This window comes from Maniola hyperantus, chromosome 2 (assembly GCF_902806685.2).
Source record: "Maniola hyperantus chromosome 2, iAphHyp1.2, whole genome shotgun sequence".
Taxonomy (NCBI): Eukaryota; Metazoa; Arthropoda; class Insecta; order Lepidoptera; family Nymphalidae; genus Maniola; species Maniola hyperantus.
This window is the reverse complement of record NC_048537.1, coordinates 2495908-3033687: the sequence shown is the minus strand read 5'-3', so window position 1 is coordinate 3033687 and position 537780 is coordinate 2495908. Positions and strand designations below refer to the sequence as shown.

The 537780-nt window shown below is 38.4% G+C and overlaps 20 protein-coding genes and 2 long non-coding RNA genes across 39 annotated transcripts in view; 8 read left to right on the top strand and 14 right to left on the bottom strand.

Annotated features, from left to right (window-relative positions):
* The window catches only part of Klp31E (kinesin-like protein 31E), a 96751-nt gene extending 72398 nt beyond the window's left edge, over window positions 1–24353 (top strand). The window contains exons 22-30 of the mRNA XM_069505198.1: window positions 10231–10369; window positions 10755–10887; window positions 11255–11423; window positions 11729–11860; window positions 12337–12479; window positions 18966–19114; window positions 19595–20057; window positions 20908–20959; window positions 24214–24353. Of these exons, the coding sequence (XP_069361299.1) occupies window positions 10231–10369; window positions 10755–10887; window positions 11255–11423; window positions 11729–11860; window positions 12337–12479; window positions 18966–19114; window positions 19595–19795 (1066 nt within the window). The 3' untranslated portion in view covers window positions 19796–20057; window positions 20908–20959; window positions 24214–24353. The remainder of the gene's footprint in view (window positions 1–10230; window positions 10370–10754; window positions 10888–11254; window positions 11424–11728; window positions 11861–12336; window positions 12480–18965; window positions 19115–19594; window positions 20058–20907; window positions 20960–24213) is intronic.
* A 5118-nt stretch (window positions 24354–29471) lies between these two features.
* On the bottom strand, window positions 29472–44085 carry LOC117989204 (U2 snRNP-associated SURP motif-containing protein). The gene is made up of 17 exons (XM_034976537.2): window positions 43770–44085; window positions 42972–43065; window positions 42389–42575; window positions 41518–41683; window positions 40249–40414; window positions 39437–39600; window positions 36727–36792; window positions 36381–36424; window positions 34580–34800; window positions 34096–34207; window positions 32725–32967; window positions 32235–32421; window positions 31811–32006; window positions 31550–31718; window positions 31055–31235; window positions 30165–30304; window positions 29472–29752 (listed from the first exon to the last, which is right to left on the bottom strand). Exons 1-17 carry the CDS (start codon window positions 43842–43844, stop codon window positions 29518–29520), a joined length of 2646 nt encoding a protein of 881 aa, XP_034832428.1. The 5' UTR covers window positions 43845–44085; the 3' UTR covers window positions 29472–29517.
* A 7199-nt stretch (window positions 44086–51284) lies between these two features.
* On the bottom strand, window positions 51285–163565 carry krz (beta-arrestin protein kurtz). Of its 3 annotated transcripts, XM_034980233.2 has the most exons (14): window positions 163237–163565; window positions 112810–112873; window positions 69397–69457; window positions 62623–62718; window positions 61238–61298; window positions 58722–58864; window positions 57856–58082; window positions 57294–57426; window positions 56273–56433; window positions 55534–55605; window positions 54487–54630; window positions 53989–54075; window positions 53530–53649; window positions 51285–53047 (listed from the first exon to the last, which is right to left on the bottom strand). In XM_034980233.2, exons 4-14 carry the CDS (start codon window positions 62692–62694, stop codon window positions 52960–52962), a joined length of 1308 nt encoding a protein of 435 aa, XP_034836124.1. In that variant the 5' UTR covers window positions 62695–62718; window positions 69397–69457; window positions 112810–112873; window positions 163237–163565; the 3' UTR covers window positions 51285–52959. The 3 variants fall into 3 exon arrangements, with proteins under 3 accessions (XP_034836124.1, XP_069361601.1, XP_069361606.1); XM_069505500.1 differs by lacking the exons at window positions 69397–69457; window positions 112810–112873; window positions 163237–163565 and adding an exon at window positions 66710–66990; XM_069505505.1 differs by lacking the exons at window positions 55534–55605; window positions 69397–69457; window positions 112810–112873; window positions 163237–163565 and adding an exon at window positions 66710–66987.
* A 949-nt stretch (window positions 163566–164514) lies between these two features.
* On the top strand, window positions 164515–168030 carry LOC117987475 (protein FAM8A1). Its single transcript, XM_034974495.2, has 4 exons — window positions 164515–164991; window positions 165414–165552; window positions 166074–166200; window positions 166586–168030. The coding sequence occupies exons 1-4, from the start codon at window positions 164691–164693 to the stop codon at window positions 166907–166909; spliced, it is 891 nt and encodes a 296-aa protein (XP_034830386.1). The 5' UTR covers window positions 164515–164690; the 3' UTR covers window positions 166910–168030.
* A 1035-nt stretch (window positions 168031–169065) lies between these two features.
* On the top strand, window positions 169066–194066 carry Rab6 (RAS oncogene family member Rab6). Its single transcript, XM_034975642.2, has 7 exons — window positions 169066–169429; window positions 169781–169839; window positions 172297–172456; window positions 181636–181841; window positions 183904–183970; window positions 187475–191756; window positions 192237–194066. Exons 1-6 carry the CDS (start codon window positions 169360–169362, stop codon window positions 187540–187542), a joined length of 630 nt encoding a protein of 209 aa, XP_034831533.1. The 5' UTR covers window positions 169066–169359; the 3' UTR covers window positions 187543–191756; window positions 192237–194066.
* An 8856-nt stretch (window positions 194067–202922) lies between these two features.
* Window positions 202923–301173, bottom strand: bib (big brain). The gene is made up of 7 exons (XM_069505768.1): window positions 300475–301173; window positions 293903–294029; window positions 210848–211052; window positions 205972–206147; window positions 205187–205381; window positions 204074–204270; window positions 202923–203574 (listed from the first exon to the last, which is right to left on the bottom strand). Exons 1-7 carry the CDS (start codon window positions 300800–300802, stop codon window positions 203441–203443), a joined length of 1362 nt encoding a protein of 453 aa, XP_069361869.1. The 5' UTR covers window positions 300803–301173; the 3' UTR covers window positions 202923–203440.
* A 2296-nt stretch (window positions 301174–303469) lies between these two features.
* On the top strand, window positions 303470–316044 carry Cul4 (cullin 4). Its single transcript, XM_069504901.1, is given in 15 exon segments — window positions 303470–303897; window positions 304545–304687; window positions 306162–306382; window positions 307374–307562; window positions 307766–307912; window positions 310065–310251; window positions 311339–311531; window positions 312656–312957; window positions 313623–313844; window positions 314401–314508; window positions 314974–315024; window positions 315026–315070; window positions 315072–315146; window positions 315390–315541; window positions 315972–316044. Coding segments are annotated over 15 exon segments (2376 nt in total). The 5' UTR covers window positions 303470–303629.
* Window positions 316045–319632: 3588 nt separating this feature from the next.
* LOC117991432 (mitochondrial intermediate peptidase) lies at window positions 319633–335033 on the bottom strand. 3 transcript variants are annotated; one of them, XM_069505350.1, is made up of 13 exons: window positions 334855–335033; window positions 333736–333874; window positions 332834–333093; window positions 332090–332341; window positions 328930–329118; window positions 326776–326914; window positions 325986–326163; window positions 325659–325822; window positions 325008–325229; window positions 324429–324542; window positions 322486–322608; window positions 322062–322244; window positions 319633–321399 (listed from the first exon to the last, which is right to left on the bottom strand). In XM_069505350.1, the coding sequence occupies exons 2-13, from the start codon at window positions 333859–333861 to the stop codon at window positions 321277–321279; spliced, it is 2073 nt and encodes a 690-aa protein (XP_069361451.1). In that variant the 5' UTR covers window positions 333862–333874; window positions 334855–335033; the 3' UTR covers window positions 319633–321276. The 3 variants fall into 3 exon arrangements, with proteins under 3 accessions (XP_069361451.1, XP_069361457.1, XP_069361455.1); XM_069505356.1 differs by having other exon boundaries at window positions 335001–335022; XM_069505354.1 differs by having other exon boundaries at window positions 334912–335004.
* A 1017-nt stretch (window positions 335034–336050) lies between these two features.
* On the bottom strand, window positions 336051–353606 carry HDAC6 (histone deacetylase 6). Of its 3 annotated transcripts, none has more exons than XM_034979017.2 (19): window positions 353398–353606; window positions 353182–353313; window positions 352631–352720; window positions 350620–350750; window positions 349930–350113; window positions 349476–349678; window positions 348851–348919; window positions 347747–347939; window positions 346649–346708; window positions 345610–345803; window positions 344435–344688; window positions 343301–343382; window positions 342128–342274; window positions 341084–341207; window positions 340556–340783; window positions 340046–340171; window positions 339152–339281; window positions 337674–338563; window positions 336051–337276 (listed from the first exon to the last, which is right to left on the bottom strand). In XM_034979017.2, exons 1-19 carry the CDS (start codon window positions 353398–353400, stop codon window positions 337058–337060), a joined length of 3459 nt encoding a protein of 1152 aa, XP_034834908.1. In that variant the 5' UTR covers window positions 353401–353606; the 3' UTR covers window positions 336051–337057. The 3 variants fall into 3 exon arrangements, with proteins under 3 accessions (XP_034834908.1, XP_034834899.1, XP_034834916.1); XM_034979008.2 differs by lacking the exon at window positions 346649–346708 and adding an exon at window positions 346759–346818 and having other exon boundaries at window positions 353398–353604; XM_034979025.2 differs by lacking the exons at window positions 346649–346708; window positions 352631–352720 and adding an exon at window positions 346759–346818 and having other exon boundaries at window positions 353398–353604.
* Window positions 353607–353920: 314 nt separating this feature from the next.
* Window positions 353921–363932, top strand: PIG-Z (phosphatidylinositol glycan anchor biosynthesis class Z). Its single transcript, XM_034979053.2, has 3 exons — window positions 353921–354187; window positions 354500–355439; window positions 360828–363932. Exons 1-3 carry the CDS (start codon window positions 354022–354024, stop codon window positions 361678–361680), a joined length of 1959 nt encoding a protein of 652 aa, XP_034834944.1. The 5' UTR covers window positions 353921–354021; the 3' UTR covers window positions 361681–363932.
* Window positions 356006–356938, bottom strand: LOC138403098 (uncharacterized). Its single transcript, XR_011237387.1, has 2 exons — window positions 356485–356938; window positions 356006–356399 (listed from the first exon to the last, which is right to left on the bottom strand). It is a non-coding gene; the product is annotated as an uncharacterized lncRNA (long non-coding RNA).
* A 2893-nt stretch (window positions 363933–366825) lies between the features above and the next one.
* LOC117991471 (methyltransferase-like protein 25B) lies at window positions 366826–372144 on the top strand. Its single transcript, XM_034979071.2, has 7 exons — window positions 366826–367040; window positions 367313–367764; window positions 368550–368772; window positions 369469–369660; window positions 369825–369934; window positions 370943–371118; window positions 371917–372144. Exons 1-7 carry the CDS (start codon window positions 366948–366950, stop codon window positions 371994–371996), a joined length of 1326 nt encoding a protein of 441 aa, XP_034834962.1. The 5' UTR covers window positions 366826–366947; the 3' UTR covers window positions 371997–372144.
* On the bottom strand, window positions 372088–390771 carry LOC117991461 (uncharacterized). Its single transcript, XM_069504894.1, has 16 exons — window positions 390583–390771; window positions 389049–390498; window positions 388325–388391; window positions 387954–388077; window positions 387164–387301; window positions 384995–386695; window positions 384553–384638; window positions 383950–384055; window positions 383695–383779; window positions 381918–382161; window positions 381420–381548; window positions 380579–380730; window positions 379659–379856; window positions 378721–378996; window positions 377473–377637; window positions 372088–373314 (listed from the first exon to the last, which is right to left on the bottom strand). Exons 1-16 carry the CDS (start codon window positions 390589–390591, stop codon window positions 373166–373168), a joined length of 5079 nt encoding a protein of 1692 aa, XP_069360995.1. The 5' UTR covers window positions 390592–390771; the 3' UTR covers window positions 372088–373165.
* Window positions 390772–394091: 3320 nt separating this feature from the next.
* Window positions 394092–408347, bottom strand: LOC117989194 (uncharacterized). The gene is made up of 10 exons (XM_034976526.2): window positions 408142–408347; window positions 404116–405414; window positions 403296–403422; window positions 400502–402218; window positions 399684–399888; window positions 399302–399611; window positions 396800–397013; window positions 396153–396336; window positions 395481–395645; window positions 394092–395077 (listed from the first exon to the last, which is right to left on the bottom strand). The coding sequence occupies exons 1-10, from the start codon at window positions 408232–408234 to the stop codon at window positions 394697–394699; spliced, it is 4695 nt and encodes a 1564-aa protein (XP_034832417.1). The 5' UTR covers window positions 408235–408347; the 3' UTR covers window positions 394092–394696.
* A 1014-nt stretch (window positions 408348–409361) lies between these two features.
* On the bottom strand, window positions 409362–443491 carry LOC117994333 (uncharacterized). 2 transcript variants are annotated; one of them, XM_069505675.1, is made up of 7 exons: window positions 443245–443491; window positions 436360–436458; window positions 414605–414769; window positions 413139–413345; window positions 411781–411923; window positions 411288–411410; window positions 409362–409995 (listed from the first exon to the last, which is right to left on the bottom strand). In XM_069505675.1, the coding sequence occupies exons 3-7, from the start codon at window positions 414761–414763 to the stop codon at window positions 409926–409928; spliced, it is 702 nt and encodes a 233-aa protein (XP_069361776.1). In that variant the 5' UTR covers window positions 414764–414769; window positions 436360–436458; window positions 443245–443491; the 3' UTR covers window positions 409362–409925. The 2 variants fall into 2 exon arrangements, with proteins under 2 accessions (XP_069361776.1, XP_034838130.1); XM_034982239.2 differs by lacking the exon at window positions 436360–436458.
* An 11129-nt stretch (window positions 443492–454620) lies between these two features.
* On the bottom strand, window positions 454621–456206 carry Chrac-16 (chromatin accessibility complex protein 1). Its single transcript, XM_034982252.2, has 2 exons — window positions 456015–456206; window positions 454621–455737 (listed from the first exon to the last, which is right to left on the bottom strand). Exons 1-2 carry the CDS (start codon window positions 456138–456140, stop codon window positions 455459–455461), a joined length of 405 nt encoding a protein of 134 aa, XP_034838143.1. The 5' UTR covers window positions 456141–456206; the 3' UTR covers window positions 454621–455458.
* Window positions 456207–468538: 12332 nt separating this feature from the next.
* LOC117994332 (arginine kinase) lies at window positions 468539–472470 on the bottom strand. 3 transcript variants are annotated; one of them, XM_069502237.1, is made up of 3 exons: window positions 472328–472470; window positions 470212–470390; window positions 468539–469648 (listed from the first exon to the last, which is right to left on the bottom strand). In XM_069502237.1, the coding sequence occupies exons 2-3, from the start codon at window positions 470375–470377 to the stop codon at window positions 468747–468749; spliced, it is 1068 nt and encodes a 355-aa protein (XP_069358338.1). In that variant the 5' UTR covers window positions 470378–470390; window positions 472328–472470; the 3' UTR covers window positions 468539–468746. The 3 variants fall into 3 exon arrangements, with proteins under 3 accessions (XP_069358338.1, XP_069358334.1, XP_034838115.1); XM_069502233.1 differs by lacking the exon at window positions 472328–472470 and adding an exon at window positions 471769–472086; XM_034982224.2 differs by lacking the exon at window positions 472328–472470 and adding an exon at window positions 470830–470989.
* A 23799-nt stretch (window positions 472471–496269) lies between these two features.
* Window positions 496270–499054, bottom strand: LOC138403833 (uncharacterized). The gene is made up of 3 exons (XR_011237991.1): window positions 498506–499054; window positions 497252–497298; window positions 496270–496459 (listed from the first exon to the last, which is right to left on the bottom strand). It is a non-coding gene; the product is annotated as an uncharacterized lncRNA (long non-coding RNA).
* Window positions 499055–512183: 13129 nt separating this feature from the next.
* LOC117987249 (low molecular weight phosphotyrosine protein phosphatase-like) lies at window positions 512184–518196 on the top strand. 6 transcript variants are annotated; one of them, XR_011237380.1, is made up of 7 exons: window positions 512186–512388; window positions 512601–512625; window positions 514918–514992; window positions 515985–516172; window positions 516536–516697; window positions 516819–517973; window positions 518058–518182. XR_011237380.1 is itself a non-coding variant. In XM_069502220.1 (6 exons), the coding sequence occupies exons 3-6, from the start codon at window positions 514953–514955 to the stop codon at window positions 518079–518081; spliced, it is 414 nt and encodes a 137-aa protein (XP_069358321.1). In that variant the 5' UTR covers window positions 512184–512388; window positions 512601–512625; window positions 514918–514952; the 3' UTR covers window positions 518082–518196. The 6 variants fall into 6 exon arrangements, 2 of the variants coding, with proteins under 2 accessions (XP_069358321.1, XP_069358310.1); XR_011237385.1 differs by having other exon boundaries at window positions 512486–512625; XR_011237383.1 differs by having other exon boundaries at window positions 516819–517019; window positions 518058–518178.
* A 3714-nt stretch (window positions 518197–521910) lies between these two features.
* On the top strand, window positions 521911–525852 carry LOC117987267 (low molecular weight phosphotyrosine protein phosphatase-like). 2 transcript variants are annotated; one of them, XM_069505725.1, is made up of 4 exons: window positions 521911–523431; window positions 523516–523703; window positions 524616–524777; window positions 524903–525304. In XM_069505725.1, exons 1-4 carry the CDS (start codon window positions 523395–523397, stop codon window positions 524909–524911), a joined length of 396 nt encoding a protein of 131 aa, XP_069361826.1. In that variant the 5' UTR covers window positions 521911–523394; the 3' UTR covers window positions 524912–525304. The 2 variants fall into 2 exon arrangements, with proteins under 2 accessions (XP_069361826.1, XP_034830120.1); XM_034974229.2 differs by lacking the exon at window positions 524903–525304 and adding an exon at window positions 525606–525852 and having other exon boundaries at window positions 521918–523431.
* Window positions 525853–527905: 2053 nt separating this feature from the next.
* Adi1 (acireductone dioxygenase 1) lies at window positions 527906–529987 on the bottom strand. Its single transcript, XM_034976476.2, has 4 exons — window positions 529749–529987; window positions 529325–529491; window positions 528761–528893; window positions 527906–528253 (listed from the first exon to the last, which is right to left on the bottom strand). The coding sequence occupies exons 1-4, from the start codon at window positions 529851–529853 to the stop codon at window positions 527906–527908; spliced, it is 753 nt and encodes a 250-aa protein (XP_034832367.2). The 5' UTR covers window positions 529854–529987.
* A 1194-nt stretch (window positions 529988–531181) lies between these two features.
* Window positions 531182–537780, bottom strand: part of LOC117987228 (uncharacterized) — an 87001-nt gene continuing 80402 nt past the window's right edge. For all 3 annotated transcript variants that reach the window (XM_034974202.2, XM_034974195.2, XM_034974187.2), the window contains 2 exons: window positions 535696–536423; window positions 531182–534933 (listed from right to left, as the gene is read on the bottom strand). In XM_034974202.2, coding sequence (XP_034830093.1) covers window positions 534823–534933; window positions 535696–536423 — 839 coding nt within the window. In that variant the 3' untranslated portion in view covers window positions 531182–534822. The remainder of the gene's footprint in view (window positions 534934–535695; window positions 536424–537780) is intronic.

The window sequence follows — 537780 nt, the reverse complement described above, 5'->3', positions numbered from 1 at the left end:
CGAAATCCTCAATCATCAGCTCCCTCCATATGTTGCCCTTAAAGGAATCTTTGTCTCTCTATATGAAACCAGTGATTGAAAAAAAAAGTTTCATACAAATTTTACAGGAGGAAATTTTTTGAAAATCTCGGCCGCCATCTTGTTTTTCCAATTTTTTTACACTTTTCTAAAACATGTTTACTAATATCTTCAATAGTTGCAATTGTAACAAAATCGGTTGGAAAACAAAAAAGTTACAAAAGTCAGGTCGGCCGCCATCTTGTTTTCTGAAATGTCATAATTTTTCCCTACTCGAATCCCACTTCTGAACATATCTCCCATACATTATTATATCATTTTCTATCTCTTTCTAGGAGAACAATTATGTCAATGAGTCAGTGAGTGAGTGAGTGAGTGGTAATTGAGCTATATATAGTATAATAACTAGTATTTTGCTCGCTGCTCGAGCTGCTAAAGCAGCTCTCGAGGTCTATAATGGCCATTTTGAATAATAAAAAATTTTGTATGAAAAAATAAATTCCGCCATTTTGAATTTTTTTTCAATCCATCGAGTAGACCTTCGGATCCTGATCATCTCTTGCCAAGAAACCACTCTTCCATCTTTCATACCCTCCGAGATGGACGCGGATGAAATTTGTATGGCGGCCATCTTTTTTTCGGAATTTTAAAAAAAATTCAAATTTTTGGCAATTGGATGAGGTTTCGAATGACATTTGGTCGAGCACCTCCCACCTATCTTCAATACCCTAAGCGTGCCCTTCACCCGTCTCCGAAATCCTCAATCATCAGCTCCCTCCATATGTTGCCCTAAAGGAATCTTTGTCTTCTATATGAAACCGTGATTGAAAAAAAAAAGTTTCATACAAAATTTTACAGGAGGAAATTTTTTGAAAATCTCGGCCGCCATCTTGTTTTTCCAATTTTTTACACTTTTTCTAAAAATCGTTTGCTAACATCTTCAATTGTTGCAAGTTGTAACAAAATCGTTGGAAAACAAAAAAGTTACAAAAGTCAGGTCGGCCGCCATCTTGTTTTTCTGAAATGTCATAATTTTTCCCTAGTCGAATCCCACTTCTGAACATATCTCCCATACATTATTATATCATTTTCTATCTCTTTCTAGGAGAACAATTATGTCAATCAGTGAGTGGTAATTGAGCTATATATAGTATAATAACTAGTATTTTGCTCGCTGCTCGAGCTGCTAAAGCAGCTCTCGAGGTCTATAATCGTCATTTTGAATAATAAAAAATTTTGTATGAAAAAAAAAAATTCCGCCATTTTGAATTTTTTTTTAATCCATCGAGTAGACCTTCGGATCCTGATCATCTCTTGCCAACAAACCACTCTTCCATCTTTCATACCCTCCGAGATGGACGCGGATGAAATTTGTATGGCGGCCATCTTTTTTTCGGAATTTTAAAAAAAAATTCAAATTTTTGGCAATTGGATGAGGTTTCGAATGACATTTGGTCGAGCACCTCCCACCTATCTTCAATACCCTAAGCGTGCCCTTCACCCGTCTCCGAAATCCTCAATCATCAGCTCCCTCCATATGTTGCCCTAAAGTAATTTTTGTCTTCTATATGAAACCGTGATTGAAAAAAAAAGTTTCATACAAAATTTTACAGGAGGAAATTTTTTGAAACTCTCGGCCGCCATCTTGTTTTTCCCAATTTTTTTTACTTTTTCTAAAAATCGTTTACTAATATCTTCAATTGTTGCAAGTTGTAACAAAATCGGTTGGAAAACAAAAAAGTTACAAAAGTCAGGTCGGCCGCCATCTTGTTTTTCTGAAATGTCATAATTTTTCCCTACTCGAATCCCACTTCTGAACATATCTCCCATACATTATTATATCATTTTCTGTCTCTTTCTAGGAGAACAATTATGTCAATGAGTCAGTCAGTGAGTCAGTCAGTGGTAATTGAGCTATATATAGTATAACTAGTATTTTGCTCGCTGCTCGAGCTGCTAAACCAGCTCTCGAGGTCTTCGAGGTCTATAATCGCCATTTTGAAAAATATAAATTTTTGTATGAAAAAATAAATTCCGCCATTTTGAATTTTTTTTCCATCCATCGAGAAGACCTTTGGATCCTGATCATCTCTTGCCAAGAAACCACTTTTCCATCTTTCATACCCTCCGAGATGGACGCCGATGAAATTTGTATGGCGGCCATCTTTTTTTCGGAATTTTGAATTTTTTTCCAAAGTTTTGGCAATTGGATGAGGTTTCGAATGACATTTGGTCGAGCACCTCCCAACTATCTTCAATACCTCGAGCGTGCCCTTCACCCGCCTCCGAAATCCTCAATCATCAGCTCTCTCCATGTTTTCCTCCAAATGAATTTTTGTCTTCTATATGAAACCATAAGTGAAAAAAAAAAGTTTCATACAAAATTATACAGGAGGGAATTTTTTGAAAATCTCGGCCGCCATCTTGTTTTTCCAATTTTTTTTACATTTTCTAAAAATCGTTTACTAACATCTACAATTGTTGCAAGTTGTAACAAAATCGGTTGGAAAACAAAAAAGTTACAAAAGTCAGATCGGCCGCCATCTTGTTTTTCTGAAATGTCATAATTTTTCCCTACTCGAATCCCACTTCTGAACATATCTCCCATACATTATTATATCATTTTCTGTCTCTTTCTAGGAGAACAATTATGTCAATGAGTCAGTCAGTCAGTGAGTGAGTGAGTGGTAATTGAGCTATATATAGTATAACTAGTATTTTGCTCGCTGCTCGAGCTGCTAAAGCAGCTCTCGAGGTCTATAATGGCCATTTTGAATAATAAAATTTTTTGTATGAAAAAATAAATTCCGCCATTTTGAATTTTTTTTCTATCCATCGAGTAGACCTTCGGACCCTGATCATCTCTTGCCAAGAAACCACTCTTCCATCTTTCATGCCCTCCGAGCTGGACGCGGATGAAATTTGTATGGCGGCCATCTTTTTTTCGGAATTTTAAATTTTTTTTCAAATTTTTGGCAATTGGATGAGGTTTCGAATGACATTTGCTCGAGCACCTCCCACCTATCTTCAATACCTTGAGCGTGCCCTTCACCCGTCTCCGAAATCCTCAATCATCAGCTCCCTCCATATGTTGCCCATAAGGAATCTTTGTCTTCTATATGAAACCATAAGTGAAAAAAAAAAGTTTCATACAAAATTTTACAGGAGGGAATTTTTTGAAAATCTCGGCCGCCATCTTGTTTTTCCAATTTTTTTACATTTTCTAAAAATCGTTTACTAACATCTACAAGAGCTGCAAGTTGTAACAAAATCGGTTGGAAAACAAAAAAGTTACAAAAGTCAGGTCGGCCGCCATCTTGTTTTTCTGAAATGTCATAATTTTTCCCTACTCGAATCCCACTTCTGAACATATCTCCCATACATTATTATATCATTTTCTATCTCTTTCTAGGAGAACAATTATGTCAATCAGTGAGTGGTAATTGAGCTATATATAGTATAACTAGTATTTTGCTCGCTGCTCGAGCTGCTAAAGCAGCTCTCGAGGTCTATAATCGCCATTTTGAATAATAAAAAATTTTGTATGAAAAAATAAATTCCGCCATTTTGAATTTTTTTCCACCCATCGAGTAGACCTTCGGATCCTGATCATCTTTTGCCAAGAAACCACTCTTCCATCTTTCATGCCCTCCGAGCTGGACGCCGATGAAATTTGTATGGCGGCCATCTTTTTTTCGGAATTTAAAAAAAAAAATCAAATTTTTGGCAATTGGATGAGGTTTCGAATGACATTTGGTCGAGCACCTCCCACCTATCTTCAATACCTCGAGCGTGCCCTTCACCCGTCTCCGAAATCCTCAATCATCAGCTCCCTCCATATGTTGCCCTAAAGGAATCTTTGTCTTCTATATGAAACTATAAGTGAAAAAAAAAGTTTCATACAAAATTTTACAGGAGGGAATTTTTTGAAAATCTCGGCCGCCATCTTGTTTTTCCAATTTTTTTCACTTTTTCTAAAAACCGTTTACTAATATCTGCAAGACCTGCAAGTTGTAACAAAATCGGTTGGAAAACAAAAAAGTTACAAAAGTCAGGTCGGCCGCCATCTTGTTTTTCTGAAATGTCATAATTTTTCCCTAGTCGAATCCCACTTCTGAACATATCTCCCATACATTATTATATCATTTTCTGTCTCTTTCTAGGAGAACAATTATGTCAATGAGTCAGTCAGTGAGTGAGTGAGTGAGTGGTAATTGAGCTATATATAGTATAATAATAATATAATAGAGATCTAATATATCTTCAGTTAAGACGTCACAATATGTCGGAGAGTCATTCTTATCTAACTACTAGCAGAGTGAACTATTGTAAGGGAACTCTCGGTTCGACCCTGATTCGACGATATTATGTCAAATATTAGGCTATGGTGACGTAAAAAGAAAAATATGGCTACTTCAGGGCTACCTGCGTAACAAATGTACCAACGTCAAATGGACCAACATTTGACGCCTGCCAGTGACGTCGAAGCCTCGACGCGTTTTGAAACTTAGGAAATTCCCTAACTGTCGTGGACTGAACTACTAGTCTATTCTTAGTTTGGAGTTTGGACGTATTATATTCGGATTGTTTAAATTAGAAATTTCAAAGAAAACCAGAATAGCATATATTAGATATAACTCAATTTTTAAACGATTAGAACTAGAAAATAGAAAACTTACTAACTAACATAGTGATTTAATTTAATATAAGTAAACAAAAATCAAAATAAACAATAGAATCTAATTGAACTAATCAAGTAACTCGCAATAAATGTTCTAATAGGTTCACTAGTTGTCTATCTCTAAATTATAAAACGCCATAACTATATTTTAATTAGGCACTATGCTATTTTCTTTTTATTTTGTACTATCCAGTATTTTTTTGCATTGCGTAGAATTGCTTTAGAATTAGAACTCCCACCACCTCTACCCGCCTCTGCATGGTACAAATCGCTTGGGTTTACGTGCTATTGAATACTTCAATTGTTGTACAATTTGGGGGAAACTCGTGTAAGATGGAAAGGGACTTTATATAAGTCTCGCATAATACTATGTCTCATTAACATCGAAATGACGTCATTTGACGTATATTTAAGTAAAAGAGTCTAGTGCTGACGTCACTAAAATGGAGCAATTTGCGGGACTTATATCACAGGAATGTTACCAAAGCTCAGCAAACCTTAAGCCCTGTCCGTAACAATAAATAATTGCGTCGTGTACTGAATGCTGCATGATAAATATATTTTCGACTTTTTCACGTAGGTATAAAAGACGAAAATTATTGCACTTCGACACAATTATTATTATTGCCAAACATGAAGTAAAACGCAATTTTTTATTGGTGTGGACACGGTTTTAGAGTAATTACGCACTACGTCCGATCCGAATCTGTGAAAATATGGATATAAACAACTCAGACCGAATTCCCTTAGGCACTAATCCGATCTCTAATCCAAATCAAAGCTATTCAGGGGACATCTTTGGCATATCTATGTCATTTCTACGTAGAGCGTTTACATAGTTGAATATTATGTGGCCTTTCAATCGGCGTCAACATTCGAATACTTCTTCCGAATTGGAGGCTCTTCAACGCTAACGGTCCAAATTTTTGATAATGAAGAGAAATTGGATGACGGAAATCGGATCTAGTGTGTAAACTATTTTACAAATACATAGTTCGATGACTACTACGGAACGTATTTTAACGGATCGGATGTAGTGCGTACCCACTCTTTGGGATTTTTGGAATATCCATTACACTATACTTAATTGACAATATAATTGATTTGCAAATATAATATTTAAGGTAAAAAAATACATAGGTACGTACTACGTTTCCAATGTTCCAGTTTAGAATAGAACTAGCTTATGCTCGCGACTTCGTCCGCGTGGACTACACAAATTTCAAACCCCTATTTCACCCCCTTAGGGGTTGAATTTTCCAAAATCCTTTCTTAGCGGACGCCTACGTCATAATAGCTACCTGCATGCCAAATTTCAGCCCGATCCGTCCAGTAGTTTGAGCTGTGCGTTGATAGATCAGTCAGTCAGTCAGTCACCTTTTCCTTTTATATATTTAGAAGATATATTTTTATTCGTCAGGTAGTTTAATTTACCACTGGTTCGAAATGCCGTTATAAAATATTTAAATGTTGGTAATGTTCCTAAAAATAGCACTTCTTTTCATTAAATTGCATGGTTGTTCTTATAATAATATGTAAATATGTAAAAAAAAATCGCTCTATATCGTGCGGAGGGCGTGGTGGCGGCGCGTGACCCAAATGTATTGCTTGCAGCCTCCTCACCGACCTCAACATAGTAGAGGACTGACGACGACGCACCTGCACACCGTAGATAACCAAAATATACAATCAATACAACCCGATTACCTGACGGTCGATGCCAGAAAACCTGTATCAATCATTATTAGAAAGAAAGAAAAAAGAAAAAGCGTTTATTTTTTTAAAGTTGTGCCCACTCATCATCAGTTATACCATTTTGAATATCCCGGCGCAGAAGAAGCGCTGGAATAAACTATGTTATGTGTGAGACAACCCGAAAAAAAGTCTCAACTCAGCATGATAAACAGTCGCAAGTGTTTTGCTTTGCATTGGCTTTATTTATGGTATTCTTGTTGCAACAATGCATTGTAGCCAATAGCGAGCCAGCGTCAATTAATCAGAGGTGATTTCGATCGTCACACTGTAACTTATAATGCCTGTATATATTTAAACATTGGATCGCTAGTAAGATCTCTTTGTTTGTTGCATGTTGTGAATAACAGTGGGTGTCTTACTTCATACCATAGCAAGGGATTCTATATTCTCTAATACCTCTTAATAGTTAATCGTACTTATTTGACGAATGTTTAGTTAATACAATTGTATGTGATGCGTTTTCTACAAATTTTTATAGTATATTTTGTAATCAATAAGCTATATTACAATAGATGTATGTCACTAATATCCAAAGGATAATTTTAAGTACAATAAAAATAGTATTAACACAAGCCATATTTTATAATCCAACTTTTGGTTGCACATTTAAAATAGGTGTTACAATTTTCATATGATAAGCCCTCAAAATTTTGAAAAAATTCTAAACAACCTAGCGAAGTGAGGTCTACGAGTCTACTTTTTTTTTTTAATTACCAACGTAAAGAATGTTTAACAAATCCAATTTAGACACAGCAAAAAACCACGAACTTGGATTTGAATTTGCATTTTTCTGTCCGTCCGACTGTCGGAGCTTCGCAACTGCTAAATGAATGCACATAATTACTTTTAATTCACTATTAATTATGTAATTAAAAAGCTCCAATCCAAGCAGATACTAACTTTAGTCAATTGTCAAATATAAATAAAATTAATACATACACTTGTTTTCTCTTCCCTTTAAGTCTCGAAAGTATGAAAAACTCGATAAACGAAACTCAGTAAACGATAATCTTTGATTTATAGTAATACTAGCTTATGCTCGCGAGTTTATCCACGTGGACTACACTAATTTCAAACCCCTATTTCACCCCCTTAGGGGTTGAATTTTTAAATATCCTTAGCGGATGCCTTCGTCATAATAGCTATCTGCATGCCAAATTTCAGCCCGATGCGTCCAGTACTTTGAGCTGTGCGTTGATAGATCAGTCAGTTAGTCACCTTTTCCTTTTATATATTTATATAAATTCAATAACTATAATACTCCTCATCCCGTACTTTCAACTACTTTTGAAAATGCACAGAATATGCACGTAAACTTGATGTCACAAAATTCTGTACTCATAAGCTTTAATATGGTTAGCTTAGCTAGCGTAAATGTATAGATAAATGTATATTTAGATAATAAAATGTTGGCAGCAACTCTTGTGTTTGTTTGCATCCTTGCATGGCCACGCTAAGTTTGCATGGTTCCTCACTTCCTACTTAGAAAATGAGAATTCTATCCTAATGGGCTACTTGACACTTTTTTAAAGTTGGTCTTAAATGGTTAATATTTGTCCTATTATATCAAAAAAATTAACACTATATTTTTTGCGCCCTAAAAACCATAAAACTTTAATTTAAAAATATATTTTTCTTAGACAGGTGAAAACACTGTCGGCCATGTTTGGCCGATAGATTATCTGTGCTCTGACGTCATGCATTTGTAAACAACAGCATAACTTCCTAAAGTTTAATAAACATGACTTCTATACTAGTTTACATGAAAAATATAGTAATTATCGTTATTGTATCATCCGAGAATATAAAAACGCATCGATAAAGACCGCAGGAAAGTTGTGGATTAGAGTGCCCAGTGAAATAAATATACGTAACACGCGAAGACTTGCTTAAAGGGATCCTATATCACTAACGACTGCAACCCAAATTTATTTTCGCAAAGATCACTTTGTTGTAAGTCTTACTTAATAACTTATTCAATTTATAAAGAGAAAACGATATTTTTTTACGTTTACTATGAGTTTTTAGAAATATATAAAAACTAGCTTATGCTCGTGACTTCGCCCGCGTGGACTTCATAAATTTGAAACCCCCATTAACCCACTCAGGGGTGGAATTTCAAAAAATCCTTTCCTAGTGGATACCTTCTCTTTACCTACAAAGAACACACCCACCAAATTTCATGTATCTAGGATCAGCTGTTTAGATGTTTAGGGTGTGCGTTGATATATAAGTTAGTCACGACTCTAAATTTTATATATATGGATACTACGTTAGTCCCTGCGTCACATCGGGATGACATTTCTTTGTTTACATATTTAATGACGTCACATCATGGCTGACAGCGTTTTCTGCGTTTCAAATAAAAATAAAAACTGTATTTTTTTAAATTGGATTTATATATCCATCCTGCGTTTTTAATAATTGTTATTGATATATTTCGTTGTCTTAAGCAAAATACTATAATAAATAATCATTTATTGGACGAAATTAGATATGAGTCAAGTAGCCTATTGATAAGTCGGTATATAATATGTATTTTACACTATAGTGTTAGCAAAAATTTAATAAAAAGGTTTTTACAGCTTTGAGGATACCTAATAATTTTCTGTTACAAAAAAAGTGAACGTATTTGGTTAACGCACTTGAAAGCCGAACTTTAAACATCGTATTGAATAGAAATTGTCTATGGCATCAAGTCGTACTAAGATGTCTTATTAGAAATGGTTGTGGGAGGGTGAAAGCGACGTCAAAAAGAACAATTACGTCGACTGTCACCCTCCCGCAACTAGCTCCTTACTACACGAGCCATCTCAGTAAAACGGTATTTCTCTACGAATAACAATATCCGAAGAAATACCTATAACAACGGTTACGCACTCATCCGATCCGAATTCGTGAAAATACGGATATAAAAAACTAGGACCGAACTCGGATATTGCTTACGCACTAATCCGATTTCTGATCCGAATCCAACCTATTCAGTGGACATCTTTGACATATCTACGTCATACGTCCGATTTGTTCCGAGGCACATCCGAGAAATTCTCACGGATGACGGAAAAGCAGTGCGTAATCGCTCTTACTCTCATACAATGACGGCTTTAATTACATTGAAATTTTCGCCGCTTCAAGGTCATATTGGTATCGCTCAAGGTCGTCAATAGCTTGCGTGGTATATTTTGATGCTATTTTTGAGCTTGATTTATATTTTTTTAGATATTGTTATTCGTAGGTATACGTATAATAATATGATAGGCCTTCACTTATAGCTCTATAGATTGTATTTGATGCAAGGTAGATAGCATTACAATCCCGTAGTAAGTATATTTTTATGATTTTAAATCATCACAATTTCATACACCATAAAAGTAGCTTAAAAATGTTTGCTTTTGGCAAGGACGTAGCGTGGCTTTTACATACATTTTCACGCGAATCATCAGTTATATAGTTATGATTTTTAACCAATTACTTACTTTGTCTGTGTAGAAATCGAAATCATCAAAAAATTTGTATACTACGTGCTCCTTTTGCATGTATTAACAGTATAATCCGAAAAATTCGCGTTTATTTACTAAACAAGTCGCCGTAATACATTGCAACTATTTATAGCATATGTCCCAAGAATATCGAAAATAATAACGTAGTTAAACATAGCAATTCTCAGAATTTCTAAATAATCGTATAACCTTCAAAATAACTCAACATACGTCACACTAAACTCTCATATTATCATCTTACTCCTTAACGAATCCCACTTCTGATACTTTTTGTAGGGAGCCCGGGGGCGAGGCCACACCACCCGCGTCGCCTAGTGCGGCGAGGAGGGCCAGAGACGACGATGTGTTCCTGCGACTAACTGGTGCCGCACCTGAACACGCCCCTCAAGGAACCGTTAAGGAAATTACACTCAAGGTACGTAAGCCCACTTCTGATACTGTTTGTAAGAAGCCCGTTATAGAAGCCACGCCACCCGTGTCCCCTAGTGCGGCGAGGAGGCGGCGGACACAAGCTACCTATACTCAAGGTGCATAAGCCCACTTCTGATACTGTTTGTAAAGAGCCCAGTGAAAAACCACGCCTAGCGTGGCGAGGTGGGGCCAGAGATGACGATGTATTCCTCCGACTGATTAGAGCCGTCAAGGAAATCGCACTCAAGGTCTGTAGCCCACTTCTGATACTGTTTGTAGGGAGCCCGGTGGAAAGGCCGTGCTGATCGCGTCGCCTAGTGTGGCGATCAGCACGGCCTGTAAGGAGACTCGTGCTGGGTGATGAGTTGAAATGATGATATTTATTTCAGCGCACAAATTTTGTCGGGAGCAACGTAAGCGGTGGCAGCTCGTGGCTGCAGTGCACTCACGTGGCGGAGGGCCACGTGGGCGCCGCACAGGCGCTCGCGGCCACGCCGCATGCGCTGTACAGCGGGGGAGTCGGTAAGTGGCGAATAACTTACACTACACTTTTTGTGTCATTCAAAGCTGCGCCTGCGTGCAAATAGTGATACAGGATTTTAACCTAATGCCTGTTGCGTTGATAAAAAAATTAGAACTGCATTAAAAAATCTTAGAACCCTCTTTTCACATAAAAAATTGATGTATAAATAAATAGAAATAAGAAGAGCTAGATTTACGATTTTCCAAGTTTGTCAGTTTGTCTCCATCAGAACAACACACTGCAAGTAAAGTAAACACCCACACATTTCGCGATTGTAATACGGGCCCTTTCGGTAATACTTTTGGGGTGTTCCCGGGGCGCCTTCTTGACTTTCTATAAAGTATTTTACTTTACGTTATGTACCAGATCGGACAGTCCGCGGCTGGGACTTATCGGGCGGGAGAGAAGCGTGGCGAGCGTGGTGCGGCGGCGCCGTGGCTGCGCTCGCCGCTGACTCGCGTGTTGTACTCGCCGCTGCAGGCGCCGCTGTTAAGTTGTTCGACACCAGGACTAGCGGGCCCAGTGCTGTTCTATGGTAACTAATCATAAAACTACAGGCATAACGTAGGTTCCTGCGGTAGTGGAGCGGTATAGGGTCTAGGTCAACTTCTCGTTGGCCTAGAATCATGAAATTCAGCAGGTAGCAATGTCTTATATCACAAGTAAAAAAATCCGAAAACCGTGAATTTGTTGTTACGCCACAAAAAAAAGAAAAAGTCTTATTTCTTGTACGATGGTACGGAACTCTGTTGTATGCGTGTCTGACTCGCACTTGACCGGTTTTTTTCGCGTAGAGAAGTTATTTTACTCTTTGCCTTAACTTAGTATAATTTGTCGTAGGTCCTCAGGAGCCGTGGGTCCGAACGCAGCAATGCGCGGCGGCGAAGCGGCGGTGACGGCTATATCTCTAGCTTCCGCGACTCGCTTGTACACTGCCGCTGGGGATAAATTGCGCCTCTGGGATTTGCGGATGTAAGGTTTCTTGTAGTTTTGTAGTCAGCACCCGGCAGGAAATATTGTACATCGATCTTTAGAAAGAGCGGTTTCGTAGAACGTAAAGCGTCGTCGAGCCCGACAAAACGTCACATGAGTGACAGAGAATTTGTTTGGTTGTGATTGTTATTTCGTTGGCGTACATGTTACAGCACTTGGTTCGCACGCAGGTATTATCTTGTACCACAAAATGCAACGCATGCATTATATCCCCACAGTGTGAAACGGACCTTCCACTTGTAAGACCACAGCGCTCGTGAGAGGTTGGTTGAGAAATGGAACCCCGTGCGGTCTTCTTATTCTTTGGGGCTATGCAGGTTCTTGTATACCCTGTATCATTTCGACCGTCTCCGATCCATTATGATTGCCACCACTTTGTAGTGCCTTGTCAAAACTTGTGGCTGCCAGATACAGCACTTCCACGCGTAGTTGTTACACGCATTATTTTTGTTTAGGTTGGAATGCGTGTATAAGGCATGGTCGGGGCACGCCGCGGCGGTGATGTGCCTTGCGCGCGAGCCGCTGCCCAGCGGCGACCGCCTCGCGACCGGCTCGCGCGACCACTGCGTGCGCGTGCTCGACTTGCAGCACAACAATGGTACGCTATCATTATCCTTTCAGCCTGCGGACGTCTAAGTGATGCCTTACTCGATCCTCAATCTTCTGTAAGGGTGATAAATTGGGCGGAATAGAAATATACCCGGATACGGAATAATCTACCACCTTACAAAGATTAGAGGAAAAAAATAATAATTTTAATTTACTTTACTTGATCTATCTACCTAGTAAAGAATAGAAGCTAGCCGTCGACTCCCTTGTAATGCATATGAGGTGTTATAAATGAAATTTGCTAGATGTTAGGCAAAATTGTTTTTAATGTAACTTTTACCGGGGTCGCTTAATACAGAATGATGGCTAATAATGCTTAGTTATTCTAGCTTAATGCCAAGACTTAATTTAGATACATTAGAATGCCTTAGGTAGATAGTACACAAATCTATGTTTTAAATTTAAGATGCCATTGGCATGGAATAGACAATGACACAGTAAAATTCATAAAATTGTTTCAAAATAAAAGCCCAGTAGTAAAGACAGGGTTCTTACTGCACACATACACTAAGAAGGTTCACCAAACTGTTGCAGGATACAAACATTTGCTTACTTGTAGGTGCGAAGACTGCAAGGTAGCTGGACGGCATCGGCCAAGATCCAAAACTCAATTTATTTGATTCTTCACAACCGAAATGTTTCATTACAAAGATCTTCACCAAGTCCCATCCATAGCAATTAAGTTGTCAACGTGAATGTGCAAAAGAAATAAATACGAAAACCGAAAACGCAAACGGAAAACTAAAACGGAAAACTGAAGCTAAACGTAAAACGTAAACGTAAACCCTATTGAACTCCTAGCCACCAATGGTTTTCAGAAGTCCACCCACAACCCATTATCCTCATTTATTTGGGAAGTCAAAATAACTGGAACATAATTGATGAAACATTGAAATACGTTAGGATGACTAAAATTTATAACTATTGTATTTTCCCAGGCGAAGCCATGGGCGAAAAGGAATGAGATTTTCCTGGAACGAAAAAAATTCGTCTTCACATGTTGACTCCAGGAAAATTCTAAATCTCACCTATCGGTGTTGCCAGACGCAACCCGAGTGTGGCCGCTCTCAGTTAGTTTGATCATAAAGCCAATTCATTTTTGAATATTTGCGGAACCTAAGGATATATTATAAGAACCGTTTTGTTAATGACTTAACAATAAACAAATGATATTATGGTTTTATTTAATTATTTTGTTTTATTTTTACGACAATTGACAACGAAGCAAACGCCATCTATTGTGGCTCGAATGAACTCTGAACATCGACCCACGCGTAGTTCTGCACCTTGATGCTAGGTGGCACCAACATACTTTGAACAAAATAGATTTTAATTAAAAGCGAAACGCTAATTAGTAGTTCAAAATTTACAACGTCACAATACTTCCCCTCCTACGAAAAGGTTCAACAGGTTGAACCACGCTGCCCTCAGCGTCATCCAACAACTACTAACAATTTGCCTGAAACAAACAAAAAAAACACAGAAGTTACGCGTGAACGCACATCTACTACTAACAAGGAAAATTGTCTAACAAAATAAATATACTGAAAACAGTGTAAGGTTTTATACATTATACTTAACTACACAACCCTAACTTCTAAAAAGGTATCCGGAACTACATTATCACAACCCTTCCTATGTTCGATAACAAAATTATACTGTGATAATCTACAACCCCATCTGGCGAGTCGTCCTGAGGGATTTTCTAAATTTAAGAACCACTTTAGGGATGCATGGTCTGTGATAATTGTGACTGGCTTGGAACCAAAATAAGCCTGAAATTTCTCCACTGCAAAAATCACAGCTAGAGCCTCGCGTTCCGTCGCGCTGTAATTCCTTTCGTTTTTATTTAGGCTCCTACTGACATACGCAATGGGATGATCGCAACCACCTGTTCTTGCGGTACCGAATTTTGAAAAACCATTCAAAATACATTGTGATGCTTCTGCATATGGTGTTGGCGGTATGCTAACGCAAGAAACAGATGGTTGCGATCATCCCATTGCGTATGTCAGTAGGAGCCTAAATAAAAACGAAAGGAATTACAGCGCGACGGAACGCGAGGCTCTAGCTGTGATTTTTGCAGTGGAGAAATTTCAGGCTTATTTTGGTTCCAAGCCAGTCACAATTATCACAGACCATGCATCCCTAAAGTGGTTCTTAAATTTAGAAAATCCCTCAGGACGACTCGCCAGATGGGGTTGTAGATTATCACAGTATAATTTTGTTATCGAACATAGGAAGGGTTGTGATAATGTAGTTCCGGATACCTTGTCGAGACTCATACACGTAGATGTAGTTGGTGATCGTAATGATAACTCTAGTCAACAAGTTTTGGTAGATGACTGGTATGACAAAACATTTAATGGCTGTAAAATCAATCCAGCAAATTTTCCGAATTTTTGTATTTTGAACGATAAACTATATCGTTACAGTAAATGTAAATACCAGCTTCTCAGTGAGTTCGACTGGAAAGAGGTAGTCCACAAGAACGACATCCTTAGAATTATGCAACAAAACCATGCAGATGCAACTGCAGGTCATTTTGGTGTGTTCAAAACTCATCGCAGATTATCCCTCAGATATTTTGGCGTGGTATGTATAAGGACGTGGTTGAGTACGTTAAGAATTGTGATACTTGCTCTGCGTATAAACACACGACATCAGCCACTCCAGGTCTGCTAGGGAAGCCTAAAGTCTGCGAGAGACCTTTTCAGGTCATTTCGGCTGATTTAGTCGGACCTTTGCCTAGGTCTAAATCAGGATTTACATTTCTTTTTGTGGTGACGTGTTGTTTTTCGAAATATACAATGTTGTTTCCGTTACGGCGTGCCACAGGTGCCGCTGTTGTTAAAGCGCTAGAGAATTTTGTATTTTTGAACCATAGTGTTCCAGAGACTGTGATTGTGGACAATGGGTCCCAATTTACAGGATCTGAATTCCGTAATCTCATTAAGCGTTATAATATTCCGAAATTACACTACACACCACTGTACACTCCGCAAGTTAACCTTGTTGAGAGGTACAATAAGGTTGTTATGACTGCTGTAGCCGCTTTTGTGAAAGATAACCACAGGTCCTGGGACGAAAACCTGTACAAGGTCCAGTTCGCCATAAACAGTGCGGTTAATGAATCCACTGGATTCTCCCCGTTCTTCCTTGTCCACGCTAGAGAACCGGTTTTAAATGGTTCCTTCTATAAGGACACGGATAAGGAGTACGAGGCCGGAATTCCAAGGGAGGAATACGCAGGAAAGTTTGGAACTTTGGAGGACATATTTGGTCAGGTTAGGAGAAATTTGTTTCAGGCTCATGCAGAGTATGCAACGCATTACAACTTAAGGCGTAGGTCTGCAAGCTATTCTGTTGGGGACATAGTGTGGAAAAAGACCTATCCACAAAGCGACGCTACAAATTTTTTCGCAGCTAAGCTGGCACCTAAGTATGAAAAGTGCAGGGTTGTCAAGGTTTTGTCACCTTTGGTTTACGAACTAGTTAGAGTAGCTGACAACCACCCAATAGGCACTTGGCATATTAAGGATATTAAGAAGTAGATATTTGCCATTACTTAGTTTGGTCTAAACTGTTTGAATATTTAAGTTATCAATATTCAATTAGGAATTTGTATGAGTGTAGTGATGTTCTGAGTTAACAGTTACATTACCATGGTTCAGTTGAGGAGGAATGTAGTGGATGTATGTAGGGATGAATATGTGATGATTGGAATGCTTGTGGTAGACCAACCGGTTGAGAAAGTAAAAATGCAAATATCGTACTTTGGGGATAACGAAAAGGGGGGGGTTTTGTGTTTTGTTTTCGTTTTCCTTCTAGATAATGGATCATTTCTGTTATTTTTCCGATTCTGTTCCGAGATCTATTTTCTAGGAGAGTTATTTCGTTTTTTTTTCTCATATTCCGATTTTGATTCGGTTTTATTTTTCCGAATGGGATAGAGAACGGTTGCCATATCAGATGGACCCGTTCACAACCAGATTTTCCGTATTTGTTGAGTAACAAATATTACGATGGTAGTTTAAAAGAGTGAACCACCGTAGGCCTAGACGCATTCTATCAGTCAGCTGAAGAATGATGCCAAGATGTTTCCACTCAAGTGTCTTAGACACCATGAAGTTTTTTTGTATATATTCTTTTTAGAAGTTAGGGTTGTGTAGTTAAGTATAATGTATAAAACCTTACACTGTTTTCAGTATATTTATTTTGTTAGACAATTTTCCTTGTTAGTAGTAGATGTGCGTTCACGCGTAACTTCTGTGTTTTTTTTGTTTGTTTCAGGCAAATTGTTAGTAGTTGTTGGATGACGCTGAGGGCAGCGTGGTTCAACCTGTTGAACCTTTTCGTAGGAGGGGAAGTATTGTGACGTTGTAAATTTTGAACTACTAATTAGCGTTTCGCTTTTAATTAAAATCTATTTTGTTCAAAGTATGTTGGTGCCACCTAGCATCAAGGTGCAGAACTACGCGTGGGTCGATGTTCAGAGTTCATTCGAGCCACAATAGATGGCGTTTGCTTCGTTGTCAATTGTCGTAAAAATAAAACAAAATAATTAAATAAAACCATAATATCATTTGTTTATTGTTAAGTCATTAACAAAACGGTTCTTATAATATATCCTTAGGTTCCGCAAATATTCAAAAATGAATTGGCTTTATGATCAAACTAACTGAGAGCGGCCACACTCGGGTTGCGTCTGGCAACACCGATAGGTGAGATTTAGAATTTTCCTGGAGTCAACATGTGAAGACGAATTTTTTTCGTTCCAGGAAAACCTCACTTCTTTTCGCCCCACGTTGGGCGCCATTTGTAAGGGTGATAAATTGGGCGGAATAGAAATATACCCGGATACGGAATAATCTACCACCTTACAAAGATTAGAGGAAAAAAAAAATAATTTTAATTTACTTTACTTGATCTATCTACCTAGTAAAGAATAGAAGCTAGCCGTCGACTCCCTTGTAATGCATATGAGGTGTTATAAATGAAATTTGCTAGATGTTAGGCAAAATTGTTTTTAATGTAACTTTTACCGGGGTCGCTTAATACAGAATGATGGCTAATAATGCTTAGTTATTCTAGCTTAATGCCAAGACTTAATTTAGATACATTAGAATGCCTTAGGTAGATAGTACACAAATCTATGTTTTAAATTTAAGATGCCATTGGCATGGAATAGACAATGACACAGTAAAATTCATAAAATTGTTTCAAAATAAAAGCCCAGTAGTAAAGACAGGGTTCTTACTGCACACATACACTAAGAAGGTTCACCAAACTGTTGCAGGATACAAACATTTGCTTACTTGTAGGTGCGAAGACTGCAAGGTAGCTGGACGGCATCGGCCAAGATCCAAAACTCAATTTATTTGATTCTTCACAACCGAAATGTTTCATTACAAAGATCTTCACCAAGTCCCATCCATAGCAATTAAGTTGTCAACGTGAATGTGCAAAAGAAATAAATACGAAAACCGAAAACGCAAACGGAAAACTAAAACGGAAAACTGAAGCTAAACGTAAAACGTAAACGTAAACCCTATTGAACTCCTAGCCACCAATGGTTTTCAGAAGTCCACCCACAACCCATTATCCTCATTTATTTGGGAAGTCAAAATAACTGGAACATAATTGATGAAACATTGAAATACGTTAGGATGACTAAAATTTATAACTATTGTATTTTCCCAGGCGAAGCCATGGGCGAAAAGGAATGAGATTTTCCTGGAACGAAAAAAATTCGTCTTCACATGTTGACTCCAGGAAAATTCTAAATCTCACCTATCGGTGTTGCCAGACGCAACCCGAGTGTGGCCGCTCTCAGTTAGTTTGATCATAAAGCCAATTCATTTTTGAATATTTGCGGAACCTAAGGATATATTATAAGAACCGTTTTGTTAATGACTTAACAATAAACAAATGATATTATGGTTTTATTTAATTATTTTGTTTTATTTTTACGACAATTGACAACGAAGCAAACGCCATCTATTGTGGCTCGAATGAACTCTGAACATCGACCCACGCGTAGTTCTGCACCTTGATGCTAGGTGGCACCAACATACTTTGAACAAAATAGATTTTAATTAAAAGCGAAACGCTAATTAGTAGTTCAAAATTTACAACGTCACACTTCCTCATCCAATTTTGTGAAAACACCCAGAGCTTCCCTACGACAGGCCAGACGCACTCCTTATTTAAGGTATAAAATAAATTGGCCCAGTCCCCTATTTCTTTAACGAAAAATTTACCGCCGGATATTACTTTAACGAAAAATTTATAATAGCTAGCTGTTACTAGCTGATGCTCGCGACTTTAAAAATAAAATGTAGCCTATGACTTAATCCAAGGTATTTAATCTATCTCCGTTCCAAATGTCAGTCAAATCTGTGTTGTAGTTTTTGCGTGAAGGAGTAACAAACAAACACACACACAAACTGCAATGTTTTTGTCATTGCTACAGGAACCTGGGAGGCCTGCAACCGGCGGCAGCTGGAGCCGCCGCACTACGACGGTGTGCAAGCTGTGTACCTGCGCGGCAACTACCTCTACAGCGCCTCGCGCGACTCCAGCCTCAAGTGCTGGTCTCTGACGGATAACGCGCTCACACATGTTCGTTGGCTTTACTATCATTTTATTCCACTACTTGTGTTCGACTAATTAGTGGTTTTAGGGTTCCGTACCTCAAAAGGAAAAACGGAACCCTTATAGGATCACTTTGTTGTTTGTCTGTCTATCGGTCTGTCAAGAAACCCACAGGGTACTTCTCGTTGACCTACAATCATGAAATTTGGTAGGTAGATCTTGTAGTAGACATTCGGGGAAAAATCTGAAAACCGTGAATTTGTGGTTACATCACACAAAAAAAAATTAAATTGTGGTCATGAACTAATAATTAGTATTTTCAATTTTCGAAGTAAGATAATTATGTCAAGTGGGGTATCATATACCTGTTCATTCTAAAACAGATTTTTACAGACTCGTTGTTTGCGCAACATCTTATAAAACTTCTGTAGAGTTGTCCTTATAGTCGCTGAAGATCTCACATACATGAACTAAATCAGTACATTCGGGTCGTCTCTTTGTGTCCAGAGCGTAATGAATGCCCACAAAGGATGGGTGACGGGACTATGCGCAGTGGGCACGGGGCTGGCGAGCTGTGGCCGGGACCAGGCGTTACGTCTCTGGAGTGGGACCCTGCGTCCCGCCGCCCCGCCCGCGTCACTGCCCGACGCTCCGCACGCACTCGCCGCGTGTCCCGCCACGCATACGCTCTACACGGCTGGCAGGTGAGTGCCGGGACCAGGCGTTACGTCTCTGGAGTGGGACCCTGCGTCCCGCCGCCCCGCCCGCGTCACTGCCCGACGCTCCGCACGCACTCGCCGCGTGTCCCGCCACGCATACGCTCTACACGGCTGGCAGGTGAGTGCCGGGACCAGGCGCTACGTCTCTGGAGTGGGACCCTGCGTCCCGCCGCCCCGCCCGCGTCACTGCCCGACGCTCCGCACGCACTCGCCGCGTGTCCCGCCACGCATACGCTCTACACGGCTGGCAGGTGAGTGCCGGGACCAGGCGTTACGTCTCTGGAGTGGGAGCTCTAGCCCCCATTCCCACGTGTCGTTTGTCACTCGATGTTCCAGTGGCAGTACATTTTTGACACAAAATCAGTTTCCGACAAGTGTGAATAGCTTCATATAAAATATTCTGCCACTGGAACATCCGATTTAAATTCGAGCCCGACAAACGACAAGTGGGAACGGGACGTAACAGTGAACACACACTTGAGGTATTTGATGAGGGCGGTGCAGTGACGGAGTGACACACTGCGCTTCACGTAGGTACTACGCTGAGGGAACAGGACTTACGGGATGCGATCGGGTGAGCCTAGATGAAGACTCGTCATGACTGGATGCTGCGCCACATATGCCATTCCGCCAGTATTTTTTTTTACTTATAGATTAGCGCTTGGCTGCAATCAGACCTCCTGACTGTATGATCGAAGTTGTCAAATAAGGTGTTTATGTAAGGATCTATAAAAATTGATATTGCCCTATTGAGAAGGCTTTCTCCAACGCTCGGTCATCGAATACCCATAGAAGATCTTTTCCACCCAGTTCCCGGTATGTAATATCATAAAATATATGTTCTTCTCTTTAAAATGTCAGAATGTTGAGTCGCTACAACGACTAACAACCGAAGAACAAAATAGGGAACTGATAATAAGAATACTCTTATTTGCACCTTGTCTTGTTACTTACAGCTGTAAGAAACTTAACCCCTCTAATATCACGTTACAACTTGTACAGAAAAATTAAACAGACTCTAATCTTTTTACTACAATTGTGCTAACTTGAAAAGTAGTGATGAAAATTGTTTGGAGATTTTAATATGTGAGTGTGTTGCAGCGGCGGCGAAGTGCGCGCGTGGCGGCTGGTCTCCGAGCCCTGAGCGACACAGGTGCACACACACACACACACACACCGCTAATATATTATAAACACACACATGCACCACCACAGTTTACATTTCGGTAAAAAATAACCGTAATGTGTCGGAGGACACTTCTAAGCAAATCTGTCCATCTCGCTATCCAAGCAATAAAATCTATTAAAACTAGTCGTTCGTCCAAAACTAAGACCACGGTTCGTGCTAAACAAAGGTGTGGTGTTAGCGGAGTCTATCAATACAGCTTTTGCAGGAAAAGTTAAGCAGGTATCCTCTCTCGCAGTCTATTAATTAATTTATTATTTGTGAATTTCAAGTAATCATAATATTCTGTATTCGTTCGTTCGGCTTTGTCAGATGGACGTACAAATGCAAATTCGCCCTCAGTTCATAAAAATGTAATATTTTTCAATAATAATCAATTTAAAAAAACGCTGCCCAAGCCAAGTGGTTGACGATCAAATTTTTGCCATTTAGGTTTGCAACCCGTATGTCCGCAAAGTCAAGTCTTTACACATGAAACACTGATCTAGCAGCTCAGAATAAATTCATAGAAGGTTGCTTATGTCCTAAATCTTGCCAATGACCTAAAACATCCAGCGGTTTATTGCTTGCGGTGTAAGTTTTTCTTGTTAAAGTGGTTGCAGAGAAATTCGAAAAAAACTATATGATTTTTTCTTTATAAATTCGTGTAATGGGACATCATATAATGTCCTTCTTTTCCACACACACACAAACACATACACAGGGCCAATGCAACAACACCGCAGACGATCTCCACAGTTATTGGTATTATATCTTTACCAAATTGATCCTTTTCTTCTTCACACAGTAAGTAAATTTTGAAAGATTCGAAAAAAGACCGAATACGCCATTATTGGTCTTAATAAACGACAAATCATGTTGTCTCGTATATTACTGAAAAACATTCTTACCATTTTAATTTCTGATTGGAAAACCTTGGTTGAAGACCAAAAAATGTATCTAAAATAATTTCACAGCGCGAAATCGCGCGGCAGTTTTTTTTTTGTATTGCGTTTGTTTGTGATACTACCATCATATAAAATGCATTTTCTTTCTTTTGTTTGCTACCCGAATAAACCATTTGAGGACGCGAATCACGTCCTAGTTTTTGTAAAGCGGCGAGCGAGCTCACAGAGAATGCGGCATCGCGTTGAGGATTTGGGTTTCGGCTTGTGATTTTGTGTTTCATACTTTTACTTTATTTTATAGACTACTTGGCTGCAATCAGACCTGGTGGCAAGTTATGATCCAGCCTAAGATGGAGCGCGCTTGCCTAGAAGATGCCTATTCACTCTTGACTTGAAATAATTAAATCGTCCGCCACTTACGAAGTTGTTTTGTGAAATTTGCCTGAAAAAATAGCAAGATATGTAAGCCCACAAATACCGTTGCAATATTGACGTACTTACTCTTCAAGCTTTACGAGAACAAAGGGGAAGATTAGTGATGATTAGCGTAGCTAGTGTTCTTATTTTTTCTTAATAATAATGTTACATAAAGGCGTATTCGTTCTTTTTGCAATTCACCATCGTCAGTCGTGTTGGTCACGCCCGAGCCACGCTTGCGCACGCGTCGTCGCCGCTTCACTCATTAACGGCAAATGTTGCTTTGCTGACTATTAACTATTGCACCTGTACCGAACACTCGCTGCCCGCGAAATGGGCATACTTCGAGTGAGTATGCCCATTACCTGGTACCTCGTAAGTCTTTGGCTATACATGCAACGACTTATTAGGGCTTTGATTCTCTCGGTTGCACTAGAAACTGGTGTAGACATCGATTGGATATTATGGCCATTGAATGTCTGATTTCATTTAGAAATATTCTTAAATAACAGTTGAGCAGAAAATACAGTGCAATTCTGCATAGAAGGTGTAAAATTGGAATGGTACTGGAGGTAATGGAATTGGAGTTTAAGAACGAAATAATTCTGCTGTCGAGGAATCGAGAAATTATAGAAATCTATTTTAGATATTATGTGGATTTTTTAATGAATCAAATTCTTTTAAATTAATAAAAAATTAACCAGTCTCGAAGACAGATTTACAGATAAAGAAAAAATGAACATAATGCCTTTTGATGTTGCAATTCATGTGGACAAAGAGTTTCGAGTACAGGTTTGCAGACAAGTGAAATCTTTCACCCTTTCTTGAGTTTTCTGTGTGACTAACCACTTTTTACTTCACACAATTTTATACTAGCTTTCATTGTCAACGAATCACATCACATCATTTTTCCTGTTAACCGTTACTTAATTTTTTGTTGTAGTTACTTTATTAGTCTATATTTACTATATTATTCTATTTCTATATTATGTATCTAGGCTGTCGATGACTTTAGTGTTAGTTTGAAATAACTCTTTTACTTACCTACTAAGAATTTCCTTTCTAACTAAATGTGGGCTAATTAAAATGCATTATTAAAAATTCTACGAGTATTAGCCCACATTTAAGAAAAATATAGGTAGTTAGTTAGCAAAAGAGAATTAAGTTATTAATTAGCAAAATAATCGTAGAATTTAATAAGCTTACGTTGAATCGTTAAACAGATATTTAAATGTTGCTAAATATAACTCCATATTTATTATTTCTAATTTTCTGGATACTCTTTGAAATATTTGAAATTTTATTTTTCTTGATGCTTTGATTTAATTATAGTTTTGTAATTGTTATTTCGGAGTGGCGATAAAAATATAGAGCAAAATAATGTGTTTAATACTTAGGGGCTTGATAGAGCACGGGTATATCGTCGCTTAAGTTCTAACAAACGTAAGTCAAAATAAGCAACTTTACAGGACAGTGGAAAAACTTGGTATCTCCAGAGGTTTGGTTTGGACTGTTTGATGGATACCGTGCTGTCACTTTGTATTCCTTGAACAGTTTCTACTGGACGTTTTTTTCTCCCTCAATTCTCTAGCGAATTGCGTCAAAATGTCAAAACCGCCCAAACTTTACCAGCCGTGCTCAGAGTCGCTTAATCGTTACTTAAGTTTAGTCAAAACGAGACAGAGCTATATCTCTCACTCTCTCTATCTTAAGAAACGATTAGCGTCTGAGTGCGGCTGTTAGTGGTGTTAGAACTTAAGCGACGATAAAAGTTACAAGTTCATGAGTTAATTAAGATCGCGGTATTTGACCAAGTGTCATGTGAAGATATATTCCACAAAGCTCTATATTTTATAATTGCTCTGTTAGACTTCCACACATTTACGACCAATAAAGTCACACGGCATGTGTCCACAGTACGGGTCGCGTCCGCTGCTGGCGCGTGCGCGCCTCCACCGCGCGGTGACAGTCGCCCGCGGCGCCGCCCTCCCCGCGCCGCGCCTGGCGGTGACCCGCGACCGAGCACCGCTTGGACACACCGCTACACTCACATCTAATAGGCTACTTGACACTTTTTTAAAGTTGGTCTTAAATGGTTAATATTTGTGCTATTATATCAAAAAAATTAACACTATATTTTTTTGCGCCCTAAAAACCGTAAAACTTTCATTTAAAAATATATTTTTCTTAGACAGGTGAAAACACTGTCGGCCATGTTTGGCCGATAGATTATCTGTGCTCTGACGTCATGCATTTGTAAACAACAGCATAACCTCCCAAAGTTTAATAAACATGACTTCTATACTAGTGTACATGAAAAATATAGTAATTTTCGTTATTGTATCATCCGAGAATGTAAAAAACGCATCGATAAAGACCACAGGAAAGTTGTGGATTAGAGTGCCCAGTGAAATAAATATACGTAACACGCGAAGACTTGCTTAAAGGGATCCTATATGACTAACGACTTCAACCCAAATTTATTTTTGCAAAGATCACTTTGTTGTAATAACTTATTCAATTTATAAAGAGAAAACGATATTTTTTTACGTTTACTATGAGTTTTTAGAAATATATAAAAACTAGCTTATGCTCGTGACTTCGCCCGCGTGGACTTCATAAATTTCAAACCTCCATTTAACCCACTCAGGGGTGGAATTTTAAAAAAATCCTTTCCTAGTGGATACCTTCTCTTTACCTACAAAGAACACACCCACCAAATTTCATGTATCTAGGACCAGCTGTTTAGATGTTTAGGCTGTGCGTTGATATATAAGTTAGTCAGGACTCTAAATTTTATAAATATGGATACTACGTTAGTCCCCGCGTGACATAGGGATGACATTTCTTTGTTTACATATTTAATGACGTCACATCATGGCTGACAGCGTTTTCTGCGTTTCAAATAAAAATAAAAACTGTATTTTTTAAAATTGGATTTATATATCCATCCTGCGTTTTTAATAATTGTTATTGATATATTTCGTTGTCTTAAGCAAAATACTATAATAAATAATGATTTATTGGACGAAATTAGATATCAGTCAAGTAGCCCATTGAATCGAGCGACTCTCAACCCTTGACGATCGAACGCCCGCGCAGTAACAGCATCTGTTAGAACATTAAAGGTCGATTCACATATATCGCCACGTAGCGTGGAAGACACAGCATAAGTACTGGTATTCATATCTACCGGCAGATCAAAATCAGGTGAAAATCACTGATGCCGTCAGAAAGCACAGACGCGAGTATTACGCCTACACCATACCAACTCTTTCAAATAGCAGCTCTTTTATCCTGGAATTCATAGTCATATTCAATGCATTAAGGTTGTGTTTGACACATATCGTCTGAATCGTCTTCTAAATAAGCCCCTATATTGACTATGAATTCAAGTAGGTACTAATCAATTATGTACGACCGTGAAGGAAAATTGACGCAAATCTTACTATCTTCTATTTATTCTATTCTATTTATGAATTATACAATAGGTTTGATCCGCAATACACTGAATTAGCTGAATATAGCAAGATCGAGACATGCAGCGTAGAAAAACGGTGTTTTTATTATAAATAGTTCCTTAAATATTGAAAGTTTTTTAAGTAACAAATAAGTATACGTTCCACGATCAAAAATGATTGATTCCTTAAAATATTTCAGAAGTAAAACTTTCTTGAAATAAAAATATGTAGGTATACGGATATCTCATAATATTAAAAATAAAAATAAAAGACAAATCAACTACTTTACTTCAAATACTCATTTTTCGATATGACTGAGATAGCAAGACATTTGAAAGTACGAGAAAGACAATATTTTCCAGTACGTTATAAACACGGCATTACTTCACCCATTCAGCATGTTATGGCCATAATGTCCCTTTAATTTATAACATATAATTTTTTTTAAATCGCGAAAATGACAAAAAATAATTGCTTACAATAAGAGAACCTCAAAGTATATCTAGATAGTAATAAATTTCTTTCCAATATGATGGACTATGTAATAGTTAAGACTGTATACCAATAGTTTTAGAAAAACATATTAGAAACACAATAAATGGCCTTCATATAGATAATAAGTTGTTATATGTATGTACTAAAGAAATGCTTAGCTTTATGTTATTAGATTTGTGGTCAAAACATTTTTAGCCAATTTTCTTAAACCACAAGGTTTTGGCTTGCGCAAATAGATTTTGGTTAGAGCATTTTGCATTTTTATATAAGCCAATGCCTTATCGCCAAATCCGACGCACACAATAATAAAATGATTACATAAATAAAATGTAATTTTCAGTTTTTTTATCATCTTACGAAATTGATATTTTATTTTTTTATTTTTAAGACAGTATTTTAATCGGCAGTTTTTTTGTATTAAGTAAATAAGTTTGCTAATAAATGGGCTCAATTTATTTTTATTTTAATAATTTTAAAAGTTGTCAATCTATAGTATAATATAATAATGTAATCAAAGAATTTTATCATTGACGCAACATATTATTGGCATTAACATTAATTAAATATTGTCTGTGATTAATCGATCAATTATATTTTTGTACATTCCTGTGCTACGGGTACGTTTGTAATAATTCGTGTATTCATAGTTTTATTTTTGAATCGCTCATTAGTCAATTCAGAACGCAAGGAACTGCGATTTAATAAAAATTACTGAAAATCTACTTTCATTCATCATTAACAATTGTGTCATGGTTGCAGTTTTTTTCCAATATTTCTGGTACCTATTATTTTATTTATCATTTTGCTATTGTCTTCTTTTTATTATTCGCCAAATTATACCCGGCTATGATTTTATTATTTTTACTTGAATGAATTTACTTGTCTTCTTTGCAGTATTAAATGTACGTTACTTAATGTTTTTCGAATACCTATTTAGTTGTTTTGTTAACATTCTGAAATATTATGCCGAGTCTGAAACTAGTGCTATCATTTTCACAACGTTTCGTGCGGAAAAGGATACCACTAGTATTGCGCCTTGTCAATTTTAAGATTTGAGTTCTATTGAATAGACTAATCAATAGGTTTTAAGTATAATATGATGTACCTATTTGTGAGGCTATGAGAAAGCTTATTAACAATTTATAGAAATGTTTATATAATGTTACAATGTAGGGACTAACGAAATGCTAAGACTTTTATTTTTCGCGTGACTATAGAGACGCTTTGAGCTTTCTCTGAGTGAACGGATTTTTGTTTAACTCGTGCCAATAAAGAAACGACTCATTCCGTTTCATTCACACACAATACGAGATTCAGTGTGTGAGAGGCAATGATTAACGTCGCCATTTTCTATTCCTTTTTCTATTGACATGATTATGTTGTAAAATACACATTGGCCCAACGCGCTTGGTCAATGCTTGGCTTTATTTGCTGCGTGCGGCCAACGCTTGCCGAATTTTGTGTTGTTTTCATAAACATAGAAGGAATAGGATCTTGGCGTAATGCGCTAACTGCTTTACGCATTGGCCCTGAATCGCCAAGCGTACTGGAGCCGTTATGACAAGCGCAATTTTAATTAATTATGTGTGTATTTGTGTGTTGTATTTTTTTTTATTAAAATGTTTTTAGGTTTCATTAGCGGACTAATAAAGACTTATCTGTAATTTGTCGATAAGTTACCTAAACAACGTTATTGCCAAAAATTCAAAAATTGTATGGCATTTTTTTGACAAATAACGTTGCCTAATAACTAGTCGAAAGATTACAGATAAATTGATTCATTTCGCTAATAAATTAATAAAATTTTACGTTTTATTAAGATGCCTTTAACAAACATAATTTCGACTTATTGTTCATGTTTTGTTGATCAGAGGCATCCTTCACATTCGATTTATAATTTATTTTTTTAAATGAATTCATGCAACACTAGAATCTCGGGGGTTTTAAGTAATAAAAAAAGAAAAAGAAAGTTGTAAGAAAACAACAACTAGTCATTTTGTCAAATGAATTATTAAATTAATTTTTTTAAATGACAATTAAATGTAATCCCATTTTTTTTACTTTTATATTTAATATTATAAACTCAGATGTATATTTTAATGCAGTTGGGGTTTGATAACGTAAAAAAATTAGTAAGTATTTTAGCTGAATTTGTTGTTGATTGAAAATCGAATGAGCTGTTATTTCAAACATCAGTTTACACTTGAGAAAGTAAAATCGAAGCGGCCTCCGTTTTTATTCAATTTAATTTGAACCGGATGGTAAAATACATAAAGCTGATTTTTGGTTGCCGTGTAACGGCCGAAATTAATGAACATAATAATATCCGTAATCTGTCGATTTTATGGACATTGATAGTTGTCAAAAATATCATACAATTTTTGAGTAAGTTCAGCAAATTACGGCAATACAGATATTTTTTTTGTAGGTTAATCATTAATTTCGGCCGTAAAAGGCCGCAAGTAGGTATAATATTTTCTTGGGATCGGAGTTAACTCTTGTGAAGTGGTAGGCTACGAGTATATACGACATCTTTACTGGTATTAAAGCCCCAATTGCAAGTCCCACTCTCTAAAAAAAGTTGCGAATTTATATATATTTTTTACCACTTACAAATGCAGTGGCCAAAGGTGAAGTATTATTTTGAAGCGATAGATTTTATTTTATTTTGTAATTTTATAATACGTTTTAAAACTGTGAATTTTAAATTTTGTGTAATGTTTCCTGAAATAATTTAGTATCGAATAAAATTTTGTTTTCATGATAAACCCTTTTATTTCTATCCACCTTTTAATGTTTTCGAAAAATTAGCTCTTTGGGAAACATGGAAGTAGATGAATGTAACACCTGCAATGTGTATGTACCTGCATTGCCAGGTACATTATTGGATATTAGACCACCCGCTACTATTTTACGATCGTGTTGTTGCTTACCGCTGCGCTCTCCTGTAAAGTTATGAAAAATGAGATACGACGTTTTTCCTAGCAGCTGTCGATATTACATACCCCTAGGGTGAATTTAAACGCCTACAAGTCTTTAGGATACAACTTCACGGGGCGAGTGCGACAGAGACCCGACAGTCTCCGTCTCGCCCACCAACTGAAGCTGCAGTAAGCTTTAGTTAAGTAAGTTTAGTAAGTAAGATCACGAACACGTGTCTCTGTCGCTTTGTTCCTTAGGTATCTAACAGGATTTTAAAATTTAAAAAAAACGAAAAAATATGTCCTTAAATTTTATTATACATACTTAATAGCTACAGAGTATATCAGTACTTATATTTGGCGTGCTTTGCATGTTTTCTGTGATGCGGGGGCGTGGCGGGGGACCTTCTCCGCCTGTCTCTTTCCCTGTCCCTTTCCCGCTCGCGCTCACGTTCCCTGTCCCTTTCTCTTTCGCGCTCCCTGTCTCTTTCTCGCTCGCGTTCTCTGTCTCTCTCCCTCTCCCGTTCGCGTTCCCTCTCTCTTTCCCGCGATCTTGACCGTGATCTTGATTTGCGGTCTCTGTAGAAACATGATGAATTTTAATTTGAATAATTCCACGAACCACGAGTACATAGCGTGCGGGTTGGTGAGTTGACATTACGAATACATTATTATTAAAATCGTGCCCATGTCACATAGCCACATCATAAAAAAACCCCATCTTTCTGGCACATAAATCTAGCTGATTTATGTGCCAGAAAGGCCCCCCTCAGAGAGGCTAAGCTCCATCTGTTAAAAAATCGACGAACACTTGCCGCCTGTAGCGCCTCTCTCGACTGTCATATCAAAAGTACGGTTCACCTTTAAAACAAGTTAGGAAATCGTACTTTTGACATGACAGTTGACAAATAAAGTTAAAACGGAGCGTGAGAGCTTAAATTTTACGCGTTATACATAGTTTGTAAAATATTTTATTTATTTTCCCACTTACCCGTGTCGAGAGCGCTTGGGCGGCGGCGACAGCGTGGGCTCGCGAGACTTCTTGGACTTCTTCGACGTCACTGAGAACAAGTCCTCCTCTACGGCGGGGGGCGACGCGGCTTCCTCGGCCTCTTTCGCCTCGCGGAGAGCCTAGACAAATATATACGTTTAGTTTTTTGCTGATGCTGAGTAATACCTATTCTCCTTTCCTCTCCAATTAAGCGTAAAGCTTGTGCTAGGAGTAGGTACGACAATACTGCAACGGGTGGGATATGAACCGGCGACCTTTCGGTTTTCAGTCCACTCCTTTAGCCGTTAAGCTATCGAGACACTATAAGTATAATGGATATATGTAGATCAAGCCAAATTGAGGTGATAGTGTTTAAAAGACATATTTTGGGTGCCATGGTGTAATGCGACAGAAGGAAGTCGCACGTTTTATATGAAGCAAACAAGCTCTTTCTGGGGCAGACATAACCACGTAAATGGAACTCTCGCAAGACTCGCGGTCAGTACCCGTTGTACAAGATTTTACGTCTCACCAAACCAAACCAAATTCGAGAGTCGAAATATTTCCGCGTTACAGTAAACTGGACCTAAACAGCCTTGAATTGAAGTAAAATATTCAATGCCACTGATTTTAATTTCGCAATGTTTCCGCTTGGAGCGCTGGCTGTAGAAGTGTAGACAAACTTGAGCTTTAAAACAAGGCATTTAAGATCCAGTTTACTGTAACGCGGAAGTATTTCGACTCTCGAATTTGGTTTGGTTTGGTTTGGTGAGACGTAAAATCTTGTACTTCTACGTCTAATCTTGTACGTCTTGTACAGGATCCTATCACCAACGATTGGTCCGTGGTTTATAATATGGGTAGTGATATGGCTCACTCGCACTACCCACCTTCTTGATAAGCTTCCGCCGGTAGTGCTGTATCTGCGCGTGCGCGGCGAGGCCGGGCCGCAGTGCGCGCGCGCCCGCCTCCAGCTCGTCCGCGTACTTCAGCACGCGCACCTCGATGTCGCGCAGCGTCTCCCGCCGTAACGTCGCCTCGGCGTTGCGGCTGCGCGGGGACTCCACCACACTGCAATGACAATATGAAACTTGCTAAAACTCGCATGTATATAGTTGCACTATATACTAAAATGTTTGTAAATTCTTTATTAATAAAGCGCTCTTCTTCTTTTGAAATAAAATACTTAAGCGACGAGTTTTGTTCGTAGGTTTCCTTTTTTTTTTTTTTTATTCATTATAGGTATACGCTTGACCACAATCACACCTGATGGGAAGTGATAATGTGGCCTAAGATGGGACGCGTTTACCCTATTCATAACCCTATATATATAGGTTTCCTTGAACACATTTTTTACGCATGATGAACTCCGACTGGTTCCTCACCCTTCCGGCGGCGGCGGCGGCGTGGGCTCCCTCTGCGCGTCGGCGGTAGGCAGCGCGGGCTCCACGCTCTCCCAGCGCGACGGCACGAAGCCCGCCACGCTGCGCTCGCCGCCCTCCGCGTCGCCGTCCGCCTCGCCCTCCAGCGGCACGCCGTCGATGTCCTCGTCCACTGGAAATATCAATCGTTATGTTTATAAGGTTTTATTGTGCTTGAAGACTAAAGTCCAGCGGCCCCGAACCGACGGAACCGCCTCCACTCACTGGGTACTCCGTCGATATCGCTGACGTCGTGCACGGCGAGGTGCGCGGGGCGCTGCTCGGCCAGGCGGCGCAGCGCCGCGCCGTCCAGCGGGCCCGAGCCGCCGGAGCCGCCCGACGCCGTGGAGCCGGCCGGCGACGCGCCGCCGTCGCCCGACTCCACCTCGCCCTGCGCGCCCGACAAGCAAGGCTCGCCCTCCTGTTGCAGATACAAAGTACGATTCAGACAGACTGCAGCATTTCGGATGAAAGTGCAGTGGAATGGATACACGCGTGTGCCGCGGCAGCCGACCGTCTCCGTCACGCGATGACATCACTACGCTGAAATTTTCGTAAAGTATTCTTTATATCGGACCGCCCCAAAATTCAGACCTCCTAGGTACGCAACTGCAGGATGCGCGTGACGTCACACGAGACCAGGCCTTACCTTCTCCTGTCCAAGGAACACGTCGTTGATATGCAGCAGGAAGTCGGTGGGGTACACGGCCCAGTCGGCCCACGCCTGCAGGATGCGCGTGACGCGCGCGCGGTACCCTTCCTGCTGCATGCGTGACGTCATGTTAGACCACGCGAGGTGGGAGTTGCGCATTATCTCCACTAGGCGGGATTGGAATCTGGAAGAAAATTTTTAGTTGTTACTAATTACAAAAAAAAATTTTGGATGTAAATGTTAAGCCGCTTTTCTGAAGACGCGTGGTGCGTTGCGTCGCACGTTGTACTACGGCATGAAACAAGCAAATGCTTTCACAAGAAAGCTCTCATATGCTTATGTATACTATATGTTTGAGTCAACAGCGCGACGCGCAGTGTGCTTTTATGCGTTTTTTCGTTGTGCAACAACAACAACTGCTGGTCTTCACCACTGGCACCGTCGACATAAGCCAGGCATGCAGAACTAATCGCACCGCTGTACTCACGCGCTCCGGTACGCGCTGGCGTTGGTCAGCTTAGCGCCCGCGTTGTGCAGTATGTCTGACAGCAAGTAGAGGCGCGCGATGCGGCGAGGCGGCGCGGTGGACGGCTGCGCCAGCGCCTCGGCGAGGCACGCGGCCACCTCGCCCGCCGCCTCGGCGTGCTCGAGGCACCACGCCATCGCCTCGCCCACGCTGCGGCGGGACGGTTGTAACGACCGGATGATTTCTTCGAGACGGTCTCGCTGACTGGAGAAATCAAAATAGAAGAATATCCGGCTGAGTTTGATGTGGGCTCTTCTCAGACTTGGGCGCGTTTGGAACCCTCGTAGCTTTAGTTTCAAGTACGTAATTAATTATAACCACTACATACATCTTACAAATTAACAATTTTGACTATCAGTAAGCGTAACATGTTACCTATTCTGAATAAATAATTTGACTTTGACTTTGATAGTGCGTAAAAAAGAGTCGTTCTATATTTACTTAACAATACATAAATATTAATCTCAAACTCAAACTCAAAGCATTTACTCAAAATAAGTAACATAAAACATTGTAGGTACACTTTTTGATTGTCAATTATTGAATTTGTAAGACAATAATGATGACAATGGTAATAAACAATTACGTAAACTTAAAACTACAGCTACGAGTGTTCCACGCGCCCTGGTCTGAGAAGAGTGAGATTTTAAAATTAATTTATGAAGCGGAAATGCAAGTTTCAGTATTTTGATTCGCGTGAATAATTTGAAACAAACGGGATTGACTCTCGATCTTAATGAGTTTCTTTAGAGACATTATTTTTATGTTGTATGTGTTAAGCGGAGTTGGTGTTGCTTTGAACAAATGTTTAAAACAAGCATTGTTTTAAACATGTTTTTTATTTAATATAATTTAGTCAAAATACATATATAAACAGTTTTAACTATAAACATGACTTAATCAAAAAATGTTTTGGTTTATTATTAACTGTTCACAAAAATACAAGAAGCTAAAAAAACTTGTCTGTAAAATTAGGGAAAATGAACAACAACTAAACGAATTGACGTCGAAACAGAAACTGGCACAAAAAACTACATTATGCTCATATAAAACGTCTAAATTCCTGGTTCTCATATAACATTTCTAAATTTCTGGTCCGATCTGGTGGGAGGTTTCAGCCGTGGATAGTTACCATCCTACCGGCAAATCCGTGCCACCAAGCGATTTAGCGTTCCGTTACGATGCCGTGTTGAAACCAAAGTGGCATTTTAGGGTTTATTAAAAAAAAAATTGCCATACCCCTTCCATCTTAGACTGCATCGTCACTTACCACCAGATGAGATTGCAGTCAACGGCTAGCTTGTATCTGAATTTAAAAAAAACGTAACATACTTAATAGAGAGGGTCCCTCGTATATTGTCCTTGGCGTCGTCTTCCTCCACCAGCTCGTCGGGCATGCCCGCCGTGTACAAGTTCATCACCGGCGGCCGCCACACCGACCCACCTATCAATACAATAATGTATAGTACGATTCAAACGTAAATGCGCCCCTGAAGTTTGCGCACGACGTTGCGCACCGCACACATTTTGGGTATCCGGGGTAGCGGGGAGGGTAACAGCGCACGTATCGCAACTTCACGCAAACGCATTTAAGTTTGAATCGTACTGTACACTACTACAGTACAACAAGAGTCTTTTGGCAATTGAATGACATTGACAGGGAGGCGCTGTTGGACAAAGGCTTAGACTATTCAAACAAGAACAAAGGGGACACTTGACGGCAACGTTAGTTCCGATTTTTGCCACGCGCTAAGATAGCCTTGTCGCACTGTTTGTTAAAGTATATCAAAGTAGTTTCACATTTAATAATACCTACCTTTAAACATTCTAAAGTCTTCCAGCGACCACTGCTTGGGGGAGTCCCCCTGCAGCATGGAGTACAGCTTCCACCTGTAGTATATGTGCGCAGCCGACTGGTTCTCGAACAGGAACCGGAAGAACGGGTTGTTCATCTCCTTGTTCATTATGATCGCTTCGAACATCGGCCCCTCGCGGATCACGAACTCCACCATGCGGTGGATCAGCATTAGGATGTTTCTGGTAACCACGGAGAATTCAACCTCAGGAGTACGCATATACAAGGTTTTGCATGAAAACTAAAACCGGCCAAGTGCGACTCAGGCTCGCGCAACGAGGGCTCCGTACTACAGTCGTACTTTTTCGACATTTTGCACGATAAATCAAAAACTATAATGCATAAAAATAAACAAAAATCTGTTTTAGAATGCACAAGCGAAGCCCTTTCATATGATACCCTACTTGATAAAATTATCTTACTTTGAAAATTGAAAACACTAATTACTAGTTCATGACCACAATTTAATATTTTTTTTGTGATGTAACCACAAATTCACGGTTTTCAGATTTCCCCATATGTCTGCTATAAGACCTACCTACCTACCTGCCAAATTTCATGATTCTAGGTCAACGGGAAGTACCCCGTAGGTTTCTTGACAGACAGACAGAGGGACAACAAAGTGATCCTACAAGGGTTCCGTTTTTCCTTTTGAGGTACGAAACCCTAAAAATCGTAAAGTGTTGGCGGGGGACAGGGGAGAATGCTTTGTTCTGATTGGTGGACTCAAAAGTCACGTAATCAAGACAATGTGCGGAATGAGGGTACCGAACGGGAGTGGGCCGACTTTTATGCTAAGCAACTGCCTTAAGCTTGGCGATCGGGAATGTCCGGCTATTAGCCGTCTATAGGTGGTGGTCTGTGCTAGTAACATTCCAAATGGAAACATAAGTGTGTGGTCCAACAAATTCCTGAAAAGCCGGCAACGCATTGGCGGTTCCTCTGGTGCTGTAAAAATTGATTGCTGTCGCCCATTTAATAGAATAGAATGTTTTTTTATTCATGTAAACTTGTTACAAGTGCTTATGAAAAGTCAGGTAGTTTTAATTTACCACTGGTTCGGAATGCCAATGCTAATGATAAAGGCTCCCCCACACAGCCGCGTTATTATCGGTCGATAATATCGCATGCGTTATTGCGATATCTATTTTCAGTACATTTTGTATTAGGATGGTCATGTACACACTGATGCTATAATAACGCCGCAATGGAAGTAGGACGTATTATCGCAGCAGTGTGTAACTACATGACCATCATATTACAAAATGTACAGATATCGCAATAACGCATGCGATATTATCGACCGATAATAACGCGGCTATGTGGGGGAGCCTTAATGCTAATGACAGCAATCATTTAACATCAGGGGACCCGCCTGCTTGTTGCTCGTTATTTTTATTTAAAAAAAAATGTGTGACCTTTACGCGCGATTGAATGCAAAACTAAACGCGCACGGGATTCCATTTTTAGGAAGGAATAGAAAAAATTTGGTTAGCGCGGGTCGGACTCGCACACGAAGGGTTCCGTACCATCGTACAAGAAATAACCCTTTTTTATTTTTCAAATTTTGAAATTATTATTATTTTTTGTTATAGCGGCAATAGAAGTACCAATTCTGTAAAAAATTAAACTTTCTACCTATTACGGTTCACGAGATACAGCCCGCTGACAGACAAACGGACGGACTGACAGCGGAGGCTTAGTAGTATACAGTATAGCTTTATGGGGGTCAAAATAATAGGATGATATAAAACAAACAAACCTCTCGGTTGGTATGACCACTCTGACTATGGATTGCGATAATATCTGTAAAACAACAAACTATTAGCCACATTTGCATATTAATCACTAGCTTATTCCCGCGACTTCGTCTGCGTGGACTACATAAATTTCAAACCTCTATTTCACCCCCTTAGGGATTGAATTTTCAAAAATCCTTTCTTAACGGACGCCGACGTCATAATAGATATCTGCATGCCAAATTTCAGCCGATCCGTCCAGTAGTTTGAGCTGTGCGTTGATAAATCAGTCAGTCAGACAGTCAGTCACCTTTCCCTTTTATATATTTATATTCAAATACATAGATATGTATAGTTCAACAAAATTACCTGGTCATAAACCTGTTTGTCTTCTGTGTCGCTCGGGAAATACTCTCCAGGCCTAATTCTCGGTATCTACAAAAATTATGAACATATTTTTAAATAAAAAGTTCTTACGTTTTACCTTTTTGTTATTGAATTTTTTTTGCGTACAAGTAACATACATACATACGTATGAACTATGAAGGTTTAGTTTGTAACAGGGGTGCTACGGATATTCGCATCCGCATCAATTAATGCGGAGCTTATATGTGCAACAAGTAGCGACCTGCAAAGATAGTGGGTGGGGCCAGAGTGGCGCGTGCCTCGCGCGTGTTTGCTAGTTGATTATCTTCGTTGCTAACTGACCAATCAAAAAGTGTACAATGGCACCCTACAGGGGTGTTACGGATAGTCGCATCCGCAAATACAGAACATTCGCGTTAATTCCGCATTATAACTTCGTGATAATCCGCATCCGCGGATGTCAAGATAATGGCATCCAATTGTGACAATGTGTATGACTTAGGGATGATTTATGCCAACACGTGGCGGGAACGGGCCTCGTTCACGCCTCATACGTGACACTGCTCATGCCCGCCACGTCTTGACATAAATCCCTTATTTGCTTTGAAAGGTTAATGTTCTGCCTGATTTTGGGTCACCTTATTAGCCAGATGTTTGGGTGGTTGCGCGTTGAACGGTAGCCCGGAAGGCGGGGGGTATTTGCCCCTTTCATCTTGTAGCTCATCACCCCTTTATCTATAGCACATGTACTAATTACCTTATTGGCGAGATGTTTGGGTGGTTGCGCGTTGAACGGTAGCCCGGAAGGCGGGGGGTATTTGCCCCTTTCATCTTGTAGCTCATCACCCCTTTATCTATAGCACATGTACTAATTACCTTATTGGCGAGATGTTTGGGTGGTTGCGCGTTGAACGGTAGCCCGGAAGGCGGGGGGTATTTGCCCCTTTCATCTTGTAGCTCATCACCCCTTTATCTATAGCACATGTACTAATTACCTTATTGGCGAGATGTTTGGGTGGTTGCGCGTTGAACGGTAGCCCGCAAGGCGGGGGGTATTTGCCCCTTTCATCTTGTAGCTCATCACCCCTTTATCTATAGCACATGTACTAATTACCTTATTGGCGAGATGTTTGGGTGGTTGCGCGTTGAACGGTAGCCCGGAAGGCGGGGGGTATTTGCCCCTTTCATCTTGTAGCTCATCACCCCTTTATCTATAGCACATGTACTAATTACCTTATTGGCGAGATGTTTGGGTGGTTGCGCGTTGAACGGTAGCCCGGAAGGCGGCGAGGGTTTGCAGGGTTGCTGGAAGGCGGGGGGTATTTGCCCCTTTCATCTTGTAGCTCATCACCCCTTTATCTATAACACATGTACTAATTACCTTATGAGCGAGATGTTTGGGTGGTTGCGCGTTGAACGGTAGCCCGGAAAGCGGCGAGGGTTTGCAGGGTTGCTGGAAGGCGGGGGGTATTTGCCCCTTCCATCTTGTAGCTCATCCCCCCTTTATCTATAGCACATGTACTAATTACCTTATTGGCGAGATGTTTGGGTGGTTGCGCGTTGAACGGTAGCCCGGAAGGCGGCGAGGGTTTGCAGGGTTGCTGGAAGGCGGGGGGTATTTGCCCCTTTCATCTTGTAACTCATCACCCCTTTATCTATAGCACATGTACTAATTACCTTATTGGCGAGATGTTTGGGTGGTTGCGCGTTGAACGGTAGCCCGGAAGGCGGCGAGGGTTTGCAGGGTTGCTGGAAGGCGGGGGGTATTTGCCCCTTTCATCTTGTAACTCATCACCCCTTTATCTATAGCACATGTACTAATTACCTTATTGGCGAGATGTTTGGGTGGTTGCGCGTTGAACGGTAGCCCGGAAAGCGGCGAGGGTTTGCAGGGTTGCTGGAAGGCGGGGGGTATTTGCCCCTTTCATCTTGTAACTCATCACCCCTTTATCTATAGCACATGTACTAATTACCTTATTGGCGAGATGTTTGGGTGGTTGCGCGTTGAACGGTAGCCCGGAAGGCGGCGAGGGTTTGCAGGGTTGCTGGAAGGCGGGGGGTATTTGCCCCTTTCATCTTGTAACTCATCACCCCTTTATCTATAGCACATGTACTAATTACCTTATTGGCGAGATGTTTGGGTGGTTGCGCGTTGAACGGTAGCCCGGAAGGCGGCGAGGGTTTGCAGGGTTGCTGGAAGGCGGGGGGTATTTGCCCCTTTCATCTTGTAACTCATCACCCCTTTATCTATAGCACATGTACTAATTACCTTATTGGCGAGATGATTGGGTGGTTGCGCGTTGAACGGTAGCCCGGAAGGCGGCGAGGGTTTGCAGGGTTGCTGGAAGGCGGGGGGTATTTGCCCCTTTCATCTTGTAACTCATCACCCCTTTATCTATAGCACATGTACTAATTACCTTATTGGCGAGATGTTTGGGTGGTTGCGCGTTGAACGGTAGCCCGGAAGGCGGCGAGGGTTTGCAGGGTTGCTGGAAGGCGGGGGGTATTTGCCCCTTTCATCTTGTAGCTCATCACCCCTTTATCTATAGCACATGTACTAATTACCTTATTGGCGAGATGTTTGGGTGGTTGCGCGTTGAACGGTAGCCCGGAAGGCGGCGAGGGTTTGCAGGGTTGCTGGAAGGCGGGGGGTATTTGCCCCTTTCATCTTGTAACTCATCACCCCTTTATCTATAGCACATGTACTAATTACCTTATTGGCGAGATGTTTGGGTGGTTGCGCGTTGAACGGTAGCCCGGAAGGCGGCGGCGGTTTGCAGGGTTGCTGCAAGGCGGGGGGTATATAGATGGGCACGGGGGGTATGACTAGTGCTTTGCCCCACCCTAGCTTCATCTCGTAGCTCATTATCTCCTTACCTGTTTCAACAAATTGTGGTTATTCCTTACATGAAATTGCTAGTATGGCTGAATGAAATGAAAATTTAATCAAGACTTCTCAGGCATATGTAGGTTTCCTCACGATGTTTTCCTTCCATGTTAAAACAAGTGATAGATAATTACTTAAAATGCACATAACTCTGAAATGTTAGAGGTGGGTGCCCGGGATCAAACCCTGGACACCCCAACAAGGAGGCAGACATCTTTACCACTATGCTATCACCGCTTGACTCTCCAAAATATATTCTCCGAAATCTTCTTAAGATATAAAACACAAAAAAATATTTCTACCACTGTCCATTACAGACTTTGAAACCACCCAACCGATGTGCCCCAAAACAATTTCATTAGAAAGGCAATGCGAAGATGCTTAGAGTTTGTTTATTTTTAAGTTTATTTTAGCGTGGTAGCACACGCCGGTTATCCGTTAGTATATTATACAGTACGCGGCTGAAAGTGATGAACATCGGCCTTTAGAACGACATTTCAGCTTTGTAGAGCGTTGTCTCCGCCACTCATACCCATATGACGTTTTGTCGGACTCAACGATCGAGACAGTGCTCTACAATCTGCTATCTCCTTCTAAATATCGATGTTCATCACTTTTGGGCGCGTACTGTAACTCACCATTCATGCACCTCAGCGCCCTCTCCCCGTCCTTCCTGGACATGAAGGCCACAAAGCCGCAGTTGCGGCCGCGCGCCTTCTCCTCGTCCGAGCGCGGCCACATGATCTTGATGCTCGCCAGCGGCCCGTACCGCCCGAAGATCTCCATCAGTTGCTGTTCCGTTATCTGGATATAAAGAAATTCATATTTCTATAAGAAAAGCATTTCTTTTTCTATACTTTCATCATTTTTATTTTTATTTTACCAACACAATATAATACACATATTTCTACATAGTATAAAATAAAGTCGCTTCCCGTTGTCTGTATGTAGGTTTGAACGCGTAGATCTTTTAAACTACGCAACGGATTTTAATGCGGTTTTTATCAATAGATAGAGTGATTCAAGAGGAATGTTTATAGGTATAGACCAGTGGCGTGCAGGTCATAGAGGCAAAAATGCACTGCTTACCCCAGTTGTAATAGCTCAATGCATAGTTTTCATTATGACCTGCCAGTAAATAGGTTCCTACCTAACAAATGCCTACCCTAGCTTCAAACACTGTGCACGCCACTGGGTATAGTTTAATTCTCAAAAAATTAGAGATTCCTAGGGAAATTGAAATAATGAGAATTAGGTCGGAAAAAATCCTCTCATTTATAAAAAGAATATGAGCCATGTTAAATGACTAATATTCCCCTTTCCTCTCCAACTAAGCGTCAGGCTTGTGCTAGGAGTAGGTACGACAATAGTGCAACGGGCGGGGTTTGAACCGTCGACCTTTCGGTTTTCAGTCCACTCCTTTACCGGTTGAGCTATTGAGGCTGTGAAAGATTCAGAGGCGTGCGCTGAATAAATGGTCAAAGTTACACGAAAGGTGGTCGCATTTGTAATATTAGTATCGAAGTATGGATTATTAATCACTACTCACTTACACCACATTAGTATCTACATTGCACCAATGCGAAGCCGGGGCGGGTCGCTAGTTACAAAATAAAAAATACAACTCACAGAGAAAAAAATTTGCATGTACACGTAAATAAATAAAAAGTTAACTTAAAGCAAAATTATAGGAGAAATGGTCGGAATAAGTGACAGAAATAGTAGTCGGAATAAGTGGTTACTCACAGAAAAAATTTTGCCAACACAATACGAATGGATGAAAATCGCAAATGTCACCGATTTTTTACGAAGAATAAGCAAACGAACAAATAACGCGCGAGCGAAGCAAGCACGATATTTTCCGCCGTTGCGGCGGTTGGGGTCGCCAGTGTTGTCGGAGCGCTCACCTTGGGGTTCAAGTTGCCCAGGTAGAGATTGGTAGTGTTGGGGTCGCCGGTGTCGTAGGAGCCCACGTCGGGCAGCATGTCCAGCACAGGCTCCACGGGCCCCGCCACGCCGCGGTCGCGCAGCACATTCTTGTACTTGTGACGCTCTGAGCGTTCCTCTTGTATCCTAGAAAGAACAATAAAAACTTGCACAATAAATTTAAAAATGGCCATACACTATCAAGTTTACTGTCAAGTTTGCAGCAGATTTAAAGCAGCATCCAGTAGACTTAACAGTGTATGCTGTATGGCTAGCAGTGTGCATGACAAGTCGACTTGTCTGTAAAGTAGTTAAAACTGTATTTGTGCAAATACAGTATTTTTGACAACTAGTCAAATCAGTAACTTTTTATCAAATGTCAAAACGCGCACTTAGTATGCGATACTCTATGAAATACTAGAATGTGACGTCACATCATAATGACGTACTTTTTTAGTTTTATCGATAATTTAAAATGGCTATTACACTTAAAACTAACAACGGACGTGGATTTTTCGTATTTTGGAAGGACCCTCTATTTAATAATTACTGAGAAATAATTTATTTTCAATGTAATCAAATACCCAATCTAAATATATAAAAGGAAAAGGTGACTAACTGACTGACTGATCTATCAACACACAGCTCAAACTACAGGACGGATCGGGTTGAAATTTGGCATGCAGATAGCTATTATGACATAGGCATCCGCTAAGAAAGGATTTATTAAAATTCAACCCCTATGGGGGTGAAATAGGGTTTTGAAATTTGTGTAGTCCACGCGGACGAAGTCGCGAGCATAAGCTAGATATAACTATGAGACACAAGAACATTGTATGAAATAACACTAACTGTCTCAGTTCTTCTTTGAAGAGCTCCAAGTTGCTCTTCTTCTTGTCACCACTCTTCTTGTTGCGTAAGCGTGCGGGCTCGCTGCGCTGCACCAGGCTGCGCATAACCTCCGCCTCCGTCGTGCTGCGCTTCTCGTCCAGACGCGAGATTGGCTTGTACAGCTTGCCTCTCTCTGACGTGTCTTCCTCTGATAACACAAATACCACTTAGAGTGAAATGAAATGAAATGAATTCTAAGCCTTTGTTCTCCAACAGCACCCCCCTGTCAATGTCATGCAAGAGAACCTTGTCGCACTGTACTTTTAGACTTATTTTATTCATTTTTTATTTGTCACAGAACCACCCACAAAATTACACACTTAAATTATATAATATGTTTTTGAGTTTTATAGGTCTCGTGTAACCCAATTTATGTGCAGTCACTTTAAAGGTAGACACTTCATGTTCTGTCCTTTTTTAGCAATATTAAAAAGAAAAAGATGCAGATATTCTAAATTTAGTTTAGAGAAAGACAACAGAATAGGCGCCACTGGCTATTTTAATTAATTTTGTGATACATTTATGTTACTATGCTTTTACTTACTTCTAGCCCCTGCATCATAAGTGCCTGCCTTCACCCAGACTTTAGAAGTGCTACTGGGAACCTCTTGGAATGTCTCCACAAACTCCTTAAATACCTGCAAACCAAATAATACTATTGAAAAGTAGCCAATTTATTTGGGCTGGAAATCTTCTGTTAGTGGATATTGATATTATGTTTACTTCTCTCTACATCCATACTCCATACTATAATATTATAAAATTGAAAGTGTGTCTGTCTGTCTGCTATATTTTCACGGCTCAACAGTTCAACCGATTTTGATGAAATTTGGTACAGAGTTAGCTTACATAAGGCTATTTTTCCAGACGAGGTCGCTGTCATCATCCACTTATAGATATAACTTACATACACTTAGCTTTTTGAGCAGTATACTGATATGTCAGTCAGTTTACCCTTTTTTAAGCAAGTACAGTCTTGAAATTGTGTGTAGGTATAGTGCACACAAAACAAGTGGTTCAATCCGAAGTTGCAACATGGAAGTTTATGCAGGTCATATATTAAGGATTAAATATACAAGCCCAGCTGTGATATGTATTTGTACAATACACAATCATATGCCTCAATTGTTACTACCTGTTTTGTGCACACTATAGGTACCTATAATCAATGTACAAAGCTTAGCCTTTAATCTGGCATGGGTAGAGACTTGAAGAGAAATTGATCAAAATTGTAATAATTGAATAGACCCAATTTTTTCATACACAAAAAACCATAATTCACTGCGGAGTGGTACTTGATTGATTGTATTGTTTATGATAATTTTGTACAATGTGTGCTTACGTGTGCAGCCGCTTCTTCTTCTTCTTTCTTACGGAGATCTTCTAACTCCTTCTTTGATAAACCCCTGTTACTCATTGTTACTATTTAACTTCTATAAAATGCTAAATAAAAATTTACTGGTGTGAACCTGTTTACATGTTTATATTATCACACCCGGGCACTCATTTTTCCTTCATTCGTACCTCTATTTAACATTATCATAAACAAAATTTAATTATATAATTTACTCCAGAGTTTAAGCCTCAAAACAAATAATTTTCATTGATTTTAAAATATAACCCAAAAACAAAATCAATTACAAACCATAGACTATAAATTATTGACATTGACATCTCCATAGTCTATGATCACTGTGATTGACGTAGAATTTTACACAGATTAGTAATTTTCCATAGAGAGAATCCATGATGGATTACAGTGGTCATGGGTAACTTTAGAAACATGTCACACAATGTCAATCATTGTAAGTTTTGAGCCGTCTAGGCCTCTAACCAGGGTCATCAATCTTAGAACAAATAGCATGGTACTTCAATTCATTTAGTACCAAAAGTCAATAGCAGACCGCGCTACTGTGACTGGACAAATTCGATATATTATTCTGTGGTCAAGGCATCCCATGTTTAATTTTTCTACCAAATTGGTAGTTTAGTTTACATTAACATATTTGTATTTTAAAGAAAAAAATATTCTCTAACAATTAATTTCTATTTACCAATATTTTATTTGGTTCTACCTTTGGTATGTATCATTGATTTAATAAATATTCTTCAAAATAAAATTGTCAGACAATTTTTTGCTATTGATATGGTAGAAATTGGGCAAACAACCTGGTCTGTGCTGGCGGTCGTAATGTTTTCTGATTTTGCTATTTTCAATACCTTTTGTAACTATTTAAAGCCAGTTTTTAGTGATTTCACGCTACGTTTAGCAAACCAGTGAACCTAACCCACGCTAAGTAAGCTGTCAGAGATTCTAGTGTTTTGAGACCAAAGAAATTTTAAGTTTTCCGTACCCATGTTTGAAACAGAGACTTCCAGTGTTTTGAGACAGGACTCCAGTGTTTTGAGACAGAACTCCAGTGTTTATTTACGAGACAGGACTCCAGTATAGTTGTAGTTAGGTACTAGTTAAGTTTAGTGAACATTTCTTACAAGAGGGGCTGTATTCCAGGCTGTTCAGGTTCACTGCAGGTTTGTAAATTCCATTGTAATACCGGTCATATCTACTTTAATCCTTGAATGCAATTTTTATTAAATTCCTTGAACTTGATGACAATATGGTTCACGCATAGGTTTTTCTTTAAGTATTGGGCGTTCCGATCCAGTGATAGATTCTCTTGACGATTCGAAAGCACCTATTTACAAGTTTATTTGCATAAAGAAGTAGGTATTTCTTTAGTTTTTCTAGACCAAATTCCTATCATGATCAACACATCGCTGGCTCACTACAGAGCACGGGTCACTTCTTAGAGTGAGAAGGGGTTTAGGCATAGTCTACCACACTGGCCACGTGCGGATTGGTAGACTTCACACCCTTTGATAACATTATGGAGAACTTTCAGGCATGCAGGTTTCCTCACGATGTTTTCCTTCACCGTTAATGCAAGTGATATTTAATTAGTTAAAACACACAACTCCGAAAAGTTAGAGGTGCATGCCCTAGATTGAACCCCCGACCTCAGATTAGATGTGATTAGATTAATTGAGTCAGATTTAGTGAACATGTTATGAACTTGTGACCATACTAAGATACTCATATTTTTACTTTTCAGGTTTAGAAAATGTCCTGCATGAATTTCCAAATCGTGCAAAAGATTTGGATCGTTTTATGACCTGGATTCATAATATTGATATCTTGAAACTAAACTACTCGGCACCAGACCCCAGTCCTCAGGCAACTTTATAAACTGTTTTAGGATAAGGAAGAGTGATTAGGATTAATTTTGGTAAAAATAAAGATTAGAATCCAAAAATTTCTATTATTTAAAAATATGTGTTCAGATTAATTATTATAGATTTTTTTTAAATTTACATGATATGTTAAATTGTAAGGGAGTCAAATATTAATAAATAATTAATCTGAACACAATCCTACCTTCCATAGCAGTCCTATATGTATGTATTATATGTATAGGTATGAACCTATAAAGCAGTCTATATATATAGGTAGGTATGTACATATTATAAATATTAGTTCCATTCGTCAGATACAGATGGCGCTACTAAGCTGTTGCCACTATTAGCTCGCGAGATAGTACTCTATTTCCATATGTTAAAAGTACTCTGTGCCTCTAACTGTATATTATCAACTAATTTATTTTCATTTCTGTACATAATAGTTTTTGATTTATCGTACATACATACAAAGACTAATCTATCCAACACATTTTGTTACACATAAAATAAGGCAGGTCTGGCACTTAGGGAATCACTCTATATGAAGGAAACCATGCCTGAGAGTTTACTAGTAGTAGTGTAGTTGAGTGTACTACTTTTCAAAGCCATTTTGCCATTGAGGAAGGTATGTAAAAAAATGTAAATAGTAAAACAACAAGTTTATAGATTACATATTTATTTAAAAAGTATACATCAAAGATTTCGATGTAAAATTAAAAAAATGTGTGTAGCTTTGCCTATTTTTTATGCTCACATTTGAACGCTTTGCTTACATTCTATGGACATGACCATTCTGTGTACTCGTTAATTTTTTTACTTTTTTTAGCGTAGATACAGCTTTCGGCTTAATTTGTGAATTGGTATATCATAAATTTAATTTAAAAAAATACACTAAAAATATTTGTACGAAAACATTGGCAAATTCTTCGCCTCTAAATAATTAATTATTGTCTTCTAAGACCAGGGCCTTAAAGACGTCTAAACAAATTGAGAAGAAATTCGGCGAGCGCAGAATTTTAATAGCTGAATAATGGCTGAATAGCATTCTAACCACTACGCGTACTGAACGGAAATTCCACTCGGTAGCTTTGGTAACGGAGTGACAGTTTCATTTAATAGTTGTGTTCGTTTGCTTTTTTTGTGCACGATTTGGACATGCGCAATTCATAAAATTAATTTTGCGCGTGCGTGCTTGTCTCTGACAAGTGATATTTAGTTCAAGTAAGCAACTGAGGATGCACGAATCGCGCACATGCGCACTAAAAGAAGCAAAGGGACACGTCTAATAGTTAATTTAGCTCATGACTGCCAAGCATCCATTTAGTATTTTAGGTCCTGGCAACTCTAATAGGCTACTTGACTCATATCTAATTTCGTCCAATAAATGATTATTTATTATAGTATTTTGCTTAAAACAACGAAATATATCAATAACAATTATTAAAAACGCAGGATGGATATATAAATCCAATTTAAAAAAATACAATTTTTACTTTTATTTGAAACGCAGAAAACGCTGTCAGCCGTGATGTGACGTCATTAAATATGTAAACAAAGAAATGTCATTCCTATGTCACGCGGGGACTAACGTAGTATCCATATATACAAAATTTAGAGTCCTGACTAACTTATATATCAACGCACAGCCTAAACATCTAAACAGCTGGTCCTAGATACATGAAATTTGGTGAGTGTGTTCTTTGTAGGTAAAGAGAAGGTATCCACTAGGAAAGGATTTTTTGAAATTCCACCCCTGAGTGGGTTAAATGGAGGTTTGAAATTTATGAAGTCCACGCGGGCGAAGTCACGAGCATAAGCTAGTTTTTATATATTTCTAAAAATTCATAGTAAACGTAAAAAAATATCGTTTTCTCTTTATAAATTGAATAAGTTATTAAGTAAGACTTACAACAAAGTGATCTTTGCAAAAATAAATTTGGGTTGAAGTCGTTAGTCATATAGGATCCCTTTAAGCAAGTCTTTGCGTGTTACGTATATTTATTTCACTGGGCACTCTAATCCACAACTTTCCTGTGGTCTTTATCGATGCGTTTTTTACATTCTCGGATGATACAATAACGATAATTACTATATTTTTCATGTAAACTAGTATAGAAGTCATGTTTATTAAACTTTGGTAGGTTATGCTCAGTATATATAATGTACTCTGTGGTTATGCTGTTGTTTACAAATGCATGACGTCAGAGCACAGATAATCTATCGGCCAAACATGGCCGACAGTGTTTTCACCTGTCTAAGAAAAATATTTTTTTAAATTAAAGTTTTACGGGTTTTAGAGCGCAAAAAAATATAGTGTTAATTTTTTTTATATAATAGGACAAATATTAACCATTTAAGACCAACTTAAAAAAATTGTCAAGTAGCCTATTCCGCATCAACATAGACCACAAACTACAGATAAGCATCAACGAAAGACGCACGCAGCCGCGGCGTCTTGTACGCCCAATTATTATGGCGCATCTTCAAGGGTCTAATATATCACATTCGAGTGGAATTCTGCGCGTTTTTCCGCTATATGTCTCTGGTCTAAAACTGATCGCACATTGGGTTACTGCCGTACGCCATGAGTGGCACAGTTATATTGATACAGCCAAATATTCGAGCGGCTAAGCTATTCAATTTTATAATTTTTAACTGTTTACAAAGCGTGTGTTGTACATTGGCTATTTGAGGTGCAAGTTCATTTCTTTGTTCTATTTTAATATACATAACCACTAAAATAGTATACATTACATAGGTACATCCTATAAACTAAAACAATTAAATAATAATTATACAGCAATAATAATTCAATTAAGATATAAAATCGTAACTTATTCTCCGTTGGATATTTATAAAATATTTTGATCGTTTAGTTTAAGACAGATATCACAAACGCAGATGAAACGATGTAAAGGATAGAGTATGAAGCTGGTCGCACGCGTTTTGAAGCCGCAACGAATTTTTCAGTACTGAATATGTGGATGACATCAGCAGCAGGAATGGAGCAGCTTCTAATCTGCGAGTGCGGCTTGGAAGAAAAGTATCACTTTCCGTGGTAAGTAGGCTCCTATAAGCTTAGTGTCAGATTTTACTTGACAGAGCATTAAAACAGAATGAGTCAGAGTAAAATAAACCTATAACTTCTTCATTTATTATCATGCGTTCAGTGTTAGCGATTTTTATATCGCAAGGTTTTCACTTACAGCGCAGGCTGTAGATATACGGACAAACTTGAACTTTAAAATAAGGCAGTTAAGGTCCATTTTGACTTGACGAAGTGTGTCGACTGTCACATTCTATCAACGTTGGCGAGATAATAAACTCCATAGAGAAAAAAAGAAGAATAGATAATAAACCTTATGCTAACCCTACTGATGACATTATCAGCATTTACCGTACTCACACCCATTGCTTGCACGCGTGCGAATCATGCGGCACGTTTGCAGTATGCGATCAGCTTCAGGGAATGCTTGGAAAAGAAGGAGATATAACTCAAGCCAATGAAGAGACAAATTGAAAATGGTGGTGTTAATCATTCTCTCTCACTAAGGCACTGTCCTTGTGTAGTGCGTGAGTGAGACAGAACGATCAGCGCCGCCATTTCGATTCATTCCTTTAATGGCACCAGTTATAGCTGAGTGATGTCTTATCTCTCACTCAAACGCCTCATCCCAATCCATGCACACACTAGTACTCATTAAATTCACACATGCATGTATTTTCTTTACATTATATTTACAAAATGGTAAACTGTAAAAAAATATTTTGTCTCATGGTTGTCCTATTAAAATTAAATACATAGCTGCAATAAGACGAACCATAGTCGTTTGTTATTTAAAATGGGTGTTACATTTACAACGATTTTTAATTTTGTTTTCAAAATTGTATGTGAAACATTTATTATTTTTGTTATTGGCACAAACTCTATTGTATACAAAATTATGCCCAAGTTATATTGACGGAATCAGAAGATATGCCGTCTTTTTCCATGAAGTACGGTATGAATAGGATGGCGATACTTTAATTCGGTTATGTTTTATGTACAATTGAATTAGTGCCACATTCACTAGGCGGTTGAAGATGAATTGAAATGCGTATAAAGAAATAACATAGTAGATAGAATATTAAAATACTCGTTTCTTACAACATTAATAGTAAAATATATTGTGCATTGCAAGCTTAGACTACAAGTAAACATGCCACGTAATTTACAACTATTTACTGTACAAAGGACAAATGTACATAGTCACAGATTAAAAATATAATATTGACATTACACAGAAGTGGTAGATGACTGCGACGTGGCGCAGAGTACTGTCCCTAAGATTGTGCTCTGCCTGCTGTTCTTATTAGTGTGCTTTCCTAACTGGTGGTAGAATGGGGCCGATTCTCTTGTACACAATCTCTAAACTAAACTAAAATGACACGTCTAAATCTATTGCCATCTATGTCATAATGTTGCTTGCGGAAAAGGATAGCACTAGATTTAGACCTGTTAATTTAGTTTAGAGTATGTGTACAAGAGAGTCGGCCCCAATGACTACGAACAGGCCTTGTTTTTCCAAAAAACAGACATTTTCAAACATGACTTTCATCCATTCCCATTTAGGGTCACCATAATATGGTACCCAAATGGAGAAAAAATTGGTTTCTGTCACAAATTGTCCACTCATCCTGCATCGTCTACGGAATGTATTCAGTTTTCAAATGTCGCGCGTAGTACACCAGCACTTAGATTCTTCTTAACAGTAATCACGTTAAGCAAGGTGGTAAGATTTTTGTCGATTGTGTTTTAAAGTGGCCGCCAAACAGAATAGCCGTTTTGAGGCCGCCATCTTTTATCGATATGAACCTTTTGCCGACTCATTTTTAACTTAGTTTTGCTTCTACCACGCGGGTATACTAATTATTTTGTGGCTTTAGTACAAGCCCCACCACATCTTCTAACGCCATTCAAGTGGAGACGTGAATCCGCGCCACGTCCCGTCACTAGCTACATCTGTATAAACGAACTTAAGACGGTTTGTACGGGTTTTAAGCCACTTCATTGTAGCAGGAAAATAACATCAGCAGATAATAACCGATTAAAATCAAGAAAAAGTACCTTCATTTATTAAATTTTCTCAACGGGCCTTTGAGCAAGTATTAAGCAAGTAAAGATTATACAAAAAGTTTATAATTGACTCTATTTTTTAAATAAGTTTACCAAACAAAGCTATTATATTCTTTATTATGTCCCTTTGTGATAATATATTGTTTAGCATCTTATAACAAAATATCTTAGTAGCGATATAATATATCCTGTCGATATATTATATTCACACGAAAACATTCCATATATGTATGTAATGTTTGTGCAATCCAAACTCATTTGTTCATTAAAATTTAAATCGAAATATAGGTGGAACAATATTATTTTATATATTTTAATATAAAGCCCCCAATATGATTCTTCCCAACATTATTAGTACCTATATAAATACACCCACTACCCGACAAAGTAAATAACATTAAGGTACAAAATGCGTTTTTATTCTATAAATGCACATTAACAAACATATTGTACTATAAATTCACTAATAAAGAAAAGTATCGATGGACAATGATCGCCAAAAAAACGTTAACGCATAAAACTTAAACTTGTACTCGATTAATTAATAACTCTATTCAAAAATAAAATTTTCACATGTAATATACACCAAGTATTATATATTTTTTTATCATTATATGTTTCGCGCTTTTCTTAGGTACTTTTAGTTTTGTAGCGTTTATTCTTGTTTCGGATTGCATTAGTTATAACGTGTGCAAAGCACAACGTTGCAGTTGAAACATTGAACTATGAGCTTTGGATTTATGTATGGGAGTACCCTACAATATGGTATCGGATAATGGAACCCAGTTCAAACTATTTTGTATCCGTGTATGATGAACCTCACACAAATGCAAAGCTCCCGTTCAGCCAACTTCCCAACCCAAACCTTCGAATCAAAATTGGGTATTTTCCTACTTTTGAATTTGATAAATATTATTACTTTATTCAACTACGATAAAAAGAAAGACGTACGCTGAAAAAATATTAAAATCCAACAAAGATTTACAAAGTTACAGGCATTTTAATTTTGGAGTGGGAGAGTCTTCTATCCCTTTCTCGCAAAATGAAAATTTGTAAGAAACCGCACGAGGCTACTATGGCATTAGTAAGGTGTGACGTCAAAATTCTATACTGCTATCTCTGTCAAACCAGAAATATTTAAATGCTTATAACTATTTTGTTATTTGATCGATTTAATTAGTTTTTCAGTCTACGTCATTATTTTTATCCTAGTTTATATTAAAGTAATAAAAAAATTGGAGTCAAATACCCAATTGTCACAATCGAATTTAAACTCTATTCCCTAAACACAGATTTCATATTTGATATACATTTAACTTATAATATTTAATCTGTGTGGGTAAATCCTCAACATAAACACTGTACAGGGGATTCGTGACACACATCTTTACAATCGTCTCATTAATTCTCTACATTCGTTCGCATACTACGCTTCATGTAACATTGTGCGTGGCTATTCATGTATATCATTCGTTTTCATACGAAATATGACGTGCATTTAAAATGTTTATTTTCACGCTAACTACTCTGTACAAATTTAATGTCAATAAAAATGGAACAGACACTCTAAAATCTACTTATTTTTATTCATGTAGACGTACAGATAGATTTTTTCAACATCAAATTTACAAGGAGCAGCCATCAAGTCAATTGACCTTAAACAATGCTTGAAAAGGCATTGTTAAACCCATAACACCACAACAGTTAATAAAGATGACATTCACTAACATTAAGGGTCTTTTTTCAGCCAAGACATTGGCCTAAAGTAGACTATAACAACGTCTCCTGGCTTCAAAACACCTGCATGTATGACGTATGTATACGCTACCAACATTTAAAAAGTCATAAAAAATGTTCTTATCTTTTGGACGTTGGCAGAATATTTCCGGAGACATTTCGTTAAGATCCGACTGCATCTCAGGCCAAAACTAAACGGCAGAATCGATCTTGGTCCAATTTTTTTTTTGCTCTTGGTTTCGGATCTTTCTTGCAGGTAATTTAGTTTTCAACCAAAACTTGTCTCATAATCGATGTCTGCCGAGGATTTATTAATCGAACTATACCGTGTTTTGACTCTCCGCCTCCTAGTCAAGTGTTCGCACATCAGAGTGTACCTGTGTAGTCCAGCCGGGACGCAATATTGCGTATGATCGAACGATCGAGCGATCGAGCGGTTCGTTCAAGCGTCCGCGTCGGCGCCCTTGAGCCGAAGCCGCGCGAAATCCTCGAATATAATATCGTCGTCTTGCTCTTGACCGTTCTCGTCTCTGGAAATAGAAACGAATAATACATGTTACGTCGGCCGTTCCCCACTGCCAAAGGTTATTTAAGAGAATATCTCTAGGTGTTAAGTGTAACTATTTTTATGCAGGAAATAAAGAATCCTAAGCAAAATAAAATTAAGACAACAAAAAAATATTTTGTGGGATATTTAATTTGCCATGAGCGTCGTATTCAACGCATTTTCAGTAGGTACAAAAAAATAAAAATCACATAACATAATGTGTACGAGCCGAATGCGTCGAAACATTTTCTTTGCTGCTATTTCTGAAGGCCGTTTTGACTGCCTGATTATACAGTTTGAAAAGTTAACTTTTTAGTTGCCCAAATAATAGTTCACTCTTGACGTATAAATACGAAATTGGACCTTATGACTTATGAGCTATAGAATATTATCGAAGAGAGTGTTTGGTTACATCATGTAGTATGTACTTCAGAGGACTAGAAGACGGTAAAGGCATGTACTCACGGGTGCGGGTCGAGCTGGATGAGGTCGTGGTCGGCTGGAGCGGGCTCGGGCAGGGGCCGCGGTGCCTCTTCCTCTGGTTTGGGGTGCATCAGGATAAACGGCAGTTCGGCGCTCAGCTCACTGTGTACAGAATGTTTAATTAGTATAATAAAATTCTCCAGCCACCAACTAAAACAACTTTAATTCAAATAAATCAAAGTACCCTTATTATAAATGCGAAAGTGTGTTTGTTTGTTGGTTTGTCCTACAATCACGTCGCAACGGATCGACGTGACTTTTTGCATGAGTATAGTTGAAAGCCTGGACAATGACATATGATATTTTTTATCCTGGGAAATCAAAAAGTTCCCACGGGAATTTCAAAATCGAAATCCACGCGAACAAAGTCGCAGGCATCATCTAATTTTATAGTAATTCAAAGAACCTATAATGGAAAAAATAAATGATGAAATCTCTTACCCGCCCAAAGGTCCCAGACATAACTTCACTTTCACCTTGTACTGTACTATAATGCCTAAATTCTCGCGCTGAGATGGATCCGCAATCCTGTAAAAATAAAAGTACGTCTTGTGTTACTATGCTGTACAAAGTAACCTACTGAGGTGAAGGAAACTCTAAGATTAAGGGAATAGAGAGAACTCACGGTGGCTGCTACAGCAGCAATGATCAGCTGAGGGTGAAAGAAACTGAGAGAGAGAGAGAGAATAGTTCTCCCTGACGGCGGTGTTTTTTTTAATAATATTCCACAAAAACAAAATATTACAATATTGATTTCTTCGTGCTCGTAAACTCTTGGCGGCTTGTCTGAGCACTGCACATTCCTCTGTCGTTAGCTTAACAAAGTTTGCGGTTAGTTGTTGTACCTATGTAGGTGTGTAGCTGATGGTGATGCGGTGACGATTCTTTCTCATTTTAGTCCCCAGAATTTTAGCGCTAATGAATAAGAAGTTTACTCACAGTGTGCTAGAGGCGAGGTTGGTGTCCTCGTGCTTGAGCTGCCCGTCGAGCGCTAGCCCCCACTTGTCCTTGTTGTTGGCCAGCAGCGGCGTGAGCGTGAACACCTTGCTCAGCGTGAAGCCCGGTCCCACCGGGCAGCCCTCCCTACAAACAAACACAAAGTCAGTTCATTGTTCCTGAGAGTACAACTTTCTTTCGTAGTTCATAGTTTCCTTCAGACCTGAGTGATTTGTCATTCATGTAAAAAAGTGTTACACGAGAGTTAAAGTAATGACAGCCTGGCCCCAAATACGCAACTACCTACGTTTCTGCGTTGGACCTAATCCACATATGAAACCACGTATGGATTCTAACATACTGCCCCTAGGATCTAGTAACACGCTGATCTTATGCGAGAAATATCATACAATACCTATAGTACGCGACAGATCGTGCCTCATCTCGACCTGTCGCGGACTATACTTCCCCTACACCCCCACACTGACCTGGATATACGCAGAAGCATTGGCTAGATCTGTCATCTCCATATATAGGCAGATTAACGTAATTCCTTGTTAACTTGAAAAGTTTCATTAAGGGTCAAGAAGGAACCCATCGAGAGCTAAGTACCCCACTGTGCTTTTGTATCAGAGTATACTTCATAGCAGTAATAAAGTGAATTCCACCACCACTTTTTTGTTAAGCGCATAAAAACCAATAATAACAAATTTCCACCCGGAAGTTTCTCCATAAAAATCATCAAAAAAACGTACTTTAAAAAAACCTTTTAAGTTTTGGCAAAGGATTTCTCATAAGCCTTGCACCATAACCTATTTATCCCAAAACAAATCCAAGCAGGCCACCCAAACGTTCTTAGTTCCCCCATATTATATTTTGTCACAGGCAATTTTAAAATTTTGTTATAAAGCCAAAAATTTTGAAAAAGGGTTGGTAAATAGTAAATACTAAGCTAAATCGAGATGGATCAGGCAGAATTAGTAGTGGGATAAAATTTGGAATAAATGCAATGCGATGCATGCTTAGCCAGGGTCACTCCCAAACACTTACACAGACTTTTTTATATTCTTACTGAACAATCCGATAAGGGGGAATCTAAACGTTTTCCACTTGGCCACGTCCCTGAATCAGAAAGACATTCTATTGTGGGTAACATTTTTGATGAAATTATTCGTGTAAAGAATATTAAGATGTTTTTAAGAGGCGTGTGAGGTGAAGCGAATAAAATTATTACAACCAAGGTTACTCTTTTGAATTTCTTTTCAATGAAGCCTAAATATGTGGCGGAAGGTGTAAAAATATGAACGTAATATACGTTGTACAACTGAATTGCAAAAAATTATGTCTTATATGTAATTAAGTAAACAACATATGAATTGAGGGATACGCAACCTGTATCCATTGGATACGCACGTAGTTTGTGCGCACCAAGCAACCCAGCACATTAAAATTATTTAACTTCAGCGTTTGTACATTGTATTTAAATGCGTTGTATTTGCACCAAGGAACCCTTACCTTTAAAGGTACACCTGCGCACGCGCATGAATGCATGCATTATTAATGTGAGATTAAGGTTTACCTTTTGCTTAAAAAAGAATGGAGCTTGATAGATCTACGCTCTACAGCTAGGCTGGAGGTACCTCTATTACCAAGCATTGATAGTTACTATGCGATAATCGCGATCCTTCCGATTGGCTGACACCTGACATTCTTCCAAAATCTACAGCCAATAAAACAATTCGATGACTTGTCTTCATGTGAAGTGGAAAGTAAAATAAATAGTACTCACTCGCTCTCGGCCTCGGCGACGGTGCATTTGTACTGAGCGGTGGAAAAGAGACAGATGTCTGCGAACTGACGCACCGACACTTTGATGCGTTTGACGGAGCGGTTGGAATTGTTCGCTATATGCACGTTTACCGCTATGTTCTCGCCGTGGTGGTATAGTTCCTGTAAGAAACGTGGTATTAGGTAATATCACCATCATTTCATCCCATCGGTGGACCAACTATTGATCACGGTTCGGTTAACTCAGAATGATAATGGTTTAGGCCATAGTCGCAGGCCAAATGCGGATCGACATATTTCACACACCTTTATGGAGAACTCACAAGACATGTCTCACAATATTTCTCTTCCCCTATAAATTCTGGTACCCTAATAACTTTCTAAGTTTAATCAAAATAAAATAACGCTTATGATAATGAGAGTTTAACAGGGCAATATTTTTTTATCGATTGTCACTCATAGTTGGCTAGTGACTTAAGGTTAGTATAGTTCCATAAAAATAAATTAGAAGGATCTTCCAGACCCTAATAATTTTTCGCGACCCTACAAATTCTGGTACCCTAATAATTTTCGAAGTTTAATCAAGGGGAAATGGCCCTTTGCGAGAATTATTTAACAGGGCAATTTTTTTATTTTTGTATGGTGCTGAATCGAACTAATTTCGAGTTGACTCACAACTCGAAACTTACTGAAATTTTTAGGAGGATAAGTGATTAAAATTGTGTCTGTAGGGAGTAAAGTCTTCTGTACAAGTATTATTCCCATTTGAGTTTTTAAAGAAAAGGTCGACCTGTCGTGGGACGCCTGCGGCCTGACAAAAGCGACTCTTTCTCGCTCATTTATAAGGGCAATAATACGCGCTGCCCAGGCAATGAGGTGCCGGTTTCGTTCACTTTTGCCATTCAAGTCCCCATAGCATAGCTTCTCGTCAAAATAATATTTTCCGGAACAGTTTCTTACATTTTGTTTTATATCATATTCCATTATGTGAGGTCGAAAAAAGGTCTAATAGTGATAGATACCTTGTCCAATGAGGCTTCCAGATACAATTTGTTGGGGCTCATCATAAACTCCTTGGACACTTCGACAGAGGGCTGCTCGCCTTGCTTGCTCGGCGCGTACATTATCTTTCTGATCGCTAATCTTACCGAATTTCTGAAAAACGAAATATTTTTAGAGGGGGTAGTCTTAGAAAAAAATAACTGATTCTAAAGTGTACCTCACGAGAAAGAGATTTATGCAGGATACCTTCGTGTATTTTCGCAATAGATTTTAATATTTATAGGCCAGTAAATTCACAATGATAACCTCGAAAGTGTAAAAGAGTATCATTAGTTTAAAATTTGCACCAAGACCATTGAGACAAGGGCACCCGTATTCTTTTTCCTGTACCTAGTGCATGTGGTACATGTCTTTGATAAACCATAATGATCTAAACGGGCTAAAGTAGACCCTTAACTTGTTGTGAATGCTAAACAGATTATCGCTTATCTTGGCATGATCTTCCTTTGACATTTCGATGGCATGCCATTGAATTGACATTAGATGAAATACTTAGGTGCCAGATATCAAAGCCCTATTTACCTCTTGTGTGGCTTATCATCTTGTGAGTCAGCGACGAAGGCCTTCAGCTCGTAGTCGACCCCGCAAGGCTTGCCCGTGTCGCCAGGGGCTGGCTGTAACGTGACAGAGGCCGGGCAGTGGGGCGGGAGCTCGAAGTAGAAGGGATGAGCTGCCGGGCCCAGCTTGCGGACGAGTCGCTCTTGCAACCGCGTGAGTGGTCGCTTTGGGGTGCCCGTCGCTGGATATATCTGGAAGAATCATCTGAATTACGACTCCGTTTCAAATGTAAAGGCCATCGGCAAGGTGTTTCTAAAGTTTAGGACTGTTTAAACAATTTTGGTTTGTATTTTTAAAGAAATCCGTGAGTTTCAAATATATCAATACGTATTATGAAACGCATAATAAAATCCTGAAAATTGATTGCAAGCTAACATACTTGATATTAAGCTCATAATTATACGTGAATACACTTTAGAGAGAGGTCTGGACACTGAAAGTGCTTATGTGGTTAAAAAGTATCTCCAAATAATCAATGGGTTTCTGAACATAATATGTATTAGTATGTTAATGTACTATAATAAAAAAGCAGTGATAGCCTATGGTTAAGACGTCGACTTTCTATTTGGAAGGTCAGGGGTTCGATTCTTCTAACTTTTCGAAGTTATGTGCGTTTTAACAAATTAGGTATCACTTACTTGAATGCTGACGGAAAACATCGTGAGGTTGCATGAATTTTACATAATGTTCTCAAAGGTGTGGGAAATCTGCAATCCGCACTTGGCCAGCGCGTGATGGACTATAGTCAAAAACCATTCTCATTCTGAGAGGAGACCCGTTCTCAGTAATGGGCCGGCGATGGGCTGATGATGATGATATGTATTATTTACCTGTTCTGCGGCGAGGTAGAGGTCCTTGCGGAAGGTGAGGCCCAGCACGTCCAAGTCTTCCCGTCCATATCTGAATGCCGCGAGGACATGTCCGAAAACTTTTCTGTCCTTCACGTATTCCGGATCAATTAGTACTACCCCATCTGAAACAGTATTTTGTTTATTTTTCATTTGTATCACTACCCCTATTATAATGTGAAAGTGTGTTTGTTGGTTTGTCCTTCAATCACTTCGTAACGGAGCAACGGATCGACGTGATTTTTCGCATGGGTACAGTTTAAAACCTGGAAAGGGACATAGGCTACTTTTTATCCCGGAAAATCGAAGAGTTCCCACGGGATTTTTAAAAACCTAAATCCACGCGTACGAAGTCGCGGGCATCACCTAGTTTTCGTATAAAATCTTAAGGACCTTGGATTTACGACCGCATTACTTTTTAAGAAATTGCTCAGGTTTAGACCTCCAATAATAAAGCTTCTTATTCTTTTATTGTATCCCTTAATCCTCGTTTCTCGACAGTCCTAATGTTCCCCATAAGGCAGAGCTTTCCTTAGGATTCCGTAGCAAAACAAGGAAATCTTATTGTTTTTTAGTCTGTCTGTCCATCTGTCTGTCTGTTTATTACAAACATTTAAAAAAATAACTGTACTACCAAACTAAAAAAAAAAAAAAACTATACTAACTATACTAACAATTGAAAATCACCGAGAACTCCATTATTGTCACACAGTTTACATTAAAAGCTTTCAAGGCACATACATGAAAACCGAGGCCAAGAAATATTTTAGTTTAACTCGTTGAATAGGTTAAATCGTAGAGCGGAGCGAGACCAATAATTAATCTATGGTTAAATCATTATGAGTTTTCTTAGACCGTTTTTGAACACGTTGTTGGTTACAGACTTTCTTTTGACAGGCTTTTAGATTTTTTTATTTATTAAGTACACGCCTGACCATAATCATAGTCGAAATTTAAAGTCAAATCATTCAAAGTAATATTGGACTCTTTTTGATAGTCAGTTGTTGGATTTGTAATATGTGGATATTATAGTGGTGATAATTAATTAAACTAAAGCTACGAGGGTTCTAAACGCGCCCAGGTCTGAGAAGAGCCCACAGCAAACTCAAAACATCATACCTGATGAAAAGTGATTAGATGGGACTCGTTTATCTAGACTATGTCTATTCATTCTTGATTCAAAAATACGCGGATTGAAACACATATCGCGGAAGGGTTTTCCAAACCTTAGCCATGCGTACATGAGGATTGCCGATTGAGGAATGATGACGCAAAACGTTTCGTGCGTGTAGATGGAATGTCGACGACATAACCGACTAGCTGATACCCGACACGTAATAATGGAACTCGCGCGCCACCTATACGTTGATGCCTTGATGGTACTATGTCAGAAACCTTCACGAAGTGTTGACAACAACTGTACAAAGTACGCATAGTTAACAAACCAAAATCATGTAATAGCTATGTATAATCTCTACATAGTATAAAATAAACTCGCTTCCCGCGTCTGTATGTATGTATGTATGAACACGTAGATCTTTTTTTTTTTTTTATTGATCACGTAAATTTCACTAATACATTTTAAAATAAACAGTTCGCCATCCTGTGGAAGCTGTTAAAGTTTATGTGAGGATGGCGAGTTCGCGTTATACAAATTTAATAAAATCTAGGTAAAAAACTGTTATAAAAATTAAAAGCTGTTAATTAGTGCATAATTGTACATATAAAATATCGTTACATGAAACACTTCCTAGACCTAGACTAGGCATCCAAAGAGGCACCTAGATCCAGGAAGTGCCTCTTACAATTTCTTATAAACTACGCAACGGATTTTAGTGCGGTTTCCACTAATAGATAGAGTGATTCAAGAGGAAGGTTTATAGGTATAGTTAATTCTCAAAAAATTAGAGATCCCTAGGGAAATTGAAATAATGTGAATTAGGTCGGAAAAATCCTCTCATTTGAGAGTTTCCGAGGCGTGCGCTGCCTAAATGGTCAAAGTTACACGAAAACAATGTATGGTGAAATTGTTTCTCTTTAAAAGTTCTACAGAAAAGTCCGCGATAGCATACATATATCTTTGAAGGTTTGCTTACATTACTCGATTTTATGATTTTCAAATGTGATCTGAAACAAAGCCTTATTTTCGAGTGTGTTTTTACTGACATGCTATTAATTCTTATCAAAATAAAATAGTTGATCATCTGTAATATTCAATTTAAACCCAAATTGCCCTTTACATCATTTAATTTAGAATAATATCTTACGAGATATCACAAAATTAAAATAATATGAAATATCGTAAGATTAAAACTAACGCGCAACAAAAGGAGACGAAGGCGGCGGGCACTGCCGCGGCGCCTATAATTTCCTCAGACACCACACGAGTAGATATCTGACACCACATTAGTACCTATCTACGTTGCACCCATGCGAAGCCGGGGCGGGTCGCTAGTGAATGGATAATAAAGATATTTCAGTTATAATTTGATACTCACCAATCGGGTCTACGTGTGTGATATGGTCTACGAAGTCTCGTTTCCCTAAATACACTGTGATCTGAAAATAATAATAAAAAAAATATTTATTCCCTATAGGTAACAAATTCTATCGAAAATATTTATAGGTGAGGTATGTACGAGTAATTGGGCTCTCAGCGATAATATTATATTTTTTGATCGAATTTTTATTTAACTTTTTTACCCATTTACGTTCGCCAATCCTATTTCAGATATATTTTCAATATATTGTTGTTCCCTTTGTCACGTTAATTGGCTAGGTATAGGCGATATTTTTCCGAAATGCCTGCCTATACAAATCAGTTTTCAATTATAATTGGATAACAAAGTACAATACATAACGAGAAGTAGATTTTGTAAATGGTTAGAGGAATTTCAAGATATTCATCTTGGTTTAGTTCGGTTTGACCGGTTTTGATCCAATTTTTTTCACTGCTTCTCAAATCGACGATAACGTTGTATTGAAGTACCACAACTGGGCAAAGGCCATCACACTGTCTAGTCGGCTACAGCGGGGGCTATTGGAATGATGGCCAGCAAAGTACATAATGGTACTGATTCTGTGCACAACCTAATTTTAGAGTATTCGCATTCTCCTCTTACTAATGTAATATGAAAAGGACAGACGCAGTTTGACAGTTTTCAATTTAATTTTTAGATGGTAAAACCCGTGATTTTAGCGCGCAGTCGCGAGCCTACTGTTTAAATTTGTAGCGTGCACTAAAATTTAGAGTCTTTAAATGTAAAGTTCATGTTCTGTCCCTTTTTAGTATTGTTAAAAAGAAAAGGATGCAGATACTCTAAATTTAGAGAAAGACAACGGAATCGGTGTCAATGTCGTCTTTAGCGTCATGACTACTATACTGCCCGAAATTTGTACTGTTTATTTGGTTTAGTACATTTAAAAGGTCTCTTATTTGTGTACTTCTTTATTCTAATATTACAAGTTAGCCAATGACTGCAATTTGACATGGTGATTTTAAGCATATTTCGTGGTTTAACCACGTTTAACGACATATTTTAATGTAGATAACGGGTACATACAACCCGATACGGGTACCCGTTATCTAATACATTAAAATATGTCACTTGGTGATGATGCAGTCTAAGACGGTAGCGGGCTTACTTGACAGGAGCAGTTTCATTAAAACCATACCCATTATCGGTTTATATACAGCATCATACCGGAACGCTATAAATCGCTTGGCAGCATAGCTTTGCCGCTTAACCAGAAAAGTGGACTACTTAGTTTGCTGTCCGTTGACATTGGCTACCATGGGTAGTCGGCGAGGAGAACATAACACTTGTCATCATCCCTATCCCCTACGTATCGTTTCTTTCTATTCTGTCCTCACATAACCCACCTTTCCATTGGGCGAGCTCTTCTTGAAGACGCGCGTGGCTTGCCGCTGCTTGTTGCTGCCTCCGTCGTCCATTGTGACACGGCGCCCACCGCAACACTGCAACAAACCACATTCTCATCTATACAAGCGTTTTACTGTACTAACCTGAAGTACGATTTTTAGGGTTCCGTACCTCAATAGGAAAAACGGAACCCTTATAGGATCACTTTGTTGTCTGTCTGTCTGTCAAGAAACCTACAGGGTACTTCCCGTTGACCTAGAATCATGAAATTTGGCAGGAAGGTGGGTCTTATAGCTGGCATTAGGGGGAAAATCTGAAAACCGTGAATTTGTGGTTACATCCCACAAAAAAAAATTGTGGTCATAAACTAATAATTAGTTTATTCAATTTTCGAAGTAAGATAAGTATCAAGTGGGGTATCATATGAAAGGTCTTCCTGTGCATTCTAAAACTGATTTTTATTTATTTTTATGCATCATAGTTTTTGAGTTATCATGCAAAATGTCGAGAAAACGTATACGTTTATAATTTAGTCTCATCAATGTTCTAAATTGATGAGACGAGTGGTATGATGAGTGCTACCCGGTATCTAGCTATTTATTTTTTTAAATGAAAACCGGCCAAGTGCGAGTCAGGCTCGCGCAAGGAAGGTTCCGTACTACAGTCGTATTTTTTCGACATTTTGCACGATAAACCAAATGTAAATGTGTAGCTTTAATAGTTTCTGAGTTATGGGGGGCTCAAAAGTAGCTTGAAATGGTTCGTGTAAAATACACACTGCCCGTCTGTCGCCGTTCATATAAGAAAAAAAATCTTATTCGAACTTGGCTTAACACACTAGCCGTGTGTCTTGAACTAAAGCTACGAGGGTTCCAAATGCACCCAGGTCTGAGAAGAGCCCACAAGAAACTCAAAACATCATACCTGATGGAAAGAGACAATGGGGACTCGTTTACCTAGTCGATGTCTGCAGTCGTAACTATCGAGAATCGATTACGTGTAGGTGTGCTAAACTTATCAGTTTTGCTCCAGTTTCAGTTCTATTTCGGGCAAGATTAAACGCCATTTTCATATACTGCGCAGGTACAATTACGTATTGTGTTAATTTGTATATTCCTAAGGAAAATAGAAATCCCTAATTACCATTGCATAAGATCTTTGCAAGGAAATACCTACTGACACCTACAACGTATTGTGGTTGCCCATAGCGTCCTAAATTCATATGAATTGAATAAAAATAACAAGTCACTAAACCATTAAAAATAATTAATTCTAACAAGAATGACTTGAAGTTAATTCATTTTAGCCATCCTTTTTAGGGTTCCGTATCCGTGTAATATTTTATAATAAAATTCCAAGTCAAACTGCGGTTGTCCTTTTCATATTACACTAGCTTATGCTCGCGACTTCGTCCGCGTGGACTACACAAATTTCAAACCCCTATTTCACTCCCTTAGGGGTTGAATTTTCAAAGATCCTTTCTTAGCGGATGTCTACGTCATAATAGCTATCTGCATGTCAAATTTCAGCCCGATCCGTCCAGTAGTTTGAGCTGTGCGTTGATAGATCAGTCAGTCAGTCAGTCAGTCACCTTTGCCTTTTATATATTTAGATTAGTAAGGAGAGAATGCGAATACTCTAAAATTAGGTTGTGCCCAGAATCAGTACCATTGTAAGGGTACCTTTCCAAACATCGTGAAGAAATCTGCATGCCTATTGCCTAGTGCTGCATCCATACTCCATACTAATATTATAAATGCGAAAGTGTGTGTCTGTCTGTCTGCTAGCTTTTCACGGCTCAACCGTTCAACCGATTTTGACGAAATTTGGTATAGAGGTAGCTTGCAACTCGGGGAAGGACATAGGTTACTTTTTATCCCGGAAAATTTAAGAGTTCCCACTGGATTTTTAAAAACCTAAATCCACGCGTACGAAGTCGCGGGCATCAGATAGTATCTAATATTCTCGGGGCGGTGTGTCCAAATGAAAGAAGTCTGCTAATCCACACTAATTGGCCTTTTTGGTACACTATGACCAAATATTTCTCATTCTAAGAGACCCGTGTTCAGTAGTGAGCCAGCGATATGGGCAGTGGCGTGCACACGAGTTCAAGCCAGGGTATGCATTTAGGTATGAACTTATTTTACGGCAGGTTAAAATGAAAAATAAGCATAGACTTATTATAATGAGGGTAAGCAGTGCGTTTATGCCTCTCTGAGCTGCACGCCACTGGATATGGGTACATCATTCGGCTTTGTAGAGCGTTGTCTCTGTCACTCATACCTATGCGACGTTTTGTCGGTCTCAACGGCAGAGACAGTGCTCTACGAATTTGCTATATCCTTCTAAAGGTCCATGTACATTACTTTCGGCCACGTACTGTAAGTAGAATTTACAGTAGGTACCTATAGGTAATCTAACCAGCGCGCGTCACAACATCTCTTATCATAAGGTAAACTTCCCGCTATGACTGTTATATAATGGTTATACCTACTTATTCAAGGGCGTTAACCATCTAACTAATAACACCGGTATGAAACCTTTATGCAAAACTAGCCAATACCCTGCATGTGTTACCCGTGGTTGCAATGCGACTAGCATGCCAACTATAATAATTGTAGGTTGATGCTACTATTTCAGAAACCCTTTCGCAAATCCAAAAAACTGTATTTTCAATTCAATCGCACTGATCATAATTTTTCAATCGGATGAACATGCGACATTTTTGATACGCGGACAAACGGGTAACGAACAGACGAATTGTCAATTTTTAGAATAACCTTTTTAAATAACCTTATAAAGAAAAAAAAATGCTTACCGGCAAAGCCGTGCCGCCAAGCGATTTAGCGTTCCGGTACGATGCCGTGCAGAAACCAAAGGGGTATGGGTTTAATAAAAACTGCCATACCCCTTCCAGGTTAGCTCGCTATCATCTTAGACTGCATCATCACTTACCATCAGGTGAGATTGCAGTCAAGGGCTAACTTGTACCTGATTATAAAAATAAAAAAAACCTATGCTCGCGACTTCGTCCGCGTGAACTACACAAATTTCGAACCCCTATTTCACCCCCTTAGGGGTTTAATTTTCAAAAATCCTTTCTTAGCGGATGCCTAAATAGCTATCTGCATGCCAAATTTTAGCCCGATCCGTCCAGTAGTTTAAGAAGAAGAGTAATAAGAAATCTTCGACTCAACGTTAAGAGATGATTATTATCTTGTACGTAAGTTTTCTCTAATTAGATAAGGTACTATTCTAAGAATCATGTAATTTATTACTACGGGATCAGCTTCAGGGTTGGTATTTAATATCTTTGTTTTTTATTTAGAAGCTTTACTTTTCTGAAAAACTTTACTTAAACTTACTTTACTAGTAGGTACTTAGGAATGAAAAGATTTGAAGAAAATGGAATGAAATGATAGATTTTAAATATTTGCTTCATGATCATGATCAACCCATCGCCGATTTAGTACAGGGGTTTGGCCATAGTCTACCACGTTGGCCATGTACGAATTGTTCACACACCTTTGAGAACATTATGGATAACTCTCAGGCTTGTAGGTTTCCACACGATGTTTTCCTTCACCGTTAAAGCAAGTGATATTTAATTACTTAAAACGCACATAATTTCGAAAAGTTAGAGGTGCGCGCCCGGGATCGAACCCCCGATTTCCGATTAGAAGGCGGACGTCCTAACTACTAGGGTATCACAGCTTAATTAACATTAAACATTACCTATTAGATAGTAGAGATCCATTAAACACGTGATTCGTGAAGTTCGCCCTTGACTGCAATCTCACCTGGTGGACAGTGATAATGCAGTCTAAGATGGAAGCGGGCTAACCTGGAAGGGCTGTGGCAGTTTTAATTAAACCTATTCCCCTATGGTTTCTACACGGCATCGTACCGTGGCCTTTGCCACCCACTAGACTAGACCAGAGAAAATTTAGAAATTATGAAATTCTAAATTTCCCCTGCCGGGAATCGAGGCCGATACCTCCCAGTAATAAGACCACTGCTCCAGGGAGGTCGTCAAATTCTTTTGATTCTTCTAATGAAAATTGAGATACTAAATAATTAGCATACCTTGCTAGGCGACTTAGTTTTCGGCTTTAACGTCATCGCAAATCTCCACACTTTAACAGAACACTTCACTATAATAGTTCGTATTCACTTCCAAATAGTAAAAAACTCTTCAGTGTTAGCAAAACTCGAGTAATTAACACCAAGCTAATACTAATTGGGTACATTAGATTTAATCACAATTTTAATAACGTAGGTAACAAGTAATGTGTTGATGTTGTTTTAACTTTTAATGACCGATATTAAAATATTGAATTAATTAGATGTCGCATAACTGTTCTCAACAGTTATAAGTTCTCGACTGGCTGGTTATTTATAAAGCACGGGAATAAATACCATTGAATATTTACCTATATATTGTAACCATGTAAACAATTACGTAATTAATTAATTGTCAGGAAAATATTTGTTCGGGCAATGTACTTAAGTCTGTAACACACAAACGGAAAAGTGTTTCGGGTATAATATATGTACAATGTACATATGTACTTATATGTGAATTTCTTTATTCCACAACAACTTCTAAATGCCCGAGCCCCGAACAGATTTGGATGGGGTATTCTTCAAAATCTCGATCTCCACTGCACTCTGCCGGTGTGTCTTGCGCCTAACACTGCTCCTAGGAGTTGTAATACAAGGAACTGTATGAACTATGAAGGCGTTTAAACTGTAAAGCGCGCGTTGGACCTGCCCTCTTAGAGGTATACCTACCATTCATACTCAATATTATAAATGCGAAAGTATGTCTATCTGCTAGCTTTTCACGACTCATACGAAATCTAGTATACTGTATAGGGATAGCTTACATTCCATATATCCCAGAAAATCGAAGTGTTCCCACAAAAAAATCGAAGCTTACGCGTACGAAGTCGCGGGCATCACCTAGTAGTAAATAATAATAAGTATTTGAGTACGTAACTAAAATCTTTACACGAAATAAAGCATATAATATAGCTATCCCATAATAGTCTACGCCTACTTGCGGATACGAGGCGCAATGAAGTTGGGGCACACGAGTAGATCTACTCGTGTGGTTGGGGTGCCTTCTTTCTTTAATCCGGATTTTCGATCATCGGGATACATAAGGCACCACAGTTATTAGTGCGGATACTTCGTCCCTGTATGTTACGCAATACGGAACTTATGGTTGATGTAGCCTGTGGACGATAATACGCAATCAAATTCAAACTCAGTTTATTCCAAGGCGTTGGTTTGGTGGAATTAACCATTCGATCTAACCAATTTTTTTGGAAAATTGGTTAGTTCGAATGTTTCATTCCAGATACTGAGAGGAAGACATGGCGTTCAGACTCCAGACGCTATAAACGCTCTCTTGCTGATGTGACCGCGCTCTGTATAAGTCCCGCAAATTGCTAATGCGCTGGAACCATGTCTCATTAGTGATACTAAAGGTCTATTCTATGTGGTCACACAGACTACGTAATACGTGCTGAGCTGCATGTGGCATGACGCTACAGTGAATAATATTCCTAGTAGAATTAGAACGAGGAAATTTGTAGTATAACGTTGAAATATTGTACCAGAATTACAGTTATTATCACTTTGAGAGAATTGACGTCTCGGGCACGAGGTAAATGCCCATTTTGGGAGGAATGAGGGAGAGGTCATGGTACGTACGTCAGTTGGGTTTACCGGTACACCCTCGCTGATTTCATATTACGAACGAGCCGTTAGCAACACATAGTTAGTTTCCCAGCTCTTTGTTATAAGATATGTGGCACAGTTTTGTAAATAAACGTCTTTTCTTTCTTTTTATTTAGGAAAATTGTAATGATATCAGGTTTTAAATTGCCGCCCAACGAGAAGACTAGAAGAAGACTATGCCTGATACATGTAGAGACACGTAACATGTGTTCTTTACGGGTATAATTTTTTCGTAATAAAAAAAACTGTCTGTATCTCATCAAACTGAACTTTATGAGTGGCTTAAAACTGCAGCCCGTGCCAAGCCAAGCCAAAAACGGCGCGTGACTTCACAGCTCCAACGCGCGAATTGACGGCTCTGACGCACAATTGAAATTTCACGGCTCCAGTGCGCGATTTCACGGCTCCAGCAAGCGATTTCACGGCTTTAACGCACAATTTCACGGGTTAAACGCGCGATTTCACGGCTCCAACGCGGGATTTCGCATCTCCAACCACACTCCACGTGTTCATTACAGTATAAACGCCTTTATACAGTCCCTAATACAACTTCTAGGAGCCGCGTAGGACATGCCACGCTACCGTAACTCTATTTGTGTATGTAGCCTACAAGCCGAAATTAATATAATCAATCAATCTGTAAACTGTGGGTACATGAGTTACTTAGCAGCGTAACTTTGACCATTTAAGCAGCGCACGCGTCGGAAACTTTCACAGCCTCAATAGCTCAACCGGTATAGGAGTGGACTGAAAACCGAAAGGTCGACGGTTCAAACCCCGCCCGTTGCACTATTGTCGTACCTACTTCTAGCACAAGCTTGACGCTTAATTGGAGAGGAAAGGGGAATATTAGTCATTTAATATGGCTAATATTCTTTTTTAAAAAAAAATGTGTATGTAGCCTACAAGCCGAAATTAATATAATCAATCAATCTGTAAACTGTGGGTACATGAGTTACTTAGCAGCGTTGTAAGTTGTCAAAAAAGACCATATTATTAATCAAATAAAAACAGAGTGTACTCACGATAGTTCTTATGCGGCTCCAGGGTGTGATAGCTCACGCTAACATGCGCAGCCGCGCCGCCCTGCAACAAAAGACACATACATTATTATTATAGGCAGTGGCGTCCACGAGGGTCAATGCCAGGGAAGGGGTTATAGTTAGATGGGTGTCTAAATAGGCATGAGTATGGAGTATATGAGTACATGAGTATGAGGGTATGGAGTAGGTATACTACCCGTAAATACAGACGGTACCTACTCCATAATGCAAAATGAGAATTGAACTAATTCAACTTGGCTATGGCACAGCGTCATTTTTATGCCTCTATAATATTAATAATAAATAATCTTTATTTATCTCAAAGGTGTGTGAAGTCTACCAATCCGCACATGGCCAGCGTGGTAGACTATGGCCAAAACCCTTCTCACTCTGAGAGGAGACCCGTGCTCTGTAGTGAGCCGGTGATGGGTTGATCATGATGATGATGAATCTTTATTTGCAAAACCTTTCTTTATATGACGTGTTGAGTGCTGGTTATAGATAATTTCTTTCTAAAATTGCTTGCTATTCACACAAATACTGAATATAGAATGGCTCATAAACCAGTAGGTTCCTAGTAAGCGTCACGACATCCTGTTCTCAGCCTTTTTCATCCAGCCGTTCAAGCATCCAATCCAGCAATTCAACTTGGAGTTGAAACGCCACAAATTTACGCAGAGCCATAACTCTCATATAGATCAAATTCCACGGATCCGTACGAAGCGATTTGCTCCCTCGTTTCTAATACGCACTGCTAGAATATGGAATGCCCTTCGGCTTCCATTTTTCCCGCTGGCTATAATATTGGTGCCTTCAAAAGAAGAGTGAGGCACCTTCTGGGCAGGCGCGCTCCACCTTAGGCTGCCTCATCTCCCGCTTGGTGTGATTGCAATCAAGCGCAAGCCCATGTTATCGCATTTTGTATTTGGCGCCCACTTGAGTCGATTGTATAAATACGGGTGGTTGATGAATTTTAAGCTACTTTAGACTAAAATGCTTTTTGTGTTTAGGTCGCCATATTTGATTGAGGTTGCAATAGCAATTGTGTCCTAATCAAGTTAATATTGCAGATAGGTTATTATAAAAGGTAAAAACTCTCGATAATCCTATTCGCGTTGTGATTAATTTTCAAACTTCACTTCTGGTATGTTTATACCCATTTAGTTATTTAAAAAAAATGGTCTCAGTCGTCAAGCCTATTCTGTAAGAACATGAAACCTTTTGTGATAGACCGGAGGACGTACACCACTTATTAATGGAATGTGTTCGTAACGAGGCGGAGAGATGGGAGGCATGTACTCGATTTCCTATGCTTCGCCAGATTGGCGGCTGTAATAGCGCCTTATCACAACCTCTGTCGGATCAGGCTGGGGCTCTGTTACAGTTGTACAAGAAGGCATTACGTAAATAAGTAATTAATATATGTGAGGCCTTACGGAGTGGCATATTCCAATAGGAAAAACTCCTGAAATTAAAGATAATAAAAAAAACATGAAACCTTTTGTTAGCATGGCGCTAACTGTGACCACTATTCCAATTCAATATTAAGCAAAATACCAACGAAGATAAGATACGAAAGTGCGTGGGCAGGCACACGCACGCGGCACGTTTTTTCCTTCCTCGCATATTTCATCGGCATCTGCTATTCTATTCATAAATGCCGGGACGCTACCTGCATTCCATTCCTCGTTAATTTATTGCTGAATTCCGCATTAATTAATTTTATATTATAAAGACTCGATAGCTCAAGTTTAGAAGGCGGATTGTATTCAAAAGATATGAAAAGCCGTAGTAGAATCAAATCGGAACTCTTATGCTGACGTGGCATACACAGGTTCTAAGCCAGGGTAGGGATTAGTTAGACAGTTACCTAGGTACTCGGAGGTCATAATAAAAAAACAGTCAAGTGCGAGTCGGAAACGAATAACAAGGGTCCCGTACCATCGTAAGACATACTTTTTATTTAATTTTAATAATTGCATGGCAGCCATTTTGAAATTCACCATCTTGGTTTTTTATTATTTGTTGTTATGGCGGTAATAGAATTACACACTGTGAACATTGCAATTCTCTACCTATTACGGTCCATGAGATACAGCCCGCCGACAGACAAACAGACGGACAGCAGAGGCTTAGTAATAGGGTTGTTTTTAGGGGTTTAGGACCTTAAAAATGCGTGGTGGTGTTGAATTATCCTGCTTACGAATTTGTTATAATCAAAAATCATCTTTTTAAAGCCTACGTGCACACTTGCATACCATTGTTTATAAATAGTGAATATATACTCGTCTCGTAGGTACATTAACTCTGTCTCTACATAGCGGTATTTTACAAATAAAACTGTTCGTAATTACAAAAATAAACAATACATAAATACAGTTGTCACATTAGTATTTACTCACTACACATTTTACGACACGCCATTTGGTACATCGATGCACGCCGCACGTAAAATATTCGTGTAGGTAAATAACCTAAAAAATATGGCGATAACCCAAATTGTGCAAATAAACAGATCTGCGTTGCGTAAGCGCTATGTGCGAGATAAAACAAAAAGCGGGGCATTCATCAACGATGTGTGAATAAACAAAGTCGTTATAATTTACTATCTATTCGTACACCAAGCAACGCTATCATCCAGCTTCACGCCTAGAAAATGACGACGCAGTGAGCTGTGATCTTAGGTATATTCTGTGAGAGGTTCCTGATTTGATTTCCGGCAGGGGAAATTTGGAAATTTATAAATTGTCTCTGGTCTGTCTGGTGGGAGGCTTCGACTGTGGCTAGTTACCAGTTACCATCCTATCGGGAAAGCTGTACCGAAAGATAGACGCTATAGAGTTCTCCATAATGTTTTCAAAGGTGTGTGAAGTCTGCCAAACCGCACAGGGCCAGAGTGGTGGACTATGACCAAACCCTTCCCATTGAGAGGAGACCCTCATTAGTGAGCCAGCGATGAGACGATCATGATGATCATGATCCGTGCACAACGCACTTTCGCATCAGTACCCTTATTTTAAAGCGTGTTTGTTTGTTGGTTTATCCTTCAATCACCTCGCAACGGTGCAACGGATTGACGCGATATTTTGCATGGGTATAGGTAAAGACCTGCAGAGTGACATAGGCTAATTTTTATCCCGAAAAATCAAAGAGTTCCGACGGGATTTTTAAAACCTAAATCCACGCGTACAAAGTCGCGGGCATCAGCTAGTTTTCGTATAAAATCTTAAGGACCTTGGATTTATGACCGCATTACTTTTTAAGAAATTGCTTAGGTTTAGACCTCCAATAATAAAGCTTCTTACTCTTTTATTGTATCCCTTAATCCTCGTTTCTCGACAGTCCTCATGTTCCACGGACAAAGTCGCGGGCATCAGCTAGTTTATAATAAGGGTACTGATTATGTAGTAACCCTACAATGCTAAGGGGGCAGGATCGACAACCGAGCGGGTGCCAGCGACCCGCGACAGGATAAGATAATCAGTCCCCGGCCCTCAAAACTACTCACAACTAGGCTAACTTTACTGAAGTTCATACCACACAAAGCGTTTTGTTTACAGATTGCGGGTTTGTTCAGAAAGTGATCCATTTGCTTCAGGTTTGGGTGCGGATGTAGCTATATCTCTAGTAGGAAATTCATTAGACGAAAGGTTATGCATCAGTCAGTTGATTCCGTCAATAATGAGTAATGTCTGATGGTGATCAATTTTTAGGGCTCCGTACCTCAAAAGGAAAAACGGAACCCTTATAGGGTCACTTTGTTGTCTGTCTGTCTGTTGGTCTGTCAAGAAACCTAAAGGGTACTTCCCGTTGACCTAGAATCATGAAATTTGGCAGGTACGTAGGTCTTATAGGGGATATTAGGAAAAAAATCTGAAAACCATGTATTTGTAGTTACATCACACAAAAAAAAATTATTGTGGTCATGAAGTAATAATTAGTATTCCAACGACAGAGACAACGCTCTACAAATCCGATATCTCCTTGTAAAGGTCGATGTACATTACTTTCTGCCGCGTACTGTAACTGCACGGCAATCAACATCCATTATATAAGTCCCGCAAATTGCTAAGACGCGTGGCCGTCATTTTAGCGACGTCAGCACTACACTGAAGTTTCGAGCTGATGGTATATTTTTATTTCGGCTGACGTCAAAATGACGTCATTTCGATGATAATGAAACATGGTTCCAGCGCAATAGCAATTTGCGGGACTTACAACGCAAACTACTGGAAACAGCAATTCTCTCTCTCATCAATTGTAAAGTTGCTAATTTTGACTTTACGTGGGTTGAGAAATTAAGCGACGATATCCAGATAATATTGATAAATTCATGAGATAAGACAAAAACAAAGAAACTAAGAACAATTGTATGCAAAGTCGGCCTTATTGCTCAGAACAATCTCCACCAGGCAACCTTTAGCGAAAGGAGAAACTAGGCGTGTTGGATAGTACTTAAGCTACTTTTTATCCCGGAAAATTAAAGAGATCTCACGGGATTTTTAAAATCCTATATCCACGCGGACCAAGTGCAGGCACCATCTAAGTATTCTGTAATTACAAGGTAACATTCACGTAAGTCCCTATTAAAGCGATTAAAATAATGGCGAATATGCAAGTTTTACTCGACTTCACAAGGCTTATCGATTAGTTGCGCAATCCTGCAATTACAAAGTGAAGGCCATTTGGATTACCCGTAGCAGGCGAAATAGCTTGGGTCGCCCTAAACTAGGGTTGACAGTACCACCAATTTTGTTTTACATAATCTCTTAACTAAAATGACAGGTCTAAACGTATTGCTGTAAGTCCCGCAAATTGCTATTGCGCTGGAACCATGTCTCATTAACATCGAAATGACGTCATTTGACATATATATTTAAGTAAAAATGTACCATCAGCTCGAAACTTCAGTCTAGCGCTGACGTCACTAAAATGGCGGTCACGCTCATTAGCAATTTGCGGGATTTATATCCTTTAAACCATGCTGCCTGGCCCCTGCGGAAAAGGTACTACAGGCATATAGCGTACCTATAACTGAGTAGGCTCCTGCGGGGGGGTCGGTGCGGGAAAAGTGATATGTGACGTAAAAGAGTTGTATCGGTAATACACGTAAAGAATAGTAATGAAGACAACTTCTTTTCTTTCTTCAAAATTTTTGACAGGTTTAAATCTATAGGTCGAATTCGTAAAACCTGCATCAATCATATACAATCTCAATTGTTGTGATTGTCCGAATTTGTGATATTCTTGATGCAACAATGCATTGTAGCCAACAGTCAGCCAGCATCAACCAATCAGAGATGATTGCGATCGTGACATTGTAGCTGTCATTCTACCGCAATCGAGCGATAATTACTAGCAATACACTAAAACTGTCATTTTAGTTTCGAGATTGTGTACAACAAAATTAACCACTGCTGTATCAGTATCTCAGTACCCTTATTATAAATGCGAAAGTGTGTTTGTTTGTTGGTTTATTGGTTTGTTGGTTTGTTGGTTTGTCCTTCGAAGTGAAATGTGAATGAAGTCGCGGACATCAGCTAGTAGTCCTATATAGATTTCTCCTACATCAATGGCTAACACGAGTGTATCAAATTAAAGTAAAATAAACTTATGATACATCGTAAAGTATGATTGGCAACCCTAAAAGCACAAATACAATTCCATGTAATATCATATCTGTTTACTTTTCCATTTATATCTGATTTCTTATTGAGCATTGGACGGTGACCCCCCACCTTTGAGTCTTCTCGAATCCCAATCTAATATCCGCCTCAAAAAGTGATTTGGCTGACAAAACATTTCACTGAATGCTACTTTTTTCTGATCCTGATTAAATCTTGCTCATTTCTTGTAAAGGCTTACTTAAAAATATTGTTGTTTACGGTTTTTGGAGCTCTTTTGAAACGTCTACAACTTGGTTCCTTACTGGTACGTGATGAATGATTCTGTAGCCTAAGATGGAGCGCATTTGCCTAGAAGATGCCTATTCACTCTTGACTTGAAGATACCCATATTAAAAGTAGAAAGGAAAACTGATGCCGGAAGGGCGTTCCATACCTCAGCGGTTCAAATTAGAAACGTGGAGGCAGATCGCTTCGCACGCGTAACGGGAATTTCAACTAGGTACGTATTGATGCAGACTGCAGACTTTGGCGATGCGTTGCGGTACGATAGTAGAAAGGTAAAGCAGGAACAGGAAATAATGCATCATTTTCAAAATAATTAGGGGACCAACTTCTTAATATAAACGTTTTTTAAAAGAATTCCTTTCGACAGAAGTTGGCCTGAAGTATTTGTTATAGATTTTTAATCTATATATATAAAATTCAAAGTCCTGACTGACTGACATATATATCAACGCACGGCCTAAACCGCTGGTCCTAGAGACATGAAATTTTGAGGGTGTGTTCTTTGTAAAGAGTAGGTATCCTCTAAGAAAAGATTTTTCGAAATTCCACCCCTAAGTGGGTTACATAGGGGATGAAAGTTTATATGAAAGTCCGTCATTTTTCAAGTTATTTGCACGAAAATTAGTATTTGGGTTGTCGGTCACAAATGAAGAAATACAAAATATGTTCCAGGCTTTTTGGAAATTCAATCCCCACCTTGTTTCTAAATTCCACCCGAGCGAAGCCGGGGCGGGTCAGCTAGTCAATAAATAATATTCGTTAATTAATAAGCTATACATAATTTTTGAGTTTGATAATGTGTCGACGGTTGCATCGTTGCATCGTTGCATCTTAGTCATAACAGAAATCATTTATCTCAATTCAAAACACAATCATGATTCACAGCTTTTACGTATATTAAGTGTATGAATGGAAATGTTTCTATTAGCGCAATAGGTACGGAACTATTTCTCATATGATTCGATAACTAACTTCATAGAATTGTGTACAACGTCTATGCAGTTATCCTGTTTGTAGTTCGTACTACATCAATTACTTGCCTATTAACTAGCGTCGGAATACGGAAATTTTCAATCCGTGAACTATTTATTACATCATAATAATATATGGAAGTGACGCGCTAACATGTCTAGAGCTAGACTTGTTAGTGCTACCATAATGTATTTTTTTTTCTATTTCTTTACAATTAAATAAGTACCTACTACAAGTGAAAAATTCTTTAGTAGGTCTCTACCGTTGCGATTTGAAACTCTATGAAACGAAAAAGCAATACTGAAAAGAGACACACATACATCTATAGAAGCCAGCCTACGAGAGAATGAGATGGAATAGGTACATTAATAGTGTTTCCTTTATTATACTTTAGTTACCATAATCTCGTGTCATTTGTTAAAATTGAAAACTTGGTGTCTGTTTAATATTATTATGTGATGTAGGAACATAATATAATATGCGGAATAAAATGTAAAATAATTTTTAAACTTGGTAACAACCCTAAACTATTCTACTCTTCTTACTCTACATTTATCTTATCCTCTTGAAATTTCAAGTTTAGTTTTATAATAATACTAATATTCTAATACCGGATCTTAAGGTGACGCAGGACGCTCGACCGAAATTGGCAGCGCACGTGGGTAACGTGTTTGCTTTTCACTTGACATTGTATGAGAAAGTTGAGAGGCACGATGATTATCACTGAAATCAAGCGCGCGAAAAAGGTTTAGGAAAAGTATTTTTGAGAAAAAACTACTGAATTTATGTTTGCAAAGTAAAGTTATTTCAACTAATGAATAAATAAACTACGTCTAATGATAAATTGTTTTACAATTTTCATATCCCTAATCTTATTTATTTACGCCCAAAGTTGTCATAAATTTAGTGTTAAAATAGGAATCTTTTGAGGCTCGTAACTTTTAAATCAATATTTTTTTCAATGTTTTAGATATCATTGAACCTAGATAATGACGAGATAAATCAATATAATTCTTAGTTTTGTGTGTACAATATCGAATATTGTTGTATTTTCCCTCCTACGTTTGTATGGAGAAAGCACCGAACTGAGTCCCCTTAAACCATGAAGGTTTCACTTCAACTGCATATATTATGTTTTAATACGCTCGCCTATGTACGGTCGGGCTCAGGATTTGAGCCGCAAAACTATTACATCAAATACCAGTCGCACTTATGACCTTTTTCTATGAACACGCCATACAAACACTCAGATGTGCGCACAACCGTGGCGTGCAGTGCAAGCGAATTCGATCATTAAGGTGCTAAACGAGTTTTGGCCTTTGACTGTACATAAATTATAGGTGAAAAGTGTGGCTTCATTTAAATAATCCCTCTTCTGAATATAACAAGACAAGAATAAAGATAACAAAAGCGATACAAAATGGAGCATATTAATTAAATAAGGCAAACATAAAGACGAAGACTCAAAGAACAATTTAGAAGATATTAATTGTTTCGGATTTCGTTGAGGATTCCTTAATTGAAAGCGGAGACTAATGAAGCAATAAATGTTTAATGGATATCATCTTGAATGGAGCTTTAAATAGACAATAAATAATGCTAGCTAAATTACCTAATAGGGTCTCACAATTTGAGTAGCAAGCATCGATATAAATGACAAGATATGGTCAAGCGAACAAAATTTTTCACGGTTTAGAAGCCAAATAAATCAGCGCCACCTCTTAGATACTAATGAACGACCCGTTTGAAATCCAAACGTCACTGAGGTTGCATTGGTGCACAATCACCAATGAGCCGGTGCCATTTTGTTTGTTCAATAATCCTGTCCATACGAAGTAATTAATAAGTCAATGGTAGCAAGCTTCCCAGCGTTGTATGAAATAATTGAAGCCATAGTAGGTCGAAGGGCGGAGTTAAACCACAAGAAAGGATTAGGCTCGATTTCACTTGTTGCACTATAATCGTACCCTCATATACTACGCGACAGGTTGAGATGTGGGTGGGGACGCCCCGCACAGCCCCCGCGCTGACCCGGAGCGGGATAACGCGGGTGACGTGCGGGTGAACGGGGCGTAGGTACCCCCGCCTCGAAAAGGGATTTGGAATATAGGTATTTTTTTGTTCTGACCAATGAAGTTAGGTTTATTCTAAGCGGACGCTGTTTAACTAGGAACATTCCAGAAAGAAGAAGAATAGATCACTATTCTCCGTTATTATTCAAAAAAATTGTCAACATCAGGGTTGTATAATCAGTTATTTGTTATCTACGAATAGTATATTATACAAAGCGCCATGCTATGTGGGTACTTATGTATATGATTTGCGCACACGAATAAAAATAATCTTTACACTTTTGCACGGATAAACTATGGAGCGTGGATTTAAGTTTTTGCAAATCCCGTGGGAACTCTTTGATTTCCCGGGATAAAGAGGATCCTAGGTATGCCACTCTCCAGATCTTTACAACATACTATATCCACGCAAAAAATCAAGCCGATCCGTCGCGTTGTTCTTTTTCAACGTGATTGAAGGACAAACAAACACACTTTCGCATTTATAATATTAGTAGTGATATGAACACTATCACAATTTAATCTTTATAATTAGCATCGTTATCACGAACGTACACACATTAACAGCGTATTATATATTTATTTTTAAGATAACGCACTACTTTAGCGTTTAAACTATCGTGAGTGATTTGTATATATAATATCTGTCAACGGCTATAACGGCTAACGACTAAATACGTGAGTACAGCCGTTGACAGATATTATATAACGCACTACGATTACAATACATACAAGTAACTATACAAGCAAACATTACGCACTATGTGGTTCAATGAATGTTATAGGATGTATTCATATTCAAATATTTGGACACTCTGCCAAGCACTATACTTGTAGGTATAACCTTCAGTTTTATTTTATGTTCTTTTTTCGAATAAGGCATTTATCCCACCGCCGCCGCCCGACGAGGAAGCGTCTAGCTATCGACTAATTTCTCGCTCAAGAAACGTATAATCGATGTATGATCTCGGGTCAATAAAAGAGATAAATACTAACTCTGCACACTGCTAGCGATAACTCTCTCACTAGTTTATCCCAGCGACAAGAGCTATCAAAGAAAAATTCCCTCAGCGACGCTTTCTTGGCGGTCAAAACATTCGCGCAGTTTGAGCAGGAATTAATATAATGTATGACGAGCGAGGTGCTAGAATGGCGACCACGCACCGGAAGACGCAGTGTTGGAAGACCCCCCACTAGGTGGACGGACGACATCAGACGAGTCGCAGGGAGCCGCTGGATCCAGGCGGCGCAAGACCGTGGCAGGCGTCCAGCAGTGGATGTCAATTGGTTGATGATGATGATGATGATGATGATGATGACGAGCGATTACTCGCACTCCCATTCGCACACTCGGATAGTTTTATCGCTGTGGGCTTCATAGCCATTACTATCCCAACTCATCGATGTACCAACTACACACTTGCGTCTCGTTGTTTGCCAATTAGTTTCTACCTTTTCTTGTTTTTACTTGTTTCTCGCTAATCGTCAGCGGTCGGACAAATACCTAAATGTGGTAGAAAAATAAAATCACGTCGAATTTGCGAATTATCCTGGCGTGAGCTGGGTATAATTTTCCAAACTCACTTAGCCCTAATAAGCACTCAAATAAAATTTACTTTTGGGCCTATGAGAACTGTCAGCCTCAGACATGAAAGGGCTCTATATTAAACTTAGTAACTAGGTCTTTTTGCGGTTAAACTTATTGCTACTTTTAGAGTGCTTTTAATTAAATTGAAACAGATTTAGTTATTGGAAATCTAGAACGGATTATTTACTCATCAAATTGGAATACTTTGATATATTTACATTTGATAGAACTAATGGCAGACAGACAGACACACTTTCGCATTTATAATATTATTATGGATAAATGTTTCTTTCATAAGCTGTTAGTTCTAAGTTCTTATGCACGACTTATCTGTCTAAATTTGCATGCTGTAGCCCCCTATAATTTGAATTATATAATTTATATAATGACTTAGCACCTAGGATTTGAATAATGTAATTTTATGTATGATTCTGTTGGTGGTTTAATTTTAAAAAAATAAGTCCATGTATAAGATTTATTTATTTGTTATGAACACAGCACACATCCAGCCATTTCTGGCATACACCATTTTACAATATAATATTCATATATAACAAATTATTACATTAAAATATATATATTTTTTAATCAACTGAGAATCGAGATTTCAGTCCTTCATAAAAAGAACAAGCGATACTACGATATATCCGAGTTCCAAAGGAAAATAAATAAACACGGTGTGTTGACAACTTAATACTTGGCAGAGAATTACGCGAATCATATTGTAATTTTTCAGTATATTTAGCAGTCAAGGATCTTTAATATTGATTTGTTCGAGCTCGGAACGCTCAATCCATGCCATCACTAAACAAAACAGCCTGAACCGGGTATTTCAGTGATGTTTGCACAAAGAATATTGCGAGAGAGCTTTGCGAACATAATTACATGTCAATACTTGGCTCAGAGGAGAATTAAATGTGACAGATTCTAATCAATATCATTATGTTGTTCTTTGCGGTATTTTTTCCTTTTTGCTCGGCATTGTTTGGAATATATAGCCTATCTTTATTATGTTAGTAGATTTTATCGTACCTAGCTAACAGTAAGTTTACTAAAATATTATTTTCTTAAAAAAAATGAAATCTTTTTAAATTTAAAAAAGGTATTATTGGTACTGATTCTGATCACAACTTAAGTTTAGAGTATTCGCATTCTCTTCTTACTAATGTAGGTAATATGAAAAGGACAGACAGTAAGGATAGATTTAAATTTAATTTAGAGATGTCAAACCTCGTGACTTTAGCTGCTAGCTGCGAGCCTATTGTATGATAAATTTATGCTCCGCCCTTTTTTAGCAATATTAAAAAGAAAAAGATGCAGATACTCTAAAAGTTTAGAGAAAGTCAACGGAATCGGTGCCATTGATTTACTTATCAAGTTGCCTGATAATTATGGTTATTCTGGTACTGAATTTGGTTCAGAATATACGTCTAGTCACCCTAATGCGTTAAGGAATGGGGAGTCAGTTGGTTAGTCAGGAATTCTCTTTTTATATATTTAGAAGGTTTTATATAATTAAGTTATCGTATCAAGCGGTTACATAATAAAAAGAAAAGAAAATGAAATGGGGATTTATTTTATTTTATTTTATTCATTTTTTGCAATCAACAGCGATATAATATACAATATAATTTTACATAATAACAGACTGAAAATAAGGCCAAATAGGATTACAATTTTTTACAGATTACTTAAATAGATATTAATTATAAATTTACAACAGTACGTTTGATAATTTAAACAAGCTTTACAATAATATAATAATATGAAAATATAAAAGTCAATTAACTAGTAAAAATACCTAGTAGGTGATTCACAACATATGTATGTATGTGTGTGTGTGTGTGTGTGTGTGTGTGTGTGTATGTGTGAGTGTATGTGTGTTTGTGTGTGTGTGGGTGTGTGTTTGTGTGGGAGAGAGAGAATACGAAAAATTACAATGTAGGTATGTTGTTCCAAAACGTGCTGGACTTTTTAAAAGTTAACAGAAGACTAATATTGGAAGAAAGATTGTTGCTCTTTTGTTATCTGGTTCTAGTAAAGGTACCTACATTACCTCAGTATAGTAATTTTGTACATAAAAATATTCATGCCTCGAGGTAAAAGATCCGTATTGGCTGGTATCCCAGGAAATCGGGATATAACAATAAGAAAATGAAAAAAAAACCGGTCGAGTGCGAGTCGGACTCGCACACGAAGGGTTCCGTACCACCGTACAAGATATTTTTAAAACTTGTTTAAGCAACATTGCAAGTTAATGGTAACAGCGCAATCTATATTATATGCAGGTTTAGTGACGTAATTTTTTCGTGAACAATTATAATTTAATTTTTATTGTGACGTAATCGTAACCACAAATTCACGGTTTTTGGACTTTTTTCTTTACTTGTGCTTTAAGGCCTACCTAGTTACCTACTTGCCAAATTTCATGATTCTAGGTCAACGGGAAGTACCCTATAGGTTTAGGATACAACAGACAGACGGACAGACAGACAACTAAGTAATCCTATAAGGGTTCCTTTTTCCTGAGATACGGAACCCTAACAAGAAAATCTTCCAACATTTTCTCGCAATTTGCAATTCCAATCAAGTTTGTTCAGCGTGTGTGTGTGTGTGTTGCGCACAGTTTAGCGTCTTTCAGCTTCGGAGTCAGAGGAAACGGTAAAGTGCAGACTCATGTAATTGAGGCAGTGGCGAGGTATTGCGTTTCTTGGTAAAGGTTCCTAAGTAACGCTAATATTATTTTTGTGTTATGATTGCCCCTCTCTTCTACTTTTAATCGATCAAAATCCGGTGCGGAAATAATTCCGCAGTGCGCGCACTTCTATAAGTTCACAGATTTTGCCGGGAAAAACGTACGGAAATTTACCGTGGTGCGAGCTAGCTCTAACGCTTTCTTTTTTTGACGTATTTTATTGTGTGTACAAAATGTTAAAAATTCAACCTACCCACAATCTATCGATAAGTTACTTGGCAAAGTTGTTATTTGTAAAAAAATGTATAATATTTTTTTGACAAATAACAACGTTGCGTGGCCTTACTAAATAACTTATCGACAGATTGCGGATAGATTGAATAATAACCGCGGATAGTAACAGTAGCAGAGACCACGAGATAATCTATGACGCTTGCTATTTGGTATATACAATTTATTAGTGTTAGCGCACTTATAATAATTAATTATCTCTGACAGAAGTCACGTGATGTTTTGCATCACCATCTTGAATCGATTAGTATAAAAGCGAATTTGATGATTCTTAAGGCAGTCTGTGTTCAACCACAGACTCATTCGACTATTAAATACTTTTGTGTTTAGGTCGCATTCCTGATTGAGTGGTTTCAATAGCAATTGTGCCCTAATCAGGTTAATATTGCAGTAAGGTTATTATGAAAGGCAAAACTCTCGATAAGCCGCTGTGTGTCGTGGTTAATATTTAACTTCACTTCTGGTATGTTTATATTAGACACGCTGTATGATATACTTTTACATGTGCATACATTTTGAAATGTTATATTGTCTCAGTGTAAAATACTAGAAAAGATAATACGAGAGGGAGGTATCTGTGATATGCATCGTAAAGTGTAGGCGGGGAAGTGATCTCGACACAAGAGGCGAGTAGGTAATGCGCTCGGTGGATAATGACAATGCAGATGACAGAGCACGTCGGAATAGTGCAGTGTTTACTTAGTATCAAAATTGTCACAGTATTTTTGAAAGTCCTTGTACTTACACCTAAGTACGTTGCACCTACCAGAATTTATTGATCCAGACTTTGAAACACCCATAAATATGTTCTTAGAAAGGTAAGTTTATCGGTAGACGGTATAACAGCCAAGCCGGAAAAGCTAGCTAAACAAAAACTAATGGTAAATGAGAAAAAACTTTCGCCATTTTAGCTCAATTTAATTTAATTTTAATTGTATTTATTTCCAAGAAACCACTATATCATAATTAAGATTCTACTATTACAAAAAAGTAAAGTTTGATTGAATGAATGAATTGATTTGGGGTAATCTCTGGATCGACTTGCTGATTTTGAAATTCTTTCCCTGGCAAGTGTATTTTTGGGATGGTTAGGTATAGGCTATATTTTTGTACAATTTAATTAAAGGGTGACCGTTATCCTGAAGCAAGGTCGAGTAAAACAATACGAACCCAGACGACTTTCTTGAATGAATAAAATAGAAAAATAATGTCTTAAAAATATATCTACGTTATAAAATGTGATAGACATGCTATGCTACATCAAAAGAACCTTTGCACAGCTTACTGGACTATTAGAGGCATACCCAAGAGGTATTTGAAAAGAGTGCACACTAAGTAGAGTAGGTTTATATAAACAGATGTACATTTGCGCTGAAGTGATTGTTGTACAAAGCCTAGTGTTGCGTGCTGGTTGAACGCGAATAGAGTGCTTGCGGAAATCTGATCTCGTAGTAAGGGGCGGGGACGACTGTACGAGCACAATTGTCAGTCGTTGTGCTATCATTTTCGTACCGAGTTACAATTCACATCAAAGTATTCGAGTATCGAGGCACATAATTGTTCGTTTTAATTATGCAATCCCTTTTCTACATACACGCATTATATAAACAAAGAAGTAGGAACGAGTATCTTACGTGACATGAGTAGGTACTTACTATGTAAGTACTAGATGGATTTTAAGGAAGTTTAGTTGGAGATAGACATTGTTTATCACAATAAAACAATGGGTTTCTACAAGATATTTAGTGAACTAACATAAAATAGCGTAGAAGCTGTGATAGCCTAAGCCCTAGTGATTAGGACGTCCAGCTTCTAATCGGAGGTTAGGGGTTCGATTCCGGGCACGCACCGCTAACTTTTGGGAGTTATGTGCGTTTTGTGTAATTAAATATCACTTGCTTTAACGGTGAAGAAAACATCATGAGGAAACCTGTGCCTAAGAATTCTACATAATGTTCTCAAAAGGTGTGTGAAGTCTGCCAATCCGCACTTGCGTGATAGACTATGGCCAAGACCATTCTCACTCTGAGAGGAGACCCGGCTCTGTAATGAATACTTATACGCTTGTATGAAAAGCGCTGGGGATATTTGTATTAAAGGAGGATGGCGAGATTGGAACGATTTGTGCTATTAAAACACAAATTGATTGAACAATACCTAGTTATTTATTAATAATCTTAGGTTATATTTTACTTTTGGGTATATCTTTTTTCTCCCACTCTTTTAGACTTACTTACTATTTGCTTTTTACTTAGTTTTGTTACGTTCTACAACTATTAATACGTTTCCATGATGAACGCTACGCCCTTCAGTGGGTCCCAAAATACATGAATTCTCGCCATCCTCCTTTACACTATTTTACAATCAACATTGTAGTCAAAGAACAACAGAAATGAAGACATGCTACTACAGTTCCTCTCATATCGGCCATCCGCCAATATGTCGCCGTTATCGTCGGCATTGTGCCTTTCGCTCCAGACAACTCATTTAAACATAGCTGTATTGTTATGCAAATTCTATTGTTTGCTTATTGCTATTTATAAGTTAGTTCTCGCGGTTTTTCAACTGTAATATTTGTACAAATCTAGTCTAAACAATTAATATTTAGAAAATTATAATGTTTATTTATTTATTTAATCATAATCAAGAGCGTTCACAAAATTATTATTTTAATCTTAACCTAAATACTTAATCCGTTTATATCATGCTCTCATAAAGTATTTAATAGGTAGGACATTAGGCGTTTTATACTGTACACATTTACTGTCAAATCCTTCAGCATGTCGGCATTCTTAACCTGTTTCAGCCACTTCTAGAATTTTTTAAATTTCTTTATTTATTAAATTGGAGTTATGACTTTATAAGTTACAACAGCTTTTCCACGGTGGACTAAATCGACATTCGACACCTCAAAGGGTGCAAACTCGTATCAAAGATCAAAAAAGAGAAAAAGAAATCTTTGTAAGATAACCTGAGACCGAAGTCTCAAAGTTTGTAATTGAGATCGTAGTCATAATAATGAAGTTTGCAGAACGTAACACTACACCATAAAAGTTAAAAGCTGTGCTCGTTTTCCAAGATTTTCATCTTTATTACGGCGTAGTTTACGAGCAATACAAACGAAGCTCAGGCTGCCAGGTTTTAATAAACGTTGCAAATTAGAAAATTATACCGAGCGTGGCGCAGTCTATAATTTCTCTTTAGACACTTTAAACAATTTTTGCCCTCCACACCCCGGAGAGAAGAGGGCTGAGCGGCACGAAGATAAATAAGATATTAATCTTATACGGCGAAGCGGAAAAAAATTGACGAACAATTAAATTTTTGAACAACTAGCTAAAGGCTAAAGCTAGGAATTCGGTTTATTAAAAATCCCGTAAGAACTCTTTAATTTTCCGGGATAAAAAGTAGCCTATGTCACTGTTAACTGTCCAGGTCTTTCACCACCAAAATCACGTCAATCCGTTGCACTGTTGCGACCCGATTAAAGGACAAACCAATAAACCAACAAACAAACACACTTTCGCATTTATAATAGGGTACTGATTATAGGTAGGTAAATGCTTCAAATGTTTGCGTATGTTTTGGAGAAATTCGAGGTAAATTGCTTTGACGGAGATGACCTTAGATTATGCACGACGACCGTTAAGCATCATCCAAACCTGCGTGACCAAAGCGACTAAGTCAGGCGCGAGACAGCGGTGGTCGCCTCCCACGACATTTTATGGCACCTATGCATAGGGCATACCGACGCGATTACAACGCGATTGGACTGCAGAGTGGACGCACGTGTCTAGTGATCAGCAACATCATTCATGACGCGCAGGTGTGGCCATAGCTTTCTTTTATGAGTGCCAGCAGCCTGACTTGTCCTTGTGGGGCCTAATCGGTAAACAAATTGTAAACTTTCTGCGACTTACAAAAAATTGCAAACAACACAAAGCAAGCAAAGCACGTAGGAAACAAGTATCGATATGAAACGAGTATAGCCACTACAAAATTTTCTTGGTCATGTAATAATTGTAGAGATGAGAATAATAGCGATGAGAGAAAAACGAAAACAAAGCGGAAAATTAGCTCTAGTCTAGCGAACGTAAAATGTTTGTTACCGTGTCCAAAAAATATACAAGACGGAAGCAAGGCTAAAACATCAAAGCGAGCAAACGGAGCGTTTCATATCTTGTTCGTTTAGAATTATTTTTAAAGTGAGTAGGTACATACATTTCTATCTTGTACTAGCTGCCCCGGCGAACTTCGTACCGCCTAACAGTCGATTGAAATTTTTAAAATTTTTCTCTCCGTAAGAACCATCCCCGTACTTCAAGGAATATTATAAAAAAAGGAATCGCGAAATCGGTTCAGCTGTTATCGAGATTTGCGATCAGCAACACATTCAGCGATTCATTTTTATATATAGAGATTAACATCTCGAAAGAAAGGAAAATTCTGCGCAAACTTCAACTTATCATACTAACATTATTAAGGCGAAAGTTTGTATGTGTGTATGTTTGTTACTCTTTCACGCAAAAACTACTGGTCTTCGTCCGCTTGGACTACGCTAATTTCAAACCCCTGGTTGTTGAATTTTAAAAAATCTTTTCTTAGCGGATGTCTTCGTCATAATAGGTATATTTATCTCTGCATGCCAAATTTCAGCCCGATCCATCCTGTAGGTAGTTTCAGCTGTGCATCGATAGATCAGTCAGTCAGTCACCTTTTCCTTTTATATGTTTAGATAAGCCAATGTATTGCCCATAAGGCCATAACGTTATTTTTACGGGTTTCCACAAGAAAAATTACTTATACGAACAATAAAACCAGTTATAAAAGAATATTCATTACCGAGGATATCAGGGCGAGGCGTTCCATACACATTTTATGTCGCCTATTAAACCTGTGTTGTGTACGGCAATGGATTAGTCTAGAACACGGTTTAGCGATCATACAGTTCGACAGCGAACTTCCTTATGGGGCACGACCGTTGCGAATACGTATTTTGTATAGAACAAACATAAGCTCTACGAGCGTCTGCAAAATGTCCACTGTTCACCACAGTTAACGATAGTTAGGAAACTTGTAAAAAAACCTACCCAATGTTACCTACATTTGACGCTAGATGGAATATGAAACGATAAGTAGGTGGTGGTGTAGGACTAGAGTGAGGGATCTCTCGGTTTGATCGTGAATCGACACTGTCAAAGAAAAAAAATAGTCGTTTCATAGCCTACCTAGCGTCAAATGTAGGTAATATTTGACGCCTGCCAGTGACGTCGAAGCCTCGAGGTTTTGTTACAAGTTCCCCAACTGTCGTAAACTGTGATAATGTTGCGGTACGAAGCAAGCACCTAATTTTGGTTTTGGCAGTACCCAGCAAGTGACACCTGCCGGTTAACTTTTGTGGTGCGCCTTTGTACCAACTTAGTGGTCCCAATTTACGGTGCGTCCGCGATCATGAGTTACCGAACTGTCTGTTTGATTAACTGTGGTCTATAGGCGGCATTTATAGTGCGGTCAAGGTTCATGGAAGATTGAGTACGCCATGCAATTTATTGCCCATATTAAGCGTTCGATGTACTTTCATCGCTGGGTCGCGCTCATTCGCCTTACTTCCTTTCCTTTATCATAAACTATGACTATAAACGTCCCACTCTTAGAAGGTAGGGTTGCCAATTGCCCCATAGGTATAACATGGAGTTGTTCTAGTTTTGTTTTGGTCTGAATGCATTGGATCTGCTTCTACTTTTGGGTTTCGGTGTCGCCAACCGGGCATTAGTTACTTAGCCAAAGTTGCGTGTAAAGAGAATGCCCGAAGGAAATTGATCAGTGAACTAGGTCAGTACCAATTTTTATAGTAGGTAGTGTTAAAAGGAAAACCACTTTGATATACTTTTAACATACTTTTAATCACTGTTTCTTATTAAATTAATTTACAAGTCGGTCCAATGAACTCTCATATTCCAAGCGTCACCATAGAGTGTGGAGTCTATCCCAAAAACCATAGACTCTTAGCAAACGTCATAGGGCGTATCCAGACTATAACCGATTCACACTATCACCAATCCACCTAACAGTAGGTACTTTAAATCTTATAAAAAAACTGTTTTAATTTTAACAAACAACTGTTTGCACAGCAAGACTTCAAAGACAATAATAAAAAATATGAGTTTGTATGTGATAATAGATCGCCACTATTATCGCTAAAATATCTTAACAGTTATAGAATAATCCCCTAGATTACTTTTACAATGGCCCCGATTCTCTAGTCTCTCTCTAAACTAAATTTAGAGGATCTGCATCCTTTTCTTTTTACTAATGCTAAAAAAGGAACGGAACATGACTTTCACATTTAAAGACTCTAAATTTTAGTGCACAATAGAAATTTAAACAGTAGGTTCGCGACTGCGCGCTAAAATCACGGGTTTTACCATCTACAAATTAAATTTAGAACTGTCAAACTGTGTCTGTCCTTTTCATATTACATTAGTAAGAAGAGCATGCGAATACTCTAAAATTAGGTTGTGCTCAGAATCGGTGCCAATGTCATAAAAGAAATTTAATAAAGCTATGGCAGCCCTACCTGATAATGTCTGATGTCATCGTATAACATTGTCATGACGTATATAAAATCGTGTCAAAATATGAAAGGACGTCCGAAAGTCCCTGTGGAAATGTGAAAATGTGTTCTAGTCAAAGAGATTTAACCAAAGATATTACCTGACAGAGTGGCTATTACGGACCCAGGACAAAATCCAATGGCTTCTGGTGTCGAAGGCCAAGATTCTCTTAGGGTGACTGCGCAAGTAAAGAATTTCTCGTCGCAAACTTTGAAAGAATCTATTTCTTGAACTGTGATACGCAGAACGTTTCAAGCTCAAAGCCTCGTCAGTCTGCCTGAACCAGCAAAGTATCCGCTGAATTTTTCAACTTATGACGCGTATTATTTACGGTCAGCCTCAGAATTCGAGTAGCAATTCCGCAAAACTATTGCATGAACAAGCAGTCGCAATTATAACCTTTTCCTATAAGCACGCCACACACATGTGCGCAAGACCGTGCAGTGCAGTGCAAGTGAATTTGATCATAAAGGTGCTAAGCGAGTTTTGGCCTTTGACTGTACCTATACCAAACAGTATCATTATACTCTACTACAAATTACGCTACACTAGCGAGAGAACCAGGCGAGTAACTCCCCTGGCTTTTCTCCATTTTGCATGATTGTCACATCTATCACTAAGCGAGTGTTAAAATATCTTTGATTCCGAAATTAGGACGTGGCGTCAGGTCGGCTAGTGTACAGACAATATCGTAGTGCGGCCTCCAAACAAAGTTATGATAGTCCTAAATAGCCGTTGGAGTACTTTTGCTTGTATTCCAAGTGATATTTCAGAGTCAACTTGAGAGCTTTAGGTAAATGCGCACGATCCAAGACATTCCCAAGGACGAGTGTCTAATGGAATTTGTCATTTCCTTCTTCATATTAGCGTTTTCAACTACTTTTAGGGTTCCCTACCCCAAAAGGAAAAACGGAACCCTTATAGGATCACTTTGTTGTCTGTCTGTCTGTCGGTCTGTCAAGGAACCTACAGGGTACTTCCCGTTGACCTAGAATCATGAAATTTGGCAGGGTGGTAAGTCTTATAGCAGACATAAATCGAAAAATCTGAAAACCGTGACTTTGTGGTTACATCATACAAAAAAAAATTGTGGTCATGAACTATGTACTATATACTATGTATATCAAGTGGGGGTTATCATATGAAAATTTTGTTCAGGATTTGAGGACAATCATACTGGCCCAAATACCAATCAGCCACCACCTAAAAGAAAAACTGAAAAAGGACATACTGTACATCATCTTAATAGAAGGTTTCTTGTAAGATTTTTACTACGGATCTCCAAAAAGGTTTTTTTCGAGTGTAATAGAATTTTTATAGCATCAATTTGCGTCGGCATATTTACAGCGCGGCAGGCTCGCGACACTAATGCAATAATGGCCGAGTTCCTGAGGAAACGGGACAACTCTCCTGTGGGTGTCTCATGGATTCGTTATATATCTGTATCTATTAGTATACGACCTTCCTGGCGCAAGGGTCCCGGGTTCGATTCCTGGCAGGGATTTGGAATTTTATAATTTCTAAATTTCTGGTCTAATCTGGTGGGAGGCTTGACCGATTTTAACGAAATTTGGTAGAGGAATAGCTTACATCCCGGAGACAAACATAGGCTACCTTTGGCCCGGAAATTCAAAGAGTTAATCATTTTTATAAAGCCTGCATCCACGCAAACGAAGTCGCAGGCAACATCTAGTTTTAAATAATAACAACACGATTGTATCTTATATCAATCCATCCAGTAATCATGTTCAATACAAACATTTTTTACAATACAGAATTATTATTTACTAGATGACGCCCGCGACTTCGTCCGCGTGGATTTAGGTTTTGAAAAATTCCATGGGAACTCTTTGATTTTCTGGGATAAAAAGTAGCCTAATGTCCTTTCCCGGGATTCAAGCTATCTCTGTACCAAATTTCATCAAAATCGGTTGAACGGATGGGCCGTGAAAAGCTAGCAGACAGACAGACAGACAGACAGACGGACGGACGGACGGACGGACAGACAGACGTCGACACTTTCACATTTATAAGTATGGATGGTTTAAGATTGTTTATTAAAGGTCAACAATTTCATTTAATTAATGGGTACAGTCAAGAACAAAGCTAGGTTTGCACCCGCCAGTACAAGCGACTATGTAGCGGGTGCAAACCTAGCTTTGTTGCTGTGAGACAACAATTGCGAAACACAAAATATCTGTACTGTACCTAAACGTATTCTTTCAGCAAGTAGGTCAGCCCGTAATAGCGAAGCACAAGAATAAATTGAAATAGGTATTTGATTAAATTAATTTATATAGAACGCGAACAAAGTGCAGAATACCCCACAGCAATAGATAGGATTTTTGCTTATTAACTCCAGACGCAAAAAGAGGGGTTTTATAAGTTTGACGTATGTATCTGTCTGTGGCACCGTAGCTCCCAAACGGATGAACGATTTTTTGTTTGAAAAACTAAATCTTTGGAAGACTTGATCGAGATGGATCTTAGCTATGGCCCAAGGCAATCTATCTGTTCAGCCGTTAATAATAAAAAAATAAAAAAATATTATTATTAATTTTATTAAAGAAGAATATTTACAGTTTACAATAAATTTGGTGCATTCATAAACTTTAAATAAATTTTTCCGTGCACCAGTGCCGTCGACATAATAAACTTACACAATATTGCAAGGTTGTAAACTCAAGAACACGTGTTTCCTGTGAAGATTCTCTCCGGAACCGGAAAGCGCAATGCATGACCTTTAGTATATGTGCCGAGAAGTTTAATGTTAATATTGCACAACGAGCTAAAGTAACTCCTAACCCATCCAGTGTGTACACAATGTACATAATGAGAAATGTCAGTCAGGTCAAAAGCCACAACTCCGTGAGGGATAGAGCGGAGTGAAACAGTCATTAGAGTCGCCTCGGAGGAGTACTCTACACAAGTTTTCGATGCGTCCGTGACATTATATTGTTTCCAGCTAACTCAGTGTTCAACACCGAGCTCATTTGACATTTATTTTTAATCCATTAAAGGTTTTCTGCGAAAAATTATTTTGCTATCACTCAGTGAAGCAGCAATGTAGATCCAACCAAGGTCAAATCAGCTCAGTGGCTATAAATCAGTGTAAGACACTAAGTTAGAGCGGTTTTTTTTTAAATTTAGATACAAGTTAGCTCTTGACTGCAATGTCACCTGGTGGTAAGTGATGATGCAGTCTAAGATGGAAGCGGGCTAACCTGGAAGCGGTATGGCATTTTTTTTATTAAACCCATTGCCCCTTTTAGTTTCTAACGGAACGCTAAATCGTTTGGCGGCACGGCTTTGTCGGTAGGGTGGTAACTAGCCACGGCCGAAGCCTCCCACTAGACCAGAACAGAAATTAAGCAAATATAAAATTCCAAACTCCTGGTTATACGCACTCATCTGATCCGAGTCCGTGAAAATCTAAATATATAAAAGGAAAAGGTGACTGACTGACTGACTGACTGACTGACTGACTGACTGACTGATCTATCAACGCACAGCTCAAACTACTGGACGGATCGGGCTGAAATTTGGCATGCAGATAGCCATTATGACGTAGGGGTCCGCTAAGAAAGGATTTATGAAAATTCAACTGCTAAAGGGGTGAAATAGAGGTTTGAAATTTGTGTAGTCCATGCGGACGAAGTCGCGAACATAAGCTAGTACAGATATAAAAAACTCGGACCGAACTCTGATATTGCAAACGGACTAATCCAATCTCTGATCCAAATCTACGCTAATCAGTGGATATCTTTGACATATCTACGTCACGTCCGATTTGAATCCGAGGCACATACGAGATTTTCTCACGGATGATGTCTCACTCGGATGACGGAGGTCGGAGCTAGTGCTTAAGCTAGCATACAAATAGTTATATGACTACTTCGTCTTTTTACGGATTCAGATCGAATGCAGTGCGTAATCGCTCTTAGCGAATAATCTCATAGGTAGCTGAATTCAAAAGGCTGTCATCTGTTGAAATTAATCTATTAGAACTAGCGTAGTTTCATAACGCTGGTTTTAATTGCAAGTAGGTAGTCAACAGCCGCTGAAATCCACGCCTTTTATGGCGATATAAAAGACACGTTTGAGTATCACTTAGAAATAAGTCTACAATTTTGTACAGATGCTCACCATTCGCCTTAATGATGAGCATTATTTGCATTATGATGATGTGCAATGATGTGCATTATTTTCACCTAACTCATTACTGGCTCAGTGCAGCACGGGTTTCCTGTCAGAATAAAAAGGATTTGGGTATAGTCCACCACGCTGGACAACTGCGAATTAGTCTTCCCATACCTGTGAGAACGTTATGGAGACAGTTCAGGCATGCAGGTCACGATGTCGTCGATAACCTTTCAGACGTCGGTCTTCTATTCGAGGGGTCGAAGGTTCAATCCTGGGGCACCCACCTCAAACTTCGGCAATAGCAATTAAACATAACTTGCTTTAACGGTGAAGGTATTATTTTACCAAGCTCAAATTATACGCATACAAAAAACTAAATTATTTCGTGTTTTCATAACTTTGCCTTTTTTACCTTCAAAAGTTTCCAATTCCGAAGTTTTTATGAACAATCCCTCTACCTTTTTGGGCATCCGTATTTTTCGGTTTTACTTTCAAAAAGTTCCGGAAACCATGAAAAAGTTAAAACGCTAGATTGTGTAAGAAAGTTTGGTAACTCAGAGTTTTGCTTTGGAAAGAGCCAGGCATAACGACAGAGTTTTTAACAAAACAAAAATTCGGAGCAAAATGAAAATTCGGAGGAAAAATTATTTGGGGAAAAACCAATACTTTTTACAGTCCTTCAATATACGAGTATTATAAATGCGAACGTCTGTCTGTTTGTCTGTCTGCATCCCGGGGAAGGACATACTTCCGGGGAAGGAAGGCTACTTTTTATACCGGATAATCAAAGCATAGTTCATCCACGTGGAATTATTCGGTTATAATTATTCTTTCGTGATAATTCAAGGTATAAACTACCTCCATTCCTTTCAGACAAATCAATTAAGTCATTGTGGCCTGAAGGAGTAACAAGTACCAACAAACAAAACATTTTTCTTCTACAAACCAAATCTAAACATTTTTAACTGGATCTTTAAAAAACCTAAATAAACGCGACTTTGTCGCGGGAAAATGCTAGTAAATATATAAAGTTACCATTTTTCTTACTGACATCAAATAGCATTTTAAATATCCTACGTTCAACAAAGATCGTTAAATAGATTGCACCCGAGAAGAAAGCTTAAGACGCCTCAGTTGAACTCAGAGGCAGGAATATTACAACTGAAAGCTTGAGTTTGCATAAACAATACTTCAAAGCTTCATAGAAAAAGACGTTCTGTAAACCGAGGCGGAGCACGTTCCAGTATGACGCCTTTAAAAGATAACAATGGAAAATGAGACTTTACAGATGCACTGCATTTGTTTAAGCGCTACGCCATACTATGCCGATTCAAAAAACCGACGACATACATCATACTTGAACATACACGCTATTGTTTCTTGCTCCAGTATGATGCTGTTGGCACATATTCATGCACTTGCTAAAAATGATAAGCAAGACGTAAGAGGAAAATCTGAATATCTTGAATTTAGGGTTACATCACACAAAAAAAAAAATTAATTGTGGTCATGAACTAATAATTAGGTAGACAGTATTTGCAATTTTCGAAGTAAGATAACGATATCAAGTGGGTCATCATATGAAAGGGATTTACCTGCAGTGCATTCTAAAACACATTTTTGTTTATTTTTATGCATGATAGTTTTTGAATTATCGTGCAAAATGACGAAAAAATACGACTGTAGTACGGAACCCTCGGTGCGCGAGCCTGACTCGCACTTGTTGGATGTACTCATGTTACTACTGAACTATTATAATGTGTGTATGATAAACTTCAGGATTGTAAATTCATAACCATAGCGCACATTTTGTTTAAAAGTTTCCGCACATAAATAAAGTGTGTTTAATGTTTATTCAAGTTAGTTCCCACAATGTGTGCAAATATTGTATACAGCCGATAACATATTACGTGTTATAAATATTGTAATATATTTTTTAAATTTACAGACTCGCGCTTGGCTGCAATCAGACCTGCTGGGAAGAGGATAAAATGGACCACACTTGTCTGGAAGATGCCTATTGATTCTTGACTTAAGTAGCAGATTAAAAGTGAAAACTGATATTGAAAATGCGTTATATATCCGAGCCAGCTAGCGCTTTCTTGGGTGGTCTCAAGATTTAGCTCCATCTGTTACCGTCGTAACGTAAAAGAAATTCTCATAAAAAGAATTATTTCCAAAATAGCTTCGAATTATTTCGCAACACGAAGGCAAGGATTAGGTAAGGGGAGTAAGAAATTTGCGGCTTTGGAAAATTGCTTTTGTTATTAAATTTCATGTCAAGCTAAACGCTAACGGCCTCAATACAATTTGACATCTAAAATTACTGCGGAGCCTTGGAATAGGTCCAGTTGCATTACAGTCGGTTAAAGTTACATAACTGGGACCTCCAAAAAAAGGAAAGTGTGTTGGACAACACATCCATGAATAAACTTACAATTTTGGCCTATAAATTAAACATTCTGACTTATTCAACCCACTTTGCCCTCGGTGCCCACTCAGAATGAGAAAGGTTTGACATGAACAATATAATATGGCGAACTCTCAGGCATACAGGTTTCCTCCCGAGGCTTTCCTTTAGTGACAAAGCAAGTATATTTAATTGCCTCTGAATAGTTAGAGGTGCGTGCCTGCGATCAACCCCCGACCTCCCAAATAGGAGGCGGACGTCCTAACCACCAGGCTATCACGGCTCTTTTGATTTTATTTTTACTGACGGTTAAAGTTTAAAACTTTAACCGCCTGTCATGCAACTGGACCTTCTTAAACAATTTATCGTTTAGAAAGAAATAGGTAAATCTTTTTCGTATTATTAGACCTAAGCTGATCCGAATTCCAATACATTTTAATAGATGACTGGCACATTTTATAAACTTTTTTTACAGAGGGCCCTAAATCATGTCTATCGGCTGGATACTGAAACGAATTTTAAGGTGCGATGCATACGGGCAGGCCGAGGCATGGCATCTATCTTGATAACAACTCAAACTAAACTTTATTTGCTTTTATCGGTTTTTTCAAACTATGTGCTCTGCCCATTGCCACTTCAGCTACGCTACCCGTTGCGTTGTTATGCCGGTTACTCTGATTCTCCTACAGATCTCCTCATTTCTGCATTTGATCACGTACCAACCGAGTTGGATTCGGCGGCTGACCTCTTTCTCGAAATTGGACCTACCCAACTGGATTGTGTTCGGCATGGTGCATTTCAATTAAGAAGACCATCGGCACTCCGTAACTCGCATATATCTTCAATAAAATTAAGATAATCTTCGCATTAAACCGTATGTAGTATTATTTTAAACTAGGTACACCAGTTATTTAGTACATTCATATTTCATACAAGCACTCAGCCCTGGCTTACATTCATTCTCCATTTAGGGCCGCGCGAGACATTGTCCTTAATTAGGACATAAGGACCAGACTTTAGCTAATTGCGGCGCATAAAGTTTTGCTTTATTGAAATTTATGGACGTGAAACTTGAAAACATGCCACTAGGTATACCGTTATACGTGTCGAGGTTTTGTCACTGGTGAACAATAAATTCTCAGCGAGCGCTGGATTGTACCACAGTTCCATGCTCGAAAAATCCCACTAATTAATATAAAGGAGAAAGTTAGTATGGGTGGATGTGTGTGTATGTTTGTTACTCTTCCACGCAAAAACTACTGATAGATCAGTCAGTCAGTCAGTCAGTTAGTCAATCAGTCAGTCAGTCAGGTCACATTTACCTTTTATATATTTAGATTTGTTCAAAATTTGTACTTACCGCCAAGGTGTTGACGATGATGATATTTTATACCAAAAAAAATAGTAACCGTGATCAGATTTAATCAAAAAATTATGTGTATTTTGCTACTCTACACAAAAAATATGAAAATAAACTTTTTACTTTAAAGGTACGTGACTAAATTAAGTACAATGTCATCTCATTAAAAGTTTCCCCAACTTAATATTGAACAATATTATTATAATAACTTATCAAACTACTTCAACAAAATTGTTCTGGTGTGAGTTGGAAAAGTTAGCATATTTAATCCTACCGTTTTAGCGGCTTCGTTTATATGCGTAGGCAGGTAGTATAAATCTATTACATAGCAAATAAAAGAGAACGTTTTCAGTAACCTATTAAGGTTTGAGAAATGTGAAGAAAAAATCGGTCAAGTGCGAATCGGACTCGCACACGAAGGGATCCGTACCATCGCGTCGTACGAGAAATAACACTTTTTGCTTTTTTTAAATTTTCATGGCAGTCATTTTGAAATTCTTATTATTTGCTGTTATAGCGGCAGTAGCAATACACATTCTGTGAAAATTTCAACTCTCGACCTATTAAGGTTTACGAGATACAGCCCGCTGACAGACAGACGCATGGACGGGCGGACGGACAGAGGAGTCTATAATAGGGCCCCGTTGCATTGGCGGGTCGTTCTGTCCCGCGTCCTTCGGGTGAAAAATAGGCAAACAAAATAAAAAAATGTTATGTATTTTTGAATTTCACTTAGAATATCGTTATCATAATATTTCTTTGAATAAAATAGAAGTTAGAACAAAATTTAATATTTCAGCAACATCAAGAACTTTTTAAAACATTTTTCCCAGAAGATATTAAATTATTCGTAGGAGTAACAAAGGGTTTAATGGAAAGCAACTCGTGTACCTATACTTTATACCGCATTTATGAACTAAAAGCCCGAGAACTAAAGCCTTCGCTATTTTGCAAAGCTGAAAGTTTTTCTTCGTATTGTCCCCAACACAGGGAGGAACGATCAGTGACTATGAAGTTTGGATCACGGTGGCTTTGGGAGATAACAGGTAACAAAGGTGTATATTTTCTTACGTCAAAGTATAACGGGTACTTTTTTAATTTATAGACTATCGCCTGGCTGCAATCAGACCAGTGTGGGGTGATTCTCTAACTCAGTGTCTAACACTGAACGATAGCCACAGGCTCATTTTTTAATCCGTTGAAGGTTTTCTACGAAAACATATTTTACTACCACCCAGTGAAGCAGCAATGTAGAACCAACCAACCTCGGTGGCTATCATTCTGTGTTAGACACTGAGTTAGCGAATCACCGAGCTGGTGCGCGATTGCCGTAGAATGACAGCTACAATGTCACGATATCGCAATCACCTCGGATTGGTTGACGCTCGATCACTATTGGCTACAATGCATTGTTGCAACAAGAATTGCACAAATTCAGCCAATCACAACAATTGAGATTGTAATAATGATTGATGCAGGTTTCCCGCAATCGAGGTGATGGTGGCAAGTGATGATGCAGCCTAAGACGGAGCGCGCTTGCCTAGAAAATGCCTTTTTTGTATTTTCTTCTTTTTCAGATTTTACGCGTTATATGACTGTTAACATCAAAGCAACGCTGTTTACAAACGCATTGGACATTACCCGCCTGAAACCAATGCATTTGCATTGCAACGATATGACAAGTGTGAAATTACAGCAAACCGATTTCTCGGTAGAGACACTGACCGTCGTACTCAGAGTCGCTTAATCGTTACTTAAGTTTAGTTAAAACAAGACAGAGCTCTATCTCTCACATAAATATGTCTCGTTTTAACTCAATCTTAAGTAACGATTAGCGACTCTGAGTACGGCGGTGAGACTATAAACGGGCCGCGCGAAATGTGCGTGGGCGAGCTGCTGGATTACAGGGCTGGCGTTCGCTAATTCTTCATATTTATGTCACGGAGCACTTAGCCGTTCAGTCGCTCCTTCATAAAGTTGACACCTTTATTTTACCTCTGGAACAGTCGCTCCGTAATATAACTAGGTATAAAAAATGTCGACTCCGAAAATGTTTTTTCGAGGCTCTATTTAATTTTGCTCTCGGTGCTTTTAACAGATAACTAGTCTCCATTTGCAGTCGACTCGCAATGCATTCATCACGACCAATCAACTATCATACAATTTGTCTGGGTAGTGGCTTGCCGCTTAATTGTAAGAAGCTAGCTTAGCTTATTCCCACGACTACATCCGCATGGACTACACAAATTTCAAACCCCTATTTTACCCACTTATGGGTTGAATTTTCAAAAATCCTTTCTTAGCGGATGCCTACGTCATAATAGCTATCTGCATTCTGCATGCCAAATTTCAGCCCGAGCGGTCCACTAGATTGAGCTGACCTTTTATTTTAGTCGCTAAGCAGTGAAACAGTTATTAAATTATTCAATTGGGTATTTGACTCCAATTTTATTATTACTTTATTATAAACTAGGATAAAAATAATGACGTAAACTGAAAAAACTAATTAAATCGATCAAATAACAAAAAAAGTTATAAGCATTTAAATATTTCTGATTAGACAGAGATAGCGATATAGCATTTTGACGTCACACCTTACTAATGACATAGTAGCTTCGTGCGGTTTCATACAAAGTTTCGTTTTGCGAGAAAGGGATAGAAGACCCTCCCACTCTAAAAATTAAATGCCTGTAACTTTGTGATTCTTTGTTGGATTTTAATATTTTTTACAGCGTACGTCATTATTTTTATCCTAATTTATAATAAAGTAATAATATTTATCAAATTCAAAAGTAGGAAAATACCCAATTGTAGTAACCCTATCTAAACCTGAAATCGAATGGCATATTTTCAAAAGATTCATAAAATTTATGAGTGTGCAAATTCTATTTATAGCCACATGTGGTTCAGATGTCTGGTCATAAAATCCGCAATAATTTAGGAATCCAGAGCACAGTAAATAAGACTATTCGATTCGACATTATTAAATCTTATTTGAGGGTGCACGTAACATGACAAACACGTCTTCTAGTTCTTACAGTACGCGGCAGAAAATAATGTACATCGACCTTTTGAAAATTCAATCGCTAAAGGGGTAAAACAGGGATTTGAAATTTGTAAAGTCCACGCGGACGAAGTCGCGATTATAAGCTAGTCTAAATATATAAAAGGAAAAGGTGACTGACTGACTGACTGACTGACTGACTGACTGACTGACTGGCTGACTGACTGATTGAATGACTGACTGATCTATCAACGCACAGCTCAAACTACTGGACGGATCGGGCTGAAATTTGGCATGCAGATAGCTATTATGACGTAGGCATCCGCTAAGAAAGGATTTTTGAAAATTCAACCCCTAAGGGAGTGAAATAGGGGTTTGAAATTTGTGTAGTCCACGCGGACGAAGTCGCGAGCATAAGCTAGTTTTTAAATAAAATAAGTACGTCATGTTTTCAAAGACAAATAACAATAGTGTGTGTCGTGCGCTGCCAATCTGTTGTCAACTATTACTTGATTCAGTGTAAAAGAGAGAAACATCTAAGGGCATGTCATTCGCGACCTAGGGGAATCGCCTTCGCTTAGTTCTAGCGATTGTGACTGGTTTCCATTAGTTCATATTCAAAGTGGATGAATTTTAAATGGGTACACATTAACGCTTGGAATATTTAACGAGAAATTGTTTCTCTCGTTCTGTTTTGTTTCTCGGAATTTTCTGAACGGTACCGAGTTGTATTGTACGGAATCTGAAATGGTATTTGAAAACTTTAATCAATTGGCACGTTACATACGAATCCCTTCTGCTTCATACGCTTTCAATTAAAATTGCTGACACCTTTTAAACTTTAGAAATTATAGCAATTTAATTCGCTGTCTTGGGTAAAATACTCGAAGAACAGCGACAAATTCTACCAATTGTAAAACCAATATGTTAGAGAATTATAATTATTGACAAACGATAAAATCAAAAGGTTCTCGGAAGTAAGGAAATCCGCATTTTCTTAATGTTTATGTCTAAACATATGAGATTCAATATTATAATATCAATACCTTCCAGAATATTCTGTGCTAGGGGATTCCGTAAAAACAAATACAAATTTATTTATTAAGAATCTGGGTGAACAGTTGAGATGTTACAAAAACAAGAAGGTACAGCCAAATTCTGCCTATTAGCATGCAATATGTTATGTTATGATATACCTAACAACGTGTACATAGCTTTGAAAATTTGTCACATCAAATACTTAGTCACAAAGAAATATAAAAAAATTGTATTACAAATGTCAAAAATTAAAATAAAATCAAAACTTATCTAAAAGGTAATCATCAATCGAGTAATATGTGTTTTCTAACAGTAGTTTTTTCAATTTCCGTGCACAGGACATTCTGGAACACATTAATTTAATGGCGCCCAATCAAACTGTAGACACTTATTCAAACTCTCAACGGCTGGTATTGTTTACGCAGCTACAGTCGTAAATCCTAAAGCGAAAATTACAACGCCAGTAGTAAAATTCTACAATTAGGCTACTTGTACTAAATGTACAATGACCCAATCTACTTTGATTGAAGTTTGAACCCGCGTTTAGGCAGCTCTAATTATTTATTTTTCTGTTTTTTTCAGTTTTAATTCTGTTTCTATATAATTGAATACCTACTTATTTTTTGGATTCTTTGTCATATGACGGTAATCAGTCAAAATAGGATAATTTAACATAATTTCCCTACAAAATCACATTACTCAAATTCCTAAAACATGGTTTCTCGGATACTGCTTTAAGGATTTTGATATTTTACCTACTTTCCAAGTTTATCTAAATAGATGTCAACTCTGAGTTGACATCTATTTAGATAAACCGTCCGAAAAACAATAAACGTCCGAAAGACGCCAAGCGAAACTCATTCCGTCAGTCAGTAATCTAATGTTTAAAGTCAAAGTCAAATGATTTATTCAAAATAGGTAATAAATTACTCTTATTGATTGTCTGGTATAGTGTTAGATTTGTAAGATATGGTGATAATTATAACGCAAACTTAAAACTAAAGCTACGAGGGTTCCAAACGCGCCCAGGTCTGAGAAGAGCCCACAACAAACTCAGCCGGGTATTCTTTTTATTATCACCACTTTACAAAATTATTGAAACTTATTAGAACTATCACAAAGTCGATTAAGCAACTCATTCCCAAGCTTGCTTATCATTTAAATAATCCTTTACATTGTAATAGGATTTTTCAATTAGTTTACGTTTTATGAAAACTTTGAACTTGTTGAGAGACATCTCCAATATGTCTTCTGGAAGCTTATTATAGAAACGTATGGAATTACAAGCAAATGAATTGCTAACTTTACTGAGCCTAGAGGCGGGCATTACAAGTTTATTTTTATTTCTAGTATTTATATTATGAGTCACTTTTTTTTAAAAATTTATTTATGTTTTTATGTACGTACAGTAAATTTTCAAAAATATATTGATTATGCACTGTCATAATTTTAACTTCCCTAAATTTAGTTCTCAGCGACTCTCGTGGCCCCATACTGTATATGGCTCGAACAGCCCTTTTCTGCAGCACAAAAATAGAATTAATATCAGCAGCATTTCAGTTTAAGCAAGATAAATTGATACTTATTCCCACAAGCGCTTTTTCCCAAATACTTGTGTAGAACTTCGTTCTATTTTTGTTTGTCATTAACTAATTCAGGTTGACTTTTGCCAAGATTACTTCCAGTGTTTTTCCAGAGTGTCGGCTTAGAGCTTTAATTCCATTCTCGTAAACTTCGTATTATTCCACGCACCGAGTTTGCCAAACTTTAGCCGACTTAAATATACTTACCGCGGTATTCTTACATGCTTTTTATTATATAAACGCTGATTGTTGGAATACTTTATTCCAGTAACAATAACATATTATAGTCTTTTAAATCGTATATCAGACTTAGCCTCGTGGGAACTCGTCACTGTAGCTAACGAAAAGTGACAATGCGTATGGGATATTCATAGATACATATTATTATGGTTTTGGGAATATCACGAATTGCCATACTTATGCACATAACTTATAATCTCATTAAGTTTTTTTTTTTTCAAAATAGATGATGATGCAGTCTAAGGTTGGGTGCGCTGGCCTAGAAAGTGCATATTCGTCTTCTATTGAAGGTCCCAATGTAGCTGGCAGGAAAAACGGAAGAAGGTTCCAATATTGTAGCTGGCGGGGAAAACGGAAGCTGGAAGGGTGTTCCATATTCTAGCAGTGCGTATTAGAAACCAGGAAGCGAATCGCTTCGTTAAGTCCGTGAAATTTCGACTAAGTATGTGGGGATGCAGACCTTTACGATGCCTAGCAGTCCGATAATAAAATGGCGAGGGGGAGAACTAGATCAAATAGTTCCTTAGCACACTCTCCAAAGTATATCTCGTGGAATACCGAAAGACAGGCAACTTTGCGCCGAGGCAGCTTTGGAGTTTAGAATTGACCAGCACTTGGTCGCCAATGATATTCATACAAATTGACCGATCGTTATTGGCAACTACAGAGTCCTGAGTCTTGAGTGTCAGCGTTCTGATAAGTAAACTCGTTACAACAGTTGGCTGGCTACCTTTGTATGGAGTTGTCAATATTACCTACGTTACGTCTAACATTTGCTAATCTGTCAATGCATCATCAGCCCGATATCGGTTCCAGAAGCTTACCTAGCGCCTACAGCGCTTTCTGATTGGCGCAGCATGCGAAGGATTGAGAGAAGATTTCAACTGCGCCAATCAGGAAGTTCACATTAGCGCTCGGTATGCTTTCGGTACCGACAGAGAGTTACATTTACAGAGCTATACTTAGGGCCGGTTGTTTCAACAAACTTTGACGGACACGTAACCTTTAAATATGGCGCTAACGAACGTAAGTAAAGAAAAAGCGTTGATTCAGCATCTATTAGCGCTAACGTTCGTTAAAAAGTTACGTTTACGTTAACCAGTGCTGGCGCCATTGGTGATCGTCAAATCAGTTCGTAACTTCATACTTCTTACAAACGGAATATTTTATTTACAAATTATAACGGAATCAATTTAATTCAAAGCTTTTAATGGTAGTTTTTTTGAAGATGAAAGAGAATTTGTAAGAAAGAAAAAGTGTTTAAAATGCGAAGTAGCAATATTAATAACTATGTATATAATTTAATATACTTAAAATGAAATAAAAAAAGGATACGGAGAAGTAAGTTAATTTTTAGGGTTAGTTTCGCAACCAAAATAACAATGACGAACAGTTTTTTGTACAATGAAGCAACGCACTTAAATTAACAGATGTTAAAGTTCCTCTACGTCTGTTAAATTTTAACGAACGTATCTTACGAAGACCAATGGTTTGAAACAACCGGCCCTTAGTTAGGTATTGAACCTATTTTCTTTTTCTTTTGATGTCAATTTATAGTCACTAATTCAAATTCTACACAGCTGCCTTTGTTTACGCGGCAGTAAATTCCGATACGTAAATTAGAGCGCCAGTAATGAGGATTTGTAATTACGCGACTCGTTTAATGTCCCACTCGGCTTTGATTATTTACTCGAACCACTGTTCAGACAGTTCGGTCAACATTACACTGTATTTAAGCAGTGAAATCGTTCCGAAGAGATTTGAGTTAGAACACAGTTTACAGTGCTTATGATGAGCAAATGGATGTTGAAAGACCAACGGTAACTGTTTAAAATGTGTATAAAATCCTCGTCCTCATTTCCAAAGGGGTGGATTTTAATCCCACTCGAGCAAAACTTGTGTATAAAACGTTGGTGGACTTAAGCTCTATTTACCTCTCTCCTAATAAATAGGAGGCCTTTGAATAACAGTAGGATAGGTAGCCTATTAATAATAGGCTTTTTTAAGCCCTAAATTACATTATAGGGCCCATAAGGCTAATAATTTTTTCCAATGGAAACTTTTACAAACTGCAGACTTAAGCGTGATTTTAAGACAAACCGGCTACCTTAATTACTGCTTCAAGGGATTACTTCTACTTTGCTTTTGGTTTGCTACATATTTTTTATTTATTTACAGACTAGCGCTTGGCTGCAATCAGACTTGCTGGCAAGTGATGATGCAGCCTAAGATGGAGCGCGCTTGCTTAGAAGATGCCTATTCACTCTCGACTTGACATTTATTACAATAATGCATTAGTGTATACATGAAATAACTTTTTAGTCCCTGATTTTGGGCGGACACGTGTTGATATCATTGGTAATGCCTGCCCGAAGGTCGACAAGCCCCGGGAGTAATGAATAGCAAAGGTGATGCCTCGGATATACATTGCGCTCCATAAACCTCTAAAAGCCTGTGCTCATAATATAGGTACAAAATAGCCTGCTAACAATAGGGTTTCTCTCCTGAGAATGGAAGAGATAATATTTTTTACGAAGACAAACTCGAGTTACTTGATTCACGCATGTCTTGAAATTAAAGCCGGTTATATTGTGGAACATAATATACTGAGCTGTACAATTAATTAAGAATTACGAAAATCAGTACCCGTGTACTGATTTTACGTACCTACTTATTAGAGATACCAAAAATTAGGTGGAATTGAAGACCTCCTTATTTTAAAAGAAGGACGGAGAGAATATTATTCTAAAACTTGTAAGACAGTGCAAAGCGCACTGGATGTCAGCTGACATTCTTTTTAGTATCGCATGGACGCATTATTTTATGTATTTCTCATTCTTTCGTGCGTACGTAGATATTTCTTCAAAATCTGACTACTCAATAGAGTACCTACCACACAATAGAATACCTACTCAATAAAATATCTACGACATATTTTCGGGGTCAGTAAAATTACAGAAGAGTAAAGACAAACTCAAAACTAAAACTGGTTAATTATGTTCTGGTAGTTGTAGGTGTCATTAAAGTTGGGTAGAAGTTTTAGCTGAGTATTGAGATGCGAATTTATATTCCGGTCGCCACGAGAGAACCTTAGAATTCATTTAATTCGAGTTTCCACGCAATAAAATTTACTACTATTTGGAAATATTTACTATTCATTTTCAGTTTGTATGTCTGATTGTCGATTCGGTTAAAACGAATAAACAAATCCATTTTTTAGGGTTCCGTACCTCAAAAGGAAAAACAGAACCCTTATAGGATCACTTTGTTGTCTTGTCTGTCTGTCAAGAAACCTACAGGGTACTTCCCGTTGACCTATAATCATGAAATTTGGCTCTTATAGCTGACATTTGGGGAAAAATCTGAAACCCGTGAATTTGTGGTTACATCACACAAAAAAAATTTAATTGTGGTCATGAACTAATAATTAGTATTTTCAATTTTCGAAGTAAGATAACTATATTAAGTGGGGTATCATATGAAAGGGCTTCTTGTGCATTCTAAAACAGATTTATATTTATTTTTATGCATCATAGTTTTTGAATTATCGTGCAAAATGTCGAAAAGATACGACTGTAGTACAGAACTTGGCCGGTTTTTTAATTCATAGACTAGCGCTTGGCTGCAATCAGACCTGTTAGCAAGTGATGATGCAATCTAAGTTTGAGTGCGCTTGTCTAGAAAATGTCAATTAACTTGAAAGTACCTATAGTAAAAGTGAAGTGGAAATCTAATCCCGGAAGCACTTTCCATATTCTAGCTATACGAATTATTAGAAACAAGGAGGCAGAATTTAGAAGATAGAGAAGTTTCACCGAAAATCTACAGTATGGATTTCACTAAGGCTTTTACCAAAATTGTACCAAATTTCGTCAAAATAGCTTGAACAGATGAGCCATAAAAAGCAAACAGACAGACATACAGACACACTTTCGCATTTTATAATATTAGTATGGGTTATGCCAATTTATTCCATTGTTGGAACTTGGATTGATCATTCATTTGAAATTAATTTTTGTTCATTCTAGAGGACCAGTTAAGAACACAAAAGTCTTTCGACACGCATCAATCAACAATCGAATTTCTCAAGTCTTTCAAGATGTTACAATACACCTTTCAAGATGTTATAATTTACACACAATGCAATAAAAAGCAATTGTGCATTGAATTCAGAAGTCAGAAACGGCGCACTGACCTTACATTTTTGAAGAGTCTCAAAAGGGATGCATTATTACAAATCGACGAATGTAGTAGGTATGTACATACCAAAATGACTTCCGTATACAATAATATGTTACTTCCCTGTACTGATAATTTTTTCTGATAAAAAATAAAGAAAAACGATATTCCCATGACCCGTGACTTCGTTCGCGTGGATTTAGGTGTTTTAAAAATCACGTGAGAAGTTGAGAACTTTTTGATATTCCGGGACAAAAGAGGCTATTTTCGTCAAAATCGATTAAACAGATGGGTCGTGAAAAATTAGGAGACAGACAGACACACTTCCGCATCTCGACAGACTACAGAGATGGAACGCTTTACTAGACGAATAACCATTAAAAAAAGTGTTCACTATACCGAACCCAATGTCCATTACCTTGATTGAAAGCTTTTAAATATTTCAATTTGCTAATTTATGTAAAAGGCTTTCACGGTGTTTTATGACGTTGAACGTGGAATTGAATTTTTCACACCTCATGTCAGTTACTTAGTTTTTTACATCAATACTAATCCATACTACTATTATAAATGCGAAAGTGTGTGTAACCTTTTCACGGCCCACATCAATTTTGACGAGAAGTATATCATACACCGGCTTTACTTACGTGTTTAGTCAACGTTTTAGCCTGACTAGTTTCGCTTAGTCTACAAAGATACGTACGAAAGGTCGTGTAGTACGGTAAGCTAGATTCTACTCATACAATCTCCTGTCACAGATTGCTTCAATTCCTATAAAAGGTCGTACGGAGACTACTTCCTGTTGCTATCACACAATGGCTTTTCACATCTACTGACAATTTGATATACAGTTTTATTATGGCATCTTTAAAATCTCAGTGATCAGTCCTCGGAAAATGATATCTACAATCTATAAGAAAAGTACTGCGAAAGCACAAAAGTATTGCTAAAGATCACGCACCTCAAGCTAAACCGTAAAGAACTTTTTAGACACAACAACAAAACTTACAACAAAACAACAAACAAGACAAACAACAACAGCAAACAAAATAACAAGGTGTAATTTTTTCGTACATCAATCAAGATTGATATACGAAAAAAATGTCATCATTCTCGCCATATTCGGACTGACTTATAATTATTATATTATTATTGATTTATGACATTTTGGTTTTGTGATTAAGTAATTGTAACATTTTACGGGTGTCATTTGTAATTTCTATTTTAATTAAATGCAGATCCTTATAACTTTACTGCATATTTTGCACCCCAAACGTACCTAAATGTCATAATGTGAAAGAGACTATCCATTAGTTAATGTACTTTATTTTATTACTAGCTTATGCTTCTTATGAGTATAAGGATCCAGTACAAGGCCCTATAGATCCTCCCAAAGAGAAATTTTACAAAAAACTAAATCTATGCAAATTAAAAGTAATAGTAGGTAAGTAAAAAAAAAGAATATAAGAGATACCGAAAAAATGTTAAATCATGAATAAAATTTTGTAGATTGAATAAGTGGATTTCATCTGCGTATCATGAACGTTAGATAGATCTAATCCACTTATTCAATCACATCTATTGGTCAAGATAAGCGGACGATCCCGAAAATACCAAAGATCTGTAAGGTTAATACCAGATTTTATGTTATCTCGCCAACGTTGGTAGAATTCAAGCATCGATACACTTCAGCCTTAAAGCAAAATGGACCTTAAATTTCTTGTCATAAAGCTCAGTTTATCCATACATCTCCAGATAGCGCTGCAAGCGGCAACCTTGCGAATTTAAAATCAGTGAACTTTCGACTTTAAATCGATGAGTAGATCAATGAAGAAATATCTTCAAAGCAAGAATGAACTGATGTCTCCATTTTATTGCTCTGACGTTACTGTATCGTTGACGAGCGTCGAACGCTTGAAGTCTAGAATGGTGAAATTAGAATCTTATACTAATTCAATTCAATTCAAATTACTTTATTGCGAATATGGGTAAACAGTGGAGATGTTACAAACTACTACTAAGGCTCCTGATAAATCTACATTGAAGGATAAAGTTGTGAGATTATCGACCAAGTTGCTCCCGGTGAAAATGAGGATAACCCTCGTGTATCCAAGGGCTCTCGGGGGCGTGCAAAACTTTCAGGATTTACCTGGCGTGATTTGGGTTAAATGACATTTCTATGCCCTTTTTTCAGAAATCATTTACTTAAATAAAAAATCCATGAGGATAACAATGACTGGTAACAAAATCTACTAATATCATAAAGAGGCAAAGTTAGTGAGTTTGTATATGGGTTAATCTCTGGAACTAGTCGTAATCCCATTCCGCTGGTCGATTCCCTAAAACCTGCATCAACCATTATTGCAATCTCAATTGTTCTGATTGGCTGAATTTGTGCGATTCTTGTTGCAACAATGCATTGCAGCCAATAGTGAGCGAGCATCAACCAATCAGAGGTGATTGCGATCGTGGCATTGTAGCTGTCATTCTACCGCAATCGCGCTGCTGGAAATTCTTTCACTGACAGTAACATTAATGTAGTAGCTTGCTCACTGGAGATTTGGTATGATAAGCAGATTGAGGTTTTCCCCAAGGGTCATCGAAGGACGAAGAAGATAACCATAAAAGTGAGTCATAAAGCCATTGTCATACTCGTAACATAAAGAAGACGAACGAACGAACATTAGAAGCGATCCTTTTGCAGATAATGGTAGATAAACATGAGGCGATACACGTCACGTAGCACGTCAGAGCCACGCCCTTATTCAAGGAAAAGGAAAAATGCAACAACATAACAACAAAACAATTGCACCAGCTGATACAAGTTGAACTGTGAACTGCAAGTCATCCAATTTGCCCCACGTGCATCAGTGTACACAAACGATTACAGTGTATACTCCAGAGTGTGAAGGGAGACGTGCATGATGGATGACTTAAGGTGGAAGACACGGTCTGCCCGCGAAAGTCAAATTTAATTTGGTTTTTCGCAATTTGTAAACTAGTACGACAAAGTAGGCTTATGTCATTCAAGTTGAGCCCCTAGCAGTATCATCTTCACAGGTTTATATAAAATCTTTACTTGAAAGTGCAAAAGTATTTGCAAAATGAGCGGCTGAGCTGACTCTATGATCACTGATATAATTTTGAAATCAAACCAGTGACCGCGCAATATTAAAACAATTCTTATTACTACAGTATGTGTTTTATTTTATTTTCTATACTATTTGTACAATTTTGATATTTTTTCTAACCCACATTTTGAGGAGCATATTATATCTGCATATCTGCTAATGGAAGATATTTATAAAATCGGTACGTAAACAGAGAAAAAAATACGTAAACTCCTAAATCGTTTATTTTGTGTGCTTAAAAGCCAAATAACAACGAAATAATAGTGTTATCCAAAAGCGGCTTACGTCAAAATACTTAATTCAAATCATTAACTAATAGATGTTTAATAGGTATTTAATTGGTACAACATTAATTTTGAACGAAGGTAGTTTTAATGAACACGCCTTATCGGTATCGAGCCATTAGTTTGTAATGTTACACAAAACATTATATTAGATGGATACGAATTGCGTAATTTATATAACAATTAGTTAGTCATAATGACTAGGAAAATTAATAAATAATATAATGATTTTAATATGATGAATTATACTCATTGTTTTTATAATTTACATATTATTATGTTTTAATAAGGTCATTTTGTTTCCTTTGAGGTAGAGCTGAGGCTTTTTCCCTTTGTATTTTACTAGCTGATCCCCGCGGCTTCGCCCGCGTAGATTTAGGTTTTTAAAGATCCCGTATAGCCTATGTCACTCAGGAATAATGTAGCTTTCTACTGGTGAAAGAATTTTTAAAATCGGTTCAGTAGTTCTAAAGATTACCCCCTACAAACAAACTTAACGACATTACCTCTTTATATAATATACAACGGGCCGTGCAGCAGAAATCGTAATATTTTAATTTCGCCATAACTTCAAAACCAAACGTCCAATTTTAATCATTCAAAGACCAAATATTATCTCCATAAACTGTTCTTAGTGATGAAATCATTTATTTTGATAAGGATTAATAGCATGAGTAAAATAAACGCGTTTAAATGTAGTCCAAAAAAAATTCAAGATTTTTAAATAAAAAATGGTTGCTGTGCCTCACTCGACATAGATGGGTATAGTGTGTCGCGGACTTTTTTGTAGATATTTATAAGATCTACAATTAATTAGAACATTTTATGGTTCTATCTTTTATAGTTTAGGCAGCGTACGCAAAATAAGTAACTTTTCTGGTTGATTTTTTACACCTTGTGTCCGAAAAACCCAAATATCTTACGGAACCCTATTTTTTTCCAAAATAAAATATAGCCTATGTTACTCGTGGATAATGTAGCTTTCGAATGGTGAAAGAATTTTTAAAATCGGTCCAGTAGTTTTTGAGCCTATTCAGTACAAACAAACAAACAAACAAACAAACAAACAAACAAAGTTTTCCTCTTTATAATATTAGTGTAGATGTACCTAGTGTTTAACTTTTAATATTTATAAAACAAATCATAGAAACAAAATGCTAAATAATTCTGAATTCTGATGCAGGTATTTGCAGGTGTATGGCGCCATATCTACGGACGCGAGAATCGCGGTGATAGTCTCGCCGTGTGACAAAAGATACAAACTCTATGGGCCAATCTCCATAGGGCGATACTATATTGCGGCGATGGTAGTTTATATCGAATTGTGTAACAAGACGAGACTATCGCCGCAATTCTCTCGTCCCTGGAGATGGTGCCTAGTAGTTGCAAAACTTTGAGTACATTATGATCCATACTTCCATACTTAATATTATAAATGCAGGTGTATTATGTCTGTCTGTCTGTCTGCTAGCTTTTCACGGTCCAACAGTTTAACCAATTTCGATTAAAATTAGTACAAAGTTAGTTTATATCCCGGGGAAGGACATAGGCTACTTTTTGTCCCGAAAAATCAAAGAGTTCCCACGGGATTTTTAAAAACCTAAATCTACGCAGACGAAATCGCGAGCATCATCTAGTATCAAATAAGCGAGCCGTTATCCCTATGTGGTCTGTGGAAACGGTTTCAAACCAAGTTTTGAAACTGAAACTCCTTAAAAGTCAAAAGACTTTTTGACTTATTCAAAGTAGGTAAAAAAATTACGCTTTTTGATAGTCGGTTTGCATTTGTAAGATGATATAGTGGTGATAATTTTTACTTTTAGGGATTTCAGGGTTCATCTTATTGTAGTAAAAGGGTGTACTATTAATTAGAACTTACAATTTAAAAGGCGGCTAGGCGGCGCGGTCTTCCCAAGATACCTGGTTTAAGGCGCTGCATTAACCTGTGAAGAAAAAATAATATTTAAAATACGATTTTTTTTGTCATTTAATTTTTGTATGTTCCAAAATTGTCGTTACATAGTAATAAAAGAAGGAGACATTGGAACAGCTTCTCCATAACAAACTAGCAAATACCCAGCGTGTGCTACTACGCTAAAAAAGAATGTACGTAATTCGTTGTTTTAGTGGTCTAAAACCACCTTCGCATTGTTGCCTTTCAAATCAAATTGGTTTGGGGCACACATGGGGTACATAGGTAGAAACATTTTTTGTAGCTCCCTAATTTTATTCTTAACTTAAGACTAAAGTAACAGTTAGGTCTCGCTGTTACCTACTTTGTGGCGTAAAATAAACAACAAGTCTTAATCTAGATTCTAGAGTAGATCTCTGCTCTAAATTAGGTATAACTAAAACAGCTCCGAGAGAACCAACTGTAACTGAAACTATGTATTGGCTTTTCAATTAGCTTAACTTATAATAAAGAGGATTTAGCATTTGCTTCAGTTCCAACCCGTGAGGTATAATCCAGAATACTTAAACTTCGAGTATTTCATCCATCGCTAACCTTGGATAAAAGCCTTATTTCTCATACTTACCTAGTCGAATTTTGTTTAAACATGTTATCGTTTTAGAAAACCCACAATTTCTGAGAAGACATACTCTATCGAATATCAATCATCATAATTATTTAGAAAGTGACTTTATGCAGGTAAAGGATTGGAGATAAGATTGTTCTTGTACCTTCAGAGTTCAGAGGAGGGCATTAAATTCTTATTTTTAATAGAGATTTTTTGGGATTTTATCACAGGTCAAGTATGCTCAAGAGATATTAAGCACATAACTCTATTCATTATATTTCGATTCGCAGAATACCGTAACATCATTTTTTCTCAAGAAAAGGTCAAAGGTTTCGTACCCAATAAAAGTTATTTCGTCGTTTGGAATGTTTTCTGAAAATGATATTTCGATATCATATATTTCGAGATATTGGATCTAAGAGACATGTCTACACTCTTGAAACTCAACTTCAGTTCTTTATTGTGCTTTAATTAAATTCAGGGGTGATTTTTCAATAAAATTTACTGACGACTAAGTTTTCACGATTTTATTATACAAAACCTGACACAGTTAACATGCAGATTGAAAAAAGCCGACTATAAATAAATTATTGACAATCCTGAAACCTTGTTCAAGTGTACCGCTTGACGACGACCATTCGTGGGATGTGGTAGTGTAGGTATGGTGTCAGGACGGTGACAGCGACGTCGAATTACTTTTTTTCCGTGGGGAAACATAGATACCGCCGCGCCCGGGAGGAGCGGAGGTTACACTCTACCTTACAGACTAAAATTACCATAAGGTGTGCCACGCATTGCCTGGTGGCTGGGCTACCAGGCGATGCGTTGAATTCCTGTCAACTGTTACCCTCCCGCAACCCACGTCCTTTCTACGAGCAGTCTCAGTGTCAGCACAAAATAAGATGGTGTCAGTTGATAGTTTTTTTTTAAATTTATAGACCAGCGCTTGGCTGCAATCAGACCTGGTGGCAAGTGATGATGCATTCTAAGATGGCACGCGCTTGCCTAGTTCCAATAAGTTTATGTGATTTTGTGAAATGGTGATAAATGATAATAAAGAATACCTGTGTTTGTTGTGGGCTCTTCTCAGACTTGGACGTGTTTGGTATCTTCGTAGCTTTAGTTATAAAGTTTACGTAATTAAGTATCATCATTATCTTTTAAATCCTACAATAGACAATCAAAAAGTGTATCTACAATGGTACCTACTTTTTTTTTTAAAGAATATTAGTCATTTTAAATGACTAATATTCCCCTTTCCTCTCCAACTAAGCGTCAAGCTTGTGCTAGGAGTAGGTACGACAATAGTGCAACGGGCGGGGTTTGAACCGTCGACCTTTCGGTTTTCAGTCCACTCCTCTAACCGTTGAGCTATTGAGGCTTGGCTTATACATATATATATATATATGTATATATATATATATATATATGTATATATATGGTATACCTACCTACAGTTGTTCAGTTGTTAGTCACGCACACAACACATGCAGTTCTCTCTGACACATGTCTATATCCCCTGATAGTGCAGAGTCAGTAATATATCAAGGTTTTGTTTAATAGAAAGTAATTTTTCTAACTCCTCAGCTACGAGTAAGTACAACAACAATTTTTAGCTCATTTTCCGCTTGCCATGCGGCATTGGAAGGCCGGCGTGATAACCAGCTGTGCGAGTCGCCTTTGTCGGTCTCTATTCCTAGTAACTGTTATTACTTATGCCAAGCATGTTTACGATTCAAGTTGAGCGAGGTTTATGGAGTTACGAGAAGAATTATTCGTCATAAACACACCGACGATTTTTTGGAATTGTTTGCGACAATTCGCGAAATTGTGTGCGTAAGGATGGTCGCAGGATCCCACGTCCTTCAGTCTATGTGTTATGTTATGTTTTGTGTTCACTCAGTTTGTTAACAGAAAGTACCACTCTACTGTATACAGTAGAGTGGTACACAAACGATTATAATCGTTTACGAAACGAATTATAGTTTATATAAACGAAATACGAATTAAGCATATATAAAAGAAAAAAAAATGAGACCTAACTAAAAAGTACTATTGATTGAACTGGTTAAAAATATAGAGAACGCATTTCGTAGCAGTTAACTTTACACTATTCAGGGACAGGTTCTTAAAGACAAATAAAATGGAATTGGAAACGAAGAAAACAAGTTTTATGTACCAGTACTAGAATAAAATGTAACGAAAGACAAATCAGAAAGTTAAAAATCAAACTGCTAATCAATTAAATGCTATGATGGCTGAGTTTAAGAATTATGGTCGTGAAGAATTTACAAGGGAGATTAAAGCGAAATAAAAGTCTGGCTATTGTGCAACCTGAATTAGGCACAAAAATAAACATCAGCTAATTTCAAGCAAGCCCTTTACCGGCGCCACAGTTTTAATCATTTTAAATATTTGTTCGACTCGCTAACCTACAACATCCAAACATGCACTAAGCTAAGATTTGTTAAATCGTATGCTAGTAAAAATATGGATCATAATTGCAGTGATTAATTTGTAAAAGCGATGCTGGTTGCTCATGTTGACATAACAATCGCGGCTGAGTTATTCACACACACGCGGTTGAGTTGTACACAGTTCGGAGCAGGCCACAAAACTAACAATGTTTTTCATGTTAGCTTGCTTGTATGAAACAATCGTTCTAATTTTATATAGCAGCACGATTAACATCTGTGTGATGTTGATACGAGCAAGCAGACAATTGTTTATTAGTATGTGATACCTAACAAGCGCCCACAATTAAAATTACTATTATATCGAAACGTTTAGCTTTAACGTTTATAAAAATTAATAATTGAGGAGCTGAGGTTGAGCTGGTTGTGTATATTAATGTAGATAACGGGTACATACCACGATTAATTTGATGTTTTTATTTGTCGATATTTCAATCCAATTGCACGGGTCGTGGTCATGAAGGGGCTGCGGTGCTGCGAGAGATGAAGTTCGAGCTGTCATGGGGAGTAGCAAACTACCCTCTTTCTTGTTCTTTTCGCTGGAACTTTACGAGCTGTCCGGCAAAATACACTCACAATGTTACTATTAACTTTCGATGTCGTACGATGCTGTCTTGGTTTGCATAATTTTACCACAAGATTCCACATACTTGCTAGTTTAAAACCATCCTTTTTTTCTGTCAATTTATATGTTCAATCTGTTCAATTCTGGTGTTTGCGAATTTCAATCGTGAGAAAATTTCGTTTGAAAATTGCAAGAAATGAAATTTTACAGGAGGGGGCAAAAAATTGAATGAAAGCTTCTGAATCTGCACTGTAATTATACCGTTTTGATCGAAATCACTATCTTTGGACTCAATTTTATGCCGTTTTGCTTGGAAATGAGTTCAGATTTGTATTATTTTTATGATATAATTCTATGGGCCAAAAACATCATGTTAATTACATCCATTTGTTCGCCAGCTTCTCTCAATACTCTATGGCAGGTAAGGTTAGGTAAGTACCTACTCAAAAAATTTGAAAAAGTTATTTGCAGGATTTCAAGTTTTTGAGTCATCTAATTAAAGCATTAAACCTGATAAAGACCTAATAATAATAATTTTAAAAAGACATAATAAGATACAGATGAGACGACGGGCAGGATATTGGTATTAAGAAGTTATAATTGCGATGTAAACATATACTTCATTAAAGTGCACGTCGTCGAGTCGTGTCAAGGTGTTAGTTAGTTAGTACACAAAGCAGGTGTTTAGTTTCACCTGGCAGGGCCACGATATCGTACCTATAGCTTATCTTGCACTTTAACGTCATTTGGAGCAAGTAATAATAATATTTCAAAACAACGCAAAAAAGCTAGAGGAATGCACTAACAATGCTATTCTTTTAAATATTTAGAGATTTACGTTTGTCTTCAAATAAATCTGTCAGTAAAAGACGAAGATAAATTTTTTAGATACTCTAATTGACATCAACGTACCATGAAAAACCCTAGCTGAAAAAGATTTTGAATTATAAACAAACTCTGTTTCAATTGAAAACCGAAGGCCGAAGAAGAAAAAGACAAATCGAAATCCTAAAAGTCTCATGACTTTGCCGAAGGGTAGATACTTAGTAGGTAGGTACTAAATGACGCCTGAGTAGGGAATTTACGGAAGACCCTGGACATAACTATTTTTGCCACAAATTAAGACTTCTTTTTTAGGGTTCCGTACCTCAAAAGGAAAAAGGAACCCTATAGGATCACTTTCTTGCCTGTCTGTCTGTCCGTCGTGTCTGTCATGGAACCCAATAGTTCTTCCCGTTTACCTAGATATTTGGAAGGTAGGTAGGTCTTACAGCACAAGTAAAGGAAAAAATCCGAAAACCGTAAATTTGTGATTATATCATTAAAAAAATGTGTTCACAAACAAAATAATTTAATAAATCACATAGATCGCGCTGAGGTCATTAACTTACAGTGTTGCAAAAAAATGTTAAAATACGATGGTACGGAACCCTTTGTGTGCGAGTCCGACTCACACTTGACCGGTTTTTTCGTTTAAATCTCTCTCTGTCTTTGCCTTTATTTCCCGAGCTACAGGGCTGCAGTGTAGATTCTGTTCCCCGGTAATTTAAGAGTTTTCTCCGCTCGACTCGGACTGAGCAGTTACGCAACATTATCTAGCACAATTACACACAATTCCTCGAGCGCATTATGTCGTACAATTACACACTTTTCTTGGAGACGAGATAGTATGTCCTTATTTTCTTTATTACCTAAGAAAATAAAGGACCAAATACAAGAAAATGAAAAACAACATTCACAGAGTTTTTAGCCATTGTCAATCATGACTAACATTCCCCCTTCGACCATTCGGATTTCAGTCCGCTCCTTATTGAACGTTGAGGCTTTGAGGTTCAGAATAGATGACTTACTTCACAGAATCAGAGTGAAATAGAGTGAGGAAGCTCTTGGTTTGATCCTGAATCGACAATTTTTCGCACTTGACCAATTTTTTTTTATTTTTTTCTTACGCGTACGCGACAGGTCGAGGAGTATGAGGCGGGGGGACGCCCCGCAAAGCCACACAGCGCCCGCGCTCGCCCGCACTAAGTTAACGCGAGGGGGCGTCCCCATCCCGATTGCCATCTCGACCTGTCGCGTTTTATAACTTTGGAGTCAATGTCAATCTATATCTAGTCAGTTCCATATTGTCTGGGCAGTGATTCTCAAACTTGACAGTGACGCATTCGACATCAATTAGGCATTCACTTATTTAACAGTGTAGTAAATAGTTGCTGACTAAGTGATAGATTAAGCACTAATTACTACGTGAATGCGGTATAAGAAACACGTCCTAGTGACAAATAACAGGTGAAATGACGTCAATCACTGTGATGACGTCACTTGTGTTTTTATCAGCGACAGGTTGATGCATGGGTACGACGACTCTTGATAATCACTAAGCACTAAGCAGTCAAAGAAAATGCGATCTCTAAGGGTTTGAATACGAATTGCTTTCCAGGTTCACAAGATGTTAACCAGAAATAAAGCTGTGCCTTAAGTCCTAAAACCACATTAAAACACAAACCTTTTATATGTAGTTTTCCGGCTCAAAAATTGTTCTAACCAGCAATTAAGATGGAGAGTTCCTTTTAAGTATAAATAATACATTATTCGATATTCTCTCGGGGATGTGAGGTAATACGATACGAGTAGCGTAGGCCTTCTGTCTCCCGTCTTCGTAATTACATTTCCTTTAGAACTGGGAGAAGCTTTTACGGAGAAAACCAATAAGGCATCCCGCCATCACACGCTTCAAATATGTTGGCTCGCCTCAAGTAAAGGTTACTTAAGATGAATTACTTGGTTCCAATTTTCATTTAACGCTACATGAAAGCCATGGCATTTTCTAATTATTATTTACTAAGAGGATGCCCGCGACTTCGTCCGCGTGGATTTAGGTTTTTGAAAATTCTATGGGAACTCTTTGATTTTCCGGGATAAAAAGTAGCCTTGGATCCCGGGGAAGGACTCCCCGGGATCCAAGGTATCTCTATACCAAATTTCGTCAAAATCGGTTGAACGGTTGAGCCGTGAAAAGCTAGCAGACAGACAGACAGACGCACACACTTTCGCATTTATAATATTAGTATGGAAGTATGGGTTTATATCTAATTAGAACTGCAGTGCCACTAACACTAAATAGATGATTAATGATAAATTTAAATACAAATAAAGATACAAAAAACTTAAAAAAGGTACATAAAGGATTTTTGAATGTACGCTGAGGACATTGAATGACTTATTGACATATTCATGCAATGCTCTCCGCGTAATTCAGTAACTCCCGAATCAAAATTTTACACCCGTCTTTAAATGGGTCCCATTGAGCATTATTGTCCAAAAGCGCGTTGAAGGATGCTAATGAACGGAGGAGTGGAGACTTTAATTATAACTTAGGTACCTGTATATATATGTTGTTTGAATATGTAAAATATCTGAATTAATTTTATAGAAGTCAATGATTTCTGCGAATATTTTGCGGCTACGCGAAAGTATTACGAAAGATGTTAAAAGTGCATTATTGTGGTCAAACGAGACATTAAACTAGACTGCACATATATTTTCGACTTTGATAACCATCTTTTTAACCAACAGCAGTACCTACCTCTATTGCGCGGAAAGGAGATACTCCAAATTTTGTTTTTATTTTTTTATGCAGATACAAGTTAGCGCTTGACTGCGATCTCACCTGCTGCTAAGCAATGATGCAGTCTAAGATGAACACGGGATAACCTGGAAGGGGCATGGCAGTTTATTAAACCCATACCCCTGATCGGTTTCTTCACTGGTAACTAGCCACGACCGAAGCCTCCCATGAGACCAGACAAGAGACAATTTGGAAATCCCCAAACCTGTACCTGCCAGGAATATAACCCGGAAAATCTTAGCAGAACTTAAATGATAATATCAGGATATTTATTCTAGGTATCGACTACTCAATTTCAAGCGGTTGCTTCCAGTCATTTTCTAAAACTTGATCAAACTAATCGAATATTCAGTGTGTACAGAGACAATATTGGTAAGTTTAAAACAAGCAACCTTAGTCTAACTTAACCTAAATCCTAAATTAGTTCCTGAAACTGAGTAAAATCAAATAAACAGTCGGCAACAGCGGCAGGGCGTATTTAAGAGGGGTTTATTCGTAGTGCGCTCTAAACAAACGCAGTTTGGCTCTCATACGAATAACTAGCTGATGCCCGCGACTTTACGACTGGATTTACGTTTTTAAAAATTTATTTTAAATTAAAAAAAATTTATAAAAATCCCGCGGGAACTCTTTTATTTTCCGGGATAAAAAGTAGCCTATGTCTTAATCCAGGGTATAATGTATCTCCATTCTAAATTTCAGCCAAATCCGTCCAGTAAATAAAGCCAATATTGAAGAATACGATGAAGAGAACTCATGAAGAGATATCACACATCAAGGCTAAATAATTCCGACCATACACCAACCTTTACTTATATGCAAGTAAATAAAGTGCAGCCCGTAAACCTATAGTAGGCGACAGGTCGAGATGGCAATCAGGATATGAGGCGGGAGGACGCCCCACATATCCGCACTTCGCCAGCGCTCGCTCACACCGGGTTAGCGCGGGGGCTGTGCGGGTGTGCTAGGCGTTCCCTCCCCGATTGCCATCTCGAACTGTCGCGTACTATACACGATCGTCCTCGTGCGCTCGTTGACGTAAACGTGTGCAGGTGACTAAAATCACTTGCACGCGTCTTGCCCTACAATTACAACGCGTGACGTGCGTTCGACCCAATATGGTATCCTGTAAGCCTGAGCGAGAACAAGAAAAAAACCGGCCAAGTGGGAGTCAGACTCGCTCAACGAGGGTTCCGTACTACAGTCGTATTTTTTCGACATTTTGCACGATGTTTCAAAAACTATGATGCTTAAAAATAAATAATAATCTGTTTTAGAATGCGCAGGTGAAGCCCTCTCATATGAGACTGGGGTCTCATATGAGAGGGCTTCACCTGCGCATTTTGCGCTGCGCACCTTGATATAGTTATCCTACTTCGAAAATTGAAAATTCTAATTATTGTTTCATGACCACAATTTAATTTTTTTGTGTAATGTAACCACAAATTCACGGTTTTCAGATTTTTCCCCGAATGTCTGCTATAAGACCTACCTACCTGCCAAATTTCATGATTATAGGTCAACGGGAAGTACCCCGTAGGTTTCTTGACAGACCGACAGACAGACAGACAACAAAGTGATCCTATAAGGGTTTCGTTTTTCCTTTTGAGGTACGGAACCCTAAAAACAACGAGAGTTTATTTATACAGGTTAATAAGATAACAAAGGATGTGCGTCACCGGCTCACAATTTTAAATTCAAGGATACATTTTAATTAGTAGGGTAAAAAATTCTTTCTTAAGTAAATAATTTTTTTTTGCTGAAAAAAATATTTTTTTGGAGAGGACAGTAACATAATGAGCGTACCTATTATTAGCTTCTAACAATCAAACAAAACATATTCTCGTCCAAAATTCCTGAGTGCTTGAAGACCCAAGTCTTTGAGCAGTATCCGAGACATGGTCGCTAACTATGCGCCACATAGTTAGCAGAGAGCTTGGAGTTTCTCTACGTGATCAAAAGCATCAAATCAGGAATGAGGAGATTCGTAATATAGAGTAACCGACATAGCTCAATAGTTAGCGAAGCTTAAGTGGCAATGAGCAAGCCAATGTAGTTTGAAAAACCGAAAGACGTTGGGGTCCCAAGGTGGTACCTCGTCCGTAAATCGCAGCTGTGGAGGACCCGCTAGTCCCCACTAGGTGGAAATCAAACGATACAAGACTTACACTAAACGACGATACTAAACGAAACGCACACACACACACACACAGACACAAAAGCACACACACACACAAGCATACACACACACTGTTGTAATTTTATTATTGTATATACATTTATTCTAAATCTATTCTGTTAAAACAGTTTTCATTTTAATTTTAAGTATTCTCTTGTGGCCTTCTGTTAAAATTAGATTTTAGATTTAAATAATAATTATGTAATTTCGCTGTTGATTACTTTCAAATAAACAAAATAAAAATAAAATAAACGTTACATGTACTTAGTGAACTTATCTACCATAATAACTGTTTGGATTATAAATGCAAAAGTGTATATGTCTGTCTGCTAGCTATTCAGAGCCCAATCGTTTAACCAATTTTGCCGAGAGATAGTTTGCATCCCGGGGACGCGAGATTTTTAAAAGCTAAATTCCACGCGGATAAAGTCGCAGTCATCATCTATTTGGCAAAGAGATAGCTCATCCAATACGGATATAGGCTACTTTTTATTCCGGAAAATCGAAGAGTTCCCTTTTTTTTTTTTTTTTTTTTTTGCTTAGGAGGGGAAAATCCTCATGGACATAGTGCCGGACTCCTACCGACTAAAAACCCCTCCTTTCTCTAAGCAGTAATGTTCCCGCCTTGTTGGCCTACCATTACTGCCGCGGACTAACTCATCTTCCTCCTCTTTCGTCTTTCTCCTTACTTTCCATTATACCTTCCATGTATTTCTGAACTATCTGCCACTTCTTTTTCTCTTCCAGCATTGTGCTTATGAGGCTCTCCACTCCAAACTCTCCTCCCAGCTCGGCTACGACATTCCTTCTTTCTTCCTGAAACTGAGGACAATGGAAGAGTTCCCTTGGGATTTATAAAAAACATAAATTCATGCAGACGAAGTCACGCAAAGAATGATCTGTTTTCTATGAGCAAGTAGGTACTTTCCTATTCTGGAAGTGAATCCATAATTTGTATGTAAATCACCAACTGTTTAGAGCGTAGTTTTAAATTTCCGTTCAATCGGCCAATGCATGGGCAATCACAATGTCACGAACAAATTGAGCCAACGTTGGCGACGCGTGGTTTCTGTGAGTGTCGTGTTCCAATGAATATTATGCAAATTACGAGTATACCACTGATAATACATAAAGGAACTGGTAGGTATTATTCCAGTCTTGTCTTATGCTGATCGCTCTAATTAAATTAACATATTAACATCAAACCTCCGACACTCCATACAAGCGAACTGATTTAATTACCTACTAGCTTATGCTCGCGACTTTATCCACGTGGACTACACAAATTTCGAACCCCTATTTCACCCCCTTAGGGGTTGAATTTTCAAAAATCCTTTCTTAGCAGGCGCCTACGTCATAATAGCTATCTGCATGCCAAATGAAATTCGATCCCGATTCGTCCAGTAGTTTGAGCTGTGCGTTGATAGATCAGTCAGTTAGTCAGTCAGTCAGTCAGTTACCTTTTCCTTTTATATGTTTAGATTACTACTATCAGACCACCGGCCTGTCCGGCGTAACGGTAGGGCTGAGGTCTGAGCGAAGTCAATCGAGCGAGACACGGATAATGCTATACGTAAGCAACATCAGTGCTTCTGGCTCGTAGTCCGCCACGCTGGCTAAGTGCGAATTGGAAGACTTTTGAGAAAATTATAGAGAACTCTAAGGCATGCAGGTTTCCTCGCGATATTTTCCTTCACCGTTAAAGCAAGTGATATTTAATTGCTTCGCATATAGCTCCGAAAAGTTAGAGGTACGGTGCGACAAGGCTCTCTTGGCACTTGAATGACATTGACAGGGGGGCGCTGTTGGAGAACAAATGCTTAGAATGTTTAAACAAGGTCAAAGGGGACACTTGACGGCAACGTTAGTTACGATTTTCGCCACGCGCAAAGAAAGTCTTGTCGCACCGTACCGACCTCCGGAATAGAACGCAGAGTCTAGTCATGTATAATCCGAAATCGGTTAGCTCAATTATCTAACGCCACATTAAATTTGAATACCAAATAAATTTAAGCGTGCCTTTTAAACTGAGGCCGTTCAGTCGGCCATTGCTCCGGCCAATTAAACGGTTGTGTAACCCAATGTCATGATCACATTTGGTCAACCTGCTTACGTAACTCTGACGCCGCGGCGGAATATATACGCTTGACGTATTGAATTCATGTGTAAATTTTGGCTCGGACACGTGGAATAAATTAAGGTCTTCGCACATTACATAGACTCGACGCCAACTCCACTGACCACTCCGACTCGAGTCAGTCATAATCATCATCAACCCATCGTCCGCCTATTGGGTACTGAGCAAGGGTTTCCTCTCAGAAAGGGAATGGTTAGACTGCCACGCTGGCCCAGTGCAGATTGGTAGACTTTACACACCTTTGAGAACATTATGGAGAACTCTCAGGCAAGCAAGTTTCTTATTATATTTTTGCGTATCAATTAAACGGTTGTGTAACCCAATGTCATGATCATATTTGGTCAACCTGCTTACGTAACTCTGACGCCGCGGCGGAATTTATACGCTTGAATTCATGTGTAAATGGCTCGGACACGAAAAAATGAAGGTCTTCGCACATTACATAGACTCGACGCCAACTCCACTGACCACTCCGACTCGAGTCACAGTCATAATCATCATCAACCCATCGTCGCGCATTAGGTACTGAGCATGGGTCTCCTCTCAGAATGAGAATGGTTAGGCCATAGTCTACCACGCTGGCCCATTGCAGATTGGTAGACTTGACACACATTTGATAACATTATAATAAAGCTCTCAGGTATGCATCAGGTTTCCTCGCGATATTTTTCTTCACCGTTAAAGCAAGTGATATCTATTTACTTAATTGTTTAAAACGCACATAACTCCTGACATACTTTTTGGCTCGGATACGTGAAAATAAATCGGTCAAGCGCGAGTCGGACTCGCAAACAAAGGTTTCCGTACCATCATACAAGAAACAACACTTTTTAATTTCTTTTAATTTTCATTGCGGCTATTTTGAAATTCTTATTATTTGTTGTTATAGCGGCAATAGAAATAAACATTCTGTGAATATTTCAACAATATTACGATTCACGAGACACTGTTAGTAATCCCGAGAAATTAGTCAAATAAGTAACTCGAAAAAGATAGCTCAGAGTTTGAAGAAATAGCATCAAGGGAATATGGCAGATCCATTTTGGGTTGCTCAAACGTAAGGTTTTATTTAGCGCATTCAGTAACTTTTGAATGTGGATTTACACGAGTTTTTTCCCTTTGAAGAATCTAACAATAGCCAATTTAGTATTATCCGTTCCTTAGTAGAAGGCTAGAAGACCGGATAAAAATATCCGGCGGAAGATTTTGTCCTATTGTCATATTATTCGATAGTGATATTTAAAGATTTCAAAAACCGTGATAGCCTAGTGGTTAAGACGTCCGCCTCCTATTGGGCAGGTCGAAGATTCGATCCCGGGCACTCACCTCTAACTTTTCGGAGTTATATTCGTTTTAAGCAATAAAATATCACTTGCTTTAACGGTAAAGGAAAACATCGTGATGACAAACCTGCATGCCTGAAAGTTCTCCAAAAAATCAAAGGTGTGTGAAGTCTGCCAATCCGCACTTGGCCAGCGTGGTGGACTATGACCTAAAATCCTTCTCATTCTAAGAAGAGACCTGTCCTCATTAGTGAGCTGACAATGGGTAGACCTAGGGTTCCGTACTCGGATATTTTTTTCAATATTTTGCACGATAAATCATAAATTATTATGCATAAAAATAAATAAAAATCTGTTTTAGAATGTACAGGTAAAGCCCTTTCATATTATGATACCGCACTTGATATAGTTATCTCATTTAAAAAATTGAAAATATTTTTTCATTAACACATTTTTTTGTGTAACGTTACCACAAACCCACGGTTTTCGGATTTATTCCTTTACCTGTGCTATAATACAACTGCTACCTACCACCCTTTCATGATTCTAGGTCAACGCGCAGTACCCTATAGCTTTTCTTGACAGACGCGACAGACAGACGGATAGACAACGAAGTGATCCTATAAGGGTTCCTTTTTCCTTTTGAGGTACGGAACTCCTAAAAATGGAAGTTATAAAACAAGATTTACAGGTTTAATCTTCAATCAAACGCTGCGTGCTTCTACCTACTATTTATTTACAGTAAAAAGTTTGTTAACATAAAGTCATGGTCGAATTTCGCGTTTACGTCTCTTCGACGTCACAGCGAATTCCGTCTGACGTATACTATTCAAATTTAGTTTCCAGTTAAGGCCGTGTCCTCATTAGGCGAACAGTGGCGCCGATTATCTTGTCTTTCTCTAAACTAAATACAGAGTATCTGCATCTTTTTCTTTTTAATATTGCTAAAAAAGGACGAAACATGAATTTTACATTTGAAGATTCTAAATTTTAGTGCACGCTACAAATTTAAACAGTAGGCTCGCGACTGCGCTAAAATCACGGGTTTTACCATCTAAAAATTAAATTTAAAACTGTCAATCTCTGTCTGTCCTTTTCATAATTCATTAGTAAGAAGAGGATGCGTATACTCTAAAATTAGGTTGTGCACAGAATCAGTACCATTGGGGCTGATTCTCTTGTACACAATCTCTAAACTAAACTAAAATGACACGTCTAGATTTATTGCTATGCCTTTTATAATGTTGCTTGTGGAAAAGGATATCACTAGATTTAGACCTGTTAATTTAGTTTAGTTTAGAGATTTTGTACAAGAGAATCGGCCACAGTGAGCGGCTAACTTCCAGTTTGCCTCCCTATAATTTTTACTTAGAGTAATGTACGCAGTTTGAGGTGTTTCGCTTGCCAACTCATTCTGTGAGCGGCTGATTCGCAACGAAGGGTGCGCACGGTACACTTAATACTGATATCTCAAGAGTTCGCCAGATCGCCGCGAAAAAGACACTGAGTTAACGACCTATACGCCGTGCCGCTTAGAGTCATCCAGTGGACTGTCAGCCACTCATATTCGCCTAATGGGGCCACGGCCTAATCTACGATGTTCTGATAGGAATTCTCAGCCATTGGTTTTTATTGTTGCTGAAATGTAGCGTTCTAACTCCTACCATTATCATAGTTTCGCAATTCAAAAACAACTGTTATTTCGTTGGCGATATTCTCAACGAACAATGCGCACGGTACTCTCAATACTGATACAATTCACTAACCGTTTAACTTACCTCTCAAGAGTTCGCCAGATCGCCGCGAAATAGACATTGAGTTAGCGACCTATACGCCGTGCCGCTTAGAGTCATCCAGTGGACTGTCAGCCACTCATATTCGCCTAATGGGGCCACGGCCTAATCTACGATGTTCTGATAGGAATTCTCAGTCATTGGTTTTTATTGTTGCTGAAATGTAGCGTTCTAACTTGTACTCGTATACTAATCGTATTCGTATCATAAATAATATACAACATGATGTAAAGTGAGGAGATACGTTAAACAGTTTATAAGTAAGCGACAGGTCGAGATGGCAATCGGGGAATGAGGCGGGAGGACGCCCCGCACACCCGCACGTCACCCGCGCTATCCCGCACCGGGTTAGCGCGGGGGTTGTGCAGGTGTGCAGGGCGTCACCACCCCGATTGCCATCTCGACCTGTCGCGTACTTTAGTATCAGTTTTCACTGTCGTGTGTAGCCAATTCAACTGAGCTGACCAGCACGAGGCCAGCTCGCCGACCTTCGCTTTAATACATTATTCAACTAGAATTATAATTTATAACATGCCTGACGCTATATTGTCAGAATAACTCTCGCAGGACATACTATTTTGATGTCGCATAAACAAGTTTCATGGTCTAAACTGAATTGCTGAAGTAGGTACTAAGATTTAAATAACAGAGATTAACTCAAATACTCACATGAACTCAAGAGAGTTTCAGGAATACTACTTTTGAATTTGATAAATATTATTACTTACTATACTATAAACTAGGATAAAAATAATGACGTACGGTGAAAAAAATATTAAAATCCAACAAAGATTTACAAAGTTATAGGCATTTTAATTTTGGAGTGGAAGGGTCTTCTATCCCTTTCTCGCAAAACGAAAATTCGTAAGAAACCTCACGAAGCTACTACGGCATTAGTAGGTGTGACGTCAACTGCTGCATCGCTATCTCTGTCTAATCAGAAATATTTAAATGCTTATAACTTTTTTGTTATTTGATCGATTAGTTTTTTCAGTTTACGTCATTATTTTTATTCTAGTTTATAATAAAGTAATAAAAAAATTGGAGTCAAATACCCAATTGACTGGTGCGACTCGCGACGTTTCGTCACAAATGAGTCTTCTATCGCGATAGTCCACCGAATAGTATTATCTAAAGTAACGACACAAGCACGGTATGACCAAATAGTTCCCTCTAATGAAACAAGTTTTACACATCTAACATTTCAAAACGGACGTACGAATAATTTGAAATCCTCGTAACCGCAGTCCCCACTTGCCGTGTGACGATCCAATTCATAATTCATACTCACCTGCTCGGTGGCAGTTAGTTATGGCTGAAACACGTCGGGTTCATTAACATGACCACGCATATCCTATCAAAGAGAAGACTTCCTTTGCTCAAATTCAAATACGGAATTCTCCATTTTGGTGGTTTCAACTTCAATGTAAAGAACGCGGCAGAAAGTAATGTACATCGGCCTTTAGAATGACATTTCGGCATCACGTATCGTCAGTCAACATATGTAACATTTTACTCTTTTTGATTGTCAGAATTGTTAGATTTGCAAGATGACACAGTGGAGAGTTCCAAACGCGCCCAGGTCTGAGAAGAGCCTACAACAACCTCAGTCGGGTATTCTTTTTATTATCACCACTTTACAAAATCACTTGTTTGATTTACTTTACGTCATGTTGCAACGTCAGATTGGATTCACGATACTGGTTTGACGATCGATGTCTGTACTCTCTCTCTCTGTACTCAAAGTTATGTTGGCACATTCTCTCCTTCTCTCTATTCTCGATTATGCGGACGCAAGCTATCTCAACTTGACTGAGGACCAACTTAACAAGCTTGAGCGACTCCAAAATCTTGCCATTCGGTTCATATTTGGTTTGCGCAAATATGACCATGTATCTGAATTTCGTCAAAAGCTCAAATGGCTCCCTATTCGCCGTCGCCGGGATTTGCATGTACTTTCTCTTCTGTACTGTGTGCTATATCACTTAAAAACTCCCCCTTACCTCAAGGAGAAGTTTAGTTTTCTTGGAGTGCAAACCGACATAAGATCCTGCCGAACCTTAATGTTAGAAACGCCGAGTCATAAAACGAAATTCTATGGCAACTCATTCACTGTGCGAGCTGTTGAACTTTGGAATGCACTACCATTGACCATACGGAAATCAAAGTCACTAGACTCCTTTAAAACTGCAGTGAAGAATCATTATCTTACAAACTGAAGACGACAATCATATTTGTTTCTCTTTAAGTACGATTATGGAGTATATATTAGTATATTGGTATTATACATATTATTTAATACATGTATTAGTGGTTTATGTATTAGTATGTATCAGTTATTTGAATGTATGTTTATTAGTATATTACACACCACCTGCAATCTAATTTTCCTTATACTTTCCAATCTTCAAGGTTGCCTGGTAGAGATCGCTAATTAGCGATAAGGCCGCCTTTTGTATCTTCCTTCTGTCTGTGTTTTTTATTCTTTAATGTAATCCTTCTTGTGGTTGTGCAAATAAAGTGTATTTATTATTATTATTATTACTCTGTACAATAAAACTAGGTATATTCATTCATTGGATATTTGAATCTAGTAATCTTATTATTTAATCTAACGAATATTCACGAAGGCATCCAATATTCTACGTATTCGCAATAAAACTGGAATGGCAAGGCTTTCAGGAATATGGCCATGATTTTTATGAATATGTATTGTACAGCGGCATGATAAATCAAACGTATCGCTTATTGGATTAACCCTTTGATATCTCATCTCCCCTGGTGGGATTCATGACAAATATACCTACTGCTATAGTCCGCGACAGGTTGAGATGGCAGTCGGGATATGACGCGGGGGATCGCCTAGCACACCCGCACGTCACCCGCGCTCGCACGCACCAGGTTAGCGCGGGGGCAGTACGGGTGTGCGGGGCGTCTCCACCCCGATCTGTCGCGTACCTACTATATCTACTGCTACTGTATCACTCTCAAACAAAGGTTAATGAACACGTGTCCTCACAGATTATAGGACTTTCCACATTTTGTAGGGTTCCGTACCCGATGGGTGCCAGCGGGACCCTATTACTAAACCTCCGCTATCCGTTCCTCCGTTAAATTATTTGTAGATCCAAGTAGATATACAAATAATTTAACGGAGGAACAGACAAAGTTGTTATCGCACTTCTAGTTGCCGTCTTTTGAACGGAAGTCACGTGATCTGTTGCGGGGAATCCATCTTGAGTCGATTTGTATAAATGCGGGTGGTTGATGGTTTTTAGGCTAGTCTCGCCCCGACTCGAGACTGCGGCTATTAAATGCTTTTTGTCTTTAGATCGCCATTTTGATTGAGTAACCACTCAAGTTAGGTTATTATAAAAAGTAAAACTATCGATAAGCCTCTGCGCGATGTGATTAATATTTCATTTCACTTCTGGTATGTTTATAACTTACATCATAATACTTACGAACGTACAAAATGAAACAATGATCGAAAACGTAAATAGCATTATTAATAAATATTCATAAAGGCGAGACACTGGCGTCGTACATACAAATTATTCTGTTTGCAAAATCAACAACTGGACATTTTGCTATGAATTAATAACAATACAATAACAGAATCATTTCAGGATGTAGGTACTGTTTCTAATTTAGCAATATCGATTGTTATGTTATAAATTGGTTAAAATCAACGCGTCATTTACCATCGACTTGGCTGAAAAATTTCAGTAGGTACGCGCAAAACGCGAATTCGACGTACCTATGCAAATGTAGTACAGTTCTTGCAATTCACGAAGGCGAGTGGACTTTACTTGTGGTTACGTCGGATACACGGGCTTTGCGTAAGTGTGCGTGCACGTCGGACCAATCAGTCGCGAGCAAGCGCTCGCAAACGCACACATTCAGTGTACGTTACTTATATCAATACGACTTAAACACAAACATGAGCCACTCGCTTTCGTGAATTGCAAGGACTGTATTAAATCTAAAGTCTGTACCTACTATCCTTATTCGCATGGCTAAAGGTTTGAATAGTTTTCCGAGATCAGTGTTTCCTGCCCTACCATGCCGGAAGGCGCAGCGTTGGTAGATCCTTTACCAGGTGGACAGATAACATCCGCTGGATCCAGGCAGTACAGGACCGTGGTGTGGAGGTCCCTTCATGAGACTTATGTGTCGTCCATCGGTTGATAACTATGATGATACGCCCTAGCATGGCATCATCATGGACTACAGATCATCGCATGATCTGTAGTCTGATAGTACGTCTGAGTGAAAATAAAATAGTTTAGCTAGTTTTATATATAAACGGTACAACGGCAACATTGAGATTGTCTGAATAGCCCATTGATAAAAGTATCGGATGAGCGCGTATCAAATGCTGATAACAAGCACTTATCTGCTACGTAGTGTAACTCGGTATCCGGATATTGTATGTACCTATGTACCTATACTATATGTATTACTTGTATTACAATACCTTCATTTGATACTGCAGTGCTATGTAGAGCAAAATCAAGTGATATTATCTTTTTTAGGGTTCCGTACCTCAAAAGGAAAACAGGAACTTTTATAGGATCTCTTTGTTGTCTGTCTGTATGTCCGTCGTGTTTGTCAACGAAACCTATAGAGTACTTCCCGTTGACCTAGAATCATGAGCCAGGTAGGTAGGTCTTATAGCACAAGTAGGTAAAGGAAAAAGTCCGAAATTATCACCTTATATAAGACTGCAATCTCACTTGGTGGTAAGTGATTAAGCAGTCTAAAATGAAACCTGGAGGCAGTTTTTTACTAAGCACACACCCCTTTGGTTGCTACACGGCATCGTACCGGAACGCTAAATCGCTTGGCGGCACAGCTTTGTCGGTAGGATGGTAACTGGCCACGGCCGAAGCCTCCCACCAGACCAAATGTTGAAAGACTTCAGTTAGGTACGCATTAGAACATTTTTTCTTCATATTTTTCTCCTTGTCAACACGGAACATTGTTAGACAAACAACGAGATCAAAATGTAAGGCAATTTTTTCACTGTACCCGTTTTTTTGCTAACAGCACAACTTACAATACCTTCACGTAACATGGTCCCTCGTTAGTTAAATGTACATGAGAATAAAACCTACTTACACCAAGCTCAGGTACAGAATGTAAGTAAAAAATTGTGTACGTAACGTAACTCATTTGTGTTTTAGAAAATGATGTATGAACAAGGCGGTCACCAAAAAATTACGTTGATGGTACCCACAAACCACCACCTATAGACGCCTAATAGCCGGACACCCCCGATAGCCAAGCTTAGGCAGTTAGGCTTAGGCAAGCTTAGCATAAAAGTCGGCCCACGCCCGTTCGGTACCCTCATTCCTCCTTCATTGTCTTGATTACGTGACTTTTGAGTCCACCAATCACAACAAAGCATTCTACCCTGACCCCCGCCAACATTTTACGATTTTATTTGAAATTGTTGAATGAATTGTATTCTCTGAGGTGGTACCTCAGAATTCAGATTCTGAGCACAAGTTCGAGGTCTAAACCTAAGGACAACATTCAAGGCGTAATAACACTAGTGTGCAAAATGTTATTTTGACACCAGATGATGTCTGCGACTTAGGTTTTTTTTAATCCCATAGGAACTGAATTAAAGGGATAAAAAGTAGCCTATATCCATCTCTGGGATGCAACTTTCAAGCAATATTTGTTACAAATTTCGTCACAATCGGATGTGACGTGAAAAACAGATAGACATACTTTTAGACCAAGATTTTAAATGGCTGAGGCAACAAAGTAAGCAATTACTACAAGTACTTAGATATTAATCACAGAGAATTCCATTCGGAAAGGTTCAACGGTCCGTTATATTATTTTGTTCAAGTTTTTTTGTTATATTTAACTCTATCCTTGCGAGTTGCCGTTTCAAATTACCCCGTGTTTACAAACCAGTACGACTAGTTTCGTGCATCGTGCACAAAGCTCGGCAAAATCCTTGCATTGTACGCGAGTTTGAGGTCAAACAGCATATCACGCCACGTCATCTTTGTATAACAGATGCTTCAAAGTGCTTTTTCTGTGATATCTAATACCTTTGTCTCAGAGTTAAAAAATAAACGGAATCAATAGACAAAAGTTTAGGTTGCTACGCTACGGCCAGCTTGCCGAAATATGGTCTAATCTCTTCTCATTTGGAGATGAGACCTATTCCCAGTAGTGGGCTGGCGATGGGTTAATCATTTTTTTATTCATTTATTATAGGCATACGCTTGACCACAAATAGCGTCACCTGATGGAAAGTGGTGATGTGGCCTAAGATGGGAGCGTTTACCTAGAACTTATGTTAGGATATCACAGTTTTTGTCTTGCGTTTCCATGCATGGAAGCCATTTCTATACAATACAATTCTCTGTAAAAAGGGAAAGTGCGAACTCCAAAATATGATAGTCGAAGTAATCTAGGGACAAAAATCAAACAGCTATTGTTGAAGCACATTTTGTATCGTCTAAATCCAATAGGTCACGAAACAAGCACATCATCATTACAATTCATTATTAATCACTACACATGGCCAAATTATAAATGCGATGGTTTGTTGGTTTGTACTTCACTTCAGGCACGTCGCAAAAGAGCAACGGATCGACGTCATTTTTAACATGAGTATAGCTAAAGACCTAGAGTGACATAGGCTACTTTTTATCCCGGGAAATCAAAGAGTTCCCACGGGATTCTTAAAAACTAATCCACGCGTAAGAAGTCGCGGGCATCATCTAGAATTCTAGACAATAAAGAAGGCGACAATTGAACGGCGTTCTTCGTAGAATATTTACTTTTTATCCAGACAGAACTATATGCCTCGATGGCTCATTCCAATTGCTGTATAAAGGATTCCTTTGGCCCCGACCGGCGAACTAAATTCCTCAGGGCAAAAAATTTAAACATCGTCATTGTGATAAATTGCGACCCTTCTTCGCGATCCAGTACAAGGAAGATTTGTAATAAATATCTTTTGAGCACTATCTATTATTTGAATAGAGTCGCTCGAAATATATTTACTCTATTAGAATGGGTTGTGGTTATCCATACGTAAAAGGATAGTCTCTGTACAATTAAGTTCTCATAGGGATCAACACGTTATACTATGGCGATAGCAGAATCCGTGGCCATATCCGATCAGCCTGTAGCAAGGCATATGTCTACAGCTGGACATATGCCTTACCGAGAGCATTGGATAACAAAGCCATGTTTACAAGAGACATGCTTAGTACTCGGCCGAAAGTAATGTACATCGGCCTTTAGAATGACATTTCGGCTTTGTAGAGCGTTGTCTCTATCACTCATACTTATGTGACGTTTTGTCGGTTTCAACGACAGGGACAGCGCTCTACCAATCTGCTATCTCCTTCTAAAGGTCGATGTACCGCGTTCTCCATAATGTTCTCAAAGATGTGTGAAGTCTGCTAATCCGCACTTGGCCAGCATGGTAGACTGTGACCAAAATCCTTCTCACTCTAGAGGAGACCCGTGCTCTGTAGTGAGCCGGCGATGGGTTGATCATGATTGTGCATCATGGTGTTGCTCATCGTCACTCTCGAGCTCAGCAAACGCGGTTTACGCTGACTTTTAATATCACGCATTAATAGCGCCGTTTGCATATTTTCCATCAGCGTAGCGCGATAAATCATGCGAGCAATTGAAGCGTTTCGCAGAGATGAAATAGCGCAGGCGTGAAACAGATGCAGATCTCCAATAATTTGCTCTGTGAACGAGCGGGATTATATTGCGCACTAAACTGGCGGAATAGCGCCAAGTTGTAAAATTTGCGTCCGGAAATTGAGTTCGATGATGCGATCGCGTTAAGTTATGATTAGAGCTCTTGTGTGTATACGACTACTGATCAGTCAGAATCATAAGTTAAAAATTAGAAAACTTTTTTGAATCAAAGCTATTAGGGCTCCGCACCCAAAGGGTGCCAACGAGACTCTATTACTACTCATCCGCTGTCCGTCCGTCCAATTTGCTTGGCGTGGACGGCCATATTGAAACTTGCCATCTTAGTATAGAAATATACGGTTCATGAGATACAGCCAGCTTACAGACAGTCAGACTCTGTCAGATAGGGTCTCGTTCGCACCTTCGGGTACGGAATCCTAAAATCTTTAAAAATACGGTCTAAAATGTTAGTATTATATAATACCATATTTTCTGGGATACGGATCGGATACCTAAGACAAATCCGCCTTCAGGTATCAGGGTTAGGCAGGTTAGGTTATCTTATCAAATATTTGTCCTAAGCGTCTTAAGTTACCAAGTAAAATACTGGCAACTTTCTCTAAAGAAAAGACTGCATTATCAGAATGATCATATTAATGGAAGCCGTCAAACTGTTCAAGTTTAGCTCTTGAGCTGATGGTACTTCATAGTTTATGCGACTAGTATGAAGATCGATGAGAAAAGTTTTAGGTTCCATCACCAAGACTAAGTAATTACAAAGTATAGTTAAGAAAGTCCTAGATATTATAAAGTAATAAACAAAGAACAAAGGTTAACAGTCCAAAAGTTTCCGTATAGTTTGTCTTAAATTTCATTAATGTCTTTAGTTGCTAAAAGGAACTTTGATGAGATAGTTAAAAAAACCGGCCAAGTGCGAGTCAGGCTCGCGCAATGAGGGTTCCGTACTACAGTCGTATTTTTTCGACATTTTGCAGGATAATTCAAAAACATAAAGTCTACGAAGCACCTAACTGAACCAACATACAATTACAAGCTACCAGTATACTGCGCAATAAATGAAGCAGTTGCAAAGTTAGCGTTCGGAAATCGAGCTTGATGATATTGTAATTTTCGTGGTTTTATTGATAACGTCTACGAAGCACCTAACTGAACCAACATACAGTTCGTTACAAGCGTAACGAGTATACTGCGCAATAAATGAAGCAGTTGCAAAGTTAGCGTTCGGGAATCGAGCTTGATGATATTGTAATTTTCGTGGTTTTATTGATAACGTCTACGAAGCACCTAACTGAACCAACATACAGTTCGTTACAAGCGTAACGAGTATACTGCGCAATAAATGAAGCAGTTGCAAAGTTAGCGTTCGGGAATCGAGCTTGATGATATTGTAATTTTCGTGGTTTTATTGATAACGTCTACGAAGCACCTAACTGAACCAACGTTCGTTACAAGCGTAACGAGTATACTGCGCAATAAATGAAGCAGTTGTAAAGTTAGCGTTCGGGAATCGAGCTTGATGATATTGTGATGGCTGGCTGTTTGATGCACACGGATATCGATGCCTGGGGAAATAAAACAGAATACCGTAATACTGGTACGTGTTCACAATACGAAACACTACGAAATTGCTGTTTATCCAAATACCATTAACTGTGTATCTATATAAGACTAGCTTATGTCTAACACGTCGTTCGCGTGGACTACTCAAATTTCAAGCCCCCTTTTTTACCCCCTTTGGTGTTGAATTTCCAAAAATATTTTCGTAACGGACGTCTAACTAATATAGCTATCTGCATCCCAAATTTTAGCCCGAGCCATCCTGTAGTTTGAGCTGTGCGTTGATAGATTAGTCAGTCAGTCGGTCAGAAGGGCTGGCTCATTTTTTGCGCAACGGATCAGCCTGGCTGTCCAGCGCGGAAATGCAGCCAGTATTCTTGGCACCATTCCACGCGGTCATGATTTATATAGTAATTAGATAAGGCTAGCTTTAAGTTTTATTGTAATATTAAAAAAAAAAAAAAAGTCAGTCGGTCACCTTTTCCTTTTATATATTTCGACTACTTTGTAGGTTATACAAATTTCAAATCCCTATTTTACCCCCTAAGGGGTTGAATTTTTAAAAATACTCTCTTAGTGGATGTCTTCGTCATAATAGCTATCTGCATGTCTTTCAGCCCAATCCATCCAGTAGCGGTCTAGGTCTGGTAGGAGGCTTCGCCGTGGCTAGACCACCCTACTGGCAAAGCGGTGCCGCCAAGCGATTTTGCGTTCCGGTATGAGGGCGCATCGAAATGCGTTTTTATTAAACCCATGCCCCAGCGTTCACCGTAAAAACCTTCAAAGATACACGGGTACCCACAGAGATTTGTATGTAAATCTTTGAACTAGTGTTAACTTTGAAACCACACAGTTTTACTGAAAAATGGAACATATTAATTTCTAAAACGTGGCTAAAAAAAACTCATCTAGTTAGATTGGTAAAGATTTCCAAATGAGAACTCTTAAAAAGAGATTAAACTCCTCTTAAGTACAGCTATTTGAAATACGATTTCTGGGAGGCTTAGGAACACAGAAACTCTATTATCAACATGTGAACTTTGCCTATCATATATAGTCTATATTATCTATAGTTTTGCTACCTCATCCTATAACTGCGTAGAGTGCAGTATGTAGGTATTAGAAAAGCGTGTGTGAAACTTAGTTAGGGTAAGATTAGGTTGTCAGCCACATAGGTAGGTTCTTGTTGCTGAGTTTCCTCAACTAAGCAGGTAATTGGATTACGCTAATTGAAACTCGATATCGACGGGAACGCGTGTCACTGGGTAGTTGAGCACTAGGGCATTAGGCGAGCAGCACCCACGTGAATGGATAAAGTAGAGATAAACTCCATAACATGCGATGGAAAATTGTGGATGTGCTGATAGCATTCACCATCATCATTATAATCAACCGATAGACGTCCACAGTTGGACTTAGGTCTCTTGTAGACACTTCTACACACGGTCTTACGTCGTCGCCTGAAACCAGCGGCTCCCTGCAACTCGTTTAATGTCTTCTGTCCATTCAGTTTTCAGAGGGGTTCAGAACGCCTTTCCCTCATATCCAGGAAGAAATTCGGAGATTGCTCTTTTAAAGAATATAACAGACGAAACCATTAGACCAGAGAAAGAAGAAAATGTCAATAAATGAGTCGTAGAAAATGATAACAGAGTTAAACATATCGTGGATAAACAAAGCCCTGATAAAAATAAGACCGAATACTCGATATGTCAATTAACAACAAAACCAATATAGACATGTGGTCGTCGGAACTTCGGCTATTGGAAGATACAAGTTGTTAGAACTTAGATAACTTCAGGAAACAAGCGGGCCGGAAATATCCTATCCCAGAGTTATTATAACTAAATCAAAATTACATCACTCCTACCTAGATAAGGTATAAGAGTAAAGACACACGATGCGTATCCGATGCGTTGCGGTGCCGCACCGCTGTCGATTTGATTATTGAGTGCCACACGAGCACTGCGTTGTCGCTACGGCAAAAAGTATGGCTTTGCAACGGCACCATCCCTCCCCGCCTCGTCTCTCTGGTCCCAATTCCGTTGCGCGTGCGGTGCGATGCCGCACGACGTCGAACGCATCGTGCCATGCCAGGTACAACGAATTTCTATGCAGGATGACCGCTCAGGCGCCGCACCGCCAACGCGACGCATCGTGTGACTTCACTGATAGACATCAGACAAACACAGGTTTGCCTATAAGTATAGAAGACGTACCTACGCGTGGATTAAAAAAAAACTAAATCCACACGTACGAAGTCGCGGGCATCAGCTAGTAGATAAAATATATACATAACATCCAAACTGACAGGTTGCGCCCAAAATGTTTCCTATTCCGCGACTAGTGCATAAAGTTATTCCACCCAACATTTAAACTCTGACATACATCGACGCTGACATAACGGCAGGGAAACAAGTGGGTCGGCGGCACAGATATATATACAGATATGCAACTAGCGTGGCCCCCTCAGTCGCTCTCGCTCAAGCAGAGGTACTTACTTGTGAAATGTTATTCCTTCTATTTTACGTTCGCTTTGGCTATTGTAGCCTAGTATACTGCAACCCACCATTGCACAATAACTTCAAAAACAAAAAACAACAAAACAAATTAATTATTTCTTTGAAATACTTGAGTCAACATAACCTCACTTCGCATTGTTTGCCAAAGTCTCATATACAAATACATTTTGGCAAACACAAAAAAGTGGCCACGGTGATAAGGACAACAACAATCATTTTGTCACGTGCTAACAAGAGCTTAAATACATTTAGCTATCCCGCTCTAACAGTAAGTGTCACAAAGGGCTACTTCTAATAGTTCTTGTTCTGAGGTCGGCGGTGTAGCGGGCTGACACTGGGTCGACACTCGACCGCCGCCGCAGAGGAAATATCCTTTTGCGAGTAATGTACCTACTGGTAAATTATGTTTGGATCAAGCCAATTGACGTACTGTTACGACCCTCGCCTAAGCCACATATTACTGAATTGCTATTTTCGAATTGACACCAATAATAAACTATAGATCAGCAGTATGTAGGCTTATAAAAAAATAAAAAAAAAATGAAAAAAAAATAAAAAAATACTGTCAAATTGATAACCTCCTCCTTTTTTTGAAGTCGGTTAAAAACGATACATATCGACCAAATCAATCTTACATCTTACACAATTGGGGGGCAGTTTCAATTCTTCGGTCTCATCTTCCTACGGACCTGGCTTCTGCCCGCCGTAGGCTTTAAGAGAAAGACTGGGGGAGAGAAACTCCGGCTCGAAATAACCCTTCACTGGGGTCCCGCGATTGGTGTAATCTAAGTATCCGTAATTATTAACTCTGTAACTGTGTGAAGTGTGGACAATAAAAGGGGTGTCTATCAAACTTGGTTGTTTCTATGAGCACCGGACACCCCCACCTAACATTGGACCTAACAGTACGAATGTGCTTAGACTGGCAGTAATTATTACGCCACATTCGATATTCGGTTCTTCGGTTAGTTGATTAGTTTCAGAAAATATTTTCCGAGCAGACAACCGAGAGCAGACAGCCTTGGATCAATATACAGACATCGCAGAGAATAGGCAATGGCATGCAATGACAAAAGATATGGTAGGGTCACCCGAATCAATACACGTACGCAATACCGCTCTCAATACCTAATAAAAACCGCCTGCGGCGAAAGCTGCCGCTATCAAAGATACGAGTATAAAGATAGAAGATAGGTATATTAGAAGAGTTTAGAAGAGTATAGTAGATTAAAGGTAATAATATAGGTTTAGCACATAGCTTGCGTATAGTGTAGTCACACGAGTAGATATATAGACCAGAGGGGAAGCTGCATACTAGCGGCTGGTTGTAGGTTCACTCACTCTAGCGCAGCTTACGCACACCACGACGTGTCACGGACGCTCCGTTTGCCGCCAAACTGGGCGCACGGAGCGTCCGTGGCACGTCGTGGTGTGCGTGAGCTAGTGTGAAGCTTCCCCTCTGGTCTATAATATCTACTCGTGTGGTGTAGTTTTCCTCGCAAATCGTACGTACCTACTCATATTTCTATTTTCGACAGACCATCTTTTTCCATCTAACGGCCGAACTTTTTAAATATTTTTATGCCTAATACGATTATAGATTAGTATAAAGATAAGTTGAAATCCAAATAAATATACATATACCCATCAACCCATCGCCGCTCCGCTTAGAGTAGAAAGGGTTTGGCCGTAGTGTCTACCACGCTGGCGAAATGTGGATTAACAGACTTCATACACCTTTGAGAACATTATGGAGGACTCTCAAGCATGCAGGTTTCCTCACGACGTTTAGTAATACTTAATTGCTTAAAATGTACATACTTAACTCCGAAAATATATAGGTGCGTGCCTGGGATCGAACCCCGGACCTCTGACTAGGAAACCGACGTCTAACCACTAGGCTATCACCGCTTTTTTACACTACACTATTACTTAGCTGTTAACTAGGCTAGAACCTGAAATAAAACTTGACACGAATTCACGTGGGCATAGCCTTGGTCAAAAACTAGTCTGAATATACTTTTAAAAGCACTATTCACTATTCAGTCTTGAAAAATCTCTCTCATCTCTGTTGGTAATGAGCATGACTAATGACACGATATGGATAAAAATACCGGCCAAGTGCGAGTCGGATTCGCACTCGTAGGGGTCCGTACCTATACCATCGTACAAGATATAGGTAACGCTCTACGTACTTTTCATTTTATTTTTCATGGCGGCCATTTTGAAAGTTTTACTATTGGTAATAGCAACAATAGGTATATATCCTCTGAAAATGTTAACTCTCTAAGTACGTACATGTTTGAGATACAGCCTGCTGATAGACGGACGGATAGCGCGGTCGGACAGTCGGACAGACAGCGGAGGCTTAGTTATAGAGTCCTGTTGGCACCCTTCGGGTACGGACAGAATCCTAAAGATCAAGATGGGCAATTTCAAAATGGCCGTCATGCAAAATGGTAAGATAAGATAAGATAAGATGAGATAAGATTCATGATTTATATAGTAATTAGATAAGGCTAGCTTTAAGTTTTATTGTATTAAAAAAAAAATTAAAAAAAAAAAAAAAAAAAAAAGATAAGTTTATTAATTGCAAAATTGTATGTACATAGGGTCTTAAAAATATAAAAGTCCAATTACAATCTGCCATCAATGGCGCGCAATTTTACAATAGTGTCAGTTACACATTTAGTTACTATTAACATAGGTACTAAAAAATAAAAAATAAATTTAAAATATGATGTCAGAGAAAACCTAAAATAGTCTTATTTAACTGCATGTTAATATTAACTTAATAATAAATTAATTACATTGATGAAATTAATTACTTAATCAAATCTCGAAATTAAGCCTTAATATGTCGTACCCCTTCGTGTGCGAGTCCGACTCGCACTTGAACAGTTATTGACGACGTACCTACATTTAAACGTTTATTCTCAAAGAAGACGGTTAAACAGTTCATGCCAAAGATATAAGACAAAATGCTTTTTTTCGCGAATAATTTCTAAAAATATCTTTTCCGGGAAAAATTAATTAATTTTCAAGTAAACCACCATACTAAGCTAAACAAAAACTTGGGTATGTATCAAGAATATTGTCAAAATATATTTTTTGGCACGGCACAGGTCACATTTCTGAGTTCTTTTATATCCGTAATTGATTTCGCGTAATGTATTTTTTTAAGTTATATCAGCCTGAAAGAGATCAAAGCAAGATAATATTATTGCTATTTTATTATTAGTGACTTTTCTTCACAAAAACCGTTGGCGTTTCTTAAATTAAATATTTAAGTAGATTTACGCTACGTGAATTAAACTTGTTTTTAGGGTTCTAACCCCGAGGGCACGGTAATGTTATCTATACAGTATTGTAACTCGGCCGTATCTTTGAAATAAATACCTACAGCAGCGCGGTACGTAAACATGCGATTGGGCTGCCCGCCTCCGGCATTTTAATTACATTTGCTTACTTTGTGTTTAAATATGTACTTATCATTTGCCTACTTTGTGTTTAAATATGTACTTGTCATATTGAATATGTACTTGAACTTATTTTTAGAGAAAAAATCGCGCGGTTATTAAAAAAACAAAGCACCGTCCGTTCGTCACTGCGGCACTGTCGCCCGCGAGCCCACCGCGAGATCGAGGCGCGTAGGTATAGCTCGCGTTTCGCCCGTTTGTATGAAGTTGGAATACTGCATAGATAACATTACCGTGCCGAGGGTGAGCAAATGAAGTGTGTATTTCTATTGCCGCAATAACAACAAATACTAAAAAAATCAAAATGGCCGCCATGGAAATTAAAAAGTATTAGGTACCTATTTCTTGTATGATGGTACGGAACCCTTCGTGTGCAAGTCCAACTGGCACTTGACAGGTTTTTCATTATTTAGGCAAGGTTTGATCAATAGTGGATTTTGTATTATCTAAGATAACTCTGCGGCGCGTGTCGATCAGTAATTGATGTAGGATAGAAATGGATGGATGGGTGAAAGCACGAGAAGATGGATTGCGATCAGATTTGTTTACGTTCATTCTATTTTCGCTTTAATTACCGCGTTGAAAAATCGTTTTCATGACCTATTATGAAAACTGAAGGAAAACATCATAAGTAAACCTGCATGCCTGACAGTTCTCCATAATGTTCTTAAAGGTGTGTGAAGTCCACCAATACGCACTTGGCATTAGTTGGCTATGGCCAAAACCCTTATTATTCTGAGAGAAGACCCGTGATCAATAATGGGCCGGAGATATTATGTTGAGATGATGATGATGATGATTCATTATCATCTGACCCGTCGTCTGACATCCGTCCCGTTGACACGAGACGCTTTAAAATAAGTCGGTTAAGGGATGATTTATGCCAACACGTGGCGGGAACGAGCCATGCCACGTACGAGGCACGAATTCAAAACATCACAAACATTTTATATAAAGCAGTTTATATACTTCACCGTGCCGTGCGTGTCCCTGCACGCCACTCGGTGAAGCATGAACTGCTCCATATAAAATGCTCGTGATGTTTTGAATCCGTGCGTCGTCCGCGCTTCGTACGTGTCACGGCCCGCGCTCGCCACGTGTTAGCATAAATCATCTCTTAGGCTGCGTAGAGCGTACTTTGACTTTGCTCAAACTTAAGATTCAGTTAAAACGAGACAAAGTCATGTGAGAGATATAGCTATGTCTCGTTTTAACTCTGTCTTAAGTCTAAGCATAGTCAGAGTGTTCTCTATAGATCTCACAATACGTGTGTTTCTTTTGTATTGAGCAGCACACTCTCTGCAGTACACTTTCTTGTCGATCAGTTATTGATTATAGATAGGATAGAATGGATGGGTGAAAACAAGACGCGAAGATTTATTGTAATCTGATTTGTTTACGTACTATTCTATTTTGTGCGTAACATTGATATGCCATGCACAAAATTAAGAAATTGCCTTGAGCCCTTTACATGTAGAATTCAGAAATGAAAATAGATTTGAGCTTTTAGGGTTCCGTACCTCAAAAGGAAAAAACCGGCCAAGTGCGAGTCAGGCTCCCGCAACGAGGGTTCCGTACTACAGTCGTATTTTTCGACATTTTGCACGATAATTCAAAAACTTCAATGTCGAAAAAAATATGACTGTAGTATGGAACCCGCGGTGCGCGAGCCTGACTCGCACTTAGCCGGTTTTTTAAACATTACACGAGTTCTTTAGCAGGTCGTTAACATAACTTTTCATCAATTAGCATCTCTCAGTTGCTACTCGGTCGCATGTCGCAACTGTCATCGCATACAACTGTCCTGTTATAAGGCGCTGAGATCGCTTGGGGAAAAAACCGACATCACACAAAAAAAATTAAATTGTGGTCATTAACTAATAATTAGTATTTTCAGTATTCGAAGTAAGATAACTATATCAAGTGGGGTATCATATGAAGGCACTTGGGTTTCCACTCGCTCAAAACCCGAAGAGACTGCGACCAAATTGGTACAATTTGCAAGATTCTTAGGGGTGTGATCGACTGCTCTGAACTACACAACAAGCTCTGCTGCGTTTATACACCCTCTAATTACAGCTATTTCCGCCACCGAACCAAATTTTTCGTAAGTCTGTTTAGTCGCACGTTAGCGCGCTCCAGTAGGGTTATGCTGTATCTCAGTGGCACACTAATTTCGTGAAAATTTCTAATAATACCCATACCGCGCACTTTGGCTGCGCTCAACGCACTGCTGAAGGAGTCCCCTCGCTGTGACATATTTGCTGACAAATGGGCTGACCTCATGGGTCAGATCTTGCACTTTTGTGAAAATTTATAATTATGCTTTTTATTTTATTTTTTATTTTATTTATTAAATTAACTAACGGCTACTTACACTAATACATTTAAAAAAAAACTTAATTCTGAAAATATTACTTACTAAGTGCAGTCGCCAATTATAAGTTAATACAACATTTACAAACATATGTGACAAAATAAAAAACAAACATCAATAAGATTAAAGATAATACTTCCTACTCAAGACTTCCAATATGCAAAGATCTTTTCCCGAAACTTATATAAAGAGTCAGAATTAATGTCAATGACAGAGCTGTGGTGGTTAAGAGTTTTACATAATCTAGAAATTTAAAATTTATAATTTTAACAATTTTTGTAAGTATGTTTATGTTAGTTTGTACTCGTAGTTTAATTAGTGTAATTGGCTTTATGGCCGTTCTAATTAAATAATAAATAAATAATAATAATAATAATAATAATAATATTATGTATTGAAACTATAACTATATGTATTATATAATGTGACGTTGTAAATTTTGAACTACTAATTAGCGTTTCGCTTTTAATAAAAATCAATTTTGTTCAAAGTATGTTGGTGCCACCTAGCATCAAGGTGCAGAACTACGCGTGGGTCGATGTTCAGAGTTCATTCGAGCCACAATAGATGGCGTTTGCTTCGTTGTCAATTGTCGTAAAAATAAAACAAAATAATTAAATAAAACCATAATATCATTTGTTTATTGTTAAGTCATTAACAAAACGGTTCTTATAATATATCCTTAGGTTCCGCAAATATTCAAAAATGAATTGGCTTCATGATCAAACTAACTGAGAGCGGCCACACTCGGGTTGCGTCTGGCAACACCGATTGGTGAGATTTAGAATTTTTCTGGAGTCAACATGTGAAGACGGAATTTTTTCGTTCCAGGAAAATCTCACTTTTTTCGCCCATGGCTTCGCCTGGGAAAATACAATAGTTATAAATTTAGTCATCCTAACGTATTTCAATGTTTCATCAATTATGGTGAGTGAAAAATCAAGTAATGTGGATTCGACAAAATGGCGGTTTGGTTAGAGAAAATCCTAATTTCATGATTTCCCTTTCAGTTCCAGTTATTTTACCTTCCCAAATAAATGAGGATAATGGGTTGTGGGTGGACTCCTGAAAACCATTGGTGGCCAGGAGTTCAATAGGTGAGTTGTGTTTGATCGGGAAAATTCCACGTGTCGAAATTTTCACACAGCACAAATTATAATCTTGTTTTTCTTTGTTGCAGGGTTTCCGTTTGCGTTTCCGTTTGCGTTTCCGTTTGCGTTTCCGTTTTTTAGTTTTCGGTTTTCCGTTTTTTTTTGCTTTCGTTTTCCGTATTTATTTCTTTTGCACATTCACGTTGGCAACTTAATTCTATGGATAAGACTTGGTGAAAATCTTTGTAATGAAGCATTTCGGTTGTGAAGAATCAAGTTAAATTGAGTTTTGGATCTTGGCCGATGCCGTCCAGCTACATTGCAGTCTTCGCACCTACAAGTAAGCAAATGTTTGTATCCTGGAACAGTTTAGTGAACCTTCTTAGTGTATGTGTACAGTAAAGACATGTCCAAGTTGTAGTAAAAAGGCGATTAGTAAACCCGCTCCGGACAAAAATTCAAAAAACTAATTAGTAAGAACTGTGCAGAGACACAAGTAAAGAACTTGGTCATTAACAACAAAACATCCCTTTTACCTGACACAGTTCTGTATTCAGTGGATAAACGAGACTTTAGGCCACATTTAAAGGTTTTTGTTGACGGTTTTGAGATTACAGGTTTACTAGATTCCGGTGCTTGCGCGTCAATTTTGGGTAACCAGGCGCACAAGGTTTTTTTGAGATTCGGTTATAAATTGCATAGCAGTATTGATACCACATTTTCAGTGGCAAATGGAGACAAACTTGATTGCATGGGTTATATGTTTATTCCGATTACTTATAATTCCGTAACTCACATAATAAAATTTTTTGTAGTACCCTCTATAATAGCGGATGTTATTTTTGGCTGTGACTTTTGGAAAACATTTCAGTTAGCCCCTGGCATTTTTGATAATTTAGAATTAATTAAGGCACCTTCTCAATTTTACAATATTTGTGCGATTGATAATAAACAAATTCATACCATCACTTCTTTTGAAAACTTATCATCTCAACAGAAAGAATTAGCCCAGTCTGTAGTAAATAAATTTTTAGATATTTCTTCAGAGAAAATTGGATTGGGTAGAACAAAATTAATTGAACATGTTATTGACACCGGTGATGCCTTGCCAATAAAAATAAAACAATATCCACTTTCTCCCGAAAAGAAGGAAGCTTTAAGTAAAGAGTTAGATAGGATGCTGGAAATGGACGTAGTTACTCCGAGTGAAAGCCCTTGGAATAACCCAGCAATTTTAGTGAAAAAGGCAAATGGAGACTGGAGATTTTGCCTAGATTGCAGGAAATTAAATTCAGTGACAAAGGGGGATTCATACTCAATACCGTACATTCCACAAATTCTAGATAGCTTGAAAGAGGCAAGGTTTTTATCATCGATTGATTTAAGTTCAAGTTTCTGGCAAATTCCGTTAGCTAACGACTCTCAGGAAAAAACCAGTTTTACAGTTCCTGGTAGAGGGTTATTCAAATTTAAAGTCATGCCGTTTGGCCTATGCGGTGCACCAGCACGACAGCAGAGGTTAATGGACCAGTTATTTAATCAAAATTTTTGTAGTGATATTGAAAATGGAATAGTATTTTGTTATATAGATGATATTGTTATTTGTTCTGCTGATTTTGAAACCCATTTAATTTTATTAAACAGAGTTCTGGATAAACTAAAAATGGCTCAACTATCCATAAATTTTGATAAATGTAATTTTTTTAGAAACTCTTTGAAATATTTAGGGTATATAGTGGATGAATTTGGTTTACGCACAGATCCTGGAAAAGTTGCCGCAGTTTTGAACTTTCCGACCCCAAAAACTGCACAGGAGGTAAAGATTTTCCTAGGCACTTGTTCTTGGTACAGGCGCTTTATTAGGAATTTTTCAACCATCGCTGCACCACTCAATAGACTAACGAGTAAAGGAAAGAACGCACCTAAATTTGAGTGGAGCGAACAGGCAGAGGTAGCATTTAATACATTGAAGAATGCGTTGGTAACCGCACCTGTTCTTGCGGTACCGAATTTTGAAAAACCATTCAAAATACATTGTGATGCTTCTGCATATGGTGTTGGCGGTATGCTGACGCAAGAAACCGATGGTTGCGATCATCCCATTGCGTATGTCAGTAGGAGCCTAAATAAAAACGAAAGGAATTACAGCGCGACGGAACGCGAGGCTCTAGCTGTGATTTTTGCAGTGGAGAAATTTCAGGCTTATTTTGGTTCCAAGCCAGTCACAATTATCACAGACCATGCATCCCTAAAGTGGTTCTTAAATTTAGAAAATCCCTCAGGACGACTCGCCAGATGGGGTTGTAGATTATCACAGTATAATTTTGTTATCGAACATAGGAAGGGTTGTGATAATGTAGTTCCGGATACCTTGTCGAGACTCATACACGTAGATGTAGTTGGTGATCGTAATGATAACTCTAGTCAACAAGTTTTGGTAGATGACTGGTATGACAAAACATTTAATGGCTGTAAAATCAATCCAGCAAATTTTCCGAATTTTAGTATTTTGAACGATAAACTATATCGTTACAGTAAATGTAAATACCAGCTTCTCAGTGAGTTCGACTGGAAAGAGGTAGTCCACAAGAACGACATCCTTAGAATTATGCAACAAAACCATGCAGACGCAACTGCAGGTCATTTTGGTGTGTTCAAAACTCATCGCAGATTATCCCTCAGATATTTTTGGCGTGGTATGTATAAGGACGTGGTTGAGTACGTTAAGAATTGTGATACTTGCTCTGCGTATAAACACACGACATCAGCCACTCCAGGTCTGCTTGGGAAGCCTAAAGTCTGCGAGAGACCTTTTCAGGTCATTTCGGCTGATTTAGTCGGACCTTTGCCTAGGTCTAAATCAGGATTTACATTTCTTTTTGTGGTGACGTGTTGTTTTTCGAAATATACAATGTTGTTTCCGTTACGGCGTGCCACAGGTGCCGCTGTTGTTAAAGCGCTAGAGAATTTTGTATTTTTGAACCATAGTGTTCCAGAGACTGTGATTGTGGACAATGGGTCCCAATTTACAGGATCTGAATTCCGTAATCTCATTAAGCGTTATAATATTCCGAAATTACACTACACACCACTGTACACTCCGCAAGTTAACCTTGTTGAGAGGTACAATAAGGTTGTTATGACTGCTGTAGCCGCTTTTGTGAAAGATAACCACAGGTCCTGGGACGAAAACCTGTACAAGGTCCAGTTCGCCATAAACAGTGCGGTTAATGAATCCACTGGATTCTCCCCGTTCTTCCTTGTCCACGCTAGAGAACCGGTTTTAAATGGTTCCTTCTATAAGGACACGGATAAGGAGTACGAGGCCGGAATTCCAAGGGAGGAATACGCAGGAAAGTTTGGATCTTTGGAGGACATATTTGGTCAGGTTAGGAGAAATTTGTTTCAGGCTCATGCAGAGTATGCAACGCATTACAACTTAAGGCGTAGGTCTGCAAGCTATTCTGTTGGGGATATAGTGTGGAAAAAGACCTATCCACAAAGCGACGCTACAAATTTTTTCGCAGCTAAGCTGGCACCTAAGTATGAAAAGTGCAGGGTTGTCAAGGTTTTGTCACCTTTGGTTTATGAACTAGTTAGAGTAGCTGACAACCACCCAATAGGCACTTGGCATATTAAGGATATTAAGAAGTAGATATTTGCCATTACTTAGTTTGGTCTAAACTGTTTGAATATTTAAGTTATCAATATTCAATTAGGAATTTGAATGAGTGTAGTGATGTTCTGAGTTAACAGTTACATTACCATGGTTCAGTTGAGGAGGAATGTAGTGGATGTATGTAGGGATGAATATGTGATGATTGGAATGCTTGTGGTAGACCAACCGGTTGAGAAAGTAAAAATGCAAATATCGTACTTTGGGGATAACGAAAAGGGGGGGGTTTTGTGTTTTGTTTTCGTTTTCCTTCTAGATAATGGATCATTTCTGTTATTTTTCCGATTCTGTTCCGAGATCTATTTTCTAGGAGAGTTATTTCGTTTTTTTTTTTCTCATATTCCGATTTTGATTCGGTTTTATTTTTCCGAATGGGATAGAGAACGGTTGCCATATCAGATGGACCCGTTCACAACCAGTTTTTCCGTATTTGTTGAGTAACAAATATTAAGATGGTAGTTTAAAAGAGTGAACCACCGTAGGCCTAGACGCATTCTATCAGTCAGCTGAAGAATGATGCCAAGATGTTTCCACTCAAGTGTCTTAGACACCATGAAGTTTTTTGTATATATTCTTTTTAGAAGTAAGGGTTGTGTAGTTAAGTATAACGTATAAAACCTTACACTGTTTTCAGTATATTTATTTTGTTAGACAATTTTCCTTGTTAGTAGTAGATGTGCGTTCACGCGTAACTTCTGTGTTTTTTTTGTTTGTTTCAGGCAAATTGTTAGTAGTTGTTGGATGACGCTGAGGGCAGCGTGGTTCAACCTGTTGAACCTTTTCGTAGGAGGGGAAGTATTGTGACGTTGTAAATTTTGAACTACTAATTAGCGTTTCGCTTTTAATAAAAATCAATTTTGTTCAAAGTATGTTGGTGCCACCTAGCATCAAGGTGCAGAACTACGCGTGGGTCGATGTTCAGAGTTCATTCGAGCCACAATAGATGGCGTTTGCTTCGTTGTCAATTGTCGTAAAAATAAAACAAAATAATTAAATAAAACCATAATATCATTTGTTTATTGTTAAGTCATTAACAAAACGGTTCTTATAATATATCCTTAGGTTCCGCAAATATTCAAAAATGAATTGGCTTCATGATCAAACTAACTGAGAGCGGCCACACTCGGGTTGCGTCTGGCAACACCGATTGGTGAGATTTAGAATTTTTCTGGAGTCAACATGTGAAGACGGAATTTTTTCGTTCCAGGAAAATCTCACTTTTTTCGCCCATGGCTTCGCCTGGGAAAATACAATAGTTATAAATTTAGTCATCCTAACGTATTTCAATGTTTCATCAATTATGGTGAGTGAAAAATCAAGTAATGTGGATTCGACAAAATGGCGGTTTGGTTAGAGAAAATCCTAATTTCATGATTTCCCTTTCAGTTCCAGTTATTTTACCTTCCCAAATAAATGAGGATAATGGGTTGTGGGTGGACTCCTGAAAACCATTGGTGGCCAGGAGTTCAATAGGTGAGTTGTGTTTGATCGGGAAAATTCCACGTGTCGAAATTTTCACACAGCACAAATTATAATCTTGTTTTTCTTTGTTGCAGGGTTTCCGTTTGCGTTTCCGTTTGCGTTTCCGTTTGCGTTTCCGTTTTTTAGTTTTCGGTTTTCCGTTTTTTTTTGCTTTCGTTTTCCGTATTTATTTCTTTTGCACATTCACGTTGGCAACTTAATTCTATGGATAAGACTTGGTGAAAATCTTTGTAATGAAGCATTTCGGTTGTGAAGAATCAAGTTAAATTGAGTTTTGGATCTTGGCCGATGCCGTCCAGCTACATTGCAGTCTTCGCACCTACAAGTAAGCAAATGTTTGTATCCTGGAACAGTTTAGTGAACCTTCTTAGTGTATGTGTACAGTAAGAACCCTGTCTTTACTACTGAGCTTTTATTTTGAAACAATTTTATGAATTTTACTGTGTCATTGTCTATTCCATGCCAATGGCATCTTAAATTTAAAACATAGATTTTATGTACTATCTACCTAAGGCATTCTAATGTATCTAAATTAAGTCTTGGCATTAAGCTAGAATAACTAAGCATTATTAGCCATCACTATGTATTAAGCGACCCCGGTAAAAGTTACATTAAAAACAATTTTGCCTAACATCTAGCAAATTTCATTTATAACACCTCATATACATTACAAGGGAGTCGACGGCTAGCTTCTATTCTTTACTAGGTAGATAGATCAAGTAAGTAAAATTATTTTTTTTTTCCTCTAATCTTTGTAAGGTGGTAGATTATTCCGTATCCGGGTATATTTCTATTCCGCCCAATTTACCACCCTTACAATAATAACCATTGTAATTTGATAAACACCAAATCAAGGAAAATTTAAAAACCTTTGTAAAGAATTTATATAAACCCGAGCATATCTTTTGAATGTTGGAAAATCAGAACCCCCCTATTGTTATAATTAATTATACAATAATAATTTAACACGTACATTTAAATACAAATATGTAAGTAATAAGTTTGTTATTCCGCATAAAAACCAGTGAATTACTGAACTAATTATTTATTGAAACACAAAAACTGCGGTCTGTGTTAGGGAAAAAGTCGGCCATTGACGCAAGACCTTCATTAATATTTAATAATGACAATAAGTAGGTATTAACTAATTATATTTATTGTTTTACAGTTGCCCGTCCAAGAACGAACCTGCGACCTCCCGAATAAGAGGCGGACTTCTTAACCACTAGGCTATCACGGCTCTAACTTTTTAGAGGTTTGTGCGTTTCAAGCAATTAAATATAACACTTGCTTTAACGGTGAAGGAAAACGTCGTGAATAAACCTGCATACCCGAGAGTTCTCCATAATGTTCTCAAAGGTGTGTGAAGTGCAAGTGAATGCGTCGACTATATCGACGCATTTTAAACTAAATCGTCAAGTTATCTGTCTCAGTTCAGTTTAAAATGCGTCGACTATAGTTCCAAGGTACCAACAAGCGATGTAGTATCAAATGGGTAGTAAGGCTTCGAACCGATAATGATGAATAATAGAGAAGGTTTGGAACGTAGGTACATGGGCCCCGGCTGTCACAATCAAGTATTCGTTTCGAGGAAACAAAACAATCAATCGGTTACTTTATATTTATACATCAGACTCACCTACGCATAGTAAAAAATTGAATTGTACGCAAGAGCTTTTTACATGTTAACGATCCGAATGAATCATCATCATCGTTATCATGATCAACCCATCACCAGCTCACTACAGAGCACGGGTCTCCTCTCACAGTGGGAAGGGTTTTGGCAATAGTCTACTAAGCTGGCCATGTGCCGATTTGTGGACTTCACACACCTTTGAGAACACTATGGAGAACTCACAAGCATGCAGGTTTCCTCACGATGTTTTCCTTCACCGTTAAAGCAAGTGATATTTAATTAATTAAAACGCACATAACTCCGAAAAGTTAGAGGTGCGTGTCCGGGATCGAACCCCCGACTTCCCATTAGAAGGCGGACTTCTGCTGGACATAGGCCTTTTCAAGAGCGCGCCATCAAACACGGTCCTTCGCCTTACTCATCAACCTGATCCCCGCCACCTTCTTCAGGCCATTGGTCCGGCAGGCTGGAGTTCGTCCTACACTGCGCTTACCGGTACGTGGTCTCCCCTCCAGAACACGTCAGCCCCATCCGCCCGCGTCGGTTCTGCGACCCACATGACCTGCCCATTGCCACTTCAGTTTGTTAATCCTTTGAGCTATGTCGGTCGCTTTTGATCTTTTGCGAATTTCCTCGTTCCGGATTTTATCCTAACATAGCTCGCGATATAGGAGGGATTATATCGACCTTTAATTTATGGAGCAGTCGTTCTGGTATGTAGGTGTCCGTTCGTTAAACTGGCTCGTCTGCAAACATCAAGTCCTACCGTGCGGTACGCGTCGTCCCACCGTGTATATTTACGAAGTACTTAAATCATACGTGTCACATATCATATGGATCCATTATCCGGCAAGTCAAAAACCTAATGCCTCAGTGGAATTCTATGATGGCGTAACGTGTTAGCCGTGTACCGCGACGTCATCATTTGTGAATGTGTTCACGGGTAACGCTATCTTCAGACGTTCCGACTTGTTCAACTGGCCATGTTAGCAACACTCTAGCTAGGCTGTTTAGACTCATTGGCGAATGGCGCTACTACTTTTGGTGCTACAGCTCTTTGTGAGCTTTAGGATGGTGGCCTTTGAAAGCTACGTGTAACGTGACGACCAATGATCAATCTAAAAATTCATAGACGTATCAAAACATGCGTTAACTTTTCATACGTTATTACACTTATTTTGTGTTAAGTCGTAACACGGATTATAATATTTTTACAGGGTAATAATTTTACATCAAATTTTACCGCGCATGAAATGCCAGAACTTTTTATGTGACGAGAAGGCATTTTCTCGGTGTTGTTTGGTTGGAAATTGAACGTGGCGACACCCGATTAGTTGGCACGTGTATGGATAGCTAACGCTTATCTGTTTTCGGTTAAAAGCGCATTCCTGGGAGTGCTTCTACCTATTCACATGGTCTGTATTGCATGAAATTTTACTGCGCATGTAACGACAGAACTTTTATCAGTCGAGTGAGATGGGGAGTGGGATGGGCAGCCAACTAGTTGGCACGTGTGTGGATAGCTTAACGCTTATCTGTTTTCGGTTGGGAGCGCATTCCTCAGTGCTTCTACCTATTCACATGGCATGAAATTTTACTGCGCATGTAGGTGATGACAGAACTTTTATCAGTCGAATGAGATGGCGTTTTGGGCAGCGAACTAGTTGGCACGTGTGTGGATAGCTTAACGCTTATCTGTTTTCGGTTGGGAGCGCATTCCTCAGAGTGCTTCTACCTATTCACATGGCATGAAATTTTACTGCGCATGTAGGTGATGGCAGAACTTTTATCAGTCGAATGAGATGGCGTTTTGGGCAGCCAACTAGTTGGCACGTGTGTGGATAGCTTAACGCTTATCTGTTTTCGGTTGGGAGCGCATTCCTCGGAGTGCTTCTCCCTATTCTATATTTATAGTCCGGTGCTTTATGTTGGAGCTACACTCCGTAACAAACGGTTCCGCTTGAGAGCCGACCGTTTTATATCAATGGACAACTTTACAGCACTGCGAACTCTTGTTGTGCCGATATTGGCTTGTAGAGTAAATAATATGAGATAGATCTTGAATAAGCGTTATTTATTAATTACTATAATTATTATTTTTATTATTCCGATACAAGTTAGCGCTTGACTGCAATCTCACCTGATGGAAAGTGATGATGCCGTCTAAGATGGAAGCGGGCTAACCTGGAAGGGGTATGGCATCTTTGGTTTCTGCACGGCATCATACCGGAACGCTAGTTCGCTTGGCGGCACAGCTTTGCCTGTAGGGTGGTAACTAGCCACGGCCAAAGCCTCCCACCAGATATATATATAACACTTTTGAGTGTAAAGTATCCGTAACTATTACTATGTACTGTAAGTTATGTTGCATAGAGGCATGCAACTTGGATAGGAATAGAGATCGTTTGAAGCACAGGACAAAATTAATATGAAAACATCAGAAGTAGATAGGTACGCTACTACTTTAATAAGTTATAATAACATTTCTTGATTTCCTCCGAAGATTAAAAACAAACGAAGTAAGAAAGCAAACCTTGTATCTTTATACTCGTAATACTTACCAACCACTACCCATATTATAAATGCGAAAGTGTGTTTGTTTGTATGTTGGTTTATCCTCCAATCACGTCGCAACGGAGCAACGGATCGGCAACGTGATTTTTTGCATGGGTATAGTTAAAGACCTGGAGAGTGATGACTCTTTATCCCGAAAAATCAAAGAGTTCCCGCGGGATTTTCAAAAGTCTGAATCCACGCGAACGAAGTCGCGGGCTAATCCATACTAATATTATAAATGCGAAAGTGTGTCTGTCTGTCCGTCTGCTAGATTTCCACGGCTCAACCATTCAACCGGTTTTGACGAAATTTGGTACAGAGATAGCCTTTATCCCGGGGAAGGACATAGGCTACTTTTTATCCCGGAAAATTGAAAAGTTCCCACAGGATTGTTAAAAACCTAAATCCACGCGGACGATGTCGCGGGCATCAGCTAATAAACAATAAAGTTTAATAATGTATGTTTATACGTAATAAACAACAGTTGAAATCAGAATGACTGCAGTAATGCTCAACGGAAACAGTCACTTATGCATTCTTGATGACCCATGACAGACAACATGACGATCCTCATTGTACCTCATTTCCGACTGAGTTGTTGTGCCCATCCATCCTGCTATCTATTATAGAGTTTTGAATTTCGAATAACCATATTTTGAGGTAACAGGGGTGTTAGGGGGTCCAGACTTCGATCTCGGGAAAGTTATTAGCGCTTTAAGCAATAAGTATCACTTGCTTTAACGGTGAAGGAAACCATCGCGAGGAATCCTGCATGGCGATTGTATTCTCAACATCTATACTGGTTCCGTACTATATACCTACCGCTAGATTCAGAAACTTAAGATTTTGCAAATAGATACTCCCCATTATACTCTTAAGAGCCCACTAAGAAAGCATATATTCCCAAAAAATCCCCGAGCGAAGCTGAGTCGGGTAAACTCGTAAGATATATTGAAACGCTTAGCTTTGATTAATAAAATGTATTTATGTCAAGTAGCACAACTGGTACCACGTATGATAGGTTAGGAGCACTCACAGACCACCTATAGATGCCTATTAGCCGGACACCCCCGATCGCCAAGCTTAGACAGTTGCTTAGCATAAAAGTCGGGCCCACGCCCATTCGGTACCCTCATTCCGCACATTGTCTTGATTACGTGACTTTTGAGTCCACCAATCACAACAAAGCATTCTCACCTGTCCCCCGCCAACATCTTACGATTTTGAGGACAACTGGTACCACTTATGATAGGTTAGGAGCACTCTACCACCAGTTCAGAAAGCATTCTATTGAGAAAAGCCGGCAAGAAATCGACAAAAAATTACACTTTATCAGTTTTTATACGCTTATGTAATATTTATCTCTGTCAAAGATATATTAAATTCATTTCACGCCATCGCCATAATGATCTTAAGGCAAAAAACTCGGATATCATGAGCGTAAACGATGGCCCTCGAAAGAAGTCACGAATCAGCCCCCCAATTGTGTAAGAATAACCATTTCATGGCTATCGCAATCGTCAAGAAATTCTGCCCTTTGATTGGTTGATTCGCTGTTTACATTTTTTCACAGCCAATCAAAGGGCAGAATTCTTGACGATTGCGATAGCCATGAAATGGTTATTCTTACACAATTGGGGGGCTGATCGTTATAAATGACCTGCAGAAAAAGGTCTAAGGCCACCAACCTGTTACGTGTATTGATCTAGTACTTAATAGGAATTCTTTAGGGAATTTCATAAAATTCCCTAAAGAATCTAGTCATAAGTAGCATCTTAAATCATTTATTTTAAGATATGTATATGAATGCGACATGCGACTGAAATGCGAATGTTGAGATGGATGTGTGGTGTGACAAAGATGGATAAGATAAGGAATAAATATTTAAGGGGAAGTCTGAAAGTAGCGCCAGTGGTAGAAAAAATGATGGGTAATAGGCTGGCATGGTATATAATGTGGAGAGAAGAAAGCAATATCATTGCTGTAGATGTTGTAGATGTATTAATAAAGAAACATATTCAAAGCAAGCGTAGCGAGACCAATAATAATAATTAATCCATGATTCAAAGTTAATTAAATAATTTTGTTAGATACTTATGTTTGTTTTCCCCGTTGTTAGGGTTCCATACCCGAAGAGTGCCAACGGGACCCTATTACTAAGCCTCGCTGTCCTGTGTCCGTCCGTTCGTTAGTCTGTCTCGAGTGTCAGCGGGCTGTATCTCATGTAAGTAATAAATGATATGATAAATAATACATTTCTCTGATAGCCATTATTTTGAACATGTTCTAGCATCAGGCGTCAGTGATAATAAAATTTCCAAAAAAAATAAACAAACTTTCGCGCCTGCCGTCAAATAGCGCGGAGATCAAAGTAGCCGTATACAAATGAGCTTTGATGAACGCTTGCCTTCATTATCGTGCATGTCTGGAATACGATTCTTTGAAGCGAGTCTAATAGATAGTTATTATTTGTCTTGATTCACAGTCTATGATATCATCGCAGATATTCTAGGTTTCCAATGTTTGTACGAGTACATTTTCAACCTCTCAGAATGAGAAGGGTTTGGCCATAGTCTACTACGCTGGCTACATACGCTAGAACATTATGGATAACTCTCAGACATGTAGGTTTCCTCACAATGTTTTCCTACACTGCCTAAAACGCACTTAACTCTTTACGGGTTTCTTTAGAGGACTTCTTCTTCTAGGTAAACGCGTCCCATCCCAGGCCACATCATCATTATCTATCAGGTGTGATTGTGGTCTTTTGCGTTGCCTATCACTATGGACTACCCATATTAAAAATGCGAAAGTGTGTTTGTTTGTTGGTTTGTCCCGCAACGGAGCAAAGGGTTGACGTGATTTTTACTTATAAGCTACTTTTTATCCCGGAAAATCAAAGAGTTCCCACGGGATTTTCATAAACCTAAATTCCAACGCACAAAGTCGCGGGCATCAGCTAGTAATTAATAAAATAAAACAATAAAAGACCATTCAGACGACATTTGTCATATTCAAGCTTTATGCTACACATTTAGGTGGAACATATGAGACATGTCGTCTGCATTGTGCCCTAAAGAAGCCCCTATCCGGTGATAGAGGTCTCGCCGGCCTCCCAAATAGAAGGCGGACGTCTTACATAATCACTAGGATATCACTGCTCTGCTTTATATAATATGAACTTCATTAAAGCAAAATTATTCATTGCTGATCGTAGATAACCTATACGAGTATTAATTTTGTAAAGCCATAAGAAGTCATGCTATCTTCATAGATCACTCGAAATAACGGAGTAGTCTGATATAAGGGCAGATCACGCCCCTCTGGAGTCACAGGCTGATTGTGATAAATGAGCTTCGGGGAAACGATGCCAGCGTTTAACCTGTTACGTGTTGGTATGAAAGCCTTTTTGTTTCGATGCTATAGATAAAATAAAGAGAAATTCTTCAGACGATTGATGATCTGTTGAAAAGCCGGTCAAGTGCTAGTCGGACTCGCCCACGAAGGGTTCCGTAGCCCGCACTATCGTACAAGATTAAACAGTTGTACTTTTAAATTTTTTAATTTGCATGACGACAATTTTGATTTTTGAAATTCGTTATCTCGGTTTTTTATATTTTTCAAAATTATATTGATGTAAGATTATTAAAATTATTAATCTTGGATTTATGTACGACGCTTATAATAAATATCGTAAACCTTGAGTGTCTGTATAAATATACGCAGCTAATCCAGTAAAGTCACACCAATATTTGGTCAAGTTAAGCATGACTCATCACTTAGACCCGAAATAAATACATTATTGAGTGCTAGATGTATAATAGTCATGTCTTATCATCGCGGGCATCTTCTAGGCATACCTACTAGTTCACATCGTTAGCGTGGATTTAGGTTTTTTAAAATCCCATGGGAACTATTTGATTTTCAGGGATAAAAATTAGCTTTTGTCCTTCCCCGGGATGCAAGCTATCTCTGTACCAAATTTCGTCAAATTCGGTTGAACGGTTGGGCCGTGAAAGGCTAGCAGACAGACAGACAGACACACTTTCTAATTTATAATATTATATAGGCATACTAGCTGCCCCGGCGAACTTAGTACCGCCTAACAGTCGATTCAATTTTTTTTTCTCTCTCCGTAAGAACCATCCTCGTGCTTCAAGGAATATTATAAAAAAAGAATTAGCGAAATCGGTTCAGCTGTTCTCGAGATTTGCCATCAGCAACACATTTACGATTCATTTTTGTATATAAAGAAAGATATAGGCATATATAGGCGTATATATTGTTAACCACTGACGACTACCACTACGATACTATGATTCGACATCTGTTCTTAGAAGATAATTATTATCGAATACAGCTTAGTCACAGAGCTCGACCGGTTATCTGCAGATATTAGTGACTCAATGGAGGTAGAGTTGAATGGTAAAATTTTAATATTAAGTAGTTATTTCATCGGTTTCCTGACCCATTCTATTTTTAACCGACTTCCAAAAAAGGAGGAGGTTGTCAATTCGTCGGAATCTTTTTTTAAGTAGAAAAGCTGAGATTTTTGTGGGATTGCTTTGGTGTCGCAAGTTAAAGAAATGTCTGTTTTAAGTTATGTAAAATATCAGGGAGGATTTTTTGTGAAGTAAAAATTTTTCTATAACCTTATTAATAGTTAAACTTCCATTCCCCTTGAAATAAGCGATAAGCTTGTGCTAGATCAATTTGCATCCTTAGGCAGTGGCCCGACCGCCGCTGCGCCGGCGAGAAAACGACTAATCGGCGATTTTGTCACTCAAGAACCGCACAATAAATGTACATTCCGTGTAAACGAAAGAGACGCATATATCAAAAGTTGCTTTTTGATGGAAAAGGATACGCTAAGCTATGATTATGGAATGATTTATGAAAGCGACAGCAGCTTTAGCCAATAACAAAGTAGGAAAAAGTAAAATAAATTGAGCCAATCGTAAAACATGTCTAGCTTCGTAGAAAAAAAGTTCTATCATCAAAAACAACGTTTATAAATTCCGTAAGTAACTCGAATCTTTCACCTCGTCGGAATGTAGCTGCCGAAGGGTGAATTAAGATCTTGACATTCTACCGTGAGTCAAAGGCATTCTAAAGTGGGCAAGGGTAGTGAGGGACATGCATATCGTAATTAAGGGAGGGTCCTCCAGTAGGGAGAAATGCAACGGGGGACGACCGGATGCTTACAATCGGAGGTACGGATTTGCATGTTAAAATTTCATTATAATGTTTTTGTTAGTTAAAACTAACCGACATTTACGATATCTAAAGCACTGAATTTGGGTGACAGATTGTCCTCCAATATAAATGGCATAGACGTAACGCAATCTAGCCCGCAACTTCGTCCGCGCGTTTACCTCCTTAGGGGGTGTGTATTTTCAAAAACCCTTTCTTAGCGGATACCTACGTCATAATAGCTATCTGTATGCCATGCATAATTTCAGCCCGATCCGTCCAGTAGTTTGAGCTGTACGTTGATGGATCTGTCAGTCAGTCAGTCAGCTTTTCATTTTATATAATAGGTTACATAGATTACATTGCAACTGAAATGCGGTAACTATAGAGTAGTCCTTCAGATAAAGCATTACAAATCGCAGTCAGTGTCCACCGTCAAGCACGTCACAATTCGCGTCACGAAAGGGCAGCGTGCAATGAGTAAGTGTCCAGCAATGCAGCCCTGCCGTCGCGTGCGTTTGCGCAGTAAATATTAATTAGGACAATCGGCGCCGGCACTTTGAATTGTTGAATAGTTAAATACGGTTTTTAACACCAAGCTAGAAAAAATCTAAAATGTATAAACAAGATGGTATCAGCAATAAGTAAAAATGTTGATTTCAGTTTATCAAATTATATAATGAAATTTTCATCAAAAAGATTTCACTTTTTTATCCATTCTTCAAGTATACAAAACGCACTAAGCTGCTAGTAGCCACCATGATGAATCCCGACTGTGACGTCACATTGATTGAAGCTGTAATGTATTTCACTAAAGAAAACGCAAAAAAATGGCGGGTAGCGTTTTCGCGGCGAAATTTGAATTCATTTTTGTTGTTTTTATCAATCGAATAAAATTTTTGAAATTTTTTGGTAGTTTATTATGACTTTAGGATCAAATTGAGACACATTTTCAAAAAGGGTAAATTAATATCCTATTGTAAATGGATACTCTTATACAAGGGAATACAAGGGGAAAAGGCAGTAGTCAGCCTTATCGCTAAGTAGCAATCTCTTCCAGGCAACCTGAAAAAGGAAGTAATGATAGAAAATCTGCCCCCCAATTGTGTAAGAATAACCATTTCATGGCTATCGCAATCGTCAAGAATTCTGCCCTTTGATTGGCTGTGAAAAAATGTAAACAGCGAATCAACCAATCAAAGGGCAGAATGTCTTGGCGATTGTGATAGCCATGAAATGGTTGGGGGGCAGGTTATGGTGTACAATACTGTAGCAATGGCATGACTCTAGAGTCTAGCCTTAGTCTTTAACACCAGCATTACTAATCACATAAGGTAGACGGAATGACACACTTCATCTAAACCTTCATGGTTTTTTTGCTGTGTCTAAAGTGGACTTGTTAAACATTCTTTATGTTGATAATAAAAATAAACATAATATCAGCACAACTTTACTAGTTTAATGTATTTTAGACAATAGCACCCTGAGCCTTATGTAGCCTTTCCTTCAAGAAAAAGAAAAAGGATATATAAGCTAGCCACTGCCAAAACATTCTGCCCAAAATGTTCGGTCAGTATTTTTCCCACAACTAGATGGCCAATTCTTTTATTAACTAATGTTCTTCTTAACTGATTTATTAAGAAACCTTCATTTAAGTTATGTTGTTGCCAAATCAGATAGCTAAGTTCAACTTAACCTATCTGAATCTTTCTTGTCATGTAGTTATCTTAGTTTGTAAAGTTGTTGACAATAAGACAAGAATCACTACCTCTATCACTACCCCTATTATAAATGTGAATGTGTGTTTGTTTGTTGGTTTGTCCTTCAATGATGTCGCAACGGAGCAACGGATCGACGTGATTTTTTGCATGGGTATAGTTTACGGCCTGAAGAGTGACATAGGCTAATCAAAGAGTTCCCAAGGGATTTTTAAAAACCTAAAAGTCGTGGGCATCATCTAGCTTTTCTTTTCATTAATGCTGCTAAATCATTAATCTTGTCACTACAGATAAGGCTTTTTTTTTAATTTTTATTAAGTACTTAGATAGGTACTAGGTAAGAATTTCTGTATACATAAGCATACATAATACCAATGATATAATTGTTCCGAAATTAATATTTGGTACTTACCACACAATTAATGAATCAGCAAATATTGAGCGTGTATTATAGAGTAAGTGTGTAATGATCCACTTTAATACACTGATGCAAAAAAACTCCAGAGCTGCCAGGTTGTACTCGCAGGATTCGTAAAAAGATTATCACGATCATAATGTCAAGGCTAGCTATTACCGTTACTTACAAAATACCGCTTTATAACATAGTTTTGGTATAAAACGAAGTAGTTTTAACTTGTTAATTAAGACAAACTTAGGTGTAATTCGTAAGTTCGTACGTGTTTAAGTACGCAGTTAAATAAATATATGAAACCGTAAATACTTACGGCTAGCTGCTCACGAAACGTGTCTGGTTTTCTTTATTCTACATCAACAGTCGCCCATCGTGCACATCGCATTGTACTGGGCGATAATACAGTAAATTATACCGATTGATCCGGTCACTTTCGCGTTCACCACGAACGTAAGTAAACACTACACTAAAGTTAATGTATTATTGTACGATGGCTGGAGATTATAAAAAATGAAAACAACCACGTAACATACAATTTAGATCCAAATGAAGAATCTCTTTACATTTCCACTGATCAGTGATCACACCACACTCCACAAAATCAAAGGAATTGCGCACGCATCGTAGACGGATGACAAGTATGGCTGACGTTCAAAATAAAAGCTGACGTTTGTTTACCATTGTTGCCCTTCGCAACCCAGTTCAGTCTTGCCAGTGGAATATCTCCATAGAGAATATAGACAATTATGTCAGGCGGGCAGGGCGGATGGGGCGGACAACTAGGGATTTGAGAATCCAATAATTCCAGAATCGATATATAAAACATCGACAATCGATTCAGCACCAAGTGAATATAAATCTGTTTTAAAACTGTTGAAGGTGATTTGCGATTTGACAGGAGTAGTTAGGACAAAATTACAAATTTAAAAATATCAAATTTCAACAAATATTCTGTGAATGGTTTTTATTTTTACTAGGTGTAAAATAGAAAAACCTACCAAAATCGTTCATCAGAGTTCGTTGTTTTCAAGAATGCCACCGTGCGTCGCTAACATTGGATATCAGCAAAACTGCTGCAACTTTGCTTATTTTTAATTAGATAAGGCTAGCTTTAAGTTTTATTGTAATATTTTCAATTAAAAAGAAACGTAGAACAATTATTTTAATTCCTAACTAACGATTTTTATAGTCAAAGCGAGTCAAGGAGTTCGTTTCAACCAATTATTATTTTGCTCGTGACTTTGTACGCATATTTTTGTTTTTTTTTTTCAATATTGTATGTTTCAATTTGGTTTTTTTTCAACTTTTTCAATCAAGCAAGGACTTATTTGTGATCTTTTAATGATTCTTTATTATTTATTATTCTTTTGATTATCATGGCTAAGAGAGTTGTTATTTTAAAAATATTTGTCTTGTTTATTGATTAATTATTAAATTGAGTCGTAATTATTCGTCCTCCAGCACACCTTATGTAAAAATTGTTGGTTTAGTAAATCGTTCATCGATTCAGATTCCATATCGTGGTTTATTATTATTATAAAATTCATAACTCGATTTTAAATAGTCATCCGTGTATCCCAAAGTCTCCCCAAAGTCCTCTTACGACATGCATCCCTATACTAGAATTGACATTTGAATAATTTGACATTTGTATTTTTACGATAAAAAAAATGGTGCTGGTAAATTAATAACAAAACTGACGTGTTCCTGTCGTAATAACTTGCTCGAAATTTCGTTATTTCATCACATTCATGTAGTTTATTCACAATGTCGGACACCGAGAGACTTATGGCTAATGGTGAACCTGCGAATGAGACGTCGGAGCGCGAACTTTACTTCAAGGCGTTGAGATTGTGGATACAGCAAGCGCAAATGTACCAGAATTTGTCGACATGTTTTCCTTATTACATGATGACACTGCAGGGGCTGCAGGGCAATACGACGAATGTGCCGTTGCTCAATAATAACTACCAATTTCAAGGGCAACAGTTGCCGTTCCAAGTTCCAGCGCCTCCAAGAGCTCCAGCTAATAACCAGGCGCCGACAGAACCGCAGTCCCCAGCGGAAAGTATGTTTACACTGTGTGTTAAATTTTAGTTATAGTAGAAACTGACTGACAGCAATATCAACTTCAGCTTGATCAGCTTGGGTTTACAAACTAGTGATTTTGCATATAAGTATGTAAGTTTGTATTTAAATTTATCATTTTTTAAGTAGTAGAATCTATGTATAGTATGTGACAAGTTGAGATGGCTATCAGGGTGGAGATGCTGCGCACACGCCCACAGACGGGTGTGCAGGATAGTGCGGGTGACGAATGGGTGTGCGGGGTGTCCCCCTGCCTCATACCCTGATTGCCATCTAATCCTGTCGCGCTTTATAGATGAGGTCACAAGCAAAAGCTAGTCAAGAATTAATAAACAACAAGATTTTCTGTAAATGCAAATACTTAATATTGAATATTATTAATGAATTTGTTTTAAATTTCAGCAATAGCAAGACATGGGGGATTTGAATATGTAATACCACCATTGTACAAAAGAATTTTTGCGGAGTTAATTGATTTCATGCTCCTATTTATACTTAAACTCCTTGTTACCTTCATAGCTGTGGACATGTTTGAGTTGATGTAAGTATCCATAAGATCTAGGGTTTTAAAAATACCAAATTATCAATTTTTTGAATACAAAGGAGCCTATATCGGTATAATATCTGTATTCACAACGCAAGCTAACTCTGTACCAAATAATTAGATGTTTTTTTTAAAGAATATTAGCCATGTTAAGTGACTAATATTCCCCTTTCCTTTCCAACTAAGCATCAAGCTTGTGCTAGGAGTAGGTAACGGGCGGAGATTGAACCATCGACCTGTCGGTTTTCAGTCCACTCCTTTACCCGTTGAGCTATTGAGGCTAATGGAAACTCTTAGATTTTCTGAGACAAAAAGTAGCACTGGGATGGGCTGTGAAAAGCTAGCAGACAGATACAGTTTTGCATTTATAATACCAACATATTTAGCATACCATAAAATCTATATAATAAATAAATAAATAAGCCTACCTAAGGCTTAAGCCTACTAATTATGACATGACAGTTGACACATAAAGTAAAAATGGAGCGTGAGAACTTATTTATGCATTATACTTTCAGTGATCTGGACAAGTTTGATTTCTACAAGTTCAGCGAGCACTATGACGACTACAAGTTTGCAATAGAACTGACATCTGAAATACTTCTACTAGAAATCATTTATAGGATTTTAGTTTGCATATTTGAGGTAACTATGGTACTTCCTATTTTAATAGTTTTTTTATATATTCTAAAATGTTGCATGCTCTTAGTAGTTCTGTCTATATTATAAAATTATAATTTATTATTAAATGTATAAATTATTTTATTGATTAATATAATATGTATATATTTTTTAAATTTAAAAGTATTTGTCGTTTACGCCCTGTGACGTCATTAATCGCCTTCTGTACAGAATGACGTTAAAAATAACGAAAATTCAATTTTTTTTTAAATATGCTCTTTAATAATGAATTCAGTTCAGCCCCATAAACTACCACCATACAAAAAATCTCATTATTTTATTACTACATTCCAAGACCCTATAATTGGCATTTACTTTCTATTTCTTTCTATCTCAATTTCTATTTCAGGCATTTTGTCTAAGCGGTAGCGTAGGACGAACTGGCGGCGCAACCCCAGGCAAAGCCCTACTCGGCCTCCGAGTGGTCACAGCCTCGGCCGTCATACCTGTGGAAGGAAGACCCAAGGAGACTGTGCTGCTATACCCCGGCAAACCCTTGAGCTTCTTGCTAGCGCTAGTCCGCTCACTAATGAAGAACTTCCTTATATCTCTGCTGTTCCCTTTATGTGTTGTGTTATTTGTGTTTCGTCATAATCGTACGGGCTACGACCTGTTGTGTGGTGTTATAGTGGTAGAAGAAAACATGTTTCCTCCGAGACGGCACGCTCCGTAGTCTGTTATTTATTTGTCAGCCATATAATATAAGATTTTAGCGATTTAATCGTTCCGGTATGTACAAACCAAAGGTGTGTGTGGGTTTAATAAAAAACTGCTATGCAAGATACAATACGATACACGGCACATATGCCTTTTTGATCTTTGAAATCATGATGCGAGTGAAAAACCTAACTCCAAAATCTTTGTGGATTCGTATTTTGATGCGTAGAACGCCAGGGGATAGCTGGCAGTACTCCCTTCCCCTGCACATGGACTTACTATGCGCAAGTTTGAGCTTGTTTATGGTTGTCGCAGTGTGGTTCACAGCACTCATAAATATCGGGAGAGAACACTCCGCACAACGCGTACTATATGTAAATTGTGATAAAACTAAACCAATGGAATGTGTTGAGAAATATCAGTAGGTACCTAATAACTTTTGAGAAAACGTACAATCCATGAAATAGAAACCTAATAAACTAAGGTATAATGTAAAAAAGCTATGAAGCTTGTGGTTAGGACGTCCGCCTCCTAATCAGAGGTCGGGAGTTCGATCCCGGGCACGCACCTCTAACTTTTCGGAGTTACGTGCGTTTTTACGTGCGACGACCTCTGGCGCAGTGGTAAGCGCTGTTGTCTTATTAGTGGGAGGTCCCGGGTTTGATTTTCGGAAGGGGTTAGAAATTTATAATTTCTAAAAACCCTACCGAAAAAGTCGTGGCACCAAGCGATTAAGCGTTCCGGTACGTAGAAACCAAAGGGTTGTGGGTTTAATAAAAAACTGCCATACCCGTTCCAGGTTAGCGGGCAAACCTGGAAGGGGTATGGCAGTTTTTTTCCATTCTAGACTGCATCATCACTTACCACCAGGTGAGATTGCAGTCACGGGCAATATACAAGTTTATCTGAATAGAAAAAAGTATTTATTTTAAATATCACTCTCGCTTTAACAGTCAAGATATTCTGTGATCAGTAGTTTGAGCTGATGATGAGTTGATCATGATGTTAATGTAATAGCGTACTGTATATTATTATACAATAATCAATTTTTATTACTTCGATAATGTTTTTGTGATAATTTTCAATATATTATTTTGTACCTACAGATTATTTTAGTAAAGTTTCAATTACCTACTACCAATTTTGTTTTATTCTACGTTAATAATTATTTACCTAATTCAATAATAATAATTGATTAGATAGGTCCTGTTGAATGGGACAGTTGATACTTCATTTCACCTTTATGTTACTGAAGATGCCATTATTCGCTGAGCATACTATAAATGTAGGTTTTGTTATTGAAAGTGTATTGTACACTTTATTACAAAATACCCGCCACAGGCACAAATACTACACTAGTGCACGACTAGTGTAAAAATCTCAAATTATTCACCAAGAACATACTCTGTGACCAAGAACTCAGAGCTATACCCACTAAAGACGACTACACACCAGAGAGCAGCGCCACGGTTACGGTTGTAATCAGTCATTATTCTGAGGTTGTAATGGAGGATGCCATATATCTGTGGCATGCGATGTTGCTGCGCTGCTGACATTGTAAAAGAAGTCAAAGAAATACAATACACACAATAAATTACAATAAACTAGATATTATAGCTTAATTTTGAACTATGAAATATAAAAATTGAATTGTTGATGATTTATGCCAGCACGTGGCGGGCGCACTGCGCAAGCCATTGCCAAGTACGAGGCACGGATTCAAAACATCACGAATATTTTATATTCAGAAACATCGTGTGGCGTCCGTGCACGGACACGTTATGGTGAAGCATAAACCGCTTCATATCAAATGTTCGTGATGTTTTGAATCCGTGCCTCGTACGTGGCATGGCTTGCACCCACCACGCGCCTGCTGGCATAAATCGTTTTATTTGTTTTAATATGGTGTAAAAAAGTCACATAATGACAAAACAGTCCTAATTATTATTGAGTTTCTAAGTTTAAAAAGTTAGAACTAAATAAATATTTAAGTAAATGAGCCAAAACTACCCAAAAGTATGATTTTCGTACATTTGGTTCCCTTTTAGTTTCTGGCAACGCTGGTCGTGATGTCTGGACGCACCTTTATATTAGTTATGTCAATGAAGTGTCAATGAGCTTATACTTAAAGCTTAGGGTGCGTTCAGGAATATATCAATTATCATCAATAGGGTATCATTGAGACGTTTTTGTTAAAATAAGTTTCACACTTTTGGTTTTTATGCAAAATAAAAAGTGGTCTTTATTGTAAAAGAAATTCGATTCAATTTGAATATGATGTCATTTTGCTGAGTTGGCTTTCGAATGGCGACTAGCGCCGTCAGTCTGCCGTAACGTGGCGGCGCTACGCTCGTGTGTGCCTGCCGCAGGAGTGGCCGACGAACTGTCATTGTTCATGTAGTTTTCTGTGATAAGAATTACTGTGAAATTATAGTTAAGCGAACTTAATTTAATAATAAAATAACCATGTCTACGTCGGGTGAATTCGGTAACCCCTTGCGCAAGTTTAAACTCGTATTTCTCGGTGAACAAAGTGGTGAGTCGAAGTCAAATTGGCCAGGCGATCGTACATCTTTAATTTATCGTTTTTGAATTTACGACACGTATATAGATTTGTCTAGACTTATTGAATTACTGACCTACATCGACCTACCTCTGTTTTACGGCATCTCTTCCGAATAGACATCGATTTTGATGTCTTAATTACGATTGATTACGCAGCATAATAGATGTAGGTTACTCTCGAGATGATGAGTAATATCGCGTCTCGATCCCGCAGTTCTCACGCTATTCTTTGCTCCGACTGCTCCCGTTAGTCAATGCATTCTTTGTTGGATAGGTTCGGCGTAACTAGACGGTGCATTGACCCGCAACTTGTGTTTTTCAGTGGGAAAGACGTCGCTGATCACTAGATTCATGTACGATAGTTTTGACAACACTTATCAGGTGAGTTAACACTAATTTACAACTCAAGCTTATCATAAATTTCATCAGAATCATAAAACCGACTTACATAGTTAGTAAAAGCTTCAGATTATCCTACAAATGAATGAGAAACACTTAATATTGCTGCGACTACATATTACATTACACTAAGTAGATCTTAGCTGATCCTACCCGGCTATGCTTAAGAGGAAGTTCTGAAAATTCTTTGCTTAGAAGAATCTATCTTCTTTCCAAATCTCAAGTTCCTAGATCCAATGGTTTACTGCTTAAGTTGTGCATTGATATTTTTTTATTGCGAGATAGGCTTGCATTTGACAACAATCATGCTTTAAAAAGAAATGATGGGGTGTAGGTTAGAGTGTGCTTGTCTAGCGCTACTTTAGTTATTTGTATGTGGCAGAAAACATGGTACTTCCAGTCAGGCAGTGCCGTGCACAATTTCTGGTTGGACTAAATACTGACTTGTTTTGCGATTACTGTACCAAACATAGAATGTCATTCAGAATTTGAAACCGCGAATGTGCAATGGTTACTTGATAAGCACTGATGTTTTGACCATAAGGCTAATGCGGGAGGGTAGACATATTTGCAGTACAGCTTATATCTTATTTTTCTTCATTTTACACTAGCTTATACTTGCAACTTCGTCCGCATGGACGACACAAATTTCAAACCCCTATTTCACCCCCTTAGAGGTTGAATTTTCAAAAATCCTTTCTTAGCAGATGCCTATATGTCATAATAGCTATCTGCATGCCAAATTTCAGCCCAATCCGTCCAGTTGAGCTGTGCGTTGATAGATCAGTCAGTCAGTCAGTCACCTTTTCCTTTTATATATTTAGATACTTAGTATTTGGTAAGTGATTTTTTAAATATCACAGGTACATTTGATTGAATATTATTGAAAAAGAAAAAAAAGGTACCTACTCATTTATTTCGTCAAACTTTTACATTCACAGTTATGAATGCAGAATGACTACATTACTTAGGAAGTAATACTACATAAATACATAAATAAATAATCTTTATTTACATTAAAATTATAATTGCCATTTTACTAGTGATAACTGATAACACAATGTTTTGGTGATAAAGATTTGTTTTCTTAATTGAAAATCTATGTTTGAATTGTTATTGCCTAATAAGTGATATTAGATTTTTGGCATATATTTAACAGAAAACTTTGCCTGTAACTTTGTCTGCATGATATACATAACTAGCTTATGCTCGTGACTTCATCCGCACGGACTACACAAATTTCAAACTCCTATTTCACCCCCTTTGGGGTTGAATTTTCAAAAATGCTTTCTTAGCGGATGCCTATGTCATAATAGCTATCCGCATGCCAAATTTTAGTCCAATCTGTCCAGTAGTTTGAGCTGTGCATTGATAGATCAGTCTTTACCTTTTATAATATTAAGTAGTATAGAAAAAAATATTATTCATAATAAGTTATTTCATGTGAGCAGAACTTACTGAATATTTATTCAGTTGTTCAAACTCTTTATATATGCTTTGTAGCTTGATGCTGTATAACTTAAATAAAGTCATCATTCAGGCCTTCGCATGTTTGACAGACAAAATAAGCATTGTTTTGAAGATATTTTCTCAGATGGCTGTGGAGTAATTATTAATTAATTACATCCAACCAGTATTGTAATTTTTAATTTTATGTGAAATGTGTCCATTTGAAGCTAATACATCTGACTTTCTGTAACTAAAGTATAAACCTTTTTTATATCAGCTTGAAATAATAGATTAAAACTTAAAAATTCCCCATTTCATCATTGATTTAGGTTTTGAAAAAATCCTCCAGGAAAATGGATTTTTTTATTCCATAGATAAAAAAGTACAATGACAAAATTGAATAAGCATCTTTTAGGTAAACACAAGGCCTTCTACCCCTTTCCTTCACTTGTGGTCAAGTGTCTGCTTATAAAGCATACTCAGCACTAGACGTTTTGAGCTGATGGTATATTTTTATTTCGGCTGACGTCAAAATGACGTTATTTCGATGTTAATGAGACAATGTTTCCAGCGCAATAGCAATTTGCGAGACTTATACTACATTCTATTTACTTAGAACTTATTTTGCTTACAACTTGATCTAGTGTGTACGGTGGTCTTTCCATTAGATTACAACATGGGGTTACAACAAGGGCCGGCAACGCATTAGTTGTTCATCTGGTACTGCAAATGTTCATGGGCGACGGTAATCACTTAACATCAGGTGACCCACCTGCTCGTTTGCTAGCCATTTTTATTAAAAAAAACTATGAATTAGTTTATCATGAAACCTCAATCATCAAAACAGTACATTCTGTCAGTCATAGCTGTAAGTGTGGCAACAATAGCGTAGTACTATTATAAATTCTGTGACAATAGGCTCTGACGGCAAAACATATCCTCTTAATTCTTATGTAAAAAGCTTTTCTAAAAGTATATTATATTTAACAGGCAACAATCGGAATAGACTTTCTCTCGAAGACAATGTATCTGGAGGACCGCACGGTGCGACTGCAGCTGTGGGACACGGCCGGCCAGGAGCGGTTCCGCTCGCTCATACCTTCCTACATACGGGACTCCACAGTGGCGGTTGTTGTCTACGATATTACCAGTGAGTGATAATCATATCTCTTTTTTTCTAAGAATTATAGATAATGCCAGTGATTTAGATTTAGAGGACATGCTATGAAGCTACAATATCAATTGCCATCTTCAAATCCATTAAAACACTTTCTGACCAACAGAGTTCTTCGCATATGGAATAAATTGCCTAAGGATATGGTTATGTCAAGTTCTGTTAACCAGTTCAAGAATAGATTAGACAAACATTTGGAAAACTCGAAGCACTTCTGATATAGACGCATCAGTGAAAGCGGCTTAGTCTATTAAAAATAGTAATAATAATAATAATTTGGTTTGTGACTTCCTCCATGTGGATTTAGGTTTATATAATTCCGTGGGAACTCCTCGATTTTCTAGGATAAAAAGTATTTTAGCCCCAAAAAGAGTTCCTTTTTGAATTCAAAAACCTAAATCCACGCGTACGAAATCACGGGCATTATCTAGTAGAGAATAAGAACTTAAGGGGACTCAGTTCAGTGCTTTCTTCATACAAACGTAGGAGGGAAATTACAACAATATTCGATATTGTACGCACAAAACTAAGAATTATATCGATTTATCTCGTCATTATCTAGGTTTATTGATACATAAAACATTGAACAAAATATTGATTTAAAAGTTACGAGGCTCAAAAGGTTCCTATTTTAACACTAAATTAATGACAACTTTGGGCGTAAATAAATAATATTAGGGATATGAAAATTCTAAAACAATTTATCATTAGACGTAGTTTATTTATTCGTTAGTTGAAATAACTTTACTTTGCAAACATAAATTCAGCAGTTTTTTCCCAAAAATACTTTTCCTAAACCCTTTTTGCGCGCTTGATTTCGGTGAAAATCATCGTGCCTCTCAACTTTCTCATACAATGTCAAGTGAAAAGCAAACATGTTACCCACGTGCGCTGCCAATTTCGGTCAAGCGTCCTGCGTCACCTTAAATGAGCCATATTGCACATACTAAACTAAAGGTGAAAAAGCTTATATTAGTTTTTGAAAGCCTAGATCCATCTATATCATACATAAATGCAGTGATGAATTATTTAGTTACGATTCAGATCACATTGCATTTTCTAGTCCAAACAATATGAAAGTATTATGTATTAATAATAATGATTATATAAATAAATGTTTTAGTAGGTATTTAGTTTAATGTGCTTTATGGTAAAACTAGCGACCTTTTTTTTTATCGCTGGGAAATGCATTTAGGCATCCCCCCTTCCTGAAAGCCAGCCAGCTAACCCAAAATCAAGTCGATCCGTTGCCCCGGTGCGACGTGATTGACGGACAAATCAACAAACAAACACACTTTCACATTCATTATAGGGGTAGTGATTACTTTGAAAGATCCTTGTACCGAATAGATTTTCATTTTCATTCATTAAAATTATTCATAGAGTTAGATCCTTGGTAATTTACATAGATTATAATATCTGATGGTGACTGTGCCGCTATGAATATTTTTAATTCACAGTGTCGAGCATTACTAAATATGACATCACTAAGCTACGTTAGCCTAGTGGTTAGGACGTCCGCCTCCTAATCGGAGGTCGGGTGTTCGATCCCTGGCACGCACCTCTACTTTTCGGAGCTATGTGCGTTTTAAGCAATTAAATATCACTTGCTTTAACGGTGAAGAAAAACATCGTGAAGAAACCTGCATGCCTGAGAGTTCTCCATAATGTTCTCAAAGGTGTGTGAAGTCTACCAGGGCAATGTCTATGGCCAAAACCCTCTGAGATACTCTCTATACTTCTGTAGTGAGCCGGTCAGAGGTTGATCATGATGATGATCATCATGATTAAGCTTCAATAGCTCAACGGGTAAAGGAGTGGACTGAAAGCCGAAAAGATCAGCGGTTGCACTATTGTCGTACCTACTCCTAGCACAAGCTTGACGCTTAGTTGGAGAGGAAAGAGGAATATTAGTCATTAAACATGGCTAATATTCTGTAAAAAAAACATCATCTCTATTAACAATATACCACTAGTAGAGTCTAGTCAAACCTGTTACTATACCCACTCCATAGTTTCACATTCGCTCGGATGAGATGAGTCAGAGTAACCTCAGTGTAACATTACGTGACCGTATGCTGTAACGTTACACCGCCATCTCGCCGGTCTGCCGCCTTCGTATGACCGCGCATAAATTGTGTATGAGATAACTCCATTGAGCTACACGTCTAACGATGAGCTTTATACAGCGCACCTGAATTAGCTTAGACTTAAGACGGAATAAAACCGAGACAGAGCAATATCTCTCACATGAATCTGTCTCGTTTTAACTCAATCTTGAGTCTGAGCAAAGTCAAAGTGCGCTGTATAGATCTCAGCCTAAGGATGAGATCTATAGAGCGTAGGTACTTTGCCTTTGCCAGACTTTCAGTTAAAACGAGACAGATTTATGCTAGCGATATAACGTTGTCTCATTTCAACAGTGTGTTACGACTGAGTGAACTAAAAGTACGCTCTATACAGATTTCAGCCGGGCGGGCCATGAGCTCAGTCCGTAACTTTTTAAAGCTTAAAGAGTAAAGACTCGCACAAGGGTGTCGTACCATCGCAAAAGATTATGTAAGTACTTGTTTCTTTTCTATTTACATGGTGGCCATTTTGAAATTTTTGTTATTTGTTGGTATAGCGGCAATAGAAATAGGTACACATTCTGTAAACATTTCAACTCTCTACCTGTTACGGTTTATTAGACAGCCCGCTGATAGACAGACAGACGGGTGGACGGATGAAGGGACAGCGGAAAGAAAATAACATGCAACAACCCAATGTCGCCATCAAAGTATACGTTTCCGACCCAGTGGTCCAGTAGCGTGGCAGGAAGGTCCGCGTTACTTTTGTTAACCTCGGAGGCTTCGCCACGGTCCGTAGAAAAATATCATTTGACGTCCGGAACATCTTATTCACGTAAAACTTCGTTTCGCATTCAAATTTCAAAGACATAATAAAATATGACTTTCACATTTGTCGCAACAAGATCGGCAGGACACATTTCATACATTTTACTTGAAGCCTATCGCGGACGATCGATGCGACATACAGCGCCACTGCAGTAAGAAAGAAAGAAAAACAGAAAGAAAATTGATTGGCTGAATTTGTGCGATTCTTGGTGCAACAATGCATTGTAGCCAATAAATAGTGAGCGAGCGTCAACCAATCAGAAGTGATTGCGATCGTGACATTGTAGCTGTTGTTTTACCGCAATCGAGCAGCGGATCTCAGCCGGGTTGGTGTATTTAATCTTGTCTAAAGCGCGACACAAACTATGGGACGCGTCCGTAAGCCGCGTATGACACGCGCGATTGATAAGTGTGCACAGTGATTTGGAATGCGGCTTGCGAGATATCTGTCGGACGTCCGAGCGCTCAAGGTTACGTCCGCAACTATTATCCAGATACCTAATAATTCGACGACCTCCCTGGCGCAGTGGTAAGCGCTGTGGTCTTGTTAGTGGGAGGTGCCGGGTTCGATTCCCGGCAGTGCAGGGCTTGGTAATTTAATAATTTCCAAAATTTCTGGTTTGGACTGGTGGGAGGCTTCGGCCGTGGCCAGTTACCACCCTACCGGCATAGCCGTACCGCCAAGCGATTTAGCATTCCGGTACGATGCCGTGTAGAAACTAAAATGGGTTTAATAAAAACTGCCATACCCCTTCCAGGTTAGGCCGCATCCATCTTAGATTGCATCATCACTTACCACCACGTGAGATGAGATTTCTGCCTTAACGTCTATGACCTGCGCAAACCGTCATGTTGCAACTTCAGATTGGTCTACTCGTTTTGCGCACGTTGGGTGATACAAGCCTTAACTCGAAGTTTATATGGTCGACGAGTAAATGTACCTAATTTAAGTGATAACATAACTCTTTCATCTCTTTTACTCTAAGGTGCATAAACATTCGGTTTCGCTCGTCCTGAGAAATGTTTTTACGATCTAAAACGAAATAAAACCATAAACCGTGTTTATCCGCGGAAAAATTTATCACCGAACGTCTAGAAAATGGATGCTAGCGTATATGAATTTTCTACTGTCCCATTGCATTGCACATGATTATTTTATACCGAGGATACTGTTATAATTTAATAATTATATTTACAAATTTTTTTATGAGTTCAACAATATGCCAGTTGCATCGGCGAGGGGTGCAGAAAAAAATTAAACCTATCTTTGTGGCTTTATATAATGGTCTTTTTGTAATTAATACTCCGCTAGTGATGGATTTTATGTCGGTCACGAGGCTGAAATCAGTACCCATTAGTTTGTTGGTTTGTCCTTCAATCACGTCGCAACGGAGCAACAGATAGACGTGAATTTTTGTATGGATATAGTTAAACACCTGGAGAGTGTCATACCTTTTATCCCGGGAAATTAAAGAGATCCCACGGGATTTAAAAAAACCTAAATCCACGCGTACGAAGTCGCGGGCATCAGCTAGTAAAATTATACAAGAAGATTTTCAAGTTACATAACTTGATAAACATTTTAATTTTATAATAGGTAACTTAGTTATTGCTTTATTATGAAAAATAAGAGGTTTACTGTTAAAATGTTACACAGGCTGAATCGGAGCGTGTGAACTAAATGCATATCAAAATATTCTACACTTTTATAGGTACACTAGGTGGGAACTCTTTGATTTTCCGGGATAAAAAGTAGTCTATGTCACTCTCCAGGTCTTTAACTATATCCATGCCAAAAAACACGTCGATCCGTTGCTCCATTGCGACGTGATTGAAGGACAAACCAACAAACCACACTTTAGCATTTATAATACGGGTAGTGATTTTAGTCGTCATCTGACGAAAAATCTGTCTACCTGTCTTAAGATTTCGAATGTATTGAATAAAACATTGCAATTGTAAACAAAAGATTGCATTTAAGTTCTGTTGCATGAAGCAAATATCTGAAACGCTGAAAGTGTGTCATTGGCCTCGGCAATACCAGAAGGTTGAACAACATTAGATATATTGTATCTATAGGTGCATGAAGTTATTATCTTAATTATATCGTAGTTGGTCTTATTAAAAAACCGGTCAAGTGCGAGTCGGATTGGCACATGAAGGGCTCCGCACTATCGTACAAGAACATACATCCATCTTAGACGACATGCTTGAGAAAAAAAATTGCAAACGTGTAGCCTTTAATTAAAATTTTAGACTTTCTATCATTAGAAAACCCTCGAGAAAAAATTTAGCAATCCCTTTTTTGCGATTTTTCTGCATTTTTTGCAATTTTACACGGTTCTTAGATCGGTATAGCTCTAGTACAGTTCTTGCAATTCACGAAGACGAGTGAACTGTACTTGTGGTTACATCGTTTACATGGGCATTGCGTAAGTGAGCGTGTATGTCGGACCAATCAGTCGCGAGCAAGCGCTCGCAGACGCACACTGCATTTAGTGTAACCTTCGACTTAAACACAAGCATGAGCCACTCGTCTTCGCTAAATGTAAAACTATACCTATGTAACATTTCTTACTGAAGTCTCCGTCCAATCCACCTTAAGTGCGAAATCCGTTATTGAAAATTCCTAATCATAAACGAATGCCTACTTCAATAGAAAAAAATGAAAATCATAGATATTATAATCGTATAAAAATTTGACGCACGTCGGGTTACTTTCTGACTTCTGGATGATATAATACTCGTAATTATTATACGTAGGTGGACAAGTCAATGACTCATTGCCGAAAAATGTAGAAATTTTGCAATGTGTTTCATAAAGTTTTACAGCCGAATCCACCGCCGCTATGCCTTTCAATTAAACGAATTCACTTTCTCGCGTCACCTCAAACAAACTTGTACTTTAAACACTAAAGGGACAAGATTCAAAATGGGATTACACGGATCGCGTCATCGGTGACAAATAAAGTTGTGGATCGTTAGATTTGTTTGCGACGACCTTGCGTCCCGCCAGTTCAAATATTTGGTTCGAACCACCCCCTAAACCTATAAATTGTAGGCCACAGCCCTGTCGCATAAGCGGCGGGGCAAGCGACCAAAATCCAGTATAATGCTATAGGAATGTAGGTATGAAACGGGCTCCAAGCATCGATATAAATGACAAGATATGGTCAAGCCAACAAAATTTTTCACGGTTTAAGAACCAATAAATCAGCGCTACCTCTTAGATACTAATGAACGACCCGTTTGAAATCCAGACGTCACTGAAGTTGCATCGGTGCATAATCACCAATGAATCGGTCCCATTTTGTTTGTTCTATAACCCTGTCCATACGAAGTAATAATATATATAAGTCAATGGATCCAAGTAGTGTAAAACGTATGAAATCTGAAATCTCGAAACGAATAGTGGACACAAGGCCTATCTTTCTGCCCTGCGGGCTGCGTGGTTAGCTTTGACATCTATACTTCTATATCTATACTAATAAATAAAATTGAAGTGTCTGTCTGTAATTTCGCAATAACTACCTCATATTAAGCTCATATGGTTATTTGACCTGTACCATAACTGAATCACACGTTTTTAAAACTATTGTTTGAACCGGCTAATATTTGGGACGCCTTTTGCGACTCACTTTACTGCCGCTTATACGACATGGTCATGGCCCGCAAGCATCTCCTATCGGCAAAAGTCATGCCATAAAGTAGGTTCGGTATAGGTTATAGGCTAACGCTTGACATATGAGTGTAGGTGGTCCGTGGTAGGTAACTGTGGATCTAGGACATGTCACGACCTATTTAGGTCGTTGAAATTTGCCATTTCAGAAAAGAAATATCAACCCTTATGGATTGGTTGATCATGATGATATCATCGACAACCTACTATTTAGGACATGTCTCAGGCCATAGTCCGCTACGCTGGCCATGTACAGATTGAGCAGACTTCACACACTTTTGAGAACATTGTAGAAACTTTCTGGCATGCAGGTTTCCTCATGATGGTTTCCTTCGTTATAGCAAGAGATAGATAATTGCTTAAAACGCACGTAACTCCAAAAAATTAAAGGTGCTGGCCGGGGATCGAACCCCCGACCTCCCTAAAAAGAGGTGGAGGCGGTTTAAAATCAAATAATTTATCCGATTTGGGTATCATTTTACACTTTGTTGATTGTCAAATTGGTCTGAGAAAAAGGGTCATTTAGTAGCAGATGATTTTCTATTAACCAAGCACAATTTGTACATTAGCGTCTTTTTGTTTCGCTTTATTATTTAATAAAGCCTAAAGGATCCCGTCGGCTGCGTGCCGCGTCCCATTACCTCGTGAAAGATATATCGCCCGTTGAGAATCTCCCCCGAGCCGAAAAAGATGAACAAAATGTTATTCGAGTTCAAGATTTTAATTTAATAAAGATCTTGGTTAGCTTTAAAATGTACGCAGCTAGTATAGGTATATTAAAATAAATAAATAAAGCCTTTATTACTGATATTTACATTTAAAAATTACATAATTTAAATCTCGCACTTTAGTTCTTTCCGATCAGCGCGTCTTCTGACGCATAGGCCTCCTCCAGATTTTTCCATAAGAGTCTGTTTTGTGCTTCTCTTGTCCATAGTGATCCCGCTGCCTGCTTTATATCGTCTACCCAGCGTTTCCTTTGTCTACCCCTTTTCCGCTTTGAGCCATCCCTAACTTCCCATTCTGTTATAGCTTTGGTCCACTTCTTTGACTTCTCTCGAAGCATGTGTCCAGTCCATCTCCATTTAAGTATTTTAGTTTGGATGACTACATCTTCGAGTTTGGTGATTCGTCTTAAATCTTTGCATCTCTTCCTGTCCTTTCTGTCCATAGGTATATTACTCAAACTAAAATATTATTAAAAATAATACTCCATTGATTGACTCTGTGATTACAATTTTATTGTACTTACTAGCTTATGCTCGCGACTTACTTCACCCCCTTAGGGGTTGAATTTTCAAAAATCCTTTCTTAGCGGATAGCTGTCTGCATGCCAATTAATTTCAGCCCGATCCGTCCAGTAGTTTGAGGTCTGCGTTGATAGTCGATAGATCAGTCAGTCGGCTACCTTCACTGATACGCCGGTACACTCCTAGATTCTAGAACTGATAACAGCTCACTCTCTCCTTGCCCCACAAAAAAAAAATTAAACATCAACAATTCTTTGGATGAAACAAGTGATTAAAATGTTTTAGTACAGTACGCGGCCTAAAGTAATGTACATCGACCTTTAGAAGGAGATAGCAAATTTGTAGAGCACTGTTTCTGTCGTTGAGACCGACAAAACGTCATATATCGGTATCAGTGACAGAGACAACGCTCTACAATGCCGAAATATCATTCTAAAGGCCGATGTACATTACTTTCGGCCGCGTACGCGTTGTATAGGAGTCTAACTATTTTACGATATACGAATTTATGTCCAATAATAAAAAATTTAGGGGACTTTAGTACTAGACAGTAGGTATATATGATGTGTTGATGACTATTTTACTCGTATACGCAACAGTAGAGGTACAGTACGCGACTGAAAGTAATGTACATCGACCTGTAGAAGGAGATAGCAGATTTTTAGAGCGTTGTCTCTGTCGTTGAGACCGACAAAACGTCATATAGGTATGAGTGACACAAGAATTTAACAGTACAATTCGTCACGCGAAATGATCTCTGGATGACCGCAACCGTAGCGGTGTAGTATCTACAAATGGGTGTACGGTTTTACTGTGGTAATAAGTTAAGCTGATTCTTAGTTCTACGGTTGTACTGATTCTTACGGTCTTACCTACAGCCCGCCAAATTAAATGAAGATAGACTGACCACTGATAGATAGGTAGTATGGTCCACAAAGGCAGAGAACTTATGTCTACTATCATGCGAAGGAAGATCGCTTTCTTTGGGCATTTACAAAGAGAAGCCCAATTCTCATTTCCGAGATTAGTTTTGGAAGGAAGAATTGAGGGCAAAAGGGCTCCAGGTCGCCAAAGACGCAAATGGTTGGACGATATAAGGGGGTGGACAGGGCTTAGTTACCCAAAGTTAAAAGAGGCGGCTTAAAATAGAGAAGCTTTTCGCATGATGACCTCCAAACTTCGTTTCGAAGAAGGCACGCGATGGTGATGATGAGACTGACGTATCGATGTGCTGTGGATAATTATAGCACTTACCTAATCAAAAAGATCATTTACATAATTCCCTAATACAGAGAGGTCATCAATAATGCTCTACTTCCTTCTTTGCAGATGCAAACTCATTCCACCAGACGTCGAAGTGGATAGACGATGTGCGCACGGAGCGTGGCTCTGACGTCATCATAATGCTGGTCGGCAACAAGACGGATCTGTCGGACAAGCGGCAGGTGTCCACCGAGGACGGCGACCGCAAGGCCAAGGAGCTCAACGTCATGTTCATAGAGACCAGTGCCAAGGCTGGATATAATGTTAAACAGGTGAGTCTGTACATCCATAGGTGAAGTGGAGACTGGCTCTGACGTCATCATAATGCTGGTCGGCAACAAGACGGATCTGTCGGACAAGCGGCAGGTGTCCACCGAGGACGGCGACCGCAAGGCCAAGGAGCTCAACGTCATGTTCATAGAGACCAGTGCCAAGGCTGGATATAATGTTAAACAGGTGAGTCTGTACATCCATAGGTGAAGTGGAGACTGGCTCTGACGTCATCATAATGCTGGTCGGCAACAAGACGGATCTGTCGGACAAGCGGCAGGTGTCCACCGAGGACGGCGACCGCAAGGCCAAGGAGCTCAACGTCATGTTCATAGAGACCAGTGCCAAGGCTGGATATAATGTTAAACAGGTGAGTCTGTACATCCATAGGTGAAGTGGAGACTGGCTCTGACGTCATCATAATGCTGGTCGGCAACAAGACGGATCTGTCGGACAAGCGGCAGGTGTCCACCGAGGACGGCGACCGCAAGGCCAAGGAGCTCAACGTCATGTTCATAGAGACCAGTGCCAAGGCTGGATATAATGTTAAACAGGTGAGTCTGTACATCCATAGCTGAAGTGGAGAGGGGCTCTGACGTCATCATAATGCTGGTCGGCAACAAGACGGATCTGTCGGACAAGCGGCAGGTGTCCACCGAGGACGGCGACCGCAAGGCCAAGGAGCTCAACGTCATGTTCATAGAGACCAGTGCCAAGGCTGGATATAATGTTAAACAGGTGAGTCTGTACATCCATAGGTGAAGTGGAGACTGGCTCTGACGTCATCATAATGCTGGTCGGCAACAAGACGGATCTGTCGGACAAGCGGCAGGTGTCCACCGAGGACGGCGACCGCAAGGCCAAGGAGCTCAACGTCATGTTCATAGAGACCAGTGCCAAGGCTGGATATAATGTTAAACAGGTGAGTCTGTACATCCATAGGTGAAGTGGAGACTGGCTCTGACGTCATCATAATGTTGGTCGGCAACAAGACGGATCTGTCGGACAAGCGGCAGGTGTCCACCGAGGACGGCGACCGCAAGGCCAAGGAGCTCAACGTCATGTTCATAGAGACCAGTGCCAAGGCTGGATATAATGTTAAACAGGTGAGTCTGTACATCCATAGGTGAAGTGGAGACTGGCTCTGACGTCATCATAATGCTGGTCGGCAACAAGACGGATCTGTCGGACAAGCGGCAGGTGTCCACCGAGGACGGCGACCGCAAGGCCAAGGAGCTCAACGTCATGTTCATAGAGACCAGTGCCAAGGCTGGATATAATGTTAAACAGGTGAGTCTGTACATCCATAGGTGAAGTGGAGACTGGCTCTGACGTCATCATAATGTTGGTCGGCAACAAGACGGATCTGTCGGACAAGCGGCAGGTGTCCACCGAGGACGGCGACCGCAAGGCCAAGGAGCTCAACGTCATGTTCATAGAGACCAGTGCCAAGGCTGGATATAATGTTAAACAGGTGAGTCTGTACATCCATAGGTGAAGTGGAGACTGGCTCTGACGTCATCATAATGCTGGTCGGCAACAAGACGGATCTGTCGGACAAGCGGCAGGTGTCCACCGAGGACGGCGACCGCAAGGCCAAGGAGCTCAACGTCATGTTCATAGAGACCAGTGCCAAGGCTGGATATAATGTTAAACAGGTGAGTCTGTACATCCATAGGTGAAGTGGAGACTGGCTCTGACGTCATCATAATGTTGGTCGGCAACAAGACGGATCTGTCGGAGAAGCGGCAGGTGTCACGAATTAAGGCTAACTCCTGAACCCATAAAGCTGAGCTGGGACTTGGGGCTATCTCCTAAAGAGGAATTTATAACAACTTTAAGATGATTGGCTGAACTGAACTGAGCGAGGCTCTGGCATGTTATATCTCGAGCATCTCCAGAAACGTCGTAAAAATAAGTCTAATTTTACAATAACGCGCTGTGATGCGTCAATGCTCATCGGGGCAGGACCACAGTTGACACTTCTATATTTATATGCTGATTTCTGTGGTACTGTGGTTTCTGGAATACGAGAGTCTAAAGTTGCAACCTACTTGTTTCCAGTTATTCCGGCGGGTAGCAGCGGCCCTGCCCGGCATGGACTCGGCGGAGAGCAAGCCTCCTGAAGACAGTATCCTTTTTACCGAGAAACCCGACTTTTTGCTATGTCACTTGTTACACGTCATGATACATCTCACGCAGTTCATACACGCCTTTGAGAATTCAACCCATAAGTCTTCAGTTTCGAGTTTTATCATCTGAATCGAGACCGCTGAAATTCTTGTAGAGGACAGTCTTGTCTACATTATTTATTATTTAATTATTATAGTCTGGCAAAAAGTAATGAGACAGACATAATTAACTAAGGACCCGCCCCAGCTTCGCCTGGGCGGAATTCCTTAATGTAGGGCTATGTTAAAAGTCAACTTACACGCAAATATCAAGTTTTTGACTCACCGGCTTGAGCTGTTCATTGGTATGTGAGTTATTTAGCCTTTTGAATATATAGATCTGATCATAAAATACTAGGAAAAAACCGGTCAAGTGCGAGTTGGACTCGCACACCAAAGATTCCGTACCATTGTACAAGATTGAACACTTTTAGATTTTTTTTAATTCTCAAAGGGGTCATTTGGAAATTTTTATTATTTGTTATTATACCGGCAATAGAAATACACATTCTGTGAAAATTTCAACTCTCTACCCATTACGGTTCACGGGGTACAGCCCGCTGACAGATAGACGGACGGACAGCGCAGGCTTTAAATAATAATAAACTAATAAGTCAAAACGTCTATGTGTCGAATTCTCAAAGATACACGCACAAATACACCTGTTTATTATATTATTTGGTATTAATAATATTTATGTGGTGTGTTTTACTTAATGGCTAGAGTGAAGGAATGATTTATACTTATTATCGTTGTATTATTTTAAGGCAAAAAAAAAAATACATTGGGATGAAGTTTGATCAATTACTCAAACAGGCGCTGTGATCTGAATCAAGTATAGGACTAACTCTTTTGCCATTAATCTAACTGGTTTGTTTATAATTTTAGGGACCGTCCATAAAATATCCATGCTTTACCTATGCGGTAAAGCCGACAACCGTTTTTTGTCTGACCGATTTTTATGCGGTAAAACGACTTTAGATTGTGAGAAGAGATTGAAAGGCATCGTGAATTGTATTTTTGCCGATTTCTATGCGGACAATTTTTCCGATTTTTGAGATATGAGTTGCTCTATACTATGTGACGATAATGGTTGCGTTTGGGAACTACTGTCACATTTTTTTTTGTCATTTCCCTTATTGCTCGTGGATATTTTACTGGAAGGGGTTTGGCTGTGTTCGATTTTTAAAAGTCGAGCTATTCAGCCTTTTTTCAATCAACATCATGGGACCCACCTGCTCGTTTGCTCGCTATGTATCATCTACCATAATCGATATAATATAAGATACATGTATCTAAGACATAAATTAGATACTTAACTATTAAATAAATCGTTAAAAATAATGACTTGAATGTGTTAAAAATTCATTGACACAAAAATGTTACTTAGTGACTTACACATTTAATAATAATGTAAACCCCTAAATAATAATTAATTGGTGCGTATCGACTTTCAATGTGTGTTAAACTATCATTGAAAATATATTTTACTATATTTATTCTTTAGTATTAATTTAATCATGGCATACAAAATATATTTTTGATTAAAAAAATATATGCTATCACTGTATGCACGTTCGGAAACTGTACGTCCCCTTTATCCGTATTTGCATATGCGTACATAATGAATTTCACATGCACAAAGTTTAACGGTCCATTCTATAGTGACGTCATCCTGTTTGTTTGTGTGGGTGGTGGTTAATACCGGGCTAACACGTGTGTAAGTAAAGTTAACATTACTAATGTATGAGTCGATGTTGCCTGCTTAGTTTCTTTGCACACATCTCCCTATCTAGCTTTGTTTTACATGACATTCATTTGTAGTTACAATTTTAAATAAAGTGACCATTTTTCCCACACACAGAAAATTATGAAATGGTTTTTCATATGACATGATTGAATTTAAATATTTAATAATTATTTAACAAAGTACGTAAGAAAAGTGACTGACATTATTGAAAAAAAACTGACATGAATGAAAAAAGTTTTTAAAACTTATATTGCATGATGATTTCAAAAATTCTAAACTAGGTGGTAAAAATACTATGGTGGCTACTAGAATAAGGATTTTTTAATTAAAATACAAACTGCTGCTCGATTGCGGTACAATGTCACGATCGCAATCACCTCTGATTGACTGAGGCTCGCTCACTATTGGCTACAGCACATTGTTGCAACAAGAATCACACAAATTCAGCTAATCACAACAATTGAGATTGTAATAATGATTGATGCAGGTCGACCTACTGTATAAATATAAAAACATTTCCATCCTTTTATCATAATTATGCATGTTCTTTAACCTTTACAATCTTTACAAGTTTTGAGTAGTATAAAGCCTAACATCCACTGGGTCGACTAATCTCGTCGCAGTATTTCGACTATCATGATAAGGTTTCTTTGCTATTGGAGGTAATTTCACAGTCAATACATGGAGGTGTATCACTTTTGACTCAAGTCTGTGACCTAGTGGAAATCAGGCTTAATACTGCAGTGTTCTGTATTCTTAGTATGAGTTAGTATATCTTGACACAGGGTTTGAGTATCGAAGTTTATAATTTCGAAGTAAAATGGACCTAGAATCCCATGTTTCTTAGGGCGCTGGCTGTAAGAACAGTTAAATCCAATTATCATTGACAATAAAGTATTCCGACACCTATCAACGTTGTCGAGATGTGAAAACTGTTACTAAGCTTACTAAAGCACTATTCTTTGTCCATCATTTCATCTTACTTTTCTCAGGTACTCATTAAATGTTTTTTACACATTTAGATACTATTTGCTTGTACAATAAAATAGCTTGATAATAATTTTAATTACTAAGAATTTAGTAACATGGTCTTGGATATAATTTGGTGGTATAATTATATTTTGGGTTGTGGTTGCATTGATATATACTTTCTATTTAATATACTTCTTTTTCATTAAAATGTTAGCATACTTATTTATTGAATTAATTTAAAAAACTAAGTAATTACATTAACATAAACTTATTAGTTAGTGTTTCAAAATTATCAACAAAGCGTCAACTATATGTTGCCGTTAATGTGTAAGACTTCGATTTTATTGTAATCGACGTATCTATCAATACCCTGCGTCTGTCCATACTAAATGTCATATTAACTTCAACGCACATGTCTCGTTAGCTGAACATTAACTTGAAAAGTCACGCTGGTCTGGCTACAGTCGTGGCTATGAAATCCGCGCTCCCAATTATTTGTACGTTGAGGATATTGCCAGAAACCTTCCCACAAGTTTTAACAACCGTACAAAGTTTCAATCAATCTGATGAACGGTCCGTGAAATCATAGATAACGAACAGATAACAGTTAACTTTTATATAAGGATAAGATTAGATCAATTAACGATAATCTAGACGCTTTGTTGATACAATATTAAGAATATTTAAATATTTAGACCCTGTAGTATTTTTGTTTTTATTTTCCTTAATACTATATGTTCAGTGCACGAGGTGATCCTTCGGCAAGCGCCCGGCGACAACAAGGAGCCCGACAGCGGCTGCGCGTGCTAGGACCCCCCGCGACCCCTCGCGACCTCCCACAGCAGCACAAGGGCACCCCTCACACGCCACGCAATACGTGTAAGCTGCAAAGTCAGCGTAAATCTGTAAAAATGGCTATGGATATTGGATGACTATTGAAATTCGACTTTAGTTACTTATGTATAATGCCGAAATTAATCTAAAATTAATAATTATACTGGATAAGTCATAAGGAACACGGCGACAAGCTATCTCATCTTTCTAAGTGACCATGTTAAATAAAATTCAACCTTATGCAGAAGTAACTAAAGATCACTTTCAATTGTTATTAAATCCGCCGTCCTGCTCTGACACTAATGTTAAAGCCTCACTATCAAGCGAGTGTATTTATTTCTGATACTGCCATGTACTTCGTCCATTCTACTATTTTCTATTTGACATAGTTGAATTGCAAAATACCAATGACTGATTTGGCCATGTATCGATTAGCATCTCTCTCTCTTACAGACTTTATAATCGATTTTTATACTTGTTATTTGTTACCGATACCATATTGTATCTCACGATAAACGATGCGAAAACAGTACTAAATTCTAGTTTAATTGCGATATGTCGATTTGACTATTTATATCGATACTAATTAAGTCTATTATAGGACATAATAATCGATTTTCATGTGTTATTGATAACATATTGTATAATAATGACAATAAGGAGGCGGCAAAGCTAATTTTGTGCCTATACATTGAAGAATGGAGTTATTCTTAACAGCTTTGTATATACTTGAAAGAAGCTTGACAGACGTGCAAATGTCAAATTAAAAATAGTATAATAGATGGGGTATAGCTCGATAATGTAGCCATACTACAATAATTGCTTACAATACTGGTTACTTTAAGCTTTCTTACTTTAAATATGGATCAATTACCAATATGCCGAATTATTTACTAAAGCCTGGGTCAAACAAAACATGCAGCGGAAATTGTATCTCAGGGATGTAACATGCACGCGCGTACGCGTTTATGGTTTGTTATACAAGATACTTTACTTATTAAAATATTTTATTATTTCAAACATTCAAATGTTTGAAATAATAAAATGTGTCACGGTTCTGTCGTGTGATATGAGTTTTTCAGGTTTAAAAGTTGAAACCTCTTTATAAGTCGACTTTCTCAACGAATATACGTCCAGGAACAGAACTGGTGGAAAAATGCGCGTCGAATTCTCCTAAAATGTGTCCTATGAAAATATTAGGAGAGTGCTATCTTCGCGGTAAAAATGCTGAAGAGAATCTAAATATATAAAAGGAAAAGGTGACTGACTGACTGACTGATCTATCAACGCACAGCTCAAACTACTGGACGGATGGAGCTGAAATTTGGAATTTATGACATAGGCATCTGCTAAGAAAGGATTTTTGAAAATTCAACCCCTAAGGGGTGGAATAGAGGTTTGAAATTTGTGTAGTTCACGCGGACGAAGTCGCGAGCATAAGCTAGTAGATAATATGCGTTTTTTCCGCAAGTTTTGTCCCTGTCCTAAACAAGAACATTCTTTGCTCAAAGTACTTTGTTTATTTTTATAAATACCATTGTTGCTCTGAATGAATGAGTTATATTTTTTTTGGCGGCTCCCGTAATATTACGGTAATATCAAGAATAATACAGTATTTATGATCTCCTATAACCCGATTTCAAAGAAGGGTTTGCTCAGATTTAAGAAAGAAAACGTGACAGATTTATGCATATTTTAACTCCTAAGTCTGAGGAAAGTCAAAGTACGCTCTATAGATCTTCGCCTAGTTTTACATTGCATATAGGCAGTACCTGGATCTTGAGGTTTTGGCAAGAAAAACCGACGTTTGCTGACTATTTTATTGAAGCCTTTCAGTAGTTTAACAAAACGGGCTAAAATGATAAAATGCGGTTATCATTTCAAGCTTTTCCCATTGGACTATTGCCGTACAAAATCCGAGAAGGAGAAAGGAAATGTGTCATAAGTAAAAGCTTAGAAGTATAACATAAGCACCTCAACTTCAAGGCAAGAGTGAATAGGCATCTTCTAGGCAAGCGCTCTTTAACCTAGATCTCATCATTGCTTTCCATTTAAATAAATTGTAAGTAGCTTAAAAATAAAAGCATTGATAAATAGTGGCTAATTCTGTGTTGTACACAATCTCTAAAGTCTAAATCAAACTAAAATGACAGGTTTAAATGTATTGCTATCCCTTTCATTATGCTTCTTAAAGAAAAGGATTATTACTCTTTATTTCTTTCTTTCTTTTTTTTAAAGAATTAAGCGTAAAGCTTGTGCTAGGAGTAGGTACGACAATAGTGCAACGGGTGGGATTTGAACCGGCGACCTTTCAGTTTTCTGCTATCTGCTAAGCTATCGATTTACATTTTAGAGAACTTTTTTTATTTTACATCTCGTGTACAAGCGAATAAGCCACATTATTATTTATCATCCATTCAGAGCAGTAATCGACCTGATGCCGTGCTTTGTGTGTTAGCATTTAAAGTGATATTAGATTGTAATGTACATTCAGCAGTTCCCCAGGTACGATTTGCACAGTTGCTGCTAAAGTCGCTAAGCCTCTGAAAAGCTAAATTCTCTGGGCTTTGAGTGTGTTGTTTTACGCGAAATATGCCCTGTAGTGCCAGTTGAAGCCTTAGTATAGGATTCTACATCTCGACAACGTTGATAAAGTACGTCGAACGTCAAAGTAAAATAGATTTTAACGGCCTCGTTTTAAAGCTTAAGTTTGTCCATACATCTATATCCAGCGATCCAAGCGGAAACTTTGTGAATTTAAAATCGATGGTATACTGAATTTTTTACTTTAAATCAAGGATCTTTAGGTCTATTTTATTCTGACATGTTTATTAATCTGTTCTATCAACTAGGTGAGTTGTAAAATCTCAGACTAACCGCGCTGAGTGCCAGCTCTAGTCGAGCGCAAGGCGGGGCGCAGTGGGCAGCGTTTGTCTTGAATCTTAATCACATATTCATAAGTGTCTATCTCAGTAGTTGAAGCGTCCAGAGTCCAGACACTGCTCTCTCGCTGGTCTGCTGAATGCCTCGTATAATGTGCCCTGCTCAGGGATTACCCTATACTCAGAGCACATGTGTCAATAATATACTGAAAGCATATCAAGTGAGTGCAATACGTCTAAAAGTTTAGTAAACGCAAAAGCACTAATACACGTGTCGTCTTTTTGCTTGTGTTGTAGGCTTGTAGCGAATTCGTTATAGTCCGAGAGACTACAGTAGGTACACTTTTGAAACGGTGAATACAAAATGTAGGTTTCCGCCAAATATTGTTAAGTTCTAACATTATAGCAATAAAGCGTTTGTCAATTATTATTGTTAATAGTCCTGGGAGTTTGTAATGGGAAATATTATTAGCAACTTATGGTTTTTGCTTTTATTAGCCTATAAATATGTACAAAAGGATTTGGGAGCCCTCCATAGTTTCTGAGAGCCTATTAATATCCCAAGAAAATCCCTATCATTACTGCAATGAGAAATAGGACGCAGGGAGAGCAATAATATTATAAAACCTGAAAACATGGAACAGCTCATGTAGAGTATTTTGCATTGCGGGCATACTTGCTAGTTTGGCGGAGACTTTACTGGTCAATGTAGAAATGCTTCTTAAATTATTTTTGGTATTACACATTGCTTATCGAATGTTCCTTTTTGTCATATTATTTTTACTATAGTGACATAGGCTTCACAACGTCTACTTAGTGTGACGGTTTATTCTTAGTGATTTGGGAACACGTAAAGGAATGTACATGTAACACGAATTCGACATCAGATGAGAGTTGGTATGAATGCGCCAAGCGTGTAGAATTAGCGATTTGTTGAGCTGCTCTAAAGGTTAGGATTCCTTACGCTGGCCACACACGATCAAGTTTGCAGCGGACTTTGGGTGACGTTTAGCAAACTTGACTGTGTATGCAGGCTATCAGTGTGCATGACTGGTGGCCATGCACCGTCAACTATGCTGGACGGACGCCGCTTCAAGTCCACGGTAAACTTGATCATGTATGGCAAGAGTTACAGTGTATGAACGGAACGAATACATATCTCGTACGCTACGCGCAGTGTTATAGATATGCCACTTGATAGATGGCTCGTGGGACAGGTTTATGAGTAGTGGAAGGGTGACAGCGTTATTGAATTCCTTGATTTTTACGTCGTTACACTCCTGCTACCCGCACCCTATACCACGAGTCGTCTTAGGCCTCCTACGCACTGGCGACCATAGACGCGGCCAGGCCGCCGCGGCTATGGTCGCCGGTGCGTAGGCAAGCGCGACATGTGGACGGCCGAAAAATTTGCAGTCGACTTCATTGGACTTTATTGGAGTAATCATTTGATGCTAAATCCCATAAACCTCTTCTATTTTCAACTTCAATTATGAACCTTTCCGTGTCGAAATTGGCCATTGTAAAATAATCACTCTGTAGCTAGCTACACGTCTGGTCGCCGCGGCCGATGCGGTAGCACTGATGAATTTTAATACAGAAGTGATGTTCTCGACGGCCACGATTGGTCGCTGGTCGCGTGGCATCAAATTGGACGCCGCGGCCAACGGTGGCCGCTGGTCGCTGGCCGCTAAGTGCGTAGGGGCTATAGCGATTGCCATATAAAGTCCAGAATTCACTGGCCGCCGCGGCCAGGTCGCGGCGACCATGGTCGCCAGTGCGTAGGAGGCCTTAGTGAAACGGTTATACCTCCAGTCCTCCAGTAACAAATTGTATCGCAGTATTTTTCAATGGCATTCGTTTTCTGCGTTGGTACGTTGCGTTTATTCGTTGCATTCATACGCAAAAAAAAATATCCGTACCTTTAAGGTGTATATAGCACGCGACCGCGGACACCTCGATAAGTTTTGGTACATAACAAAATAAAAACTAATCTTTTACAAAAATATACTTAAATTTACAGTCATTTCTGTGTTAGGTGTTCCATACGATCTGTGGGGCTAGTATGAGCTTCAAGATCTCGCCAACGCTGATAGAATTCGAGCGACGAAACACTTTTAACTTCAAAGTAAAATGGTCCTTAAATACTTTGTTTTAAAGCTAAAATTCATAAGTTCCTCGCCCCAAGCGAAAATAAATATCGGTGGTACTGAATGCATGCCTATCTATCAAACTATTTGTCTGAGGTTGTGTCGACGTACGAATTTTATCAACGTCGGCGAGTCGCCAAATCTCATACTAACCATACTGTTGACATTTCAACAGGGTTAAAGTAACCTGATCACATTTATAGCTCAAATTAAAATACTTCTGTACTTAAATAGGTACTATGCATGTTATAATTGATTGGCTAAATATGTCTGTATTTTTATACATATATTCTATTTACTTAGGAGAGAGGTGACGCGGTCTATGTACATTAGTATTATTTATTTACTTTAGTGCTTAAGAAAATCTTATGATTCTTTTATATTATAACAAAATTTTTGGTTTAGTGAGACATTTCACTATTGGCTTATGAATAATTTTATACATAATCTGGTTTACATAACTGAAATTTTACAGAAAATTTTGTAAGTAATAACAATTAATCGAAAATTTCCATTCCAGCTTTTTTGATAATTTATTTAATATATAATTAATATTAATTGATGAAATCTGCATATTATGTGGTTAATTATATAGGAGCGATTTTTTTTATTCACTAGTTGTTGCCTTAGTTGGTTCCAAAAAAAAATCTACATTTTGTAAAATACATATGATGTTATATAAGATTTATAATTTTTAAGTGAGATTTTATATTATGCCTATGCATTATAATTTTCGAGATTTATTTTTCTTATGATTAATTTTAATTACCATTATTGTCACAGTAATTACCTATTTATTGGTGAATGTGCGACATTGTTTACGTATGTGCAGAGGTTTAAGTACATAACTTATGTATATTTATATAAACTTTTTCTCAAAAAACATTTTTAGTTCGCTTTATATTGGTATACTAAAATGGTTAAATACAATATCGGAACCAAAAATTAACAGGTCTAAAAATATTGCAATCCCTTTCATAAATATACTGAGCGGAAAAAGATAGCATTACTTTTCGAGCTGTCAATTTAGATATTTTGTGACAGCCGACTTGATACCACTATCTCTTCCGGCTTTATTAAAATATGTGGCCCATTATGGATACGTATTTCAAATGTTGCCCGTTCACAATAAATGTTATGAATTTGTCTAAATTACGCAAAGCTTTGACAAAAATTATTACACATACAGGATTTTAAACTAGATTAAAGTAACAATAAAGCATGCTGTCCTTCTCCATATATAGCATTGTGACAAGGATAGCACAGTTTTATCTGTCAAATTATAGATTAAAATGTATGTATGATAATGGCGTCATAATTTTTTTTTGTACCTATTAATTTGACTTTAAGTCGAGTGCAGCCTGGCGTAAAGCTTAGTGTAACGTAGTGTATAGACATTGTGTCGTCGACTTGTTTGTAAATACCCGTATCTCACGCTGATATTTTGAATAAAACTCTTAAAACACTACTTTGGGTTTTTGTTATTCCTTTCAACGCTAACGCCGAAATTAATAATAATAATCATCACCGAAATTAATGATAATAATGAAAATCTGTAATCTGCCGATAAGTTATTTTGCAACGTTGTTATTTGTCTAAAGCATTGTATCTTTTGTCGAATCAACTTTGCTAAAATATCGACAGATTATAGATAGATTGATTTTATTATTAATTTTGGTCGTAAATTGAGTTTTGAAAAACTATAAAACCAGGTTTTATTGCTACAAAATTAATCCGACCTTCGGATTAATGCAAAATTCTAAGCGTATTCAATATTCTAACTTGTGACTGTTCAATCAGTAACGTTTTCTCGAATGTCTGTCGTCTCCATACTGAATGATGACGTCATCATAGAGCATCTGGAGGTTGAATTTCATTGTTTCTATTCACCTCTGAATATGAGGCGCCATCTCCACGGGCGAGAGAATCGCAACGACTCCGACTATCGTCGGTGATAGTAGCGCCATGTGGAGATACGTTATATATCGTATTTAGTGGCATGACAAGACTCGCTGCGATTCTTTCGTCCGTGGAGATGGCGCCTTATAATTAAGCTGAAGATCTAAGCTGATATAAAAAGAGTAAAAAGACTACCTATCTCATATTTAAGAGCTCGTATAAAAGTTTTTCCAATATCCTTAACTTCAACCCCTACAGCTGTGGACTTGCAGACTCAGTCGCCCATGGGATCAGAGCAGGAGGGTAACGAGAGCGGCTGCGTGTGCTGAACTCCTCCCCCTCCCTCTGTTACCATCCACTCCCCCACCCCCCGCACCGCTTCACGGAGCCACGCGTACATCGGAAATATCTAGCCGTAATAAACATGTTCATGGATATTTTCTATTCAAGATGTGGATCTGCAGACTCAGTCGCCCATGGGATCAGAGCAGGAAGGTAACGAGAGCGGCTGCGTGTGCTGAAATCCTCCCCCTCCCCGTCACCATCCACTCCCCCACCCCCCGCACCGCTTTACGGAGCCACACGTATCGGAAGTATCTACTCGCGGCCGTAATAAACATCAAGTTCATGGATATTTTCTATTCAAGATGTGGATCTGCAGACTCAGTCGCCCATGGATCAGAGCAGGAGGGCAACGAGATTGGCTGCATGTGCTAAATCCCTCCCGCTGTCACCAGTCACCCCCTCCCCTGTCAAAAGTCACCTCCTCCCCCGTCAAGAGGAATCTGACATTTCATCGACATTTTCTACTTTGGTATCTTAGACTAGAGTTAAAAGATAGACGGAGCCTTCGCGAACACAATATTTAAGGTACCTACGAGCCTTTCAAAACTGTGATGTGAATTTGCAGCGTGTAAAATCACTCTGACCGATTTTGCGCTGCAAGGCTAGCTGCCTTTTTTGCTAAGCCTTGAGCAAACTCGCACTCTGAGTTTTGGCCTGACTACTAAAAGATGTGTGCGCGTCACAACTGAGTAGGTACTGGCAGATATCTGATATGCCAGCTTGACAAAAAGTTAACTTTTTCCCACGCGACATGATCTATAAGTTGCTATGTTAGTTGGAGCGTTAAGTCTATGTTTAGATAAGATTGCTTTTACTGGCTGGACTGACATAGCGCCCTGTGACAACGATTGGAAATGCTCAAAGGTGACTGCTCACTACGCGATCAGTTTTTATGTATGATGTGGTAATTGGTAGCCGTCTATCTTTTTCTCTAGTCAAATTTTAGTAGGTACATATCTAAGTTAAACGTGCTGTATTTCGTACCTAAGTTTTAAAGTCACTTGCGTGTAAGGTTTGAATTATTTATTTAAATTTATATAAAATGGCATGGAACGGAGCGGAGCTGAGTATTTAAATAATATTAAGAGCGCCACCTCGCCAACAAACGGGCCCACCAGTTTGGCGAGCTAGAAATGTAAGAGCCCTGTAAAATTAATAAGAATTTTTAAAAAAATGAAGGGGCCTTCACCCTTTTTAACTCCGAAATATTCAGAACTTCTTATTATGGTTTAGTTTTTAAAGTGCTTTCACTTTTTAACAAGTTTATTCCAGGAATTTGCTCAGACAAGCAATAGAGATGATTGCTAGTCAAATCAGCGACTTTTCACCAAATGTCAAAACGCTCGCTTAGGGAGCTTGTATGAAATACACAGATGCGACGTCATAAACATTTGACGTACTTACTTTTTTAATTAAATCGGTAATTTAAATGGTTGCCAACCTAAAACTAACAGCGGACGTGGATACTAAGAATTTTGGAAGGCCCTTAGTTTATTAATTATTCCCACGGAATAATTCATTTTTGACATGGTCATCATCCTAATTCTCTGGTTTGTGCTAAAGCTGAGATCTAGCCTGACAGAATTTTACTGCCAGTCGATACGCTCGACCAGCACACTAGCCGGGTCCGCTCCGTTTCAGTGAACAATTCACCGCTTACAGCTCTCCTTTGCTTCAGAGGAAACGCACCCTACATGTAGCATCAAAAACTTACGGGTCGGGGACATGAGAAAATGTTTAGTCAATAAAAAAACCCAAATGAGCAGGCTAAAAAACGATTATAAACTGCCAAGAGCATAGGTACTAAAATGGTGCATTTTTAAAGTTTTTATTGTGATTTCATTCATTTAAAATGCTAAATCGATACCATCGATTTTGTATCAGTGTGCTTAGTACGAGTCGATAAATAGAATTTGAGCGTCGCCGTCGAATCACTTCAGCGTCAAAGTAAAATGGATCATAATAGCCTCGTTTAAAGCTAAAATTCGTCTAAAAATCCATCGATGTATAAATCTAATTGCAGGGCTCCAATTTGAAACAATTGTGAATTTAAAATCGGTGGTACTGCATGACCATCAATTTTAATGTAATGTAACGATATGAATGATGACAACGGACTTTAAATCAAAAAAATGTTCGGTCCATTTTATTAAGTATGACGTAATTGTGCTCGAATTCTGTTAATGTTGGTGATGTGTAAAATCTTAAGCAACGTGTAAATACTAAGCACACAGGGTTTCAAAGGCTGATCGGAAAAAAATCGTGAAAGATCTCACATTATGTAAATAGGTTGTTATTTATATATTTATTTGGACGAGACAAGGATAGATGGCAAGGCTTGCCGGTCACGCATCTTGCGATCTGCTGATGATACCTAAGACTAATCTAATGTAAGGATTTAATCTTCTTCTATAGTGATTATATTGAAGCACAATTAGTATTTTAACTTGCTAGTTCATATTTTTAAGTTCATGTGAGCAGTGACGTAACGACATGGCGACGAGGCCCCTGGATTTTTTAGACACTCGTCATACCTACTTATATTTCAGATTTTTTCTTAATAATTAAATTAAACAAACATTATAAATTAATTAAATGAAAACTTAAAATAATATTGAAGTAATTATATCAAATCTTCGTCATACTAATTAGTGATAACTACGAATTTACTAATTTGTTTCTACTTTAAAAAACTCTTATACAAATTGGCAGCTTTAATCCTACTACAATCTAGCGTGTGGGCTAATTACAAGTAATATTACTTTAGCTTAAATTTCTATTTATGTGTAATTTCTAAATCTAATTTACAGTCCAATAACGGTCTTTAGTTTATTCTAATAGATACTTTGAGTTAACTATGTTTTTATGACCTATTTAGGTAACAACTTTTTAACACTAGTTAGAACGGTTTGGTTTGAAAACGAATTTACTTAAAAATCTTTTGGTCTATGAATCTACTCAAGGGACTCGAGGCCCCTTTAGACGGAGGGCCCAACTTTTCATCCGCCACATTGCTATGTCACTGTATGTACGTTAGATAAAAAGGTTCAGTAATACAGAACAGTTGGAATTTCATGGAAGTAACTTTTTAATAGAAATTATTCATTCTAATATTAGAATTCACTGCCGGAGTAAGTAGATAGATTTTTTTCGTTTTATAACATTAATGTAGGACCCCGTATTTGTTATTCAAATGAACGGACGGAGATAAAAGGTTTTTATAGTATTTTATATGCAATAATAATAATGTTACGAAATCGAATTGTGGTAAAGTAAGGAATTTACGTTCTCATGCAATATGCAATGTGCTTTAGCTTCGTCAATAGAAAATATATTGTTTTACAATTATTCGAGATTAGCATAATGTTCCGGATAATAAAAACATTTTAAATACAAATTGAGTTTTATTGTATCATATCAATCAACAACCCAATTCGCTCGCTCATTACGAGGACGGGTCTACTCTCAGAATGAGAAGGGTTTGGCTACAACGCTAGCCAAGTGCGGATTGGCAGACTTCACACACCTTTGAGCACATTACGGAGAACTCTCAGGCATGCAAATATGTGGATTGGTGAAGGAAATCAGCATCGTGAGGAAACTTGCGAGTTCTCTATAATGTTCTCAAAGGTTTGTGAAGTCTACCAATCCGCGCTTGGTCGGCGTTGTATAGGCTGAGTCCTGTCCAAAATGAGCAAGAGCTCCTTGCTCATTAGTAGGCTGGTTACCGAGGTGTACAAATAAGGTATAATTAATGCCCCGTACCCCGATTGACATCTCAATGAGCAAGTGAGCAAATATGCAAGAGCTTATTAATAGACTGGTTACTGAGGTGTACAAATCCATACTCCATACTAATATTATAAATGCGAAAGTGTGTCTGTCTGTCTGCTAGCTTTTCACGGCTCATCCGTTTAACCGATTTTGATGAAATTTGGTATAGAGATAGCTTGCATCCTAGGGAAGGACATAGGCTTCCTGGAAAATTAAAGAGTTCCGTAGGGATTTTTAAAAACCTTAATCCACGCGGATGAAGTCGTGGGCTTCATCTAGTAAGGTATAAATAATGGCTTTCATACCCCGATTGACACCTCGACCTGTCGCGAACGTTCGTGCAGATTGTAGGTACGCGCGCGGTCAGTGTGACGCCTTGCCGTGTATATCTAGTGTCCGTGTGTTTCTATTTTATAAAATAAAACTGCTTTTTAACTGCAAGTAAATTTATTTCTGAATAATAATATTATTATATCATACAGTATGTTTTGAATACGATTAACGAGTTGAATATGTAGTTAGAGGTTGTGATTGTTCGAAAATGTTATTAATCTACTTACATTATTTCAATGAGGTTTTCACTTAAAATATCTTATTCTATATTATTTTGGAAGCCTTAAAATAGTAATTAATAATATAAAGGTAACAGTCTTATAATTATTAAATTACTTTTAAGTTTAAGTTGACTTTTGCAAGTATTTAGTTTACACCCGCGGTCGTAGAATGTTCAATACGTTGCGTCCAGGTGGAATAGAATCTAGCAATTAATTACTTCATACTACAATTCGTTCAGCCATACCCCACCCGTGTGCTTGTTCGGTCTAAAATAAATCGACTAGTGTGCTTAGTATGATTTCACATCTCACCAACGTTCATAGGATTCGATTATGGAAATACTTCAACGTTAAAGTGAAATAGATCTTTCCTTGTTTCAAAGCTCAAAGACTCTGCGAAATTAAAATCAATGATACTCAATTTTGGATCTAAAATCGATCAAGTTTAGGTTCATTTTAATCTCAAGTATTTTGACGGTCGAATTCCATCAAATGGTAAGATGTACAATCTCATACTAAGCACACAGAATGGATGAGCTTCGAATAAAAATGTATAGTACGACAGGTTAAGAATTGAGATGGCAATCGGGGTATGAGGCGGGGGGACGCCCCGCACGTCATCTGGCCTATCCCGCACCGGGTTAGCGCGGGGGCTGTGCGGGTGTGCGGGTCGTTCTCTCCCCGATTGCCATCTATTTATGGAAAAAAGTGCCGCTGAGCACGACGGCACATTTTAAAAGCGGTTGGTGAAACAAAATTATCAGATACTCCGCCATCAAACCTTTTTTTTTTTCGAAAATAAAGATGACAAAATTTGGAAATAATTCGTTTATGAGTTATGACTGCTGGAAACAGACTACCAAAGTTACACGATAAATTAAAATATTAAAATTAGTTCCTCCAGCAATATTATGTTTAATTACTTAATCTACTTAATCTAAAACACTTTGTACAGTCACCTAATTCATATGGTACACTATTTCGTTGTACTTACACATGTTGAAATCAATATATCTACCTACGTCTACGTATTATTCTTATAAAAACCACTGGTTTTTGAGGTCCACTACTGGTGCCAATTTGGTAATAGGTACTGAGATTTTTTATTTTTATTCAATGACAAGCTCACGACTGCGATCTCACCTAAGATGGTAACGTGCTAATCCAAAAGGAGTATGGCAATCTTTATGAAACAAATGCCCATAATCGATTTATATGTAGCATCGTACTGGAACGATAAATCACGTGGCGGCACGGCTATATGGATGGGATAGTAACTAGCCACGGCCGAAACGTACACAAAAGGTAATTTGATAAGACCAAAAGTAATGCCATCCTATTCATAATGTTCCCTGAAGATAAGGAGGCAAAAACTTTTGCTCAAACCGAAGCAACTCTATCAGTCGAATAAAATAAAATACATTAAACTAACTTAAGTAATATTAGGTTCTTAACAAATTATTTCTTTTCTAACTAAACTATTAAATAGAAATTTAAAAAATCGTTAAAATTAAGTATTTGGAATTAATTTGGTATAACTCGACATAAACCACTTTTGACTTTTACACTGTTCCAGTTTCTATTGGCACACATTTGTTGTTAACTTGATGTTGTAACTTAATGTAAGTAGTTAGTAAGTTAGTTAGTACTTATTTACAATCATTGTACATAATCTACTATAGGAATTTTATTATTATACAGTTTATTGTAATTTGTATCTTCATAGGAGACATAAATACTTACCTACCTACTTATATCAATTAAACAATATCATGTCACAATGATAATAATAACCTACATTACATTGATTGCTTATTCCGTTTTTTAACCCTAACGGCGGTCACTCACTCATCCTATCCGAGTCCGTGAAAATACGTTCCTTTTTGTTTTGTATGGGAGCAAAACAAAAAGGAATGTTTTTTCACGGACTCGGAACGGTTGAGTGCGTAACCGCCGCCGTAAAAGTTAGCGGGTACCACGGTAAATTTCTGTAGGTTTTTTTCCCCCGCAAAATCTGTGAACTATAGTACCTACCTATTCTATAGAAGCTCGCGCACTGCCGAATTGATTCCGCACCGGATTTTCATAGACTTAAACGGATTTTAAAACGCACCGCAAACTCACTGCACTGTAGTACACGCTAGCTCTAAATCAGCTACTTTAGGGTGTATGGTTTAGTCCGGACTACGGGATGGATAGACGGACATACGTTTCCGAATGAGGCACCCTAGAGTGGCTGTTTAGGGTGGATAAGCTGTAAGGGTGATAAATTGGGCGGAATAGAAATATACCCGGATACGGAATAATCTACCACCTTACAAAGATTAGAGGAAAAAAAATATAATTTTAATTTACTTTACTTGATCTATCTACCTAGTAAAGAATAGAAGCTAGCCGTCGACTCCCTTGTAATGTATATGAGGTGTTATAAATGAAATTTGCTAGATGTTAGGCAAAATTGTTTTTAATGTAACTTTTACCGGGGTCGCTTAATACCTAATGATGGCTAATAATGCTTAGTTATTCTAACTTAATACCAAGACTTAATTTAGATACATTAGAATGCCTTAGGTAGATAGTACATAAAATCTATGTTTTAAATTTAAGATGCCATTGGCATGGAATAGACAATGACACAGTAAAATTCATAAAATTGTTTCAAAATAAAAGCTAGTAGTAAAGACAGGGTTCTTACTGTACACATACACTAAGAAGGTTCACTAAGCTGTTGCAGGATACAAACATATGCTTACTTGTAGGTGCGAAGACTGCAAGGTAGCTGGACGGCATCGGCCAAGATCCAAAACTCAATTTATTTGATTCTTCACAACCGAAATGTTTCATTACAAAGATTTTCACCAAGTCTTATCCATAGAAATTAAGTTGCCAACGTGAATGTGCAAAAGAAATAAATACGAAAACGGAAAACTAAAACGTAAACTAAAACGTAAAACGTAAACGTAAAATTAAAAAAACGTAAACGTAAACCCTGTAACAAAGAAAAACAAGATTATAATTTGTGCTGTGTGAAAATTTCGACACGTGGAATTTTCCCGATCAAACACAACTCACCTATTGAACTCCTGGCCACCAATGGTTTTCAGAAGTCCACCCACAACCCATTATCCTCATTTATTTGGGAAGTTAAAATAACTGGAACTGAAAGAAATCATGAGATTAGGATTTTCTCTAACCAAACCGCCATTTTGTCGAATCCACATTACTTGATTTTTCACTCACCATAATTGATGAAACATTGAAATACGTTAGGATGACTAACTTTATAACTATTGTATTTTCCCAGGCGAAGCCATGGGCGAAAAGGAATGAGATTTTCCTGGAACGAAAAAAATTCGTCTTCACATGTTGACTCCAGGAAAATTCTAAATCTCACCTATCGGTGTTGCCAGACGCAACCCGAGTGTGGCCGCTCTCATTTAGTTTGATCATGAAGCCAATTCATTTTTGAATATTTGCGGAACCTAAGGATATATTATAAGAACCGTTGTGTTAATGACTTAACAATAAACAAATGATATTATGGTTTTATTTAAATATTTTTGTTTTATTTTTACGACAATTGACAACGAAGCAAACGCCATCTATTGTGGCTCGAATGAACTCTGAACATCGACCCACGCGTAGTTCTGCACCTTGATGCTAGGTGGCACCAACATACTTTGAACAAAATAGATTTTAATTAAAAGCGAAACGCTAGTTAGTAGTTCAAAATTTACAACGTCACAAAGCGGAATAAGACGATTTGTATTTGGGGTGTTATCTTTCTAGTAATAATCTTATTAAATATCATCTTACAGACAGATTATTTCATAGTTTAGTAGTATTTTAATTAATTAATTTAATTTTTCTCGACATAACCTAGAATTTATTTTATTTATTTATCACTATTTATAAAGCACAAAGGTATATGCTCAATTCACTGTTTAACTTCATTTAATATTTTAGTATTTTAAAGTTACAAGTCACAACTTTTTCACCTGCAACATTTTTTGGGGTATTTTTTGTTTGGCGTCAGGTTAAATGAGTCGTGTAGCGGAGTCACCCGGATGTGTGGCTAATTTTTTGAAGCTCAACGTTACGTACGTATTTTGACGGTTCACCGTAATCGGGGTTAGATTGGTTCACAGTTTTATCCACTGCTTTTCTTGAAGCTAAAGTCTTAGTATTCTGACAGGTCACCGCAATCCGCAAGGTCAGGGTTGGTTCACACGTCAAAAAGCAGCGCAATATTGTGCTGCGAGGCGCGTCGCTAGTAGTGCTCGGGAGGGCGGTATGCCCTTGCGGGTGCGTAGCTGCCGTACGCGCTATCCTCTGAGGACAACGGCCCTCGCCTCGTTGTACTTCCTCCGTACACTGAGTCGCGGCGCTCCTGTACTGCTGCACCTGGAATGTTAAGGGTTTAAAAAGCTTGCCATGTACGAATAAGCTTTCCGTGCCTTGGAAGGACACAATAGGACATTTTATAATACATATTCTCCATTTCCCGGATGCCAGCCTTTCTAGCTGCACCCATTATGTAGTAAAGTCGACATTGCATACCAGATGATTTTCTGTGATGCAATCAGGGGTGTATCTTTAAGGGGGCAAACAAAAAGTGTGGGCAACTGGTGACTGCAACAGTAGCTGTCAGCGAGGTGCAGCAGGTTTTGTGGCTGCCAGCGAGGTGGCTTGTGGCACTGAGCCTGTTCACCAGAGTCAACTCACCAGCGGGTCCGGGTCGCACGCCGTTCGCAGTGGCCCCGTAGGCCGGCTCCCTCTGCGCGTTGTGCACGTTCTGGTTCATGGTGACGGTGTGTGTGGGCGGCCGCAACAGCAGCTGCGACTGCGTGGCTGCCAGCGAGGTGGCTTGTGGCACTGAGCCTGTTCACCAGAGTCAACTCACCAGCGGGTCCGGGTCGCACGCCGTTCGCAGTGGCCCCGTAGGCCGGCTCCCTCTGCGCGTTGTGCACGTTCTGGTTCATGGTGACGGTGTGTGTGGGCGGCCGCAACAGCAGCTGCGACTGCGTGGCCGCCAGCGAGGTGGCCTGAGGCACAGTCGGTGCGCCCGCGCCGCTGCTCTTACTGTACACTGATTGTGATCTGGAATCAAGGTTGTGGTGTGTTATGACTTAGGAATCTTCGAGAAAACTATGCTAACATATTTGAATAATAATTAATTGTCGATATCTTCAAAGCTGGCATAATGAAGGAAATCATGGCTGACCAATAAGTAAAAATAAGGGACGCAGCAGAAACAGCTGAAAACGGCAAGCGGAGCAAGTATGCCTCTGTTATTGAGAGTTAAATTTGTGTTCCATTTGCCGTGGAGACCCTGGGGTCATGGAGTCTTAGTGCTAAAAAAAATTTACGAGACATTACACCGTGATTAATAGCCTCATGTGGTGACAGAAGGGCTGGCTCCTTTTTTAAATGCGCAACGGACCAGCCTGGCTGTCCAGCGCGGAAATGCAGCCAGTATTCTTGGTACCATTCCACGCGGGCATGATTTGTATAGTAATTAGATAAGGCTAGCTTTAAGTTTTATTGTAATATTTTCATTAAAAAAAATCAGAAAAATTACGTATAATAGCGAACGCATCGACAGTTTGATTTTATTTTTCATCTTTCCAAGAATTTTATATATTATGTGGGAGATACCTACCTACTATCTATTCATACAGAAATGCAGAGCGCTGCCAATCAATCCAAGAACAGCATGCACACTATGAATCCAAAAGAAAATGTAAAATGGTGCAAGATTATAAATAAAGAGCTACGATGGAATCCAAATAATTCAATAGCTAGAATAAGAAGACACCGATAGTTAGTTTTCTGTTCCGTGGGTGGGTAGGTACATTAGATATGAATGACGGTGGTCTCCAGACTTGCAGTGTGTCGGTGCTTACTAATCCCTACTACTAAGAAGGAGAACTACTAATGCGTATTGTTACTACGGTGGAATGTAGGAGATAAACCAGGGTTATTCGTTCAGCCAGCCAAAGACACCGATAGTTACATGAGACAGGGGGGTCCGCCAGACCTGTGCAGCGTGTGGCGCGTGGGCGGCGGCGAGCGGCAGTACAGCGACTTGGTGCCGGAGTACAGCGGCTCCGTGGTGTCTGGGCGGGGCGCCGCCGCCGAGCAGTACGTGGGCGCGTGGCGATAGTGGTGGTGAGACGGGAACGCCGGCTTGTCCAGCTCATCAAGGTCCCTGGAATGAAATAAAACTTTTATACAATCTTGATTCTAAGGAGAATCAAGATCACTGGCTGTTCTGTGGTAAAAAAGAGAGGAACTGAAGGCAGTTCCTCTCTTTTTTACCGCAGAACAGCAAGAACCACGAGTCCTCTTTTTCACGTTTCATTCAGGTTTTTGAAAATACCATGGCAACTCTTTGATTTTCCGGAACAAAAAGTAGGCCTATGTACGGACATAGGCCCTGGGATACAAGTTATCTATGTACCAAATTTCGTACAAAAACGGATGAGCCGTGAAAAGCTAGCAGACAGACAAACTTTCGCATTTATAATAATAACTAGCATACGCTCGCGACTTCGTCCGCGTGGACTACACAAATTTCAAACCCCTATTTCACCCCCTTAGGAGTTGAATTTTCAAAAATCCTTTCTTAGCGGATGCCTACGTTACCCTATCTGAGTGCCAAATTTCAGTCCGATCCGTCCAGTAGTTTGACTTAGTGCGTTGATAGATCAGTCAGTCAGTCACCTTTTCGTTTTATATATTTAGATAATATGGATAACTAGTAGGTTTGGAAATATGGATAAGCAATGTAAGAAGTACCTTGGTGAAGATGCTCTGGAGTTCGAGGCAGCCCCTGGCCGCCTCGCGCCCCACTCGTGGAGCAGCGCGCAGGCTATGCCGCCGCCGATGCCTCCCACCCAGCAGACCCAGTGGCTCTCCCAGCGAGACAACACGAAGGACGGGCCCAGTGACCGCGCTGGGTTTAGTGATGGCATCTGGAAAGGATAGGTAGGTACTTAAAGTTATGATATACCTACGTTTATAGAGCCAAAGTTTAGGTAGACTACACTACAGATCAAGATGGCAATCGGGGTGGGGACGCCCCGCACACTCGTACAGCCCCTGCGCTAACCTGGTGCGGGATAACGCGGGTGACGTGCGGGGCGTCCCCCCGCCTCACACCCCGATTGCCAGACAGATTTTCTTCTTCTATATTATTTTTACAAAGTAGATATTAGGTACAACATTCGAAAACTTCTCTTTGAAGGTTTGCAATCGTAGATCCCTTGCATTTCAGAAGTGCGATTGTACACATACCTACGTCCTACAGTATTAACAATCGCAAAAAAACGGTAACCAGAATTTTACAACGGCTGGCAATTCTGTTCAGCAAACTACTAAGAGTGTAAAGAATTCAAAAGGTTCCTGATTGCTCCACACTCGACGTTACAGTGAGTAAAGTCAAACTGCATGCAACACGGGACTTGCTTCCATCAGTGACGTAAAATAGAGGTGATTTCGAAACTACGACGAACGAAAGGGTTGTCGCTCGATGTGAAACTTTTTGCGTCATCATTCCTCATACACATGGCTAAGGTTTGGAATACTCTTCCACGATATGTGTTTCCTACCAATAACAACCCGGGTATCTTTAAAACAAGAGTAAATAGGAATCTTCTAGGTAAACGCGTCCCATTTTAGGCCGCATCATCACTTTCCATCATATAGTAAAGCGTTTGCCTATAATGAATAAAAAAAGTCACACTAAGTAGGTACCTACAATAAAGTTTAAAGTGGGCCTCGTCTGCTCCAGCGGCCATCGGTTATGCGATGCAACAGACATGGCCTGCCTACCTACTGCCACTTCAACTTGCTAATTCGTAACATAATTACTACTCAAGTGTTGTTTTCACCTTAGTGATAGGTGATAACCTAGTCCTTTTATTCCTCCGTTTAACTCAAGGCTGCAGTCGTAGTTTTCCTTGCCTTTCTGACTGCCATAATAATTTACCAAAAAAATCCACCCTTGGCCAGTTTGGTAGACTGGCCAAACAATTCTCATTCTTAGAGGAGACCCGTGCTCAGTAGTGAGCCGGCGATGGGTTGATGATATTTAAATCATGTTCGCTGAAACAAGATGGCAACCCTACTTTCACCCCAGAAATTTGAGCAATTTTTTCACATTTTATTTTCGAACGGAAATGAGCGGGGCATTTAAAAACGTCCCCATTGAAAGGATCCTGCGCTATTCCTTCACTGTAGGCACCTACCTACCTATAGTACCTACCTACCTACCACTATACTTGCAACAATGGACTACCTGCGGGGATTTCGTGAATTAAAACCATCCTCGTCTCCATTTTGGTGAGGATTGTTAGCTGTAATTAGGAGACACCACAAAACTCAAAATAGGTAGGTAGAAGTGGTAAAGGACCGTGAGCTTGTCGCCGCGCACGGCGCTTAAAGACAGACTTTTTTAAGCAACTCACTCATACAGACAAGATTCGAAAGCATAATTTATATTATGCATATATAAATAGCATTTAAAGCATAGCAAAGCAAAAATTAAACTGTAACAGAAAACTGTGACAGCTTAGAGATTAAGACGTTGGCTTAGAGATTAAGATTCGGGAGGTCGAGGGTTCTATCCTGGGCAGTCACCTCTAGCTTCTGGTGTTATGTGAGTTTAAAGCAATTAAAATATATCACTCACTTTAAAGGTGAAGGAAAACATCATGAGGAAACCTGTATGCCTGAGAGTTCTCCATAATGTTCTCAAAGGTGTGTGAAATATGCCATTCCGCACTGGGCAGACTATGGCCTTCACGTTCTGAGAGGAGATCCGTGCTCAGTAGTGGCTCGGAGATGGCCGCTGATCATGATACGGGTCAACTACATGTTTTTCATATTAAAAACTAACAGATTGGAATATCGTTGACATAATGACTTTTGCAAGAAAACTTGCCAATGGACAATTGGCTAAGACAGCACATGCCACTTCTATACTTTGTTAATAATTCTGTGGGAGAGACTAGCTTTTTAAAAAGGTTTTTATCGTGTCTGCGGTCGAAACTCAGCGACATCGCGAAACCGCAAATCGAAGCATAAAAGGAAATGGGTTATTTACCAGATCATTTTGTTGTTATTTATAGTGTGGTCTGTGGTAAAATGCAAATCGTTTCGTAATTTTAAGTCAGTTTGTTATAGGTACTTACTTCTAGAATTTTTAAAAAGTTATAAGTACTGTTTGTTGTATTAAATACGTACGTCGTCCGCGTGGAATTAGGGTTTTTTTAAAATCCCGTGGGAACTCTTTCATTTTCCGGGATAAAAAGTAGCCTATGTCACGTCACTCTCCGGTCCTTATCTATACCCATGCAAAAAATCACGTCAATCCGTTGTCACGTCGTCCGATTGAAGTACAAACCAACAAACCCACTTTCGCATTTATAATAAGGATACTGATGAAAGTAAAATATGTATTAAAATTTGGATTCGGCGTTTCCCGTGTATATATGTTACTATATACACATATACCTATATGTTACTATCTGATGCTCGCGATTTCGTTCGCGTAGATATAGGATCATTAAAATCCCGCAGGAACTCTTTGATTTTCCGGGATAAGAATTAGCCTATATGTTAATCCAGGGTAAATCATAAGAATAAAAAGTTTTATTGCTATTAGCCCTTAGCCGGCCGGTTTGACTATACCTCCCTAGTATTTACATAGGTTCTCTAAGAAAGGATTTTCAATAATTTCACCCAAACAAAACCAGGGCGGATTAGCTAGTCTGTCATATCTATACAGCATCTTTGATTTTAAAGCTTTAAGTTTAATCTGTATAAAGTTATAAACCATTACGTAAATTGTGATCTATGGATCCTTTCATGCTTCTACAGATCTTTTCGGTCCATTCTTCGTCGAAGCATTCAATAAAAATGTTATTCGGAGGCAGAATCTTCCGTGTTCACGTTTTTGTTGGCCGCACTTTGAACGTACACAGCTGGCGCAAAAAAGGAACATCTGTGAAGGATTCTCCACAAAAGGCAGGTAGTGTAGCGGGAGGATGGAGGATAAGCATTGTGTTCGGAGAATCGTAATCGGCGACGGCTATTGAAAACTCTACGTCTTCGTCCGCTGGCGTCTTGGGATCTTCAATGCTGTACGTATTTTGTAAAATGCCGTGTTCGTCGTCGAAATATATTTGACATCTAAATATATAAAAGGAAAAGGTTCTGACTGACTGATCTATCAACACACTGCTCAAACTACTGGACGGATCGGGCTGAAATTTGGCATGCAGATAGCAATTATGACGTTGGCATCCGCTAAAAACGGATTTTTAAAAATTCAAATCCTGAAGGGGTGAAATAGGGGTTTGAAATTTGTGTACTAGTCCACGCGGACGAAGTCGCGAGCATAAGCTAGTTAGTAATATAATTCATCTAAGTAAGTAAACAGAGAGAGCAAGGCGCGGTCTCTTCGCAAGCAAGAACTGGTTCAATTAGGGAATCTTTTTTTCTAGCCTTAGCTACATAACGTTAGCGTTTAAATGGCGTTTAATATTAAATCAACCTTTAACTAATCTTTTAAGTACCTACAATTTTTGACAAATAGCAACGTAACTTGTAAATTATCGACGGATTACCTAATATACTTAGATTGAATATTGAAACCAGACTCCTAATTATATAGGGCCTATACTCTATCGATTTCAACAGTAAAATCAATTTTTTTAGCAAAAGTGCGCGTTTAAAAAATGAGGCGTGTCATTTTAGTGCATTATAAAATTACTAGCTGTTTTAATTGGTTATATTATAATTATTGATAATAATAAACTAATAAGATTGGTAAACCCTTTTTCCAGATTTTCCTGTTTTCATCGAAGATTGCACCGTCACAAAATCCATAGTCAAATGCAAACCTGCCATTGAGAAACAGAACATAATATTTCAGTTCGCCGCTGCACCAACCTTGTATTTTGTAAGCGAGAACAATTAGAGAATAACCCACATGTTAACTGTTGTGAGACCAATACCTACATATTTTACGTCTTTGACGTTTGAATAAAACTTTACAGATACCTACCTATTGTTATTGAATTGAATATTGAATAAAAGGAATTGAAGTGGGAAATTGGTACAACGATATTTCGCGCTAGCGATAAAGAGAGATTGGCTTGTATTTTGTGGTGCGATAGGTACAATTCTTTCGGGAAATAAAAATACCTAGTGAAATGTATGGCTAGTGTCGTAAACAAGATTTATTTATTGGAATTGAGAATTGATTTGTATGACTAATCCAACATAATATTAGCTAGCTATTATACTAAGCGAATTTATCAGAGGCCCCGGCCGCATTAAATTGTGTTTAGTATTTTTTTTATATAATTATTGGTCTAATAATGTTAATAATAGGATTAATAATTGATTAAAATCACTGGCAGACTTAGTCGTGGGCCGTGGCAACCCCTGCCAGAAGTCCTGAAAGTTTAAAGGTTGATGGTTGTCTGGCAGTGCATGTCGTGAGGACCGGGTGTGATGGCCTTCCAATAGGTCCACTGTTGGACCTATGTCCAACAGTGGACGTCTACAGGCTGTTGATGATGATGATGACATCCCTAATGCGTAGCGTAGCAGATGCGTAAAAACAACCTACACTTGTCTGGTATCTTATAGGAAGGCCACTTACAGAAACAAAGCTAGCAGCACAATACGCAGCGCCGAGTAGAGCGGGAGCAGCGCCGGTCCAGCGCCGCTCCATGGCAGCGAAGTACGCAGCAGCAACAAGGCCTGACAGCAGCAGTTCCGCCCCGAGCCGTTCCCACGCCGCGCCCGAGCCCGCGCCGCCCGGCAGCGATGCTGACAGACCACCCGCATATCCTGGTATGCTGACCCTGCAACAAGACGAAATATATCTTAATTTGACTATAATACAGTCGTACCGTGCCGTAAGCCGTGATAGCCTAATGGTTAAGACGTCCGCCTCCTTTTCGGGAGGTCGGGGTTCGATCCCCGGCACTTTAACTTTTCGGAGTTATGTATGTGCGTTTGAAGTAATTAAATATCACTTGCTTTAACGGTGAAGGAAATCATGGTGAGGACTGAGGCTGCATGCGTGTTCTCCATAATGTTCACTGTGAAGTGTGAAGTCTGCCAATCTGCAATTAGCCAGCGTAGGTAGACCATGGCGAAAACCCTTCTCACTCTGAGAGGAGACCCGTGCTCTGTAGTCAGCCGGCGACCGGAAGCGACGATTCACGCCTCACATCGCTAAGTAGAGGCGTTAGAGGACCCCTAAAATTAGTTTAGTGCCTACGTGTAGATGTGTGGAGCCTCGCAACTAACATTAGGCAACCCACTGTAATACAGTATTCACCTAGTACAGGGATTGTCACGCGGCCCATTCATACGTCCTTAGTAACTAATGACTACGTAACATTGTAAAGGGCATATATTGTTAAAATTTAGGATTTTAAATAAATAAATATTATTATTATTATTAGTGGAAAAGGACTAGATATATATTGAGGTAAAGAGCTATGGCTTTTCCTATAAATATAGAGGCTGTATCTTTTGTAACTAGGTAGAACGAACTTCGCTTGTATACTTCTGTTATACATATATAGTCTCTAAACTAAATTGATATGCCTAAATTTAGTGCTATCCTTTTCCGCAGGAGGCAATATGAAAGGGATGGCAATACATTAAGAGGGCGCAGTTCGGTGATTTCTTGTTGTTGGCATTAACGTAACTTTAAAGTGAATTTAAAGCTAAAAGTTAACTTGTCTTTAATTAATAAAAGAATACACCATAAGGAGTGGAAACATTGTCAGCTGCGAGCGAAATGGGTTTTAAATTGGTTTTAATTGAAACACGACACGCGATGTACGATGATGGGTTATCAAGGCCGGACGCATCTGCCCTTGAGTCGTTGACCTTAATCAGTCAACTAGCTAGACAGCGATTCTCAATTGGTGGTCCGCGGAACTCGGGGTTCCGTGGAAGGATCACAGGGGTTCCGCGGTCTGTCCGAGACTTACCTAAATAAAACGTTTTTGGAAAAGACTCATAACCGCGCCGCACTGTCACGCCTACACGGCAGTTAAGATGGAAGCTACCCGGTAGGTATACAACTAATCGGTTTCTACACGGCATCTTACCGGGAACGCTCAATCGCTTGGCGTTACGTCTTTACCGGTAAGGTGGTAACTAGCTGCGGCCGAAGCCTCCCACCAGACCAGACTCGAGCCGGAAATCGAACCGGGACCTCCAACTTTTTATACAACAGTGCACGCACTGCGCCATATAGAGGTAATTAACGTCATAGTATTTCTTTGTCAAAATAAATGTTTTGCATTACCTACTTATAATAATAATTATTTATCATTATCAAAATAACCAGCTAGGGTTCCGCCAAAAAAAATTGATCAATTAGGGTTCCATGGCCAAATAAAATTGGAAACCTCTGACTGCTAGAGCTACATACTTGGAGACATGCGTAGAAATAGAAACATACTTAGATATATGACCTTAGATATAGTAGGTACTACAATACGAATGAAGATTTTGAGGGTTCCGTACTTCAAAAGGAAAAATGGAACCCTTTAGGATCACTTTGTTGTCTGTCTGTCTGTCGGTTTGTCAAGAAACCTACAGGGTACTTCCCGTTGACCTAGAATCATGAAATTTGGCAGGTAGGTAGGTCTTATAGCAGATATTCGGGGAAAAATCTGAAAACCGCGTATTTGTGGTTACATCACACAAAAAAAATTAAATTGTGGTCATGAACTAATAATTAGTATTTTCAATTATCAAAGTAACACAACTATATCAAGTTGGGTATCATATGAAAGGGCTTCACTTGTGGATTCTAAAACAGATTTTTATTTATTTTTATGATTCATAGTTTTTGATTTATCGTGCAAAATGTCGAAAAAATACGATTGTGGTGGACGCGGAACCCTCGTTGCGCGAGCCTGACTCGCACTTCAAACAACGTGCCCTGCCCATTGGCACTTCAGCTTGGCCACCCGCTGAGCTATGTAGGTTACTCTAGTTCTCCTACAGGTCTCCTCATTTCTGATTTGATCACGTCGAGTAACTCCAAGCATAGCTCTCTCCATCGCTCGCTGAGTGACTCTGAGCTTTCTTATGAGGCCCATACTCGCATGCATACAATATTGTTTTGTTAACTGATAGTGTTGTTAATAATTAATTATATTACCTAATGGCATTATACGTATTCCCGTACCTAATTGCTAATGCAATTCTGACGATGGCGTTATGTAAATGATGCAAATTGCATGGACCGTTAAATTATGAAGTAAGCAAAATTAAACAATAAACATTATTCAGTGAGTTTCACTGAGTACTTAATTTAACTTTTGTTAAAAGGCAAAAGTCAACTTCGGAAAAATTCCTGAAAAGCTGGTATTTCGTATTGTGTTTCGTACTTTTAAAGTAAAATAGTGCGAATACTAGTTGCATGGAATTTTGTTGCTAACAATATTTGCACGATTTCGAAAAAACTGTCCATTTTATTTAGCACTAGCTTATGCTCGCGACTTCGTCCGCGTGCACTACACAAATTTCAAACCCCTATTTCACCCCTTTAGGGGTTGAATTTTCAAAAATCCTTTCTAGCGGATACCTACTTCATAATAGCTGCATGCCAAATATCAGTCCGATCAGTCCAGTAGTTTGAGCTGTGCGTTGATAGATCAGTCAATCAGTCAGTCAGTCAGTCACCTTTTATACATTTAGCACACGTGCTATAGGGAAATCGTCGTCAGCGATCGCGCTCGCCCGCAGCAGGTTAGCGCGGGGGGTTAACCCGGCCAGCTAACTACGGGCTAACTGCCATCTCGACCTGTCCCGTACTATAACTCTTTTATTTAAATGAATGAATACATTTTTATCATGCACCATAAAATAAAGAGATACAAGAATAGAAAAACACTAATACGTCCTTACAGTAGGTACCTAAGTAACAGGTACATTTTCGCGGCTTTATCACTGTAAGGCAATGTCTTCAGGCAACCAAAGGCGAATAACATAGCATTCTACATTAGCTACAGATAAAAGGTAGCCATAATGTGTTTAGCTATAAGTAATTTTAGTCCGGTTTTTTTAATCGGTTAGTTGGTTTTCTTTGTAGCTAAAAGTAACGACCTGTGTTGCGTGTGTGAGCGCGGGTGTTGCGCGTGAGTGGCGCGGATGTTGCGCGTGAGTGGCGCGGGTGTTGCGCGTGAGTGGCGCGGGTGTTGCTCGTGAGTGGCGCGGGTGTTGCGCGTGAGTGGCGCGGGTGTTGCGTGTGAGTGGCGCGGGTGTTGCTCGTGAGTGGCGCGGGTGTTGCGCGTGAGTGGCGCGGGTGTTGCGCGTGAGTGGCGCGGGTGTTGCGTGTGAGTGGCGCGGGTGTTGCTCGTGAGTGGCGCGGGTGTTGCGCGTGAGTGGCGCGGGTGTTGCGCGTGAGTGGCGCGGGTGTTGCGCGTGAGTGGCGCGGGTGTTGCTCGTGAGTGGCGCGGGTGTTGCGCGTGAGTGGCGCGGGTGTTGCGTGTGAGTGGCGCGGGTGTTGCTCGTGAGTGGCGCGGGTGTTGCGCGTGAGTGGCGCGGGTGTTGCTCGTGAGTGGCGCGGGTGTTGCGCGTGAGTGGCGCGGGTGTTGCGTGTGAGTGGCGCGGGTGTTGCTCGTGAGTGGCGCGGGTGTTGCGCGTGAGTGGCGCGGGTGTTGCGCGTGAGTGGCGCGGGTGTTGCGTGTGAGTGGCGCGGGTGTTGCGCGTGAGTGGCGCGGGTGTTGCGCGTGAGTGGCGCGGGTGTTGCGCGTGAGTGGCGCGGGTGTTGCGCGTGAGTGGCGCGGGTGTTGCGCGTGAGTGGCGCGGGTGTTGCGCGTGAGTGGCGCGGGTGTTGCGTGTGAGTGGCGCGGGTGTTGCTCGTGAGTGGCGCGGGTGTTGCGCGTGAGTGGCGCGGGTGTTGCGCGTGAGTGGCGCGGGTGTTGCGTGTGAGTGGCGCGGGTGTTGCTCGTGAGTGGCGCGGGTGTTGCGCGTGAGTGGCGCGGATGTTGCGCGTGAGTGGCGCGGGTGTTGCGTGTGAGTGGCGCGGGTGTTGCTCGTGAGTGGCGCGGGTGTTGCGCGTGAGTGGCGGGTGTGGCGCGGGTGTTTTTAACCGACTTCAAAAAAAGTCGCAGGTTATCAATTCGTCGGAATCTTTTTTTTTAATAATTTTATTTATTACTAGCTGATACCCGTGATTTCGTCCAAGTGAATTTAGATTCTTCAAAATCCCGTGGGAACTCTTTGATTTTCCGGGATAAAAAGTAGCCTATGTCACTCTCGAGGTCCTTAACAATATACTATAATATGCAAAAAATGAGGCCGATCCGTTGCATAGTTGCGGCGTGATTGAAGGACAAACCATTAAACGAACACACTTTCGCATTTATAATATGGGTAGTGATTATTTGAACGGCAATAGAAAACATAAACTGAAAATTTCAACTCTCTACCTATTATACGGTACTACAGAACTTTATCTTTTTTAATCTACGAGTATGATCTACTCTGCCTCTACTTAAGGTCTAAGTGTTCTCTATAGAGGGTAGCCCTACGTGAGTCGTGAAGTTCGCGCGTGAACTAGTTCATCCGTTCAACAATACCTATTGAATGCGCCATCAGATGAATAGCATCATTGTCGCACGACAGTGGCCGGTAGCTCGTCGACCCATAAACGTCTCACTTTACCTCTAGCGCTCTACTACTTATCTACTCTCTGGACTAAAGATAAAGTATCTCGAGTCACGAAATGTCTGAAGTACTTATTCTGTGACGAGGGTCATATAATTATAATCGCCTGACACCACATCTACATACCTAAATAATTATAGTAACGAGCTGTATCTTCTATACATATAAAAATACATAGTTTTACGTTCGCGTAAAAATTATCACCACTAGTATCATCTTACAAATGCAACAATTAACTTTCAAAAACTAGCTGATGCCCGCGACTTCTTCCGCGTGGAATTAGGTTTTTAAAAATCCCAAGGGAACTGTTTGATTTTCCGCGATAAAAAGTAGCCTATGTCACTCTCCAGGTCTTTATCTATACCTATGAAAAAAATCACGTCAATCCGTCGCACCGTTTTCGATTTCCGGCAGGGGAAATTTGAAAATTCATAAAACATCAGAGGCCAATCCGCAATGGTGTGTATGGCTTATTTGAAATTGAACCTATTATAATATGTGCCCCCTCCCCCCCCCCTTCATATACCTAACAAAATGAATTAAACTAAAGTGTAAAGTGAGAATATATTTAGTTAGTAAAGTAAATATATTCTCATAAAATATACATGATAATAGACTATTTGACGTCGACTTCCTCGGTGAATCTGTTTGCTCCAGAGATTTGGCTCTAGCGTCATTTCAAGTTGTTTATAGCAACCGCAGAGTAGGTACCTTACCTACCTATCTCTAGATCAGAATTATGTATCTCTCTGAAACTTTAGTCAGCATATCCTATGAGAAATTGCCTTTAGAGGTTCCGATGTTTGATTTAAATCAGTAGGTCGATTACGTAAAACCTGCATCAATCTTTATTACAATCGCAATTATTGTTGTGATTGGCTGAATGTATGGTATTCTTGCTGCAACAATGAATTGTAGTCAATCACTTGGCCGGTTTTTCGAACTATATGTGCCGTGCCCAATGCCACTTCAGCTATAAAACCCGTTGTGCTGTGTCGGTTATACTCTGGTTCTTCTACGGATTTCCTAATATCTGATTTGATATGTAGAGAGTTCCAAGCATACTTAACTCTTTCTATCGCCCGCTGAGTTTGCTCTGAGCTTTCTTATATTATAAGGTTCATAGTTAGCGACCATGTCTTGTCCACTCGATATTTTAGGTCAAGATGAATAATAAATGTTGGAATAGATCTAGGTATTCTATGTTCTAATAGGACCCTTTGGCCTATAAATTATTGCCTATAGGTACAAGTACCTACGAGTATATAGGTACCTGTTGCCAAACAATTAGAGTATGATGTCATTTAGATGCTAATTTGAGGACAGAGGTTTACATAAGGCACTAATCCGGCTGGCGAATTAAAGCCAATTTAAATCAGCCTTTTATCTGAATTTAGCTTATGTTCGTCCGCGTAGACTACACGAATTTCGAACCCCTATTTCACCCCCTTATGGATTGAATTTTCAAAAATCCTTTCTTAGCGGATGCCCACGTCATAATAGCTATCTGCATACCAAATTTCAGCCTAATCCGTCCAGTAGTTGTGCGTTGATAGATCAGTCAGTCAGTCAGTCAGTCACCTTTTCCTTTTATATATTTAGAGTAATTGCTTTAACACGTATATTTAATACTTACCATCTAGGTTAGATTAGAATTTAGATTAGATTACTGTCCACTAGAAAAAAATGTATCTTGTACTTAAATGCACAAGGTATATTTAGCTTGGATTTTTCCAAAATCTCATGAGAAACTCTTTGTTTTCTCGGCACCAAATTATACTTATCCTATATCCGTCTGTCTCTAGGACTAGCATCATCTTTCTCTCTGCCAAACCTTTTTTAAACCTAAAGTAAAAATTTTAAAAAACTAGTACAATACTTACTTACTAAAAATAAATAGGGTGGATTTTCTGATTTCCTCTTGACAAAATCGCGCGAATGCTTTTCAAAGTGCAGTGAACATTTTGTTGCTCTCTTTTGGTCGCTGGGAACTCACAATTTTAATTAAAAGCGATCTTAACGGACGAGTAGTTAAATAAAAACTATACGGACCTTCGGGGCTTCATATATAACGAAGCTCTTTACGTGTTTAATAAAAACCCCCTAACAAAGAATCTCATTTCCTGTCGGTGGTGTGTTGAAAAACGTCGCGTGACTACACTCGCCATGGGTTTAGATTTATTAGTATTTTCACTCTCCATCTTAGACCCCTTTATAAAAGCTTTTATTATTTGGGCAAAGAACCTCATAAAAAGATACTAAATCTTTTCACTATAATTTGTTGTTGTTTCGTTATTTATTTCCTTTACTTATTTTTATTTAAATTCTGCAAATACCAGTACCTACTTACCTGTCTAAGCTTTTTTGAGCTCAATTTTGTTCACCTAAAAATAAATATTTATGATAGAAATGTATAAGCCATTGACCCTTTGAGCCTTTTTCATTGACTTAATTTCGAGCAGACATCTACAAGTTAGCCCTTGACTGCGATCTCACCTGTTGGTAAATGACGATGCAGTCTAAGATGGAAGTGGGCTCATAACCTACCCCTTATTGCTTTCTACACGGCATCACACCGAAACTGTGCCCCTTCGAAACCTCGCGCCCTTAGGCACGTGTCTAGTTTGCCTTAGGGATACTTAATCCGCCTCTGACCGTGCGTATAGGTTCTTAACCGCAGTGAAAATCTCTCGCATGACGTAGGGTTACGTATTGTTTCGGTATATCCGCAGTGAAAAACGTGGATAATTTAGATAAAAGAGCAAAGAACAGTCCAAAAAGCGTCGACAGAGATAAAGCCGACCCTCATAATCCACTTGAAACGGCTCCGACAATAATTACAATAACAAGATCTACAGTTACGACTCACTGCCGACATGGAAATTAAGGATAACAGCCCCCGACGTTTTTAACTTGAAATCCTTGGTTAATGAACGAAAAATCTACTTTTCATTTTAGACAGAGAGCTAGGCAACGCTTTTTAGGTAGTGGTTTATTTTATACTTGTCCCTACTTTTACAAAACATCAGGCGCGGCTTAAAAAAGATCTGCCATTCCTATAAAATTCACAAGTTGAACGCTAGTTTACATCGCGTCTATACATGGTGTGATCAGAACGCTAGCAGAAACTTAGCGTATACGTTACGTATACTAACTATACTATCTAAACACAATCCAATACCAATAACCATTTGCCTCATTTTGTAATTTTAGTGATTTAGAATTTTTCAACCCGCAATGTATAGCGTTCAAAACTGGGGTCAATGCCCCATCTACGACGTGGAATTCACTCTGAATGGCCTACTGACGCAACGTTCGTTGACCTCTACCGTCAGTCAGATGTTTTATTTGCAATATATCGTAAGCTTTTACAAAATATGGGTTTTTTGCGTTTTTTTTTTGTGGTATCATATCAGTAATCAATATTATGTAAAAAGAAGTAAGTAAATATGTTACATACGCGTCTAAAGTGAACTAAGGTCTAAAACACATATCCCACCTCGTAGTTATTTCGCAGTAGAAGCATGACACGATTGACTGTTCCCATTATTTTATTTATTAATCAGTAAAAATGCCATCATTTACATTTAGAAAATGTACACGACGCGACGGAGACGTAAGTTATCAAAAAAAATTAGGTAGGTAAGTGAAAAAGGGCCTTGACAGACAGACAGACAACGAAGTAATCCTATAAGAGATTCTTTTTTCCTTTTCAGGTGTGGACTACGGAACATGAAACATGGTTTGTTCTGTTATAAAACACTTTGAACGAATTTTTCACCCACTCTTAGATTATTTCTTTTCATTGCTTTTGTCTCTCATCTCTAGATAACGGACGGCAGCGACGCCTCGGTCAGCCAACAGATCTATTCATTGAGAGAAGAAAAAAAGCTGAAAAATATCCATTATATTACTTTGCGAGATTCCGTTCTGAGTTAAACAATCTTATAAATTAGTATTATTCGTAGTAAGACATTTCTAGGTACCATTTCTGAAAATAAATCTAGGTATAGTACGCGACTGGTCGAGATGGCAATCGGGGAGGGAACGCCCCGCACAGCCTTCGCGCTAATCCGATGCGGACGAGCACTGGTGACGTGAAGTGTGTCCTAATATAACAATTTGAGCTCGTATGCGAGCTCACATTGTTATATTAGAACTGAAAGATTTTTTTTTATTTTATCTGAAAGCGCGAATAATCCAAGTGAATCCCGTTCAGTGATTAATAGCATTGTGTCTACATTAATCACATAAAAGCTATGAACGAAGAGATTGATTCGATCTGAACTAAATCTCTCTTTCTAAATTCCAAAAGATAGTAGGTAATACTGGGAAAGGATAAAGAAATGTTATCAAAGAAATAAATCACTATTACTACGTTTGTTATTTGTTTGTTTGTTTGTCATTCAATCGGAGTATGCCCAACTGGTAGACAGACGGGTCTGACTGAAACTATGTGTTACTATTATTGCAATAACATACTCATTATTTTGAGACAAAAAGTGAGTGTAACCCCGTCTGAATACATAAATAATAGAAATCTAAGAAATTAAGTTTCATGTATAATATCATGTTCTTCTATATAAAAGCCAAAGGTGACTGACTGACTGACTGATCTATCAACGCACAGCTCAAACTACTGGACGGATCGGGCTGAAATTTGGCATGCAGATAGCTATTATGACCTAGGCATACGCTAAGAAAGGATTTTCGAAAATTCAACCCTTGAGGGGATTGAAATTTGTGTAATCCACGCGGACGAAGTCGCGAGCATAAGCTAGTTTTACTATAAACAGAGTAGATGGGTACGTTGGAATTGAATTTTATAAAGAGAGAGATGGTGAGTTTTTCAGAGATTATTCATACAAAAAATTTGTAAAGTATGTCTATACATATATGTTACATAAGTATCTATGCAAAAAAAAACCTGTCAGCTGATCCGTGTGAGTTCTAATATACGATAACATATACGATAAGGCAATAGAAATTTAGCCAATAGAAAACTTTTAACTATTCCACCCCAAAAAGCTTTAACGGTTCCCCAAAAGCTCTAATTATGAAAACGGCAACCACAAAAAACGTATGCAAATCGGTGCACCTGCGTTAGATAGGATCTAATTGCGTTCATTAGATATTCTAACATCCGTTCTAATGCCTTTGTGGTGAGATTATGCAGTAATGTAGCCTCTGCTTTAGTTATAATGGTCGAGACACATCACCATAGCGCGGCGTCGCTACATCGTTACTGTGACCACTTTGATTATAAAATTTCTCCCTATTTATCGAGGTACTAATTATTTGATCTCAGGTACTAAATAGTACCAAATAGGTACTAAATCCTAGCATGGCTTAAACTTCCAAATTCTGTGGTGGTCCAGCCATCCTGACGTTCACATCGTTACTCTGTGGCTACATTACCGTGTATATATGCGTTGCTATAGGTACAAGGCTTGGCTCGGCTTGGCTGGGTCGGGTGTTAGAATCGGATAATAGATGAATACTTGAAAAAAGGCCGTACGGTGTGTACGGCCTTACGTACACATACGTACGAAGACACTTACGGCATACGTAAGTGCCTTTACATATTTACGCATATTCGATGTGGCTATAAGTGGCACAACCGGTCGAGTAGTCAAACGAAGAAGTGCTTAAGCGCTGTAAGCCCATTCATGAATATGTATGACAGCAAGCTTCACTCACCACTCTAGACACTAACACACACATTTACCAAGAAATAAAGTTAGTGCTTCTAATTCGTCGTACGATAATTTTGTATTTCGCCGCACCAGGACGACGCGCTACGCCGTGCAGAGGTGATGTGTCTCGACCCTAGCTCAGATTTTTTGTCAAGTTTGTGTACACGGGGCGAATTTCAATGCGTTTATGTTTCGCTACGCTTTTTAACGATAATTTCGGGGAAAATCCGAGATTTGGACGACAGATAGAAGAGATTTAGAAGCGTATTCAATTTCAATGTTTTGATGAGGTCGTCGATCGGTATTGGATGAATACTATATATATATAATACCTACTATAAATAATACTGTATAATTTGGTTTGGGTTGTGTTTTGGGGTAAAACAATTCCAATACATATATTTATCTATTGTGGAAAATATTATATGTGTTAAGATTAAAACTGCATCAATATTTTCCTATGAGTCTAAAAATATAATTCATTTTAATCGTTTCTATCTGTTATCTTTTAAATTCTTACTTAGATATATTACTTAGGTACCTTTGTAACAGACCTAAGTAAGAATTATGAAATTTACACTTTTTGTGCTTAGTTTTGGCTCTACAGTATACCTAGGTAGCTTTTTATACGTTTTTTAGAGATAAAGGTAGGAAGGTTTCACATAGACTTGATTTATACAGATTTTTGATATAAAAATACCAATCTACTATAGTAGACCGTAGGTTTCTGGTTTGAACAATTAAAATAAGATTTTATTACCACTATGCTTATTTGAAATACGTAATAAACTCGTACGCTAATGATCCAATACTATTCACAAAGAGTATCACAGCTTTTCGAAAATATCTAACACTTTAATAATAACAGCAACCGCCGAGTTTCTTGCTGGTTCTTTTTTTTTTTTTTTTATAATAGATATAGCGAGCAAGCGAGCAGGCGGGTCACCTGATGTTAAGTGATTACCGCCGCCCATGAACATTTGCAGCACCAGAGGAGCCGCCGATGCGTTGCCGGCCTTTTAGGAATTTGTTGGTCCGCCCCTTGAATAACCCCATGTTATAATCTAGTGGGAACACCGCCGATGGGAGTTGGTTCCACAGTTTGCACGTGCGTGGAAAGAAGGATCTGGCGCAGCGGACGGTCGAAGTGCACCAGACACCCAGATGGTGAGGGTGAAATTCCTTACGGTGGCGCGCGGTGCGGTTGTAGAAAAAAGAGGGTGGAATGAGGTCAAAAAGCTCTTCAGAGCACTCCCCATTATACAGGCGATAGAACACGCATAGAGAGCTAACGTCTCTGCGGTGCTCCAGGCTTTCCAACGAGCCGGTTAGTTTGGGATCGTCCACAAGTCGAACAGCCCGCCTTTGGATCCGATCAAATGGAAGGAGTTGGTACTGGGGTGCTCCAGCCCAAAGGTGGGAGCAGTACTCCATGTGAGGGCGGACTTGCGCCTTATAGAGTAGGAGCCTATGCTCGGGCGTGAAGTACCGCTTTGCTCTGTTGAGCACCCCAAGCTTTTTGGAGGCTAATTTGGCCTTGCTTTCCAAATGATCGCGGAATTGAACCTCGCTCGAAATGTGGACTCCAAGGATCCCAATGCTGTTGGAAGGTGTGAGGGGAGTGCTCTGAAAGAGAAGAGGCAGTGTAAAAGGGGACTTCTTGGCGGAAAACGCGCAAACCTGTGTTTTAGTTGGGTTAAGTTGCACTAGGTTTTGTGCGCCCCATTCTGACACTTTACCTAGGCAGGTTTCTATGTCAGACACAAGTTCATTTCGGTAGGAACGGCATTCCGAACCAGTGGTAAATTAACCCAAGTAGTTGACGATTCAAAGGCACTTGTAAAAGTTTACTTGAATAAAAATATATTCTATTCTATTCTATTCTACAGTGTATGGAGAAAATATTTTTTATCCCTTCATACGGTGTGGTACACAGATGATTATGCATAATTTATGCGCCCCGGAGTTGGGGTCAAGTGAGCACAAATGACATGGCGCAGAGATGGGAGATGGGGCCGCTCTATGCGTTTTGTCAATGGTCAGTAATTTGCGAACATTCACACCTTATGGCGGGATGACTGGACTAACTGTAGGGCCATAGCTCTGTCGCATAAGCGGTGAATTACTGTCACAGGTTTTGTTTTAGCGACAGGTTTGATAAGCGATGTGATGCGAAAATACGAAGTAGAATGTATCACTTGTCTTACCACCAATATTAATTATCAGTCCTATCTGTAATCTGTCGATAAGTAACTTAGGAACGTTGTCATATTTTGTTAAAAATTGTTTGGTCTTTTTTGTTGGTTTGACAAATTATAACCTTGCTTGGTAACTTATCGATAAATTACAGATAGATTGATTATTACATATTAATTTCGGCCGTTAGTTAGTAGCAGTGTATATCATATTATTGAAAATCAGCTTTATTGTTTTGTGGTAATCATAGTAGAAAGTTAGAAACAATAAAATTTCGCGACGCACGGGTTGCAGACGAAAGATGATTCATTATTTTGCTGTCGCTTCATAAAGCTGTTAAATCGATAAGACAGTAGACACAGTTAGACATGCTGCATGCAACAAAAAAATGTCTTGTCGTCGCCGCCGGTGTTTAGTAGACGGCTGTGTAAGGTTTTTGTTATTAGATGACAAGTTAGCAAGATCAAGTATCTTAAATCTGAAGTAATGATGCAGTTTAAGACCGAATCGGGCTAGCGGGCTATCAGAAGAGAATGGCAGTTACAAGTTGGAAGGTGCTATAGAGTAGATTCGACATATTACGTTTCTTCACATTTGCTGATTTCGCGCTACTGCGAAAGCTGTGGCCATAATATTTTTTGGTACAGTGTTTGCCGCTATCCACGCCGGACGCTGTCGCTTTTACGGAAAGGTTATGGCCCTGCGGTCACATTTTATGGAATGTTTTATCCGTGTCATGTAATATTTGTTATTTTGCTCGGCCAGGGAACAATAGCAGTATTAGCACGCTCCTTTTTATGGGAGGGAAGTATGGCATGCGATGATGAGGCGAATATGATGGTTTGACGCCTTGTAAGAGGTTTTTGTGTCTGTGCGATGAGAAATATTTACTATATAAATAAATAACTGAATTGGAGTGGAATTTTTGAAAATCGATAAGGGGTGGAATTTGAAAAAAAACTGAAACACTTCCTTCTTTATTTTTGATTTAAAGCTCAAATATACCAATTTTCATGGATACGAATGTGAAAAATGACGAACTTTCATACAAATCTTAGAATCTTTAGCACAGCCCTAGTATTTCGTTAAACTGTGCTATTACAGTAGGTACTAGTACCTTTATACTTCTATACCCTATTTTCAGTAATTTTAAAAATAAGTTAATGAAAGGTCGATAAAAGGGATAAGTACATAGAACTCCTAAAATAAAGTTACATGTTCTGGGGTAGGTACCTGAACAAAAGTTATCTCTGGAATGTTTTTTTGTGTTTTGATTGTACACTTACAATGTTGTACCTATTAAGAAAATAGCTACTAGACACCAGCCATAGACATATACTTAGTTCTACTAAATCTAAAAAGTTAAAAAGGAACGTTTGTATTTATATTTTTACAGATACCTAAGCTAATTTCTAAGCAAATATCTTGGTAAAATAACATTAAATAAATAATAATTAACAAAATAATTCAATATATACAACAATATTAAAAAAACCATAAACGTTCCAAACAAAAACTCCCACAAACAGCAAAAATGTTATCTAAATCCAACCCCAAAATATATTAACAAGGGAACAATTACATTTAATTTAGCGATGCACTTTTTAATGTGCCCCAATATGCCCTCCCCTATTCTATAAGCTATCTTTTTTAGACGGTGTAATAAACTGTGACATTTGTTTAAAATTACGAGTGGGTATAAACCGAAGGGTATCGCTACTAAAATTCAATTATATGGAGTAGCACTTGTTAAAAAGTATCGAATAATCCGGCAATTATGGTTTAAAAGAAGCAAAGGAATATATTCTTTATGATATTGGAATAAAAACTAAACTTATAAAAGTGAAACGACTGAATTCGAGCCGCGAGTTCGGGAGTGCCTCTTATATTTTAATGTGATGTTGATTTCGTATTGTATTATTTCATTTATTCTGTTCGCTTTTACCTCACTTGGAAATTGATACATACCTCTCTAAGTAAACTAGTGAAAGCTGACGGCACTGTTAATTAAAAAGGCTTAGCCAAAGAACAATCAGAAACCTCATCACCTCAACGTCTTAACGTAGTTATCTTTTTAGGCTTTTGATTGCATCAAAAATTCTGATTTATTAAAAACACTTTATACTTTCCTTCACACATTTAATGGAAACCATATCAGAAAAATATGTAAAACCGAAAATAAAAAAATTGATAAAACTGCATCAGTTTTAGCAATTCTATCTCATGAGTAAAGATATACTTAGATATTTAGGTACGGTTCTATCGCCCATCCAAGAAACCTCACGTAGATACCTATTCAACTGAGAAAAATAGATTTTTATCTGCGAATTTATTAACCCAAAAATACGAAATTTATGTTTCTAAGATGTCACAATATCAGGACTCAGGAGGAAAAAAGTTTATTACATTTTTGTCAGCAAAATGATATAGGTAGGTAGAGACTTCCATACACAAAGAAATATACATAAGTATTGCTTTGCTTGGTATCTACTCGTACTGTCATAGTTACTTTTACAAATATAACGTAAAAAGGGCTGTACCTATTATTAAAGATTCTGTAAAATATATGGATTAAGAAATAGGTCAGTATAATATTATGGGGACATACTCTTTCAAAATTTAATACTTATTCATCTTTTGTAAGACATCCGAAAATTTCAGTAACGCCTTTAATATTTAACACGATTTAATTAAAATCCCGTGCTGCTGAGTTTCTCAAAAGGAAACTAGAATTTTCGTATAAAATCTCTTAGTGTAGGTATATATTATATTTCTATAGAAATATTGTATGAACTATAAACACTGAATAAAGACATGATATTAAATAATATTTGAACGGAATTTGGTTTAAGTAGATACTTAGCTACTTAATATAATGTATAAAATGAATTTAAAACACTAAATACCAGGCAGCATGAAAAATTTATTTTAAAATCTTGAATACAAAATATATGTACGGTACCCGGCAGAAAATATTGCACATCGAACTTTAGAAAGAAATTTTGGCTTCGTAGAGCGTCGTCTGTGTCACTCATACCTGTAAAGTCTTTTTGATTTCTTAAAAAAGAAAACAGTAAAATGTGAATCAAGCCAAAAATTTTGTTGCTGCTGATTCCACCAGGTTTGATACGCACCTAAGTATGGATGTCATGATTATAGCCGCTATATATACCTAATAGGAATAATAGGATACACAAATAACACCATATGGGTGAAACACAGATATCTAACAAGCCGAAATATTATGTACGCCCAAGCAGTCGTATGCAATAAAAACCCCTCAATACAATACAATCTAAAAACCGCACTTACTAGCCATATTTTTACCATTTCATCTATACAAATATTACAATGAAAACGGAATTTCTATAAAAGGTTCTAACGTTATATGAATAGAGCACTTTTTCATTTATCTGGGGTCGAAATTACCCCAGATTGTTTCACTTATGATTCTCGGCTTCACGCCAAGCCGCGACGACATGTGTCGGAAAGGGTTAAACTACGGGTTAAAACACTTTTGTTTTCTTTATGAGTTGGGATAAAGGGCAAAGGGCTACAAGTTCGCGCCCGACACCCGCTGTGTAGTGTTATTTTTGGAAAAAAGGGTTTATGTCAAAAAAATGTGTGATATCTTTATTTGAGGGTTTTATTAATATTATTATTTTGTTGGTGGTGGATAATGCAAATACAAATACAAACTTCTTTATTGCGAATATACATAGGTAAATAGCGATAAATATAGACCATAAAATTGCAAAAAAGCCACTAAGTAAACTTAGTGCGACATCGTCCACAGATCCATGATGGAAGGGGAGAATCCATGATGGTCTTCCAAGGTCAAGCCCGTCATGTTAATGGGGAAAACAACGTTAGCGGGAGACCTTTCCTTTTACATAATACATATTATATCCTTTCCTTATTTTTCTATGCTTTTCCATTTTTGAATTATTATCACTATGACAAAGTGTTCATGATCCTTATGAAATTCTGGAGGCATATTTCTTTAGGCGGTGTATTTTCATATCAGAAAGCTAGTAAAACATGGTTACGTAGAAACACTGTAGAAAGTATCTAACGTTCTCTAGGGCGCGCTGAATTTCATAATAGAAATGTTTCGTATGCGCGGGCATAAAGATTTTTATCTAGCATTGTTTATGTTTTATTGAAAAATAGTTTGTTTTTTGTTTATGTGCCATATTTATAGGATAGTTTATTTATTTATTCAGTAGGTATAGTAGTACTAACTACCATAAGTATACCTATGTTTATTTTAAGACTAGGCACTTTTATGCCTTTAAGTAGCCTTCTCTTCACTCGCATACGAATCGCGGCGCAGGCATTAAATATTTATTTTGTCACGTATCTAATACGTTTATTTACCTATTTTATTTCAGGTCAGTATAATTTTGCGTCATAAATTAAAATCCATTTTGTCACAACGATGAAAAACGTCTATTTTTCTCCATATAAATCAACGCCATTATAGGTGTACGAGGAAAACGGGCGATATGACATCGATTAAGCGTGACAAATGGCCGGGCATCCATCACCGCGCGTGTCCAGACCCCGCGGCCACGGCTGAAGCCTGAACCCTTTCATCAAACTATACCACAGAGTAAGGATATGATATTACATGCAGAGGCTCGACGAAGCCGTGTCGGCAGAGAAATCGTGCGGTAGATAAGTGCGGAACGAAGGAGCGACCCGAACTTGCGTAATTAGGGCCCTGTATTGAAGTCTCAGCGGGCGATAAAGAGAGCTATGCTTGGAGTTTTTTTACGTGATCAAATCAGAAATGAGGAGATCCGTAGGAGAACCAGAGTCACCGACATAGCTCAACGGGTTGCAAAGCTGAAGTGGCAATGGGCAGGGTACATGGTTCGTACAACCGATAGACGTTGGGGTCCCATACTCCCAAGGTGCTGGAATGGCGACCTCGCATCGGAAGACGCAGCGTTGGAAGACCCTCCACTAGGTGGACGGACGACATCAGACGAGTCGCAGGGAGCCGCTGGATCCAGGCGGCGCAAGACCGTGGCGTGTGGAAGTCCCTACAAGAGACCTATGTCCAGCAGTGGACGTCTATTGGTTGATGATGATGATGATGATGATTGAAGGGTCATAGTGCTCATCATTTACTACGAGTTCAAAGGCGTCGGACTACTGTGTCTCTCCTTATTCTGTGCTTAAGGGTGGAGTTCGCAGACTTTCAAAACCGCCGATTATCAGATAATCAGCCGTTTAAATGTTTTTACTGTTCACCATCACATACCCAAGGTTTGCAGCCCTGTCTACTCGTGTGCCTAAAACGGCCGTTTTACCTAACCGAGCTTGGAAGGGTCGTTAAAAAGGCGGTTCCCGTGAATAGCCATTTCATGGGCAATGTCAGCGGATCACCTCGCTCGCTAACGCTATACGGAGTCGATCGATGTAGTGAGAGTATGTCCATAGAAGTCCATATAAAGAATAGGAAAGATAATTGTGACATTGATAGGGAACGGAGGGCGTTGGCGGTTAGAGGGAATATGATAGCTCGCAGATTTGCACCTTGCACAAAAGAAGCTAAGGTCACTTTGTTCAAGTCCTTTTGTCAGAGCTTCTACACGTGCAGTCTGTGGGTTGACTATACCCAAAAATCTATAAACGCTCTCCGAGTCCAGTATAATAACATCTTCAGAATAATGTTGGGACTGCCTCGGTACTGTAGCGCGTCCGGTATGTTTGCGGATAACTGTGTAGACGGCTTCTTCGCAATCATACGGAAAAGGATCGCCTCAATCAAAAGTAGGTTGGAAAGAAGTGCCAACATTATCCTGAAGGTGATAGCAGACAGACAGGACAGCGCTCTCAAAGCGCACTGGATGTCTGCATTAGTTAATAAGTATATTAATTATATTAACTAACATAGAATAAGTTTCTTACTAACATACATTATATTATAATATAGTTACTAACATAGGTTAAGATGGTTACTAACATAATATTGTGGGCCTCTGATGTCTGATGAAATAAAGATTATTTATTTATTTATTATAGGTACTAACAGCACGCGGCGAGGCGATGCAGGTCGAGTGACTCTAATATGAGCTATGACCTTAAGCGTGACAAATGGCTGGGTATCCATCACCACGCGTGTCCAGATCCGGCAGCCACGGCTGAAAGGGGCATGGATCCAAGAATCAACGTATACTTTATCGTCTTTCAGCATTAAAAACCGCGAATAACCACTTGAGACTGACCATTATGTACTCATGTGGTCATTTATCTGTTGGGCCACTGTGTACTGATCATTGAGCCATTATACAGGATTACTAGTCATTGCGCCATTGTCCATTGGTTGGGTCAATGTGTACCTACTGATTATTGAGAATTGGCCAGTATACTTTTATTTAGTTATTGGCCATTGGACTATTGAGGCACTATGTATTGATCATTGGCTCATTGGGCCATCGCATACTGGTCTTTGGCCCATTGGGTAAACGCATTGGGCCATTGTGTATTGCAAACGGTGGATCAGTGGATGATATCGATGGATCGTGACAAATGGCTAAGTTATCCATCACTCGCCCGCTCCCACGCCAGATCGCTCGAGGGCGCAAAGGGATCAACCCTTTCCAGTTTCCACGGACTTGAAGTGGAATTAGGATGAGTTTCTTTTATGTTCGTAGTAGGTATGTAATCTCTAATACAAAGTTTTGTAGCGATAATCCAACCCTGGTAACGGGCCGCCATATTTGTACGATTGTACCTACGTGTCAAAGGGAGCCCTTTAGAATGACATTTCGGCTTTGTAGAGCGTTGTCTCTGTCACTCATATGACGTTTTGTCAGTTACCACCACGTTACCACCCTACCGGCAAAGCCGTGCCGCCAAGCGGCGTTCCAGTACGATGCCGTGTAGAACCAAATGGGTTTATTAAAAACTGCCATAACCCATCCAGGTTAGCCCGCTTCCATCTTAGATTGCATCGTCACTTACCACCAGGTGAGATTGCAGTCAAGGGCTAACTTGTATCTGAATAAATAAATAAAAGGCGTGGCGACGGCCCGCACACCCGCAAGTCACCCGCGCTATCCCGCACCGGACTAGCGTGGGGGCTGTACGGGGCGTCCCCACCCTTATTGTCATGTCGACCTGTCGCGAATTAGATATCACTTTTGTCATGTTATATTATGATTTATCAAACACGCTGTACCTTTCATACCTACGTAGGAGAGAGATTAGGAGGAACTCGTGCGGTCAAAGCGAATAAATCGACAAAGGGTTCGCCCGCCGCGCCGCGCCCGCATAAGAACATAATGATTACCGAACTGCGCTCCGATAATTGAAACATCCTGTATAAGCTGGGGGTCGTCAAGTTCTCGTTTAGTTATGCTCATCAAACTTGAATCAGTGCGTTTTTTCCCACGATCGAAATTAATTCGTTTTAATTTAAAGTTTGTTTGTAGCGGTCATCGATATAAATGACAAGATATGGTCAAGCGAACAAAATTTTTCACGGTTTAGAAACCAAATAAATCAGTGCCACCTCTTAGATACTAATGAACTACCCGTTTGAAATCCAGACGTCACTGAGGTTGGTGCTATAGTACCAATGAGTCGGTAACCCTGTCCATACGAAGTAATATGTAAGTCAATGGTAGCGGTATACCTGCTTATCTACTCAAGAAGAGCGTCAAACCGCTTTCCATAAGTAGGTAGTTGATACACGGCCGCAAAGATAGGGCCTGTTTCGAAACCGCCAGATTAACTTTATCTAACGAATAAATTTGACATGTTGACAGATTCCCAATACAGAAAACCGGCCAAGTGCGAGTCAGACTCGCGCACTAAGGGTTCCGTACTACAATCGTATTTTATCGACATTTTGCATGATAAATCAAAAACTATTATGCCTAAAAATAAATGAAAATCTGTTTTAGAATGCACACGTAAAGCCCTTTCATATGATACCCCACTTAGTATAGCAATCTTAGTTTGAAAGTCGAAAATAGTAATATTTGTTCATGAACACATTTTAATTTTTTCTTGTGATGTAATCACAAATTCACGCCTTTCAGATATTTCCTCTAATTTCTGCTATGAGACCTACCTACCTGCCAAATTTCATGATTCTAGGTCAACGAGAAGTACCCTGTAGGTTTCTTGACAGACAGACAGACGGACAGACAGACAGACAGACAGACAACAAAGTTATCCTATAAGGGTTCCGCTTTCCTTTTGAGGTACGGAACTCTAAAAATTGACAGACTGGTGGGTCTGGTGGCATCTGGTGGTTGTGAAACAGGCCCTTATAGTTACCTACGTACAAATCTTTGAGCCGGTGTAACTTTGAAACTAACACATTTTTACGGAAATCTGACAAACCACACACACATAACATACCTATTTGTTTATTAGGTTTGATTTAGGTTTTAAAAAATTCCGAGGGAACTTTTTAATTTTCCGGGATAAAAAGTAGCCTTATGTCACGTCACTCTCGGTCTTATACGATACCCATGCAAAAAATCACGTCGATCCGTTGCACCGTTGCGACGTGATTGAAGGACAAACCAACAAACAAACCAAAAGTGATAAAACGTGGTGGACCGTGCCTACAAAATTTATTGAGTGTGATTGTCTTAATATACAAATGACAATCAAACTACGTTTGTGTGGAAAGCGCTGGAGAGGGTGCTGGCGGATTACTTCTCGCACTTCTTACCTAGTGCAAAGATGTAATCTCTAACCTTAGGGGTTTACTTCTTTTAAGAGATTATGTACATCTTTAGCCGTATCATCGGAGAAAATCTTGGTTATTTTTATTTCTTTTCAGAATTCAAAGGAATACGTGATACCATTGCGGGACTGCTTATAATGTACCTATAACCTATACTTATATCCAACCAAACCAACCAACTCAAAGCGCATCGTGGATTTAAGCTTAGGTATATCCGTCTCTAAACCGTCTTGGGGACCTTTGCAGCCTTTACTTAGCAATAGAAAATTACTAGGCTTGTATAACTATCTAAATTCTAATAGCTAACTATAAGCTTCAAACACCCACTATTCAGAGACTAAAGTGAACAATTTAGTCTTACAATGGGATAATGGGACATACATCTTTGTGCCGTTTGCAAATGAGCTCGAGTCTGAAGCCTTAGAACATTTAGTTCGAAGATATACACAAACGACCGTTTTACTACCCCTAACAAGATCAATGATACGATTTTAGGAGACAAAATTTCTTAAGGAAAGTAACCACTAACGCTCCTTGATTCTTTCCATACAAAGATATGTATCCTTCTTTCCACGCATATGCAAACTGTGGAACCAAGTCCCATCGGTGGTGTTCCCACTAGATTACAACATGGGGTTATTCAAGAGGCGGACCAACAAATTCCTAAAAAGCCGGCAACACATCGGCAGTTCCTCTGGGGCTGCAAATGTTTATGGGGGGCGGTAATCATTTAATAACATCAGGTGACTCGAGTCTCGACCCGCCTGTTTGTTTGCTCGCTATCTCCTATCTCTATTTTAAAAAAAATGTAGTTTCCTTCTCACTTGAATATAAGTACTAACCAATTCAACTCAATGAAATTTTGTAAGCACATTTATTAGAATCAAATATCTGTCTACGTTTAACAGGTTTACGTAAAAATGTGTAGTTTCAATGTTACAACCGCCAGCTCAAAGATTTGGTTCCGTCCAATGTTTTGTAACCAGCTACGAATTAAGTACAGTGAGAAATATGTATTATTTCTCTCGGCCATGGATAAATGTCTTTTTGTAACTGTAGGGCGATTGTCTAAAACCTGCATCAATCATTATTACAATCTCAATTGTTCTGATTGGCTGAATTTGTGCGATTCTTGTTGCAACAATGCATTGTTGCCAATAGTGAGCGAGCATTAACCAATCAGAGATGATTGCGATCGTGACATTGTAGCTGTCGAACAACCGCGGTAGGGCCGCTGGTTACTACAAAACGACGCAACTTTAATCTTATTCCGTTACGAACCCTGATAAAATAGTCTTGACCAGTTACGAAAAGACAAGTATAAATTTTATTTCGTAGTGGTTACGAAACATTGGTTACCAACTGGCTTGAGGTCGCCATTCTAGCACCTAGGAGTATTGGGACTCCAAAATCTATCGGTATTTCACTATGGCTTGGCTATAAAACCTTGGACTGCAATAATCAGGAGTTAGCGTAGGCTTATTTTATTACTTAATCTACCTATTTTAAATACAATTTTCTCCTAAGGTTTTTCTCTGTTCTCTTACTGTTAACATAAGTTTTATCATTATTTATAGTTCCTGTGTATGCACGCGCGAAACATCCAACCTAAAGTTGCGAGTTAAACCGTTTTTCACAGTTATCCGGCGAGGCAAGATAAACGACGCAAGAATACCAGACAAACTAAAAGCATTACGACTATATTATCCTACAGTCCGTACGTGCAAGTATTTAACTCCCAAGCGGTCTTAAAAGTATAATAATTTCAATGTAGCTTACAATTTAAACACCTACCATATGTTTTCGTGGAAATTACAACAGTATTTTGTTATTTCTGAAAGCCTTGTCTGAAAAACTAGAAAATCTATTTATGAAACACTGGGTGGGCATACAGCGTTTCATATGTGGTAGGAAAATAAAACAATTAAACGAAATAACCCTAGAATAATAATTGTTTATCGCGGAAAAACAAAGTTTCCACGGCATTTATTAAAAAACTAAATCCACGCGCATGAAATCGCATAATGTATACCTGAAACCTTAGTTAGGGTTGATATATTTGAAGATACATTGTGCGAAGCGATTAAAATTAAGAAGAAAACTGAGCTTCCCAAAACTTTGGTTTTACAATAGAAAAACTTGGAGGAAGGTAGCAATAAATTCAAAAGTTTGGTGCTGAGTTGTGAACACTCTAGAAGATTAACGGCTCTCATTCAATACAAAAAGTTCCGGCATTTCATGAGCAGGTTCCACTCTGACAAAATAAAATCCATATCGGCATTATTATTATTGATTTTCGAAAATAGTATCAGCAGCTCATGAACACTATTTTTGGAGCCAATGTACTTAATATAATAGTACAAATACGTAGCACGCAAAACTGCATTTTAAGCATAAAAGTTTTTGATTTATCGCGCAAAATGTCGAAAAAATACCCGAGTACGGAACCATCGGTGCGCGAGTCTGACTCGCACTTTCCAACTCCTCAAACCTACCGCTACCGCCGCCGTACCAAAACCGCTACGGGTAATCGTACCCCTGTCCCCTAAGCTAAAATGAGACACTGGACGTATCTTGTTAATAGATATTTTCGTGAGCTCTTAATAATAGTAGGAGACAGTAAAATATGGAATGATGGTAATGCAAATGATGGCAGGTAAATGCTGGTATGTAAATTGTATATGCAAGCTGTTCATAAGCTTCTCGCATTGTATCACTAATTCAGTTATTAAACAAACCAATTTAATACATTTGCATGTTCTCTTATCAGATTAAGTACATGGCATAAATGAATAATCCCGAGTTAATCTCACCCTCAGCTTGAACCGGGCTACAATTACCTACTCCGGGAATGAGCTGTAATATAATATTCATATGTCTTAATATCGCATAAGTCCCGCAAATTGCTAATGCGCGTGGCCGGCATTTTAGTGACGTCAGCACTGGACTGAAGTTTCGAGCTGATGGTATATTTTGACGTACCTATATTCAAGTAAGTTTCGATGGTAATGAGAGCGCAATAGCAATTTGCGGGACTTATATCTGCAAGTAGTGATTTTGATAAAGCATATATCAACGACCTTTATGCACTAGATGTGTCATTACCAAGAAAATAAAGCCTCCGTTTTCCGTCCGTTCGTCTACCCGTCTGTCTGTCATTGGGCCGTATCTCGTAAACCGTGAGTAGGTAGAGAGTTAAAATTTTCACAGAACGTGTATTTCTATTTCCGCTATAACAACAAATAATAAAATTTAAAAATTACCGTCATGAACATAAAAAAAATTAAATGTGTTATTTCTGTACGATGGTACGGGTGCGAGTCTGACTTGCACTTGACTGATTTTTACCTACATCAAGCTTTATACTTTGAAAGACAAGAGAAAAATTAATCATGTAATGCTTATATTGGGAATGTATGCAATCAATTCAATTTAAACATAGAATTCAGGCAAGAGGAACCCAGACATAGACATCTAGATAAGGCTGCAAAAAGGTCCTTGTAGCGGAACTGTTACATTTGTCAGTGTACCGCAGTGCGCCACGCTAGCGCCTTGCGAGTGTGGCTTAGGTGAGCTAGGATTTATATCACTCCGCAGCCTGCATCCCGCTGAGGATTGATCACGAGATGCGATAGTACTAATGGTAACTTGCAGGGAAAAATTGACTCTGAAAAATTTAGACGACATAAATTCAAGCTGCAAAGAAATGAAACTAGGCCGAAAAAGCCGATTTAAATGTGACGCTACATTATAGTACCCATTCAAAAAATAAAATAGATGGCAGATATAATTTTCTACAACTTATCATAATAGAACCTGAGCTACAGCTTCGTCGCTAAATAGTTAGATACTTAGATTTTGTTACAAGAATACAAAAATAGCAGCCAAAAAGTCGTTTAGTAAAACTCAACCAGTAGGTCGATTTCGTAAAACATGAATCAATCATGATTACAATCTCAATTGTTGTGATTGGCTACTATCTTTTGGGCAGCTGAATGCATAGTGCATAGGTACAACTTTGTCATTAAAAAAACATCAATTAAATAATAGCCTTGAATTAACAAAATGTGTTTATAATAAACAAAAGCAATGGAATAACTCTTCAACGACCAAACACATGTAGAGAAATACAAGTGAATTACCTACTCTTAACAGGAGTAAATAAGTTTGAAGGAGTTCGCTCGCAAGTAGCAATGAAACTCATTCAGCAAAATGAGTTAGATGAAACAACTTGAGCGCGAGCGACAATCCCGTTGTACAAATGAGCGAACACTCGCTTGCTTGAGCGAAACAAAGGGTATGTAACACGTACGTTGAATGCACATAAAGCCAAATTTAAGCGTCTTTTGTCTGGTCTAAAGCTGTTACTTGTTCTTTCTTCTTATATTGTTCTGACTTCTGAATCAATGTGTTATTTCTGGTCTAATAATAATAGTGTTATACAGTAGGTACGCGGCAGAAAGTAATGATAATAAAGAATTAAATCATCAACTGTTATTATGATTTTAATTACAAACGAAACCTGCAAAAAAATTCAGTACTTGAAACATATCGTTGCTCAAAACTTTGACAATATAATCCGTGAAATATGGATGACCGGTGTGCCAATAAATTCAAAACTTTGCCGCTGCGGCTACATAAATACACAGTTTTGAAGTTTCATCTCTGTTCTATAAAATCTCTGTAAAATAATTTATACCTACAAGAAATAGTATTTTACTAGAACTCAAGTTTTTTTAAAGTTTTCGAACAAGTTAAAAATTTTGGAAGACCGGCTCATAGTCATAATATATGCCAATAATGTTCGAACCCTTTCCTTTTATTATCAAGGAAGTAGACCGATATAATATGAATAACTTTGTCTGTTATAATATAAGTTAATTTTGACCTATGTTCTAAAATTACTAATCCTTGGAATGTAAGGAAAAAGTTACCGGCTGCGAGTTTTGGACAAAAAATGTCGAAAAAAGTAAAGAAAGGCCCGGTGCATCCAATTATGTGATTTAGACCTATTTTTAAACACATTTTTATATTCTGTAACATTACATTCCATCTGCGTCCTGTACTGTAAATTGCTTTTTTATGTCGATACTAGCTTATGCTCGCGACTTCGTCCGCGTGGACTACAGTTCAAACCCCTGTTTCACCCCCTTAGGGGTTGAATTTTCAAAAATCCTTTCTTAGCAGATGGCTTAGTCATAATAGCTATCTGCATGCCAAATTTCAGCCCGATTCGTCCAGTAGTTTGAGCTGTGCGTTGACAGATCAGTCAGTCAGTCAGTCACTTTTCCTTTTATGTCAATACTAGCTTATGCTCGCGACCTCGTCCGCGTGACTACACTTGAAACCCCTGTTTCACCCCCTTAGGGGTTGAATTTTCAAAAATCCTTTCTTAGCAGATGGCTTAGTCATAATAGCTATCTGCATGCCAAATTTCAGCCCGATTCGTCCAGTAGTTTGAGCTGTGCGTTGATAGATCAGTCAGTCAGCCAGTCATTCACCTTTTCCTTTTATGTCAATATTTAGATAGGAGTAGGTATGATTCGTTTATTTGAATTTCAGAAAGAACAATCTCACAGACGAACGAAGCATACTTGAAAGTGCAGAAGTTTTACAACTACACACTTAACAATTCCCTCGTAATTCAGCGCGGAAGTAAGATGGGGCTCGCCCCATCCTCGCGACATCCTCTCGAGAGCGCTTATATTCAATGCACGTACACTCAGCCCCGGGGCCCAACGGATGCGTTATAATATAGCCCAACCCCCTATCTGAACCTGCACTAAGAAAGTATTTTAAAATTCTAATCTTTCGGGATTTGTAAAATTTAAATCCATGCCGGCGAAGTCGCAGGAAAAAGCTAGTTACAACCACAAATCTAAATAATTATGTAAGAAAGGTAATAAAGGATTTTTTAAATTCAACCCCTAAGGGGTTTGAAATTTGTGTAGTCCACGCGGACGGAGTCGCGAGCATAAGTTAGTCAATAAATAAATAATAATATGTATTGCCAAAAGATTCATGAACATTATGCTTCAACAAAATTGACGAATTTGCAGATTGATTTGAAGATTTGAATGCGATTCTATTACAAGGCGACTTAGACAAAATCCAAGATATCTGGGCTTTTTAAAAACTGGTAGAAACTTAGCGTAACGTACCTAAAGGAAAAGAAAATAAGTAAGTAATATCATATTATGTAAAAGAAACATCCGGGAATCGGAATGGAACGCTACGCGGGCTGAACACGGCGGAACTGAAGTTTCCACCTTCTGTGGGGGATGACAATATTATTATGAAATTTACTTACGCGATCACGTTTATTCTGTACAGTATACTGTATATCTTAGTCTCAGTTGATAGGATGCCCATTGCTGGTCTTGGGATTTGGTATTTTGTCGCTTGTGTCTAGTGTAATTTCATTTCATTTTGGCTCCTTTCCTGTCGTTCATTTGCCAACCCTGCGCTTCTTGGTGTCTAGTTGTCATTCTAGTAACATAGGAGTTGGAACTTAAGGGGACTCAGTTCAGTGCTTTCTTCATACAAACGTAGGAGGGAAATTACAACAATATTCGATATTGTACGCACAAAACTAAGAATTATATCGATTTATCTCGTCATTATCTAGGTTTATTGATACATAAAACATTGAAAGAAATATTGATTTAAAAGTTACGAGCCTCAAAAGATTCCTATTTTAACACTAAATTAATGACAACTTTGGGCGTAAATAAATAAGATTAGGGATATGAAAATTCTAAAACAATTTATCATTAGACGTAGTTTATTTATTCATTAGTTGAAATAACTTTACTTTGCAAACATAAATTCAGCAGTTTTTTCCCAAAAATACTTTTCCTAAACCCTTTTCACGCGCTTGATTTCGGTGAAAATCATCGTGCCTCTCAACTTTCTCATACAATGTCAAGTGAAAAGCAAACATGTTACCCACGCGCGCTGCCAATTTCGGTAGAGCGTCCTGCGTCACCTTAAGTTCCCAGTTTCCGTGAGCGTGAATTAATATTATAATCGTTAAATATATTCGTTCAATGACGAACCAGCAGTAACCGAAGCTTATTCTAGGTTACTGAGCTTTTACCTCTTTTACAAGTTTCTAATCCTCAAAAGATCCGTATAGTTTTAAATAGCAAGTAGAGTAGGTATTTAAGGGAAAATCCCACTACAAAATGATAATGTAGGATCCTGAAAACCTGCTTATCGGGGATTTTTACAAGAAGTGCGCACAACTATAACCAAGCTAAATTAAACTCTATCATAACCAGATACAGTTCAAATATGAATGTGTGAATAATTTGCGTAAAAAGGGGCGCAACTCAAAACATGCTATTAGGGCCTATGACAAACCTTAACAAAAAAGTTTTTATCCGCCCTCGAGCGGTGTTTTTATGGTAAAGTGTACAGTCAGCTGCGTAAAAGTGTCGACGTAAGCACATATTTTACGTTATAATGTCTCTTTCATATGGGGTCAGGGCAGATACCTTCGTAGAAAACAGTAAACCGGCATAAACATGACTACATATGAGTACTTAGAGCGTACAGTTTTGTAGGTTAAAGTCGAAGAGTTAGGTTAGTAAAAATAAAGACTATGGTGTGTTCACTAAAAAAAATCCCTACCTATTCAAATTACATTTTAAAAGATTTTTAGATTTAAAAACATTTTCGGAAATTACGTAAGTACATGGCATGGGTAGGTACATGGTCTGATAATATTTCATTATTCATTGTAGATAATAGAAAAAGAAAACATATCAAATTATATTAATGATAAACATTTTAAATAATTTATGCATTGCCTATGATAGTAGGTATGGTAGTGCACGACTCTAATTTTGTAGGTACAACTGTTAATTACCAAAATTTGGTAGAATTTTGATTGTAATTATGAACTTGCGTTCATTTTAATTTAAACTGAGCTTTTCTATGAACATTTGACATACATAATACTAGACAGAACCTAATAACACGACGTGTAAATATGCGAAAGTGTGTCTGTTTCACGGCAAGCCTTTAACCAATTTTGACGAACGTTAAAAAATAGCTTGGGTCTCAGAGACGGGCACTTCTTTTTATCCCGGAAAATCAAAGAGCTCCAAAATTATAACAAAAAAGCTAAATCTACGTGGACGAAGTTGCAAACATCATCTATAGTCAATACAAACTAAGAATGGTGGTGTAGATTCGAATCCTCACACAATATATGTCGGGATAAGAGACCGTGTATCTATTTGTATCCACACACAATATATGTCGGGATAAGAGACGGTGTATCTATTTGTATCCACAAAGTCAAAAGTTCCCACGGGGTTTAAAAAAATATCTTCTTCCACGCGGATGGAGTCGCAGGCATCATCTAGGTACCTATGACCGTGCAGCTCTTTGAGATTTCTAAATGTTAAGAGTATACGTGGTCCTCATTAGTGCGCGGCTGCTAATGAGCTGAGTTGCATTCGCTGAAGCCACTGGGGTGGATGTGATCAGTCCTGCGGTGAGACCTATTTAACCTTTTTAGCTCGAAAGTTCAGGCTGTTACTTTACTATTTATGTCAAAGGTTAACTTGTCGTTGAATAAATAAAATAAAAAAATCTGTTGAGTGTGAGTCGGACTCGCACAGGGAGGGTTCCGTACTATCGTACAAAAAATAACACTTTTTAATTTTCATGTCGCCAATTTTGAAATTTTTAGTTATTTGTTGATATAGCGGCAATAATACACATTCTGTGAAAATTTCAGGTCTCTACCTATTGTAGTTCACGAGATACAGCCCACTGACAGACAGACGGACGGACGGACGAATAGGGGAGTCTTAGTAACAGGGTCACGTTGGCACCCTTCTAGTACGGAACCCTAAAAAGTGGATAACTATAACATGTACATTTTCTTCTTTTTATTATAAAGGAAAACTTGAATATTCATCTCGATGGAGGACTCTCGATAGAACGTTGGCACTCGAACCAAGTGGATGTCTGGGAAAAACTATATTTTTCACCCTGTTTCAAGAAAAGCACTTTCACGCTGCGAAGCATAGTTTTTTCCGGTAAAATAGGTACCGTGGGTAACTTTCTTTTTAAGATTCTTGTTTTAATTCTTAACTCGGACACGAGAATAATTTATTATCATGAACTTTCAAAGATTCATATACCACTAGATGATGCCCGCGACTTCGTCCGCGTGGTACTTAGGTTTTTAAAAATCCCGTGGGAACATTCCCATTTTCGCATTTCTAATATTAAGTATTGGTATGGAAGTATGGATAAACAATCTTCTACTTACCCTCAGTTTCGGCTCCGTAGGTTTTGCGGACCGAATTTGATCAAACTTAGCGTAGTTGGCATGTAGGGTCTGAGTTCTGACTATAATAATATGTTTTTTTAAATTATTGAGAGCTCCTATATATTTTAAAACTCCAGAAGTCTTCATATAATTTAGGTATGATATAAATAAATCTACTTATAACTATAAAAAAAGACTTGTCCCTGGACTCTTTCAACGTAAGTAGGTACTTACAACCCAACCGCTCTGGGGAAACAACTCAGAAACTTTAAATTTTCATAGTAACTATAGGTTCATTTTATGACGTAGGCAGAAGGCACTCACATAAAAGATTTTTTGGAAATTCCACTCCTAAAAGGATTAAATACGAGATTAAAGTTTTTATGAAAATCCGTAATTTTTGATGCTCAATCCATGAAAATTGGTATTTGAGATTTCTAAATTTGATAGTTCGGATTCGCATCTGATGCAGTGCGTGACGATAGGTTCATTAATTTTTTGCGGATTCATTCCGCTAAGTAAATGCGGAATGCGGATGCTTGACGTCACGTGCCTAGCATAAAATTAAAAATATCCGCATGGCCTCTGCAGCTAATCTTGTGCAAGCGTTGACCTAATTAGATCCTCCGAAAAACTTAATATCGCTCGAAAAATTTTACGCTTGACTTCTTAAAGTAAGCACCTATTAGCCACTTTAAGTAGCCACTATAAAATGCTGCTTTGACATATTTAATGCCTGAACTTGAAGAAGCAAGAATCTAAATGACGCGAGTTAAATCGAATATTCTTTTTCTGTTCAAAAAAATGTAATGTAATGTTTTGTAAATGAACCCTGAAAACATGTTTGTATGTGAGTTTTATTATTCCACCATAACATATAAAGAGGGGTGGGAAGAAGAAAGAAGTCATGGCTACGTAACATCAGGGAGTGGACTGGCATAAAAACAGTCGGAGAACTATTCCGCCTAGCCATGGACAGGGAGAAGTTTAAAAAACTGACTGCTGACCTTCAGTAATGGAGAGGCACTAGAAGAAGAAGATAACTTATAAATAAATGCCTGAACAGATTTGCCGGCTCACTACAGAGCACGGGTCATCTCTCAGAGTGAGAAGGGTTTGGAACATAGTCTACCACGCTGCCAAGGATTGGCAGAGAGAGAGAGTACCTACCTATATTTAACAAAATTGGATGAACAATAGAAACAACTAGAATTCTACAAACTGTTAATTGACTCCAATGGAGCAGAAAATTCTATAAAAGGAGCTAAATTAAGGCTTGAAAGCAGTTCTATTACAGGGTACGGTTGACAACAACAGACCCGGGGATACGAAGGCTTTATCTGAGCAGTAATAGGGCAAAGTTCGACGGAATCGCCAGGAATTGGACAAAAACTTCGCTTCATGTAATACGAGTTTGTAGATTAACAAAATAATAATGTTTTGCGCACTGTTTTCATCTGTGAAAATTGGATACCTATCGCACTGAGGAAACATTTACTTATAGTCCGTATAAAATGACTCCTCACGCGCCATTTTAACTCTATGGGTCAACTGTCGTGTCAAAAGTACGATTCACCTTAAAAATTAGGACAAAAATTGTACTTTTGACATGAAATTTGACACATGAAGTTAAAATTTTTTTACAAAAGAAATAAAAACCGACTTCGTTACATAAACACTAAAAATTGAAACATAATTTAATTTATTACCGAATATATTATGTATACAAGAGTTATTATAGTTCCATAATAATACTTTTTGGTGCCGGTGCCAATTAGCTTTAGCTGCGCGAATCGTCTAGACTTCATATTTTTATGGGACTCCACAATGGCACCTCATTGGCACCGACCCCAAAAAATATTATTATGGAACTATATTAACTCTTGTATACATAATATATTCGGTAATAAATTAAATTATTTTTCAATTTTTAGTGTTTATGTAACGAAGTCGGTTTTTATTTTTTTTGTAAAAAAATTTTATTTCACAATTTTTAGTGGCCCCATGGAATTATGCTATGACTGGTTAAAAATCTACTGTTTACTAAGCTATTACACTGATCGCGAGCAATTTACTCTTATCCGTTGAGGAGTTCCAGTATCTATCTTCGAAGATGTTCATCAGATCTTCACCAAATTGAAATGGGACCAACTTTGAAGTATACCCTTTCAAACAAATAAAGAATTTTCAAAATCGGTCCAGGCGTTTTTGAGTAATCGGGGAACATACATATAAAAAAAAAAAAAAAAAAAAGATTCCGACGAATTGAGAACCTCCTCCTTTTTTTGAAGTCGGTTAAAAATGGCGCGTGAGGTATTAAATTTTACGCATTATACATAAAACAAGTTGAAAACTGTGAACTGACCACCCACGTCACAAAATTGTTTGCGAAAGTGTCTTTGTTTGTTGGTTTATTAGTTTGCTTTGTTCTTCAATCACATCACAACGGAGCAGTGGATCGACGTAAATTTTGTGCTATAATTTAAAACCTGGAGGTGATTGAAGAGTGACTGACGTATTCTACTGTTTATCCCGGAAAAATCAAAGTGTTCCCACGGGATTTTTAAATCCACGCGGATGAAGTCGCGGGCCTAAGCTAATTATTGTCATGTAATAACATTTCATAGCTTTTGAAAGTATTTTAAAATAAGTATCATGATATTGCCAAAGAATTTAACTGATTTTCTGCAGTGCAAAACTGCAAACGTAATCGTTACTCACCACAAAATTCCCACGGGTAGGGAATAAAGCAGTTTTATATTTTCCCCGAGCAAAGGCGTGGGTGGTCGCTAGTTAACCAATATGAAGGCCATATGAAGGCAGTATCATAGCTGGACAATTAATAAGCGCCAGCTGACGCTTACAGTTGGAATGGGCATTTGATGAATTATACAGTTTAGCACACGACGCAGCCAGCAGTAGGTTTCTGCGCCACTACTCGCATATTATTTGCATGATTTGCGCAAATAACGTGGATAACTTTTGTTCCATTCTGTTTTTTGTAGTAGTAAGTAGACATTTTTATAAAGTCTGGATTTTACACATTTAACAGTAGCACTGAACTGCATTCCGAACCAGTGGTAAATTAAACTATCTAACGTTTTTTTATTTATTTTTAAAAGAATATTAGCCATATTAAATGGCTAATATTCCCCTTTCCTCTCCAATTAAGCGTCAGGCTTGTGCTAGGAGTAGGTACGACAATAGTGCAACGGGCGGGATTTGAACCGTCGACCTTTCGGTTTTCAGTCCACTCCTATACCGGTTAAGCTATTGAGGCTCTTATTCAAAAGCACTTGTAAAAGTTTACTTGAATAAAAATATATTATACTAGCTTATGCTCGCGTCTTCGTCCGCGTGGACTACACAAATTTCAAACACCTATTTCACTTCCTTAGGGGTTGAATTTTCAAAAATCCTACGTCATAATAGCTATCTGCATGCCAAATTTCAGCCCGATCCGTCCAGTAGTTTGAGCTGTGCGTTGATAGATCAGTCAGTCAGTCACCTTTTCATTTTATATATTTAAGATTCTATTTTACTCTATTCTATTTAAAACATTTAAACTCGGAACTAAACGATTCTAGGACCATTTGACACAAAGTGTAGTTCCCGGTACGCTCAGTGGGGCGATTCGAATCATCGACACATAAAACTGTCATCGTAATGTCTAACTATCTAGCGTAGCACCTGTAGGGCGATTGTCTAAAACCTGCATCAATCATTATTACAATCTCAATTGTTTTGATTGGCTGAATTTGTGCGATTCTTGTTGCAACAATGCATTGTGGCCAATAGTGAGCGAGCATTAACCAATCAGAGATAAGTGCGATCGTGACATTGTAGCTGTCAAACAACCGCGGTAGGGCAACTGTGTTCTGTACCTAAATGTAAATAGAATCAGTAGATACCTATACTATGTCTCTGATACTGTATACTAACTAAACTGAAGTACCTACAGTTTAGATATTAGATATTCAATTCTGAATAACGTCTCTAATGTTGTATATTCAAGCAACATATTGAATTTGAAATCGAGCTTCGAATTATATTTATTTTATTCCCGATAGTAAAATCGAGAACATTTTCCCTAATGTTCATTTCATTACGCTTTCTTTGGAGACACGTTATTTTGTATATTATGTACATTTATATTGGAAACGACAGTAAAATCTTATGTAGGTACCTATATAAGATTTTAGTACCACGAAATTACTTTATAAATTAAAAATACTTTATACTTTTTGGTATATATACCTACCTACTACAGGACAGCTAGATATAATTAAAGATATGCAAAGTGACATATGCTACTTTTTATCTCGGGAAATCATAGTATCTATTCCCACCGCATCATGCTAGTAGGTATAGGTACATCATGACATGATTTTCAGAAAGTCTGCGAGGGCGGATCAGCTGGTAATTTAATTGAAATGGAGTAGAGTTCTATCAATATTTTACTGAAATTATTTTAGAGAATTTTGAAATATAATATGATTATACCTACTATACCTAGTACGCGACAGGTCGAAATGGCAATCGGGGAGGAAACGCTCCGCACACCCGTACAGCCCCGCACTAACCTGGTGCGGGCGAGCCATGTCAACCAGTCGCGCACTTTCCCTGATGGTGTAAAATTTCTGCAAAAATAAATTGGAATTTGTAGCTAACAATAGTGTGTCGTATCACTGAAATGTGGCCAGCAGCGGCGGATATGGGCTCGTACGTCCAACTGCATAATTCATAAATCGGCATACCCACAGGCGATCAACGAGTGCTGTCCAGACATTGTTTATTACTTCGATATCCCTATAACCTGGGATATATTATATCTGAAATTCTACAATGCGTCCGAACTAACAAAGGGGAAAGTGGAAATATATTTCGATTGATTTTTTTTATTAAAACATTAATTATGTAAAGTACTAGCTTATGCTCGCGACTTCGTCCGTGTGAACTACACAGATTTCAAACCCCTATTTCAGTCCCTTAGGGATTGAATTTTCAAAAATCCTTCCCTAGCGGACGTCTACGTCATAATAGCTATCTGCATGCCAAATTCTAGCCCGATCCGTGCAGTAGTTTAAGCTGTGCGTTGATAGATCAGTCAGTGAGTCAGTTGTAAGGGTGGTAAATTGAGCGGAATAGAAATATACCCGGATACGGAATAATCTACCACCTTACAAAGATTAGAGGAAAATAATAATTTAATTTACTTGATCTATCTACCTAGTAAAGAATAGAAGCTAGCCGTCGACTCCCTTGTAATGTATATGAGGTGTTATAAATGAAATTTGCTAGATGTTAGGCAAAATTTGTTTTTAATGTAACTTTTACCGGGGTCGCTTAATACATAATGATGGCTAATAATGCTTAGTTATTCTAGCTTAATGCCAAGACTTAATTTAGATACATTAGAATGCCTTAGGTAGATAGTACATAAAATCTATGTTTTAAATTTAAGATGCCATTGGCATGGAATAGACAATGACACAGTAAAATTCATAAAATTGTTTCAAAATAAAAGCTCAGTAGTAAAGACAGGGTTCTTACTGTACACATACACTAAGAAGGTTCACTAAACTGTTCCAGGATACAAACATTTGCTTACTTGTAGGTGCGAAGACTGCAAGGTAGCTGGACGGCATCGGCCAAGATCCAAAACTCAATTTATTTGATTCTTCACAACCGAAATGTTTCATTACAAAGATTTTCACCAAGTCTTATCCATAGAAATTAAGTTGCCAACGTGAATGTGCAAAAGAAATAAATACGAAAACCGAAAACTAAAAAACGGAAACGCAAACGGAAACGCAAACGGAAACGCAAACGGAAACCCTATTGAACTCCTGGCCACCAATGGTTTTCAGGAGTCCCCCACAACCCATTATCCTCATTTATTTGGGAAGGTAAAATAACTGGAACATAATTGATGAAACATTGAAATACGTTGGGATGATTAAATTTATAACTATTGTATTTTCCCAGGCGAAGCCATGGGCGAAAAAGAGTGAGATTTTCCTGGAACGAAAAAATTCGTCTTCACATGTTGACTCCAGAAAAATTCTAAATCTCACCAATCGGTGTTGCCTGACGCAACCCGAGTGTGGCCGCTCTCATTTAGTTTGATCATAAAGACAATTCATTTTTGAATATTTGCGGAACCTAAGGATATATTATAAGAACCGTTTTGTTAATGACTTAACAATAAACAAATGATATTATGGTTTTATTTAATTATTTTGTTTTATTTTTACGACAATTGACAACGAAGCAAACGCCATCTATTGTGGCTCGAATGAACTCTGAACATCGACCCACGCGTAGTTCTGCACCTTGATGCTAGGTGGCACCAACATACTTTGAACAAAATAGATTTTTATTAAAAGCGAGACGCCAGTTAGTAGTTCAAAATTTACAACGTCACAATACTTCCCCTCCTACGAAAAGGTTCAACAGGTTGAACCGCGCTGCCCTCAGCGTCATCCAACAACTACTAACAATTTGCCTGAAACAAACAAACAAAAAAAACACAGAAGTTACGCGTGAACGCACATCTACTACTAACAAGGAAAATTGTCTAACAAAATAAATATACTGAAAACAGTGTAAGGTTTTATACATTATACTTAACTACACAACCCTAACTTCTAAAAAGAATATATACAAAAAAACTTCATGGTGTCTAAGACACTTGAGTGGAAACATCTTGGCATCATTCTTCAGCTGACTGATAGAATGCGTCTAGGCCTACGGTGGTTCACTCTTTTAAACTACCATCGTAATATTTGTTACTCAACAAATACGGAAAATCTGGTTGTGAACGGGTCCATCTGATATGGCAACCGTTCTCTATCCCATTCGGAAAAATAAAACCGAATCAAAATCGGAATATGAGAAAAAAAAAACGAAATAACTCTCCTAGAAAATAGATCTCGGAACAGAATCGGAAAAATAACAGAAATGATCCATTATCTAGAAGGAAAACGAAAACAAAACACAAAACCCCCCCTTTTCGTTATCCCCAAAGTACGATATTTGCATTTTTACTTTCTCAACCGGTTGGTCTACCACAAGCATTCCAATCATCACATATTCATCCCTACATACATCCACTACATTCATCCTCAACTGAACCATGGTAATGTTACTGTTAATTCAGAACATCACTACACTCATACAAATTCCTAATTGAATATTGATAACTTAAATATTCAAACAGTTTAGACCAAACTAAGTAATGGCAAATATCTACTTCTTAATATCCTTAATATGCCAAGTGCCTATTGGGTGGTTGTCAGCTACTCTAACTAGTTCATAAACCAAAGGTGACAAAACCTTGACAACCCTGCACTTTTCATACTTAGGTGCCAGCTTAGCTGTGAAAAAATTTGTAGCGTCGCTTTGTGGATAGGTCTTTTTCCACACTATATCCCCAACAGAATAGCTTGCAGACCTACGCCTTAAGTTGTAATGCGTTGCATACTCTGCATGAGCCTGAAACAAATTTCTCCTAACCTGACCAAATATGTCCTCCAAAGTTCCAAACTTTCCTGCGTATTCCTCCCTTGGAATTCCGGCCTCGTACTCCTTATCCGTGTCCTTATAGAAGGAACCATTTAAGACCGGTTCTCTAGCGTGGACAAGGAAGAACGGGGAGAATCCAGTGGATTCATTAACCGCACTGTTTATGGCGAACTGGACCTTGTACAGGTTTTCGTCCCAGGACCTGTGGTTATCTTTCACAAAAGCGGCTACAGCAGTCATAACAACCTTATTGTACCTCTCAACAAGGTTAACTTGCGGAGTGTACAGTGGTGTGTAGTGTAATTTCGGAATATTATAACGCTTAATGAGATTACGGAATTCAGATCCTGTAAATTGGGACCCATTGTCCACAATCACAGTCTCTGGAACACTATGGTTCAAAAATACAAAATTCTCTAGCGCTTTAACAACAGCGGCACCTGTGGCACGCCGTAACGGAAACAACATTGTATATTTCGAAAAACAACACGTCACCACAAAAAGAAATGTAAATCCTGATTTAGACCTAGGCAAAGGTCCGACTAAATCAGCCGAAATGACCTGAAAAGGTCTCTCGCAGACTTTAGGCTTCCCAAGCAGACCTGGAGTGGCTGATGTCGTGTGTTTATACGCAGAGCAAGTATCACAATTCTTAACGTACTCAACCACGTCCTTATACATACCACGCCAAAAATATCTGAGGGATAATCTGCGATGAGTTTTGAACACACCAAAATGACCTGCAGTTGCGTCTGCATGGTTTTGTTGCATAATTCTAAGGATGTCGTTCTTGTGGACTACCTCTTTCCAGTCGAACTCACTGAGAAGCTGGTATTTACATTTACTGTAACGATATAGTTTATCGTTCAAAATACTAAAATTCGGAAAATTTGCTGGATTGATTTTACAGCCATTAAATGTTTTGTCATACCAGTCATCTACCAAAACTTGTTGACTAGAGTTATCATTACGATCACCAACTACATCTACGTGTATGAGTCTCGACAAGGTATCCGGAACTACATTATCACAACCCTTCCTATGTTCGATAACAAAATTATACTGTGATAATCTACAACCCCATCTGGCGAGTCGTCCTGAGGGATTTTCTAAATTTAAGAACCACTTTAGGGATGCATGGTCTGTGATAATTGTGACTGGCTTGGAACCAAAATAAGCCTGAAATTTCTCCACTGCAAAAATCACAGCTAGAGCCTCGCGTTCCGTCGCGCTGTAATTCCTTTCGTTTTTATTTAGGCTCCTACTGACATACGCAATGGGATGATCGCAACCATCGGTTTCTTGCGTTAGCATACCGCCAACACCATATGCAGAAGCATCACAATGTATTTTGAATGGTTTTTCAAAATTCGGTACCGCAAGAACAGGTGCGGTTACCAACGCATTCTTCAATGTATTAAATGCTACCTCTGCCTGTTCGCTCCACTCAAATTTAGGTGCGTTCTTTCCTTTACTCGTTAGTCTATTGAGTGGTGCAGCGATGGTTGAAAAATTCCTAATAAAGCGCCTGTACCAAGAACAAGTGCCTAGGAAAATCTTTACCTCCTGTGCAGTTTTTGGGGTCGGAAAGTTCAAAACTGCGGCAACTTTTCCAGGATCTGTGCGTAAACCAAATTCATCCACTATATACCCTAAATATTTCAAAGAGTTTCTAAAAAAATTACATTTATCAAAATTTATGGATAGTTGAGCCATTTTTAGTTTATCCAGAACTCTGTTTAATAAAATTAAATGGGTTTCAAAATCAGCAGAACAAATAACAATATCATCTATATAACAAAATACTATTCCATTTTCAATATCACTACAAAAATTTTGATTAAATAACTGGTCCATTAACCTCTGCTGTCGTGCTGGTGCACCGCATAGGCCAAACGGCATGACTTTAAATTTGAATAACCCTCTACCAGGAACTGTAAAACTGGTTTTTTCCTGAGAGTCGTCAGCTAACGGAATTTGCCAGAAACTTGAACTTAAATCAATCGATGATAAAAACCTTGCCTCTTTCAAGCTATCTAGAATTTGTGGAATGTACGGTATTGAGTATGAATCCCCCTTTGTCACTGAATTTAATTTCCTGCAATCTAGGCAAAATCTCCAGTCTCCATTTGCCTTTTTCACTAAAATTGCTGGGTTATTCCAAGGGCTTTCACTCGGAGTAACTACGTCCATTTCCAGCATCCTATCTAACTCTTTACTTAAAGCTTCCTTCTTTTCGGGAGAAAGTGGATATTGTTTTATTTTTATTGGCAAGGCATCACCGGTGTCAATAACATGTTCAATTAATTTTGTTCTACCCAATCCAATTTTCGTTGAAGAAATATCTAAAAATTTATTTACTACAGACTGGGCTAATTCTTTCTGTTGAGATGATAAGTTTTCAAAAGAAGTGATGGTATGAATTTGTTCATTATCAATCGCACAAATATTGTAAAATTGAGAAGGTGCCTTAATTAATTCTAAATTATCAAAAATGCCAGGGGCTAACTGAAATGTTTTCCAAAAGTCACAGCCAAAAATAACATCCGCTATTATAGAGGGTACTACAAAAAATTTTATTATGTGAGTTACGGAATTATAAGTAATCGGAATAAACATATAACCCATGCAATCAAGTTTGTCTCCATTTGCCACTGAAAATGTGGTATCAATACTGCTATGCAATTTATAACCGAATCTCAAAAAAACCTTGTGCGCCTGGTTACCCAAAATTGACGCGCAAGCACCGGAATCTAGTAAACCTGTAATCTCAAAACCGTCAACAAAAACCTTTAAATATGGCCTAAAGTCTCGTTTATCCACTGAATACAGAACTGTGTCAGGTAAAAGGGATGTTTTGTTGTTAATGACCAAGTTCTTTACTTGTGTCTCTGCACAGTTCTTACTAATTAGTTTTTTGAATTTTTGTCCGGAGCGGGTTTACTAATCGCCTTTTTACTACAACTTGGACATGTCTTTACTGTAAAGTTCTGACGTCCACACGAAAAACATCTAATAAATTTCGGAACTGTCCTGCAAAATTTAAAGGAATGGTTACCCTTGCCGCACTTGTAACATAGTTGTTTATTTGTTTTCGTAAAATCAGTGCCTTTACTTGTATCAACCTTAGGTGCAGGTGTGACTGAAAGTGTGTTTATCTGTTTTGTCACTTGTTTGTAAGCAAACTCTGAACTTAAAGTTGCCTTACTGTTAGTAGGCTCAGAAAATAAGGCGGAACGCTGCCTCGCAGCCTCTAGTTTGCGACACTTTTCCTTCAACATTGCGACAGACTTAATGTCAACAAGAGCTAATTGTTCTGAGTAAAAAGGGCGAATATTATGTAATAAAATTTGTAACTTTTGTTCTTCGGAAAGTGGTGTTGACAACCTTGAAAACATGCCAAACATTACAGCGAAATAGATAGACACAGGTTCTTCAGAGCCTTGTGTTCTTGCTCGAATTTCACCTAGCAACCTGTAGTCATAATCTACTGCATCAAATTCCTCTAAAAATAAAGTTTTCAATTCTGACCAAGACGAAACTTGACATTTGTTGCCTCTGTACCATAACAATGCTCGGCCTGTAAAAAGATGAAATGCAGAAACAAATAATTTTCCATCTGAAACGCCATAAGATCTTTTATATTCCTCAACGCGTTCGATGAAACTGCGCGGATCACCCTGTCCGTTGAAATGTAACTTCCACTTGGCAACATTTTTATCACCAGTGCAGTCAACGGCGGTACTCTCGGAATCCAGTGATTCGTCGTGAGACGACTCATTGTCAGCATCTAATCTGGAAATCAAACTCTGCAACTTTGTATGTAATTCACTCTTCCTACTTATTAAGCTGAGTTCGGAACACTGTATTCTCAAAATTCTAAAGTACAAATGTGAAGCTAAAGCTTTAGACCTACAGAGGGCATGTCTATCTTTAGTGTCAGAACACTTTTTTAATAAATCTTCTAAGTCTTGAAGTTTTTTAGTAATAACCCCTAACTCACTTTCAGAAGAGAAATCTGTCTCTAAAATTGATTCAGAAGGAATTTCCTGAATTAATTGTTTTAACTGTTTCTTTAAACCTAGCACTGTAGGTGCTGGAGTTTCGGAACGAATGGATACCTCATAACACAATTCGTCCTTCAAAAGTGAATGAAACTGGGCAAAAGTCTGTTCCATTGTGTTAAGTCAAAACACATTTAACAAAATATCGAGCTTGTGTAACTGTCTATGTTTAGCCTTATACAAATTGGTTAAACACAAACACAAAAGAAGTTATTTAAACTATTAAATATACACAAGCAAAATACACAACAAAACAATATTCTTAAGTCTATCCTAACCTATTTTATCAATTATGTTCCTATTCCAAAATATTGTTAATAATACAAGCACATATTATTACTATAGTAAACAAAATATAACAAAATAAAACTTCCCAAAATTGAATAAATGATTGTAAGGTGCAGTATCACCTTTATTGTTTTATTATGTGTTACAACCTTTACAATTACAAAAGTAAACAGGCAACAAAGTTGCAATGAACTCTGACTAGCATATTATCTTTCAAAAAAACAAAGAGATTGTGCAATGGTTTGATGGCTGTTACTTTACACTTTTAACACATAACCTAAAATACAACAAAATCTGTTTCTAAATGTCACTTTAAACTACCAGCATTCAATTAAACTTAACATGTTTTGTGTGTGAAGTAGCTTTTATCATAACCTTAACACAGCTCTAAACAAAATTTCAACAAAATAATGAAGTATCAAGTCACTGAAAAAAAAAATTGTTTATAACTTCATACTTGGACTTAATGTAACCTCTGAATATAGTTTATATATTTAGTTTCACAAGTTGTAACTCTTAGTATTTATAAATGTATGTGTGTAACTAGTTAACAGCACATAGCGTTTCAAAACTTTAATTATACTAAGTTACCGGAATTTTCAAACATAAGATGTACTTACTATTGAAAGCAATACCCAACAACAACTCAGTTAAGCAATGTTTATTACTAAACTGAAGGCAAACATTCACTTATACACCTCCAAGGTAAGTCAAATAACATAATTGAACGGCATAAACACCATTTATAATGTGTTAATTAAATAAGAAACAACCACTGTTGGACTATACTCAGAAAATTACTTAAACTATCAAACAAAATTTCTAACTATTAGTTATTATTTAGTTAGTTAACCATAAAAAACAGCTTAGTGCTCTTTGCAATGTGTCACTACTTAGAAAATTGTACAATCAGCGGAGTACATTTCATAAAATTCACAAAATTTCTCAAAATATACTGAAATAACTATATAAAAAAACGTTCGGGCGCCATTTGTAAGGGTGGTAAATTGAGCGGAATAGAAATATACCCGGATACGGAATAATCTACCACCTTACAAAGATTAGAGGAAAATAATAATTTAATTTACTTGATCTATCTACCTAGTAAAGAATAGAAGCTAGCCGTCGACTCCCTTGTAATGTATATGAGGTGTTATAAATGAAATTTGCTAGATGTTAGGCAAAATTTGTTTTTAATGTAACTTTTACCGGGGTCGCTTAATACATAATGATGGCTAATAATGCTTAGTTATTCTAGCTTAATGCCAAGACTTAATTTAGATACATTAGAATGCCTTAGGTAGATAGTACATAAAATCTATGTTTTAAATTTAAGATGCCATTGGCATGGAATAGACAATGACACAGTAAAATTCATAAAATTGTTTCAAAATAAAAGCTCAGTAGTAAAGACAGGGTTCTTACTGTACACATACACTAAGAAGGTTCACTAAACTGTTCCAGGATACAAACATTTGCTTACTTGTAGGTGCGAAGACTGCAAGGTAGCTGGACGGCATCGGCCAAGATCCAAAACTCAATTTATTTGATTCTTCACAACCGAAATGTTTCATTACAAAGATTTTCACCAAGTCTTATCCATAGAAATTAAGTTGCCAACGTGAATGTGCAAAAGAAATAAATACGAAAACCGAAAACTAAAAAACGGAAACGCAACGGAAACGCAAACGGAAACGCAAACGGAAACCCTATTGAACTCCTGGCCACCAATGGTTTTCAGGAGTCCCCCACAACCCATTATCCTCATTTATTTGGGAAGGTAAAATAACTGGAACATAATTGATGAAACATTGAAATACGTTGGGATGATTAAATTTATAACTATTGTATTTTCCCAGGCGAAGCCATGGGCGAAAAAGAGTGAGATTTTCCTGGAACGAAAAAAATTCGTCTTCACATGTTGACTCCAGAAAAATTCTAAATCTCACCAATCGGTGTTGCCTGACGCAACCCGAGTGTGGCCGCTCTCATTTAGTTTGATCATAAAGACAATTCATTTTTGAATATTTGCGGAACCTAAGGATATATTATAAGAACCGTTTTGTTAATGACTTAACAATAAACAAATGATATTATGGTTTTATTTAATTATTTTGTTTTATTTTTACGACAATTGACAACGAAGCAAACGCCATCTATTGTGGCTCGAATGAACTCTGAACATCGACCCACGCGTAGTTCTGCACCTTGATGCTAGGTGGCACCAACATACTTTGAACAAAATAGATTTTTATTAAAAGCGAGACGCCAGTTAGTAGTTCAAAATTTACAACGTCACACAGTCACCTTTTCCTTTTATATATTTAGACAAGCTTATACCCGCGACTTCGTCCGCGTGGACTACTCAAACTTCGAACCCCTGTTTAACCCCTTTAGGGGTTGAATTTTGAAAAATCCTTTCTTAGCGGATGTCTACGTCATAATAGCTATCTGCATGCCAAATTCCAGCCCGATCCGTGCAGTAGTTTAAGCTGTGCGTTGATAGATCAGTCAGTCAGTCAGTCACCTTTTCCTTTTATATATTTAAAGATTTAGATTACGCTTGACGGCAATTTTCACTACCCATATTATAAATGTGACTGTGTGTTTGTTTGTTGGTTTATTGGTTTTTCCTTCAATCACGGCGTAACGGAGCAACGGATCAACGTGATACTTTTTATCCCGGAAAACCAAAGAGCTCCTACGGGATTGTTAAGAACCTAAATTCGAAAACGAAGTCGCGGGCATCAGCTAGTATTTAATATAATATTTTCAATGGATTATCCGTTGGCACCCTTCCGATACGGAACACTAATAACAGAGTTGTGAGTGAAAACCGAGCCTGTTAGCATTTGAATAGGGTACTATGAAATTCCTTGTATTCAGTAGCTACATTACCCATGTCAATTAGGTTGCAGGAAAATATTACAGGCACAACAGTGCAGGTGGGCTCAAAAGTTCTTGTCCCATTTGCGACAAAAGTTGAGCCTATTACCCAGCCTTTACCAAGCTTTTACCCAGCTTTTACCCAGCTATTATACAGCGGAAGTTCAGTTATATTAGTTCAGCCTACCGTATTCCTTAATATGCTACCTTGATGCAAATTTAATGAGCTATAGGTAGCCAGGTGGGGAGTCTCTTGAAAAACAAAATTCTGAGCAAAGGAGGAACTTGGAAGAAAGTGGTGACATTCAGACTATTCATCTCTAACTTGTTGGAGTTATAATATGTACCTACATTTTAAGCAATCACTACCCCTATTATAAATACGTTTGTTGGTTTGTCCTTCAATCACATCCGGAGCAACGGATCGACGTCATTTTTTGCATTGCAATATGCCGTGGGAACTGATTTTCCGCAATAAAGTAGCGTATGTCACATCACAGTTCTTAAACTGTATAGTTTAGCATTTAGCATAGGCTACTTTATTGCGGAAAATCAGTTCCCACGGCATATTTAAAACCTAAATCCACGCGTATAAAGTCGCGGGAATTAGCTAGTTTAAATATCATTCGCTTTAATGGTGAAGGAAAACATTTTGTTGAAAACGGTAAGCCTGAGAGTTCTTCATAATGTTCTCAAAGGTTTGTGAAGTCTGGCGATCCTCAATTGACCAGCAGCGTGGTGAACTATTGCATAAATCCATCTCATTCTGAGAGGAGATCCGTACTCAGTAGTGGGCCGGTGATAAGTTCAGGTGATGAGGTACAAAGCGTTCTCTAACTTTTTGAGAGCATATTAGGTATATCTAGAGAATTTTTTATAAGCGAAAAAATTGAATGTCATTCAAAGATTAGGGCCATAGCAGACACGATGCTTGTAGCATAAGCGGTCGGCGATTTAGTTGCTTTTCGGAGACTCGACGTGGACTACACAAATTTCGAATCCCTTTTTTACCCCCTTAGGAGTTAAATTTTCAAAAATCCTTTCTTAGCGGATGTCTACGTCATAATAGCTTTCTGCATGCTAAATTTCAACCCGATCCATTCAGTAGTTTGAGCTCTGCGTTGATAGATCAGTCAGTCGGTCACCTTTTTCGTTTTATATATTTAGATCTCCAGTTGCAGCGATCAAATCAACTTTCGAATGCTCAATGCTGCATCCGAACACTCCAATCGATCGCTGAAAGTATAGTCAAAACGCGATGCAGCATCAAACCAATCGCTAAGACGTGCCACAGGCCATTTCAATACGCATCGAACGCAGAAGTATCTATTACTTCTGCGTTCGATGCGTATTCATCAAAACGCGATGCAGCATCGATACAGTCGCATTATCGCTGATCGCCGATGCTGAAAGTATCGTGTCTGCTATGGCCCTGAAACAAAATTCTGAGCAAAGGAGGAACTTGGAAGAAAGTGGTGACATTCAGACTATTCATCTCTAACTTGTTGGAGTTATAATATGTACCTACATTTTAAGCAATCACTACCCCTATTATAAATACGTTTGTTGGTTTGTCCTTCAATCACATCCGGAGCAACGGATCGACGTCATTTTTTGCATTGCAATATGCCGTGGGAACTGATTTTCCGCAATAAAGTAGCGTATGTCACATCACAGTTCTTAAACTGTATAGTTTAGCATTTAGCATAGGCTACTTTATTGCGGAAAATCAGTTCCCACGGCATATTTAAAACCTAAATCCACGCGTATAAAGTCGCGGGAATTAGCTAGTTTAAATATCATTCGCTTTAATGGTGAAGGAAAACATTTTGTTGAAAACGGTAAGCCTGAGAGTTCTTCATAATGTTCTCAAAGGTTTGTGAAGTCTGGCGATCCTCAATTGACCAGCAGCGTGGTGAACTATTGCATAAATCCATCTCATTCTGAGAGGAGATCCGTACTCAGTAGTGGGCCGGTGATAAGTTCAGGTGATGAGGTACAAAGCGTTCTCTAACTTTTTGAGAGCATATTAGGTATATCTAGAGAATTTTTTATAAGCGAAAAAATTGAATGTCATTCAAAGATTAGGGCCATAGCAGACACGATGCTTGTAGCATAAGCGGTCGGCGATTTAGTTGCTTTTCGGAGACTCGACGTGGACTACACAAATTTCGAATCCCTTTTTTACCCCCTTAGGAGTTAAATTTTCAAAAATCCTTTCTTAGCGGATGTCTACGTCATAATAGCTTTCTGCATGCTAAATTTCAACCCGATCCATTCAGTAGTTTGAGCTCTGCGTTGATAGATCAGTCAGTCGGTCACCTTTTTCGTTTTATATATTTAGATCTCCAGTTGCAGCGATCAAATCAACTTTCGAATGCTCAATGCTGCATCCGAACACTCCAATCGATCGCTGAAAGTATAGTCAAAACGCGATGCAGCATCAAACCAATCGCTAAGACGTGCCACAGGCCATTTCAATACGCATCGAACGCAGAAGTATCTATTACTTCTGCGTTCGATGCGTATTCATCAAAACGCGATGCAGCATCGATACAGTCGCATTATCGCTGATCGCCGATGCTGAAAGTATCGTGTCTGCTATGGCCCTGAAGGGATGATATTTCATTACAAGTAATGACAAAATTTTGACAGATTACACCACTTCCCAGTCATCCTACTCAAGCCAAATTACCTCTCGTGAGTTGCCTTGGGGCTCGGAGGCTGGAGCCTTTTTTATACTTTCTTACAAATTGTTATATTATCATTTATTTTCCGGTATAAGGTCTCAATCTAAATATTTACCTTTCTATAATTTCTATGGTAAAAATTTACATTTCTCACAATTCCTTTAATTGAATCAGTTTTTGAAAATATTTTTATGAGCTTTCCTAGAATGTGTTTAACCCATAGATAAAATACTTCTTTTATTTATGGTTTAACCTATGTAGGATTGGTCGCAGATGGATGGTGATGGAGCCCAGAATCCTTAATCTAAGCTGGGCATTAACATTAACACGACTTCATACTACTTATAAGATATTATATTTTTTATTGTTTCAATCAATCAATCAGCCTATTTGCGTCTACTGCTGGATAAAAACTTCGTTTCTAAAGCGCCACTACACACGGTCCTCCGCCTTCCTTATCTACACCAGTTTACACTACCTTCTAAGGTCGTCAGCCCAGAAGGCTTTAGGTCGTCTCACACTGCGCTTGCCAGTACGCAGTTTCCATTCCACTCCAGAACACATCTGCCCCTGCGGCCATCAACATGCGACAGACAAGGCAGCTGTCTATTGCGACTTAGTACTGGTAGTGCTACGAGTTACGAGTACGGCTATATCGATTACTTTATTATATGTTACTAAGGTAAGCACTGGCTTTCTGCCTGTATATACCTAGTACGCGACAGGTCGAGATGGCAATCAGGGAGGGAACGGCCCGCACACCCACACAGCCCCCGCGCTAACCCGGTGCAAGCGAGCGCGGGTGACGTGCGTATGTGCGGTGCGTCCCCCCGCCGCATACCCCGCTTGCCATCTCGACCTGGCGCGGACTTTAGAGTGTATGTACATAGCTGAGAAAAGGTATTTTAAAGCAGAATTAAGTTTTCAACAGCCAAGTCTTATTAATGTGAAGCCTTCCAGCCAGATCACTCTTGTACAAGTTAGATTAATGTCTTACAATTTCTTCTAAAGAGCTACGCTTTTCTTGAGATAATATTTCTTCGTCCGCACCAACTTGCTAACTCCTTGTTTTTAATTAATTTTCAGAACGATTAGTAACGTACCTACACGCTCAGTGCATGTTCTTACTCCATGCTAAGGGTGAGATCTATAGAGCGCACTCTGACTTAGCTTAGACTTAAAACAGAGTTAAAACGAGACAGAGCTATATCTCTTACATAAATCTGTCTCGTTTTAACTCAATCTTAAGTCTGAGCAAAGTCAAAGTGCGTTCTATAGATCTCAGCCTAAGACTCTAGTGTAATTTTCAAGTTCAAGTTAACGTTAACTATGCGTAAATGTGACAAAATTTGGTGTATATAGGTAGAAAACACAACTCCTCCTTTTCTGAAAGTCGGTTAAAAAAGTAGCCTACGTTACTCCCTGATTAATTCTCTACTTTCCTGTGAAAGTCCCGTCAAAATAGGTTCAGCCGTTCCGAATATTAGCCCGTTCAAACAGACAGATAGACAAAAATTTTAAAAAGTGTGATTCAGTTATGGTACAGTTCAAATAACCATATGAGCTTAATTTAAGGTAGGTAGTTATTTCGAAATTACAGACAGACACTTCAATTTTATTTATTAGCATAGATTCTGTGGTTTCACATACTAATTAGAAATGGATGATTATTTTGTAACACGACCGAAATAACTGCTTTTATCTAAAGCCCTCTAAATAAATATTCATATATCAGGGTTACGCAGTAACAGCTATCTGGAGAAAGTGATGAATAATATTTATTATGATTTGCATGCTAATTTGTTATTAACTTACTAATATGATAGAAGATATATTTGCGTGAGTATTCAATGGGGAAAACTATCTCACGGCCTGGTTAGGATCATATGCGTTCTTATTCTATGATACATATTACGTTGCAACATGTGGCCTCAATGCCTGTTCATTTAATGTTCCATAATTATTATATAGACTTTTCGCAGTAGTAATTAGTGACGTAATTGCTCCTATTAATACACATTCACATTTTAATATATCTAAATGCGAAACTATATGTCAACTAGGTATACTGGTGACAGAAGGGCTGGCTCATTCTGGTCACAGAAGGGCTGGCTCATTTTTTGCGAAACAGATCAGCCTGGCTGTCCAGCGCGGGAATGCAGCCAGTATTCTTGGACCATTCCACGCGGGCATGATTTATATAGAAATTAGATAAGGCTAGCTTTAACTTTTATTGTAATATTTTCATTAAAAAAAAAAAAACTAGGTATATAAAGTCCACACCAGCTACTTCAGCGAGCGGCCAAAATAGGATTTAATCTGAAATGAATCATGAAACCCATGCATATATAAAAGTTTACTAAATGATACCTGCGACTTTGTCCGCGTGGATTTACGGTTTATAAATCCTGTGGAAACTCCTGTGCAAATTTCTGGGATAAAACGTAGCGTATGTCCGATGCAAGCTATATCAATACCCGTCAATATTTATGAAAATTAAGGGTTTCAAAATCCCGTGAGAACTCTTTGATTTTCCAAAATAAAATTAGCCTATGTTCGTCCCTGTTACTACCTCTGTTATCTCGCTAACCCTAAAAAAAATAGTAATCTTAGTAGAGTCGTATGCAGAGGGTACCCATCGAATTATCATCCCAAGAAACTCCCTAATAGTATGTGATTATTGGGAAGATGGCATCACCCTCAGCAATAAGGAATGCGGTGCAGATACCTACTGGTCCTTTAAACCCCTTAGTAAGTTTAATTTTCATACTGCCGGCTCTGTTTACTCTAGTCTATGGCAGTTAGCGAGCGCTGAAACAAGCAGCGGCGATAATGGGAGAAAAGTTTATTATAACAGTACCTACACTTCACCCGGGTTTAGCAATCATACAGTAAAGAGTACATAATATTATGCTTGCGTAATCCGGCTCCACCGTGTATTTCATAATAATTATCTTTTTGGACAGGAATGTAGCTTCGAGTATAATATGGCATTGATCCTAAGCATTGTTTTCAGAAAACCATTTAGATTTTTTTTGTATTTAACGTAAATTAAATTAGCTATTTTATTTTGTAATTGAAGCAATCAGCCCAAAGTGACATTTGTTACATTTTATAGATTTGGGAAGTGAATAACTACCATAGAAATTCTTCCGAAAAAGAAATACTCTAGTTTGCTTGCACACTCGATCCAACCGCAAATGGCTCTATTTTGCCCTATTTTAAATTAATTTTTCAATTGAAAAAAATCACTTTTCGTGAAAAACCACCTATGATATAATATCAGTGCTGTTCATCTTGATCATAGGTTCCAGTTAAATTACGATAGCAAACGATTGAAAGTGCGAAAATCGAAAAATAATTTTCCGTGATAACACTCGTTTCTAACTGTATGCTTGCTAAACTATGACTTTACCCTGTGGGAACTTTGGATACACAGTAAATATTGGCTGTTTTGATACACTGTATCGCTTCTTTTGGCAGTCTGTAAACATCGTTAGTGCTACCGAAGCGTGGGGGATATGTAGTTATGTACCAAGAGATGATTTGTGTAGGATGCTGTGTAGAGCGTGGTTTTTAGACCATTTTGAAGTGAAATATGAGAACTGATAAAAGCTTTTTCAGCTACTAGAAATAGGATCCTATAGTCTCTTCGCATCCTGGAACTGCCGCGCCGGGCGCGCGGTGGAAAGACAGCCTAAACCAGAGTTATACGAATGTTCTAGTGTATTCAATATTAACTGGCGTGTTTCCACTTGTAAACAATAGTGGTAATAAACCAAACACTCATAGAGCCCATTCATTTTTAAAGGAGCCGATTACCCTTAGGTATATATTTTGTTGCAAAACAACCAGTGTTGATATTTTGAATTCACCCGCCACGACTTAATCTTATTATTGTTGCTAATTTTTTTTTTATTATTTATTTCCACACAAACAGAAAAAACACTTACAATATTGGTTTCTTCGTGCTCGTAAGCGCTTGGCGGCTTGTCTGAGCACTGCACATTCCTCTGTAGTCTTATACTTACATACATACTATACATACTATAATGAACAAATGTAGGTAGGTAGTTTTAATAAAATAATTATGTCCGCGTATACCAGCTTCAATTTCTGCATACGAGTTGGGCCTCGCCACGCCAAAATGTACCATGCCACACAGCATCGATCTCGATAAAATGGCTTGACGGTATATAGCGATAAAAGTCATTCTCCCGAGACCAACGCAATGCGGCCCGGCTCACTTCGGCATAGCTCGGTCCAATAAATACTGAATAACGCGTATACAGGCTGCTTCAATTTGACAGAAAATTTTATTATTAAATGATGGTCTGAAGTGGAAACACGCCAGTTAATATTGAATGCACTATACATAAGGCAGGAATTAGGATGGTAGCAAATTAATCTGGTTTTAGAAGCCAACATCCGCGTTATGAATCTCAAATATCGTCAAAGTTTTGATTATGGGTATCTACCCCTGCCAACTCGTATTTGAGACGAACTTTGAGGTTTTATCTCACATGTGTACATAATTCGGTATTTGACAACTATAGTCAAATCAGTAACTACTAACTATATCTTAGGTCAAAACGCGCGCTTAGTATGCGAGCTTTTATGAAATACTGGTATGTGACGTCACAATCATTTGACGTGCTTTTTTAGGGTTCCGTACCTCAAAAGGAAAAACGGAACCCTTATAGGATCACTTTGTTGTCTGTCTGTCTGTCTGTCTGTCTGCCTGTCAACTGAAACCTACAGGGTACTTCCCGTTGACCTAGAATCATGAAATTTGGCAGGTAGGTAGATCTTATAGCTGACATTTGGGGAAAAATCTGAAAACCGTGAATTTAGGGTTAGATCACACAAAAAAAATTAAATTGTGGTCATGAATTAATAATTAGTATTTTCAACTTTCGAAGTGAGTGACTATATCAAGTGGGGTATCATATGAAAGGTCTTCACCTGTACATTCTAAAACAGATTTTTATTTATTTTTATGCATCATAGTTTTCTGTAGTACGGAACTCTCATTGCGCGAGCCTGACTCGCACTTGGCCGGTTTTTTAGTTTAATCGATAATTTAAAATTAGGTATCATGCATAAAACTAACAAAGGATGTTGATTTTACGTATTTTGGTAGGCTCTCTATTTAATAATTTAGAAATAATTTATTTTAGGGATTTGCAACATCCCAATTATGTAATACTTACCTACGGTATACCAGACCAAAACCATGTTACTGAATTACTGATTAATAATTTAATAATTAATGTAGGTAGTATATTGTAGTACGTAGGTACACTACGTAAGTATAAAGAATATAGTGGTTGGTAATCTGGACATTAATTTGACACACACACACACGCACACACACACACACGCACGCACACACACACACACGCACACACACACACACAGTTTTCCTTTGTAACAATCTAGGTCATACGTTTATTTAAATGTAAAACGTTACAGAACAACAACCTTCTGCAATAATTGATTTGTGCTTGTGCACTAATGTATTTATTAACTTTTTAGATAACCGAGGGAGAGGGCTGGCTATCCTTAACACAGATCTAAAAATCTAGCTAGGATAGTCAGTTCTTGATCTTGTAACATTCTTAATATTATATATGCTTATTCCAACAAGCACGCAAATTGTTTAAGATCAAACCCATGTATGTGTGTAACTAGATGATTGAAAAATAAACGTTTTATTTATTTAATATTAATAAGGCTCTTTTACGCCGGAGAAACAACATGCGACATTGCGGCATGCTACAAATGGGAACAGCATACGGCAGTCTATTTGCCGAGACAATCATAGCATCGTTCTGTAGAATTGAAATATTAGGTACGATAGTCTGCCGACATTCGAAATAAGTCATAAGATGTGTAAATTTATTCAAATTAAATGTCAATAAAATAAACCATAAAATATTCTCCTTTCCTTTTCGTTCTACCTAAAAGTGTAGTGACGACGCCAAAGCGACTTTAGCCCTCCCTATCACCGTCGAATCAATCTAAAAATCTTTGCAAACCATCTCCAGAAAATCGAATTCCATTAAAAGTTTGTTTACTTAGCTGACACAAATAAAATCGGTGTAATTTGGGCAAGTTTGTCTTGATTCTAGCGACACAATTAAAGTTCAGAGTCTATATTACTTACCTACTTATACCTTATACACTGTATCAGTCACAATTCAGTTATGTACCGCAGGGCCATGATTCTGTCATACAAGCGGCAACGTAGAGTCACACAGTCAAGTCACAGGTAATAACAAACTAATAATATCCATGACCTCTGTCTCCAAGCCACACTCGAAGAACCATAAACTAAGTTCAATATGATTTGGAAGCAAACACTATCTAAACTGTGAAACTAGACTGCGAAACTTCGTGGCAGTTCTAGGGTAACACGATATTTAATGGACACTGAGTTAACCTAAAAAACTCATTGGTTGACCTGAAATTATAATTTTGTTATTTCCAACAACTGTTTGTCAAAATAATTTGATATTTTGAAACAGACTGATCAGTGTGTTTTTAGGGTTCCGTACCTCAAAAGGAAAAACGGAACCCTTATAGGATCACTTCGGTGTCTGTCTGTCTGTCTGTCAAGAAACCTAGAGGGTACTTCCCGTTGACCTAGAATCATGAGATTTGGCAGGTAGGTAGGTTCTATAGCAGACATGAGGGGGAAAATCTGAAAACCGTGAAGTTGTGGTTACATAACAAGAAAAAATTAAAAAGTGTGCATGAACAAATATTGCTATTTTCAATTTTCAAAGTAAGATTACTATACCTACTTACCAAGTGGAGTATCATATGAAAGGGCTTTACTTGTAGATTCTAGAATATATTTTTAGGTATAATAGTTTTTGATCTATCGTACAAAATGTCGATAAAATACGATTGTAGTACGGAACCCTCAGTGCGCGAGTCTGACTCGCACTTGGCCGGTTTTTATTCCTAAATACTATGTCTAACTCTGAGAATTTAGTAGACATAGATTGCCAACAAATAATATAAAATGGACTGTCATTTCGAAATAGCTGCCTTACAGGTTATTTATATGTTATCAAAACCTACCGGTTAATAACCCAATCCTTCCATTAGGGTTTAATAAAAAGTGCCCGGTTCCAGGTTAACCCGCTTTCATCTTAGACTGCATTATCACTCGCCATGGTCAGATCGCAGTCAAGGCTAACTTGTAATCTTTAAGAAAATCCTAACAAGATAAGTGTCTATCTGGTTTTCTGAGATTTTTCGCAACGGCTTAACTGATTTAGATAGGTATGTAAAGAGACCACGAAGGAAAAATAACTCGAAGACGATTTCACAAGTTTATTTGTCGGTTTTCATTACAGAACTACTTGCCTATTCGGCCACACGGCTTTTTATATCGTTTATCATGAATGAACTCAGACATTAATCGAAATGACGTGAAGTTACCTTCGTTCATTCCTTAAGATTCGTTTTCAACGTATCTTAATTAAAGTCATTATTATGTTAACAAACAAATATATGTAATACTACTTTGATAAATAATTGTAGTAATTTTAACGATTAGCAAACTTAGTAAGTAAGTTACTTTAAATAGATATGCAATTTAGGGATGTGTATTGTCAACAACATTTGATTGAATGAATCACATAAGGTTTAGGTTGCAATATTCTACATTCAATCAAATGTTTCCTTCATATTATATTTAATGCGCTCTATTAATTATGGCCATAGTATTTAACTCTACAAATTTTAATATTTATAACATGATTTCTAACATTTCGGCCATTCTGATAATCATAGTTTGTCCTCAAACTTTTAATTGCATAAGTAGATAATTAACTATAATTGACATTATTTTAGCACCTTTGTATTAAGTGAGAAGAGCGTGGTAAAGAATTTAAAATTTAACTAGAATTTCCTTCTATTTTCACATAATGTACTTATGTCCACTGTGATTTTGCTTTCATGAGACTACACCCTGACTACCTCAAACTCAAACTCAAATTGTTTATCCAGAATTGGTAAAATGGTATAGTGGTGATAATTAATACGTACTTAAAACAAAAAGAAGAGAAGAGAAGAGCCCACAACAAACTCAGCCGGGTATTCTTTTTATTATCACCACTTTACAAAATCACCTAGAACTAACACAAAGCTGTTAAGCAACTCATTCCCAACCAAGCTTTCTTATCATTCAAATAGTACTTTAGGTATTATTGTAATAGATTTTTTTTTTTTAATAAGTTTCCGTTTTATGAAGACTTTGAACATTGTTGATAGACACCACCAATATGTCTTCTGGAAGCTTATTATACCAGCTAAATGTTTTATTACCAACTAACTGAACTAAATATAAAATCCTTGAGATTATTTAAGATCTATTTAACTAATATTACTAAGATTTTAATTCATCTTAATCTTACTCAAGATTTTTAGCTTCCTTAATATTATTTTATACATTTAAAGCAGGATTAAAATAATCGTGAAACTGTAACAATTAAATCAGAATTACAATAATCAAATGAGAATGGATTGATACATGAATAAAGTAATAACTTTAGTATTTGAGTAACGAAACATAATTAGAACTTGAGAACTTGTGTCGCAAAAAAATAACCAATCAATAATTTAATTTACCATAATCTGAAGCATTAATTAAAATTACACTGATTTAAATAAAATCACAGAGAAAATAAAATTCTCATACATATTTACTAATTCTATCTATCTATCTTGTATACATTTTTTATTTTTTTAAATCTCTCGTAGGAACTTCCATAGTCTTGTGCCGCCTGAATCCAGCAGCTCCCTGCTACTCATATCATTCAATTTTCAAATAATGCTTAACATTTTCTTTAAGCATCCCTAATTCTATGCCTGAAATTTTCTTTAGACATGCCCTTAATTTCGTGTCTAGAACTTCTGCAGACATACCCTCATTTTATGCTGGAAGTTCTTTCAGACACGCCCTTAATTCTATGCCTGAAATTTTCTTCAGACATGCCCTTAATTTCGTGTCTAGAACTTCTTCAGACATACCCTCATTTCATGCTGGAAGTTCCTTCAGACACGCCCTTAATTTAATGCCTGGAACTTCTTCGGACATGCCCTCGGTTCATGCCTGGAAGTTCATTTTGACATCCCCTTAACTTTATGCTTGGAATATCCTTTGATCCCTTGATTTTTCCGTTAGAGATACTACATTTAATAATGATAATAATGTTGATATTATTATAATTATTTATTCTCTTCACTATCTGTACTATTATTAATTGATTCATTGAATTTGGTTAATGAGTGTACTAGTTCAAGATTTTTCATAGATTACTTATATTTATATATCAAAAACTAAGAAATGTCATTTTTTTTTTCATTTAAAGTTAATATGGCATAATCCAATAAGTGAAAGATTTCTCTAATTTATTAATTCCTTCATCAAAATCTTTAAAAAAAGGCAATGCTTTAAATAATATTGTTCTCTGAGACTCAACTAAACTTAAAACAAATTATCGGGTGTCATAAAATATCATCGAGTGAAAGTTCTGAGTCTATGCATTGGGTACTTCCACTGTTATGTTCCCTACCCATGTCTTTCGAAAACCCAAGCAAATCTTCAAGATCCACACAAGCCCTTAAGGTCTTGCGATTAATCGATTGTAATTACCATGTACTATTTTTAAACATGATCTACTAGTCGGGAATGCAAAAGTGGTATATAATTTAGTGCACTCATTAACTTTTGTTGTTGAATCAAATTTAGAGATTATTTTATTTTCATCATAATGCAGTTTTGGAGATTGATCATTGATAAATCTACAAAACTCATGAGCCTCATGAAATCTATATAACTCATATTAACATGTTTACATCGATGCACAATTATCACCATTTGAATTAGCAGACTTTTCTGCTTCCCTCGGTTGCTCTGGTTGGACTACCAGCCGCACCGCGGCGGCCGAGCTCTCGGCCGCGCCGACGGCCGCGCGCTCAGCCGCGCCGACGGCCGCGCTCTCAGCCGCGCCGACGGCCGCGCTCTCAGCCGCGCCGACGGCCGCGCTCTCAGCCACACCAACGGCCGCGCACCCGGCCGCGCCGACGGCCGCACTCCCGGCCGTACCGACGGCCGCGCTCCCGGCCGCGCCAACGGCCGCACTCCCGGCCGTACCGACGGCCGCGCTCCCGGCTGCACCGGCGGCCGCGCTCCCAGCCGCGCCGACGGCCGCGCTCCTGGCCGCACTCCCAGCTGCGCCAACGGCCGTGCTCCCGGCAGCGCTCCTAGCCGCATCGACGGCCGCGCTCCCGGCCGCACCGACGGCCGCGCTCCCGGCTGCACCGGCGGCCGAGCTCCCGGCCGCGCCGGCGGCCGCACTTCTGGCCGCGCCGACGGCCGTGCTCCCGGCCGCGCTCCTGGCCGTGCCAGCGGCCGCGTCAACGGTCGCGCTCCAGGCCGCACCAGCGACCGCGCTTCTGGCCGCGCCGACGGCCGTACCGACGGCCGCGCTCTCGGCCGCACTCCCGGCTGCGCCAACGGCCGTGCTCCCGGCCGCGCTCCCAGCTGCACCGGCGGCCGCGCTCCCAGCCGCGCCGACGGCCGCACTCCCGGTCGCACTCCCGGCTGCGCCAACGGCCGTGCTCCCGGCCCCGCTCCCAGCTGCACCGGCGGCCGCGCTCCCAGCCGCGCCGACGGCCGCACCGACGGCCGCACTCCCGGTCGCACTCCTGGCTGCGCCAACGGCCGTGCTCCCGGCCGCGCTCCCAGCCGCATCGACGGCCGCGCTCCCGGCCGCACCGACGGCCGCGCTCCCGGCTGCACCGGCGGCCGAGCTCCCGGCCGCGCCGGCGGCCGCACTTCTGGCCGCACCGACGGCCGTGCTCCCGGCCGCGCTCCGGGCCGTGCCAGCGGCCGCGTCAACGGTCGCGCTCCAGGCCGCACCAGCGACCGCGCTTCTGGCCGCGCCGACGTTTGCGCTCCCGGCTGCACCGGCGGCCGCATCGCCCAGCTGTCCTGCCGGCTGCGCTCCCAGTCGCATCGCGGCGTGGAGGCCGCGCTTCTGGCCGCGTTGCCAGCCGTGTTCCCGGCTGTACTCAGGCCACACCGGCGACTGCGTCTCCGGCCGCACTTCCAGGCTGAGGCTTGCGGCACATCATCGTCCTCGATATGAAAGAACGAAAAAAAAAAGACGAATTGAACATTTTGACCATGTAAATCAATGTAATGCGGGTAGATGAAAAACACACATTACTTAGAAATAGATGTTATTGCGTTGGATTTTAACATACTTAATTATTTATAGTTTCAAAGTCGGTTAGCTACGTAGATCGGTTAGAGACGTTAGTAACACGGAAAGATCAAAACATGGAACTCGATGAAATACGGGTAGATTAAAAAATCACTCCTATCTTAGCAAAGTTTCATTTTGTTCCTTTATCCTTTTCGTAAATTATCTTTTGAAGGTGGTGGGTACTTCCATAATTAACTCCATAAATGGATATTAATGAACAGGTTTAAAACACAAAAAAAAACATCTCAATTTTCAAATCGCTTTAGACTTATTCACACAATAAAATAAATCACTTATTACCTGCGTTCAGCCGATCGATCCCTGCTTCTGATGTAAAGAGACCACGAAGGAAAAATAACTCGAAGACGATTTCACAAGTTTATTTGTCGGTTTTCATTACAGAACTACTTGCCTATTCGGCCACACGGCTTTTTATATCGTTTATCATGAATGAACTCAGACATTAATCGAAATGACGTGAAGTTACCTTCGTTCATTCCTTAAGATTCGTTTTCAACGTATCTTAATTAAAGTCATTATTATGTTAACAAACAAATATATGTAATACTACTTTGATAAATAATTGTAGTAATTTTAACGATTAGCAAACTTAGTAAGTAAGTTACTTTAAATAGATATGCAATTTAGGGATGTGTATTGTCAACAACATTTGATTGAATGAATCACATAAGGTTTAGGTTGCAATATTCTACATTCAATCAAATGTTTCCTTCATATTATATTTAATGCGCTCTATTAATTATGGCCATAGTATTTAACTCTACAAATTTTAATATTTATAACATGATTTCTAACAGGTACCTTATATGTCCTCATCATGATCAACCCATTGCCGGCTCACGACAGAGCACGGGTCTCCTCTCAGAGTGAGAATGGTTTTTTTATTTTTATATAAAGAATATTAGCCATGTTAAATGACTAATATTCCCCTTTCCTCTCCAATTAAGCGTCAGGCTTGTGCTAGGAGTAGGTACGACAATAGTGCAACAGACGGGGTTTGAACCGTCGACCTTTCGGTTTTCAGTCCACTCCTATACCGGTTGAGCTATTGAGGCTCTGAATTTTGGCCATAGTCTACCACGCTGGCCATGACGTGCAGATTGGTAGATTCACACACCTTTGAGACCATTATGTAGAACTCTCAGGCATGCAAGTTTCCTCACGATGTTTTCCTTCACCGTTAAAGCAAGTGATATTTAACACACATAACTCCGAAAAGTTAGAGGTGCGTGCCTGTGATCGAACCCACGACCTCCGATTAGAAGGCGGACGTCCTAACCACTAGGCTATAATAGCTTACAGCTATAATATATATACCTCAGGCGACAATTAAAGTGCAAACTTTATTGTCGCGAGAACTAACTCAGTTAAATCCTAGGCGTCATGCGACATAAACTCCGTTCAATAAGATTTCGGTCGCGAGCATTTTGCATAGGAAACTTGAATATATTGCAGAAGTTTAATGCAGAGCAAATCTAACGGCAACGTTTATTAGTACTCCTACTGACTAGTATATTTACCCTGCTTCCATTTCTATTCATTGACATATTTACAACTTCTGAACTTATATATTACTAGATATTATACTCTTACTGCCGAGTCGTTTAATCGTTACTGTTAAGTTGAAACGAGACAGAGCTATATCTCTCACATAAATCTGTCTTGTTTTAACTCAATCTTAATTTAATTTATTATTTTATTTATTTATTATTTAATTAGAACGGCCATAAAGCCAATTACACTAATTAAACTACGAGTACAAACTAACATAAACATACTTACAAAAATTGTTAAAAATATAAATTTTAAAAAAGCAAAATTATAAATTTTCACAAAAGTGCAAGATCTGACCCATGAAGTCAGCAAATATGTCACAGCGAGGGGACTCCTTCAGCAGCGCGTTGAGCGCAGCCAAAGTGCGCGGTGAGCGCGCTACCGTGCGACTAAACGGACTTACGAAAAATTTGGAGCGGTCGGTGGCGGAAATAGCTTTAATTAGAGGGTGCATAAACGCAGCAGAGCTTGTTGTGTAGTTCAGAGCAGTCGATCACACCCCTAAGTAACGATTAGCGACTCTGAGTAGGGCAGACAGTTATTAGGTGACGTTAGGTAACTCTAGGTATAACTTCGAGTAGGTAGGACAAAGGTTATGCTGAAATTGACACATTACCGAGTTTAAACGTAGTAGCAATGTGTTTGCGATATGCAATAAAATAATCTTATGTAGGTAGGTATGTATAGTAATATCTTCAAAATATATTTATTTAAATCCTAGAGTACTTTTTACGGGCAATTTCTGTATATTTATTATGAACCTAACTTGTTTTTCGGAAGGTCTTAATAGGTAATAGCCTAAAATTTTGTATTTAGATAATGTATAATATATAATTTTTGACGACCTCCCTGGCGCAGTCGTGAGCGCTGTGGTCTTATCAGTGGGAGGTCCTGGGTTCGATTCCTGGCAGGGGTTTGGAATTTTATAATTTCTAAATTTCTGGTCTGGTCTGGTGGGAGGCTTCGGCCGTGGCTAGTTACCACCCTACGTTTAGCGATTTAGCGTTCCGGTACGATGCCGTGTAGAAACCAAAGGGGTACGGGTTTAATAAAAACTGCCATATCCCTTCCAGGTTAGCCCGCTATCATCTTAGACTGCATCATCACTTACCACCAGGTGAGATTGCAGTCAAGGGCTAACTTGTATCTGAATAAAAATAAAAAATAAAATGTTTTAATGGAATTAAAACATTTTTTTAATGGAAGTAAAAAAGTTAAAGGATGGCACGTACCTACTGTCACGTACGTGCTGAAAAAAAAGCTCGAAAGACAGCGAGCGAAGTTTGGTCACCCATCAGGTATTTTAGGTATACCTATTAGTACCTATATTATTATGTACAAACTGATTGACTGATACATTGACTGATCATCATGTAGCTCAAACTATTAGAAAAACTTAAGATTATGCTTATAAAGTTGTCTCTACAATTTAATTTCCAAAATACTTCTTGAGAGAAGCCGGGGTGGGTCAGCTAGTACTCCAATAAAGCCCGAAACATAATTCGAAGGAGTTATGAATAAAAAAAGATTTTGCAACGTTTTTCTACCAATTTTCAGAGCGTTTCTTAATCAGCATCAGAGCGGAAAATCTTTCATTAAAACCTCACTATATGAAAATGTCAGTCAGTATTCCAATGGAAATGTTCATAACGCTGTATTCGTTAAGGGACCATAACAAAACTGGTTCTTTAGCAAAAATGTGAGAAGAATGGATTCATGTACCTACCTACTGAAAAACAGATAATATAAGCTAGCTAGGAGCTAGCAATCCTATATTCTACTAGCTTATGCTCGCGACTTCTTTTGAATGGACTACAAAAACAACCCCCTATTTTACCCCCTTAGGGGTGGTATTTTCAGAAACCCTTTCCTACATTCTGTGATGACTATAAAGCATGTTTGCCTAACGGGAACCTAAATCGAATTACCTATCCTATCACAGATAATTTCACATACTTAGATCGTTTAACAAAAACAAATTTCATTACGGTTTTGGAAATTGTAACTAAATATCCATAACAAAGAAAATACAGAAAAATTATAAGTAAGTATACATATTTTTTAAAGTTTATTATATATTTATAACTATACGTATTATTAAAGTTAATATTTAAAGTTTTCAAATTATTGGCTTTTAAATGTCGCATTCAATAATATGGGGCCTATAAGCAGCTTTCGCTCTTAGTTCCGGCCCATCCAGGTGTGAACCGATCGAACGCGGCGCGATCGCCTATTCACCTGCTGAAATTATGTCAATATCTACTTCCCTATATAGCCAATCTTTGATTAAGGGCCTGGACATATACAAAGCGTAACGGCAACGAAACACGATGACAGCAGCATGACGAACTTAAGAAACTGTAGGGTAAATACGACTATGAACAACTCAACCAGCGTTACAATGAACCAAAAGCTTAATTTGCTATAATCCGCTGAAACAGGTCGAATCTGTATGATGCAATATGCAGCATGCGGAATGCACCACCTGCCCTCCCACTGCTAAACATGCAGGAAAAAGCAGCCACCAGGCAAGCAATACACACCACCACCACGAAGGTCACCACCACACAAATCCCAAAACACACACGACGCACGTTTCGCTGCGTCACCGGAGCATACTCAGGAGATGTACAAACAATCCACAATTGCAAAATCTTCTCAATTGATCTTTGCAATTGTGGATTTAAGGTCTACATCTCCTGAGGATGCACGCGTTGTGTCTATCTACGCCTTCAATCAATCTGGCGATTTTAAATAACGTGAAATATTTTCGAAATTGAAAATGCAACCTATTTTATTTCTCCCGCCATCATCTGAAGCTTCATTTACACCAGAGCAACATAGTGCGACATTACGGCATGCCACAAGGTTGTACCTACCTATGGTAATTGGTATGGTAAGTTTAATCATTTAAAATGTAATCAGCAGATTATCATACCTTAATAATGTCTAGGTTATGAGTAGGTACCTATATATACCTACCTGCATACTTTTAATTTTAAAAAAATGCAAAAGCTTCACAGCTAGGCCGATTACTTGAAACCACCTTGAAACAAAATCAACTGGCAGATACTGAGATCCACCAAATTATGTAGGTATTTCAATCCAATCCATTTCTCACTGAAAGGGTCCATTTCTCACTGATTCAATAGCAACACGTGCCGACGGTACCAAGTACTCCGTGTGCATCGGGTATGCATTGTATGACGTGAATGCATGAGATTTTGTGTCATATCAATACGTGAATCCTACATGAGTCTCAAATGTAGTACGTGGTACACTCTATGTATCTGTAGTCTCTATCTATTCGGTACCATTACGGCGGTTACGCACTCATCCGATTCGAGTCCGTGAAAATACGTTCCGAACTTGTCATAGAACTGTTTGTATGGTAGCTTATGACATATGACGTAAATATTTTTTATATCCGTATTTTCACGGATTCAGATCGGATGAGTGCGTGATCGCTCTTAAGGTACCGTACTAGTATGTGCTTCATCCGCTAAGAAAGGATTTTTGAAAATTCAATCTCTAAAGCTGTAAAACAGGGGTTTGAAATTTGTGAAGTCCACGCGGACGAAGTCGCGGGCATAAGCTAGTTATATCTAGTTATCATAGTTTTTGAAAATTTCTGAAATTCCTTTCCTAGTAGGTAAGGGGTCTACATTATAAAGAAAAGCCACATACCAGCAAAAATCTCAAGTTTCTAAGGCCAGACTGGTTTGTCAGCCAGTCAGCAGATTACTGCATAGTCTATGTGTGTGCAGTCAAAACTAAAATCAATGTGTGGTAATGTCAGCTAGTAGGTAGTAGGTAGAGCCCAGCTTGAGAGTGTAAGGCTGTATTGATCCGCACTGCATCATATACCCTACCAGTACACAACCCCATGCGACTGTGTAAATGTCATAATTACCAAATGTGAACTTGACCAAACTGACTTAGGTAAGCATTGTAGGTAAGGTACAAACTTGTAGGAAACCGTATCAGTTACCTACATTTTAAAGAAACCCGTACAGTCACCCTAAAGAGACAATGACTTCCCGTGTTTAATACATAACAAGAAGCTGTAAGAGGCACTTCCTGGATTTAGGTGCCTCTTTGGATGCTACCTATTCTATGTCTAGGAAGCGTTTCATCACACGATATTTTTATTTTTTGATTGGGCCTATTTAGTTTTTATCAAATAGTTTTTAAGTTTGTAATAGATTAGATGTACCTATATTTACATAGGTGCCAGCCATGTCTATTCTTTGCGACTCTCCTGAAAAGTCCGAAAGCAGCAAAAGGCGTTGGTTACCTTGGTCAGAGATAATATATTAACAAGTACAGATCGCTCTTCTCTATTTAAAATTGTAACTAGTTCAAGACTATTACTAGATGGCGTTACTTGGTTCGTATGAAATATATTTTTTATGGATTTGACGAAATATCATATTTTACTTGTCTGGTTCATCAAATTTATTTATATTTAGTAACAAAATACAAAATGTTTACAACATCACCATCGGAAAAAGCAAATTCTTAATTTTAAATATTGACTCATTGAACTTTACGATATCCATAGCAAGTTATATCCTTAGCTTTGGATAGCTGAAGTAGTATTACAAAATTCCAGTAGATGGCGTAACAAAATGACTTGTCACTTGAAAATAAAATTATTATGAATTGATGAATGAAATTAAAAAAAAAGTCAAAAAGTCGTTGTAATTAGCTAGACTCAAACCTTGACCGCTGAGCCAAAACGTCATGTGCGTCATAAAAAAATTAAAATTTGAGTTGGCTCTAAATAAATTTGAGTTTCATCAGCTGTTCGATAGATGGCACTAAATAAATTGGATAACTCACATTTTAGCTTGCACAATAACGCCATCACACTATAAGGAGTTGAACTACAAGGTACCGGTGACTTAAAGGAGTTTTACGCGAGCTTTAAATGAATGTATGACGTTAGCAATCTGTACTTGTTAATATATTATCTCTGCCTTGGTATATAGTTTTTCTTACAGTGTGCGTTGCGACCATCCTATAAGTATGTAAGGTACTGTATCTTTCAATACTAAATAAGATTCTACATAATAATATGTATTTTATAATAAATAAGGTGCTTCTATGTATTTTACCGCTACGCAATTATTGATGTCTACAAAAATACTAATAGTAGATATACCACAAAACTTTCGGGAAATGAGAGTAAAAATTATATTTACCTACTGCGCATTTCCCCATAGACACAGATTCAAACTCCATCGGAAACAAATTGCAAACACTGAATTCAATTAACAACTTGCGAATTATTGTTTGTACGTCTACGTAACATATATTTAGTAACTTTCTGTGACAAAAAATACCTATTTTGCTTTGTAATATTAAAATTTAAAAAATAAAAATAAAAACATTACGAAATACGAAATTGCACTGCGAATTTCTGAGTCAATGTATGCAGTAATGTGAACAACAAGTAGGTAAACAAAATGCACCAAAACAAACTGAAAATCAGAACTCACGGGCGTTGGCTTGCGACTGTTAATTACTAGTGGAAAACTAGTAGGAAGCTGTGATAGGTTAGTGGTTAGGATGTCCGCCTTCTAATCGGAGGTCGGTGGTTCGATCCCGGGCACGCACCTCTAACTTTTCGCATGCCTGAGAGTTCTCCATAATGTTCTCAAAGGTTAGTCATAGAAAGGTGTGTGAAGTCTACCAATCCGCACATGGCCAGCGTGGTAGTCTATGGCCAAAACCCTTCTCACTCTGAGAGGAGACCCGTGCTCTGTAGTGAGCCGGCGATGGGTTGATCATGGTGGTGATGGAGTAGGAAGAGGTATATAAACGAATTGTTTTATTTATTTTTGCTTGATGTTGCCAGCGACTTCGACCGTGGCAGCGATTCGAGTGTGGATTTAGGTTTCTAAAAACCCCGCGGATTTTTAGAAACCTAAATCGACGGGGGGAATCAAAACGTTTGGATTCCCGAGATACTCAGTTAACTTTTCGGAGTTAGATAAAGTGCGTTTTTTAAGCAATTAAATATTACTTGCTTTATCCGTTAACGGCGAAGGAAAACATCCAAACCAACAAACCAACAAACAAACACACTGTCGCATTTATAATAAGGGTATTGATATTAGGGCACGTAGAGTAGGTACGTGGTTCCCACTTTTTTTTTCAAATTTTGATGTTTCACAAATGAGATTTTTTCAATTACGGTATAATTATATTTATTTAAATCCCATGCTTCGTATTCAAATTAGATATTTTGTTGAACGCCGATAAAAGCGATCGACTTCCGGATAGATGACTGCCGCTATGCCGTTACGAAATATTGAATATTGAAGAACGTACAGCTACTGAGGCGAGTTTGTAGGTAGGTACCATGTAGGTACTTATTGAAACGTCTGCGTCTGTTTGAACATCGGCCTTTAGAGCCCTCGCCCACGGCGACTTTTTGCGACTAACACACGCCAGCATCACTACTAACGCGTGTTAGTCGCATTTGCAACGTGCTACTGCATCGCGACTGTATCGATGCAAACGCGCGACTTTGTCGGATGACATCGGGGGAAGAACGGAGGGAGGGTGGCGCGTGAATAGAGAACCGAACATCAGTGCAACATTTTTTCTAGTTTGCATCGACACAGAAGCGCGACAATATCGCGTTTGCATCGCGACTGAATCTGAGACTGTGGGCGAGGGCACACAGCTAGCGACCGCTTCGCGACTGTATCGATGCGGACGCGCGACAGCATCGCTACTGTATCGCTACAAAAAGTCGCCGTGGGCAAGGGCTCTAAGAGTGACATTTCATGATTTCATCTTTGTAGAGCGTTGTCTGTCAGTCATACCCATATGACGCTTTGTCAGGCTCAACGACAGAGACAGCGCTCTACAAATCTGCTGTCTCCATCTAAAGATCGATGTAAATCACTTTTGGCTGCGTACTGTAGGTACCTAAACGGGACCTAAACCTACCTTGTATATGCCTAGGTACTGCTCTCAGAATAATGACTGTGTACTGCTGCTCGTTTTTATCCAAAGGGTATGAACAGTGGCCCTACCGCGGTTGTTTGACAGCTACAATGTCACGATCGCAATCATCTCTGATTGGTTAATGCTCGCTCACTATTGGCCACAATGCATTGTTGCAACAAGAATCGCACAAATTCAGCCAATCAGAACAATTGAGATTGTAATAATGATTGATGCAGGTTTTAGACAATCGCCCTACAGAATACTATCAATGTCATTCTGATGTCTGTCTACACTGTTACAGGTCTCTAGCTCATAGACGAAATGAGTTACAAAGTACAAACCTCAGAGCCTCGACATCTCAACGGTTGAAGGAGCGGACTGAAATCCGAAAGGTCGCCGGTTCAAACCCCACCCATTGCACTATTGTCGTACCTACTCCTAGCACAAGCTTCACGCTTAATTGGAGAGGAAAAGGGGAATATTAGTCAGCAACTTTGGTATTTGGTGTAGAACGTTGACCTAAAACCGAATAATTATTGAGTTGAATTATTAAATTAGGTATTTTGGGGTTTAATTACACTATAATTATACTAAACAGTAAAATTAAAGCCCAAAGTACCTTATATTTTCCGACTTAGATTAAAAATTTACTTCGAGGCGTAAAAAGATACGTCAATCTTTATTCTTTCGCGACGGCAACGAATAATCTTAACTCGAGCAACACAAAGGGGGCATCGATCAAAGTCGCTCCTCTCTGATATAATGTTACAATCCATTACAATACACGCCGTGCCGTTATTGTGAAGAAGTCTAGCACGCATTTTTAGAATTCAGTAGTAAAATATGTAGTACACAGGTCGTAATTTTTTTAAATCTGATTTTTAAAGGGAGTTTTATAGGTGACCCTGTATGCCAGCCCCATCGTTGCAAACTAAACTAAAAACAAACTATAGTTAAATCTAAAACTATAACAATTTGAGAGAATCACTAGCAAATTCATTCACTTTCATTGCAAGTAGTAATTAAATAAATTAAATAAAGACGACATTCACATGACGCCTAGGATTTAACTGAGTTAGTTCTCGCGACACTAAAGTTTGCACTTTAATTGTCGCCTGAGGTATAAATATAGCTGTAAGCTATGAAAGCCTAGTGGTTAGGAGGTCCGCCTCCTAATTGGAGGTCGGGGGTTCGATCCCGGGCCACGCACCTCTAACTTTTCGGAGATATGTGCGTTTGAAGTAATTCAATATCACTTGCTTTAACGGTGAAGGAAAACAACGTGAGGAAACCTGCTTACCTGAGAGTTCTCCATAATATTCTCAAAGGTGTGTAAAAGCTCACCCTTCTCTCTCTGAGAGGAGACCCGTGCTCCGTAGTGAGCCGGCGATGGGTTGATCATGATGATGATGATGAATAAACTCCGTTAATACTAAAGAAAAGATCTGCCAATTTAGGAAAGAGGCAAAGATCCTTTCGTAAATGAAGTTAACCGGAAATAGACAGCTATTGGTTGCGAGACAATCGTCACGTTCTTGTTTACAAAGGTCTTATTTGAAAACAGGAAGGGAGTTAGTATTGTTACAAAGCCTCCAGAATAACTAGAGCATCAAGTGAAACGTAACTTTTTAAAGAAATAAGAAAGGAAATTGTTTAATATGTGCCCCGTTCTTTCTGAAGTCTATTTACCGCTTAGCTAGAGTTTTCACTTTTTTTTTACCGATCCACTTTTCAAGACAAGAGTGAATAGGCATCTTTTAGGCAAGCGCGCACCAGCTTAGAATGCAAGTAATAACACTTGCTAGCAGGTGTGATTGCAGCCAAGGCCTAGTCTATAAATTAAAGAAAAAAAGATCATACATCTTTCCTCCTATTATAGGAATTCTTTATTCAAAATAGGTAACTTATTGGATATCACAACAACAATATATCTACATATACATAGGTATTAGGTTCATGTAGAAAAAACTTATCACTAAAAAAATTATATTTACAAAAAATAAACGCCGTCCAAATGGTCATTTATGGGCAAATTTGGGCGGCGTATAATAATAATAACGTACAAAATTCACTTGCTAGCAGGTTTGATTGCAGCCAAGGCCTAGTCTATAAATTAAAGAAAAAAGATCAGATAAATTTCCTCCTATTACCAAAGTGCAGCTGTAGAGTTCGTAATCCATACTAATATTATAAATGCGAAAGTGTGTTTGTCTGTTTTTCTGTCTGCTAGCTTTTCACGGACCAACAGTTTAACCGATTTTGATGAAATTTTGTACTGAGTTGGTTTACATCCTGGGGACGGACATAGGCTACTTTTTATCTCGGAAAATTAAAGAGTTCCCACGGGATTTTTAAAAACCTAATTCCACGCGGACGAAGTCGCGGGCATCATCTAGTAATACATAATCATCTGAGGTAGATTATCGTCTTAATATCGCTCAAGGGAAGGATCCATCATACTGCAGATGCACAAAGGACGGGAGGGGATACACGTGCGTACACGCACTAGTCTACAGTCCACACGTGTGCACAACATCTGCCAGGCAGGGTTCACTGCTCCGACAGAGATCCTTCACAGATCCTTGAACATATTGCAAGTTGCTTCGTTATCTACATTCTACATATTGCGACTAAAACTTGATTTTTGAGAAAAAGCTTTAAATTAGTTTCTATCGAGTTAAGAAGGATGGTGTGTTCTGTGGAAGCGGGCTTCACTGCTCCGTCAGTGATTCTTCACAGATCCTTGAACATATTATTGCGAGTAACTTCGTTATCAATATTCTGTTTCAAGTTTAAAATGCAGGCTCTCCTTTGCCAATTTTTCCAACAAATATTTTTGCAGAATGACGGAAAATTTGGAAGTGTGCTGTGAAAATTTTTGTTTTAGGAATATCTCTACGTAAAGCATTTTATTTGAGTAGGTACTTAAATATTAAAATTTTCTGTGCAATTATTCCAACAGACTCTATCAAAACATCGAGAAACTGTTTGATGGCGATACATTAGTAGTATAAAGTCTATTTGAATAAAAATCTTTCTTTCTATTCTATTCTGTTCTACGTCAATTTTCATTTTAGTGATTTGTTCTTTAGCTGTATCTTTTATAACATTTTTATACCTACTAAGTAGTAGGTAGTTAGGTATCTACTTCAATTCGAAAAACCTATCTTAGACAATGGAAACTAAAGGAAACTAGCTTCAATGCATGCTGCATATTTTTACGCCACTTTCCTTTTTTTATAAGGAGATAAAAAGATTATCCCGCAGGACAAGGGCCATTATACAAAGTTCAGCAGGTCGCCAAAGTTTTGCATTGCTGCAGTGACCTGGCTGCTTCATTAGTCCGCGACGACAATGACACGCTGGAGAGTTCCTGGGAAGGAAAATATGATCAAAATTATTTATTTCGTTAGCCCCCTGGCTCTTGTGAGTACTGTTACGAATTGAGTTTTTGTTTGGACAATTCAAAATATTTCATTTAATAATTATTAGCACTAAGGTGTTCAAACGATCGACTGTAGAGAAGGCATTTTTTGTGTTGTTTCGGATTGACTATGCTGCGTAGGCCCTACTGGCCGCTACAGCGTCACCGGGGGGTGGAGAAGGCAGTAGAATCTTCGTTCTTTATAGAATAGAATAAAATACAATATATTTTTTTTTCAAATAAACTTTTACAAGTGCTTTTGAATCGTCAACTAGTTTAATTTATCACTGGTTAGGAATGCCGTTCCTACCGAGAAGAACCAGCAAAAAAACCGGACATGTGCGAGTCATACCACACTCGTATTTTATCGACATTTTGCACGATAAATCAAAAACTATCAGGTATGCCTAAAAATAAATAAAAATCTGTTCTAGAATGTACAAGTAAAGCCCTATCACATGATACTGATACCTACTCCACTTGGTATAGTAATCTTACTTTGAAAGTTGAAAATAGCAATATGTATTTGTTCATGACCACAATTTTTTTTGTGTGATGTAACCACAAATTCACAGTTTTCTGATTTTTCCCCGAATGTCAGCTATAAGACCTACCTACCTGCCAAATTTCATGATTCTAGGTCAACGGGAAGTACCCTGTACCTGTAGGTTTCTTGACAGACCGACAGACAGGCAGACAACAAAGTGATCCTATAAGGGTTCCGTTTTTCCTCTTGAGGTACGAAACGCTAAAATAGTAAAAAATTAAAGAGTCGACTGTTAGGCGATACGAAGTTCGCCGGGTCAAATTATCTTTCAAGTTCGCCATTACAAGAACTAACAGAAAGTGGGTTGCCATAAATAATAATTTTGCTTTCTTCCTTCAAAAAATCCCATAGCAAGAACACGCAAGAATGTTATATTGCACCACTAGCATTTATTGCCAACATTGTTACACTCTGAATCACCATGGCCAGGTAATATTTTTTCGTACAATAGGTGTAACTTTGACAAATGGAAAGAGCTATTGTAACGCAACGAGGGTCATAATGGGCAGCGTTCAGCAGGTGTTCTCTGACAATGGTCGGGTAACAGAGGGTCACTATTTCCGAAATGGTTTTTGGATAGTTTATTGCTTTTCTTGTTAGGAGATACGGCCTGCTTCATGCTTGTGACATAATATCTTATATCAACCCATGAGATTGGTATGTAAGATAAATTTTTTTTAAAATTTATTGTGCATAGAGCTGGACTGAAATCTGAAATCATTTTGTCTTCAATTTAATTTTTAGTCATTCAATGTGGGTATCAACAAATTCCTGAAAAGTCAGAAACGTTGAGCAAAATCTTTTCGTGCGAGTAGATTGAATGTCGACCACATATACGCCAACTTTCACGATTTCTCGCTGTTCTGTGGTAGTATTATTATAATAGAATAGCATAGAATTATGCTAATATTCCAGAAAAATGTTGTCTAAAAGACTAATCGGCGTTCAAAAGCAAGAACACAACGTTTATTCCGTTTATCAGCGTCCCAGATGACGCAATAAAACCTACACAGCCTCATAGTCGTAGCTCCGAGCTCGCAGATAGTCGTATACACCCACATCAACTGGGAGAATCGATAATATGCTCATTTGTTCAACCCGACCAAGTAATTAAGACTCCACCACGCAAATAGTAGGTATATGTATATTAAGTATAACCTTCCTAATTATTGGAAGATAAGTTAACTTTTACGAGTCCATTTTCCTAAGCGATTTTTCATACTTTTATGGTTCCGTACCTCAAAAGGAAAAACGGAATCCTTATAGGATCACTTTGTTGTCTGTCTGTCGGTCTGTCAAGAAACTTACAGGGTACTTCCTGTTGACCTAGAATCATGAAATTTGGCAGGTAGGTAGGTCTTATAGCTGGCATTAGGGGAAAAATCTGAAAACCGTGAATTTGTGGTTACATTACACAAAAAAAAATTGTGGTCATAAACTAATAATTAGTATTTTCAATTTTCGAAGTAAGATAACTATATCAAGTGGGGTATCATAATATGAAAGGGCTTTACTTGTACAAAGTAACAGATTTTTATGCATCATACTTTTTGAATTATCGTGCAAAATGTCGAAAAAATACGACTGTTGTACGGAACGCTCGTTGTGCGAGCCTGACTCGCACTTGGCCGGTTTTTTTATTTCGTTTGAGAGAGCTTTGCATTTATTAATTAAGTTTCAACAATATTATTTTTAACTAAGTAATCCGTTTTACAAATCCATACTTACCATAAATAATTATAAATTCGAACTACTTTTTGTCCCGAAAATCAATCAATCAATTAACCAAATCGCAGGCAATATGGCTGTAAATATTTATACTTATAGGTTACTAGCTAATGCCCGCGACTTCGTCCACGTGGAATTAGGTTTTCATAAATCCCGTGGGAACTCTTTGATTTTCCGGGATAAAAAGTAGCCACTAGGTCTTTATACCCATGCAAAAATTACGTCAATCCGTTGCACCGTTGCGACGTGATTGAAGGACAAACCAACAAACCAATAAACCAACAAACAAACACACTTTCGCATTTTTAATAAGGTACTGATTTTGTATTTCTATCCCACCCACATAGGTACGCTACCGGTATAAAACCGGAAAATCACAGAGTTCCCACGAGATTTAAAAAACCAAAATCCATGTGTATGAAATTGCAAACATCATCTAGACTATCTAAGTATAAGGCAAAATTGGAAGACCTAAAAACAAAACAATTCATTTGCATTACTTTAGTGTTGTTCAGCATTATAAATTGGCATAATATGGGCTAATATTGTATCAATATCCATTTGGATTTGAAACATCCAGGTAAATAAACTCACATACCTATTCTGATAACCTCACGATAAAGGTAAGCTTTAAATGAAAGGGAAATGGTTCGTGAAATCGACCAGGTAAAATTATTATGATATGGAAAAAATACTAAGGTAAATATAAGGTCTTATACCTTGTCACTACAAAATAGAAATTGTGTTCCGTATAAAAATTTATATTTATGTCTATCTATCCGTTACCTAAACTTTATACAGTTATTGTTGGGAGCTGCTGGGAAGTTTTTATCATACCTAGTACCCTCAACGTAAGGTGGCGCGCAAACAGCATTGCAACGCGAGCCAGGCATTTGCTAATATACATGACACACTATCCTAAAAGCCTCTACCACCGCGGCAAAGTCACGTATGTTAAGTCTTTACCTTTCACTACGGATCTCTAAAAATACCCTAATATATAGAGCGTCGGAGGATTTGGGCGGCGGCGGCGCGGCCCTTCGATCCTGTTTTCTCATTCTTATCAGGGAATGAACTTTGCCTTCATCCTTTAGTTTTTTATTTACATTATCATACCAAAGCTTATCAACAGAGTACACAAGTCTGTTATTGTATTGTCTTATTGATTTTGAGTTTTTTTCATGCCGTCAATGGGAAAGCACAACAGGAGTAGTGGAGACCCACCCCGTGTGTTTATGCATAATTAGATATTAAATCAATCAATCAGCCTGTTTGAGTCCACTGTGTCCTGTGAGTCCATATTTAATTATGCATAAACACACGGGGTGAGTCTCACTACTCCAGCGGGTTGGAGGTCGTCCCACACTTCGCTTGCCGATATGCGGTCTCCACTCCAACACGTCTGCCCCAGCAGCCATCGGTTCTGCAGCAGACGTGGCCTGCCCACTGCCACTTCAGCGGCAAGTCGTTGAGCTATATCAGTCACTCAGATAACTATTTAGTATTTAGTATGTAGTTCTAATGTTGGAATTAGTGAGCCTCAATAGCTCAACGGGTAAAGGAGTGGACTGAAAACCTAAAGGTCGACGGTTCAAACCCCGCCCGTTGCACTATTGTCGTACCTGCTCCTAGCACAAGCTTTACGCTTAATTGGAGAGGAAAGGGGGATATTAGGCATTTAACACGGCTAATGTTCTTTAAAAAAAAAAAAAATAGAGCCTGGATCTTCACAATCCTCACAATAAAACATGCTTATCTATAAATACTTTCCTTATATTGGCCCACTTAGCTGGCAGATGTGCACACGTAACTGGTGTTGCAACTTTATTGGAACCAGTTTGTTGTCGCGACTTTCAGCTGACTTGCGCTCGCGATCGAGCTTTATCTTGGTAGGTATTATAGCGACTTAAATCAATGATAAATTATTATCAACTAGCTGATGCCCCCAACTTCGCCCGCGTGGAATTAGGTTTTTTAAAAATCCCGTGGGAACTCGTTGATTTTCCGGGATAAAAAGTAGCCTATGTCACTCTCCAGGTCTTTATCTATTTTTTATTTATATAAGCCTACCTCTAAATTTTTTGTTTTTCTTTAATATATGTTTTTTAATATACTTTTTTTTTTCCTTATATACTTCTTTTTTCTTTCATTTTTATATATATATATATATATATATACATATATATTATTGCTTATTAGGTATATCTAACTCTAATCTTTATCTATACCCATGCAAAAAATCACGTCGAGCCGTTGCGTTGCTCTGTTGGGACGTGATTGAAGGACAAACCAACAAACAAACACACTTTCACATTTATAATATGGTTAGGTCTATCTATAGGTACCTACTGATATGGATACCTACTGATGTTTATTGTTTCATCATACTAAAAAAATTTACGGCGTCTGCCCGATTGCCACGACTCTAGTGTCAAAGAGTAAAACGTCTGTGGTATATAATCACTACCTACTTGCTAAGTGTCTGGCAATGCATGAGGTGACTTCTAAATACCTAATCTAAGCTTATAATGCTATTCCGAAGAAACATACTTAAAAAATAGATTTTATACTTTGACGTAAGATTTTTACACCTTTATTACCTGTCACAAAGCCAACATGATCAAAACTTCATAGTCGTTCATTTGTTCCTCCCGTGTTGGGGACAATACGCAAAGAAACATTCAGCTTTTATAAAATAACGAAGGTCTAGCACGCGCTAGCTCTCTCTCTATAAGTGCTTGAGTTATCAAGGACGGTTAGACGGATTTTTCTAAATAGTTTGATTCCATGAAATATCCATACCTACTTAGGCAGTGGTCTGACCGCCGGCGATGAACGAGAAACGAGTAGAACTAGAAACTTAAACGAGTTGGCGATCAGCGGGAAGCGAACGCACAACAGACGGAAACGTTTAAGTGCGGAAACCAGACCAGAGTGAAGAAGAAGAGGGAAGCGAGTGTGTAGTTTCGATAGTTTTGTCGCCGGGCTATAAGCGAGTGTGCAGGTGCGAAGAGCGGTTACTCGCGCCATTCGTTCGCGGTCGCTCAGTCCTGTGCACAGAGTACTTTTAACATATGGAAATAGACTACTATCTCGCGAGCTAATAGTGGCAACAGCTTAGTAGCGCCATCTGTATCTGACGAACGGAACTAATATTCATAATATGTACATACCTACCTATATATATAGACTGCTTTATAGGTTCATACCTATACATATAATACATACATATAGGACTGCTATGGAAGGTAGGATTGTGTTCAGATTAATTATTTATTAATATTTGACTCCCTTACAATTTAACATATCATGTAAATTTAAAAAAAATCTATAATAATTAATCTGAACACATATTTTTAAATAATAGAAATTTTTGGATTCTAATCTTTATTTTTACCAAAATTAATCCTAATCACTCTTCCTTATCCTAAAACAGTTTATAAAGTTGCCTGAGGACTGGGGTCTGGTGCCGAGTAGTTTAGTTTCAAGATATCAATATTATGAATCCAGGTCATAAAAAGATCCAAATCTTTTGCACGATTTGGAAATTCATGCAGGACATTTTCTAAACCTGAAAAGTAAAAATATGAGTATCTTAGTATGGTCACAAGTTCATAACATGTTCACAAAATCTGACTCAATTAATCTAATCACATCTAATCTGAGGTCGGGGGTTCAATCTAGGGCATGCACCTCTAACTTTTCAGAGTTGTGTGTTTTAACTAATTAAATATCACTTGCTTTAACGGTGAAGGAAAACATCGTGAGGATACCTGCATGCCTGAAAGTTCTCCATAATGTTATCAAAGGGTGTGAAGTCTACCAATCCGCACATGGCCAGTGTGGTAGACTATGGCTAAACCCCTTCTCACTCTAAGAAGTGACCCGTGCTCTGTAGTGAGCCAGCGATGTGTTGATCATGATAGGAATTTGGTCTAGAAAAACTAAAGAAATACCTACTTCTTTATTCAAATAAACTTGTAAATAGGTGCTTTTGAATCGTCAAGAGAATCTATCACTGGATCGGAACGCCCAATACTTAAAGAAAAACCTATGCGTGAACCATATTGTCATCAAGTTCAAGGAATTTAATAAAAATTGCATTCAAGGATTAAAGTAGATACCTATGACGGTATTACAATGGCATTTACAAACCTGCAGTGAACCTGAACAGCCTGGAATACAGCCCCTCTTGTAAGAAATGTTCACTAAACTTAACTAGTACCTAACTACAACTATACTGGAGTCCTGTCTCGTAAATAAACACTGGAGTTCTGTCTCAAAACACTGGAAGTCTCTGTTTCAAACATGGGTACGGAAAACTTGAAATTTCTTTGGTCTCAAAACACTAGAATCTCTGACAGCTTACTTAGCGTGGGTTAGGTTCACTGGTTTGCTAAACGTAGCGTGAAATCACTAAAAACTGGCTTTAAATAGTTACAAAAGGTATTGAAAATAGCAAAATCAGAAAACATTACGACCGCCAGCACAGACCAGGTTGTTTGCCCAATTTCTACCATATCAATAGCAAAAAATTGTCTGACAATTTTATTTTCAAGAATATTTATTAAATCAATGATACATACCAAAGGTAGAACCAAATAAAATATTGGTAAATAGAAATTAATGGTTAGAGAATATTTTTTTCTTTAAAATACAAATATGTTAATGTAAACTAAACTACCAATTTGGTAGAAAAATTAAACATGGGATGCCTTGACCACAGAATAATATATCGAATTTGTCCAGTCACAGTAGCGCGGTCTGCTATTGCCTTTTGGTACTAAATGAATTGAAGTACCATGCTATTTGTTCTAAGATTGATGACCCTGGTCCTGTGCAAACCTGCGCGCGTATTACACGTGTTCAAGCGAGCGAGTATCGCTGAACGAATATCGCTATCGCGAGTTTATTTTTGATATATGCATCTCTTTCGTACACGGAATGTACATTTATTGTGCGTTTCCGATAGTTAGTCGTTTTCTCGCCGGCGCGGTCGGACCACTACCTAACGAGTAACGTTACACAAACGATACCTCAATAGATATCAACAATCGACGTTTATAGAGGTATCACAAAGCAAACATGTCAAGCTGTTTCAAGCTGTTTGAACAGTCACACGACATACGTTGGACATGTTCAAACATTCAATGAAGATCGATATAGCATCGATAGACGTACCAACTGCCAACTTCCTATTCCGATTTCTGACATTGGTACTTTTCCATCATCTTAGCTCTGATGGAAAAATGTTCAGAAGGTACGGATACCTTATACTCTACAGTTACACTACAGTCTATAAATAAAAGCAGCGATCTTATTGACAAGTAAAACACATTCATCACCATACTAGCTGATGCCCGCAACTTCGTACGCGTGGATTTAGGTTTTCAAAAATCCCGTGTGAACTCCTTGATTTTCCGGGATGATAAGTAGCTATGTCACTCTCCAGGTCTAAAACTATACCCATGCAAAAAATCACGTCGATCCGTTGCTCCGTTGCGACGTGATTGAAGGACAAACCAACAAACAAACACACTTTCGCATTTATAATATGGGTAGTGATAGTGAAAAGGAAAAATAAATTGGTAGTGAACTTTCTTCATCATCATATGAGCCTGCGGAAGTCCACTGGCGATCCATAGGCCTTCCTTAGTGAGCGTCAGATCCCACCACATCTTGTCCTCAGCCTTCCTCATCAAGCCGCGAACCGCCACACTCTTTATATCGTCAGTCCATCATACTTGAGGGCATCCCACGACTTACTAGTAAGCGTTCTCCACTCTAGGAATTTTTGGCTCCAACGGTCGTCGCCCCTACAATAAGCATAGCCTAGCCTACCCACTGCCTCTTCAACTTTCTTAATTAACTGAATTTAGAATAATTTACCTAATAGGTCAACGATAAGTTAGGATAAGGTGAAGTGTAGGTTGGCTGGGAAGTCGACCTGAGTCAGGCCGACCTAATTATTAGGTAGGTAGATCTTAAATAATTTTACTGTTGAAACCAAAGATACTGTACAGTTGGAACTGAAAATAGACAACTTAGGTATTAACTTAAGTTCGGGTCTTTGATCACGAAGGTTAGGGCCAAAGTAAAGGCAACTTGTTGATGCATCTGTGAACGCTTTCGAACGATGATAGAATATACAGGGAATATGCTACAAAACTGATAGTTATGTACAGAACCAGTTCGGTTTACAGCTGACGTGTTCTCAATAACAACATGGCAACTGCAAACATTGCTTTGAAAGGCGAAACTTCCATTTTCTACCAAACCTGAGTTGTATTACGAAACTTGTGATTGAAATGCCTAAATTGCGATCACATAAAAGGGGAAACTGACTAACTGACTGACTTATTAATTTATTATAAGTATTTATCATAGCTCAAATCTATGGGTTAGAAGCTTGAGATTTTGCAAGTAGGTTTTATAAATATCTCAGTTTAACTAACATCTATCAGATTACGCTTTTTCGTCAAAGCCTTAAAATATACAAAAGAGCGCAAAGACTGTTAGGTTAGGTATTTCACTTCAGCTGATTTAATTAGACTATTTACATTCCTCTACCCCTAGGTAAAAGCGGTAATTGCCTAGTGGTTACGACATTCGCCTCCTATTCGGGAGGTCAGGGGTTCGATCCCGGGCACGCACCTCTAACTTTTCGGAGTTATGTGCGTTTTAAGAAATTAAGTATCACTCGCTTTAACGGGTGAAGGAAAACATCCTGTCCAGCCTGAGAGTTCTCCATAACGTTCTCAAAGGTGTGTGAAGTCTGCCAATTCGCACTTAGCCAGCAGCGTGGGGGACTATGGTCAAACCCTTCTCATACTGAGAGGAGACCCGTGTTCTGTAGTGAGCCGGCTATGGGTATGATGATGATGATGATGATGATGACCCCTAGTTACCCTAGCTCCAGCTGAAAACATCGTAGCTACGAAATTAATTAAATCTTAATGAAATATATTTGCATAATATAAAACCTACCTGATCAAATTCCCTGCATAAACTGCGTTAAATTAAAAAATAAATAGGGCACGAAATTTCTGCTACCCTGTCGTGAACGACGTGAAAATCTTCGAAAACTTATTTTAGAGGATGGGAAGTATTGAATTTTTATGTTATCTTATGTTTTTTAATGATTTTCACTGTAGATAAATATTCTGCGATCACGTTACGAAGCAAATAAAGGTAAATTAAAAAGGGATTTTTTTAAATCAGATGATCTCATCGCATCTGTGGTGCGACATCGCATCGCAAAAACGATGCCGTATCGTAATGCGATGCGTTGATCCAACGCAAAATTTTCATTGCTTACGGCATCGTACGAGAAAACTCTGACCATCAATTCAATCAACTGAACGGGAATACGTCGTCGCGTCGCAAGTTTGTACGGTGCGGCACCGCATCGGAAATTTGCACAGTGCATCGTGCGCGGTGCGACGTCTTACATTTTTACAACCCGACGTCGCATCGCAGTTTTGTGGTCTCAGCTTGCGTCTATCAGACAGCGAAGAATAGGTGTAAAACACATATTTCCGCTCCGTTCTGCTCCGCTTTATATGGAGGATTATATACTGTGCTTGGATTACCTTATATTCTGACAAGCAATCACTAGCAAAATGAAATGTCTTCAATGTCAGGCTTTGTCCGGATTATAAGAGCCGGGTATTGTTAAGCGGGATATATATCTAATTGTTATTTTAGGCTACATTTAACTGAGTAGGGGTTGCTACCCAATTCCGACTGTTTACGTTGAAACTCTGTTCCGGAAGTGAGTCTCTAGCCAATTAACTCTGTTGATTTATGTTACATCAACATTTATTTGACCTAATGCTCCCAACTTACGGTTAATAGTTTGTTTACTGTTAGTTTTTGTAGGATTCCGTGACAAAACAAGAAAATTTTCTTCCTGTCCGTTACCTACCTAAGTACCTATTTTGTTCAGAAACGAGTGGGTAAGAGATTAAACGAGAGTAGGTAACTATTTTGACTATTTGTAAAGAAAATAAAACTCAGACGTACATACCCTTAATTTGATTATGTGAAAATACATTTTTTAGATTACTGAACATGAAAACTGAGAATCGAAAAACCCACCCGGAAAAATAAATTTTTATATATTACTACTTAAAGTTCTTAAAAGTACCTATTTTTCAATAAAATTTATTAGCATGACTATGGAATCATACTAAGTACTTACCTACCACATATTTTAACGACTAGCTTATGCTTATTATAAATTTCAAACCCCTATTTCACCCCCCTAGGGGTTGAATTTTCAAAAATCCTTTCTTAGTGGATGCCTGCGTCGTAATAGCTATCTGCATGCCAAATTTCAGCCCGATCCGTCCATTAGTTTGAGCTGTGCATTGATAGATCAGTCAGTCAGTCACCTTTTCCTTTTATATATTATAAGATAAAAGCTAAAGATAAAGATATCAAGGCTGACAAGAAATTGAAATCCTAGTAGGCAAGTAAAATAAATTATTTTTCTTTTGTAAAGCTAAGCTTACACCATTCAAATCAACCATGCGTTTTTGGGTTGGGTGATTGATAAGTACGCACGTCGTGAAACCTATTGATTTCGCCGAGTTCACACGATACACAAAGCCATCCATTTTTCACGAATTACTGAACACGAATGAACATGGAAGGTAAACTCGTCCTTTCGTCACGTACTTCGGCAGTCGGCACGTTCGCTCAAACACACGGCTCTTCTGTCTGGAGTAAGCGTCAGATAAAAACAAAATCGATCGAAGTTGTTTTTATCTAACGATTATTCCAGCCAGATATAGGCGAGCCGTGTGTTCCAGCGAACGCGCCGCAGTGAGAACGTGAAGAAAGACGTTTGCTGAAACATACGGCTCTCATATCTATCTAAAAACAACTTCGATCTTGAACCTAGATCTAAGTTGTTTTTATCTGACGCTCATTCCAGCCAGATATAGACGAGCCGTGTGTTTCATCGAACGCACCGAATTCAGTACGTGAAGAAAGGCGTTTGCTAAAACATACGGCTCTCATATCTATCTAAAAACAACTTCGATCTTGAGCCTACAATTTACATTTTGCCTATCATAGATACAGTATGATATTAAGCTATTAACACACTCACCCATAAATCGCTGCGGCACCCGCGATAGCGCCTCCGCACTGCGCGGCGACGTAGAGCGCGGTCCGCAGCGGCGACACTCGGCGCCGCACGCACAGTGCCACCGACACGGCTGGATTCACGTGTGCACCTGAGTGAACATTGGTTCATTAACAAACACTCTTCAGCGAAAACAAAGGCTTACTTAATTTATTTTTATTTTATTTAAGATTCGAACACGCGCGAACTGAGCGCGCGAATAAAGAACGCATAAAAAATCATCCGGGATCCGAATTCCGATTAAATTAATTCTAATAGGGTCTTGGATTGCAGTAATAAAATGATGCGATTTTTTGTATAGTGGTAGTTTATGAGAGCAATTTTTCTATTTATTTTTAACATAATTAATTATTAACTTCACCGCTGCGCTGCGCTGTACGGAAAGCGAATAATGACGTCACAATGCGTATACGACAAATATTTTTCAATTTTTTAACATGAAAATAGAGTAATTTCTGTTGGAAAATATTTTTTATCCACGGGATTTCTAGTGCCCGAGATCGAAACTCGAAGCTCCAAAACTAGGAGACCGACGTTTTAACCACTAAGCTATCACTGCCTTAATTTTATACACACAGACTGTTTAATCATAATAGGCAGACTTGCTCTATTGCGAAAAGTCCCTCTCTAAAAGGGGCAGCCTTTTCACCATTTGTTGAGCTTTAGTGGGCCAAAACTCAGTTATTCTGCGTAATGCTACAGTCTGCACGCTGCACATTTTCATATTAATTATGTATGTGCAGGTCATGAGGTCAAGCTGACGTGATAACGAGGTGCATTATACAAAATATGACACGTGTCAATAAAATATGATAAAAACCGGACCAGAGCAAGTTCTTATAAAATCAGTAGCTATTCTCTAACAAAGCAATATCCTCACCGCAAACAGATATAAAAAAATTATAGTCATAACAAAGTTAATTTAACAAAGTTAGCTTGGTCGATTTCATAAAATCTGCATCAATCACTATTACAATCTCAATTGTTGCGATTGGCTGAATTTGTGCGATTCTTGTTGCAACAATGCATTGTAGCCAATAGTGAGCGTGCGTCAACCAATCAGAGGTGATTGCGATCGTGACGTTGTAGCTGTCATTCTACCGCAATCGAGCAGCTGACCAAAGCACAAAATAATACAAATGTAGGTAGGTAGGAATTTTTTCAACTGGATTTTTCGCATTTAACATTCATAGAGTGTATACAGTGTACACATTCTCTTTGTATCCCGCGAGATTGGTTTTTGTGTCCGTTAATTTCGCTTTATGTTTTATCGCACTGCAGTGGAGAATTATTATTTTTGTTATCCCCAAATAAATTATTCCTTTGCGTTTTATTTGACATAAACGGGACGCGATATCCATTTTTAGGGTTCCATACCTCAAAAAAAAACGGAACCTTTATAGGATCTGACTAGCACTAGACCGATTTTTTTGTATCCTACTACAGGTTGCCTGCGACTTCATCCGTTCAGTTTGTGCTCAGATACCGAATTATCGGTATTTTTTCGTAGCGTTACCATACTACCGAATGTACCTACCTACCGATAAAAATAACGATAGATACCCAATAATCCATTATTGTTATCTAGATACCATTATGTCTGAATACCGGTACCCGTAATTATCTAGGTATAGGTACCTACCCGATCACTTTCTTACGAACGCCATGCCGAGTAAAAAGTAGCATTATCGCTGGAGATAAAAATTGAGAATGGGTTCGATAATAATAGTACGACGTTATAGGGTGCGATTCGAACCATTGGCCTTTGGCATTTCAGTCTAGATCCTAAACGGAGCTATAGTCCGTACAAAATGACTTCTCAGTTCTGACGTGCCATCACGTGTTTCCTGCCAATTATAATCCGGGTATCTTTAAAAAAAGAGTAAATAGGCACCTTCTAGGCAAACGCGTTCCATCTTAGGCCACATCATCACTTCCCATCAGGTGTGATCGTGGTCAAGCGTGCGCCTATACCTAATGAATTAAAAAAAAATCGTAACTCTATGGGTCAACTATCATGTCAAAAGTACGCTTCACCCAAAGAATTTGCAAGTACTACTACGTAGGCTTCACCTTTAAAATAAGGACTAAAATCGTACTTTTGACAATTGACACATAAAGTTAAAATGGCGCGTGTGAAGTCATTTTGTACGCATTATATAAAGGCAACAAGTTACTATTATGTATGAGCCCCAACAGCATAGTTTCGTATGTAAGGATTATGCGAGGGAATGTGGGATAAAGTGTATTTAGTGAGTTGTTAGCCTGGGTTACCTATACAGCTATCTCACGGAGAGATTTCGTCTTTATTTGTGGAACAAGCTGTATACTAAGGCAGTTTCTAGAATAAGATACCTACTTGAGACTAGGGAGTTTATGATAATGTGCTAGTATGCTTTAGTGGCCCAAAACTCGGACGTAGAAGGCGATGTTATCGCTGAAATTATAAAAACCGTGCTTTGTAGGGAATAGGGTGGTTCCTTCTCCATCGCCTGAGAAACTATCGATAAAAACAGGAAAACCACCCAAGAGGGTGAATAGGGATTAGGAATAAATGTGACGGCATTCTGCTGCAAAATTAGAGATTATTCAGAAATTCCTAGTTCCATGGTCTAGCTTTCAAATTTCAAACCACTATTTTTCCCTCTACTAGGTATTGTCGAAAATCCTTTCTTAGCGGATGTTTTCGTCAAAAATAGCTATCTACATATCAAATTTTCAGCCGGATCCGTCCAGTAGTTTGAGTCACCCAGTCATTATGTCAGTCAGTCAGTCAGCTTTTCCTTTTATATATTTAGAAAAACTTTGCGCCGGTAGGTTATTGATTTTTACGTTGACCGATCTTTAAATACCTAGGGGATATGGCCGTCCACGGTGCACATTAGTGTAAATTAGGGCGGATTACATAAATAAATACATTTAAATTTTATGGCCGCCAACGCGCGAACACTTCTGCTAAATTAAGCCACATTGTGAAGATGCATTTAACGCGGGATATGATATAAAATGTTATTGTTCCGCCATCGGGAATGGCTGTAAACTTGTAAAGGCGGTTATAAAATTATGATGGAGGATTAAAGGGTGAAGGGCGTGCACGTGTTGGTATAGGATATTATAAAGTTGTTTTGGTAGTATTATGACGACCTCCCTGGCCCAGTGGTGCGCGCTGTGACCTTATAAGTAGGAGATCCCGGGTTCGATTCCTCATTCCTGACAGGGGAAATTTATGAATTTATGATTTCTAAATTCTCTCTGGTCTGTCTAGTGCGAGGCTTCGGCCGTGGTTAGTTACTATGACCGATATCACGGGAATCTACAAGTACCGAATAGGTGTAAGCAATTTTTTTTAAAGAATATTAGCTAATGATGACTAATATTTTCGTTTCCCCTCCAACTAAGCGTTTTGTGCTAGGAGTAGCCTGTACGACAATAGTGCATCGGGTGGGGTTTGAACCGGTGACCTTTCGGATTTCTGTCCGCTCCTCTAACCGTTCAGCTATTGAGGTACTAAATGTGAATATAAAAGGAAAAGGTGACTGAATGACTGACTGACTGACTGATCTATCAATGCACAGCTCAAACTACTGGACGGATCGAGCTGAAATTTGGCATGCAGATAGCTATTATGACGAAGGCGTCCGCTAGGATAGGATTTTTGAAAATTCAACCCCTAAGAGGGGGAAATAGGGGTTTGAAATTTGTGCAGTCCACGCGGATGAAGTCGCGAGCATTAGCTAGTCCTCTCTAAATCCTAAGTGCTCATAGTTCCAAGAAAGACTAGTGAGGCAAATGTAAAAGGTTAGATTAATGGAGAACATCTGGGTGTAGCGGAGCGCTGATGGCCAAGATTACTCGTTGCTATTACTTCTTTCCTGATGCTGACATATCTACTTACTATAAATCTCTCTAGCCCAGTTTTCGGTGACAGCCCAGTGGTTGAAACGATTTATTTCATTCTAATACCAACAACTAATACCACTGGTATTTGTTTGAACTCATCAGTACCCTTATTATATATGCGAAAGTGTGTTTGTTTGTTGGTTTATTGGTTTGTTGGTTTTCCTTCAATCACGTCGCAACGGTGCAACGGATTGACGTGATTTTTTGCATGGGTATAGATAAAGACCTGGAGAGTGACATAGGCTTTTTATCCCGGAAAATCAAAGAGTTCCCACGGGATTTTTGAAAACCTACTTCCACGCGTTGAAGTCGCGGGCATCAGCTAGTATTTACATAAAAAATTAAGGTAGGTATATGGAGGAACCAAAATTATAGTACATAGTAAAGTTGATTATTATCAGTCATATTTTACTATTGAAATTTGGCATGCGGATAGCTATTATCACGTGGCGTCCGCTAAGAAAGGATTTTTGAAAATTCAACCCCTAAAGGGAGGAAATAGGGGTTTGAAATTTATGTAGTCCACGCGGACGAAGTCGCGAGCATTAGCTAGTCCTCTCTAAATCCTAAGTGCTCATAGTTCCAAGAAAGACTAATGAGGCAAATGAAAAAGGTTAGATTAATGGAGAACATCTGGGTGTGCCAAAATTATAGTACATAGTAAAGTTGATTATTATTAGTCATATTTTACTATTGGAATTTGGCATGCGGATAGCTATTATAACGTGGCGTCCGCTAAGAAAGGATTTTTGAAAATTCAACCCCTAAAGGGAGGAAATAGGGGTTTGAAATTTATGTAGTCCACGCGGACGAAGTCGCGAGCATTAGCTAGTCCTCTCTAAATCCAAGAAAGACTAATGAGGCAAATGAAAAAGGTTAGATTAATGGAGAACATCTGGGTGTAGTGGAGTCCCTGATGGCCAAGATTACTCGTTGCTACCACACGAGTAGATTTGCTACTAGGATAGGTACTTATTTGCTGATATATACCTACTTACTATAAATCTCGCTATAGCCTAGTTTGTGGTGACAGGCCAGTGGTTGAAACGATTTATTCTATTCTAATACCACTGGTATTTGTTTGAACTCATATATTATTTATTTTCTACTAGATGATGACCGCAACTTCGGTTGCGTGAAATTAAGTTTTTAAAAATCCCGTGGGAACTCTTTGATTTTTGAGGATAAAAAGCCTATGGCACTCTCCGGGTCTTTATCTATACCCATGCAAAAAATCGCGTCAATCCGTTGCACCGTTGCGCCGTGATTGAAGGACAAACCAACAAACAAACACACTCTCGCATTTATAATAAGGGTACTGATTCCAAACGGATACCTTTGTATTAACTAATACCAAAACAAGTTCACAGATAAGAACAACAAAGAGATTTCATCATCATCATGATCAACCCATCGCTGGCTCACTACAGAGCACGGGAGATTGCAGGCATGCAGGTTTCCTCATGATAATATTTTCCTTTTTTTTCCACACAAAAAAACACTTACAACATTGGTTTCTGGAAGAAACCAATATTGTACGTTGAACGTAAGGAATTTAATTTTTTAGAACGCACATAACTCCGAAAAATTATAGGTGCGTGCCCGGTATCGAACCCCCGACCTCCGACTAGAAGGCGGACGTCCTAAGCACTAGGCTATCATAGCTCTGAGCTGTGATAGCCTCAACGAACGTTGCGTCAGTAGGCTACTTGGAGTCAATGCCGCGTCGTAGGGTATTGACCCGAGTTTTGGATACGGAGCGTTACAACCTGTATATTCTGTGGTTTAGTGAGCTGGCGATGCCCGATGGGTTGACATAATGATGATGATGAAATCTCTTTGTTGTTCTTATTCGAAAACGTGTTGTTTGCGCAACATTTGGATGGAATTTTGTTTCGATAGGTAGACTTTCACCGAAGAGTAAACACTATAGACAGAATAATAGAGCAGGAAATTTACCTAATATCTATTCCACTTTTAATTAAAGTAAAACTTTGTAAAGCTAGTCCACCGTCCAGATATTACCAAATAAATTTCTAAGTTAAGACCACAACCGAGACCAAGAATGTAAATTATGTCGGGAATAAAGATTCACGTCCCACTAAGTCTCTTTGAAACTATGAATAACTTTCACAGTACTTTTAATAAGAAAAGGAAATACAGTGAGAGAGTTGCGAAATAAAGATCAAACTTTTACCTAAGGTCCTACCTTGTGATTTATAATATTATGTAATTCCAGATTTTCCATATTTCCTCCATTCATATAATAGAATAAACTATGTGATGCCCGTGATCGCTCGCGTGGATTTAGGTTTTTTTTTAAAATCCCGTGGGAACCCATTGATTTTCGGGCATAAAAGTAGTAGCCTATGTCCTTCCTCGGGATGCAAGCTATTTCTGTACTAAATTTCATCAAAATCGGTTGAACGAATGGGCCATGAAAGGCTATCAGACAGACAGACAGACACACTTTCGCATCTATACTAATAAATAAAATTGAAGTGTCTGTCCGTTTGAACGGGCTAATCTTCGGAATGGCTGAACCTATTTTGACGGGACTTTCACAGAAAAGACGGATTAACCAACATAGGTTAAGATAGGTTCAAGGTGGCTATAGCGAAACCGGAAAAACTTACCAGATATATGAGCGAAGCACAAAGTCAAGGTGGCTATAGCGCAGCCGGAAGCGAGCGCGGTGGCTAGCAGCACCGCCGAAGCGGACGCACCGACGCCCGCGCCACCCGCCGCGCCGCACACGATGAACACGTACAGAAACGACGCCGCACACTCCGCTACCACGGCCTTCCATAACGAAAGAGTCCGCACTTCCAGCCTCGCTGGCACCTTGCCTAGCACATCACTAGTCGAACTCGCGTCCCTACGTAAACACTCCAGCTTCTCGAACAACGTGACTATGTGCTGTTCGAGATTATTATCCTCGATATTGAATGTTTGTTCACCCATTTTTTTTTATCAAGTACCTAATTATTTTTATTCAATTAATACACATTTAAGTGATAATTTAAAAAATATCACACCAATTTTCAATTACTCAAGCTGAATGGTTTTAAATCTTTGCCTGTCCCAACGATTAAAAAAAACAACGAAAAATTTCACTTTTCAAAAAAACGCGCAATAGAAACGTTCAGAAAAAAGAAGTTTTCACAGTACGAAATTCACAGAAAAATTGTTACACTTGTACACTTGAAACGTACAATGCGTTCGGAAATAAAAAAATTATAAACAATAATTTAAAAGTCATACAAAACACGAAACACGCGCGCGACGTTCAGAAATCGAGACCGGGAGTCAGAACAAACACCCACGCAGGACCACTACCCGGCTCGAAGTGGTTCGGCACGGCAAGTGAATGAACGGGGACTGGAACTGAATGGCCCGCACATGTTCCGCCGGGGCCACTTGTTACGCCTCCGCCCCGGGAGGAACCTGCACCCTGCACCCTACACCCTTCACTAGCGAGGGGTGCAAATTGTAATAAAATCACCAACTTGGCGCACCACTACTTCAACAATAAGCATTTAATTACGTATGCAATTATCGTTTCGATTTTATCTTTTTTAAAGATGTAAAGAGCACCGACCCTGTCATCATGATCAATCTAAAACCGGCTCACTACAGCGTCTCCTCTCAGAATGAGAATGGTTTTGGCCATAGTCTACTACGCTGACCAAATGCTAATTGGCAGACTCCGCAGTTCACACACCTTTGAGAACATTATGGAGAACTCTCAGGCATGCCGGTTTCTTCACGATGTTTTCCTTTAACGTTAAAGAAATGCTTGTTACATATTCCAACGACGACATACTTATTTGAAATCACTTGCGCAGCAAACCAGCCTCGAAGGCTAAGGCGCTATGTCACGAGTCCAGCGCCTTCAGCAAGATTCTTCTCGTCGCTATACGTGATTCCAACTAATTAGGACTAATCTACATTTTAATATTAGCTGTTGCCTGTTAGTTAAAGTATTTAAACCAAGTGAGAGATGTGAAGAGGTGCATTCTGTCGTCACACTTCGACGCAGTTTCTTAGTTACTTAGATCGGATAAGCTTTAGGTCGTCATAATGTAAAACTCTGCATCTACCATTGATACAGACGTTATGTTAGGTTAGGTTAGGATCTTGGAATTAAAGCAGGTAAGTAAATGAAACATCGAGTTGACGTCATTTTAATGTCAGCCGAAATAAAAATATCAAAAGTAAACTATCAGCTCGTAACTTCAGTCTAGTGCTGACGTCACTAAAATGGCGGCCACGCGCATTAGCAATTTGCGGGATTTATACTTGACGAAGACGTCTCTGCACTTTTCGTCAAATAGCTTGTCGGGCATCATCGTCGTCTAGAATAATATTAGATTCTGGTGTTGTAATAAACGTTCATCATCATCATCATCATCAACCCATCGCCGGCTCACTACTGATCACAGGTTACCTCTCAGAATGAGAAAGGTTGGGCCATAGTCTACCAGGCTGTCGCTGGCTAAGTGTGAATTGGCAGACTTCATACACCTTTGAGAACATTATGAAGGACTTTTAGGCATGCAGATTTCGTCACGATGTTTTCCTTCAACTGTTATTGCTCACTCGCACTTGGCCAGTTTTTCTTTATAATTTTTAATAAGGTTTTTTGAATAAAAATAGCGAGCAAACGAGCAGGTGGGTCAACTGATGTTAAATGATTACCGCCGCCCATGAACATTTGCAGCACCAGAGGAACCGCCAGATATGTTGCCGGCCTTTCAGGAATTTGTTGATCCGCCCCTTGCACAACCCTAGTGGGAACACCGTCGAAGGGAGTTGATTCCACAGTTTGCATGTGCGTGGAAAAAAGGATCTGGCACAACGGGCACAACGAACGGTTGAAGTGCACCAGGCACCCAGGTGATGAGGGTGAGATTGCTTACGGACTACGGTGGCGTGCGGTGCGGTTGTAAAAAAAACAGGGTGGAATAAGATCAGTGGGGTAGCATTGTCACTGTACATAAGTCAGATCAAAAAAATCTACGGCCTTTTACATTTTCTGTTGTATTGTAAACCCCCGCTTTTTACCAATGTTACCCATTTCTATGGCAGCAGCATCATCAATTTAAATCTGGTCACACTGAGTGAAAATTGTAGTCAGTGTTGTCAACATACCGACTTAGTCGCTAGATTTGACGATATTTCGAAAACTGACTTTTATACTTTTATCCTAGTGATTATATTCTCTTTGCTTTTATCAGGCTAGCATCCGGATTACTGGTCTGTGCTGGCTAGGCGCACTTCGCCTTTTATCTTTTATTTCTGGTCGGTGCACTTCGCATTTTAGATAGGTACAAAGCTACAAGCACCCAGTGGGACCCGTCCGGGTGGACCAATTCAGACGCAGCAAGCAACTGTCTGAATTGGCCCACCTGAACGGGACACGGTCACACGCGTTATTTTGATATTATTTTCTTTCTTTTCTGAATTTGCAGTGACTTCTAGCAACTTTTATCTTTTTCTACGCATGGCAATGTCGCCAGATGCCTAGCGACTTTTCGAAGGCGTCATAACGAGACGACCTGTGGAGTATATTCAATGTACTCTGTGGTGGAGACGACTAACGGTTTTAAAGAGTTGGCAACATTGACTATAGTTGTCAAAATAAGAAAAAATTATATTTTATAAAAATGGTGGAGATCATGTTGATTGTCGTAAAATATTGACTGATCTATTTTTTATTTGTATTTTGTACATATTAGTGTTAATCGCCTTAATTTGTATAGTGGCTGTCGCCATATCATGCTTTCTTATGTCGGGTTCAGCTAAAACTTCAGGTTTGGTCGAGGAGGGTGGCAATCAATCCAGAAAACGTTCTCACTCGAGTGCTAGCACAGAGACCAAGGAGTCTTCAAGCACACAGACAAAAAAAAACAAAATCGAAATGAGTGCAAACGAGAAGAAATCTAACTTTTCGGTGCTAAGTCCGAACTCTAATGGTACTGTGAAAACGGTTTCGTCTTCCTCCATGAGCAAACCAGGAGCAACGACCAAGAAATTGGTTATAAAAAACTTCAAGAGTAAGTAAACATGCGCATACTAACAAGCTGTTGCCCGCGACTACGTCTGTGTGGAAAATTTTAAATATTCTGTTCTCCCATGGGTTACTATGGTATTATATTTTTCCAGGATAAATAAAGAGTAACTTATATCAACAGGATGATGTCAGTGCTTTTCATCACGAGTGTTTCAGTACTTTGTTGTGATAGTAACATACAGACAGACATACTTTCATTTCTTAGTTTCATTTCGTAGTTTCTCATTTATAGCCATAAGTAAACCTAATAAATAAATAAATAAATTTCTACATACAGTGGAAACTCGATTAACCGGACAAATTGTTGTCGTTAGGGATTCTACTGTTTTGTGTACGTGTAGTTTCTACTGTAATATCAAAAGATAATCTGACTGACATGTTAATGTGCAATTTAAATTACTGCATCTAAAAATTTGAGAGTTCTTTCATGTGGATTTTCTGTAGACAAATCATGCCCGCGTGGAATGTTTCCAAGAATACTGGCTGCATTGCCACTCTGGATAGACAGGCTGATCCATTGTGCAAAAAATGAGCCAGCCCTTCTGTCACCAGATGAGGTTATTAATCGTGGTGTATGAATAGCCTTGACAAACTTAGAATACTTTTATTAATAAGTCCTGTTTTGTTCAGGTAAGCCAAATCTTCCGGAAAACTACCAGGAGACGACATGGAGCAAGTTAAAAGAGGCTGTCATAGCCATACAAACCTCAAAGGCAATTGCATATTCCTTAGAAGAATTGTACCAGGCTGTAGAAAACATGTGTAGTCATAAGGTAAGCTTATGGACCAATTATAATTGCGTATTTTACTACTTTTGAATTTGATAAATTTAATATTATAACTTTATTATAAACTAGGATAAAAATAATGATGTACGCTGAAAAAAATATTACAATCCATGCATCCATCCATACAGCTACTATGGCATTAGTAGGTGTGACGTCAAACTGCTGTATCACTATCTCTGTCTAATCAGAAATATTTAAATGCTTATAACTTTTTTTTTATTTGATCGATTTAATTAGTTTTTTTAGTTTACGTCATTATTTTTATTCTAGTTTATAATAAAGTAATAAAAAAATTGGAGTCAAATACCCAATTTAGCTAAAAGTTAAAAAGAAAAACAACATTGTTTTCCCTAATCCATACTAATATTATAAATGCGAAAGTGTGTCTGTCTGTCTGCTAGCCTTTCACGGCCCATCCGTTTACCCGATTTTGACGAAATTTGGTACAGAGATAGCTTGCATCCCGGGGAAGGACATAGGACTACTTTTTATCCCGGAAAATCAAAGAGTTCCCGCGGGATTTTGAAAAATGTAAATCCACGCGGACGAAGTCGCGGGCATCAGCTAGTATTTTATAATAAAATCCCACAAACAATTTTAGACTTGCCTTTACACAAGTTTAAAAAACCTATTAAAAGTATGCTCTTAAAATAAGCATATTATACAGTGGAAGACTATGTAAATGATAAGAAAGCTTGGATTTGACTTGCTCCAGCAATGCACTGGGCTGCAATTGCTTGTACAGTATGGTATAACAATATTGTAAATTGATCACATGAAAAGAGCAACCGCCGAGTTTCTTGCTGGTTATTCTTTGTAGGAACGGCATTTTGAACTAGGTGGTAAATTAAACTAGTTAACAATTCAAAAGCACTTGTAATAAGTCTACTTGAATAAAATATATTCTATTCTATTCCTACTGAATTGGCATTGGCGGAATTACTGCAGACTACAAAACCGCAGTACCATAGAGAAGAAAAGAAGAAGAATAAGAAGTAGATTCATTACATCATCATCATCATCATGATCCACCCATCGCCAGCTCACTACAGAACACGGTTCTCCTCTCAGAGAGAAGTGTTTTGGCCATAGTCTACCCTGCTGGCCATGTGCGGATTGGTATACTTCACACGCCTTTCACCACTCTCAGGCATGCAGGTTTCCTCACGATGTTTTCATTCACCGTTAAAGCAAGTGATATTTTAATTACTTAAAAGCGCACATAACTCTGAAAAGTTAGAGGTGCGTGCCCGGGATCTAACCCCCGACCTCCGATTGGAAGGCGGACGTCCTAACCACTAGGCTACCTACCACAGATTCATTACATACTTATCTGAAACTAGATGATGCCCGCGACTTCGCTCGTGTGGTATTTTTTTTTAAATCCTGTATGAACTCTTTCATTTTCCACGAAGTAATATATAAGTCTATGAATGTATGTTTGATTTTTTTTTTTCAGATGGCTTCACAGTTATACGTCAACCTAACTAACCTAGTAGAGGCTCATGTAAAGTCCAACATAGAACAGTTTCTGTCAGAGAGTATGGACCGGCAAGTCTTCCTCAAGAGGATAGACGACTGCTGGCGGGCGCACTGCCGCCAGATGATCATGATCAGGAGCATCTTCCTGTACCTCGACCGCACTTATGTGCTGCAGAACCCTAGCATACACTCTATATGGTGAGAATATTTTGATCATGTTTTTAAGAGACTAGCTGATGCCCGCGACTTCGACTTGATACAGTGTGGATTTAGGTTTTAAAAATCCTGTGGGAACTCTTTGATTTTCCGGGATAAAAAGTAGCCTATGTCAGTCTCCAGGTCTTAAACTATACCCATGCAAAAAATCACGTCAATCCGTTGCTCCGTTGCGACGTGATTGAGGGACTTCGTCAGCGTGAATTTAGGTTTTCAAAAATCCTGTGGGACAGGACCTCTTTGATTTTCCGGCATAAAAAGTCACTCTCCACTCTCCAGGTCTCTAACTATACCCATGCAAAAAATCACGTCATTCCGTTGCTCTGTTACGACGTGATTGAAGGACAAACCAATAAACCAAGAAACAGACTTTCGCATTTATAATATGGGTAGTAATTTTTAAAAAGAATATTTTACTGTTGACCATTATAGACTTTGAAACCATCCAACCGATGTGTCCCAAACTGGTTTCATTAGAAAGGCAATAATGCAAAGATGGCTTTAGAGTGGTTTTATAAAGTTTTTTTTAGCTTAGTAGCACATGCTGGGTATCGGCTAGTATTAACCTAAGTTTTTTTTCTTACCATAAAGCACAATTGTATAATAGCAACTTTATTATCTAGCCTATGGGCTAATAAGAAATATTCTATATTGTTATATAACTTCGTCCGCGTGGATTTAGGTTTTTAAAAATCCCGTGGGAACTCTTTGATTGTCCGGGATAAAATGTCTTTCCCCGGGATGCAAGCTATCGCCGTACCAAATTTCGTCAAAATCGGTAGAACGGATGGGCCGTGAAAGGCTAGCAGACAGACAGACAGATGGACGGACAGACAGACACACTTTCGCATTTATAATATTTGTATGGATTTCTAAATATAATTTAAAGTCTTTAACGAGTCTTTAACTGTCCTTAGTTTATTGTTATAAAGCTAAGATAAAGACTGGACAGTTGGACACTTGTGGGTTGCAGGGACATGGGGCTCGACCTGTTCCGGCACCACATAGCCATGAACACGCTGATCCAGACGCGCACCGTGGACGGCCTGCTGCTGCTCATCGAGCGCGAGCGCGGCGGCGACGCGGTGGACATCTCGCTGCTCAAGAGCCTGCTGCGGATGCTGTCCGACCTGCAGATCTACCAGGACGCCTTTGAGCAAAAGTACATATTGAGTTTTAAAATTCTGTACCAAAACGAAAAACCGGTTGCAACAATCGCCCTTCTTTCAACAATGTAGACTCTAGACGTGTCATTACCTGTTGTTCTTGTTAGAGTATTCATCAATCGTGGTAATCAAAACATGTTATACGGTTAAAAGAGGTAATCTTTTCATACATAATGAATTTACTTTATTAACGTTACAGATTCCTGCTGGCAACGGAGAGGCTATACGCGGCAGAAGGCCAAAGGTTAATGCGGGAACTGGCCGTCCCGCAGTACTTGGCACATGTGGAGAAACGACTCCGGGAAGAGAATGAACGCTTGCTGCATTACTTGGATCCCTGTACCAAGTAAGTTGACAAGAATAGTAAGTGGTCATACGCACCAGCGGTCAGTCGCCCAGTCGGCTCGTCTTAGCGGCTTGCCGCCTGAAGGCGGTTGAACCGCTTTGAGTCAGAGAATTCCGTTCAGTCTATCATAATCGAAATGTTTTTATAAACTGCTGCTTCACAATTACATATTGCTTCTCTTTGTTGAATTTCGACGATACATTTTTCCGTATCTGAAGCTCATGACTGCGATTATAACAGTAACAGTAGTAGTACACACGTGCAAGCACACCTGCGGCACGCCGCGTGCTGAAGTCTGAACCGTCTAGTGCGTACTGCGTACAGGCAAGATGGCGGCCAGCTGCGAAGCGGGCCGCTGCCTCCCGTTCAACCGCCGCGGTTGAAATTTCAACCGCCGCGGTTGAAATTTCGTCGCGGTTTAGTGCGTACAAAATGAGCGGTTTCATATCTTCTAAATATATAAAAGGAAAAAGTGACTGACTGACTGACTGACTGACTGACTGATCTATCAACGCACAGCTCAAACTACTGGACGGATCGGGCTGAAATTTGGCATGCAGATAGCTATTATGATTTATGACGTAGGCATCCGCTAAGAAAGGATTTTTGAAAATTCAAGTCCTAAGGGGGTGAAATATGGGTTTGAAATTTGTGTAGTCCACGCGGACGAAGTCGCGAGCATAAGCTAGTAAAAATATAAAAGCGGCTAGCCGCGAAAGCGGTTAACTGCTAATGCGTATGAGCGCTAAGATATGGATTATTATCCATCATCATCATCTAACCAAGCGCGTTCGCAACTTAGGCCTCATCATTGCTTTCTTTAAAGCATGATTGTCGTTAACTCCCTTCGGCGGTGTTCCCATATTAGATTACAACATGGGGTTATTCAAGGGGTGGGACCAACAAATTCCTGAAAGGCCGGCAACGCATTGGCGGTTCCTCCGGTACTGCAAATGTTCATGGGCGGCGGTAATCACTTAACATCAGGTGACCCGTTTGCATGCTATTTTCATTGAAAAAAAAAGCGCAAGCCCTTATTATAAATGCGAAAGTGTGTTTGTTGGTTTGTCCCTCAATCGCAACAGTGCAACGGATTGACGTGATTTTTTGCATGGTTATAGATAAAGACTAGGCATAGGCTACTTTTTACCCCGGATAATCAAAGAATTAGGTATAGGCTACTTTTTATCCCGGATAATACTCAAAGAATTCGCATAGGATTTTTAAAAACCTAAATCCACGCATACGTCGCATACGTGATACGATGTTGCGGGCATCTGATACTTTATAATATTAATATGGAATATGGATTATTGTCATGAATCATGATTAATGATACTTTAAAAATGTATCACTTTCAAAAATTTCGTCCGAATTTCTTGTGGACGCGATAACTTGTCTTATGTAATTTTCATAGTTCTTCTATATATTGCATACAAAGTTGGTATCAACGACGCATTATAAAGTAGCACAGCGACATCTATGTTTGGCACTGAAACCAAATAAAGATGATTTTTAAAAAATAAAAAAATTTGAATATTTTATTTCTCTACTCTGTCTCTTATCAATCTTGGTCAAAAATACGCGCTCGTCACCGGCCCACTACGGAGGACGAGTCTCTTAAACTGAGAAGAGTTTAGGGAATAGTCCACTACGCTGGCCATGTGCGGATTGGCAGACTCAAATAAAATACGCGCTGTCTAACTAATAATAATATTGGCTAAATAATAATAATGTTGGATACTAGATGATGCCCGCGACTTCGTCTGCGTGAATTTAGATTTTTTTATTTTTTTTTAGATTTTATAATAGAACTAGCTTATGCTCGCGATTTCGTCCGCGTGGACTACACAAATTTCAAACCCCTATTTTACCCCTTTAGGGGTTGAATTTTCAAAAATCCTTTCTTAGCGGATGCCTACGTCATAATAGCATGTCAAATTTCAACCCGATATGTCCAGTAGTTTGAGCTGTGCGTTGATAGATCAGTCAGTCACCTTTTCCTTTTATATAATATATTTAGATATTTAGATAATAATTGGGGTAAAATAGGGGTTCGAAATTTGTGTAGTCCGCGCGAAAGAAGTCGCGGGCATAAGCTAGTAAATAATATATAGGCCGTTATTAAATAATTACTTCTATTTACCACCAGATGGCAGCTAATCCACACAATCGAGCGGCAGCTGCTCAGCGAGCATCTGTCAGGCATCCTCAGCAAAGGCCTGGAGTCACTGATGGACGGGCCACGGCAGCAGGACCTCACCACTTTGTACAGCTTGTTCAGCCGAGTGAAGGACGGCCTTAACGAGCTGTGCAACCACTTCAATGCCTACATCAAGGTAAGCATCCTCAGCAAAGGCCTGGAGTCACTGATGGACGGGCCACGGCAGCAGGACCTCACCACTTTGTATAGCTTGTTCAGCCGAGTGAAGGACGGCCTTAACGAGCTGTGCAACCACTTCAATGCCTACATCAAGGTAAGCATCCTCAGCAAAGGCCTGGAGTCACTGATGGACGGGCCACGGCAGCAGGACCTCACCACTTTGTACAGCTTGTTCAGCCGAGTGAAGGACGGCCTTAACGAGCTGTGCAACCACTTCAATGCCTACATCAAGGTAAGCATCCTCAGCAAAGGCCTGGAGTCACTGATGGACGGGCCACGGCAGCAGGACCTCACCACTTTGTATAGCTTGTTCAGCCGAGTGAAGGACGGCCTTAACGAGCTGTGCAACCACTTCAATGCCTACATCAAGGTAAGCATCCTCAGCAAAGGCCTGGAGTCACTGATGGACGGGCCACGGCAGCAGGACCTCACCACTTTGTATAGCTTGTTCAGCCGAGTGAAGGACGGCCTTAACGAGCTGTGCAACCACTTCAATGCCTACATCAAGGTAAGCATCCTCAGCAAAGGCCTGGAGTCACTGATGGACGGGCCGCGGCAGCAGGACCTCACCACTTTGTACAGCTTCTTCAGCCGAGTGAAGGACGGCCTTAACGAGCTGTGCAACCACTTCAATGCCTGCATCAAGGTTAGGATGCATGTAATACTAGTTATCGTATAAGCCCATATATTTATTTGCTTTCACTTTCACTTTTCAGTGAAAAGTGAGTGAAGGAAGTGAAGTGAAAAGTTTTCAGTTCACTTTTTTAGCATGTACGCAACGGATTCACGTGAACATTTTTTACATTAATCCATATCCATACTAATATTATAAATGCGAAAGTGCTTCTGTCTGTCTGTCTGCCTGTCTTCTAGCTTTTCACGGCCCAACAGTTTAACCGATTTTGATGAAATGTGGTATAGAGTTAGATTACATCCCAGGGAAGGACATAGACTTTTTATCCCGGAAAATTAAAGAGTTCCTACGTGATTTTAAAAAACCTAAATCCACGCATAATTATTATATATTTTCCAATTGTCCACAGAAAAAAGGTCGCACGATAGTAATCGAGCCAGAACGGGACAAGACCATGGTAGCAGAACTGCTGGAATTCAAGGAACAGCTGGACAACGTGGTGACCTCGTGCTTCCAGCGCAACGACCGCTTCCTCTACTCCATCCGCGAGGCCTTCGAGCACTTCATCAACCAGCGCCAGAACAAGCCCGCCGAGCTCATAGGTAACTCTCAGAACTGCTGGAATTCAGGAACAACTGAAATTTCACTTCCATCATTTCCTTTCAATGATAAAAAGAATGTACGACGCAAGACGTGACGTCACAGTCATTACATGTGGATTTTTGAAAGCGAAATATTTTTCACTTCTCTTCAACTCTTTGTGATGGGAGAGGATACATTAAGATTTATTGGTTTACTTTAATTTTTTGTAATTCAGATAAATGTTAGCCCTAGACTGCAATCTCACCTGGTGGTTAGTGATGATGCAGTCTAAGATGGAAGTGGGCTAACCTAGAAGGGGTATAGCAGTTTATATTAAACCCATGCCCCTTTGGTTATTACACGGCATCGTACCGGAACCTCCTCATCCTAAATGAATGTGGTGCTACATTTTGCCAAACGTTTCCTTTTAGTGATAATTGTTTGCCGTTGCATCTGTACCAATGTTTCGGACGCGAAAGTATTCTGTCTGTCTGTTCATCTGCTGAATCAATCTTTATAATCTGAATCAATAAAAAGCTGAATCAATCTTGACTCAATTTGACACGGAGATAGCTTGCATCGTAGAAACGGACAGGAGGTACTTTTTATCCCAGAAAATTGTAGTTCCCACAAGATCACGACACACATTATAAATTCGAAAGTGTGTTTGTTTGTTGGTTTGGCCTTCAATCACGTCGCAACGGAGCAATGAATCGACGGGATTTTTGCATGGGTATTGAGAGTGACATTTTATTTATTAAGATACAAGTTAGCCCTTACTGCAATCTCACCTGGTGGTAGGTGATGATGCAGTCGAAGATGGAAGCGGGCTAACCTGGAATGGGTATGGTAGTTTTTATTAAACCCATGCCCCTTTGGTTTCTACACGGCATCGTACCGGAACTCTTAATCGCTTGGTGGCACGGCTTTGCTGGTAGGGTGGTAACTAGTCACGTCCGAAGCCTCCCACCAGACAAGGCTACTTTTTATCCCGGAAAAACCTAAATCCACGCGAATGAAGTCGCAGCGATCAACTATTCTTTTAATAAAAACCTTAATCCACGCGGAGGAAGGCATCAACCAGCCAGTATATATTAATTTACAAAATCAAACGTAGGGAACAACCCTATTTACTATTTTCTAGCAAAATTCGTCGACCTCAAGCTCCGAGCGGGCAACAAGGAGGCGACGGAAGAGGAACTAGAGCGACTGTTGGACAAGATTATGGTGTTGTTCCGTTTCATACACGGCAAGGACGTGTTCGAGGCCTTCTATAAGAAGGACTTGGCTAAGCGGCTGTTGGTGGGCAAGTCCGCCTCGGTGGACGCGGAGAAGTCCATGCTCAGTAAACTGAAGCAGGAGTGTGGCGGCGGCTTTACCTGCAAGCTGGAAGGCATGTTCAAGGATATGGAATTGTCCAAGGATATCAATATTACGTATAAGCAGGTGAGCAGAGTTTGGCTTTTATTACAAGTTTTTTTCTAGTATTTTTAACCGACTTCCAAAAAGGAGGTGGTGGTCAATTCGGCCCGTGTTTTTTAAATTATTGTATGTTCACCGATTTTATCGAGGTTTCTGGGCTGATTTTTCTTAGACTGGATTATTACTCTAAAAAACAGTTCAAACCATTTTGATAAGAAAATAATTAGATCTGCGTGGCTACAGATAACAAACAATTAATATATCGATCGCAGTGATACTTGTTCTTTTAAATTGTAAAAAATATTTTGTGTGAAAGCTTTTTGGACACATTTACCTTTTTTTTACTGAAACGATGAAAACTCTTTTAAGATCAAGGATATGGTGCACATTATATTTTGTTTGTTGGCAAATCTAGCACACCCATTTCATAATGTTCTGTGCTGTAAGTAGATTTCGTAAAACCTGCATCAATCATTATTACAACCTCAATTGTTGTGATTGGCTGAATTTGTGCGATTCTTGTTGCAACAATGCATTGTAGTCAAAAGTTAGCGGACCTTAACCAATCAGAGGTGATTGCGATAGTGACATTGTAGCTGTCATTCTGCCGCAATCGAGCTACGAATATGAGTATATTTGAGTTTAGGATTTATGTAAATAAGCATAATTAATTATGTCATTTCTTCCAGCACCTAGCAGCAACTCAGGAGGGCGCTGGTCTGGACCTATCAGTGTACATCCTAACAATGGGTTTCTGGCCCACATACCCCCCGGTGGAGGTGCGGTTACCAGCGGAGCTCACTCGGCATCAGGAGCACTTCGCCAAGTTCTACCTGGCCAAGCATTCAGGCAGGAAGCTGCAGTGGCAGGCCACGCTGGGACACTGTGTGCTTAGGGCGCACTTCGCACAGGTATACAGTACGACAAGGCTAGCTTGGCCCGTGGCGAAAATCGAAACTAACGTTGCCGTCGTAGGCCAAGTAAGTTCTACCAGGCCAAGTATTGCGCTAAGTTCTACCAGGCCAAGTATTGCGCTAAGATCTGCCAGGCCAAGTATTGCGCTCAGTTCTACCAGGCCAAATGTTACGCGAAGCTGTACTAGGCCAAACAGTTCGTGATGTTCAACCAGATCAAGTATTTCCCCAAATTCTCTCAGCCATAATACCAAGTATTATGGCCGGACCAAATATTTTGCAAAGTTCTACCTGGCCAAATATTTCGCCAAGTTCTATCAGCCAATAATTTTGCTAGATTTTACTATGTGAAGTATTTAGCGTAGTTCTATCAGGCCAAACATGTTGCCAAGTTCTATTAACTCAAGCATTTTGCTAAGTTCTACCAGGCCAAGTGCTTCGCCAAGTCTACCAGGCCAAGCATTTCGCCAAGTTCTACCTGCATAATTTTTTAGCGGTCGAAAAATCAGCCCTTATTGAATTTATTATTTAGAATGGAATATTTCCTTTGCAGGGTAACAAAGAGCTACAGGTATCACTATTTCAAGCTCTAGTCCTACTACTATTCAACGATGGGGACAACCTTTCCTTTGAAGACATTAAAACTGCCACCAATATAGAGGTAAGTAGCTTATTCAGCGACTACCTCTGCATGTTATAATTTATAACCTATAAGCACTTTGGTATCTATTAGTGAAGGAATTTTCAGAATCAGATTATTAGTCCCGGAGATTACCTACCTCCCAAATTCAAACAAACTTTAATCTCATATAATATTATACACAGTTTAATATAAAGAGTATAATAATTCAGTTCGAGCGTCTTGCGCGATGCTGATTACGAAAATGGCGTCTAATTCCAAATAGAGGATTTAGGAATAAGTTTTTTTGAAGTTGCTAGCATAACTTCTACTATTTCTATTATTTAGTTGTACTAGTAGAGAGAAAGCCTGTGAGGGCAATACCTTCGTTATTTTATAAAAACTGAACCCAGATAAACTTTCAGCTTTTATAAAATAACGAAGGTCTGGCCCTCATGGGCTCTTAGTCCATTGTGGCTGTTATATCAGTTGTTATTCTCTCCCCAGGAAGGTGAGCTCCGTCGCACACTACAGTCGCTAGCGTGCGGCAAGGCGCGGCGTGGTAACTAAAGTTCCGCGTGGCCGCGACGTTCAGGATAAGGAACCAGTTCTCCTTCAACGGGGACTTCACCACAAGCCTATTCCGCATCAAAATCAACCAAATACAGATGAAGGAGACTGTGAGTGCTAACTTCTTTCTTATTATTAATTCTTGTCAGAATGGCCGTAGCACAGATGGAAGACATACGGCGAGCATGGTGAAATGCGATCGAACTCGATCATCATCAATAGGGAATGTGTTGTCCTTGGCTGGTTTGGCTGGTGCAGGAGCCTAGCTGGTTCAATCGTTGTTTCATGGAACTTGATACATGCTATGTATGTATGAGAAAACTGACAGAGAAATGTAATAATTTTATTTCCAGTAGTGAAGAACAGAAGCGACAGAAGAGCGCGTGTTCCAAGACAGACAGTATCAAATCGATGCGGCCATAGTGCGCGTCATGAAGATGCGCAAGACGTTGTCTCACAACCTGCTCTCCGCCGAGCTCTACAACCAGCTCAAATTCCCCGTCAGGTGAATATACTTGTTATATATTTTATCATTATTTTTTAAAGTATTTTACATACATACATCATCATATTTATCAACCGATATAAAGAAAGAAAAGACAAACCTTTATTTTGTAAATTGTTGCCACCACATCTCATATTATACAAGAGTTGGTTATTCCACTATAGAAGTCTACTATAGAACTACGTGCCCAATATGTCCAGCAGTGGACGTTTATCGTTTGACCAAAGATGAATGATGATGTGTTAGTGATGATACCCGTGAGACCGACTGTTTAATGTATTCTCTGAGACGCGGAGGATTCGAAAAGGGCACAATTCAAACTAGTTACTCACCCCAGTTGACTTGAGTAACACGTTACTTACCCATCGCAAACATCTCATTCAATAAATTTAATACTATAAGTATTTCAAATCTTCATTTTGTTTTACAGCTGCGGATCTCAAGAAGCGCATCGAGTCGCTAATCGACCGAGGACTACATGGAGCGGGATAAGGAAACCCTAACCAATACAACTATGTCGCGTAATACACATATGCCACATACCATATGCCAAACACCAGACTGAAAAAGACGAAAGATACTTTGAACATGTCAGACTGGCCGTGTCATAGCCATGTAAAGCTTGGTATAAACAAACGCGTCACGCACTCCAACTGTTAGTATCGTGTTACGTAGTGCTTTTGTGCGCACTGAACCATCTGAAACACTGTCCATACTATATTATAAATGCTGTCTGTCTGTCTGCTAGCTTAGCCATTTAACTGATATCGGCGAAATTTGGCACAGAGATAGCTCACAAATGTAATGACATAGGCAATTTTTAGGATTTTCAAAAAATCGAAACTTACGCGGACGAAATCGCGGGCGTCATCTATAATAATATTCGACTTCTGCGTTTGTACGTTGCGTGTACAGTGTACACGCTACATTCATACGCACTAAGGAGTCCTTACATTAAAAATAAAGAAAATTACGACCAATGCTCTTAAAGGTACGCTTACACGGGCAATTGAGATTCCTCAATTCCAGGCAATTTACTCTATTATGACGTCATGACCACATGAAGCAATTTACTGCAATACCTAAAAAGTTATGCAAAATAATTGCTTCAGATTAATCCAAACGTGTTGCCCAGCAACAATCCTACTAATGTTATAAATGTGAAAGTGTGGATGTTTGGATGTTTGTTACTCAATCACGCAAAAACGGCTGAACGAATTTGGATGAAATTTGGAATGGAGATAGATTAACACATAGGCTACTTTTTATCCCGGATTTTTTATCCCATTTGAAAAATGTAAATCCACGCGGACGAAGTCGCTGGCATCAGCTAGTGCAAAATAATTGCTTAATAAATTGCCCATGTAAGGGCACCATAATATGAGTTTGTACATCTCGACAACGAAGACATAGAAAAAGCATAACATCAGAGACAAATGATCAGTCGAATAAGGTTATGTATGTATTTTTTTATCTTAAAAAATGTATTTCTCATGATGTATAAATAAAAAATATTGTTTTATATTATTAATAAGTACATAGTATTTGTATTTATATGTATTTTAATGAACTTAATTCTAAATACGCGCGACACTACTACACTACTTATAGGTACAGTTATACTATTCAAATGAGCATGTCGGTGACGCGACCTTGAAGTTTTTACCCATCCCAAAATTAAACCAGACGCATACATCTTAACGGCGATTACGCACTGCACTTCCGTCATCCGAGTTCTATCTGTTATCCGTGAGAATACTAGCGATTATCTAGGACATATGTCATAAGCTACCATACAAAACAAAAAGGAACGTATTTTCACGGACTCGGATCGAGTGAGTGCGTAACCGCCGTAAAGGTGATCTCATACTCAGTTGTATCCGAGTCGAGACGTCTGCTGACTGTTCATACATTCGTCTCAGCTCTCGTCCATGGCCGTAGCCAGGAGTTGATACAAAATTGTGTCTATCTATCTTTTCTCCCATCCTTTTAACCGAACTTTGTCAAGCTTGAATTCCAGAAAATCAAAGAGGTGCCATGAAATTTTAAAAACCAAAATCCACGCGTACTTTTCATGCATCACTTCACTGTACACAAAATAAAAGCACGAGCGAAGCGAGCTGACAGCGAGTGACAGCTATATGTCGTGCTTGGACCACTCCATGACATATTTACACCAACTACTTGTAAAGATAACTTCGCTATTAGTTAATTGAGGCCCTAATTATAAAAAAATACACAGTACTTACTTATAATTCTGTTGTGTATACAGTGTGTAATTTTTTATAAGAATGAGCCATTGTGGCTAATTCCTTGTACAAAATCTCTATAATAAACTAAATGAACCGATCTAACAGCCGCACTCAGAGTCGCATAATCGTTACTTAAGATTTATTTATTTGAGAAATAAGCTGTCTCGTTTTAACTAAACTTAATTAAAGATTAAGCGACTCTGAGTACGGCTGTAAGTCTAGTAATATCCTTTTCTGCAGGAAGCATTAAATATAGACCTGTCATTTTAGTTTAGAGATTTGTGTACAACAGAATTAGCCACCTTGACTAAAGTTTCTGAATTTTTATTATCAGGGTTTTAGAAAATACCAATCCGCTAGTGACTACTCTATTGTTTGCTTTTCAGTAATATTATATACAAACATAATGGTAAAGAGAATCAGTAGACAGTCCTATGTATATTAAACCAGATGTAATTACTAATTATAAGACTTGAATTGACCTAAATATAGAATTGAATTAAACAATGTACTTTTGCTTTTTCTCTCTCCTATGCATTGTGTCCTATGAAAATAACCTGTGGGTTTTTTCAAGAATTAAAGGAAATTGAAGGTAGATTGTAAAAATACACTTTGTACAGTACGCGGCGGAAATTAATGTACATTGGCCTTTAGAATGTCATTTCGGCTTTGTAGAGCGTTGTCTCTGTCACTCATACTTATATGAGACGATTTGTCGGTCTCAACGACAGAGACAAATCCGTTATCTCCTTCTAAAGATCGATGTAAATCATTTTTTGCCGAGTACTGTTAGTGAATTTGAGGGTATACAGTTAAGACACATAAATCACTTTACACACTGTCCATCTTGCTATACGACCCGCCAAGGTCATCTTTCATCGTGTATACCAAGGTCATCGTGTATGACCCTGACGGATGTATAGCAAGATGGAACGTATATAAGGCGCTTAACCACAGTGTAAAATGTATTGTATCATTTTAAAGATGCCCCTCGCGATTCTTAAATGTTACTCGAGATAAGATACAAGACACTAGCGGCACAACGTGTGATATTAGACGATGACCCTCCTGAGGAAACCTCATCGCTAATAAATAGACACTGAAAATAGGCTTTTATATGGAGTATTTACTCTTACACGTGCTGAGGATCTGTGAACGAATTAAGCCAGTCAAAATCTCACGCGATATCGCAACCTTAAAAAACTGCGATTTCAGAGATTCGCAAAAACATAGTGTATGTAAAGCGATTTCAAAATTGCAGTTGGGATGCAGTTGACACAACTGCCGACCAACTGCGCAATCCACATGCAGTTTGTAGTAGGGGCACTCTGTGTGAGCTGCACGCGGACTGCGCACAGGGCCGGCAGTTGTGCCAACTGCATCTCAATCGCGGTTCTGCAGTCCAAATGCAGTCTATGTAGACACTTGTGTCGTGATTCGTGTCTGTTCTGTACGTCAGGAAGTTCATTCTGGCAATTAGAGCTTGACAAGAGCAATTTCTCGCTCGTTGAGTCCGACAAAGCGTCATATGGGTATGAGTAACAGAAACAACGCTCTACAAAGATGAAATGTCATTCTGAAGGCCGATGTTCATCACTTTCGGCCGCGTACAGACTGACAGATCACGGACCGACTTCCCTTGTACTGTGTAAATAAATGCTCCTTTAAGCATTTTCTGGTTCCATGTGACCATATTATCGTCCCTTGCTTCTGTCACAGTAGGTTCTTTGATGTAAAGAATTCTGTTTGTACATTGTTTTCGATTAGTAACTTAGTTTAAATTCAAATGTTATTTTGCTGTTTGATCCTAGTTGTGTTCACTTCGGGAGGGATCACCAATAAAATAATAAACTATTTATAATTTTCCACAATTGTTTTATTTCGTCACATAATAAATAACCGCAATTTTCTATTACAATACTATTTAGATCACAAATTACTTACTGGCCCTACATCGCCCTTTGTTTTTTAAGTGTATCCTGTATTCTTACTCTCTGTTTATTCTAGTAACAATAAAGTTGTTTTAAATTAAAAATTAAACTGGTGTCGAATCGGCGAAGGCGAGCGAATCGATATGCGACGGATTTTTATTTAATTTATTGACTAGCGTTTGGCTGCAATCAGACCGCTGCCATGTGAGGATTGAATTGAAAAAAGTCGATATTTGGTATTTCTTTAGCGATAATGATCATCAATTACAAAACTTGTAAACTGTTTTATTTTTTACACAGATATGCATTTGAAAAAATTAAAATCTAATGGCAGATCCACTGTATTTACACTAAATAATAAAACTAATAAATAGGTAATTGAGAATCTTTAACTTGAAGGGAAGACATAGATTCCAACAGTGCGCAGTTGCAGTACATTTTCCTTACCATGTTGATGGGTTGTTTATTCAAAACCTTCGAACAATAATGAACTACTGGGAATTTAATGTTAATGCCATCTAGTAGCGACACTTTGCAGTTATCGAAACTAATACAAAGTGTCGCTACTAGATGGCACTAACAGTCCCATCAGTACTGAGTGAACGATATCACAAACTTCGTCACTGGCAGTAAGCGAAACCGTGGCCTAGCGGTCAAGGCGTCGTGTGCGAAACCCAGAAGACGCAGGTTCGAATCCTGCCAGTTCCGCAATTTTTGACATGTATTTAAAATAATTTTAGAAATTTCCTTGAAGTGTAGGTAAAAACACTATCATAAAAATTATAAAAATAGTACGTTATCAATAATTTTCTCCCTAGCGAAATAATCGCTAGTGAGAAACGCTCGCGGATGGCCGACAGCTTATCTAGTAAATTAATGATCGAAGTCCAAAACCTTAAGTAGAATCCTACTCGATTTTGTACAGAGGAACAAGGCACTAAGACTATAAACATTATTAATTAATGTAATAAATTGCCTGAATAGTAGACTAACGTCTCTTCAATAGATAGAACACCTTTATGAATTCCCCTTTCATTTTGCCTAGACCAGAGTGAACTAGAGTGAGGGAACTCTCGGTTTGATCCTGACGTGACGTGAAATCAAAGAAAAATACAGTACCCGGCAGGACATATTGCACTTTAGAAAGAGATTTCAGCTTTGTAGAGCGACACCTATGTAAAAACGACAGAGACAACGCTCTACAAAACCATTGTCTCTTTCTAAAGGTTAATGCCCGATATTTCTTACTGGGTACTGTAGTCGTTTTATAGCCTACCTGGCGTCAAATGTAGGTAACAGTTGACGCCTGCCGCAGTGACGTCGAAGCCTCGACGTTTTGTTACAAGTTCCATAACTGTCGTGGACTGTGACTAGAGTCCATCTATATTATTTCTCACTTGTCTGCGGTTTTGAACACGGTGTCGAGGTGGTCCTTATGATAGTCCAGCTCCTCTAGCGTCAAATGTAGATAACAATTGACGCCTGCCAGTGACGTCAAAGCCCGACGTAGCCTAACGGTTGTGAACTGTGCCTAGCCTATTGTGGTTTCAGTTCACTTGGCCGCGGTTTTGAACACGGTGTCGAGGTGGTCCTTGTGATAGTCCAGCTCCTCGGTCAGCGCCATCGCGAGAGTGTGCGGCGTGATCTCCGTCTCCAGGTAATCGCGGAGCAGGATCTGTAAACAAAGCAGAAACTGCGAGGTGATTACGTAAAATGTTGCAGTAGCGACAGCAGTAACAATGCGATAGTTCATTTTGCTATCTTTCTTCTTCTTCTTATTTTGCTTTGTGGCCATTGCTGTCTCTCTCTAGCCGGACGTTTCACAGCAATGATTGCGAGATTTACACCTGTCGCAAGCCTATCGCGAGATACGTAATCACCCCGCCGCGCGCCGGTTTGTATTTTTTTGTATGGGGCCTGGCCTGACCTACATGTCCGCCATTTTCTTCTCTTTTTTTGAAAATAGCGGCCACGCTATCTGGATTAATCAATAGCTGGCATCAAGTGACAGAATCTTTTAAAGTTTCCGAGATATAAGTCATCAAAATTTTACTGGTGGCTATACTGTTCTACTGATGACGTTACCAGTACAACTTCGATATCTCGGGGGGGGGGGGGGGCTTGCACATGAAGGATTTCGTACCATCGTACAAGATATAACACTTTTTAATTTTCATGGCAGCCATTTTATTTGTTGTTATAGCGGCAATAGAAAAATTTCACATATATCTGGGAAAATTTCAAATCTCTACTTATTACAACGGAGGGTTAGTTATAGGGTCGTTGGCACCCTTCGGATACCGGAACCGTAAAAACGTAAAATAATTGATTGCGTACCTGTGGCGGTATGGATCCTCCGTGCCTCAGCAGGCCGTGTCGGAGCCCGGTGCCCGCGTGTCTGCTCAAGGGGTCGGCCGCGAAGTGTTTGCGCCACACGGCCCACGCCAGCGCTCGCGATATGAGGTACGAGTAATACTTCGCGCCGTAGCCGATCAGGTGGCTGAAGCGGTGCTGCCACGCCTACAAGCACGAACAGTTTATACGTGAGGTTATCCGGATCGAAGGACCAAAAGAGCGGCCATACACGTACAGCTTGAAACAGTAATGACTGACCACTTCGAACTGAGTGAATACTTTTATTTCGGCTGACGTCAAAATGACGTCATTTCGATGTTAACGAGACATGGTTTCAGCGCAATAGCAATTTGCAGGACTTATAACATTGGTCCGACTCAGTTGGAGCTAACTACTAGTCTCTTACCGTGTTATCGACGTAGGGCAGGCCGTAGTACTGCTTCTGCACCTGTCGCAGCACGAGGCTGGTGTCGCCGCACTGCGCCGCCTTGGGCCCGTGGTACTGCTGGTCCAGCGCTGAATAGAACACCTGCCGTGCCAAAGGGTTCACTTTCATTGATATCGACACATAATGTTCTATACGCAACTCACGGAAAGAAGCTAGTATAGCGCTCTCTTTTTTTTAATTTCATTATAGGCAAACGCTTGACCACAATCTCACATGATGGAAAGTGAGTATGCGGCCTAAGATGGGACGCGTTTACCTAGAAGATGCCTATCCACTCTTGTTTTAAAGATACCCGGGTTGTAATTGGTAGGAAACACATATCGTGGAAGAGTATTCCAAACCTTAGCTGTAGATGGGATGTCAACGACATAAGGATGGAAACTCGCCCGACGTCTTGCGGTTCGGTGGTAAAATTGTGAAGGGGGGACTAGATCGAAAAGTTTCTGAGCACACACTCCGAAATATATCCTATAAAACACCGATAAGCCGGCGACCTTGCGGCGGTGATCAAACTTTGAAGTTTCACCAGTAACGGAGAGTCTTCGCCTATGAGTCTCTGTAACATAATCCCATACAAATGGTAGAGGCAAAAATCTCAGTGGGCGTTGACCATTTTAGAGTCACAAATCAATCAAACGAAACATGTTTCGAATTAAATTTCGAATGTTTTTGAAAACATTTTCGAATTGAATTTCGAATGTTTTTGAAAACATGTTTGTGATTGGTTGGCGACTTTAAATGGTTAACGCCCACTGTGATTTGTATGTGGTTACGTAACAGAAAGAGCGTAAGCGTAAGTAGAGAGCGGAGTAACTATACCAACTTCTTTCCATGGATAGCGTATAACTATAGTAAAAAATTTAATTAAACAACTTTTTTTGACGTTTTTAGTTCTACCAGATTTTTATGAAAAATAAATAGTGCGGGAGGCAAAAAGAATCACCAACTGGGTTGGTACAGCAGCTACGGGTAACTTTAGTAGAAAGTTATCTAACATTGTTAGTCGATGATTCAATGGAATTGATGGTATAGAAATTATTAAAAAAAACTCAATCACCTGCTGTAAATTGTTTAATAAATATTTACGTAAATCATATCCTAAAAACCTTTTTTGTTTGTGTAAAATAGAGTAGCAGGAACTGGTTCATTGGCTCATTCACATGACACAACTGAACCACATACATCAATATCATCTTAAATATGGTATAATTATTTTACGATATGACATTAGCTTATGACAAAATGTGTTGTTTAATTAATAATTCGGCTATATATGTATAACTCCGAAAAGATAGAGGTGCGTGCCCGAGCCCCCGACCTACCATAATCCATATAGGCATCAATATTATCATCAGCGTCATCTAACTAATCTATCCTTATCAAATCACATAGGCATGATAGTGATACCATAAAAGTATCACGTCCAAAAATTATATCCTACAATTGGCGACGAGGACGTAAATTATTAAGTAGTTATGCTTTATAGTACTCTATGTATTGCATATGCAGTTCTTATCAACGACGCAATTTTAAGTAGTACAGCGACATCTATGTTTGGTTCAGTGCCAACAAAATAAATATTAAGTTGGTATGCTAGTTCAGCGCCATCTATATGTGATTGAGTAAATTAAGTTTTGGTGAACACATTTAATTTATTTTTTTGTAATGTAACCACAAATTCCCGGTTTTCGGATTTTTCCCTTTACTTGTGCTATAAGACCCTACCTGCCAAATTTTTATGATTATAGGTCAACGGGAAATACCGTATATATTTTCTAGACAGACACGACAGACAACAAAGTGATCGTATAAGGGTTTCTTTTTCCTTTAGAGGTACGGAACCCTAAAAATTGCAATATTAAAATATTAATAAAAAACGCATTTAAAAGCGTCAAACTTACCTGCAACTGCATTTCACTAGCACCGAAGAGATGTTTGGAGGCGCAGAGTCTCTGCAGCATGTCTTCGGGCATCGGAGCGCCCGTCTGGAAGTGACGCGCGAACCGGCGCACTACCTACAACACATACCACAAAGCGTTACAACCTTCGATCAATAATTCACTAGATAACGTGCAGTCCTCTCCAAAAACTGAGCCGCAAAAAATGTACGCTTCAAATTTGTACCTAAAGTTATTTTTTTAAAGTATTTTTTTTTCTAAAAATGTTACATTAAAGTACAATAACAATGATTTTTATTTACTCATATTTACTTAGTGTACTTTTTATACGCGCGAACCGACGAAATGCCTACAATACATACCTACCTACCACAAAGCATTAGAACCTTTCATCAATAACTCACTAGATAACATGCAGTCTCGTACAAAAACGTGTTGGTGGTAAAATTGTACCGTAAAAACGTGTGGGGAAAACTGATGCCGGAAGGGTGTTCCATGTCCAAGCGGTTCGAATTAGAAACGAGGAGGCAAATCGCTCCGTCAGTGTCCGGGGCAGATATAGGCGACGCCATGCGGACTCACGTCAGGACAAGCGGCGAAGTGCTCCATGAGCACGGAAGGCAGCTCGGCGAGGTCGGTGGCGCACCTGGTGCCGGCCACGTGCTGGTGGGCGGCGCGCGCCAGCATGGAGTGCAGCGCGTGGCCCACCTCGTGGAACAAGTTGTCTACCGCGCCGGGGCCAAGTAACGCTGGTCCGGACCTGTGCCCACCGCTGAGAGATAGCATCACCACTACGATCGGATTCTGTCAATGAAAAAAAGTTCCGTCGGGGAACAAGAGCACGGCAAGTTTCTAACGTAAGTAATTGTGACCGGATTGGACTAGGCCGGGTCAATGCGGTGCGATCACCGAATCGGCGGGGTGATTACGTATCTCGTGACAGGCTTGCGACAGGCGTAAATCTTGCGATCATTGCTGTCAAACGTCCGGCTAGAGAGAGACAGCAATAGCCACAAAGCAAAATAAGAAGAAGAGAGACAGTAAATGAACTGTCGCATTGCTGTCGCTACTGCAACGTTTTGCGTTATCACCCCGCCGGTTTGGGATCACCCTTCCAGGATCTTAAGATCCTAACATCCATCGGCCCTCAATCCCAAACAAGATCACCAACCAAGAAGCACTTCTATAAGTTTATTTAAATAAAAAATCTTTCTATTTGTAAGGGCACTTTACCTGATAGGAGCCATCAGGCAACAGTTTCCCGCCCTGTATGGTGAAGTGGCAGTCCTGGTGCGGCTTGCCGGGTCTCTCGTACAGGTCGCAGTAGATGTGGCCCAGCAGACCTTCATTCTCTGCCACCACCGCTAGTTTATACACGTCTGGTGACCAGGATTCACCTAAAAGCAAGTTGTCTTTGTCAACTTTGAAATAGCGGTTTTGGGTCCACTCCAATTGTTTTGGTCATTTCTGTCTGCATGCCTAGTCCGGCTAAAACCGCGTCATTTAATTACAACAGTCCAAGACCCTATTTATTTGAATTTTTCAAATTCTCGTCAATACCTGGCAACATCGGTTCAGACTGTAAAGTAATGCCGTACAGTTCTTGGCACAGCATGTTGAGGCCCTCCATGCAGGCGCCAAGCGAGAAGTACGGGTTGAAGTCAGAGGACGCTACGTTGAGAAGTTGCGTCTTTGCTTTATGTGTGAAGTACGGGGTGTCCCAGCACATAAGAGATTTCTGGGAAAGACACATCAAGGAAATAAGATTAGTATCACGGAGCTAAATTTTGTCAAGCCTTCATTATCAACCCATCGCCGGCTCACTACTGAGCACAGACTCCTCTCAGAATGAGATGAGTTAAAGCCATAGTCTGCAGGTTGGCCGACTTTACACACCTTTGAGAAATTTACGGAGAACTCTCAGGCGTGTAGATTTCCTCGCGATGTTTCCCTTCACCGTTAAAGCAAGGGATATTTAATTGATTTCGTGGAGTAATAAACAGCTACGCACGAAGCACGACCCATACCATGCATATACTAATTCAGTTAATAAATTTTGATGAATTCAAGTACAAAGATGAGGGATGATGTGGTATGGGCATGTAAGGCGGGGGGAAGAAAATCATATCACGAGAAGGATGTCAAATATGCATGTGGGAGACAAAAAAGAGGAGAGGAAGATTAAAGAAAAGTTGATCCTCTTTCACACAATTCGTCTAACTTTTCGTGCTTGTAAATGAGGTAAATAATGCGTTGACAGATGACAGAAATGATGGAAAAAGAAGACACGTTGCATCGACCCCATGTAGCGTGGGATAAGCAAGAAGAAGAAGAAGGGTATGTAGAGTACCTGGTAAGGTGTTTCCTTGCGTTTCATGCCGGCCATCGCCTCGAAGTCGATGTTGGCGCGATCGTGCAGGTTGTCCGACAGGATGTCCAGAAACTGACGTACGTTGGAAGATGTCTCCATCGTGCTCGCCTTAATTGCTCTGTGGGACGAATCAGTACCCTTATTATAAATGCGAATGTGTGTTTGTTTGTTGGCTACTTTTTATCCCGGAAAGGCAAAGAGTTCCTACAGGATTTTTGAAAAACCTAATTCCACGCGGACGAAGTCGTGGGCATCAGCTAGTAGTTTTATATTCATAGAGCTATACTGATTTAATTTTGATAGAAATTTCTGATGATTGAGGTGACAGTGGCTAATTATAAAGCGTGATTTTTATAATTTCATTTATATGGTTTGTAGAGCACTGTTAGATCAATAAAATACTGTCAAATCAAATAAAAAAAAAATAAAAAAAAATGACAGTTACTATGTCCCCATATACATTTTCCTGTGGAAATGACTTCTGTGTGTCCATAAACAAAGTCTATAATATATCTAACCTGTCCGCGTAGCACTGGAATCCACATAAAATAAATAAAATAAAAATAAAATAAAAATCTTTTTATTCGAATAAACTTTTACAAGTACTTACTAATAGTCGGATGCATCTACCACTGGTTCGGAATGCCTTTCCTACCGAGAAGAACCAGCAAGAAACTCGGCGGTTGCTCTTTTCAAAAAGCGAGGCATAAATCCGCTGGTTGATGCCTCGCTTGTAGAGTGGCACACAGTAGCTGTTCCTGCTTGTCAGGCGCGAGGTACAAGCGGTAAGCGGTCTCACGCGCGGCCGCCTCGCGTATCCGCGTATATGCCACTTACCATTACATGCAACTTTCAGAACTGGCTTCCACTTAATACAGTATCACAAACACTGTACAAGTATGGGCGGTAATCTAGAAGCAACTCCCTTAAAGTAAGATATTTAATTCGAGTAAGTGACACATTCGACAGTTTCAGTTCAATCTGGCACATCGTTAGCGTGATTGAACTTCGCGCAACGCCATCTAGCATGAAACTTACCATGTTCCTATATACAATATAGCTGTGGCAATTAATAGGCTAGTTGACACTTTTTTTAAGTAGGTCTTAAATGGTTAATATTTGTCCTATTAGATCAAAAAAATTAACACTATATTTTTTTGCGCCCTAAAAACCGTAAAACTTTAATTTAAAAATATATTTTTCTTAGACAGGTGAAAACACTGTCGGCCATGTTTGGCCGATAGATTATCTGTGCTCTGACGTCATGCATTTGTAAACAACAGCATAACCTCCCAAAGTTTAATAAACATGACTTCTATACTAGTTTACATGAAAAATATAGTAATTATCGTTATTGTATCATCCGAAAATGTAAAAACGCATCGATAAAGACCACATAAAAGTTGTGGATTAGAGTGCCCAGTGAAATAAATATACGTAACACGCGAAGACTTGCTTAAAGGATCCGATATCACTAACGACTGCAACCCAAATTTATTTTTGCAAAGATCACTTTGTTGTAAGTCTTACCTACTTAATAACTTATTCAATTTATAAAGAGAAAACGATAATTTTTTACGTTTACTATGAGTTTTTAGAAATATATAAAAACTAGCTTATGCTCGTGACTTCGCCCGCGTGGACTTCATAAATTTCAAACCCCCATTTAACTCACTCAGGGTGGAATTTCAAAAAATCCTTTCCTAGTGGATACCTTCTCTTTACCTACAAAGAACACACCCACCAAATTTCATGTAACTAGGACCAGCTGTTTAGATGTTTAGGCTGTGCTTTGATATAATAAGTAGATAATTTAAAGTCCTGACAAACTTTTACAGACTTTAAATTTTATATATATGGATACTACGTTAGTCCCCGCGTGTCATAGGGATGACATTTCTTTGTTTACATATTTACATCATGGCTGACAGCGTTTTCTGCGTTTCAAATAAAAATAAAAATTGTATTTTTTTAAATTGGATTTATATATCCATCCTGCGTTTTTAATAATTGTTATTGATATATTTCGTCGTCTTAAGCAAAATACTATAATAAATAATCATTTATTGGACGAAATTAGATATGAGTCAAGTAGCCTATTCTATGTGAAATAAAGCACATAATATCTCTTACCTGTCCGCATAGCACTGGAAGCCACATAAATCCGCTAGTTGATGCCTCGCTTGTAGAGTGGCACACAGTAGCTGTTCCTGCTTGTTGTCAGGCGCGAGGTACAAGCGGTAAGCGGTCTCGCGCGCGGCCGCCTCGCCGCACTCCGCGTATACTCCGCTTACCATTACGTGGTCGCCTTCTGAACTGAAACTGGAATAAACACAAAACTATACCAAATAATCATAGAACATAATATTCAAATTTTTAAATATTACGCAAAATAAAATTAACTTAAAAATAAACCAAAAATAGGTACAAATTACTGGCCTTATCGCTTTAAAGCGATCTCTACTAGGCAACCAGGTTGAGGAGGATTTAATGACCAGTGAGAAAGAGTTTACAATGTACGTAAGTACTCATTCTTTATCTTTTGAATATTATTTATATGATTTTAGATCAATTTTCAAGCTTTTTGCTTATGTTCGGAGTATTTAATGTAAGCATGACTAACACTAACACAAAAGTGGAATAAAGTTAGTGAAGCCAAGTGCCCTGCACGTATTGTTGAGGGATTTCTCGGCGTCCAATAAAATAGTGAACTGTATTACACGTTATAAGTATTTTATTAGTAAAGAGAACAATTAATAAATTAACTAAGACACAGATAGACACAGATTTCAATACTGCCTTTCCTTTCAAAGATCTTAGAACGTATCGTACACCATCAATTCTCTAATTTTCTTAACAATAATTCATTATTAAGTCCTCTTCAATCAGGCTTTCGACCCTCTCACAGTACATGTACGGCGCTCATAAAAATCACCGATGACATCCGATACGCTATGGATCAATCACAAGTTACGTTAATAACACTCTTAGATTTCAGCAATGCCTTCAACTGTGTGGATCATGACATATTACTAGCAATACTACGCTCTTTCAATATCTCTCAGGTTGTAGGCGAATGGTTTCTCTCATATCTTCGGGGTCGTAAGCAGTGTATTCGTACTGAGGAGGCTACATCTGAATGGGCTGACACTAGTATGGGTGTTCCCCAAGGCGGAGTGCTCTCTCCTTTACTTTTTTCAGTATTCATCAACACATCAGTCTCCATCTTAAATTTCAGCTCCTATCACCTGTATGCAGATGACTTACAGCTGTACATTTCATTCAATGCTGAAAATGCGCTAGACTCCATTCTGAAACTCAATAGAGATCTAGAGGCGATCCGTATCTGGACCGAAAACCATGGTCTCCTCGTGAATCCCTCTAAAACACAGGTTATGTTAATTGGTAGACCTAGGCAAGTTTCAAAACTGGACTTAAATTCACTTCCTCCTGTCATCTTTAACAACTTAAATCTACCATACACCACTCAGGTCAAAAACTTAGGGCTTTATATCTCGCAAGGTCTCTCCTGGTCTTTTCACGTTGGGGAAATTAGTCGGAAGGTTTTTGCTTCTATGCACGCACTTAAACGGATGCAGAATATGTTGCCCCCAAAGGCAAAACTTGTGCTTGTTAACTCTCTGTTGCTCCCCCTTATAGATTATGCGGACATTTGCTACACTGACCTTACAGAAGAGCTACTGAACAAACTCGATCGTCTACTCAATCTATGCATTCGGTATATATTTGGTTTGCGTAAGTTCGATCACATCTCAAAATTCCGTTCCGAACTAGGGTGGCTCAATATTCGGTATCGCCGGAATGCGCACGTTCTTGCCTGTCTCTATGGCATTCTCAATGACCCATGCTCTCCTATATACCTGAAAGAACGTTTTAAACCCTTTGGCTCCTTAGGTCGCGTTCAGCGTTCCTCAAATATAGATATTCTTGCTTACCCGAAACACAACTCGGCGCTATATTCAGATTCCTTTACTGTTACAGCAATCAGGCTATGGAACGCCCTTCCTCAGCAGGTACGACAAGCTCCGTCTCTTAACGTTTTCAAGACTCGTGTATATAAACACTATCTAAACTGTCAGAACCCTTCTATGTAATTACACATTATTAAATATATTATCCTACAATTAAAACATCAATATTACTCATAATATTATTGTTGTATATTTATTATTCATCTATCACTATATTATATATTAATATATGTATATATATTATGTATTATATATGTACCTGTGTATATCTTTATCTATATATTATTATTAAGGCATTTCTGTGCCTATTAATATACATATTACTTATATTATAATTATTATCTTACAACTTACGTACACCTTAAACCCAGTTTTCACTAGCCCTTAAATCCTCTTCAACCTAGTTGCCTGGTAGAGATCGCTTCACAGCGATAAGGCCGCTGATTGTATGTTCTTCTTTTACATATTTCTTTTTGTGTCTTTTTATTTTTATTTCTTGGTGTACAATAAAGAATATTAAACTAAACTAAACAGAATCGTCTGACGTGTTCACTTTTCGTTGTCGTGAATATGAAAGTGTATGTGTGGTCCGCTAGTCGTACGCGGTCGCGTAATTCGCGAGCCGTTGCCGACGCGTGACCTTCTCAACGCGGCCGGATAACCGCTGCTATCCTGAACTATCCTGAACAAAAGTGAAACAACTCCTCAGAACACTCCACATAGAGGCAGCAGAACACGCAAAAAGAGCTTATGCGTCCTGCAGTGCTCTAGGCTTGCCAAGAGCTGGTTAGTTTAGAATTGGGTATTTTCCTACTTTTGAATTTGATATTTATTATTACTTTATACTTTATTATAAACAAGGATAAAAATAATGACGAACGCTGAAAAAAATATTAAAATCCAACAAAGATTTACAAAGTTACAGGCATTTTAATTTTGGAGTGGGAGGGTCTTCTGTCCCTTTCTCGCAAAACGAAAATTTATATGAAACCGCACGAAGCTACTATGGCATTAGTAAGGTGTGACGTCAAAATGCTGTATCGCTATCTCTGTCTAATCAGAAATATTTAAATGCTTATAACTTTTTTGTTATCTGATCGATTTAATTAGTTTTTTCAGTTTACGTCATTATTTTTATCCTAGTTTATAATAAAGTAATAAAAAAATTGGAGTCCAATACTCAATTGTCCAAAGTTGAATTGTCCGCTTTTGAATCTGATCAAATGGAAGGAGCTGGATCTATTGATCAGCTGTATACCACTTTTCTCTGAAGGAACATAAGCTAGCTAGTTGTCACTTACAATTGCCTCACATTCTGTGGAATGGCCGACCGCTGCACCCTCCTGGGTTTGGCAGCACCTGCCATGAACTGCTGTCCAGTCTGCAGGATGAGGTCGTTGAGCGCCACCACCCTCTGCCGCGGTCCATCGGGCAGTTGTATGCCACTTTGCTCAAAGTCGAACAGAAAAAGCTCTGCTAAGTGTCTATCACCGCAAGTGCCACGTTTCACCGAGTCCCTCAGAGCTTCGTATAGACCTTTGTGTGTGTTTAACCTAGAAAAAAAATTGCAGTCAGTGGAGACTACCGATAGAAGCGAAAACTTAAAACTATGAAATAACTGTTTGTTTTTTGGATTTTCAGAATATTTTTAGTATCAAAAACTATAGATATATAATTTTATGATGGTATTTTTACCTACACTTATAGGTATATATTTATCATCATCATGATCAACCCATTGCCGGGATTGCCGGCCTACTACTGAGCATGGGTCTCCTCTCAGAATGACGAAGTCAGGCTTCAGGCCATAGTCTGCCTTGTTGGACCAGTGTGGATTGGTAAATATTTATAGGTAGGTGTATGATATTATATTATCGAACGCGCATATCATATGCGCGTGTTGCGCATACTTATAGCTACAGATATACTATTTTTTATAAAACATAATTTCGGCATACCTACACTAGCCAGCTCTAGACCTAACTAGCGATACCAGCATAACCTATGCGTCATCATCAATTTTAGAGATACTGAAATTCACTTACTTTTCAACAACCCCGCTAACACTAATACAGGCTTCTTCGGCCGCACTCGCAAAGTGCGGTTGCGGATGGGCGATCCGCACAAACTCCGCCAGATCCGCAACTTTGCACAGGGTGTCCGACAGCTCGTCAAATATGTCCACCATAGGCCGCGTGGGGTTGGACGTGGCTTCATCTATTAGTCTGTCCGTGGCAGCTATTGCCTGCTCTTTGAGTGTGTTGAAGCCTTCAAAGCTTGTGAGCTCTGGTTTGTTGAAAAGGCCCTGTTGGATGTTGTAAGAAATTTTCAAGAATTTTCATTTTTAGGGTTTCATACCTCAAAAGGAAAAAAGGGACGCCCGGGAAATCGCAAAAAAATCCAGAGCTCGTGAACGCCGTATTTCCAGGGAACTAAACCGTAATTCAAGGATAAAGTGTAACCCATTCCCGTCCCTGGGATGCAAGCTTGTATTCGTCAAATCAGTTAAACATAATGACTTTGAAAAGCTAGCCAATATACAGACACATACTTTCGCATTTCTAATATTAGCATGGATTAAACTATTATATCTTTTTAAATTCAATTTCAGCTCTAATTACTGATTTTTTTAATCAGCTTCCAAAAACAAAAGTTTTCTATTTGTTGCCTATTTTTTTGTATATATTAATTAACTAGGTGTATTGATTAACTAGGTGTTGCCTGCGACTTAGTACTCTTTTATTTGGACTTTTTTAAAATCCCATGGGAACTCTTTGATTTTCCAGGCTATAAAGTATTCTATGTCCATGCCCAGGATACAACCTATGCCTGTACCAAATTACGCTAAAATCGCTTAAATGGAAGCTACTAGACAGACATACAGATACACATTTTTGCATTCATAGTATTACTAGTAGGGAAGTATGGATTCTTCTCTAGCACTTACTGTCCTCTCTCTCAAAGAGTCAAATATGGGTCTAGAAGTAGGTCTAGTGTTGAAGGCGGTGGCGAGAGGCGACCAGGTGCTGACGCGCCGCCTGCCCGTCACCCACAGTGGCTTTAGCAGCTTCATGCTTCACATGCACCTACAATCATTATAATCTAACTTTTTGGAGTTATGTGCGTTTTAAGTAATTAAATATCACTTGCTTTAACGGTGAAGGAAAACATCGTGAGGAAACCTGCATGCCTGAGAGTTCTCCATAATTTTCTCAAAGGTCTGTGAAGTGTACCAATCCACATATGGCCAGCATAGTAGACTATGTCCAAACCCTTCTCACTCTGAGAGGAGACCCGTGCTCTGTAGTGAGCCGGCGATGGGATGATGGTGGTGTATAGCTGAGAGTCGAGACAAAGTCATATAGTTCTTTCCACTTGGGAACTTGCCTCTGAACTACTCCATCTTCCAAGCAATCTGTTCATAGTCTGCAGACACAACAGATGATATCAATCAAGTGAACAGGAGCCAAAGTGGATGTCCATTAGTAGATGACAATGACTTTTTGGTGGAGATTAAAATTGTGAGGAAATCTGTAGGTAACCTCCGACCATTTAGACATTGTTCTCATTAATTCTAATCACTAACATCTGATAAAATTGTTAATCTTACCAACTAGGAAGCTATTCTGAACCTTAGCTACTAGTTCACCTTTAATAGCGGAGGTCAGATTGCAATCGCTCCTTTTAAGTCATAAATACTTATTTTATAACTAAGTAATGGGGCCGATTCTCTTGTACACAATCTCTAAACTAAACTAAATTAACAGGTCTAAATCTAGTGCTATCCTTTTCCACAAGCAACATTATAAAAGGGATAGCAATAGATTTAGACGTGCCATTTTAGTTTAGTTAAGAGATTGTGTACAACGGAATTAGCCACAACATATAACAATGGCTTCAAAATAATTAGCTCTCTGATAAAGGGATTTTAAAAGAGTCATTGATTGAAAGAGTTTAACTGCAGAACATTTATGAGAATATAAATAGAAACTTACAAATTATTATCATAAAGTATTACTTTAATAATAAAGAAAGAAGTGAAAGGAAGAGGCAATTTTTCACTAACCTTTTCAAACAGAAAAATATGACTTGAGGAATCTAAGAGTAGATGTGAAATACTCACTAATAAAAACAGAACATTTTAGGCAATTCTCCTAATAATTATTTATTACTATAATCAAACATTCTAAATTAAAAGTTGACGATTCTAACCTCCAAATCCACTTATTTTGTACCATAGACTATAGAGTTATTTACACTTGACATTTGACAATGACATTTTGTGATGACATTGACAAAATCATTGCTACAATTACATTGCTACAATGCTACAATGACAGCCACAATCTTTTATCCACAATGTCAAGATCGCAATCGCCTCTCATTGGATCACGCTCGCACACTATTAGCTATAATGCGTTGTTGCAACAAGAATACCATAAATTCAGCCAATCACAAGAATTGTTATTGTAATAATGATTGATGCAATTTGTGTTGTGTACAAAGAACTTGCATGTACTATGGTTGTGTATAAGTATAAGCCTATGCCGACATCCCTTGTTTACATGTGACACGTTAAAACCATTCCACTTCTAACCATACCCCATTGCCCATAGCTCATATTTCTTGTCGGTGTAGCACATCTAGTGATTATACTCTTTGCAATTTGCATCTAGCATTTAGGGGTCAATGCTCAATGCATCATTAAATTTTTGTGGCGCCCATGAATTTAAATAATAATAAAGATGGATCAGACTCTCCTAATACAGGTCTTGAAGCAAATACAGAGAACCCCAAAGTCTGAAGAGTGGGCTCACTGCTCCAGTCAATGGTTCATTGATCTATCGCATGTGACGGTGTTTAGAAAGGCACGGAGACTTCTTTGAATAACAATAAAAATATTAATCCCTACATCATTCCACCCTTAACTTTCTAAAAACTTTCATCACACTGAAAATTTCAACACTAGGTACCTAATAGGGTTCATGAGATATTAGCTCACTAACAGACAGATGGACGGATGGACAGACGGACGGATAGCGGAGGCTTAATAATAGGATCCTGTTGGCGCCCTACGGATACGGATTCCTAAAAACAGAATTTAGAACACGAAGTAAAAGGAACTTTAATTAAAATACAAGTTTGTTAATAAAAATATATATGATATGATTTATTAATGTAATTTTATTATGTAATTCATGATCAATTAAAATGAGCAATTTAATTTGGCACATTGATTGCCATATTTCGTTTATTACAAAATACAAACTATGTTCCCAATCATTATAGCCGATTCTGTCGTACACAATGTCTAAATTGGTGTGTCTTAATCTAGTGCTATCCTTTTCACAATGCTCTAATTTTTTTTTTAGAGATTGTTTACGCTAGAATTGGCCACATTGAGGCTTATTCTGTTCTACACAGTTTATAAACTAAAAGGACAGGTCTAAATAATATATTGCTGTTCTAGTCGTAATACTCGCGGTAAAGGGTAGCACTAGATTTTTATATCTTTCTATTTAGTTTAGTTTGGAGATCATGTACAACAGAAGTAGCCACATTGTATTGTATTTTAAGATACGTTAATTTACATTATTATTTAGTTTTAATTATTTTCTTAGATGATAATAATAATAATTGTTATTATTTATTAAATACTAGATAGTATATGTCTAGGTATGGTTATTGTTATAACTTCTAACAATTACGTTTTAAATAAAATAACAATGTGCATAGGTTTTTTTACCTACTATCTACTATTATTTTTTCCTACTAAATAATTTTAAAATAATACTCGACGTGAATATTTTCTACTCAACAACATCTGTACACAATTTACATGATAACAATTGCAATATACAATACCATTTTAAAATCCTATTGTGGTACTCTAAATAATTTGTATTAAGATTTCAGATGTCAATATGTCGCTAACGAATTTTAATAAGCGTCTTGGGATATTTCTATTTTTCAAGCGTTATATAATAAAAGGCGTTATTAACTTCAATGCAATTTAAAAACTATCGTAACAAATCCAAGGCAGAATAAAGAAAAAAATTATATAAATAATGTCAAAAAATAAATTAAATAGCTGCATAGGGTAATCATAATATTCTACGGAATATGGTAAACGTTATAGCACTCTGAATTTCATAGCTGTACACTGTACAGTATTGTACATGAAAAAAACCCAATGGAAAACTTTGTAGGGTATGCTGTCTCTTTTTGTTTTGTGGTAAATGTCATAAGTGTGTCTCTGTCTTGCGGAACTATTCCATGTGAATGTCAGTTTTGTAGCACCAAGGCATGTCCTCGCCGAACTTGCATCGGTGCGCGTTGTTCTTGGCGTCGTAAAGTAATGCGTTGTCCACATACGCGTCGCACGCGCTGCACCAGGCGGAGAGGTCGACGAGAGATAACGCCAGGGCGTGACCGGTGGAGCGGTAGTGCGCTTGCATGTGACCGTTGATGTGACGACCGCAGGCCGTCTGAAACGTCAACATCAGTTACTCCATACTTCCATACTAATATTATAAATGCAAAAGAGCGTTTGTCTGTCTGCTAGCTTTTCAAGCCTCATTCGGCTGTAGCTAGTTACCACGCTACCGGCAAAGCCGTGCTGCCAAGCGATTTAGCGTTCCGGTACGATGCCGTGTAGAACTTAGCTTAGCACCTAGGATTTGAATAATGTATATTTTTTTGTAAGATTATGTTGGTGGTTCAATAAAAAAAAATAACTGACCAAAAAGGGGCATGGGTTTATAGAAACTGCCATACCCCTTCCAGCTTAGCCCGCTTTCATCTTAGACTGCATTGTCACTTACCACCAGGGGAGATTACAGTCAAGGGCTAGCTTGTATCTGAATAAAAAAAAGTAATACTTACAATATAACAATGCAGGCACACCCAGTTCTCCTTAGTATGGTCACAGTCCACACACTTGACACCTTGCTCAAAATTCACCCCCTCAGGAATCGCATATAGCATGTCCACATGTGGACACCACTGCAATGGGACCACTGCGAACATCTCCTCATCAACTATTGCCTGCATGTTCTCTGATAAAAAGTCCACTAGTGTTGTTTGTTCATTCATCTTCGTTTCACTTACGTTCTGTTTTGATGCATCTTCGTTCACTTTTGATTCACCTTCATTCACTATTGATGCACCCCTGTTCACTTTTGATGTAGCTTCGTCCACTTTTGTTGCAATTTCATTCCCTTTTGATGAATTTCTGCTAAGCTTTCGCGAATTTTCATTTACTTTTGAATCACTTTCTGCTACAGACTTTGTCCGACTAACCTCATCGTTTTCATCGTCAGTACCGCAATGTATACCATCCGCACATTTATTTTCCACCTTCAAACTCAAGTTCGACATGCTGGATTCCAAATTAGTGTCAATTTCAGACTTTTTGGAATCATTCAAACAATTGGAAGTTTTCAAATCAGTGGCGATTAAACCTCTAGATGGCGCTGGCGTTTCCAAAACATCTTCTATCGGTAGTGCAAGATGGAATTTTAGATTTTTCCAGTACTTTTTATGTGTTTTTATTACATTGTTGATACTTTCGATTGCGGACCAGTGCACTGTGTGTTTTGGTTCATAATACTGTATTATAGGATCTCCGAGTAAGGCTTTAGTACACATGGTCATAGCGTATGAGATGCTGGTGACGTTGTAACCACCTTCTAGGCACAGTATGATGCGACCGCCGGCCAGGCCTTTCAGCAAATGGGTCATTTGACCATAGCATTCCGGTGACACTTTGCAACCTGGAATATAAATTATGCTGTTATGATAAGGGTTATAATGGTATCAACTAAGTAAGAATAGGAAAGGCCTACTCTAACTCTACCTGCCAACTGTCACTTCAAGAATGCAGTTTGCATGGAAAATCTAAATATGTAAAAGGAAAAGGTGACTGACTCACTGATCTATCAACCTACAGTTCAATCTAATGAAGGGATCAGGCATGCTAATAGCTATTATGGCGTAGGCTAAGGATTTCTGAAAATTCAACCCCTAAGCGCGTAAAATAGGGGTTTGAAATTTATGTAGTCCACGCGGACGAAGTCGCGATCATAAGCTAGTACTTTACACACAATACTTTACGGACGGATGAACGGACAGACAGCGGGGCTTAGTAATAATCCCGTAGGCACCCTTCGGGTACAAAACCCTGCAAACAGGTGACATGCGGGATACCAAGGCAGAAGCGAAGCTCTTCTATTCAAGATAATTTTGTAGTGTAGAGGGGCACTAGTAAAGGAGAATTTTCTCGGTTTACTCTCCGACATCCGAACACGCAAGTACGCTATAGAAGCTTCACTTCACAAAGAAGTACAATTGGTGTACATTACCGCCAAGAGGGTCCCCCACGCAGGCATCGAAGCCAGCGGAGACTAGCACGAGATCCGGGTTGTACTCGTATGCGATAGGCAGGACTACTTGTGTGAAGGCTGCCATGTACTCCGCGTCACCCATACCGCGCTACAAACAAACAAAACCTAGTTTTATTTTTTAAGTATCACTAGCTGATGCCCGCGACTTCGTACGCGTGGATTTAGGTTTGAAAAATCCCTTGGGAACTCTTTGATTTTCCGGGATTAAAAGTAGCCTATGTCACTCTCCAGGTCTTAAACTATACCTATGCAAAAAATCACGTTGTTCCGTTGCTCCGTTGCAACGTGATTGAAGGATTTGTCCTTCAATCACGTTGCAACGGCAACGGATCAACGTGATTTTTTGCGGTCCAACAAACCAACAAACAAACACTTTCGCATTTATAATAGGGGTAGTGAAGTATCGCTAATACTACCCATATTATAAATGCGAAAGTGTGTTTGTAAGTTTTTCAATCACGTCGCAACAGAGCAACGAATTAACGTGATCTTTTGCATGGATATAAATAAAGACCTGTATGGTGACATAGGCTACTTTGTATCCCGGAAAATTGAAGAGTTCCCACGGGATTTTTGAAAAACTAAATCCACGTGAACGAAGTTGTGGGCATCAGCTAGTAACTTATATAAGTACTACAGTTCTTGCAGTTCACGAAGGCGAGTGAATTTTACTTGTGGTAACGTCGTTTACATGGGCATCGCGTAAGTGTGCGTGCATGTCGGACCAATCAGTCGCGAGCAAGCGCTCGCTAACGCACACATTTACTGTACCTTACTTGTACCGATACGACTTAAACACAAGCATGAGCCACTCGCCCTCGTGAAATGCAAATACTATAGTACTGTACTCACCTTATTCCAAGGCACATTGACGTTGTAGCCCTCCCCCCGGCCCGCGCCTACTGCGGTGTAGTCCGCGTCTCGTGAATTTGGGAAAAATGACCCGTCGTCGTAACGATGGATTGATATGTATAGGATCTGAAACGCAAACGGGATTTGTCAAGGCGGCGGATTACTATTTATCAACTATTTTTTTTAAGGTTCTGTAGTAAAGGTGGGCACAGTAATCGGTTGACATCATCATCATCATCATTATTAACCGAAAGACATCCACTGCTGGACATAGGTCTCTTGTAGGGACTTCCACACGCCACGGTCTTGCGCCGCCTGAATCCAGCGGCTCCCTGCGACTCGTCTGATGTCGTCCGTCCACCTAGTGGTGAGGGTCTTCCAACGGGGGGTATGAAACGAATCATAAGTAAAACAATTAATAACAAGCGTACGAGCCTGCGTGCGTGTGTGTGTGCGAGCGTGCGTGCGTGTGTACGAGCGTGCGTGTGTGTGTGTGTGTGTGTGTGTTACCTCTTTATCCCCATAAGTGATCTTCTGTGTTCCATTTCCATGATGAACATCCCAATCCATGATCAACACTCGTTGCAACCCGTGACTTTGTATAGCGTATTTGGCTGCAATGGCGGCGTTGTTGAGCAAGCAGAAGCCGCTGGGTATCTCGTCATCCGCATGATGCCCTGGTGGTCGTATGACGCACACGCCTGACCCGGCCACGTTGGACAAAACTGCGTCTACCATCTATGGAGATACAGTTCAATATTGAATGATGCGTAGTTGGCTGAATCCTCAGACTATTTAAGAAAAAATAATGTTAGACAAATCAGTGTCTACCGTCTATGGAGATAGGGTTCAAAACTCAATGACAGTTCAGAACAGTCTCCACCATGTTCGCCCTCGATTTCGACTGCCCCGCCATAGTAAGAAATAAATTTTACCCCAAAAGCTTTCATATGGCATAAGTTTGAACCTCATAGAGGGATTTTAAGAAATTGGAGAACCAGGGTTCAGTATATTTTGCCCATAGTTTTTTGTACTTACTTGCAGTACGCAGCCTGCCGCCACGGCAGCGCTCTCTAACGTGTCAGGGTGGAAGTATATGGAGTCGTACGCCTCCTTCTGACTGTTTAGATCTCTTAGCTTCGTACTTGCCAGTTCTTTTAACCTGCATCATAAGGAAGCAACGATTGCGTAGAGTTTACCATACAAAGAAATAGGCTACTTGACAATTTTTTTAAGTTGGTCTTAAATGGTTAATATTTGTCCTATTATATCAAAAAAATTAACACTATATTTTTTTGCGCCCTAAAAACCGTAAAACTTTAATTTAAAAAAATATTTTTCTTAGACAGGTGAAAACACTGTCGGCCATGTTTGGCCGATAGATTATCTGTGCTCTGACGTCATGCATTTGTAAACAACAGTATAACCCTGTGGTTATACTGTTGTTTACAAATGCATGACATCAGAGCACAGATAATCTATCGGCCAAACATGGCCGACAGTGTTTTCACCTGTCTAAGAAAAATATTTTTTTAAATTAAAGTTTTACGGTTTTTAGGGCGCAAAAAAATATAGTGTTAATTTTTTTTGATATAATAGGACAAATATTAACCATTTAAGACCAACTTAAAAAAATTGTCAAGTAGCCTATTGAATGAGTTATTGTGACGGTTGCCACAGATGCAACTAGATGTCGCTATTCAATCGATAACATTTCATGACGTAGTCCCGAACAAATGTACCGCTGACAGTACTCCCACTAGCAGAGTTTTCTGCAATCTGGACTATATTAACAAGTTTCAAGATACAACCGTCGTCGGTCCAGCTGGCGCTATCGGGCACAACCAACCGCTCGGTGGGAGATCTCCCTTTGGTACGGTCGAGCCTGCACACCGCTCCCGTACATTAATTTGAACAAATTGTATTATTGATCAAACTAAACCTTTTTTTCTTTCATCCGGATGTTTTTCTCACTCCAACGAAGCGCCCTCCATCTTATGCTGCATCATTACTTGTCAGCAGGTATGGTTGCAGCTAAGCGCTTGTCTATAAATTAAAAAAAATATATTAAAATTGGGTTACCTGTCAAGATGTTTCCTCGTATGCACGGCGAGTATCTCTTCGTCGGTCGCAGTCCTGGCGGTCAGTTGGTGCAGTCGGTCTAACAGACCGAAGTCGCGGTGCCTTTCGTGTATGCGCAGGACACGTTCCGGACTCTCTACGTGACCTCTAGACGGGGAAATTGGGTATTTTCCTACTTTTGAATTTGATAAATATTATTACTTTATTATAAACTAGGATAAAAATAATGACGTACGCTGAAAAAATATTAAAATCCAACAAACATTTACAAAGTTACAGGCATTTTAATTTTGGAGTGGGAGGGTCTTCTATCCCTTTCTCGCAAATCGAAAATTTGTATGAAAGCGCACGAAGCTACTATGGCTATTAGTAAGGTGTGACGGCAAAATGCTATATCGCTATCTCTGTTAAGCAGAAATATTTAAATGTTTATAACTTTTTTGTCATTTGATCGATTTAATTAGTTTTTTCAGTTTACGTCATTATTTTTATCCTAGTTTATAATAAAGTAATAAAAAAATTGGAGTCAAATACCCAATTGCTCGTTATTATTGAAGCTGTGATAGCCTAGTGGTTAGGACATCCGCCTTCTGTGTGGGCTCTTCTCAGACCTGGGCGCGTTTGGAACCCTCGTAGCTTTAGTTTTAAGTTTGCGTTATAATTATCACCACTATATCTTACAAATCTAACACCATACCAGACCATCAATAAGCGTAATTTATTACCTATTTTGAATAAATCATTTGACTTTGACTAATCGGAGGTCGGGGGTTCGATCCCGGGCACGCACCTCTAACTTTTCGGAGCTATGTGCGTTTTAATTACATAATTAAATATCACTTGCTTTAACGGTGAAGGAAAACATCGTGAGGAAACCTGTATGCCTGAGAGTTCTCCATAATGTTCTCAAAGGTGTGTAAAGTCTACCAATCCGCACATGGCTAGGCATATCTAGTTAGTGTAAGTGGCACTGCCGTTCTAATAAGATAGAAAATAAATAAAATAAAATAAAAATAAATAAAAATGGCCAGCGTGGTAGACTATGGCGAAACCCCCTCTCGCTCTGAGAGGAGACCCGTGCTCTGTAGTGAGCCGGTAATGGGTTGATCATGATGATGATGATGACATGCAGAAGATGAAAATATGGTGATCGATTTACCCGTCAATACTCACGGTTCGCATATATTCCTGTGTTTCAGCATGGCGTGGTCGAAGACGTAGCACACTGGGTGTTGAGCTAGCGTCAAATCTGTCACTGCAAAAGAAGAGCTTCTTAATTAATAGTTTAAGCTAAAGTCGGCCAATCTCCTCTGTGTCTCCTTCAAGCTACTTGAGACTGGCAAAGTGCATTGTGCTGACATGGCACTGGAAAAACCCATATATTAAGAGAAGAAGAAGTAAGCTAAAGTCAGAAAAGCAGGTTTAATTTAACTATTTTTATAAGTTATTAAAATGTCCTCATATAAAGCTTGCACGTGGATATAGATCACAACACGTAGAGGCTTATCGAGAGTTTTAATCTTTATAATAACCTAACTGCAATATTAACTTGATTAGGGCACAACTGCTATTGCAACCACTTAATCAAAATAGCGACCTAAACACAAAAGTATTTAATAGTCATTGAGTCGCGAGTCGGAACAAGACAGGCTTAAAAACCTTCAAACACCGGTATTTATACAAATCGATTCAAGATGGCTCCCCCGCCACAGATCGCGTGGCATAGGATGAGTCAAATATTGTCTAATTCATTAAACTAACTTCAATAAGCTAACAATAGGGTATTATTACCCTTTCTTGAAGTGTTAAGAGCCTCAATAGCTCAACGGGTAAAGGAGTGGACTGAAAACCGAAAGTTCGACGGTTCAAACCCCGCCCGTTGCACTATTGTCGTACCTACTCCTAGCGCAAGCTTGACGCTTAGTTGGAGAGGAAAGCGGAATATTAGTCATTGAACATGGCTAATATTCTTTAAAAAAATAGGGTATTAGGTATTACTCTTTTTTGAAGTGTCTTAGACATCATCATCACTTTCCATCACGTGTGATTGTGTTTAAGCGTGTTCCTATCGGTACGCTTATTATAAATGCGAAAGTGTGTTTGTTTGTTGGTTTGTCCTTCAATCACGTAGCAACGGTGTAACGGATTGAGGTGATTTTTTGCATGGTATATATGAAGACCTGGAAAGTGACATAGGCTACTTTTTATCCCAGAAAATCAAAGAGTTCCCACGGGATTTTTAAAAACCTAAATCCACACGGACGAAGTCGCGGTCATCAGCTAGTAATGAATAAAAAAGTCACTTACCTATTGACAAATGGTCCAATTTCTCTTTTATACGCAATTTAGTCGCGTCATTTTGTAAAGGATAGCAGTCCCTTGTGGCGAAACGCTCGGGTCTCGTTTCATCTCCCTCCCACTTTACTGAGACCGTGTGTTTCTGTTTATCTCTGTCACACACATTGACGACTGTCGTGTCTGTACTGTACGTGGGTTGGTAGTTGTAGCAGCGCCAGTGTTTCTTGTGGGCGTATATGCAATTGAGGATGGATTCTCGTATTCTGTGTGAGAAAGAAAATTCGATAAAGTTTTAGCCAGAAAACAAATTAAACTTTTCAAAGTGTGAAAAAAGTTATTGAGAAGCAATAGAAAGAAAGAAAAACCGACCAAGTGCGAGTCAGGTTCCGTACTACAGTCGTATTTTTTTGACATTTTGCATGATTATATTCTGCAACTGTTCATTGTGCAAATTTAGTCGTTCAAAGAGCCGCTAAATGTTGGAGTCTCGAGGTACTGGAAAGAGTTCACATCGGAAAGCGTGGCGTCAGCAGATTACGAAGTGGACCTACATCAAATGAGTCGCTGGGAGCCACTATATCTATAGTGTATATAGTGTGTATTTGTACCACAGTACAAGCAGTTCAAGACCACGGCGTGTGGAAGTCACTATAAGACCCCTACATCCAGCAGAGGATCTATCGGTTGACGATGTTGCATAATGTTGCTAGATCTATGTCACCTATACCCTGTTCATTAGCATCGTTCAACGCGCTTTTGGACAATAATGCTCAATGGGACCCATTTAATGATGGGTCTATAATACTGGTTCGGGAGTTACTGAAGTACGCTGAGAGCATTGCATGAATATGTCATTCAATGTTCTCAGCGTACATATTCAAAATCCTTAGATTTTTTACCGTTTTGTATTTTATGTCTTTTTTCTTGTACCTTTATTTGTATTTAAATTTATTATTAATTATCTAGTTAGTGTAAGTGGCACTGCTGTTCTAATAAGATATTAAAAAAAAAAAAAAAAAACTTACACCGGAATCCACAGTCAAAATAGGAGCTTATTTAAATTCAAGCAACATGTGTGATACAAACTAAATGCATTGCATAAAGGTTGAATATGACACATGTCGTTTGAATCGTCCTCTAAAGAAGCCTTGACTATGAATTATAATGTTAGTCTCTCAACTTACGAGTCAGTAGGTTCAGCTAAAGTCTGCAACCTCGGCGGCGGGTGTCCCAGCAATGTTCGAAGTGTGAGCGCGGCCGCTTCAGCGAGCGAGCGGACGCAGTACCCGCCCTCCAGCACCACACACACGCTGGGACATACGCTCATCACCATGTTGAGCAGGGTCGCGTAGCACGCGGGTGTTACCTCCATCTCGCCCTGATCAAAACGACCTAATATAGGAAACTAGCTGATGCCCGCGAGTTCGTCCGCAGATTTTGTAAATTTCATGGGTACTCTTAGATTTTCAGGGATAAAAAGTAACGTATTTCGTTCTCCGGGATACAAGGTAACTCTATGCAAAATTTTGTCAGAATCGGTTAAATTGATGGGCCGTATAAGGTCCACAACGCACAACAGACGGAAACGTTTAAGTGCGGAAACCAGCCCAGAATGAAGAAGAAGAAGAAGAAAGAAGGTCCACATAAGGAGTTTAAGGAAAGGTAAGGACAGCCTGTTTCGCATTTTATAATATTAAGTACCTAAGTTCAAAAAGTAAGCACGTCCGCTTCAGCGAGCGAGCGGACGCAGTAACCTCCTAACACCACATACACTAGCTATGCACTATGCTCGCACATCTATACAGGGTGTAACCAGAACGCTAGCAAAAACGTAGCGTTATTGTTATACTACCTAAACACAATCCAATACCAATAACCAATTGCCTCATTTTGTAGTTTTAGTGATTTAGTATTTTTCAAACCCGCAACGCATAACGTGCAAAACTCGGGTCAATGCTCCGCCTACGACGCGGCATTGAGTCCGAGTGGCCTACTTACGTCTACTACTAGCGTAAGTCAGATGTTTTATTGGCAATATATCGTAAACTTTTAATAAATTATAGGTTTTTATTTTTTTTGGGTTTTCTTGTAGTATATCAGTAATCATCAGTACTATCATCTGTCTTCGTTTTATACACCTGTATAATATGCTCATTGCTAAAACTAACTACTGAGAATTTCTTAACAAACCCCAATAACTTTTTGCCAGACCCCTCTACCTACCTTCTCATCGCCAATAGCGGAATCATACCCAGCGGAGACTATGAGGAGTTGAGGCGAGAACTGAAAGAGAGAGGCACAGTGGAGACTAGAGATAGAAAGGGATAGAGTACCTCCGGGCAGCCCACCGCGGCGTCGTAGCCCGCCGATATGAGAACCAGCTCCGGTTGGTACTGCGGTCCACAAAAATGTTATGTAAGAAAGGGTCAAATTAAACTAGACAAGATCCACGGAAAGAAGTTAATATGTGGCTCTCTCTGTTACGTAATCCCATACAAATGACAAAGATGAAAATCTTAGTGGGCGTTAACCATTTTGATCCACCAACCAACCACAAACAAAACTATGTTTTCAAATGTTTTTGAAAACATTTTCGAACTGAATTTCAAATGTTTTTTGAAAACAAGTTTGTGGTTGGTTGGTGACTCAAAATGTTTAACGCCTGCTAAGATTTTTGGCTCTGTCATTTTTATGGGATTACATAACCGAGAGCGTGCTATACTTCCGTGGATAGATTATATAAGCATCGGTATTATTACAAAAAATGCAAATATTCTTGTTCTTAATCGTTCACTCTTGACAGAGTGGTCGTGGCTATAAATTCTTCACTGCTGCTCGTGCGATCTCCCTCCAGCGACTTCTGTTGGTGACATTACGTGCAAATATGTATATCGAAACCGAAGGGTTCCATACTATCGTACAAGACATAAATTATTATAGCGGCCATTTTGACATTTTTGTTATAATTATGGTTATCAAAAATATTTTTTTGTAACTTATATAATACTAGGTTATGCTCGCGACTTCGTCCGCGTGGATTACAAAATTTCAAACCCCTATTTAACCCCCTTAGGAGTTGAATTTTCAAAAATCCTTTCTTAGCGGATGCCTACGTCAAAATAGCTATCTGCATGCCAAATTTCAGCCCGATCCGTTCAGTAGTTTGAGCTGTGCATTGATAGATCAGTCAGTCAGTCAGTCAGTCAGTCACCTTCTCCTTTTATATATATAGATTCGGCTTTATTCACTTTTGTGAAATTCTGTAAATGAATAAACAAACCGTCCAGTACATTATAAGTATAGATTTCCATTACAACTCACCTCGATAGCCATAGGCAGCAATAGTTGGTGCCATATCGCGATATAGTCCGCGTCACCCATGCCCGTCTGGTTGAGCGGCACGTTGAAGGTGTAGCCCTCCCCCCGACCACACCCTGTATAGTGGAAGTTCGACTGCCGCAGGCTCGGCCAGAACGCGCCGTGCTCGTAGCGGTGGATCGAGAAGTACACCACCCTGTATAGCAAATATACCGTTTTCCCGTAAAAATAGACCAAGCAACCAAAGTTAAAGCATTTAATCTTTGGCATTTACTTTTTTTTTTAATAGATATAGCGAGCAAACGAGCAGGCGGGTCACCTGATGTTAAGTGATTACTACCGCCCAGGAACCGCCGATGCGTTGCCGGCCTTTTAGGAATTTGTTGATCCGCCCCTTGAATAACCCCATGTTATAATCTAGTGGGAACACCGCCGATCTATACAGTACTTGGTGCTTTAAAACATCTCAATGAAAGATAGTGGCCTCAAAACAGATGTTCTGTTTGGCGGCCAAATACAAATGGAAATATCGAAAGATCTGAGTTACTCTCAAGTCAAGCCTAGATTTAACTTCAAAAAGAGCTCTGGAAGACAATGGAGATGTGTTTGCGGGTAGGTAGGTAGTTATTCTTTCAGTCAACTCATTGTGATTGCAAGTTTCCTTTTTTCCTTTTGAAGTACGGAACCCTAAAAATGCAGCGTGTGGAAGGAGCGGTGGCGGAAGTAAGCTGCGCAGCGCGAAATGGCTGCGCGGCGGGACACATAATTATCAAATAATTTTAAATACATATCAAAAATTGCGTAACCGGCAGGAATCGAACCTGCATCTTCTGGGTTCGCGCCCGATGCCTTGACCACTCGGCCACGGTCTCGCTTACTGCCAGTGACGAAATTGGTGATATGTATGTTAACTCAGTACTGAAGCGACTGTTTAATGCCATCTAGTAGCGACACCTCGCAGTTATCGAAACTACTGCTGAATTTCCTTGAAGTGTAGGTAAAACACTAAAAAAATTATTAAAAAAACATAATTATCAATTCCGTAAATAATATTTTTTTCAAAAAATAGGACTAAAAACTAACTAACTAACGGTCAGTGTCACTAACCTTGGATCGTCATAAAACATCTGCTGCGTTGCTTGTCCGTGGTGCACGTCCCAATCGATTATCAATATCCTGCGAAAGTGTATTTGTTTACTGGTTTGTCCTTCAATCACGCCGCAATGGAGCAACGGATCGGCGTAATTTTGTGCATGTATGTATTTAAGGACCTAGAGAGTGACATAGGCTACTTTTTATTCCGGAAAATCAAAGAGTTCCTACGGGATTTGAAAAACCTAAATCCACGCGGACGAAGTCGTGGGCATCAACTACTTAGTTACCACGTAAAAACATTGACAACTTTCATGATCATATTTAATGTTTTTTTTTTAAATAAATGTAATAATTTTCCAACTTTGTGAGATTTTGCTGTGTAGTTTTTAACAGGCTACTTCAAGGCTGAAATCTTTGACAGACTCAGACTTAAGATTGAGTTAAAACGAGACAGACAGACAACGTGAGAGATATAGCTCTGTCTAGTTTTAACTCTGTCTTAAGTCTAAGCTAAGTCAGAGTGTGCTCTATAGATCTCACCCTAAGTAAGGTAGAAGTGTTTCATACACAATATGAAAAGACTTTTCACGTGATTTTTCACATGCTACCTGTGAAATGGACCATCTCTGGTACCAACCTTTGCAAATGTCGCACGGTGAGCGCGTGGTGCGCCGCGAGCGCCACGTTGTTGTAGAAGCAGTACCCGCAAGGCTCGGCGCGCATCGCGTGGTGTCCGGGCGGCCGGACGAAGGCGGCCCCATTCTGGACCGTGCCGGCCACGATCCGGTCCACCATGTCTATTGTAGACCCGGCTGCGATCAGGGCTAGCTCGTGGGTACTCTGAAAAAAAATTCCTTAACTCAAAACATTGAGTGACATGCTGCATAAATAGCACACGACGAATCGACAATTTATCTAAAGACAATTTATACATCTGTTACATGTTGTAACATCTTGGTTCTGTTGCGTGGCTTCCGACATCTCGTGAGTAGAAGGTGAGTGTAGATTGTGCAATTTTTAACTAGCCTTAAGGCTCTGGGTTCTAGTTTCCCAATAAAAAATACCCATAAATTAATAAAGTTTCAACTTACAGGGTGTATATACACAGCGTCGTACTTCGAAGACAAGTCTTCCAGAACCTGTACATCTTGGTTCTGGTGCGTGGTCGCCAACATCTCGTGAACAGAGGGTGAGTGTAAAGTATCCAGCTCTTCCTTGGTCGCCGCTCTCGGTGGAAACGACACGCATTGCTCTATCAGATTTAGTTCTTGACACCTGTTACAAACATAAACTTTATACTATTAATGCTATTCTATATTCTATAATGTACATAAATGGAAATTATCAATAAATCACTACCTACCCATATTATAAATCTGAAAGTGTGTTTCTTGTTTGGTCTGTCCTTCAATCACGTCGCAACAGAGCAAAGGAACGACGCGACTTTTTGCATAGGACCTGGAGAGTGACATTTCGTACCACACTCTCGTTACCACTTTTTCTCACGTAAACACGTTACGGAAGATCCCACGGCATTTTTAAAAAACTAAATCCACGCGGACGAAGTCGCGGGTATCAGCTAGTTGCTTTATTTTCAAATAATGTATTTAAATAATAATTTGTTACATTGTAATGAAAACCAGTCATGTTTATAGTTATTTTTCTATGTTGAGCAAATAATACTGATACTTCTTGATTCTTCACTAAAACTTGCACTATTTGTCTAGGCTTAGCAATTGTGTATTATAATCATGAATCAGCATACAAGACGTTTTGCTTACCGGTTAATAACTCCAATCAACCTCTCCGGACATTCGGGATACTTGTCATCCCACAGGCAGCGATGCTCCGCCATGCGAGGCTCCGTGACGAATCCCGTAGGACCCTTCACTTTCGTCTTTGCCTCCATTGCCTATGACACAACAAATTGTACTATTGAACAAATCCATACTAATATTATAAATGTGAAATTCATACTAATAAGTATTATAATGCTCTGTCTGCTACCTTTTAACGGCCAACAGTTCAACCGATTTTGATAAAGTTTGGTACAGAGCTAGCTTACATTCTGGGTAAGGACATTATTTATTCCGGGAAATCAAAGAGTTCTCACGGGATTTTTAAAGTTACGGAACCCAGCCACAACAAAAGTGTCTTAAGTCTCTAGGATGCAAGCTTACTACGTCTAATTTCATTGAGATTGCTTCAAGGGTACAGTATTGAAATACATACATAGTAACACACATGCACACTTTCGCATTTTTAATATTAAAATAAATAAATAAAATAAATAAAATAAAATAGCCTTTATTCTCTGATACAATAATTATACATCTTATATTACTAACTAACCGTATTACTAATTTCTTATTTCCTATTATTTAATTATCCTATCCTATATAATTTATTCTAAAAATTGGTAACACCAGCAATTTACAGATCAGGTTGTCCTCTTTGGACATAGGCCTCCTCTAGACTTCTCCATTTTTTTCCTATCTAACGCCAATCTGCGCCAACCCTTTGGCAGGTCATCCTCCCATCTCCTCTGTGGCCGTCCTCTCGCTCTCTTCCCATCTCTAGGGTACCAGTAAGTGACCTCTTTGGTCCATTTATCCCTTGGAGATCTGATCACATGGCTTTTAATATTAGTAATGGTTATACTAATTTTAAATATTTTTTTAAATTTCAGATACAAGTTCGCCCTTGACTGCAATCTCACCTGGTGGTAAGTGATGATGCAGTCTAAGATGGATTATATTATTAACGCTTTATTGCACAGATACAAAGTAAAATCATACAAATTATAGCTGCAGCGTGCAAGGTCGGTCTTAGCACTAAAGCAATTCACTCAGATAACCTTTGATAACATTAGCAATTTGCGGGATGTATACAAATAATTTTGTAGGACTATGTGGCCATTTCATTGTACAAATATTTACTAAGCTGCATACAAAAAATCAGCTGGCTATTCATAACTTTTATGACCTCATTATTTCGACATATTCAGAGTGGAGGTTGCTGCAGTCAAGTTCAAACTATCTATTTTGTAGGACAATTGTTTTTAAGAGTTTATTACAATAACTTACTGTTACTCAGACAATTTTGACACCCCACCGAATCAACATGTTTTATACCTGCACTGCACATTACAATAGCTACCTGTATCGAGAATTTTCACAGAAGAAAACTTGAGCGTCTCGTCGAACCAACCCTACTCATGAAGATTCAGCCTGTTACTAATCACTTAAAAAAACAGGCAGCGGCTGCTAGCCCAAAAGGAATTGCAAAAGCTTTGGTTTGTGAAGCAAGTATATTAGGCTCTACATACTACTATGGAACAGAGTACATCACAATACATACTATGGAGGAGGTTTTGATTTGTAAATTGTCAGTGTAAAAATAAAAGGAAGAGGAGATAACAGAAGAGATAGTATCAATAAAAATGGAAAAGAGGCGATAGGTGACCTCCCTGGGGAACACCTGCAGAGAGTGATGAGAGTGCAGAACTCTCCCATCAATTTGAATATATTATTGACATCTGGTTAAATACAACCTGAACCACTTAAGTACTTCAGAAGAGAACTTCAGGGAACTTAACATTGCAAGAAGTAAGTAGATAGACAGTATAAAAAGCATTGTATGTAGCATAAGTAAAGCTCATGATTTTAATTAGTGCATTAATTAGTGCAGGGACTCTGCTGTGGCCTAGTCTAAAGCCAGATTGAAAAGGATGAAAAGTGTCTAAAGACAGGATGTGATTTTTAGTAAGCAAAAGACTCAGTTGTTACTTACTATTTGGTATGGGTCACGCAACACTGTATCAACAGTAAATTTCTTCTTTTGTTGGGCTTTCTTTTTAGCAGCTATCACAGAGGCAGATGGCTAACAAATAAAAACATATTTCTTTATCTTAAATAAGTTACAAAAGATAATCAGAGATTATATTTACCAACAGGAAATGGGAATTACTTTGACATTGTAGAGATAAATATTATCTATGATATTCATCATCCAAATACAAGAGATACTGAAAAATATATTTAAATATTTAATACATAAAGTTCGAATTATAATTTTTAATGTTATCTTTTTAGTAAACAGTATTATTTATACAGTTAGGCATTTGTATAACTTTATTATGCAGAAACAAATATGTAATTCTTATTTGTGTGTTAAGTTTTGGAAGTTGCTTTAAATAAAGATTTTTCTTTCTTAAAAGGTGTAATATTTTGGCAGAGGGGAATGTTGAGTATTTCCTTGCTTCCCTCTCCATGGTGGTGTGTTTCTTCAAAAGCTACACCAATCAAAAGTAAATATAAGCTAAAACTTGGGTTTAAACATACTTTGGCTCCAGCAGACATTGCACGGGTTTGGATTTTCGCTTTCCTTGCTCCATTCCTTGTTACAATAGACGAGGGGGGTGTTTTCTTCCCGTCTCCACTGGACCGGGTGGTCTGAGACGGTAAGGGGACTGACTAAACAAAGCAAACAAACAGTTCACTAAATGTAAACACATCACCCTGATCGAATAAAGTTAAAATAATAACAGAAATAGTTACCATTGCTGAGTGAGAATGTCAGATTTATGCCGCCAGTACAGTAATTTTGCTTTTGAACTACTTTTATGCTAATTTACACAGTCATTGCTATTTTAAATTACCATTCGCCGAGGCGAGGCTAACTTCCAAACACGGCATTAAAATCACAATAAAACACCAATAAAATGACGTGATTTTGACAAATATAAATCCAAATCCACATAAATCATAGAGATCCTGCGCGATTGCGGGAGAATGACAGCTACAATGTCACGATCGCAATCATCTCCGATTGAATTACGCTCGCTCACTATTGGCTACAATGCATTATTGCAACAAGAATCGCACAAATTCAGCCAATCATAACCATTCATTGATGCGGTCTATGACATAAATGCTTTATGCACATAGAGATATTTTACTCTAAGTTTATGCCACTATTGGTTTGTGGCATGGACTCTTCGTCTGTGATCTCTCAAAAGGGCAAGAACCCAGAGCCGTAAAGCCACTCATCTGTTTGTCTGTGATCTTGTTGTTTATTTTTAGGTTATCTCGGTCTTAACTGTTAATTCAATTAACTTAAATTAATAATGAATGAGTAATTATCTTATCAGTTTTATCAACGCCTAAAGGCGCGAAGATAACATGTTTTTAAAAACAGACATATTTAAGGCTATCGCTTTCAAGAACCCTGTGAAACTACCATTGTCTTACTGGTTATTAGTTGGAATAAGATTTGTGCTAACTTTATTGCCCCAAAGTGGATATATACATCCAGACGAATTTTTTCAAAATGTAGAGGTCATTGCAGGTAAGTAAAACCAATTATTAAAGTACGTAAGTATTTAATCACAGCTTGAACAAGTAAATCCAAAAAATCCTGAACTTAATTTAAGACAGAAAATCAGAAAATAGTTTACATCCCAGAGTCTAAGATTTAAGAAAGCCACCGACCCTTATTAAATCATTATATGCATAACTTGTTCCTTCCTTTGTTATAGTAATATTCATGAATAGGAGTTTTTAAACAAATATTCCTAATATTTCCAGAAAACTTAGAAATAAGTGACATCAATCTGTGGAACTGCATATGAGCACCTACCTAAAATGTATTTTTTTTCAGGAGATATCTTCACAATCGACGTAGCCCGAACTTGGGAATTCAACCCAAAGTTCCCAATACGAAATATTCTAGTGCCCAAATTAATACTTGGACCTCCTTTGCACCTTATTCGTATAGCAAATCCTTATACGAAATATTACTTCAATATTGATTTACGAACTCCTTACTTCTTACTCACCATTCCAAGGTTATTTATATGCTTTCTGTCGCTTATAAATGATTATTGTTTATACAAAATATGTGTTTTATATGGACAGAATTTTAGGAACAGACTGAAAGTTTTTGCAAGTTCCTATGTTGTTTTAGTGTACTGCTGTCGCACTTTTTCGAATGCATTTGAAATGATGTTTTTTTCTATACTCCTATTATTGGTAGCTGAATGTATGTACAAATCTGATAAGGTTATTTATCACAATGAGTTTTTAAATGAGAAGTATAATCAGGCAACAACAGCTGTGGAAAAGGTGAAGATATTTAAACTGAAAACACATTTGCCCCACCACTCCCTGAATCACGTAGCAATTCTTGCCACTGTTGTTGTTATAGGAATCTTTAACCGCCCTACATTCGTAGGATTCGCATTCCCTCCTATATTCTTTTGGTTACATCGAGGATTAGGATCTAAAGTCGTTGGTTTTAAAGATTTCCACTTTAGAATTTTTATGTTGATTCTGTCCGGTATACCTATTTTTTTGTTACTGATCGTGATCGACTCTAGTTATTATGGTTATCTGACGATGGCAGATATAGAAATATTAAAGTTATCTTGGGACAATTGGGTAGTAACTCCGGTGAACTTTCTGAGATATAATTCAGACTTGAAGAATCTGGATGCACACGGACTACATCCACGCTGGCTCCACCTCGCTGTCAATATACCCCTTTTGTTCAATGTTCTGGGAGTGATGGCTTTCTTCATATTGCTGATTCAAACTAACAGGTAATTTTCTGTTTCTTTTTACCAAGAGCAGATGTTGTTTTAAAAAATATATATATTACTTTATTAGTCCGTACTTACTTATCTGAATTATAAAGCTGATCAGTCATTGCATCTGCCAGACTAGCCACATGCAATTAACTTTTACTTTTTAATAACCATTTTATAAAAAATATAACACAGAATCAGTTTAGTTTCATTAAAGTGTGTCATATAAAAATATTTTTCACCCCCAATGCGCAGGTGAAAAATTAAAAAAAATTACAAAAATAAAGAAATTTATTTATATGGTGAGGTAAGGTGGAGAATACTTACCTTTTTCCTTCCAGCGGGCAAATAAGGGGTAGGAGAAGGATGGCCCTCCCCTACAGTATAAGATAAGATTCGGGCGCCAGCCAGCCGGAGGAACGACGCACGGATAGCCGAGCAGAGGCCTGAACCTTTAATCTCAAGGCAGGGATTTCGGGCCTACTCCGTCGTGGACTCTCTCACGAGACGACAAATGTCAGATAAATATGTTGGAGGATCAAAACAATGAAAAATTGTAAAAGTTTTTGAATTATAATATAATTTTCTATTTAAAATAAATTACTATGAATAGCGTCCCTACGTTCCTTGCCTTATCTTAATTCTACAAAATATAGGTACCCTTTACATTATTAAATATTAGACCTAGGGTTATGAAAAATTTGTACTAAAATTAATAAAATATATCGTTCGCCACGCACCGGAGGATATTTTAAAGAGTTCCCTGATTAAGATTTATAAACCGACGCACTAGATCTTCGGATGCAGGCCGATTTGTGTGAAAGGACATTTCAACACCATGTTCTAATCAGGTTCCACAAACACATATTTTCGAAGCAAATCACCTCATAGTGCGATAAATAGGGAAACACAAGGGGAACACATGGGGAACACAGGGGAACACATGGGGAACACAGGGGAACACATGGGGAACAGCTGCAACAAGAAAATTCTAGTTAGTATATAATTTTCTTGTTGAAAATTGTATGGCGCAATGAGGTTATACAATTTGGATACTTACCGCATTAGCGCTGTTATTTCATAATATCCATATTAAGGTGAAGCCTTCAAGGCCGAAATTACTGCTTTCTAGGCATTTCGCCACAAAACGTCTCATATTTCATAAAAATCCGGAGAGAGCCGAATATCACGTACGAATTTTGGAAGAAAAGTGACAAGTCATTAGTCATGTCAAATGTCTTCCATCAATTACTATAAATTTCGTTTTAAAAAAAAAACAACTGTCAAAACACTGATCTATGGTCTCCTTGAAGATAATAATGGGTAGAGGTTATGTTACCGATGTAAACAAATGCCTGTCAGTGTCAAAATTCTATTGCAAAATAAAAAGGAAAACAATTATAATAAAGGTGTAACGAGACCGTCTAGGTACACGTTACAATTTCCCCTTTCTAGAGAAAAAGAAAAAAAAAAATTTTTTTTTTTCTTTACCCTTAACAATCCTGTAAGGCAAAAACGAAGGGAACTACCAAACAAGAAGAATTAAATATCTAAATTCATTCAAGCCAAAACGACCAAATAATCTTTAATAAATACGGATTGAAAAGCAATCCTTCAAAGCAAAAAAAATTATCTTAAACTAAAATTGCATAGTATTGGCATTCAACTGACCAGACACGTAGCACCAACGCTGTGAAATGGTAAGCCAAACTAGCGAAGAAGAGAAGAAAACTTTCTAAAGAGTGTGTGATTAGAATTGGCATTCTACTGACCAGATCACTAAGCACTAACGCCGTGAAATGATAAACCAATCTAACACAACACTTAGCCTAAACAAAAAGAGTCTAGAGTTAGTCTGCACCCGTTCAACCCGCTGAGGCACCCTCGCCGCGCATTGACGAACTAACCTAGCTAAAGGGTTTTCGGAATGGTCTGCAACTGGACAAAGCACTGGGCACCCTCGCCGCGCAGTGTCGAACCACCCAAAATGATGCACTACAAAAGAGCGACATCCAAAACACCGTCCTGCCTAAGCAAGGACATAGCATACATGTCCACATGTGTGAGACAAGGCTGAATATGAGTACTAAAGACCCATCCAAAAGAAAATATTTACATCCACTTGCCCGTTAAACAGACACAAGCAGGAGGATAGCATGGAGCATGTGCCAACCATGATCCCACAAAAGAGCTGTACATATGTACAAAACTACTTGACTGATTAAAACAGAAACAAGCAGGAGGATAATACGGGGCATGTGCTAAACCGTAATCCCACATAAAAACAACTGTACATATTTACAACAAAATAAGGTAATACGGTGCAAACAAAGACAACCGCAACCAAAAATAAGTATAGGATTGACAAAGGAGCCAAAAATCCTATACAAAATGAGCCCTTATAAAAGAACTACAAAGATAAAAATGTACAATATATACACATAAGGTAGTGCGGGGCAACTGCATAGCCGCAAGCTACAAAAGGATAGGATTGACAAAATAGCCAAAAATCCTATAAAATCAGTAGGACTGACAAGGAGTGTCAAAGAATCCTACTCAAAATGATTAGTCCTTATTGTGTTAGCTTCTGTTTAGTCCTTTTCAAAATAAAATTAATTTTAAGTTTTAATTTTGTCAAATTTTAAGAATATCTTTTATATGGTATCTACCTGTACTATTCTTTGCCAAATCTTTCAATATATAAACAGTATCTGAAATTCTCTTTATTATTTTACATTTAACAAATCTAGGAGCTAATTTAGCTGAAAAGAACGAAGCAGCATTGGATTGCACAAAGTTGCGCCTCCAAACTATGTCTCCAACACAATAAGAAATGACTTTTCTTCCCACATTGTAGTATTTGGCATTACGTCTATATGATTTAGCCAAATTACTAACAGTTTTATCAAAAATATTACTCAAAGTAAGAAGTGCGTCCGAATAATCAGAACGACTACCAATAACTAACTCTGAAGGATCAGAGATAGAATTAAATTTATGTAGGGACCCATCGAGGAAAACTTCCCTACCAAACATAAGAAAATTAGGTGTGTATCCGGTAACTAGATTAATAGTGCCATTAATAGCTGCCTGTATATGGGGCAAATATTTAGACCAGGTTCTATGATCGTTCTCAACATAGCATGCTATACAAGTTTCAATAGTCTTATTAAAGCGTTCAACTGGGTTATTCTGAGGGGTATACAAAGTGTTATAAAATAATTTTGGAATGTTATATTCTTTAGCAAAGTGTTTAAAAGATACCAAAGTGAATACCAAAATGAACCGAATTTAAATCATCATGATTATTTCTAATAGTTTCTAAAATATTTTCTCTAGGTATTACTATTTTCCAAGCTAAATTTTGATTTAAAATAGATTTAGGCTTGACATATTTATACAAGGTATGGCTTTAGATAATAATTTAGAAAAGTAGGCAATAGGATGTTATTGACATGAGTCATCATCTTGCATCAGAACGTTAATTAATTTAGTTAAGGGTAAAAAGTTCGAAATAAATCATCTGTAATAATAAAATCTATGTGACAAAACAGTTTGTTATCAAAATCTGTCCAAATAACCGATCAGAAAGTCTTGTAATTCGACGGTGCATTTATCACATCAAATGACATCCTAACGAATCCAAACAACCACGACCTAGGACTACAAACATGGTCTAGTCAATGAAATTTAAAAAAAAAAAGTAAAATAAGTAGGTAAGTATAAAATTTAGAAAGGAAGAAATCATTTTCTTGTAAATGAACAATGAAATTCTCCGTTTTTAAATTTGGATAAAATGTCAAAATAATATAAAAGTCAAAACCAAGGATGATGTCAATAAAATATTAAAGTTGTTATTTGTCGCTGTGCACCTTACATTTTCCAAGAAAATTGGCCACGACGACTCCTATATAGTATTAAGGTTAAATTTCCTAAGAGGAAATATACCTATTTAGGTAGTTGGCATTAAGGGCAATATGATTAAGAACTCTAAAAGACAAAGACTTACCAAGAAAATATGTTAAGTTAAATTTTGAAGATTGAAATGCTTGTTTACATAATAATTACTTACAATTTGTGATGAACTATACTCCGTTCCAGACATACTAATAGAATCTTGACCGAACATGGTAATGTTTACAAAATCTATAGATATACAAAGCTTTATCATTAAATTTCACTCGCAATAGATAATAAGTAATACACAATATACCTCAAAATAAGCTACGCTTGATTAACATGAAAGAACACTTAAATTAGCTATGCTAGGACAAACATCTTAGTAACTAGGCATACAATAAATAGGTTACACGGTTACAATACACCTTAAAATATTACAAAACACTAAGTAAGACAAGAACGACGGCAATTAAAATATTGATCCACCAAACCATGAGAATCAACACGACTAGGATCCCAAAAAAGAATCAGGTCTCTGTTCCAGGGCGACAAATGTCATATAAAAATATTTTAGTGGATCAAATCAAAAAAAAAGATTTGAATTATTTTCTATTTATTTTATATTTAAAATAAATTACTATTAATAGCGTCCCTACGTTCCTTGCCTTATCTTAATTCTATGAAATATAGGTACCCTTTACATTATTAAATATTAGACCTAGGGTTATGAAAAATTTGTACTAAAATTAATAAAATATATCGTTCGCCACGCACCGGAGGATATTTTAAAGAGTTCCCTGATTAAGATTTATAAACCGACGCACTAGATCTTCGGATGCAGGCCGATTTGTGTGAAAGGACATTTCAACACCATGTTCTAATCAGGTTCCACAAACACATATTTTCGAAGCAAATCACCTCATAGTGCGATAAATAGGGAAACACAAGGGGAACACATGGGGAACACAGGGGAACACATGGGGAACACATGGGGAACAGCTGCAACAAGAAAATTCTAGTTAGTATATAATTTTCTTGTTGAAAATTGTATGGCGCAATGAGGTTATACAATTTGGATACTTACCGCATTAGCGCTGTTATTTCATAATATCCATATTAAGGTGAAGCCTTCAAGGCCGAAATTACTGCTTTCTAGGCATTTCGCCACAAAACGTCTCATATTTCATAAAAATCCGGAGAGAGCCGAATATCACGTACGAATTTTGGAAGAAAAGTGACAAGTCATTAGTCATGTCAAATGTCTTCCATCAATTACTATAAATTTCGTTTTAAAAAAAAAAACAACTGTCAAAACACTGATCTATGGTCTCCTTGAAGATAATAATGGGTAGAGGTTATGTTACCGATGTAAACAAATGCCTGTCAGTGTCAAAATTCTATTGCAAAATAAAAAGGAAAACAATTATAATAAAGGTGTAACGAGACCGTCTAGGTACACGTTACAAGTGCTGTGTTGATCAATCATGATTTTCTAAATTTCAGATTTATCCGCGGCCAGTACAGCAAATTACCAAGAATCCAGAGCATCACAGGGCTGATGCTATTCTCACTCGTCATTCCAGTAGCCATACTCTCACTGTTCCCACACCAAGAGGCTCGCTTCATCATACCAATTCTTACCCCACTGGTATATTTATATGGAAACCACTTTTACCCCAACGATAGTGATGGGCCCAGCTGTAAACATTTAAAGAAAACCCTGCTTTATGTATGGTACGTCTCAAACATGATACTTACTATATTTTTTGGGTTCATACACCAAGGTGGTTTATACCCGTTTGCAAAGAGCCTGCACCATGAAATAAAAAGTATGTACGGAAATCACTTTCATGTTATTACAACACATAGCTACAGTATACCAACATTCCTTCTCCAGTTGGAAAGTACAACTAGGGTTTACAAGGATAAAAAGACAGGACATAACTATAGACTGGCTCCGACTACTTTCATACATAAATATGGTTCAATGTCTATGAAGGAATTGTTTATGAGAGTTGATGATGTTTTGACCAATGCTGAAATGTTGTTACATAAACGTAAAAGACAGTATAGATTTTATATTGCAACTCCGTGCTCTCTAGAAGGTAAAATGAGACAAGAAGCAATTAAGTATAATTATATTCAATTGAACGAAGAGTTTACATACTACCCTCATTTTTGTTCTGAAGCGTTTCCGGAATTTCCAAACGTACATGATCAATTCTGTCTTGAACATAGTTTTCTAAATACAAATCAATCTCAAGCTGTAGATCTGACAATGCTTCAACGAATCTCATGTTTCTTTAAAAGGTTTTGTCTAAGAATTTATCGAGTGAGCCCTAGTATTAAGTTATAGTTGTTTTCATTTTTTAGTTTTTATATTATTAATATTGTAAAGCTGAGGCATTCAAACGTTTTGCCATAATGTTAAGTTATATGGTAAATTTTTGAATTAGGTTGTGATTAGTAAGTTTACATACTACCAACATACATGATCAAATGATCAGTAATTCTGTCTTTAACTGAATTTTCTATATACGAATCAATTATTATCAATCTCAAGCTGTAGATCTGTCAATGCTCCAACGAATCTCATGTTTCCTTCAAAGGTTTTGTCTTAGCAACTGACTGTAAAGTTAAAGTTGTTTATTTTGTAATTTTATTATTATTATTCATATGATTAAGCTGAAGTACCCAAAGGTCGTCGTCGCGATGTTACGTTATATGGTAAATTTTTGAGGTAGGTTTTCCTATATATTTTATAATTTCCAAACATAATATTATGATCAGTAATTCTGTCTAGAACCAAATTTTCTAAATTTGAATCATTATATCTGTCAATTTCCCAAAGAATCTCATGTTTTTGTCAAATAATTTATAGAGCGAGTTCAAAACTATTAAGATTTAAGTCGGTGATATTTTTTTTTGTAATTTTTGTATTCTTATAAAAGTTTTTGTAAAGCTGAAGTTAGTTTAAAGGTCCTGTCGTTATTAGGTCGTCCACATACTAGACTTGCATAGCAAATGTCTGTTAGAAAAAAATCGACGCATGCCAGAAGGTCTCATACATTTTGCACGAGACCCAGCGGCCAGCAGACTGTCAAGGACGCGCCCCACGCTTGTGTCAAACAACAAGCACTGGTAAGCGTGTGGACGGGTGATTACTTGCCAATGCTTTGGAGCGTTCTGATTGGTAGGCAAGTTGGGTAGGTGTTTGCCGATGGTTGCTGTTTGTCACAAGCGTGTGGCGCGTCCATTAGAATTTTGACAGATCGGATGTACGCTTCTGATGTTCGCAGAGTGAGAGCTAAAAAATGTTTTCTAAGAAACAATTTCTACTTTCTGATAATACATATAAGCGGCCGGCCTTAATATAATATATTGTATTTTTATGTAATACTCAGTTGTAAGTGGTCAGACTACGTATCCGCATTTTTTGTTTTTAATGTTGGTGAAATTCCTAACAAATCAATCTCTCAAATATAAATCGGAAAAACATCTGAGAATGCTTCAATTAATATTTAATTTTGTTGTGTTTAATTTTTATACTTTATTATAAGTTTTACTTTACAATATTTTTTTATAAATTTTTTAGCCATATAAAATTGTAAGCATAGTTTAGTAGTAAGCATAGTCAAGTACGCATTATTTTTGCTCACTACTGAATATGGGTCTCCTCTCAGAATTTGGCTATAGTCCTCCATGCTGGCCAAGTGCAGATTAGTGCATTATTGTCGTAAGATATTAATTAATTGTTTTTTAATATTAATTGAATATTTTTTATTATTCCAGATAGCTATTTTGTATATTATTTTGAACATTTTACATTCCATGTACCTAATTTGGTAAAAGTATACTTAGTTCGATTAATTTTTTTTGTTGGCTGAAATGAACTGTGAGTACTATACCTACCACTTTTGCAGCGCGACTTGTGACTAACTCTCACCCTTGGTGGGTGAGAGTTAGTCACAAGTTTGAACATCCTTAATGTTAAGTTTTATCTCAAGTTTTTTGCTTTCGAATTTGTGGTCTATTTTCATTAGTAATATTACAGGTAGATAAGTATAATCTATTATTTCTGACTTAAAAGGTAGCTTGTCGCTGAAATGTGTAATATAACATATTGTCGTTACGTTAAATATATTGTCGCATATAAGTATAACATATTATGTAACGTAGGTATATACACTATAAAATATAACGTAAATTGGCTGCAATACATTGTTACAACAAGAATACCATAAATTCAGCCAATCACAATAATTGTAAATGATAGGGTTACAGTTATTGACTTAACAATGAAGCAATTATTCAACATCGCTGTCAATGTCACTATCTCGTGATCACCTCTACACACGATCCGTCTCAGTCAAGCGGTACCTACAATAGTTATTTGTAAAGATACTCAATTAAATGCTTTAATTTTTTTATAGGACAAGTTTGAATTGCAAATATTTGAAGACATAACATTAATAAAAATAAAGAAGTTTCACTTCTGTATTTTATTAATGTTATGATTACCAAATATTGTAAGAAGAAAGTATAATGAGATCTGCTTTCAAAATGTTAATTTATTTTATGTTGTAATTTGTAAATATTTTATCTACATACCTATGTACTTTTATTTTTTAACTCCTGTTTACCTGTAATAAAAAAAACCGGCCAAGTGCGAGTCAGGCTCGCGCAATGAGGGTTCCGTACTACAGTCTTATTTTTTCGACATTTTGCACGATAATTCAAAAACTATGATGCATAAAAATAAATAAAAATCTGTTTTAAAATGTACAGGTGAAGACCTTTCATATGATACCCCACTTGATATAGTCACTCACTTCGAAAGTTGAAAATACCAATTATTAGTTCATGACCACAATTTAATTTTTTTGTGTGATCTAACCCTAAATTCACGGTTTTCAGATTTTTCCCCAAATGTCAGCTATAAGATCTACCTACCTGCCAAATTTCATGATTCTAGGTCAACGGGAAGTACCCTGTAGGTTTCTTGACAGACAGACAACAAAGTGATCCTATAAGGGTTCCGTTTTTCCTTTTGAGGTCCGGAACCCTAAAAATGCACAAAATGTTATATTTTATTTTCAACCATGAATACAGTAATTCAGTGGCGAAGGGTGAAAATCTGATAAAGGGAAGCCGGAAACGTACTTACCTAAAAGAATATCAGCTGTTCGATTTTTGTTTTCAAAACTTAATTTAGAAAAATTACTATCGTTACGTAACAAGAAATCTGTTAAACAACAATCTATGTGAATTAAGGCCATTTCTGATTTTGGCTTACCAAACTGAATCAAAATTACCGTGAACTTACCACTTATAAGTTATTAATCACATCCCCAATTTATTATATCAAAATAAAACACCACTAACAACTTAAACAAACAAGCATGGCCGCTTCACAAAAACAAATGTATCAATATCAAATCACCCTTCAAAATACAAAATACTCAAAATAGTAGCATGTACCTGTTAAAACAATAGTATTAATATAATTTTTAATTTGGAGGTATTATAGGGTAACTCGGATCCAACCGAGTTATTTACGTCAAATTTGTCTGACCTGTCAGAGTTCCAAATTCGTATTCGCTACTGGGCCAGACTAAATTGGTGTGCTCTTTATTAGTCGACCGTAGAGCGAGACAGACCTAGTTCGTTCCTTTCGCTTTCGCTAGGGAAATGAAAGAGATAAATACTAAGAAAAAATCTAACTAGGGAATCCGATATTTTACGGCTTGTACGGTGTAGGACTGTAGGTGTATGTTACTTACATTAGCTGTTATGTTTTTAACTTAAATTAGTACTTAATAACAACAAAAAAAATTAGCATTTGTGACGATCGAACCTTTGTATTTACGAATGTATTACGGAATTTATGTGAATAGTACCTACTTACGCTATATTATGCTAATTCTTAAAGGGAAGCCGATAGGAATCGTGTTATATTGACTCTTCGCCGCTGCAGTAATTATAATTAGGTGCCAGGCTTCTAGCATTATCCGAAAAGGAATCTGGGTATTGGCTGCATGCCTTGCCATCAAAAAATCTCGGCACACTTTTAGATAACGAAAGTTTTCGTGTGGCTCTAGGTCTCAGATTGGGAACACCACTGTGCCATCAGCACAGATGTCCGTGTGGAAAAGAGGTTGATAAATTTGGAATCCACGGACTCTCTTGCCAAAGGAGCTCCGGTAGGCTGTTTAGGCATGGCTCTCTTAACGATACAATTAAAAGAGCTCTTGCCACCATAAATATTCCTGCGCTCATTGAGCCGGCAGGGATTAGTCGGGATGATGGCAAGAGACCTGATGGATTGACGCTGGTTCCCTGGGAACGGGGACGGGCGCTAATGTGGGACGCAACTTGCGTTGACACATTGGCCCCGTGTCATATCAGGAAGACAGCATCAAGACCGGGAGCCGCAGCAGAAACAGCTGAAAACGGCAAGCGGCGCAAGTATGCCTCTCTTATAGAGAGTTACATTTTTGTGCCGTTTGCCGTGGAGACCCTGGGGCCATGGAGTCTTAGTGCTAAAAATTTTTTACGAGACATTTCACCGCGATTAATAGCCTCAACTGGTGACAGAAGGGCTGGCACATTTTTTGCGCAACGGATCAGCCTGGCTGTCCAGCGCGGAAATGCAGCCAGTATTCTTGGCACCATTCCACGCGGTCATGATTTATATAGTAATTAGATAAGGCTAGCTTTAAGTTTTATTGTATTAAAAAAAAAAATTAGGTACAATTATTATATTAAATTAATTTAATGTGGCGATGAGTTCCAGATCACCGACCAGAAATAAAAGTTCCAGGTGTTCCAAATTTCGTAAAGCGCGCGTGCCGCCGAAACACCGATCATATAGTAGATAATCTATGCACCGATCGAAACGAAACATATACTGGCTTTATGGCTCTGGGTCCTAGCCTTTTTGCCAAAAAAAAGCAAAAACCATTGAAAAACGTTTTTCCTGTGCGTTTTTCAAATAAAATTGACAGCTATTTTCGCTGTAGTGCTGTGTCCTTACACGCCATTTTAAGATTTTAACTCCGTTTTAAATGGTTTTAACCCTTCTATGTTTTAACCATTTAACTCAATGGGTCAGCTTTCATGTCAAAAGTACGGTTCACGGCGGGTTCACCCTTTCACCTTTAAAAATATAGGTAAGGACCTTAGATGAATGGTAAGGACCAAAATTACTTTTGTTTCGAGTAAAACGTACCTAGTTATTGTAACTCTTTGGTTTTCACGGTAATAGTCGTACATAGAGTAATAAAGTTAGATGCAGGAACGTTTGCTTTCTCATTCGCACTAAAAAGAGAGCACAGATAAAGTTACTAATGTGATAAACAGAGACGTAGCTAACCTATTTTTTGTATCGTGTATCTGGTTCTTTTCAAGATACCAAATGAGTCAACTGTCATACTTTGTTATTATGTCATTAATAATTATATTTGTTAAGTGGAATTCTTTCAGTTAAATAAAACCAATATCTTTCTTGGTTTCTCGTTTATTATGCCACAGAAGATGAAAATATGAAAATATTTGCGTGATTTATAAAATAACCTTTTACCTTTATGTAATCTTAAAAAATATAAAATTAAACTACTAGCAATGCATTCTCAAGTGGAAACTGTTAAATCTGCTGTAGATAAGTGTTTAGAGGTTATAAAAACTTATGAATGGCTTCTGGATCTTTATGTTTTGGTCAGTTTTACATGTCTTTTTATTACGTCTTTTTATAGTATTAATTTATTCATTAAAAAGTTAAGAGTGCGTTGATTCTCCTTAATGTGATCATGGCATTTTGATCATGTTGGAATTTTTTAAAATGGAGAGGAAAACTGACACGAAGGGTGTTACATTAATAATTATTGTAGTAGTTCAAATTAGAAATGAGGAAGAAAATTGCTTTGTATGTGTCCATGGAGTTCCATTCTACCTAATATAGCTTCTAACATAACATTGGTTGTTTTTAGGATTTCTATGTGGATAACCACTGGGAGAAACTACCAGCATCATGGCAAAAGAGCTTAGAAAATGTAGACCCAAAAGAATTGGGGGACATACTCTCCGGAAACAAAACTAAACACCTACTACCCCTCTCACTATTAGCACTTTTCAAGACTATTAGTAGTTTAAGTATACCGAGACAAGGCTACAACTGTGTACGAAATAATCAGGTTGTAGAAAAATATAGCTGCAGCCATCCGAAACTCAAAAACCTATTTCTCAAGCATGTCAAGTTAAAAAAAAGACATGAGATTAGTATGATGGCTGATTTTGTCAATTTAAATGCGAAGCTAAGTAATTGCGAGGCTGTGGTAGACTTTGGCTCTGGCTTGGGACACCTGATCAGGATATTATCATATAAGTATAGCTTGCATTCAGTGGGTATAGAAATGCAGACTCAGTTGACTGTGGAAGCTAGGTCTGTATATTTGGTATGTATATATTTGACGTTTTATTATTTTCAATATTATTTTTACTTAATTTTTTTATGTCACCTATTCAGTTAGTTGTTTTCATTTTATTTTTAAGAATAAAACAAATAAATAATATCTGTCCCGGCTATACTCACGTGTTTAGTCTACGTTAGCCCGACTAGTTTCGAACCCATCCGGGGTCCTTTTTCAAGGGAGTCAGTTCGCGCACGCGCCGCGGTTGTGACTGACTGACTGTTAGTCACAACCGCGGCGCGTGCGGGACAGATATTATTTATAAAACAATTAAAGTTTATTTTCTTTTTCTTTTATTATCTTCTTTCAATTATAGTTGGCTTATTCGTTTATAGTTATAGTTTGTTTATTTTCTTCTTTCAATTATAGTTGGCCCAAACAATTAGCCCAATCTGAAGTTCCAACATGGTGATTTGCATATATATAAATAAAATTAATAAAAACCTTTTTTATTCAATTAAACTTTTACAAGTACTTTTGAATCGTCAAATGTATCTATCACTGGTTCAGAATGCCTTTCCTAACCAAAAAACCAGCAAGAAACTCTGGTTGCTCTTTTCTATGGTCAATTTATAGGTCAATAGACTAGGATTTAATACACAAGGGTAATATATGCAATTATATGCCCCATATTCAGATTGGACTACTATAGGTACCTACTACTAACGTTTTTTGCCAACTATACTTTGCACATACAGTTTCTTTTAATTTGAAGGCAGCCTAAGATTTGTCTTTAAAGGTATTTTTTTTTCCCCAGGAATCTTGACTCAGAATTAGAATACACAGCCAAAAAATACCTCACAGAGGAGCAAATGTCTAACCTACGTAGACCTGTACATTGTAATGTAACTCTGTCATCTATAGATCAACTACAAGAACTATCTTTATCAACTAGTGTGACCAACTATGGTCTGATTGGTTTGCATCCATGTGGAGATTTGGGTCCATTGTTGATCAAACATTTTGTTGATTGTGATAAGGTAATTTTTTATTTCACTACTCTCTATACTCTTAGTACCTCAGCGGGCGAAGAAGAGAGCTATGCTTGGAGTTTCTCTATTGATCAAATCAAATCAGAAATGAGGAGATCTGTAGGAGAACCAGAGTAACCGAAGCGTTAGGGTTGCGAAGCTGAAGTGGCAATGGGCAGGGCACATAGTTCGTAAAACCGATAGACGTTGGGGTTCCCAAGGTGCTGGAATGGCGACCTCGCACCGGAAGACGCAGCGTTTGAAGACCCCCCACTAGGTGGACGGACGACATCAGACGAGTCGCAGGGAGCCGCTGGATTTAGGCGGCCGCGGCGGCGCAAGAACGTAGCGTGTGGTATCTCATATAAGGTCATTGACCTCGTATGAGATAACTCGATATCGAATTTCGTTTTCGAAAACTAAAACACTCTTACTAGAGGTGTTCGTGTTATTGGTCCTTATTTGGCTATACAAAGATCTCTTAAACTAAATTGTTGTTATAAGTCCCGCAAATTACTAATACGCGTGGCCGCCATTTTAGTGACGTCACCACTAGACTGAAGTTTCGAGCTGATGGTATATTTTATTTCGGCTGACGTCAAAATGATTTTTATTCGATGTTAATGAGACATGGTTCCAGCGTAATAGCAATTTGCGGGACTTATACTCTATAAGCTATATACTAATTTGTTTTTATTTTTCAAGGTGAAGTTTATATGTATAGTGGGATGTTGCTTCATGAAGTTGTCATGCAACACTGAGCCATGTGGTTATCCTATGAGCCAGTATGTGAAAGGAATAGACAGTGGTTTATCATATACAAGTCGAGAGATCGCCTGCCACGCGATAGACACTTACTGTGAGAGGCTGTGTAGAGGAGAATATAAGGATCTGAAGGTGCACACAAGTTTATACACATGAGTATTTTATTATTTATCAGCTATTTAAAAAAAATAGCTATTATTTGTTAAGTGTCATAGCTTTAGCTCATAAATTATAAAAACTAATATTCCTTAAAAAAATATATTTTCCTTACACAATATAGTTTTGTTTTATTTCAGGTCCACGCCTACAGAGCAGCTCTCGAAAAATTACTGGTGCAACTAGATCCATCGTTGAAGCATATGCCAATTAGAAGCGTGAAACACACCAACAATATGACTTTTAATAGGTAAGACAATTTTGGAATTAAAAAAGAAAATATGTTTTACTAGCTGACGCCCGCGACTTCGTCTACGTGGATTTAGGTTTATAACAATCCCGTGGGAACTCTTTGGTTTTCCGGGATAAAAAGTAGCCTTTGTCACTCTCCAGGTCTTTCGACTACACCCATGCAAAAAATCACATCAATCCGTTGCTCTGTTGCGACGTGATTGAAGGACAAACCAACAAACAAACACACTTTCGCATTTATAGTAAGGGTACTGATTCGATAATTTAATCGAATAATGCGATAGAGTAGCTATTGGCTATTAAGAAGCCCTTAAAAACAGGCTTTAATATCTAGCAGTCCATAGTGCTTGCGCGCGCCTCTATAGCGAATGTATGACAGCAAATAAAATAAAATTGAAACCTTGGTTGTGCTACAGTATATTTTAATGGTCAAGTATTTTTTGTTAAGAAAACAATGCTTTGATAATTTTTTTTGAATGGAAAAATCAGGATGTCAATAATGAGAAAAAGAACAGCTTCAGTGATGACCAGAATCCGAGGTAGTTCCAACGGTATTCTGAAAACCTTATCTGAAAAACTAGATAATCCATTTATGAGACACTGGGTTGGTTTGAACATGCTGAGAGTGCATGTGCAAACCAACCCAGTGTCTCATGGGTGGTAGATTACTAGACAAATAAAATTGTGCATAAAACAGCCTACTTAATACCTAGTCATAAGCAATTAATTTTAATTTTATTACTAACAAAATGGATGTAATATCTGAAGTAAAGATTATTATTAACTAGATGATGCCCGCGAATTCGTCAACGTGGATTTAGGTTTTTCAAAAATCCCGTGGGAACTCTTCAATTTTCCGGGATAAAAAGTATCCTATGTCCTTCCCCGGGATGTAAGCCAACTCTGTACCAAATTTCATCAAAATTGGTTAAACTGTTGGGCTGTGAAAAGCTAGCAGACAGACACTTTCGCATTTATAATATTATATTAGTATGGATAATTGCAGTTACTGTGACGCTGCTCTCAACCGAATATCAATGAAGCCTTTGCAGCATGCAGCAGTGGAGCAGGACTTGGTGCATTGGAAGCGAGTCGTGATCCTCTACACCTTGCGGCTCGCTCTAGCACCATTGGTTGAGACGGTCATACTTTTGGATCGCGTACTCTATATGTTGGAGAATGGTACGTACTTTGACAGTAGGGTTAGTATGAGATTTTACTATTTCACTGTTTTGCAATGTCGCCCTCAGGAACTGCACCACCCGGGTGCCTGGTGCAGTTCGACCGCCTGGTTTGCCTGGTGTAGTTCGACCGCCTTTTTTGCCTGGTGTAAGTAGTTCGACCGCCTGTTGTGCCTGGTGCAGTTCGACCGCCTGTTGTGCCTGGTGCAGTTCGACCGCCTGTTGTGCCTGGTGAAGTTCGACCGCCCGCATGTTGTTGTGCCAGATCTTTTTCCACGCCCATGCACACTGTGAAACCAACTCCCTTCGGTAGTGTTCCCATTAAAGTAAAATAAATAAATAACGTAATTAAAATATTTATTGTATAAAAGTATTGGTATATAAAGCAAAAAAATCTGTTGTTTGAAATAGACATTTATTAGAAGAAAAATACACGAAATAGAATTACATTTACATTAATTTACACACGTCGCGTCTTATGTACAATTGTACAACAATCATCAATTTACCCAGAAGCTTAAACTAAAACACAATAATACATTAATAAACGAATTAATCAAATCTTTGGCACTTAAAGACAAGAAAATACTGACTTATAAGAATAGAACCCGTAGTACGAGTTTACACAGTTTTCGTAAACTAATTTCGATGGCGAGTCCCTCGATACCACCAGCACACGTAGTGAAAAAAATATGAAATTGTACGACTTAAATTTGATTTGATTGAAATGTGTATAGTCCACGCGGACGAAGTCGCGGGAATAAATACTAGCTTAGTATTTAATATTTAACTTTTCCAGGTATATCCTGCGCGATTTATCCAGTGTTCGATCCGAAGATATCGCCGCGTAACCACATAATAGTGGGAAGAAAATTGTAGTTTTCTAGCTAGCTATATAAGATTTCTTTTGTAGAGATAAGTTGATCATTGTACACGTCCATATTATTTTATTGTGATTTGTTAATATTTAAATAAATTATTGATCTGAAAAATAAAATCATGTAAAATATGAACTGATCGGTGTATTTTATAATTTATCTCACCTTAAACAGATCCGTGGCAAATAACAAATATAAGGAGGCAGAGGTATGTACCTTATTATTATTATATTACTTGAAAAATTAAAGTATAGTATAACTTATTATTAACAAATAGGCAAGTAAGTAGGCACCTTATAATCAAACAAAATAATTGAGCTAAGTTAGGTAGGTACCATTTTATTTTCCCTTCAGGTTCGCACTGGGCACAGTTTAGCAATCTAATTTAAATATCTGGATCCGACCTAGGCTGAGACCACAACACTGCGATGCGACGTTGGATCGTAAAAATCTACGACGTCGCACAATGCTTTCCGATGCGGTGCCGCACCGTACAAACTTGCGATGCGACGACGTATTTCCGTTCAGTCGGTGTCCACACCTGTGTGCCATTCTGTGCTGTTTTTCTTGATGCGACTTCGCAAGTAGAAGTTGGATACGTGTAGTGCGGTCCATGGCTCACTAGAAATTGATGGTCAGTTTTATCGTACGATGCCATAAGCGATGATTACGATGCAGCATCATTTTTGCAATGCGATTTCGCATCGCAGTGTTGTGGCCGTTCTCGCCGTAATTTGTTTAGGCCTATTGTGTATGATACCGTGGACTGCCAAGCGCACAAACGTGTCTATCCTTTCACAACTCGGGATCACTGCTCGACTCTCCTCCATATGTTACCAACGATTACTCTCATATTTCGGCCACATCATACGGCGGGGGGACGACAGCTTAGAAAAGCTTATAGTGACGGGCAACACTGAGGGCAAAAGACCGAGAGGCCGCTCACCAACTAGGTGGTCCGACCAGCTAAAGGAGTCCAGCAGGTGTGGATTTCATCACATTGTAAAAATGGCCACCGACAGAAGCCGATGGAAACAGATAAGCCATTCGAGGGCAGTTTGCCAGGACCACGATCTTCAGCAATGAAGGAACGACCGGAGAGAGAGAGATTGTGTATGATTGCTGAACTGTGCCGCTAGCATCGGTGGTTGCAACGAGTGGTTAGTGTCATCAGGCGGTGGGCGGCGGCAGCATGGGCGCGGGCTCGTCCTCCGAGTCGTCGGAGCGCACGCGCGTGAAGCGGCGCCGCTCCAGCAGCCGCCGCAGCTTGAACTCGCCGTGCCCGTACTCCCAGCGGCGCCGCGTCACCGACTTGCGACCTGGCGTTGTAGACAATCTCTTAACTAGGGCTACACCTGTGCGTCATGAACACGGGATGCGGGAGCGCAACGACGCCAATATACTTTTGTTTTTAATTCAGATACAAGTTAGCCTTTGACTGCAATCTCACCTGGTGGTAAGTGATGATGCAGTCTAAGATGATAGCGGGCTAACCTGGAAGGGGTATGGCAGTTTTTATTAAACCCATACCCCTTTGGTTTCTACACGGCATCGTACCGGAACGCTAAATCGCTTGGCGGCACGGCTTTGCCGGTAGGGTGGTAACTAGCCACGGCCGAAGCCTCCCACCAGACCAGACCAGAAATTTAGAAATTATAAAATTCCAAACCCCTGCCAGGAATCGAACCCGGGACCTCCCACTATTAAGACCACAGCGCTCACTACTGCGCCAGGGAGGTCGTCAAACTTGCAACAAACGTGCACACATATGCGACTATTGTAAATAGGTAATAATTGTAATTGCGTAGCATGGATAGATAGACCGTGTACATCAGGCTGACGTATGTGTACAAATGGCCATGCTTTGTACTATTTTAAAACCACAGTTACTATAAAAAGTAAGTGAGCCGCAGAATCAGAATGGCGGGTGTATTCTAAATCTGAGCAAATGACTAACTATCTGAATGTGAAATGACTATCGTAGGAATGTACTTAAACATATTAAAACATAACCAGATGCAGTAAACGGTTTAAGAATAATTTTAAAATTAAACTCTCTATATCCAAGCGCCTGTCTAAAATTGTTAGCAATTGCCAAGATATTAATTAAGATAAATAAATTCAGACAACGCTTGATTTTTGAAGAGTTTTTAGATTTCAAATTGCTCTTACCAACTCCAAAAAATATTATTAAAGAACTACATTAACTCTTGGATAAATAATATGCTCGGTACCTAATAAATTAAGTTATTTTTGACTTTTTAGTGGTTGTGGTTATTAAAGTCAGTTTTTTTTTTGAATTTTTTATTTTCTTTATAGACCCTGACTCTTATTTCATTTCAATAAAAAAGAAATCAGAAAACGTAGGTAAGTAATAATAAGAAAAATTTCGCTAATAAAGCAGATTACATTAAAAAACCAAATAATGTGCTCAATAAAACAATACAAAGTGAAAAAGTGCAAAAAATAAAAACAACAGAAGCAGCTTCGAATAAATATATAATTCAATTTCAACAATACTTTTATCTTGTACATTAAAAGTTAACATTGTTGTAGGAAGATACATATAAGCGAAACTAAAATTAACTAATAAATAGTACAGAACAATAAAATTGCACACAAAACTATGTTATATTATTACTGTTTTTTATCCAAGCACTGCGTGCTACTGTTTGTTGATCCGAATAAATAAAAATAAAAATTAAAATAAAATAAAACTATTAAGAACTAAAAATCATTGTCTACTTATCTACAAAGAAGAGTAGGTGTGAAAAGGACTGTCAATTTAGTATAAGTTTTATGTGCAACAAAATAGATACCTACCATTATTAATTGACAAACAATAAACAAGAATAACTTACAGCACAAAACAGTAACAGAATTAATATGAAATAAAAATATTGTACTTTTGTTTTCCTTAGCTGACATAAAAAATAATCAAATCGCAGGGATCTCGGCGAAACGCGTAAGCGACGCGATTGCCAGGCGCTTTAGACATTCTGGAATTAGGTTTTTCACTTTTATCATGTTTCATTGTAACTTCGCGGTAACAAGGCCCTATAATTCGCCACTGACGCGTTTGAGCGAAAAGATTTTTGTTTAGCTTTTAAGTCAGTTAAGAAAAAAATAGAAATACGCAATAATAAAATATATTGAATAAAAAAATATATGTTAAAAACAATTTGCTATTTTTTCACAGCTATCAAAATGAGACTAAAACATTGTGATGACCTTGTGACTTGTCCAAGAATTAACAAAAATAAAAGAAAATAACAAACACAAACTCAGTTTTTTTTCCTATGCTGTAAGTATGTGTCATGAGACATGAGATTTTGATTTTAGGAACATGGGTATTATGTAAATCTTTTCGTAAAATTTAAACAAACTAAAATTATTATCTACATATTTATTTTTAATAATTTAAATCTCTCAAATCATAATTTCAGTTCTCTTATTTTTTTATCATGCACCAAATACTGCAAAAAGTGCACTTCTTAAAATTGAAGTACCTAATTCCTAAATTTTGATTGACTTAGAATTATTAGTTCAGTGGTATTGACTGAGCAGTTATAACAGACAGCCAGAATAAAAAATATAAAAATAATATTTTATCAGTTTAAAGTTAAACTGACAGTCCAAAACTGACAGTTGTCATGCTACAAACTTTTCACTTACCTACAGTTTTGACTGTCAGTGAAAAAGTGTTCGTGTGTAGCCGCCTTTATGCATAAAAATTAATATAAACTACAAATCCTATTTAACACCTATATAAATACTCTTCACAGTACCAGATACTAAATATTACATCGAGCTTTAAGAAAGAGATAATAGGCAGCTTCGTAAAGCGTCGTCTCTGTCACTCGTATCATATCTACTTGTAATGTAATGCATAAATTTTAAGTTCTCACTCGCCATTTTAACTTTATGTCAACTGTCATGTCAAAAGCACGATTCTATTGCTTAAGGTGAACCGTACACTCTTGAGATGACAGTTCAAAAAGAGTTAAAATGGCGAGTGAGTTCTCATTTTGTACGGACGAGTCTCAACGAAAGAGACAACGCTCTACGAAGCCTAGGCTGCATATTATCTCTTTCTAACGCTCGATTTGTAATATTTACTGCAACCTGCACTAAATTAAATAGTTGTACTATTGATATACGTCCATTAATAATATTATTATTATATCTTAATGCACTTATTCGTATATTTTGTTATAATTTAAGTCATAGTTAAGTTAGATTAGATATAAGAAATTAATCTACATCACATTCTAATAGGTTTTTAAATTAAGTATGATTTACCTAATGGCGGTTTTTATCACATAGACAAACGGGGACTAACAGCCGCACTCAGAGTCGCTTAATCGTTACTTAAGGCATTCCTTATCTATACTAATTCATGCCTTAAGTAACAATTAAGCGACTCTGAGTGCGGCAGTAAGTTTTTAATTGGAAGAACATACAAGTAGTTTGGACATAGGTCTATTCCACAGAATCCATACTAATTTAAACTAGATGAAGCCCGCGACTTCGTCCGCGTGGATTTAGGTTTTTTAAAATCTCGTGGGAACACTGATTTTCCGGGATTAAAAGTCGCCTATGTCCTTCCCCGGGACGCAAGCTATCTCTGTATCAAATGCCATCAACCCTACACACATTTTTTTTTTTTTTATAAAGAATATTAGCCATATTAAATGACTAATATTCCCCTTTCCTCTCCAATTAAGCGTCAGTAGGCTTGTGCTAGGAGTAGGTACGACAATAGTGCAACGGGCGGGATTTGAACCGTCGACCTTTCGGTTTTCAGTCCACTCCTATACCGGTTGAGCTATTGAGGCTCTTTAAGGCACTGCCCCACATTGTCTGCGCGCCCCCCACATCACCTAATACCCCTGATATGTGTAGATATAACTAGTGCTAATCACTACCGTAAAATCAGGGCGTTTTTAGAGGATTTTTAAAAGCCTAAATCCACGCGTACGAAGTCGCGGACATCAGCTAGTAAAGAAGTAAAGCGGCATTAATCATTCCATGTCACTCACATACTTAGTTGAATAACTACTACCTATAATGTGTGTGTGAGTGATTAGAGCAACCATTTCAGATTCGTTTATTAGCAACAGTTATAGACCTGTAAAAAGCTGTGATTGCCTAGTGGGACGTCCGCCTTCTAATCGGAGGTCACAAGGGGCACGCACCTCTAACTTTTCGGAGTTATGTGCGTTTTAATTAATTAAATATCACTTGCTTTACCGGTGAAGGAAAACATCGTGAGGAAACCTGCATACCTGAGAGTTCTCCATAATGTTATCAAATGTGTGTGAAGTCTTGATAGACTTCCCGGAGACCCGTGCTCTGTAGTGAGCCGGCGATGGGTTGATCATGATGATGATGATGATAGACCTGTAGCGGAACTTGTGTCGAGTGTGAGTAGTGCGGTGGCTAGTGTAAGAGTGGAGTCCCGCGGCGCGGCTTACCCGTGTTCCGCGCGCGACACAACGCCACCAGCAGAGTGGCGCCCGCGGCCGCTAGTGCGCCCCCCAAGGCTCCGCCCCACATGGTCCACGAGCCCCCCACATCACCCAAAACCCCTGATATGCCCACGCCTTCACCCGCTCCGAGAGTCAGCAGCCCGTGGCCTTCTGTCGATCACAAAGAAGAATATTGAAATTTAAAAAAATAACCGTCATTGGAGACTGAATGTGAAAATGAATACTGATTTTTTTTGTGTCTCCAAATTGATTGTAGTATCAAAAATTATAGGTATATGATCGAACGCCACGTCATACTTATAGCCACAGATATACTATTAAATTGGCTTGTAGGTGGCGGCAGTGTTCACTTCAAAACCAGCTGAGTCTTTGTACCAGTCACATACCACCAACGAACAACTTCAACAACTTTTGAGACAAATAAATCGCTAATTTCATCGAATAACATAACGTGATTGGACTTTCGGTACATGAAAATAGCAAAACTAACCAATCTTCAAAATGTCCCAGTTCCCGGGATTTCCCGGGGTACCAAAAATTTTATTCTCGTTTCCTGTGAACGGAAAAATCTCTGGAAAAAACGAAACCCTAGCTTAGCGCGAGTCACATTGGCCGTTTGTTCTCTCGTGTCCTTTCTCACAATGTCGTTGACAAACTTGACCACTCTATACGTTAAACTTGGCCACTCTATACGTTAACCTTGGCCACTCAATACGTTAAACTTGGCCACTCTATTCAGGACCTGTGCAATGTAACAAAAATAAAACAAAACAAAAAGCATACAAACCTACTTACCGACAGTCGCAGTGGGCTTGGCGTGAGTCACATTGGTCGTTTGCTCTCTCGTGCCGTTTCTCACTGTGTCGTCGACGAACTTGGTCACTCTCCGTGGGTCCAACTCCGCGACATATCGCGCTCCCGTCAAACTTCACCGCTATAAAGTGCGGGCTGTGAAAGCCGTCGGTAAGTGCGAACTTCGTCAAGCTTGGCCACTCTAATACATATCTAACTACGCTACATTATAATGATAAAACAAAAAAAACGAAAGTCATATAAATCTACTACTTACCGTGGGCTTGGCGTGCGCCACATTGATGGTTTTTTCTGTCGTGTAGTTTCTAAGTGCCGTCGACAAACTTGGCCACTCTATACATTAAACTTGGCCACTCTACTCACAATCTGTGCAATGTAACAAAAATAAAACAAAACAAAAAAGCATACAAACCTACTTACCGACAGTCGCAGTGGGCTTGGCGTGAGTCACATTGGTCGTTTGCTCTCTCGTGTCGTTTCTCACGGTGTCGTCGACGAACTTGGTCACTCTCCGTGGGTCCAACTCCGCGACATATATCGCGCTCCCGTCAGGCTTCACCGCTATGTCGTGCGGGCTGTGGAAGCCGTCGGTAGGCGCGAAGGTTTGTATGAGGCGGCCGCTGGTGTAGTCTATGATATAGCCTCGAGAAGGAACGTCTGGTAGTGTAGGTCCGTTCACTATGTACAGACGGCCACCTAAAATGGTAGTTTCCCGTAAGTATAAATCTAAACATATAAAAGGAAAAGGTGACTGACTGACTGACTGACTGATCTATCAACGCACAGCTCAAACTACTGGACGTATCGGGCTGAAATTTGGCATGCAGATAGCTATTATGACGTAGGCATCCGCTAAGAAAGGATGTTTGAAAATTCAACCCCTAAGGGGGTGAAATAGGGGTTTGAAATTTGTGTAGTCCACGCGGACGTAGTCGCGAGCATAAGCTAGTCTTAAATAAATGGTTATTCTATTATATGTGAATGTATATCAATATTAACAACAATAGTCGACGCATTTTAAACTGAGTCGTCGAGTGTTCTGTCTGTTTCGCTCGCACTTATAGGTCGTAGGTAAGTGCGAGCGAAACAGACAGATAACTTTACCTCGTACCTGGTGGAACGCTAAATCGTTTGGTGGCACGGCTTTGCCGGTAGATAGGGTGGTAACTAGCAACGGCCAAAGCCTCCCACCAGACTAGACCAGAGAAAACTTAGAAATTATAAAATTCTCCCCTGCCGGGAATCGTACTCGGTACCTCTCTCTAATAAGACCACAGCGGTAACCACTGTGCCAGGGAGGTCTCAAAAGTCGGTCGGTCAGTTCGGGTCAGATAAGTTGGTAGTGCCGGGTGTCTCACCTTCAAGGGGCGCGTAGGCAACGCTGTATATCTTGGGCCCAACGAGCCAGTTGTGGAAGGAGGTTGTGTACGCGCCCGAGTCCGCGTGGAAGCACTCGACGCGGCCGCGCTCGCGGTTGGCCACGCACAGCTCGTTGCGGTCCTCTGCCAGAGCGAGCGCGTGCGGTACGCTGAACACAAACGGCGAGTCGCCGAAACCTATGCATAATAAAATGGATATGACGCTCGGACTGGACGAAACTATAAGGGTTCTTTGTTTTACTAAGGAATCCTAAAAGAAGGTGCGAGAGCGTTTCCACTGGTCGATCTGAGTAGAATGATTTGGTCGTTCAACTGATAATCAACTGTGTAAACAATCATCATCATCATCATCAAACATTTGGAAAACTCAAAGCACTTCTGATATAGACACATCAGCGAAAGCTGCTTAGTCTATTAAAAATAATAATAATAATCATCCGATAGACTGTCCACTGCTAGACATAGGTCTCTTGTAGGGACTTCCTCCCTGCAACTCGTCTGATGTCGTCCGTCCACCTAGTGGGGGGTCTTCCAACATTGCGTCTTCCGGTGCGAGGTCGCCATTCCAGCACCTTGAGACCCCAACGTCTATCGGTTTTACGAACTATGTGCCCTGCCCATTGCCACTTCAGCTATGTCGGTTACTCTAGTTCGACTTTAATTTCGATTTAACTACATATTTATTAGACAGAAAACTACGATTAAAAAAAATGCGAGCGTACATTATATTTTGCCGCGCAGAAATCACATTATAAGAGTCTCGATCTCAAATTCACGGCCGCAATTCGTACAAGAGTACACTACAGTGTACGACCGTAAGTGTGTGTGTGTGTATGCGTGCACGTGTGTGTGTGTGTGTGTGTGTGTGTTAAAGTAAGTGTTACAGTATTGATACTCACGTTTCCCCCACTGCAGTATCTTGGAGCCGTCGCGCGCGAACTTGATGACGCGCGAGTTGCAGTAGCCATCCGCGACGAAGAAGTCGCCCGAAGACAGAACGGCCACCGCGGCCGGCTTGCAGAAGTGGTAGTCATCGTCTCCAGGCACGAACCTGATGGTTTATCATACCTACTTTTAGAATCTCTACAAATCTAAAAATATAAAAGGAAAAGGTGACTGACTGACTGATCTATCAACGCACAGCTCAAAATACTGGACGGATTGGGCTGAAATTTGGCATGCAGATAGCTATTATGATGTAAGCATCCGCTAAGAAAGGATTTTTGAAAATTCAACCCCTAAGGGGTTGAAATAGGGGTTTGAAAGGTTAGTCCACGCGGACGAAGTCGCGAGCATAAGCTAGTATAATATAATTGGTGAAATGTTAGTGGTAGAGCTGTGGCCAAGTGAATCGCCTTAAACAGTCATTTCAACCATTTTTAACCAACTTCAAAAAAGGAGGAGGTTCTCAACTCGTCAGAATCTTCTTTTTTTAATGTATGTTACATTAAAAAAAGATTCTGACGAGTTGAGTCCCTGATTACTCAAAGATGCCTGGACCGATTTTGAAAATTCTTTTTTTGTTTGAAAGGGTATAAATACTTCCAAGGTGGTCCCATATAAATTTGGTGAAGATCTGATGAACATATTCGAAGATAAATAATGTAACTCCTCAGCGGATAAGAGTAAATTGCTCGCGATCAGTGTAATATAGCAGGTATAGCATATTTTAATACATGGGGCCACTAAATATTATAAAAAACCGACTTCAACACCTAACGAAAAAAAGAAACAGCTCACTTTTCGCCCAGCACGAGGGCGGGTTGTGTCCTAGATTGAGGCGTAAACTTGAACACCTGATGCAGGGCGACGTCCGTCACCCACAGGTTGCCTTCTTTATCCGCCGTGATGCCATGCGGCATGTGGAAGCTGAAACAAAGAATATACTCGTAACTAATGATTTGTTCTTTGTTTTGGGAGCATTATGGCCTTAACAACAGATTTCTTATATTTTCTGTCAGTAGATTTTGCGTTTGCCTCTTGCCATGACAAACTAATTGCCTCTAATTCAGATTGGAGGAGGCAAATGGTTATTGGTATTGGATTGTGATTAGGTAGTATAACAATAACGCTAAGTTTTTGTAAGCGTTCTAGTTACACCCTGTATATACATTTCCACCGTCCGTAGCATATATACCTACATTTGTACATGTACACACGATGTACATTTTACATGACAGCAGTAGTGTTCATATCCCGTGGAGCTACCAGTGACACGCATACTATAATCACACTCACAGATTTTGCCCCCACATGTCCACTAGTTCACCCGTCTCGTTGAACACTAGCACAGTGGGCGCGGCTATCGGTGGATCGCCTATGAACTGGTAGATATTGCGCATAGAGAACGTGGTGGCGTCCCACGCGTTTGCGCCGCGGTGCAGCACCAGCGTGTGGCCAGCCTTATCTATATCCACTGCAGACACTTGGCCCAGCTTCATTGTGATATTTGGCCAGTTTGACACATATTGCGGAGAATCCGCTGTAAAAAAAATCAACATTAGCATGCCAACAATAGTACTTACTACTTAGATAAACCTAGGTTTCGTTAAATTCAATTAATTATTTGATATCTAAATATGTAAAAGGGAAACTGACTGATCTACCAACGCACAGCTCAAACTACTGGACGGATTGGGCTGGAATTTGATATGCAGATAGCTATTATGATGTAGACATCCCTTAAGAAAGGATTTTCGAAAATTCAACCCCTAACAGCATAAAATAGGGGTTTGAAATTTGTGTAGTCCACGCAGACAAAGTCGCGAGCTAGTAAAGAAATATATATCCTAATGTGCTTTTAACTACTCAAAGAATTAACTATCTATCTCAAAACCAACACAGATAAAAATCCAATTCCAAAATGAAATGTCCCATTAATATTATGAATGTCAAAAACTATTAATTATCATGATCTAGTTGATTACAGAAAAACTGCATCAATCATTATTCATTGCCACAATCTCTGGCTGAATTTGTGGTAGTCTTAGTGCAACAATGCATTTTAGCCAATAGCAAGTGTCGACCGATCAGAGGTGATTATGGTAATAACACTGTAGCTATATTTTTTTTATCCTATAGACACACACAATCACACTTAATGGAAAGTGACGATGTGGCCTAAGATGTGACGCATTTGCCTATAAGATGCCTATTCTCTTTTAATTAATACACCCAGATTTTATGGTAATTGTCACCCAGATGATAACAGCATGCCTGAGTTCTCCATAATGTTCTCAAACACTTGGCCAGTGTGAATAAACCCTGGCTTCTCGTTCTGAGAGGAGATCTGTTCCCAGTAGTGGGCTGACGATGGGTTGAGATGATTATCATAATTACTAACTATTATCAGATTTTGGTAAAAACTAGGACTAATGGCTTAACAGGCACTTATTTTATTTTGAATAAGGTGTGTGAAAGTAGTAACAATAATAGTATAGTATCAGTAATCCATGATTAATATTATATGTGTATAATATTATATTATGTGTATGTCTGTCTGCTAGCTTTTCACAGCCTATCCGTTCAACCGATTTTAACAAAATTTGGTACAGAGATAGTTGCAACCTGGGGAACGACATAGGCTACTTTTTATTCCAGAAAATCAAAGAGTTCCCACAGGGTTTTAAAGACCTAATTCAAGTGGACGAAGTCACAGGCATCATCTAGTTTTATATAAATAAATATTTTGTTTTCTTTGTGTTTGCACATCATAGGATCTTTGTACAGTTATTGTTGGCACTTGCATGGCTGGAAAGTCTCTGACATAGCACCATCAACGTAGCAAGTGTTTGTGTCATAAATTAAACGAGATATTGGAGTCATGTTAGCTAAATAGCTAGAACAAAATAAAATAAACTTTGTGAAATAATGCAATCGCGGCATGAGGTCGGTGGGCGCCCCGCCCGCGCTCGCCCGCACCGGGTTAGCGCGGGGCTATGCGGGTGTGCGAGGCGTTCCCTACCCGGCTACCATCTCGACCTGTCGCGGATTATAAGTATAATACAATAACAACCTGTCTCTAATTTTTCCAAGGCTGCACTGACCCTTTCTTGCTGTTGATTGTAGTAATTGCCGGGATAGAAGTCTTCGTCAGGATACTGCTTGAGAAAAGACACACAGTACAGTTTAATTTCGCTAATAAGTAATATAAAACTTTGTGCAATGTGTGATTATGGATCTATCTTCGTTTTAGTCAGTCTCAGGTCTATAGTAATAAGTAGTACAAAAACGCAAAAATATATAGAAAATTTAGTTGTCTCTAACTTACCCGTCTTGCTGAAATACCAGTGAAAAACAAAAACAACACCAATAATCCAGACATGTTTTTAACAAAACCCATACTAAAATCAACCATTGTTATCTCAGTTAATACACTTTTAACTTAATTTCTATGTATACAGATCTGTGAGTTAATCGCACTTTACGTTGCTTATGTGCTTTTTCGAGTGTGAAACTAAATTAAATGATAAATATAAAATGTTTTAAAATTGATCAAAATAAAATCAATTTAATGATTGATGACCACATTGATGACATAGAACATAGACCATAGACTTTGAGAACTGACAACGTTATCAACACAGACCAATAACATACATCAACCACAACAACCTGGGTTCTTGTTGTTTGAGTTTATGTATTCGCGGCAATTTCAAAGTTTCATGGTTTCAACGCTTTGGCATGGAAGGACCCCGGTGCAGGCGAACGCGGGTGTGCGAGCCCCCGCATCATACCCCGACCTGTCGCGGTCATTTTTGCAGCTTCCGCATGGATGTAGGAAATAATATTATACTAGTATAGTAACCGACAGGTCGACTAATCCAGTGGGGGATAGCGAGGGTAATATGCGGGGCGTCCCCCCGCCTCATACCCCGATTGCCATCTCGACCTGTCGTGTCGCGTACTATACTTACTATTTCTATGAGCTAGCTTTTTAGGTTGATCCTGCATAGCATGCTGTTTTAGAAACAGTAGTTTTTTTAATGAATAAAAGATGGTAGCATTTAACGAGTGCATAAAATAACCATCTTGTAGCTCTACGCACGTTGCTTTCTTCAAGGGTAAAATTTCTTTCCTATTTCATATTAGGGAAATGGTATCACAAAAAGGACTCAAAAAATAAGACGTTTGTTGCACTTTACGCTAAGAAGTTTATTTCCATATGCACCTTTAAAGTGCGCTTACACCTAACAAGAAAAAATCGCCATTACATAAATAAAATCCATCTCAAAATGGGTTGAAACATGGTGGCAACTCTTTCCACATGAGGCGAACATATATCGCAAATAGCAAGACGATCCATCGATTCAAACATTATATATATTAGACAAGAACAATTGAACCTGTTCCTGTACTTTTTTCATTCTCTTAAAATTCTTTTTACTCGCATGACTTTTCTTCTCAAAAGATGTAATTTGCGAGTTAATTTTATTTATAAGTTCGGTTTTGGTCTTCTTCAGAACCATATCTCTAGGTTTGGTGCTCAGCAGTCTTCTGTGATAAAACATTAGCTTTTGTTTGGCGTTTACCATAAGAGGTATCGCTAAAGCAGTATTCTGCTGACGATTATTATCATAATTTGCATTATTTACATTAGGTTGTAAATGTTGGATGTTAATATTATTTTGAGTGACAGTAGGACTTTTAAATTTTTTATTGTTGTGTCTCTTTTTCAACGCGGGTGTTGGTCTGGAGTAGTAATATTTATTGAGTAGTTCCACATAATCATCTCTCTGTATAGCAGTGAAGATGCAATTGTAATGTTGACCGATTTCCTCACGCAGAGTTGGTGATATGTTTTTGTGTCTGAAGTTGGTGAGCTTCTCATGAAGGAGATGCAATTCTCTCAAATGCCTCGAGCCACCTGCAAGGCCTGCTTGCCCGATCAGTACCATGTTGAGTTTTCTCAGCATGCCGTTAATGTTACTTCTACTGTTTGACAGTTTTTGGGGGCTTAAAACATTGATCTTTAAGAGGTGTTCATGTCGATTTTGTAGATATAGTAACTCCCTGTATAGAGCTTTAGGATCTCCCAAATTGGTTTTAAGAGTTTCAAAAGCTCCGTTCAGTTTCTGTAAGACGTTGTTCCTATTCTTAGGTATGCCATTGCTCATCACAGATTGTTCAGTGATTGATTCTTGTGTAACATCAGCTTCACTTTCGGATACAGCTCGTTCTTTATTTTGCTTTGCTGAAATCCAATCTCGGAGTTCTGTTTGAAAAGCTTCCTGATTTCCGACAGTTCCTTTGATGCTTACATAAAAAGTTATGATGTCACTTTCAAGGGTGACATTGTTCTTTTTGGTAGCTTCTTTCATCCACATGTCACCCTCTTCTGTCTTTAGCTTCTCTACGATTTCTTTAGGGATGTAAATTCTCGCTGAAGTGACGACATCGCTGGTATCTGACACTTCATTATCTTGAATGATTTGTCCTTGTTTATCATGATTTTCAGATGTTATCGGGATAAAATCTAGAGCTTTATCTGTTACTTGATTTTCTTCCGCTGGTGCTGTTTTTGCATTTTTCTTAGGTTCTGTCGCATCTTTATTGGTTATAGCAGGTTGTTCTTTGTTTTGTGTATTCTTTTTTTGTAGGCTATTATTGTTATTTATCGGGCTGTTAGTTCTTTGGCGTATTTCTGTATTGTCAGAGGTACCAAAGTTTTTCTTTTTATTTAGGTGTGTATCATGATTTACAGGCGATTTGGATTGCCGTTTGAGTTGATCATTTCGTGTTGTTGATTCAGAAGAGAGGTTAGAATCTTTCGGGACTACTCTGTTGTACTGTTTGTTGCCCTGATTCGGAGTGTTTGGAGAAAAGTCGTTGTTGCATATTGGTGAATACACAGGTCTATATACTGCAACGAAGGGTGAATTGATTGGTAGGCCTGAGAAGGGCAGAGTAACTCGGCAGTTGTGGATTAAGTGACCGCGGCGAGTGCATCCACTGCAGTATATTTGAAAGTGTTTTTTCGACTGATGATTCTCCTCCAGAGGCATGTCCAAGTTGATCTGCGAACAAACAAAAGGTACATTGACGACCACAACTGTTATTAATAGTATATTTCACAGACACAAATCTAGAAACTAGTTTATACAAACTAGATAGTATAAACTTGAATAATCATACAATTTGTAATCTCGATTGAAATAATCCGCAGAGACTTCCTTTGCGTGTTGTCCCACACGTCACCGTAAGCACAGATCTTTTTTTCCACGCACATGTAAACTGTAGAACAAATTCCCTTCGGCGGTGTTCTAACTAAATTTCAACAGGGAGCTATTTCAAGGAGCAGGTCAACAAATTCCTTGAAGGCCGACAACGCAATGGCGGTCCCTCTGGTGCTGCAAATATTCATGGGTGGCAATAATCACTTAACATCAAGTGACCTGCCTGATCATTTGGTCGCTATTTTAAAAAAGTTTTAAATCAAAAATTAATTATGCTAGATAAATCGAGAACTAATAAACAAAACTTACGGTGTTGTGATACCGACGCCACAGGTCTGGGCAGTGACTCGAGGGGTGTCCTTTTTGTCCACACTCAGCGCATCGCATGGTGCCCCAGTTGGAGCAATTTCGGCATATATTAGAGTACAGACCGTTTGGTGATCCACACTGAAACGAACGAGATAAAATTCAAAAAGCCGACTCTCTAAAAGTCTAAAAAAACGACGCGATTGTAGAGTTCACACGAATAATAGAAATATATTGGTACTGATCGTGATCGGAAATAAATTTTATAGTATTCGCATCTTTTTCTTACCAATTTAATGAAAAAAACATAGACAAACTTAATTTAATATAAAACTATATCTAATTTAATATAGTGTCTGAAGTCCATCATTTTAACATTATTGAAAAAGAATATGGGACTACTCAAAAATTGTATTTTCGACGACTACACATCCATCGCTTTAATTTAACTCAAAGATTGGATACAATCTACATTTCTAAACAGTACTACCACTTTTACTACAAAATTCGTTTGCGCGAGAACAGCGCAACCTTAAACCGACTAAAACTAATGAATGAATTTTTATAGACCATACTGCTTGACGTTAAGATTTTGAACAGAAGAACAACAGACACTCGTACTATCTCACTCATAATTCACGCGTTCAATACATGGCGCGTAGGCAGCAACTAACAACAACAGCGGGCGGACGCGCGTGAGTAGCTGAGATATTTTCGCGCCATTCAAAAATAAGATTACTGGGCAGATAAATCGGCGTAACACCTAAGTAATATTATGATTTTATGTACTTACATTTACACAGATTTTCCTCGGACATCGCGGTTCGTAGTGACCTATTGATCCACACATAAAGCACACAGGCGGTTTTAATCTACACATGTCGTCGCGATGCCCAACACGATTGCAGTAATTGCATCTTCTGTAAATTAAAATGAAGATTTGGCTTGGCACATAGCGACAGCAACTGAGGTATGGCTATAATGTATTTTTTTTCATATTAAAGATGTACAGTGAATAAAGAATGTCAATGAGTGACATATTTTGATTTCATAATCAGGATTTTAAGACGTGAGCTTTACAAAACCGCAGTACAAAGAGCTATAGAGAAGAAAAGAAGATATAAGCACAGATAAAAAAAATTCAATAATACATAAGGAACTTACGTAATTTTCCTTTTTGTTAATGGGGACATCCTGTCTTTTGGATCAATGACCCACAGACTCTTGTCTCCTAGAATAAAAACAAAACATCTTGGTGACATTGAAATCTATATAATTATATAAAAGAAAAAACTGACTGACTGACTGAGGGATCTATCAATGCACAGATCAAACTGCAGGACAGATCGGGCTAAAATTTGGCATGCAGATAGATAGTAAACATTTGCTAAGAAAAAAGTTTGTAAATTCATCCCTTAGGGGGGTAAAATAGGCGTTTCAAATTTGTGTAGTCTACATGAAAGTCGAGGGCATTAAAAAATGTTTTTAAGGCTTTTTAAATATAAAAAAGCTTTCATTTCACTTGCTAAAAATTATGTCGTGATTGAAGGGCAAACAAACACACTTTCGCTTTTATAAGATGGGAAGTAATTAGAGTACAGAGATAGCTTGCATCCCCGAGACTGACATAGACTACTCTTTATTTCAGAAAATCAAAGTTCCCATGGGATTTTTAAAAACCTTAATCCATACAGGCAAAGTCGCTGGCATTATGTATAACTTAATGTTTTATTATATATCTGTGTGATAGCAATATTTGCATAGCATTTATCTGCTGGAGTTGAAACTTTGTAGTTATAGTTAGGACTTACGTGAATATTTCTCACATAGTTCAATCAACATACAGTCGCATTGCAACAAATTAATTTACAACAAAATAAAGACTTACTTGACATATTTTTCTGTATCTCTCGATGGTTAAAATCTTCACCTCCCCAACTCTCATTGTAAAACTTCTCCATCTCTGCTCTAAGAGTCGTAAGAGAATACCGCCGTCTCTTACAAACTCTATTATTACCTTTCAAATTGTCAAAGTCAAGGTCTTCATTCAATATAGCAGGGATTTTTGTTGATCCACACATTGGGAAATCTTGTATTGGGATATTTTCATCGTAGCTGTCCACTTCTAAGAAGCCGCTAACGTTTCCCATAACAATATTTTCGTCTATTGTAATATTATTTTCCTCAGGTTTAGTCAAGTCAATGACACTTTTGTTTAAAGTGTTGTTTGTTGTGATTAAAGTGTCAGTGTTCTTTTTCGTTGTCTTCGGAGTGGTAGTAATAGAACTCTCAGTTGAAGTACTATTGTTCTCAGCTTCCTGGTTAATGCTGACATCTATAGATGTATCTTTGATAACTTCTACTTGTTTTGATTGATCGGATTCATGCACATCTGTGACAGGTGAACTCTTATCTGGGACTGAGAAGGGGTTGGGGTTCTTTTGACCCTCATTGGTAGATTGATTGCTATCTGAATCATAAACATCTGGATCGGGTATGCTTTTTTCTGATACACGGTACGATTTAGTCTTTTGCTTTTTATTCTTGGCTTTACTTTTTGGTGTTGCAAAGCATTCATCTACAGGTATTGGTGTAGAATTTTCAGTTGTTGTGTTAGGAGTAGATGTGTCTTTGTTACGTTTTTTTTTCTTCTTCCGTGTAGGTGTCTGACCGAGGAGGTCAGCACCGTGCAAACTAAAGTCAAAGCTCTGGTTGTTGGCATGTTTTGAAGATATGTTAAGCGCTATGCAGTCCCCGCGGATGAACTCGTCAGAAACAGATGAAAGGACTGACGGTACAGGACTAGATGTTACTTCTCTATTACCAGTTTTACTCTCTTGATGTTTTTCAATAGCCTTTTTTTCAGCTGAGCCGATTGATATAGCAACTGTGTCTTCGTCCGAGCTCTCGATAGTGATTGTCGGTTTTGGAGGCAAAGCCACTTCGATTACTTCATCCTCATCGCTCGATTCAAGCTCAAAAACACGATTTAAGTCTTCATTTTCAAGGATCGCTACGGTTTTTCTGATATTATTCGGTACTGGCTGCTGGAAAATTGATAAATCTGGAGATGACGACACACTTTCATCTCTCTTATGCAGACTGGTGTCCAACACATTCTTAGTTTCAGGAGCTTTTACTGGCTCTTTGGGAGTGTTGATCTTTTGATAAGGTGTATTCTGTTCGATGTTATTGTGCCAGTAACGTCGTAAGCCACTATGTTGTACATTGTCGACGATTTTTACATCCTTCTGATCTAAGCTAACGTTTGCCTGTGTTTCGTCAACATAATGTATCATAGCATACATTCGTCCTTCCAACTCATTATCGCTAAGCTCCTGCAAGTGAAAAAGATTGCATATCAAGCATGCATTGTTGCAAAGTATTGTGACACAACAAAATATAGTAACCTAAACACCTACCTCTTCCATGTTTTCGTCGGAAATTTAGGTCAAACAGAAGATAACGCGAAATCAACATACTCGAAATTGTGTGTAGAACAAAATATTAAGCTGCTGCGGGCATTGAAATTAAAGAAAATTAGAATTTGTATTTATTATGATTTAAGGACACGTTTGACACTCCATTTCGAGTCCAATTCTGTCCGAAAAATGAAACCTAACCATAGACAAAAACTATCTGTAGGTACTTATTCCGTGGCTTATGAAATACAGATACGATCCGGGAGAAGTTAGAAACTGAAACCCAAAGTCACAAAGTATAGATCGACCGAAAAGAGACTATTTCCTGCCCGCTGCTGCATAAAAACGATATTCATACCATATTATGTAGCTACGTAGCGCAATAATAAGTAGGTACGTTATTATACATAGCTCAATAAATCATAGCAACTGATAGATTTGAATTAGGCAAATAATTACTGGGAATTAAAACAAATACGGGGATTTTTTCCAAATACAATTTATTTAAACGTAAACAATATTCTTATTACATAATGTAAGTTGCACAGTATAAAGATAGTCCGACGCGCCCTCAACAAAGGGCCCTAGCTATGATTCACGACAGGTTGAGATGGCAATCGGGGTGGAGATGATCCGCACAATCGCACGTCACCCACCGGGTTAGCGCGTGGGCTGTGCGGAGCGTCCCCACCCCACCCCAATTGCCATCTCGATCTGTCCCGTACTATACGTAGGTCAGTTTGGATCACTCCTCTCCTCTGTACCATGACCTCTGTATGGAATATCCACCATAATATTATATCCATATTTTGTGACCTAGGTACCTACTAAATAACTATATCATAACAAGGGGGTAGATTTTCTTGTACACAATGTGGCTAATTCCGTTGTACACAATCTCTAAACTAAACTAAAATGGCATCTAAATCTATTGCTATCCCTTTCATAATGTTGCTTGCGGAAAAGGATAGCACTAGATTTAGACCTGTTAATTTAGTTTAGTTAAGATATTGTGTACAAGAGAATCGGCCCCAATGTCTTTAAACTAAATTAACAGGTCTAAATCTAGTGCTATCTTTTTCGGCAAGCAACATTATGAAAGGGATAGCAATAGATTTAGACGTGTCATTTTAGTTTAGTTTAGAGATTGTGTACAACGGAATTACCCACATTACCATAGTCTTATTACCCCACCATAATATCGTTCAGGGGCTTTTCAGACTCAGGGAGTCAGGGTTTTAAAATAATACTTAATATAATAAAAAAGTTTCATGCAATCAAGAAAATAACATGTCACTTGTTGTTAAATTAAACTTTTCAGAGTCAGGGACTTGGGGTTTTAAAATAATACTTAATAAACTAAAAAAAGTTTCATGCAATTAAGAAAATAACATGTCACGTTGTAAACTTAAATATCTACAAAAAGCGTATAATAATAATACATTAATGCATAAAATAAACTAATAAAATTAAACATGTCATGGAAATTGGTAATTTTCCAGATACACTTTATCTAACGAATAAAGACGTTATGGTATTTTTTTTGTATTGTCAACTGTCAAAATGTCAAAATTATCAGGCAGATAAAGTTTATCTAGGGGTTGTGAAGTCCCATTTATGTAAAAAAACTTCAGGGATTCAGTAGGTACTACGTCAATATTTTTGATGATTTTTTTCACGTTATTATTTAAAAATATATAAATAACCATTTACACAGTCAGGCACTGATTTTTTTCGAATATACAATTTAACACTGTACATAGCATGCATGAGTTATTTATCTTACTCAATTAGGGTGATCTATCACATGATTCCAGAATACTTTATACAAATTTAACCAGATTATATAATTATACAAATTTAACCAGTTTATATAATTATACGTGGTTTATATACAATATCTAACTAACTAATCATATATGTATCTAACGAAATTTTTCGTTCCATTTATACAGAATAGTTTTCGTATATTCAACAGAGTAGCAATCATTATAAATAATTATATCATAAATGTATGAAATTGTGGCATGTTTTTCCATTTACCGGCGACGGCGACGGCACCGGTTTCACACATTTATGCTTTCTCGGCTGCCGCGTCGTTGCCGCGCCGGCTAGTGGAAAAACGCCAGGGCAATTTTTAGGGTTCCATATCTCAAAAGGAAAAACGTAACCCTTACAGGATCACTTTGATGTCTGTCTGTCTGTCTGTCAAGAAACCTACAGGGTACTTCCCGTTGACCTAGAATCATGAAATTTGGCAGGTAGGTAGATCTTATAGCTGAAATTTGGGGAAATATCTGAAAACCGTGAATTTAGGGTTAGATCACACAAAAAAAAAATTAAATTGTGGTCTTGAACTAATTTCCAACTTTCGAAGTGAGATAACTATATCAAGCGGGGTATCATATGAAAGGTCTTCATCTGTACATTATATAAAAACCGACTTCGTTACACAAACACTAAAAATTGAAAAATAATTTAATTTATTACCGAATATATTATGTATACAAGAGTTGATATAGTTCCATAATAATATTTTTTGGTGCCGGTGCCAATTAGCTTCAGCTGCGCGAATCGTCTAGACTTCGAATTTTTATGAGACTCCACAATGGCACCTCATTGGCACCGACCCCAAAAAATATTATTATGGAACTATATTAACTCTTGTATACATAATATATTCGGTAATAAATTAAATTATTTTTCAATTTTTAGTGTTTGTGTAACGAAGTCGGTTTTTATTTTTTTTGTAAAATTTTTTTATTTCACAATTTTTAGTGGCCCCATGGAATTATGCTATGACTGGTTAAAAGTCTACTGTTTACTAAGCTATTACACTGATCGCGAGCAATTTACTCTTATCCGTTGAGGAGTTCCAGTATCTATCTTCGAAGATGTTCATCAGATCTTCACCAAATTGAAATGGGACCAACTTTGAAGTATACCCTTTCAAACAAAAAAAGAATTTTCAAAATCGGTCTAGGCGTTTTCGAGTTATCGGGGAACATACATAAAAAATAAAAAAAAAAAAAAAAAAAAAAAAAAAAAAAGATTCCGACGAATTGAGAACCTCCTCCTTTTTTTGAAGTCGGTTAAAAACAGATTATTGTTTATTTTTATGCATCATAGTTTTTGAATTATCGTGCGAAATGTCGAAAAAATACGACTGTAGTACGGAACCCTCATTGCGCGAGCCTGACTCGCACTTGGCCGGTTTTTTTTCAATAGTGCGAAGACAGATTAAAAATGGGCGGATGACATCATCAAGATAGCCGGAAAAAAATGGATGGATGTTGCAGTCAACCGAGAAAAATGGAAAAGATGGGGCGGGCCTTTACTCGCAGAGCACCACCACATTAAAGCTAGTTAAAGTAGACTGTAAAAAAATCGTATGAGGAAAATAAAGCTATAATAATAAAGTCAGTATGCGTTATGGTTTCAAAGCCGTCATTATATGTGAGTTACATTTCTTCTTCCAAATAGATGTCAAGAGAAAGAAGAATGAAATTAAGAATGTAATTAATTACTAGAGTATAGTACGCGACAGGTCAAGATGGAAATTGGGGAGGGAACGCCCCGCACAGCCCCCGCGTTAATCCAGTGCGGACGAGTGCGGGTGTACGGGGTGTTCCCCTGCCTCATACCCCGATTGCCATCTCGACCTGTCGGGGCCTATATATATATATTACTAGATAATGCTCGCGACTTCGTCCGCGTGGATTGAGTTTTTTAAAAATCCCATGAGAACTCTTTGATTTTCCGGGATAAAAAGTAGCCTATGTCCATCCCCGGGATGCAAGCTATCTCTGTACCGAATTACGTCAAAATCGGATGAACGGTTGGGCCGTGAAAGGCTAGCAGACAGACAGACAGACAGACACACTTTCGCATTTATAATATTACACCTGTAAGTTTTCCTCACGTAAATAGCTTACGTAATTAATTGACAACTAATTTACTAATATAAATGTACTTAAGTTACATTAGTGAATTCGTCGTAAGTTAATCATGTAAGCTACTTACGTGAGTAAAACTTACAGGTGTATCCGCGGCCTAAGGCGCTTGCACTATTGTAATGTCACTCATTCGTCCGTACACAGGACGAGTTTATTCGCTAGGGTCCGGGCGGAGAGGGATCATTCACATTTCTCTTCGTGTACACGACAACCACTTCGTCATCCTTGACTGTGATCTTTTTCGTCTTGATCTTTTTGGACGGACACGATTTGGAGTCCGTCCAAAAATCCTTTCCTGATCTGATCCTTTTGGTTTTGGTGTCCTTGACGTCCGTTTTGGTGTCCGAGTTGATGCATGTTTTGGTGTCCATGTTGACGCTCGTTTTGGCCTTCCGCTTGGAGCGAGGGGGCTTGTCCACCACGTATCTGTAGCGGGACTCGCCGTGCTCTGAGCGTAAGTGATTGTGAACGTCTCGCAGCCTGCGGTACGGTTTTTTGCATAACGGACAGTCAGCTTGGACCTTCCTCTCCTTGTGTTCCTGGCAAATAGAAATCCATACTATTCAGGGTGTAATTAGAACGCTAGCACTATTAGTATACTACATAAACACAATCCAATACCCATCTGCCTTATACTTTTAGTTTTAGCGATTTAGTGTTTCTCATACCCGCAATGTATAGCGTGCAAAACTCGGGGTTAATGCCCCGCCTACCACACGGCACTTATCTACGCAACGTTCGTTGATCTTTTGTGCCAGTCAGATGTTTTATTTGCAATGTTTTGCAAAGAACATACAAAATTTTTTAATTTATTATTCGCGTCTTGTCCGTTTAACCGATTTTGATGAGAAGTGGTGAAGAAGACGTAGCAGAAAGGGCACTTGAAGAGCGCCTTGCAGCGGCTGAGGTGCTTCCGGTGGCTGGACTCCGTGTAATACTTACATCCCACATGTGGTCCCACTTCTCTCGTACGGAGGGGAAGAAGACGTGGCATGAAGGGCACTTGAAGAGCGCCTTGCCGCGGCTGAGGTGCTTCCGGTAGCTGGACTCCGTGTAGAACACCTTGTCGCACTCCTGACACACTAGCGGCTTCATCTGCTGATGTAACTGTAAAGCAATATTTATTAGTTATTTTATTTATTTACTAGCTGATGCCCGCGACTTCGTACCGCGTGGATTTTCGTTTTTCAAAATCCCGCGGGAACTCTTTGATTTTCCGGGATAAAAAGTAGCCTATGTCCTTCCCCGGGATCCAAGCTATCTCAGTACCAAATTTCGTCGAAATCGGTTGAACGGTTGAGCCGTGAAAAGCTAGCAGACAGACAGACAGACAGACACACTTTCGCATTATAATATTAGTATGGATTAGAGCAAATATGGCAAGTGCATTCTCAAAATTAATGCATTATACCTATAGTGACCTATCTTCTTTGAATTGAAAATGGACGCCATTTTAGTAAACAACACCCCAATATACCACGACCAATATAATTTTTTTTTAAATACATACTTGGTCCTGTTGGATTTGAAAATGTTCGCAATTTTTCTAATCCAATAAACAATGACAAATGATAGAAATGGCGATAGTCTGAGCCTTGAGTGCGGGAGACTCACCATGATATGCTTCTCGAGGAAGAGCTTGCCGGTGAACTTCTTCTTGCAAATGTCGCAGATGAGCACGGAGAGGTTGTGCACCTTCTTGTGCTTGGTGAAGTTGCTAGAGTCGCTGAACGACTTGTCGCACAGCTCGCACTTGTAGATGGGCAGGCTGCCGTGCTCGCGCATGTGTCGTTTGTACCTACAAAAAAAATAGTACATATTTAAGTCGAAGGACCATATCTAGCACCTGAGAAAGCTGTACTTGTTCTGCTCTTGGTCCATATCTGACACGTGAGAAAGTCGAAATTGTGCTTTATGCTGAAATCTATAGAGCGTGCTTAGACTTTGCTCAGACTTAAGACACTTTTAAAACGAGACAGCACTATATCGCTTACATAAATCTGTCTCTTTTTAACTAACACCTAAGTCTGAGCAAAGTCAAAGTACGCTCTATAGATTTCAGCCTTAGTCTATCAGGAGCCTATTACCACAGAAACACTACTCCACTAACCTCTCGCTGTTCTGGAAGTCCTGGGAGAATATTTAGCACCTGAGAAAGCCATACCTGTGTCGCTCTTGGTCCATATCTGGCACGTGCGAAAGTCGAACTTGTGTGTTAGTCTATCAGGAGCCTATTACCACAGAAACACTGCTCCACTAACCTCTCACTGTTCTGGAAGTCCTGGGAGCATATTTGGCACCTGAGAAAGCCATACTTGTGTCGCTCCTGGTAGGCGTCCAGGAGAAGGTGCTCGATGAAGTGTCGCTTGCACTCGTTCTTGCGGTCAAATCTCCGTTTACATTTAATGCAGTTCCGCAGTTTGGTGTATTGCATGTCCTCCGGGCCTCCTGGCTGAAGTTTTCCTTGTAGGAGCACTGGCAACAAAAGCATAAGCTTATTAAACTTACGGCGCGTTCCCACTATGTCGTCATCTTAATTTATCGTTGTTAGAAAAGAGTCGTAAACGATAGTTAATCGTGCCGTCCTATAAATGTGAACACCTACATAATCCATACTAATATTATAAATGCGAAAGTGTGTCTGTCTGTCTGCTAGCTTTTCACGGCTCAACCGTTCAACCGATTTTGACGAAATTTTGTACAGAGATAGCTTGCATCCTGGGGAAGGGCATAGGCTACTTTTTATCCCGGAAAATTAAAGAGTTCCTACAGCATTTTTAAAAGCCTATATCCACGCGGACGAAGTCGCGGGCATCATCTAGTAGAATACTAATATTATAAATGCGAAAGTGTATCTGTCTGTCTGCTAGCTTTTCACGGCTCAACTGTTCAACCGATTTTGACGAAATTTAGTACAGAGATAGCTTGCATCCCGGGGAAGGACATAGGCTACTTTTTATCCCGGAAAATTAAAAAGTTCCTACAGGATTTTTAAAAGCCTATATCCACGCGGACGTAGTCGCGGGCATCATCTAGTAGAATACTAATATTATAAATGCGAAAGTGTGTCTGTCTGTCTGCTAGCTTTTCACGGCTCAACTGTTCAACCGATTTTGACGAAATTTAGTACAGAGATAGCTTGCATCCCGGGGAAGGACATATGCTACTTTTTATCACGGAAAATTAAAGAGTTCCTACAGGATTTTTAAAAGCCTATATCCACGCGGACGTAGTCGCGGGCATCATCTAGTATTATATACAATCCTTGACGCTGTAAACGGCACTACTATACTTTATCGTCACGCCAGTGTGCGAACGCGCTCTTACAAGAAAGATAGAGAAAGAGATAGACAAAATAATATATTATACTTAATATATATTATATGATCTGTGCTACAGGCATCATAACGCATAACTGAGTAGGTTCCTGCGGTAGTGGAGCTCTGCGGGAGGGGTGTGATGACGTGACGCAAGAGCTCAGTGATTCGTCAACTTGTGACAACTGTCACCCTCCCGCACCGCGCCAATACCGCACGAGCCTACTCAGTTATGCGCTATTATCTATAGTTAGGTGATTAGTTGATTACTATCAATATACTTATAATAAAACTGTAACAGGTCAAATTCTGTACATTGAAGATATTTTGAAAATTTTTTTTCGAGGGCACTCTATAATCGATACTGAACCCAAAACTGTAATTTTTTTCATTTTTGTCTGTCTGTCTGTCTGTCTGTATCACGGCCGCGCATCACGCTGAAACTACTGAATGGATTCCAATGAAACTTGGTACGATTTGAGGTCATACTATGAGGAAGAATATAGGATACTTTTTATCCCGAAATTCAGCATGGTTCCCGTAGGAGAGGGGACGAAAGTTAAAATGTATACCGAGTTGTAATTCATTAACGCGTAGTCCGATTTCATTCATTCTTTTTTTGTTAGAAAGGGGATATTTTAAAGATTGTTCCGTAAATATTTCAAGGTCATCAGTTTTTAACCGACTGTCAAAAAGGAGGTGGTTCTTTTTTCTACATCGATTTTTTCGAGGTTTCTGGACCGATTTGCAAATATTTTTTTTAAATCAACAAAAAAGTTTACGTCGTGGTCACATAAAAAATTCTGGATTCAGCTTCTTAATCCTGATGCTGCAGGGTTACTGCCCGCCTGGGTTATCAAGATTCAGGAAGTGTTCATAGTGAATTCATATTGTAGGTACCAAGCAACGACAACAATCCCGAAAAATCAAAGAGTTCCCGCGGGATTTTAAAAAACGTAAATCCACGCGGACGAAGTCGCAGGAATCAGCTAGTCTTGAATAAAAACCGGAAAAATATACTGTGGTACTAATGTTGACGGCTTCGGTATACGGAAAAACTCAAGCTTCGAGTTTATGATTATACCTGAATTTGTTGTAACCTGTAAATATTTTTCTTAAATAAATATATTTATTATTATTATTATTGATTTTTTATTTATTTATTTAAACAACTTTATTGTTAACAAAATTACAGAGAGTAAGAATACAGGATACACAAAGAAAAAGGGCGACCTTATCACTAAGGTGATCTCTTCCAGGCAACCCATACTTATTATTGACGGAAACGTTTAAGTGCGGAAACCAGCCTAGAGCGAAGAAGAAGATACTTATTATTCTTCTTAACCATTAACCTTCTTAATCGCTTCGTGTTGAAACTTGAAACAGTACTCGGATATGACTTCCGAATTTCGGCTGGAAAGAAATTAAAAAAAAAAAAACACTTACACAGCATTTGTTTTAATTCATGCTTATGTTCCATGGAGGGCGAGAATCCCTCGTTCTCCTGTGGCCTCTTCGAAACATCCAATATTTCCAAATGGTTCTCCCAATGTTTGAAGAAGTCAGCCGGGGTGACTTTCTCCGAGCAAACCTTACACTGGCGTATGTTCTTCTCTTCGTCCTGCTCCTTGGTCTTGATGAGGTATATGTTGACGTAATTTTCTCTGATGTGAGTCTGCACGTGGTATTGGAAGGTCTGGATGCTGAGGAGGGTCTGGAAGCACTTGGGGCATGTCTGCGGGGCGTAGTCGTGCACCTTAAAACAGACAAATAGCTATAAAAACGCGCATTAGCAATTTGCGGGACTTATAATGCCTGGACCACCCACCTTGGTGAAGTGTATGATGTACTTGTAGATGGACTGGTATGAGCCGTCACACTTGGTGCACAAGTACTTCCCCCTGTCATCAGCTACCCTGTACTTGCGCAGACAGCCGTGCTTCTTCTTCTTGGCGAAATGTTCTTCCTGTTCTAAATGAATCTTGTATTCGTGGTGGTGGCCCCGGAAGTTGCATTTTCTACATCTGTACACTCTGTAAAAGAGTTAGTAGCATAGTTTAGTTTTTTTTAAAGGATATTGGCTATTGACTAACATTCCCCTTTCCTGTCCAATTACGCATGAAGCTCAAACTACTGGAAGGATCGGGCTGAAATTTGGCATGCGGATAGCTATTATAACATACGTCATCCGCTAAAAAAGGATTTTTGAAAATTCAACCCATAATGGGGTTAAATAGGGGTTTGAAATTTGTGTAGTCCATATCCTGTGGATTCCCATAAAGCCTTGCTTGAGCTGCAAAGTAAAGCGCGTAAAATGCAGCTTATGTTTAAAAAAGAAAAAATAAAATAATTGTACTAGTAATTAGATAAGGCTAGCTTTAAGCTTTATTGTAATAGTAGATGATGCCCGCGACTTCATCCGCGTGGACTTAGGTTTTTATAAATCCTGTGGGAACTCTTCAATTTTCCGGGATAAAAGTAGCCTATGCCCTTCCCCGGGATGTAAGCTATCTCTGTACTAAATTTCGCCAAAATCGGTTGAACGGTTGAGCCGTGAAAAGCTAGCAGACAGACAGGCAGACACACTTTCGCATTTATAATATTAGTTAGTATGGATTTTCACATGAAAAAAAAAATTGTACTTACTTTTTGTATGAATGGCATACAAGTTCTGGCGTCAGCAGCGACTGCATCTCCACGTCCTCTGACGTCACCGACGTGCTAGCGGCAGGATCCATCTCATAGTTCATGGTAACGGTATTGTTCGGATCCAATATTATCATATCATCTTCAATATACTCATCCAGATTTTCTTGTTTGATGTTGAAATTTAATTCTTCTTCGGCGACTTCGAAATTGTTACATATATCTGTAGCATCAACTTCTTGTTTGACTTGTATGACAAATTGATCAATTTTACTTTCAAAATCCTTTATGTTGTCGTCTTTAAATTTTTCATTTATCAATTCATCATTGGTGGCTCCCACTTTATCATTATTAGTTTTCAATTTATCATTTTCATTGTCATTTTTCAATTTATCAATATTAGCTTCCAATTTATCATTATCAGTTTTCAGTGTTTTATTTTCAACATGTTTTCTCGATTTAACAATTTTAGGCTTCATTTTATCATTATTATTTTTCAGTTTGTCATTTTCAACATCATCTCTCAATGTGCCAATGTCAGCTTTTAGCTTATTTTTATTATTATTAGTCTTAGATTTGTCACTATTACTAATAGCAGCTCTCAATTGATTATAATTAATATTGTTTTTAAGTATTTCGCTATCAATATTAGCTAGCAATTTATTATTAATTACATTTCGGAATTGCCTATAGCAAATTTTAGCTCCTCCTTTAATAATTTTACCTTTTGATTTACGACAACTTCTTAATTTGGGAACATTCATTACCAATTTAGCGTCAACAAGGTCAGTTCCCAATTTATCATTAACAGCTTGTGTTATTAGCGTTTTGTTATTACTTATGTTATTCGTATTGTTACTGTTTGCAATAAGAACAGCTTCTTCTTGGACTATATCTACAGGTCCTTCTCTAACTATATCTAAAGGTTCTTCTTGCACTATGTCTAAAGGTTCTTCTTTAACTATATCTAAAGGTTCTTCTTTAACGCGCACACTATTTTCGGTTTTAATCTCATGATTTTTTTCGGGTTCTTGTTGAGTCAAATGTGTTTTAACATTACAATCTATTATTTCTTCTTTAATCACTAAATAGGGATCGAATTGATTGATTTCAGTTGGTGGGATATCATTGATGTTATCTATAGACATTTCTTTAGGGTCTTCACTCTCTTGTAGGTTTTCAGATATATCTACGCCAACATTGAATCTTTCTTGTATATTATCAGGTATGTTATCATCATTATTGTCATTTCCTTGCGTATGACCTATTGTGTGTCTATTGCATCGTTCTTGGCTATTATCACTACCGACAACTGTATTATTAGGTGATTTCATACTAACGTCATTATCTTCTTTATAAAGAGGCACTTTTATATCTTCAATTTCATTTTCTTGGCAATTTTCAGTTTTTATGCCATTATTGAGATTTTCTATGATTTTATTAGTGCCATTATCCTGTTGGCGCTCAGGCATGCTCACGATGACTTCATTTTCTTGAGCGCTATCAGATGCAGTGATGTCAATGACAACATTTTCTTGTGGATTCTCAATTATTTCCACGTCATGGTCTTCATCATCATCTTGTGAGCTATCATCAGGCAGAGTTATGTCGATGACTACCTCTTCACTTGAATGTTTATATTTTTTTTTCTCAACAGATGCCCTTTTAGGAGGCTGATCTACGATTGTAATACTTTTGCGTCTCTTTTCATTCTTACCTGAAATTTTAAATATTATTAGTAAATGAATTCGTCAGGTGGTCAGAAAATATGTTTTTATAAATGCCTTAGCACGGAGTAACTATCTTCATGCCGAGATTTTAAGGATTCTAATAAAAGGAAAAGCTGCCTGACTGACTGATATATCAATGCACAGCTCAAACTACTGGGCGGATCGGGCTGAAATTTGGCATGCAAATAGCTATTATGACGTAGGCATCCGATAAGAAAGGATTTTTGAAAATTCGACCCCTAAGGCGTCTTTCTAATACGACGCGACTACGCGATCGTCGCGCGAGTAAGCGATGTGATCATCGCGTTCAAGTAGAACTAGAATACGCGACACCTATAATTGCTGAAAGAAAGAAAGAAGCTGTGATAGCCTAGTGGCTAGGACGTCGGTCTTCTAATCGGAGGTCGGGAGTTTGATCCCGGGCATGCACCTCTAACTTTTCGGAGTTATGTGCGTTTTAATTAATTAAATATCACTTGCTTTAATGGTGAAGGAAAACATCGTGAGGAAGCCTGCATGCCTGAAAGTTTACCAGAATTACTCAAAGGTGTGTGAAGTCTACCAAGCCGCACATGGCCAGCGTGCTATGGCCAAAACTCTTCTCACTCTGAGAGGAGACCCGTACTCTGTAATGAGCCGGCGATGGGTTGATCATGATCATGATGATGACATTTGATCGCGCGTTCGTATGTGCAAAACTCGAGCGAATTTGCGATGATCGCGTAATCGTATTGTTGTATTAGGACAACGTCTAAGGGGGTAAAATAGGGGTTCGAGATTAGTGTAGTCCACGCGGACGAAGTCGCGGGCATAAGCTAGTTTTGGATAGCTAGTTTTTAAATAATGCAGAGAAATAGACATTTGAATTATTAATAACATATACATGATGACATAACAATATTAATGAAATGAGACGCTGGTTTCAAATAATTTTGCACGCCATGCTTGGCAGGATATGTAACTGATTACCTAATTTTTAAGACCCCAAGTAAATAATATACATGTACCTCCCATATCTGAGCAAAATAAATAAATGATTATGATTATGATATAAAGAATCTTACCGAGGATGTGTCCGTCGCAGACATCGGCAAAGCTTTGTTCTGTCGACCTTGTACGTTCCAATTCCCTTTGCTGCTCTGTTTGAATAAAACCTGGTAGACTCACAGCCAGCCTTTTTGGAACCACTACCTATAATATATAAAAAAACAGTCACGCACGAATCCGACTTGCACACGAAGGGTTTCGTACCATCGTAAAAGAAATAAATTTTTATTAACTTTTTTAATTTTTACAGGGGCGATTTTGGAATTTTTATTACTTGTTGTTATAGCGACAATAGAAATACACTTTCAGTGAAAACTTAAACTCTACTTACAGTACGCGTCCGAAAGTTATGTACATCGGCCTTTAGAATCGTGAGTGATTTCCATTATATACAATATCTGCCACCGGCTGTACTCACGTATTTAGTCGACGTTAGCCCGACTAGTTTCGAACCCATCAGCGGTCCTTTTTCAAGGGAGTCAGTTCGCGCACGCGTCGCGATTGAAACTAGTCGGGCTAATGTAGACTAAATACGTGAGTACAGCCAGTGGCAGATATCTAAATAGGTAGGAAAAGGTGACTGACTGACTGCACACACAAACTGCACTTAACGCACAGCTCAAACTACTGGACGGATCGGGCTGAAATTTGGAATGCAGATAGCTATTATGACGTAGGCATCCGCTAAGAAAGAATTGTTGAAAATTCAACCCCTAAGGGGATGAAATAGGGTGTTGAAATTTGTGTAGTCCACGCGGACGAAGTCGCGAGCATAAGCTAGTTGTATATAATGCAATAGCTCGTGTTCCACTGATGTTCGGTTAGCAGCCAACTTACCATATCGTAACAAGCCAATAGGTTCTTGGTATCAGATTGCCTTGCCTTGTGCATGCTGAATTTATGTTTGTTAATCAAATACAAAGTAGGAAAATATTTTGGTTCCGTACAATAAATACATTTGTATAATGTTGTATAGTTATTGGTGTGCACCATCAAATGCTGCAGCTCCATACACTGTCTCTCGAGGAGCACGCCGCATATCCTGCACGGGAATTCTACTTCCGTGAAAGTCAAATGTATCGAATGATATATGTGTGTGTTAAACTTTTGTAAGCAGTACTTGCAGGATGCTACCGGTGGTTTGGATGGACAGTCGTGCAAGGTTTGTGTAGAGTAAGCATAGTCACAAACGGTGCAAGCCTTGAGCACCCAGTCTGTGGGAAGATCGGACCTCACGCTGTGACGTAATAACATATGATTCGAGAGCTGCAGTTCCGTGCCGAGCTTTATGGGGCACAGAGTGCACGAAAAGTTCTCAGCGAACCCATTTATATAAGCGGAGTTTCTGTACAATGGACACACACTCTTGTGATCGAACAGTAGAGTACACGTATAAAATTTCTCCATACAACTCCCGCATCTGTATCTAGTACTTTTGTCACATTTCAAATCCATATGCGCTGCCACACCTTCTCCGCATCTCCAACAGTTAGATTTTGTACGATACCCCTCTGCTCTCAATTCCGGTCCGATGCCATCGTACGCTATCACGTGGGATTCGTGACAGAAAGTTTGTAACTGGATTACCATCTTTTTGTTGCTTTTATGTCTGTGTAGCATATGTTCCCTAAAGGGGTACAGATGCCACCAGGCTTTGTTGCATTTGTCACATTTGTACAAGACGGGTGATTCTCGGATATCCTTGAACGTGTTGCGCCAGGTCGTCCATTTCTTCCGTAATATAGACTGCAATTTGTCATCTATGTAGGTGTATGGGGAGACTACTCTATTCTTTCCCATAAAATTTCTGACGTTTATTTCTATCCGTTTGTCAGCCGGGCTAGTCGTTTCGCGAGATAGCTTTTCGAATTCCATTCGAAGTGTTTCGTTTGATATCCTCAAGTAGGGGAGGTCGGACTCTTTGCTCGTGCTAGGGACGGGTTGAGCGGTCGGTTGCGCGAGACTTGTCACGGAATCAATTCGTATATTTAGATCTGTGTCGGGTTCACGCGTCTCACTGAACTCCTCGACTTCCACCTTGATGGTGAGCTGCGGCGGTTTGGGTGCTGGCGGTTTGCTCAACTTCATCAATATGTTCTTATTCTTGATTTGCACCAATGTAGCCTCAATTTCTTGCTGAAAGTAAACAATTAAGATTTTTAAGAACTTTTTAGATTTTTTATTTTAAATTTTTAATTTTAAGTGTTTTCAAAAAACCAAGACTGCAATTTGCACTGCCTCTTTTTCAGCCAGCACATTAAAGCAAACTATCTTTGAATATCATATTATTTTGGCAAGATAGGCCATGAAAAAGTAACAGATGGACACTTTCATAATAATATAGATTTTATTGTATAGATATTCCGCACTCGCTTCGCTCGCGCTTTCATTGTATACTACATCATGCCCGCGACTTCATCCGCGTGGATTTAGGTTTTTAACAATCCCATGGGTAGGTACTCTTTGATTTTCCGGGATAAAATGTCCTTCCCGGAGATGCAAGCTATTTCTGTACCGAATTTCATCAAAATGGGTTGAACAGATGGGCCGTGAAAAGCTAGCAGACAGACAGACACACACTTTCGCTTTATAATATTAGTATGGATTGACCTAATCTATAATTAGCTTTACACTCTTCTCATTCTGAGAGGAATTTCGTGCTCAGTAGTGCGTCGGCGATGGATTGATCGTTCCAAATTTCAAGTCAATAGCATTAGTAGAATTTTTGAATTAAGTAAGTTAGGTGTGGCAGATGGACGGACAGACAGTCACACCATAACGGTTATTTTTTAAGCCTATTGATATGGCACATCTTCTGAAGCTGTGATAGCCTAGTGGTTGCGACGTTCGCCTACTAATCGGAGGTCGGGGGTTCTATCCCGGGCACGCACCTCTAACTTTTCAGAGTTATGTGCGTTTTAATTAATTAAATATCACTTGCTTTAACGGTGAAGGAAAACATCGTGGGGGGTCTGCATGCCTGAGAATTCTCCATAACGTTTTCAAAGGGGTGTGAAGTCTACCAATCCACACATGGCCAGCTTGATAGACTATGGCCAAAACCCTTCTCACTCTGAGAGGAGACCCGTGCTCTGTAGTGAGCCAGTGGTGGGTTGATCATGATCTTCTGACAGTCCATCTTAGTACAAAAGCTTAGTAGAGACGCCATAGCAGAGTCAGCTTAGTGGAGATAGCCTAGTAAATGGCTTAGTGAAGACAGCTTGGTAGAGACGACTTAGGAGAGACAACTTGGTAGAGACAGCATGGTAGAGATAGCTTGGTAGAGACAGTTTAGTGAAGACAGCTTCGTAGAGACTACTTAGTAAAGACAACTTGGTAGAGACAGCATAGTAGAGACAGCTTAGTAGAGACAACTTGGTAGAGACAGCATGGTAGAGACAGCTTGGTAGAGATGGCTTGTTAAAGACGTCTAAGTAGACAGTTTGGTAGAGACAGCTTAGAGAGCCAGTAGAGACAGAAGGTATTATGATATTATATATAACTAGCTTATGCTCGCGACTTCGTCTGCGTGGACTACACGAATTTCAAACCCCTATTTTACCCCCTTATGGGTTGAATTTTCAAAAATCCTTTCTTAGCGAATGCCTACGTCATAATAGCTATCTGCATGCCAAATTTCAACCTCATCCAGTAGTTTGAGCTGTGCGTTGATAGATCAGTCAGTCAGTCAGTCACCATTTCCTTTTATATATTTAGATCTACCAAAATATATGTAACATACTTAAAAAATTAAGTGGTGATAGCCTAGGTTAAGACAGTGGTATCCTATTCAGGAGGTTGGGGGTTCAATCCCGGGCATGCATCTAACTTTTCAGAGTTGTGTGTTTCAAGCAATAAAATATCACTTGCTTTAATGGTGAAGGGAAACATAGTGAGGAAACCTGCATGCCTGATGCCTGACAGTTCTCCATCATGTTATCAAAGCTGTGTGAAGTCTACCGTGCACTGTGCCAGCGTGGCAGACTATGGCCTAAGCCCTTCTCAATCTAAGAGGAGACCCATGCTCACTAGTGGGCTGGCGATCGGTTGCATAGATGATTATGGTGGATAAAATTGAAATAAAATGTGATTGCTGAGATTTTTTTTCATTACAAGTTTTGTAAACTAATTTAAGATCACATACTTAGTTTAACTAAACATAATAAAAAAATTGTAATTTAGTTAGTGATCTACTTTTATTGATCAATAAATATTTTGAAAAGTTTACTTAAACTTTTCACAATACAATAATAGAATAGGTACTATTAGTTACATAGAAATACATGCAATAACTACTTGATTTATTAAAATCAACAAAGATTCATTTGCAGAATACCAGTGTCTATTTTTTTTATTGGCAAAATGATCGTCAAGCAAGGAACCAACTTTGGTTCTAACTCAACTTGACGAAAATGCAAAATAATGAATGTTAATTTCATGAGAAGACATAAATTTTAATTTTAAGAGAACACGAAAGTGTTGTTTTGGAGGTTATGCATTTACTATAGATTAAATACCATAAAATTACTCCAGTTTATCATAAATATTGAAGGCAGGCTTATTTTTCGTTAGTATTTATTTTTGTAGGTACCCATTTAATTTTTTTTTACTGAAAACGAAATCTACCCACACTGAAAAATAATGACATTATAAGTAGGTAGGTAGGTAGTTACGCATATTATTATCGTAATAAATAAGATTCTCATCTCATTGAAGATAAAACGTGATAATATATATAATTTCTAAAAGTTAAAAGATATAATAGGTAACCTGAGCATTCATTGTTTCAAGGTCTCAACTCTTCCAAGATAATCGTATACCTAGCTTGCAAAGTTACTTTCTTAGTACAAAATGGTGGGCTACCTGCATAACTGCTATATTCTCATCATCGGAATCTGAGCAAGCCCGCGGCACCAACTTCGATTTTCGACTCCTTTTCTTGCTATTTTCCTCCATTTTTACACTTTTAGCACATGCTCTGTACAACTAACACACTTATCACTTTCTTTCTATTCTAAATTAAATTCTGTAGGTACGCAACAAAAAAGATCACTTCCACAGGCCAGTAAACCAAGTACCACAGAGTACATTGAATATAGGGCAAGTACTTCATAAAGTATAATCCAACTTAATTTAAAAGCATTGTATAGTTCAGGTAAAGTTCGAAATGTTTCATATAACGAGATATCCATTCAACTTGTTAGGGTTATCATTTGCCGTTCAGTGTCGGTCGGGTAGTTCGGAGAGAGGACGTTTATTCTCGTTCGAAAACACGTTTTCTGTGCGCTGGCAACTGCTGTCATTTGTGACAATAGGTAACGCGTTCGGTTTCAGTTAAAGCAGAAACGGGTAACATTGGTATAATAGTGGAGGATTTTAGGGTATCGTGTTTTAAGTTTATAGGTACCTACTTATGCAGTATTTTTTGTACAATTCAGTGTTTTCAGATTTTTTCTTTACAATAAAATTGTTTAAATATTGAACTTATGAGTGCTATGCAATGTTATCCCACTGTTTCGGGTAACTTTGTGAATGGAACATTTTCTAAGACTGTAAATAGTCGTGTTCATTTGCTTCTCTTTATTCGAAACAAACGTCACTTGTCAGATACTCCTAGCTCTGACAACAAATTCACGGTTTTCAGATTCTTCCTCTAATGTCTGCTATAAGACATGTATAAGACCTACCTACGTGCCAAATTTCATGATTCTAGGTCAACGGAAAGTACCCTAAAGAATTCGTGACAGACAGACGGACAGACAGACAGACAACAAAGTAATCCTATAAGGGTTCCGTTTTTCCTTTTGAGGTACGGAACCCTAAAAACAGTGAGTTTCAGATTTTTTACATAGCAACACCGCATATAAGGGGACAGCGCATAGATAAGCTATGGGGCAGCCTACCACTTCACAAGATGGCGGCGTTAGTTCCGATATTCGCCACGTGCCAAAAGAGCCTTGTCGCACTGTAAGAGGTGGATTGATGAGGTAATAGCCGCCGTGGGGGGCGGATGCCCACTCCGATTGCTTTTTCGACCTGTCGCGTAAATAAAAACTAAAATAAAAACACAATAGACGTTAATTTGAAATTATTTAATTAATATTTATAAATATACAGGGTGTAAATTAGAACACTATAAAAAACTTAGCGCTATTGTTATAATATCTGAACACAATCCAATACCAATAACCATTTGCCTTATACTTGTAATTTTAGTGATTAATCCACTGCGAGCGGAGCGGGCTCGCTTTGGTGAATTTCATAGTATTTTTCGAACTCGCAATGTATAGCGTGTGAAACTCGGGGTCAATGCCCCACCTGCCACGCGGCATTGACCCCGTGGAACGGTCGCTGACCTTTAACGTCAGTCAGATGTTTATTTGCAGGTTTCTTCCCCGCGTTTGTTATAGTACATATCTTATCTATAATCATCAGTACTACCACCTGTTTTCGTTTTTGCTAGCGTTGTACTTACACCCCGTAATATCATTATTATTTACATATTATATTTATTTATTTTTAATCTTAATTCTAAAGCTACATAAGTAGGTATAGGTACACAAAATATCACTGTATTGGAATTTCCTAAGAAATTTCTTAAAATGATATCACTTTTTTAAAATGATAGTAAGTTCGTCTTTTTCTTGTTATTTCTTTTCGATTATGGCCATCTTTAACCATCGGCTCAGGTACTCGCTCACTTTGTGTGCAGCATTTCTGAAAAGAAAATAGATCATCATCATCACCGCTAGGATAATTTGGAACGCTCTTCCAGCATCAGTTTTCCTCTCCAATTTTAGGGCACCCATGCCTTCAAGTCAAGAGTGAACAGGCATCTTTTAGGCAAGCGCGCTCCACCTTTAGGCTGCATCGTCACTTGCGAGCAAGTCTGATTGAATCCAAGCGCTAGTCTGTAAATTAAAAAAAAACCGACCAAGTGCGAGTCAGATTCGCGCACTGAGGGATCCGTAGTACAGTCGTATTTTTTCGACATTTTGCACGATAAATCAAAAACTACAAGTGACGCCCTTTCATAAGATACCCCACTTGTTATATTAATCTTACTTTGAAAGTTGAAAATGCAATTTGTTAGTATTGGAACCAAATGGTTTGGCACGTAGCGATGGCAAGAGACCAGACGGTATGACTCTTGTCCCGTGGAAGCAAGGTAGGTCGCTTGTGGGATGCCACGTGTGTGGATACACTGGCGCTGTCACACGTACAGGCGACCTCCGTGGCGGCCGGAGCGGCGGCTACTAAGGCAGAAAGGGCCAAGAGGCGCAAATATGAGAATATAGAAAATAGTTTCATATTTGTGCCTTTTGGGGTGGAGACCATGGGTTCGTGGGGCGAGGATGCTAGATCCTTTTTTAAGGACCTTTCATCCCGTCTCGCGGAATCCACGGGGGACCGGAGGGCTGGCAGTTACCTCGGTCAGCATATTAGTCTGGCCATTCAACGAGGTAACGCTGCCAGCGTTCTGGGCACCCTGCCTCGTTGCGGTGGTTTAGATGATATTTTCGATTTGTAATTTTTATGTTCTAGAATAAGTTTGGTATTTTTGTTTTTTGTATCATTTGTTCTTGAAAAAAAGTTTTTTTTTGTGATGTAATCACAAATTCGCGGTATTCGGATTTTTCCCCTTATGTGTGCTAGAAGACCGACCTACTTGACTTTCATTATTTTAGATCAACGGGAAGTACCCTGTAGGTTTCTTGACAGACACGACAGATAGACAGATAACGAAGTGATCCTATAATGACAGAGACAAATCTCAACGAAAGAGAAAATGCTCTACAAATCTGCTATCTCCTTCTAAACGTTGATGCGCATTACTTTCTGCCGCGTACTGTACCTACATGAATCTGAAAACATTACAGTCCTCCTTTCGGGCAGTCATGTATGATGTAAATATATAATGTAGAGAGAAGATTAGCAATCAAATAAGCAATTAATTGATATGAGAAGACTTCCTCTCGTCTATTATTAACACATATTTTTAGTGTTACCTAATAAGTCTAATTGAGAATCCGTGTTCTTGTGTGGTACAAGGCAAAAGCTCTGCGAGGGTTCGCTCGACGGCCCGCTCTACGCCTGAACACCGACCCACCCAGACTGACTCGCAGTGTAAACTGGAAATAAAAGTTTTTGTATATATTTTGAGTCCCTTATCGTTGATAATACACTCAACTTAAATTACAATATTACAGATATATTTACTCACTGTCTTTGCGACAATTCAATTAAAAAAATACATTACATATACACTGTAGTGTATTCCTTAATAAATAAAATAAAATTATACAGTTTTAATTAAATGCAAAGGCCAGGAGAATTCAGAAAACAGTAGGTATCAAAGTAGGTACCTATTTAACTTTAGAAAATGTACCATAAACAGTTTTTCTAAGGCGATCATTTTAAGGTTAGTGATTGTTTACAATAAATTGCTCCATAGTTATGTATCTTTTTAAGGCTAAACAAGTTTTTTGTAAACAGGCTTACTTTTTAGCGATGTGTCGCAGGCTGGCCTGGATTACAGCGTCGAAGGCAACGGTCGCGTCCCCGTACGCTCCGCTCGTGTCGCCCGCGCACGCCCATGCAATGCACCCACCACGCTTCACGCGCCCTGCCAGCGATTCTAATAGCTTGAACAATATTAATTTATTAGCACTCGTTCTCTGTTTAAAAACAATTAGTATTTTCACTGCTTGATTTGGTTACAAACTACTTAATAAAAAACCGGCCAAGTGCAAATCAGACCCGAAGCGCACCAACGGTTCCGTACTATACTCGCATTTTTCGACATTTTGTACGATAAATCTAAAACTATTTTGCATAATAATAAATAAAAATCTGTTTTTTAAAGCCCTTCACACGATACCCCACTTGGTATAGTAATCTTACTTTGAAAGTTGAAAATACTAATTATTTGTTCATGAACACAATTCAATTTTTAGGTTTCCGAAAACCTCAAAAGGAAAAACGGAACCCTTATAGGATCACTTTGTTGTCTGTCTGTCTGTCTGTCGGTCTGTCAAGAAACCTACAGTACAGGGTACTTCCCGTTGACCTAGAATCATGAAATTTGGCAGAACTATATATTTCGATAGACTCACAGACTGTCGATTATGTCACGAGCACTGCCGGCAGCTGATTATTATTTATCCATCTCATATCCCCCGATTTTTTACTATCCACGGGCCACGAATAAAATAATAAAAATGAAATAATATAATCCATGAGACTTCCTGTCATGCAAATCTTAAAAGCCATTTTGCAAAGTCGAATTTGTCGGTTCGATTTATACTTCCGTATATTATGCACTGACCTTTATTAATATTATTAATTATACGCTGGCGACTCTGCTCAGCTGAGCAAGTTGCACATGTTTTTTATGCGACTTGATTTTCGACATCGCGCTGATAGCAGCAGGGAGCGATATACGCTCGGGATCGAATCCTCGAACTGCCGAATAGGAGGCAGACATCTTAACCACTGAGCTATTGCTTTTTATCATTACACATTAGGTTATCTTCTATTTTATAAATCACAAAAAATATTTCTAGCCTGTGTTTGTTTATAAGTGTCGTAGTTTGTGTTAAATTAATGTATTGTGTGTGTTCCTAATAAATAAAAATAAAATAAAATAGACTTTCAAACCATCGAACCGCTCTGTTCTCCAAACCGGTTTCATTAGAAAGGCAATAGTGCGAAGATGGTTTTTGACCAATACAAATGCATTAAAGTAGGCAATTTTTTAGCGTAGTAGGTACTAGGTAAGTACCTGCACACGCAGCACACGCTGGGTATCTGCTAGTACTCAAAATATTACTAAATCTATTATTGGATTTAATTCTTACATTTAAATTCTCATACACATCTTCAGAAACCAATCTCGAGATGCCATCTAGTCCCGCTTTCGATTTCGCCCCTATCACCACTACGCAGTCCACCTTATCCGCTTCCGCTATGCTCGCCGCGTCGCTTGTGGGTGTGCGCACGGTGCAACCTTCAGCTTCTAGCCTTCGTTTGACCTCTTGACCTAATGCATTTGTCGAGTTGGTTACCTGAAAATAATTTATGGAACTGGTATATAAAAAACCGGTGAAATGCGAGTCAGACTCACACACGAAGGGTTCCGTACAAGATTGTGTACTTTTTAATTTTTCTAAATTTATATGGCAGCCATTTTGGCACCTCTCTTCTTATTACGGTTCATGAGATACGTGCAGATGAAGTGTTAATGAGGGTCTAGTCCCCAATGGGGGAGACTGACCATAAGGGACAAGGAGGAATGATAAATTAATTTGTAGGGAGTCAAGCAGGCGCCTGCAGCTACTTTATATCCCGGAAAATTAAAGAGTTCCCACGGAGTTTTCAAAAAACCTAAATCCACGCGGATGACGTGCGGGCATCATCTAGTATTATATGTTATAACTAGCTTATTCCCGCGACTTCGTCCGCGTGGACTACACAAATTTCAAACCCCTATTTTACCCCCTTAGGGGTTGAATTTTCAAAAACCCTTTCTTAGCGGATGCTTACGTCATAGTAGCTATCTGCATGCCAAATTTCAGCCCGATCCGTCCAGTAGTTTGAGCCGTGCGTTGATAGATCAGTCAGTCAATCAGTCATTCAGTCAGTCAGTCTGATAGCCACCGAGCTGATTTGACATTGGTTGTTTCGAAGTACATTGCTTCTTCACTGAGAGATATCAAAGTATTTTTTTGTAGAAAACCTTCAATATCCTAATCCTAAAAATATTATAAATGTGAAAGTGTGGATATTTGGATGTTTGTAACTCAATCATGCAAAAACTACTGGACGGATTTGGCTGAAATTTGGAATGGAGATAGATTATATCCTGGATTAACACATAGGCTAATTTTTATCCGGGAAAATCAAAGACTTCCCCCGAGATTTTGAAAACTGTAAATCGAAGTCGCGGGCATCAGATAGTTAAAAATAAATGTCTCGGTGACTATTGTTCAGTGTTAGACACTGAGTTAGCGAAGCAGTTGGCAGGTCAGAGAAGAGCCCACAACAAACTCAGCCGGGTATTCTTTTTAGCTTCTAAGCTGAGCTCTTCTCAGACCTGGGCGCGTTTGGAACCCTCGTAGCTTTAGTTTTAAGTACGTATTAATTATCACCACTATATCATATCATCTTACAAATAAAAATTTATGACAATCAGGAAACTTAAAATTTTACGTTTCCTTTTACGTTTCCTGATTGTCATAAATTTTTATTTGTAATAAAAATTTCAATCAGGAAACTTAAAATTTTACCAATTCTGAATTAATAATTTGAGTTTGAGTTTGCTTACCAGAAAGCTGTTTGCAGTCCTTTGCGGTCTCTCCCTGACGAGATTAATTCTGGTAGTGTAAGCTATAAGCGCTGAGGTGGCCACCAGAATGGATCCTACTTCCAGCGTCGCCAACAACCGCCAGGCCAAACTAGCGCCCGCTTCCACTGCCTCTGCCATTCTATTCTGGGAACAAATAAAACAAAGTCATCATCATGATCATCATCAACTAATAGACTTCCTCAGCTGGGCATAGGTCTCTTGTAGAGACTTTCACACGTCACGGTTTGCGTTGCCTGAATTTTGCGGCTCCCTGCGACTCGCTTGATGTCGTTCGTCCACCTATTGGGAAGTTTTCCAACGATGCTATTTCCGGTGCTAGGTCACCATTCCAGCACCTTGGGACTCTAATATCTACCAGTTTTTATAACTTTCGTAGTAACTTCCACACGCCACGGTCTTGCGCCGCCAGTAGGGCGATTGTCTAAAACCTGCATCAATCATTATTACAATCTCAATTGTTCCGATTGGCTGAATTTGTGCGATTCTTGTTGCAACAATGCATTGCATTAGTAGGTAGTGGTAACGACCGGAGACGTGGCAAGGTCAAAGGAAAAACCTTTATTCAAAGAAGATACTAATCTCCATTAATTAAAAGTTGGAGGCTTTAGGTAGGTACCTACATTGCATTGATGCGACCAAAACACCCGGCTTCTTTGCTATACAGGGTGTAACCAGAATGCTGCTGACAAAAACGAAGACTAGGTGATAATACTGATGATTACTGATATGATACCACAAAAGAACGCAAAAAAATATAAAAAAATGCTATAATTTTTATTTATTATTACTTTTTTTATTTTATTATTTTATTATTTTTTATTATTTAAAATATATATATATATATATATATATATATATATATATATATATATATATATATATATATATATATATATATATATATATATATATATATATAATGCTATAAGTTTACTATATATTACAAATAAAACATCTGACTGACACTAGAGGTCAACGAACGTTGCGTAAGTAGGCCACTCGGAGTCAATGCCGCGTCGTAGGCGGGATTCCAGAGCAGTTATTATATAAGTTAACCGCATCAATTTTGTAATTCTGTCATCGTAATTTACTAACTACAAAGTGATCTAAATACAAAATAAACTGTATACTCTTTTGCGGTTGCACAAAAGTCACTAAACTAAACTTGTGTAATGCAAAGGCGTTGGTATCTAAGTACTATGGCCACCCGCAGACCGCCCAGCAGGCAGCAGTGCAGCGGTGCGTGATGCTTCAATACGATGCTTATGAAACTGCTTTTGTTAGATAAAGTAGTTTTTCTTTATTTATTTAAGAGCTTTTATATCTATGTACATGTCAGCCCTATTATAATCTAAGTACATAAAAGAAAAACAAAAGCCTTAATCTAACAAAATAAACAATAGCATAAAAGGAAAATTAGAGAAAACCTCCCTGGCGCAGTGGTGAGCGCTGTGGTCTTAATAGTGGGAGGTCCCGGGTTCGATTCCTGGCAAGGGTTTGGAATTTTATAATTTCTAAATTTCTGGTCTGGTCTGGTGGGAGGCTTCGGCCGTGGCTAGCTACCACCCTACCGGCAAAGCCGTGCCGCCAAGCGATTTAGCGTTCCGGTACGATGCCGTGTAGAAACCAAAGGGGTTTAATAAAAAACTGCCATACCCCTTCCGGGTTAGCCCGCTATCATCTTAGACTGCATCATCACTTACCACCAGGTGAGATTGCATTCAAGGGCTATCTTGTATCTGAATAAAAAAAAAAAAAAATAAAAAAAGAGAAAATTAATAAAAGGAAAAGCAAGTTGTATGTATGTATGTATGTATGTATGTATGTATGTAATAGGTAGGTACGACTACTACTGTCATTTGTGTTTCTGTGGTGCAATAAAGTATATACATACATACATACATACATTACCTACAGTCTTCAAAAGTAGTTTATATCAGCAGGTATTTGTTGATAACATTTTAGGAAGATCCATTATTGAATTTTTATTATTATTTTTATTCTGATACAAGTTAGCCCTTTAAAGCGATCTTACCTGATTGGTGTAAATTCGTGGGCCACTGTCCACCTTCGACAGCGAGAGCTGGAGTGGACTGTATGCGGGTTGTTTTAGAATTTAGATGGTGTCCACGCAGGTGAAAAGGGGCAAACGAAGGACAAAGGATTCGTGCACTAACCTCGACGGTCTGCCAGCAGGAACAGGCTCAGCACAAGCACTCAGGAGTATCGCCCACATGCACAATTCACTTCACGGGACACTTCGGGGCGTATCTTCAGACGAACAGCGGCTATCACGGATTCACCTTCCTTATTGGGTTGTATGAACACGAGGACGCGACTCAATTGTCAACGGGGCGTCTCGCGGAGCACGCAGAACATACTGGCGTCGTGGCGTTGTATTTGACACCACGAACATAGGCAAAAGTGCACGAAGGGGAAAATGGAGGGTAGGTAGATAAAATAATCATGAACACCTTGTCAAATTATGTTTATCCAAAGGTACTAACAGGTGGCGCCACCATTCCCCCGCCCTTAAAGGGTTGCCTTTAAGAAAAATAATATTTCCTCAAATAGCGGGCTGCTTTCAGCAAGCAGTAAAAACTGTATGTATAAATAGGCGATATATCATACATAAACATATGCTAAATATACATAGCGATAACATTTAATTTATAAATTGAAATAATAATTATTAACTATCCTTACCTAATCTAACCTAAACTAAAGTAAAAGAACGGCTCAACGATTAGGTAAGAACTGCCAAACGTAGGAAAGTCTTCCTAGCCGGCCTGATAGAAGCTATATGAGCTACACCGTTGTTAAAACGATGGATCCTGTCTACAACACCTATCCATCGCTTCCAAATGTATAGGGCAATTTTATTTATAAACGAATGGCCCAAATTAAAGTAATTGGAATGATCGCCTGGTTTGCGTAACGACGTCACAAAAGAGGCGAGTAAAAGATAACCAGGCACCGATGCTATCGGTTCAGCAGTAATTGAGCCAAGCTTAGGAAGCAGTGGTGAAATGATTAAACAGTCTATCTGTACGAGGACAGTATTTTGTAACTCGCAAGACAAAAGTTGTCGGCCAATTACTTTGAACCGCTGAAATTTAATTATTTTGACTAAGCTTTCCCGACACTCAATGTAACATTGGAAAGCAGGAGGTTCTAATTTGCGCGAAATATGAATTTCAAGTGACTTCTTAAAGCGCGAGCGATAATTTTTAAATGTAAAGTTAAGAGGTTTATTGCGATAGGATCGAGTTCCTATAGCGTTACGAAGGCAGCTCGTAATGAAATCCGTAACGATTTCAATGTCAATCTCGCGATTAGTCCGGTAGGTAAAACTGTGTGAATGAGCTTTATGCCTACGAGCGCCGCAATGCCTTGCTCGTGTGTATGTCACAGGGCCTGCGTAATTGCAGCCTGTATGCACAATAACTTTAATAGCGAGCGGGCCCTTGCTACTCGGCCGATCAGCTGCTAGAAGACGCAGTTTTAATTTAACGCGCGTGTTACACTTATTTTTACCGCGAGTTAATATTAAACGTCGATCGGTTAGCGTATGAAACTTAGGTCTGAGTGCAGACAAAAGAAGTTGTAGTCTAGCTCGTAAGTGTTTTTCACGCTTGGGCAAGAGTTTGCCCGAAAGAAGTTTCTGTCCTGGTACTTCAGGTACAGAGATACCATCCAGTTCCTTAATTGGCAGCTGGGATGTTGCGGGTGATGTACGCTGAGGCTCATGGAGCAATACGAAACGAATAGCTAAGCTGCTAAGCGTACCGGCGACATCAGAAGCGACATGCAACTTGGTCGCGTTAGATTTGTCCTCGCGGATGACGTCATGATGCGGAAACAAATAAGTCGGTATAAGTGAACGATCAGACTCGACGCGAGGTGCAAGTGGAATGCAATTATTCCGTAAGTATTCGCGATAAACTTCGTTATAAGCCAACCTCAGCTGGGAGGAGGCTTTGGGTTTACGCGGTGAACACAACAGGTGTTTGAATGTATGTTTGGATGAATTACCCATCGCGAAAACATTTTTGCGGAAAGGTAATGTCACTGAATAACTATCACCGACGGGAACTCGTGCAGTGATAGTGCTACATAATCTTTCGCATTCATGGCCAACGGAACCTTGAACGGACGCGCACGCGCAGGTAAGCTCCTGAAGATTATTTACATTGTTACTAGTGGCAGTCGACGGACTACGCACTAAGGCGAGGCAAGCAGTCGTAGTTGACTGAGCACGAGTGGGCCTCAGCGTAGGTGCAGAACCCATGAGAACGTAGCCGAGAACCGTATGTATGGCAGAAGGCTCAGAGCATTTTCCGAGCACGACGCCTGGAAGCAATAAATGCGGGAAAAGTGAAGACCCTATTAGAATGTCAATAGGGCTTGGACTAGCGAATGCATCGTCCGCGAGGTGTAAATTACTTAAATGCGAGAGCGCATCCTTATCAATAAGCGACGAAGGCAAGTTTTCAGTTATTTGATCTACAACCAGTGCTGAAATATCGAATTTAATATTCGTATTATATTTTGAATGCAATTGCAATGACACCGACTTAGTTATAGGTTTTTCTGAGCCACCGAAACCCTTAACAATTGTGTTTAGGGTATCATTTTGGAGAATATTCAAGCGCGTACAACAATCAGCTGAGATGAAGTTCGCTTCGGCCGCTGTATCTAATAAACAGCGTAATAGGTGAGTGTTTCCCTCACTATCGTAAACTATTACTTGAGCCGTCGCGAGTAAAACCGAAGTAGGCATATTACATTGCATGCGAGGTTCGGAGGAACTTTCACTACGCGATGTATGCGACGCGGCAATGGATCTCGTACATAATACAACGCTCTCATTCAACGTAACCGTCGGACCCGTTCTAGTGGTTGCGGGGTCCGGGCGCACTGACTGTACCGGCGGCGCCTGCGCATCGCTCGGCGCGGCGGGCGCGGTGCCTAGCGGCTCAGTGGTTAATGAGTCGGGCATGCTACTGGAGGTAGCGGGGTTCGAATCTGACCCAGTAATATGGAGCCAGGTCGAGTGTCTTAGGTTACACTTCTTGCAATTCGTATTTGAATTACAGCGCGAAACTTGGCTGTGCTTAATACTAAGGCAATTTACACACGCATTACATTCCTTAACCAATTTGAAGCGTTCTTCTGGAGAAGCTTGTATAAAACGCGGACATTTAAATAACTGTGGATGAGTTATATTATCGCACAAACATTTAACTGTGGGTTGATTATTGTCAACCGTGGTCACAAAGGCGAGTTTTTGAGAAGAAGTATTTTTCTTATTAGCCGCGCTTCCACGATCGACAACTTTCTTTGCGTTACTGCTCGCAGACGCTGGGGACGAGCGCTGCATTATTTTAGATTGGTTTTTAATAAAATTAACTAAATCTTCGAAGGTAGGTATCGAAGACGAATCACCTAACCGTTCGAAATTATGTATAGAATCGGAATCTAAGTTCTTAAGCGCGATATGTAATACCATAAAATCCGTTAAATCGGGTAGCTTAAGATTTTTAAGGCCCCTATAGGCTGCCACGAACTTTTCCATAAATAAATCGAAGTTATCCGCAGAGGCACTTATAGATTTAAATTCTAATAGCTGATCTAAATAAGTAGCAGCTATCATTCTTTTGTCGTCATATTTGTCTATGAGAGTTTGTAACAACAAAGAATAATTTTCGGCACAGGGTGTAATTCCTGAGCACGCGCTAAGTGCCTTCCCCGTCAGTTTACCGAGCAGATAATACATCCTCTCTGAATCAGTGAGAGTTGTATTATCGTGTATAGTCGATTTAAAATTGGCATAAAATAAAGGCCATGACAGAATATCACCATCAAATGACCTCAATTCGATAGGCGGCAAAGTCGGCTTGTTTTTACGTAATGATGCTTCTTTGCTTTGAGTTTGAGGGCTAATTTGTGAATGCACTAATTTAATGTGGCCATACAAATCGTCAAAGGAAATTAAGCTATAATATTGAGGTGTCGCATTAGGATCAATCGTTAACAAACGGTCATTATACTGATCTAAAAGATTTTGAAACTCAGTACGAAGCGTATCTAATGTGACGACCGAGCTAAGAAAACCTTCCTTTACGCTTGCGTCTGTATGTACGTTTTTCAAAGAATCATAAATATTTTGTATTCTTTGGAAAATAACATTTCGTTTAGCCTCCAATAATGTTAACTCCCTATCTTTTGGAATTGAGGAAGCGGTTCCTAAACCTTTATTTTTGTCCGCCATGTTAATCAACACAAATAAATTAATTCGACGCGTAAACCGGGGTGATAACGCTTGTTAATGAACTAAGCGGCTAACGTCGTCGCACGAGCCGACCGTAAATGTAGGTAGGTCGGTCGCGACTTACGATACGAAATATTATGAGTAATTATTTAATAAATATGCAATATATGTTATTAAATTATACAAATATATAATTAATATGTATGGGGGATGCCTACAACTCAATTATTGTGGCGTAGGTACGATATACGTTCGTAATAAATGCGTGACAAATATTATGCTACGCGGTATAAAATATATAGGTAATATAATATAAAATACACTTATTAGACAATCCTAATAAGGGCGGGTGCGTTTGTTAAGCCAAACCAGAGGGATGGATCAGTATTAGATCGCAGTCGCCACGTAGTTGACGAAACAAAGTTCGAGAATCCGGCTCGAACGGTACCACTAAGAATGGTGTAAATTCGTGGGCCACTGTCCACCTTCGACAGCGAGAGCTGGAGTGGACTGTATGCGGGTTGTTTTAGAATTTAGATGGTGTCCACGCAGGTGAAAAGGGGCAAACGAAGGACAAAGGATTCGTGCACTAACCTCGACGGTCTGCCAGCAGGAACAGGCTCAGCACAAGCACTCAGGAGTATCGCCCACATGCACAATTCACTTCACGGGACACTTCGGGGCGTATCTTCAGACGAACAGCGGCTATCACGGATTCACCTTCCTTATTGGGTTGTATGAACACGAGGACGCGACTCAATTGTCAACGGGGCGTCTCGCGGAGCACGCAGAACATACTGGCGTCGTGGCGTTGTATTTGACACCACGAACATAGGCAAAAGTGCACGAAGGGGAAAATGGAGGGTAGGTAGATAAAATAATCATGAACACCTTGTCAAATTATGTTTATCCAAAGGTACTAACAGGTGGCGCCACCACTGATGGTAAGTGATGATGCAGTCCAAGATGGAAGGGAGCTAACTTATGGAAGGAGTATTGCAGTTTCATAAAATCCCCTGATTAGTTTATAACGGCATCGACTTAGCGGCGCGGCTTTACCGGTGAAAATCTAAAACCGTGAATTTGTGGTTACATCACAAAAAAAATTAAATTGTAGCCATGAACTAATAATTAGTATTTTCAATTTTCAAAATAAGATAACTATAATTATATCAAGTGGGATATCATATGAAAGGGCTTCACCTGCAGTGCATTCTAAAACAGATTTTCATTTATTTTTATGCATCATAGTTTTTGATTTATCGTGCAAAATGTCAAAAAAATACGATTGTAGTACGGAACTCTCGATGCGCGAGCCTAACTTGGACTTGGCCGGTTTTTTATTTTCTTCAGTTCTTGCTCTTACTTAATGTTTAGTGACGTTAGTTTTGAACAAGTAATGATTTATTTATTATGCAAACGCGTTTAAACGTTGAAAGTTCGAGATTTAGATAACGGTAACAATAGTGTTTCAGAAGTTTTTATTCAGTTTTTTGTTCCTCCGATACCGTTTGGTTCGTTAGCTACTCCTTTTATCTCCAAGTTACACGTGATATTATAGTAGTTACTTGGTAGGTAACCTGTATAGTCAAGTATACCTTAACCTACCTAGTCTACCTACTTCTAGCGTAGAACTGCTTCTACCACTATGGCTTCTACTCTCTAATAAAAACCGGCCAAGTGCGAGTAAGGCTCGCGCAACGACGGTTCCTTACTACAGTCGTTTTTTTAGACATTTTGCACGATAATTCAAAAACTATGATGCATAAAAATAAATAAAAATCTGTTTTAGAATGAACAGGTGATGACCTTACATATGATACCCCACTTGATATAGTTATCTTACTTAGAAAATTGAAAATACTAATTATTAGTTTATGACCACAATTTAATTTTTTTTGTGTGATGTACATGTAACTACAAATACACGGTTTTCAGATTTTTCCCCGAATGTCTGCTAGAAGACTTACCTACCTGCCAAATTTCATGATTCTAGGTCAACGGGAAGTACCCTGTACGTTTCTTGACATACCGACAGACAGACAGCCAACAAAGTGATCCTATAAGGGTTCCGTTTTTCCTTTTGAGGTATGAAACCCTAAAAATAACGAAAAATCTTTTTTTAAAATTTTCTCTTTAATAATGAATTCTAGCCCCATAAACTACCCCTATACAAAACATCACATCATTTTATTACTACAGTGAAAGACCCTATTAGGTACCCGGTATAGGTATATTGTTATAAGCCATAGTAAGTACCTAGGTACTTAGATACTTTTCTATCGCAGTTGCAACTCTAAGTAGGCACTTTACCATGTCATATACCCATGCATATCACATTGCAAAATGCCGTATGAAATGCCTTGAACGGACAAAGGGAATTTATATGCATTATTGTTTTGTTGCACATTTTCTCAGACATTGTACCAAGCAGGCATTTTTTTTAATCACCCTCAATTAGTTAGGTATTATGGTCGTTTAATTTCTTTACTAGCTATTGCCGGCGACTTCGTCCGCGTGAATCTAGGTAGGAATCTAGGTAACCAATTTCGAAATCTTGTAGAAACTGTTTTTGTTTCCCTGCGAACAAAGTGTTTACTCAGGGCTTATAGAGGCGCCTGAACCTACTCTAGAGTCTAAGAGATTCAGAAAAAGGTAATTTTCGGGCAAAATTGTGTGAAGTGAAGATGTGAAATATGATTCCATGTATAATTTTGTCCAAAAATAACTTTTCATTCATACTAAACCACACCGTGGGAACACTTTTACCTGGGATAAAACTGGTATGCAAAAATAACGTTGATTCGTTGCTCCGTTGTTGTGGTGAGATTGAAGGACAAACCAACAAACACTATTTCGCATTTATAATAGTTATTGATACTTAGCAGGGATTAGTTACAGATTTACGCACAGTTAACATTAAATTGAAAAATTAGAGCCTAAGTAGCTGGGCTCTAAAGTTGCTTTCGTTTTTTTATAATCCTAAGTAACATTATACATTTGACGATAATGTATTTTTTCGTTGTCCTATGATTAATTTCACAACACACATATACCATTTCTAATATTTATATGCAGTTTTACGAAATTGGCACTTGAAATCGATCTCAAAAAATAATATAAAGTTTAGACACATGCAGAGGCGTCTTTACCTATGGTGCAGGGTGTGCGGCGCACACGGGCGCCGTGTCTAAGGGGGCTCCGAGCGCCCTCTAATGCGACACCTCCAAAGATGCGTCGATGCCGGCGCTCTCAAAGACCCTGCGCTCGTGCTATGGCCGACGCCGTCATCATTTAAAATCATCATTAAAAATTGCACCATTTGCATCCGAATTTCCGTTTGAAAATATAACTGTTAGTATTCCATTTTGACCCTGCTCCTACTAGACTAGAGGGCGCCAGGGTACTGGTTGCACACGGGCGCCACAAGGGCTAGAGATGCCTCTGGACACATGATACGATCTTGCGATGGTCAGTTAGGTATAGTTATCTAAAAGTATTAGTAGAAATATTCTATCACGTAAATTTTTTTTTCTACAGTCAAATCATTTTTACAATAAAGGTGACTGACTGACTTATTTATCAACGCACAGTTCTTAAATTACTGGACGGATCGGGCTGAAACTTAGCATAGGTACAGTTAGCTACTATTTGTGACGCAAAAAAATATTTTTTGAAAATTTAACCGTTGAGGGAGCAAAATAGGGGTTTGAAAATTTTGAAGGCCACGTGGACGAAGTCGCGGGCATGAACTAAGTACATAGTAAACAATAATTAACAGCTTTCAGCTGTTGGGGTGTAAAAACCATGTAAAATAAAATAGGTAGGTATGCGTCGGACCTTGAGTGTTACTTCTATGGCCTAACATTGCACTGGTATATTTTTAATGAAAACATTAAACAACATAAGCCAGTGTTTACTGGGTTAATGGGCATATAAATTTCAGCTATTGTGCCACATGTACCTAATGATTGCAGTAGGTTTTAGTAAATCGTGGAGGCCATCTTAATATTCAAGTGTTATAGCCTTTTGTGCATACAAACTGCATAGCGAAGCGCTCTGATTTCATAATAACTACGTATTTTTTTAACTAGAACAACTAAATTACTGTAATTGAAAAGTTGGTGATAAGTAAGGCATTGTGAAACGGGGTGTTGAAATGGTTTACGCGGTTTCATTTTTAATTTATTTACTACGACATTTGGATCCGAGCCATGGTTGCTCACTGTGGGCACATGAGTAGATTATATCCCTACTATGGGCTCAATAAGAAAGCTCAAAGACACTCCAGGCGGGTGATTGAGAGAGCTATGCTTGGATTTTCCCGATATTATGTAAGAGAATCATGTTGGTTATAAATGTTACTAGTATAAACTAAGCCTAACATGTTTTATCTGTAAGCACGTAAGAAAAAGGCTTGTAGCCATAGCCGCAAAACGGTGTTTAAAAAATGTGATTTGGCAATCTGTGTTGCGAACTCTTCTCTCTATCTCTCAGCTTAATCTAAGAGCCGCTCTCATTCCTGACGTCACCCGGTCGTGGCCTTGTGTCACGCCTCCGGGGATTTACGGACCAAAACATCCGATCCTCCCATCCCAACGTTACCCTAAGCCGTGGTCAGGAGGCGCCCTTAGGATGGCGTGCCTCGTGCTCTCCCCCCCCCCCCCCCCCCCCCCCCCCCCCCCCCGCCTACGCAGCATAGTCAATCCGAAACAACAACGTTGTACTGTTTTTCTAGTGTTCCTTATAAATTAAATCCCTGTCGATCAGCATATTTCGTTTTATTTCTATATAACCCTTCGTGGCAATGGGCAGGGGACATAGTTTGAAAAAGTAGACTTTAGGTCCCAGGGTGTATTTAATTGCTTAAAATGCACTTATCTTCGAAAAGTTAGAGGTGCGTATCCGAAATCAAACCCTAGATCAAGTTCTTATTCACTAGAGTCTAGACTATCGTCGCTTCAATTCATTCCATAATTTAGGTTTCAATAAATCTACCGAATGTTTGGGCGAAGTGGAATGCAATTTACCATAATTCAAGTAGGTATGGGTAATATAAATTATTCGTTGTATTTATTTATAACAATACTAGACGATACCCGCGACTTCATCCCCGTGGATTTGGGTTTTTAAAAATCCTTTAGGAACTCTATGATTTTCCGGGTTAAAAACAAGCCTACATGGCAGTCTCTGAGGATGCAAGCTGTACTACTTATTATGTACTAAATAGACGATGAATAAATAGGCGAGAAAAATTCGTGAAAACAATTTGATTTTCCAGAACAAAAGATAGTACCCATGTCCTTCTCCGGGATGCAACTCTTCGTCAACATTAATTAACGAACACACTTTCGCGTTTATACTATGGATATAATTCATTGAACTATCGCGATACCTAGCAGGTAGGTACGTAGTATTAGCATAGAACATAGTAGCGAAACCTTAACCTAACTGGTATTGAGGTTTCAGTGGATTTTAAAGTCCTTTTAAGGCTCTATGTATTTTAAAATATGTAAGGTAGATATAGTCATGTTTTCTGGTATATTCACTGAGTAGAAATATATTCATACCGACAGCATAAAAAATGCCTAATGGCTAAATAACTACTGTAAGTAGTGTGACAAACGTATTGTTTATGAGAACAATACCTTTAGTTCATTTTCTTTTTTCTGCGGAGAACAATGATCATTGACATCAGAAGGTTTGAAGGTATACCACAGCTTATACTAGTTAACCACCTAGGGTATATTAAAAACTGCCATACCCCTTCCAGGTTAGCCCGCTTCCATCTTATACTGCATCGTCACTTACCACTAGGTGAGATTGCAGAAAAGGGCTAACTTGTATATCTGAATAAAAAAATACTACCTAATCTTAAACCAAACTCAAACTCAAATTATTTATTCAGAATAGATAAAATTTTACGCTTCCTGAATGTCAAAATTTTTATTTGTAAGATGATATAGTGGTGATAATAATTATTAATACGTACTTAAAACTAAAGCTAGGGGGGGGGGGGGGGGCCAAACCTAACTTATTATTTTAAAGTAAGAGCTGAGTGCGTGGGATCCCCGACCCTCCAACTAGGAGGTCGACAATACATTTCAAGTATGGCTTACCCCAGCGCTTTCAGCACTCGAGCATTTTCTCAGAGTACCTACGAGTACTTAATAGAAACGCCAGAATAACACTCGTTGGCATATGTGGCACAATCTGTAAAAAGTTTCAGCTCAGAGTAAAATACTGTAGATACATATGCCTTATAATAAAAAAAACAAGGGTGTAGTACTGCGCTGATTTTCGGTTGTCATAGAGGCGATAAATTGGACCAAACTTTTTCAGCCTTGGCCTCACAAGTTCAAGTAAAACACTGTGTGTAAAATATGGTTCAACACCTTCGAGTCTCAGGGTAATGTGTATTTAGATAGAGTCCTTGTGAAGTATTATTCATATTTCAGAGTTGTTATCGTTTCGACATACCTCACAGATGAGTGAAGCCAATTGAAACTTCTTGCTTGACAAAAGATGATCTAAGCACGTCCTTTTTGACCTCGACGACAAGTCAATGAATGTCAAAATTCACCCTTATCTTGGGCAGGGTAGGGCAATACTCATCTTCTGCAACCTATAAGTATATGTACATACATATACGCAGACTGTGTTGCTGTTCCCGATTTCCAATGTCCGCATTCCCTGGACGTTGGATTAGTTTAGTCCAATATACTTAGGCTTAGACGAGATCTGAGAGATGCCTTTGGATGGCGACGTTCTACCGATTTCATCGAATCCTAGAGCATTTATTTAAGTTAGCCCTTGACTGCAATCTCGCCTGGTGGTAAGTGATGATGCAGTTTAAGATGGTAGTGAGGAAGAGGTATGGCAGTTTTTATTAAACCCATATACTTGGGTGGGTAATAGACCTATAATATTGTCCTGCGTATTATGATTTATGCGTTACAGCGCGCTAGCATAGGTGCCTATAGGGTAACCACCCAGTCGTCAGAAACACATATATATAATCCTTGTCCTAAATGATTGTTTTTTACACTAATGAAAACTTAGGTTTTTTTTTTTAATTCATTATAGGTGTACGCTTGACCACAATCACACCTGATGGGAAGTGATGATGTGGCCTAAGATGGGACGCGTTTACCTAGAAGATGCCTATTCACTCTTGTTTTAAAGATACCCGGGTTGTAATTGGTAGGAAACACATATCGCGGAAGAGTATTCCAAACCTTAGCCATACGTATGAGGAATGATGACGCAAAACGTTTCGTGCGTGTAGATGGAATGTCGACGACATAAGGATGGAAACTCGCCCGACGTCTTGCGGTTCGGTGGTAAAATGGTGAAGGGGGGACAAGATCGAAAAGTTCCTGAGCACACTCTCCGAAATATATCCTATAAAACACTGATAAGCCGGCGACCTTGCGGCGGTGATCGAGACTTTGTAGTTTCGCCAGTAAAGGGGAGTCTTCGCCTATGAGTCTCCTAGCTCGACGATCAACAGCATCCAGAGCCGCTAGTTGGTACTTAGCGGAGCCATCGAAGAGGTGACTGCAGTAGGTACCGAGATATTATTTTTCAACTGCCGCTTCCAATTTATTTGTGCGAATGTCATTTGCAATTTTTTTTACATGTTTGTTTTATACTAAGTAGTTGATGCCGGCGACTTCGTCCACGTGGATTAATAAGGTTTTTAAAAATCCCGTAAGAACTGTTCAACTTTCCAGGTTAAAAAAGTAGCCTATGTCTTTCCCCGGGATGTGCTAACTCTGTACTCAAAATCGGTTAAACTGTTGAGCTAATAGATAGACAGTGACAGACACACTTTTGCATTTATAATTGTACTAGCTTATGCTCGCGACTTCGTCCGCGTGGACTAAACAAATTTCAAATCCCTATTTCACCCCCTTAGGGGTTGAATTTTCAAAAAACAGTCAGTCAGTCAGTCAGTCAGTCACCTTTGCCTTTTATATATTTAGATTAAGTATGGATATGTATATGATATATTTTAAATTTGTAACTAAGTATTTTAGGTCCTATCTACTATCTATTTATATATTTCTTTAGTCTGTGCTGCAGGCCTTCACGGTTCGCCGGGTGATGTTTTATTCAGGGGAAACATCTAGCAAATATGAATGAACACTTGTTTCTTTTTGATAAAATCAAATTACATGGTAAACGAGGTACTCATTACAATAGTTCATAATTGCATAATAAGTGTGTTAAGGATTCTCAAATCCAAGGCCAGGTAGCGGTTTTTCTATTTTTGACGAGAACAGTGAGTCGGTAACCTGATAAAAATGAATACAAGGTAAATAGTAATTACTTTACGTCATAATGTTATTCAGTGCATATAAATAATTACTAAAACAGCTGTATTCAGCGTAGGCAAGCGTCACGATCAGAGCGAATTTTTTCCTAGCGCGCTCTCTAGCGCTTTAGTAGTTTGCTTCTCATTTGAATAAACCTTGTTTGAAAAGTCTAGAATCTAGATAAACCGCCGAGGAAACCAATCAAACTCAATGACGTTTTGTAGATATCTCTACATAGTACATAGTATAAAATAAAGTCGCTTCCCGCTGTCTGTATGTATGTATGAACGCGTAGATCTTTTAAACTACGCAACGGATTTTAATGCGGTTTTCATCAACAGGTAGAGTGATTCAAGACGAAGGTTTATAGCTATACATAGTTTAATTCTAAAAAAAATAGAGATCCCTAGAGAAATTGAAATAATGTGAATTAAGTCGGAAAAAAATCCTCTCATTTGAGAGTTTCCGAGGCAATGACACCTCAATGAAACCACATTAGTATCTACATTGCACCCATGCGAAGCTGGGGCGGATCGCTAGTATGTTATTAAAGCAAAGATCAGCTGTTTCCGGTTTGCTAGATCTACTTACTTAAATACTTAGTTTCTAAGTTACAAAAAATTATAAACTTAAATCTTTGAGCCCGTATACGGTATACCTATATACTGAATAACTTATTTATATGTAACTACGCAGATAGGTAGATAAGTTTTTTATGTTTTACCGCATACTTGAGTACCTAGGTAGCTATAATATGAAAATAATTAGGTATGTACGTACACAGTAAGCATGATTCCAATGATTAGGTATCTGAACTTGATGATTTTGTTTTGTTGTCCATATTAGATGCGGTCGTGATACTCATAATTTCTAGAATTCTCAATACATATGTACCTAAATATACATGCCTTATTAGCACCGAATAGGGTATTGAAAATATCTGTAGGTAAGTGTATTTATTGATAAATTATATTAAACTAGCTTATGCTCGCGACTTCGTCCGCGCGGACTGTATAAATTTGAACTCCCTACTTCACACTCTTAGGGATTGAATTTTCAAAAACCCTTTCTTAGCGGATGCCTGCGTCATAATAGCTATCTGCATGCCAAATTTCAGCCCGATCGGTCCAGTAGTTTGAGCTGTGCTTTGATAGATCAGTCAGTCAGTCAGTCACCTTTTCCTTTTATTTATTTAGATATGTTTATTAATAGAGCCTCAATAGCTCAACCGGTATAGGAGTGGACTGAAAACCGAAAGGTCGACGGTTCAAACCCCGCCCGTTGCACTATTGTCGTACCTACTCCAAGCACAAGCCTGACGCTTAGTTGGAGAGAAAAGGGGAATGTTAGTCATTTAACATGGCTAATATTCTTTATTAAAAAAAAAAAAAAATAGTACAAATCTTTCACAAATCAAAAATATCATCTTAACCACGGTAACGAGGCGAGGTGCCCAGAACGCTGGCTGCGTTACCTCGTCGAATGGCCAGACTAATATGCTGACCGAGGTTTTAAATATAATGTCACATAATATGTAGTACTTAGGTACAGTAGGTAGGTACAATCTAAAATTGGATACGTCAAGTTGTACCGGCCTGTCCGGCACAGACCATTTTTGGATGTACCCATGGCCTACAATTATTAAATTCTGTGACATAGCCTACGGCAACGCACTTGGCATAACTAGTACGCGTCAGGTCAAGATGGCATCGGGGTATGAGGCGGGGGGACGCCCCGCAAACCCACACGTCACCCGCACTGTCCCGCGCCGAGTTAGCGCGGGGGCTGTGCGGGTGTGCGGGGCATCCCCACCCTGATTGGCATCTCGACCTGTCGAGATCTGATATTTTATCCCTTTATGTGCAGTAGGTATGTCCAGTAGTTTGTAGATCAGTCAGCCTGTCAGTCACCTTTCCCTTCCTTTATATAATACTAGCTGACCCGGCGAACTTCGTACGTGTTCGTACCGCCTAACAGTCGATTCTTTAATTTTTTATTTTTTTTTAATAAGTTCTTACAATTTTTTAAATTTTTCTCAAGGAATAAAATAAAAAAGAATTAGCGAAATCGATTTAGCTGTTCTCGAGATTGGCGATCAGCAACACATTTAGCGATTCATTTTTATATATAGAGATTTAGACAAGCTAACTCGCTCCGGCTTCTTTCGGGTTTTCGTGGAGGTCTACCTTATTTATAAAATATTTCTATACCTAGAAATAGATAGATATTATTATAGAAATTCTACATGCAAAATCTCAAGTTTCTAAACCAGCGGTTTAAGCTGTTAAGGTAAGTTGATATGTCAGTTAGTTTCTCGTTTTATTATTTAAAAAACCGACCAAGTGCGAGTCAGACTCGCGCACCGAGAGTTCCGTATTCAGATATTAAAAAGTATTTTTTCGACATCTTGTACGATAAATCAAAAACTATTATGCATAAAAATAAAAATAAATTGTTTTAGAATGTACCTATTCAGAAACAGCCCTTTCATATGATAACCCACTTAGTATAGTTATCTTACTTTGAGAATTTAAAATACATTTTAATATTTTTTTATGATGTAACCACAAATTCACAGTTTTCGGATTATTTCCTTTACTTGTGCTATAAGAGACCTACCTACCCGCCAAATTTCATGATTGTAGCTCAACGGGAAGTACTCTATAGGTTTTCTTGACAGATACGACAGACAGACAGACGGACAAACAGACAGACAACGAAGTGATCCTATAAGGGTTCCTTTTTCCTTTTGAGGTACGGAACCCTAAAAGGAAACAATGGCAATTGACGTCACTACGCAACAATGATTAACCTCTGCAAAAAAGACTGAGATTTTTCTTAGTATTTTTCTCAGCATCATTAGGCCGTACCTAATGATGCTGAGAGTAGGTAGGACTTACGAGTATACCTAAGTACCTACAGTTGGCACGAATGTTAATGAGACAAGTTCATGGTCAGGTTGTCAGAACAGTGACGTACCTACAAGTATGTAATATCAAAAAAGCGGTCAAGTGCAAGTCGACTCGCGCACCCTCGTAAAAGAAATATACTTAACTTTTTAATTTTGATGGCGGCCATTTTGAAATTGTACCTATATGATAACTGTTACCTATGAGTAAGTGCTTACAATAAACAATATACAGTACCTAGAATAGAATGTTTTTTTATTCATGTAAACTTTTTACAAGTGTTTATAAATAGTCAGGTAGTTTTAATTTACCACTGGTTCGGAACGCCGTTCCCACCGAGAAGAACCAGCAAGAAACTCGGCGGTTGCTCTTTTTAATTTTTCAATTTACAATGTTATTATACCGTACTATACAAGCCATTGCAGCCCCGTGCATTGCTGGAGCGAGTCAAATCCAAGCTTTTTTATCGTTTACATAGTCTGCGACTGTATAATATGCTTTTTTTAGGAGCATACTTTTAACACATTTTTTAAACTTGTATGAAGGCAAGTCTAAAATTGCTTGTGGCATTTTATTATAAAATATTACACTCATTCCCACAAATGACTTTCCCACCTTCCAGAGGCGGAGCGCAGGAGTAGCTAGCTTATTTTTGTTTCTAGTTTGCCTATCATGGAGATCACTGTTTTTTTTGTAACTGTGAATGTTTTGTCGTACAAAACTTATATTATTGTAAATATATTGGGAAGCTACTGTAAGAATACCGATTTCCTTAAATATCTCTCGTAGGGAATCGCGCGGTTTTAAATTATAAATTGCACGTACTGCTTTCTACCTACCTGTTCCGTGCCTACGGGACCCTATTACTAAAGCCTCCACTGTTCTGTCCGTCTGTCTGTCAGCGAGCTGTATCTCGTGAACCGTAATAGGTAGAGAGTGCTATCTTTTCACAGAATGTGTATTTCTATTGCCGCTGTACAAATTCTGAAAAATTAAAAATGGCTGCCATGAAAATTTAAAAAATTATAAAGTGATAAGTATTCGAGTCAGACTCGTACTGAACCATTTTTTTAATGTTGAAACCTATCTAAAGAGTAACAAAAATTGCAAAATAATAATTTAAAAATAAAAAATTAAAATAAATCGGCCGAATTGAGAACTCCTTTTTGGAAGTAGTCGGTTAAAAATATAGCTAGTAGGTATATGTTTACCTAGGTACTTAGGTACGGTACTATTAGCAGGTTATTCCCAGTCTATTTTCCTCGAAGACAACGCTGGCGGAGGATGTTTGACGCACCTCGACTTTGCCCGGTGATTTGAGAACATCCGCAACAGTGGATCCGTCATCAGTTTCCCCTTGAACTCGAGAGTAAGTAGAGCTCAAGGCGAATCTTCTTTACGATATTTTTTTTAAAGAGACTTATCCAACGTTTATTTATCCTACTAATATTATAAACTAGCTGATGCCCGCAACTTCGTTCGCGTGGAATTAGGTTTTTTATAAAATCCCATGGGAACTCTTTTACTTTCCGGGATAAAAAGTAGCCTATGTCACACTCCAGGTCTTTACCTATACCCATGTAAAAATAACCAACAAACCAACAAACAAACACACTTTCGCATTCATAATAAGGGTACCTACTGATGTGAAAGTGTGGATGTTTGGATGTTTGGATGTTTGTTACTCAATCACGCTATCTCAATCGGGATGGCGATCTGGGTATGAGGTGGGGGGACTCCCCGTACACCCGCACGTCACCCACGCTATCCCTCACCTGTTTTGCTTGGTTACACCCTGTATGTGATGATTTGACGCTGACTTGTCTGTCCAACATTATTTTATTTTTATTTTTTATTATTACAATAAAACTTAAAGCTAGCCTTATCTAATTACTATATAAATCATGACCGCGTGGAATGGTGCCAAGAATACTGGCTGCATTTCCGCGCTGGACAGCCAGGCTGATCCGTTGCGCAAAAAATGAGCCAGCCCTTCTGTCACCAGATGAGGCTATTAATCGCGGTGAAATGTCTCGTAAAAAATTTTTAGCACTAAGACTCCATGGCCCCAGGGACATTAATTTATAAGTGAACATCAAAAAATCCCACAAATGAGACGTCACAGTACGAATGAAAGATAAATGGTAAAAGGCGTACAAACATACAACGTCCTACACTCCACATGCATTTAGAATTTAAGTAGATGCTCAGTCAGAGAACAGCAAAGTATCTCGATGTTAGTACTGGTTCACGAATAATTCGCCTTAAGGTGGTTTGATACATCCAGCCACGAAAATTCTAATTTTAGTTAGTTTGTCGAAAATAGTTGTCTAATCATACATCGAAGGCTTATGGTAATGAGTTTTGCGGACATAACATTTATGCGTCTACATGTTTTTCCATAAAAACTTTGGACAAAAATACTCATTTACTTCATATTTGTGCAAATCTGGGCAAATTCAGAAAATTATGTTTCAGGAACAAATATGAAGTAAATGAGTATTTTTGTCCAAAGTTTTATGAAAAAACATGTAGATGCATAAATGTTATGCCCACAAAACTCATTACCATAAGCCTTCGATGTATGATTAGTCTACTATTTTCGAAAAACTACCTAAAATTTGAATTTTCGCGGCCGGATGTATCAAACCACCTTAATAACGTAAGATATAGTTAGTATTAGGTACCTGCCGGATTCATGCTTGGGTTGTTACGTGACAATAGTTTCATATAAACTGTAAGGTAATTAGGTAGGTACTAGTTATTTGCTACCAGTTATTTGCAACGCAAATTAACTCTTTGCCGGAAGCAGTTGATGGGTTACTCCTTGAAAAAAAGATTTTGGGAAACCCGGGACTAGAAAAGCAATTAGAAACACTTTTGTTTTTTTTATCTGACATATTTTGTAAGAACTTTTGTACTTTTGAGCGATCGTGGTCGTCAACTCGTCGACCGTTAGACGCCTCTCCATATCGCCCGTTGAGTGATTCTGAGCTTTCTTATGAGGCCAATAGGTATTTTTTGGTACTTTCTGAGAGGCAATTTAAAAGTAAAATAAAAGAAATTTTAATTTAAAAAAGTTATTACAAAATTAATGATTATTTATATTATATACTAGATGATTCCCGCGACTTCGTCCGCGTGGATTTAGATTTTTAAAAATCCCGTGGGAACTCTTTGATTTTCCGGGATAAAAAGTAGCCTATGTCCTTCCCCAGGATGCATGCTACATCTGTATCAAATTTCGTCAAAATCGGTTGAACGGATGGGCCGTGAAAGGCTAGCAGACATTCAGACAGACAGACAGACACACTTTCGCATTTGTAATATTAGTATGGATGAAAAAAAACGCATGGAAAATATAGCACTGCACAAGCTATTCAACTATATAGGTACTCAATATAACTTTTGATTACATTTTATTATTTTGATTATATTTTTATTGACATGAAAATTATGTACTTGCTTGAGTAACTATCTCTTTTTTATAGTACATTTATGACATTTTTATTACAAAGCTACGACATTACAAATAACACTATTTAATTTCTAAATAACAAGGTGCTTGGGTAACTTAGTAATTTTTATGCCATTTTAACTAGTATTATCGAGATCCTATGCCATATTTTCTATATTTATTTTATTATTGAATTTTACTAACTATGCCGATCTGACTTTCGTAGGCACTTGTATAAGTCTAAATCTAAATAAATACAAATACAAATCCAATTTTGACTGATACGAGCACGCAATTTTAGAAAATTCAAGATTTAGAGATAAATTCATTTCAAAAATTAATTTACTTACTTACAATTTTATTAATCAACTAGCTTATGTCCGCGACTTCATCCGCGTGGACTGCACCAGTTTCACACCCCTATTTTATACCTCTTAGGGGTTGAATTTTCAAAAATCCTTTCTTAGCGGATGCCTACGTCATAATAGCAATCTGCATGCCTTTCAGCTCGATCCGTCCAGTGGTTTGAGCTGTGCGTTGATATATCAGTCAGAACCTTTTCCTTTCTTATATTGAGAACACGTCTCTAAAGCTGGGTGCACACTTGTTTCATTAGTAGGTCTGCACCGGTACGTAGTCGAAATACCCCGGGTACGTACGAAGCGATTTGCCTCCTCATTTCTAATTCGAACCGCCAAGATTTGGAACACCCTTCCAGCATCAGTTTTCCCAACGAATTATACTATGGGTACCTTCAAGACAAGAGTGAATAGGCATCTTCTAGGTAAGCGCGCTCCATCTTAGGCTGCATCATCACTTGCCATCAGGTCTGATTGCAGCCAACCGCTAGTCTATAAATTAAAAAAAAAGAAAAAATAGTGAATCAAATCTATCACGTGGCATCGACGTGTAACATTGTCGCTACTTTGGACGCAAAATGTTACACAATCATGTCGCAGGAAGTAGATGATACACCCCGTTCCGTATGTAAACGCGTAGGTAACTGAGGCATTTCATATCGGATTGGTATCGAGATCTGCAGAACATATGTGTGAAGTATGGACGCGTTTTGTTACTGTAGGTCGATTTCGTAAAACCTGCATCAATCATTATTACAATCGCAATTGTTGTGATTGGCTGAATTTATGCTATACTTGTTGCAACAATGAATTGTAGCCAAAAGCGAGTGAGCGTCAACCAATCAGCACCTCGATTGCGTGAAAACTGCATCAATTATCATTACAATCGCAATCGTTGTGATTGGCTGAATTTATGGTATTCTTGTTGCAACAATACATTGTATGTGAGCATGAACCAATCAGAGATGATTGCGATCGTGACATTGTAGCTGTCATTCTCCCGCAATCGCGCAGCTGGTCATAATACGACCTTCCTGGCGCAGTGGTGAGCGCTGTGGTCTTAATAGTGGGAGGTCCCGGGTTCGATTCCTGGCAGGGGTTTGGAATTTTATAATTTCTAAATTTCTGGTCTGGTCTGGTGGGAGGCTTCGGCCGTGGCTAGTTACCACCCTATCGGCAAAACCGTGCCGCCAAGCGATTTAGCGTTCCGGTACGATGCCGTGTAGAAACCAAAGGGGTATGGGTTTAATAAAAACTGCCATACCCCTTCCAGGTTAGCCCGCTATCATCTTAGACTGCATCATCACTTACCACCAGGTGAGATTGCAGTATTTTCTGCCGCGTAACTTCTGTAGTTGTTAGCCTTTAGAATGACATTTCGATTTTGTAGAGCGTTGGCTCTGTCACTCATACCTGTATGACGTTTTATCGGTCTCAACGACAGAGACAACGCTCTACAAATCCGCTATCTCCTAAAGGTCGATGTGCATTATTTTCGGCCGTGTATTGTATTGTCCTCACACGTTACCGACACGCTGACAAGATACAGAAATGTGGTCATTAGCACAAAACGCGAACAATAAAATAGTGATACGATAATGGTTGAAATGGGCGTTCATAGTTCATGCCCCAGTTTTACGTAAAACTGTGTTCATACTTAGCATATGAATACCTACTATAAACTTCAAGATGGTACAAGTGTGGACCCGGCTTAACATTATTTCATATTTGATAGCTACCAATCGTTTTGCTAATGTATTTTTCATGGTCAGTTGATTGATCTACTTATCTACTCTATTTAAGGCGGTCCATATTGCACTGAAGGTACAAATTGGACGTAGTGGACTTGGGCACTTTCTGATGTAACTCGAGATAAAAAATATAAACAAAAACATTCTAAGTAGGTACAATAATTTACTATCACAACAATCTTAATAATTCATGGAGTTACCTTGCTCTATATCCAAAAATGATTGTTTATTTTTCTTGTTTTTTCGGCTATAGCAAGTCAAAAAAAGAAAGGCAATTTTAGCAGTTTATATTTTATAACTAGCTGCCCCGGCGAACTTCGTACCGCCTGACCTGGAGTAAATGTGTTCTGTGCGCCTGACAGTCGATTCTTTTTCAGGCAATATTTTAATTTTTTCTCTCCGTAAGAACTATCCCCTTACTTCAAGGAATATTATGAAAAAAGAATTAGCGAAATCGGTTCAGGTGTTCTCGAGATTTGCGATCAGCAACGCATTCGGCGATTCATTTTTATATAATATAGAGATCATACTTTATATAACACTTATTACACTTTAATGTAGAACACTGCAAGTTAATGACTGACAGTGCTAACTGTATGTGAAAAATGAAAATGAAAAATATGTGATTTGGTAAACTAGGTAGTTATTTTTGTGAACAATTTTTTTTTGTGATGTGATGTATTCACGGTTTTTGGACTTCTCCCTTTAGGTTTTCTTGGCAGACACGATAGACATATAGACAGACAGACAAAAAAGTGATCCTATAAGGGTTTCTTTTTTCTTTTGAGGTACGGAACTCTAAAGACAGTTTAAAAATCTTTTTATTTTAAACATGTTTTAATTTGTTTTTTCGGCTCCGTACCTCAAAAGGAAAAAGGCACCCTTATAGGATCACTTCGTTATCTGTTTGTCTGTCTGTCTGTCTGTCTGTCTGTCGTGTTTGTCAAGAAATCCTATAGGGTACTTCCCGTTGACCTAGAATCATGAAATTTTCCACGTAGGTAGTCTTATAGCATAAGTAAAAGAATAAATTCGAAAACCGTGGATTTGTGGTTACATCACACAAAAAAAAATTAAAATGTGTTCATAACAAATAATTAGTATTTTCAATTTTCAAAGTAAGATAAAGTTATACCTGTATACTCTAAAACAGATTTTTATTTATTTTTATGCAAAATAGTTTAAAATGTCGAAATAAATACCCGAGTACGGAACCCTCGGTGCGCAAGTATGATTCGCACTTGGCCGGGTTTTTTAATGAAATACATGTTCAAAACACTTGTCTTACATTGTTAGAAATAGCTGAGCAAATTCATAGTTGGTAATTAGTTACGCACTATAATGTAATATATCAGCCTCAATAGAAAAGAGTTCAACGAGTGTAAAGCTTTCTTTTACTGAGGTTCTTAGTTGGGTCAATCCAGCTCAATCGAGAGATATGATATAAGATGCGGGATCTTGTAAAAAATCAGTCAAGTGCGAGTCGGACTTGAACACGACGGGTTCCGTAAAAGAACCACTAGGTATGTACTTTTATTTTTTTAATTTGCATGGCGCCTGGCGGCCATATTGTGTACTTACGTCAGAAAAATTGTATTCAAAGACCCTAAAATATACTAAACATTAGGAGAGTTCTTCTGGAAAAAAAACCTAAGTATAGGTTAATGTTATGGATTTGCTCTAAGAAGGTACATGTATATTATTTACATTATTTACTTTCAAATTCTTTTACAATAACAATTATTATTATTATTTGCTCTAAGTACATTTAAAACAAGTAATATCAAAGTACCTATATAGTGCAAACTTTTTGAGATCTCACTCGCCATTTTATTTTATAGCTCTATGTATCAACTGTCATGTCATAAGTACGATTTTAAAGTTTAATCGTGATTTTTCCCAATTTTATATGTAATAAGTACTTAGAGTAAATCTATAAAAGTAACCGAACAAATCTTTCATTCGTCCTTTCGTAGAGCCTAGATTAAGGTTAGGTTACTGGTAGCCCTTCGAATTAGAAGGTCCGGTGTACTTGGACTAGAATTTCTTTTCCGGCGTGGTAGGTATCTAGTCTATCACTATATTTTTACAACCTTGGGTCTAAACTCAAAGTTACGCATTGGACCACTATTTTAACTGCTTGTTACATAGATTTAAGTAGCAGTTTTATTTTTTAAATTGATGAAACGGTTTTCGGATTTCGCCCTTTACTTGTGCTATATAGACGATTCTTAACAGACAATGACGTGAACAAGTCTTTACTATAAGGGTTTTTTTGTTTTGATGTGGGTACGGAACCCTATTTACAGTGAATAAAACACAAATCAAACAGAAGTACCTAATAATTATTGCATGTTCTCAGAGCGCCATTTGCAGTAATTAGGGAAATAGGTACTTTAGTATGTAGATAGGTATCTTTGTTAAGTAAGTACTATGTAATAGGAAGGACGGTGATCGTTGTACCAACTACAGGTAGGTATTTATAATCATCATCATCATGATCAACGCATCGCCGGCTCACTACAGAGCACGGGTGTCAGAGTGAGAAGGGTTTTGGCCATAGTCTACTACGCTGGCCATGTGCGGATTGATAATAGTCCTATTTATAATAGAGAGCTGGTATTTATAATAGTCCTGTCTTAGTCCACTATGAAGCAAGCAAAATTAGTAATTACTAAAGAAAATTTTTTTTTTTCAATTATAGAGAGAGAGCCTCAATAGCTCAACGGTTAAGGAGCGGACTGAATTCCGAAAGGTCGCTGGATCAAATCCCAACCGTTGCACTATTGTCGTACCCACTCCTAGCACTTCATTTCATTTCATTTCAAAAGCTTTTTGCTTAGTTGGAGGGGAAAGGGGAATATTAGTCAATTAACATGGCTAATATTTAAAAAAAAAAAAATTACAAGTACTTTCGAATCGTCAAATGCATCTACCACTAGTTCGGAATCTCTTTCCCACCGAGAAGAACCAGGGAGAAACTCGGCGGCCACCCTTTTCAGAGATTTGACATACAATATTATGCCATACTTTTTTTATTTGTTGTAATCTCATAATATTGTAATCCAGTATTTTTAGGTATAATTTTTTTTTAAATATATTACAATAAAACTTAAAGCTAGCCTTATCTAATTACTATATAAATCATGCCCGCGTGGAATGGTGCCAAGAATGGTGCCAGGCTGATCCGTTGTGCAAAAAAAATGAGCCAACCCCTACTGTCACCAGATGAGGCTATTAATCGCGGTGAAATGTCTCGTAATTTTTTTTTGCCATACTTATATAAAAAAGTAATTGCTGTCCCGCGCATTGCCGAAACTAGTTGCAGATCAAATGCTCGCTCTTTTATCATTTACATAATCTTCGATTCTACAATACATAATTTTTAGGGTTCCGTACCTCAAAAAGAAAAAGGCACTCTTATAGGATCACTTCGTTGTCTGTCTGTCTGTCAATATTGTAAATAATTAATCGCAAGGGAACCAAAATCTATAGGGTAGGTACTTCCCTTAAAATCATGAAATTTGACAAGTAAAGGGAGTATCTGAAAACAATTTTGTAGTTATTAGATACCTAGCATATTGAAATTTCCAATTACAAACTTATATTTGCAGTTTGAGATATTTTAAGCATCATAATAATCCAAGGTACGGAACCCCCGGTGCGCATGTCTAACCGTACTTGGTCGGTTTTTTTTAATTGATTAATATTTTACTACTATTCAGGATTCAACCTCTGGCACGCACCTTTAACTTTTCGGAGTTATATTTTGTCTTTTTTCAGCAATTAAAATATTACTTGCTTTACCGGTGAAGGAAAACATCTAATCTAAATCAGCCTGTGCTGTCCCACGTCTGGGCAAAGGCCTCCCTCCGATCCTTCCACAATTTTCTATTTCGTGCCCCTTCAGGCCACGTAACTGTAAATTTATCTAATTCATCACGCCAACGTCGTCTCGGCCGACCACGCTGGCGTTGATGATTCTGGGGCATCCAAAAAGAAGCAGATTTTGCCCATAACTCATCTGGCATACGGCACACATGACCTGCCCAGTCCCATTTGAGTAAAGCTGCTGCAAGGCCAACGTCAGCTACTCGCGTTTTGGAACGGTGAAGGAAAACATCGAGAGAAAAATTGTACGAGAGTTCTCCATGTTCTTAAAGCTTGATACGTATGTCTTAGTTTAGTAGCTATCTCTATTAGAACGTAGACATCCGCTAAGAAAGGATTTTTGAAAATTTACCCTCTAGTCCTCGCGGATAAAGTTGCGGGCATAAGCTAGTTTTATTCAGGCAATCTTTTATGACATTTCATACTGATTAATGTTGGGCAACATAAGTCATCGCCTGAATTTATGATACCTAGATGACCTATACCATACCTAGACTTGCTAAATTTGCTAAATCTGACCTTGTGCTGCAGCTAGTATCTGACAATCTAAGGTGCAAATTGGGTTGCACATATAAATATTAAATTGTCCATTTTGTGTGTTAGTAGCTGACATTCAGACAGTCAAAGGTGCAAATTTGGTTGCACATAAAAAATATTAAATTGTCCATTTTTAGGAAGACATTTTTAGGGCTCCGTTCCTGAAGGGTGCCAACTGGACCATATTGTTCCTATTACTAAGCCTCCGCTGTCCGTCTGTCAGCCGGCTGTATCTCATGAAGTGTAAATACATAGGTAGAGAGTTGAAATTTTCACTGTGTGTATATGTGCCGCTATAAAATAATAATAAAGTACGAGTCAGGCTCGCGCAACGAGGGTTCCGTACTAAAGTCGTATTTTTTCGACATTTTGCACGATAATTCAAAAATGCATATAAATAAATAAAAATCTGTTATAGAATGCACAGGTGAAGCCCTTTCATATGATACCCCACTTCGAAAATTGAAAATACTAATTATTAGTTCATGGCCACAATTTAATTTTTTTTAATGTCACCACAAATTCACGGTTTTCAGATTTTTCCCCGAATGTCTGCTATAAGACCTAGAAGATCTAGTAGAAGAAGAGAGACAGACAACAAAGTGATCCTAAAAGGGTTCCGTTTTTCCTTTTGAGGTACGGAACCCTAAAAAGTAGGCTATGTTTACTCTCCGTCTTTTCAACTATCTCCATACCAAAGATAAAAAATTGCCTAAGTGTGTAGGTGGGTATATACCTATTAGTCTTCGGGATGCTTTATTATTTTATTTTATTTTATTTGGAAAACCAACAGCTTAAATTAACATATTATAATCTTAAAAATTAAATAACTAGAAGCTAATAATAGGTTCTCACAGTTCTCTCTCAGTTTAATTATCAGTTAAAAGAGAATGGGCGGAAACAGACAGATATATTTTCGCACTTTCGCATTTATAATATTATTTATAAATTTTTCATAGTGTGGTCATTTAATTTTAAATCACTACTAGAAAGTATTTAGAAAGTAGTCCATATTATTATCTAACTTAATTAATAAAAAACTAAGTATATTTTATAGATGTAAAAACTTAATTAGGTACCTATTTCGAAAGATACAAACCTGAAAAACTGGGACTCAGGACTTCGTTGTTAGACACCAACCAAAATTATTTGAACAATTTTGCTGTAAATCGTCATATTGAATCTTTTGAACACACTCACTGCCTTCGGAAAATTTAAATTAATGTATGGCGCGAAATTTTCACAGTTCGATATTTTTAAAGCTTCACGGCTCTGGGTCCTAGCCCTTTTGCGTTTCAAATTAAATTACCGTGCGGTTAGACTCAAAGCCCGCGCGCGAATGTAGATCGTAGAAATATTCGCACTGAACGAATGAAGGCGTTAGTTTTTCATTGTAGAAATCGCACTGAGAAAAAAATTAAATTAACGTTGATTTCTCAGTGAAAAGACCGGTTTTTACAGGACAATAGAAGAGTTGCGTTAGTTTTATGCAAATTAAAACTCGTGACTAGGAATTTTTATTACCTAATCCTTTTTTAGTATCTAATATATCTGTATTTCTTTAAGAATTTAGATATTTTAAACAGTAAACTTATAACTAGGTATGTATAATTAGGTATATGTATATTATTATAGTGCATTCAAAATAAACTGGCGTGTTTCCACTTGAAACCGTCATTGGGATTCAATCGTGGCGGGTGAATTCAAAAGTACATGTTGGTTTGCAACAAAATATATATAATATAACATACGTACAAATACGTATCACAAATTACGTCACTGGCGGTAAGCGAAACCGTGGCCGAGTTGGTCAAGGCATCGGGCGCAAACCCAGAAGATGCAGGTTCGATTCCTGCCGGTTACGCAATTTTTGATATGTATTTAAAATTATTTAAAATATATAAGGTTGAACCGGCTCCTTTAAAAATGAATGGGCTCTATGAGTGTTTGGTTTATTACCCCTATTGTTTACATGGCATGTCGAATGTAATCCTATTGTAATTGCTAATGCCGGTCTCGAGAGGAAACACTCCAGTTTATTTTGAATGCACTATACGAACAGATGCAGCTGCTGTTGGGGTGATTTCAGCATCGCTCGTGGCGGGCAAAAAGATCGTGGCTTCTAAAGCAATAATTTAGTGTCATGTTTTATTTATTTGTTTGGAATTAGCTTTTGCTTGGGACTTCGTTCGCGTAGATTTATGTCAGGTTACTCTCCAGGGCGCAAGCTATCTTTTTATTTGTAGTAAGCAGACCTTGCAGAGTCTACCAATCCGCACTTAGCCAGCGTGGTAGACTATGGCCAAACCCTTCTCACTCTGAGAGGAGACCCGTGCTCTGTAGTGAGCCGGCGATGGGTTGATCATGAGACCTTGCAGAAATGACACATTTTCAGATTTTTAGGTACCTACTTACAAATTTCCTCCAGCAACTGAAAATATCCATACCCATACCTACTAATATTATAAATGCGAAAGTTTCTCTGTCTGTCTCTGTCTGCTAGGTTTTCACGCTCTAACAGTTTATTTCCATGAAACTTGGGACAGTGAAACACTTTGTACAGAGTTAGCTTTTATCCCGGGGCCTTCCCCGGGATGTTACCTAACTCTGTACCAAATTACATAGGCTACTTTTTATCCCGGAAAATCAAAGAGTGCCCACGGGATTTTTAAAAGACCTAGGTATATCCACGCGGACGAAGTCGCGGGCGTCATCTAGTATTTTATACTTTAGTAGTATTTTGATGAAAGGTACCTACAGACTTAGAATAACAACCCGAGAGTTAGCTTACAAGCTAACTCTGTACCTTTCATCAGAAACGATTAAACTGTTGGGCCGTGAAAAACTAGCAGACAGACAGACAGACACACTTTCGCATTTAGAATATTAGTATGGATTCTGGTAATTTGTACATTTTGTAATAATCAAAAACGTTTTTTTTAGATAAACTGAAAATCTAAATTAAAAGTACTACCAGTAATACCTAATAACATTTATAGCTAGACTTTTATTCCGTTAGCTTCTATGCCATATCTACTGCCAGTATTTTGCTTGTTATATATTTTTTGTTGACATATTCGAAACGTGCCTCAGATTTCTTCATAGATACATAAGTACTGAGTGACAAACGTACTTACAGCTACAGCCTACAACTAAGTACAACCGTATTAAAGTGCCTAAACCTCACGTGAAACTGGCCATACCTATATATATGTAGTTGTACCATAAGCACAAATAATTCAACCTCAAGACTCAAGAGTCAAGGTTTTGCATGAAAACAAAATCGTAAAATGTTGGCGGGGAACAGGGAAGAATGCTTTGTTGTGATTGGTGGACTCAAAAGTCACGTAATTAAGACAATGTGCGGAATGAGGGTACCGAACGGGCGGACGTGGGCCGAGTTTTATGCTAAGCAACTGCCTAAGCTTGGCGATCGGGGGTGTGACCATAAGAAATTCTCCATAGAGATTAGCCGACTACGCGGGAGATATTATAATCCGCAAGTGTGTACGCTGTTTATTCCCATACTCTCATAGCCCGATGAGACAGAAATTCGACACAACCGGAGAGAGATCAGGCGCAGGACTGACAGCTTTATGTGTTCTACGAGGCACGGCGGTGACACACCACCGACTTCCTAACTCCAGAAAACTGAGAACGTCAAAACCCAATCGTCATCCGCAGTCAAACATTCTAACCACTAGACCAACGAGATGTGGTGTGGAGGCGAATGCTAGGAGTCTCATGGTCTGAGTTTCGCACCAACGTCTCTATACTCCAAGAACGACGTTAGTACAGAGTCGCATACTAAAGTTTTTCGGTCATGTCTCCCAGTGTGAGAGGGACTTCATTGAGCGTCTTGTAGTGCAGGGCAAGGTGGGTACCAGACGGCGAGGAATGTCACCTACGCGATGGACTGACTAAATTAAGTCCGCTATGGGCGATCCCGTGCACGAATGTACCAGACTATCGGCCAGCAGGAGGAAGCGGCGAATGCTCTTGAGGCGTATAACATCTGCCCCCAAAAACGTCACTTCATGATGACCACGTCCACTCTGCCAAGAGTGCTACGACGAAGAAGAAGGCCGGCGCGGCAGTCCTAACTAACATAAGTATATTGAATTCCATGTATATTCTGTGCCCGTACCTACGTGATATTATGCGTTATGTCTCGTACGCACAGTCTAAAGTGTAATAAAGCTGTTGAAATATTCACGAAATGGGCTGTTAGTTTTTTGTTCTATTAAGTAACTTAAGATAAAACGTCTAACGAATGGAAAAGTTGCAATATTTTAATAGCTTTTCGTGAAGCTAGATAAGTACTTAAGTAATAAAGTAATCCTTCATTTCACTAATTATCAATTAATGATATTTAAATGCATTAAATGCACATAGCTCCGAGATAGCAGATTTGTAGAGCATTAGGTATCTCTGTCGTTAAGACCGACAAAACGTCATATAGGTATGAGTGACAGAGACGACGCTCTACAAAGCCGAAATAAAGGCCGATGTATATTACTTTCTGCCACGAACTGTATATGCAAATGAACCCTGAGAACATTAGATAGGTACTTGCACTTCTTTTTTAGGGTTCCGTACCTCAAAAGAAAAAACGGAACCCTTATAGGATCACTTTGTTGTCTGTCTGTCTGTCAAGAAACTTACAGGGTACCTACTTCCCGTTGACCTAGAATCATAAAATTTGGCAGATAGGTAGGTCTTATATAGTAGACATAAGGAGAAAAATCTAAAAACCGTGAATTTGTGGTTACATCTCACAAAAAAAAATTTAAATGTGTTCATGAAAAAATAATTAGTATTTTCAATTTTCAAAGTAAGATAACTATACCTGTATATTCTAAAACAGATTTGTATATATTTTTTGCATACCTAATAGTTTTTGATCTGATTTCGTGCAAAATGTCAAAAAAAATAAAAAAATACGACTGTATGTACGCACTTGGCCGGTTTTTTGGCAGTCGCGTGTACTAAAATAGGCGCATGACCTAGACTCTAGAGGCTCCAATATCAGTCACGTCTGGACGCACGGCTTGCCGGATTTAGCTACTCCGAAGTCCGTGGTTGTACCAATATACGATTAAGTAAATCCTCCAATAACGTAATCGTGCAAAGTTTGTTGTAATCATCGAATACCAGTGACAAGTAGATAGGATTTACAGCCAAGATAAAGTAACGTAATAGTCGTACCTATAGGTTAGGTACTGGTTTAATTGATGTGGACAGGATTAGTGTTACGTTACACCAGGAATTGCTGTTACGGTGGCTTACGTAACGAGACAGGTAGGGCTGGCCAAGAAACGCACGTCGACTTCAATACCTATCGATAGACAATCCGCGATATATCCGCATGGATTTGGCTTTTAAAAAATCCCGTGGGAACACTTTGATTTTCTGGGATGAACAAAAGCGACATCCCAGCGGTACACATCGTAGCCACGGCCGAAGCCTTCCACCAGACCAGACCAGAGACAATTTAGATACTTAATATTATATAAATTCCCAAATTTCCCCTGCCAGGAATTGAACCCGCGACCTGCCACTTATAAAACCAATGCACCAGAAAGGTCGTCATTATCTATTTGGTACAGAGATAGCTTGCATCCTAGGGATGTACCAGTGGACATCTATAATATTTTTTGTCCCGGAAAAAAGGGATAAGGGTACGTAGGGATAGCTTGCATCCCGTATACGAATACATAGGCTAGGTACTTTTTGTCAGAGAAAATGAAAAAGGGAACTCATTGATTTTTAAAAACTTGAATCGGCGGGCATCACTTATTCGGTACATAGTCAGAAATAGCTTGTATCCCCTTCCTATATACGAACATAGGCTAAGTATGTAAAAGCTGTGATAGCCTAGTGGTTAGGACGTCCGCCCTCTAATCAGAGGTCGGGGGTTCGATCCCGGGCACGCACCTCTAACTTTTCAGATTTATGAGCGTTTTAAGTGATTAATTAATATCACATGCTTTAACGGTGAAGGAAAACATCGTAAGGAAACCTGCATGTCTGAGAGTTCTCCATAATGTTCTCAAAGGTGTGTGAAGTCTACCAATCTGCACATGGCCAACGTGGTAGACCATGGCCAAACCCTTCTCACTCTACATATACGTACGTATGTATTATAGCCTTGAATTGTAGAAGTTATAGTGATGTTATGTTTCTATATAAGCCGTAGTTACTTAGTTAGAATAATAAAGTGAACTGTATAATTAGTACCCATTTCCTTTCATTTGTGCAACCTCCCCTATTGCAACTTCTTGCTTCTCTACGTATTGCAGCAAGAATATTGCGTCCGTCCTTGTTAACTAACAATATTTTTATAAATAAGAGGTAACCATAATCCTAGTCAGTCTATCTTACTAAAAAAGAAGGTAAGGAATTAAAATCTTAGCATTCGTCATGTTTTAAAAATATTATAAATGCGAAAGTGTGTTTGTCGGTCTGCTAGCTTTTGGCGGCCCATCTGTTTTGACGGCTACAAAGACAACTTTCATCCCAATTCCCAGGGAAGCACATACTAACGCTACTTTTTTATTTAAATTTATTTGTACTACTTAGGTTTACCAAAAATTGTAAAAAGATAAGTAAGGTAAGAAGTGGATAGGGAAACACTTATCTCTTTAAGAGATCTCCACCAGTGACCCTTGGCAGTGGGAGAGCTTGTAAAGGAAGAAGATTAGCTAACTATACCAAAAATAGAAGGGGTTTAAAAAATCCAGACCAAAGAAGTCGCGGGCATCATCCAGTCGCTGGTAAACTCCAACAAACATAATACTTAAGTTAAAAACCTATAAAAAATCATACTTACTTAATGCTTAGCTTGACATGAAAACTCTAAATCTTTCTCAACAACATTAAAGTACCTAGGTACCTTTTTTTTCCCCAATCCTGGAAGTCAGCCAGCTAACCAGCCAGGCAGCCAACTGGAGGGAAGGTACATATGTGGGACTCGCCGGCCGAGAGGAGACCGGAATACCTACTAAAACCCAGCGGCGCTCCTGCGCGTCGCCTGGTGACTGGCTCACGGGAACGCCGAAGCAAACCACCGCGACCCAGCCAACGACATCCGCCGAGGCGGACCCTCCACCGGGCACCCCGCTCACGAGGTCCCCACATTGCACGTCCGAGGCGCCCCGACGAAGTGCGTGCGCCTCCCAACGGGCGACAACTGCAGACTCCGCGCACGTCGCCCGCGTCCCATCCTCCGCCTCGTCCACTGTGCCCTCTGCTAGTCAGAGGGACACGCGGAGAAACTCCCCCCCTGCCAGGCCATTAGCCCCGATAATATCCCCGAAGAGAGATTATTAGCCATGTTACCGGGGTGCACCGGCCCGAATACTGCTCTTCCCCTCGGATGCCCGATGCATCCAAAAGGGACCAGCAGCACCCAGGCACACTGGAGGTTACCTGGCTGGCACCCCAAAGTACCTAGGTACCTGCTTAAGTAGTTCTTGCAAAACATTAAGGAAACCGCTAAATTAAAAGGATATAAAATAAATATTTAAATACTAATAAAATAAGTTAAAACTATAAAGTACCTAGGTACCTGCCTAAGTAGTTTTAACTTATTTTATTAGTATTCAAGTATTTATTTTATATGCCTTTAATTTAGCGGTTTCCTAAATGTTTTGCAAGAAGTTAGAACTTTGCGTTATGTCCGCACAAGCCCATCATAAAAAAATTAGTAGGTCACTAATATTATTTGATGTTTAATACGTTAAACAAACCTTATGAAAGTCAACGCACTCGGCACTATTGCTATTTAAATATATAATTAGTGGTGTAATTGTTTTTTCGTCCGAAGGTGAGGTTCGGACCACAAACCATGCTCACTGTCCTATAGTCGAATTTTTAATTAATATATGAGGTCGGTATCTATGTTAGATTTGACGTGTAGGAAGTTGTAGGCTTTACAAACTTGCTTAAGGTTATTAAAATTTATAATAAATTCAGCATTGATTAAAATAGAGCTAATAATAAGTGGCGTGTGGACTGTGGAGTCCACTGAAACCATCCTGATCGTCATATCTGCGAATAGGTTGATCCCATTCAGCCTCGCTCACCATCTGAGGCGACTGGGGTTCCCCGTTTCGTGGCAGTTCGCTCGCAGCCAGGATGCTAAAAGCGTTCTTGCTAGACTCGGCTAGGATAGTCCGCCGATTTCTCAACCTGTCGCCCTGACCACAGAATATTATATAATAGTACTAACATACCTTGACCCCCGGCCGTTTGGTCTTTAATCTAAGGGTCTCCCCTACCGGGGTGTAATCCTCCGCCCGGTACAAATATGTATTTTTGTAACGTGTATGTAAGTTTATTTATTACCATGTATATAAGTGTTTTATATTTCTTTTTGGATTTTATATGTATTTATTTTGTACACGGGCGTGAGAGTAATAAATATACCTACGAATAATAATAATACGAAGGTAAACAGATACCTATTTAGTGATATCAGTAACGACCTAGTTATTGTAACGGTTGTGCAAGAGTAAGTAAATACCAACCTGCAAAATGCCTACAATCGATTCGAAAGTGTAAATAATAACATTTTCAATGTCTATAATTTAAATTAAGTAGTTACTTAAATCCAATCACTTGGCATGCACCTACATTGATTTTGTTCAGTGGTCGAGCCATACCAAATGAATATAACTATAAGTACTTAGAAAGAAAAAGCAGACAGGACTTCTACAAGTGCCTACATACAGTACGCGGGACAAAGTAATAAACATCGATATTTGGAAGGAGATAGCAGATTTGTAGAGCATTGTCTCTGTCGTTGCGACCGACAAAATGTCATATAGGTTTGAGTGACAGAGACAACGCTCTACAAAGCCGAATTGTCCTGTACGTTTCAGCCGCGTGCTAAATCGATATGAATTTTGAAAGTGGTAAGTGAAACAAAACATTGGATTCTTCAATGCCCGTCAATAAAATTAGTTACTATTATAGTATTGTAAATCGAATCTTTGAAAAGAGTAACCGCCGAGTTTCTTGCTGGTTCTTCTCGGTAGGAAAGGCATTCCGATTTCCGATCCCATAATATGACGATTCAAAAGTACCAACTTGTAAAAGTTTATTAGAAATTAGAACATATTTTTACTTTTAATCTAAATATATAAAAGGAAAAGGTGACTGACAGACTGACTGACTGACTGATCTATCAACGCACAGCTCAAACTACTGGACGGATCGGGCTGAAATTTTACATGCAGATAGCTATTATGACGTAGGCATCCGCTAAGAAAGGATTTTTGAAAATTCAACCCCTAAGGGGGTGAAATAGGGGGTTTGAAATTTGTGTAGTCCACGCGGACGAAGTCGCGAGCATAAGCTAGTTTAGATATAAAAAAAAATATTTCTTTGTATACAAAAAAAAAATATTTTTAAATATTCTGTTCACTTATTTACAGAGGTCAAAGATGGGGAGCAGTCATATTATCAGCGAGAAGTTACGTACCTACTTAAGCTGACAATGAGCCAAGTTCAGTCAAGTCAACCGCAATGCAAGTCAATGATCACACTTTGTACAATGTTTGTACTTTGTAGGTAGGTAGGATAGGTATAGCCTATAAGCCTATATAGCCTATAGGTATATAGCTGAGTTATTGACTCTGTTGGAACTTGTAAACTTTTAGTTTTAGCCAGTTAAAAATCGCTAAAATACGAGTTGGACTCGTTGAAGCTAAAAGTTTCTATGCGTATTGTCACCAACCCCCTGCCAGGGGGGGTTGTCACGACACTGTGTCTGGCAAGGCATGACGTGATTTCTAATACTATTCCGAAAAAAAACTGGCCAAGTGCGAGTCAGGCTCGCGCAACGAGGGTTCCGTACTGCAGTCGTATTTTTTCGACATTTTGCACGATAATTCAAAAACTATGGTGCATAAAAATAAATAAAAATCTGTTTTAGAATGTACAGATGAAGACCTTTCATATGATACCCCACTTGATATAGTTATCTCACTTCGAAAGTTGAAAATACTAATTATTAGTTCGTGACCACAATTTTTTTTTGTGTGATGTAACCACAAATTCACGGTTTTCAGATTTTTCCCCGAATGTCGGCTATAAGACCTACCTACCTCCCAAATTTCATGATTCTATAGGTCAACGGGAAGTACCCTGTGTCTGTGTTTTTGGCAGACCGACAGACAGACAACAAAGTCATCCTACAAGGGTTCCGCTTTTCCTTTTCAGGTACGGAACCCTATAAATTAGGTACAGTTTATATTTTGACGTAAGAAATTTTACCGTTATCTCCCAATTCCCAAAGCCACCATGCATAATCCAAACTTTATAGTCGATGATCGTTCCTTTCTGTGCTGGGTTGGGACAATACGCAGAGAAACTTTCAGCTTTTATAAAATAACGAAGGTCTGGCCCACTCGGTCTCTCTTCCTAACTGTTTTTCAATGAGTGCACTCATGGTTAGTGGTTTTAAAATATTATAGAGTGCTCGACGTTTCTTTTATTTTATTTTTGACAATCGATTTTTAGTTCAGTATTCTTGACCCGAATTGGAGTGTACACTACACTATGCACTTAAATATACCTACCTGTGCAAATAGTATCGGCCGAGCATACAGAACGTGTGAGATATTACTAGTTTATTGACAGACGAGCTACAATTAGGCCTTCGCGCAATATTTAATACGAATTTTTATCAACCTAATTAGCTAGGTCTTAGGTTAGGTAGGTGTAGGTAGGTACATATTATATTGAGAAGCGGAAATCAAAAGGTCTAGGACTGTAGTAATAAAATAACGTGATTTTTTGTCTAGCGGTAGTTTCATCATAATCAATTCATCACCGGCTCACTACAGAGCTCGGGTCTCCTCTCAGAGTGAGAAGGGTTTTGGCCATAGTCTACCATGCTGGCCAAGTGCGGATTGCCAGACTTCACACACCTTTGAGAACATTATGGAGAACTCTCAAGCATGCAGGTTTCCTCACGATGTTTTCGTTCACCGTTAAAGCAAGTGATATTTTAATTACTCAAAAACGCACACAACTCCGAAAAGTTAGAGGTGCGTGCCCGGGATCGAAGCCCCGACCTCCAATTGGAAGGCGGACGTCCTAACCACTAGGCAGTTTATGGGGCTAGACTTCATTACTAAAGAAAATAATTTAAAAAAAATTATGTTTTTTTTTTGTTTTAAACATGCAACAAAAAATCACCTCTATTTGTTCATAGTTCTGTCCTATCCACTAATAAAAAATTCAAAAAAAAAACCGGGTGTAAATCAAGGGCTAAATACAAAACTTTGGTGGGAGGCTTGACGTGTCTAGTTACCACCACGGACCACCCACTAGCAAAGCCATGCCGCCAAGCGATTTAACGTTCCGGTACGATTCCTCGTTAAAACTGATAGGTAAGGGGTGTATGATGCACAACAGACGGAAACGTTTAAGTGCGGAAACCAGCCCAGAATGAAGAAAGAAGGGGTGTATGGCAGAGTGGACTACTCTAGTTCACTCTGCCATAGCAGAGGCTATAGATGTAGGAATGCCATATTTAGGTAGGTACCCCAACCCAAACTGCCGTTGTGCCGTTAGCTCAAAGGTGGTGCCATCTGTTGACAGCTTCTTTAATTCGCTTTACTAGTCGCAAAAGTAGACCGTAGTGTTTGTTAAGTTCGTAGATCTTAAGTCTATGGTTTAGTTAGTACAACAGAGGTACAACACTATGAATATAGATGGCGATGTAGGTTTAGGCTTTAGAGTGAATTAGGTATAGTCTTCTAGGCAGTAGGCAAGCACGCTTATAGACCTCATCATTGCTCTGTTTCTCAAGCAAAAAGTATAATAAATGTGCAGGGTCACGCATGATTGTCGTCAAGCGCAAGCGTATCCCACAATTTGAAAAAAAAAAGAAATTTATGAAATAAAAAAGAAACGTTTATTGTCCTTTAAAATGAATTAAATTCATATACTTATTATCACATCTAACATCTTATTTCAGTAACTAATCATCTTACTAATAAGAATTTACGCACTAACAATAACATTCATTCAGTCATAATAATATTTTGATGTCTACAAAATTACAAATCTTGACTGAAGTAACAACTAAATTAAAGTGAGTAAATTTTTAATAATAAGAAGCAAAAATGTGTAGTATTAGAATTATACCAAGGTAGTTCTTCGAGAAGTTTGTATCCCTATTACAAAAATGTACATGAAAAAAATTAAATTTCTTTAATAATGATTTAGACTTAAGACTGATTCTATTAAATAAAGTCATACCTTAAACTTAAATGGGGATGCCACATTGATAACATTGATCAAAAGTTATAAATAACAGATCTATTTCATTCAATACATTCATTCAAAATATTGTGTGACAGCTTGTATAGCATTTCATGAGTGTGCGTGCTTAAGTTATATCACTACCCTTATTATAAATGCGAAAGTGTGTTTGTATGTTGGTTTATTAGTTTGTTGGTTTGTCCTTCAATCACATCACCATGGTACACCGGATTGACGTGATTTTTTGCATGGGTATAGATAAAGACCTCGAGAGTGACATAGGTTACTTTTTATTCCGGAAAATCAAAGAGTTCCCACGGGATTTTTATAAAACCTAATTCCACACGGACGAAGTCCTAGCTAGTCAGTATATAAGTAATTGTGCACATTTGTGAGCTCTTGATTGGTCAAGCGACTGGTCAACATTGATTGGTCTGACAGGCACACACACACAATGTGCTTGTGTACAAAGTACCTACAAAATAAAGTTCACGCACATTTTTACAGCAAAACTTGTGAGATATTTTTTTTCATCTGACTTTACTGCTATGGGTTCTAGCCCTTTTCAGCTTACTGCTGAGATCTTGATAAGATGTGGCACAGAGATATTACCTCATCAAAATGCTAATAGAAATGCTTTTAAAAACTTAATTAATACTAACGTGGAAGTATCTCCTATGATCCCATACAGATTACCATTCCATAGTTGTGGCATATTGTGAAACAGAGTAACTTTTATAAAAAAGCAGCTTAATGCAGAGTAGTTATTGAGTTATCGCCAAAAAACATGGGAATTTTCAAAAATATGGTAAGTAAGGTATATGTATTAATTATGTTTAAAGAGAAAAGTGGTATGTATGACCAAGGTTCTTAGTTTTGGTTTGATCGTACAAAGCAAACTTTTAGAAATATCTGTTTTTCAACATTCCCATGTTTTCCCAACACACAAACAACTTTTTGCAGTTAGCCACTTTTCGAAAAAATAAACTGCAAGTAAAGAGCATTGACTGTACCTACTGTTAATAATATTAATTCTAGCTGTTTTGCGACTCCTGCTCTGAGCTACTAGTACTCTCCTCACAGCTCTCTTCCTCACTGGATTCCTCGCTGGATTCATCAGATTCATTCCCCTTCGACGCCTTCTTAGCCATCAAGTCTTTGAACTGTTTTACGGTAATTTTTCTTGGCATAATCTCTCGCAGGAAGTCTAAAGTGTCATCCTCTTGTACTATCTCAGCTATGTGTTTGTATTCTAGTAAATTGTTCTTACTATTTTTGAAGGCACGTTTCGCTAGATCTATGACGAATAATTCCTGTAAACCGCATAGGTTCAAGTGAAAAATTTTAGATCTATTTTTCTTTTTTAACAAGAGAATGTTGATAAATAACAATCAATTCATTTTAATTACAACTTTTAGATTTTTTTAAAGAGAATATTTGACATGGGGACTGTAGTTTAATATCTTTAGACGATTATTAAAAACGTTTAATGATAATTTTAGCAATGCTAAATTATATTGTAAATAAAAATTATTTAAGTACTTCCAACTTTAAATAAATAAAATTGTGTGGGAAAAACTGCAAACTTACCGTAACTTTAGTAACTAAATATAAAGGTTCTGGTCCTACAGCATCCACATCTGGCGAGCTTTTCATTATAGTTTTCACCCTAGATAAAGGCAAATTTAACTCTTTTTCTGGTTTTGGTGCAGACATCTTATTTAAAAATAAAATATTTGAGAAAAAGCCGACGAGACAAGAATATAGGTAATATGCACGATAATATGTCCCTGTCAAATGTCAAACACTGTCAAGTGTCAAGTCCTTATTAATAGACGTCCACAGACGTAGATTGAATAATAGGTAGATTTAAGTACTGTGTAACCGCGTATGAGATAGCGATAGCACGACGTAACGATGACTAACACGACAATTATTACCATTGTTTAGTAGTCATATTTGTATTAACCCATCAACAATATTCGTATTAAACGTTTTTTTTTATGTGAAAACAAGTAAATAACTAATGAGAAATACAATGACGCCACAAATTCTCAAAGTTTGTTTTGAAACTTCTTGTATGTAATTGTATGTATTCTTGAAAAAAACCAGTTACACGATAAGGGACAAAAAATAGGTTAGCTGCGTCTTTGTTTATCACATTAGTAACTTTATCTGTGCTCTCTTTTTAGTGTGAATGAGAAAGCAAACGTTGCTGTATCTACCTTTATTACTCTATCTACGCTCACAGATATGTCCTTATTCTGAGTTATTTCATTTTTTAAATTTTATTTACGGCCCTGGATGTCAGTCTTTTAAGTCTCTCAAGTCTTTATAGTCAAACCATTGGAGAAGAAAAGCTTAGAATCATTAGAATATTCATGGAATATTCAAACCCGCAGGCCGATTGCCGTAAACTGACATGTGACATCGCAATAGAAATATCCTTAAGAATCGTGATCGTTACAGTTGATAAATTTGCTATCGCGGACGACTAATGCTCTATATCGCATTTGGTCATTATCGACATTTTGATGACGTATTGGTAGCACGGACCTATTTATAACCCGACTAAATCGAATATCTATGGTAATCACTTGGTAATCTAGCAATTTACATGGACATAACAGTCTCCTAAATTTGGCTACGTTACTTATTACAAATAAGTAGTTAGTCTGTGGTAACTATTTAGAACCCCAGACCACAAAGTACAATTTTTGTTGTTTTTCCTTAGTTTACGCGTTTGTTTTTTGTGATTAATTCTGCAATTTTGCTTGCTCCTCGGACTCCGGAGACTTAGTTTTTCTCACTGAACTTATACGCAAATGCCTGGGCACTGATTTGCCTAAGTATTGGGACCCTTATTGACGGACTGTGGCTGCTTGGAAGTTAGAACTCGTAAGTTAACAAACGTTATCATTCAATACAAGTAAAGGCTCTCATGCGGGTTTCCTCACGATCTTCCTTTTCCTTCACAGCTAAGCAAGTGATATTTAGTTGTTACAATGGTATTAAACTCCGAAAAGTTAGAGGAGTTTTAACAGCGTTTCATAAAGTACCTATTATACAAATTGAGTCCATTGCTACTGGTGGTTATGACTTCATAGTAAGTACCTCCACACTACAAGTGCTTTCTCGAGTATGTTTCCTTATGTATCTAGAGCTGCCTATAACGTTGCTCTTCATATGAAAGTTTGGATGTTTCTTACTCCTTCGCACCACAAATATTTAAAGAAACAATTTGGATTAGCTAAATTAGTAACAAAGATACCATATACACTGATTCTAAAGTCTTCGCAGACAACGTCATACCTAAACAGAAGCTGGTAGTGCCTAGTGGTATAGATTAAGCAACACAGTAAGTGGTCACTTGCTCAGATATCATAATTTTTTTTCAGGCAAAGATGATACAGTGCTGCATTCATTTCTTCATCCTGACAAAGATATGGATTGGCATATGTTGTGAACTCGAGCTCTTGGACCCCGTGCAGAGACAAATAAAATAATGAACGGTGCCAGATTAGACTTATAAGAAGCAGATGGTGATATAATTAAAATGTCAGAATCTAATCTACTTTAATAAAAGAATACATAAAAAATCATCAAACTGTTGTTTTATTTGCCTAAATAATTTAAATTCCAAAGTAATTTCCAAAGCTAAATCAATTAAATCAGAAAATGATTTGACTTTTGGACATTACTTTGGGGAATAATTTTAGAAGTTCCCCGAAGAGCCTAGTCTAGCCTAGAGGGTTCAATTCTAGGTACGCATCTCTAAGAGTTATGTGCGTTTTAAACAATTAATTATACTTAACTTGATTTAGCGGTGAAGGAAACATCATGAGGAAATCTGCATGCCTGAGAGTTCTCCATATTGTTCTCAAAGGAGTCAAAGGTATACTATTATGTTCAGCTTGTCGCTGGCTCACTATAGAGTACGGTTCTCTTGAGTGTGAGAAGAGTTTTGGCCATAGTCTACCATGCTGGCCAAATGCGGATTGGTAGACTTCACTACACACACCTTTGATAACATTTTGGAGAACTCTCAGGCATGCAGGTTTCCACACGATGTTTTCCATCACCGTTAAAGCAATGATATTTAATTATTTACTTAAAATGCACATAACTGTTCTCCAAGAAGTTATAGGTGCGTGTAAAAAGTACTCTGTGATTCTCATTTCTCAGTGTTAGTATACCTCTATATTTAATGTACTCTGTGCATCAAACCTACTAATGAAAGAGTCATCACATATTCTTTTAAAAGTACTTATGAGACTTACATTAATCTAAAAATACTTTTATACTATTATACTAGCTTCTAAAATTAATAATTGATTTCTTATCTAGCAGAAGAATTACTATAGCCTTTTTTAATCCCTTTCATAACTTTATTTTAATTAATATGAGTAGTAAAACGATTTGCGGATAGCTTATGTCACTGATAAAAACACCTCTCGAGTTGTTTCAATGAAAACCTCATTTGACGTAACATTTGTCGAGGTTCTTATATGACATCAAACTTCAAAACGCGTCCGCAATAGCATTTTTCATACAATAAATTTTATCGATAGTGTAAATGAACTGTCAAAACATTTTTTTGTCCACATCTATCCTTTGTGGACTGTCTCACCGAACCGTGATAGGAAAACCATATTTTGACATTGATGCTGTCATTAAATGATAGATGCAGTCGATTCGCAATCGGCCTGCTGCAGGCCGATTGCCGTAAACTGACATGTGACATCTCAATAGAAATATCCTTAAGAATCGTGATCGTTACAGTTGATAAATTTGCTATCGCGGACGACTAATGCACTATATCGCAATTGGTCATTATCGACATTTTGATGACGTATTGGTAGCACGGACCTATTTATAACCCGACTAAATCGAATATCTATGGTAATCACTTGGTAATCTAGCAATTTACATGGACATAACAGTCTCCTAAATTTGGCTACGTTACTTACAAATAAGTAGTTAGTCTGTGGTACCTAACTATTTAAAACCCCAGACCACAGAGTACAATTTTTTGTTGTTTTTCCTTAGTTTACCCGTTTGTTTTTTGTGATTAATTCTGCAACTTTGCTTGCTCCTCGGACTCCGGAGACTCAGTTTTTCTCACTGAACTTATACGCAAATGCCTGGGCACTGATTTGCCTAAGTATTGGGACCCTTATTGACGGACTGTGGCTGCTTCGAGAAGTTATTGTGTGACGAGGTGTGGTAGAAGTTAGAAGTCGTAAGTTAACAAACGTTATCATTCAATACAAGTAAAGGCTCTCATGCGGGTTTCCTCACGATCTTCCTTTTCCTTCACAGCTAAGCAAGTGATATTTAGTTGTTACAATGGTATTAAACTCCGAAAAGTTAGAAGAGTTTTAACAGCGTTTCATAAAGTACCTACCTATTATACAAATTGAGTCCATTGCTACTGGGGGTTATGACTTCATAGTAAGTACCTCCACACTACAAGTGCTTTCTCGAGTATGTTTCCTTATGTATCTAGAGCTGCCTAAAACGTTGCTCTTCATATGAAAGTTTGGATGTTTCTTACTCTTTCGCACCACAAATATTTAAAGAAACAATTTGGATTAGCTAAATTAGCAACAAAGATACCATATACACTAATTCTAAAGTCTTCGCAGACAACGTCATACCTAAACAGAAGCTGGTAGTGCCTAGTGGTATAGATTAAGCAACACAGTCAGTGGTCACTTACTCAGTTATCATAATTTTTTTTCAGGCAAAGGTGATACAGTGCTGCATTCATTTCTTCATCCTGACAAAGATATGGATTGGGATATGTTGTTAACTCGAGCTCTTGGACCCCGTGCAGAGACAAATAAAATAATGAACGGTGCCAGATTAGATTTATAAGAAGCAGATGGTGATATAATTAAAATGTCAGAATCTAATCTACTTTAATAAAAGAAAACATAAAAAATCATCAAACTGTTGTTTTATTTGCCTAAATAATTCAAATTCCAAAGTAATTTCCAAAGCTAAATCAATTAAATCAGAAAATGATTTGACTTTTGGACATTACTTTGGGGAATAATTTTAGAAGAAGTCCCCCGAAGAGCCTAGTGGTTAGGATGTCCACCTCTGAATAATTGAAGGTTGGGGGTTCAATTCTAGGTACGCATCTCTAAGAGTTATGTGCGTTTTAAACAATTAATTATACTTAACTTGATTTAGCGGTGAAGGAAACATCATGAGGAAATCTGCATGCCTGAGAGTTCTCCATATTGTTCTCAAAGGAGTCAAAGGTATACTATTATGTCCAGCCTGTCGCTGGCTCACTATAGAGTACGGTTCTCTTGAGTGTGAGAAGAGTTTTGGCCATAGTCTACCATGCTGGCCAAATGCGGATTGGTAGACTTCACACACCTTTGATAACATTTTGGAGAACTCTCAGGCATGCACGTTTCCACACGATGTTTTCCATCACCGTTAGAGCAATGATATTTAATTATTTACTTAAAATGCACATAACTTCTCCAAGAAGTTATAGGTGCGTGTAAAAAGTACTCTGTGATTCTCATTTCTCAGTGTTAGTATACCTCTATATTTAATGTACTCTGTGCATCAAACCTACTAATGAAAGAGTCATCACATATTCTTTTAAAAGTACTTATGAGACTTATATTAATCTAAAAATGCTTTTATACTATTATACTAGCTTCTAAAATTAATAATTGATTTCTTATCTAGCAGAAGAATTACTATAGCCTTTTTTAATCCCTTGCATAACTTCATTTTAATTAATATGAGTAGTAAAAAGATTTGCGGATAGCTTATGTCACTGATAAAAACACCTCTCGAGTTGTTTCAATGAAAACCTCATTTGACGTAACATTTGTCGAGGTTCTTATATGACATCAAACTTCAAAACGCGTCCGCAATAGCATTTTTCATACAATAAATTTTATCGATAGTGTAAATGAACTGTCAAAACATTTTTTTGTCCACATCTATCCTTTGTGGACTGTCTCACCGAACCGTGATAGGAAAACCATATTTTGACATTGATGCTGTCATTAAATGATAGGTGCAGTCGATTCGCAATCGGCCTGCAGGAAAGGGGACACTTGACGGCAATGCCAGTTCCAATTTTTGCCACGCGCCAAGATAGCCTTGTCGCACTGTATCGTATGCGACAAGGCTCACTTGGCACTTGAATGACATTAATTGATTGAGGGGGGTGCTGTTGGAGAACAAAGGCTGCCAGCAAATAAAACCTCAATTTTACGGAATATATTGAAAATGTCAATGTCGAAAATCGAGTAGGTAAGTTTTATCAATTCCAAATCGAGAAAGAATAATAAAACTATTTATAGGCCATGGACTTGCAACTTATCATGTTTACCTGCTGACCTGCTCAAACTCGGGTTTTTTAAAGGTGAGTACTACGTTAGTAGTACTTCCAACTCATCTTTTACCTGCAGGCCGATTGCCGTAAACTGACATGTGACATCGCAATAGAAATATCCTTAAGAATCGTGATTGTTACAGTTGATAAATTTGCTATCGCGGACGACTAATGCACTATATCGCATTTGGTCATTATCGACATTTTGATGACGTATTGGTAGCACGGACCTATTTATAACCCGACTAAATCTAATATCTATGGTAATCACTTGGTAATCTAGCAATTTACATGGACATAACAGTCTCCTAAATTTGGCTACGTTACTTATTACAAATAAGTAGTTAGTCTGTGGTAACTATTTAGAACCCCAGACCACAAAGTACAATTTTTTGTTGTTTTTCCTTAGTTTACGCGTTTGTTTTTTGTGATTAATTCTGCAACTTTGCTTGCTCCTCGGACTCCGGAGACTTAGTGCTTCTCACTGAACTTATACGCAAATGCCTGGGCACTGATTTGCCTAAGTATTGGGACCCTTATTGACGGACTGTGGCTGCTTGGAAGTTAGAACTCGTAAGTTAACAAACGTTATAATTCAATACAAGTAAAGGCTCTCATGCGGGTTTCCTCACGATCTTCCTTTTCCTTCACAGCTAAGCAAGTGATATTTAGTTGTTACAATGGTATTAAACTCCGAAAAGTTAGAGGAGTTTTAACAGCGTTTCATAAAGTACCTATTATACAAATTGAGTCCATTGCTACTGGTGGTTATGACTTCATAGTAAGTACCTCCACACTACAAGTGCTTTCTTGAGTATGTTTCCTTATGTATCTAGAGCTGCCTAAAACGTTGCTCTTCATATGAAAGTTTGGATGTTTCTTACTCCTTCGCACCACAAATATTTAAAGAAACAATTTGGATTAGCTAAATTAGTAACAAAGATACCATATACACTGATTCTAAAGTCTTCGCAGACAACGTCATACCTAAACAGAAGCTGGTAGTGCCTAGTGGTATAGATTAAGCAACACAGTCAGTGGTCACTTACTCAGTTATCATAATTTTTTTTCAGGCAAAGGTGATACAGTGCTGCATTCATTTCTTCATCCTGACAAAGATATGGATTGGGATATGTTGTGAACTCGAGCTCTTGGACCCCGTGCAGAGACAAATAAAATAATGAACGGTGGCAGATTAGATTTATAAGAAGCAGATGGTGATATAATTAAAATGTCAGAATCTAATCTACTTTAATAAAAGAATACATAAAAAAATCATCAAACTGTTGTTTTATTTGCCTAAATAATTTAAATTCCAAAGTAATTTCCAAAGCTAAATCAATTAAATCAGAAAATGATTTGACTTTTGGACATTACTTTGGGGAATAATTTTAGAAGTTCCCCGAAGAGCCTAGTGGTTAGGATGTCCACCTCTGAATAATTGAAGGTTGGGGGTTCAATTCTAGGTACGCATCTCTAAGAGTTATGTGCGTTTTAAACAATTAATTATACTTAACTTGATTTAGCGGTGAAGGAAACATCATGAGGAAATCTGCATGCCTGAGAGTTCTCCATATTGTTCTCAAAGGAGTCAAAGGTATACTATTATGTTCAGCTTGTCGCTGGCTCACTATAGAGTACGGTTCTCTTGAGTGTGAGAAGAGTTTTGGCCATAGTCTACCATGCTGGCCAAATGCGGATTGGTAGACTTCACTTCACACACCTTTGATAACATTTTGGAGAACTCTCAGGCATGCAGGTTTCCACACGATGTTTTCCATCACCGTTAAAGCAATGATATTTAATTATTTAATTAAAATGCACACAACTGTTCTCCAAGAAGTTATAGGTGCGTGTAAAAAGTACTCTGTGATTCTCATTTCTCAGTGTTAGTATACCTCTATATTTAATGTACTCTGTGCATCAAACCTACTAATGAAAGAGTCATCACATATTCTTTTAAAAGCACTTATGAGACTTACATTAATCTAAAAATACTTTTATACTATTATACTAGCTTCTAAAATTAATAATTGATTTCTTATCTAGCAGAAGAATTACTATAGCCTTTTTTAATCCCTTTCATAACTTTATTTTAATTAATATGAGTAGTAAAACGATTTGCGGATAGCTTATGTCACTGATAAAAACACCTCTCGAGTTGTTTCAATGAAAACCTCATTTGACGTAACATTTGTCGAGGTTCTTATATGACATCAAACTTCAAAACGCGTCCGCAATAGCATTTTTCATACAATAAATTTTATCGATAGTGTAAATGAACTGTCAAAACATTTTTTTGTCCACATCTATCCTTTGTGGACAGTCTCACCGAACCGTGATAGGAAAACCATATTTTGACATTGATGCTGTCAGTAAATGATAGATGCAGTCGATTCGCAATCGGCCTGCTGTAGTCCGGTTCAGTTGTCCGGTCAACCGAACCACGGAAAAAAAATATTTTCCGTGGATATACGATTTAAAAATACAAATTTAGTGTGGCCACTAAAAAAATTAAATATTTACGTGGTCCGGTTGTCTTGTTTAGGGGAATATAATAGACCATAATATTAAAAGTACATTTTAAAATGTTTTAAAAATGTTATTTAATATTTAAAAATGTACTTTTAATATTACGAAAATGTTACTGTCTATGTCTTAGGTAAAGATCCGGTACGTGCCAATTATGGTAAACAATAATGGGCGTTTATAGGGTTTTCTAGGATGCTGAATTTGATGATGACATTCATTTTCAAATTCAAGGTGGCGGACTTCCACTTTTTACAAAAAATAGACACGGGTGTCGTTTTTAGGATTTTTCAGGATGGTGAATTTGATAATGACATTTATTTTCAAATCCAAGATGGTGGACTTGCACTTTTACAAAAAATAGAAATGGGTGTCTTTTTCAGGGGTTTCCAGGATGCCGAATTTCATATCATTTATTTTTAAATCCAAGATGGCAGACTTGCACTTTTAACAAAAAATCTAAATCCAGTTGGATTTGAAAATAAATGTGATCATGAGATTCAGCATCCTGGAACACCCTGAAAACGACACACTTGAGTCACACTCTTACTCACGGGGTGTGACTCAACGGGAATAACCCTGAAAATTGAGCATCTGCTGAAAGAATATACTCCAAGGAGTTGAAATAATAAAGGTTGCCTACTTCCCCCTCCACGTAACACTGGGATTGCGAGTTGATGCCCATTAAGTATCAGTACTGTACCACCTTGCCTCGAAATAAAGTTTAAAGGTTGAGACATAATAAAGTATGTAGGTACTTAATATTTTCAGCTCTACCTTCTGTGTAAGGCGAAAAATGAAAATAATATTCCAGAATTTAGTATAATACTTATAATCGAATTCACAATCAATAGGAACATCAATGTCAATATTAAATAGTTTTAGACTACACTAGCGGCACGCTATGATGGCCGGTTTGACACATTACAATAGTGATGTGGAATGTCAATTTATTCTCGAACAAAAAACAATTAAGTTTTGTTTTTGTACCTGATTAAATAGGTTTAATAAAACAAAAATGTATATGTTTATTTAATTTATTTGAACGAACTGAATATTTGAACGAAAATGAATATACATACTTTATATGCACACAAGAAACATATGAATACAAAAGATACCGAAAAAGGTGCCACAAAAGGCCATAATTAATCAGATTCGTCCATACTACTATTTTCACTGTCGTCACTGCTATCATCACATACATTAATAATTATATGTTCGTTTTCTATAATATTATCTATTTTCACATCTCTTTCATAATCTTCCCTTATTAATTTAACAGTTCTATTCACAACCTTTTCCCAGTCTCCTTTAGTCACATGTTCACAAGCTTCTTCTAATAATTTTAGCATTTTTTTTGTGGTAAATGGGGGTTCTGTATTGTGTCTTGCAGCATATCCCTTAATTTGAGCCCACACCAACTCAATCGCATTATACTCACAATGGTAAGGCGGTAACCGTATAACTCTGTGCCCATGTTCTAATGCTATTTCGTCAATGACGTATCGGATCTTGGTTGGTTTGTTTTCTTTTAAAAGACGTACTAATTCCGCTTTTAACATATTCATGTTTGCATCTACGCCATTTTTACGAAGCCATGCGACGATATCAGCTTTCTTTTGGGATTGGGCAGGTGGCTTGTCAATTTGCATCGAGTGGTATGGGGCGTTGTCCATAATTATAATAGATGGTTCAGGGAGGCTACACAACATTGAGGTAAACCATTCAGTAAACTTTTCTCCATTCATGTCTTCATGATAGTCTCCAGTGGTTTTTGACGCAAAAGCCATGAGAGAACCTTCGACAAACCCGTTGATGGTTCCGGCGTGACAAATTATAAGTCGCGATCCTTTTCCTACAGGAACTTTGGAAGTAGATGCTGCTGTGTCATCGTTCCAAGAACGGCCTACAGTATGGTTAGCATTAAGCCATGTTTCATCCAAGAACACAACATTTTGCCAATTTTTGATTTCTTTCACTTGCCGTAAAAAAGTATACCTTGCCATCGCTATATCAAATCTTTCCATCAATATTTTGCGTTTGTTACATTTTTTGTATCGAAATCCAATGGTCTTCAAAATCTTCGTTAAAGAACTTTCCCCACCGAAGAATAATCCAGCTTCCTTCAGTGAATGCACCAACTTTTTTCTTGTTGGATACTCCTTCTGTAAATAGTAGCCGTAAACATGTCTTCGGATAGCATCGGCATCAAAGCTATCGATGCCTACGACTGGTTTTGCTCGTTTTCTCTTTTTTGGTGTGTGAAGTTTATTTTCTTCTGTGCCAGTCTCGCCATATTTTTTTTTAGTTATCCGTCTAACAGTTCGTTGTCCAATATTAAGCGCATCAGCTACGCGTTCAACCACTGACGTTATAGGTAAAATTGGCCCTCCATTTTGAGCTTCACGATCGAAATAGTTACGAAGGCGTATTAGGAACTCACGTGTCTGACTATTTAGAACAGTTCTCTGCGTACGTTCGGTCATATCGACGAAATCCACAACAAAGGGCTTGAACAGAGTCCAAATTAACGAGCAAGGGTCAACAGTAATGCAGTATCAATATTTGAAATCCAAAGCCAGGTCAAAACTATATCACAATCGCATTGCACTGACAGTTTATACTTTTCGAAGCAACGTCAATTCGAAACTGCTTTGTTTTGCATTGAGCATTGACGCGAGTTTGCCGGAGGTAGTAGTTGTGCTAGCCAGCGATCCTATGTGACGATCGTATTAGATTCCATTTTTAAAAATTTATTGATATTTTTTTGCGATTTCAGAGGTTTGTCCACATAGTGAAAATTGTTCATATTCACAAGTACATTCACCCCTTAAATGGTGCAAACTGATTTTTCTACACTTGTATACATTTAAGAAATCAATTTAATAAATAAATTTTGAGTCCTAAACCTAAAACTACATTCGATAAAATTTATGAATCTCTGCACATCACTATCGTCAATAAAGTAATACAATTATTTCCTTCAAAGTCGTTATCAATTAATACGGAACTTCATGAGCGGACAAACGTCAAACCGGCCATCATAGCGTGCCGCTAGTTTAGACCATAAAATGTTATCATAAAGGTTATCTAGCTTAAGCACTAGATCTTCCGTGGTCCGGTCAACTGTACCATGGATAAAAAAAAATGTTCCATAGGACTATGGAACATTTTTCCATGGTACAGTTAATTATCCATGGTACAGTTAACTGTACCATGGATAATTTATTTTATCCATAGTCCGGTTGACCGGACAACTGAACCGGACTACGGGTAAAACATCTTCCAACCATCTTTCTTTGAGGTGAACCGACTTTTGTCATGACAGACGACAGTTGACCGTAGAGTTAAAATGGCGCGTGAGGTGTCATTTTGCACGGGCTATACAAAATTTGCTTGATGTTCGAGTCAAGCATTTTACATGCTTGACGACGATGACGATTGATGCGATTTTAGTCCTTGTTCTGAAGATTTTACAAAGAACTTCCATCTACGCTTCCTTGCTTGACGCAACGTTCGAGATATGAGAAAAGTGCCACTTGGCCCCGTTAGCTTGACGATCGCATCAAGAAAAACAATATGTTTGACCCTCTTGGAAGTCAAGATAGATTAAGATGTAAAGCAACGATTTTCAGAAATTTTACTTGAGCTCGACCGGTCTGACTAGCTAGCTTATACAGTGCCTATTGATAATAATAATTTATTAATATTAAGTTCAAATTAAATATTTTAATTGCATGTTTTTAATTTACCTAATTAATAAAAGAAATAAACAAATTAAAGTATAGTAACATTTTAATTCACTTTCAGATTCTACTATACGTACTAACGTAGGTACTAAAAAAGTTTGTAGCTACCGCGCTAAAATTTAAAGTGCTTGTTGAAAAGCCACCATCACAGAGTACATTGAATAAACGGGCTACGGCCACCATTTCCCGTATATTAAAAGTGCTTTCAAAGTCAAAGTCAAATGATTTATTCAAAATAGGTAATAAATTACTCGTATTGATGGTCTGGTATGGTGTTAGATTTGAAGAAAGACGAAACTCAATCAATGAATAAAATTCTAAAGAAACAAACAAACTAGGTACCTACCTACGCTATAGAGTATAGTCAAAATTAAATATTTTAGGTAAAAACTCTTAATTGTTGTTATAAATGACGAATGAAAGGGGGGGGGGGGGGGGGTAATAAAATGAACAAACAGTTTTGGTCTTAACGCTAGCTGTCTTTATTTTCCATTTCCTTATAGAAAATACTTTTACGAAAAACAGTATAAAGGGCCGCCCGCGTGCCCGAACGCCCGAGTGAAGCGCCGATGACTAGTTCGCCCGGCAGCCCAGCCAACATCCAATACTTACGTGAAAACGATAAATAATACAAAAAAAAATACTGATTAGTAAGAGATCGATAGCTTACAGGGACTTCTCGATTTTGATCAGTTCCGCGATGCCGTCGTACATCTCTTTGACGGCATCGTATTCGGTGAGGCCCATGCGGCGTTTGTTGGAGATGTCGTACACGCCGCCCTCGGCCTCCGTGTGCTCGCCGCGGGTGCCGCGGACCTGCAAGTGGTACTTGGAGGCTACTTCCTCTAGTCTTGCCTTGTCGGCCGCCAGCTTGGGCACCTTGATGTGCACGGACGCGCGAACCGTCGTGCCCAAATTGGTGGGGCAGAAAGTGAGGAAGCCCAGGCGGTCGTGATGAGAGAACGGGATCCGCTTCTCGATATCGTTGACAGCGTTCACTAGCCTCTTGTATACCTGCTTCAGGTCACCGCCCATCTGCATGGAAATGATGCGAAGGTGGTCCTCCTCATTGCACCAGATCAGGAAAGTCTTATTCTCATTGTGGTAGATGCCACGGCCGGTCGGCCAGAAGCGGCAGGCATTAGCTGCCTGGAGGAAACGGTCGCCCTCCTTGAAGAGGAAGTGGTCGTCGATCAGTTGCTGCTGGGTTTCCTTGGACATGCCGGTGAGGGGGTAGAAGGTGCCTTTAAGCTCGCCTTCGAGGCCGGAGAGGGTTGAGGAGACTTTGTCTTCCATTTCCTTGTATTGAGCCTCTGTTAGGCAGGGGTTGAAAGGGTAACCTTCCATTGAACGGCCACAGCGGACACGGGTTGACACGATGAACTCATTGTTGGGGTCCAGATTGCCGAGGGTCTCTACATCACCCCAGTTCTTGGGAGGGTGCTTGTCTGTCTTCTTGAAGCCAGTATGGTAGTCCTCGATGATGGGGTCGAAGAGCTCAGCAAACACTGAGTAAGCTTCAGCATCGGGAGCGTAGATTCCAACTCCAGAGTCCAAGTTCTCAACCCCTAGGAGATAAATTTTAATAATTAAATCATTTTTATAAATTGGCAAACTAGGTAATCATTTTCTTATTGGAATCAAACACCTTTACTGAACACATTATTTTAGTATCTATTGATACTAATCAATCAATCAAAATTATAATTTATGTTCTTTTTATCTTTTATTTTCCATTTTAATCTAAAATTGATAGCAGAATTAAGTAGGTACCTACATGTTTCTTGAAAGAAAAATAAAAGGCACATCTTATGGTAAAGGGAAATCTCAACAATGACCTAAATAAAAACTTAATGTGATAAGGTCGACATTCGCTAAAACAAAATAAAAACGTAGGAAGTCACTAATGAAGGCTTCGGTTTCATTTCATATATCACTGCAAGTAGGTAGGTACTTAACAGCTATCGAGTTTTTACGCTTCAGTAATTAACCCGGATAAGTTCATATTGCTATTTTGCTTATAATATAATCAATACTATATTTTATATCCTCGAGTACCTTAGGTAGGTACCTACTCAGCGAAAATGAACTGAAATACATGTGAAATACCTATTCCGGTTTTTTAACTTACCAGACTGAATACAATCCAGGAGTGTGGAGCCAAAGGATGTTTTCTTGTTCTTAAGAGCTTCGAAAACTTCCTTGGTAAGGTATTTTTTCAGCAGTGACTTTGAGTCAGAAGCCTGGAGCTTGCTGAATCCAGCTTCCAATTTCTCCATGGTTGCGGCGTCCACCATTGCTGCGGCTTTTCTGCAAAAATACAATAAAAATTATTATTCTGAGTACGCTCTGAATAGTAAATAAATAGAATAAAATGCGCTAACGCCTTCAATGCTGCACATGTTGCTCGCGTGCACATGATTTCGAAAATATATAATCTAATTTTTCAATTCCAAGCGCAAAATTAAAATGAGAGAATGACGTGACGCGTCAGACGTACAAAAATTGTGAAAATAAAATTCACTATGGTCGACAAAAAAAATTTAAAAAATTTCCGTTTCTTAAAATAGGGATGGCCAAGTTTTCCTGATGCAACCTAAAAATAGCTATTATAACTAATGGCACTAAGATGATTGCATAAAATATTATTAATCATTCACTGAATTTGAATTTCATAATGTTTGTGTTTAGTTTAATTTACAGGATAACGTTCCATAAAAATAATAATTTACACACAAATATTACAAACCGTCTGATGAGGTAATACGCAAGAACAGCACCACCGCAAACAATAACAGGAATCGTGACTTTGAATTTATAATTCATGGTGATGGTTTGTTTTTGATGCTACTAGGGGCGATGAGAGGGTCTAGCAACTAGGTGATAGTGTCAGGGGAACTGCTGAGGTATAGAATTGTTATTCGAACACACCCAAGAGCCACTCGAATTCAGTAGAATTACGTAATTTTTCCAGAGGTCACCGTAGCCGCGCGCAAGTCGAACGGATTTGTCAGCTCACTGCGCACCGGTACTGCTGCGCGCAGCCATACCTCCCACTCGACGACTGCTTACGAATGTTATCGCGAGTTTCTTATGACTGAATTGCATTCATTTCTGTACGACAACGTAGTTAACATAGCAAAGCATACTCAAATTACAGTCTCATTTTTACATTCCAAGAAAATTTCGTATCATATTCGTATAATAGCAATTCACTTAGGAATACCTACCTACTGGCTTTACAAGTACAACATTAGTGATTTGTTAAAATATTTTTTTTCAATACTAAAGACAAGTTAACTAGTTAAGAACATTATCCAATAAATTCCAAAAAGATTTTAGGACATAGCTGAGACAAAAGTTTTCATATTACCTACATTTTTCGGTCATTTACAACAATTTAAGCCTGATGAAAAATAATTACCTATTCGTTTATCAACCTTACTATATTATATCATTGAAATATTCTATTTTTCAAGAACTTCAATTGAAAACTAATATAATGAGCTGACCAAAAAATACTCTCAATAACAGTGATTTATTAACGTTTTAATTTTACCCTATATTTTGCCAGTATATAAACTGCTAATGCATCTATATTTTACCCGTCATAAAATCCTGAACAATTTGGAATTGTAAAGAAAGAACGACAATCTGTTAAAAACAAATGCCGGCTTATAATACGCACCCGTCGGCTTCTTCAGCCGGTTTGTTTTCCTTGTTCTCTTTCGTCGCACAACCACCCATTTTCACAATTATTACGAGATGTAACTAGCCGCTAAATCATGCACTATATCACAAAAAAACTACTGCAACTAAATAAAATGAACTGGGGATACTAAATGCAATGATGGAGTGATATTTTGCCCAAATGAGTGTGGCTGTGCAGGGAGCGGCGAGGGCGAGGGTTGTCCCGATCGATGCCCAGTACGCACGCACGCGGCTCACGCTTCGCGCCCTTCGGGAACCGCTTTAAAACTTTTCGGAGGGAAACCTACCCCCGGCCAGCGCCACCGTTTACCTGCGCGGGCTTTATTTGAATGTACCGTGGACTCCTCACCGCAAAGAACCGCCGTATCGGAAAAAGCACACTTGAACTTATCATTGCACATCTTGAAACGGTTTAGATTGTCACTAGATAACAATTTAATCGTTATCAAAACTTTTGAAGTGGTGCCGTGTGACACAAGCAGTTGGAGAGGCTGGTCGGGGCGGTAGATTAAATTCTTAAAAAGTCTACCGCTTACCTTGCACTAGAACAACCGTTAGAGTCGACTGCGAGGAGTAGAATGGTCGGTGCGGGAGCGCGCGGAGCGTTAAGGCCCACTACACCCCGCGCCCGCACCGCGGCCCTACCGCTGTCAACCTTGGCCTTGCTGGGATGCTTCACGTCTGGTCATCGCAGACCTGCCGCTTTCTAAATGCTCGCAATAATCATTTAAAACCATGGCTATCACATCGAACTTACGATAAATTACTGAGTAACACTCCAATGCGTAACGTTTTTGGGAATATCATTTTACTTTCTTCTACAGCAGCTATCCGTCACAGCAATCATTTATTCTACAAAAAGTAATCCACAGTCCTATAATATAAATATTTGTGTTTACACAATCATAGCCCAGTGGCTGATATAAAATTAGGATGTTGCCGATTCCTATCCCAAGCTGGACGGTTTCCAAAAGTATTACGGTACGACTACCGGCACTACGAAATTCAGTTTTATTCTTTTCTTGTTTTGATTACACGATGTTTACAACGATTAAATTTATTGACTTTTAAAACGGTCGTCTTAGCTACAGAAATTCCCATAGCTTTTCAATATTGTAAATTGTTTGAAAAAAATTATCCCTGAAATTCCGGTCCTCAGCTTGCTGGCGTAAGGCGTTGTCGAATATTTTACAGTGAAGATAATTTAATTTCAATCCAAATCACGAATAACAATATGTTCAGCTTAAGCATAAAAAATATGTTGTCATTTTTCAAAAATTTTGGAATTCGGAAAATAGGCAAGCACATCACTAATTTCGTACGTCAAAAGTCAAAATGGGTAAAAAACTTTAATCGATCGAGAAGTTTTTACATTTATTAGATGGTTATCTACTACTTTCCATTTCTTTTTTTTTCAAAATTATTTTATGCTTGTTCATTGTTCACCTATCTACGTTGTTCACGTGTTATACGTGTATAAAAAAGATTCCGACGAATTGAGAACCTCCTCCTTTTTTGAAGTCGGTTAAAAATGAATCACTAAATATGTGTTGCTCATCGCAAATATCGAGAACAGCTGAACCGATTTCGCTAATTCTTTTTTATAATATTCCTTGAAGTACGAGGATGGTTCTTAAGGAGAGAAAAATTTAAAAAATTGAATCGACTGTTAGGCGGAACGGAGTTCGCCAGGGCAGCTAGTTAACTGTAATAATAACTAAAATAACTATAGTTATAACCCGACTGCGGCGAAGCCCAAAGGAGGCCTCTTTTATTTTAAAGCTAAAATAATAAATTAATAAGAGTAAGTCCTTACTGTCCTTACTGAACGTGGGCCTTACTCAGGTCCTGACTGCAGTACCTAACTTGTTGTATTTTAGGTAGGGTAAGTAAGTATCTACTTACAGAAAATAATTTCTATCCTTACGTCTATGGGCACATCCTCTTATTTGGATTCTAGAGTTTACGTTACTTATTATATTAGTTATTGTGTTTCCTTAAAAATACATACTTGAGTAAGATAGGTAGTAAGTATAAAGGTTATATTTAAAATACTTGAGTAAGATAGGTAGTAGGTATAACGGTTGTATTTAAAATACTTGAGTAAGATAAGTAGTAGGTATGAAGGTTATGTTTAAAATACTTGAGTAAGATAGGTAGTAGGTATAAAGGTTGTATTTAAAATACTTGAGTAAGATAGGTAGTAGGTATAAAGGTTATATTTAAAATACTTGAGTAAGATAGGTAGGTAGTAGGTATAAAGGTTGTATTTAAAATACTTGAGTAAGATAAGTAGTAGGTATAAAGGTTATGTTTAAAATACTTGAGTAAGATAGGTAGTAGGTATAAAGGTTGTATTTAAAATACTTGAGTAAGATAGGTAGTAGGTATAAAGGTTGTATTTAAAATACTTGAGTAAGATAAGTAGTAGGTATAAAGGTTATGTTTAAAATACTTGAGTAAGATAGGTAGTAGGTATAAAGGTTGTATTTAAAATACTTGAGTAGGATAGGTAGTAGGTATAAAGGTTGTATTTAAATCGCAAAGCACAAAAACGTTCCTATTTCTTTTATGAAAGTAGGACATGTTGCATGGTGTTTATGTTTTTCAAAGGTCAAAACCCTCGTGTCCTTGACTGGATTACCCATGGAATTGCGTGGAGCGTTCGTGGCAAAGAAGCCATAAACGCACCCCAGCCCATCAGCTGTTTCATACATACCTACCTAACCGGCGTGACCTTTACGCAGTTGACCTATATAGCGCCACTTCATACCGCAGTCCGCAACCTTTTCAACAGCATTAGGTAGGTATAGGTAGGTACCTAGCTAAGTTGTGTAAGTATGCGACAGGTCGAAATGGAAATCGGAGAGGGAACGCCCCGCACACCCGCACAGCCCCCGTGCTAACCCGGTGCGAGCGAGCGTGGGTGACGTGCGGGTGTGTGGGGCGTTTCCCCGCCTCATACCCCGATTGCCATCTCAACTTGTCGCGGACTATACGGAGACTAGCGCCCGTCCGTGGCTTCGACTCCGTGCGAATCCCGAAAAATCCTGCCTTTTTAGGTAGGGTTCCGTGGTTACCAAGTTATTTTTAGGGTTCCGTACCCGAAGGATGCCAACGGGACCTTATTACTAAGCCTCCACTGTCCGTCCGTCCGTCCGTCAGCGGGCTGTATCTTGTGAACCGATGACAAACGGATTTCGTTGGAACCATTCGGGAACGAGTCGCAAGTTAGCCGCTGGATTCAGCGGCGCGACGCAAGACTTTGGCGTGTGTGCGTTTATCGAGTCCATATTAGGTTAAAGAGGTTCAATTCCGATTCCGAAATACTCGTAACTTCCTATTGATTTTGCACCTTCGAGCTTCGGTTCAGTATGATTTTTTAACTGATAATAAGAATGCAACCGATATGACTGTGCGTAGTTAATTTTATTTTCTTACACTTGTCTCTTCTGCCTCCGCCTCCGATTCCGGTTCCGGTTCCGAATTCGGTTTCGATATGACCACTTCTGTAACATCCCTGGTCCATATTTGCTATGTACTTATACTATCTACATAATATTATACCAAGAAGTCCTCGTTGTCGAGTTATCGTAGGCATCGTGAGGCGCAGTAGTGCAATACGCGGCAGTATGCCGACAGTAACACACAAGTAACAAATAACAATGCCCCTTGGTTGCTCGTTAAATGAGTTTCCGGTAATTGAAACGATAAATTGAATGCACCTACCCACGGAGTCTAATACATCTTACTGCAGAAATGGGTTATGAGTGGTTCCTCGTGGGATCTTTATAATAAACTACTAAGATAATGCCCGCGACTTCATCCGCGCGGAATTAGGTTTTTAAAAATCCCATGGGAACTCTTTAATTTTCCGGGATAAAAAGTAGCCTATGTCACTCTCCAGTTCTTTATCTATACCCATGCAAAAAATTACGTCAATCCGTTGCACCGTTGCGACGTGATTGAAGGACAAACCAACAAACAAGCACAGTTTCGAAAATAATATAATAGGGGTACTGATTAAATAATGACTGCGACTTCATGCGCGTGGATTTAGGTTTTTAAAAATCCCATGGGAACTCGTTAATTTTGCGGGATAAAAGTAGCCTTTGTCCTTCCTCGGGATGTAAGCTAACTCTGTACAAGCCGTGAAAAGGTAGCAGACAGACAGATACGCTTTAGCATTTATAACATTAGTATGGATATTAGTATGAACACAGAATATATAAGTACGAACTAGATGATGCTCTGATTACTAATAACTAAAGTGGTTATAGCCTAGTGGTTAAGACGTCGGCCTTTTATTCGTAGTTTGGAGCTTCGATCCCGCGCACGCATCTTTAACTTTTCGGTCTTATGTACCTACGATATCACTTACTTTAATAGTAAAGGAAAACTTTAAAAAAAACTTGACCACTTCCTGTCACAATACAGTGATGCAGTTGTTCTTCCTTAGGTGATAGTCAAATAACGTGCCTACCTAGCTAATCAATTTTTCATTTCAGCATATATACTTATATAGTAAGAGAGCGTATCGGAATTTGGGTTTTGTCCTAAGACAAGCGGATGAGTTCATTAACATCGAGGCGTTGCGTGCTTTGTATGAAGCCCTGGTGAAAAGCCATCTGGAATGCAACGCATCCATAATATTATGCTCACCGGGTGAAGCTAAGTACAAAGTTATGTTGGAACGCATTCAAAATAAATTTTTAAGGTTTATGTACCTAAAGTTGTACGGAGTGTATCCGGGATACCCGTTGCTGTATCCCACTCTGTTTGTCATGGGCATGGTGGGATACAGCAGACTGGAATTAAGAAGAGAAGTATCCCTGGCTGCATACATATTTAAGGTGCTAAGAGGGAAGGTGCTTAACCGTGCTGTTCTGCAGGAGTTACGCTTTTGCGTGCCGAACGACAGTGGGTCACGCAGACGCAGGCCTCCACTTGCCTGCTGCAGCGGGCGCCGCTAACGCGCGCGACTTGCACGCTCAACTCGGTCGCTGAACACATCGACCTGTTCAGCTGCTCACTGGGCGAGTTCATAAGGGCCACAACGTTTTTGTTAAGTTTTAAATAAAGTAGGGTTATTTAAGTTTAAGTCAGTTAGTTGTAAATAGTAAAAAGTATGTAATAGGTAATAAGTAGATATAAATTATTTAAGTTAACTTAGCTATCGCATTAGGTTAGCCTGTAATGATAGTTTTAAGTTGTCAAATAACAAAATAAAAATAAATAAATGTTAATTCATTAACTTCAGCTCTGAACAGTTCGCACATGTCATTTGCATTAAAAAAGCGAGGCCGTGGGAAGATTCTGGAAGACCTTGGCAATGACACAAGCGAGCCTTGCTTCAGCGGTATTTAGCCGGTTTTATAAATATTCTTCACTTTTCGCATTTACCGTTTTTCAAGACCGTTTGCACGCGTTTTTTATTTAAATTTAAATAACTTTTCTAATAATAGGTAACTATCTAGTACCTAGTATCTAGTAATAGGTCACGTGATCTTAAGTGATTACTGCCGCCCATGAACATTTGCCGTACCAGAGGAACCACCAATGCGTTGCCGGCCTTTCAGGAATTTTATAGTCCGCCCCTTGAATAATCCCATGTTGTAATCTAATGGGAACACCGCCGAAGGGAGTTGATTCCACTTTTATTTTCGCAGTTATGTGTATGTTGCAGTTAATATTAATTATCACTTGCTTTAATGGTGATTGAAAACATCGTGAGGAAAAACCTGTGTTCTCCTAAATGTTCTCAAAGGTGTGTGAAGTCTACCAATCCACACATGGCCAGCGTGGTAGACTATGGCCAAAACCCTTTTCACTCTGAGAGGAGACCCGTGCTCTGTAGTGAGCCGGTGATGGGTTGATCATGATGATTATGATAGGTGTATATAAAGCCATATAAGTGCACTATATATAGATAGGTAGGTACGTGTGAGTTATGAATCCTAATTACTTATACCTACGTCATTTGATTCGGTTCATAGATACTCTATACTTATGAGTTATGACTAATAAAAACAATTTTATGAATTACAAACATTTCCAGAGCTCAATTGAATTGCTCGATGTAGTGAATTAGAATAGGTACTTTGATCTTTTACAAACTTACAATTTCAACCTTTGCTAGAGTGTTCTCATGGGTGTGGACACCGACATGGCTTAAACCGGCCCTGCTTCTATAAATGTGCTAGTAGGGCTAGTACTACCTACTACAGGCTTTCATGTAGAGTTGGTTACGTAACTCGAGTTATGCAACGCGCGGGGGTGCAACGGATGCCCATGCGACCTTGCCCCGTTTGCTAGCTATTCGTTCTACTTAGGAACATTGACATGGCATAATGCGGCCCTGCTTCTATAAACGTGCTAGTACGGCTAGTACTACCTACTACAGGCTTTCATGTAGAGTTGGTTACGTAACTCGAGTTATGCAACGCGCGGGGGTGCAACGGATGCCCATGCGACCTTGCCCCGTTTGCTAGCTATTCGTTCTACTTAGGAACATTGACATGGCATAATCCGGCCCTGCTTCTATATAAACGTGCTAGTAGGGCTAGTACTACCTACTACAGGCTTTCATGTAGAGTTGGTTACGTAACTCGAGTTATGCAACGCGCGGGGGTACGGATCAATTCCCAGCGGATGCGACCTTGCCCCGTTTGCTCGCTATTCGTTCTGCTGCGGCCAATGTCAGTGCTGAAATTCAAGGCCTATAATATACTGCTTGTGTTAGTAATCAAAGTGGAAATGACTGTGGGAAATTGCTTATGGATTGGAAGGCATCGAAGGGCGAATGATCAAAATTACTTCCTTATCATAATGCCCGATTATATATTTATGAAGCTTTAAATGAAGCTTTTTAGAGCAAGACAAGAAGAAATTGTTTTAGCGTTTAAACTATCATGAGTGATTTCCAGTCACACCCGGCTTTACTCACGTGTTTAATGGGTTCGAAACTAGCCGGGCTAACGTCGACTAAACACGTGAGTAAAGACGGGTGTGAGACATGTATAATAGGAATTGTTTGTTGATTTTGGACGCATTCCCAAGATCTTCCTAAAGGTTACCAATGAACGAGGTCACCATATTGTTTTCGAACGAGTAGGCACCTACCTACCATTTGACCCGAACTGAGAGTCTATAGCTTGTAGGAGATACTTGATAATGGCTAAGAAATAGCGGTGTTAGCCTAGTGATTAAGACGTCAGCCTCCTAATCGTGGAGGAACGAAAAGATCGTGAGGAAACATGCATGCTTGAGAGTTCTCCATAATGTTCTCAAAGGTGTGGGAAGTCTGCCAGGCCGCACTCGGCCAGCATTTTGATTTATTGCCAAAACCCTCCTCATTCTGAGAGGAAACCCGTGCTCTATGGTGATCCGACGATAGGTTGATCATGATGAGCCTTAATAATTTGCCTCATTAACGATCTGTCGTGTTTATCAAACATCGCCTTAAAATTCCTCGAGCCATATTTTATTCATGTGTTCACTGGTTCATTAGTTTCCAGTCGACTGGATCTGACGAGTCAACCACGTCACGCTTCTTGCTTGCTACTCGCTTGCAGTTCAAGCAAAATGTCAATTTTACTATTTGCGTGCTGCATGCAATGGATTTAGGCTAACTTCTGCGTGCTCGACTAAATACTGCCGAATTTCAAGGTTTATAGGTTTTAGTTTGCAAATAAATTGGATTTAACATGAATTTATGGGGCACGCTAGTTTATCGACCTTTTTGTTTTATTACGGTTTCGTGGTAGTAAGGTACAAAACTTTTATCGTTGCTTTGGATTGAAAAATTGAGTTATTAAAGTTCTTATGATGGAACTTGCTAGACACGATCTGCTCGATAAATCTTTATTTTTTTGAATCAAGTTATTTTCTCGAGATGCCTTGGTGTTCCTGGTGCACTTCTGATGGTGTATAGGGACACCTCGTTCCGAGGCAGGCCCTCACCAAGGGTCTGCCTCAGAGGGTGCCAGTGGCTGGGTTGCTCGAACGAGTCTGGTTAGTGGTCACGTAGCCCAACCACCAGGCGATGCGTGGAACACTAGGGGTTTAATTGGTAAAAGTCCAACATATAAGCTTTGTTCCTCCCCGGGCACATTCCACTTTATATACTACCTATTAATACCTACATATATATGTACCTTCATGGGTGAGATGGTATTCATGACGGATATCCCACGAAAAAAAGGATTCGCTTATTGTTTCAGGACAAGCTACAAGATTTTTGTAGTCCTATAGCTGATCAACTTCATCCAATTTCTTGTGATTCAGACTCCAATTTTATCTCAAGAATTTCATAGATACGGAATAATTTTTAACCTTGCCTTGGTAAATTATTTGGAATACTCACCTAAAAGTTAAAAGGAGTGATTGGTTTCTGCGAAACTGAATCGTTATACTTATCTAAGTCTGATTTCATCCAATGGATATAATAAATAGGTACATCGTTGATATGTTCTTACCCACTTATATACCTAGCTACAGATAGTAATTTGTTTACCAGATATGACCTTGAATTGTATGGGTTTGGCATGTAACGCGTCCGTAGAGCGTCGGCCAATGAGCAATGGCAGTGCCAAAATCGAGGTTAGCCAACGTCATGGACTTGTCAGTGGTCAATAAAACCTGTAGTGATCTAGTGGATAATTATTTAAGGAACAATAAAATACGCCGACAGTTTGAACTGTTTTCTGTTCTCCGTTCGTTGAATGATGACTTGACACATCAGTATTCAGTACCCTTATTATAAATGCGAAAGTGTGTTTGTTTGTTGATTTGTTGGTTTATTGGTTTGTCCTTCAATCACGTCGCAACGGCGCAACGGATCGACGTGATTTTTTTGCATGGGTATAGTCAAAGACTTGGAGAGTGACATAGGCTACTTTTTATCCCGGAAAATCAAAGAGTTCCCCTGGGGTTTTAAAACCTAAATCCATGCAAACGAAGTCGCGGGCATCAGCTAGATGCTTCATAAAGGTACCTACGGTTGATGATGATTATTTAGTTGGATTTGAGATTCTAAACTATACCAGCTAAATGCATTAGATCATGCAAGTTATCGACTAACGTCTGTTACCTGTAATGTAAATAGTATCTATCTAATTGATTTTTCATAGCGGTAGGTAGGAAAGCAATGTGACATGCTAAATGGAAAATACACCTAGGTAAATAGGTATGGAGTGAAATTAATAATTTACCGAGTGGAGAAAGGTCTAAGAGTCTACTTGGGGTCTGTCCAGTGTGAGACAACAAAATTAAAGTACCTACCTGTACCTACCTACAACGTCTTTTAGTCAAAGAAGAGAAAAGTACAAGGAATATTCTGTTTCGTATTAGTCCCGCAAATTGCTATTGCACTGGAACCATCTCTGCTTAACATCGAAATGACGTCATTTTGCATTTTTAAACATATACCATCAGCTCGAAACTTCAGTCCAGTGCTACGTCACTAAAATGGCGGCCACGCGCATTAGCAATTTGCGGGACTTATATGATTGACTCACAAAGCAATAAAATTGTTTCTCCCAATTAAATTCATGAACAATCATTGAGCAATTGTATACTGGGTAGGTAGGTGCTTGGACACCTACTTTCATAATCTTAGGCAAAAAGCGCAACGGTATTCGATGGAAATTACCTACCCACCTCCTAACTGTTTGTGAATTAATATTTTCACTTTCAATAAGTATGCAGCTAATCAGACATGAAGATCTAATGTTTTGGCTCGATACATTGAGACTTCAATGTTGCAACTATACATTCTACGTATAGGAAGGTAGCTGAATACCTACCGCACAATCTGAATCGCTGCCAGATCGACGATTGATACGTGTATTGCTCTGATAATTTGTACTTTTCTATTCAGTAAATAAAATCATTTATGTTGCTACCGACGTGACTGTCTTATCGAAGCCATAGTAATATGTTTTCCTGCCTATCTCTCTAAATTGTTATTTTGCAAATTACAATCTATACTAAAAGGTTAGTCGACATCACAGGAGACCGAAGAGCTGGCAGCTACCTCGGACAAAGTTAGCCTAGCAATTCAAAGGGGGAACGCTGCCAGTATCTTCGGAACCTTGCCTAAAGGGACTCCTTTTATAATAATATATTTTAGTTATATTATATTTTTTAAGGTTTTAGTTTTAGTTTCATTTTTTAAGTAATTTTTTAAGATGTTCCCTTTTAGATTAGTATCTTTTAGTTAGTATTTAACATTAGACATAGTTTATTTATTCATTAGTTGATTTATCTATACTTTGTACTTTTCTATTCAGTAAATAAAATCATTTGTGTTGCTACCGACGCCTTATCGAAGCCATAATAATATATCTTCCTACCTATCTTGTGTCTAATAAATTGTTATTTTCCAATCTTTATGTACTATCCATCATTTTAGTAGAACTTACAATCATTGTATTAAACGTGATACATCATCCATCCACTATTACCATTAATTAGGCAGAGAGTTCTTTTCCATGACGGTGCTTGCTTTGCTAGAATCACAGAAATCCTAATTATTGCGAGCTTAACGGAGTCCGTACGGAGTCCGCTCCGCTCGCAGTGGAAGGCGGCTATTAGGATTTCTGTGGCTAGAAATTAGAATAGATTAAATAAATAGATCTTAATTTTAAACAATATGAGGTCTAACTCCAAGTGTAATTTAGTTTGTGATAATTTCACGGTTTTGCAGCGATTGAAGACGAAACTAGAACTTTCTTTCTCATCTTAAAGTTTAACATCATGTAGAGGATACCGCATGCTAATGGTTTGAGCGATATCAGTGGTCTTGGTGTCCTGGGATCTCCTCATTTTGAATCATATATTCCTTAGGAAAGTTCCTAACATAGACCTCTTTAATGTTTGCTGAGCGACTTTGAATTTGTATGTCAGTAACCGCGTTACAGCGCTAAGATTTTGGTTTGCAGGCATTAAGAAGTTGAAGATGAGAAGACTTGACTCAATTTCCCAAAAGCTGCCCGACTTAGCCGAATTCTTCTGTTGGCTTCTGAAATTGCTTTTAATTGAATGATTTGCCCAAGGCAATTGTAGTGTGAAACAATTTTCCATCACCGGTTGCAATTTTATCAATGTGACAATCACAACACTTTTGCTAAGGAATCAGGTAGGTATGTGATGAGCACAACGTTCCTAGAAGCTATGTCAAGAATTAGGTTTACCTCAATGATACCCATACTTCGGAGAGGAAGTTGCACTTGAAAAAGACTATTTCCATCTTCATCAGGCATCAAGTAGTTTTTGTTAAAGAAAATAATTAGGCCTCACCGCAAAGTAAAAACGTAAGATACCTATATTCTGATTGATTTTTATTAGTTCAATTTAAATAAACTTAAAACCTAGATGTATTAATGAATGTAAAAATAAACATTTTCCGAAGTTTATTTTCATTAATTTATTTGGATTCTTAGTCTCATTACGTTAGTTTATTTTGTTTTCACGATCCATTTCAGCCTGATCGTTACAAATTTTATTTACTTACGCTAGATTTCTAAAAGTAGGTATGTAAATTTTTTCAATATGCACTGGACAAACATTTGTCATTTCATTCGAAAATCACTTTCATGTTTACTAGATAGATACGTCTGCACTGCATCATTAAACTTTGTCATCCTTGTGCCACCCTTTTCAGTTTGTAAACAATTAACAAAGTCTGCTCGGCCACCTCTATTTATATCACATTTAACGATAATAGATTAATTAATCAAAGTAAATATTTTGGCATTGGCACTAAGATTTGCATTAATGTGCCAGGTGATAATTAAATAAATGGGTAAATATATCTCTCCGGCGCTTTAGGTGATTGAATTTGAGAATTATGGTGTTTGAAATTCTGCTACGTTAGAAAAATATTCGCATGATGTTAGTCTTAGATGGTCTAGACTAGACCATAGTTTGATGTCGGCTCCGTGGTCCCACAGCTTCGTCCCACTGGTGGGTCTACGTTATACCACCATGGCATGTACCTATCCGTGCCACTCATGGGTCTATTTCATTTTTGTGTTAGCATTCGTCCCAATTACCAATATGCTAACGTGAATCTTGAATCAGATCAAACAACTGCACAAGTACATAAACTGGGTAATACATCCTTTGGCATACCTACTTAAATCCTGTGCCTAAATTTTCTAAATCTCTGCACTGTGTTGTTTTGGCGTAAAATACAAACTACAAATCTATGAAATTTTCGATTTTGAATTTGAATTGGCACTGTCAATCTTATCTATAGGTGTGACTCAAATAAATAGCTCAAGGTAGCAACATGGAAACTGATAATGTGGTGAATAGATAAAATAGGGAAAATGTCAATTTTTTTAAGAAATCTTTCGATAACGGAAAAAAATATTCCTGTTATCTTCCACTCACCTGATGTCGTACAAAGTGGTCAATGCAAATGCGGTATATAGAAGCCCCACAACAAAATAAACACGATAAATGTTCTTGGAAAATTTTCTCAGCGATAAAACCATTTTGGAAATTTTTCGAATCCGTCCGCGGTACCGATTCCAAACGCCATGTCCGATAGTAGGTAAATTGTTATCATTGATAAACTTGATAACACCACTTATTTCGTATTACGATAACTAATCTGATATGAATTATGTCTAAGCTTAAGCAACGGTTTGATTGCAATGAATTAATGATTTCAGATTTTTTATATTTGCTTTGTATGTTCCGTGTCTTTGACAGGGTCTTTCAGGGTATGGGATCCTATGACTAAGCCCTCGTTGTCTGTGCATCCATCCGTCTGTCTGTCTGTATCTCGTGAACAGTAAGTATTTCTATTGCCGCTATAACAACAAATAATAAAAATATCAAAATGACCGCCGTGTAAATTAAAAAAAAAAGTGATATTCTACGATAGTACGGAACTCCGTGTGCGAGTCCGACTGAACCGGTTTCATAATATATTATTCTAAACTCTTTCTTTGTAGTTATTTGTTTGAACCCTATAAAAGAATCTTTATTAAGAATTCAGTAGAAAGGGGAGCTTAATCTATGGATCTTTGTAATAGTGTCATCATTAAAAGGGAACATAAACTAACATTTAAATGAGCGGCACATAACTATAACTAGGCAAGAGTCAAGACAGGAAGCGGTATCATGTCAGGAAGTCAACCACCATCCTAATTATATCAAAGGTTGGAAATCATCAACGTTGGAAAGATGAATCATCGTTGGGTCCGTCCAAAAATTGCAATAGGTACTTTGCTAGACTGACGCAGTCATACTTCTCAATACTTGGCCCGATTTACATATTCATTACATATAATATTTATCCTCAAGAGAGAGATTCCAGTCAGAAGTTTTTTTGCGTCATTTTGCTCTGACTCAATGAAATTTTGCGTCATAATTTCCAGGTAAAATATCGGCCTAAAAGTAGTGGCAAATAGCAATGATGCAATAGGTACTGTTGCAAATTCCTAAAGCATAAACAGAATTTTTAGTGTTTCGTTTAATGCTGGGTTATCTTTTAACTGATATGGGTGGTTGCATGGGTAAATAATCTACATTTATAAATTATGGTGATTTATATGGCAGTTTGTTCGTTTTTGATATTATATCCTCGATCAGAAAGGAAAATCTTTTTTCCTGCGAAAATACTCTCGACACTCTCTCTTTCACTGAACAAAATAATTGCTGCTGTTGCTAGAATATCAACTGTATGTAATTGGATCAGAACATAATAAAATATAAATATAATCGATCAATGGGGTAAATAGTTGTGCAAGCAAAAATCTTATTCCAAGCAAAAAGGACAAAATGGAGCTTTTAGAATTAGAATAGAAAAATTGCTAATCACTACCCTAATTATAAATGCGAAAGTGTGTTTGTTTGTTGGTTTATTGGTTTGTTGGTTTGTCCTTCAATCACGTCGCAACGCAACGGATTGACGTGATTTTTTTCATGGGTACCTGTAGTTTAAGAGGCTACTTTTTATCCCAGAAAATCAGAGTTCCCACGGGATTTTTAAAAACCTAATTCTTCTTCTCTAAACCCTAAACTTACGAGTACCCTGATAAAATGACTACTTATTTAAAAAACCAAAGTAGGTACCTACCTACAGCCGAGAGTATCTGTAAATATACATATACCTACTATGGTTGGTACTATGAGAATAAGTATCTAAGAAACTTCGAAAGCTACAGCCTGCAGTCTGCACTGTCTTCAAGCATCCATCTCCATGTCTCGACGCTGACAGAGCCTAAGCCTGAAAAACCTAAATCCACGAGTACGAAGTCGCGGGCATCAGCTAGTACTTAACTACTTAAGTATTGTACTGTAGACTCTATAGAGTCTAGAATTCCGACTGTAACTGGATCAGAATATGAATATATTAAAGGAATGCTAGCGTCGTCCGTTCGCCGCGCGTCGCCGGAGGAAGGACAGACAATTTGTAGCTACACGGACTGAACATCCGGTCGCGCCCGCGGCCCATTCATGTAATATACCCACCAACCCAGCCTACGCTCTTGTTCAAACCAATTTGCAAACTGTCCGAAGTCAATTCCATGTATTGCAATTTGCAAACTGCAATTGTCAAGAGTGCTGTCGAGTAAACACGTGGGAATTTTAAATTAAGACTGACGACTTGCATATAGACTTTTTCAGTTCAATCATCATCATCATCATGATCAACCCATCCCCGGCTCACTATAGAGCACGGGTCTCCTCTCAGAGTGAGAAGGGTTTTGGCCATAGTCTACCATTTGGTAGACTTCACACACCTTTGAAAACATTATGGAGAACTCTCAGGCATGCAGGTTTCCTCATGATATTTTCCTTCACCGTTAAAGCAAGTGACATTTAATTACTTAAAACGCACATAACTCCGAAAAGTTAGTGTGTGATAGGTACTTAAGTGTTACTGCTTAAAAAGCACATTGCTCCGAATATTTGGAGATGCGTGCCCGGGATCGAACCCCAGGCTTTCCGTCGTTAGTTGAAGTTGGTCAATAAATATCTGTTCTATACCATGATGCATCATTTAAAAAGATGTTTGGTATTTGGATAACTAAAGCTAAAACTTGTGGGAATTAAAAATCAAGAAGATTTCCATGCTACGTGCATCCACTTCACGCAAAATATCTATCTGGAATTTCGTATCTAGTATAGTAATCCTAGAGACTATAGTCAAGATAATAATGATAAGTAGATCAAGTACCTATCTTATCATATCATATTATAATTCATATCGAACGATGGGCCTTTTAGCGCTGACAGATTTGCACTTGACCGCGAATAGAGAACATTTAGACATAGTAAAAAAAAAGATTCCGACGAATTGAGAACCTCCTCCTTTTTTTGAAGTCGGTTAATAATAGCATGTGCAATTATTATTACGTTATACCAGACCTCTTTTATTGATATTGCGATATTGCGTAATAATTATCACCACTATATCTTACAAATCTAACACCATACCAGACCATCAATAAGAGTAATTTATTACCTATTTTGAATAAATCATTTGACTTTGACTTTGACTTTGATAAACTAATATTATTATTGGCCGATGGGGCAGACGACGTGTTCTGGAGTGGAGAACGCGTACTGGTAAGCGCAGTGTGCGACGACACCCAGCCCGCTGGACCGATGACCTGAAGAAGAAGAAGTAGCCCTATTGTGACACTTACTCTTAGAGCGAGATAGCTAAATGCATTTAAGCTCTTGTTAGAACGTGACAAAATGATTATGCTTTGTCTTTATCACCGTGGCCACTTTTTTTGTTTGTCAAAATGGATTTGTACGTGAGTATTTGACAAACAACGTGAAGTGTAGAAGGAATGACATTTCACAAGTATGAAAATCTGCTTGAGCGAGAGGGACTGAGGGGGCCACGCTAGTTGCAAATCTGGACATATCTGTGTCCGCGACAGTTCGAGATGTCAATCGGGGTATGTCGACCTGTCGCGTACTATAGGTATACGAAGATTTGCTTCTTCGTTTGGATATGGAATGCCCTTCCAGTTTCAGATGTACCCTCCCCTATTAATATACTTGTACAAAGAATGTCTTAGTTTAAGTTTTACTATTTAGAAGTTCTAGTTAAGCATGTTGAGTTAGCCTGTAAGTGAGTAGGGTGACATGGTAAACAGTGAACCACTAAAATTTCAAACATTTATAGATCCACCGTACGTGAATGTAGTTAAGAACTATTGGCATTAGACGAAAGGTAATTTATTAAATATGTGTTTTGCATATCAATTTCAGCACTAATTGTAATAGTTTATAGGTAATATTGTTATATTTAAAAGATGGCGAATGGTTCACTGTGTACCAGTATATGTACACAGTGAATCGGGGGGTGAGTCGACAGTGAACCAATGTGTACACAGTGAATCATCATTTTAATTACCTATATTTGTCACATATTTAAAAATATTTATTGATATAAATGTCGTTAAATAAAACTACAGTAAAGTAATATTTAATCATTTCTTTATATATTTGTATTCTTTAGCAACAATCACATAAAATCAGTACAAAAAACAAACTAGTAGATACTAATTTAACTTACAAATCTAATTAGGAATACTGACTATATAAATTAATGCTTGGATTTTTATATTTCCACTTATTAGTATTTTCACATAAATCTTCTCATAGTTGAATATTTTAAATTACATTCTTGTGCTGCTTTGTGTATACTCATTCCGTTCTTTACAAGATCTACAGTTTTTTTCATGTCTTTTGCATCATGTCCGCCAATTTTTCGATTTTTTACTGTAGTTCGACACATTCTAAAACAAAAAGATTACTATTATTATATTAAGTAGTAGATCTTCTTTTAACGCCTTTTTGTTCATAACAATCACAGTTGAAAGTTAATGGATAAATTGTATCGGACATAATGAACAAAGTGATTGGTACACAGTGAACCATGGTTCACTGTGTACCCTACGATTTTGAGCCACTGTGTGCAGACACCACTTTCTAACCTTTAAGGTTACATAACTATTAAACATACCAAATTCAAAGGATATTTATATATCTAAGTTATTAAGGAACAATTACTTTACACATGGAAACAGTGCAATATAATGTTACTAAATATACAACGATTCTAGAAAGAAAATAAATGAAAACACGTGTACTTACTTTTTTTGGCTCCAAGGACAAAACCATACACTGTGCCACTGTTACGGGCGGGAGAGCGCCGTCGACTGGGGAGTGCGGGAGGTGGTAGAAGGCGAACTGTTTCGCGTTTGCAGTACGGTTTAGCAACGTCGCGTTTTTGAGATATGAGTGGTGGTGCACTGTGTACTACTGGGCCACTGTTTACCACCTGACCCTATACATTGATAGTCCTAAGTTTATATAAGTCGTCATAATTAGTTTTCTTTGTATACCGTTGGCTTCCTATTAAATAAAAAAAAAAAATAAATAAAAAAAATACTTTCCTTCAAGTAAAGACTGAAATGTGAATAAGCATCTTCTTGGTAAGCGCGTTCCATGCATTTAGGCTGCATTATCAGTACTGAGTAAGTTTGATTGCAACCTGCAAGTCTATGTAAATTAAAAAATAAAAGATTTTACATGTTGTGCTGTGGTTGCCATCTACCTATAATATAAAAATGAATCACTAAATGTGTTGCTCATCGCAAGTCTCGAGAACAGCTAAACCGATTTCGCTAATTCTTTTTTTATAATATTTCTTGAAGTACGAGGATGGTTCTTACGGAGAGAAAAATTTAATTCAACCTCCCCCTCAATTTTCTAAACTTCACCCGAGCGAAGCCGGGGCAGGTCAGCTAGTTTTTAATAAAAGTCGAAAGAAATAATTTGCTTCATTTCTAGAAAATATTCATAGGCATTATTATTTACGGCCATTTGGCAGTCCTGCGGTGATAAAAAGTCTATGCAGAAGTATAAAGATATAACAACGTAGGTCATATTTCTTTCTGTTTAATTTAAATTTAAATAGGAACAGATTTTCAAAAGGACACATAATATTATGTTTTTTTTTTTTTTTTTTTTCAGATACAAGCCCTTGACTGCAATCTCACCTGATGGTAAGTGATGATGCAGTCTAAGATGATAGCGGGCTAACCTGGAAGGGATATGGCAGTTTTTATTAAACCCGTACCCCTTTGGTTTCTACACGGCATCGTACCGGAACGCTAAATCGCTTGGCGGCACGGCTTTGCCGGTAGGGTGGTAACTAGCCACGGCCGAAGCCTCCCACCAGAAAAAAATCAAATTAAAAGACGGGGCCTACCCATGTGGTGAACGTGACATTAGGCGTGCTGACGGTGCGCCGCCTGCCAAGTTGCATGCTGCATCGGCCGTTGACCCGCTGACTCACGCTTCCTACTCGGAGTCGGCCGCGTCCGAACATGGGCCGGGTTTGTCCGCCGATCTAATGTGGCCAGTTTCGAATTCTTTACACGTATTATTTTGAGATTATATAAAGTTGGACCAAACGCGTCGGAACCGCTGGATTCAGGCAACGCAAGGTCATGGCGTGTGGAAGTCCCTACAATGAGACCTATGTCCAGCTTTGGACGTCTATCATATTAAGTGCTTCTCATTCTGAGAGGAGACGCGTTGTCAATATTGTGCGACGATGGGTTGATCATGATGATGATATTTCTATTTCTTACATATTTATCAGAGCTAACTGTGCATCAGATGGTCCAGCCTAATCCAACGGATGCAATATGCAAAAGTACCTACACCAGGATTATTCGATTGTTGAATATCTTTTACAGGGATAAAAATATATAAAACAAAAAACTACATTATTAGTCACATCACAAGACGTAAGGGGCATCCCTGAGTGCGGAGTACATAAATTAGTATTTTACCTTGTTTTAGGTAGGTATCTAATTTTATAATTAACTAGCTGCCCTGGCGAACTTCGTTCCGCCTAACAATCGATTCAAATTTTTAAAATTTTTCTCTCCGTAAGAACCATCCTCGCACTTTCAAGGAATATTATAAAAAAAGAATTAGCGAAATCGGTTCAGCTGTTCTCGAGGTTTGCGATGAGCAACACATTTAGTGATTCATTTTTTTATATTATAGATTTACTCCGCATGAATGATCTATCCTTCCTTCCTTCAAAAACAAAACTTTCGATATATATATATACATACGTATATTATGTGTATTTAGTTTATTTAATTAGTACACCCCTTCCGCTTTCTTTAATTTTTATATCCTCTACCCTAAGGTTGCCTGGAAGAGATCGCTATTTTAGCGATAAGGCCGCCTATTGTACATGCTGTATTTGTTATATGTCTATTGTTTTTGTTTTGGTGTACAATAAAGCATATTTTACTTTACTTTTACTTTAGGTATATTGTATAATTCACGGTAAAATCTTTTATAAATAACGTATTTACAAGGTAGGTAGGTCTACAGTCACATAGAATGTACTATATAGGTACTTAGCTAAGTCCTAGCATATTTTTTAAAACGCAAGACATGAATCTCAGTTTGAGAGTGCTCTTTAAACTGAATACGAGAGGCTCTGTCAGCGTCGAGACGTGGAGATGGATGCTTGAAGACAGTGCAGACTGCAGGCTGTAGCTTTCTAAGTTTCTTAGATACTTATTCTCATAGTACCAACCATAGTAGATATATATTTACAGATACTCTCGGCTGTAGGTACCTACTTTGGTTTTTTAAATAAGTAGTCATTTTATCAGGGTACTCGTAAGTTTAGGTTTTAGAGAAGAAGAATTAGGTTTTTAAAAATCCCGTGGGAACTCTATGATTTTCCGGGATAAAAAGTAGCCTATGTCACTCTCCAGGTCTTTATCTATACCCAATACCCATACAAAAAATCACGTCAATCCATTGCACCGTAGCGACAAACCAACAAACCAACAAACAAACACACTTTCACATTTATAATAAGGGTACTGATAATGTCCTCCCGACCGTGCGATCGAATTTCGGCCACGGCGGCCAATCTTCGTACAGAATAGCCAACTTCGCGGGAGACATTATAGTGCACAAGTGTTTGCTCAAACACAGGTGTACTCTCTATTCCCTCACTTTCATAGCCCAATGGGACGGAAATCCGAAACGACCGGAGAGATATCAGTGCAAGGGCGGCTTTACATGTTCTTCGAGGCACGAGGCTCAAACCGCCAACTTCCTAACTCCACCGGGCTAATAATATGTAGATTTTTTTGATAAATCCAACACTTTACTATTTTTGGCCCGACCCGGGAATCGAACCCAGGACCTCGTCATCTGCAGTCGAACATGCTAACCACTAAACCCACGAGAGTTGTCGCCGGTAATACTAGCACAGCTAAAGTGATTTGGTTTCGACCACGACGCGAGGGGTTTCTGTTTACTTCGCCAGTATAGCTGTTCATACCGACAGCTTACTTTCGAGTGAAAGTCAGCCACCTTTCACGAATAAACTTTACAGCTTTTTACTCTATACAGACAATTCAATTATAAGCAAAGAGCAGATCGCTTTTGTAACACAATCATCACCATCATCGTCAAGATCAACCCATTGCCGCGGCTCACTAACAGAGTACGGGGGTGATTACGTAAAACGTTGAACTAGCAACAGCAACGCGACAGCAGTAGCAATGCGACAGTTCATTTGCTGTCTCTCTTCTTCTTCTTATTTTGCTTTGTGGCTATTGCTGTCTCTCTCTAGCCGCTGTTACGTGTGACGTTTGACTGCAATGATCGCGAGATTAACGCCTGTCGCAAGCCTGTCGCGAGATACGTCGAGGTCTCCTCTCAGAGTGAGAAGGGTTTTGAGTTTGACCATAGTCTACCACGCTGGCCAAGTGCGTATTGGCAGACTTCACACACCTTTGTGAACATTAAATCTATACTAATACATAATATTATAAAGAGGTAAAGTTTGTTCGTAGGAAGTAATCTCTGGAACTTCTGAACCGATTTTGAAAACTCTTTCACCAGTAGAAAGCTACAATATTCTTAGTGACATAGGCTATATTTTTTTTAATTAGAGACCCCTACATTGAAACCTACAATAATTACTTAGTTTAGCAAAATTATCTTTGAAAATTTAAACACTAGGTATACTTATTGATCGTTCAGATTTCAAAAGAGATTGTGCCTTGAGTTGATAGAAAATATTAGTTCCTGTACGCCTTTCAAATGTTGTTTCCTAATAAGTAATAGGTAATACTTTTTAATTTTTTTTTGTTTGAAACTAAATGTTGCAAGTTTAAATGATTTTGTTCAGTATACATTTTCTTACTGGACTCCGCGATGTGATTAAAATGTCGGTTGGTCAAATTACCTCAATCAAGCAGTCATAGCTCTTAGCCTAAATATTATCTTACTATAATAGCTATAATATAGTAATTTCTAAAGTAGCTTAAATTCATTTCTAAAAGCAATATAAAAAGTAACAATAAGTGATTCTTAAAACGCAAAACGTTCACATTCTTCTCACATTAGTTATGGACGACAATCAGTTTCCACCTTTCGTTCGGAAATTGTATAGCAGTTATTTAAAAATAGAAATTGGGATCGATAAAAAATTGGAGCACGTGCCAATAGAGTTCGCTCGTGCAATTGTATTTTTATTTTAAAAAGCAGCCAAAATGAGCAGTTGTCGTTGGGCACTGATTTTCTTATGACGTCAGTCGTCAGAACTTTTTCCGGTGTTTTTTAAACTTTTGGACGTTGCAAGAAATACTTATCGATATATATCTATATATATAAAAGGAAAAGGTGACTGACTGATTGACTGACTGCCTTATCTATCAACGCACAGCTCAAATTACTGGACGGATCGGGCTGAAATTTGGCATGCAGATAGCTATTATGACGTAGATATCCGCTAAGAAAGGATTTTTGAAAATTCAACCCCTAAAGGGGTGAAATAGGGGTTTGAAATTTGTGTAGTCCACGCGGACGAAGTCGCGAGCGTAAGCTAGTGTTTGATATTCTGGTATGGTTTCCTCCCATCCTTTTCTATCTTGGTCCTTTGAACCAGATATGAAACGGCAAATAAAAATTTTGCATAGCTATTTAGTATTTGATGATCCATCATCATCATCATCAACCGATAGACGTCCACAGCTGGACATAGGTCTCTTATAGGGACTTCCACACGCCACGGTCTTGCGCCGCCTGAATCCAGCGGCTCCCTGCGACTCGTCTGATGTCGTCCGTCCACCTAGTGGGGGGTCTTCCAACACTACGATTTTTGTTTTTTGTTGTTGTTTTCATATTTGATGATAGCTAGCTATTATTATAGGCATTTCCGATGATTAATCTAATTAGTTTTTTTCGCACTACATCGCTAAACCGATGACGCGACGTTTCACTTAAAAAAGGCTTCCTTTTCTAAACGGATTTAGAACTTACAATAAAAATATTCAGCTTACAACAGTTAGGTAAACTTTGCGGCTTCGCCTGTTTCCGCAGTCCATAGTTAGTTGTATCCTATAATTTTAATCCTATATTGAAAATCCATGCCATTCTCTTCCTTAAATTTTCATAGTTCACCTTTCAAAGCCTATTGCTTAAGCTAGCTTAGTTACCTTATTGAAATACTAGGCGATGCCCACGACTTCGTACGCGTGGATTTAGGTTTTAAAAATCCCGCGGGAACTCTTTGATTTTCCGGGATAAAAAGTAGCTTATGTCACTGTCCGGTCTTAAACTATACCCATGCAAAAATCACGTTGATCCGTTGCTCCGTGGCGACGTAGTTGATGGACAAACCAACAAACCGAGAGACCAACAAATAAACACACTTTCACATATTTTATAATAGGGGTAGTGATAAACAGATATAAAATTGTTTTTGTAACGTAACATAATAATCGGTAATCTGGAGCGTTTCCAAAGTGAGCACATAATTCTGTTACGCAAAACACCGCACGATACAAGGTGTTATACAATAGCAGATATTTCGGGAATCAATGTAAATCATAGGCTTGCTCCTACGATACGAGCAGATATTATGTTTATTTCTGCCGAGCCTCTGCGATCTGTGCCCTTAGAGCAAGTTTGCACATATCGACAGTGTCTAGATAACGTTGACCGTTTCGAATATCAAGAAACTAACTTCAGAAGATAAACAACCTAAAACTCTTTGTTTCAAAGTCATTAATTCAGTAATCCATAGTCAATCGCTGAGTGACTGTGAGCTTTATTATGAGGCCTAGCTAACCATGTCTCACATCCATTGTCATCACTGCCAACACGCACCTACCTACTGTTTGAAGATTTTGATCTTCAAGCACTGAGGAATTTAGGACGGGAAGACATCTCGAAGCTTCCCGAACGCTGCCCACCCGACTTGGATTCGGTGGCTTACCTCTTTCTCGAAATTGAACCTACCTACAGGATTGTATGTCCCAGGTATACCTACATACTCGACTACAATATTACTCGACTACAATATTACTCGACTACAATATTTTCAAGTGCAGAGCTCTCAACCAGACATGTCTTATGAGTATTAGACAATAGTGTAGTGATTTTTGTTTTACAAGATTTCCGCTTTAGACGCTGACTGTAGATTTAAAGATGAACTGGGGGTATACTACCACCACTTAAGGTGTTTTGACTTTCTCATACAAATCTTTTATGAAAATGTCAAAACAATATTGAAATATTACTAACTAGATACTTTAAGCGATGGTAGTAGGGCCCCTGCAACTTCAAATAAAAGATAAAAGCACCCCGGATGGGTTCAAATCTAGTCGGGTCTTCGGCTAACCACGTGAGTACCTACCTATAGCCGCGCTCATCTATATTTATAAAAGAAGACATTTACTTTCACGTTTCAGTGTTTCCATATTCGAAATCTATAAACGTTGTCGAACCTCGTACCAAGCCTGCTGCTGATCGCTTGCGTCACAAGTCACGACTCACGAGTCATGACTGACGGCTTCCACATCGGTGATGGACAGAATTATATTCACTACACTACACAGATTTTAGAGCATTATTTTGTATTTGTTATGTAACTTCATATACTGACTCGAAGACATTTCGTGGTTTACCAAAGTATGCAGGCTATTCCACAGTGCTATCCGATTTGTGTCCAATTCTTCAGGACAATAATTTCGTTTTGCATTTTGTCTTACCAGCCAGCCATACCTGCCGACTATATCTTATAATAATTAACGTAAATTAGCTCAATGTTATATGTGAAAATTAGTACTTATAGTCAACCAAATGTATACCACAGATATACAGGCACACACTGTTCAAAATCATAATAATATGTACTTATAAGTCCCGCAAATTGCTAATGCGTGTGGCCGCCATTTTAGTGACGGCAGCACTAGACTGAAGTTTCGAGCTGATGGTATATTTTTATTTCATCTGACGTCAAAATGACGTCATTTCGATGTTAATGAGACATGGTTCCAGCGCACGAAGAAGTAGAGTTAAAAGTAGGAAGATTATTAAAACCAGAAATGTGTATTTCAACATTATTATTTCAACTATAAATACATCAAGGAGGTATACTTATTCCTGTGTTATACCTAATATCTTGAAGATCCTTTTACCGGCAATTTTGGAACCGTAATTTTATTAGTAGGGTTTTGTTCTTCATTCATCTTTATTAGGTTGTCGTGATCAAGACTTCGGCTAAGATGGAGGTTACGGCCGAGGCAGCGGCGGGGGTTGTGACGGAACTATGTTATGCGGCTCTGTGAACAATGAAGACAAAATAAAAAACCGGCCAAGTGCGAGTCAGGCTCGCGCAATGAGGGTTCCGTACTACAGTCGTATTTTTTCGACATTTTGCACGATAATTCAAAAACTATGATGTATAAAAATAAATAAAAATCTGTTGTAGAATGTACAGGTGAAGACCTTTCATATGATACCCCACTTGATATAGTCACTCACTTCGAAAGTTGAAAATACTAATTATTAGTTCATGACCACAATTTAATTTTTTTGTGTGATCTAACCCTAAATTCATGGTTTTCAGATTTTTCCCCAAATGTCAGCTATAAGACCCACCTTCCTGCCAAATTTCATGATTCTAGGTCAACGGGAAGTACCCTGTAGGTTTCTTGACAGACAGACGGACAGACAGACAGACAGACAGACAGACAACAAAGTGATCCTATAAGGGTTCCGTTTTTCCTTTTGAGGTACGGAACCCTAAAAACTGGCCAAGTGCGAGTCAGGCTCGCGCATCGACGGTTCCGTACTACAGTCATATTTTTTCGACATTTTGCACGATAATTCAAAAACTATGATGCATAAAAATAAATAAAAATCTGTTTTAGAATGCACAAGTGGAAGCCCATTCATATGATAAGTAACGAACTTGATATAGTTATATTTCTTTGAAAATTTTAAATACTAATTATATTATACCTATTAGTTCATGACCAAAGTTAGTATTCTCTACAATACCTTAGTGAGGATCTACGTACTATTACAACCACTAGTCACACAGTCTTCTGGTTTTGGAAGCTTTCACTTACCTGGCTCTACAGGAGGTGCAGGTGGTGGAGTGACAGGCAGGTAGCCCCTGGAGAAAGAAAATTAACTTTTTAAGTCACAAATGCTTCTATGATGACTGACTCTTAGGTGTATCGCTTGACTGACACGGCTCGTGGAACGTGGAACCTGAATCACTATAGTTTAGGAGTGCTGTACCCTAGGTACATCATCAGGGTTGAAGATTTCGGACTTGGAGTCCAAGCATGAAGTCGTTGTTTGGTACCTACAACATTGATTCACTATGAACACTTCCCTGAATCTTGATAACTTGGGTGGGCAGTAACCCTGCAGCATCAGGATTGAGGAGTTGGATCCAGAAATTTTTATGGGACCACCACGAAAACATTCTCTATTGATTAGAAAAAAATATTTAAAAATCGGTCCAGAAACCTCGAAAAAATCGATGTACATACATAAAAAAGGGCAGAATTGAGAACCACCTCCTTTTTGGAAGTTGGTTAAAAATAAATAAAAATTATGTTTTATGTATTTAAATTAAAGAATTCTAGCCCCATAAACAACCTATTTACAAAAATTCACTTTATTTTATTACTACAGTCCAAGACCCTATTTTGGGTAGGTAAACCTGTCTACACCCAACCCTGTCATCTAACCAACCACTTGCGCCTTCGGCGCCCTGGAGCTCTCATTGCCTGCTATCCTGGGAATCGACATTAATCTTGAAAATGAGAATTGGGCTCCTCTTTGCCAAGTGTCCTAAGAAAGGAAGTTTTCACCGCATGATAAATGAACAATCGTTGTTGTCGTCAACCGCTAGACGCCCATTGCTGGACATAGGTTACTTGTAAGGACTTCCACACACCATGGTCTTGTACTGCCTGAATCCAGCAGCTCCCTGCAACTCCTTTGATGTCGTATGTTCATCTAGTGGGTGGTCTGCAAGCGTAGCGCTTTTCGCAGCGAGGTCACCTTGGGAAACCAACGTCTATCGAGTATTCAAATTATGTGTCCAGTACGTGACAGGTCAAGATCGCAATCGGGGTGGGGATGCTCCCACACCCGCACAGCCCCCGCGCTAGCCCGGAACGGGATAGATGAAATTCCTGTGTTTTTGAAGCTAGAGATATGAAAATCGGAATTTAGGTATTCTGGGTTCCGTACCTGGTGAGGCTGAGTGTGTAGGTAAGTGAGGCCTTTTGCAACAGGAAAATTTCTAATCTCATTAGAAACCGGAAAATTTACGCTTACGAACTCGCGGGCAACTTGCTACTTACCTAATTAATGTGAACTTGAAGCTAAGCAATTTATTTTCAGGCTTTTCCATGACATTCAACTTGACCGTTTAAAATTAGCGAAGCATTATAGAATTGATGACGTTTTACATATCACACAATACCTGTTACTGAGTTATCACATTCAGACCTTGACGCTGCGAGCTCAAACATATAGAACAACATATTGTGCTAATTGCGAACATAGTAAACATTATGTGCATGTTGGATCGATCGGAAAAAAACTCGCTGTTAAAAATAAGGTCTACTGTTGCCTGCATTTAAAATTCAAAATCCATTAACATTGAGCGTCTGCATTCTACACTTTTACTGGTATTAGAAAGATATATGATAAAATAGAATCACGCAGATATGAAGCGTAAGTTTAACATTAGATGGTTGAATTTCAAGAGAGGCAGATCGAAAAATGAATACATTTTATGGAGCATCTGCATATACCATTATCGGTGATAAATTTCTTCAGGCTGAAGTTGTTTGCTTCGATTGCAATATACTAAAGTATTGTGCAACAGAGGCGTATGTTTGAAAAGATGGAATTTCATTGTTATCTACTAATTTGAAATAAATAAATGAATGCAACTTGCTGTAGAGGAAATAAAATATATTTCGATAAAAGTACTAGTACATACCTAGTTCCGTAAATACGAAATGTAGAAACTATTAAAACATCTCGAGGTGTTTTTTGAGCAAAATGAAAAATCCCGTCACTATATTTAACGGTTTAAAATGACTTATGTAAGAGAAAAGCTGGAATTTATTTAAAAGCTCTGGTCTGCCATATAAATTGATTGATAGAACCACGATTAACCAATGTAAACCAAAACAAAAATTCACAGATTTTAACTACTCCAGATTTGTTACGATACCAAAATGTTACATAGAGCGTTTAGTTTTAATGAATACAACTTTAATATAGGGGATATGGAAGATATTTTGGAGCCTATGTATATTGGATACGTATCACAACAAATTTTGAGTACAAAACATGCCATAATTTGTCTTGCATAATTTTTGCGTAACGTATTTTATATTCTAAAATTTAATCTTCTTCGATTTCCTCTTGCATAAACTCTCCAGCAGAGTCTTCTTCGTCCTTGGGATCTATCATCGGTTCTACTATAGTTTGAATTATTGGCTCAATTTTAACGGGTTCTTCTAATACTCTTCCTTTAGCTTCAATCTGGTCTACAGCTGTAGGGTCTTTAATTTGAACTATTGGCTCAATTTTAACTGGTTCTTCTAATACTCTTTCTTTAGCTTCAATCTGGTCTACAGCTGTAGGGTCTTTGGTTTGTTCGACTTGTTTCTTATCATCTCTAGGAACTTTTCGTGGTGCTACGTAAATTAGTCCGAAATCTTTATCTTTACCTATATCTTTATCTTTATTTTCGAATTCTTCTTCATCTGCTTTATTGTTGTCCGAGTATGCACTGTAAAAGATTTTTTTTTTAAATATTATACTTATTCGTAAAAACCAAACGAGTTACGGGACCAAATAGAAAAACATAAGAAAAAGAAAGAGTATCTGATTAAAAAACAAAAAATATCAAAATAAGATACTTAAGAAAAACAAAAAATAAATAGAAAATAAAAACATACTCATCTGTATAATCAGGAAACACCTTCGATTAAAATATTATTGATTAATAAAATAGACTTGGTTATAAGACACAATTAAGAGTTAGTGCCTGAATTAATATTGGACATAAAACAACTGTATTGTTGAATGTTGTGCCAAGTGGCATCGTCATACCAATTGTATTGGAAAATGTATAACATATTATCTTCTTCTATCTATATGTATATATAAAATTCAAAGTCCTGACTGACTGACTCACTGACTGACTGACTTAACGCCAGCCTAAACCGCTGGTCCTAGAGACATGACATTTTGAGGATAATATGTTCTTTGTAAAGAGTAGGTATCCACTAAGAAAGGATTTTTCGAAATTCCAGCCCTAAGCGGGTTAAATAGGGGATGTAAGTCTGTATGAAAGTCTGTCATTTTTCAAGTTATTTGCATGAAAATTGGTATTTCGGTTTTCGGTCACCAATGAAGAAATACGTGTTTCAGGATTTTTAGAAATTCAACCCCCACCTCGATTTTTTAAATTCCACCCGAGCGAAGCCGGGGCGGGTCAGCTAGTTATTGCATAATTTCGAGACTCGAACACGAGAGCTAGGCAAACAGACAGCTGATTTTAATGGCCAAAACAATTGGAATGGACCCAAAACCGCTATTTCAAATAACAATTGTTAACAGCAGGAAGATCGTGTTTGCCAGGTTAGATTAATAGTTCGTTGATATTAATAGAAAGGGATAGCGGAAAATGTACTGTTTATAATCATAAATCAAATTATAATTAATGACATTATTTTTGTATTTGAGATCTTCGTGACTTTGGTGCGTTATTTTATTGTATCGAGACAAACACAAATCCCGAAGACATTAGAAATCATTTATGATGATCAAGCCCATAACTTTCTGCGTGGCTTTTAGATTGTTGGGAAATAAGTATATCATTTTGCGGAATGAAAAGCATCCTATGGGCTCAAGGACATAGGATATCTGGAGGATATCTCAATTCTTTGGAATAAAATCTAATCAATAGATTCAAATTATAGCTGGATAGTAAAAATAGATGACTTCATGTTACAAATTAAATTCCTAATGGCGATAGATTAAGATCAATTTAGATCAGATCGCAAGTCAATCCGTAAAGCTAAATGTCCACTAGCAAGAAGTCAAAGTCAATTCTGTCTAGACCTACAAAAATTGACTTAGATACAGTCAATTTTCGTAAGTATACAAAAATCGCAGAAGTTGACTGCCTGCGATTGTTTACACAGTGACTTGCCAGAGATATTTCCTGCAAGTTTTATTGCCAGTGGATACTTGGCTTAACCTTTAGCAACAAAGTTAGTTACATAGCTTTATAAATAGGTAAAGTAAGTATTATATTTAACATCTGTCTGAGATGCCTAGGCGGCGCAAATCTGAATTAGGGATGTTGCAAAGCGGAGAGAAATTTCATGACGCTCCTGATTGAAAAGCATTTCCTTTTAAAGGGGAGAACTTTTATTTTCCATTTTTGGTAGAAATTTTGCAGTTTTCCTAATTGCAGATAATCGGTAAAGGAAAGTTCTCTCTTTTGAAAGGAAACACTTTTAGAAGGACTTCGTCCGCATGGATTAAACTTTTTTTAAATCCTGTGGGAACTCTTTGATTTTCCGGGACGAAAAGTAGCCTTTGTCCCTCTCCAGGTCTTCTGCACCCATTTAAAAAATCACGTCGATCCGTTGTTTAGTTGCGACGTGATTGAATGACAAACCAACAAACCAATAAACCAACAGACAAATATACTTTCACGATTAAAATATGGGTACCTACTGGGTAGTGATATCACACAACACAAATCATGTTGTTCGGGGGATATCTTAAAATGTTCGTTTCTTTTGAGATTTATATGGCAACCCTACCCAGGAATCCAATCCCCTCTTCCTGTTTGCGACGTCGTGGGCCGAGCTAGTCTAATAATCTCGCTCCTGAGCACTAACGAACAAGACGAGCGGTTCCAATCTAGTTTTTGTATCTAATCTTTGATTCCATTACCAACTGCCGTCAGACTCATTACCGGCTCTTGACGAAGAATATTTTAAACTAGCTGACCCTGCGAACTTCGTTCCGCCTAACAGTCGATTCAAATTTTTTAATTTTTTTTTAAAATCCCCACGATTTAGGACTTCAGTACTTTGCAGCATCAGGATTAAGAAGTTGAAGCCAGAATTTTTTGTGTGACCACCACGAAAACTTTTTTTGTTGATTTAAAAAAAAATGCAAATCGGTCCAGAAACCTCGAAAAAATCGATGTAGAAAAAAGAACCACCTCCTTTTTGACAGTCGGTTAAAACCGATTACCTTGAAATATTTACGGAACAATTTTTAAAATATCCCCTTTCTAACAAAAAAAGAATGAATGAAATCGGACTACGCGTTAATGAATTACAACTCAGTATACATTTTAACTTTCATCCCCTCTCCTACGGGAACCATGCTGAATTTCGGGATAAAAAGTATCCTATATTCTTCTTCATAGTATGACCTCAAATCGTACCAAGTTTCATTGGAATCCATTCAGTAGTTTCAGCGTGAAAAATTACAGTTTTGTGTTCAGTATCGATTATAGAGTGCCCTCGAAAAAAAAATTTCAAAATATCTTCAATGTACAGAATTTGACCTGTTACAGTTTTATTATAAGTATATATAAGTATATAATATATATATATATATATATATATATATATATATATATATATATATACTTATAATAAAACTGTAACAGGTATATATATATTGATTGATGATTAAATAAATCCTTAGATAGTATTTAAGCTGGGATAGCCTAGGTTAGGACGATGCGTCTCCTAATCGCAGGTCGCGGGGGTTCGATCCCAGACTTTTCGGAGTTATGTGCGTTCAAGTAATTAAAATAATATCACTTGCTTTAACGGTGAAGGAAAACATCGTGAGGAAACCTGCATGCCTGAGAGTTCTCAATAATGTTCTCAAAGTTGTGTGAAGATTGCCAATCCGTACCTACTTGTAGACTATGGCTGAAACCCTTCTCACTCTGAGACTCGTGCTCTGTAGTGAGCTGGTGACGGGTTGGTTTGGCCATAGTCCACACTGGCCAAGTGCAGATTGGCAGACTTCACACACCTTTGAGAACATTATTGAGAACTCTCAGGCATGCAGGTTTCGTCACGATGTTTCCTTCACCGTTAAAGCGAGTGATATTTAATTACTTAAAACGCACATAACTCCGAAAAGTTAGAGGTGCGTGCCCGGGATCGAACCCCAGCTACCTCCCGAATAGGAGGCGAACGTCGTAATCGTTACCACTAGGCTATCACGGCTTCGTATGTTATTTAACTACTGTAATTACTTACGAAGTTTGTCAAAGCACTTTTTACTTAGAATTTAGGACTATGGTCTGTGAAACAAATTGATCAAAGTTAAATAGGTACTTTCCCAAATAAGATAAAGTGCAAACTGTGCGGAATTCCGTACAGTTTTTAAACCTAAACAATGTGAACAGACAGACGGACGGCAAAAAACGCAGGAAGTGGAGGAGTGACTAATGGCAAAAAGTACGGAGGTCCGCCGCGAATCAACGAGCCACAACGTCATCGTAATGATTATAGCCTTGAACGTGGTACATTCATTGTGTTGTTATTAGTGTTTAAACTGATCTTAATAAAGTGTTCGGGAATGTTTTAGAAGAAGGATTACTAAAGGTCACAGATAGATCAACCTCAAGAGTACACATATACTGTACAAAAGTAATGTACATCGGTCATTAGAATGACATTTCGGCTTTGTAGAGTCGAGCGTTGTCTCAATCACTCATACCTCTCTCTCTCCGGTCGTTCCTTCATTGCTGAAGATCGTGGTCCTGGCAAACTGCCCTCGAATGGATTTTATCTGTTTCCATCGGCTTCTGTTGGTGGCCATTTTCACAATGTTACCTCATACCTATATGACGTTTTATCAGTCTCAACGACAGAGATATGATGCTCTACAAATCTGCTATCTCCTTCTAACGGTCGATATACATTACTTTCTGCCGCGTACTGTAAAAAGTAGCATGAAAACAAAATCGTAAAATGTTGGCGGGGGACAGGAGAATGTTTTGTTGGGATTGGTGGACTCAAAAGTCACGTAATCAAGACAATGTTCGGAATGAGGGTACCGGACAGGCGTGGTCTGACTTTTAATGCTAAACAACTGCCTAAGCTTGGCGATCGGGGGTGTTCTTCTGACTCGCACTTGGCCGGTTTTTTTTATTTTTTCAGCTATTTGTCGTTACGAAGTCGGGAGGCGAATCAATTTCATGCACGTCCGTGGGAACTGCACGGTTGGTGCAAGGTACAATAAGTGCTTAGTCTAGTATTCTACTAACTTATTGTACTTATTTCTTGCAATTTATTATTCAGCATTTGACGTCAATACAGATGACAAAGTAGGAGTAGGTAATATACTCGTTAGAGCCAGTTTTAGCTTCATTGATTTTTAAAGAATTGAGTAATAAAAAGAATAAGTAGGTACCTAAGTACTCTCTACGGTTCAAGAGCATATTATTATTATTAGATATTATATATGCCTAGTTGCCTACAAGGCACCTGAAAAAAAGTATTTAGTCGAGTGTACCCCAATTTTTGCTCCCATACAACAGACATGATTTTTTGTCGTTTTTATAGTACGAAACCCATCGTGCGCGAGTCCGACTCGCACTTGGCTGGTTTTTTTTAATTTATAGACTAGAGCTTGGCTGCAATCAGACCTGGTGGCAAGTGATGATGCAGCCTAAGATGGAGCGCGCTTGCCTAGAAGATGCCTATTCACTCTCGACTTGAAGGTACCCATATTATAATTGGAGGGGAAAACTGATGCTGGAAGGGCGTTCCAAATCTTAGCGGATTAGATATGAGGAGGCAAATCGCTTCGTACGAATCCGTGGAATTTCAACTACGTACGGGGGTAGACCTTGGCGATGCCTTGCGGTACGATAGTAGAAAGGTGAAGGAGGAACCAGGTCGGTAAGTTCTTCGGCACACTCTCCGAAATATATCCTGTAGAATACCTACAAGCAACTTTGCACCGATGTTCCAAACTTTGAAGATTAGAATTGACCAGCGCCAGCGCTTCGTCACCAATGAGATTGGATTCGATGCACTGTCCCAAAGTTGAGATTGGACGATATGTTGACTCGTTTGTTCTGTCCTGTCTAATCTAATTTCGTTCAGTTATGTAAGAGGCGAGCCGTTAAACTCTACACTCCACACTCTCGTCTCCTCTCACGTGCGATATCGTCTATCGACCTTACGGAGTTGGCGCTCCGCCAGCGACCTTTCCTTGATGTCACATTCGAAACTACTCAGTGTTTTGAGCTTCGGGATAGGATTAAAACAGATCATAATAAGTATAGCGGTGAGTAGGTAGTGGAGTGGGTTATAGTGGACTCCTATTCGGCAGGTTAGGGGTTTGATCCTGGGTACACCTCTGACTTTTGTGCTCACTGAGTAATATGTGCGTTTCAGGCAATTAAATATCACTTGCTTTGACGGTGAAGGAAAATATCGTGAGAAAACCAGCATGAAAGTTCTCAAAGGTGTGTGAAGTCTGCCAATCCGCAATGGGCGGCATGCCGCACTAAGACATACCCTTCATAATCTGAAAAGAGACCTGTTCTCAGTAGTGTGTCGGCGACGGGTTGATGATGATAATATACCTTGTTGGAAAGCCTGGAGCACGTCAGCTCTCTTTGTGTCTGTGCGTGTTCTATCGCCTGTATAACAGGGAGTTTTCTGAGGAGTTAGAAAGAAAGAAAGAAAGAAGTGGTCCCAGTGGTCATTGAGTCTGTGACAGAGATGGCCTGAGATGGAGAGATGATGGCCGTCAGTAGCTTGCTAATCCTTGTTTTATACCATACCAAATACCAGCTAATCTGTGCACAATTTTGTGGTATAAGTATTTTCTTATTTAAATACTCAGTCGTTCGAAGCGACTGCAAAAACCGATTAGCGTTGACTTATTTTATTTGCATTAGATACAACTAGGGTTGCCAGTTGCTACGTGACTGGGATATTAGTTCAAGATAAACTTAATTTCATCTACGGAAGCTGGAAAGCTTTTTGTTTTCAATAGATATAATTGTAGCGATGTAGGTAATATTAACAAAATATCTCTATACTCGTACGTATAGAATAGAATGGAATGGAATGGGATGGGATGGGTAGGGATGGAATGGGATGGGATGGCACGGGATGGGGTGGTATGGGATGGGATGGCGAGTAGAGGTGTTTTCTATTTTGTATGTTATTCCAACTAAGCAGGTTAGTTTGAGCTAGGACTTATAGGAGAGAGTAAAGTGCTGTAAAGCGCGATAATTTTTGTACGCCTATCAGTTCATTAGAACGTGATTGCAATGGCACACCAGTAGGGCGATTGTCTAAAACCTGCATCAATCATTATTACAATCTCAATTGTTCTGATTGGCTGAATGTGTCCGATTCTTGTTGCAACAATGCATTGTGGCCAATAGTGCGCGAGCATTAACCAATCAGAGATGATTGCGATCGTGACATTGTAGCTGTCAAACAACCACGGTAGGGCCACTGAACAGTTTTTACGCGGCATCGTATACCAGAGTCTGGAACGCTTAATCCAGTGGCGGCAAGATTCTGTCAATAGGGTAACTAACAGTGGCCCTACCGCGGTTGTTTGACAGCTACAATGTCACGATCGCAATCATCTCTGATTGGTTAATGCTCGCTCACTATTGGCCACAATGCATTGTTGCAACAAGAATCGCACATATTCAGCCAATCAGAACAATTCAGATTGTAATAATGATTGATGCAGGTTTTAGACAATCGCCCTACTGATAAAATTAGAGACAATTTGACAGTTAAATTCTCAAATTGCCGCTGCCAACCCAAGACCTTCCAGTGTTAAGACCACAGCATTCTCCGCTGCGTCAGGCAGATCACCAAAAAATTTATGGATATTTTTGAAAAGATGGTAACCCTAGAGTCGGTATGTGCGCTTGCGCAGGGGACGCTATTTTGAAGCGCAGGCCGACAACCCCGGCTAGCAGCGCAGACAACGAACAGAACGTTACGTGGTTACCGTTCCTTTTAGTAAGGCTACCTACTAATACAAGTATTACACTGGAGTTCATAGTTAAAGGTAGGGGCTTCGTTAGAGGACGATTCAAACGACATGTGTCATATTCCTCATATATTCCTTATACGGATTATTTATCCGGTGCGCGAGTCTGACTCGCACTTGGCCGGTTTTTTATTCGCGGACACGGTCTTTCCGGTCGTAAGTATGGTAACCAGCCGATATCGAAGCTAGACTCATAGCACAGTTTACGACATCTAGGGAACTTCTATCAAAACGTCAAGGCTTCGACGTCACTGGCAGGCCTCAAATGTCAGTACTCAGTACATTTAACGCAGGTAGCCCTAGGGTAGCCCTATTTTTCTTTGATTTCAGTCACCATAGCCTATTAGACATAATACTGTCGATTCAGGAAACCGAGAGTTCCTTCACTCTAGTTCACTCAGCTCAAATTCAATTCAAAAATTAAAAATTCTGAAAATGACCCAGCGCGGCGGCCAGATAGAATACGATCATGTGTTACATCAAGAAACATTATAAACATCTGCATGCATCAGTTTGGTACGAGGATAATTTACAAACACATGCATGTCGTGGAGCGTCGATATCTTCTTTTTAACTATTCATTGTTCGCCGACAGAGATGATATAAGGGTTATAGCACACTATAAACTTGGACACGGATCGGCAGTCGGGCACATGCGTCATCCTCGCAAAATCGAGCACTGCAGGCAGACGTCTGCTTCTCGAAAAAGTTCAACTTCAAACTATGAAATTGGAACGACCACAGGGTCACCAAACAGACGATACGAGAATAGATACGAAAAGCTAGGTGTGACGCAGTTCCGCCGCAAACTTAGGGCCTGTTTTTGTATTGGGAATTCATCAAAATGCTAAATTTATCCGTAAGAGATAAAGTTTATCTGGAGGTTGTGAAACATGCCCTTGTAAAACATCTTAATTACTTACTGTGGATAAGTATAAAGCTGGATTTAAATTTTGAGGTGTAAAAAATGTCATAAATGACAAAATATTCAGTACTAATTGAGTCTCTTTGAAAGAGATATGAAAATAAGGCCGAAGATACGGCAGTACGAACATTCACCGGTGGCCCTACCGCGGTTGTTTGACAGCTACAATGTCACGATCGCAATCATCTCTGATTGGTTAATGCTCGCTCACTATTGGCCACAATGCATTGTTGCAACAAGAATCGCACAAATTCAGCCAATCAGAACAATTGAGATTGTAATAATGATTGAGGCAGGTTTTAGACAATCGCCCCGCAGGTTAGCGCGGGGGCTCTGCAGTCTGCAGGCGTCCCCACCCTGATTGCTATCTCGACCTGTCGCGTACTATACCTACGTGATTGATAGTAAAGAAAGTCATTTATATAATATCTAATCATTAAATTGACAGCTCTTTGTACGTGTGTATATCTGACCTTGCTATTGAATTTTCAGGGTTAGATAAAGGCACAGAAATCTTAATAATAAATATTGGAATTCTGTGGATAAAGGTGTCTAAATAATTTGGTAGTGGTATGAATCCTGTATTTAATTAGTCAACGAATTAGCAGCTGAAGTGGCAGTGGGTAGGCCATGTCTGTCGCAGAACCTATGGTCGCTTGATGCTGCACAGAAGCTGCCGATCTCTTCCACACAGCTAGAGTTGAAGAGGTCGGCAGCTTGTCTGCAACATAAAGATTGATGAGTACTACTTATGTTTGAATTAAAATTCAAATCGGTTTCGTATAAAAAGCTAAGTAACTAAGTAGGTGTGTGAATAAATGAAAAATCCGTTTCAAGATTTGAATTAATAATTAAAAAAAAAACCGACTTCCAAATCCACTACAAATTAATAAATAACTTTTGTTTCTACACGTGTAGGTATGTAGGATGTTGAAGTCAGGCGATTTTTACGCTGTGATTTCTAGTTTCTTTTTATGCTCGCCCGACTTCATACATATATACCTACACGCAGTGGCGTGCACAGGAGTTCAAGCTAGGGTATGCATTTAGGTATGAACTTATTTTACAGCAGGTTATAATGAAAAAATAAGCATTGATTTCTTACACTGAGGGTAAGCAGTGCATTTATGCATCTACGAGCTGCACGCCACTGCCTACACGTGTAGAAACAAAAGTTATTTTTTACTTAGTGGTTTTGGAAGTCAGTTTTTTTAATATTTTTTTTTTATTTTAAGCTTTTTAGTGTAATTAGGTAGTCATTGCTTGGTACATAAAAATATCAATTCACCAGCAAAACTTTCCAAATCCACACGGCTTAGGAGTTCAGTACCTTGCAGCATCAGGACTTGGAATTCAATAACAAAGTCTATGCTCGGCATTCACAATATTATTTCACCATGAACAGTTCCTGAATCTCTATAGTTTAGGAGTGCTGTACCATGCATCATCAGGTTTGAGGAGTTTGGACTTGGAGTGTCATCATGAAGCGGTTGCTTGATACCTAAAAATATCAATTCACCATCAGAAATTCCCGAATCTCTACGGCTTAGAAGTTCAGTACCTTGCAGCATCAGGATTGAGAAGGAAGAAGGAGGAGGAAAATCGGTGTAGGTACATACATTTAAAAAAAACGGGCCGAATTGAGAACCACCTCCTTTTTGGAAGTCGGTTGAAAATACGAAAGTGAAGAAATACAACTTTTAAAAACTACTTATTTCAACTTTCTCGCATTTTCGTACAGAATTGCATTCTACAGACACAAAGCAGTGAGTACCTTTACCTAATGATTGTAACCAATGTAGGTGCATCCTTATATTTAGCATGGAAGTCCCATGCGTAGGCGCAATGCAAACTTAGCCGAGTGCAATCCAGGAAGATAAACGTAACTGCGTGAGTTGTGACTGGTTAGCAACAGCGAGACAAAGAGATCTATGTCTAAATGCGGTGTCGCCATTTACGGACACTTCGACACATCGCTGCCGCACGCGGGCTACGAAAATAGTTAAATGCCTCTCAAGGGGCTAACACTAGGGTGACCACGTGTACAATAATCTACTCTTTTTTTTATTCATTACTAGCTGCCCCGGCGAACTTCGTACCGCCTAACAGTACCTACAGGCAATTCTTTTTCAAGATTTTTTAAAATTTTTCTCTCCATTAAGGACCATCCCCGTACTTCAAGGAATATTATGATTCTCGAGATTTGCGATCAGAAACACATTCAGCAATTCATTTTTATATATAGAGATACAAGTTAGCTGAGACTGCGATCTCACCTGGTGGTAAGTGATGATGCAGTCTAAAATGAACGCGGGTTAACTTAGAAGGGCTATGGCTGTTTTATTAAACCCATACCCCTTTAAGGCGAGTCACCGAGGCGGGCAGCGCGGCTTGTAATTAAACCGCTTGGCAACGTTCAAATTCTGTGTTTCAAACATTAAATTTGAATTTAATAAATTATAGAAGTCCTGTTGAAAACCAAAATTTAGCAGGTTCTCTGTAGTACTTAAAGATAAATATTTCCATGTAAAAACTATGTGCCATGTCAGAAGTTTTAATATTAAATAATTCATTTTAGACTTTTATTTAAGCTTCTTTCAAGATTTTATTTGATCGAGTGAAGTACTTCCTATTGTGTATCAAATTAGCACATTCCCTAGACAATGTCTTTAGGTATATTGTATATTTTTAGCAAGGCCATTATTTAATAGTAAATACATAAAACATTTGATCTAGCGAACCAGTTTTTTCCGCTTAGCCTCGGTGACTCGCCTTAATGGTTTCTACACGACGTCGTACGCGGAACGTTAAATCGCTTGGCGGTACGCCTTTGCTGGTAGGGTGGTAACTAGCCACAGCCGAACCAGACAAGATTTTTCAATTTTTCAGCCAAAAATTCAAATTCCATGAGATAAAGTAGTAGTAGTAAAGTAATGTAATGTACGTCTCTTGTCACTCATACCTATATGACGTTTTGTCGGTGTCAACTACAGTGACAATGCTCTACAAATCCGCTATCTCCTTCTAAAGGTCCATGTACCGCTCTTAACTTATCGTTAACTTGAGTAACAGAGCATCATACAAAATCACAAAAAGGGGAAATCCAGGAAAATCAAAAAGTGTGGTAAGCCTCACTGCACATAAGCTGCATTGCTACGCTACCCAATGAGTGCATCCTACGCAAATAAAATACCTACCTCACACTGGACTCCGCAGTTAAATGCTTTTATATTGGTAAACTTTAGATCACCTCTTAGGTTCAAAATAATTCTGTAGGTACCCGGCTTCGGACGGGTGAACTTTGTAGGTAGTCTAGGTACCATGATACAAGTTATCTACTTACCAATTTTATTATTCCTTGAAAAAAAAAAAAACCGGTCAAGTGCGAATCAGACTCGCGCACTGAGGGTTCCGTAGTACAATCGTATTTTATCGACATTTTGCACGATAAATCAAAAACTACTTACTAGGTCTTGTTCAAACCAATTTTCGGTGGAAGTTTGCATGGTAATGTACATCATATATTTTTTTTAGTTCTATCTTTCTCGTATTTTAGAAGTTACGTTTTTTGCCATTCGGCTACGGAACCCCAAAAAAGTAATAAATATAATATATACTACCTATGTCTATAATAGTATATCTATGCTGGTTATGTCTTATTATTTTCACTTATCATTTCTCATTTATTTTATAATCGTTTGCTACGAATGAGATGCAAACTTAAGGGGAGGAAATTTGAAAATAGGCGGGAAAATCAACAGTTTCACTTTCCCGCCTATTTTCATCCCAAAAGATACGAATCCAAGTTCTGTCATTGTTCATAGACAACATTGAGTCTGTGGTGTACTACGTAGTAGTACTTCCAACTTCTTTGGTCTGTGGTGTTTGATATGACATTTAGGCCTTAAAAGACTGTTATCCAGGGCCGTAAAATAAATTAAAAAAAAAAAAAAAATATGACCTTTGTTGCCAAATGCCAAAAACTTGAATGTTTTGAAATTTGAATTTTTCTCACCTTTTGTACCTCACACAAAGTACTCTGTGGCCTCACCTGCTGTGTTTTTTTTTTGTTGCTTATAAACAATCAGTAGGTAACAGGAAAATTCATGATTTAAAATTTAAATATATCATGGTATTTCCAAGGGTCGATAGCCGGCTTTTATTTGTATTGAATACACGTGTGAAATCGAATTCTTTGTTTCTAAAGTGAGTTTCGCTTAAAATTGCAAGTGTGTCTTTATATTTGGTTTTTTGGTTTAATTTTACTGTTTTTGATTGTTATGATTATGTGGATTGCACATAGCGGAAACAACATCAGTTTCAACTACAAATTACGTAATGTTGCGCCAAAAAAGGTTGCGAAATAACGTGAAATAACCTACGGTTATAAAGCACTGACAGGACTAAACATTTTGTAGAATTGTTGACACTGAACACAAGAGCCGCGGGCCGATTGCGAATCGACTGCATCTATCATTTAATGACAGCATCAATGTCAAAATATGGTTTTCCTATCACGGTTCGGTGAGACAGTCCACAAAGGATAGATGTGGACAAAAAAATGTTTTGACAGTTCATTTACACTATCGATAAAATTTATTGTATGAAAAATGCTATTGCGGACGCGTTTTGAAGTTTGATGTCATATAAGAACCAAGACAAATGTTACGTCAAATGAGGTTTTCATTGAAACAACTCGAGAGGTGTTTTTATCAGTGACATAAGCTATCCGCAAATCGTTTTACTACTCACATTAATTAAAATAAAGTTATGAAAGGGATTAAAAAAGGCTATAGTAATTCTTCTGCTAGATAAGAAATCAATTATTAATTTTAGAAGCTAGTATAATAGTATAAAAGCATTTTTAGATTAATATAAGTCTCATAAGTACTTTTAAAAGAATATGTGATGACTCTTTCATTAGTAGGTTTGATGCACAGAGTACATTAAATATAGAGGTATACTAACACTGAAAAATGAGAATCACAGAGTACTTTTTACACGCACCTATAACTATCGTGTGGAAACCTGCATGCCTGAGAGTTCTCCAAAATGTTATCAAAGGTGTGTGAAGTCTACCAATCCGCATTTGGCCAGCATGGTAGACTATGGCCAAACTCTTCTCACACTCAAGAGAACCGTACTCTATAGTGAGCCAGCGACAGGCTGAACATAATAGTATACCTTTGACTCCTTTGAGAACAATATGGAGAACTCTCAGGCATGCAGATTTCCTCATGATGTTTCCTTCACCGCTAAATCAAGTTAAGTATAATTAATTGTTTAAAACGCACATAACTCTTAGAGATGCGTACCTAGAATTGAACCCCCAACCTTCAATTATTCAGAGGTGGACATCCTAACCACTAGGCTCTTCGGGGGACTTCTTCTAAAATTATTCCCCAAAGTAATATCCAAAAGTCAAATCATTTTCTGATTTAATTGATTTAGCTTTGGAAATTACTTTGGAATTTAAATTATTTAGGCAAATAAAACAACAGTTTGATGATTTTTTATGTTTTCTTTTATTAAAGTAGATTAGATTCTGACATTTTAATTATATCACCATCTGCTTCTTATAAATCTAATCTGGCACCGTTCATTATTTTATTTGTCTCTGCACGGGGTCCAAGAGCTAGAGTTCACAACATATCCCAATCCATATCTTTGTCAGGATGAAGAAATGAATGCAGCACTGTATCACCTTTGCCTGAAAAAAAATTATGATAACTGAGTAAGTGACCACTGACTGTGTTGCTTAATCTATACCACTAGGCACTACCAGCTTCTGTTTAGGTATGACGTTATCTGCGAAGACTTTAGAATCAGTGTATATGGTATCTTTGTTACTAATTTAGCTAATCCAAATTGTTTCTTTAAATATTTGTGGTGCGAAGGAGTAAGAAACATCCAAACTTTCATATGAAGAGCAACGTTTTAGGCAGCTCTAGATACATAAGGAAACATACTCGAGAAAGCACTTGTAGTGTGGAGGTACTTACTATGAAGTCATAACCACCAGTAGCAATGGACTCAATTTGTATAATAGGTACTTTATGAAACGCTGTTAAAACTCCTCTAACTTTTCTGAGTTTAATACCATTGTAACAACTAAATATCACTTGCTTAGCTGTGAAGGAAAAGGAAGATCGTGAGGAAACCCGCATGAGAGCCTTTACTTGTATTGAATGATAACGTTTGTTAACTTACGAGTTCTAACTACCACACCTCGTCACACAACAACTTCTCGAAGCAGCCACAGTCCGTCAATAAGGGTCCCAATACTTAGGCAAATCAGTGCCCAGGCATTTGCGTATAAGTTCAGTGAGAAAAACTAAGTCTCCGGAGTCCGAGGAGCAAGCAAAGTTGCAGAATTAATCACAAAAACAAGTAAACTAAGGTAAAACAACAAAAATTGTACTCTGTGGTCTGGGGTTCTAAATAGTTAGGTACCACAGACTAACTACTTATTTGTAATAAGTAACGTAGCCAAATTTAGGAGACTGTTATGTCCATGTAAATTGCTAGATTACCAAGTGATTACCATAGATATTCGATTTAGTCGGGTTATAAATAGGTCCGTGCTACCAATACGTCATCAAAATGTCGATAATGACCAAATGCGATATAGTGCATTAGTCGTCCGCGATAGCAAATTTATCAACTGTAACGATCACGATTCTTAAGGATATTTCTATTGCGATGTCACATGTCAGTTTACGGCAATCGGCCCGCAGAACTCGGTTTCCAAAGGACAAATTGACAGAATCATGGCTGAGATTAAAAGGAAAGCTCTATTTGTCTGCCTTGGTGAGTTCTAATACTAATAAAAGTTCTAGGTGCAGTTTTCTCGTTTGTTTACAATTTACATATCTCATTCTTATCATAATATTTTGAAAAAATGTTTACAAAACAAAACAAACAGCAAACAACCAAATAACAGAAATACCTACTAAAAAATAAAATAGCAGATACAAAAGAAAAAAAAAGTAATGAAAACAACAACAAAAAACGTTAGAATTCTACATTATTAATAGCTGATTTTTCAATTGTATCAGTCATTTCAAAAACTGCATAAATCACTCAATTATAACTTACGGACTCAATAAAAACAGCTGTTTCATTCAGGAGTAAATTAATTTCAGAGGACTTTTTCGGGCTGAATAAAGTGTTTGAACTTCACAAGGAATGTACTGAGTTGCATGGTTTTAATCCAAGTTTTTACAGATGTAAAAAACCTTTAAGGAAGCATTCAAAGCATTTTGTGATCCCAGAATATTAGTACTTAATGGCATGTCAATTTTAATTAAGATATCATCATGAAATTTTATGAATTTGCACTTACCTATTCCTTCCTCTGATTATAAGACTGAGTGTGTGTTAAATTACCAATGACTATGAAAATGTACAAACTTTTTGTATTCAGGTAAGAGTAATTTTAAGCTTATTTCATGGTTTAACGACATATTTTAATGTAGATAACGGGTACAGGTACAGCTTTAAACTAGCAAGCATGTGGAATCCAGTGATAGAATTATGCAAACCAGGACAGCATCATACAACATCTTGTGAAGTTCCAGCGAAAATAACAAAAAGAAGGTAGTTTGAACTGTTCAAACTTCATCTCTCACAGCACTGCAATCTGTTGTGACCACAACCCGTGCAATTAGGTCAAAATATCAACAAAACCATTAAATTTATTGTGGTATGAACGTGTTATCTACATTAAAATAAGAGTAATTTTATCTTTCCTGATGAAATGATACTTTCTCTGATAATTATGAAGATAATTTCTCTGACAGGAAACAGTTGCCGTTCACCAATAGCAGAAGGTGTTTTCCAGAAGACAGTGAACAAAATGGCACAGGGACATCTGTGGGAGATTGACAGCGCAGGCATAGCAGACTGGAATGTTGGCTACCCGCCCACAGACAGATCCCTAAATACTATGAAGAAACATGATGTACCATATCATAATGTTGGCAGACATGTAAGTTTGTATATACAATTTTTTAAGAATGTTTATTTTTTTAAGAAGAGCAGAACAGAAGCTGTTATAGCCTAGTGGTTAAGGCATCAGTGTCCTATTCAGGGAATCCAGAGTTTCGATCCCAGGCACGCACCTCTTACTTTTTTAAGTGGATTTAGCTTTTAAAGATACTATGGAAACTATTTTATATTCTGGGATAAAAAGTAGCCTATGTTACTTTCAGGTACTTAACTATATCCATGCAAAACTCACATAATACGGTTGCTCCATTGCAGTGTGATTAAAGGACAAACCAACCAACAAACACTTATGTACTTATAATTTGGATAGTGATGTAAAATAAGCAATTTTTTCTTAAAACAGATAACACAAGAAGATTTCAATAATTATGACTTCATATTTGGAATGGATGAAAGCAATATGAAGGACCTTAATAAATTGGCACCCGAGGGATATAAAGCCAAAATATTCCTGCTCGGAGCCTTCGATCCAGAGGGGGAGAGAATCATCAGAGACCCTTATTTTGTGAGTACATTTTTATTAGCGCCATTTTAAAAGTCACCACACAGCACAGATATAAGTATTTTTTGTAAAAATCTCATGGGAACATTTTGATTTCTGGAATAAAATATAGTTTTATTTTCAGGACAATCATGATAGAGGTTTCGAAAACTGTTACCAGCAAGTCGTGAGGTCCTGTAAAGGGTTTTTGGAATGGTTGGCGCAAAGAAACGATATGTCATAAATTGATGAATCCGGATACAAAATTTTTTTTTATACAAATTTATAGAAATTTTTATACTATTATCTCATAAATTATAAGTTGCCATATAATAAAATTACGTAGGTACTTAAGTTGATATATTTTTTCTTTTAAATGAAGGTAGTACCTACCGTACCGGAGACTAGAACAGAGTGAACTAGAGTGAACTCTCGATTTGATCTTGAATCGCGATAAGTATGTTAAATATTAGGCTGGTGACTAAAATCAAAAATAAATAGGTTACTTTAATAAGGCTACCTGCATCAAATATACCTACTAACATTTGACACCTGCCAGTGACATCGATGCCTCGACGTGTTGCTAAAAGTTCCCCCCACATGGTAAAAATCCCCTCATCCCTGAGATTCTAAAACTTTTAGAATCGTGACATATATCTCAAGAATGGTGATTCTTAGAAAAAAAGTATAGAACAATTTTTGTACATAATTTTATGATTTACAATTTGTATCTGACCTATTTTATGATAAAACTTCAGTTTACTGGAAAATTCGAAACCCCCATTTTTGAGAAATTTGACCTTGAATATTGAATTTCACAATTCGTTTATAATGGTATTTCCAATATTCGTACCAATTTTTAGCTCTATGCGAATAACTGTAATCTTGAATGTCTACTTTGGGCATTCGGCTATACTCAGCTGACAGTTGACACTGACAACAAAAAATCAACACAGAATTTGTCGAGTTTATGCATCAATATAAATGACAAGATATGGTCAAGCAAACAAAATTTTTCACAGTTTAGGAACCAAATAAATCAGCGCCACCTCTTAGATACTAATACTAGTATACCTCTAGTAATAGTAGTAATAGTAGTAGCAGTAATCTGTGATACTAATGAACGACCCGTTTGAAATCCAGACGTCACTGAGGTTGCATTGGTGCTAAAGTACCACTGAGTCAGTACCATTTTATTTGATCAATAACCCTGTCCATACGAAGTAATATATCAGTCAATGAGTTTATGTATCCAATAAATATTAAAGCCTAAGAAAAAGAAAGCTCTATTCACGTCTCGGTAAATATTTTCACTAATTACCTACTCATGCAATTTATAAACTCTAAAAAACTAACCGGTAATTTCTTTTTGGGTTCTTTATAGAGAATAGGTGTCGCTCACCGATAGCGGAAGGTGTTTTTCAGAAGACTTAGGAGAACAATGGGAGATAGACAGTGCGGCCATAGGCAGCGAGAATATCGGTTATCCGCCGGACTGGAGAGCAAACGGTATTATGGCGAAATTTAACGTGCCTTACCAGAACTTTGTTAGACAGGTAAGTAGAGATTGCGAGTTTTATAGCCCTTCTTATGCAGCCATGCAATAGGGTCTTGGACTGTAGTAATAAAATGAAGTGTTTTATATTTATACTAGCTGATCCCCGCGGCTTCGCCCGCGTAGATTTAGGTTTTTAAAGATCCCGTATAGCCTATGTCACTCAGGAATAATGTAGCTTTCTACTGGTGAAAGCATTTTCAAAATCGGTTCAGTAGTTCCAAAGATTACCCCCTACAAACAAACTTAACTAAATTACCTACCTCTTTATATAATAGTATAGATTTATATTTATTTATTGGCATCCCAAACAGATTACAATAATAGTTATAGTTAACCTAATTCCATAATACAAAGTTTCGTCCTTATTGTAATCCTAAATGGTTGCACAGCATAACCAGAGTTTAAAAAGCACGCAAATTGTAAACAACAAAAATAAATAATAGCCTAATAATTAATTATGTAAGTTGAAATATGTTACTAAATTAATTTAATTATTTGTTTTTGGGGACTTAAAAAAAAACATGATTTTATTTATTTTTACCATGAACGTCACGCTGTACAGAAGGTGAATAATGACGTCACAATCCGTAAACGACAATTTTTTAACATAAAAATCAAGTAACTTTTGCGGGAATATATTTTTTATGTTAATAAATTGAAAAATATTTGTCGTTTACGCCATGTGACGTAGCTTAATATTGGTACCTACTGATTCTGAGCACAACCAAATTTTAGAGTATTCGCATCCTCTTCTTACTAATGAAAAGGACACGCAGTTTGACAATAGATGGTAAAACCCGTGATTTTAGCGCACAGTCGCGAGCGTACTGTTTAAATTTGTAGCGTGCACTAAAATTTAGTCTTTAAATGTAAAGTTCATGTTCTGTCTCTTTTTAGCATTGTTAAAAAGAAAAGGATGCAGATACTCTTAAATTAGTTTAGAGAAAGACAACGGAATCGGTGCCAGTACTATATAGCTAAATATATAACTAAATCTCCTTGTATACCAACAGATCAAAAAAGAAGACTTCAACAAATATGACTTTATATTTGGGATGGATGACAAAATCATGAGCGACCTCAGGAAAAGGGCACCCAAGAACAGCAAAGCCAAGCTGTTGATGTTTGGAGACTTTGAACCCCAGGGGGACAAGGTCATAAGGGATCCTTATTATGTGAGTATAAACATTATATTAACGAATTACTACAACTTTTTTCAAGTTTAATTTAACTTTTATAGTGGTGATATTTCATTAGTACATAAAATTTTATATTCTCTATAGAAAATATTAGTTATTTTAGTTTACATTAATTTAAGTGCAATCAAATTGTGGTAATCATCTCAACCCATTGCTGGCCCAGTGCTGAACATAGGTCTTTCAGAATAAAAATCCACTAATGCTGACCATGAAGTGCAGGGGCCGTACTATATACCACCGCTTATAGTACAGTCCGTTCACTATAACTTTTCCCCTGATGCTATATTTGGCACCATTGCAAATCATATTATAATAAACCCTAAGCTCTAAGGAATAAAGCAAACAAAGCAATGGTGCCAACATTGACGGCAGGGGAAAAGTTATAGTGAACGGACTGTAATGATGTTTCAATATTGTTTTGACATTTTCATACAAGATTTATATGAAAATGTCAAAACAATATTGAAACATTACTACAGTGCGACAAGGCTCTTTTGACACGTGGTGAAAATCGGAACTAACGTTGCCGTCAAGTGTCCCCTTTGTTCTTGTTTGAATAGTCTAAGCCTTTATTCTCCAACAGCGCCCCCCTGTCAATGTCATTCAAGTGCCAAAAGAGCCTTGTCGCGCTGTACTTAAAGCGATGGTAGTAGGGCCGCAGATAAGAAGACTTCACATGTAGCTGAGATTGAGAACATTATAGAGAACACTCAGGCCTGCAGGTTTCCTCACTAAGATTTCGTTCACTATTAACGCGATTGATATTTAATTGCTTAAAACATCCATAACTCGAAAAGTCAGAGTTGTATGCCCAGACCCTTGAATAGAAGGCAGACTTCTTAGGCACTTCACATGTAAAACAAAATTGGCCTACAGTATGGCCTGACCAGGAATATAATAAACTTGCGCTGGTGGCGCCACTAGTATATGGTCTGTGGTCAATATGTATAATGTGGCTAATTCCGTTGTACACAATCTCTAAACTAAACTAAAATGACACTTCTAAATCTATTGTTATCCCTTTCATAATGTCGCTCGCGGAAAAGGATAGTACTAGATTTGGAACTGTCAATTGAGTTCAGTTTAGACCATTATGTAGGTACTAGAGAATCGGCCACATTTCTGCAATACGGCGAGCTATTTTATTTTTCTGGTCAGGCTTTGTAGGAAATAAAAATATTTTGCTTGTGATTACAGGACAAAGACGCAAAGGGCTTTCAGAAGTGCTACAAGCAGTCTGTGAGGTGCTCTAAAGAATTCCTCGAGCAGTTGGAGAAAGGACTAGTCAAATAGTTATTTTGAAATATAAAATATACATTCCAATCCAAATTCAGTCATTAAAACTTTTAAAAAAAGTTGCAGAATTGTAATAAAGAGCCTCAATAGCTCAACGGGTAAAGGAGCGGTTTGAAAACCGAAAGGTCGACGGTTCAAACCCAGCCCGTTGCACTATTGTCGTACCTACTCCTAGCACAAGCTTGACGATTAGTTGGAGAGGAAAGAGGAATATTTGTCATTTAACATTGCTAATATTTTTTAAACAAAAATAGTAATTACAAATTACTTTAAAAAAATGGTTTTGTAGATAATAAATTGTTGTAAAATATAATATATATTTTCAGCTTGTTTCATACAAGTTTCGATATGTTTAAAAATAATTATTAAAAGTTGGAAAACTAGTCATATAATAAAGAAGTACTTACATAAATAGTAGTTGTATGCGATTGCTATGTACCAGAGGCCAAAAATTATGATTCCTTCCCCCATGGTAGATATACTGTAGAGGATTCTGTGAATGTTTTTATTTCTTGACTAGTTGACGCCCGCGGCTTCGTCCGCGTGGGTTTTGGTTTTTTTAAATCCCGTGGGAACTCTTTAATTTTCCGGGATAAAACGTAGCCTATGTCCTTCCCCGAGATATAAGCTAACTCTGTACCAAATTTCATCAAAATCGGTTGAACGGTTGGGCCGTGAAAAGCTAGCAGACAGACAGACAGACACACTTTCGCATTTATAATATTAGTATGGATTATGTGAATTCGTCCACATGGGTTTAAGGCGGAAGTTTACGGCTTCTTCTCATCATCCACCCACTTCCCGCCACTCTAAGGATTCATCACACCATCCACCCACTTCCCGCCACTCTAAGGATTCATCACATCATCCACCCACTTCCCGCCACTCTAAGGATTCATCACATCATCCACCCACTTCCCGCTACTCTAAAGATTCATCACATCATCCACCCACTTCCCGCCACTTCTACTCCACAACATATTATTATTATTATCAGTACCCTTATTATAAAATATGCGAAAGTGTGTTTGTATATTGGTTTGTTGGCTTGTCCTTCAATCACGTCGCACAACGGTGCAACGGATTTACGTGATTTTTTGCATGGGTATAGTTTAAGACCTGGAGAGTGACATACTGGTGAGGCTACTTTTTGTCCCGGAAAATCAGAGTTCCTACGGGATTATAAAAAACCTAATTCCACGCGGACGAAGTCGCGGGCATTAGCTAGTTATATAATACAGTTTGTTGCATGTGAATAGACCACGTCTTACCTCACATCCTACTCTATGTCTTACCTCGTACTTGCGCAGTAGGCAATTTATCAATCTATTGGTGATACTTGTGAAATAAGGACCGCGCATTGGTGCAAACCTTTCGTTTCGCTATTTTACCATGCGCAGACACATCGATGAAATGAACTGTAGGAACATGGAGAATCTCGGACCTCTAGCAAATGAGCATTCGCGGCGCGGCACTGGACCAGTGGCGGTAGATAATGATAGAGGACGGATCTTTGGAAGGAGTAAAGACATCATTTTGCAGTATCGCCTAATATTTTAAAATATAAGTATAATGAACGAAATCTTACTTTATGTTGGTTATTGATTGATAGATGTAGGTATAACTAAAGGCAAAAAAAATATTCAAGTAGGTCATGCCTAGTTATAATTTTACAAACATAAATTTTTGAAAACATTATGGAAGAACTCTGGCAAGCAGATTTCCTCACGAGGGTGGGTCTTCACCGTTGAAGCACAGCAAGTGATACCTATTTAATTTGCATAAAATACACTTCGAAAATACGTGCCCGGGATCGAACCGTGGACCCCCAGAGGCCCGAATAGAAGGTTAGAGTCTTAACCAGCTATTACCGCGGTCCGTGACCATCTAAGTATTTCTAAGTAAGTAGTTTCAATTGAACTTGTTTGTAGACGGTATATTAATTTAAGTATGTAGTCCCGCTTAAAATAAACGATAACTAATAACGAGGGCGCATGTAACTGTCATAGTAAAATGATGCGGGCATCGTTAAGGCAATTTAGTTTGAATCTCTGGTATATTCGGTGTGAAAGTAAACAACACGTAAGCGGCATGGCATGCCATGTACAGTAGCCGGCAGGAAATATTGTACATCAACCTTTAGAAAGAGATTTCTGCTTCGTGGAGCGTTGTCTCTGTCACTCATATGTGACGTTTTGTCGGTCTCAACGACAGATACAACTCTCTACGAAACCGCCTATCGCTCTCTAAAGGTCGATGTACAATAATATTTCGGGTAGGTACTGTAAGGTTTTTGGTTAAAGTATCGAATTTCTCAATTATTGTAATTAACAAGCGATGGTCTTTATGAATATTTTCGACTAAGTTTGTGAAAAACGGTAAGAACGTCTTGTTAGGTGTTAGTTCTCTAACACAATTAATTATATTATTCAAAAATAATCAAACGAAACGCTTGTGCCCGTGCTTGTGCCGGTTTTTAATTTAACCGCCATTTCAGTCGTTCAAAAACTCCTCGAGGTAGTTTTTTGTGACCATGACGAATGACAAAACCATAGACGACTGTCAGTGTCAATGTCAACAAGCAAGCTGACAGTTGACAGAACAACAAAAATCACAACAGAATTTATCGAGTTTTTGTGATTTTATTTCATTTTTTCAATTTTCAATAATGTCCGAGAAAAAGAAAGCCCTATTCATATGTCTTGGTAACCATTTTCACTCATTACTCATGTTATTTATAACCTCTAAACAAAACTAACCGGCAATGTCTTTTTTGGGTTCTTTATTAGGTAATATCTGTCGGTCGCCGATAGCTGAAGGTGTTTTTCAGAAGACCGTGAACGATATGAGCTTAGGAGATCAATGGGAGATAGACAGTGCGGCTATAGGCAGCTGGCATGTTGGTAATCCTCCAGACTGGAGAGCACTAGATACTATGAAGAATCATGGAGTTCCTTACGATAACTGTGCGAGACAGGTTGGTATAGTCCGCGACAGGTTGAGATGGCAATTGGGGTATGAGGCTGGGGACGCCCCGTATCACCCGCGCTCACTCGAACCGGGCTAGCGCGGGAGATATGAGGGGCGGGGCTATCTCGACTTTTCGCGTAGGTACCTAGTAGGTAGCTAGTTTTTTAAGGCTTTTCAGTTTTCTTACACAGATATACAATTTTCATCAAGCAGCTAATGCGTGGCGTGTGCTGGATTAGAATGTCATTCGCGCGCCACCTTTTGTTGCCATGTTGTGTCAGAAACCTGCACACAAGTAGCAACAACTGTGCAAAGGGTAAAAATAAAAATTAAAGATTCAACTTATTCGAGTAAATGTGTAAATGCTGGATTTTCTGGAATAAAAAGGATTGTCAGCTACTAGAATGTAAGCTATCTTTGGTACACTTTTGTACATTGGTACATTCTTGCATCCAAGCCTAGTGTTTTTCTTCACTGCCCATCCATTTAACCAATTTTGATTCTTACACAGATATAGTTTTCATCCCAAAGATAGACATACATGGCTACTTTTTATCATGGAAAATCAAAGTTCCCACAGGATTTTAAAAACCTAAATCCATCCAACATACATCCATGATTGTATGTTGACAACAAGCACAGCTAAGTTTAAATATTAAATTCAAATCCTTGTAAGTAATTATCCCTTTACTGTACAGTACACGGCAGAAAATAATGTACATCAGCCTTTAGAATGACAGTTCGTAATTGTAGAGTGTTGTCTCAGTCACTCTCACTGACATTTTGTCAGTGTCAACAACTGAGACAATGCTCTACAAATTTGCTATCTCCTTCTTAAGGTCGATGTACATTACTTTCTGCAGCGTACTGTATGTAATCTCACCTGGTTTAAATCAGTTACCTCTTTGTATACCAATAGATCATAAAAGAAGACTTCAACAAATATGACTTCATATTTGGGATGGATGAAGCAAACATGAGCGACCTCAAGAAAAGGGCACCCAAAGACAGCAAAGCCAAGCTGTTACTGTTTGGAGACTTTGACCCCCAGGGGGACAGGATCATAAGGGATCCTTATTATGTAAGTATTTTCAAGTTTAATTTAACTTATACACTTATACAGTGCTATTTCATTAGTACACAAAACTTAATTATTCTTTGTAAAAATATTAGTACATGGTTCCTGTTAGTTTTTTACATTTTCAGTGCAATTAAATCATTATCATCATCTCAACTCACTGCTGGTACTGATGGCACGGGTCTCCTCTCAGAATGAAAAGGGCCATAATCCACCATACTGACCAAATGCAGATGAGTATACTTCACACATAGCTGAGAATATTGGAGAATTGTCAGGCGTGCAGACTTCCTTACTATGTTTTCCTGCATTATTAAAGCAAGTAATATTTAATTGCAAACGGACATTACTTGATAAGTTAGAGGTATGTTTTTGTTTATTCGGATAAAAGTTAGCCCTTAACTGCAATCTCACCTGGTGGTAAGTGATGATGCAGTCTAAGCAGGCTAACCTGGAAGGGGTATGGCAGTTTTATTAAAACCCATGCCCCATTTCGTTTCTACACGGCATCGTACCGAAACGCTAAATCGCTTGGCGGCACGGCTTTGGCGGTACGGTGGTAATTAGCCACGGCCGAAGCCTCCCACCAGACCAGACCAGAAATTTAGAAATTATAAAATTCTAAACACCTGCCGGGAATCGAACTCAGGAGGACCCACCAATAAGACCACAGCGCTTACCACTGCGCCAGGGAGGTTGTCAAATGTGCCTAGGATTGAACTTTAGACCCCCAAGTAGAAGGCTGATGTTTTAAACCACTAAGCTATCAACACTTTGCATGTAAATTATGTCTATATTACATGTAATAAAAATATTTGCTTGTGATTACAGGACAGTGACTCAAAGGGCTTTGAGAAATGCTACCAGCAATCTGTGAGGTGCTCCAAAGGATTCCTCGACCAGTTGGAGAAAGGACTAGTCAAATAGTTCTGTGTAATATAACTACATTCCAAATTCAGTCATAAAAAACTTTAAAAATGTTGCAGAAATTGTGATTAGTAATTATTTGCTACTAACATAAAAATATTGTTTATAGATTGTTTTGTAAATTGTTGTAAATTATATATTTTTTAATTAACTTCTTTCATTCAATTTTTGATCTATAAAAATAATTATTGAAAGTTGGAAAAATTAAATAATGGTTTAAGAAATAATAAAGAAGTACTTACATGTAGTAGTTGTATGCTATTGCTAAGTACCAGAGGCCAAAAATTATGATTCCTTCTCCCATGATAGAGGATTCTGTGAATGATTTTATTTCTTAATTATGTGAATTCATTCGCATTAAATTATTCCATAAAAGGGATCCTATGTCTCCCTTCAAAATGAAAGTAATTTGAGTTACCGAGTTACCGAGAGCTGTGCGGGCCGTTCCCTCCCCGATTACCAGACCTGTCGCGTACTATACCTATCTATCTTATTCTCCTCCATCTCTTCTAATGTTTCTCTCAACACCTATTTAATTGCTTAAATATTTTAAAAAAACCAGGACTTGACCTACAACTTACATAAATATATTTAGGTAGGTTTTACCTAGTTATATTATTTTGTTAATCGAGAGTATCCCGGATTTGGAGCAGTGTGCCCATTTTGAATGGACTGAATCTGAATTAAAAAATTTAAAATAAAATTAATATTTAAGCCATGTTTACAATAGTTTTCTTGACAGGCTGTCAAAATTCTATAGACCTAAATCACAGAATTACGTCTTTGGCTTAAATATAAAAGGCCTTAGGTTTAGAATAATATGCAGAGCAGAGCCAAATCAGAAAATATTTTTCACAAAAGTTATATAGTTTAGTCAATGCATGTTTGCATCCCCCGCTGGACAGGTTCCCCAAAAGCGCACCATTCCTCATCCTCACCCACTTCCCGCCATCTCTAAGGACCACTAAGGACTAAGGTAGAAAGAAGTTGCTTTACCGGTCTCCACTCCACAAGAGCGGAGCGAGACCAATAATTAATCTATGACCTAGGTATTATAGTTCGTTTCATGTGAATAGACCATGTCTTACCTCGTACTTGCGCAGTGGGTTTATCGATTTATTTGGTGTCATGACGTAAGCGCGCATTGGTTTGGTGCATATAACCTTTCGTTTCGCGGATTGAAAACAATAAACCCATGCTTAGACATCCGTGAAATAAATTGTAGGTACCTACCTATACTTACTGGGAATCCCGGACTTCTGGCAAGTTAGCATTCGCGGCACTGAACCAGTGGCGGTAGATTCTTCGCCTAATAAGTATTTTAAAATGTAAAACTATTAACCGAAATCTTACCTTATGCTGGTTATTGTTTGATGTATAAGTAAAGGCAAAAAGTATGATTCAAGTAGGTCATGCCTGGGTAATTTTACCGCGTTTATCCGAGGCATGATTAGAATAGGTATAATTTTTCATCTATAAGTTCTGCAAGTTGCTAACGCGCGTGGCTGCCATTTTAGTGACATCAGCACTAGACTGAAGTTTCGAGCTGATGGTATATTTTTTATTTCAACTGACGACATTTCGATGTTAATGAGACATGGTTCCAGCGCAATAGCAATTTGCGGAACTTATAGTTAATCTATACCACTACTGACAGGCCAGAATGGTTGTAGGTTCGAAATTCGAATCTATTGAAAAATAATCTAAATTCAAAATTGTTCTTACTGTATCAATATGAATAGAATGTGAATAGTAAAACTATAGTGATATCATAAAACATTTATTGAATCTTTAACATGAATATACAACAAGTTTACAACTAATTATAAACTTACTGCTTTATATAATATTCCAACACATAAAAATGTTAGCATAATGTAAAAATCTCTACATATAAATAAACCAATAGTTTTAGGAGTGTAGAATTTTATCCACATTGGCCACCTCCTACTTCTGTTTTATAAGTTACGTATAGTACGCGACAGGTTGAGATGGCAATTGCGGTATCAGGCGGGGGAAGTCCCGCACGTCACTCGCGCTCGCCCGCACCGGGTAAGCGCGGGAACTGTACGGGTGTGCGGGGCGTTCCCTCCCCGTCTGCCATCTCGACTTGTTGCGTATTATACAAACGCCAGTAAGTGCGTTTTTGTTCAAGTTTAATTTAATATAATATAGATTATAGAAACAGTGTAACATACTGTCTATCAAATCCTATATCTATCGTTTTGGTGGTGAAGGAAAACATCGTGAGGAAGGAAACCTGCAAGTGTGAGGTTTTCCATAATGTTCTCAAGCGTAGGTGTGAGGTCTGCCAATCTGCACTTGGCCAGCATGGTGGCGGTGGTGGCTTTTCCATCTGAGGGAACCACCCTCAGTATGAATGTAATGATGATGTGATGATAGATAGATAGGCAAGAGTCTTCAGTAGGCAGCAACAAATCCTGTCTGCAGTTTCTGGAGGTACTCCTTGCGAGCAGCATGTGGTCTGCGGGCCGGTTGTATGGCAGCACACAGGCTCGCCGATGAAGACAACGCTTTGCGTGAATGAAGTTCTGAAACAGAATACTCAACAGTCATATACATAGTATGACAAGGATCTTTTGGCACTTTAATGACATTGACAGGGGGCATAGTTGTAGAAAAAAGGCTGCCAGCACATAAAATCTCCTTAATTTTAGAGAATATTTTGAAAATGACAATGTTGAAAATCAAGTAAGTTTTATCTGATTCTAACTGAATGAGAAATTAGGTAAGCCGTCCCACTTTCCACAGAGAGAAAGAATAATAAAAACCATTGATAGGCCATGGACTTGCAACTTAACCTAACTATATGTTAACCAGCTCAAATAATATATTTACCTAGTGCTAAATAAAAAAATAAGAGGCAGACACATTTTTGCCGTAGGTATCTATTTTCAGGACATATCGTGATAATACACAACAATATGTATTGTGTATATGGAATACAGACAGACATTGAAGTGATCCTATAAAGGTTCCTTTTTTTCTTTTGAGATACGGAACTCTAAAAATTGGAAAAATGTCACAATCCAACTTACATTAGTATCCAATGTAAACCGATGGTAGATACCACTAGGGATGATGATCATGTCCCCCGCAGCAACTGCGATGCGAATCCACTGGTCCTCTCCATCTCGCACGTCAAAGTAGCCGGACCCATCTAGCACCAGCCTGGAAAATTATATTTATTTTGCAATCTATAAAGAGGTTCCGAGATCAGCTTGACGTCAAGCTATTGTACCGCAAGGCCAAGGTCTGCAGAAATTCCACAGATACGGACGAAACAATTTGCCTCATTTCTAATTCGAACCGCTGAGATTTGGAACACCCTTCAGTTGTTCCCCTCCAATTATAATATAGGTACCTTCAAGTCCAGAGTGAATTAGCATCTTCTAGGCAAGCATTGCTCCATCTTAGGCTGCATCATCACTTGCCACCAGGTCTGATTGCAGCCAAGTGCTAGTCTATAAGCGCGATTTTAGTTTTGCTGGTAGTCTCAAAATAGTATCATTTTAAATACAGATGGAAGTAATGTTTGTGTAAGGTACTTTCTACAAAAAATGATCAATAACTCACAAGTCACGTCTAAATAATCTTCATACCTTATTTCTTCATCAGTATGAAGATGTTCTTCATAAAAAGATTTTATTTTCTCCTCATAGTTTGGCAGGCACTCCTTTGAACAAGTGATTTCATCCTCATAAGTGTAACCTCTGTCTTTTTTTATTTTGTCTAGCACTCCATCCGTTGTGTAAGTCTCCACATTTATCTGTAATTTATACAATAATCTATAGATTAAAAAGTTTGTGAACTCATAATTATTATTTAGTAGGTAAGTACCTAGGATAAAATAATAAGTTACAAAATAATGTAATATACTTCTTCATCTCATCTCATTTTAGCTTAATTCAGTGCTTTCGTTGAGTAGTGTTCCTTTCCTTGAACCAGTGCCAGTTTAAATAAGATAAGAAACCAACAACAACTAGTAAATAAAATTGATATGCCATCAAAAACGCAGAAACTTACATTGAAATACTCGACTCCAGTTTTTTTGTACAATTCGTCGAGGTGTGATAAACTTGGAGGGTTCCTGTGGTGCTCCAGCGCTGGTCGTTGGTATCGGTTGTCCATATACCAGCTTTAAACCATGGTTATACTTAAAATTATATTAATAAAAACAAGTATTTTTTTAAAATTCGTTTTTAAATTGGATATAATATTATTGGATGATTATTGGTATTGGTCTGTGACACCGATAAAAGATAAAAGGTCTGTGATCTGCGATTGGAATCCAAAGAGTAAAATTAATGTATTGGAATCACATTTTTTTACAAACAGATAGAAATAACTTGCGTCAGCTCTGGATTCCAGCCTCCTTGTCATCACCACAGAGAAACAACCTTGGCATAAAATTGATTTTCCATAGTTTTTCTTGGCTTCTTTTTTATGCTTATGGACAGAAGAATAAATTTTATTGATCCTTTTCATGGTGAAAGGCAGATTAAATAAAAAGCATTTTGCAAGTAAAAAATAAATTTAATACATTAGGTACAATAGTCTACGAATGTTACACTCTTTCAACTAAAGTATACAACACAGTCACGAAGATCGGGGTTTTATAATTACGATTACGTCTATCAAAAATATCTACACTTTGTAAAAACTACTTAAGACATTGAAAAAAATCTTGCAATTCCATTTTATTAATATAACACCAAAGATAATAAGTAAGTTTTATACCAGATATAATATGTAGATCGCATCGCACATAATATCACGTTTTGAACGAAAATGTCACGTCACCAGCACGAGTTATGGACGCGACAAATAAAGTACCAGATGACAACATTTTAGGCTGCTTTTTCAATTTCCATGAGATCGGAGTAGAGCGGAGCGGAGACGAGTGTACTTGGACCATAAATATTAGAATTGGTCTTACTGACGCAAGACTAAATTATGACAATGTTTACTTCAAGCTGTCGATAAATTATTGATAAAGCACATCTCTATCTCTGCACATACATCTTTTAGTCATAATACATGTCGACCAATCAGATTGCTGAGAGGTGACGTGATAAAATTAGAACGCCATCTATCAATAATTTGATTGGTCGGCGGAACACGCTTCCACTCCGCTCCTGTTGCGTTTCAGTGGAGAGGCAGCCCTATTAGGCGAATGCAGAAATGCGTTACTTTTAGCGAGACGTGTATATGTACGATGAACATACTTTAAGTAGTGTGTATAATTTGGGCATTATTGTATAATTGAATAATGACGATAGATAAATCCATGTTAAATCGTTAACAATAGCGATATGCGAATAAGTTTAATGTACAATGTATCCAAATCTGTTAATGATACAATTACAATCAAACGTCACGAAATTGGGTTTGTACATTATTGTGGAAAAAGTAGTAAAAATAGAACCAAACAAAAATGAAAAACCAAAGGTTTATCGAAAATAAATGCAACAATTAATGCTAATAAATTGGACGGAAATCGAAATTACAAATACACAAGTAATTATAATAACAATTTGTAACTATAGACCAAAAATTAAAACAAGTTCATAAAAGAAATTTCATTTGAACCGATTTTATCGGATGAGTTACTTCAGAGTGCATGTCTGACTTTATAACCAATCCGGTTTTACTGAGTACATAATAATAATATAGGCCGGTTGTAAATAATCTACAGTATAGTGTATGGTAAAGTAGTTAGTCACATGTAGAGAATCTTTTTTTTTCCGAGAAAATTCCGACGAATTGAGAACCTCCTCCTTTTTTTGAAGTCGGGTAATGATTGTGAAATGCCATTGAAATAAGCTTTCCATATCCTTTCTTCCAAAACGATACAAAAATTGACATATTTCAAGGCGATTTCGGGTGCGCTTCCTCTGAAGCGGAGCGGAGCGGAGACGTTGTTCATTAGACCAATCAGGTGATTGTTAAATTACGTGATGGTTTTATCACGTTATCGGTCAATAATCTGAATGGTCTAAAACAGTTGCGGCTTCGCTTCAATGGAAACACAAAATAAGTTGCTCTGATTGATTCATCAAAGCACAGCATAACCGCTGGGGTTAGAACATAATATTTGCCACTTAGATACTTTTTAGGCATTTTACTTTAGTGCAAGTAGATATTCGACTTTTCATAAAAGCTTTTTACAAAATATGTATTTGACGCATTTTTTTACATTCTGTATCGATTTTGTTAGTTCTTGCAATTCACGACGGCTAGTGAACTTTACTTGTGGTAAGGTAACGTCGTTTACATGCTCATTGCGTAAGTGTGCGTGCATGTCGGACCAATCAGTCGCGAGCAAGCGCTGTCAAACGCACACATTTAGTGTATATACCTTACGTATACCGATACAACTTAAACACAAACATGAGTCATTGGCCTTCGTGAAATGCAAGAACTATACAATGAATACAAATTACGTTATGTATGTACCTAATTATCCATATTGATAGTATTAATACTCATTATCACATACGTATAATTAGTTTAGTTTGCGTTTACAATCAATAGTATATGTGAACACTGAACAGGCAGTTTTAGAAGTTTCAATGTCATTATATTTAAACATTAGAAGATGCCCGCGATTTTTCGTTAGCGTGGAGTTACGATAAAATCCCGTGGTGAATAAAAAAGTAGCCTATGCTTTCTCTGTAGGTACTAAATTTTTTCAAAATCGGTAAAAACGGATGGGCCGTCAAAAGGTAACATGTACACAGACAGACAGACACACTTTCGAATTTTTAATATTGTAGTAGGTAGGTACGGATGAGACTGATGGGAGTAAACTAAAGTTAATTTCGTTTAGGTACATACAAAAATTTCCACATTTGGGCTGCAGGTTTTTTAAAGCTTAAGATTTTATTATACTATCTTGACTTAAAATGAAATATATTGAGATCATTCTTATTCCTATTTAGATTAACTATTTTATGTTTACTTCAAATTGAATGAATATTATACAGTCACATTTATAATTTAAAAAAATTGTAATACGATTATACAATCAGTAATTAGTATCAAAGATGTAATACTACATCTTTGTTAGTTGAATATGATGGATAGTAATAATAATAATAAAGGTCTTCGCACATTACATAGACTCGACGCCGACTCAACTCCGACTCGGCTCACAGTAAAGCATGGAAATGTGAGTATATCGTGTTACTTACGGTGGAAAAATATAAGTCCAGGTTATTTGTAGCTTAAGAACTTAACCCCGGCTATTATTACTAGTGGATTTGCGACAAAATAATCGTGATCCCTTCAATGTCGTAAAACAGATTTTGACTGTATTTAATTAAAAAAAGTGTACCACGCGTGGTCCACGCTCTGTACTTTTTTTACAGACTTCAATGTAGATATAAGGAAAACGATTAAAGCTCATACTTCCATGCTATACTGTAAGTCGAGTCGGAGTGGAGTCGGCGTCGAGTCCGTGTAATGTGCACAGACCTTAATAATTTTTAACATTTGGTTGACATAATATATAATTTTTATATCTATTTTTAACATTTATAATAAACATAAAATATACTTAGCTATCTTTAATGAAAATAAGTAATTTCAATTATTATTGGAACAGTACAACGAAATAATAATGTTATCACAATCATACTAAAGTTATTTACAGGGAAGATTTTCTAATAATATAAAACGATAGATCTATTAATATAAATTAACTGTTATTGGACTAATCTTAACAATTCACATCAATTATTAAAATATTATGATACGTTTTTCTATTATTATTTAATAATACAGTTATAAGAGTTGTACCACACAACAAATCCAATAAAATTAAAGTTTTACGAAACATAGATAGTAAACTAATTTTAGTGCAATTTAGAATTTAATATTAGTTTTCAATTAAATTAACGATATTTAGTCATGTCGAAAACTAGGCAGATTTAATTACAGAAAGAATGGCTTGAATATTAACCTATCAATTTAGTTAAGTTTAGTGCAAATTTTAGATTTTTTTACACAAAGATTAAAAAAAAAACTATTTAACGATCCAAAAAAGTTATTTATATATGAACTTTCAAAAAGCTAGTGTAAGTGTACGAAAACTAAAATAAATTTCGATTATCATTATGATAACCAGAAAAATTTAAAAGTTTATGTGTACACTACAAGATTGTATAGAATTTTAGTTCTGTGCATTTGATTTAATTTTTTGTAACAGTTACTGTAAGTTATTAGTATAAACTAAAAATACTTTTAAGTTATGAACATTCAGATCTGAAAAAAATAAACAGAGGTAAGTAAAAGCTTTACGCATTATTATATAAAAGAAATTAATTTCATTAGAGACACAAAATAAATATAAGTGAGATATAAAATTAATTCTGTAAATAAAATAATTCTCATGCAGTAAATTCATACTATTCAATAGCAAATCTATTGAAAACTAAACTTTAACTAAAATCAGATAAGTACCCTACTATAAATATAATATATGAGCTATCCCTTTTGCAAACGACATTTTGACACCTTATTCCAATTTATATTTTTTCTAAGTTTAGTTAAAGTTTAGTGTACTAAAGAATTGGTAGTAAACATAATAACACTTTTAATAACAGTTACATTTAGTAAACTCAAAAACACTGGGATTTTACGTAATACTTAGTGCATTCTAAATAAACATGTTTTGTGTCCTAAGAATTTGTCAATCACACTGAAAATATTTTGATATAATTTAATTAGCCACCAATGATACGAATTTTAGTCAAAATATCACTAATTTTAGTCAATATAATAAACTATAGAGTTTATCGAAATAGTTTTCATAATCACTAACGAGACTAATTTTAGTCAAAATGTCACAAATAGTTCTTTTAATGTCATGGTCAATAAACCGATAGACGTTGGGGTCCCAAGGCGCTTGAATGACCGGAAAATACAGGGTTTGGAAAACACCCATGGGACGTGAGTCCGTTTCAAGCAGATGCGCTGGTAATTGCTGGACACAAATATGAAGAGGTATAAGACCATATTCTGAGGAGCTCTTCGTAAGACAGCTATGTCCAGCAGTGGACGTCTATCGGTTGAACCACCGATGATGAATGTCATATTAAAGCTTGGTGTGCTTCACCGTGTCAGTCCAATAGTTCTGGATTGTCATCGCCTCTAGCGAGTTCAGAAACGAATCGTTGTCCAGGCTGTACATTTCCTCCGAGTTGTCCTGGAAAAAAGACAAAGAATCTTAGACAGTATGATATTATATATATATATATAATATTATAATATATATATTATATATATTATATTATAATATGATATATATTATATTATAATATGATATTAGGAGTCGGGGAAAAAACAGTAAAAGACGGTGAGCTATTTTGTCGAATGGTTTTCTACATTATCTTGAGTACCATAAAGGCGAAAACTCACTTTCGACGATATGTCGAATATATGGCTATGGGTGACGTGAAATCGAAGAAAAATAGGTGATTCATAGGCTACCTATGAATGTGCCTAGAGACGTCGAAGTTTCGAAATATTAACAAGTTCCCTAACTTGTGACTTGGCTCAAGTATAGGTTGGAGGCCGATTGCCTAGAATACGCCTATTCAATCTTGCCTTGAAGGTACTTGAGTTATAATCATCACCATGATCTACCCACGTCGGTCCACTACAGAGACCAGGTGTTCTCTCAGAATGAGAAGGGTTTAGGCTCGCCATAGTCCGCCACACTGCAGGCCAAGTGCGGATTGCTAGACTTCACCTTTAAGAAAATTATGGAGAACTCTCAGGCATGCAGGTTTCCTCACGATGTTGTGCTTCACCGTTAGACCCATTAGTCAGTAGTCGCCCACGCGGCGACTCGGTCGAAGATCGGTTTTTATCACAATAAAAAGAAAGTGATATTTAATTTCTTAAAACGCACATAACTCTAAGAAGTTAAAACGCATTTTATAATATTAGTAGGTAATGATCTTACCCGGATAGTACTGTCGTCCAAATATCCACTCGAATCAGGATTCGAGCACTTGTCATTCAAAGTCTGTGGTTTATTCAAGTACCTCCTCCGGTACAGAATGAATGCGGTACTCCCAGCCAGCGCAGCCAGCACCAGAGCCGCGAACGATATGCCAGCTACCGCTCCAGTGTCCATCCCACCATCACTTGAATCTATTATCCTTCTAGAACTTTCTACGTTCGGTGGGATTCTTGTTTGTAGAAACGCCGTCTCTAAAGACAGAGGTTTCTCAGTCACTATTCTACTTTCGGACGCTCCTTCTAAAGTCAGGTCTTCTTTGACAAAATCGGGTCTTGTTAAGTTGCGTTTCTTTGCAAATGTGGAGTTTTGAGATTCAGTCATGTTTGTGTAGTCTGTAATTGTTATGTTAAGGTTTGTAGTATTTTCTGGCAGTGATATAATGGAGACGTTGGTGTCTGTTATGTTTATGGGAGTCCATTTTATTTTTGTCTGTATTTCTGTTGCATTATTGGATGTTAGATTTGTTGCGTTGTCTGTTATTGTTGGTTCTTTGTCTGTGGTATTCTTCTGTGTTATCATGGTTGTTTTGTTTGTATTAGTATTTTGTGGGGTCTTAGTGAAGTACATAGCTCTCGCTTGTCTCTCAGAGACGTGGGGTTCAATTTCAAAGTCCGCATAGTGTTGCAACTCTTCAGTTTGGGGCGCTGCGAGGTTTCTTCCGGTGCTCGCTGAAAAGATAACGAGTAATTAGTGTTTAAACATCAATCAGCATAAATTAACTATAATTAAGCCTTCCAAATGTACTAAAATGTGTGTCGTGGTACAGAATAATGAATTTTAATTGAGCTAATTAGAGATAATTTTACGCGGTAATGTAAAGTATAGTAGGTACTTGTCTCTGCCATGAACCAACTGTTTTTCTAGGTCTATGCAATTGAGGATTATCTAATAGATTGAAGTACCTGTAGTAAAATATTACTTCGACTTTATTGTTAGGGAAACTGCGAGCACCATTGAGAAACTAATGATCACTGGCAACATCCGAGGATAGAGACCCTGAGAACGTAGCCCAAAACACGCTTTGGTCAGGCCACCCGCCCTCAATTGTTTAACTGGCTGAATTTATGGTTTCTTGTTACAACAGTAAGTAAGAGTGTTAGCCAACCAGCAGTGATTGCGATCGTCACAAAGGTCTCGATATAATGTAGATATCGTAGGTAAGCAACTCATAATCATTTATTTGGCTCGAATATGGTAGCTGTACATAGATTATTTACATGGGGTCTTAAAAATTAGGTAATCATGCCGCCAAGCAATGGCGAGCAAAATTTATTGAACCCAGGAAATGAATAATCTCTATAATATATAAAAATGAATCGCTGAATGTGTTGCTGATAGCAAATCTCGAGAACAGCTGAACCGATTTCGCTAATTCTTTTTTTTATAATATTCCTTGAAGTACTGGGATGGTTCTTACGGAGAGAATTTTTTTTAAAAAATCCTGAAAAAGAATAGGCGGTATGAATTTCGCCGGAGCAGCTAGTGATTAATAAAATGTACACAGCCCAAAGTTTTGGAACTTTCAATACCTGAAAGCTCAATAACGGGCCCTGACCGAAATTACTTAAATACAATAATGGTTGATCATGTTTAAAATGAATTATACCAAATACCACCATAAATTCAGGAAGCCCAGAGCTTTTACAAATATAAATCATTAAAATTCCTCTATTATTCCGGTGAATTTTTCGAGTCTTATGCAGCTGTGTATGCAGAAAATTAAATTTTGCTTCTGTTCATTTCAACTCATTATATTTTCACCATTACAGTCCGAAATTAGCATAATATATATCCCACTGAAAAGCTTTTATCTTTCTTACTTTGCGGACGTAATTTATTCATGTCTACTTAGTCCCAGAGGTGTACAAATGTAAAGTTATTAATATCATTGTATAGCAGACTGTGACCTGTGGCTCTACCGCGGTTGTTTGACAGCTACAATGTCACGATCGCAATCATCTCTGATTGGTTAATGCTCGCTCACTATTGGCCACAATGCATTGTTGCAACAAGAATCGCACAAAT

Coding starts and splice junctions, on each gene's coding strand:
- LOC117989204 (XM_034976537.2), bottom strand. CDS start 43,844: ATGAGTAACAGGGGTTTATCAAAGAAGGAGTTAGAAGATCTCCGTAAG. Junction 34,801..36,380: donor GTGGTCATACCAACCGAGAG/GTTTGTTTGTTT, acceptor CGTGGTTACCAG/AAACATCCTAATGCTGATCC. Junction 31,719..31,810: donor CGATATCGACGGAGTACCCA/GTGAGTGGAGGC, acceptor TGATATTTCCAG/TGGACGAGGACATCGACGGC.
- krz (XM_069505500.1), bottom strand. CDS start 66,745: ATGACGTTAAAGCCGAAAACTAAGTCGCCTAGCAAG. Junction 61,299..62,622: donor AGAGCTCGCCCAATGGAAAG/GTGGGTTATGTG, acceptor TATTATTTTCAG/ATCACAGTGTATTTAGGGAA. Junction 58,083..58,721: donor TCTACCTCGCCGCAGAACAG/GTAAATAATACA, acceptor TGATTCTTCCAG/ATATATCCAGCGACGGGCAC.
- LOC117987475 (XM_034974495.2), top strand. CDS start 164,691: ATGTCGGACACCGAGAGACTTATGGCTAATGGTGAACCTGCGAATGAG. Junction 164,992..165,413: donor ACCGCAGTCCCCAGCGGAAA/GTATGTTTACAC, acceptor TTTAAATTTCAG/CAATAGCAAGACATGGGGGA. Junction 166,201..166,585: donor TTTTAGTTTGCATATTTGAG/GTAACTATGGTA, acceptor TTTCTATTTCAG/GCATTTTGTCTAAGCGGTAG.
- Rab6 (XM_034975642.2), top strand. CDS start 169,360: ATGTCTACGTCGGGTGAATTCGGTAACCCCTTGCGCAAGTTTAAACTC. Junction 169,840..172,296: donor GTTTTGACAACACTTATCAG/GTGAGTTAACAC, acceptor TATATTTAACAG/GCAACAATCGGAATAGACTT. Junction 183,971..187,474: donor GAGCAAGCCTCCTGAAGACA/GTATCCTTTTTA, acceptor CTATATGTTCAG/TGCACGAGGTGATCCTTCGG.
- bib (XM_069505768.1), bottom strand. CDS start 300,802: ATGGGTGAACAAACATTCAATATCGAGGATAATAATCTCGAACAGCAC. Junction 205,382..205,971: donor TCCAGAGCATCTTCACCAAG/GTACTTCTTACA, acceptor ATTTCATTCCAG/GGACCTTGATGAGCTGGACA. Junction 203,575..204,073: donor CGTGCGACCCGGACCCGCTG/GTGAGTTGACTC, acceptor TTAACATTCCAG/GTGCAGCAGTACAGGAGCGC.
- LOC117991432 (XM_069505350.1), bottom strand. CDS start 333,861: ATGAAGCTGCTAAAGCCACTGTGGGTGACGGGCAGGCGGCGCGTCAGC. Junction 322,609..324,428: donor CTAGTGAAATGCAGTTGCAG/GTAAGTTTGACG, acceptor TTGGCACGGCAG/GTGTTCTATTCAGCGCTGGA. Junction 322,245..322,485: donor TGCCCTACGTCGATAACACG/GTAAGAGACTAG, acceptor TCGTGCTTGTAG/GCGTGGCAGCACCGCTTCAG.
- HDAC6 (XM_034979017.2), bottom strand. Junction 349,679..349,929: donor ACGCTGTGTATATACACCCT/GTAAGTTGAAAC, acceptor ATTTTTTTTCAG/AGTACCCACGAGCTAGCCCT. Junction 345,804..346,648: donor CCGCTATTGGCGATGAGAAG/GTAGGTAGAGGG, acceptor CGTTTTGATCAG/GGCGAGATGGAGGTAACACC.
- PIG-Z (XM_034979053.2), top strand. CDS start 354,022: ATGTTTTTAAAAACAGACATATTTAAGGCTATCGCTTTCAAGAACCCT. Junction 354,188..354,499: donor AAATGTAGAGGTCATTGCAG/GTAAGTAAAACC, acceptor ATTTTTTTTCAG/GAGATATCTTCACAATCGAC. Junction 355,440..360,827: donor TTGCTGATTCAAACTAACAG/GTAATTTTCTGT, acceptor TCTAAATTTCAG/ATTTATCCGCGGCCAGTACA.
- LOC117991471 (XM_034979071.2), top strand. CDS start 366,948: ATGCATTCTCAAGTGGAAACTGTTAAATCTGCTGTAGATAAGTGTTTA. Junction 367,041..367,312: donor TTCTGGATCTTTATGTTTTG/GTCAGTTTTACA, acceptor GGTTGTTTTTAG/GATTTCTATGTGGATAACCA. Junction 369,661..369,824: donor GAGAATATAAGGATCTGAAG/GTGCACACAAGT, acceptor GTTTTATTTCAG/GTCCACGCCTACAGAGCAGC.
- LOC117991461 (XM_069504894.1), bottom strand. Junction 384,639..384,994: donor TCTTGTCTAATATATATAAT/GTTTGAATCGAT, acceptor TTTCTAAAACAG/CATGCTATGCAGGATCAACC. Junction 380,731..381,419: donor GCCCTCGTGCTGGGCGAAAA/GTGAGCTGTTTC, acceptor ATAAACCATCAG/GTTCGTGCCTGGAGACGATG.
- LOC117989194 (XM_034976526.2), bottom strand. CDS start 408,234: ATGGAGGAAAATAGCAAGAAAAGGAGTCGAAAATCGAAGTTGGTGCCG. Junction 397,014..399,301: donor TGAATTAAAACAAATGCTGT/GTAAGTGTTTTT, acceptor TTTTGTTGCCAG/TGCTCCTACAAGGAAAACTT. Junction 396,337..396,799: donor GACTTCCAGAACAGTGAGAG/GTTAGTGGAGCA, acceptor TTTTTTTTGTAG/GTACAAACGACACATGCGCG.
- LOC117994333 (XM_069505675.1), bottom strand. CDS start 414,763: ATGGCAGAGGCAGTGGAAGCGGGCGCTAGTTTGGCCTGGCGGTTGTTG. Junction 413,346..414,604: donor GGACTGCAAACAGCTTTCTG/GTAAGCAAACTC, acceptor AATTATTTTCAG/GTAACCAACTCGACAAATGC. Junction 411,411..411,780: donor CTGCGACACATCGCTAAAAA/GTAAGCCTGTTT, acceptor TTTTATTTCCAG/TTTACACTGCGAGTCAGTCT.
- Chrac-16 (XM_034982252.2), bottom strand. CDS start 456,140: ATGTCTGCACCAAAACCAGAAAAAGAGTTAAATTTGCCTTTATCTAGG. Junction 455,738..456,014: donor ATTTAGTTACTAAAGTTACG/GTAAGTTTGCAG, acceptor TGCGGTTTACAG/GAATTATTCGTCATAGATCT.
- LOC117994332 (XM_034982224.2), bottom strand. CDS start 470,906: ATGAATTATAAATTCAAAGTCACGATTCCTGTTATTGTTTGCGGTGGT. Junction 470,391..470,829: donor GCGTATTACCTCATCAGACG/GTTTGTAATATT, acceptor GTATTTTTGCAG/AAAAGCCGCAGCAATGGTGG. Junction 469,649..470,211: donor CCTGGATTGTATTCAGTCTG/GTAAGTTAAAAA, acceptor TTTATCTCCTAG/GGGTTGAGAACTTGGACTCT.
- LOC117987249 (XM_069502209.1), top strand. CDS start 514,953: ATGGCTGAGATTAAAAGGAAAGCTCTATTTGTCTGCCTTG. Junction 514,993..515,984: donor AGCTCTATTTGTCTGCCTTG/GTGAGTTCTAAT, acceptor TTTCTCTGACAG/GAAACAGTTGCCGTTCACCA. Junction 516,698..516,818: donor TCATCAGAGACCCTTATTTT/GTGAGTACATTT, acceptor TTTTATTTTCAG/GACAATCATGATAGAGGTTT.
- LOC117987267 (XM_034974229.2), top strand. CDS start 523,395: ATGTCCGAGAAAAAGAAAGCCCTATTCATATGTCTTG. Junction 523,432..523,515: donor AGCCCTATTCATATGTCTTG/GTAACCATTTTC, acceptor GTTCTTTATTAG/GTAATATCTGTCGGTCGCCG. Junction 523,704..524,615: donor ACGATAACTGTGCGAGACAG/GTTGGTATAGTC, acceptor GTATACCAATAG/ATCATAAAAGAAGACTTCAA.
- Adi1 (XM_034976476.2), bottom strand. CDS start 529,853: ATGGACAACCGATACCAACGACCAGCGCTGGAGCACCACAGGAACCCT. Junction 529,492..529,748: donor CTGGAGTCGAGTATTTCAAT/GTAAGTTTCTGC, acceptor TATAAATTACAG/ATAAATGTGGAGACTTACAC. Junction 528,894..529,324: donor CATACTGATGAAGAAATAAG/GTATGAAGATTA, acceptor ATAATTTTCCAG/GCTGGTGCTAGATGGGTCCG.